General features: G+C 37.8%; 1 protein-coding gene across 4 annotated transcripts; it reads left to right on the top strand.

Moving 5' to 3' along the window:
* The first annotated feature begins 114,104 nt into the window (after positions 1–114,104).
* On the top strand, positions 114,105–465,078 carry CDH8 (cadherin 8). Of its 4 annotated transcripts, none has more exons than XM_036897785.2 (14): positions 114,105–114,236; positions 128,374–128,824; positions 226,545–226,839; positions 269,998–270,117; positions 302,311–302,478; positions 305,951–306,138; positions 309,323–309,576; positions 329,657–329,793; positions 382,461–382,582; positions 396,327–396,444; positions 441,783–442,034; positions 443,407–443,589; positions 449,650–449,775; positions 463,678–465,078. In XM_036897785.2, exons 2-14 carry the CDS (start codon positions 128,573–128,575, stop codon positions 463,791–463,793), a joined length of 2,331 nt encoding a protein of 776 aa, XP_036753680.1. In that variant the 5' UTR covers positions 114,105–114,236; positions 128,374–128,572; the 3' UTR covers positions 463,794–465,078. The 4 variants fall into 4 exon arrangements, with proteins under 4 accessions (XP_036753680.1, XP_036753681.1, XP_036753677.1 ...); XM_036897786.2 differs by lacking the exon at positions 463,678–465,078 and adding an exon at positions 460,588–460,852; XM_036897784.2 differs by lacking the exons at positions 449,650–449,775; positions 463,678–465,078 and adding an exon at positions 121,529–121,614 and having other exon boundaries at positions 114,133–114,236; positions 443,407–445,470.
* The last annotated feature ends 111,638 nt before the right edge of the window (positions 465,079–576,716 follow it).

The raw sequence follows: 576,716 nt of genomic DNA, 5'->3' as shown, positions 1-576,716 counted from the left end.
CCCTGCTTTCTTCTCTCTGTTGTTTGCCTGAATTATGCTTTTCCATCCCTTGACTTTTAATCTGCGCATGTCTTTGGGTTTGAGGTGAGTCTCTTGTAAGCAGCATATAGACGGGTCTTGCTTTTTTATCCATTCTATTACTCTGTGTCTTTTTATTGGTGCATTCAGTCCATTTACATTTAGGGTGACTGTTGAAAGATATGTACTTATTGCCATTGCAGGCTTTAGATTTGTGGTTACCAAAGGTTCAAGGTTAGCCTCTTTAGTATTTTACTGCCTAACTTAGCTCGTTTTTTGAGCTGTTATATACACTGTCTGGAGATTCTTTTCTTCTCTCCCTTCTTATTCCTCCACCTCCATTCTTTATATGTTGGTTGTTTTATTCTGTGCTCTTTCATGTTTCCTTTAACTGCTTTTAGTGGGTAGTTGATTTTATTTTTTTGCCTTTAGTTAGTATTTGGTTGGTCTGCTTTCTTTGCTGTGATTTTATTTTCTCTGGTGACATCTGTTTGTTTTAGGAGTGCTCCTGTCTAGAACAGTCCCTCTAAAATACCCTGCAGAGGTGGTTTGTGGGAGGCAAATTCCCTCAACTTTTGCTTGTCTGGGAATTGTTTAATCCCTCCATCATATTTAAATGATAGTCGTGCTGGATACAGTATCCTTGGTTCAAGGCCCTTCTGTTTCACTTCATTAAATATATTATGCCATTCTCTTCTGGCCTGTAGGGTTTCTGTTGAGAAGTCTGATGATAGCCTGATGGGTTTTCCTTTATAGGTGCCCTTTTTCTCTCTAGCTGCCTTTAAAACTCTTTCCTTGTCCTTGAGCTTTGTCATTTTAATTATTATGTGTCTTGGTGTTGTCCTCCTTGGGTCCTTTCTGTTGGGAGTTCTGTGTAATTCCGTGGTCTGTTCGATTATTTCCTCCCCCAGTTTGGGGAATTTTTCAGCAATTATTTCTTCAAAGACACTTTCTATCCCTTTTTCTCTCTCTTCTTCTTCTGGTACCCCTGTAATATGGATATCGCTCCTTTTGGATTGGTCACACAGTACTCTTAATATTGTTTCATTCCTGGAGATCCTTTTATCTCTCTCTATGTCAGCTTCTATGCATTCCTGTTTTCTGGTTTCTATTCCATCAATGGCCCTTTGCATCTTATCCATTTTGTTCATAAATCCTTCCAGAGTTTGTTTCACTTCTGTAATCTCCTTCTGGGCGTCTGTAATCTCCCTCCAGACTTCATCCCTTAACTCTTGTATATTTCTCTGCATCTCCATTAGCATGTTCATGATTTTTATTTTGAATTCTTTTTCAGGAAGACTGGTTAGGTCTGTCTCCTTCTCTGGTGTTGTCTCTGTGATCTTTGTCTGCCTGTAGCTTTGCCTTTTCATGGTGATAGGAATAGTCTGCAGAACTGGGACGAGTGACGGCTGGAAGGACTTCCTTTCTTGTTGGTTTGTGGCCCTCCTCTCCTGGGAGAACAGCGGCCTCTAGTGGCTTGTGCTGCGCAGCTGCGCGCAGACAGGGTTTCTGCTTCCTGCCCGGCTGCTATGGAGTTTATCTCCGCTGTTGCTGTGTGTGTGGATTGCCTCAGGCTGCTACTTCAATATGGTGGAGCCCTGTTGGAGGTGGAGCAGCCGGGAGGCTGTTTATCTCCATGAGGGTCCTCCGTGCTCCCTGCTGCCCAGGGGGTTAGAGTTTCCAGATTGTCCCAGGATGCTTCCATCGGTTTTGGGGTCCCTGTCCCTTTAAGACTTCCAAAAAGCACTCGCAAAAAAAAAAAAAGCCACTCGCTTTTTTTTGTCCCTGGGCACCAGCCTAAGGGACCTGCTCACAGGTCTTGCTGTCCTTTTTCCCTAGTATCCAGGACTCCACGCATGCACTGTGTCTGCACTCTGGTGCGGATGGCTGGGGCTGGGTGTTCAGCAGTCCTGGGCTCCCTCTACCTCCCCACTCCGACTCCTCTCCTCCCTCCGGGAGCGTGGGTTAGGAGCGCTCAGGTCCCGCCAGGTTGGGGCTTGTATCTTACCCCCTTCATGAGGCGCTGGGTTCTCACAGGTGTGGATGTGGTCTGGATATTGTCCTGTGTCCTCTGGTCTTTATTCTAGGAAGAGTTGTCTTTGTTATATTTTCATAAATATATGTGGTTTTGGGAGGAGAATTTTCGCTGCTCTACTCATGCCACCATCTTGGCTCCTCAGTCTCCTAGCTTTCTTAGCTCTGTTTCAGGACAGCCAGGGAACTGCCTGCTGGAGGTAACTCCAGGAGCTCCTTCCTCCTGGCAGGTGCCAGTCTTGTTTGCCTGTGCCCCCTCCATTGCTGCAAGCCAGGTGGAGGGCAGCTCCGCCCATGGAAGCTCAAGCAGTGCAGCATCAAGGCTTTTCCCTGCACAGTGGCCTCTGCTCATCCCACTTGACCCAGCAGTGGGGGCAGACGTTGAAGCTGGGGAAGCAGAGGGAGACCATCCAGCTTTCTTTGCCCTGTTTTGGCCCAGCTGGGGAAGTACTGCTGGAGTCAGGATTGGGATCTACTTCCTCCCGGCAGGCACTGGTGCTGCTCCAGTATATATCTGCCATTGCTGTAGGCTGGATGGAGAGTGGCTCTGCCCACAGCAACTACAGCAATGAAGCTCCAAGTTTTCTCCCTGCATGCCCAATTAGCTGATGGACCATGAGCCCAGCTGAAATCAGATCACTACATTCCAGACAGAAAGGTGCCCTGCCCACTGCATGCGAATAGCTGGGGCTCCAGCACAGAAAAGTGAAGTGTCTTGAGCTTCTGGGCACTAGAGGGCACCTCCTCTGTAAAGCTACTAATCCATAGGAAACACTAAAATAGTGAAGAGGTAGAGAAATTTGACCCAAATAAAACTACAAGACAAAACAACAGAAGGAGGGCTGAGTGAAACTGAAATCACCAATCTTCTTGATAAGGACATCAAAGTAAAAATTATAAACATGCTCACAGATCTAGAGGAAAATATTAATGATCTCATGGTGGACCTCAACAAAAAGCCAAATGACCTGCAAAAGAGTCTCTGGGACCTGAAGAATTTAGTATCTGAAATGAAAAATACAATGGAGGTATTTAATAGCAGGATCTCACAGGTTGAAGAAGTTGTAAATCACCTGGAAATTAGGGAGCAAGAAAACAATGAAGTTGGAAAACAGAGAGAAAAAAGGATCTCTAGGAATGAAAGAATAATAAGAGAGTTGTGTGACCAATCCAAATGGAAAAATATTTGCACAATAGGGGTACCCAAAGGAGAAGAGACAGACAAAGGGATAGAAAGTCTCTTTGAGGAAATAATTATTGAAAACTTCCCCAAACTGAGGACAGAAATAGACACTCAGGTCATGGAAGTGCTGAAAGTCACTAACAAAAGGAACCACAGGAAAACAACACCAAGACATATAATAATTAAAATGGAAAAGATCAAGGACAAGGAGAGATTATTGAAAGCAGCACGAGAGAAAAAAAGATTACTTATAAAGGAATCTCCATCAGGCTATCTGCAGATTTCTCAGCAGAAATTTTACAGGCCATAAGGAAGTGGCATGGTATATTTAATATAATGAGACAAAAGGATACTCTAATAGTAAAAGCTAGAATTTTTCAAAAAGAAAACAAAGAATACTCTATCTGGCAAGAATATTTAAATTTGAAGCAGGGATTAAACAACTTTCAGATTACAAAAGTTGAAGGAATTCACCACTACTAAGCTAGCCCTACAGGAGATGTTAAAGGGACTGCTCTAGATGGAAATTTTCCTAAGGCTAAATAGCTGTCATCAATGAAAATAAAACCACACTAAAGGTAGTAGAAAATTAATTACCAAGCAAGTATAAAATTAAATCAACTATTCACAAAATCAGTCAAGGGATACACAAAAAGTTCAGAATACGACACCTAATACATAAAATGTGAAGGAGAAGGAAGAAGAAGAAGGGGGGAAAGAAGCATCTCTAGATTTGTATAAAATAGAATAATCAGTGGTTTAAGACAGACTGTTAGATAGTAAGAAAGCTATCCTTCAATATTTGGTAACCAAAAATCTAAAGCCTAAAATGGCAATAATGACATATCTATCAATAATCACCTTAAATGTAAATGAATTGAATTCACTATTCAAAAATCATAGAGTGGCAGAATGGATAAAAAACAAAAACAAGACCTCTCTATATGCTGCCAACAGGCAACTCATCTGACCCAAGGACATACACAGACTTAAAGTGAAGGGATGAAAAAGATAGCTCATGGGAATAATAGAGAGAAAAAACAGGAGTAACCATACTTATATCAGACAAATATATATTTCAAAACAAAAAAATTAGCAAGAGACAAAGAAGGACATTACATAATGATAAAGGGATCAGTGCAACAAGAGTTTATAACCACTATAAATATGTATGCATCCAATATAGGAGCACCTAAATATGTACAACAATAAAAATAAACTGCAACACATACATTTAAGGAGACTTTAACACACCACTCATACCAACAGAAAATAAGTAAGGAGACAGAGGCACTGAACAACACATTAGAACAGATGGACCTAATAGACATCTACAGAACACTCCACTCAAAAGCAGCAGGATACACATTCTTCTCAAGTGCACATGGAATATTTTTCAGAACAGATCACATACCAGGCCACAAAAAGAGCCTCAATAAATTAAAAATGATTGAAATTGTATCAAGCACCTTCTCAGAAAACAATGTAATGAAACTAGAAATAAATTACACAAGGAAAACAAAAAAGCCTGCAAACACTAAATAACATGCTTCTAAATAATCAATGGATCAATGACCAAATAAAAATGATATCAAGCAATATAAGGAGACAAATGAAAACAATTCAATAGCCCAAATCCTGTGGGATGCAGTGAAGGCAGTTATAAGAGGAAAGTTCATAGCAACACAGGCTTACCTCAAGAAACAAGAACAATCCCAAATAAACTGTCTAAACTCACAAAGAAAGTAGAAAAAGAACAAATCAAGCCCAAAGTCAGTAGGAGAAGAGACAAAATAAAGATCAGAGCAGAAAAAAATAAAATTGAGAAGAATTAAACAACAGAAATAATCAATGAAACCAGGTTCCTTGAGAAAATAAACAAAATACATAAACCCATAGCAACTTATCAAGAAAAAAAGAATGTGTACACATATAAACAGAATCAGAAATGAAAAAGGGGTAATAACAATGGACACCACAGAAATACAAATAATTATTAAAGACTACAATGAAAAATAATATGCCAATAAATTGGACAACCTAGAAGAAATGGACAACTTGTGGAAAAATACAACCACCCAAGACTGACTCAGGAATAAACAGAATATAAGACCCAACTAATTACCAGCAATGAAGTCGAATCAGTAATCAAAATTCTACCTAAGAATAAAATTCCTGGACCAGATGGCTCCATGGTGGAATTTTACCAAACATTTAAAGAAGAGCTAATACCCTTCCTTCTTAAAGTATACCAAGAAGTAGAAGAGGAGGGATACTTTCAAGGTCATCCTATGAGGCCATCGTCACTTTAATACCAAAACCAGACAAGAACACCACAAAAAAGAAAATGACAGACCAATAAACCTGACAGACATATATGTAAAAATCCTGAACAAAATATTAGCAAACCAAATTCAAAAATACATCAGAAACATCATCCATCATAATCAAATGGGATTTATTACTGGGTTGCAAGGATGGTACAATATTCGAAAATCCCTCAGCAACATCCACCACATCAACAAAAAGAAGGTCAAAAACCACACGATCATCTCCATAGATGCTAAAAATGCATCTGACAAAATACAACATCCATTCATGATAAAAACTCTCAACAAAATGGGTATAGAGGGCAAGTACCTCAACATAATAAAGGCCATATATGAGAAACCCACAGCCAACATTATGCGTAACAGCAAGAAGCTGAAAGCTTTTCCTTTAAGATCAGGAACAAGACAAGGACACTCACTTTCACCACTTTTATTCAATATAGTGCTAGAGGTCCTAGCCACAGCAATCGGACAACACAAAGAAATAAAAGGCATCCATACTGGTAAGGAAGAAGTTGAACTGTCTTTCTTTGTAGACAACATGGTATTATACATAGAAAACCATAAAATCTCCACAAAAAATGATTAGAATTAATAACTGAATTCAACAAAGTGACAGGATGCAAAACTAATGCACAGAAATCTGTTGCATTCCTATATACTGACAATGAATTAGCAGAAGAGAAATCAGGAAAACAATTCCATTTACAATTGCATCAAAAAGAATAAAATACCTAGTAATAAGCCTAACCAAGTAGGTGAAAGACCTTTACTCTGAAAACTACTAGACACATATGAAATTAGAGAAGACACCAAAAATTAGAAATCTATCCTGTGCTCATGGATAAGAAGAATTAATACTGTAAAAATGGCCATCCTGCCTAAAACAATTTAAAGATTTAATGCAAGCCCTATCAAAATTCCAACAGCATTCTTCAACAAACTAGAACAAGTAGTTCTAAAATTCATGTGGAACCACAAAAGACCCTGAATAGCCAAAACAATCCTGAGAAAGAAGAACAAAGCTGGGGGAATTATGCTCCTGACTTCAAGCTCTACTATAAAGCCATAGTAATCAAAAAAATTTGGTACTAGCACAAGAATAGATCCTAAGATCAATGGAACAGAATAGGGAGCCCAGCTATAAACCCACATATATATGGTCAATTAATATATGATAAAGGAGCCATGACTATACTATGGAGAAAAGACAGCCTCTTTAAAAATTGGTGTTGGGAAAACTGGACAACTACAAGTAAGAGAATGAAACTGGATTATTGTCTAACTCCATATATGAAGGTAAACTCAAAATGCATCAAAGACCTGAATATAAGTCATGAAACTATATAACTCTTAGAAGAAAACATAGGCAAAAATCTGTTGAATATAGACATGAGCAACTTTTCCCTGAACACATCTCCCTGGGCAATGGAAACAAAATAAAAAATGAACAAGTGGGACTACATCAAACTAAAAACTTCTGTACAGCAAAGGACACCATCAGCAGAACAAAAAGGCATCCTACAGTATAGGAGAATATATTCATAAATGATTTATCTGATAAGGTGTTAACATCCAAAATATGTAAAGAAGTGATACAACTTAACACCCAAAAAACAAATAACTTTATTAAAAAATGGGCTGAGGACCTGAACAGACACTTATCCAAAGAAGAAAGACAAATAGTCAATGGGCACATAAAAGATGCTCCATATCACTAATCACCAGGCAAATGCAAATTAAAACCACAATGAGATATCACCTCACACCAGTTAGGGTGGCCAATATCCAAAAGACAAGGAACAACAAATGTTGGCGAGGATACAGAAAAAGGGGAACCCTTCTACACTATTGGTGGGAATGTAAATTAGTTCAACCATTGTGGAAAACAATATGGAGATTCCTCAAAAAACTAAAAATAGAAATACCATTTGACCCAGTCATTCCACTCCATGGAATTTACCCAAAGAAGACAAGATCCCTAATTCAAAAAGACATATACACCCCTGGGATTACCATAGCACTATTTACAATAGCTGAAATATGGAAGCAATCTAAGTGTCTATCAACAGACGAATGAATAAAGATGTGATACATACATACAAAGGAATATTATTCAGCCATAAAAAGGAAGAAATTGTTTTATTTGTAGCAACATGGGTGGATCTAGAGGGTTTTATGCTTAGTGAAGTAAGCCAGGCAGAGAAAGACAAATACCAAATGATTTCATTCATTTGTGAAGTATAAAAACAAAGAAAAACTGAAGGAACTAACAGCAGTAGACTCATAGACACTGAGAAGGGATTAGTGGTTACCAAAGGGGAAGGATTTGAGAAAGGGGCAGCATGAAGAAGGGGATTAAGGGATACAATAATTCACAATCACAATATAGGTAGGTCAGTGATACAGTAGTACAGCATGGAGAAGACAATTAATGACTATAACATCTTACTATGTAGATAGACAGTGACTGCAAGGGAGGGGGTGAGGACTTGATAATATGGGTGAATGTTGGACTACTGTGTTGTGTATTTGAAACCATCATAAGATTGTATAACAATGACATTTTAATGAAAAAAAGAAATTGGTTATTTAAAAAAATACTGTGAAGGGTAGAATAGTGCTAGGAGAGACCCCAGCATGGGCCAAATCCTGTATTACCCCATAAATCTACTGGGATTCCTGAGCTTAATCTCAAAAGCAATAAGAAATCATTGATAAACAGAAAGCAGCATTAGGTAATATCACAATTCACTCAACACATGTTAATCTTAAGGATTTCTATGATCTCATGTTTATAAACTACTAAATAAAATGAAAGAAACTAAAAGCAAGAGGAAAGTATGATAAATGCCTTTGAAATTTAGGGTTGCACTCCAAATGCCTCCAATTTCACTGTGTTGTATAGAGACCTTAAACCTCTTAAAATCTGCATGAGGTAACTTCATATGCTTGACTTGTAACAAGTCCCTTAGTTGATACTTGATGATAACATTAAAAATTATTTATATTAGGTGTGAAATCCTCTAAATCATTATGAAAGTACACAAAAAATATTTATCTGAATGTGTCTTCTCATTATCATTAGTAGATACCAGGTTTAGCTCATTATAAAGTAACTAAATGCCGGATCATCTCCTATCTCCAGACCTTTAGGATGAGTTATTATTTTTTTTGTCTTCTAGGGAAGATGTCTTACCTTCTTCCATTTTTAAAAATCAGTTGGTTTCAGGCTCTGATTGGCTTTTTATTCAGCAGAGTTGGAAGGTTTCCTAGCCATAGTAAAAACATCTCAAGTTGTATGTGTTTGTTCTGTGATCCTCAGAAGTGTAGCCATGACTTTTATTTACCTAATCAGACACCTAATAGGGACTAATAAATGCAGAGGTCCACATTGTAGGGAATGTCCTTTTCTTTTTATTTTTGAGGAGGGGTTTTAAATGAATGTTTGTTCTGCAGCCTTCATTCAGGGCACTCATCACAAGTTACACTTAATTTTGGTTAAAGAGGTACACTGTGGCCTCTGTTTGTTGGAAGTCCACTGGGCAAATGATTTCAAAGGTACACCATTTAAAGGTAATTCCTACAACAAACTGAGTGGGGTGCCATAGGACATTGTTATGTACTGACATGAAATGCCAGTTTTCTTAGGGAAAGTTGTAAATTATGGAAAAAGCTTAGGAGATTAACCCCATTCTTTCATTTCTAGTGACTCTGTGAGCTTGAAAAATTCAAATAATCTTTTGACATAAGTATCATTAAATTTGTTTTACAGATAAGTAGATGAAGATTTCTTTTAAAGGCTCACATAATGTTTACAAAGCACTTTGTACCCTGTGCTTAAGACATTTTGGGGGTTTGATAGTTAGAAGTTGTTATCATTAGTTATGTATTTACTCATTACTTAAGTACCAATAAACATTCTTACCTCTATAAAGGGAACAAGGATAATTTTACCTGACTGTACCCTCAATTGATAAGTAAAAAGCAGGTAGAAAATTGAGGATAAGAATCAGAGACATGATCTTTTAAAATTTTAATGGTTCTCTGGTTCATAAAGGAAAAGAATAGTTCATATAGACCTCAATTTGCTAAGTTCCTTTTTAAACTCTCTGGAATCTTTCTACAAATGAGGGGGTGGAAAGAAAACTCAGAAGTTTGATAACTTGAAAAACTTGGTCTGTTCACCCCAATGTTGCTCACATGACAAGTTCAAATTCCCTACTCAGGGCTCATTAAGCTCAGCTCTGACATTTGTCCTCTAATCCTTCTGTCATTGTTCATACACAATGTGATAGTGAATCTAAGTCTGATTTGTGGTTAATAACAATATTGTAATGTCACCCAGAATTTTAGTATGATGTGGTCTCTAGAAGAAAATGAGCATTCATTATAATATAAATGTCTTTTATATACAGCCTCAACCACATTCTTGACTACTATTTCAATACATTTATTTGAAGCATAATCAAATTCTGAGAAAATTGGTTGGTATAGTGAGCAATGGTGGAGTTCTCCATCCTGTTGCATTTTAATTCATTGTCCTAAGTGAACCTGAAATTGGTGATATGACTAGAGTGCAAAGTGAACCACTGAAATGAACATGTATAATTTGGAATTATTTATATCACAGTGTCTCCCTAAGAAAACTGGACAAAGCAGTCACTAAAAGATTTTACTTTTAGAAGCTTATGAGCATTAAGAGGATGGTTGCATGCACTTGGTACATGTTTCCATGTCAGGACATTGATCCAGATCACTTTTATCATATAATGGAAAAATAAATATTAAAAGTAATTATTATTTTGTCATTAGTATCATTAAAACTAATTTCTTGTGTTTAATTATTCAAAATATGCTTCCACCTATATTTTACCATCATAAAAACCCATGAGGCGAACTAAGTCATATGCTTATCCTCTATTTCATAGGTCAGGAAATAGGTACAGATGAGTGATTACTTATCTACTTTTTCAAAAGGTATTCTTCAACTGGGAGAAGCATGTCCCCAGAAGTGGGCAAATACTAACATTCTTGTAGGAAGCACTTGGATCAAATTACTCTGACGGCCGAGGCACCACTTGCAAATTATCACGCTTGACTTAGAGTCATCACTATAAACACAATAAAGCCAAAATAGCACTGTGACATGACTTTAATTCAAGGTGCACAGGACTCCATCTCCAGAAAATTAAAGTCAGGGTGATGAAAGTGAAGTGTGATATTCCTAGAAAAAAAAGGTATATAATAAATTGTTCCCATAATAGCAACAAGACAAATATGCATTAGAAATTACAATGTGACCTGTTAAACACCATTGAAGTCCCACGTTATTGACTTTGGCATTCACAGTGCCTGATGAAGAGGAGATATAGTCGTATTTGGGGCATTCATCTTAACCCTTTCTAAGCTTCTGGCCTGTAACAATATAACTATAGGTCCGTCAATGTCTTGGTGTTAAGAGTTAGGTTAAAGGATTCAACTTTGGTACAGTGAGAATCAGCTTTGTTGCTTTCCATGCTGGTGAGAGAAGGACAAAAAGGCAAAGCCACAGCGTCTACTGCAGGGTTAGAGGGGAAAGGAGAGATGGTGTGATATGATCAGAAGAGTGAGTCAAGTGCCTGAAAATGTTATCTTCTGAGACATAAGAAATAACAGATTTTAACAGACTGTATGTTCTCGCAGTCTTTATTGTTTCATTTATTTTAGAGCAGTAAAGAAATAAAACAACTTCATAAAAATTCTGAAACTGCAGAGAATCATAAAGAGAAGTCCCCTAACCGGAGAAAAGAAATCCCCTATCAATCCTATGGCGTGCTGCCTTTCTGGCTATCTCCAGGAGAACAGACCTTGGAGGTGGGATGGCCAGGTTGGAGTGGGAGCTCAGTCACTTGCAAACTTATTAACCTCAGGGAACTTTACAGAACCTCACTGTATCAGAATGTTCTTATTTGCAAACTGGGGATAATAACAGTACCTACCTCGCAGGACTGTTATGCAGGCGAGGTAAGCTAATGTTTGAAACCTAGAACACTGTGCTTAGCACAGTGACAAGCCTATCGTAAGGGTAATAAAACATTCTTTGAATTCAATAAAAATAAGTTAAAATAATAGTAAATAGGGAGGTACAGTGTTGTTTCCACCTAGTCTATCTATTTACTCCTGATTCTCCATCCTCTCTCATTGCAGTGGCCTTTCAGTATCTCCTTGTTTTGGACATTGAAATGTGAGAAAATGTGATGTGGGTATTTGAACAGGACCTTAAAAGCCACTGTATATTTATTCCACCTCTTTTGTGCTTTTCCCTCTGCTGTGACAATGGCATGTCGAAAATAGGGGCTGCCTCTTTGGCCCATGTCCATTTCAGACAATAAACATGAGTATGAGATAACTATTTGTAGTTATAAAGTCACTAAGATTTTGAAGACCTCCATTACTCTAGCAAGGTTGAGTAATACAACAACTGGAAAAGTAAGTATATTAACAAATAAATAATAAACTCCACTAGCATTTAAATGATTTTAAAATGTCACCCTTGATTATTTACATATTTAATTTCTGTAATAATCTTAGATTACATATATGTAAATTTTCTAAGTGGTTTCTTTTTTTCTTCACTAAATTTATGAGTCTAGTTTCCTCATACCATTAAAGAGCCTTTGCAAAGCTTAGCACTTATGGGTAAAGTGAAACAGCCACCAGAAGTCTACAAGTGAAAAGACTACTAGTAATTGTGGTAATAAGGTTTTACTCTAATAACGTCACTATAAAATATGCACACTATGTATTTAAGCAGAGTCATGTTAAGCCATATGTTATGCGTTGTGAAAGAGTGGTGATTCTCAGGTTGACATAATATGATCATAATAAAATGAAATGTATTAACATACCTAATGAAGTAGGACCAAGAATGGCACAGAGGTTGTTAGTGTCCAGGGCTCATCCAATAGATGGAGTATAATCCTTCCTTTGGCGATTCATTCAGAGGGTGAATTGTGTGCATGTAAGACTGGTTTACACAGACTAGCTACAGATCCATGGTACTGGCATAAGTGTAGAAAAAAATGACTTGATAATTTTAAAAAGTTAGTAATTCATCGTGAAATACTCAGAAATTCATTGAACTTTCTTATACTTATTTTACCTATGTGAAGGTGGAGCACAGCACTATTATTCAGTATGTTTGTCTCCCAAATGTCCTAATATTGACTGTAAGCATGCCATTAAGCAGACCTGCTGCTATGAAATCAATATTTTTTGAAGTATATTTCATGAAATGCTTGTTCCACATCATGCCAATAAAAATAACAACAAAAACCCCCAAGCAGTTCCATTGTCAAAAAAGTTTTCGAAACTCTTGGTTCATTGATGTTCAGCCAACTTCTTTAGTCTAGAAGTTTATGGAACCCTTTGAAAAGTCAATGTGTTAATTGATAAGAGGTGTTCCACAATGAAAAATTAAAAAACAAAAAAGCACAAAAGCACAAAAACATTTGACCCAAGGGTCCGTTTTTACATGTAGCATTTTGCAGCACTACAGTTTTGAACTGATATAAATAGGAATTTTTCTGTAGTATTTTAGTTTGTCAAATAATCCTTTCATGAATTTAATCTTTGTATCACTGAATCCCAGTTTCCCAGTCTGTAAAATGGGGATAATAGAACCTGTCTCGAAAGGCAGTTTTGAAGATTAAATGAGACTATTCAAACATAATTCATAGCATAGAATCAGGCAGATCATAACAAATGTTTTAAGTGCTTTACATGGTCTTAAAGACTCTGAAGGAGCTTGAAAGAAAACTGATACAACCCCTCCCATCATATTTAACCATTCCCAGGTGGCCTGTCTTCATTTCTAAGCTGCCATTTATTAAACAACACTGGCTAAGTTACCTAACAATTCTGTGCCTTCCTTGCCTCATTGATAAAATGTAGCTAATAATGGTGTCCACCTTGGAGATGAATCGCTGCTTGTAAAGAGTTTAGAAGATTGCCTAGGATGGAGTGAACACTCAGTGAATGTTTCCTGTTATTTCTATTAACCATGTTAAAAAAGAAGACATTTCACAAAAAAATAATTCCACAGCACTGCTTATCTGCCACATTCTGATTATAGTAATGATCATATGAATATATATATATGTGATTATAATAATGATTACATGAATATATAGAGATTATATGAATATATATATATATATATATATATATATATATATATATATATAAACATCTATATCTATACCTACACCTGTATCTATCTGTATCTGTATCTATATCGGGAGAGAGATAGAATGACATTGAATTTTTAAAAAGTGGAAAACATAGTCATTTATTGAGTTCATACTGTATGATATGATAGGCACTGGACATAATTAACTTATGTGATATTTTACCACAATCTTTGGAGTCAACAATATCACCTCTACTGAGAAATAAACTGAACCCAGGGAGGTTAAACATCTTTCCTGAAATGCATCAAATAACTGTGGAGCCATCAAGGTTTGGACCTATTATGTCAGAATACCCACAACTTTTCCACTACACCTATAAATATGAGATTTATACATAATGGCAACCTGAGAGACATGTCTTTTCAAATCATCAAATTTGGTATATTAGTGTGGAACCACTTTCTAATAGGATGGAGTGTGAGGTGCTGAGATCAGAAAGTGTACACATCCATTGCAATCTGACTGTCATCTGTTTCTCCTGGTAAAATCACTTTATTAAAGTAAGTTGCAATTCTGTATCTATCCCCACCATTGAAGGTAGACAAAGAAATAACAAGCTCTGATAACCCATGAACAAATTAGAAGCAAAAATAAGCTGATAGAATGATGAGGATTGTGTATCCATTCGTCTATTTTTAATAGATCCATTGGCTCTTTTAAAAAGGTTCCAATAAATAATTGTCATGGAAAGACATCCATTTGTCAACTTTTTGATCCCCCCAAACTAGAAGACAATAATTTGCATTGTTTTAAGCCACCATTTGTAGTAATTTGCTACAAATGTCAGTAGAAGACTAGTATAGTAAATACTTCTAAAATATATCCAAATCAATCAAGATGTCTCTAGGTCTATTGCTGAAAGTGGTGTAAAACATGAGTAAAACCTGTGATTACTCAATATATCAAATACCATCAGTACCATTTGTATGACCCAGTTACATAAAGCGAGAGCTTTATTTGCCAGCTTCTGCCAAGACCATCTGTCAACAAAATTATGAACACATACATTTCTCTCATCTCTTCTACTTTGAGAAACACTGTAGATCACTCATTTCAAAGACTTTCCTTCTCAATACTATCTTTTAAAAAAAAAGACCTATTTTGTTCCCCTCATCTCTAACTTGGGTTCCAGGGTGGATTGAGTATCTGTGACCTGACTCTGGAAATGCCTTTTAAGGCCAGTCACAGGGTGTGCATCCTCTCACTCCAGTATTTCTGAATTTCCATCTTAAGATAGGCCTTCTTTTGTCAAATTGTAAAATACCACCCAATCTTTCAGAAGTTCCTTACTTCTAAACCCTGGACCTTCTCAGAACTCCCTGTACTCTTTTTTTATTTTTAAATGGAAAAAGACCTTCACTTGGTAACTGTCTTATTTTTCTCTTTCTGCGTCTTGACCTTACTGTTATCAACCTTAGCCTGTAGCCATTTACCTCTGCATCCTGTCTAGGATCTCCCAAGAGATGTGTATATTTTAAAAATTTTACAATATACTTATCTTTTTGGATAAGAGATGGAATGATACCATGCAAGCTGCACCACCAGTTTATTGCTGATAACTCACATGTTAAATGTGAATCTCAGAACTGCCAAACACTGTCTGAACTACCAAATAACAAATACTTGGCATAGTGCTTGTCACCACCTCCCTACCCAATATGAACACATCAGGTATTATTATCAGTTCAATAATTTCTCATTCTAGTTTCCTCAGACCGTAGCAAATTGCCACAAATTGAGTTCCTGAAAACAGCAGAGATTTATTCTCTCACTGTTCTGGAGGCTAGACGTCTATAATCATAGTGTCAGCAGCAAATCATGCTCCCTCTGAAGGCTTTAGGCTTGAGCTTCTGGTGTTTGCCAGCAGCTCTTGGTACTCCTTGGCTCACAGCTGTGACAGTCCGGTCTCTGTCTCCAGCATGAGATGCCTTCTTCCCTGTGTCCTCTCTGTGTCTTCGAGTCTCTGTCTGTATAAGGAGAACAGTCATTGGATTTGCGGTCTACTCTACTCCAGCATGACCGCATCTTCACATCAGCAAAGACCTTCTTTCCAAATAAGATCACATTAATACATGCTGGGAATTAGGATGTTAACATATCTTCTGGGGAGAAACTGTTCAACCCGAAACTATCCTCTGAGAACTTCAGAACATTCAGAAAACTATTCTAAACAATCATTTGGAACTGATAAGGGATGGGCTGGAGAATCAAATGTATTTGGGGAGGCAATACGGAGGTGTGTTTAAAGGGATGTTGGAACAGACCAGCTTTGGTTTGAAGACTGGCTGGACTTAAAAGTTGTGTGACGTTGTAAAGCTGCTTAGCCTTTCTGTTTTTAGATACCATATATGCAGAATGAGAATCACTATAGGATCTCCTTTATAGGGTTGTGGAAATTAAATGAAGCAATATATGCAAAGTCTCATTGTGTGACATAGTAAATAATCAATATATGTTGGGAGGTAAACTTATTAATTTGCCTGAAAAATCTTTCCATTGGTGTATTATTATGAGCACTACTCGACTATTGCATTTGATTAGCATTGTGCAAAATATTAGAGTAATAAAAACTCTTGGCTTTATCTCCCAAAAACATATCTATTCCTTATTATATGCAAATTTAAAATTTACAAAAATTGAATTTTAGTAATATTTATTATTAAGGTAATGATTGCTCCATAATTTTAAGCACAAGAATTTTTGGTGATTTCTGTATTTTACTTACAGCTTTCTCTGTCTCCCTCCCTATCAGTCTCTCTTATTTTCTCTCTCCCTTTCTCTCTTAACATATAACTACATATCACCTGTATATTTTATATATTTATATCATCACATTATTTTGTTACATTGAGATTGATAGTTTATAAAATGAATGTATGCATTTTTCAAGTTTTTAAAAAACTTGTGGAAATACAATTGTTAGAATTTTGTAACAGTCTTATTAAAACTTTTATAACTTTAATATTTTTAGAACTGCATTTGGTCCCAATTTGTACACTATTTTAATGTTAAAATATCTGACACCTTAAGAAAAAGAAAATTGATATATATTTAAAATTAAAGTAAAAAATATGACATAAAACAGAGTGGATCATGGGGGAAAAGTACTGCTAAAGTCCAGTGGAAGGTAGTGGAAGTAACAACTAATTCTACAAGTTTTGCACAGCAGAAAAAGATCACATTTCATATATAATGAGCAGTTAGGGTAAAGTTAAGCTCCTATAAGAATTTCTTTGTGTAAGTTTTTAAAATTGAGAACCCATACATTTTTTTTCATGTGGCATTGGCTATGATATATTATAAGTAAGACAGTACTGTCGATTTCATTTGCTGTTACATTGTCACCTTGAATTTGTGCCACAGATTACTTCACTGGTTGTGGGATTATAGAAGCATAGAATTATGTTAGGTAGCACTAGAATACACAAGAGACAGAAAGGTCTCCAAATCACCTCTTCTTCCCTAATTTTAAATGACTTAAACATTTTTTTTCAGTGTTTAAGAAGAGAAAGGCATTATTGATATATATTGTTACTAAATTAAATGTGATGATACACCCAAGGAACTGGATGCATAAAAGGGATCTTTCCACTTTAACTTTCTTGTTTTAGTTTATATTTCCCCTCTGTATGGAGTCAGCCATGGACATTAACATAAGGAAAGCCATAAGATAAGAAAGAGAGAAGTTATATTTAGATACAAATGATTAATCATGCAAGGGAGAAACTGGAATCTGTGGTAGTAGGACAGATAGATACAGTGAGTTATGTGACTACCTTGATAATTGGTTTAGATATCAATTCCACCTGCCACTAGAATTTTATCCTTTTCTCTCCTGCACTAACAATTATTGTTCAAGATCATAGTCCCTCAAAGAATGTTGTATGAACGATTGTACTTGCATATATTTAAAAATACCTCATGTGTAGTTTTTCCAGACATCATGAGAATGAGTAAGATGGAAATGCATTCATCTATTGGCAAACTTTTAAGACAGACCTGTGTTTTGAAGCATCAATGACACTTTTTCCCTGGAGTAGGGATGGGGAGTTATTTTTATGTTTCTCCTGAACAGAAGCATAATATCTGCAAGCAGCTGAACAACTCTTGTCACCTGTTCCAGGTATTTAAAATGATGTTGCTTATTTTTTCCCATACATAATATATATTTATCCACTTCAGGTGAAAACATCAGAAGAAGGGAGGAGAAAACCACCAAACCAAATTAAACCAGCAGGATTAAGCCAAAATTTAGTTGCAACCAGCTTGATAGGTGATGTTTTATTCATCAGTCACCTGCACTTACATCGAATTGTTTACGCACAGATTTCAAGCATAAATAGCAAACGTACCACTTCATTTTACTTGTGTTATATCATGGATTAATGTGGTGCCCATTAGTCTGTTAGAGTCCCCTTAGGTGTTCAGGTGCTGCTTAAAATGACTTCCTATTAGTGGTATTAAACTGTTTTTTCAAATGGAATGAAAAGAACTTACAGGTGTTTCACATAAATAGGCAGAGTATTTATGCTTAGGTGACTTTATGAAACTGAGTCAGGCATGACTGGAAGTGGCATTAATGCATTTATGCCACAGAACAAATTACTGATGCAATTTACATTTTTACAAAGTCTATGTGTGCTATCACCGAAGCGTTTTCCAGGCTAATTCTAATTTTATGTTATGGAGGAAATGGAAACTTACAGGGTAAACTGAAAGAAAGTGGGTGAGAGGCCTATGTTAGAAAGGTGTTAAATTTTAAGCATATTTAAGCAAAAATCTGCAAAGGCACTGAGACTGCAAAGGTTTTAGGAAAGAGCATACCACATGTACATAGAGTCATTATCAAGAGCAAAGACCCTGAGTGGGGGTCAGGCTTGGCATGCTCCTGGACCAGGAAGAATACCAGGGTGTCATTTAACATCCTCACTTCTGCCAGACTCTAAAACTATGCTTTTTATACTACAATAAGCTACCTACCAAAATACAAAACAAAACAAAAATCATGGAGAACATATAGGAGCATTCTTCCTTGTCCTGAGGAATCACTTACCTTTGTCTTAAGGTCACAAAATCTCCACTGTTCATGCTTTTCTTTTCTTTCCGACAAATGATCCTGTTTTCTAATCTAACATACATGTTGCTAAATATTGAAGGAAAGACATTTTTCACCCTTTTGAGGAAATCCATGTTCAGGAATTTTGTTCTTGACTACTACGGAGAAACTCAAATTCACCATTATGCATTATTATGAAATATTCATTTCCTTAGTTATGACTAATCGTCTCCCTCACTGGTTTTGATCAATTGTGTCTTTGAAACTTTATTTCCTTATGATTACTATCATCAGCACATCCCATTGCTTGATTCAAGAATGGAATTGTTCTTACCATTGATAGTGTGTTTTATAAAAAAAAATACAAAATGCAGTAAGATAAACATGTAATGGCATGAATTAACTTTGTTACAAAAAAATGAGCATTCAGAAAAATGATTGGCAAGTTGGTTGATGATGTGAGAGTTTTCAGTATACACTGAATAGCTTATATAAAAATTCTAACTGCTTTATAAAAGGCTCCGAGGAGTGATAAAGTACAAATGTTCAGAAGAGTGATTTTTCAAAAGAACTTTGATTTTCCTTTTGTGCTGTTTCTTATCACTATAGACAATTTAAGCTACCTTTATAAGATACATAGATTCTCTCTAGAAGCTGCCTTAGACTGTTTGCTTGTTCGTTTAAAGAGAATGAAATAAACTAGCAGAGGTGCACCGCACTTTAAACCTACAATAAGAAGACTGTAGACAAATTTCAGACAAAAAGAAGCCACAAACACAACACATTTTTTTATGTGTTGGAAGTTCACAAAACGAATGAGAGAGACAGAACTCTTGATCAGAAGGTCCATACCTTATTTATAACCAAGTAGAATCCATTGTTGCTCATCATAGAGATTTTATTTTTGCTCACCGTACACAATAATCTGAAGTTGTTTTCTAATTTAAAAAGCATAATACTATTCAAGTAATGTTGAGATGGAAAATAAATTATCTCTATGACATATGACTGCTTTTCCCTACTCCAGGCAACATTTTCTAATTCAGGAAACTGAGTATTGTAAATAGGTGATCTCTAAGATCCTTTCAAATTTGACAACCCAGGTTCTATATCAAGCCAGTCTCCCAAAGAAATGGTCCCAAATATTAATACCATGGTTTTGTTTTTGAGCTACGAATAGTTCTTTATTCTTTGAAATATGACCTATGGAAGTATGGCATAGTGCAAAGTGCCTTGGAATAGATATTTTGAGACTTAGCGTTCTCATCACACCTCTGCTGCTTATAAGCCTCATGATATTAGATATCTCCTTAATTACACCTATCCTCATTTAAAAACTAAGATGACTTCAAATCGTCTTTCTCATAAATTATAAACTTCAACAAAAGTAACTTACTCTAAAATCTTAACAATAATTATAGCCAACACACAGTGAAGGCATTCTCAGCAAACAAAAGGCCCTGTAAAATCTTCAAATCTTGATTTGTTTTTTCCTTTCTGAAATGAGAAGTGAGTTATCATGGCCACTTGGCATACTTGGAAACCCTTCAAATTGTCAGTTTTTCTCTTTCCAAAGCTCTAGAGGTCTGTTTTCTCTGCATTGTTTGTTTCTCTCAATTTGTAGCTCTCTGTAGGGTCCCACGCTCAGAGCATAAAATAAAAGAAACACAAAGAAAGTTGAATAATCTTACCCAAAATTTATTATAAATAGCAATTTAGAAGACTCATTATCACAGTATGAAACATTAAAAAAAAATAAGGATCATAATCAAAGCATGTGAGAAATGTAGGAAATGTGTGGGTACATATCTATCCAGCTATCTCAACAGCATCTGAATACATGATGTGCAGCTCATGCGTGAATCAGTAAATACATTCATGTACTCATTTAACAGTATGTTATTGAAATTAGACTTAAGTCATAAATACTAATTAGAATGAAATCACTAGAAATGAACTGTGCCCAGCACATTCTACCATGCTGCTATAAATGAAGATGCTCAAATGGGTTGAAATTCATCAATTTTTATTTCATACTTTTATTAGTGTTTTATAAGACAAAGGTATCAGGGGGGAAGTCATCAAGCTTCAAGAGGCTATGAAATCTCACTGAAGTTAGTGTCCTGCAAGCCAAATAAAAGGGGGGAAAGATCCCCTTAGTACTCATGCTCTGCTGCGTTGGCCGGACTGAGCCCTTTCTAATTGTTCAGGTTGTTGAACTCACTAGGGAGGACATGAGCAGGCAGATGAAGTACAGAGTATGTTTCGTGCATCAGCTTCAGCAGATTCCCCGGGATTTTTCACCCTAACTTTCTGAAGCCCCGAATCGTGGGTCTGAGTGCTCTTTAATGCTCTTTAGTTAAGACCTCTGCTGCCTCACTCAAGCAGCCCTGCTTCTTTGATAATATAATGTAAGACCTCACTCCTCTCCAGCTCTGAGCTACAGAATCTTAGCCCGGAGCAAGGCTGATCTTTGCCTGCAGCTTTTCCAAGGATGATGGGAAGCTTCAGAGTTCAGTAACTCTGTGCAAGTCATCAGTGTATTATATTCCAGGGTGGAAGGAGCCACACAGGGAAACCGGAGGCAGCTGGGAGAGGCAGGCAGAAGAGACTGGGAAGAGAAGAGACAGATCAAAAATGAAGGAAGTAAAATGTTGCCGAGGAAAGTTCAGTAGTCTATGCCAGGGTTTCCCAACTTTGCCACTATTGACATTTGGGGGTGAGCAATTCTTTCCTGTAGGTATGTAGTGTTGTTGTAGGTGTGTGCTTATATTGGAAGATATTTAGCAGCATCCCTGGTCTCTACCCACTAGATGCCAGTAGCACTCCTCCCAAGTTGCACAGATCAAAAATGTTTCCAGACATTGCCAGACGTTCCATGCTGTGTGTGCGAGGTCGGGGTGGGAGGCAGAATCTCCCATGGGTTAGAAATCTCCTGTGGTGCATTACCCTCCTCCATGGCTTGGATTAGCTACTTTCCACTTCACCTTTTAATAGCATGCCCCCTCCTTCCACAAAGCTTTCTCTTATTCTCTGTGAGATTTAGATGTCCACCCACCTCTGCTCCTTTGATGCTCTATTCTTGGTTCATTCAACAAACATGCATTGTCCTATGTACATTATACTATGGGCTATGTATGTCCCGGATATACAGTAGTAAGAAAAAACTGACACAGTTCTCATACAACTTTCATGTTTGAAGAGGAAACAGATGATAAAGTACATACTCTTGAATGAGTGAGATATTTGTGATTGCTAGGAAGGAAATTAAGCAGAATGATGTGATGGGACTAGTGCTTTGAAATTAAGGGTGATATGTAACTCAAATGTTATGGAAGCTCACAACTGTGCAGGCACATGTGAAAAGGAGTTCTGCCAACATGGCTGAGGGAGCAGCGAGGGCAAAGACTGACATGGGAACAAGGTGGGCTTATCTGAAGAACTGCAGGGGTGCTGGGTGACTGTGGGGTTGTAGGCAGATCTGCGATGCACTAGAAGACCTAGTCATGGACAGCTGGCACAGAGCCTAGTGCACTGTGGTAACTTGTCAGGCTTTATTTCAGAGTTTCATCATAGCTCTTAATACACTATCTCTGCTTGTCAGGAAGCGTTGGCCTCTTTACTGGTCATGTGACTTTAAGCAATGCATTCACTTTTTTTAAGGCTGTAAAATGGATAACCACATGTGCCTCAGATAGTGTTATGAGGAATAAATAAAATGAGTTGCTACTAACAAGTGCTAGATCATGAAAAGTCAGTAGTTAGGCCATGAAAAGTCAGTACTCACAGTATTGCGTGCATTATGTCTCTTAAGCCTCACAACAGTAGGCTCTATTCCTACCACAAGGATGGAGAGAAGACACTTGAACTCAGTGCTGAAGGCAAAGCAGATTTGTTGGGGCAAAAACCATGGTGGAGAAGACAAGGCAATCCAGGAAATGGGAACAATATGTGCAAAGCACAGTTATCATAAGCACTGGAGAGGAGAGTGACTACGGCCATCAGATATGGCTGGAGTGTAAGGTGCAGACAGCAGGAGGAGAAGAACATGGGGAAGTAGGTTCTTACCTTATGTAGGTGATGCGATATTGCTGAAAGTGACGTGACTTCTTTGAGCTTCCATTTATTTGTGTATAAAAAGGGGCAACCACATTTCTTTCATGGCATTCTTGTGAGGGAAACATAATCTTTTGTCACAGAGCCTAACACAAAGTAAGTTCTAAAAATTAGGCTTATAAGTCACATATCCAAAGGATGCTTATCAGTGTGCCAGTGCCCTTCTGAGCTCATTTCCAGTGGTAAGTTGAAGTACCCTGTTCACCCATCCTTCCCACACTACATTTTGATGAATGACTTGAATGAGGACAGGATCAGATTTTTTAGATTAGCAAAGTTGGAATGGATAGTTAATATTTCAAGTGACAAAAATCATATCTTGACAGGCTGAAGTGATTGAATTTAACACAGATAAATGTATAGTTCTAAATGCACATTCAGAAAAAGAAATGTATCTATTGAGATGAGACAGATGTGGGTGAACAGCTATTCATATGAAATATCAAAGGGCATTTTTGGGTGAATGCATGCTCAGTATGAGGTAAGAATGTGGTATATTTGCCAAAAATGCAAATGCGATGGCATTCATAGTGGCATTCATAGAGGTATGTGTCCAAAATAAGGAGGTAATTATCTTCAATAAAACCGAAGACACACCTCGTAGTGACAGAAAATGGTTGGTATGTATAGACTGTTGGAATGGTTGTATCTTTGAAACAAATTAAGTGGTCAGTATGTTCATATCGTAAATCTATCTCTAGTTAGTGTCCATTTAGAATAGGAAGTGTGGAAGATTCCCTGAGAAATGTGAAAAGCAGTGTCCTGAAAAGAAATGGAGCCCGCAGTACTGACCTTCATCCTCTCTTTTGATTCATTTAATTCCACTAGTGCTAAGGAGACCAGGAGACCAGTTGGCAGATCTTTTCAAGGAAGTTGACCCTGAATAGCTTGTTTTTGACATATGGCCATGGAAAGTCAGACTGTAATTCATCTGGGGAGTCTGGTTGAAATGTGTAATGATGGGCATGACATGTACTCAGCAAGAGTGGCATGAACCCAGGCAAGGGAACTGGAATGCTTACAAAGAAGATGCTCGAAAAAGAGGGTGCGGAGAAAAGCACAGCCTTCATTTGAAATATACTCTTAGTGAATTTCAAGGGACTGGAACATGTTTTAATTCAAGAGACTGGAACATGTTTTAAGGGAATCTAGGCTTGCTTTCAAAAACAGGATCCATTTATAGTCTGAGGGGAAAGCCACGGGAAGCTAAGGGATGTTGGCTGAGATTTACTTTGAATTCCTTGATTTTCCAAATCTGAAACTCAAAGTCAAATTCAGTCCCTGCCAACTACTTGAACCATGACAGGAGTTAAAAGGTTTTTCTAAGTCCTTGATAAATGTAACTACAGCTTGATGACTTTAATTCTGCAACATCAATAATGGGGCCTGGGTGGGGTAACCCTTGGGATACAGCTCATTTTCAGTTGCTGGTACAAACGTTGCACTGAGTCCTTGTTTGAGGAAAGTAGTACTCATACAGAAATAACTGGAATGTGATTTGTGACAGATGATTCTCATGGCTTGCTTTGTATTCCTGGAGTGGATCTGAAACCTCTGCAGTCATGAAATTTGGTAAGAGCCCTTTAAAATTCTTTTGAGAATCAGGTACAGAGGGTTCTGCAGCACAGTGGTGAGACAGAGTAAGGACAGGTGGACCATGGGCAGTATCATTTCTGGGGAGGGAAGGATGCACGGAGAAGAGAGATTCAATGATTTCATCTAGCCTTTTTTTTGTTGTTGTTTTTAGAATTCCGTCTTAACATTACTCCTCATTCACTTTAAGCTAATTGGCTCTTGCTCTCGATTTCCAACTAAATCTGGTTGGAAAGACTCCTTCCAACTAAACTGGTCTTACCAAAAGATGACTTTCTCAGCTTCCTTCCACATGTTAATGCTCCTTGCTCATGTTCACTTTGACCCTTTTCATAACACTTTCTTGTAATAAACTGTTTAGCCTAGGTTGTATTCCTAACAACCCCCAAATCTTATCTGTACAACACAAGAATAAAATGTGTTTCTCATTCTAAATGTTCCCTGAATGGCATCTCGGGGTGCTGCTTAACACTGCCACTGGGGGACACTGGCTGACAGAGGCCATGCTGTGTTAGAGTTGCACCATTTGTGACACTGTCTCCTTCCCAGTAACCAAGGCAGGGAAAGAGAAAGAGCAGACACTTGTGCAACAGTTGATCAAAACCTCTCTAGAAGTGCTATGAATCAATTCACATTTCATGGCATGGAGCCCACCACCCTCACAGCTATTGTTAAAGCTTTCACCTGTGATGCACTGAGACGTGTTGGTGCAAAGGAAGTGCTGGCAAGAACAATTGCCCAGGCCATTGAGTAAGTTTGGGGAAAACAGTAAAGACCATGGCTATAGGACTGCATGGCTGTTCTTAGGAAAAATGATGTATTAGATAAGAAATTGATGGATTGAGAGTGAAAAATCAGTAATTAAAGGCTAAGAGGGAAGCCAGTGGGTTGGGGGCTAGGAGGGAGGCCCAGTTTTCCCTCCTGTGTTTCTCCTTAACTCTCCCATTCCTACCAAACTTACAACATTTCTGACACCAGGTATTTGGTGGATTTTTTCACAAGGCAAGAAATTTCCAATGATAACAGCTGGTGTCCTATACCTGGAGAGACTGTCAGATCCTACAGGTTAAGGGCTTGGTCCCATGAGACAGCCTCCATGTCAGATGCCCATCACAAATAATAGGTGCTCTGGTTACCCACAACTTTTGTCTGATGTGGGTACAAATAGGAGGTTCCATGACCTATTCCTTCTTAGCTTGATTATTTGCTACAATAGCTCACAGAATTCAGGGAAACACTTATTGCATTTCCCAGATTATTAAAATATGATAAAGGACACAGATGAACAACCAGGTGAAAAGGTACATGGGGGCAGTCTGGGAGGGTCCTGAGCACTGGAGCTTCCATCCCCCTAAATTTGGGGTGTCTCACCTCCCTGGTACGTGGCTGTGTTCACCAACCAGGATGCTCTCTGAATGCCATACTAGTGGGATTTTTTGGAGGCTTCCTCACCAAGGCATGATCAATTATTAAACCCTTTTCCAGCCCTCCTCCCCTCTCTGGAGAATGGTAAATGGGGCTAAAAATTCCAAACTTCTAACCATGGCTTGGTTTTTTCTGGTGAACAGTGTCCCCCTCACTCCATCCAGGAGTCATTCAGGAATCTACCCAGAGTCACCTCAGTAAGACAAAAGATACTCCCAGTGTTCTTGTCACTTATGAAAATTATAAGGGCTTTAGGAGATGTGTGCCAGGAACCAGGGGCAGAGAGAAATATTTATATTTTCTATTATTTCATGGCCAATGAACCTTGATGGCAGCATGTGGAGACTTATTTCCTAAATTTTGAGGGCATCGAAATCTAAAGTTCAGGTCCCGAGCTTATTTATAAGAGTATCTCAACTCCACAGGAGGTTGAATTCTCCATTTCAACCATAATTTGGAAGGAATAAAACCAGGGACATGGAATGTGTATTCTGAGTCATCCCCATATAAAAATCTTGAATCCCAGATCTCTCTGAAATCTCTGAGCCCAGAGAAATAGACCACTTCTTCTTGTTAAAGCCTAGGGTTTCTGCCTCTTCCCTCAAAGATGATACAGAAGACAAGCAGGAAAATCTGTAAACCCTTAAGATTCCTCACTCGTTTTCCCCTGACACTCGACCACTAATTGGGGTTCAGTCATTGATGTCTTGGCTCAATGTGGGCATGTACATGTGTCTGTGTGTGTGTGTGTGTTGCACTCAAACCCCAATGAACATATTCTTGAAAGAGTGTAGTGACTATTAATCCTGTTAATGGATTCACCTTCACGCAGGGCAATGGTTGAGAGCCTGGAAAGAAAATGATTAGAAAAACAAAGATCCAGGACATAGGTGTAGAGATGGATTTATGGAAATGAGCATAAATGTGAATATCTTTGTATGCCGTGTCAGTGCCCAACAGAGCGCATCCAATCTTGTGGTAGGTAGTATAATGCCCCCTGTTCCAACATATTTGCCTCCTAGAATTTGTGAATATATTACCTTGCCTGGCAAGAGGGAATTTGCCAATGTGACTCAGTTAAGGATCTTGAGATAGGGAGGTTATCTGGTTTATCTGGGCTAACCCAGTATAATCACACATTTCCTTGTAAGTGAAAGAGTAAGGCAGGGGTCACAGTCAGAGAAGATATGATAGATGAAGCACAAATTGGACTGATGTAATTGCTGGCAGGTATTCTTGAGTCAAAAAATGCTGGTTGCTTCTAGAAGCTGGAAAGGGCTAGGAAATAGATTTTCCCCTAAATTTTCTGGAGGGAACCATGCTGACACCTTGATTTCACCCCTGTGCTGCCCAGTTAAGACTTCTGGCTTCCAGAACTGTAAGATAATAAAATTGTGTTGTTTTAATACATCAGGTTTGTGGCAATGTGTTAAAACAGCAATAGGAAACTGCTATAACCATGGAAGAGACACTAAATAACAAAGAAGGAGGCACGACTACTCCAGCTGACTTCAGGCTGACATCTGCTCACCAGTGCTGACCCGCCACTACCAAATATCTGCATTGCCCTTAACTGGGAGCCGCGCTGAGCCCTTAGGACGGTGTGCATCCCTCAGAACACCAACCAGCCACTTAGCCGCAGTGTTCATGTTAGATCCTCCCTGAAACAGAAGAGGCACCAGTTCACCTTTTCTGAAGTTGGCGAATAGTCGGGGTATGGGTTTCCCTTTCCTGCCTGCACAGCCCCATTGTCTAGAATTTACACAAGGTTTGAACTGCCCACATGGGGCTTACATAACATTGCATCAAACCAAAGAACCCACTTCCAACAAAAATATCATGACAGCGGCTGATACCTTGGCATCCATGGTCCTATCACAAAGGCACCGTGCAAGCTGTCAGACTGATTGAGCAATGGAAATGATTACTGAAATGCAGCATGGAGATGATCCCTGAGTATATGGGACAACATCCATCAGTGCACAGGACGCACCCTAAGTCAGTGAGTGTTGTCTTTTCCCATGTACTCAAGAGGTATCATATCAGGGCCTGAAGACCATGGGGTGAGAGTAGGGTAGCCACACATGCCATCACTCGCAGTGATGCCCTTGGGGGAGTCTGTGCTTTCCGTGCTGCCACTCTCAACTCTACAGGTTTGGAAGTCCTGAGCTTTTGCCAGAGGACACAGACATAATCTCATTCAACTTTCAACTATAGCTGCCATCTGGTTCCTTCAGGGTATGTATGCCAAGAAAACAGCAGTCAAAACAGGAATTACCAACCTGGCAAGGATATTGACTCTGATTATCAGGAAGAGATAGGGCTGCTTTCAAACCATGGGGTAGCCAAGAATATGTTTAGCATCCAAGAGATCCATGGTCACATCCCTCGTCCTGGCCTACATTTAACAGGAAAATTGTCAAGCAAAGCACGGTGGTCTGAGAAGGGCATGGTGACAAGGTAAGATCCCCTCAGAATGAGGTTTTGGGTCACTTGACCAGGTAAGCTATCCACAACCAGCACAGGTGCTAGCTGGAACTGGGTGGAACCTCAAACGTGGGGTAGAGGAAGGAGAAGATGTGTATCAGTTGTGCCCTCAAGGCTAGCAATCCTCTTGTAAATTTCCCTAGGAAGGTAGATTACCCAGAATCTTGGAGGAGCTGTTTTCAGAACTTATGATAAAAGTAGATCTAACAGGGCAAAGTGTGCCATCGGGTATAACCCCATCTTCCCACTGCCCCACTCCCACTTTCAAGGCACAAGTCACACATTCTTAAAGCTGCTAGAAGTCTTGGTAGCCGAAGGGTCTCAGGTGAGTCATTCTCCAGGAATTCCCTCAAGAGAAGAGAGCTGCCTTACCCAGCACATAACCTATCCCTGGGATGCATCACCTACAGTGACTGGTCGAGGAGGAGTTACAAATGCCTCAAAAGTTATGAAGACCCATCCCAGCTCACATACCTTTGGACTGTAGTGACTATATGCATAGCTTATTGTCTCTTGCTGTCCAGCCTTACCTCTTTCACTTGCCCACAGGTTTTGACCCTAAGCATAATCCCCAGTATATTTGTTATACACAAATCTCCATCTCAGAATCTATGTGGTGGAAAACTGAACTAAGACAATTACATCTACAGTTAGAGCTATGAAGAAATGCAGGTTTCTATGAAAGTGCAGGATTTAAGATTAGGCTTTAATAGGAGCCTTAAAAGGCACCCATGCCCTGAAAAAAGGCCAGAGTCACTGAACCACAGAAAGTAAGCTAGGACTGGAGAGACAAAATCATATAAAGATCACATTAAAGATAATGATCTTTATTCTAAGATCCATGAGGCAGCTACTGATTTTGTTAATGCAGCTGTGTGAATTGGGGCAGGAGGTGAGATATGATCAGATTCTCCTTCTGAATAGACCTTCCCGCCTTTAGTCTGGAAGCAGGAGAAGGTGCATACTGAAAATGGGGGGACTGGCTGCACAACTACAGCGGGTCACTGGGAACGCTGTGAGTGACACCTAAGCCAGAACGGGAATGGTCAGTGGCATCATGGAAGGCTTCCTATAGAAGACATGGCTAAACAGAGGGAGAAAAGCTGTCAAATAGTGATTTTTAGGTAGAGGAGAAAGGAAGAGGTTTTCTAAGAGAGAGAGAATGCACAAAAGCCTCTTATGAAGAGAGGCCAACCTGACCACCAGAATGGCACTCGAGAAGTACATGAAGCTGGGAGCAGAGACATATGAGCCGGAGAGCTAAGAGGCCAATTCCCAAATGAATGTCTAGGATAGGAGTTTAGAGGTGCACTACAGGTGACCTGGGGGTATTGCTCAGTATTACATAGCAGAGTGATATGAACACAATTCCACTTTAGAAAAGCCTCACTGAAAGCACCTTAGAGGACAAAGTGTAAGACCTGAGGAACTATGGCAAGATTCTAAAATAGGTAAGGGGGTCTGTCACCTGAAAAGCTCAAAATCAGAACATCACTTCATCAGGAGCCTGTAAGGGAGAGTTATAGTGGGATAGGATATGGAGACTGGCCACCAGAGACCGAGAATGATAACACAAAGATATTTTCATAGATCATGAAAAGATAAAGACCATGCACATGGTGGTAGAACATCCATGAAATTTTTGCCCCGTCTGTGCATGGAATTTGTAAAGTCTGCAAGTGTATTATCAAGGCCCAGTGAACAGCCATCCCGGGACTCTTCCTGTTGAGCTCTGCAAGTCCCAAATCTAAGGAAAACCCTCTGTCCCAGGCAAATGGGTACTTAGAAGTGAGGTTCACTATGGATCAAGTTCCCTAGGTCACATTTCAGATGAAACAAACTTTGAGAGTGAGATTTGTGAATTTATTGGTAAGTTGCTTTTGGGAAGAACTATGGGGGAAGGAATGAAGGCAGAAGGATTAGGGAAAGAGTAAAGATGCTCTCCAACACAGTCACCACAGAGGCCTCAGTGGGTCCTGGAATGGGCTCTGGAGCTGGACTGCCCCTCAAGAGTTGACCCAGTTGGAGGTACCGTGGCTGTCTGTACTCCTACATAGATTACCGTTTGGATTTCAAGGTGGGCACAGAGAGGTAGCATATACCTGAGCAGGGTCAAGGTTAGTTCCTGGTGAGATACTCAGTTGGGAGCCATCAACAGCCCACATTCCGATTCTCAGCAGGTGGGAAAGTAGTACCTTGACTCATAGCTGGGTCATGCATTATAGCATCACTAGAGTCAATCAATTCTACAAATAATCCCTGGGAAACTCCCTTCAGCTCTGCACGGCTCTTGGTATAACCTGGCTCTCTGTGAAGGCTTACACAACTTTCAGTGACTCAGCTTCCTCTAATGTAGGCTTTCCAGTTTATTTTGGAGACTATAAATCAGCTGCTTATGCATACTTTAATAAACATATTTCCAGCTCCTAGAAACAGAAGACCATATTAGGTACTAGAAGGATGTGCTGTTCACTTCTTTGTTTAGACTTAGAAATTGAAGCTACCCCTTTATTCCCCTGCCCTTTCCTTCTGCCTTTCCCTCTAAGGGAACTTTTGCCAACATCAAAAAGCAGTCTCACTGTGGAGAGCTGACTTAGCCGTAAAGATTTCTCATTGCTGTGATACATGTGACCTTTTCCTTTTGCTGTCACTTAATTCTGCCCCCTGGACTTGCCTGTGAGGTTCAGACAGAGAACTAACTCTCTGTACTTGAAAGAAAGAGACTTTCTTCTCAAATTACCACTTGAGCAGACAGAACAATCCCTCTCAGACCCCTTCATGTTACCCAATGGGCTTCCAAATAGGAAACAAGTCATAGGATGCATCTTCCTAGCTTTCTGGCACCCCTGTGCACAAATGACTAGAGGTGAAGGGCATGGTATCATTGCTAATTAAAGGCATCTGGGAAATGAGATGAATTATCATTGGTATTATTACACATTCATAAAGATTTTTATCTTTAGACCATTTTATTGAATATTAGTCAAGCTTCAACTTGGGAGTCAGACAATTGTGACCTCCAATTTTACCTCCTTCAACCCCTATGTGTGTTATTTCGAGCAAATTATTTAAATGCACTGATGCACTAAACCTCAAATACACACTTGTGCTGAAGGGTTATAATAGGTAGCATGCTCTTGGTGTTCAGCCCAGCCCCTCCTTCTCTGCTGGTGAGCCTGTGCACCTGCTGCAGGTATCGGCTGCTCGTAGTACACATCTGTGCTTGCTTCAGAGGCCCTCCCTTGGCTAATGAACGCCCCCTAAAGTGCCTGGGATGTGACTCACCTCAACCCAAGCCAGTAACTAATTCTTAGGTGGGCATAGATCCTGCTTTGATTTCAAATTTCTATGCTCAAACTTCAAAGAATTTTGAAGAACGCTCTACTAGGAATTTTTTCCAAATTAGGAAGGGACAACCTTTTTCATCCTCTGTGTGTTGCTCTACTCCCATGTACTTCATAAAACATCAGCAGTTATCAACAAACTTATTTCATATTAAAATGAAATAAGCATTGAAGTTGTCAGAGCAGAGAGAGAAGAAAACAATAACAAAATTGAGGTTCTCAGTAACATAAGTAAGTACCTAAGTCAAACATTTGGAGACTTTAATACCACTGGACCTCCTACTATGTTAGTTGTATAGTACATGTCATCATTATTTAGTGAGTTGATTCAAGATTTCTCTTACCTGCAACCAAATGCAAGCTAACAAATGCACATTGTGTGTGTGAGAAAGAGAGAGAGAAGAGAAAAATATGTGTTCTGGAATCCACTTTGATTCCCTAGTCTTGGTCTGTCCCTGAGGAAGTCTTACTTATTTCCCCAATACACTGACTAGTTTTCTATTTTGCTTGAACTAGATTGAACTGGGTTTTACGAGGGACCTGAAAGACTAATATTGATGAATTCAAATTTCAAAGTGCGTAGAAAAGTTACAGTACAATAAACACTCAATGACTATTAGCTATTTATAGCATTCTTAATTATCAAACTAATCATTATGTTCTTTCATCTTATGGCTCCTCATGAAACCAAATTGGTGGTCCTTAAAGCTAGTTTCACATTAGTATCACTTATAAAGCTATTAAAAAGTAGTGCGGCTCAAATTTCCTACTTCCATTCTCATGGAGTAACTGTTTGAGGTTGTCAATGTAAATAAGTAGGAAACTAGACAAAATATATAAAACAACTTTTGTCAGTGTGATAAATGTATCTTTAGTTTTTGTCCTCAGTTCCTGGCACACAACTCCTTGGAATCTCTGGAAAGATAGGATCGTCTTTTTTTTCCTAATGAGGCTAGCTTGATCATCCCCCAGATAACTTCAGGGGCTGGTTGCCAGAAAGACTAATGCATGATTACAGGGTTGAAACTTTCACTGCTGCCCCTGCCCTCTAAGGAAGGAAGAAGGGGTGGAAATTGAGTCAATCACCAATGGCCAATGATTTAATCACGAATGCTTACTTAAAAAACCTCCACCAAAACCTCTAAATGACAGGGCCCAGGGAGCTTCTGGGTTGCTGAATACATGGATGTCCTGGAAGGACAGCATGCCTGGGAAGACTGGGGATGCTCAGTGCACCTCCCTTCATACCTTGTGCTATGTATGCATGTCTTCTGTTTGGTTGTTCCTGAGTTGTATCCTTTATAATCAATCAGTAAGGAAAGTGCTTTCTGAAGTTCTGTGAGCCTTCCTAAGGTGATCAAACCTGAGGAAAGGGCCATGGAAAGCCTTGGCTTATAGCTAGTTGGTCAGAAGCACAGGTGACAACCGGGGACTTGTGACTGATGTGTGATGTGGGGTCAGTATTACGGGACTGAGCCCTTCATCTGTGAGCACTGCGCTAACTCTAGGAAGTGAGTGTCATAATTGAACTGAATAGTATGACAGCCAGGTGGTGTCCAGGGAGTTGGAGAATTGGTTTGTGTAGGGGAAAAAAAACATATTTAGGGTCAGAAGTGTTGTATGTAAAAGCAGCTCAGTCAGCCACTGAGACAGAATAGGATGATAATTCCTGAGAAAAAGGAAATTAATAAGGTGGACCTTTTCATTTTCCCAGGCTTCAGCCTAGAAGAACTTTCTAGACTTGGTACAGGGAGAAGGAACCCCAGAAGTACAAGGGGATGTTCTTGAGATTAGGAAGCACAAATCTTAGGTAAGGTATTATAAAGTAGCTACTAAATTCAGAGTACTGGAAAAAATTAAACTGTGCAGTGAAAGAGCCCCAGATATCTGCAAGAGGTCCCATGAGTCTGTTATTGAACACAAAGCTGCACAGGTGTAGGGGATAATACCATAAACCCAAAAGCACACTACCAGGGAGGTAAGGTATTATGAAGTAGGGAGAAACATACTTTTCTACTCTGTCAGAAGAGGGCACTCTTGAACTAGGAATCTTATAAGCTATTTCAAATGGCAGGTGCGACCGTACAAGTGCAGACATGAGCAGTCTTCATCTACAATGTGTGTGTGTGTGTGTATCTCAAAAAACAAAATCCTATATTATAACACAGCATTCAAAACTGAATTAAGTATACACAAACAAGCATTTAAAGATATGAGAAAACAATATGAATTAGAAATTTAAAAATTGAAAATAGAAATAGACAAAAAGGAGAATGAAATCAGATTTGATGCTCTTTGGAAAGAGAAGAAAGTCATATTGAAAATTCATATTAAAAGTCATATTAAAAATTATGACTAAATTGCAAAGTGCTCAAGGAAAAAGATATGTAAATGTAAACATTAAATTGAAGAAAACAGGGGAAAAAAATCAATGCAATAAAAAAGTTAAATAAACAAAAGTATGTAAGGAATAAAAATGTTGAAATTGAAAACAGGCAAAGAAAAAATAACATTTGTATAATTGGAGTCCCCAAGCAAGCTAAGATAATGGAACAAAATGCATATTGGTACCAGAAGAGTTCAAAAAAAAATCTGTATCAGTATATTTAAAGGGCACACCAGGTAACTAGAAAAAAAAAATGAGCTGCAATGATCAACTCCATGACAAATACTAGTGAAAACTGTAGTCTGTAAAGACTTAAAAACTATCCTCAGGACTTGCGGCAAAAGGATAAAATATCACAAGGGAAAAAGAATGCGACTGGTTACACGTTTATCCAAAATAACAACAACAAAAGGCAAGATGGAGAAGCATTTTCAATAAATTGAAAAAAAAAAAAAGCGTGAAACAAATCTTGCTTTAGGCTCTTTTTCCTTCCATTATTATCAACAAAGCTATCTGTCAAATATCAAGGCCGTTTAAACAAAAAACTTTAAGGATTCTGAAACCATGAGTCTTTTCCTGAGAAATCTACCAAAGCATGAACTTTATCCAAACAAAGATGTCTGGGAAAATTAAACAAAGGATTAAGATGACCATTTAATGTATGAACATGTTCACTAATATTATATTTACTATTAGATATGCATTTAGACAAACATTAAGGTGGGCTGAGGGTAAAAGAATAATATGTATGATACATGTCACCTATTGTGTATTCTGACAAGTAGAAATAATGCCACTAAAATGGAAAAGAAAAGTGAAGAAGAGTAAAAAGTAGAACTAATTGATTTGTAAGAAATGAACATGAGTTAAAGGATATCATTCATAAATGATGAACCAACTAAAAATACTTTAAATATGCAAACCTGGGATAGAGAGCATTTAAAGTTTGTTTTGCCACTAAAACAAAGCTGCAAAGCTTCCCAAATACTGTAATGAATTAAAAACTTAACGTGCAAAGACAAATCATGCAGGGAAAAAAACATTAAATATAGGTTATAAGTACTAATTGTAAGATGACATAATAGGGGCAGCGGTGAGACCAAGCCCATCTGTCTTATCAATAAATGTGAATGGGTTTAACTCACCAATTAAAAAAAAAAAGATTTCAATATGACTTACAAAGACCCAACTATACTATTAACAAAAGGCATGCTTAAAACAAAATGAATACTAGGATTGAAAAAAATCTATGAAGAAAGGGTTAAGATATACCAGGCTGAAAAACAAAAGCAAAAAAGGAAAAGAAGAGAGCAGGGATTGTGACACCAATTTCATTCAAAGTAGCATGTAAACCTAAACACATTGTACATGATAAATTTTTGATATTAACCATCCAGTTCACAAAGAATAATTACACATATCTTTGCACCACATAATAACAGTGACCACCTTCATATACCAAAAGCTGTAAGAGTTATAAGGATTCGTAGATAGTAAAACCCTAGTAATAAAAGACTTAAGTAAACTTTTCTTTGTCTAAGACATATCAAGTAAACAAACAAAAAACAATGAAGCAAAACATGAATAACCTATACAACACAATCAATATGGATATATCTATCTTTAGACCCTAATAATAAAAAATATGATTTGTTCTCAAGCACACATGGAACATTCATGAACATTTAACGTGTTTTAAGGTATAAAGCAAGCAATCAGTAATTTCCATAAATATTATAGACATGAATCCCGGATTATAATTTAATTAAACTGCAAATTACCAGGAGAAAAACAAGCAAACTGGAAATCAAATAAGTTTCTGGTTTTCCAAAGGGCTCTATTGAAAATTTGATATAGTATCTGCAACTCTTCACGATCTCTACTTTGAATCACATGTATTCTGGCTCAAATTCCACATGAATTTTTTGGTCCAATGCTTCATTAAGTGAAAACCTCAGCTCTCCTAGTTTTCCTTCACAACTCTGTTAGCCAAACTTCAGATGATGCCACCTGTTAGTCCCCTTCTATTCCTAGCGAGTATAGTAAACAGCAGCCCAGTCACCAGTTTGTACAAACCTACACTGAAGTTCAAACTTCTAATGGTAAATATGCATAATAAGTAAAATTGCAGAATATGTAATTTTTGAAACAACAGTAAATTCTATCATTAAGAAGGTTGGCTTTTCAGCTCACTTACTATGCTTGGGCCAAAAAATAGGAAAGGGAGATTTCTTCCAGAATTTAAGAAAGAAGATACTCTATGTTTCCAATGGTGAGAAGGAACTTCCATTATTGCCTTTTGTGACTGGATTAGATTTCCTCACCTTCCTTTCAACCAGGTATCTTGCCAGAGCAGTATGTGGCACGTGGAATACCCAGATGGAAAAATCACATCAAAGAAATAGAAACTATGTTACTCTATCTATCCATGCCCTCATTTAGGAAAATGTATTTAATACCAGTTACATGTGAGGCACTCTGGTAGATAGTAGTTCCAAAGAATTATAAGACACATCATTGTCTCCAGTAACTTATCTTCTATTGAGAGAGACAAATTCACAGATAAGACATTTCATTAAAATACAGTGCATATTATTGTGAACATATGGGCAAACTCAATGAAACTCTGCTTGAGAGAAGACAGAGTAAGATCAGTGCCTCACAAAACCGGTTGAACATTTAGGTGCTGCTCTGGCAGATTAAAAACACGTTTACTCAAATATACAAATGAGAAAAAGGTATCTGTTGGCTATTTCTGCAATACTGCTACATAACGTACAACTGCACAATCTCAATGACATACGCCAATAAGATTGACCAGTGCCTATATATGTGGTTAGGCTGGACCAGCTCTGATCCTGTCTGGGCCTGGAGCTGTGGCTTGGCTTCAAGCTGCAGGGCTGACTGGACTTGGCCCTTTACTCTGAGGTTTATTTAAACCTCATCCACGTGTTCATTCTCGGACCCATGCCAAGGGGTGTAGCTACATAGGAGAGGCACTTTTCTTAACATGAGCAGAAGGACAAAGGAATGAGCAGAATTTCATGGTGTCCCTGGGGCCTGAAATGGGAGACCAGAAATGACAGTGTCACTTCTACATTTCATTGTCTGTAGTGAGTCGTGTGGACAATTGTTTATCAGTAAATGGTAAAGTAAATTCATCCCTCTCTACTGGCAGTTACTGAAAAGTCAATGGCAAACAGATAGAATGTATAATTCTAATACAGGGAAGAAATAAATAATTGGGAATTAATGATTTTATCTACAAGTATATTCACAGCTATTATAATAGCATGAGACAGAACCATTTTAAAAACATATATAAACATTAAATAAATTATTAAAATATTTTGAAAAGACTATACATATATTTGTTAATGTAGGGAACTATGGTAGTTCTTTTAGTTTAAATGGGGCCAGGGGAACATAGACAAATGATAAAGAGAGAATCTGAGTTCTTTTTTCCCCCCACGACAAAACATTTAAGTTCCTTTTAAATTAGTTTGTTGCATGACCAAATATGTTTCCTTTTATTTATTATCTGTCATCGCTTACACACAGTTACAAATAGGTCTCACTGTCTTATCAGTTTGACATGCAAGGAACACAGAATGTATTGTAAGTTTTCAGTAGATGGTGAATCCTTGCCACATCCTAGTTAGCACTGAAATTATTATTAATAAAAGTGTTGCATATCGACTTGTGCCTTGTACAATGCCATGGGAAAGATGTGACATAAATTGGAAGTGGAACGAATCAGAGTATTTAGAATTTAGACAACAAACAATGTCTAGTATAGCAGATACTGCATGCTGTTTTGTGAAATGAAAACTCCTGACACCTTTACCTTTCATCAGTTGGCTAAAAATGACACATGATGAATGATGAAATATTTAAAACCAGTATAAATATCCTGTTTCATTCCGTTTCCAATTTGCACCAATATCTCTCCCTCTGTATCTCCCAAAATGGAAACTCAAATGTACCAACCTGTGGAGAAAATGTTATTGACACTACTATTAACAGGAAGGAAAGAAAATATTAACTCTTTGGGTCTGTGGTTTAGGGAGGAAACATGGCCCTGCAAGTATTTCCTTTTCATTATTTTTACATCAAAATCTTTGTTTTCAAATGGAATTAATGTTCAAAACAGAATCTTACATTGCAGTTGTGGTGAAGGGGCTTCCTTCATAATAACTTCAAAACTTCATTTTTGGAAACCATGAAAATGTTGTAGTGGGAAGCTGCTAACACTTTTTATTATTATTATTATTATTATTATTATTATTATTTGCAATTTTTAATCTACAATTACATGAAGAACACTGTTTACCAGGCTCCCCCCACTCACTAAGTCTCCCCCCCCACACCCCACTACAGTCACTGTCCATCAACGTAGCAAGATGCTGTAGAATCACCACCTGTCTTATGGTTCATATCAGAGGTCGTCAGAAAGGTTAACTAGGGGATAGTTCACTGTGGTGAGTAGCATCTTGACGGGAACAGCAGGTCAAACCTTTCTCCTGCCTGAATCTCTCCTATCTCCCTTTTTATTCCATCTATTTTGCCTTCCTCTTCTACTCTTAAGGGTTTATAGGATTCTTTTCGGTCCACCCAGATAATTCAGGATAATCTCCCTATTTTAAAGTCAGCTAACTCATAACCCAAATTCTATCTACAACCAATAACCTTAATTCTATTTTCAAAGTCCCTTCACAGCAGTAGCAAGATTAGTGTCTAAAATGTCTATTTTTTTAGGGGAAAGAAGGGAGTATCTTTGGATTTTGTCTAACACACTGCCTCACAGTGTTCTTTCGGGGAATTAAGTGAAATAATACATTCATTCATCTTAAAAAGACCGAAAAAAGGGAGTTTTGATTTTGGGGGAATGTGTACAGACTAAAATCATTGGCATAATCAGAGTTGTTAATTAATAAAAAAATTTGAGTAAAGCTTTTATTTTAGACTTCTAAGTTCAGATATGCCATTTTAGAAAAGTGTTTGATCAAATAAGGCTTCAGACTTAGGGTGTACCATTTATTTGCTGAGGTAGGTGAGTGATTTACCTTACTTATTTCAGCCCTTAGTCTTCAGCAATGAGAAAGGGATAATACCTACCAACATTAAAAGAAAAATAAAGATACTGTATATCTTCTAAAAAATAAGTGCTAGTGAGCGTGAGTTTCCTAGACCCTTCTCCCCATTTCAAACACTGGCTATGGAATTAAGACAAAGGAAATTTTATTTTCTGTTCACTCATTTATGGACTTGCATTTTCTTAATACAAAAATAATGATAATTATTCTTACCTCATAGAGGCATCAGTAAATTGATTTAGAAAGATCCATGATTTAGTGCTGACTGACTTCACCCTTTAAAAGAGAGAGGAATTTTAAAGCATTTCAAACTTTTTCGATTGACACACTTTCATCTCTCAGGTCACCCATTAAACATTATTACTATGCCAATTACTATAATAAGAATGATGATAAAACACAGTTGTTTGCAAAATGTGTAGCGAGCTAAATACATTCCCCAAATCTGAGTCATTACCCCTGGGGATTCACCTCCAGCACTTTTGTGAGAATGCAGTCATCCGCGAGCTTTTAGTTGGCAAGAGCTGAAAAGACAGTGACTTGCTCCCACTATTTATTAATATGTCTGATCTATATTCCAAAAGAAGCCTTCTCTATCTGTGTACTTTGTGATCATCACAGTGTGGTAGGCAAGGTCATGGAAGATTAGTTGGGATTTAATGTAATTTGATGTTTGACAATGATAATGAAATGTGTACTGTATTGGAACTTTGCTTGTTAAATCGGGATAGTTTTTAATATGGGAAGTTTCACTCGAAAAAAAAATTAGTGCCAAACCGTAAACCCAGCATATTGGAAGAGAAAAACAACAAAAACACCATGGCTGCTTGATCTATTGAAATATTTTGCAGCTTTGGAGAATACATATATTCTCACCAACATGTGTGTGAGCACATGTGCATGTATGTATGTGTAATGATACATATAAATTATTAATAAAGGTATAAAAATTGTAAATCTGTAAGAAGTACCACATATACACATATGCAGATTATTAATAATGATATATATAAATGATATGGAATATATATGTTATATATAGGAAGTACATATGTAATAGATAATACAAAAAGATCAAATAGATAAATACGTATAATTAGTTGTGATATGTATGGATTAAATATATATAATTAAAATATGTAACAAATATGTATGTATGCTTAATGAGTGGTTACTATTACTATAATAACTTGTCATATGCTATTTTTAAGACTGCAAGTTCCTTGAGGAAGGGACTATAGAGAAGATATATAGATAGATAGATAGATAGATAGATAGATATGTATATATTTATATGGTTATTTCAGCTCAGGGGGACAATATTCAGTATCTATAAATGGTCAATAAACTGTGCTCAGATAGGCAATAAACTGCCCTCCTTTAGGGAGGGAAGCCAAAAGAAAACATGGAAATACATAGACTCCTAACACATGCCAGATCATACAATATAGGTGCTTTTAGGGGAAATTGCCCATAGCTTCTCACTTAATAACCCTACCAAAACTATGAAATAAATACCATCCTCATTTCTTTGATTATACTAATAATTTCCATACTGAGCTTACAGGGTCAAAGTGTATGAACATTTCTATGGTCCTTGCATACAACACTTTAATTTTAGTAACTCCCCTAAAGTAAACCTCACAGAAGTATTCCTAATGTGAATTAGGTTTCTAGTGCTCTTCATTTCCAAGTTTTATTTCCTATCAAATTCTATTGGGTAATATTGATTCACTTCTAGGTAGCTAGGGGTCTTTTCCAAAGCATTTGACTAAAAAAAAAAAAGTTAGTTACTAGTCATTCTCCTTTTACTAGTAGATGTTGTCAAGGTAATTGGGTTTTATTGTATTTGGAGATACCTGTGGGTAATGGTTAGGGGAGTATCCTTTATAGAGATTAGCGGGCAGTAAACTGGCTTCTGACTGGGCCTTTGATCCAAGGGCATCCCCGTTTAATCTAACAACCTGCTGTGTGGAAACTGTTTCCGGAGGTGTTCTCACTTAAATGTGGCATCCAAGAAACGTCTTTTGAAATACAGCACAGTTGTGTTTTCCTAAAATACCACTGCCTGCAATCCCTTCTCACAAGGGATGTGAATGTCAATAAATGAGAATATTGTAAGGAAAAAAAGACCTTATTTTAGGAAAAAATAACAAACCTATTCAGGCATTCAGAAAGCATTGTGTTCTAGGCCAGTGAAGAGACATGGGTACAGGAATGAAGACATGAAGAAACTGATTCCTTCCCTCAAGAAACTTCTTATAAAAGAAATAGCATGTAAATATCATGTGAATAAGTCATTATGGTGCTTACCAACATTTATAACAGTGATCTGTGCTGTTTGGCAATCATGATAGAAAAAGTAACCATTTATGAGGACCTTAAATTAAATATTTAAAAAAATAATCTCATCAGATGCTCACAACCACCTAATGTGGTAGGTATTATGCAGTGATCAGTCTTGTTTTCCTGAGGACTGACTAAATTTGGAGAGATTGGCTCGCATTCCTGAAGAAAAAGTAAGGTAGTCAGGACCTGTGCCTGTCTTGACCACAGGTTTAGGGAGCCTCATCACTATGCTGTGTGGCCTGAAGAAGGGTGCAATGATCTCTGGGAAATCATGGCTGGAAGAAGACAGACAATTGCACATGGCTGGAAATGGGCTGCAAAAGGATCATGTGACCTTACATGCTTTTGGAATGGTAGTCATTTAACATAGATATTAGATTGCACATTGCCACTGGGTGCCCCAAGAGATTCAAGCAAGAGTTGCTCAGCTAATTTAGGTTTCAGAAAGCATGCTCTTCAGATCAATGGTGGGATTGGAGGGACAGACCTGGACATGTCCTTCCCAAGAAACAGGCTATTGAAAACGTCTGAAAGAGAGAGATTATGAACTAAGGCAGAGGCAATGAGATGGGAAAGTCAGGTGAGATTAAGGAATACCTGTTGGAAGGTGGAATACAGGGCAGAAGGACTGAGGAGACTTCACGTTTCTATTTCAGGGGACTGGGTGAGAGGAAGGCTCCAGCGTCGGCTCAGGGTCATGGGAAGCAGGGAGAAGAGGAATGGTGAGGAACATTTGGCTTAAGTCTGACACTTAGTGATGTCAAATTAGGGTGTAACTTCCCCAAAATGAAAAATGAGTGATTTCAATATCCATTTTATTTCCAATTGAACGTTCACTGATGCCCCAGCATAGTGGGCTGGCAACTGCCCCTATTTGTTAACGATAACTAATAAGGCACATTTTTTTCCAAATCCTGTCTTCCATTCAGTAGGTTGAGGATCTATATCTAAATCGATGTTTATCTACCATTTTGGATACTCATCAGAAAAGAACCAACCAACAAACCACAGCAACAAAAAATATCCCAGGAGCACATTTTTGCCTTCTCCTGGCATCCAAGCCTTATTGGCAAATGACCTTCCTTTCACACTGTGACCTCTCTTGTTGAGGCAGTTCCCTCTACGTGCTTAGTATCTTTCTGTTGGCTACTGTAGTTCTGTTCCTTGCCTCCTCATAGGAATTCACTTGATGGTATATTCCTGAAACTTCTTATACAACAATTTTCTAAGGTTTATTAGGCATTAGACTGTACAATGGCAGGCACTATATTTACTGGTTGACACATGAGCTATTTAAAATATGCATTACTTTTGTTTTTCACCCAATTAACTTTGCCGAGAAGCTCTGAGAATAGGAAAGATGGACTGCATTAGGATCTGGAGATAAAAGTAAAGGATATGAGCTACTGAGACTCCACGCGATGCCAGGTACTGTGCTTCTAGAACCTCTATTCTCCTAACTTACACTACAAGATTGGTATTATTATGCACATTTTTTAAGAAGAAGGTTATAAAGTTTAATGAGGTTAAATACCTGTTAAACATGACACAGCTCCCTGGGATTTAACTCAGTCTTGTGAGGAGATAAAATACTGCAGCCTTCTGTTGCTTCCCTCTGGGAAGATCTTTAAAAATCACTGTAAGCGTTTCTGCCTCCTGCTTTTAGTTACACCACAACATCTTTTATATATGTGAGATCTCCACAGACTAAAGAACTGCCTAAGAGGAAATGAGCACTTTAAGACAAACATTCATTGTCTCAAACTGTTTTACTAATGTATTCTAAAGTGATCGTTCCTTATGCATGGAAATCTGGTGGGGATAGTCACACCATCCATTTTTGTGGCTCCTCAGTGAGAGTCCAAGTATTAGTGGGATGTCTTAGAAATATCTGAAATAGCCTCCTCCCTCATGTCTAAGGAATAATGATCTCTCTGTCATCTATCAACTACCTTGTCCTTTCTGACTGTATAGAACTCAGATGGCAGAGTATTCATGGGGACGAGAAGGTTGAAATGAACATAGCAACTCAAGGAATAAAATGCTGACTCAGGGAGGGAAGGGAGACAAGAACTCTATGAGTTGGATTTAATAATATTTCAGATGTGTGGAGTCAGGGAAGGGAAGGCGTTCAGTGTGAGGAAGACACAGTGAGGAGCTGGGAAAGGCTAATTCTCAATAAGTTTTTAGAATCAGAGATTACTATATAGCATTTAATTGTCTTTTAACTCTTCTTCATGCCAGATGAATATTTCTTTGATCTACATCTTATGGAAAGGTGTCCACACATTTAGTGGGTTGTATTAATTATATGCATACATGATAGAAAAAAGAAATGGAAAAAGGAAGCCCTCAGATCTAAATGTAAAACTCGAATTTTTATTCAGTTCCTACCATGTTTTTTTATGTGATAATAGAGAAGATACCTTAGCCTCAGAGCCTTAATTTTCACACACTCACACACACAAACACACACACACACACACACACACAGACACACACAGTGAGAGAGGATAATAGAATAATATATTCTGTCTATATCCCAAAGACTAGCAATGTGAGAAATTCTGGCAAGGAGTTGCTATCTTGATGTTCATCAATTCAGCTAATACAAGAAATTGTCCACCTTATAAATAATACTTTTATAAAAATGCAGTGAAAATTCAAAAATGCAAATTGTAAATATTAGAATTATAGATTACCATGGTAATTCTATTTCCAGAGACCTAAAACATGATACTCTATCACTGATTTTGCCTTTTATTTTAGATGCAATTTTCCATGAAATAACACTAGCTTTTTCTCATCATTTCCTTAATTTTGTTCATTTGTTTCCAAGTCTAACCATACTGATAACTGGCTTAAGTTCAATGAGTGTCCAGCGAACCCAGACAAGTACTGTTTTTCATATGCATTTGAATGTTTTGTATCTTGTTTTTCACATCATTGCCCTTTGATGACACTCCACTTATCACCGCTATAGGTTCTTTTTCCTGTCATCGCTGTTTTTAGAAATCAGGCATATTCAATCAATATTCAAGTAGTTGTGCAAACAGGCACATGGCTGATAGGAATGGGGATAGCGAATAGAAATATGTGAGAAAATGAAACGCCAGTCAATCTGAGCAAAAGCCAGAATCTGGCATAAGAAGGGGAGTTCAGGGTGCCAACATATAATATGCAATGGCAAGTGTTTGGAAAGTGAAATCTCAAAATTGAAGATCAGCTGATACTTGGTTATTATGCAGAGGATGCAGAGATTAGAAGAGAACTCTGTGTACAAGCTTTCCGAAAGAGTTGCGCGTAGGGTCAGGAAAACTTTCCAGAACAGAGAAAATATACAAAAGATTTGCAGTTTTATGGAAGCAAAGAATGGAAGCAGTTCCCACGTGAGGGAAATTATTAAAAGGGAGATGCAGGGGCAAGTTAGTGATATACATTTCAAGAAGTTTCTATATGTATCTGGATAAAATTTAATTTTCTGGAAAAAACAATGTATAAAAATAGTAGAAACTGAGGTGGGGTGTATAGAAGATTAAGACAGAAAGCTAACTTTCTTAGTTTTAAGAAACTTAGTTCCTTAACTTTCTTAGGGGCCAGACAAGAGGACTTCTGTGCCCTTTAGGAGAGTCTTCTGTCAGTTTTCATTCTTTATATCCATAAGTTTCATATAAGTAAAAACTTTGAATTACTTTTCAATACATGGATATTCTAGTATCCCTGGAATCAAAAAAGTAATATGCATTGGTTCTAAGGGAAAACCAAAAAATAATAATAATAAAGCACTTTTTATTTAAGCAGATTTTGGATAGAAGCCCTCCTCATACCTGCAGGCTCTCACCTTCTAATTCCAAGTCTCTCCCTCCCCCCACACTACCCTCAATTCTGGCTAATGGTTTGATGACTGGCTTTATCATCACAGAGTTTCATTTTGCCTCTTCCCCAAACCAGTGATGGGATGAAGAAATCTGGAGTCTCATGCTGCCTGTAAGAAAAAGGGATAAAGCCTATTCCAACCATTGTCTTTAAAATCATGAAAACATCAGTCTTATTGTTACAGAGGGAATAGGGGAAAAAAAAACACAAAAATGAAAATTCTTCCGTGTTCAATTTTGATACAATTGAATGTGGCACAGTGGGAAACATAATAAAAAATTATCTAGACTCTTTCGAGCTTTGAAAGATTAAATTTTTCAATAGACCATCAATTGAACCTGTTTAGATGATTGTCCATAAACTCCCAATTGTATTTTTGCCAAATTGGAAGTTTGCATTTTCTTTTCGATTTTTTATTTTTGCCTCGAGGGAAAAGCATTGGGAAGAAAATCAATAAAACTCAGTTACAGTTTTGAACTATCCAAACTAATGCTGGAATTTTAAACAAGCTACTCAAATGTCTTGATCATTAGTTTTCTAATCCATAAATACAAAATAACTGAATAAAATAGTTGTATATAATTTGCGGGTGGAAAGTAACCTCATCTACCCTTACTTAGTTAAACATTGATATAAAAAAATTATTTGTTCCTCTGCTTGCTTTATCTGCATGTAGTGAAACTTCCACATGTAGGGAGACAAATATAGCTCTCTGATGTCCTGAAAAGCTCAGTCTCTCCAAACCACAATCTTAGATGGTTCTGCACTTGCTAGGGAGTCTTCCACACCAGCACACAGATACAGGTAGTATGTCCAAGCAAGCTATGCCCTAGAATCTGGGACAGGTAGTTGATTAGATGCAGTAGGTCCAGTATATCTGCACCTCACTTGCAGGAACCACCTGCCCTGGCCTTTTACTCTGGGGCGCTGTGAAGATACCTTTTCTCTTTTCCCTGACTCAACCCAGGATTTTAGGACCTCTTTTGAATTATCTCGAGTCAGCAATGCCAATGTGCATCTGTCAGCTATATCCATTTCTATCAGGACTTCCCCTCAACTCCTCTCAACTCAAGGACAGCTACACTTCCTTCCGCCAGGAAGGGGCCTCTCGAGCAAGCCCACTAGCCACTGTCAACAGGAGAATATTGAGTGAAACTAGTTCCCAAGCGAACCCTTGGTGGAGGAAACAGGCATTCATGAAAGATGATTAGCAGTGGGTGAAGACAGTGAAGGGGATTCTTCTATCTCTAGAGGGCCAGAAACTTTAGCATTTATTTTGTCTCTTTAACCAAGCATTGCTGAATAATCACATACAAGCAAACCATCTAGCTGTATAAGGTCTGAAATAGTGTGATGATGGCCGCATCACCCATTGTGTATGCCTTGTGACCAACTTGCTTTCACTGGTAAACTGAGTCATGGTTGTTCTGAATAGCTCTAGCTTTCCCATTTAGAATGGTTATTAAGGCTAATTTTGTAGAATAATTTGAAATGGCAAGATTGACTCAGTGGACATCAGTTCTCAGAAAATCTATGCAACTTTAGAATGTTATAATAGTATGTGATCTTCAAAAGAGGAGGCCAAGGCCTCTAAAACGTACAGAGTATCTTCATGGACAGTGATATCTTGCTATCCTGGAAAACTAATATAATCATGAGGTTCTGAGATCTAGCTTCTTTTCATCCTAATCGATTGGAATCTAGTACAATGAAACAGTTTATAAACAAAATTTTGGAGCGTGGAGGTCTGGCCATACTCATTCTGCTTTGAATTGGGCACCAATAGCATTCACTTTAGGAGTGATCCTAAGATGGCCTGCAGACCACCTGATCCTCTTAGGTGATGGCAAGCGAGGAGACTGATATATGGTCAGGGCTAAGAGAAAATATCCATTTCTTTCATCTGTTTTTCTGACAGAGTGAGGTTTATTCCAGGAATAGAAAGATGGTCCTTGGGAAACATGTTAATATATTAATATATTTAATATATTTCACCATTTTTTTTTTGCTGAAAACTACACAGTATTAATGAAAGAAATCAAAGAAGATCTAAGTAAATGAAAAGACTTATCCATTGACTGAAAGATATGTAGTAAAGACGTCAGTTCTCTCTAAACTGATAAACAGATTCAACACAATTCACATCAAAGTCCCAGAAATTTTTTGTGTGTGTGGCTATAAACAAGATTATTCTAAAACTTATGGAAAGGTGAAAGGATCTAGAATAGCTAAAACAATTTGGGAAAGAAGAGTCAAGAAGGAGGACATTAGTTTATCCAAGTTCTAGGATTATTATATGACTACATTAGTCAAGACTATGGAATTTGTGGATGAATGAAAACACAGAGCAGTGGACCAGAGACCTCAGGAATTAAACTCTCTTAAGATTTTGAATTACAAGAAAAATGTTCCCACATTAATCAGATGGTGGTGGTCATTTGAAGGAAGAAATTAAGCATGGAGTATGCATGTTCTTCTTATTCAGGCACTGGAAACCAGAGTTATAGAAGGCAAAAAGGACAGATCAGGAATTTTGAAAGGTTGAGAGAGAGAAAGAATATGATTGATTTTTAGTTTCTATATGTTCCAGCTGATTCTAGAGAATCCCTCGTTCCTCCCAATTAATCCATTTTATCCTCCAGCTAATCAGGAAGAGTGTCTTCTCGTTGATGTTGCCCCAAGCTACCAGCTTACAAAGACAGATGCACAACTTAGAAAAAATGCAGCCCACAAAAGAGTTCAGGTCTAATAATAAACCAAGGTTGGCTGAGAATTTCAGGTTACCAGGACAAGCCTTCATGTTTCTGTGTGGAAAATGACAGAACAGCAATCTCCCAGGCAATATCAGGAGGCAAAGGTACATGGCTTTCCAATCTAGGAAAAAATTCAGAATTCTGAGTTGGCATATATGAGGCAATAAAAACCAGTGCTTTATGGATACAGGCTGGAGTGGGAGTTGCACGTGCTTAGAGTCTCCCTGACCTAGGCTGGATGCCAGCACTAAGACTAAATCACCCTGAGCAAGTGACTTAACCTCTCCGACCTTTAGTTAGTTGACTGGAGGTAATAGCAATAGCTCCTGCACACGATTGCTGTAATGATTAACATACAGCACAGCATTGTAAGTGATGCGCTGAATATCCAAAAGAGCTTTAGTGATGTTACATGGCTGTGTTCCACCTTTTGTTATCTGTCACTGGGAAAGGTTTTAGAGAAGGTCTGTAGATATCAGCATTTAAATGCCCAAATGCATGTCCAAATATATAAGATGTTCTTTGTCGCTTGAGACACTTGAAGTCACATTGCAGGGAAACAAGCCCTAGTTCAAAATTTCACATGTTCATGTTTGAACTACTTAAGTGATTTGCTCAATGACAACTTTTCTGAATATGAAGTTATTTATGTATAAAAGCAAAATAAGGATTCAGTCCTCAGAGATGGATCATTGGGATGAACAAATAAAATGGACATTAAATGATTTACAAAGTTCTGTAAATACTATATACATACTATATAAATGTAAATGATTATTATGCATAATTTTTGGATCCCTAGGATAGTGAAAATGAGTTTGAAAGATACTTCACTCTGACAAACTAATGCTTCTTCCATGTGCCTTTGCAAAATATAACTTCTAAGCCATTGGTTTATGGCATATAACCTGCATTGTCAGAAGTAAGAACACAGATCAGCTATACTTATGAAATAGCTATTTGCTAAGTGGTCTAAAGAAACCTGTGGCATTGAAAAGGTCAGGAATCAAAATGCACTGGTTGACTTTAAAGTATAAATTGTTTAAAAAATGTAACAGTTGGTAGAAATTCTGTTAAACGGTGTTAGACAGCCAGATAAATTGTGAAATAGTTCATTAAATCAAGCATAGCCATTTAACTCGCCTGCCATGAGTCCCAAGAATGTGATGCAATTGAAATCAAGGTTTCTGTTTGTTACAGTTTTTGGTGCTGTGAGCTTTCTTGCAATCTCTGCCAAACAAAATGGAATGAATCGAGGTTACATATTCAAGTCCCCTATCTTTTATTCCTTAAAGCTCATCAATATGTAAACCCATGGGGTGTTAGCTTTTTCAGTTTATACACCAAGACTTCACTCATGTGAGGATCACAGTTTGGTGAGTTATGTAAAAAATCCCTGCCATCACTTTTCACCCTCTCCTCCCCAAAAAGAAGATAACTTGAAAAAAAAAATGCTTAGGATATAAATGGCAGGGGTGAGGGGGGCGGGAGGTGTAAGAGCAAAAAGCAGAGCAGATCACAGAAGGTGGGGCAGAAAGATGCAGGCACGCATGCACGTTTGTGTGTGTGTGTAATACATTATTTTGCCGATACAATTCTATACTTTAAAAAACAGATGACATCCTCCTGGACTAAAACTGATCTGGAGAGAGAGAACTTCAAAAAGATTTTATGTTAAATTCTAAATTGCAATTAGGTCTCCAGTCTCTACTCACTGATTCAAACTACATCTCACACATTTACTCTAATTAGGCATCCAAGTCTTCGCCATGGATTATGTGTTAACTCCTCTAGGACCCTCCACCCCATCCTTATGCCCTTCACATCTATAGCCATTGCTAGGCCACTTTGTTCTTGCCACATTCTAGCCTGTAGAGAGGATGGCATCCTCAGGTACTAACTTACTCACATGTCAATATCCAGCATTTATTAAAAGGCTTGGGATTTTGTAGGTGTTCAACAAAGATTGTGAAATAAATTAATGACAAAGTCATCAGATTAATGGATAATTAACAACTGGATGGATGGATAAATGGACACATGGATGCATATATAAGCAGAAGGTTGTCTGAGTTTTGGTCAGTCTGAACTCTTCTGTTGTCATGAGAATCAAGGCATAAAGCATTAAAAGCAAATACCCAGCCCTCTAATTTTATTAAAGGTTTCTTCACTATCTACTTTACTGTTCTTCAGATTCAGGATACTAGGGCAGAACATCTTTCTCCTTAAAGTTATCAAAGAAAAAACTGGGAAGAAAATACTTTTTTTAATTCAAGAAATATTGAACAACCTACAAAGCACCTCCACAAAGAGATCAATTGATGCCATCATCAGTGCATTTAAACATAGCTCTGAAAAATGAGACACTGATGAAAAGGAGTTTAAAAGCTGTTCCTTTTACACTATTCTAAAATAGTTGATGTTATTTCATTTTTTTCCTCCTCTGAGCTTTCAAAATACTCATGCTGAGATATTGAGATCGTATTCAGTTTGTGAAATTAGTGACATAAAGCTTCTCTCGCCACCCCTATTATCTAGCACAAAGACACTAAAGCAGAATTGAAAACCTATTATATATATTGCATTAAATTGGTTCCCAGCGGGGCATCTTAATTAAGATGTGCTTATTACCTGGGTCCAGATTAAGTAGCATGGACTGTATCACAGGCTTTATGATCAGACAGAAACCAGGGTTAGCCCAGGCCCTGATTTGCTAATGAAGGCTAATGGGCCGCCACCTTCAATGGTACAATTGTGGTGAGGGACTTTTAATACCACACCAAACACTGCTTTAATTTAACACTAAGAATGCACATAAACCTATTGCCCTTTCTTAAGTAAATACTAGTAGGTTTTTAAGCATTACTCTCCTAAAGAGGGAGTTGCATCAGACCCTAACTTAATGCTGTGTGGCAATAATATGGTTTTTCTACAGAACCTGGAAAAATTGAAATTCTGTTTTCTTAGTTTGACTCCTCTTATCTCATTTTCTATCATATCCCCACTCAAAGACCCATGATACCATACTCCTCCCCACCCCACAGATACACTCTCTGATGAGTTCTTCACCTCTCCTCTGAATCTATCTAGGAACTCCAGAGTAGTAAATCTATGATATCCAAAAAAGCTATTTATGATGTTATAGTGCAAGTCAGGGTTCAATCCCCAAGGTCCAAGATGGCTAAGAGATTGAGCTCCAAAGTTCCAAGTGGATTTTTAGATGTTCTTTGTGATAACAGAAAAAGAGAGATTTCCATAGAGACCGTCCACACAATGAGGTATTTTTGCAGTGTTCCCCCCACCCTGCTCCCACCTTTCACTGTACTAAAAAGTTCTACCTTTCTATTCTGATATGCATTGGATGCAAAACAAGGGAGGAGCTGCCCCACTTGATTATAGAAAGTAGAAAAATTAGCTGATCAAAGTAGCAGGAGGCTTTCTCATCCAGGTGAAACACCCTCTGGTTTCATTCTTATTGACCTGTGAGTAACATCTTATTGAGTGCCCTAGTTTTCCTCATTCTTGAGTGCATAGGAAACCCTCGTATGAATTACAGATTCAGCTGGGTTGCAAAGATCCTATGAAACAGCCCATCAAACACCTTTAAAATCAGCATTGCTGAAAGAGCCTGCCTAGTTACATAAATATTTGATGAAGGGGACTCAGTTATTGGTGTTGCAATAATTATACAAATTGTAATGGTGATCCTCACTATCAGGAATACCTTTGGAGGAAGCAGTGTTATATACTTCACTCACAGAGAATAATAAAAATATTAATGCAGTACTGACACTTGGCAAGCCAATATCTCCCAAGCTGGGCTCACTTGGCAATCAGGACAGCAAGGAACCTTAGCAAACACATATTTTTTTGGCTGTCGTTCAGTTACTGGAGTGTCAGAAAATATTTGGCATTTAATGCTATGCAAAGTGTTGCTCCCGTTTGATTGTTGTATATTATATAAGCCTTGGAGCATGACGTGAAGTAATTTAACAACTGGAATAACAGGCATTTGGGACAAAAATAATTTCATAGGAAGGCTGATCACAGACACTTAACTTGTGCATAAAAATGTTACCTTGTCATATAATACAAAGTTGAAGATCACACTATCAGGGAAAAAAAAGCAAGTTATGGGGAAAATGTCCCTAAATTCTTCTGACATGAAGTGTGTTTTTCACTATAATGTTATCTTAGCTCTAAGTACCAAGATGTGCCATGGTCTTTCTTGCCAGTCTCTCTCTGGTTTCTAAGAAATGAGCAATTGAGTTAGTGACCGTAAGACAGCTCTTCAGTGTTTTAATGAACTCTGCTACATGCTTTTATGCCCGCAGACGGCTCTTAAATTCTACCAAGCCTTCTGTAAAAGGTGCTGAAATATTCTCATCAGTGTATCAGACATGAAACATAGGAGAACACAACTGAACAAGGCAGAGAATGAGCCACTTCTGATCATTAGGTACTATTTTCTTTTCCTGGATGACTGATACAGATGTATTCTCAGGAGTTAGTCTCCCTACCATTCACACATTTCCAAAGTCACCTCACTTTAGTATCTGTAGGGGAAGAGGGTTGGATGATTTCCCAGACCCACCCGCTCCACAGCTGCCTTCTCTCCACCAGTAGTGACACTTGTCACTGTCAGTGGCTCTTCAGCATTGATGCAACTATGACATGGATCAAGTCCTGCATTTTCTGCCCATAGTTAAGCAGATGATTGAACTTGAGGGAAATCTACACTTCCCTTTTCTACTTACCTTTTTTTTTTTTCCTTCAAAGAACTGCCTATTGTTCTAGAATCCAGTGAATCCTTGGAGTATAAGACATACAAGTTCTGACTTCCAAGAATATATTCTCTATACACCCACTGCTCAACCATACTCATTCACAACCACCTAATTCATGCCACCCTTGGCTTTCACCTGGATGATTGTGACAGACTTTCCCATGGTCTTCCTACTCAAAAAAAATCAAATATGTTCAAAGCAAATAGAACATGTAGAATAAAATAAGTGTACATTAAAAATAAAGCAAACCAATGATACATAACCGATAGGTAAACAGAATATCTCTCCCAATATAATCGTACATATGAAGAGAGAGAAATCTGGGTCTAGTTGGTTCATTTTTAAAATCTGTAGTAACTAGATCGGTTCCTAGCATATTGTAGAACTAAATGTACATTTCTTGAGTTAATTAGTTATAGGACATTCAACGTCCCTACCTTTGTTCTCTGATTTCATGGTGAATTCTGTGTATTATGGATTTCGTCTTGCCCCCTGCCTTTCTTCTAGTAATGCTTCTCCCCCATGTGAGATTAATTTGGTCCCCAAAACAAAAGTGAAGAAAGCAAAAACAAAAGAAACTATAAATGCAAGAGGGTCCATCTTCCAGACCATTCCTTATGGATTTTAACAATGCATGCCCCTTAGATAATGGTATCTGGGTGTGAATACTCTCTATCTCCAACTTTCTAGTGAGCAGTTGATCACACACAAGCACACTCATATGCACACCCGATCTCGCATACACAACACATACGTGAAAAGGAAAAATTTTAAACAACAGTCTAAACCTATTAGAAGGAAAAATATTTAACTGCACCCATAATTTGGGAAGCCATTTCTCAACAAAGCAATTGCTACTTTGTTAACCTCCTTCTGCTTATCTGTGTCTGCAGAGAATCAGAAACACATACAAAGCTGAAACATGTACAACACTCTTGCTTTGCTTCTCTCTTAGATATAAAAAGCCCAGCAAAATATCTGACTATGGCTTGTAAGAACCTTCTTACATTTTTTAACCAAAGGCCATCTTCCTCCCTAAATTCAGTTAGGGAAAGAAGATATCTCTTTTAATGCCAACTAGAATAGCTTTGCTCCAATGTCCAATCTTGTCAAGTTTTAAAGGTAGTACTGTGCTTAAATAATTGGAAAGAAATAGTTCTTTGAGGATTTAATAATGATGTATCATTTAATGTTCCATATATCTTATGATGTTTTGACATTTCTCCTCGGGCCATACAATTCCTGGGGAAGATGTTCAGTTTGCCAGGAACATGCCTTTTGTTCAAGGCCATATCCCTACCTATCTTCTTTGCTACCTTTCACACACCAAGCCAACATTTCCTCTGCCCAAAATCAACCCAGGGCCAGGTACCAGAGAACTAGAGACAGTCCTTATGTGCTTAAGTCCATCAGAGTTATTAAAACTAGCCTGTCCTACACTGTTTACACTGCCAGGCCCTGTCTTTTCTGTGGGAACCCCAAGAAAGCCTTTGGCCTTACTTTCACCTTGCCCCTGCTTCTGCCTGACCAAAACTGGTCAAGCACACATTTTTTTTCAATGACATTGACGTCTCTGTGTTGGCACTCAGTTGCCTCCATATGTTAAAATCTCACAGGTGTAATTTTAACACAGAGGTCGATTTGGACTGCAGTGCCCAATTCAGAGCACCTTTGAAGGGGTTCTTTAATAAGTTACATTGTATACATACAAGATTTGTCCATGACTTTACCAAGAAATTAAAACAGAGCTGCTCTGGTTGAAGTAGAATATGTGGTCCATCTGCTGACCATTGAGGAAAACCACTTTTCAAGGGAAGAAATAGTCATGTGATGTTCATGTGGGATTCATAATAGTGGTTTTCAGTAATCTCTTTTTCCACATGCCTTTAGGTCATTTTAGTCAATATACTTTTGCCAGATGCATCAAGAACAAATACCTGGTCTCTGTTTCATGAACTTCATTTCTTATATCTACTTTTATTCTTTTGATAGCACCTTTCTTTAGCCCATTAATTACACTTTTGACACCTGAAAATAAGACAAGAAAAAAAAAGAACTTAGTTCTCCTGCCTAGTCATAGAGTCTTTCAGATGATTGATGAAAGGACAGAACTATTCATATGTGCCTGGCAGAAATCAGGTTTGTGCTTGAAGAATCAGAAGATTGATTGTCAGGAAGGCCCTGTGATTCATCACAGAGGGTGGTAGGTACTTGGATGAGTGGCAAAAAAGTGGGAAACATGGAGTCAGGGGCTAAGGAGAGAGAGTGTGCCACTTAAATAACTTTAAGGACTGACTCCACTCCCAAGAATATTAAACACATTTGTTTCTAAAGAAGTCATTGTGAATAAAATCTACTGCTAATATTACAGGACTTCCATCAACCAGAGAATTATTCACTATTCATCTGTAATTTAGGAAAAGAAATAAGATTCAATCATACAGGAGGAGCCATGTCTGGATAGTACTAAGCATTTTCTTGTATTACTGATGCTTCTGTTAGCATTGAAAAAACTGCCTGATAATCTAGCTTGACAGATGTGCTAACAGAGATGGATGTGACATTACATTCCAGTCTTGTTGTCTTTGTGGTTTTGAATGAATACAAATGCGGTTCTAAGTGACTGATGTTCCTGAACTTTTAGTATTCAGTGGTTTGGTACATTTCATAGTAAGATAGACCCAATTTTATATAAGACTTTCAGACAGTTTGCCTTTCCATCCTGAATACCTGGTCCAGAGATGCCGGTTGAAACAGCGTCTTCTTGAAAATGGGGCCAAACTAGGCAGAGTTAGGACCCAGCCAAAAAGACCTGCGGAAGGGTGGATTCCATGAACCTAGGGCCAGACCCCTGAGCAACTTAGAATCCCATGTCTGGGGGTGGAGGGTTGCATGCAGAAGGTTTTTGGGGGAATAGTCTCAGGAGATAACATCTGTAAAAAAGTGATGGACACCGAACTGGGCAGAGAGAGGTGACTGACAATCAATTTGCAACTGAGGCCTCATAAAATCCCACAGGGAGCTCTGAAGCTGGACCAGCCCTTTGGAGGTATCTGGGCCATTCCACCTCCAAATTAGCCAGGTATCTCCTCTGGCTGAGACAATACCTGGAGATGGATTGTGGGGAGATGGGGAATTAATGCATCTACCCTGAAGAGCAATCTATGCAGAGTATGACAGTATCTATCACACTGAGCCTGGATCTGGAAAGTTTGAGCCAAAGACTGAGCAAAATCAGAATGCATGTAGAATGATTAACTTCAAATGTGGGGCTGTAAACTTCTGAATGAATGATGAATCCCAGTGGGGACAGTGAAAAACCAAGGTTTTGGAATAAGTGAGATAGTACTAATGAAACCTTGATCAGAGTGAAGGGGATAATTTACAGAGTGTGATAACCTGACTGCATGACTTTAAAGTACCAGTTTCATAAAGGTGCTTTATAGGGCTAATAGGGGATGCTGGTTTATTAGAACAAAGCTGCGGGAAATTTTTTAAAGTGGGTATTTTGTTCCTAAAACAATGACAATATTATTTATGGTGATACCATTAAGGAAATGATTTTTTTCTTCACAAATAAGTGTCCCATCTTGACATTGAAATGCTTAAAAAAGAAAAATGAATGGAGATAAACTTTGATCAAGGAAGCACAAAACCTTCTAGGGCATCAAAGAAGCATTTTAAGGCTTTGCACTGTTTTCTCAAGAGTGACACAACTGGTGTTTTGGACCAATGATTTGTTGTGTGGGCCTTTGCTGTGTATTATAGGATTTTTTAGCAGCATTTCTGGCCTCTGTCTCATAGATGCCAGTAGCAACAATTCCCCCAGTCATTGCAACCAAAAATGTCACTGGACATTATTAAGAAAACATAGTGTGGTGTGGGGGATGAGGGAAGGCACAAAACTTCTCCAGCCCCATTCACTGACCTAAATACTCCTATTTCCTTTAATTCACTTAAGCTTACCAACTAGCACAGTGTTTGTAGAACTGAGTGTTCTATTGGTATGAGAACTTCAGAGTTAATGGTGGTCAAGTCCCGGGCCCACTGTTGAAGATGGTCACATGAACTGGGCTCTGTTTGAAGTGCAGTATTGCTGGACCTGAAGAGATACATCGTTATATCAGTTTAAATGAAAATAATATGTAACAGGATTGCCTAGCAAGACCTGTCTTTTGTACCTAAAATGAACTTCTAATTTCTCCAGGACCACACTGGGAGGATAAGCTGCAATTAACAAAGGTAAATACACTGTTGTTTTACCTCATCTGGTAATAGCTATTTCACTAACCTTTGATGGTATGTAAAAATGGATAATACCATTTTTACTTACAATGAAACTGTGAAATCCATATAAGTAAAATGAAGCTATATTTAAAATGTCTTAAGAGAGAATGGTTTTCACAAATAAGTTTTAATGTTCAAAATCTAAATACTTAGGCAAAAGTAAAGCCAGGGATTTATAATTGAGTTTTCAACAGAGGTTTCTCAAATAAATCACATTATTTAGACACTGCATTCATTTGCCCCATTTAGTTGAGAAAGTTGAAGAGAAAATTATTTACTCACGGGCACACAATAAGCATTATGCCCTACATGTAAGCATTCTAAATATAGTAATGCAGAATTAAAAATTTACTAGTGAGAGTAAAAACTGGGTTAAATATTATTCCTGTTGCTGAAAAATGCATTGTTTAATCATTAAACAAATACTTATTGAGATTCTATTTTCTAAGGACACTGTTAAGTGTCAAGGGGAAAAAGACCAATGATCCTTCCCCCATAAAATAGCAAATTTGGTAAGGGCCAACGTCACCAATTGCTGTACTTTGGGATATGAGCAAAGATTAATAATAACAATTACAACTCTTATTCATCACTGGCCATGTGTCAGGCATTATGCTCAATACTTTTGTATCTTTTTTTTTTTACTAAAAATCACAACAATCTTATAAAGTAGCTATGAGCAATATTCAGATTTTAAATATTCATTATATTTAGACTGACCCTAAGATTTGGTATGTAACTTATTCAGGGACACATAGCTCATGATTAATGGGTTTAGACTCTAACTCTAGAAACTATGCTTTTCACTGCCACTCTGATCTTTGGCAAAATACATTATGATTTTGTTTCTCTATTAATTATAATCTGTTGATTTTTAATGAATATGTAATTATTGCTTTCACAAATATAGCAGTATGAAGTGTGTGTACGATAACCTTTCTTAGATTTTCCAAAATAACCTTAATTTCAAATAATTTCTATTGTTCTCAAACTGTATTATGATTCAAAAAATCCAGGTACCCTCAGAAGCATTAGTACTAGTATGTGTCCACTCGTGGAAGCAGTCCAGAGAAAAGACGGGTTCTGGGTTTCAGAGCTGGTAACTAGGAAGCCAGGAATTAGAACTAGGACATCTGACTCCAGGGTCCACTTTATCAAGTCGTCTGCCTCATGAACTTGAGGTAGAAAGGGAAATGTAGCTAAAAAGAGATCTGAGCTCATATTTGCCCGCCATCTTTCTGATATGGCTTTATTAAATAATAAAGATTTTCTTAGACTATCAGAAGAAATAGTGTTGGGAAGCAAGCAAAGAAAATCATCCACAGGCACTAAAATCCCTCTACCCTTGCTGTTCCTTACTAATCAAAGGCACGTCCAGGGCATAAAAGTGGGGAAGCTTTTCCATGGGCTCCTTTACTTCCTTCTTACTCTCGCTATTGAATATCAAGGCCCTCTATTTAGAAAGCCTATCTGTTGCTTGGGTTTGCTTTTACATTTAAATACAGATGTTGCCTTGAATACTTTTGAAGATGAGCAGGATTGTCTTCTGTTCCTTGCAACTGGTTGACCAAGTCTTCCTAAGAGAGGAAGGGAAACAAAATCTCCTTTATGGTTCCTGTGTCATGGTTCATGGAACTTTTCTTCAGAATAGATGATTGGATGTAGAAGTGATCTTGACCTCGCAGCTTACTACCATATACAGAGCAGAAATCCTGTTGTCAAACACTTGCTGTTTCTGTTTTTAATTTTATTTTTGTTATGTTACATTTTTTAACAGTCAAGGTTCTAAAAGTCGTAATTATAAGAACAAGAACATACATTGTTTAGAAAAGGGATTCTAGTGAGGGCAGGAATTGGAGTTACTCGCTGTCCTGAGGTCCAGCAAAGTAATAAAGTAATTGCTACATGGTGAGGGTTCAGCAGACCTCAGTTCTGTTGAAGTGAAGTGGGTTTCACATATCATAACAGAATCAATTGAATTATATGTTGTTTAAGTATTATAGTTATAATTATTATATGACTACTATAGTTACAGTAGTTTAAACAACTATAAGAAATTTTTATATATTATATATATTATATATACATAAACATACACACATATATAGTAATCTCTTTATATATATATATATATATATTGCTCAGACAGTTATCAGAGGAACTTCACATGTCTATTGGAAGGCATATTCCCCTTTAATGACTGGCAGTGATGTGGAGCAGAACAGACAGGGACTTTAATTTCAGTCCAAGTTCTGACATTTACTAGCTGAGTGAAGATGATAAGCTTTTGACCAACCCAACTGCAGTCCAGGTTCCATGCTTGTAAAATTTACCGGCAGAATTTTCTTTCCAGATCCATGACCTTGTATTACTTGGTCACGAGCTAATCCATGCTCATTTAGTTTTACGATGAGAAACCAGTTGGAAATTTTCCCACTTTAGAGCTTTCAAGAAAACACTCTGAGCTCTTTATTTTGAGCATGTTGTAGAAGCAAAAAATGCAGTCACCTCCACATTTTCCCTAAATTCTCAACATTATTCTGCAGATGGCACCATATGTTCTGTTTTGTAAACTCTGTTTTATTTAGTTAAGGTGTTTTATTTAAATAGAAAGTAGTAATTACTATTGGAAATCTCAAAAGAAAAGTGTAAAGGCAGGAATTTTTTTATTTAAAACAATAGAGAAAGGAATATATTGACATTTTTAGCTAAAAATATAGGAAGGAAGCGAATAGGGAGAAAGCAATCCCTCATTACACCTATCTCCTACTGGATTTTTTTTTCCCCTCTTTTTAAGGCATCCCAGTCCTTCCGTCATCCTTTATTGAAGTGGCTGTCCCTGTCAGTTGTCTGTCATTGCTTAATGTCATTCTTAAAAAGACTAGCAAACTTTCTGAGTGACACTGTAACTTCAATCAATTTGCATCTCTGCCACAGTGGAAATTATTTTTGAAAACTTATGCATCTTTCCTAGGCTCTTTGAGGCTTTAATTGCCTAGAATGTCACTTGATCTATAAACTTTCTACAAGTGTTTCTGTCTGAAAGGAAGTCTTTGTGAGCATGAGGAGCATCTTCTTTCATAAGACATTTTTTATAAGTTCTAAAATCTTGCCTGGCACACATTTTATGAAATATTGAGATGACCTCTTGCCATGGACTGTTGAATTATTTTTTGATATTTCAGACTTGGCAGATGTAGCACAGAACCCTGTAATAATCACTACACAGACTTGGAAACCAGATTGGTATACAATTGTGGGTCTCCCTTGTCCCAGGCCTGAGAGCCCAGGGACTTCGCATTAGCTCTGTTATCCTTGGGTTCTACTTTGCAAAACTGAAGATGGAAAGTGCCTGACTCCTAAGGTTCCTGTGTTAAGTACAATTGTATTTCATATATGGAACATTGTAGGCACTCAATCACTAGTCACTCCTCTTCCTCTCATGCCTGTCTCTGGGGATACTTGAAGGGACATCTCCTAGGGAGCCCAAAATATGAAACTGTGAGTACAACTCTTAAGTGTGGTGATGAAAAATTCTCACTATTGCTGCCAAGTCCTGATTTTAAGGATTCTATTTCTTGTCTCTGCATAATCGGCATCCTTGTCAGACGACATATATACCATTCATTTTCACTCTCTCTCTTTTCCTCCCCCCGCCCTCCCTCCCTTCTTCCATTCTATTCCTTCCTTTCTTTTACGTGTGTGCTTCATAAAATAGGTTCAGGGAATGAACATAAAGCAATATATGATTGGTGTTTACACTGTGCAGATGAAGAAGCTGAGATACAGAGAGGTTTAGAAACTTATCCTATCAGCTAGAAAATGTCAGATCCAGGCATGCCAGTCCTATCTGGTCTTCCTCCTGCACCCAGACACACTGCAGCATCATTTCACAGCCATCCGATTAGTTTCTCTGATGGAATGACACTAAGCCTGTACTCTTGTTTCTCTCTTAGGTAAGGGCTGATTCTAGGCCTAATAGCAGCTATTAACATTCTCACAGAAGGTTCTTTTAAAATGTGGGAATAGTTTGAGATTAATTTCGTTTAAAGCAAAACTTGAAGTAGCTTTTCTATTGATGCTATGAAGAGGAAAATAGTCTTGCCCAAGGTCGATAAAGAATTGAAAAGTGAGGTTAATAATAAAAGCAGAATTAGATGCAGTTTCAGTGGTGATATGTCATGTGCAAGCCCATAAAATAAATAGCAATTATCACATTAGAAAAATGAGTCTCTTGGAATGGGAGCTGCTTCTGACAACTCTATCTATGTGCCACTCTCCTCTGCCTTGCTCACTTTGTGTCTCCTATTGACCAAGTCAGTGCATGACACTCCCCACTCCTGTGCTTAAGATGAAAGCTATTTTGCTCCATAAAAACTCAGTAACTAGAGAAAAAGACACAAGCTATTCCGAAAGCACCCCTTTACATATCAGCTTAATGTATTAGCAAACAATGTCTGCATTACACTAATACATTCTTAATAAATCATATCAGATATTATGTGCAACATAATATATGGTAAGTGCTTGTTTTATGTTATCTCTCTGAATCCTTATAACAGCCCAGTTATTAATTATCATTATTGCATCTTACAGGTGTTTGGAGAGATGTCATAACATGTTCAGTTTTATGGGGCTGTAGATTGGCAGAGATAGAATTTAAATTTAGTTTTGCAGGGATACACCTGGTCTTAATCCTAAGTGTATATCACCTCCCTAAATTCATCCTGTAAAATATGCACATATAAATGACATGCTGCTTAGTACCAATGGCAGAAAGTTACAGTTAGTTTTTCTAAAGCTTGGAGATATTCCTTTTGGGTTTTTAGTTAATTCAGATAAGTAAATATCTCAGTATAAATAGATTATCTCCATTTCTAAGTCATTTCCATCAAGCACAGAAATATTGACTGCTTTTCGAACACTTTATAATGGATCTGTTTATTTGTTGCAGAGATCACATGTGATAGTAAACTTCCTATCTGTAGCACAACTGTAGCCCTCTAATTAGGGCAAGCCTCAGATTGAGGAAAACCGTCTACCCCAGCTCTCTCTCTCCACTGGATGCCCTAGTCATAATGGTCACCACTAGACAGACCCCTATTGGCGCTGTCCATACTACAAGTGCCAGATTGTAGTAAATAAGGTGACTCTCGCCATGTCTCAAGGACAGAGGAAAGTTACTTCACCGGTAAAGAAACTGGTTTTCTAGTGCTCAGAGATAAGTTTGCCCCAGATGTATTTGTATAATTAACTTCTGTGGAGCAATTGGTTTGGCAGATGGATAGATGAGGAACAGTGAAAGTTTGGCTGTTTGACCCTAGTGGGAGGTTGCAGGTTCGTGCTCATTGTAATTACGATAGGCTTTATGGTCTTCCTGGGGATAGCTGGGAGCTTCCGGGAGCAGTCACACCTGGAAACTTAATTGTCTGGTGGACCCAGACACATTTCTGGAAAAGCTCCTCCCTGTGAAAGCCGTGGTCTGGAGCAGCAGTTCTCAACGTGCAGTTCCCAGACCAACAATATCAGCATTACCTGAAATATTTCTTCAAGCCAAATTCTCAGGCTCCTCAAGACCTACTGAATCAAAGACTCTAGGAACTGGGGCCGGAAATGCGGGTTTGAATAAGCCCTCCTGGTGATTCTGATGCTCACTAACCTTTAAGAGCTTAGCTTAGGGCATTGCCTCTCAAATATGCTGTATCTTTAAATCACTGCGGGAGACTTGAAAGTAATGACAATTGAATGAAAGTTTCTGGAGATAGAGCCTAAGCACTTATTTGGTTTTGTTTGAGACTTGAATTCTGAGCCTCTCTCAGTTACCACTGAGAGAGTTGAAAATGATGAATCCTTTTCAACATGTTAGGTGTCCAACAGTTGTTTTGCATGTCTCCCACACTTTCATTTGACCTATTTAGCAGACAAGGAAACTAAGGCCCAGATAAATTAAGTAACTTTCTCAAAGTCACTCCGTGAGTAAATGAGGGAACTAAGATCTGAACCCTGGCTTCTCAGCTTCAGAGCCTGCCCTCTGAGCCACGATTTAGCATCAGTCTAGACACAGCAGGCACCCAAAGCAAAGTGGTTCTTTTCTTCCCTGCCAGCACGTCAAGGCACATTTCTCTTCCCACTTTCCTGCATGTTCTTTAGAGGGAAAACATCAAACTGATGGATTTTCTTTGTAACTCTGCTTGGTGGGAGCTAATCACCTCTCTTTTTTTCCAAAAATGATTCTTTTAAGAGGGAAAGGAGGAAGGACAAGGAGGAATGACTTAATGAAAGACCTTAGGTTTCTGGATTTCACGTGCAAGTGAAACAAGATTTTTAAAAAACTGATAGTAATCTATTCTTAACATACCGTCCTATAACCTTGCCAGGGTTTTTTTTTCCCCCCCTTTTTTTATTTTAATGCAGTATAATCATGATAATTTGCAGCTGGGAAACAACCCTAATGTGAGCAGAAAAATATTAGACCATTTGAAAATGACTTCTCTTTTTAGGAAGATTTTTAACTAAGCAATTGGCAGCAGTGATAGCACAGGGAACAGGGTGGTATTTCTGTCCTTGTTCTGCTGTAAGCCTACCCCACCTACAGCCTACAGATGGCAACTGGCACACCGTTACCGAGAGCTGCAACCTGGACTCAAAAGAATCAGTCTGCGAGTCTGAGCTCGCAGTACCAGAAAGAGCGAGAAAAATAATGTACCTAGAAAAAGATGAAATTTATCAAGCTTTTACAATGTGCCATATACTCTTCTATGCACCTACCTCATACCCAAAATGCTATGCAGAAGAGCTGTTATTTCCATTCTAAGAAAAGTTGAGTAGTTTCCCCAAGGCCATTCAGTAAGCGACAGGTGGGAGTTAAGCCCAAAGATCCTGTCTTCAGAAACAAGAATCTCTTTCTCTATGTTCTATAGACTAGTTGAATATTCATATGCATCTATTTATAACATATTGTCCTATAATCTTTCCAGGTTTTTTTTCCTTTGCCACAGAACTTTTTTTTAATAGGGTATAACCTTCATGATTACAGGGCAGTATGTTAGGAATACTGTTTTCTAGAAAACTCAGTGTTGCTCCTAATCTTTTCCTTCATTTAATTTACAACAGTTTTTGAATGTGTATCTTGTGCTGGAGACTGTTGAAGTTACCCAGAATGCCGGGTAATGAAGGTTATCCACATCATAGAAGAATTCATGGCATTTAATATACAGAAATGTGTCCTCCATTATCACACTAAAAATAAACTGTAAGTTGTAATTGGTGTTGAATACATATTTTTGGTGAATAAATGTACAAATAAATACATGAAGCTAACCTGGTAGTGGTGGACAGATAAAGGTATGATGATAACACATATGTCTTTCTCAGTGGCTATTATCTGTTCCCCAAAATTCATTCCTCTTTCTTAGTAAAGGAATCCCTGATTTTTACCTTGGCTAGTGGTAACTAAGAATTCAATTATATTGTCTACTCCTTTGTGCAGTGAGGGATGGCCTCACATGTAACTACTTTCAGTTAAGTTAATAATAAACGTGATTTTAAGTGCCATTTCCAAGAATTATCCTTTGGAGAGGTAGCCCACTTTTCCTTATCTTTTCCTCCTTACTGATACTTGGAATGCAGATAAGATGGCTGGAGCTCCAGGGACCATCTTGGAGTTTGAGGTGACATGTTAACAACTGCAAAGCAGCAACCTATAGAGATATGGATTCTTATAGTCATGAAACTCTCTAATCATCTTTATGTAATAGTATGTGGGAGAAATTAATTCCTATCTTGTTTTAACCATCATTATTGGTATTTTTCTGTCATAAGAGTCAGTCCTAAACTTAAGGATTTAGTGTTAGGATACAAATATGCATAGTGTTGCAGGAAGACAGGTTAGAGAGTATATGTCTTAAAAGGTGACTCAGAATTAGGAAAGATCCTCAAGAGGTGGGGGCAGAAACTTAAAGAGCAAGTAGGAGTTTATGAACATCTAAGAGAAAATTCTTTCGGGAACCAAAATCATATTTCTAGGATTCAGTGGTAATGTCTTTCTGCAGACTACTTTCCAGTGGCAATTTTGGGATGCATGATATCTGTTAAAAATTCATTCATTAAGTATTTACCTAGCACCCAATGAAACAGACATAGATTCCATGCTCAATAAAAATTCACTGTCCTTCACAAACTCACCTCTCTTGCCTCACATCCTGCTAGTGAGCCAACTTGTGCTTTATTAATATTTAATATGTTAGGAGAGTGATTTTTGAATACACCATGCTTGTATTGTCTCCATGCTGTAACAGTTATCCAAAATTCTCTTTTCCAGTTGCAAATTCTGTCAAAACTCTTTGCATCCTGCTCCTCTTCCTCTTATCCTTCCCTTCTCTTCTCTTCCCAGACAATTCAGGTGAGACTAAGAAAGGTAGGTGTCCAGTCCAGGTGAAAGGTGCTGTGTGGTCAGAATCCAAGCAGGTGGAGAAAGGCATAAAAAATGAGCTTGGAGCACCTGGTATCAGAAAGTGAAAGAGGTACCGAAATATTATGGGGCATTTCAAGAGGACACCAAAGCCTTTATTGAAGGGGCTTTCACTGAATAATCCTGGGAATCTCAAGAATCAAAGTAGGCAATAATAGTAACAAATTACAGTCCATAGAATACCACGTGAAATAACTAAGCTATGCTCTTATATAAATGAATGAATATATTGAAAGTTTTATGAGCATTGAATTAGGTTTATAGTTTCAAAGTAGCTCCCCATGAAATACTTACTAACTGTAAAGGAAAACTAAATATTTTTCAGTGGAGAGCCTGTTAGATCCTGTCTATACCAAGTGATCCAAGGGTATATCAACCAGCCATGGGACAAAGAGAACCTGGGCATTATGTGTGAGATGCAATGTAGCTTTGTGGTACTCTTACCACACATGTATAGCCTGAATCTAATCATAAGAAAATATCAGGCAAGCTGAAATTGAAAGATTCTCCAAAATAGCTGGCATGTAATTTTCAAAAGTAATAAGGCCACCAAAGGGCATGGTAAAGCAGAAGAATAGTAGTTTTAGATTAAGGAAGAATAAAGAAACATGAGCACTAAAGCTTATACTGATTTCCTTTGCTATGAAGTGCATCTTTGAATCTATTAGCAAAACTTAAATGGCATCTGAGGATGCAATGATACTAATGTATCATTGTTAACTTTCTGATGTAGATGATTGCACTGTGGTTATGTAAAAGAGTGCACTTATTGTAGGAAATTCATACTAAGATGTTTGAGGGTGGTAGGGCATCATTTTGGCAACCTACACATAATTTAAGGGAAAAGAACAAAAATCCACAAGGTCTATGTACTACCTTTCTGCAAATTTGACATGGTTTTATTTATTATCAAAATATAGTCAATATACAGTATTATATAGGTTTCAGGTATATGCAGTAGAGGTTCAACAGTTACACACATTATTAAATCCTCACCCCCAACTAGTTAGTAGTTACTATCTGTCAACATGTAAAGAAGTTACAACCATTGGCTATATTCTCCATGCTATACTACCATCCCCATGATCAACTGGCACTATGATTGAGAATTTTTGTGCCCCTTGATTCTCCTCAACCTCCCCAGCCACCCACCCACCCCAACCCCTGCCCCATGATAACCACCAGTCACTTCTCAGTGTCTCTGAGTCTACTGTTATTGTGTTCATTTTGTTTTGTTTTGTTTTTATATTCCACAAAGAAGTGAAATCATATGGTATCTGTCTTTCTCCACCTGGCTTATTTCACTGAGCTTAATACCCTCTAGGTCCATCCATGTTGTTGCAAATAGCACAATTTTTTATGGGTGAGTAATATTCCATTGTGTATATGTACCACAACTTATTTATCCATTCATCTATTGATGGGCACTTAGGTTGCTTCCATAACTTGACTATTGTAAATAATGCTGCCATAAACATAGGGATGCAAATATCTTTCAAATCAGGGATTTTGTTTTCTTTGCTTAAATTCCTAGAGGTGCAGTTACTGGGATGTATTCTATTTTAAGTATTTCTATTTTAAGTTTTTTGAGGAACCTTCATATTGCTTTGCATAGTGGCTGCACCAATGTTAAACTAAATAAACAAAAGGAAAAATAAGGTGGTTGTAGGTATCTCCCTGCTTCTTTATTGTCCACCCTGACACTAACCCTTCTCCTATTTCAATTCTCTGAGCTAAAGAAGAGCATAGTGATTAAGAGTACAAGATCTAAATTTAGGTCGATGTGAGTTTTAACCTGAGACTGACTGTCTATTTATATACTCAGTAACCATGTCCATATAAGAGAAAGCATGGTAGTTTGTAAAGCTTAACCTCAAGCTTTGAAATTTCAGAGTCCCCAGTAGAAGTATAGGCCAGCCAGTAATCGAAGTACCTTTTTCATCTCTGAACTCATAAATTCTTACAACCTCCCTGGGGCATACCATTGTGCCCATTTTACAGGATAGGAAGTATCAGTTTCCCCAGGTTTAGGGCTCCTTCCCACATGAGTGCCTGCCCCCATCCTACTTGAGATGCCAGTTGCAAGTCCAGCTTGTTATCTTTGTTTCTGACTGACTGGCTATAAGTCATCTCCCTACCCTTTCCCCTTTCATCCATCCCCCTGGTCTGTCCCCATGGGAGCCAGAAGAGTAAATTAAGTAGGAGAGGAGCAGAAACAGAATAGACAGAAGAGCGGAAGATCACCTCAGAGTCTACCTGCACCAAGCTAGCCTAAAGAATTAGCATGAGCCGGGGTGGGGTAGCGAGAATATTTTCAACTGGTGAAAGACTGAAGTTTTCCTATTGTACTGAATTGGATTAAGTTTAAATATTCATGCATGACAGTTGGTTTAATACCAAAAAGGAGAGGCAAATCTATGAAATCTGCTTGATTCACTGTCCATGACTGACTGAGGGAGATAAAAGTGTATATGTGGTAAACAGGAAAAAGTGTATTTCTTTCCTGCACCCATCCACCATCATCTGTTCCTTCCATTTAGTTATCCTATGTATTAATTTGCTAGGGCTGACATATCAAAATACCACAGACTAGGTGGCTTAAACAAAAGAAAGTTATTTGCTTGAAGTTCTGGAGGCTGGAAGTCTAAGATGAAGGTGTGGTCAGCTTCGGTTTCTTCTAAAGCCTCTCTTGTTGCCTTGCAGAGGACCACCTTTCTCACTGTGCCCACAGCAGGTCTTTCTTCTGTGTGCATACATTCCTGGTACCTCTTTGTGTGCATCCAAATTTCCTCTTCTTATGAGGGCAACAGTTAGATTGGATTAGGGTCCATACTAATGATCTCATTTTAACTTAATCACCTTTTTAAAGGCTCTGTCCCCCCATACAGTCACATCTGGAAATACTGAGAGGACTTCAATATATGAATTTTGTGGGGACACAATTCAGCCCATAACACTGTATTATTAAGTGCTTTTTCTATACCATAGGGTTGGCTAAGTGCTTCCCTAATATTAGCAGAGTGCCTGGCACCTATGATGTTTTCAGTGAAATTTAGCCAGGCACTTTACATGCCTTATGCCATTTAAGTTCCACAGTATGTTTAGGGAAATCAGTCATTACCCCCACCCGACTATATAGAATAGAAAACAGCCACTGAGAAGTTAAGTAAGTTTTCCAAGATCTCACAGTTAAGAAGTAATTCAGCTGGAGTTCTAGCACAGACAGTCATGTCTAAGCCAGCTTTCCCACGTTTATGATCTCATTTTTCATTGCTTATCTATATAACTGCATGGTAATCTATCACTATATCTGGGCTTTACAAATATCTCATTGATGAGCGATTTCTAGTTAATGCCATGTGTTTGTAACTCTATTCTTCTTACACTTGATAAGAGTATATATAAAACTGCTTAAGAATAAATTATACATAGTCAGATGTACATAAAATTATGAATGTGTATATCGTTAAACATATGGTGATATATACATATGCATATATTTATACATAAGAGTTAGCTGTTTTGTAAAATGACTAAATTCTTTTCACAGTACAGAACTTGTTCTTTTTGCTGAATCTTATTGTTGCTTTTTAAGAAAGGAATTAAAGAAACAACTGCGGTTACTATAAAAGAAGATGGTTACTAACATTCATTGAGGGTTTTCTATACACCAGGATCTTTGAACATTTATTTGGTTCTATCCTCCCTGCAAGTCTTAGAGGATCAGCACCTTATAGACAAGAAAACAGATTCCTGGGGAAGTTAAGTCACAAGTGTCTGCCTGAGAGAACTTGACTGACAGTTGCAGGAACTCCCAAGGGGTCCAAGGAGAGAGATTAAGGAAGTTGGTTCCTAACAGATGTGAGGTGAACAAGGGTCCCTGAATAACAGTTCAGTGACATCTTAAGAGAGCAGAGCAGTCAGATTCCAGAGTTAAAAGAGAGTTCTACATTATATAAAAGCCCATCAGAGGTGTTAAAATGTCAGTTGTCACAAGCCTGATAGAGTTTGCAGTTTATGAACCATTCAATTACTGGCTACCAAACTTCGTGGTAGATATGCATTAGCCAAGATGCTTACTAAAAATATTTGAACCTTGAACACCCCCTCTCAGAAATTCTGATTCAGTCAGTTTTGCTAATGTTCAGGAATTAATATACTTTATAAATTCCCTCAGGTAATTACTGGGGTAGTTAGCACAGTTCTAGTTCATATTGCCAATATAGTAGATTTTGAGAAATGCTTATTTATATTAGTGGTTTCTCACCCTGTCTCCCTGTTGAATCAGCTCAGGAGTTGTTTGTTTTTCTGGTTTTTGTTTGTTTGTTTGTTTTAAACTATCATTGCTGTAGCCCCCATCCTCAGATTCTCAGTTAACCATTCTATGATGGGGCTTAAGCATTGGGCTATTTTTAAAGCTCCTCAAATGTTTATAAAGGTTATTCAAGGAGAAAGATCTGACAGTGTTCTCCTAGATAAAATAGAATGGAGTCAGGAATATCTCTCAGACCAAACTGACTCTCCCAAGGACAGCTAAATGCTGCTTTTGGAGATTATTTCCTTCACGTTAGATGTTTTCTGCACTGATGACATAACACTTGCAAAATATGATAGTTTTATACTTACAAACATTAAGGTAACATTATTATGTTGCAAAAAGTTATGGATACATAAACAGTTTTTACTGCAACTTGGTAAAGAAGAGCTTCAAAGAAAGTGAAATAATTCAGCAAAGATTAAAGAATCATAGAAAAAGAGACAAATTTGAAAGAAACGATAGTTGTGGCATTTGGAAAGTACCTGTACGGTCCCTGGTTCTGTGCTATACTGTTAGCATGCATCACATTATTTAATATTTGCAACAATACCAGGTTATGTACATCATCACTGAATATATTTTGTACCTAAGAAAACTGATCTAGTCCACAGAGAACATAAAGCAACACATTGGAACTTGAGCTCAAGGCTCAGGACATCAGGTCAATGGTCTTCCTATTGTAAGACACTATTAGTACACACTCTTCCCAGATAAATGTGTGGGGCTTGTCCATGGAAGGAAGAGAGTTGGACTCTGAGATTTCAGCTGTGATGAAGAAATTTATAGGGATCAAAGTGCCGGAAAAGAGCTGATCACGGAGACGGGAAGGCCATGAAACAAGACCATGGTAGCCCAGATAAGACCCTCATTCCCCTCCCTCACCTCCTGGAAGAACCAATCCCATTGGAATCCAGATTTCAGCAGGCCATGTAAGAGGCATTCCTACTGGAATCCAGGTTCTAGATTGATCCTTGCTTTGTGTTTGTTCTGGGTTCATCTGCTTAAAATTGGCTTTGGCACAGCTTTGCAGTGTGCTGGGCCCTATACTCACTACGGAGAGCATGCAGGGCACGCACTGCCCTTAGAGACACTTGCACAGTCAGGAGGAATTGACAAATGTGTTAAAGCAATGGAGTATTTGTGTTAAGGGCTAGAAGTAAAATCATTTGTACCAGAGGGATGACAAAAGGGAGGGCGGAAGGAAAGAAGGAAGGAAGCACAGAAGAAAGAAGTTGTTTTCAGAAACGTGCAAGAGCTGTGTGGGGAAATAAAACTGAAAAGAGGTGCCTGCAATACTGTCTTCCCTGCAGAGAACCCACCCTCCCGCATTGCCTCTTGACTTTTCGTCATGAAAGGATACAGAGCCAATAGCTTGTTAAGCCTTATCGATGACGATATGGTGAAATTTCACTTCTCTGCACATCTACTCAATCCTTCAAAATATTCCCAATGGGTAAGGAGTGTTTTATGCACCACTTATTTTCTCTGAGTGCTATCATTATGGGCCAATTTCTTTGGAAGTGTTTCCTAGAAAACATTACCTACTGATTAATAGGGATCTGCCTGTCAATAGCAGAAATCCTATGGCAACCACTGGCCAGGGCTGCAAATACACATTGTGTATGTACTTGCTTTTCTTTTCTAGTCTGAATGTTATTTTGTGGGAAACAACAAAATGTATTTATACAGACTTTTTTTTTTTAATTTATTTTTCCAGATCAATTGAATAGTTCTAGTCTTCCATTCCAGGAAAAGTCATTTACTGGTTATTCCTGTTGGGTGGGGCAATTGAAAGAGAAGGAAAAGTAGAAATTCTATCCTCCTTTAATCTATCCCAAGACTTCTGCCAGAAGGCACAAAACCTTGAAGTGTTTGCTATTCAGCTGCGCATGGCTCCGAAAATCTACTCAGAAGCCATACATCGCTTTAGATGTATCTTCTATTTCCTATATTTTCATTTTGATTGATTTTTATATTTCTTTCTGAACTTTATAACTTGGAGATAAAACAAGCGTGGCACTGACCACTTGATATTAAAAAATGTACTGAACACTTGCTCTTAACAGAAAATTGGATCCATGATGTGACTATTTCTATTTAATGTCAGGTAGTCACAACTTGTTAAGACCTGCTTTTCTTAAGGCTCTGAAATTACACTTATAATGAAAATTCATTTTCAATGTTTGGTGTATGCTTGTAGTAGATATTCATCTGTAAATTACCTGTAATTTTCTTTTACTAGGCTGGATCTTAATATCAAATCCTAATACTGTAATATGGTTTACATGAATCTACATCACTATGAATTAGTAAAAAAATAACAGTAATAATGATGTCTAGTTAACCATATCATATCAATGTCAACTTCCTGGCTTTGATCTTGATAAACTACATAGGATGTTACCACTGGGCAAGCTGGGGAAAGGGTGCCTAAACTCCATGTACTATTTGTGCAAATTTCTATAATGAATCTATGAATCTATAATTATTTAAAATTCAAATTAAAAAAAACAGCAAGGGAGGAAATAGGCAATACTACAGAATAACAAATAGAGACTTTGGAAAAATTCAATCTGAGTTGCTGGTTCTACCACTTAAGAGCCGACTTTGAGACAATTACTTGATCTCTCAAAGTCTCGTTTTGTTCATCTCTAAAATGGTAAAAACAGTCAGGGTTGTGAAATTAAAGAAGAAAATTTCTCCAGTGACTCTTGCCTGGAGAAGGTGCTGAGATGATGAGCCATTAGTGACACAAGGTAAAACAGTACCAAAAACAGCAAGATCTGTGTTGAATTTCTTATGTTTAAATGTCTTTCTGTACTACACATACTTCCCCTGAGGCAAACGATGTTTTTAAGGTAACCTGCCCTTTTAAGTCCTTCATGCCTCTGAATTCCCTGCCCACTTGTGTCCCTGTCCTATAGCTTTGGGGTGATTGGAGAGTAAATGGCTAATATCAGGAAGAAGAATTTAATCTTTCTCGGTGTCTTCTTCTCCATCATAATATCTCCCTACTGACCACAGGGTCACCACCCAGACATGTTGGCTAAATAGATTACCACTCCAAAGCCCTCTGATACTGAAAAGGCTAAACCTTTGAATGTCCTCTTTTACAATTAAAGCAGATAATCCATTGTAATTAAAGTAAACAATCCATGGGATATCATCTTTTGCAATGAAAGCAAGCACTGTAACTTCATAATCCTGAAGAGTCAAAAAGCCACAGTTCCCCCCCCTCCTGTAATAGAACACAGCACAGTAAGGCACCACTGGGAAAGAACACTGCAGCCTCCCAAATGGTTTTTCACATGTTTCTCTCCTACTATTGAGCATGCCAGTGCATTGCTAATGAGTCTCATCACTGGAGACAGATTCCTCTGCAAAGTCCTACTGAAGGGGTATTACATGCTAACAAGAAAGAGCAGCTATAATAAATGGTCTAACATCTACCTTATAAATTACATTTAAAAACTTTTTACATATTAATGCAAACATGTACAGCATATTTAATTTCCTTTTTTAAAGAAGTCATCCCTCTCGGAAGAAGGGCTCCCTGCCCTTCATAATCATAATGGAATTTCATCCCTCTATTAGAATTTCCATGTCATTGTTTTCAGCTTATCAAATCCTCGGTGAAGTGTCCACAATCAACTATGGAGCCGTGGTTGAAAGTGGAAACTGATGTGACTCCAACATGCGTATGTTCTTGTCAGTGATACGGAGAACAATTCTAAATGCATATTTTGGGCTTTGATTTCCATAAGCGTTCTACACACATTGACAACTGTCTTCCAAAGCTGTAACTGCTAGGGATCTTCATGAATAAAATGACAGTTCCCGCATGAACAAACAAATGCTGATGACACAACGTATGACCTGATGAACATTTATGCTCCTAATCAGAGGACTACGAGAGAGGCTGAGGCTTTAGGAATAAAATTATCAGGCACAGGAGGCTGGTGCAAAAGTCTTATACAGTGGTAAAGGGAAAAAAAGTATATCATTTTTTGAAAGTAACACCTTCAACAATGTAACAAAAATCACATTTCCAAAATTGTGTATAACTTTGATGTATTTTGAATGAAGACAATCCAGTTACTAAGATGTTGGATGCTATGCAAAATTTAAATCTACACTTTCCTACCTACTTTCTGAATGATCTCCAGTAAGTCATTTGGCATTGAATCCCGCAACTTAATCTGTGAAAGGAGGGAAATGTTTAAAGCGTTGCTAGCTGTTGTGTGGGTGAAATAAATGGTGGCATGTTTCAAAACCTTTCCACATCCCTTTTAGTACAGATGAAGCTACCCCAAGTTGTATTAGATTGGCTACCTGCCAAACTGAAAATAACAGTTTCAGCATCTTACCTCTACCACCACCTCTTTGTTATTGGGTGCTAAGGATCACATGAGAACCCTGAGGGGCTTAAAGAGGTCAGTCATCGGCAGGCTCCTACCTCAGGCTGTGTGGGTGTAGAGAGGAAGGATTTTGGGGCTATCAGCGAGTTTCTACTGATGTGGCCCTTTCTCCATCAGGCCCTATGGCATGCACTTGTATACAGTCTTCCACTAGTCAATCACCATATCTTGTCTAAACAGTGATGACGTTCCTATAACCCAGATCCTAAGATAATGTCTTGGAACGTGTGGGAATTTATTCTGCAGGTAATGTCCTTTCATCATTGCTTTCTGTGACTTAGGATGTCCTTCCCTTTACACAGTTGAAGCTTCCTTCAAGTAACCCTCTCCCAACCCAGTGGTTTTCTCGCCAAACTACCAAGGCCATCTGCCCTGGGTGACTCCATGATCAGTACCCATATTTCTTTCCACACCCAGGGAGTCTCTCTCCAGACATCGGTTTCTATTTTCTTACTCCTTTTATCTCCAGAACACAAATAATTTCCTCCCTAGCAATACACCATTCATGCTTTTTTTGGAACCTGGAAATCAGAAACACAAAAGCATGGTTGGATGGCAACAGTCACAACTGTGACTTCCTTTAAGGGGATGAACTTCAGCATCTTCCTGAAAAGCAGTTGTATGGTCTCTAAAGTAACTCTACTTCAATTTAAAAGAAAAGACATGTTTAAAATACCAACTATCGCTACCTTGCCTTCCTTTCTTATGGTAACTGATAATAATCTCATGGGAAAAGATTTAGAAGGTGTGATGGTTAGTTTGATATGTCAAGTCGATGGGACTACGGTGCCCAAATATTTGACCAAACATTAATCTGGAGTTTCTGTGAGGGGATTTTTAAAAATGAAATTAACATTTAAATCTGTGGACTTTGAGTAAGCAGGTTGTCCTCCATCTCGTGCGTGGGCCTCGTACAATCAGTTGAAGACCTTAATAGAAAAATCTGACCTCCTCGAACAAGAAGGAACTCTGCCTGTCAGCCTACTCTGCAGATTTTGATTCAATAAGCCTTCACTGTCATGTGAACTAATTCCTTAAAGTCAATCAATCTTTCTCTTTCTCTCTGTGTCTAGGTAGATAGATAATATTGAAACACACGCACACACAATCACACTCACATATAGATGTATATACATATATGCACTAGCTCTACTTTCCATGTGCCTTGATTTTTACCTGTAATTCAAAGTCTCATGTGAAGAAAAGAAACAACCTCTCACTTGGATGCTAGTGAGAACCTATCCAAATTGCACTGAAGTCTTCACAAAATAAACCCATCTCCATGACTTTCTTCATGCTTTACAGATCCATTTTCTGTTTTCTCCTGAGTCTAAAGTAAAGCATTTATTGAGTAAATTCTGTCTCACTGACCCTCAGGATTAACGTGATTTAGTCTATTCAAATTTGTGCAGGTTTTATATTAACAAAAGAGGGATTTACCTGACTAAACTGACTACAGAGATTTCAGGATGCAGGCTCCATAAAATACTGAATTTTATATGAAAAACACAAGAAGCAGTGGTTTATAGCTGTTGATTGTTATAGTAAATATGTTTTGCATATGTAAACTTCCTCTAGCCTTATGATGCAGATGATAAGATTCACAAAGCTTTCTTTCAGATAATAATTATATAACATGAATATTGGATGGATAATACTAAACTTATGTGATGTCTGGATAATTCAAATTTTCTTTGTTTTCTTATTATTTTTAACACTAGATTATAAGCATACTAATTTTAATCATTATTTATCCAAACTGTAACATTAAATACTTGAGCGTTTCCAAAGCTTCCATTCCAGTATGAATGCTTATTACTTCACTCACGATTTTCACCTATTAGCTTTTGTTAGCACTAACGTTATTTGCTGAGACTTATTATGCAGAAAATCAAAGAGTCTCCCAAGTGCTTCACAAGGCCATTCAATAAGGCATTTTTTCCTACAATTTTTGTGCATTGTGGAAGTACCTAAATATCAATGTTTATCTATACAATAGTTTGTATGCTATTTTTCAAAGGAGGGCTGAAGATAGAAGCTATTTTTTTAATGCTAAAATACATAAAGAATCAGATTGTATTTTATTAAAAATTCAAGTGAATAATTGCATTTATACAATAATGTCCATAGGTTAAAATGCATCTGGTAATATATAATTGAGGTTGGAAATAAAATTATTTCTTATGAACTGAAATGATGTATTTTGGGATGGGCCAAGATCACAGCTCTTATGTCAGATCCCGACATGAGAAACTGTGAAAGGGGGCATTGTTTTTCAGTTAGTTACTCCATGTCAGGAAAATCAACATACAAATTGATTTATTTTCTTTCCTTGGTTAAAAGTAGTAAACAGAAAGTATTGATATCATTGTGTTCATCATTTACTTGAAGAAAAAAGTTAAGGAAGCCAAATTTTTTAAAACATATGTAGCACTGAGATATTTATTGAGTTTTAATTGTGTACCGGGTGCTCTGTAGTGAATTCTCCAGTGATATTTGTTTGTACTTCATCTTCACAGTAACTCTGCAAGAGACAACTGTTATTGAAATAGACAATTTTCACAAGAGTAGGGCAATGGATGGCCATTGTGGTATTGTAATGGACCTTCACTGAGTAACTGCTCTCTCCTTGGAAATGCTGTGCTTCTTGTGATTGATTTAAAGCCACGGAAGGAATGTGGCAATACACCACCTTACAAATGAGTAATTTAAGGCTCAGAGAAGTCAACAAACATTACTCATTTGTCCTTTCATTGAAAAATAATATTGAGAAACAAATTTTTTGTCTGAAATTCCAGGCTTTGTCCTCTAAAGATGAACAAAAAGACAAGTGTCCAGTTTGTGTAACATCTACTATCAAGTGAGGGAAACAGGGGTTGATCCCAACAAATAACCCAATAATAAATGAAAAATGAAAAGTCGATGCACTTGCCATGAAGGGAAGGATTGCCATTTTATGAGCATATCACAGTGAAACTTAACCAAACCTCCCAGGCCATGGAAAGGCTTTCCCCAAAAATGTTATCACAGCATGAGGTACAAAAAACCTAAAATTCTATGGTGAGAGCTAGGAAAATTTAGACTTGTTAAAACCAAACCAAAAGTTTCCTGTAAGTCATCAGGGAATTCTTTTATGATTTAGAAAACAAAATAAACAAAATAAAACAGACTTTGCAGACCTCTGTGGTCCACTTAGATTCTAATACAGTTGCACGTATTTTTATTAGCATCATGCTCTAACCAACTGAGCTAACCGGCCACCTAACTGAGCCAACTGGCCACCTTGCACGTATTTTTAAATAGAGAAACTGAAACCCTCAAAAGTACAAAGGTTAAAGGCCAAGATTATTTGTTCATCCACCCCCAAGTTAAGATCTCTGAGCAGAGACAAATCTCATTGATTTCACTACTGCACTTTTCTCATTTTACTCATGTATTTTTTGTTTTGTTTTGTTTTGGCAATGGAGAGTTTTATAGTCCATCTCATTCTGTAGGGAACTATCTGGCAGTCCATTCCCAAGTCTGGAACAAAGGCCAGGCATGTTGACATTTTGATGCTGGTCAACTGTTTCACAAAAGAAGTCAAGATACCTCCTCAAAACACCTTAAGCCCTAAGCATCCCTCAGATGAAAATGTCAGCTGAATTGTTTCATTCTTTCTGAGCAAAACCATTCAAAAGGTTCAGAGCGTCAGAATGGACTACCCAGAACTAGCTGTGAAAAGACAGCACGAAATATAGGAGGTCAGAAAGAATAAAAATGAAGTATTTACTGTTGCCATAACCATCAACATGCCCCCCTGGGCTAAACTTTCCAGAGGTTCTGACCCCTCTGCCTGGAGAAAGTTCCTGTGCAAATGAAAGACACCTCTGATCCTGGTGTGCAATAGAGATATGTCTTTGGGAAAGATCCAGGAGGTAGTGAAATAAGGAATCATAAATTCCACCAGTGCTTATGCCTGCTAACAGAGAAAAATACGGGGGCCTCTGAGGGTTGCAACTGTTTCCATCTGTTCTCTTTATGTGTAACTGATGTAAGAAATTAGTGACTGCCAGAAGTCACTTGGTTTGCAATTACAGTGTTTAATGATATTAGTATAAACTAGGAAAATGAGCTACTCTAGTTTAGAACAGAAAGCACAAATGAAGGTGAAATCTGCTTTTGAGACACTATATCACTTATGACATCCTTTGTCATTACCTAAAGCAAAGGAATTCTCATTTTACTTGCAGAGCAGATGGAAAATCCCTAAGACCTGCTGATACAAGACAAAGGGAGCTCCTACAAAAAAGCTCCTGAATCAAGATGGGTCATAGGAGTGGCCTTATTTATCTCCTGTGGGTCAAATGGGTAGGTGTAATAGAGATTAAAAATTACAAAGCCAGTCCTATTACAAATTAAACTTTGACCCCTTAGTGCTTGTTCTGTGTCAAAATGGGGTACTAGAATATTCATCCTTGTGTTTAGTTTGACTCTGGTAGGTCACACATTTTAAGGTTCCAGCTTTCACGAAGCCTCAACTAGCAGTCTAACCTTTGCATCAATCCAGTGCAACCATGGGAAAGGCATTTCAGTAAAATGAGAGTCAGAAAAGTGATTTTCAAAATGCATTTATTAATCTCTGCTCTGAATAATGCACAGAAATAATATGGTCAGAAGACATAGAAGCTGAGCATGGTCTTGCCTAATCAAACACTTGCAAATATAATATAAACAGTCAAAGTAGAAATACAGGTTCCATATAGAGCTCTCTTTACAAATTCATATTTTGGTCAACAGTGAAGAAAAAACCCACAAGACAAGCAACTGTCTTAAGTAAATATTTTGTCTGTGGGTGGCAGTAGATTTTAGCAGAAAATGTATGCATTTTGGTGAAAGATGGATATATGTTTGAATGCCCAATCTGTCACTTAAACAAATTCTCTAACTTCTCAAAGTCTAAAATTCCTCATAGTAAACTAGAATCTACAACTGTCTCATTACATACAGGGAAAATTATATGAATTAATGAATATAAAGAGCGTCACATGTAATAGGTGATTAATTCTAGGCTGTCTCTTTAAACCATTCAAACCCTATCTATTTAGTAGGATTCACTGTTTGAGGTCAGTGGTAGTCTGATGAAAGCTTTTTTATAAAAAGTATAGACAAACATAAGTTGCCACACATTTCTGAAGGTTCACAGATAACATATCAATGAATGCATCCACTCATTGTCCATAGTTCCCTGGCTTACACACAGTTGATAAACACAAAGAAGGAACGAAGAGTATTTAAAGTGTCCTGAAAATTCATCAGATAAATTGAGCAGAAATTCACAGAATAAGTTCTATTAAAATACTCATCAAAACATACTTCTTGAAGACTAGTTGTGCAGCAACTATCATTTCCTTTCTGAAAGGAACTACAGGAATGTGAGATCATACCAAATAAATCAGATAGACATATTTGCAACAAAACATTTTGTTCTGCCACACTTAGGTTAGTGTTATCAAAGTTATGATCATGGGCTTACATTCTCAAATTTAACAGTGCCTCTGCTTCTGAATGCACAGAACATCTGGAAATGGCAGAGTGCTTTGGGATCATAAAGTCAGACACTTGGGAAATTCCTACTCTTGAACCCCTAAACTAATAAATGGGGTTTTGTTAGCTTCCTCAGACATATTTTCTTCTGAAGGCTCTAGGCAGTAAAAATATTTTTTTATTGCATATGCTTCCTTATCTAGGGCATGTAGTAATGTAAGAACCCCTTCAATTATTGTTTTCTTTTGAGTTATTATGAAAACAACTATTGAGGGAAAAGTAAGCCCATCTTGATATACAACTTACATATTTTACATTGATTACAAAGAATAATTACATTATTAATAGCCATAATTACTGTAGCTTTGTAAAAAGGACTAACTTGGGAATTTACCCAGTATTATTTATAATTATACTTTTGAATAAAATGTTTCCAACTAAATATTTATCTTAAAGTACTCAAATTATTCTTTCAGAGTTTCTGTTTCTTAAAAAGCCTTGATACTCCTATAAATCTCAAAACTTTGGTGTATGTTTTCACATATGCCTTAGGCTAAAGGAACAAAAACAACCACAATGAAGTCCTTGGAAAAGAAAAGTATGAATTAGTTTAGATTAATTAAACCGAGGTCATGCCTATTAAATGTAAGGAAAAATATGCATGGTAGTCAATGACACAGAATTAAATACTCTTTGTCTTTACTCAGAAGCAAAATATAAAAATACTTGTATTAAAAAATAAAAACGTAATTTCACTTTTGAAGACTGAATATTTGGTCAGGTTGGTTATAGAAGATAAGATATGTATTATCTTGCTATATTATTAAGAACTGGTAGCAGATAGAGGCCTAGCTGCATAAAGAATGGCATTTGAAGCCAACAGACAGAGAGATCTTTTGGGCACAGTCTTTTTTAATATGTGTTCCTCACAATGATGAAGGTGTCATGCTACAAAGGATCACTGACTGGAGAAAGCCCATCCTCACTGGAACACCCAGGCTTCCATTGATAAATACAGCTTCCTTCTACATTTTTCATCTCCCATGTTGGCCACGGCAGATTTTGTTCTGCATCCATCTTTTAAATTACATATGTTGTTTAAATGTGTGTGTCTGTGAAGGTGCAGAACTTTGTGGATGGGAGCTGAGTACTCCTTCCGAAGGCACGCATGTGATTTCTAGTGGGTATGGTCACAGCAGTTGTTAAAAGTAGTACAAAAATCCAACCACACGTGTCCCCTTCCTGCATCCCTTAAAGGGCTCTGGAGAATTTGGTGTCTCAGAATATTCAGATGTAGGGGTAGAGGGGCTGGGTGCTCCAATACTGTGTCTGCTGCCCCTGCTCTTTCTTGAGCTTCAGCTTCCCTCCATTTTCCAACCATTCAAATTTGTTTCTGCACGTGGTGGAGGGATTGAACCCCTATTACGCGTCAGGCCCTTTGCTAAGAACCATGGATTCAGAAATGAGAAAGAGAAAACTGATATCCACACAGATTTTACAGACTGGAATTGGAGGACTTGCAAACACATGATCAGTGACTGGGAGAGTAACAGCTCTGATGGAGGGGGGTGTGTAATTACAGTGCGAACTCAGAGAAGGGGCTGAATAACTCAGCTAGGGAGAGAAGAGGTCTTTGGAAGCCTTATCAGTGGAAATGAATTATTAAATGTCACGGCTTCTCTGAAGATTCCCCTGGAAAAGGCAACTAATACTTACTCTGGAAAAATGTAATATCTCCACTGCCACCCCACCATTATTCTATAAGCAGCTATGATGGCAGTGGCCCGATTAACATGGTAATAATTGCCAACTTGGCAATGGTCTCTCGAATGACTCGAGAGTAGCCAATGATACGGGACTGCCCCGCTTGGAGGAGCAGGGGAGATTAGGGAGAACATCCTGGAAGAGATGGCATCTGAATTAAATATTGAAGAATAAGAGTTGGCCAGACAAGGAGAAAGGGGAGTTCATTCCAGAAAGAGGCTTGAGAGAACTGGTATGTCAGTCTCTCTGGTTCCAACAAATGTGGCCCAAATTCTGTTTTTTTTGCAGGGAAATGCTCATTCTGACTTGGCCGGGTTTGTTAAGGGTTACATCTCTCAAGGAACACAGTAACTGGTCTTTAAAAATGAAGGGATAGCACAGGGAAAACTCAGTGGGATGAGGATGGTGCCTCTCCTTTGGGAGAAGGAGAAATAAGACAAGACCTCCATCTCTATTATGAGGGCAAGGTGAGTGTTCTATAACTCACAGGGTTTTCAGAAGAAATAATAAGACAAACTTCTGTTCCCATGCCTAGGATTTAATCAGTACTGAATAAAGTGCTGAGTCCTCTCTCAAGTATCCTTTCTTAGTTAATAAGTTCTGAAGACTTCATTTATACATCTGTAAACATCTTGAAAAAATGTACAGAAACTGTATTAGAAAAAATAATACTGAACAGAAAAGAAAGATGTCAATTGGTGTAATAATGTAATAATGTTAGCTGCATTCTCTCACAGCCCTAGAAGCTGACTTACAACAGGCAAGAAAACAAATGGGTTTCTCCACTCTTGCCTAACTTTCATGTACCTGATACATAAATAATGTAAAAAGGTGACTTCTGTGCTGGCTTCTTTCTCTCTCACTCATTTGTCTACATCTTTTCAGAATTCTAGGAGTCCTATCATGGGATTATAAAAAGAAAACCATGCTCACTGCATTTTCAAGAAAGGGAAAAACTTATCTGGAATGTTAGCTGGAGCCCACTGAGCACTTACTGTATCTGCACACCACTGTGATGTATTCATTCAATCTTCATTACAAGTCTAGGAGTTAAGTTATGTTATTAGTCCCGTTTTAAAGAGGAATCACAACAAGTAAGCTATATCAGGTCACACATCATGTACGCAGTGCAATCTGGGCTTGAACCCAGGCAGTGAAACTGAAGTGTCTGTGCTGCCAACCACCATTCAAAAGAAGGCAACACTAGTAGAGGAATCAGCAGAATGGTGTTTTTAAAAGCCTCTCTTCTCCCCTCCAAACTCAGATGATTATGGTTGGGTTTAAAGAAAGCTGTGTAACACTCCCTGGGCATACACTGTGGAAACAGTAAGAGTGGTGTGTGCATCCATGTGTGTGCATGTAGAAAGGTGCTTAGCCTCTGCACTGGAGGTATAGACCCACTGAAGGTAAAAACAAAACACACACATGCCCGGCATTTATCTTCGTTTTCTCCTTTGATTCCCACGTGTACCATGTAGACATCATAATTTCCACTCTGTCAGTAAAGAAATTGAGCTAAATGTGAACTATGAGATTTCTCCCACATGGCAGAGTCATATGTGGTAAAACCAGGATTTGAGTACAGCATGTCTATGCAGAAGACGAGACAGTGTTAAGAGAGCATTTAACAGAAAGCATTGTGTTTGCTGGTAACAGGGACAGATTCAGGGAAGGCTTTCCTGAAGAAAGAGTATATGCACTGAGGTCTGAAGAAAGAGTAAAATCATCTCAGAATCTCAGAACGGAGGAGCAGCATTCCAGGCAGAGAGGAGAATGTGAGTGAAGAGAGCCTGGCTTTCATGGGCCATAGAGAAAAGGTTGGTATTCCCCAGCACAGAGGCGAAGCAGGCAGCCAGTGCAGGAGGAGGTGAGGTAGGTAGGAACAGACATTCGGGGTCTTGAAGGATATGACAAGGATGCTAATCTGTATAGTAAGAGGAAAGGGTAACCACACAAGGCTCTGAGGAGTGCCGAGGACAGCGAGGGGGATGCTGGGAGGGAAAGCTCTGCAATTCACAGAGCAAATTAGCATTTCTGAACATTGACTCCATAGGTAGAATATCTGGCACAGTGGATCCATGCAGAACAGTCTAGAATATCTTGTACTAATGTAGCCAAGAGGTGGTGGACAATTAGAATAGAGCAATGAGAAGTGATGCAAATGGGTATATTTGAGAAATTACAAAAACCAGCCCTACTTACTGAAAGATAAGATAGTGGTTAGAGAGATGGAGAAGTCCAGCCTAGATTTCTGGCCGGGTGGACTGCAACAGCTTCACTAAGAAGAGAAGCATGGATTACATCTACCCACCTGGCAGGAAACATGGGATGGATGAACCCTAAAGGGTCCTAAGCAATATGCATTTAATCACATCCAAACATTTTGACATAACTGCCAAACATTTTGACAAATGTTTTAACGTAGGCCTTCAAAAAGAGGAAAAGTATCATGAAACAAGCAAGTAAAATCTGGGTAACTTAAACCACTGAAATCATGCAGCATCATTGTACTGCTGATTCTACAGAACCATCTTGCATCACACCACTGAATGACAGGCGGCAAGAATATAAAATATATAAAGGAGGCCTTTATACTTTCCCGTGTCATTCATCCCAAGGCCAGTGCACCCCTATGGATCAAATATAGGACACTCAAGTACTGGCATTCACACGAGATACTCTCCTGAATGGCTTTTTACGTCCTTATGGAGGATTTGGGACATGCAGTTATGCCATGGATATGAGCCAATGCCAAGTCCAATATCCCACATTTTAACTTACTCAGAATCACTATATTCTGTTCTCTAAACTATTATTCTTTTAGACTTCCTCTGATTCTTTTCATTTTAATTATTAATAATAGCAACTGTATTTTGCTTCAGGTCAAAATTTATATCATAAGGAAGATTTGTTTATTCATCTGGGTGTGTGTATAAATTCACTTCAGGAAATGTAAACACGTATGTGATTAGGAATAGAAACTAGCGTAAATCATGAATATTGGATGATCTAGTAGTTGACTCACACACAGAACTTGATATAGTTTGTCTTCCTGTTTTACACACTAATTTTGAAGAGTCTGTGAAATTAAAAACTGAAAACTATGCATAAGGAAAATGGCATACTATTACATCAGACAACTTTAAGATTTCTCTCAAATAGTTGAAAAATCTGGATACTTAGATGGCAAGATCTATCCAACTTGCTTATGGAGAGTTTGGTGTAGAACAGAGCCTTTGTCCAGGCTTGGGACGGCAGTCAGACTTCCTAGATTCTAATCGTCATTATTATTTTTTTTTTTTGAGAGGGCATCTCTCATATTTATTGATCAAATGGTTGTTAACAACAATAAAATTCTGTATAGGGGACTCAATGCACAATCATTAATCAACCCCAAGCCTAATTCTCAACAGTCTCCAATCTTCTGAGGCATAATGAACAAATTCTTACATAGTGAATAAGTTCTTACATGGTGAACAGTGCAAGGGCAGTCATCACAGAAACTTTCGGTTTTGATCATGCATTATGAACTATAAACAATCAGGTCAAATGTGAATATTCGTTTGATTTTTATACTTGATTTATATGTGAATCCCACATTTCTTGCTTATTATTATTATTATTTTTTTATTTTTATTTTTAATAAAATGCTGAAGTGATAGGTAGATGCAAAATAAAGGTAGAAAACATAGTTTAGTGCTGTAAGACTAAGTATTAATCCAAGCTAGAGAAGGGCAACAAAACATCCACGGATGCAGAAGATTTCTCTCAAAACAGGGGGGGTGAGGTTCTAAGCCTCACCTCTGTTGATCCCCAATTTCTCACCTGATGGCCCCCCTGTGAGTGTGCCTGTCTTAGGTTGTTCCTCCCTTGAGGAATCTTACCCGTCTCTGGCTAACCAGTCATCTTCCGGGGCCATACAGGGAAATGTGAAGTTGGTAAGTGAGAGAGAAGCAATATTCTTTGAAAAGGTTAGCTTTGTACTTCTTTGCAGTCTAATCGTCATTATTTATGCCCAAGCTGCAGGGCATAGGGTAAAAAGCCTAAAGTCTGTGAACTTCAGTTTCCTCATCTGAATAACAATTGTATCTGCTTTGTGCTGGTCTTGTGAAGATTAAATGAATAAATGTAGTGAAGTGTTCAGTGTTATTCCTGGCATAAATATTAACTATACTGAGGACCATGATGGATATCTGCCATAAAAAGTTGAGAAATATCAGAAGGCCTAGTTAATGCTCCACAGATGGAGGTAATTTTGGACAATGCTATTGGATAATAAGATATCTTCACATGTCTAGGCCAAGGAAAACCAGGTTTGTAATGGTTTTCAGGATAATACTTAAACTACTGTGAAGAATATACATTTTGTATTTAGGCAGATGAAGGCTTCCCTACACTTATCCCTTTAATTCTAGTTTACTGTTTGATTGATTGGCCTCAGAAAAAAAAAAATATAGTATGTATAACAAATCAATTAAATATACATTATGTATACCACATACAATGTATTTTATATATATATAAACTTTATATATATATAAATTTTTATATATATATAAATATATGTATGTATGTATGTATGGTTAAACTTTCTTCATTAAGATCATGATAATCATTAACATTAGGAAAATTGGCATAAAATGACTTTAATTTTCTATTGGGCCCTGTAATAACACTACTCATAAGACTTAAGGGGCAGACCACTTTGGTGGAAATGATGTGGGCTTTCAACTAAAAATAGGCCAAGCCAAATTTCAGGATTTGTTCTGTTCCTTTGGGAAGGTTATTTAACATCTGTAATCTTCTGCTACTTTTTCTTAAAAGCTGTGGTCATATAACCTATCTTACAGTTTTTGAGATAAATTATTATAGTCAGTATATATCAAGTGCTGGGTATGCAGGAGGGGCTCAGTGTTGACATGCAACTCATTGGAGTAAACACACAACAAAAGTAATATACAAAGCCACTTGTCTTTTCTTTTCGATGAACTCATTAACAGGTCAATTTTAGAGCATACACAGAATGAAAGTTCTCTGAACTGGGAGTCAAGAGCCCCAGCTTTTAGTTTTGCTTTGAGCTGTTGTGATTCTGGGGAACTATCAACCTTACTGAGTAGGAAGCATATGGCACAAAGCTTTCGTGCCAAGGCCCAGCTAGAACCGATATTCCCAAACTCTCTGTGTGATCCCAAGGAAGTTATGAACACCACAGATCTCAGCTTGCACATCTGTAAGATAAACCAGTGACCTAAATTATCTCTCAGTGCTCTTCCAGCTCTGAAATTGTATCATTGTTAAACACCTAAGGTTTAAAAATATTTTTAAATGGATCTCACATTAGTTTTTTTTTTTTTGCCTGAAAATTGATTTTAAATGGTGCATAAAATGGGTAGTTGGGATGTAACATGAGGAAAGGCAGTTTCATTTGGCACTTGAATCCTAAGTCAGATGTAGATTTTCTATTAGAAAATTAACTTCACAGGAAGAATTTGCGGTAGTTATGCATCTTTTTTAAAACAGATAGTTTTTGTCCTCAATGAAATATATGTCCAGTCCATGGCTGTCAACCACCATCAGGAGATTTGTTTATGGCTCACTGTCCCGTTTACATATGCCAGTATCATGCATTTTAATTAAAAGCACTTACAACCCAGGTGCCCTCTCTACCTGCCACCGAAAAATGGATGTTTATATGTTGCAGAAGACAGTTGTACTAGGTGAAAAGAACCAATCAGGTCTCAGAAAATGGACTGATAATCACAGAATGAGTTAAAAATCCCAGAGATTACAAAAAAGGATCCAATTTGCATTGAACCCATATAGACACCCCAGTGTCAGCGGATCAATTTCCACATGCAATAATGATAAAATTGATCCTCATTACCACATAAGAGCTTTCCTGTGTGCCAGTTATACTGTATGCATTTTATTTTACAGATGTGGAAATTCAGATTTAGAGAAATAAAGATATTTTACCTAAAAAAAATGGAGACTAAAACCCAAGGGCTACCGTAGCTTTCCTTGAAAAGTTTCCTCTTCGACAAACTGCACAGTGTTTGCTGTTCTGTTGGCCACATCATCTATTTGAGGAGGAACATCTCTCTGGACACAAAGGAAAAAAGAAACTGAATTAAGGGAGAAAGGGAAAACAAGAGTTATGGAAAAGGACAGGGCACCCAAAGAAAAGCAGTCTTGTCAAAATAGAAGTAAAAAGGGAAAGAGAGAAAGGAAAGGGGAGAAAAAAGGAATGAAAGAAAACAAAACAGCAGGCAAAGAAAACCAGTGCCCAAGAGCTGAAAGCCAAAAGGGAAGTACCAGTGGTGGGATTTTTGTGTGACAATGCAGAGGAAGTAAGAAGGAGCGAGGAGATTTGCTGGTATGCATGTTAAAATCTAACCGTTTCCCTTAAGGAGTGCGTATTAGTGTCTCTTTTGATCAGTAAGTCAATGTTTCAACTGTGTTATCACTGCCTTCCTTGTGGCTTTTAATAATCAGCCTTGAAATAGAAGTGTTTTTGCAGACATATTAGGAGATGCTCTTCTCACTTGACTGATCGTTTAATCCACCCCAAAGCTGTCTGTCTGTCTGTAGACTAAGGTGTTTATGCAGATTGAAAGCCAAGAAATCTAAGAATGGCTCTGACTTCTTAGAGCAAATTAAGGTACATAATGGCCCTGTCAGTCCACCCTCCCCTCCAATTTCACTGTGCTGGCTTATACTAAACTCCATCAGTCTCTTGTTGGATTTGCTTTCTTTCCCATGCATCGGTCAGTTATCCCAGCTTCCTTCATCTACTAAGGGCGAGGTACAGATGAGTGCCCTGAGGAATGTAAGGGACATTCCCACCACCCGTTAGAACCATGCCAGTGTTATCGAATGAATGTCTGTGTCCTGCCAATTCATATGTTGAAGCCCAGCTCCAAATGGGACAGTATTTGAAGACGGGACCTTGGAGAGGCCATATGAGGTCATGAGGGTGGTGCCGTTGAGATGGGATTATCATTCTTATATGAAGGGGAAGAGAAATAAGAGCGAGCAAGTGAGCTATCTCCCACCCACTCACACCCGCCCCTCACAAGCATCCAGGAATGGCTATGTAGCACACAGCAAGATGGGGAACATTTGCAAGCCAGAGAGAGTCCTCACCGAGAATCATTCAGCCTCTTGATCTTAGACTTTGCAACCTCTAGAACTGTGAGAAATGAATGTCTATTGTTTAAGCCACCTAGTCTAAGGTATTTTGTTATGGCAGCTCTGGCTGATAAAGACAACTAAAAATATCAGGCCAAAAGTTAGTTGTAACTGCAAGAGCAGAAAGCCAGACTGCAAACAACAATGATTTTCTAAGATCTGTGCTACGTTGGGACCCAGGGGCAATTCCCCATGAGTGGAGGAAATCAAGAAATCTTCATAGAGGAAGTGAAGTGGCATGGTTTCTGGAGATGAGCCTCGTGGAGCAGGCCATCTCAAGACAGGGGAAGCATGTAAGCTTATTTGGCAAAGGAACTCAATCTAATTGTCCAATTCTGAATGATTTTTAGTGGCTCTCTTAAGTTGCAGCCCTGAGATGAATCTTCAAAATGAGCCCATGCTCAGGCATGATCAGTTACAGGCGTCTGTCACGGATACAGGACTGAAGGGGTATATCTGTGTAAACTGCCATATTCAGAGATTCTAGTGAGCTGCAGCATTAAGTTTTGAGTGGGAGGAGGGGAAGTTTGACACAGGGAGTACATGAGATTGGCTAGGAAAAGGAATCTGGGGCAGATAAAAAGGGCTGTGGATATCAGGGTGAGGAAATTATATACTGTAAGAAAAGAATACATGTATATATTGGGCACTCACTATATTATGTGTAAAGCTCTAGTGGGTCCAACTTCATTTGGCTTAAGCCCCTAACTATTCCATCTATACAATTTAGACACCATCAGTCGTTTATCATTTCCCAAATTTTAACCATCCTTTAATACATTTTATTTTCCAAATTCATATTGCCTTATGTGCAGTCCATACTTGGTCAAATACTGTTTCCTGACTTCCCGGATCTTTAGTGTAGCTGTGGTGCAACAGACACCCAACATCTCTAAGATACCTCAGTGTGCTCTACGTACAGTAGTCATGATGGGAAAGATCGTGGAGGGGCACAGGAGCAGCAGCAAAGACTTCTTACAGGAGCTGCCTTGTCACGGAGCTGGATGTCAGAGATCAGGCCAGGTTTCCACATGTATAAACAGAAAGGGAGAGTGAAGAGGACATTCTAGGCTAAGGAAATGAGCAATGATCCAGAGAAAGGGAAGACTGTGGGACGTGCCTCGTGCCTGCCTACCCATACTGGTCACATGTTACAGTTGAATTGGACACTTGGAATTGTGCACAGAACTTACTGGTACCTCTGACCCCACCACTGTGGTATGTTTAGTAAACAATTATGAGTACCTGTTATTTGCTGAACACCATTAAAACATAATAATAATAATATGCATTGAATTCAGAGCACCTTTTCTGGAGCCTATGACTCCAGAGAAAGAAACTAACAATATAATAGGCAGAAAGATAGCAAGTCCAAAATGTAGAGTCAAATAAAAAGCATATTTCCGCAGGCCCTCCAATTTTCTTGGCTGGATGACTGCAACATAATATAATGGCTAAGGATAGGCTCTCTGAAGCCACACCAGCTGTGAGATCATGGGCAAGTTACTTAACCTCTCTGTATCTCATAATTCTGATGTGTGAAATAAGATAATAAGATTACCTATATCATAAGGTCTTTATGTAGTCAGTGAGTTAAAAACAGAACTGTACTTTTTTTATGTTTGTTGTTTTGTTAGTATTGCAATTACTTCTTAAGGAGTAGTCCTGCCTCCCCTTGTCCATTATCCAGTCTCTCCCCTCCCGCAACTTCCAGGGCTGTATTTTTACATGGCTCTTGGAAGTGGTGTATTTACACCTACTGGGTATTTTTCAACATGAGAGAGACTTGGTAGATTAATGTCTAAGCTTCTCAGCCTAACAGATAAGGGCCATGAGCTGGTCAATTTTACGTTCTGGGCACGTGACTGTAACTCTCATTTTACATTCTCCCACAGATCCTAGACTCCAGCCACACCCAGCTTCTTATCAGATAAGTTTAATGACTCCCAAAGTTAGGAGGTTACAAGAATATTTAGAGACATTAAGTGAGATTTCCGAGGACACTGTGACCCCCAAGCCTTAACTGTTTCCATCAATCCACTCCGCGGCAGTGAAAACTGCCCTTGTGCCGAGATCCTGTGTTTGCGTTGTCTCTGCCCCTTGACTGAGCTTTTGAGGACGTCTTGTCTCATTCACCATTGAATTATCTGTACCCGGTACTAAGTAGGGTAATAACATGGGAATTAATGCATGCTTGATGCAACTAAGTAACCATGTATTCATACATGCACTTACTTTTACATTAATGGGACACTGACTTCTAGTGGGTTAATCAAACCAAGTAAATACTGTTGCTGCTAAGCACTCACATAATGCCTTAGCTCTTAATGAGAAATGTGCATGGCAGGACTTCTCAAGGGGATGGCAAGCCGGGTGAGGATGTCTGCAGACCAGGGAGGTTTTGGCCCCCCCCACATCGCATGGACTCTAGCCTCTCTATTGGTAATTATGGAAAATGACAACGTGTTAGACTCAAAATTTTAGTAACACAGGAAGAGAATTCTACTGTTTTGTTTTTTGCTTTTCATCTCACATGTTAACATAAAAGATCATGACACTGTGTGCATGTGTGTGTGTATAGTTAGTTTTGCCACACCTATTTCATATTAGGTTTTCATTACAACCCAATGAGAAAGATAAGGCAAGGGTTATTTCTCCAGAATTACTGGTGAAGGGCTGGAGGTTCAGGGAGGTTAAATGAGGGGTAGTGAGGTGGTGACTGGGGTAGAAGTAAAAAAAAAAAAGTGAAAGCTCTGAATAGATATCAAAGTGACATTGCCAAAAGGCCATGATAATAAATTAGTTTTCCCATCTTGACTGATGCAATTGGCAGGAATAAATTCACAGGGCAGGTAAAAAAGAGAATGGGAGGGTGTCCTGTTACAATTGACTACCAGAACTTTATTTTTATAAGACAGATAAATCAAAACAACAAAAGAGCAATAGAGATTCTAGCTTTTAAAGGTCCTGCACCGAGTAAGTGACAGGGCCCCAAATTTTCTGCCTCCAAACTCACACATTCCCAAAATGTGTGCTTTACATTCAGCCTTGAAAGGAGATGTGTGTGTGGCTTAAAGTTGTGAATATCCCCAAAGGAACCCCCAAAACTCCAAGGACCTGGCCCCACTGTGAAAACCCAAGAATCAGAAGGGAACTGATGATGTTCACCATTTATTTCCTTTTCTATTTGTCCCAATTTCTCTTTCTCTGTTTTTTTCTCTCCACTTTTCTTCTCAAGGAGTTTTTTTCCCCCCTCACACAGTGGAGTGCTAGTCAGTAATTCAAACAAAAGGAAAACATAAATGGTACTTCAGTATTAAGTCCTGAGGGACTTAAGTGATTTATATTCTCTTTCTTCAGCAATATTCGCCATAAAGCTACTGAAGGTAATATTTAGAGGAAGTGGCTATTTTGCTACAATTTCACCTCTTAATCCTTAGAGTATTTCCTTGATATCTATCAACAGTTCATAAAGACTTTAACGCTTTATGAGCAATATGTTGACTTCCCTTTACAATGGCAAGGAAAAAAAAATAAAAATAAACTCTCATTGAAGAGAACTACAATGTCTCCCCAAATGAAACTGGGTGATAAACCAAATAAAATAGGCACAAAAAATGGAAGAAGGTTTGGGTTAGTTTTCACATACTCTTCTCCAAATCCATACACTAGGAAGATTTATTTGATTTATTTAGCTGAATCTTTTCCCAAAGAAAAGAAAAGGAAATTGCAATGGGATTTTCATCAATCTCTGTTGACAATATTAACTGAAGATGATGATAATTGTTTCAAAATATTAGTATGGGGAGGTGGGGAGAGAGACAATAGTATAATACTGTTTGTACCTGAAGATTAAAAGCATTTCTGCGATGTCCACTGGAATAGGTTATACTGTTCCAATTCTTTTTGACTCCCAGACCTGACATTTATATTTTTAAGAGTTGATTTTATAGGAAATCAAAGTAGAGAGATCTGGAACACTTGACATTGAATAAAAACTTTAAACTCAGGAATAATATTTTAAATAGGTATACCTCTAAGTTTAATGGGACAATTTACTTGACAATAGTACTTTGAAAGGGTGTTGATTTAATATAGTTTTCTTTTTCTCCCCAAGCTTCAGTCATTTATGTAGTTCTGTGTCTTTTTTTTAATGTCTGTAACCATCTGTGTGATGTAATTTTTTTAATCAACTCACTTCTTTAAGAACGTAAACATTTGTTTCAAATAGGATCTTTATACCTATCCCCAAAAATAACAGAATTATTTTCACTTGCCATAAATACAAGGTAAACTTAGAAATAAAATGAATGAATGTAAAACAATGTTTTTACATTCTAATAAGATACTGGGAGTCTGCTTAAGGCTCTGAGCCCGAGGCCAGCATTTTGCTTGTTATAGATCAGCCCTGGCAGGGAAGTGAAATGATCTCTCTTGACATAATGAGAGGGTTGAAAGAGAATTGGAAAGCAAGTAACTTTCCCACCATGCGATTCAGTGGTATTTATTTCCCATGTCTGGGCCCCATCAGAAATCACCACGGGGGATATACCACCTGCAGCGTGACAAATGCTAAGGTTTCCTAATAAGTTTGGACTGGACAATCAAAGGTGGAAACCCTTCCAGAATCTCACATTCTTCAACTGAAAGCTGGAGGTAACAAACCTGCAGTTGAGAGAGTTAAATGAAATAACATTCTGTTCAAGCATCATATGTACTGGTTGCTCAATTAATTCTGGTTGCTATAACCTTCAGTGTCTGTCCTTTCATTCTATCTGCAGTACAACCATGAAGACTCTATTTGTTCCAAGCCTCTTCCTCACTCTTCATACATCCTTTCTTCATAGAGAAATCTTCTTGAACTTGTGTAATTCTCCCCTCATTTTTGCTAGAATATTCTGAGGCTGCTGTAGGCCTAAGGAAACCACATCCAATATTTGGACTGACTCTGTAAGTATATTGCCCTGTTCTATTGAAAGCTACACTGGCAGAATAAATAAATGGATAGATAATGAGAAAAATAGGAATGATAGTGTAAAATACAGGTTAACCATCTCTGGGTAGGGGAAAGTGGAAAGATTCTGAGAGCAATAAAATTCTGTTCATAAGATTTTGAAAATCACATAATTTGGGTATAGGATCATGGGGAAAGAAATGAGTTCCTCTTCTTAAGTCAAAAACAAGTTTTAAAGTCCCATTAGGCTCTTTTAAAAAGGCTTCTTGAACATCCAATACCTTATCCAAAACACTTCATTGATTTAGGAGTAAATTAATCAGAAATGCTTGGTTTCTGTTTCCCTTAGAGTACACACGGTGTTTAACATCCAGATGCAATATGCTTTTCCTGTTTCCCATCTCTTCAGAATTGGAAAGAGTGCTTTAGGTACTCAAGACTGCCTCAAAAGCACTAAGCCCTGCCCTCGATTCTTGCAAAGCATGACAAGTGGTGACTTGGGCATGAATTTCTTTGGTCCTCTTCCTGAGTACTAAAGGAATGTGCTTTCTCAGAATTCCTAACAGAAAAGAGGTAACTAATAAGCAATGCGACCTTGGTAATCTTTCTAGACTGTAGTATGGCACAGCAGAAAAAGCCAGTGTGTTCAAAGATCTCAGATTGGTTCCCGGGCTTCAGTCTGAATGGATGTTTCTGGTTTCCTCATCTGAAAAATGGGGGTACTGGACAGGGTCTACGTATTTGCCGCTTGGTGTGTGACAGATATGAGATGGTAAATCAACACAGATTTTTCGAGCATGTGTTCAGTGCTACTGGGTATTCAAAGATAAATGAACAAAATGCTTCTCTCTGGTCTCCAAGTAAACTCCTAGCTCTGGAGGAAGAAAGCACTCTGTGAATCTGTTTTTCAGCTCTCTTTTGGATGGAGTGGCATGTGTAAGTCTAAAGGCTGCACTCTTAAGGGTCATTTCCTGGATGGGAACTTGCTTTGTAAACACGCAGGTATGAAAGGCTGAGGCACTATGGAACAGATGGATTTTCATTACTACTTGGTATCATTACAATTATTAGTAGTACTGGTATCACTACTATTATGCAAATCACCATTTGGGATCTGTATTGTTTCCTCACCCTCTTCTCTCTTAATTGTGTCAGTTGGAAGAATTTTTAATTTTTCTTCAATTGTTCAGTCTTTTCGTCTGTTATCTTTGCTGTGCTATTTCTGCTCTAGACGACCGAGTTTCCTGGTTTCGTTTCTTTTCACTTTGTTTTGCCATCCTCTTTTCTGCCTCTCTCTTTCCCAGTGAAATCTGTTATCCTTGTTGAGCTCCCCACACCAATCTGCTGGGCCATCTGATTTTTCTAACTCCAAATCTGGGTCTATTTCCAACTAGCTCTTGACAATAATACCATAGTTATCTTTGCAGTCATGTTCATTTGCCCATTGTCTTAAATAATACAGCTCCTGAACATCAACAATGTACCAGGCTTTGGGTAATATTTGGGATACACAGATGTAGATAATACAGTCTTTTCTTTTGGGGAGCTCAGAAACAATTTAGTGGGCTGGTAGGCAAATAAACATAAAATGACAGGGCAATGTGTTCAACCACATGCTGCAGATGTGTGCAAGGGGTAGCAGAGGTATATAAATGGGAACACGAGTCTAAGAGTACTTGTGCTCCATCTGCAAAGGTAAGATGGCCACTATTCCTTGGTAAGTATTCTAAGAGAAGAAGAAAGCTATTTCTGGATGTTCAGGGTCTGTTCAACAAGCTGATCCCAATAGCCTCCCCAGAGTATGGGACCAAGCTTAGTGTCTCTGGGGGGCTTGAGATCCTCTGTAATTACCAGCAACACTCGAATGCATCTCCAAATGCGTCTCCAAATAGACACACGATCTGTGCAAAAGCCAGTGTTGTTGCTATGCAAATTCAAGTTCCGGCAAGTCCCCAAAAGAGCCATCCTCTCTTACTTAGTCCTGCCCCAGACATTGCTGGGTGCACATTTCTCCCCCTGAGTCTTTCTCATGTATAAGGCTGGTGAAGTTCTAGTCTCCAAGGACCGTGGCTTCCCGATAATAAATTCGAGAGGTAGAAGATCTCTAGCAGAGTTCATTAACAGGGAAACAAGTATAAGTCTATCCCACTGTTTGCAGGGTAATCCTCTTCTGAAGCCCTCAACTGGCTGAGGACTCACCGAGCGTTCTGAACAGTGGTATGAAGCCTAGTGGCCAGTCCTGTTCACTGTCTGTAATTCTAGCACATTCCTGACTAAAAACCAACACCAGTGCCTGCTTCACCTGAAGAGCAGGAGAGCTCGCCTTCCAGGAGCACTGCAGCCTTTACCCTTTCCTTTCCCGCATTTACACCTTGAGATCCCATTATTCCTCCTTTAGGTGATTAAAAGCAAACTATGAATCCATATTTCTTTACCAGATAGTGAGACTGACGCAGGTTGCCTTCTGACATCAGCTGACTTTAGTCTCTTAGTATTGAAGCAGGTGGGGGGTGGGAGACAAATGAAATAAGAAAAGCACACGTTTAATCTTGAAGAAGGAATGCACTTGCATGGGCAAGGTATAAACTGTCTAGAGGATATGATTTGAAGATGGGAGGCTGGTTTGCCTGGAACTCAGAAGGTGTGGAGAAGAGCAGATGATGCCATTTTAAGGTAAGTATCAACTTAAGGGAAGGCTCACTTAAGAGGAAACTAACATGTACACCGAAACCTAGACATATTTTATTTTGTTGCATCCTTAATACCACAACCCTGTGAGTTAAACCTTCCATAAAGCATATATTATATTATACACAAAGGCAGATGAGACTCTCAGAGGTCATCAAAGTAGTTGACTAGCTAGCTGCTCTACTTTACAGAACCAGTAATGCATTCAGCCAGAATTTGAAAGCAGATCTATGTGATTCCAAATGTCTTGCTCTTTCTTAACAGGCTTCATGCCTCCTTACCCTAAATAAGAGAGATAGTATTGTCAAAGGGCCAAGGAAAGTTGTTTGCTGGTACACACAGAAGAAATAGTGTTGGGAGCCACACAAAGACAACAAGATGGCCACAGTTCATGAGGTTCCTGCTTCACTTCCTGGAGATTAGCTGCGAGCCCGCGCGCGCCAACAAGAAAGCCCGCGCGCGCCAAGAGATACTCTTCTCCCCCTCCTTCCCCATTATCATATACCAATCAGAATGTAACTCGCTGCGCCATCCCTGCTATGCAGCCAATCCCCTGCTTACAAGTATCCTATGGCCCACTCTGCCCCTGAACACTGGTGTATATCTACCCCCGTCTTACAATAAAATTTGAGGGCTTGATCAGAATACTGTCTTGCCTTCGCTCTTCTCTCGCCCCCATTTTTCTTTCAGGTCGGATCCCCCTCGTCCCCACAAATAACTAGGTCCCGCTGGACGGGACAAGTGGCGCCCAACGTGGGGCTCGAGGCGCGGATCCTTCGCAGGCAGACCCCCGAGTAAGATATCGTCTGGCCAGACCCCTTCTTGATGAAACAATAGGAGACGCCTTTCGCCGCTCACGGAGGTCGTCGTCCCTGGTGAGTACCGGCCGCCTTACAAGAAAATGGGAACTAAATTAAGTAAAGAAGCGGTCTTCATAAGAGACCTAAAAAGTTCACTTAGGGAGAGAGGAGTTCGAGTTAAAAAGAAAGACTTGGTAAAGTTTTTTATTTTTGTTGATGAAGTCTGTCCGTGGTTTATCATTAATGGCCCCGAAATTCATCCTAAAAAATGGCAGAAAGTAGGTAGAGATTTAAATGATTATCTTATCAAAAACGGCCCTGACTCTGTTCCTGTTTCAGTATTTTCCTATTGGGGTCTTATCAGAGATATTGTTGAAAATACTGACCCTGATAAACGTCAACTCTTGTCAGTGGCAGAATATTGCCTCCGCCCCCTATCTCGGGCGGCCTCAAAATCGTCTCTTTCGAGTGATCCCCCTGCCCCAAAATCAGCTAAATCCCCCTCCCCTAGCCCGACACCATCTTTGCTCGGTGCCCTCCATGATACCCCTCCCAAATGTTGCATTTATCCGCCTCTCCCTCGAGATTCGGACTTTGTCGATACACAAAAGGTTTTTCCAGTCGTGACTAAGAGCCAAAATGGCGAGCCTTTAGATCCGAGAGACGCGGCTGAACTAGAAGACGAAGCGGCCAAGTATCACAACCCAGATTGGCCTCTTGCCGCCCCGTCGCTTAACCCCCCTTCTTACACACCCCCAGTTTTGAAAAGAGCCTCTTACACTCCCTCTATTCAGCCTCCCAATGTTTGCGCCCCGGCCTTTTTGCCCCCGTCGGCCCCTCCGCTACCCCCTCCGGCTCCCGGTCCTGTTAGCCCCCCTACCAGCACTGAAGACCTAATAGCACAGATAGTAGAACAAAGAATAACTTGCCATCTCCAAAAATTAGTTGTCTCCCAACCAGTTCGTCCCGCATTATATTCGCAAAGAGGCCTCTCTAAGAAACCGCTTACAGCCACAAAACCTAAAAAACAACCTAAAAAACTGCTCTTTCCTGTTCTTACCCGGGCCTCCGCCCGCTCTGGCCCCACCTCCACAACACATAGTCCGGAAGAGGGCGATCTTGAAAGCGACGGCGAAGACGCCCCTGCTGCTCAGGAAATAGAAAGTGAGGGAGAGGAGCAGGCTGAGCCAGAGCCGGCCGAGCCTGCTGATGGCCCTAGAGAATTTCACAAAATCCATTTCAAAAGCTTAAAAGAGCTGAACGCGGCCGTTAAAGCTTATGGCCCCAATGCCCCTTTTACCCTTTCTGTTCTTGATTCGCTGTCTCGAGGAGGACATTTACTCCCAGGTGAATGGCTGCGTATAGTCCAGGCTGTGCTTACCCGTGGTCAGTTTTTAACTTGGAAGGCAGATTTTGCTGACCGCTGTCAGACCATCGCTGCTGCCAATGTAAAAGACCCTCATTCCCCAACAGCGTCCTGGACTTTTGATAAGCTTACGGGACAGGGCAGATATATCTCTGAAACCAGGCAGCAGCGCCTTCCCCTTGGTCTTTTATCTCAAGTGAAAGATGCCGCTTTGGGCGCTTGGATATCACTCCCTGCTTCCGGGACTGCTAACACTCCTCTAACTAAGATCACTCAAAGCTCGCAAGAAGACTATAGCGAATTTGTTAGCAGACTGTTAGAGGCCGCCGAAAGGACCCTTGGTTCCGCGGCTGCCAATGATAAGATTGTAAAACAGCTAGCCTATGAAAACGCCAATTCGGCATGTCGAGCCGTCCTCCGCGGTAAGACTCGAGACAAAACTCTTGATGAAATGCTGAGAATGTGTAGAGATGTCGATCCTTTTACATCCAAAGTCCAAGCCCTTTTAGCTGTAGGTGCCGCTGTTCAAACTCCCCCGGCTTCTTATCCTCCTTCCTTCCCCAGGGGCGCACCGCCTATGCGTAACTGCTTTAAATGTGGACAGCCAGGCCATTTCGCTCGCCAATGCCCTACCACAGCTCCTCCTCCTAGAGTTGGGTCAGTCCCCGGTATTTGCCCTCGCTGCCATAAGGGGCGGCACTGGGCCAAAGAGTGCCGTAACAATCCAACAAATCCTTTTTACAGTACCACAAATCCTTTCACCCCCCCTTTTCAGGGAAACGGGCTGAGGGGCCAGCCCCGGGCCCCCCAGCCAATTCCATTTCAGCCGGCCTCGGGGAACAGCCTAGCTGTAGCACTCCCGCCCTCTATCGGGCCACACCCGGGAGTGCAGGACTTGACCTCTGTGCCTCCTCCTCAACAATATTAACGCCTGAAGAGGGAATTACAATTATTTCCACAGGAATTTATGGCCCACCTCCCAAAGATACTTATTTTCTAATTTTAGGGCGAGCTTCCACCACAATAAACGGCCTTATTGTCCACCCTTCCTTAGTTGACAATGACTATACTGGAGAAATAAAAATTCTTGCTAGTGCCCCCCAGTGCCCTGTCAGCATTATGAAAGGTCAGCGCCTTGCGCAGGCGCTCCCCCTCCCTTTAAGTACATCTCACCCTGCTATTCATAAGCAGCGAGGCTCCTCTACCCCAGGTTCTTCAGACTTATATTGGATCCAAGCTATTACTAAAGAACGCCCCACTCTTAAACTTAAGATCCAAGGAAAAGTATTTGAAGGAATTTTAGATTCGGGGGCCGACTCTACGGTCATATCTCAGGCTTCATGGCCCTCCAGCTGGCCCTTACACGCTTCCTTGACCCATCTACAAGGAATTGGGCAGTCAAGAAACACCTTACAGAGCTCACAGTTATTAAACTGGGAAGATGAAGAAGGAAATACCGGATTCATTCAACCCTTCGTAGTTCCTGGGTTGCCGGTAAATCTTTGGGGAAGAGATATCCTTTCTCAAATGAAGGTCATCATGTGTAGCCCTAATGAAGTTGTAACACAGCAGATGCTTTCACAGGGTTACCTCCCTGGTCAGGGGTTGGGCAAACTAAAACAGGGAGATCCCAACCCGATACTGGCCACGCCTAAGATAGACCGCTCAGGTTTAGGGTTTGAAAAACATTTTTCGTAAGGGCCGTTGCTCCTCCTGCACTCCAGGCAGACAAGATTACTTGGAAAAGTGATGTTCCTGTCTGGATCGATCAATGGCCCCTTACCACTATAAAATTAAATGCAGCCATAGAGTTAGTGCAAGAACAGCTGGCTGCTGGACATATTGAACCTTCTACATCCCCTTGGAACACCCCAATCTTTGTAATCCAAAAGAAATCAGGCAAGTGGAGGCTCCTACAAGACCTCAGGGCGGTTAATAAGACTATGGTCTCTATGGGCGCATTACAACCGGGAATTCCCTCTCCAATAGCCATCCCTAAAGGGTATGTCAAATTAGTAATTGATCTAAAAGATTGCTTTTTCTCCATACCTTTGCATCCTGATGATTGCAAACGTTTTGCCTTTAGTATACCCATTACCAATTGTGTAAGGCCTTCTCCCCGGTTTCAGTGGAGAGTTCTCCCACAAGGAATGGCCAACAGCCCCACTCTTTGCCAAAAGTTTGTAGCCCAGACTATAGACCCCTTTAGGTTGCTCTTCCCCACTTTGTATATTATCCATTATATAGATGATATTCTTCTTGCCGGTCCTGACCAGCAACAGCTCTATGCGGCCAGTCAACAGCTAGTCACTGCCCTCCGAGATCGAGGACTACAAATTTCCCCAGAAAAAGTCCAGGTCCACCCCCCCCAACTTTTTTTAGGCTTTGAATTATTTTCTAATAAAATCCTCACTCAAAAAATTCAGTTAAAGAGAAGCTCCTTAAACACTCTTAATGATTTTCAGCGTCTGCTAGGAGACATCAACTGGCTCAGGCCTTATTTAAAGCTGACCACCGGAGAGTTAAAGCCCTTGTTTGATGTCCTACGTGGAGACCCTGATCCTTCCTCCCCCCGCTCGCTTTCATCAGAAGCACAAAGGGCATTAACCATTGTAGAGCGGGCTATTTCTGAACAGACCATTAGCTACTTCTCTCCACATCTAAGTTTGTGGCTGCTCATTTTCCCTACCCCCTTCTCCCCTACAGGAGTCCTTTGGCAAAACCATCCACTATTTTGGGTTCATTTGCCAGCCTCCCCCCCTAGAGTCTTAGCTACCTATCCTCAATTAGTTGCTGCCCTCTTACGTTTAGGCCGAGAGGCAGCTCTCAAGTTGTTTGGGAGAGACCCTGAAGTTATAACCCTCCCATACAATACATCTCAATTACAATGGCTTATTCAACATGATGATGATTGGGCAATTAGCTGCACCTCCTTCCAGGGGACAATAGACAATCATTACCCTGCAGACAGATTAGTCCAGTTCCTTCAAAAGACCCCGGTTGTCTTTCCCAAGAGGACTAAAACCACGCCAATTGCTGGGGCCGTAATGGTGTTCTCTGATGGGTCCTCCTCCGGTATAGCCGCTTTCAGTATTAATGGGCAAGTTACTCGAATACAGACAGACCTCTCTTCTGCACAACTTGTTGAACTAACTGCAATAATCAAAGTTTTTGAGCTTTTAATAGATGCCCCCTTTAACCTTTACACTGACAGTGCCTATGTAGCAACCTCTGTTCCCCTATTAGAGACAGTGCCTTACATACGTCCCTCTACAAATGCTTCCCCCCTATTCGCAAAATTGCAAAAATTAATTCTAAACCGCGATGCCCCTTTTTTCATCGGGCACATACGCGCTCACACTAGCCTTCCAGGGCCGCTTGCCAAAGGCAATGACAGAGTTGATCTGGCGACTCAATTAGTAGCCTCTGTCACGTCAGACTCACCCTTGGCTGCAGCCCAACGGGCTCATGAACTACATCATCTCAATGCTCATACTCTTAGACTCAAATTTTCAATCACCCGAGAACAGGCCCGCCAAATAGTTCGGCAATGTCAAGGATGTCTAACTCTCCTCCCAGAGCCTCATAACGGAATCAACCCCCGGGGGTTGGTTCCAGGAGAGATATGGCAAATGGATGTCACTCATTACCCTCCCTTTGGTAAATTAAAATATATCCATGTGTCTATTGACACATGTAGTGGTTTCCTATGTGCATCCTTGCAAACGGGAGAGGCAACTAAAAATGTTATTACCCATGTTCTCTCATGCCTGGCATATCTACCACCACCTAAAATCTTAAAAACTGACAATGGGCCTGGATACGCCAGCTCTAGCTTTAAACAGTTCTGTGCGCAGTTAGGTATTAAGCACATAACAGGAATTCCCTACAATCCCCAAGGCCAAGGCATTGTTGAAAGAGCCCACTTAACCCTTAAAAACATGTTATTCAAACTTCAGTCAGGGGGAGAAGTACTCTATCCGAAAACAGGTAATGCAAAGACACTCCTAAATCATGCACTGTTTGTTCTTAATTTCCTTACTTATGACTCCGCGGGTAAAACCGCTGCTGATCGCCTTTGGCATCCCTCCACGGCAGATAATTATGCACAGGCTATGTGGAGAGATCCGATGACCAACACATGGCACGGGCCTGACCCTGTGCTCATATGGGGGAAAGGACATGCTTGTATATATGATGCTAAGGCACAAAATGCCCGATGGCTCCCAGATAGGCTCATTAAACTCCTAGACACAAATAGAGGCAAAAACAATAATAATTCCAGCCCAGGGCATGTTAACCCCTGAGAAGCCTTCCCTTTCTGTTTAATTTCAGGAAGCAAGGCCAAAAGACCTCTCAGTGTCTCACCAGTTCCCAGCAAGAGACCTAGTCTCTGTGAAGAAGCACCAGGCAAGAAACCTTGAGCCACAGTAGAAGAGACCTTTCACTATCCTCCTGACCACTCCCACAGATATAGAAGAAAACGACATCTCTTCCTAGAGATACGCTCCACATCTAGAGGAAAAACCCCCCGTCAGACGCAGACTGGCGATTAACTCAGACTAATAATCCTCTTAAAGGTTCGCTTGTATAGTATTGATCATGTCACTAACAATTCTCATTCTCCTGACCCAGTTACGTCCCACCTTCCAGAACCCTAACCCCCATGAACCCAAAGTGCTGACATGGCAAGTTTTTTCTCAGACAGGAGAGGCAGTGTGGTCTGTTTCTAAGACTGCCCCCCCCAAGACCTGGTGGCCGTCCCTGCACCCTGATGTTTGCGCCCTAGTTGCTGGATTAGAGACCTGGGACATACCTAATATACCTTGGAGACAAGCCCACATAATTCGACCACCCGACCACGATTATTCTGCAGCCCAGAGCCAAGTTTCCTATGGTGACAGCGGGTGTAGTTATCCTAGAGCACGCCACAGATTAAAAACCACTTCCTTCTATGTCTGCCCCCGTGACGGACGAACCCATCAGCAAGCCCGGCAGTGTGGGGGCTTAGAATCCTTTTACTGTAGCTCTTGGGGCTGTGAAACTACGGGTAATGTTTATTGGAACCCCGTGTCCAGTTGGGACCTCCTTACCGTAGTCCGGAACCGCACATCCCCCAACTGTGAGCAGACAGGGCTATGTAACCCCTTAAATATCACTTTCAGTGATAAAGGGCGCCAATATGATTGGGTCACCGGACGACAGTGGGGGCTCAGATACTATAAATCTGGATATGATAAAGGCCTCGTATTTACTATCAAGCTCAAAGTCGAGACCCTTCCAGCTGCCCCAGTAGGACCCAACGCTGTCTTGCGAGACCAGCCGCGTCTCCCAGCCCCACCCGCGCCGACCCTAGCCCCACCTGCAGACGCTGCCACCCCTTCCTTCGCCTCCACTCTTAACCGACCCACCTTCCTTCCTAGCACCGGACAGCGCCTTCTCAACCTCCTTGAAGGAGCTTTCCGAGTTCTAAATACCACCAACCCAAATACTACCAAATCCTGTTGGTTATGCTTTTCCTCTTCACCTCCTTACTATGAAGGACTAGGATTGTTAGGCAATTTTAACAATACGACCAGTCACGAAGCCTGTAGCTGGGGCATGCAGAAGTTAACCCTGACTGAGGTAACTGGAAAAGCTACATGTTTAGGAACAATTCCCTCAACCCATAAGAGTCTGTGTAATAACACCATACCCATAGTTACCTCGAGTGAATCTAGATATCTAGTCCCTCCCCGTCAAGGATGGTGGGCTTGTAACACTGGACTAACACCGTGTGTTTCCACCTCTGTTTTCAATTTCTCCCATGATTTCTGTGTTATGGTTCAACTAGTGCCGAGACTTATATATCATGATGATCCCTCATTTGTCACTGAGTTCGACCCTAAAAATAGGTACAAGAGAGAATTAGTCTCGTTGACCCTAGCCACATTAGTGGGAGTAGGAATTGCAGCAGGAGTAGGAACAGGGACAGCTGCCATCATCCAGGGGAACCAAAACTATGAAGGGCTGAGAACCGCCATTGACGACGATCTAAAAACCATAGAACAATCTATTACCAAACTTGAAGAATCTCTGACTTCCCTTTCTGAAGTCGTCTTACAGAATAGACGGGGGCTAGATCTACTGCTCCTAAAAGATGGAGGACTGTGTGCAGCTTTAAGAGAAGAATGCTGTTTTTATGCAGACCACTCCGGAATAATAAGAGATTCAATGTCAAAGCTTAGAGAAAGGCTAGACCAGAGAAAGAGAGAGCGAGAAGCTAGCCAAGGTCCCTTTGAGTCCTGGTTCACTAAGTCCCCATGGCTCACAACTCTGATCCCCACCATCCTTGGACCCTTAGCAGGACTCCTCCTTTTAGTGTCTCTTGGCCCTTGGGCCTTAAGAAAACTGACAGTTTTTATTCGAGAGCAGGTTGACCAGCTCGTCAAGCCAGCGGTTGCTGTTCATTATCACAGACTTACAGCCTGTGATGAAGAGTCTTACACCGAACCAACCAATGCTCCCGGTCTCCGGTTCTCAACTTTACAGGCGCCTCAACCATGGTACCATCGATTCTGGCACCGTACTTAATGTGGCCCATATGCTGGTCAGCCAGAACCAGACATACCCCTAACTATGAGGGTATGGGCATCGAGATGAGTGCGAGACAAAGTACCGCAAGGGAGGGTTCTTCCTAGAACCTCTCTGGTCCTCCCTGAGAATACGCCTGGCTTGCATAGAGGTTGGTATCCATATGTACATAAAGCCTTGATATATTAAGATCAATTTGGCTTTCAGCTCTGCCTCTCCTCCCTAAAAGATACCGAGAGCATTTGCGAAATGTTACCCTGCTGGAGGAGCCAGGCCTCTATTCCCTCACTCGATTAAGGCCCACCTTTCTGAAATAAATAGAAAGGGAGGAGATGTTGGGAGCCACACAAAGACAACAAGATGGCCACAGTTCATGAGGTTCCTGCTTCACTTCCTGGAGATTAGCTGCGAGCCCGCGCGCGCCAACAAGAAAGCCCGCGCGCGCCAAGAGATACTCTTCTCCCCCTCCTTCCCCATTATCATATACCAATCAGAATGTAACTCGCTGCGCCATCCCTGCTATGCAGCCAATCCCCTGCTTACAAGTATCCTATGGCCCACTCTGCCCCTGAACACTGGTGTATATCTACCCCCGTCTTACAATAAAATTTGAGGGCTTGATCAGAATACTGTCTTGCCTTCGCTCTTCTCTCGCCCCCATTTTTCTTTCAGGTCGGATCCCCCTCGTCCCCACAAATAACTAGGTCCCGCTGGACGGGACAAAATAGATTGTGCTATGGAGTGATAGTGGAGAGGTGGGCAGAAGCCTGATTGGGATTTAGAGAAGTAAAAAACATTTCCCTTCGAAGTTTCTTCATCCGAAAAATTAGGACATTGTTGTAGAAAATAAATGAGATGACATATGCCAACCAACCAATCCCTATAGAACCTGGCAAGATAGTACACACTCAATATGAATATGTAATACAACTTCTACTGCCATTTCTTATCACTTCCAGAAAAGTGATTATATGCCTCATGTTATTTCAGGGGAGGAAACAACCTGGTGAAAAATAAGATGTTCCCCTCTCAGACGATATAATTTGGAGGAAGAAAGGCAGAATAGCATTATGCAAAAAAGAATGGGGGAAAATTCAACAGGCTTCATCATGCTGTCATGTCACATGCATTTGTTTTTTTTCTGCTTTTGCAGAAGGCAGGAGTCAGTTTTACACATCTCCATTTGCAGTGAGTTGTGTCTGTTTGGGTTTCCTAACAGAAGATACCAGGGAAGTTGTAGAGCACAACAGAACATATGAGAACACAAGTTTTTTGTCTTGTGTTGATGTCTTCCTCTGATTTCCCAATGATCCTCACTCCAAAAATCTGTAGCACACAGGATCGGCTTTGAGGGAGCCTCTGGGACTGCATTAGTGTGCCGAACTCAAGGGTACTGAAATAATTCAACCAAGACATGACATATTATTAGACTGCGCAGATACTAGGTGGAGGGAGCAAATGTAATCTCAGCACACAAATGAAAGTAGACCATTTCTAGACGATGTTAATTTGGATCCATGCACCTGAACTATGTCTCCCAACTGCCCCTGACTGCTAACTTCTTACCTTGAAGCCTAATCGAGGTTGTAGCTTAATGATTTTTCCCTGGGCCATATTTGCAAGACAAGTGACAACCTGGCATATCCTTTAAAGACCAATGATCTAAGATCTAGTCTTCTTTCTTTTTTTTTCAAGAGCTAGTTACATAACCTTAGGCTCAGAAATCAAAAGCCTCATCCAATTTTTGTCCTATAAAGTGAAGAGGTTGAGCTAGGTGATCTCTAAGGGCCCTTTTGGCCCCAAAAGCCTGTAACTCTATGAAACAGAGGAAATAATATATCTTCTGGCATCACAAGATTATTGCAAGGATCAAATAAAGAAGCCAATGAGCTTGGAAATACATGAAGGGCTGTGCAAATCTAAAGAGTAATAGCAGAAGTGTGCCTTAGCCTTGGACTCCAGTACTGAGGAATTTAACAAGACCTTCGATGGCATTTGGTTTCCAGAATGGTGTTGGTTATGCTGAATCAGAATCACCTTGTTTACTTTCAAAAGAATACACATTCTCCTTGGAGAGTTTGATTTACCTAGTTAACCACAGAATCTGGGATCTATATTTCCAAAACCACATGTAATTAAGGATTCTGATCCTGTTTGGGAACACTTAATGTTCAGTTTGTCTTGTATTGCAATGTACGGGTCCTTTCAATAGTGAGGTAATACATTGTTTAAAAGTAGCTTATAATAGTTACTTATTAGTATTTCAATATTGACAAGTAGTACTAGATTATACTTAATATTGGAAACCCTGGGTTTAAAACTGTACTCTTTAACTCATTAACTGTGTAAACTTAACTTTACTGAGCTTCAGTTATCTCATACCTTAAAGGATAACAATATTCTTTCCAACCATAGTGACTTCATAATTAGATACTGTATATAAAGAAGCTGATGTAGAGTATTATAATGTTAACTTGCCTCCCTTGTTACTTACCTTTTAAAATATCTTATCTATATGGGTGTTGGTGAAAGACAATGTTGCATAATAATCATACTATCAGTAAATAAATATATGAGTTGCATATCAGGTGTTTAGGTATTCTGCCATCTGAATGGAGGCTAATATGTAAGTTTGTTTACAGGTATCTGCTTCTCTCTCAGAGGCTGTTTAGTGGGTGGCATTTGGGTGACAGAAATTACCTTCTGTTATTGTTAGCTTGTTTTAAAACTTAGGGAGATATACCCAAATGTATGTCTTGTAGGAATTTTTGCCTTACTATTTAGATATATTTATTCACATACAGACATGTTTGTAAAAGCAAGTGCATTTTTCTTCTTCAAATATTCTTTCCCATTTCCTACCATTCCAAATCTCTTGAGCAAATCCACTATTTACAATAGAGTTATTTAATGGCATGTTTATGAAAATGCAGAACCCGATCACGGTTTCCCTCTGGACTAACAAAGAGAACTTGAAACCCTGTTAGTAGATATAAGATGAAAGGAGGGTTCAACTGCATATCAAATTGTACCTGAGGAACTGAAATTATTTCACAAACCTCAATTAGGCCTCATATCACCCCCCTGAGGCAAGAAAGACGTATTATGCAGTTTTCTGGAGACACAAACTGAAAACCCACAGAGAGGTTAATCAATTTGCATCAAATGTCTTATAGCTGGGCTGCAATGAGTTAGGAACAAAACGGAATTTCTTCCTAGGGAACAACTTACCTTCTTTTATTTGCCTGATTACTAGAGTATATATGAAACTCGTGGAAAATTATGATGAATGTTCAAAAGAAACCCCTGAGAAAGGATTAGCATTTGTTTCCCAGTTTAGTAAATGAGCGATGTGTGTTTCATACAAAAGCAACCGTACGTTCTTGTTTTGTCAAACACTTTGGTGGGAAATGACCCCCTTGAGGAAGGAGGAAAAGAAAAGTAGAGCAATTCAGAAATTAGGATAGCAATTGGTAGAATATTTCTTTTTTTCTTTTTTCTACCTCCTTCTCATAGCAACCTGAACAGATATTGCACGCTAGAGGGCACTTGAGGTAGAAGGAAAAAAGCCTCAACAGCTGCTCCAAAAGACCAGTTGCCTATGCAGGAAGGAGGCGGCCACCTAAAAGCAGTGCCCTCGTTTTCCACACAGCAGCGTGTCTTTCATAAATGAACAAACAAAAAAATCCTTAGCACTATGCAGCTTTGATTAATAAAGACATTCTGTTCATATTCTCAGTAATGTAATTTCCTTTCAGCTTCTTGGAGCATTTGTCACGTGCATATATAGCAGCAGTCTTCTCTCTAATAATCAACTTGGTAAGAACTAGTCAGAACTATACACTCCATTTTAGGCTGATATAATGAGTAAGAGGTGATAATGTACCTCCCCCCCCCACATATCTGCATTCCCATATACATAGGTCATGTACATACAGACACATATTGTAAGTGTGTGAATTTCAAATGATGCTATCTTCTAAATCAGGCAAGATCAATTAAATTTAATTGTTATGTATTAATATTGAATGCAACCTAATATACCAAACTAGTTGTACTTCAGGGGACTGGGATGAAGGCTCCCCTCCGTTTGTTCTCTTTCTTTTTAAAAAAAAAACAATGAACTCCCCCCACCCCCACCCCCTCCCCTCTTCACAGCTCTTACATCTGGAATCTTAATCTAGTTGCTGTTCTCTTTCAGAAACCAAAACCAAAACCAAAACTAAACAAAACACCAAAAATGCTAAGTGTGTCATCCACGAAAAATCTGGGCTGGCTTATTTGATAGCTTTGTACCAGTTCCCTTAAATCTATCTCCTGTCCCCGCCCCCTCCCTCCTTCCCATACACATGTCAGTTTCTGTTTAGAAGCTGAGCTGGAGCTTATCTCTTTTCTAGCACCTGGGAAGATGGGAGATAATGCCATTTTGAAAACTTTCTCCAAAATACTCAGCACAGATGTGGCTTTCAGAAAGCGTTCTTACCTCCTCCACTTACTAAAAACGTAATGGCAAGCCCAAGATTAGTAATTATAGTCAATATTAAGAGATCCAGGCCTAATTTCAGGGACAGCCAAAACCAGCAGCCAAGAAATGAAGACCAGCACAAATCTGAATAGCAAGCTCAGTGATGGTTTTACCCCAAGAAGCTATAACCATTTCTAAAGAAATCAGTCTAGTTTTTTTCAAATCCTGTAATAAACATCGGTCATGTAATCACATGATAAATTTAGTAGGCATATACTTTATTTTATTTTTTAGTATAGCATTCTGTCTTAGAAAATTCCAGGACAAAAATAATAAGTATTAATTTAATCCATCACTTTATTTTTAGTCTTCTCATCTTCATCCATACCACCTGAGAAAAGAATCACCAGGGGCGGGTTCTCAAACTTTAGGGAGCTACAGAATTCCCTGGAACATTTTTTTCAAATCCAGATTGCTGAGCCCCACCCATATTCACAGTGTATGAGAATTTGCACCCTAAGTTCCCTGAGGATGGGGAGGGAGTATCTGATCCAGAGATGACAGTTTGAGAACCACCAGGATCACTTTCACTTAACCTAAGCACCCTCAGATCTTTTCATGGTTTGAGTAAAGACACCAGTTTAAAACAGACTCTAAACTTAAAAACAAAACAAAACTCTCCTAAATTTATTTAAGCATGTATAGACGTCTTAAAACTGCTTTCTTATTTTTTTCAATCTTATGACTTCTGCTCCAGTACTGGAATTCAAAATAAAATGTCAAAGTTTCTTTTGCCTGATGCAACAGTTGTTAGATATTAGTTATTCCCACCCGCATGCACACACAAAAAATGGTGATTTTCCAATTTCTTCATTAGGATTCCATAACCTGAAATGTGGAAGAAGTACTCTGTATTCCTGTAAAATTCTGTATTAATGGGCATTATGTGTACTTTTTGGCTTTCTTCATATTTCAGATTCTTAGTTTTTATTCTGCATTTTGTTGGTATCACATGTGAAAATCTTTCATTCATAGAATCCACACTCCTCAGCCCTACCTTTAGGAGACAGTCCATGAATAAATCCATTCATCCAAATGTAAAAGCAATCTAATAAATCTGAAAGTCCTCCCCAGTCATCCCAGGGTAAACACATTTTTTTTTAAATTTTTGCTTTTTGGGGTTTTTTAAAGTTTACTTTTGTTTTTAATGAAGTACTGAAGAGTGAAAAGAAGAAAGCTGGTTGCATTTTAATGCAGCAAATAATAGGTAAGTTCCACTGTGCCATTTCCTGCTACAGCTAAGGAAGTTGGCATCTTTTCTTGCTCCCCCATTGCCCTGCTAGGGCTCTGCTTCCTAGAAGGCAGCTCATTTCTCAGTTTCCAATAACCAGTCACTTGGTTTACTGTCTCCTATAGTCAAAATTATAACAAAAGTTCCACCCACACCTTTACCACGTGGAATCCCTCTCCATGTCATTCAACTGCAGTGGACTCGTCTGCAAAATTGTCGACCTCTTATAGAAACCCAAGCTGGAGACATCCCATCTCATCCCGCTCTGTGCCTCAGTCGGCCAAGGCTGCTGTGAATGCGGTCTTCCCCCTCATCCCCAGCCCCGCCAGCCCAGCTTTTCCTGAGATGATATGCTTGGGCCCTAGCAGGTAATTCCTCACCCTCCCTACAGTGCTCCACATCCCATGCGATTCTAGTCACTGTTCCCAAAAGCCTGTGTGGCCCAGTCCCCTTCCTGCTGGAAGGCTGTAACCCTGGAGAGGATGTTGAAAACAGTTTCTAAGGAGTTAGGCCCTCCCCACTGTGACATTACACTGCATCCTGTGAAGAGTGGGAGGAATTGTTAAATAGGCAAATGCCTTGTCTTTCAGCATCCCTGGTTATTTTAGAAATACCCTTATAGGGCTTTTTAACATTATCCTAATCCTCTTTCACACTGCTTAATCATCCAGACCTCTCCTAAGAATTAGGAGAAAATTAGTAGGAAGTTCTTACTTCAGTGCTTTAAGCAGAGATTAGCACGTGTAGAGAGGACTACCTTGAGTTCTAGTTGCCCCAAAATTGAATGAAGACAATGCATGTAACTGCTCTGAGAGTTACTGCGGATAAGGGATGTCAAATGAAAACTCATCCTAACCTGGGGTTTCTAAAGCCGTTGGATTCTGACTCTCTTCATGTTGTCAAAATAGGTTTTATTTTTTCTTTAAGAAAATGAGATTTGAGGCTAGTGTCTCTCTCGCTTTACTATTCTGGCTTTCTTTTGCGATGTGTTTGTCACGTTTGACAACCCCCAGCCTTCAGTAACACCTACCCTTTGCTTTAATTCTCACAGATGTTAGAATTTGTTCAAATTCTAACCCCCAAGAAGGGTTCAGACCATTTGTTCAAAGTGAAAATGAATGTCTGAAAATTAAACACAACCCCAAGTGGGATCTATTTGTTTGCCCACTTGGGACTGTCTGGTCTAGCAGCAGTTATAATTTGATTGAGGTTTGACTGCTATTCCTTTTTCCAAGACACAATTAGCCAATTCCTAAATATCCTGTAAGCAGACAGTCTGAGAAGAGAATCAACAATGTAGTGACTATCTGGGAAAGAGGGAACTACCTCCTCGTTCCTTCAACCTCAACCTCTCTGAATTATTTCACTACGTTTCTTGCCCATGACAAGCTAGAATGTGAAACCGACTGATATTAGACCTATAGTCAATATTCTTTTCAGCATTTCACGATGGGATGTTAGACGCAGCACCCACACACAAATGTCAAATCTGCATACATGTTATAAGCATATTTTGCTTGCTTTCTCATTCTGTTCGCTCTGCCTCCTTCATTTGAGTCTGACAGACAAGCTCTACAGACCTTCTCTGCACCCATTTCTCCTTCTGTTTCAGCTCCATCCCCAGATGGTAAAACTCTTCTTCATAGCTCACCTCTAGCACAGGCGGCGGACTACATCGGGGTGCCCTCTGAAGAGGAGTTAAATAACAAAGTAAGAAATAGTTCACCTTATTTTTCACTCATTTTATTAAAAGATGATCACAGGGGCAGAATATCTCTACCAGTTAGCCTTAGTGATGAGAGGAAAAGAAATCTGGACCTCCTGATACGTGATGCCTTCTTGCAGCGGCCCTATCCCAGGGTGGCCATTTCCCAAGACCTGAGTGGAGTCCATCAGAGGACTTGAAGGGGCCGCAGAGCTGCTGCAGGCGTGGTGCCTGCGAGGAGACCTAGAGGCCGGGCACATGGGGAAGACCCAACAACCTCTCCCTTTATTTCCCAAGCAAGTTCTGCTCTTCTTTGCACGCCTACTTACCGCGCGCGTCTCCCCGCTGCCCCTCTGCTCTCCCTCATCCCGCCGCCCAGAGGAGGAGCAGCGTGGGGATACCAGCGATGCGCTCCACCCACAGGACACGACACCACCTCTCAGCCGTGGCGTCTAAGTAGCAGGCAGCGGTCTTAGGAACACCCACTCTGTCCGCAAGAGGCCCTTGCAATAGCGACGAGGTAAGCTGTCCGCACGCGCACCTTTGCCCCGTCGCGTCTTCCTCCTCCCGCGGGGCACAGAGACGCGTTTCAGGGTATCGCTAGCGCAGGGCTCGGGTGAGACTCAGGGGAGACCGCCGGCGGGTAGCCGCTCCGCACTCCTCTGCCGCCCGCCAGCCGGCTTCTCGGGAACCCGGCCCTGGGCTGGCGGCGCGCGCGGCGCGGAGGGGCGCATCCTCAGCGGCGGGCTCGGCGGCGGAGGCGCGCGGGGCGTGCCCGCGAGCCAGGAGCGAAAAGTTGTGCGCCCACTTGGTCTCGGGGAAGAGCCGGCGCGCCAGCGCGCGACTGCGGGCGGCGGGGAGGAGGGGGAGGCCGGGAGGGGTGGGGAGGGGGGACTGCTCCCGTGCTTTACCAAGGGGAAGACCTGCCTCTGCGCTCTGCCCAATGAGATCCGTCAGGGGAGGCACCCGGCTCACTTTCCACCTCACTTCACAGTTACATTTGGCAGGCAGGCGGGCTCGCACGCTGGCGCGTTCAGCCCCGAATTAGCGAGCGGATGCCTTCGGAACCTCCCTGCCTCCTGGAGGCCGGTCGGCTGTCGCCGGGGGTGCACAGACGGTAGCGTCAGCCGGCTCGCCGCACTTCGGGCGGCGGACACCCAGAGCCCAGCGCGCCGGCCCCGCGTCTCCGCACCCAGCTCCGCAGCTCCGAGAGGCATGAACGGAAGCCGGAGGCGCCTGCCCAGCGCGCGGGGACCGGTCGGGGATCGCCGCCCTCGGCAGCCGACACTCAGCCCCTCCAGCCATTTGTGAACCCGAGGCTTGAAATTCGCCAGCGCGGAGCTCCCCCCAAGAGTAAGTATCCCCACGCTCCCCGTATTCCGCGTGCCCCGAGGACCCAGAGGGGTCCGTTTCCTTTAGGCATCCCGGTGCCCCTTCGGACACCTTGCGCGCCTCCTTCCCCCGGACAGTGGATGCGGGTTCCCAGCCCAGGCGCGGGGCTGAGCTGCGTCTTCGTTTTTGATATGCACAGATGACCGGGACACCTCAGGGTTTTGCCTGACGGATTTTTGCAAACTGCTGTCATATTCCGGGGAGTAACAGGCAGGCAGTGCCCCTCCAGTGGTCCCGACCGTGTCCCTCCCCGCGGTCGCCTGGCGATTTCGCCTCCTCCCGGTGCAGGCGGGCGCCGCGGCAGCCGCGCGCCTTCACTGCGGGGTCCGTGCGGCGAATAGGAAGCACCCGCTGCCGGCTGTGCCGAAGAGCCTGGGAGGAAAGGCGAAGGGGCCGGGGTGCCCTTTCGCCGGTTGGCTGCACCTCCCCAAACCCGGAGAGGGAGGGCGACCCTCGCGGCGGGGCGGTGGGTCAGGACTCAGCAGCGAGAGCCCCGGCGCGAGGCTTTCCTACAAGTGGCTGCTCCGGCCGGCGAGGCGCGGTTCCCGCCGCAAACTTGCCGCCTCACTCCAGCCTCCCCGCCGCTCTGCGGGCGCCAAGATGTTACAGCGCACCCCGGCAGGACCCCCAGGCAGTGCCCTTCCCCAGTCCGCGAGACTGCGCTCTCGGAGCCCCCGGAGCCGGGGAGTCCTCGGTACCCCCCTCTCCCAGCGCCCGCAGAGCCCCGAGCTTCGCTTTCTGTCATCCCACTGCTCTCCCTCCGCGAGCCCTTGGGGTGCGGGCCGCGCCCCTCGCAGGACCGCAGGAAGCAGGAAGCGAGGGCTGTCGCCTGGGTTCTGCCAGCGCGTAACAGGTTCACAAGGGACCAACTCCCAGGCTGGGAGACAGTGAAAACCTGCCTCGCCGAGGCTGCTGCCAACAGGTATCCACATTTTCCTTCCGCTCGTTGCCTCCCCAAGACCTAAGCTTCTCCCCCCACCAATCTGGCAGAAACCTCAAAGTTTCCTCGTCGTTAACCTTTTCCCGCAGGCACCGAGCCCCGCGGCACGTCAAGGACTAGCCGTTTGCCGCCGCGAGCAGAGATTACAGTTGTTTGCTTGCGTTGCTAAATGTAAGAAATCAAACATTAATTGTTTATTGTTGCAAACGCACAACCTTAGTCCGTAATGGAAAATCGGGCTGACAGCTGTTCATTTCAGCGCTAAGGAAAGGGTAGAGCTTATAACCGAGCTAACGGGAGGGAGAAAGGGTCCCTTCAACTTTACCATCCTTTCCTGAAGATTCCACAAGAGTTTCCTCTGTAAGAGGCACGGTCTGGCAATCCCTCAGCGCGCCGGCGCTGCTAATCAGATCAGATCAACCGAGGCTTGCTTCCACCCGGCTTTTTCTCCGCAGTATTTTTGGGCTGGCAGTGGGAAAGAGGGGACGCCAGAAAAGGTATGGGAGGGCGCTACCCTCTCGCATGGGGTACCACCGCCAAGCAGCTAGGAGGGACTGACACTGGTTGGGGCCCTCTGGAAGCGCCTGTCCTGCTTACAACACTCCGGACAGCCATCTCAACGGGTAACAACCCCCACCTTGGGCTGTCACCTCTGGCTTCATTCTAGCAGCTTTTCAACTGGAAAACTATATGTGGGAAAAGATACTTATGTAATTCAGGAGTGGGATTTTCCATTCATTCATCCTCACCGCTGTACCTGACTGCATGCAAAATGAGCCCTGTTGTTCATGCTAAACACAACTGAAATTTCTGCCTGGCTGTTGCCTTTCATAAGCTGTGTCCAGTTTTGCAGGGGTTTTATGTGGAGTGTGTATGTGTGTGTGGGGGGGGTTTATGTGGAGTGTGTGTGTGTGTGTGAGAGAGAGAGAGACAGAGAGAGAGAGAGAGAGAGAGAGAGAGAGAGAGAGAGAGAGAGAGAGAGAGAGAGAGAGAGATGGAGAGAGAGAGAGAGAGAAAGGGTTCTTTTACTGAGAGGCCTGATATCTCTGAAGGATATTCTCTCTTAGGGTTACATTTTTTCCCTCTCAAAGGGAGTTCTCCATAATCATCCTGTCCAGATGTGTTTTCCACTTCCCTGAGCTCTGTGGCTGAAGGAAATTCTAGGGCTATCCCTCTTATTAAATAATAATACTAATAATAATATCCTGTAATTCTGCTTGAGCAGATTTGAAGCTCCCCATCCCATGGTCATTTCATACTGGAGCAGTCTCAGGATTTTAAATTTTCTTTGATATATATTTTTTTCTGGGCTCCGAAGAAGGCCTGGAGTTGAGAAAATCTGTTCTGAAAACAGAAGAGACTTCTCAGCAACTCTGGGGATTTTGCTTCATTCAGGGCAGATCAGTGCAGCTCATCTTCTTCATTTTGTTCCCAGCAATACCCAAATGAGTCCCAAGGTACCCTGTGACCATGACAAATAAGTAAAATATTTTTAAGACGTAGGCTAATGTGCTCTGAAATTTGTGCTATAATGCTGTCATGCAAACTTTTTAATCTTTCTCCCCTTCAATCTGGATTTTGTATTTCCAATTATTATTATTATACAATCAATTATTCTGCTATATAATCTACTGTCTCCTAAAACTCTCAAGATTCTTGAACAGGTAAATCTCTCCATCCCAGATGCTTAACATTTTTTTTTTTGGCTGCATTTTGGGGGTCCGGGATGCATTTCTTGAGCTCTTGAAGGTGTTGTAAATTTAGCCGAAGAACAATTTTATAGCAGCCCTCACTAGAAGAGCAGCTCTATTTGCCTGCTGTACACGTATCAGCTCTAAAGGGAAGGAAGTCTCTAACCTGAAAATAACTTTATTTGGGAACTACGTAGAAATCTGGTTAAAACAGTATTCATCTAAGACAACCCCTTAATTTAGTGCTGAACACACTTTAAGTAGCCAGTGGTGGTTAAGCTGGATGTAAGACAAACAAGTACCCCACCAACTGTGCTCAGCAGGATGGAATAGACCACTTGAGAAGGTGTTTGTAAAGGCTGTTCTCTGAATATGTTCATTATACAACATTTCCTTGTAAACTGTACACAGATTTAAGGTCTGGTACTCCTGGTTGGCAGGGAACATCAGATTGTGGGAACAAAGCAAGGGAACCCCAGAGAATGAGGGCATAATAATTCTATTCAGGAAGTTATACCTCAGAGTTTTGCCTTGTAGGTCCTCTAATTGTTTCTTGGTGAGGAACAAGGAATGATCAGATATAGAAAAGTTAAAATCCATACTTCCTCAACTGCTCAGCAAACCTCATCATTATAAGTAAATTAATGCTTTAAACAAAAAATAATAATCTTTATTTTTCTACTCAAGGTGGCACACCTTCACAGCTTTAGCAACATTCCCATCAGAGCAAATTTTCCATGTGAAAAGCAGAAGGCTTTCAGGGGTAAAATAGAATTCAGTGTTTATTTTGAATTCTTTTCTGGTTCCTCAGCAAAGTTTTGTGTTTGACAAATCAAAGAACAAGCATAATCAGAGTAGCCTTTCAATTAGATGCAATTTAAGGCCCCAAGGCTTTGTTTTGATATTATTGTGTCCAGGGATACTGCTGTTACTGGTTTAGTCATTTTATATTTCTTACAAAGTTATTCAGAGAAGCAGAAAAAAATGCAGCTTTCTTTTTGTTTCAGTACTACCGACATTCACAGCTGAAATGGACTAGTTTTGCTTTTTAGTTTAGGAAAGACTTCTGACTTCGGTGTATTATACACCTTCTACACAGTATAGACTTAAACCAAGAATTAAAGCTAATTCTTGTCCTGTATTATGTGTAGCATACACACATAAACACACATGTACGCCTGTGTACATGTGAAGCCTGTTGCTAGAAAGCCAGAAAACTAACTCATTTTTTAGTTCAGATCTGGAATTTTTATCATGCTCCCTTTGTTATTTCGTTTGCCTTAGATTATTTGATTTGCCCTCCTGGCTTCCCAGATTTGTATATTGGCCACTCTTTAAAAAAGAAACGTAGTTGTTTGTGGCACTGGGAATTTTTTTTCCAGAATCTCATAAATGTATATTTGTACAGTAGAATAATATTTCAATAGACCAAGGCTGTCATCTGATTTAGTGGGGCTTAATTAACCAAAGAGCTATTAGTCCTCTCTCATGTCATTCCCATGGAAAGTTGTGATGAGCAATATATTTCTGCTGAACTGTTGGTTCTTGCCTCTGGAACCTTCCTTAGATGTAACCACGAGGAGAAAATTGGTTGAACCCAGCAACTTCAAAAGGTCAAAGAAGAAATAAGTTCAAGGGATGCCATTTAGCTGTTTTTCCCATATGTTGCCGCTAACTATCTCCATTGCCACTTCATGGCAAAGTGCCAGGGCCAATACGGTTTCCTTTTTCTATCATATCCCAAGCTTTTATTTCCTGAGTTTTAAATGTCATATGCTATTCCCTATCATAAATACCATCCACCTTCTTTGCCTTTAGAAATCTTGTGGGGTTTTTCGTAACTTCTACTAGCAGGTGGAAATACATAGATGTGATTTTCTGTATGTCTTTGGAAAGCATCATAAAAGAGTAACAGTTGTATTGCAACTTCAAACACTTTGCTTCCCCACCCTCACTGCCAGAGTCAATCACAATGCTAGAATGTTGGTTGGTGGAGGGCTAAGAACAGAGTTAGTGCTCAGTGAATATTTATTTAAGGCATTATCAATTAGCAAAGACTGGCCTCCTCCCTACCTTTACTAGATGATTCTCAGTAAAGGGGAGGATGCAATTATATTCAAAGTCCAGTATTGTAACTATCCACCTCAATTTTCTCTACAGAATTTTCACAAATCATCCTGCTTATTTTTAGACACAGCTTTTCTCTCTTTTTTAAAAAAAATCAAGTTTATTCATGTTCCATAAAGCATATTCTCCCACAAAATATTTTTAAAATGATATGGGAATATAAAAATTACATAATTCAGCTTTGTAAAAATGAGAATGCTTCCAAGACCAGACTTGCATCAGGAATGCTATTAAACTGTATGTGATGCAAAGTTTTATTTTATTGGGGCAAATACTCTAATTATGGAAGTGTTGCATGTGTAACCCAGTATTTGTACCTTTCCCTTGCTGGGAATATATTAAATAAATAACCAAGGAAGAATTTACGTCTCTCCCTCCTTTGCTCCTGCCCTCCCTCTCTTTTGTCTCTCTTTACTGTATTTTATATTTGAATGGAACAATTCACATTAACCTCATGTGAATTGCAAGTTTGAATATTTTAGATGACAATTCTATACTGCTTTATATTGATTTTTATCAGTAGGCTACCTGGCACTCACATATACACACAGAAAAAATGTATACATGTACATATGTATATATATGCCCCATGATAAGGTCCTTCCTTCTGTGGATATTTTTACTGATACCTTAAGTATGTTAAATACATTGCAAGTGAATATTAAATGAAATCTTCTTAATGTGGTGTATGTCATTAAGTGAAAATGGTATCATATTAACATTCTATTACCAGTAAAAACAATATTTTCCATGCATTATTTTTCTCAATATATTAGCATAAAATATGATCATTTGATTTCTAATGGGCACAAATAACAAAATAAGTAGATCGGGGAATGATATAAATATAAGGAAATACTTTTCTTTCTTATATATGCAACCTCATCTCTAAAATTTGATATTAAAATTATATGGGCACATTCCATTCTTTATAAATCTATTGCTGTTTCAGCTTGACAAAAAGAATTTGACTTTTCTGCATCCAAGTATTTCCATCTTTAAAATGGGGATGCTCAAATTATGAAAAAAATAATTCACACCTATTTTGATGAGAGTAGTAAAACATACTTGTCTTTGAATATACATTGTCTTATCTACAACATAATAGCTGAAGATGTGTACTTTTTTCAAATCTGTACAAGCAGTTTAATGTTCATGAACTATACATTCTATGATATTTCAATATTATTTGTGTCAAATAATTGCTTGCTGACTGTCTACCTATCCATCATCCATGTCTGTAGTTCATGGTAACAGAGTCAGTGGGTGGTTTTTAAGCTATAAAATCTTTGAAACATGAAAGAATGACAGTAAGGTGTACTTGTAAGGATGGTTACTACACAGTGTAACCTAATTGGTAAATTCTTGACTTACTATGTTGGGATACTTGGCTGCATTTCAGTGTCAGTTTTACAGATTCTGTAGCCCTGGTTGTGTGATGCAACTGATTTTAACCACTTCCACATTTCTTAACAGAGAAGGGAGAGCTTCTGATTTCTAACTATAGCATCAGTAATGCTGAATTTCCTTAAAATGAATAGAAAAAGTCTGCTGAATACTCTTGGAGGAAGATGCTACCTGAACCCAATCTCTAATTAGCATTATCTTCTCTGAGTTCCCTTCTGAATAGTGCTTAGATATCACTTTGGATTCACCTTTGTATTAGTAGGGACTCCCTGCTTGGAACATTTTCACAAGAATGTAGATGATAATGAAATGCAATAGAATTTTTCTTGTAGAAGTATCTGGCCATTTCCATTGAGTGATTACAATTTAATTGTAGTACCAATATCCCATTTTATGTACTAGGCTGTTTTTCATTGTGTGATTACAAAGTGAATAGCTTTCTAGGGGACTTGAACATTTGCACTTGGTCCTCTCAGGAGAAAATAGTGAAGGACAATGCCATGTCTTCTATGGAAAGAAGAGACAAGGTTAGCTCTGGCGGGTGGAGGCAGGGGTATAAAAACACTGCCCTTTACAAGACTAATAAGACTGTTTGAAGTCATTAACTGCCTGTTTGCTGTGGATAGGGACAGGTATTTATAAAATGCTGTTTCATTCATACCCAACTTGGTTCATGCCATAAAATAACTACAAATCAAGAATTAGAAAATGTTATTTTATATATTACCTGTCTTTATAGAACACTGGGATTTACTCTAGTTATGTACACAGCAAGAAATTGAAATTTAATGTTTTTTTAAAAAGTCAGTCAAGATTCTTTGTTAAGCAGTTGAAACATTCAATATATAGTAACTTAACTGCTACAGTCCTTCAAATTAGGTAGTATTAGACACAAATAATCATGTTCCTCATCTGTCACAACTGAGATAAATTTACCTCCTGATTCGTAGAACTGTGATTTACATTACTTCTGTCTGATTCCAAAGTCCGTGTTCTCAAGTGCTTTGTAATGCAGCTCCCCTTAACTCAGCTGTATTGCAACATTGGTCAGAGCAAGACTGATTCGAATCTGTTGCTGTGATTTAAAGGGTCCTGGTTTGCAACCTCAGGAGTTCCCAGGGTGGATTTCCCAGGAGCGCAAGGAGAGACGGAACAAAGAGGCAGACCGCTCCAGGTTGGTACGTGGCAGGCTTAAAACACAAGGGAACTTACGCATAAGGCTTGTCTTGGGCAACCACAAGAGGAGTAGAGCTCCCCACCCACCTGCTAGAATCTTAAGATTTTATATAGAGGCCGTGGTGGAAGTCAGTCATGTATATAGTTCAGGGTCTCAGGGACACCTTACCCTTTCAAGGCTACATCCTTGAAGAGACTCTAAGTGCAGCGACTGTGAGTGGAATGTGTATTCCACAGACAGGGGAGGGGGTGAGGAGCCTCCGGTTGCAGGGGTCCAACTCTTGGGGTCAACGGGAGGTCATGTTCTTTTGATGACTGCCAATGAGAGGCCAGCACAGTTGTTTTCACTCATTAGGTCTTTAACTATTAAATTTTGAACAGGCGATTTAAAGACAGCAAAGAATGTGGTTGTAAATGGAGAAAGAAGGATTTAGATTAGATGTAAGACATGACTTGGCGGCACTGCTGTGTCTGTAATTGGCAAGGGGGTTGTTGGACTTACCTTCATCTTTCTGAGACGATCTCAATACAGTTCTGCCTTAAGAAAGCCCAACAGAATAGAGTCATCTTCAGTATCTTAACTAATTTGATGATTCCAAGAAAGATTTTATAAATAAAGGCCTGGGTCTCTAATACTAGCAAAGGGGACTTCTTTTGATCTGGTGTCTTTGTCATGCTTTAGTCACTTCATTCTCAAATTTCTATAACAGGAAAGTTTCCATGTGAAGTACGAGGTTCTGGCCCCATCTTGGGACAGGGGGCAAGAAGACGTTTCTTATTTATTTATTTTTGCCAAGGTAACCAGTAATTATAGAACTTAAACCTAAACCTTTCAGTAGAAAAGGTGTAGCATTTCAATAAAGGAGCAATATGGACTTGGTGGGTTTTCTTGGTGGTGTATAATTATTATTATACTGGTGGCATAACAAGAAAATGGTATGCTTTTGGAGAGAGAGACAGCTGGATATGTATATGATCTGATGCCAAGAAAGATCACCAGAAGGGTTTCAGTAAGGCAATAGATAAACAAATATATGTGTGTGCAAATATATATATATATATTTTAAAAACAATTAGAATCCTATTTACCAATGGAATCTGATCAGGAGATTCTGAAGGCTTTATTTTAGGAAAGATGATTTTCTTTTGTGATTTATATTTGAACACACGCCTCTCTAAAATCCAAATACTGTCCTTACCTGTTCCTCTGTAGCCATCCAGGGCTCTGTGTGAATTGTACTGGGCCACACGCTGAATCACAAACCCTGTGTGGCTGAAATACCACTTTGAATTCAATGTGCATTTACCTGTTTTGAAGCAGCCTGCTAATGGCTCTAAATTCAAGGTCAGAAACATTTTTAATAGAAACTCTCTGGTCTTGTGTGTCATTTTTGCTTCCATGAAATATTGTAGCCACTAAGCCCAGTGGATAATAAAAGCATAATTTCCTGTCAACCACAATAATCTGCCAGATTGAATCCTAAAGTGTCTGTAAAAGCCCATTTTTATTTTAGACTTCAACTATCAGTGTTTGGCTCATCATTTGAAACTTTAATCTATGTTGTTTATAAAATCAATGGTGCAATATATTTTTGCATAATGACTTAACATTTTTGAGAATTGACCAAATTCACCTTAAAAAAAAATGTTGGGGTCAGCAGGGTAAGATTCAGGCTGTAATTAGAACTACTTCTGAAGTAGAAAGTCAGATTGCAAGTATCTTAACCAAGAGAAGTTATCTTCTTATGGGGAAATTCTAAAGATTTTCTTGTAAGAATTCCAGAAAGATTGTAAAATCTCTTCATCTCACTGGGTGTAAATCAATGCAGCGGCATTATAATAAAGTGGATTGCTTGGTCAGATATACATACTGTGGTTGGAAAATCTAAAAATAAATTGATTTTTACCCAAGCTTTACAACCTTGCTCAATTTCTCCTTCTTTACATAGACTTAAGCAGTTTGTGTATGCAGATACTATCACAATGTTTATTAATTCTGATAACAGTGACATAGCATTCTGTTGCATCTCAAGAATTCCTATAAAGCTATTTCCTGATTGTCAAAAAAAACAACTTCAGCTCTGTCAGTGGCAGAGGTGCAAGCCTATTAATAGTAAGGTTCTAGTGTCACAGTAGAATCCCATTTCTTTCCAAGTGTCAGACTTTGCTGAAGTGAAGGTGTGCATGCACATACCAGTCAGTGAGGCATTTCTCCTAGTGTCACCCGTAAAGTATATATGGGGTGGGGCAAGTATATTAAGACTTCATACAAAATCCCCTATATTCACACCCTCCAGAGCAGGGTTTCCCCAAATCCAATATGTATGTGTTACTCCTGTATGCACAGTGATGGTAAGGTGTGCACGGGCGTGGTGTTAACTGAAACTGAGGAGGAACCTGATGTTCCCACCACACCGACGAATCCTTCAAGTCACCTTTAGGAGAGGGTTTGAGTCAGGAGACAGGCTTACTGTCTTGAACTGTGGTCTTCAAATCAGTAGCATCCTTAGCAATGCAAAGTCTCAAGCCTCACCCTGGATTTACTGGATCATAGTTTGCATTTAACAAGATTTCCAGGTGATTTGCATGCATATTAAGGTTTGATAAGTATTCTCTCGGGCACCCCCCACCAGACCCCACCTTCTGCCCTGCACCAGTGGTGTCCTAGAGTTGACTTACTGGGCTAACCAGTGCTGATTGTTTAATTTTCAGGAACTGCCAGAGCTGGTTAATGGTCACACTGAAAGCTTGAAATTGGTAGAAATATTTATATTATGGAAATCAGAAATCAGGTTGTTTTTTTCTTCTTTCTGATTGCAACTTGTTAAATATTTAACAGCACACCTTGCTTCTAACTGTTGTTGGTCTTCCTGTTTCACACAGAGAGAGAGGATCTCAGGCTTTGACAGTACCTACTTAAGTGAAGATAAAACATTATTTAAAATAACAACTTCTCTGTGTTTCAGTTTGCCTACTTCTAAAATGGGACTGAAGATAATCAAGTAATAATGTTTCCATCATAGGGTTATCTTGAGTAAATACAAATACATATATATCTGTGGTCTATGTATATGTAAAGTGTATATATACACATTTGTATATAGTCTTGATGACTTACCATATACATGCATATAGTGTATACAGTCCTTGATGATTTAATATTGTTCAAACACTTCCTAAGTGTTCACCATTAATCTTTTTTGTGGCAAATAATAGTGGTTTTCCATTTTTAAAATAAATTTTTAAAAAACTGAGCCTGTTTTCAATAAAATATAAAGTTAAAGTGATTTAAGAATTTAGCACAATCTAAGCAGTTATATGAGTCTCTCCAGTGCTAGAAGTTCTGTACAGAGAGGAAGGAGTGTGCAAATGACCCATGTGGATGAAGAAGTGTTTCCACGGAGCTGGGCCAATCTCTCCCTGGAGCTCTGCCACTAAGTAAAGGACACTGGCTAAGTCACTCCCCCTTTCTCTATAAATTGAGAAGTTGGATTGGAGTAGAACTTACCTGTCTCCCATATCCTCTCCCATGGCATGTATTTTTATTGCCCAAAGCTTTGAAGAAATCAAACATGCTTTCCTCTTAACAAAGAACTGGCAGAGAAGAGGACACCCCTTTGACATGTACTCTGTGGAGACCATGATTAGGAATTTACGGTGCTTAAGAAGAACACCCTGTGACCTTGGATTGGATGCTCGTGAAGCAATGGTTTGAAAACTACCCTAGGTGCCTATTCATGAGTCCTGGATTAGTTGGTGGTCTTGTTCCTGTCTATTGCTTGACTTAAATGTCCTTTCACACCTACCTTCTCCCCAGTTGGGTAATTCCTTCTTGACATTTAGATGATACTTCCTCCAGGAAGTCTTTAATGCTGCCAAGTGGAGTGGCATTCCCATCACTCTGAATCACCCGCATCCCTTTTAGCTTTTACCCTTTAGCCTCTTTGCTTCCTGAAGATGAGAGCGCTGACCTCTTTGCTTTTCTATTCCCGGTACCTGACACACTGTATACACTCATCAAGTCTTTATGTAATGAGAGAAGGGATTGTGTTAAGAAAGAGAATTTTAGAATTAGATTACCTACATTCAAATAGTGGTCTGCTCCTTATTGAAGGCACTCCTCAGGCAAGTCATTTAATTATGCTGTGTCGCATAAAATAGTGCAAGCATAGTGAGCTTTATCTAACTGCAAGACGCTGTGTTAACAGATACTATTTTTGGCTATGCATATATTTTATTTATTAATCCATTCTTTCTAACTAATGAAGCTACGTCATTGTATAAAATTATTTCAAGATCTGTTATCACTTTTTACCTAATTCTGACAAGTTTGGATCGGGTGCCTATCATGTCACATTCCATCCTGAGGGCCCCTTGATGGCTTCCGTCAAGGAAGTGTCCCTTATGAGTTTTAATGGGAATTAAAACTTCCTTATCCCAGAATCATTAACTGTAGGGCAGATGCCAAGGTACACTTGCAGGGTATTTGTCACAATTTAAAAATAACTGAATCCTCTGGCTTCTTCTAATTGCTTTTTCAAGATGATCTCTTTTAATCCTTAACATAAGCCTGTAGGTAGGTGCCTACCATAGTTGCTGATGTTCTCATTTGGACCCCACACACCTGAGAAGTGTAGTTCTGTAACTAGAATTCAAACCAGCAGGTGGGTGCTAGAGGAACATCCCTCAAGCATCGCAGCATTGTCACCTCCATCGCACTGACTGATGGAAACCGGCATTTATGGCTTTTGGACGTTCACATATAGCCTGTCATAGAGCAGGAGAGAACATGTCCATTTACCCTGAGAAGTGTTTAGGCTGAGGCTCCCTGACTGGAAGGAGTCCCACCTCCCTGTTTTATATGGCCCAGTCCTCCCTCCCCAGCATCACTTGCATCCCCCCACATTCTGCCTTAGGGAAGGTTTTGGGGGGACTTTATATTGCTCTTATCCCTTGCCTCCTCCTGCTGTTGAGGCCATATAGCTTCACTCTATGCTCGTTCATTTGCTTTTCTAACCAAAGCCTTTTGAGGGCAGGGCCCACGTCACCACCACCTGATACTCTGGCTCAACAAAACCACAGGATCCACAATTTAGTGACTGCTTCCCATGTTTCTGGCTTCCCATGTACTTGACATGAGTCTTGTTTCTGAGTCACCCTGTGGCCTGCAACATAGGAATTATTGCCATTCTGCAGAAGAGAAAACCGAAGCTCAGAGAACTTCACTAACTAATCCACAGAGACAGCATGTGGGGTGAGCTGGGATTCGATCCTGGGCTTATATACCTGCATGACAAGCATTCTACAGCATACCACAGTACTTCTTCACTGCCTCCAGGACCCTGTCTAGGAGAAAGCAGGGCATGGAATGGGCGTGTTATCAGTGCTGTTTGACTTAATAAGAGGACGGGCAATTCAGGAAGATCTTAATACTTTGGGATTTCTTTTTGAGACCTTTCACTTCTGTTTTAAATTTGAAGCCTGCAAAGGTCTGTCTTGCACTAGGTTGAGAGAAGATCCTAATGGAAATCTGCTTTCAAGGAAGACTTGCATTCCTTGAGTGTGCTGCATTTCTAAGGAAAGGAGAAAACATTGGTCTGGACTCTGTTTTCTCTGAGCTGGTTCCCTACTGAAAGCTTTTCTCCCCTTCAGTTTCCAAACCCAATGGCTGCTTGCAGTGGCTCTCCTATGCACTCATCAGGGTGGGGTCCCTTTTGAGTTGCAGAGTCCAGGGAAAGAAGTGAGCCCAGGCAGAAAGGGACAAGCAGGGAGATCCTGCTGGCCATCCTGTTGTATCAGACACTGCCGGCATTTGCAGCAGAATCAGGGTCTGTCCCCTCTCAGCTGGCCTCACAAAGGCCACTCACTAGCCCAGCAATGGTAGTGACTTTCTTGCTCTCCCATTCTGAGCCAGAATGGAACAGGGGATCTAGGGGTGAAAGGTTCCCTACCCCATTGTGAATTCCCCGAGCCAAACCTATCCTGATGGTGTCCTGAGGAATTATTTTCCCATTTAATCTAATTCAGCTAGGCTTCTCTCTGGGATCTGCAGTGAACATTATTTCTTTAAAAAGCAAATTTTTTTTTGAGAGGGAAGAAACATATTTTGCCATGCTGAAGGTAAGCAAAAAGTGTATTTGACACCTCAGGTAATTGGGATTTTTTGTGTGGGGGTAGAGGGCCATCCCTTTCTGAATTGCCTCAATTAAAAACTGTATTTTTACCGTATTTCATTCCCAAAGGAGCTTTTCATAATTTAAATCTCCTGTTCAACTGTACATTTAGAATGGGAGCCCTGACACTGTCCTGATTATAGCATACATGCTGGACATTACAGAATTTCTCTCTGGGAGCATTCTAATTTTATTCACTCATTATTAGCCTCCTGGCAGAGAATTGCATTCTGCACCCTGAACTGGAAGATCCCTTCTGATGGGTTGTGGCAGCTAAGATTGTAAAAACTGGGGAAATTTCCCTTCCTGTTCTCATTTGTAAATTAAAAAAAAAAATGTTTGCCCCATTAAAGGCTAGTTTCTTTGCATAGCTCAGCATAAAGTGAACTACAACCCATCTTTAAAGTGGTAAACAGAGAGAGATGGAGAAAGGGAGAAAGAAAGAGACCTCAGATCTACTTTCTTAAGTCAAAAGTTTGGGGAAATGCCTACTGTTGTTCATTTAGGTGCTTTTAAAAAGCACTCATTTTAAGTCTTGTTGCAGCGGACCTTTATCTCTCTCTCCCCCCCCTTTTTTTTTGCAGGAAATTTCAATGAAAAAGAAAGTCAATGGATCGTGGTTTTAGAAAAACTGCTTAGATGATGTCTGTTTCCTGGGCTATAAACACGTGGCAGAGCTGTAAGTAAATGCTCCTCACTGAATGATGAATTGGATGGCTGCAGACCCGAGGCAAAAAAAATAATTGTCTCATTTTCGTGGTGATTTGCTTAACTGGTGGGACCATGCCAGAACGGCTAGCGGAAATGCTCTTGGATCTCTGGACTCCATTAATAATATTATGGATTACTCTTCCCCCTTACATTCACGCGGCTCCGATGAATCGGTCTCAAGTTGTAATGAGTGGATCCCCTTTGGAACTAAACCGGCTAAATGAAGAACAGCGGATTTTGAACCGCTCCAAAAGAGGCTGGGTTTGGAATCAAATGTTTGTCCTGGAAGAGTTTTCTGGACCTGAACCGATTCTTGTTGGCCGGGTAAGCTTTGTTTTTTAAGATCCCAGTGTTAGGATCTATTCCTTCTCTTCAGATCTTTAACATCAGACTTGCCGCAGTTGAAGCCCCTCTTACCTCTTAGTATTTTAGGTCAGATTAGTACTGTCAGTGCGTATTGGTTTCTTTAGGAATACGAATAATCTCACGGCAATAGTTTCAGATGTAGGCAAACTGTTCTTCTGGGGGAAGCTTAGCTTCCCTACCCATTCCACTCTGTTACATATACAATAACACTTGTTGTAAAGCATACACAAATAAGTTTTTCTTTCTCATTTCATATCAAAAATCTGCATGCCAAACCTTTCCTCTAGGGTCTAGTACTTGGAAGAGGTATACATTTTTGCTCAGTTTGAATTTCTAACACCTGGAATCCTAAAATATTATTTTGTTTCATGTTTTTTTGAAGTCATGTATCTCCAATTGCAGGTCGATTTTTCTCCTTTTTTCGATTATTTTTTCTTTCTTTTTTTTTTTTCCTTGGTCTGTTTGTTGTTTCAGTTGGTAACCTAGGATGGAGAAAGGGAAATTCTTGGAGTAGAGACCTAACAGTGCGTTGTGCCATAATTCAGTAATCTTTGCAATAGGCAACTGGTTCCTTCATTGTCAGATGGAATCTAATGTACAGATTCAGAATTTTAATATAGTCGTGTGTGTGTGTGCTTGTACATGGGCATGTCAGACCAGATTTACATTTGTTTTGTGGTGGCAGGTTAGACAAATGTTCCTTGGGCAGATAAAGGCTGCCTGCTTCCCAGCATCTCACTGTGGGGTATTGGAGACTATATGTTTATTCCTCAGAACTGTTCATAAGCTTTTGTTAATTTTGATGCAACTCTTCATAGTTCCAATGATGAGCCTGCCGATGGCTTATTTTCCTGATAAGTTAGATTTGGAAGTGAATCATGCCAATATTATTCATTTCCAAATGTAGTGACTTTAAAGAAAAATAGGAGGGGTAACTAAATACTAATTGATCATCAAGACTTGAGTCACCTCTTTGTGTTTCATCAGGAACTTTTGATTGCATTTCTGTTTCTACCTCATTGTCTTGCAAAACTGAGCTTCCCCAAAGATTATGTTCTCTCATTTCATACAGTTCTACTTGGACAGAGGAAACCTGGATGAGGAGGTATCATGAATTATTCAGTGAATATTTGAGCCCTTTCTTTGTGTCTGACACTCTTTTAGGCACATGGAGGCAGGCCAATGCACAGAACAATGATCCCTGCCTTCCAGGAACTCACATTCTGGCCAATATTGAGTGTTTATTATGTGTTGAACACAATTTTAAAGCACTTGGTGCATGCAGTCCCATTTGATTCTAATAACAGCTCCTTCCCCCCTCTTTCTGATATGTGTGTGTGTGTGTATACATATATATATATATATATCATATAAAATGGATCTATACTTCTTTTTCCCTAAGTCCTAAGTACAAGAATCTCTGAAACATGTTTTTGTATGCTTGGTACAAACTCTGGTAGCAGAACTGACTTCGGGCTATTTATAAATATAATGCATCCTATTCCTGTGACTGAGTTCATATATTTTCAAGAGAAATGTTAATGCATTTGATTATAGGGTTCTGCCCCAAACTCTGCTGAGGGTGGTACTTACTATACAGTTTATATACCTTAATATATTTCTAAATGTGAAAACTTCTGAATTCCTATACATATCTGTGTCGGTGGGTTTTGAATATGGGCTTCTTGACCAGTGGTATCTTTTTGTAAGTGCAGAAATTGAGACTTGAATGGATAAGTAAACCAAACAAAGATCAAAGAGACAGTGAAAGTTCTGAGTTTGAATCAAGTTGGAGGATCGCAAGGCCATAATTTACTCACCACATCCTATTAGATCTTAGTAACTAGCTACCATGTGTTTAAACTAGAATTTTCACTTAGGAGTTATTGAGTATACAATATAGAGTCCTTAATGTCTACTTCCACGATATTCAGAACTTCTCTAGGCAGCCCTAATGCAAATCATTTTCATACTGGATGAAATTCTGGGTATTTGTGCTTGCATACACAATTATGCATACTTTCTCACTGTTTTTATTACTTAACTGTATGGAGGTCTAGCACTCAAATGGTGTCTTGCATAATACAAATATGCAATCATGTCATGTCCAGGAGAACTTCCATTTTCATCTGAACAGAAAAGGTAGTTAAATTGGGGCTTGGTTTGAAAGATTAGTAGGATCTGATGACTAATTTCGCCTCCACTCTAAAGGAAGTAACAGAGATAGAGGCAAATAGCCAGGCATTCAGCATCTTTTTTTAACTTAGTAAAACTCCAGAAATGTATGCTTGACAGAAATTGATTGATAGAAATGTAGTTGGTGAATCCTAGGATTCTGCAATGGCTGAAATGCTCCTGAAATGCTTGATTACTGTTTTTATGGCTTTTTTTTTCCTGCTCCCTACCATGGCCAATTCCCAAACACCTGTTAAACTTACTTTCTAAAGAAATTTTTCCACAAACATTTCCAAATCATACATATTTCCCCTTTAAAGAAAGTTGCTCTTGAATTATTACAGTTTAGCCTTTGAGGATCTTGGGTTGTAGTGAAGCCAAAAAGGCATTTCAGGTGACGGCTTCAGATTATGAGTGAAGCTGAGTGTGGGGATGATCCGTATCGGGGTGCCACTGGTGCTTCACAATGCTTTATCTCTGTGCACACTCTTCCACATCTGACTCTAAACCACTTCATTGCTCTGAGCTTCTCCCCAGGAACTGTCTGGCAGTGTTAGTTTCTTACAAGCATACCTGCCCCTTAAAAGGCCCTCCCGTGAGTCACCATGGTGGGGACCTCGGGCCTGGCAGGCTGAGTTCAGGCTCAAGGGCAGAGCCAGTTTTTGAGTGACTGGCTCTTCAGAGCTTCACAAATACTCTTATATCCTCCATTGTCTGTTTTTATTATGTCGGTAGGTAGCCTGACACATAGAAGGAGCTGAGCTATAGAGATGTACACTCTAGAGCTTTGAATATTGGCTTTGCCACTTGCTGGGTGTAAACTTTGGGAAAGTTACTAAAATTCTTCAGGATTTTCCAAATAAGGCAAATAGGAGTATGTAAGAGGAAATAAAATAATCTACGCATAGTACCTATGCATAGTAATTGTAGTCATGATTGCCTTCTATGTGTGTGTGTGTGTGTGTGTGTGTGTACTTGGCATAGTGGATAAACAAACTGGCTATTACATTGCTAGGTAAGCACAAAGAAGGGCCCTTTCAATCAGCCCAGCCTGCTGAGGTTGGAGTTGACGTTCAGATATGTGTTGAAGGGTGATCGTCACTAAGTCTGATGAGGTAGGGTAGAGTGGAAAGTTAGGTGCCCCAGTGGACAACAGAAGGATTTAAACAATGTCATGAAATTGGGTAGGACTACTGAGGGTCCCCTGGGTCACAAGCAACATGAGCCTGTATAGTTCCTGTTGAGTTAAAAGGAGGTTGAAAGTCATATTTGTAGAGAAGCCTTCCCTCTACCATTGCATCTAAAATAAAACTGTTCCATCTCCAATATTTCATATCCTTTGGCTATGGTTTATTTGTTCTTTTTCCTGATGGTCATTACCTCGTGTTTATGATTTGTCTTCTACTAGAATGCAAGTTCTACAAAGAAAAGGATGTGTCCCCTTCGTTCTTCACTAGGTAGCTTGAGAATCCTAGACACTGCCTGCACATAGGAAGTGCTCAGTCAATATTTTGCATAAATAAATGAATGAATAATCCACTTGAGTAACTGGATGAATTTATTTAAAAAATAATATAAAGTCAATCAGATTGAATACAAATGACATTTTTCAATAAAAGGGCCAATGCATTGCTTTCATGTTCTCTCTTTCATGTTGGTCTTTTATAGACCAACATTGTTGCTCTGTATTGATTTCAAAAGTCTTTCTTTAAGTTGATGATAGTGGACAAGTAACTTGTTACAACAACTGCAGGATCCCGTCTATGGAGGCAGGCTCTCTCCCTTCACCCTGGCATGAAACAGTGCAGGGTGGTGGTGATTCGCTTATTTTCTAATCAGTCCATCTACAATCTTATGCTTGTGCTTATGACACAAAGTATACCAGGACCCTTCTTTCTGAAATTCTGAGTAACAGATACCAATCAGTCAAACTTCACTCCTGCCTCCAGTTTTCTGTGGAAAAGGGGGATTCAGAGCCTGTTTGTAAACAAATAAGCACATAACATTCCTCATTATTCAAGACCTCTAGCATCCTCTTTCTCTGCCAGTTCTCCTCCACCCTATATGCTTATTTGTTCTGTTCTTAGAAAAGAGAGACAGAGAGAGAAAAAAAACCATAGTGGTTTTCATAAATCTTTCACTGAGACAAAAAATATTATCTTTAGATGAAATATGCATGGACTCTTTAAGTTGGACAGCTTGATGTTATCTTGAGAGCCCTTTGCTGTGAATCACAAGGGTGATCCATCAAATCATCCCACACACATTTATTGAATCCCTACAACCTCTAAGTGTTACCAGGGAATTCTCAGCTCTGACCAAGCCCAAATCCATGTTCTCTGTCATGGAACTAGTGGGCTACTAGAAGGAAATAGACATTTTGAAAAATAAATGAGAATAAATTTCACATTAAAACAGAGATAGATACTCCATAGTGAAAAGGAAGGTGGTTCTCTGAAGGCACATACAGAGGCAACTGGTCTGTTCTGTGGGATGATGGGAAAACATTTCCCTAAGGAAATAACCTGTGAGCTGACACACTGTAACCAGGTGAGCCACAATGCAGGGATGAAAAGAGAAAGCGGTTCCTGGCCGAGGAAACTGCATGCCCAAGACTGTGAAACGGACAGAGAGGGTTGAGGTAACTGGAAGCCGCAGATCTGGGGTTGGGATCATTTGAATCCTGGGAGACGATGGGCAAGGATCTCTTGGCAATCTGGCTTCTTTTTTTTTTTTCTTCAGCTCTGCTACAAAGTAGCTGAAGAGAAAGCCACACACTTTCTCTGGGGGGCTGTTTCCTCACAATTGTATAGTGGCTCGTGGAATTATATCTAAGACACAAATCCCTATGGAACAGGGGGAAAGAAAGCAATATAAAAAATGTGTGCAGTTGGCCCAAATTCCTCTAGCTCTTAATTCCGTGGTTCTGTGATCTTCAGTTCCTCCTGTGGCTTTATTTTGGGAAAAAACAGTCTGCTCTCCAGGTGGTCAGAGATCTATCCTAAATCCTCTCTTGTACATCAACTCCTCTGCCTGCTTTCTTCTCTGTTTCCCTCCTACCTGGGCTTCTGAGTAGTTCCTTATTTGGATGTAACTCTTGCTGGTGATGCCGTATCTATTTATAATTCTCTGACTCATTTTCTCTCTTTAAATTTGACCTTCTAACCTTCCCTCTTCCCTGTAACTTGGAAATCGTTTGGGTGGTGCTCAGCATGAAGGACACGGGATGCAAAATAATTACACTAGATTACAGTTTACGGAGTCAGCGGCCGGTGAGAAAATTGCACTTGACATGCCATTATTTTTGCTGGCCGTTCGCATGTTAAGAGCACTGGGCTACGCAGCCACAGCCAAATTGTATCTTCGGCCTCGCGAGAACAATTCACTGTCAGTCCCGTGAAGCTTCTGCCTACTCAGAGCCTTGTGCACCAATAATTTGGCAGGAATGCAAGTCAGCATCATGTGTTTCAATCTGGTGAAACAACAAGAATGGTCTGCCTCTTGCCCAATGTCCCGACTTAGAAATAACAGGCATCCCAGAGCTGTTGGAAATCTTGTGATGCTGATATAAATAAATGGAATAATATTATTCACGTGGATCAGCAGAAACCCTAAGACACACACATACATTTGTATGTGCACATATCCATTTGCACACATGTGTGCATGATCTGTTAGCTGAGTTTGTGCATTGGTAAGATCCCAAATCACCTCCTAATCCTTTCTCTCTGTAGTCCCAGATTTTCATTCTCTTTGCCTCATTTCTTACCAAGGGGCCAGGTAAGAGTGTGGGTAATCTGCACTCATCTCTGCAGATGCCCTGAGAAGTAAATTTAGTCAGACTTCTTATAAGAAAGTCTTTGCATATTTTGTTGGTCCTCTTCTGGTCGTCCCATTGAGGCAGATATTTTTCTCACTTACAGCAAAATGATGGTAGTTTTACATTTATGGGTGAAAAGGCCAGATTATATGACCCTCTTTTATGAGTAAATGGTAACAAGGTAGTCAGTACCAACAGCAGAAAGAAAAGCAAACAGAACATTGATTCCCCTCAGAAATAGAAAACCAGAGTTTATAGGGAAGAATTGGCCAAACCCAAATGCTGCCCAACTAGGAAGGCTGTCATTGCAAATTCACATAGAAGAATAGTATGAATCATTAGAAATTATTAAGATTTATAACATGGGAACATGATTGCAACCGAGTAAACACCAAAGCAAGATATAAAATGTGGATAGAATATAATTAAACATTTCATGTATTATAAATAGAGTACTTGGCACATATCTATGAAGATATGTACGTACACATGAAAAATATATATGTTCAAGTATTTACAAAAATAACGAGTCCTCGTGTACCAATTCAATCCATATTTAACAGCTTTCACCATTCTGCTGGTTCTTTTTTCCTTCAATTACTCCCCCAACCCCTTGCACAACACTTGATGCCAGTACTCTTGATTTTACAAAGTAATGTTGGGAGAATCCTAATCAGATTTATAACTACTGCCTGTTGTTTTTATTCAAAAGATTTCCCCAGCTGAAAACAAGATAAGATCATAAAAATTCACAAATGTATGATTATAGCTAAAGAATAAATGATAGTAATATAACCTACATTAAAAACAAATTAAATTAATTTCTGACATTGATTTGTATTAACCACTGTACCACATATCAATAAAGGGGAACCTGCAAGGAAATAGACAGATACATGTAAACTTTTTTTTTCCGGGTTGTGTTATTGGATTATCAGGCTTATTTTCTTTATGATTTCCCCTGTTTTATTTTCTAAGACATGCTATTATTACATAATAAAACATAAAATAAAGTGAGAAAAAAAATTGATGACAATGTTATAACGTTCAATTTTCTTAAAATCAGTGTCTTTTCAGAGCAAGTTCTTGGGGACCATTTAATGTGAAGCTCATTTAGTAACTAGAATGTTATTTAAAAAAAAAAAAGAACCTAACCTGTGTTAAATACTTGGAAGGCCAATCTCATCAGTTAATAAATTAAAAGGCTAGAAACATTTAATCATTTTTATGAAATAATGAAGGGAGAAAGGCCACAGCCTTGCTGTACTCCTAAATGCATGCAAAATGACTTTCATTACCATAGGGCAGACCCAGTATTAACTGAAAACAAAGATTTTTATATTCGCCCTTGAAATGGCGAGTTTTTGTATTATAGTCAGCTTGCATATTGCTTGTAGCCTTTCAATAAATAAGAATAACCTAGGAAGGTTATTTATGGAATTATGTTATTTAAGAAAGATAAAAGTGTTAACAGCAATTAAAGGGTTTCATTTTGGTCTGGCTCTGTGTTTTCTAGACAGTAGTTTCTTTAGTATTTTAGCATTTTCTATCCAAATATATTATTTCCATTATAGGCAACTTAAATTCACTGCCTACACACATGTACGCATACTCAGAGATTGGCATAATTTGAGCATGTATGTTCCTGTCCCTAATAAGTCCTTGAATATTTTGAAATATAGTAAAAACAGTCTTGTCAACATTAAAAGATTAAGATCTGGCATGTTTTCTGATTAGCCTTGGCTACCTCACCTCAACATTTCAATGCATTTTAAGAATCCTTTTACATGTTAGAACTGGGAAGAGAAATACAACATACTACATTCTTATTACTCAAGTGAGGGTCTGCAGACCAATAGCAGCATCTAGGCACAAGTTAGAAATGGAGAACTTCATTTACAACCTGTATACTCTGACTTACTGAATAAAGAATCTGCATTTACAATTCCCTCAGGTAATTCCTATGCACATTAATGCATAAAATAAAAACATAATTTTTTTTTTAAGAAATCAAGCCATCATCAATCAATTGCAGGTTAGCCTGAATCATGCTTTTTGCTCTCCATATCCAGCTGGAGTGAATTTTGAATACCACTCAATTACAGAACTGGGTCATGGGGGCTGATGTTAGGAAGAGCCCCAGGCAAGGTTTTGTGTAGGAGCCGGTGATTATCTCATTTGAACCCCATGTGGCAGGTGCTTGACACAGTAGGCTCTGACATCAGTTTGCAGGTAGGCCTCCTTCATATTACAGGTGATGGTGGAAGCAATAGCCTGTGAACCCCTCAAGCTCAGTTCTGAGCAGGAACTGTCCCCTGCCTAGATGCATGGAATTCTTTTCTTTTTCTTTTTTTTTTTCCCCTGCATGTATTTACCACTGTGTGGCAGATGTGCTCTGAAATCTGCAGAGTATCAAATGTCACTGGGCTTCCGTGGGAGACAATAGCAGAATCTAAATGAACTTTATCAGAAGGGCTGAGAAATATTGGGGGGACAGTAGGAAATCAAACACTGGATGCATTCTTTCGATCTTTCTTTTGCTGCACGTATATGGTAGAGACCATGAGACTGCTGACATTATGCAGAGACATTAAAGTGGGGAAGAAAAAAGAAGTTTCAAGTAGCTAAAATAAACTGAAACTATTTCTTGAGTATTTACCATATGCTAGATAGATACTTTATCAGGTTTGCTTATTCAATCCTGACTGCAGCCTCCATGAAGTTACCTCTGTCCCCATTGCCAGATTGGGAGTCACTGGAGGGAAGAATTATTTCCAGTAGAAGTTACAGGTTAGACATAGTGAATAAAGGATGAATCAAGTGGTCAAACCTGGCATGGGGATCCCAGACCTTGATCTGTAACCATGGCAACACATTATCTTATTTGAATCCCATGTAAGAGGTGCTCAGTGAGCTAGGCTGCCACCCCGATTTACAGATGAGAAAAGTGAGGCTCACTGAAGTCAACCAAGGTGTGGTCTCATGATTAACATGTACAGGTTTAGTAAGATTTGAATAGTTAGAGATGTCTATCTAGTTGCAAAACCGCTACACCTATTTCTTTGTGTGTATTTCTATATGATTCACTAGTCAGAGAGAGAGGTGGATATAAACCCCTTGAATAAAGAAAAATGTGCTCGAGGCTGAAGCCTGTGGTCACTCCAGTTGGTCTCCTTTACAGGAAGAGAAAACTCCACAGACTGGGCAGGTCTGCTCCCATATGCAAACTGATTTGGGGTTATTCTTCCAATATAGGGGCTAACACAATATGTCTTTTTTTGGCTTTCTCATTTTAAAGTATACATTTAAAATAACTATGATGATAAAGTAAGAGAAAAATAATGTAGCAGGAGTAGGAGGAGAATATTTTTATTGACCATTTCAGGCATCTTGCCATGTGCTTTAAATATTTTTATGGATGTTACTTTCCCCATTTTGTAGATAAGAAAATTGAGACTTTGGACTGAAGTAAATTCTCATCGGTTAGATGACTAGAATGAAATAATTTTAGTTTATTTTCTGAATTGGGCCAGTTTTTAATGACTCCAGAGCTGTAGCATTCAGTTAGAGAGCTCACTGGAAACTTTAACCATGACTGGGCAATTTTACAGATTTATCTTAAACTGAGAATCACCAGAACAGCAGAAAGAAGAGTAGAATGGTTGACTTGAATGAAAAAAATAAAGACCTGTATACCTAGACAGAAACTAAAAGAAGACAAAAAGCTTGTACCTTCCAGTTGCTAGAACTAATTGTGTTGATGCTGAATAATTTAGTAACAGTTCCCTGTACACTTAGAAATGGAGCTGGTGGACAGTATTACAGAGACCCCAGAGGTGGGATCTATAATTCGCTTAGCTCTCTGCAGTGACTTCCCTGATGCCTCTCGCCAACTCCAAGTCTTTTTCCAAGCAGATATGGGCTTCTCTGGTTTACCTCTTCCTTCCCAGTTCTTAGGACGGTGAACTTCATCTGGACAGTTCCACTCATGTCCTTTGCTACTGTCGCACTTCAGCCACTGAGAATAACCCTTGCATGCCTTTAGCAGATTCTCTGAGAAAAAAATAATTTGTTGAGAGATTGTAAGCCTGGCTATTAAAAATGACCAAATTCTGTAACTTCTCGAAGTGAGTCAGACTCCCTAGCCACTCAACGGCTTTATTTAGAAACGTGGCAGGGTTATTTATAGTGGAGTTTTCTTTGCTTTTATTCTTTTATGTGCTTCTGGGAACCTAAGCAGATAAATGAATTTCTCATTGCAGTTTGCTCTCTGTCATAATTGTACATGTGTGCGTGTGTGTACATGTGTGTGTGCATGTCCTATTATTTTTGAGCACACACATGCACAGTTTGTGTTACTTTGAGCAGTGTTGCTTTGATTCTCTGATTTTATATTCCTCTTCTTGCAGGAGCATTTATAATCTGCCTCATGAGGTGTTTTCAGAAATCATTAGACATTTGCAGTGGCTGGTCCTATTGATCACAGCCATTGTTTCTCTCATCTTCTCCTCTGTTTTTCCTGTCATTAGACTCATACTGTAAAGTTCTTAGTTTTTTTATAGCTGAAACCAAATTCCACACCCTAACTAAATTGCGGGAAATGCATTTTAATGTTCCCAGTTTTTTCTGCATTCCACAGGTGGGAGGAAAGACACAAATTGGAGCCAAAAGACCAAACAATAAGCACGAAGACACTCCCCACCACACATGCACACACAAGCACACACAAATACACATAAACTAAATGAGATGATGAGACAGAGTCAGGGACACGACTGATAGAGCCAAGCAGGAGGCTCAGCAAGACAGAAACCCTGAATCACAGAGAGAAAGTCACATTACAAATGATACACCGTAAGAACAGAGCCTAGACAGAAGCATAGGGAGAGTAAGAGACTTTAACAGGCATGCAGAATTTAAGAAACAGAGGATCAGACACAATGAGAGGAAGTGTGAGATGGAGTGAAGGTAAAGGTTGAGAGAGGGAGAGAACTAGGAGAGTGGAGAGAGGGCGGGAAAGAGAGAGAGAGGGGGAGAGGGCACCCAGGAAAAAACAAGCAGAGAAAAGCCATACGGAGTGGATTTGGGGCCCACTGAGTGATCCTCGCTTGGTGCAGACTAATTTCTTTTAGCCCCTGGACAGATGGGCTTATGTATATTTTTATGGCATTTCTGATCACACCGGTCTGCTTTCTTTGAAAAGGAGTGCGTTTTGGTCCTGACGCATTTGCTGAGTAACTGTGGCTGGCAGGTCTAGGTATGATGTCAGAACAAGATGAGTGAACCAGCAAATATGATCTTCTAAACATTTTCAGAAACGTAATTGTGGCTTTTAATGTTATGTGCTTAGCAATTGCGGTGCTAGACACTAAATCCTGGCTCTTTTACCTCAAGTCAGATATGAAGCATAATAATTTAGTAATGTCTGCAGTGAAATCCTCACATAGTTCATCCTCACACAGCATGCACGTGTTTCTGAAGCCTTTAGCTTTATTTAGTTTCAATATAACTTCTATGAACTAGTTTACAAGAGAAGTGGGGAGGTGGGAAGGGATTAGAGGTAAGCCCTTGGACAATTTTATCTTCCAAATGCTGTAAAATTGTGGAATGGACTTTTGAAACATGGGAAGAAAAAAAACCATTTTATTAGAATTTGTATTTTTAGTATAGAAACAGTTTATGCAATATTAATTTTGGATAATCTGAAATGGCCACAGAGAAGGCTGAGACTAATTTTCTGTTTTTGCTGCTTAAGAAAGAGTAGGTAAGGTGAAAATTGTGAAGCATGTATAGGTAGAACCAAGGGGAAATAACACCTTCTAAGTACCTAATTCTTTTTGGATATACAAAGTCTCAGGTAGCCTTACCTGAACCCTCCAAGGCAGAGCTGTCAACATCACCCCCCACCACATTTTAACAGTTAAAGAAACAGGTTCAGAGAGATTTAGTCACTGTCCCAGAATGGGCAATAAAGGCGGGGATGGGGATTTGGAATGCAGAACTGGCAGGATGCAAAAGCCATGCTCCTTTCTGCCTGCACCGCACCCACCTCCTCCGGGTGCTTGGCTCTTCCTTGTCTCTCACCGCACATGGATATGCTCTTAGGGAACAGGGGAAGTTCTTATTTTTACATAACACAGTCTTCTCTTCCAAATAGTTCTTTTGACCATCCCACCAACCCAGAGGGCCAAGGATGATAACTGAGATGACATTAGACTCCCCTGGTAAACCAGGCCTTCATACGCCTTGTTCACTGTGTCTCTGAGAATCGCTGCCGGCCGAAGTCCTGTGCGGATCACCCAGCATTGCAGAAGGAGGCCCTTCCTCTGTGGTAATTCTCCCCACTCGGAAGCATGTTGAGGTCACTACTGTAGCTCCAGGCTGCTTGGCAGAGCAGAACTCTCAAGACAGAGGCTCCTAAATCTTGCAACATGCCACTGCCGTGAGATAGGACAGGCCTGAGTGAGGTTACCTTGTGAATATACCATGTGACCGTGTGGTTTATATGGCCTCTTAAATCCAGGGACTACACTACTTCCCTACTGACACTGGCAAATGCGGACTGAGACCTGGGATTGAAAATAGTCTCTGCCCGGGGCATAGTATTGAATAAAGCTTTCAAACGCCTGTACTGCCCTATGACCTCTTAGCTTCACATTATCCAATGTTGTGTTCCTCACTGCAACCTAGCACCTCGAGTTCTGGATGACACCTAGTCCCGGATGGGAAATCACAGTGCATGAATATTGAATTCTTTTGGTAAGGGTTGAGGAAGGCCTCTGCAGTTGCATCTTTCGGCAGGAATGTTCATCGGGCTTGGATCTGGGTGGGAAAAATCCAGGTGGGTTCTTCATCACTTGGCATTGCAAGCCCTGGGAGACAGTTTTACCCCACAACCGAGCAGAGAAGCTTTGTTACATTTACAGACCTAGAACTGCTTCCTGAGACATGATGGGGAAGTAAAGTCTATATCTGAAGGTTCCTACCCCTGAGATAAAGACCTTCTGAGGTAGCTAAAGAAAGGATGCCTACATTAGACTTGGAGACTTTGAAAAGTCTTGGCAAATGCAGAATCCTCTGGTCTGTTAACTCGGTAACCTCCACAAAGCTCTGGCTTTTTCTTTTAAGTTTTATAGAAGTGTCAGCACGAGGAAACTTTTTCTAGCCCATTCAGTGAGGGGTTATGTTTTCATTCTCCCTCCCCTAAAACTGAATAGTAATGTGCTCAATGCAGATTTTCAATGTGAAACTCCTTCCTCTTGAAGGACTAGTATTTTCGATTTTACAGGTTACTTGAAGGTTCATTGTTTTTGCTCAAGCCATAATCCTTATGAGTCATAAGCCTGGGTTTGGTGCTCCTGGAGGGGTAAACATCCACAGGAACACAGAGACACACACTTAGCAGGAAGTTAGGAAATGATGTTCGGCACCCGTTTCTGAAACCATTACGGAGTTTTCAACACATCTTCTGTCTTGTCTTTTGTTGCGCCCACAGTGGCTAGCCTGTTTTTCTCCCGTATTTGCTCCCTGAGATGAAGACTTTATACAGAACACTATACCCAGCCATACTGCCAGTGAACTCCACTAGTCCAAAATTACAGGCTTGTTTCTTTTTAAATGAGAAACACAGTAGCCTGGAGTAGTGTGACAAGGGGGCTTCTGCTCTGAAGTTAGACAAGGCTGGCTTTCAAGTCCTGTCATAACAGCCACATCCTACAGTCTGGGACTGTGTTTAATCTTGTTAAGCGTTAGTCTCCTCATCTAGAAAATTAGCCTGTAAGGTTGTTTTTCTCCAGAGATGTAGATGAGCCATCTTAGTTCAGACTAAATACAGTGTTAGTTGTTATTCTTCTAAGCTGCCCACACCACGGACTTTGTGCCATTAAAGCTCTTCCTAATTGCCTTTACCTAGAAATTTTTAAGTTCTGCCATTTGCACGACCATCTGTTACTCATCTGGAAAATGACCTGGGTGGCTGCAGGACACTGTAGAGGCTTTGGGAATCCAACATTGTGTTTCTCTGGAATTCTGTGTCATTTGAATTTAAATAACGGTGAGCTCGAGGAAGGACTTCATCTCATGCAGTCGAAGGAGCAGCGCTCCCTTACCAGAAAGGCTTCGTTAACATGCGTGCTTTGCCTACTGACAGCATAGATGAAAGCGAGGGCTTCATTGTTCCTTGCTAGTCTACTTAGGGTGAAGCCAATTCAGAACGAGATGATAGACACCCACCTTCCACACTGAAAGGCAAACATGTCCAATGTCAAAATGCCATGTTGACACAGAATGTTGCAGGACAAACAAAATAATTACGTTGAAGATCAATATGGGGTGGGACGGGGCAGGTTGAGGATGTTCGCCAACTCTCAGCTTCCCCCACTCAGGAACTCACCTGATCAGTGATGTGGGGCATGGTGTTGTTCAGGTCTGCAGCACCGCAGACCATGCTGAGGTGAACACTGGTCAGGAGGGCTACTACCTTGGAGCTGTGTCGAAGTAAAAATGATTCCCTGAAAAAAAGAAAAAATACTGTCAGGCATTTCAAAGTGTTCATGGCATACAGGTATAGAATCACCACCATCATAATATGAATTACTATGAAGTTTTAAATCTGTAACACCTGCTAAGGAGGTGAAAAGAAAAACATTATTAAAACACACTTGATAAAAGCTATTATGCTGCAGTAGCTGAGTGCTATTCAACTGCAGTTTCCTTTTGTGCAAAATTTGGAAAAAGCTTTATCTTCAAACTGAACGGGTAAAAAAAATCAGTAATTTTAATTATCTGGAATTCATTGAAACAGAAGCTAACCTTCACTGGTACATTTTATAAATACTGAAGAGAAGGGGCCTTCGGTTCATAATTACTAAAGCATTTTACACCCCTTGCACATGCGTATCACTGAAACCCTACATTTATTCAGACAAACTACTATTAACTTTCCTTGTTTAGGAATAAATTCTGATAATTTTTTTTTTTAGATACAGTGATGGTTAAATTATTTGGTGAAGTTGTAGTTTCTTCTAAATTCACCTAAGGTTTGTACCGACTTTTGCTTTTATGGAAATGGGGTGTTTTATAAGAAATTCTTCTCTAGACTATACTGTATCACTGGTATTACACTTTCCCTTCTATAGTCCTCTCTTAAGGAAAATGGGGAAATCTGATTGCTGTTAATAGTAATACTAATGGCTACCACTTTGAGAACTTTTAATGCTAGCACTAAGAGGAACACTATGGCATATTTCATTTAATGCTCACAGAATAAGAGTACACTCTCTAATGTATTTCAATTTGTAGATATAAACAGATTTAATGGGATTATGTAATTTAGCTAAGGTCAGCCAGCTGAAAGTTGCTGAATCAGATCTCAAACATAAACATATTTGCCATCAAATTTTGTCCTTAAACTTTCCTGGTATATATAGTCTCTTATAAAGACATTAAAGTTCTTGGGTAAAGTAATCACATTATATCATTTCATCACACACACACACACACACACATACACAATTTAGAAATTAATATGACATTCCAGATTTATTTTCTTTTTATTTTCAAAATCAATACAATTGATTCACATGTTATTCTGAAGTGTTGATAAATGATTAGGCAAAAGATTAATACATTTATTCAGCAGTATCTATTAGGAACACACCACATGCCAGGGCCTTTGTGAGATGACTAAAACACAAGCTAGAACTACTCTGGATCACATAGACACTCACCTTGAAGAAACAAGGTAGAAATATTCAATAGAGGGCTATTTATTGTTTAAAATAACCTTACCTATTTTCTCCATAATATTCCCTTGTCTTCTTGACAACAACATTGCTATCAGTTACGTACACAATCCAGATTTCACATCATACCTGTAAAAGAATTAGCAATCACAGCTTGAAATAGGAAGGATTTCTCTCTTCATCACTCGTAACAGAGCACGTAGCTTGAAGCTAGTGCAACTTTCTAGGCAGGAAGAAAGAGGACGATCACTGTGTAAATCATTATCACTGACAAGTTAAGCCTCTAGTCAAAAGCAGAATGTATCATTTGTGTATTTACCTCAGGCTATTTGTCTCTATGGGGTAACTTTTTGAAAAGAGATACTTACAGTTGTTTCACATCCACACACATCCATGCAGACCTTCACGCACATACCATATTATGCCCATGTCACCTTGGATTAACTGAATTCCAAGGTTTAAGTTATTCTCAGGATTTTGGATGGCCATCTCTCCTTTCTCACCCAGAAATTCCAGGTCAATGAGATGAAGTGAACATTCCATCCAAAATGAGTGTGGTTACTGGATAAACTCTTAAGCGTGCTTATTAAGCATAGGGTAGGGGGTGGGAAATTATCTGAGTCAGTCCTTATGTAGTTGCTTAAATCTGCTGTTGCAGTCTAACTTTCTCTGTTCCATCTGAACCATTTTTCTAAATTTCAAAACTGGACATACTATTCCCTGCATGTAAAATTTCTGTGTTTCTCCAATACCTATGTAATAGATGAGTACAAAATCCTCCCCGCTAGCCTCAGCAAACAGCAGTTGCCATTATGTGACCTTAAGGTAGTCATTTGACTTCCCAGTGTTGTTATAAACATTAAGTGAGTTGATAGGAAGTAATACGTAGCACTTAGAATAGTGCATAGTAATTATTAATTAAAATTATGATACTAAAAATGATTACTACTATGTATCAACAAATAACTGTTACTACATCTACTACTAGAATTGCTACTACTGCTACTAAAAATGCCACAGAATTGTTGTCTACAGATATTTCATGAAAAAAAAATATGGTAACTTTTCTCATCAACCATGTGAGAAACTGAGCTCAGAGAAATGAAAAAGGGGTCCAACTATGATTTGAGTCAAGAACTTTATCTCTTCTCTCTACTGTGATGTCTTCAACCACCTCTTCCTATTCTATTTTTGGTAGATTAGAGGTATACAATAAATATTTATTAGTTACGATATCTACACATCATTTTTGTTAGAACTTACAAAAACCCCCACCACTATTAATAGGTGCTAAATCAATGCATATTCTCTTTTCTTCTAGCTTCCTCTCACATTTTGAAAACCAATCTACTCTGAAGAGTGGTGTAACCTGAGATCTCTTAAGCCATGTGTTTCCAAGACAAGGAGGGATTCATTATGACTTAATTTTTTTCTGAAGAAATATTTAACTCATAACCTTACTGTATCTCAATGCACAATATGAACATCAGAAACACATTCAAAACTATATGTATATATAGTAGCTTTTTCCAGCGTCATGTTAAAAATCAAAATTCAACTGAGTAAGGTCCTGTTGGTTTTACTCAACAATTCATGGATCTGGTAGAATCCCATCTACCAGAATGGAGCTCTGAGGAGATAGAAGGGAGCTGGACAAGGAAGTTATACTAGTAAAAAATGGATTAATCATGGCAAGATCACTTTCCTTTATGGGATAGTAGGGGCCTAACAGGCAGATTACCTCACTAATGCTAGCTAACCAAGGCATTCCTGATTGACTGGTTTGAGATTCTATTTCTGGGAGAGACCAAAAGTAATTAAGTTGAATCTGGGTAGCATGGGGCTTAGCATAAGTGACTTCATTTTGGGCCTGTTGTTTTGTTTATAATAATATTCTAAAATTATCATACTGTGACACTTTGCAGCAGATTGATATTCACACACTTTCCTGGCACTATACACATTATCTCATTTAATTCTCATAATAAACCTAAAAGTTAAGGTATTATTGCAGTTATCTCAAATGCATAATGAGAAACTGCTATACATCCAGAAGTGAATTTTACCATGTAGTAAAGACCAATCTAGATCTGCTGATCTCTGACCGCCACTTAGTTCCATTTACTGATTATACTGCCTGTGTGATTATTTTCATAATCCTTTTACTCTGAGAGTTTCTGCCTCTAGATCTCAATCCTTCATTTTAATAACTCCGAAAGATGCAAGGACCTAGCAAAATTGGTGGGGGTGGGGGGGTTCTGTTATAGACTCAGATTCATGGGACCATGAAAATATTAATCCAACCTCTCTGAGCTCAGGTTTGTTTTTCTTTGTTTTGTGTTTTTTTTCACCTGTGAACTATTTGGTCATTTTACATTTCTGATTAAATGAAAGAGCACTAGAAAATTACCTAGCACAGTGTCTTTCAGACAGCAGGCATTCAGTAAGTGGTAGCTACTTTTTTTATTTTTCTTACTCTTCTGATTACTGTTAATAATCAGGTCATGTAGAGGCACCATTAATCACTAAGATTTTCAATGTTCTAAGGCTGTGTATTGGTTCTGTTTTCAAATGAGATACTTGTACCTCGCTGAACTTCTCTGCTTTGTCATACCCCAGTGTCTTAGTTTTAGCTTCCATATGGTATTTATGCTCCTGAATGCTTGGAACTGAATTTTTTCCCCACTCCTCATTGATTACATTAAATCTTTCAGCACAGTGATTCATTAGTTTGAAGATTTGGTCTTAGAGAAAACAGTCTTTGGAACCAGAAGCTCACTTTCCTTCTGAAGTTTAAGTAGCTGATGAGAGGAAGCAGTGACTTGAATTTCTTTTCCAGATGGCAGCTAGCTTTGTGGGTAGTGATACTGCTGCCCATCCTAAAGGTCCAAGGATTCACGAACGAAGGTTGGGTATCTCAGTATTCTCAGCAATTCCAAACAGATGATGGGCATGATTCATTTATTTACAAGATGAGAGCATAGGCACTGCTCAGAGGAAGAAGCCAGAAGGGGCTACACTGAACTCCCTATCAGCCTCCTTTATGTCTGGGAAAAAGGGGGACCGGTTGGAGACAGCATGGCAGGTGGAGGAGTCTTAGATTTAGGCAGTTCTAGATGAAAATTCTGATTCTTCCACTGTAGTACTCAGGGTTTTCCAGAGAAACAGAATCAATAAGATACATAGAAATACATAGAAAAATATTTATTATGAGGGATTGGCTCATATGATTCTGGAAGCTGAGAAGTACCACAATCTGCAGTCTGCAAGTTGGAAGCCCGGGAAAGTGAATGGTGTAGTCTCAGTTCAAGGCTGAAGGCCAGAGAAGAAGGAGCACCGATATCCAAGCGCAGGAGAAGAGGCATGTCCCCACTCAAGCAGAAAACAAATTTGCCCCTCCTCTGTCTTATGGTTCTGTTCCAGCCCTCAGTATATTGAATGTCTGCGCACATTAAAAAGGACCGTCTTCTTTATTCAATTTACTGATTCAATTGCTAATCTCCTCCAGAAACACCCTCACAGAACGCACCCAGAAATGTTTTACCAGTTCCCTGGGCTCCCTTAGCTTAGTCAGGTTCTCACATAAAATTAACCATCACAGCCACCAGCTGATTGTGTGTTCTTATGGAAATAACCTGCTTTCTTTGGATCTCAGTTTACTCATCTGTCAAGGCAGGGAAATAACACCTTGTAGAAAGTTGTCCTAGGTGGCCACACTTTATTGTGATATAGTTTCAACTTTACCGAAAGTTGATGTATAATACAAGGATCTCCCCGTGTTCACCAGTTGTTTCCATTTTGATCCATTTGTTTGTCATTTTTGCTATCTTCCTACCTATGCATGTTATATTTTTCCTTTCAACCATTTGGGAGCCAGGTGGGGGCATTTTTTTCCCATTACCTCATAATACTTCAGTATATTATTTCAAACCAGAGGATAATTATCATAATTAGGAAATCTGACATTGTGTGAAAATTTTATTCCTCATCAGACTTTCATCCAGTAGTTTATCATCATTGGCAGTTTTGTATCTCTATTATTCCCTCAATATTTATTAGCTGGCATTTACTCTAAGGAAGTTTACGATCATTTGACAAGTATTCTCTTTAGAAGAAAAGCACTGTAGAAGCAAGAGAAATACTGAAGTATGATAGTTAGTGCCTAGACCTTCCGTGCTCACATGCATAGCTGGTATGTGGGTGCCTGACCGGTCATTTTGATAGAATGTGCAGCCTGATACAGGTAGGGACTCAAAGAAATATGCATTATGTTCTCAGTCCAATAAGAAGTCTTCACTTTATTTCAGACAGAATAAGGATTGTGTAGTAATGGGGGAATCCCTGGTAATCAGCAAAGTAGGCTCTGGGAGACTGTAGATTGGAGAGGGTTCGATTTACCATTAGAGTTATGAACTGTTTGTAGAAAATCTAGATCTTGAGAACAAAGAGACTAGAAGAGGGATTATTCTTTAAAAATGCCTCTATGTTTGTAAAATATTTGTTTGAAGAGTATTAGCCTCATATATGAAAAAAAGCAAAGTGGGGATTAAACTACCTAACATCTTAAGAGTGTTTGAATCGTAGAGCCCATTAGGGATCTAATAAACTGCTCTCTTTTCCATTACTTAATCCAGTTGTCTTTTGAAATTTATTTCATAAATTAAATTACCCCATGCCATGGGTTTAGGTTAAAGATTCCCTTACTTCCTGGCAACAAACATACTAACTAGGTCTATGTTTGTGGCAAACTTTCAGATTTTAGAATGAAAACTGCTCTGGCTTTAGGAAATATTAACATTATATGACTTCATCTTGTCTCAGGTAAAACCTGTTGTAGATGAGCGTTCTTAAATGTGCCGTTATTATGTCTCCAGGAATGCACAAATGCAAAGGGAAAATGCCAGATCTTGCTTTTGCCTCACCTGGGTACAGGTTGGCCAGCATCTTTAAGTGCAGTCACTCTCAGTGAAGGCAGACTCTACGCCATAGGCAGTGTGTGCCACTCCCTGCCGTGGTAGTGAAGGAACGGTGCCATTCTAGACAGCATGGTTCTCCCATCCCAGGTTCAACCTCAGTGCTGATGCTGTTATTTTTCTCTCTGCTTCCAGTGACTGGGTTGGAAGATCTGTCCAGTCCCTTCTAGCTGAGATATTCTAAGCTAAAGAAATAGAGAACACACTAGTAAACATTTCCACAGGACTTGGGTTTTGATGAATTTATCTGCAAGGATGGCTTTCTTTGTCTTGAGGCGAAGGAGACATATGTCTTTAAAACTGCCTGGCTGGACTGTCTGTTCAGCATGATTGAAGGGCACAGGAAAACTTTCACATAGGATTAGGATCAGTATCAGCCATCTGAAGATTTCATAAATTCTTTTTAGAGGGTAGGTGGATGAGAAGATGGAGGGTGGTTGAGTTGTGTCTACTGAATTGGGCAGGTGAGATAGACGCTTGGAAGACTGGAAGCATTTTTATCTCTCTTTTTAATGCATCTGTTAATTTTGATTGAACGATAATGGGAAAATATATCATTAATTGTAGTTGTAGGCATTCAAGAAGCTACATTGAAGCTGTTTTATCCCAACTTACCTGAATGAAGACTAAGACAGACATGTAAAAGAAAAAATCAAACATGCCTGCTCCCTGCACAAGCCTGACTTTGTCCTTAGAATCTGAGAATTAGATGATCTTTTACAGGAAAACAGGAATTACTTTCAGTAACCTCTAAATAATTTGTTTGGTGTAGTTTTCTTGCTTTATTTTTCTTCCCTTCTTTATCACAGCTTTAGGTAGGATGAAACCTGGGACATTATCTCATTCATAATCATGTGTCACAAGGAATGCCTTCGTGTCTTACAGAGCAGAATGTTTTCTTTGTATGCACACTAGACCTATTCCCTCCTTAATAAAAATTTACTCATGAGTGCCTTGGCTAGGAACAAGAGAGCTAGCATGATTTCACACAAGTAATCATGTTTTTTGAAACTTGGTTCATTTTTCTTAATCTCCTTGGGACCTAGAGTAACCTTCAGACAGATCTATTTACTGAAAATAGGTATTGTAGGGCACAAGTAGAACTTCAATAAGATTGGAGACAGATATGGGAACCAGAATGGTGATATTTTGCTGCTTTTCCCAATGGGTGGGTTCCAGTGTGAGGGGCAGAAATGGTTGTGGGAGGATAGATGATGTGAAAAAAGATTGAGAAATATCTTCTTACACAGTGATTCAGAAAGTTCAGTGAGCAGCAGAATCACACAGAGGGCTTGTTAAAGCCAGACCACGAGCCCCACCTTCAGAGTTTCTGGTGCCCTCTGGAGTGGGCATGAGAATTTGCATTGCTGACAGGTGTCCATACAATGTTGACGTTGCTAGCCTGGAGAATACATTTTCAGTGCCAGGGCTCTAACATATCCCTAAAATAAATTAATTTCAGTAACTTGGTCTGTAATGGAGAGACTATTGGATTGAAGTCCTGAAGCTTTTAATATTTCATTAGTCATTCAGCACATTTCCCTTGGCATATGATACATAAATTATGTGCTATACCCTGTTGATACAGAGATTAATAAGACACTGCTTTTTTATTCCAGGAAATTGATAGCAAACTAGTGGAGACAATCAAGGAAATCTACAATCTCAATACAGTATAATAAACAATCTAAGGGAAGTTAGTACCAGTTGCTATGGAAACTGTATAGGAGCTGTTCCTGACACTATTTGCATCTGTGGCCTGTAGCCAGAGTAGGCTTCTTGGAAGCAGAAATCTACAATGAGTTTTGAACACCATATAGGATTTATTAGATTGAAGGACAACTGTATAAGCAGAAAGGAGAGGGTTAAAGGTACAAATGAGTGAAAGGACAATGCAATTTAAAAAGAGTAAACGGTTCAGTAGAAATAGAATATGTAATATACTATTGAGTTACTTTCTTCCATGGCTTAATCGCTATCTAGTTACCAATCCATGCGTTTTTCTTGGCATTCTTAGGGGTTTGCACTTTATTATGTATGCAGTGACTTAGGGGTAAAGTCAGACATTGAAAATTTTAAGCAAAGGACCAATGAGATTACATTCCTATTATGAATACCTGGATAAATGATGATGGATCCCTTCTGTGGATAACTATGCAGCAGTGAAAAAGGATGGGGCCATACTATGTATGCTTTTGATGGTGTCTAAAACAAGATACAGAATAATGTTCATAAAATGCTTTCACTTGTGCACAAAGAAGAATGAAAGGAGTGGTGTCCACACCCACATATTCTTGTATGTGTGATTTGAATATTTCTTTGTGTATGGACACATGTGCACACACAAATATAAAACTTGATAGCAGTTGTTCCCTCTGGAAAAATAAACTGTGGGATAGAAATCTGTGCTGAGAAAAAGACTTTATGTTGTGAATACTTTTTTGTACCATTTATTTGACATTATTTTAACATACACATAATTTTTTTCTATATTCTCCCATATATTTACTACTACTACAACTACTAACAAGTCATTTTAAAATGAAAAGATTACTATCATAAATATTTAAAAGGGGGATTCCAGGAGGAAAGGCTGAATGGAAGGAGGCCAGATACTTCTTTTTCAGTGAACACTTTTGAGTAGTGTTAAAAATTATAAATAAAGTTGTGACAAGGTATGTGGAAAAGAGGAAATTGATTTGAGAGAGTTATCAAACCCACTGTATACATATAAATGTTTATTTTTGAACCCTGCATGCATACATTTTTTTTTCATCTGTCTTCCCTACCAGAGAGCAAGCTAGCTGAGGGCAGGCCATGTATTCTTCTTGCTCATCCCAGGGTCCCCATCACCTCCTAGGGAGATGTTCATTAGTACAGAGAGATAAATGAATCTCAGGGCTTTCCTTTTTTGCATCTGTTGAATTTTTATACTCTGAACCACATATTAAAGATATTTTTCCTCCTCACTTGGTTATACAGTCCAAAACTGAATATATTCCTTTCTACAGTAGAGCTTCAGATGGGTGGGGGTGTATTGCCTTGTATTTTATTTGTGAAGACAATACCCCCACACAAAAAGGCTTAGCATATATTTTACTGCAAGCAGGTGGTTGCAGGAATTCATTCAATTTTTTGACGGGACAACTGGTTAGGAGAGCAAAGTATCACACACTCCAGTGTCTCTCAAGGGCAGCTTGTGGCTCCAAAGTAGTAGAAGAGTTTTGGGATTCCAGTTTTAGGAATCAGATTATGGAACAGAGAGAGGGAGAGAGAGACACAGAGAGAGGAAGAGAGGGAGAGAGAGGTAGGTCGGTCTTGGATAACTCCCAAGTTTTCTGACTTTGGTAAATGCGGACAGGGCTTGAGCACCACCTTTGTCCCTAACTTGCTTTGTCCCTCTGTGGCTCTGGGCAAAATCCTTACTCTCTCAGAAATTCCGCGTTTCTCTAAAATAAATGATGATATATTCTCCATCTGCTTCTAAGTGTTTTAACTACCAAGTAAAGTGAAATATGTGAAAGCATTTTGTAAACGGAAATTTAAAGTCACATCGTTGTCTACCTAAGTGGAGTCTTTTCTCATCTGCATTAGGTGCTAAGAGCAGCCAGAAGGTTATGATCACTCCTGTTCCTGCGATTTCGGATTTCTATGGGGAAATGACAGCAGAAGTTTATGAAAAACTAAAAACTGTAGTACAGACGGAGTGCACAAAAGTGCCTTACACTCCGCCTGGCAGATGGTAGAACCTTAATAGATGTGTTTCCTTCCCTTCCGCCCCTGCTTACCTAAAATGACTTAGACATGCTAACCGTGGCCATTTGTAGAAAATTGGATTCCAGAACTTGCCAAGCTGATTTAGGGTATGCATATGTGATTTTTATCTAATAGTGTTGGTGAAGTCAGAGAGGCAAGGAGTCAAACTAATTGTGAGGACTCTTATTATTCAGCTAATGTGCGCCTGACTATACCTTTGCTTCTCCTGTCTCTAAAATAGGAATATCTACTACTTTATCCTGATGTTAAGATGATTGTAGCAAAAATATACAGATTACTTGTTAAAGAATTTAGCTAATAATGGTACATTGATAAATGGAATGAATGGTATTAATTAATATAAAATTAGTTGGTTATTGTGGCCCTTTAACTGATTATAGTAAGTGGGTATAATAATTGGTTTAGTGGCCCTTTGGGAGTTATCCAAGACTGACCTACCTCTCTCTCTCTGTTCCCTAATCTGATTCCTAAAACTGGAATCCCAAAACTTATCATTATCTGTTATGACATTAGCTAATGATAATACCCACTCAATAAGAACTTAATGATTACTGCTACACTATGCCAGACACTGTATTCACAGTTAAATCTTTTTTTTTCTCTCTATCTCACAATAGGAAAAATAATAGTTATCAGTTAATCTTCTGATTTAAAGAGAATATATATGCACTGCTCACAACCAAAGATCCAGTATTTTGAAGTAAACTATTATATCTATTCTTGTCCATCTCTAGAGACTTAGCTGGCTTCTAACTAGCATGTGGTATTTACTTTTCTAAGGGCCTTAAAGGAAGAATGTAGGGCCTGCCTTGTGTGTTCTTCCAAAGACAAAAATTCATTGCCTTGGACAAATCATATAATACCATAGGATCCTGAATTTAACACAGACAGCCAAGAAAAGTGTACCCTTAGCACAATCTCAGCAGATTATGGGAAAAACTTAATTACTGTTTCTAGGGTACTTCTTTGTTTGAGCAAAAATACAAAAGAAGGAATAGAAACAAGCATGCGTTTTTCATTCCCTGGCCTCTAATGCAGTTCAGTACAGTTAATTTATTTCACTGCCTCCCTGATCAATCATAGGAGCCAAGGATGCGGTCTGAACACACTACTGATTTGTGGCTGCAGGAAGTGGGGCTTCTGAGTACCCAAGCACATCTCTGAAAAAGATGTTTCAGAGATTTGAGATGGGGCCCATGGCACTGGTTTTATCTCTGGATATGGCTATTGTTTTCCAAGGGCCTGAATACTCTGCCTTCTCTCTGGCATCAAGTTGAATTTGCTGTGAACCTCAGGATCTCCCCACATCTTGGGAGTTCACCATTCCATCAGAGCTGGCCGTCCAAACTCTAACATCAGCACTTTGCCTCTTTTCTACCTCCTTGGGTGGGGAAACTCATTCCAATCAATCATGATATTGATTTATCCAGAATATTTTGAATCATTCTGTTTGTCTAAAAGTAACAATGCATCGATAGCATGTAGTCACCCTTGCCAAGGCGTACAGATATGTGAAATTACAGTTTCAGCATCCCTTTTATTTTCCTTCTATCTATTTTATCTTTCTCCAGCTGACTTTAGGTGTTAGAATGAATCCCTAAGCCAATTCACTTCCAAGGATTTGCAGAAGCCTCTAGTTACTTAAAGGTCTCACATAATCAAAGGAACTTGCCCTGTCTGTGAGCCCAAATACAGACCAAAGAAAAATTGCTGGAGTGTTTTAGGAGTTCTGTCCAAGTCTCATCTGGATCCTGACCCTTTTATTCTTTTTCTTGCCAAAAAACCCACAATTCCTTTTGGAATGAAATTATATTGACGTGGTGAGCTCATGTGTTAATATTCCTGGCCTCAGAAGCTTTGTGTTGCTTCCCAGCCTAATACTGTGATTTCCTGGGTAACATTTCACATTTTAAAGCAGTTTGAGCCATGATTAAGAATTGCCAACAGATGATTGGCTACAGCCTTTATTACTTATTTAAATTAATAAAAAAAAACTTCCCATTGAAACTGAAAACTTCCCACCCAATCATGTTATAGCAAATGCAGTTTTTTCATGTGTAGTTCAATGTGTTTTGGGTTTATTTAATAGAGGATGTTCCATGTTCTGTCATCTAAACATGCTAGACTTTTTTTTTTTTTACATTTACAGTTCATGAAGACAGGCCAGGGAAAGAGGCTGGATTGTCACTAAATGCTGCATGCTATGTCAGAAATGGTTTTTATACTGTTATTACAAAAATATTTACAATTAAAATGCAGGGCTTGGTTTAAAGAGCACCTGTTTAATCAAGGATAGAAAGTCATATTTTATATATGCCACTAGGTGAATAGCTGCTTTGCATACCAATTCTGTCCCTGACTATGGCTCTGTTCTTAGGGCATTTTCTCTCATTAGAAGATAATTCTTTGTAAAACCAGTAGTTAAACTTTTAGGACAGATATTTCTGTGCTGAGAGTTGCTTGACCCCTGAGGTAGGAGTTTTGTTTTATTTACTATAACTTATATTGAAGCTTCCTTTTGCCTTTAAAAATAATTTCCCATAGGAAGTTGAGTACAGATCGTACCTAGAGGAACAAAGAGCAGATAACAGAAATGTTCTAACTTTCCTGAGTGTTGTGATAACAGGATGTTTTTTGCTAAATGAACAGTACTGTTCTCTAATAATTAAATACAGGGTAAATTGAATACAGCCTGGGCTCTTAATGTTATATAGTTAGAGAGACTTGGGACATTTACTAGCAATGTAAAATTAGGAAATTTACTAAGTTAGATTTTCCCTGTTTGGAAAGTCATGAACATTATATTACATACCTCATAAGGTTATTCAGAAAATTAAATGAGGCAATTCATGCAAAGTGCCTGAACAAAGTTAACACTTATTAAATGCTATCTATTAATATTGTGATCGATATCCAAATAAAAACTATATAGGGGTGAATGATTTTCAGAGACTATTCTTGCCTCTATTACTTACGAGCTAAGCTTTCCTTTCCTCCCTTACCAAATGGGGGTGATAGTCCTTACCTCTAAGGATTATTGTGAGGAATAAGTGACGCAATGTATCCAAATTATATGCCCATAGTAAAAACCCTATGCATTTTCAACCTTTATGCATTCTCCTTTAAAGTTTTCATTGTTAATTAGTACTAGAAAGTGGACCAATACAATTGAAACACCTTCCTTCTCCTATGTCACACAGTTTTGTTTAACTTCCTGGGAGTTGGAAGCAGGAAGTATTTGTCTGAAAGCACAGTATTAGGTCCTACTTTCTCATTATTATTCCATTGTTATTGTGAATGATAGGAAGGCCAGCCTACCTGAGATTGACTTCTAAAGAGTCAGTCACAAAATAGGAGTTAGAAAAACTACATTAAGGTGCTTAGACAAATTCCATATCTCTGATGGCCTCTTCTTGATCCTTTTAATTATAAACGGTATTCCCAGGCCAAAGCATTCAAGCTGTGCTTGAAAGCTGCTTTACAGCCAGTGACGCATAGAACCTACTGAGCTTGATTGAGCTGGAGGACCTCCCTCATTACCTACTCTGGCTCTCAGTGCCTTTCCCACAGTCCTGGCCTCCTTGCCTCCAGCCCGCACAGATGCTTCACCTCTGCTTTACATGATCAGCTCCAGACCCCATTACTTTGATGACTCAGTTCAGACATGTCTCTGGTACTTACTCAGGTTCAGTTCTCAGAATTTCAGGAATGGGAGCAATAACACATTTATTCAGCCCCTGTTAAGGAACAAAATGAAACTGAGTAAACTGTAAACATCTTACTGGCTTTATTCAGGGACCCAGGAATCAAGCAGCATTCAGCCCAGCAGATAGAAAGAAGCTCCAAGGAGTTGTATAATGTGAGAGAGCTTTATAGACTTTGTAGACCAAAGGGAGCAGGAATAAGAAGGTCACAGTACTGGGCATTTGCTCATTGATTAAAGCAGAATCACTTCCCTAACACAGAGGAAAGGGGAGTTTGGGAGCTGGGTTACCTAACTCGTGCTGAGCAGATAAGTGCTGATCAGTGTCCCTAGGCCTTCCTTTTTGGGGAGAACTTGCATAGAAACTCAGAAATGTTTTTATTCCTTTTCTTAACATGGGCCTTAGCACCAGTGGCTTCATCTTGGGCCCTGTCTGGTTACTGTAACACCCTAAATAGCATAGCCTCTCTCTTTTGTTGTTACCAATATGCATTACAGACCTTGCTGACTTTCATAGATGTTTCAAGGTGAGTAGAGAGCCTTAGAAGATGAGTTTTTTTATCATCAAGCATGTACAAGCAGAGATTATCTACCCTGCAAGTTACCCAAGGGATTCAAATATCAAGAGTGGAAAGGGGTAGGAAATTTGCATAGAGGAACTCAGAGGTTCAAGTCTATTTTGATTTTTCTACTCAATACACCTTTATTTTTCAATGATTCATCTGTTGGAATGAGAATACTTATATTCAGCACCAAAGGCATTACATATAGAGATTTTTAAGAAATCCGAGTGTTGAGTAATATAGAGGATAAGAAAAACACTGCAAATCAGAAGACCTTGCCAGGTTTATTGCTTCAACATTTTCTTCAAAAGCGAATAAATCTACTACTTTTAACGGCTATGAAAACTTTCTGTGGTGATGAAATGTTCTGCATCTGTTTTCCTATATGGTAGCAATAGCCACTTGTGACTGTTAGACCCTTGAAATGTAGGTAGTATGACTAAATATTGTATTTAATTTTCATTAATATAAATGTAATTGGCCACATGGGCCTAGTGGCTACAGTATTGGCTAGGCCAGGTCTAGAATGTCAATGGCTCTGTCAGAGAGAGATTGAACTCCCAAGCAGTATTTCACACCAGCCTTGCAAAGGCATTTCAGGCTTATCTTTCACAGGGGATAGAGCAGAGATCAGTGAAAGTTTCCCCATTTGAAAAAAGCAGTCCTTTCTGGAAGAGAAAACAATGTGCGGTTGCACTATATCATGACTTGCTGTCAAAGGAACATAAATTGTAGTACTGGATTAGTGATAGCCATGTAGACAGGAGGGTTGGATTAAAGGGCCCAGAAAGAGACTGTGCATACCCCAAAACTTGATATACAGGAGAACGAGCATTATAAGTCAGTGATGAAAAATGGACGAGCTGATAAATAGCTCAGGGGCAATTAATTATCCCTATGGATAAAAGTGATTTTCTCTTTTATGCCACACACACACACACAAATCAATTTCGATGGATGTAGGATGAAGTATGAAAGTACCTTAAGTACAAAAGGTATAAGTTTTAGAAGGCATATGAGAAAATGCCTTAATGTCTTTTGGTAGGGAAGCATTTATTAAGCAACAAAAAAAGGAATGTAAATCTTAAAGCGAAAATTTAATCATTTTTTGCTGCATTAATATTAAGGGCTTTGGTTTAGCATCATAAAGTTAGAAAAATGTGAATGAGAGAAAGAAAGATATCTGCTACATGTAAATGATAAGTAAATTACAAATAAAAATGAGCAAAAAATCAAGAAAAGAAATGTGTTACTCTTAAACATGTTGAAAATACTCCACTCACTAATTACCATGCAAATTAAAAATTACAGTTCAGTAGCAATATGTACCCCCAAATTGCAAAAACTGTAAGTTGAACAATATCAAGTGATGGAGACGTGAAGAAAAGAAAGTTCTTATAACTGATCAATATTTTGGAAATATCCTCACACTGGATCTTTGGCATAGGTAATACTGCTATCCCTACTGACTATAAAGATGAGGCTCTGAGCCACAGACAGATGAAGGACCTTCTTCAAGGACATCCAGCTGATAAATTGCAGAACTAGTTTCCAGTCCAGATCTTCCCAAATATGGCTTTTTTCTTCTTTTAGACATTTTATATCTGAGAGGAGAAAACATCTGCCCTGTATAATTTTCTGATAGTATGTTTTTAACAAAAACATACATCATCTAGGCAGTATTCTAGGCTAGGGGTTCAGGAATTAGCAAACTTTCCTACAAAAAGTTATGTATTAAATACCATAGGTGGGCCCTGCAGGCTCTGTTGCAACTATTCAGCTCTGCCACTGTGGAATGAAAGCAGCGGTAGACCTAATGCAAATAAGTGGGTGTGTACTTGTCCCAGTAAATCCTTACTTACAGAAATAGGATTGACTATAATTGGCCTCAAGGTTATAGATTGTGGACCTTGGGTTTAAGGGCTTTGTAAATACCCCCATCCTTAAAAGCACAAAACCAAAATCTAAGGAGAGATATTATTATTATGATGATGGCAACAGTTTGATATAGGAGGAAACTGAGGTGAACAGAGTCAAAGAAACTTGCCAAAAGCTACACAGTTGGTAAACAATAGAAGAAAGTATGAAGTCAGTAGGGCTGTGCTGTCTACCATTTCCATGATGCTCTCTGCGCTTTGCTGCAGATGTCCCGTGTTCTGAATCCCTAAATTTGTGACAGAGTAGAATTATTTGCTGCCTCTCTAGTCCCAGGGCACTTCCTTGGTTCCCTACATGAAATACCCAAGGCTGGCGTACATGCTGTGAGCCCTTCTACCATACATCCCTGTCCCTGTCCTTGCCCTTCCCAGGAAAGCCATGTGTTTTCTCCCTGGTTTCTTTCTGTAAGATTCCAGTAGCTCATTATACAATCTGGGATGCCTTCTGCTACCGTCGTAGGCTCCTCTTTTTATTTCTCTTCTCTAGTTTCTATTCTTAGGTTGTCTCTGGATGGAGTGGGTCAAGTTTTACACATCCTCTAAATAAAATCCTTACAGGGCTTAGAAGAAAAGAAGAACATTTCTTCATGCTAGAATTTCAATAAAGGAAACTATACATGAGGTAAATTATTCTACCTTGAGGGTGGAAACAGATAAGATTCCTCTCAATTTCTACAGCAGGTGTCACAGGATCTGGCATGAAATAGATGCTTAGTACATGTTTGTGGAATGAATTAATGGCTGAATGGCATCTCTTATTTGATAGTCTTAAAGTATTTCTGAAATCATGGCAACAGCACTGATGAGAACAGTGTGACTCTGAGTACCTGTAATTAAATATTTGGGTGTCCCTGAGCAAGTCCCTTCTGTTTCCACATTCTATTCAGCAGATGACTTTTTCATCTATCTCTTTTATTTATTTAATTTTTAAACAGATTTATTGAGGTATAATCAATATATAAACAGTGGAGATCTTCAAACTGTACAATTTGATGAGTTTGGACATACGGATATATGCGTACACTCATGAAACCATCACCACAGTCAAGGTAACATTGATCACCTTCACAAAACAAAAAATTGAAACAAAACAAAAAGAACAATGGTTGATATTATAGAAAACTTTAAAGTAAATAAAAACAAAACAAAACAAAAAACAAAACATAATTATCTATTATTCCCTGGCTTCCATGTTTAAGGTTGGTGCAAAGGTTTTTTTCTTTGACAAAATTGACTGATGGAGGCTAGGGGAAATGTTGTGTTTATAAGGATGTTCAGGCTAATCCTAGACCAGGGAAAACAAGTGGCTTGATCAGTTAGTGATGTCTGCTATGTGAGCATTATGGTGGAGTAGAGGCACCCGTCCAAAGTATCTGTTGATCTTTATCTAGAATTTATGTTCCTCTGTCAAAAAAGGGTTTTATTTTACTTATCAATGAGAAAACTTTAATCTAATGACATACTTTATCTGAAACTGGGCATTAGTAGTGTTTATCAAGTTCTCTTTTCACTGTGCGTGTGTCACTTCCTTATCCACAGGGGATGAAGGAAGGCTTTTGCCCCAATTCTAAAGGTCCTGTATGATGTCTCATCTTTAATATCTGAAATGTGTGTTGTCAGTAGCTGAGGTTTATTGCAGTGCCTGCCTCACTGAAGACATTCTTACTGTGGGCTCATTGTTTCTGGCTCTGGCTTTGGGCTGGGATTCTTTTATTTCTCTCTGCTTTTTTTTTCAGTTTAGAAGCAAATTACTTTTCAAAAGTTTGAGGAGAAACCGGAGCAGTTTTGGATAGGTTAGAAATGGGGAAAATGGCTCATTTCATGAATAAATATTTGCCTGTGGTCCTCCATTTTGCAGACTCAAACAGGGATTAAAAGGTAAAGATTGGCAGGGGGGAGGTGATGACGCTTTTAGGCAAAAAGCAGCCTGAGTGTTACAGCTCCACACACACAAAATGCAATTTTCCTTTTGTTATAAATAAAATCAGCTGTAAGTAGCCCTTTGTAGGTGCCACTACAAAGGGTCAGTCTAGTGGGAAAAGCACAGTCTGTGAGCCCAAAATATCTAAGTTTGGATCACTTACTAGAGGTGTGAACTCGAGCAGGTGGCCTGAGGTGTCAGAATATCAGCTTCCGCATCTGTATAATAGAGGCCAAAGCACAGAACGTCCCAAATCCAGAGGCTGTAGGTAGTCAGTAGGTAGTCAGCAGTAAAGCTTGGTTCTCTTAATTCTGGAATTTGAGTCGATGTAACCAATGATAAGCCAGTCAGTATTATTCGATTTCAGAAACCTAGTTTGAATCAAACATCTTCAAGCTTTTTATTTGTGTATTTGCCACACAAAAACATACCACCACCACCGCCATCTATAGCAGTAACCAGACCATCAATCCATAACTTCCATGAGTGTATATAGTCAGGGAGACAGGTCTTAGCCTTTCTGCTCAGTGGGCCAAGGAAAGCATGGTGTGTGCAGAGAGAAATTCACACATGCACGTAACGAGAACATTCTGTTTCAGAACTGCTAGGCTGATGTGCTTGCTAACATGCTGGCCTATCTTTTAAAGCTGTGTAAGGATTTTACTAGGAGAGCAAAAGAAAATTTTGGAGTCTGCAAAGATAGTATGGCTTCCTTGCCAAAAGAGAAAAAAATTATAAATCAATAGATTCTGGACTTAAACCAAGCATGGGTGTAGGTGGAAAAAGCTGCTTAATGTACTGACACATTTTACTCAATTCTGTGCTGTGATTGCAATGACTGCAACAGCAAATAGAGCAATAATAAACGACCATTTAAGCTAATCTGTACTGAATGCTTACTAGGGTCAGGCATGTGGTAAAACTATTTAATAAGTCTATAAGAACCTATGCGTTATGGATCTGAAGAAAAAAAATTGAGTTAAGAAATACGGGCACACAATTCAGACATAGCGAATCCAGTATTGGTAGATGAGTTCAGACATCCCCTAGAAATGCTAACGGACACATTTAATCTTCAAGATTACGCTCCATTTCTACACCCTTACCTTACATAGGAAGGAACTTAACCTGGTCAGTTCCCTTCACCTCCCAAAATTTCTTATGGAGATTCTGGGATATTTTGTTCCTAAGCTATATTATTCGTTTTCAGACTTTGAAATGCTTTCCTTATAGGATCACATCTGAACTGATTTCCGTTATCCTTTACTTCAAACTCACCTTTTACATAGGTCGGAATTTATCATTTGAGAGTTTAGCCATCATGACTTTTTTAAGGCATAAGTCTTAAGGAGCAGTCTTCCCTCTTTGAAGTTGCTGGAAAGAAGGCTTTGAAGTAAATGGTCTTGGAGATATGTAGGATAATACCTCTGGGTATTAAAATTGGTGCTTTTTTCACCAATGATTTTCAAACTGTGTCTTCACTTACTTCCTGCCCCTTGATTTTTTTGGTTGTTGTTATATAGATAGCATTATAGACATTATTGAACATTTACTATGTTCTGGACACAGCTTGGGACTGGGGAATCAAAGACAAATAATTTTGTGCTCTTTCTCCCCTTATGGACCTGCCATCCCAGCATTTCTCAGAAGGTTAACTGCAGCATGAGTGAGAGAAGATAGTAAAATCCTTGAAAATAATTTAAGAACCTTATGTTAAATTTAAGAAGTTAACTTCACTTGTCTTAACTCCATAGCAGTGAGAGTTCACCTGTTTTTTTTTTTTTTGAGAAATATGGCCTGAATTCCATGGCTGTGTGCTTTTTATTACAATTCTGGCTTCTTCACCATCCATTGGTTACATGTGCTATTCTGTATTCTGGAAGCTGATATTTATACTGGATGTCTGTATTCCAGACTGCTTCCTCAAATGGATTGGTGTGTATTTTTTGGATGTATTTGAATTGTTTGTTGAGTGAATCCCCTAATGATAAGGGTAAGTTACCACTAGCATGGACAAGGGATTATGCTTAAGAACCATTTAACTGCTCATCTACCTTTGATTTGCAATTCAGGTCTCTATCAATGTCCATTATTCCATAGTTATATGCTGTTGTGTTCTTAGTATAACTATCACCAGATTATAAGCTCTCATTCTCAATTATTTCTATCCTAGAATTTTGGCTGATAAAATATTTTCCATTGGCTTAAGCTAAATAGTGGCAAAATATCAAGAGGTTCAAAGAATCAGTAAGAAAGCCATTGGATCTGTGTCAGCACATTCAGATCCTGAAAGAATGTTAGCTTGATAACAGACCTGCTATGGCCCCTCTAACACACACTACTGGAAGTCCGGAATCCCTACTCAAATTCATGAGTGGTGGTAGATTTATAAGAGATAAGGAGAAGGTAGAGAAGCTGTGCAGCCCAAGAGAAGAGAGACAGACAGAGAGAGACACATAAATGGACACAGAGAGACCAGGAGAGGAGAGTGGATATGTTACAAAATCAATCTGGGCTGTTAAAATAAAATATGTATTATTGAAATACAATTGACCCTTGAACAACATGGGTTTGAACTGTGCCTATTCCCTTATACATGGATGTTTTTTGATGAATATATTGGAAACTTTTTGGAGATTTGTGACAATTGGAAAAAAAAAACATTTTATTTTCTCCAGCTTACTTTTTTTGTAAGAATACAGTGCATAATACATATGACATAAGTGCATAATACATAATACATTAAGTATGTGTCAACCAACTGTTTATGTAATTGGTAAGGCTTCCAGTCAACAGTAGACTTTTAGTAGTCATGCTTTTGGAGAGTTAAAACATAGACACAGATTTTCGACTGTGTGTGGATGTTGGTGCCTATGACCCCTGCAATGTTCAAGGGCCAATTATCTCTCTATAGAAGCACAGATGGCCTCTTATGTATGTAGTGCCATAGAAATATTTGCAGGATGGTTTTCATCCATATTTTGTGAACTAAGAATCAGAGAATTTAAGCAACCTCCCCAAGTTTGCACAGCTAATAAAAGGCCGAACTAAATATTGAATGTGGTTTTCTTTTCCAGTATGACATTCTCCCTGAGGAGTTTTCAGTCAAGTCTTAAGCATAGATTTCACAGTGCATCCTTAAGTAAGGGAGTGCTTTTGTCAGGCACTGGACTAAACTTGACTCTCACCTCCGTCAATGATGTTCACATTTTTTCTGATCTGCACTCATAAAAGAAAACCACAACATTTTGAATCTATGTTTCAAATCTCCCTTGGTCTGTACAGCCCAGAGATCTGCTGGAGCCTCTTCATTTCAGCATCATGTGCTCAGGGGAGCAGGGCAAACACATGGACTTGATGAGAGTCATTGACATTGGCCAGATGTTCTTTCACTCACTAGCTTTGTGGCCTTCAGGAAATCAGTCTTCCAGAGCCTTACCATTTCGTCCATGAGCACAAATAATACCCTTAAAAGGACAACTTCAGAAGTGTAGGACGGGCTGGATCTAACTTTTCCATCAATGTTGAACACTGTATGAATGAAAGAGTGAGTGATTAATTCATGTGTTAACTCAGTAACTTATAACACAACTGTTAACTACATTGAAAGTATTTTTAAAATGTTCAAGTATCAAACAAGATAGATATTGTTTCAATGCTGTTGTGTTCATACTATTTGATCATTTTTCTTATTTTTATCCCATTCATTATTTTCTCCATTAGTGCTCCTTACAAATTGGCTACTATATGACAGTCCCTTTGCTTGGCCTACTTGATAGACATTCCCATTACTTGATAGACAGGGGCACTGAGGAGCAGAGAGTTCACTTGGATATTAGGCGGTGCTTGAATTTCAATCCACTCTCTATGCTCATGGCTGCCTTTTTTCCTGCCCTAGCATTCCATGTCTGAAATAAATGGCACAACAGTATGAATTTTCCACTTTAGATTTCCAGTGTCAAAATGCTGAGTACCCTCTTTGGCAAGAGGATGATCACATAGACCATCACAGAACCTTCATGATCTACAGGGAGACAGAGAGATTTATGGCTTCTTGAGATTATCTCCTGCTTCTCTGAAAATAAAATGAAATTCTTTGTATCACACTTCAATATACTTGACATCTTTTATTATTTTTAGGTTATACACATCTTTCTTCCTATAAAGGGAGTCATCCTACAAGTATTCATTCATTACTCTTAAGGTCATGTCAGGAAGAATTATAGACTTACTGTCAACACATTCAGTATAAAAATACAAAAATCTTTTTTTCCCCAAAAGCTTCTGTATGTTCTTATCAGGAAATCAATGTGCTGATGGGACACTGAAGGCTGGGAGACTTGGAGAAATTCAGTGCACTTTGCCATCTGCCCAAGCAGATGGAATTGGGATTGAGTACTCTCACTCTGAGCTCAGATCTGCTGGGTATTATCACCTCAGATGTCATAACTCCTAGAATCATTGCCCATGAAAAGGGTACCACTTCAGAAGCTGAAAAAAAATATGCAGAGCATACTTTGCTATAATATGGTTCCTATATCTCCTATGCTATTTAATTTATTGTGTGCACCAGAAGTTTTAGAAAAACAGAATGTCTACAATTTTCTTTCTTTGGAGTCTACTTTCAGACTTCCCAAAAGCTGTGATGGCAACAATAACAGTGTCACATAACATTCAGAGTGGTTCCAGACTTTCAGAACTGGGTGTCTTTGATTTCATGGTACTTACTGCATCTTTTCCCACATCAGCTCTTATCTCTGTGAGCCTGCTGTACCCTTCATTGCCAGGCTGCACAGAATGAAGCAGATGCTGTTATAGGTCCAGAGCCCTTATCTCTGACACAGGTTGGTGCTTGCCCCCATTCTCATGGTAACACTAGCCTCGTTCAGAGACGGACGTCTGTGTTCACTTAATGTAGCATTCCACTATATAATGGGTGGTGATTGTAAACTCCGTATACACCTCATCCTTTTCCAAAATGAAGCTTCATTTATATGGTTACACTGTTCACAGCTTCTTGAATTATTACATGGAAGTGTCAGTTAGGCCCATTTCTAGCTGCATTAGTCAAGTTATTTGTCCTTTCTACACCTCAGATTGTTTAATTCAAAATGGGACTAATTATACCTATACCACAAAAGTCTTGCGATGATTAATGCACACAAATCGTATATTGTGTTTTAGGCACTAGGTTAGTGACTTACTGGATGGTGAGTCTGAGATGTAGGCAGACCCAGTAGACAAGACTAAGGGGGCATGTGGGAACTAAGGTCCATTTTAAATATTTGTGGTGGGGACACTGGGATGGATATATGGGATCCTTAATGCAGCCAACAACTTGGAGGAGTGTTAAGTAAGTATGGAATTGTTGGATACCAATATGCACATTATAAATCTGATGGCAATTTAATTACAACTGGAGACTGAGAAGTTGTAGGTCTTGCCTTCAGATCATCATTTAGGAAATGATGTCTCTGGGTTTATTTAATTTTATGACACCTTTTTCACAGACTACCCTCCAGTTTTTTCAAGCAACCTGTGGATGATTCCTTTGTGTTTCTGTGCATGAGGCTTTATTATATCTGTGCACGGACTCCATGGTCTGAAGGAGAGGTGGGGAGAGCTCCAGGGAAATCACATAGGTGTTATTCATCACTCTGAAGAGTTACATAGTTATTTAAGCCTCACAAGCACCTTTGTGCCTGAAGCTAGTGTGAGCAGTTCCTGAATCCAGATCCATCTCTGTATGCAAAGGCACATACAATCTTGCCTGAGCTCTGAGTTTTCCTCCATATCTTCTGCTTTCCTCTCTGAGTGGAAATCATAATGTAGAGAGCTACTGCTAAGCCTCTGGTGAGATGGTGGCTGACACTCACAGGCTTAACTATTCCATAGTGGTCCTTTACTGCCCAGCGTTCTTACGTCATTCCACGGAAACATTCTGGTCAGCCCCGATTGCACGGTTGCCTTGATTCTGCTCATAATTAAATCACATTGTCAGGGAGAGGGATATTCTGAACATTCTGAGGCCCAGTTAAAAAATAGAATTAAATACACACATACTCAAACACAATGTGTTCTCAGAAAAAAAAAAAAGTTTTCTTGCTAAAGACTTGGGGCGGCACGAGCTCTCTAGCTGCACAAGTGACTTGGGCATCCCTCCCTTCACCAGCCTCCTAGGGCCGTCCTGAGGCTCACTCCCCTCCCAAAACCACACCACTGCAAACTCAGAGGCTTCCTGCACGAGGCTCCTCAGGGAGGTGAACAGGTTTATTGATTTTCCTCTTTGATGGACTCCATTCTTCGGGTTTCTCTCTCGGTTTTGTAGATTCTGCATTTTTCCAGTTGCTGCTGCTCTGCTTCTCATTTTTCTGTGCCTTTGATAATCTCTCTTCAACTTCCACTTATGAAAAGAGACATTTCCAATATTTCCTGCTTGAATTTATTTTCTCATCCTTCCCTTGAGTTCAGAATTCACTTAGATTGTGATGACACACAAAGACACATCTCTAAACCAGGCCTCTCTTTTAAATGCCTAAACCACATGGCTAATGGGTCCACCTAGACACCCACATGAGCACATGAAACTCACATCATCTTGGCGCAATTAAAAAGACATGGCTTATGGCAGGTGGAGAAAGATAAGTCCCAGATGATTTCCCTCATTTGTGGAGTATAACAACAAAGAAAAACTGAAGGAACAAAACAGCAGCAGACTCACAGAACCCAAGAAGGGACTAGTGGTTACCAAAGGGAAGGGGTTGGGGAGGGTGGGGGGGAAGGGGTGTATAAGGGTATTAGGGGGTATTATGATTAGCACATGTAATATGGGGGGGCACAGGGAAGGCAAGTATATATAACACAGAGAAGACAAGTAATGACTCTATAGCATCTTACTATGCTGATGGACAGTGACTGTAATGGGGCATGTGGTGGGGACTTGATAATAGGAGGGAATGTAGTAACCACAATGTTGCTCATGTGAAACCTGAGCAGAAGATTGTATATCAATGATTCCTTAATTAAAAAAAATAAAAAAAGAAAAAGAACATGGCATGATGGCATCTTATGGACTTGGGTAAAAAAGTACAGCATCCTTAATTTAGAAATGGAGTGACCTTACAGGAAATAGCATATATTGTACAGCTTCTTTAATATGGAGATAAGAATACTGATATATAGGAGATACTCTGTGTAAAATACTGATCAGGTGGCCTGGCATGTAACATCGAAAGGAGTTACCGTTATCACTGGGACCTCAAACTAAGACAATGGCTTTCTCACCCTTTCAGCATTTACATTATTGGTCCCAGTCTAGCACCTTAATTGGAGGCCTTGAATCCCATAACTATGTCTGGGTCAAAACAATGTTGTCTGGAAGGTAGGCCAATGCCTGATTTATGTTCTCATACCAGAAGCCAGGACAGGACTCCCACACTAGATTTATACTCATGTCCTTGCACTTAAAGAGAAGGCAATATATAGTAATGGGATCAGAATTGTCCCTACACAGCTTACTCTACCAGTAGTCTGGTACACAGTGACTCTGTCAGAAGCTCAGACAATCTTTATTAATCACTGAATGCATTGTAAAATGATGGTGATAATAATAATAATAGTAATAATAATTATATATATATATATATATACTGGATCCTTGTCTGGCACAGAATCATAGTTTATTAGAGCTGGGAGAGACATCAGAGGTTATTCAGTACATTCCTCACATAAACCTGTGTCGGACTTCTCTGCAGTCTGAATATTCTCTGGTAGATGTCAAAAAAAAATGTAAGCAATATTTAAAAGAGACCTCCTACTTGTTAAGGCAGACAATGGCTCCATTACTAAGAACAGTAAGTGATGGCAGGTCTCATTTAGCAGTGACTCAGAGCAGTAGATAACTTGAACAAAAGCACACAGCTAGCGAGTGTCAGACTCGAGATTCAACTGAGCCTCAGTGATTTTAATAAGGGAACACGCAGTGCTACGAAATCTATTCTTCTGATCCACAATTTATTTATCTCACCACATCATACAGATAGAAATGTTAGCATCTCTCAAGGCCCCAAGGGAGATTCAGTTTACCTAGAAATCTGCTCCATGATGTTTCTGGGCTGACGTTCACATTTTGGAGTGATTTTCTGAGTCTGTGTGTGGTTATGTTCTGTAAGTTCGGAGGGCGTGCTCAGGTGCCAGTCCCCACTTCACACATTCACTCTGCCAACAGGATGTCTACGTCTTCTGAATCATTTGTATCATTGCACATTTAAGGGCAAGGGAATGTCCTTAAACACAAGGCAGTACAATCATCTTCATTTTCTTCCTCCTTAAATATATAACTCTGCCTGAGAAGCTTAGTTCTGCTCCTTTTTATGTGAATCCAAACTGGAGCTCAGTGTTTTTCAGAGAATCTTGGACTGTGGTCTTTTGCCAAGAAAAACTGTCAATCTGTGGAACAGGGATTTGGGGAGGAGTCCCTCCCCTTTTCTTGGAGCAGTGGAGAACCTGTCTCAGATGAGCAGCCCGCACCCCTCAGGCTTCGCGCTGCTTTCTCAGTGGCGGAAGAGGAAACGAACTTAATGGTCGCTGCGACTGGTGATGGGCAGGCTCCCTCCTGCCGCTCAGACCTGGAATGTGAGTGAAGGCTGCGGGAGCCCAAGCCGAGCCTGACACAAACAGGTTTTTAACAGCATGAATTTATGACTCCAGTCAATGCAAACGAGAGTTTATTATGCTTGGAGTCTAAAAAAGATGCCTCATGTATCAAGTTAAGCTGCAGAAATTCTATTCAGGTAATGTTCGATGATAGTTTTTACCCTAAAAGCCGGGCTTTTTTGCTTGGTGATTCTACCTATTTGATGGTGGTGTTTTACCCTCTGCTTAAAATGGGAATGAGAGTAGAGATTTGGGGATTGAGAATGCTGTGCCCACAGCCAGGTAAAAGGGGGTTTGGTTTGTAAGTCTGCCCTAGGTCTCCCTGCTTTCCAGATCCCCTTTATCCTCTTTAAAATGGGCTTCATTACCTAAGCTGTAAGGCTGTGGTGAGTGAGTCTAGAAGGACAATCATGACATTTACCTTAATAGCCCAGCATAAGTAAAAGTGGGAGAGCAAACCTTGAGATGAATACATAAGCTGGATGCGCGTTTCTCAGAGTCTCAGTAGTTCTGGGCCACATAAGAGAATTCCTAATCACTCAGCATTTTTTTTTTTTTTTGGAGCTGATCACAGGAATCTGCATAAAAAATATTGTCCAAATAACCCTTATTCTGGTTAAAGAATCACTGGCCTTAAAGTCATGGTCTCTATTTAAATCCAATGGTGATATAAGTAATATGAATATTTTAACCCCAGCATGCGGTTTCTTACTAGGTTGCTAATGATCAGTATTAACATGTTGGGAGGGAATGTGGTGACTTCAGAAAGAAAAAACTAAAACCTATACTCTATTAGAACTCAGTCACATGTGGGCTCTTTTAGCATGGTCATCTCTTACTAGCTCTAGCATAGGGGCTGTCATTTATCCCATCTAAGACTCAGTGTCCTCCTTTCTAAAGTGAAAATGTCCTGGTGTATTTACAATGACTGTTTGATCAATAAATGAGATAATGTGTGTAAAGGTTCTAGCACAGAGCTTTGCCCAGGGTGGCTGTTTTAGAATGCCATTCTTCTCCCTACCTCCTCCCTTCCTAAAAATTAATAACTGCTCATGGTTTATATCTGCATTTTGGAACATAACCGACTTGACTGACTTAATTTTAATGGTCTGAGTCAACGTATTCAGTGTTTTTGCTTGTACATAGATTTTACGATAAGTTAATTATATAGTTGACTAGGTACATAGTGTGTGTGTGTGTGTGCGTGTGTGTGTGTGTGTCTGAATAACCACATTCTTTTTTTATTTTTCCATTACAAAGTTATACCAGTAAACAAGTTGTTTTCCTCTCAAATTACTACCATGTCACATCTGTATAGAAGAAGCATAAGAGATAGTGGAAGAGGGCTCTGTTTCATGCTCTTCTTTTCAAAGCAACATTTTCAGTGAAGAGGTTTAACCTAACTTATTAGGCCCTTTATCATAAAGCAACTGCATATGGATTTTAACTGATAACCCTTTCTGAATCTCACAAACATGGTTTTCATCCCAGGAAGCCAGTTTTGCTTACCCTTTAATAGTGTCACACATGTGATCAAAGCATAAGGTATTCTCAGAACAATTAGCTGTTAGGATTCAGGTGTAAACAGAAGGATAATTCACAAATATGTATTCTCCATACATGTTATGCTAAAGAGCCCCTGGAAATTAACATACATAATGGTTCATTTTCATGAAATGCCTGCTTGCAAATGAATACACCTAGTTGGAAACAGATAGTCACAATGCTCCCCAAAGTACACTGCCACCACCTCCATCCTTGTCAGCAGGTTTTATCAGGATGCCAGTTGGTAAGACAATCTTGTATACATATTTGTTTCAGTTCTTTTATTCTTTGGCTTTTCTTTTTACTTCTAATTCAGTTTGGTAACAGGAAAGAGGGGTTCCTTTGTGAGGCATCCACCTTAAGAGAGCTCATTTATACATTTTTTGTTTAGGTTTCTAAGAAACATGGCTTATAGAAAATTGAGTAGCTGAATACTAAATTTAGGAGACTTTGCTCTTACAAACTTTGGGAGTCATAACTGGATCATTGTTTGGAAACATTTAGTAAGTATGTGTGAAACAAAACAACTGTTCTGTGCCAGGCCTTGTGCCAGCTCTGGGATTCGATAGTGACCATATTGAAGTGATTCCAGCCTTTGTGGGAAGATAACTTGTTTTCGATCCTACCTTCCCTACAATAATGTAAGCACATGAATAAATTAAGCATCAGAATGGGAAGTGGGCTGAGAAATGGGTACTGATAGAAAATGGGAAATGGGTAAGGAAAGTCTACTTGAGATGACATGGTTATCCATGGACCACTTTTGATGCTTAATTAGACTGAAGTGCCCACTTAAATGAATTGAACATGTTGTTTCTTGTATTTGAACACTCTTGCCCCCAGCCTCAACTGCAAAAGCCATAGAAAGAGCTGCATATGTGGTGGAGGGGGAAGGGTTTCCTACATAAAGAACAGCATACAGCAAAGGTCTTGAGGTAGACAGAGGTAGGAAAGAACTAGGTGTGTACGAGGAGCAAAAATACTTAGGCCAGATTATGCAGGCTAGATAGACCACTGTAAGGAATTCAGATTTCATTGTTTGTGCACAGGAAAACCATTGAGCACTGTAAGCCGAAAGGGATGTAAAGTAATTCACATTAAAAAAAAATCAGTCCATCTTCTACATAGCAGAGAGGTGGTCCGAGAAGGGAAAGGTAATCAGTAAACCGTCTCTTAACCCAGGAGAAAGAATTGACAGTGGTTTATAGAGAGGGAGAGAGGGAGATGATGAATTAATTGTATATTTTGGGTCAGATTGAGGGCCGTAGAAGGCACTGATATTTAGCCCAAGGCCACTAACCCAATCAAGGTTAAGCTAGGAATACAGCCAAGTATCTCTTCCCTTAAAGCCTGTGCTCATTGTAAATGAGTGATGTTTGAAGGACGTTATAGCAGAAAATGTCCACGGGTTTAATTGTGTTGCCATTGGCTGCTTCTTGTTCGGTAGAGATAAGCAAGTCAGAAGGGCTTAAAGCAAGCTTAAAAGTGGGTTTCCAAGTGTTCCTTTACATCTGATTTGTTAGAAGAATTCTCTATTAAAGAAAACAACAAAAGATCGATTAACATTACTGGTATATTTGATTCCTTGCATTTCAGAAACTGTGGGAGCTTGGGGAAGACTTTAAAAATTGGGTAGCTTGTTATTTCCCAAGTCTTTCCCCTCTTCCTTTTTCTTTCAGTCCTTATCACAGGGAAGAAGAGTCTCAGTTTATTGTCAGTCTTCAGTGAGTGTTAAAAAGAGAGATTAACACCTCCCTGGGCCTGAGGCTCCTTCTTTCTTAGAGCTTTTGTCAAGCAACAGCATTTAGACAGAATTTAATAACATTGCTTTGTTTCCATCGAGTTTATTTTTGTGATTACATTTATTTATGGCATGTGATATAGGTTTTCTGTTACAGCAGTGGTATAAAGTTTTTTTCTTTTGAAATACATTTAAGTTTAATGTCAATTTGAAGAGTAAAAAAAAGTAGTAGATGGTATATGTCACAAACATAATACAGCATTTTAGACCCCGTGTGTTGGTTACTTCCCTGATAGTCATGGTGACTAATCAGGGACATGGACGGGGGTTGTGGTCAGGGATAGCTTCCTGTGTCTGCTCCCCACCCACCACGGCAAGTCCCTACTTTTGCTTTTGACTCTGGGGAAAGAATATGTTTTCTGTAGTCAGGTAGTGAAATACAAAACAGCCTTACTCTTCAGAAGCCAGCTTCATGAAGGGAGTCTGGGTGGGGTGAGAAGAATTAATTTAAATGTTTATCAGAAAGAAAAAATTTTAAGGTACATTATGTTTTATCTGTACCATGAAATAATATAGAGTCATGAAATACACCGAACTGATCTAGATACATTATGCTGATTTCTAAAATATATTCAATGACGAAAGGTCAAAAGATGCTGCGTAATTGTGCTTTACTTCTCCCATTTCTATAAAGAAAATAAATGCTGTTTGCATGCTAGCATGGGTGTATATAAAAAATATCTGGAAAAATGCACATGGGGATGTTATGAGTTATTGCCTCAAGGTTGGGGAGGTGGACATGAAGAAAGGCTCACTTTTATTTTAGCATAATTTTATACAGTGCTCCATTTGGCCATGTTATGCTGTACTTTTTTCTCACAAAAACACAACAGCACCCTCTCAGAAGAAGAGTGAAGTACCAATTTTAAGATAAAGCCCATTAAATCCAACAGTATTCAAAACGTTGCTATAGTCCAGCAGCCCAAGACTAACTGGGCTGGTGGCACTTGTGCTCAGCACATGCCTCCAACAGCACATCCACGCGGATCATGTACTGGTACCAGGAAATGTGTGTGTGGCACAGTCGTGGCTGCGTCCTCACGCCTCCTTCTCCTCCTGCGCCGTCTCCACTGAGGAGTCAAGGCTAAACCCAATCACGGAGACAGGCTTCCTTCCTATTTGCATTTTCCCCATTTTGAACAGCTGTGTGTTGAGTTTCTGCTCTTTGCTAGGCACTGTTCTAGATAGAGGGATGCTGATGTGCGCAAGACAGGCTTACCTGACATTATTTTGGTCTGAAACAAACACTTCGCATTCAGACGGAGGAGAAGTATACTTATTTCTGTATGTGCAACTTACACGGCAGGGTTAAGAGTTAAAGAGGAGCACAGTTAGGGTGTTCCTCTGTGAAGTGGTAACATCCGAGCAGAGACGGAAGAGAGAGCTGTGAAAATACTTTCTCTGAGATGGGGAGGAACTGGTCTAAGGAGAAAAGAGGGAGAAGTATGGCCTGATCATAGTGAGATAGAAAAGAGGAAGGGTGGGAAAAGCTGGGGGTAGAGTCCAGAGTCCAAGGAAAGTGATTTGACTGGGAAACGTGTGATGGGATTTGCCCCCCGCGGGCAGTTTTGAATGGGAGAGGAACGTGATCTGGTTCATGTTTTTTTAAGATACCTTTCTGTCTTTTTTGAGGCAGGAGTAGAAGCAAAGAGCTCATTCAGGCTGCTGCTCTGATTTTTTTAAAAATGTTCATCCTAGAACTTTACAGAATGCAAATTCTCAGAGAACCTGGAGAAGGGAAAGGGAGTGATCTTAAAGCTAGCACGGAAAGCTCTGGCAACATGTGAAGTGTGCTGCTCACCTTGACCATGGGGAAGACTGAGGATGGGAGAGAAAGGAAGGGAGGAGGAAGCAGGGACAGAAGGAGGGAAGGAAATAGGAAGCAGACTGAATAAGAAGTGGGGGGCAGGTCTGAATTAGTGGTGATTCACCCATTCTTTCCATTATTTATGTTAAATTTCTTTAAACATTACAGTATTTTCAAGTGCTAGATTATGGGTGCAGTAGGCCATGCTACAGTATTCAGAAAAATCTTCCATAAGCATGTACTGAGTGCTACAATGTGATAGGCTTTGTGCTGAAGACAGGAAGAAAAATAAATAGGTGATGCGGCTGTCTTGGAGACATGGGGATGGCTTCTTATGCACACAACCTATGGAGTTACAGGGATCTCTTGCTCAGAAGGGCCCCATGGTTGCATTTCTGCTGTCATGACCTTGAAATTCTTAATTTTTGTAAGTGAAGTCCAATAAGACAAAGGAGCCTGCACATAGGCAGAAGAGATCTCTGGAATAAAGGACACAACTTTATGTCTTAATTTCTAAATGACGTTTTTTTCCCTGCCATTTTTTTCCACATTTGCATTTTGCACTGCGTACCACCAATTGTTTAGCTTGTCTTACGGCTGGGCATGTAGATGTATATATCAGTAGTTACAGTAGACACTGGCTTTTTCCATGTGAGAGATGTCCATGGACAGGCTCAGAGCAGAGGCATTTAAGTGAGATGGAGGTGGGAGGTGCAGGAGGTCGGAAAATGATTTTCAAAAACAAGTGAGAAACGAATCGAGTTTTGAAGGAAAATCAGCAAAGGAAAAATCCCAAATGGGAGAAAGGACTACAAAGGAAGAGAACAAGCAATATGTGTGAATATAAAAAGTTGTGAAGGATGGTGCCTGGGGATTTAACGTTGTCATTAATTCCAGGGAGTTGCCTGGGGGTGATATTAACTGGAGCTGGAGTTGGAGAGAAATGGTCAGACTGAGATCAGGGAGAGAATCTTCCGTGTGTGTCATGAAGAGAAGCAAAGTGTCTCTGAAATGCCACTCTTAGTAGGTAATTCCAGATGTGCAGGTCGTACTCCAAGTTTTCACGAGTGTCCATTGTTCTTAAAGTGACACTCCGTGCAAATCTTTCCGTGGTCTTGGTCTTAGTTCGTAACTTAGTTTTGCAGATGACTAATAATCTCTGTCATGTTCCTCTCCAGACAGGTGGCCTTAGAGAGATTAAGTGGGAAAGTAAGATTCATGTCAAGTATTTTGACTCCAGAGCCTATGCTCTTAACCTTCATTTTCAGTTTTGTTTTGCTTTGTTCACATCCCTATGGAATGGTAGAGAAATGGTACTGATAGGAGAAGGCTTTGATATATTGACAAAGCTTAATCTAAATTCCAGAGACTGTACAGTTTTAATGTGTTGCTGTTATGGATGAATGTGACAATATTGTTTTCTTGTATGGATGTGCTTTGTTTGGCTGCTCCCCTTCACATCACCACACTCAGAACAATTCAACTTTCAAGCAGAACTAGAACTTCAGACCTGTGCACATGCTTCTGTTTTGAGTGGAGAGCATTTCCAGGAACTCTTTCATTTAGCTCACTCTAAGGGCCCACCTGAGCTATCTACTGCCAGCCTCTGGAATTTTCCCTGCCTCATGTAGACAATCCTGGCTTCCCTCTAGCTAACGTCCTTCATCTTCGATGCTTTTCTGTTATCATCCAGTTTGCTCCATTGACTTATCCTCCTCTCCCACTAGACGTGAGGTTCTTGAGGACAGAAGTTGTTTCATTTCTGTACACTGTCCTCAGTCCCTGCAACACCCTATAATAGAAGCAATGCACAAGTATATTCCAGCATGTGTTGCCATCACTTACCAAGTAGAATTACCCACGGACTAGAGCACCTAATAGTAACAGAAAATTGTTCTATACTGTGCTAAGTTCTGGGGCTATAAAGAGGAAGGAAAAGATATAATAAGGGTGAATGGGAGAAGGGAGAGGAAATGATTTTAAATGTGGTGGTCAGCAGAGGTGGGGTGATAGTCAAGCTGTAACCAGAAGAGTGAAAAGCTAGCCATGTAAAGGTTCATGTGGAAAGTATTTCATGCATTGAGAAGATACCAAGTTCAGAGGATCTGAGTTAAGAGAAAATTTGCCATGTTCAGAACACCTGTGTGGCTAGTGACAAAGCAAAAAGTTCTGAAAAGTTCTAAATTAGGTGACATAAGGGACCTCGAATTTGGGAGAAAGACAGAAAGTCATCAGTCAATAGCTGCAGGCCACAGCTAACCAGAAACGCCACGATCCTGGATGAAATTGTTTCAGTGGTCATCTAGAGGGTTCCCAGAACTACCACATCCCATCGCTTCCCATCAGCCCATCTTCCTTATCTGTAGCCAACATGAACTTAAAGAATGTTCTTCCCTTGAGACCCCTAATAAATGTGCAGTTTCTTGAGTCTGGCAGACAAGTTGTTTCTTGAGTCTGGCCTTGCTGCTAGAGAAGCAGAAACTTCCTGTCCCAGGACTACATCCTTAGTCTGGCTGCACCTGTTAACATCTGTAAAGGATTGATAAACCCTTTTTATTTCAGAATTCTCTTGGTCTCTAGAGTTTCTGATTTGTCACTGGAACAAAGTAAATGGATGTAACAACATGCATGAGTGTGTATGTGTATACCTTTTACCCATATACCTATATATGGTCCTGCACATATATTTAAGTCAGTCAGTCCTTTGTTTTCATCCTTAAATCCTACATTCTCCACTTTTGTGCCTGAGTTGAATGGCTGCTTAAATAGTTTGCAGTCTCTTGAAGTCACATTAACTGGTGTTTTTTTTTTTCACAGAAATGGTGAACCTGACAGATTGGGAGGGTTTCCAATGTGTTCCTTTTAAACTACACTTAGCTGCTGCTTGTGGCTCTTAAATCGACATTCTTTCTGGCTTCCTTGAAGGGAACAATCAGATAGACTGTAGGTGGTCTTGCTTAGACATTTTAAGCTTTATTCTTAGACAAATACTGCCAGGATATGCTTTGATTCCTGGGAGCAGCTAGAACTTTTCAAGGTGTGTGTGTGTGTGTGTGTGTCTAAGAGGAGGAGAAAGGACTATTAACTTTCATCTCTTGAGTCTCTGATTGTGTAATTAAGAATCAATTGGCCAAAACCTAATTTTGAATAGATAACCACTTCCACTAACTTGCTTCTGCTGAAATGATTTGCCAAGCAATATTATATTAACACTTAATCTATGCTGAAAATCAGTTAGAAATACTAAATTACGCACGTACACCTAATGTTTTCAGTGGAGCATCCACATTGTACTAAACACATTCATTGACTACTTCCCACTTACTAGCGTGAGAACTGATGTAGGAACCTGGACTGTTTTGTCTATACAGAGGATGAAAGTGGATTGGAGAGACAATGCAGGGAATCATATAATAATCAGCTTTAAGGACTTTCCAAACCCTTTACAGACTGGACCTCCTGCCTCCAGTACTTCAGTTCTGCTCTGTGGGTGCAGGGTGAAAAAAATCAATACCAATAAAAACACCACTGAAACTGGACTGAGTTATACAGAACTGAGCATTTTACCTAGATTTTTATTTTATTTTTTTTGTATACTTGAGAAGTAAAATAATTTCTTCCTGCCAAGAAAGTACAAACTTGTTAAGCAGCGTCATGAAAATACTGTTCGGGGACTTGGTATTTTTACTGCAAAAATAGATATGGCTTTGTGCTTATGCAAAATAGGCTTAATTTGCCCTCATAAAAAGAATTTGCATTACCTTGGGTCTGCTGTTTGGCAATTAGATAACATTAAAGAATATAATAAAGCATAATGTAAATTTAGCTCCTCTCCTTCGTTTTCCAAGATGAATTTTATTGGAGTCAGTCTCGTGATTATTTGAGTCAATACCAGACATTTTCTCTAAGTTTACCTTAAGATTTTGCTGTGTGAAGTTTCTGCTTTTTTAAAAACTGCCTTGTGTGCTTTAAAACCAAATAAACAAACAACTTCTGTTGTGCAATGAAGACTTGCAAGAAATGGGATTGAATTAGACTTTTGTTTTTAACTTTCAGTGTATCGATAGTTAAAAGGTGTGTGTTTGTGTGTTTGTGCGTGCATGCTTTCATTGTTAATAGGTTTACCAGTTGATATTGTTATTGTAATAATTAAAGTACACGTGAGAATTCATATTAGAGAAAGTTAAACATATTTTATGTCACTTCTTTCAATTTATCAATGTTTACTTGAACACTAATAAATTTAACTTAAATAATTGGATACAATTATTCTTAAGCTTAATGGTATTAGTATAATTAAGGGGATTTCAGTTCTCTTAATACAGGACTTATTTCTACTTTTTTTATTTAAGTGTGAAATAGCTTTTTTTTCTGCCATACATGATTGTTAACAAGATTGTCTACAGTTGGGTATTTACTGGTCAAATCATAGTTACAGTATTTAAGCATTTGCCATGGATAGAGCCAAATAGTTCTTAGTTTCCCAGGAGCCCTGTAAGATCCATCATTGCAATATTAGACATTGTAATGGAGATGGTTTGATTTCCTACAGGGTATCAAAAAAACCTTCATGCTGGGATTTCCTTGTTCAAAGTTAACCACAGTTCTTTGCAACCACTTCGTAATCATATTATGGTAACATCTTTCCAATAAGCTGTCAGTCAAAAAACAAAACAAAAAACTACAGCAAGACAAAATAAATGAAGGTTCTGTCTTTGAGGTACTAGGACATCTGAATGAAAAGCAAGAATCACTTGATTCTATGACTGTGCGTATTCTGCAGTGTAGGACAGCCTTGTCTTTATTAGATGGAATTCCATTTCTTAGACACTTACTAGGCATATGGCCCCCATTAAGCATTTCTCAGAGTCTCTTTCACTTTCTTGTCTGTGAAAAGCAACCAATACCTGCTTTTGAAGGTTAGTGTTGAAATACAATGATAGACATGTAGCTTTTAGTATTGTTACTACCAAGGTGAATTTATATTTCCAGATGTGTTTAGTATTATTCAGATGGTTCACTTTCACGTAAAGATTGGAACTCAATTTCCAACAATTAGATAATTATGTGAGCTAGAACCAATTTTTAAGCATATTTTTGTTCTGCATATTTGTTTACCGTATTTACCAAGAGTCAAGTTTACTCCTAGGGGTTAGGGATACAAAGATGTTTAAAGCCTTATCCTATGTTTTGTAGAGAGTGTAGTATTAAAATCAATGTTGGCACTGGGACTGGGGGAATTGTTTTGACATGAAATCCTGTATAGGGATGAGTAAGTGTACCAGAGAACACAAATGCCATATCTAGGTTTTTACACCTCCTTTCCCCATAGTGGACAGATGAGAGGTAGACAGCCCACTTAGAAATGTGTCTTCCTGAGATAAGGAAAACCTTGCCATGAGATTTTAACTTAGTGGAAGACTCCACTCCATCAATCTCTAATTATGGGACGTATATGTTCCAAACATGGTACATGATTTGAGATATTTATAAAGGTGACCATGATAATGTTAAATAAAATTGAATCTCTTGATAGCGGTTATTCTTTATTTGTTCCTCAGTCCTTTGACTTTTGAAGGAGACCGTCTCCATATAATAATAATTAGCAAATAATACTTAACCAATTATCTATTTTTTAAGTAAGGGAGAATTTGTCTCATACTCAGAAATTTTGGGAGACAAGAGCTAGTATTTATAATTTTTCCCCTCTTCACTATATATATTTTTAATGTTCTTTTCATGATACTAGTTTTCCACTAATGGCGATATGATAAATTATTTTAATTATACTTACATGGAGAGTAACAAATAAAAATCAAGTAGATTTGATTTCCCCACCCTACTCTGTGGAGATTTTATATTCTAAATGTGTCTTGTGCCCTTCTACTTACCGACTTGTCATCATCTATCCTTGGGGACCAAGGAATTATTGGAAAGATAATCTAAATGGTTTCCTTGCATCCATTTGCCTCCCTACCTAATTTGTGCCTTATACTTAATCATAAAGGTGATTCAATTTGACGTGCATTTTGAGAAGATCATGAGGGACACCACCCATCAATTGTTTTTCATTGCTTTCAGGAGATAAAATCCCGAGGATATCTAGTAGACATTACATGATTTTGCCCCTGCTTTTCCATTCAACCTTCTGTAGACCATGCATCCTCCTCAATAGCATCTGTTTTCCCCCTATTCTGGCCTCCTTGATTTCTTGATGTTGGCATGAGTTGTTTCCTAGGGGTTTTGCATAGGCAGTTTCTGCTATCTAGAATCCCAACTCCAGATTATTAACTCCCAGCCTTTCTGAAAGTCTCAGTTAAAGATTTATTTCCTATGAGAAGCCTTCTCTGACACCCATCCATGAAGCCCAATATCTTTATTCATTTTCACATGATGCCCAACACAATCTTATATAATACTGAGCAACACAGATGCCAAAACTAAACACAAAAACACAAGTAAACACCATAAGTCTGCCCGCAAATCAAACCATACATTACTATTTTCTTGGTGTGTCTCATCACACCCTCAGCAACTCACATAATGAGGAAGCTCAAAATATATTAGTCTTTTAATTAATTGGTGAATGGAATTCCCCTGAGGTATTCTTTGACTGTGATTCTGGTGTTTTATTTCTATGTAGTATACTCTTGTAGGAAGTTATAGTTTATTGGCTTATTTTAACTCATATTCATAATGAGATTAACTTTTACAAATTTCAAAAAAACATTTTATTTCACCAGGCAATTATTAAATATCAGCTCCAAAGAACTCTGCTTTGGTAGCTACACAGATGAACAAGAAGACATGGTGACTGCCTTCGGGGTGTCTAATAATATTCAGTAGCTAATTTAGGGCTCTTTCTACCTCTCTCTACATCAAAGGTTTCTACCAGCTTATGCAACGACTGTATTTCAGCAAAGTTGCAAATCCCTGTGAGGCAAATCCCATTTCCCATCGACTTCCATTATTAAATTGAAAAAGCATTTCCTCTTGGTGAGGTTCCTGCAGAATTGTATTCCTCAGCACAGTGGCTCATTGGGAAATCCTATCTCTTTAAATGAGTAAAGAGAAAAAGGGGAGCGATAGGCATGATAGGAATTGCTAACACGCCATAAAGGTGCTGCAGTTAAAGAATAATGGTGGTTTAGAAGCGCCTTCTGGCTTTTAGCTTCAGTATCATAAAACGTGAGGCTCAATGGAAAAGGGAAGCAGGGACCTTTTGATTTTCAATCCCAGTTTTCCCACACTAGTTGAATGATCCAGGCCAATTTACTTCACTGGTTTGAGTTCCATATTTCTCAAAAGTGAAAAGAAGATAATGTGAGATCTCTCAGGGGTGTACTAAGAAGATTAAACAATGGCATGTGTATTGCTTAGCATAATGTCTGGTATGAAAGAACACTTATTCAAGTAGTATCTGCTGTCTATTTTGACTTGATTACTTGACAAAGACCATCGTGTGGAATGTCAGTGACATAAAGATACAAAGAAGAAGTAATGATAGTTGATCTGGTGTTGGGGAGGAAAATAAGAAAAAATCAGTCTCACATCTCAATGTTCTATTTCTTAATACTGTCATTTTTGGCATTAAGCATTTGAATCAAGAGCAGTAGGGGGGAATAGACACCCAGTCACACTCCCCATGGCACTCTGCTCTCACGTCACTGAATCTTTTCAACATCGGTTCACTCAACAAACAAGTATTGAAGTCCTATGCACATTTGCTAAATAGAGTAAAATCTATTTCCTGCCTGCAATATTTCCCAAAAGGCATCTTTCTTATGAAGAGCTGTTTCTCAGCTAAAAAGACCCTACTCCCTGTCTTATCTGTACCACCTTCTCTCAATACAGAAGTGAGAGAGGGGAAAAAAAAAATCCATTTGGGATCAAAAGGTCTTGCTTTCTGTATTAAAACCTGTATCACTTACCAGGGAGTATTCTGGGCTCATCCTTTACAGAAAGAAAGTGCTTTATCAATAATTTTGCTGTACAACCTCATTTACAGGTCCCTGGCTGTCTTGATCTCAGGATTATTCAGGCTATTCATGCTACCAGGCACCAGGGAGCTGAAGAACCAGTGCGATGATGTGATTCATGGAGCTTAAGGTGTCTTAACCCTAACATTTTCTCAGGTGCATCCTGTAAAGTATCAACAGGTGTCACATGATAATCCCAAAGTTGACCACAAAACCTGAGTTAATTGTATTTTAACATCTTTCTTTGCTGCAGGAGTAATCAGAAATTTTAAAATGCTGACCTGTTTTGTGTGTCTCCAAATTAGGGATATAGTATAAGTGTGTGTACACACACACACACACACACACACACACACACACACACACACACACACACACACACACACACACATTATATATATATATATATATATATATATATATATATATAAAAGTATATATATATATATAGTATAAGGAGGAGAATAGGTCCCTGCCCTACTTTTTGTAAAAAGTATTCAGAGGGGGAAAAAGACATTTTTCCAAGAGACTGTACTGAATTAGGGTATATTCTTGTCTTTAGCATATTCTTGAGAGGGATTAAAAGTGTGCATAGTATCTATGGTTGGACTGATGTTTCTTTCAGACAGCACTGGACAGGTGCAATACCACTCATGACCCCAGCTGTATTTTGGTTACATGTTTGGTAATATTTGGGAATAATGAATGAATAGGGTGTCTATTATTAGAGAGACACTGTGCCAAATGTTAAGTTTGGTCTGTGTTCTAAACCCCTTTGGGATGTTTCTTCCCATTTCATGGATATTTTTAAACCTAAAGTGATCTGATCAGAATAATCAGAAAAGCAAGTGATCAGAAATCCACAGAAGCTAATTCTTATAGGAAGGCTTAAGTTAACCCTTTTATGCATACTTTAATGCCTCCCTGTTTTAATATGTTATTCTTTACTGTGTCAACTTGACCCAAATATCTCAGATCTCCAAATTTGGCTTTCATCAAGGCCAGGGAAGCTGGTAATTACCAACTCAATGATTTACATGTGGCTTTCTCATTATGTTGCCATTATCAAAGCAGGGTTCTAAATGCCTAGGAACTAGGACAGAAGTTTGGACAGCAGAGATTTAATGGAGACTGTTAACTCCATGTAAGCAGGAGCCTGGTACCCCTGTTCACATAGTTTGTCTGCTTGGCTCACTGTAATGTAAATGCCACCAGAGGAGCATGCCCTGGTCCTATTTTCATCCCCTATTATTTGAGAACAGAGCCACAACAGCCTTGTAAGTTGACCAACAGCAATCCCATGCTGAAATTTAAATACATGTTTAACACTGTTTGACATTTATTTTAGTCGTAGACATAACTTGCAATACTCTAATGAATGAAACTTTTTTTAAAAGAATGAATTGAAACAAATATATAGCATAAGGGAAAAAGGCATATCTATATATTAAGTCTCTAAAAGAGTATGCTGTTTCATGTAAAGGAAAATTGTGTTACACTCGTCTCAGATTTATACTACCTGAAGCTCCAATTCTATTCTATTTTTGTTCTCCATTGAGTCAAATATTCTAGGTAGAGATAATTGAGCCTAGAACGAGAACTCCTTGAAGGTAGGAGCTTTGTTTTATTCACTATCCTTGTGCAAAGCTTCCCTGGAAAATAATAAGCACTCAATATATGTTAGGTGCATCTGTAGGACTGAAAAGTAGCTGAATCTATCCCAGGATGGTATAGTTACAAAACTATGTGCTTGGGGAATGATCACCATTTTCCTTGACACATTTAAACACAGGTTTTATTCAAACTATTTAAATGTTAAAAAAAAAAAGACTCAGTACCTTATAGAAAAGTTGCATTCGCCTTATTTCCTCATAATCATTGTAATAATAATCATACTGTAGTCTAAAGTCAAATATACTTCAATTTAGAGGTAATATGTACAATAGTTTTCATTATCGGAAATAATGGTTTGGAGTAATTTTGATACTTCTTTGTTATACAGTTTTTGAGCAGCCTTGAAAGTCTCGGCTTTAAGAAACAACAGGCTGTTTCAAATCCCTGGGCAAGTATTAGTAAACTCATGGAAACACTCTCCTTCAATCACGGTGGAGTCTTCCACCCGGTGAATAGAAGAGTGGGGCACTTATCTGGGAAACAGTTAACCAGATTTGGGCTGTCGTAGTTACCCTACAGTCTGATTCCAGATGTTACCTAGATCATCAATCCCTTCTCCTCTCTGAATGTTTTGCATACCATTGTTCTGTACCAGCCAGGAGAGGAAATGCTGTCACTCAGTTCAGTAAATATTTATAGAGGACAAATTGTGGCGATCTAGAATCTGCAGACAGCTTTATAGGCTGTGCCTCCTTTGACAAGTTACTTAGTCGCACTGAACTTCAAAAGAATAATTCTTCTGAAATTGCATCTTGTCTTCAGCATCAAGAGGGCCAAGGTGGGTGAGGGGAAAGGTATTAAAACTGATACGTATTACATGCTCACTGAGTACCACAGCCTGTGCCTTTCAAAACTAAACTAATCCAGTAAGGATGTTGATAGCTGCCTACCTCAAAGGAGAAGCTTGGGCAGGCATCAGCGGTGGGAGCTTGAGCCCAAGCCCTGACATGCCTGACTCTGAAATTTGTCTTTTCTTTTTCTAAGTTGCCTTTCCAAAAATATGGTAAATAAAGGTAGTAAAAACAATTTTTAAAGAATTCTGCTAGGCTCTACAGAGGACACAATTTTCAGTTAGTGTGGTTTGTGCAATTTCTTGTCGATACAGTTTTCACTTCACAAAGTTCCAAATCTTGCTCAAAACTTTTTGTGGGGTCTTCAGTTTATTTTTTGGATAGCTCTTAGGCCAAAAGAAGCAAAAGGACCACCAGAGAGAGCCCCTCGTAATCTTCTCCAAAACAGTAGGTGGTAGAGGCTTCAAAGTAAGAAAGTGGACTCAAATTTTTGAGAAGCCTTTGACGGGCAACGATTTTGAAGATGCTGAAATTCATTCTGCCCGGGACTTATTAAAATGAAGGGTAATCACAAAGCATCCTTTGATGCAGCTACGTTTCTTTTCACATTTTACAGCTATTCATTCTACAGCCTTCCAAAGGATTTAGAAGAAAAATAGAGAGGAAATAATGAAACAAAACAAAAAAAGCTCTGTGCATGAGAAAGCTGTTAGAAAGCCTAGTTCTCTGTAAACAGCTTGCTCCGCCACCTTTTAGCAACATAGTTCTCTTGATTCACACCAGCTGGTCGTTTCTAATTTCTCCTCAGTGTCTTGGAATAGCTATTTTCCTTGAAGCTAATCTCTCAGCCTTTGCAGATGACTCCCTGAGTCTGGAATTCCTGAAGAAGGTGTTAAGCCTTCTCAACTTTCTGTGCTTGTCTGCTCCTCCTCTTTGAGTTCTTGACTTTTCAGCAAATTTAGCCTTCACCACTGGCCTTTGAGCAGGGATGCTCCCAGAGATTCACACTGACTGTGAGTTTAGGTCACCATTAGGGGTAAGAACTATGACTTACAGAGGTGGATAAACTTGGGTCCCTGTATTTTCTCCTGCACCTAGGCACAAAATGAAATTAACTTTTTGGCTAGACAGATTGAGGCCTGTGTACCCTGCCACCTATCACTTCTCTGAGCAGCAATGATTTAATGGAGCAACTTACTTTGTGACCCTTTAGATGCAAATCCTATTAACAAAGTTAGAGTACATTTCTCAGGCACTGTTGCATTTAATCTTCACAAGGATCTTGTCAGGTGGCTCTCTCATGTCTTCTTTAAAAACAATTTAAAACTTAAGACACTGCTATTATCACACAGACTGTAAGAATAAAACCCCATTCAAACCTAGATAAACTCAAAAGACAAATTTTCTCCCTAGCGGATGATGGTGTCTGATCCTCCCTTGCAATAAATCTGATGAACTTACTGTTCCTTTGAATCTATTTTCTTAAGTTTTGAACCATGTTTTGTTTTGCCTTTCATTTTTCACTGGTAGGACTTTAATTACATTATGTATGTAGGAAAACAGACAAAGTGAAACAGTGATGTCCTACAGAATGCCTGGATGACTAATTGACTTTGGGTTGTCTGGAAGATCTTTTCTGCATTGGTGATTGCATAAGCTAATATATAAATGACGTATGTGTGTGATTTGTTTGTTTGTTTACCATTTACTAATTTCTGTATGATTGACAGACTTGCTGAATTTGAGAAGTCTTGTTTAGGCAATGAGGAAATCAGAACCATGCCTGGCACATTGCTCCGTTTTATTGTGCATTTGTAGATCTCAATATCTTTAAAATGTGTTTAATTCATTTAATCCTCACAACAACCTAATAAGTTAGCCACCAATATTGTGCATAATTTAAAAGGAGAAGGAAAGAAAACTTAATCTGGACAAGGTGATACAGATAATAAGGCACCAGTCAAACTCCTATACTACATATCAAATGGACAACGGCCCCTCCTGAGCAGTATTTAGGAAGGAAGGACCTAGAACCCTTAGAGGAGAGGGGTCTATTGTCATTAAAAATATCTTAATCTAAACCCAGCAAGAACTATAGATCCTATGCTAATCAACATTCAACCTCTTTAATTTATTTCTTGGCACTCTATGCCTTTCAGCTGAGTGTTGCAAACATTTATTAGCTACTTATGTGTTAGGAAATGTGGCATTACATGCTTTACACCTATTATTGTCTCATTTCGACCTCAAAATGCTCCTCTGAAGTAATGAGCAATGCTCTCAAGTCCTTCATTGTTGCCATGTTCTCTGTAGAACTTTGGTTCCCCCAAAAATACACAACTCATAGAGAAGCTGGAACACAGTACCTTGTTCTGCTAGGTCTTGGAGCATCTGTTCTTCACTATTACACTACGCTGCTAATGGCCCATGTCTCCTTCTATCTACTTAGAGATTTCCTCCACTGGCTTTGATGACTTAACTCTCCCTGGTTGACACTATCCCTGATTCTAATTTTTTTTGTTCTCACCTAATTCTTATATTGCTCTGAGCATCAGACCAGGCATTCATTTCTACCAAAGAAACCTTCTCTGATGTTTAGCCTGTGGGCCCCATAATACTCCCCATAATACAATTTTACTTACCATGCTATAATACTAATATTCTACTTATTGTTCTATCACCTCCATTAGATTAGGAGATCTGAGCAAAGGGGCTATGTCTCAATTATATTTTTATTTTCTGGACTCAACAAGTACATAGAAAATAGAATAAATTATGATTCACTAAACATCTATTGAGTGCCTTATATGTCTAAGTAAGTCCAGTTCTCAACCTGTGAAGGATTAGTGAGGGATTACTTGGTATTCACATGAGCAAGTAGGTTTCGACTCAGAGTAAAATGGTCACTCTATCAAAAGCTGTGCATCATTTTGACATGAAATTGATCAGCAAACACCTATCCTGAATCTCAAACTAATCCAAAGGACAGAAGATAGTGTCCGAATTTTATCTTTCTCAAATGTCTGGAATCTAGAAGACAGACATCCATTTTCCTAGCACCATGTTGGTCTCCATTCACTTGTTCTCTCATTCGGCAATCCACTACAGAGCACCCAGAACTGGTGAGACCCTCTTCTAGGTGCTAAAGTACAGACTGGATGAGACAAATATGTCTGCTACCCTCATGAAATTCATGTTCTAGTATTTGAGGTTGGGGAGTAAGAAAATAAGGTAAAACAGACTGATGCAACATGGAATGACTGGATGCATTAGTTTGAGTTGTCTGGAAAATGTTTCCTAAATTGGTGATGTTTTAAAGCTGAGATGTGAACGACAAGAAGGAACCATGGGAAGATAAGAGGAACTGACACAAATGCCTTTGCTAGGGAACAAGGCAAACATGTTAGAGGAACAGAAGTAAAGGCAGTGTGGCTGTGGAATGGTGAGCTAGGAGTAGTAGAATGGTACGAGATGAATCTGGAGGGTAAGATCAAGGTTGGGTCACAGGTTCTCATGGATTGGGATAAGGAGTTCAGCTTGTGTTCCAAACGGATGGGTGGGTACTGAGTTTTAAACTATGGCCAACAACTTTATATATGTGTGTGTGTGTGTATAATGCACAACATGTACAATGGATGTTAAGGGGATAAGAGTAGAAGAGTAGAGACCATTTAGGTGACTCTTTAGTAAGTAACAATGGAGATGAGAAAACAGGGTACCTTAGGGATATTGCTGAGAAGACAAACCAACACTTATTTCTATGTGGATGTAGGACTTGTGAGAAGAGGGGTGGGGGGTCAAGGAGGACTTACAGGCTTTTGTTTTGAACAATTAATTAAATGACATTACCACTTATTAAACTGAGGAGCAAGTTATGTGTAATGGAGAGTTTAAAGGATTGAGAATTATTCTTAGGTTGTGTTAACATTGAGGTGTCTTTCAAATATTCATGTGGGAATGTCAAGCACAGTATTGGAAACAGGAGATTGGGGTTCAAGAGGAAAGTTACTCATTGAACATGCACATTTTTGGATCACTGATATTGAAGAGAGGATAAGCTTACATAAGGAGAGTATAAACAGAGAGAAGGCCGAGGATATTCTTGGGGGAACTCAGCCTTTTGAGTTCTGGAAAAGGAGGGTCCATCAGCAGAGGAGGGGGAAGAGTATGAGCAAAGAAAATGAAATGTTCTGGATATCCTGAAAGAGAAAGTCTTTCCAAATAAATATGACTCTTTTAGTTGCTGTTATCATTATTTCTATTAAAATCATTTGGGGTCAAAGAAAGAGCTGTTTGAAAACACCTTTTGAAGAAATCCTACCTTTCTAGAAAGACAAACAAATAAAAGGTATTACCACTTTTCTAGGTCATCTCTCTGGAAGTTTCGCCATACAACTGAAACTGTCTTTTAATGCTGCACATGAATAAAATAAAAACCAAACATGAATTCAGTCTGCCTCAAGTGTTGATTTTTCTTGAGGAATATGGCATAACTATTTGGAAACAGTGTTGTTTTACTGTAAAACTGTCATATGATTTTCTTTGTGTTAAGTTCAATTTGTGCTCTGTGTACCTTTAAATTGATGTCAGATTAATATGCTCACTTGCGACTCCCATATCTTCCAAGATTTTAAAAATATTAACCTTATTGTTATTATTATTTTTATGATCTTCATGGCATGTTTGTTTCTCCTTAAGATCTGTGACTGCTAAAACTTGAATTTGTAATTCTTGAAAGACTGACAAAAAACAAGGAAGAGAACATCTCTTGGGGTGATCCAGATGGCATCTTCTTGCCAAGAAGTTGCTGTTGATTCAGCCTTGGTTACATCAGACCCAGGGAGACTTTAGGGATTCCAGCCACCTCTGTTCTGAGGCTTTTTAAAAATAAAAGAACCCATCAGCACAGCCCTCCCCAGCAAGGCTGTAAACTGGCCCTGGTGAAGAGCACACATATTCAGAAGTCAATTCAGGCCAGTAATGAGATCTTTAGTGTGCAAATAAATATTAGAAAGGGCAAGGAGCACAGTATAATTCAATTCGACGGTGACTCATTTATGTCGATGTGTACCATTTGACGTGAGAAAGATGTAAACGAAGATAAGAGATACATGTATCATTTAAAACATTCTTCATTTAGGTAAAAAAATTATGAATTATCTAAGAAATGTAACTCAAAGACTGACTTCTATTTTCTCTTTGATCTTTATTATTTGGGATGCAGTAAAATTGGTGAATTAATACAGAGCTCTGCAAAGCAAGGAATGCACCGCTTTTATGTGGGGTTGGAAGAAAAGTGTTTGGGAGGAGGGTGACGGTTTGTGAGCCAGACATTTCTGGCTTGAATCCCAGTCCCATCACTTAGAGTCTGTGTGCTCTTTGCATAAGTTCCTCAAACTCTTTGAGTCTCAGTGTCTTATCAGTGCAATGTGACAAATAATGCTTATGTCTCTCAAAATGGCATATGTTTAGTTAGTGTCAGACATTTACAATATTGTTTCACACCTTTCTCCAAATTGCTAAACCTTTAGCCTTTTCCTCTAACTTCATCTGTAGCAGGAGAGGCAGATCTATTTGCATAACCCATCATTTTCAGTTTATGGTAGGGCTTGGTATTTAGCTTTTTGGTATTAAAGTCAATTACAATTGATTTATCAGCTACTAGAAAGGTGCAGTATAAATAATAAACTTGAAGGTTATAGATAAATTATGGTTTTAATTGGAATGCTAATAAATTATAATGTCATGTTATAAAATAAGTAGCTAGATTCTTCAAACATCAGAGTAAAAGTCACCTGATGAAAATTTACCCAGTGATGGCATGAATTAAACTTAGCTGTCAGAATAAAATCTGCAAAGGAGGAAAAACTGTGCTTCTACATTGCCAAACATAGTTTACTTGAATTTAGAATTATGTCTATGGACCTATATCTTAATAAAACTAGAAGACCCAGAAATATATATTTTTTCTGATTAGGTAACACTAAGCTTCCCCCCGCCCAATGTTTTTCTTCTTGAGATGGGGAAGCCATATTTTGTTTGCAAATATCCCCTGAATTTGGAATGTGCACCTTAATCCTTATTAGAAACAAGTTGTATTGTTATGATAAATGGAAACATTTTTTCATACCTCTCCATCTTCCTGGACTCAATACCAATAACCATATTGAAGCATGTTTGTAAAAAGCATCCAGTATTTGACAAATAACATCACCTCTAGGAACTGAAGAACTCAGGATCTGAAGAACAGATTAGTGACTTAGCCTGCATGAGGTCTTTGTTGATTTCTTCATTCTCCTTGGCTTTCTTTTTCTGAGTGATAGAAGGAAATGTTTATGCAGTCCAGCTACGGGTCATAGTGTAATGGCTGGCATTTATTAAGTGCTTACTAAAATAGCTGGCACAATGCTAAACATTTTACATATATATCTCATTCAGTCTTCACAATCTCAGGAGATCCGAACAAGCATCATCCTGTTTTCAAATGAGCAAATTGCTTAAGGTCATGTGATATATAGACATCAGAGGCCAAGACACAGCAGTCTACCCCATGCTTAATCCCCATGTAGTACTTCCACTTTTCTCTGAAAACCCCTTGGGAATAAAAACTCTTCAGAGATGAAAACGCCTTGGAGATAATGACCTTTGGGCACTTGAGTGATTTCTGCTCCCCTGGAATTGTCAAAAAGAGGTTAGCAGGTAGATGCACTTCATGTTTTTATCCCCAGCTTGACTACTTGCCATTACCTTTCATTTTAATATTGCTGCTAATATGTATTATTTACTGGCACCAACATTTAGAATATTTATTTGCAATTATTAAAGATGTGGCCAAATCTTGCTGCACTGATGGGCAGTGACTATATTGGGGTATGGGTGGGGACTTGATAATATGGGTAAATGTAGTAACCCCGTTGTTTTTTCATGTGAAACCTTCATAACAGTATATATCAATCATACCTTAATAAAAACTTTTAAAAAATAAAATAAAAATAAAGATGTGGCCAAGTCACAGGACCTTTGGTTTTTATCATGCAGAGCAAAACCCAAAACAGGAATATTTATCTCCTTCAGTCAGAGATGGATGCTAACAGGAGCTGGGGTGTGTTTGAGGTGTTCCTTTATTAATATCTAACTGCAGTGAGTGAATACCTCCAATTTTATGGTATTCTTCTCCCTGAATGAACTACTTCAGTTCTGAAATGACTGGTAGGAACATGAAAATCATGTATATTGTAAAATAAGTGCCATTTGGGATAACTGAGTAATTAATTCATTCTTCTTCAACTCATTTACAGCTACTGATATATTACATAGATCTGTGCTTCATTAGGAATCAGTGAGATATACACTCAATCAAATCATTTTATAGATGATTGGGGAATTTAAAAAAATATCTCTAATACTTTAGCTCAATGACACAACGAGAGGTATTGTAGTTTTCCAGAGCATCAATGAAATGCTGAATTGTACCATTTCTTTCTTTTAAACCAATTTAATTCCATTAAGTTTAATAATATTTAATACTTATAGAGTATCATCTCCTTTCAAACAGAAGCATTAACTGCTGTAATTAATCCTCCCAGCACTTCTGTAAGCTGCAAATAGAAATAGAAATAAAGAAAGTGATTAGGAACAGGTGTGCCCTTGATAAAAGAAGGAAACACAATTAGACGTTCAGCCACAGACTCAGGACTCTCGAGTTCAGTTACTGCCCATAGAAGGTTTTTTTCTTTAGAGAGGCAAGAGGTTCACTTCATAGACATTGCATCTTATGCCTAAAGCTTGATTGTTTGGGAGAAGATACACACGTGACTTTACAGATAATGTAAATAAAGCTCTGTCATTAGTGACACTTTGAAAATAGATGACATTGCAGGCTTCTCTCCATAGTGAAATGCTGTGATTATTATTATTGTTATTTTTTTATTATGGGAAAATTTTGACTGTAAGGTATCTGCTGTTCATTGTTGCTGGCTTATGCTGATTTCCCAGGGTCTGAGGAAAGGGGTATGTGGAGGGGGAAGGGGAACATGGAAGCAACAGAAGAAACAGAAAGACTGTTTCTTTAGTCATGGATATCTCATCCTTAGACTTACCACCTCGCCACTGAACTGCATCTCGAATTGGTCAGTTTGATTCTTTCTAAAACATGAACCTGAGCATTCCTTATTGTCCATCCGTGGTTTCCTTCTGTCCCCAGGAGCAAATCCAAGCTCCTTCCCATGGCACAGAACAGGTCATAATAACCAACTCCTTTTTCTTTGTCCCTCAGTTTTTGAGTACTCAAGTTCAGAACCATGTTTCAAAGGTGCACATGTATAAGTGTGCTGGTGAAAATGCAGCTTTCATAGAGAGCACCTGCTAATCACCCTTAGCGAAACTCTGCTCCACAGAAAGGCAGTATGACCATGTCAATCCTGGGGCACTTCAAAAATTCTGATCCCTGGGTCCCACCACAATCCCCAATTCAGAATATAGAGAAATGGTCCTGGGCATTGGCATTTTACAGAATCCCCTGGAGAGAGGTGATTTCAACCACATCCAAATTTTAAAACCACTTCAAAATAACACAGTAATGTAGTAAAAGTTACCTTCCCTAGAGGTTGAGAATAAGGGCTAGGGAACTAGCCAGCCCTGAGGTTCTTAATGTGCTCCTAAATGAATTCTTAATTCAATATTTATTTAGAGCCGGAGCAAGACATTGAAAATAATCAGGAAATTAGGACTCCTGGTGGCCATCCTCAGGTTTGTCTCTTCTGCCCTGAGCAATTATGCTCTGGGCCTCCACACTGGCATATCCCACTCGGCAAGACAAAAGCCTTCTGATTAACTGGGCTTGTCTTCCTTCCATATCAGTAGGGTGAAGATCCATTAATACTTGAGCATGCCTCTCGGAGGGTGGGTTACCTTTCCCACAAGGGCTAACTTCTCACATTTCTATTTCTGATGGAATTGTGATAAATCCATCTTGTTAGAAAGCCCGGTGATATTGTGTCAATTCTTATCTACTAGCCCTAGTTGTGAGGATTAAATAAGACAACAGGAAATACAGCACAGTGTTTGATGTTGTTAAATGTGCAATACATTGTTGGTGGTTGTTAATATTTTTATCTACAGCACTATTTACCTGAATGCCTCATAACTTTAGTTTTCTCATTACTCACTATTTCTTAAATGCCATTTTCTTCTCTTACCAGGAAAATGTACAAAAGTAAGGCTAACATCCTTTAAGTATTTATAATGTAATGGGCACTGTTTGAAGTCCTTTATCTATATTTAGCTTATTTCATTCTTATACCTATGAGATGAGCCTTACTATTATCCCCATTTTAAAGATGAAGACTGAGTTACCAGAAGACTGTGCCTTTTTTAGGATACAGCTAATGTATGGTTGGTCCAGGATTTGAACTTGGGAAATCTAATTCCAGAGCTTGTGCTAAGCCTTCACAACATCTCCTAACTCACCCTTCTAAGATCTAGCTCTCAAGTATTTCGACTATGTGAATCGATTATAGACCAAATGATGGATTAAAGAACAATCCATCTCTTCCCTAAAGAAAAACAATCCATTTTCTCCACTGTCTCCCATACAGACTAAAAATGTAGCTGTGAGGCTATATTTCATACATTTTTTTTGCAAGGAACACATGGTCCAGTGTAGGAACACACATGTGTCTTATTTATTTATGCATCTTTAGTCCACAGTAAAGTGTCTGGCATATACTAGATACTCAGCAAATGTTAATAAAACCAAAGAGAAAAAATGAATAGTGAACTCATAGAAAATAGACTCAGAAAGAAAATTATATCAGTTTCTAATAAATCAGTTTCCTTCCTTCCTCACCCATCAAAGGTAAACATGAGTTCCTAGTCAGGATGGGGATGGAGGTGAGAAAATTTAAAGGTCTATTTCCACTCTTGATGATACACTGAAGTCCAGAAGCTGCTCTAGGTATGTATTTTCCATGATATGCCACTTCCGTTCATTGCTTATAGATTCCTCCACTCAGAGTTTGTCTATGTAAAGCTGTATTTGGGCTTAGTGGAAATGTAATGAAAATGTATGGGTTAATTCAATTAATGTGAAATAATATGATGAGTATATATTTCTAGTTAGGCACCATACATAAACACCTTAAAACTTACTGATGCATTCAAAATAGGAAAACTGTATCTTTTACATTTATCACGATACTTTAAAGCATATAGACTACAGGAGTTCCACTCTTGCCTCTTCCAAAGTTAATCGGTAGAATGCTGGAGCATTCTTACCAGTAATGTCATCTAGTACCCCACCCATATGTAATCGTATTCTCCCTTCTGATTATAAAGGTGGCATTCCTCGTGATCATTGGTTTTAATGCAAACAATGACTGGATAGTTAATATTAGTGTTAACAAATTCAAACTGTTTCCAGCAGTAAGTGTTTTTGGCAGCTTCCTATCTGGCCTGCTTACTTTAGAGTTGGTATTGGGTCCAACTTTGGAGTCATATCCTATAGACTGGAACCTGGAGATTATGTTTTTATCACTGAAAAACTTTGGGTGACAATCAGACTTAAATTCTCTGGTGATTTTAGTACTTGTGATCATCTGGTACTTCTAAGAGCATACCTTGAGTACCAGCAGTACACAAGTCATTGTTTCCAGTGCCAGGGATACAGAAATGAGGGGGGTGTGGTCAGGAGTTCAAATCCAAAAGGCTCATGGTGCTCATAATTAAATAAAAAAGGAACAGATTCCACTGATTAGCTGCTATCTACCAAACATTCACCACTCAGCATTCTGTTATTTGGCTTTATATTTTCCCATCTGAAAAACTAATTGTAGAAAGAAGTACATTTGTTCAGGTTAAATAACTGACATATGTACCAAATCACACACAGGAGATCCACAACCCATATTCTTCGATGATAGGATACAAAACGAGTATTGTGTCCTTCCTGAATTTTGGCATTAAACTTTCTCTTACTCTTATCCCTCAATATAAACTAACTGGTATACAGTGACCACTTACTCAAGGGATCAGGGAAGCCCTTTGCAGTAAGCAGTAGCAAGCATTTGAAGGACAGGGGAGAGTTTGTTCAGATTCCCATATACATCCTGTATCACCCCTCTAAATAGTCTTTAAAACATGTTGCTCCCCACTTCTGTCGGGCATGCTGGTGTGCCTGAGATATTCAGCAGACGTGGCCATAGTGTAGAGGCTTAGGTAGGCCACTGGAATTTGTCTCACTCTGGGTACCACCCAGTGCTTTTGGAAGGTGTGGGCTGAGGCCCTGTTACATTCAGGTGTGCCTTATGCAAGGACCATCCAAACACCCCTCTGTCACTGAGCCAATCCGAGTGTGGTAGATGACTGCTGCTCGGACTTCGGCAGTGTTATACCTACAATCACTGGTTTTGACGTGTTAGTTGCCCTCTCCAGTCACAGAAAAATAAACCATATATTTAAAATTGTTCTTCCTATAAGACCTGAAATTAATTTGTATATCTCTCTTTGGGAAACACAGAGCTATTGCAAAATATACTAGACCATATGAGATCTTACGTAGGAGAAAATTTCCTGGAACTCTGTTCCCTTCCCAACTCTGCAGAAGTTGCAACAAAACAAAACATCCACCCAGGTGTGTAGTTAATTAATATCCCACTAATATTTTATCCCAGTAAATATTTCTTTATTTTTATCGGTAAATGTTTCTTAAATTTTACCATACCTCTCCATTTTTGCTGTCACTACCCTAAGCCACGTTTTCATCCTTACTTCACTGATTTATTTCACCATGCATTTTTTTTTAAAAGTTAATTTCCAAAATTTACTTTCCTGAGTTCAAGATCACACTGTTTCAATCAATTTTCCACATTGCATTCTGAGTGATATTTTAAAAACACACAATCTGGACAGGTTATTCTCCTGCTCTAAATCCTTTCATTTATTTCTTCAAACCCCTGTGGGTTGAAAGCCAAGTATCCTTAATGCTTCTATAAGATACCCACAAGTACCACTGCTGACATATTCAGTCCCTCCTCTTGTTCCCATTATCCTCTGTTCCCAAACCATACTGGACGTTTTTCTGGTTCTTGAAACTATTCAACTAATATTGATTCACAATATTTTGGTACACAGTGGGACTGATTATAAAGAGAAAGAGCTATGGACCTGGATTCAAATTTGGCTGTTCAATTTGTCTATGTTGCTGTTATTTCAAATAGAGATGAAGAGGTTTCCCTTGCATGGTTATTGCGAGTAAGAAGGAAAAGAACAGCCTCCTTAGTAAATTTACCTTCCTCCTTATAAGGGCAATTGCCCCTCATTTTCACCTTCAAAAGAATGAATTTCTGTCTTGCTATTCAGAGTGTGTCCTGTGGGCTCCCTAAGTCACAGCATCTATGTCATCTGGGAGCTTTTAGAAATGTAGAATCTTAGGTCCCGTCGTAAACCTGAGTCCAAATCTGCATTTTAACAAGCTTCTGCGGTCATAGGGATACACATTGGACTCTTATTTTGCTACAGCTAGTTATGTTTCTTAACTTATGTGTTTTCTTTTGTAGAATTCAAATCAAATGATCATGTCCGATAGACTGTATGTCACTGAAGGCAGAAGAATCTCTGACTTATTCATTGTTTGATTCCCAGGGTGAAAACATTACATTCAAAGACACTTAAAAAAAAAGGAAAAAGAGTAGTGGGGCCTAAATAATCAGCTAGGACACAATTTTCACCACTCTGAACCTGCTGCTGTCTCCTAATCCGGATAAGTGGAGGTTATTACATAAGAGTGGAATAATAGTCAAGGAGACTGTATCTATCAAAACTCAAATAACTCCAGATTAATTTTTCCATAAATCATAAATATACTCCTATGAGGAGAATATTTGGGGAAGTATATATGCACACCCTAAATATATTTTTGGAGCATATAAATCCAAAACCTTTGAACTGTATACTGATCTTAGTAATGCTTTATTTTTTGTTTTTAGCATTGTCTCTAATAGGTCCTGGAGTGGTCTTTCCTAAATAAACAATACATGTCATGGAGACGGTTTGTGCTTTTTCATTATATTTTATAACATCTGATTTTTCATATAGTTGTTGGTTATATGTATATATCAATCCAGTTATTGATTAGATGTGTGTGTGCATGTCTGATTTTTGCACAAATCCCAGGATGACACATTTAATATAACTGATTTTTAAAAAAGTATATCTCATAATTGCAGGTTGCATTTTTGTGCTGTTTTTGTTTTTAACATTTACCACTATTATACTAAGCAAAATCCCATGAACTTTCTGATGGATGCAGATGGCATCATGGTTCCCTGTTACCGGCAGTGGGAAGTAGGTGTTTCTAGTATCCAGAAAAAGTGGCTCAGCAGCGTGATGACGAGCCCAGTGCAGTTTACATTTCACTCACCCAGCATGCCCTACAACCGGGTGATTCCTAATGATTGTTAAAAGAAATCCTCTTTCAACTTTTTCATTGTGAGACATTATTAAGCTATATTTATATCTCACAATTTCAAGTTGATATAATCCAATACAGAGAATATGCTGCAGTGAGTACAGTCTTTGATGTGAAGTCCCAGAAACTTTTAACTTGAAGGTGTGGCTACATGTGCATTTAGCTAGTCAAACCCAGTAGGCAGCAAGTCAGGCTCCTGTCAAAGCTGACAGTTTGTATTGTACGCTATTCAAGTCAAGTAAAGCGAAGTAACATCAGGAATCTCATTCAGGGTGACGTTTAGGGCCTTTTGTTTAGTTTAGTTTTGTTGTAGTCAAACACCTAGAGACCACTTTTCTTAACTAGACAAAATTGTAGCTAGAAAATCCTTAATGGTCCATGGAGAAAGGAATGATATAGTGCAAACTCTTACTTCAGTTTTTATTTTAAATCTGGATATTATTTTGCCAGCATCAAGAAAGGTTTAATGGCTTATTTTTAAGGAATAAAAGGCCCACACAGTTCTTAATATGCATTCTAAGCCCAAAGCAAGTGTCCAAGGCTTGTGAATGATGAATCCAGAATTCCAAAGGTCAGTGCAAGGCTGTAAACTTCCCTTCCTTTTGGCATAAAAGAAATAAAGCTGGCTGTTAACACTTTTCAAAGGTGCACTGACAAATAGGCAATCTAATTGTAGTGTAAGCAAAGGTCAGTGACTTCATGTGCTAATTACAAAGCATTTTAGTACTGTTCACAAATAGAAGTGAGTCCTAGCAGCAGTTGATTTATTTGCATCTAAAGATTATATGCATTTGAATGTAATAAAACTTCATTTAATGTGTGTGTTCTCTATTTTAACTAATTTCAGTAGGAATCTCCTGAGCACTTACTTCCATTAATACAAGTTTTAGTTTTACCATTCACACTTTTTTTTTTTTTTTTTTACTTTAAGCTTTTCTGTTTGCTCCTGGTTCTACATAATACAAATTTAAGTAAGAAGTTGTGATTACAAATGATTAATGATTGCCTTTCTGTTTTAATACTATCCTTATAGTATACAGGGATATAGGAATAGGCATATATTTGTTGTGGAATGGAGTCCTAGAAGAAAGGGAATTGTAGATATCAAACTGACCTAAGATGACAGTTTATTGAATTTTAGCATTTGTCTGAGTCACATAATTGACATAGGTTTTATATCTATCAGTCTGTTGATTAATTGATTATCTTTGAGTTAAAAAAATAAGGAATTTATTTTATTTGTTTTCAGATCTTTCCATTTGCAGACTTAATGGAAATCCCTACTGGCCAAACTCAGTATTATACATTTCTTCCCAAGAATCTCTGATCCATTCGGGTGAACAACCAGTTCCTGGTGAGAGGGTTGAGAATGAAAACACAGCATAGAAAATTTTTGTTGCAGTTAGAGCAGGAGTTCTAGAGTCAGGGAGGCTGGGCTGATATCAAGACAACCAGATGTGTAACCTTAGCTCCACTGTACCCGTTAGGAAACCAAGGTTCATGATGCTTTTATGGGTTTGTATATACAAAGTACATAATATAGCACTTGACAACAAGTTACAGTCTAGAACAAACAAGCAAAAACAACCTATAAGCTCCATTAAAGTACTATCTAATGTGTGTGGTCCCACAAACTGTTCTGTGTCTTCATATATGTCCCTTTTCTAAATCTACTGGATTCCATCTTAGCCCCAAATATGCTGACCTCTTAGAATAGAGACAGGGAAAGGATATTTTGTCAAAGCAACTTATACAGCACTACCTGTACACTGAACACCTTCAAAAAAAGTCCTCTTATCTCTCACTTCACTCTAAAATATTTGCTCATTTAAAAGGATGCTAAACCTCTCTGACTGATTGTTATTAGGTTTATGAGTATAGGATCTGCTGTTGGAATCAGGATGGATGCACAGTCTTGGTCTCTATTTGAGTTGTCACAAGATACCAGCAGTAATGGAGAAGAGGTGGAGGGCAAGCAAATAATAGATACTGTTCCCCAGGACTGTCAAGAGTCATAATAAGTACAGATTTTCTTATCAGTTTTAGAGCTGACCAGTTTCTTGATGAGAGAGGTGAAATTATAAGTAAAATATTTATAATGAGCAATTGGCTTCTGAAAATGGTGGGGATGTATTTGAATATCTCAGAAGCAAATTTCCTATATTTACCTCAGCATATTAAAGCTTACCACAGATGAAAATACATATTTAAAAAAAATAAAGCCAAATGTAACATGAAAACAATTATAGGACTACATTAACTCATAATAGTTGAGAACAGTATGAAAATGGAAAACAAACAGGAGCAGAATGGCACAGTTAATTTAGCTAATATGCAAAATTGTTTAAGAGAATTCCTATGGATTTGTTACTGGTGGAGCCAACAGTCTGACTCCCAGCTTTCTAGTATGTGAAAAATAAAAGCTGATTACTAGCACAAATCATAGTATTTATAAGATAAATGAATTCTTCACAAGATATTTGGCTACTGTCTGAGTGTTGGGCACAGTTATTGTTCCCAAAGCATTTTCTCCCTTCAGTACACTAGTGTAATGAGCAACATCCTCAACTAGCCATGTAATATCACAGGGTTTGTAATTTCTAACATTCCTTAATGTAGGTCACGAAAGTGCAGCTATTGCGTGTAAAGTGCAATTCAGTGGAACTAACTCTGCTAACTGCTGGAGGGAAGGGCTGATCATACAAATGATACTGCAGTTGGAGCTCTCGAGTGTTCCCGTGTAGGTTAGTCCGAGGTACTAGCGGACTCAGAGCAACGATGTTCAGATATTTATAAATAGCCCAGCTCTCTTGTCAAGCAACATCTTATATAAAAACATCTCAAGTTGGTAAACTTGAGGCTTCAGCATTAAGCTGCGGCCTATGTAGGTTCAGTGGCCCCTCGTGCTTCACCTCCTGGGACATTAGCCCGGACCCTGCCTTTGGCGCAGAGCTGTGCCATATACATATGTGTCTATAGTGCCTGTGGTTGAGCATTTATATGTGTGGGTATTTAATGAAAGATATATACAAGTAGAAACAAAAGAATATTTGGTGAATCACAACCTACACCTATACCTCACAACACCTACTATTGCCAGTTAACAGACCTACTGTTAATGTGAATTTCACACTGACACTTTAAGTTGTTCTTGTTCCTATGGCCACATAGAAACTGAAGGTACGAGGAGAAAAATGATTTGTTTAAAGTCACATGATGTTTAAATCACAAAGCCAGTGATGGGGTTGAGGACTGAGTGACTCCAAAATCCATATTCTTTCTCCTATACCGTGATGTTGGATCACACGGTGCGGCTCACTGGTGGAGCACCGAGACTGCAGGTAAGAGCTTGTGCAGGGCCTTCTCATGCATCTGTTGTTTTCCACTCTTCGTCCTTGAAATTGTCATAATAGGCATCAATGGCAGAGTTCAATGGCAGTAATTAGCCATTTGAAATAAAAAGTGCATAATATCTGAAATGAGACCTTTTATAGCCATTTTTTTTCTTCCAAACCTTACCCTCAAGTCATCACACCCCTAGATGCCAGTCTCCAGCGTGTGTCCACATAAAACTGTCATTACTGTTAATGAGACTTATGGAGACTCACAAAGGAAATAGTGGATCCTATTGAATGAAAACTATGAATCCCTGAATAGTTCCTTCTCGTGACTGTGCACACTGCATCCTAGTGATTCCTGTTGCATAGCCAACAATTGTTTAAATGCTGGGTCATTTGCGGGCATATGCTCCATCTGTCAGGTGTCACAGAAACCTAAGGACGTAAAACAAGTCCTTCTACCACCTAATGGTTTTCATCTGTTTGGTGAATTCAAGAGCTGACCCTTTAGAAGAAATAGCTAGCAAGGACACAGATCACGGTGTTAATTTGGAAGGTGTTACAAAGATAGGAAGCAAAACTGTCTATAAATACATCAGAGGACTTTGGAGAAGAATGTGAGGTGTTGGAAATTAATGGGCTGCTGTCAGGCATACTTGGGTTCAAGTTGTCTTGTGATTTAAATAATCACCCAAAGTATCAACTTTTTTTTTTTAAATTTATTTTGGTATCAATAATCTACAATTACATGAAGGACATTATGTTTACTAGGCTCCCCCCTTCACCAAGTCCCCCCCACATCCCCGTTCACAGTCACTGTCCATCAACATAGTAAGATGCTGTAGAATCACTGCTTGTCTTCTCTTTTGCACAGCCCTCCCTGTGCCACCCCACACTATACATGCTAATCGTAATGCCCCCTTTGTTTTTTTCCCGCCCTTATCCCTCCCTTCCCACCCGTCCTCCCCAGTCCCTTTCCCTTTGGTAACTATTAGTGCATTCTTGGGTTCTGTGCTTCTGCTGCTGTTTTGTTCCTTCAGTTTTCTTTTGTTCTTATACTTCACATATGAGTGAGATCATTTGGTACTTGTCTTTCTCTGCCTGGCTTATTTCACTGAGCATAATACCCTCTAACTCCATCCATGTTGTTGCGAATGGTAGGATTTGTTTTTTTCTTAGGGCTGCATAATATTCCATTGTGTATATGTACCACTTCTTCTTTATCCAATCATCTACTGATGGACATTTAGGTTGCTTCCATATCTTGGCTATTGTAAATAGTGCAGCAATAAACATAGGGGTGCATCTGTCTTTTTCAAACTGGAGTGCTGCATTCTTAGGGTAGATTCCTAGAAGTGGAATTCCTGGGTCAAATGGTATTTCTATTTTGAGCATTTTGAGGAACCTCCATATTGCTTTCCATAATGGTTGAACTAATTTACATTCCCACCAGCAGTGTAGGAGGGTTCCCCTTTCTCCACAACCTCGCCAACACTTGTTGTTGTTTGTCTTTTGGATGGTGGCCATCCTTACTGGTGTGAGATGATATCTCATTGTGGTTTTAATTTGCATTTCTCTGATGACAAGTCATGTGGAGCATCTTTTCATGTGTCTGTTGGCCATCTGAATTTCTTCTTTAGAGAACTGTCTATTCAGCTCCTCTGCCCATTTTTTAATTGGATTATTTGCTTTTTGTTTGTTGAGGTATGTGAGCTCTCTATGTATTTTGGATATCAACCCTTTATCAGATCTGTCATTTTCGAATATATTCTCCCATACTGTAGGATACCTTTTTGTTCTATTGATGGTGTTCTTTGCTGTACAGAAGCTTTTCAGCTTGATATAGTCCCATTTGTTCATTTTTGTGTTTGTTTCCCTTGCCCGGGGAGATATGTTCAAGAAGAGGTCACTCATGTTTATGTCTAAGAGATTTTTGCCTATGTTTTTTTCTAAGAGTTTTATGGTTTCATGACTTACATTCAAGTCTTTGATCCATTTCGAATTTACTTTTGTGTATGGGGTTAGACAGTGATCCAGTTTCATTCTCTTACATGTAGCTGTCCAGTTTTGCCAGCACAATCTGTTGAAGAGACTGTCATTTCCCCATTGTATGTCCATGGCCCCTTTATCGAATATTAGTTGATCATATATGTTTGGGTTAATGTTTGGAGTCTCTATTCTATTCCATTGGTCTGTGGCTCTGTTCTTGTGTCAGTACCAAATTGTCTTGATTACTGTGGCTTTGTAGTAGAGCTTGAAGTTGGGGAGTGAGATCCCCCCCCCACTTTATTCTTCCTTCTCAGGATTGCTTTAGCTATTTGGGGTGTTTCCCTATGAATTTTTGAACTGTTTGTTCCAGTTCATTGAAGAATGCTGTTGGTAATTTGATAGGGATTGCATTGAATCTGTATATTGCTTTGGGCAGGATGGCCATTTTGATGATATTAATTCTTCCTAGCCAAGAGCATGGGATGAGTTTCCATTTGTTAGTGACCTCTTTAATTTCTCTTAAGAGTGTCTTATAGTTTTCAGGGTATAGGTCTTTCACTTCCTTGGTTAGGTTTATTCCTAGGTATTTTATTCTTTTTGATGCTATTGTGAATGGAATTGTCTTCCTGATTTCTCTTTCTATTAGTTTATTATTAGTGTATAGGAAAGCCACAGATTTCTGTGTGTTAATGTATCTTGCAACTTTGCTGAATTCCGATATTAGCTCTAGTAGTTTTGGAGTGGAGTCTTTAGGGTTTTTTATGTATAATATCATGTCATCTGCAAATAGTGACAGTTTAACTTCTTCTTTACCAATCTGGATTCCTTGTATTTCTTTGTTTTGTCTAATTGCCATGGCTAGGACCTCCAGTACTATGTTGAATAACAGTGGGGATAGTGGGCATCCCTGTCTTGTTCCCGATCGCAGAGGAAAAGCTTTCAGCTTTTTGCTGTTCAGTATGATGTTGGCTGTGGGTTTATCATATATGGCCTTTATTATGTTGTGGTACTTGCCCTCTATACCCATTTTGCTGAGAGTTTTTATCATGAATTGATGTTGAATTTTGTCAAATGCTTTTTCAGCATCTATGGAGATGATCATGTGGTTTTTTTCCTTCTTTTTGTTGATGTGGTGGATGATGTTGATGGATTTTCGAATGTTGTACCATCCTTGCATCCCTGGGATGCAAAGAATCAACTTTTAATGAGTGTTTATTCTATTTTCCTTCTTCCCATATTTAGAGCCTAGCTTTTTTTTTCTACTTCCAAGGAGGTACCAACAGAATTCAGAAAATAAAAAATAGAATAAATGTTTATTTGGAATGGGGAAAAAGGATGATTATAAAGAAAAATGTACACAGACACACATACATTTGGAATCCAAGACCAAAACTCCATGGTTCTGCTTCTTATTATCTTGTGTGTCCTAGAGCTGGCGACTTAACTGCTCTGTGTCTTAGGTTTTTCATCCATAAAAAGAGAATAATAAAAACTGCCTTGGAGTGTGAGGATGAAATATCACGTTAATCAGAACTGTACATGGCATATGGTAGGTTGTGTATATTTACGACCTTCTTCTTCCTCCATCTCTTCATCTTTTTAAGTCAATCTATCCTGCCACCTCCTGACCCAATCCTAGTAGAATAATCTTTGCCATAATGATGTTGGAGATTTTGTTTTGCTTTGTTTTCCCCCCTAAGAAGGATACTTCGGAAGCCAAAACATTTATGGATCAGGTTATTTACCCTGAATTTTGACTTTAACATTTCATGACATGCATTCCTCTAAGGAACAATATATTGCACTTTTGTAGATTTTTAAATCCTAGTTTAAAACCCTCTTAAAATCCATGTTGCATGATGCTTTGAAATATGTGTAGGGTAATTCCTCTCTCATTACACATGATGCATTAATTATTTCCCATTGAGCTTAAAATGTAGTCCAATAAAAATAAAGCTAAACTAATGCAATATCACATCATTTTCTTTCTGTAACTAAAACCATCAAAAGCACATCTCTGACAAGAGGAAATAATTACTCCTCTCCCAATGGTGGTATGGTTTGGTGAAAGGTGAGCCTTGTGATTCTGAGCTGTTCAGTACTGTCTATAATATATTGATCCACTGAGACGGAGTCTTGACTGGGATAAGGAAAAACAGTGAGTCTGCTGGTTTCCATGAGCTTCTTGAGTTATGTTAAAACAACAAGAACAGCAAAAACTTTGCTCTTTTTATTGCATTTCGTCCTGTTATTCAATCAGCCTGGCCATGTCAGTTGGCATTTGATGGTGTTGCCACCCCATGGTCTCACCACCTTAAAAGGACAGTGGCAATTTTCATTTAGTGGAAGCACATCTTCTTGGGCTGCCTCTGCAATTTCTCTCACACGTATATTGTAATTATGTGTGTACCTCAATGTGTGAGACTATAAACATATGCTATATATTTGAATAAGAGTGCTGTCAACACTTTATTTTAGAAGTGTATTAATTATGACTGAATAATAATGTGGATGCTAATGCAGAGCAATATCCTGTGCCTGCTTGATATGTATATTACCAAGTGCATCTTATTCTCAGAAAAATGAATTTCAAAATAAGGAACAATTAACAACTGGATGGAAATTGTATATTAAGAGTGTTTTACAAATAATCGTCCTCAAGACAACTAACAGCTCTTTATTTTAAATTGTTTCTTTGCCAAAAAAAGGCAAGGGATGTTAAAAATAGAAGGTTGAATTTTAGTGTTGCAGCCACTAACGATGACTGTATGGCTGGATAAGAGGATTTTTATTTTAAGTGTTTATATCTCCTTTTTAAAATAGAAACTGATATTCATTTATCCTGATTGTATTGCTCCATCAATCACCAAGATCCTGTATATTTATGAGTGCAATTTTTCAGTGTGATGCTCTTTCACCTTTACATGAACACACACTGATGATAATGGGGGATTATTATTTTCAGCAACTTTCATTAGTGAGGGTAGAAGCCAAGCATGGGAAAGGGACTTTGTTTTGAAATATCCCAGGTATCTGTGGATCTGAATGAGCAGGAACATTTAGCCTGCAAGTTAATTCTATAACAGTGTGAATCTGCTATGTCCCATAACAAGAGGATGGGATGAAAACCTGTATGCCCAGCATATAGTAGAAACACTATAAATATTTGTTGACTGTATTTGACAATTGACAATATAGACAAAGATGAATATTATATTTCTACATACTAGTTTTAGTATTCAGGACATGAATATTTGAATAGCCCTAAAAAATGTTTGGAACCTAAAATTGATCATGTATTGCCTACCAGAAACTATTTGAACCATTTATTAAAAATGGCATTTGCCATTATCAAATAAAACAATCCACATAGACTATTTCAGGATCTTTTTTAAAATCACAAAAAGAAACATCTTCTTAATCTCTAAATCAGTGTTTCTCAAAGTGTCATGCCCAAACCAACAATATTGGCATCGCCTGGAAATTTTTAGAAATGCCATTGCTTCGACCCCCAGCACAAAATTGCTAGACAAGGTCCAAAAATATGTGTTTTCTACTCATGATTCTGATGATGGGGGGGTTATTATCAGTGATAATAATGTTTTCACTTCTGTAAGCATACCTATGATAATGTGTTCATGCCTATTTCTTCTAGCTAGCTAGCTAGCTAGTCAGGGTTTCATAACCTGAGGTAAGTGCCCAGACTCTCAGGAGAATTGGTTTAATGTGTGATTTATTGTGAATTTTACTTCAAATGAGGGTATGTTGAGCAGGGAATTTGAATATGTTAGCTTTATGCTATGTATCCGACACAGAGTATTTCATTCAATATTCGCAAAGTCTTGGTGAGGGAGGGGTTCATTTCCCCATTTGTAAAACTTGCCTCAAATGGAAACAAGATGAATTTGGCTTTCTTAGGGTCATACACTGATATTTCCAAACCTAGGTTTTGTGATGTTAATCCTATAATTCTTAATTTCAGACCAGCAACCTATGTTTACAGTATTAAATTAAATTAGTTTTTTTTACACTTTATTAAGGTATGACTGTATTAAATTTAGGTGAGTGATTCTCAAAATTTTTGGTCACAGGACACCTTTATTCTCTTAAAACTTATTGAGGACTCCACAAACCTTTGGTTTACATAAATTATATTTATTATATTTGCCATTTTCAAGCTAAGAAAACTTACAGATTGGACGTTTAACCTATAACATGTAATATAAACAACATATTTGAATGTGAAGAACTATACTTTTCAAATGCAAAAATAGTAAGAAGGCTGATACTGTTTTACATTATTAAAAAAAATCTCTTAAATTACTGGCTTAATAGAAGACTGTTGGGTTCCACTATCTACTTCTGCTTCCAATCTGTGATGATATGCTATTTTCATTGAAGTATTTGAAGAAAATTCAGCCTCACACAAATATGTAGTTGGTAAAAGCGTGGGTATTTTCATAACTTTTTCAGATAATTGTGGATATTTTTCTTTGATAGCATACCAAAATCTTCACCACAGTAGCAGTTTCTTAAAAAGTAGTTTCAGTCTGGAATCTGAAACCGTATCAATACATTTCTGTACTACATTAAATATATTGGTAGTATCTCTTGCACTTTGAAAGGTTGTTTTGCCAATTCAATTAATTTAGAAAGTATTGTTTTACTAAGCTACAGAGATCTTCCAAATTTCATTAGAAAAAATTTTGAAAATTCATGTCAAGCAATATCAAGCTCACAAAAAATCTTAGGGTCTCTTGAAGCATCAATCTTCAGATGTTACAGATATTTTTAAATTCTAATATTTGTCAGAAAGCTCAAATTTTTTTCATGGGCCATAAATACTGTTGGTCATCTTCAAAGTAATAAGCTAATTTCATGTATAAAGTTAAAAATGATTATAATTTATAAATTATAAGCTGTGGCAAAATGTGGTCAATACTCAAGTCAGAAGAGTCCAGTTTCTATATCATTTGTTCTTTTCTTCTCATTTTATGGAAAATGAGGATCCGTTAAGAAAAGGTGGCTGTTCACCTTGCAACTGAAACAGTCACCTGTTCATTCCCGGCGTCAGCGATCATCCTTCACACTTAGAAGAAATTTAATGTGTGCTGCTCATTTTATTACATAGAATATCAAAAATGTGTACTTAGGGTTGAGATTTAATAAAATTAGTATTTTGTACTGCTTCATCAGAGACATTCATAAGTGAAACTGGCTTCCCTCCCACCCACCCCCCACTGAGAGTGTGTGGTCGTGTGGAGTTCTGCGCCTCGAGCATAGTTTGATGTGGCCCCATTGATTGGTGCTGACATGGCAGAGGCTTTGTCCTCTGTTGCGTTTGCACTGTCAATACAGGTGGCGACACAGTGAAAAAGGTAAATTGCTTTGACCTCCTGGACACCCTGGAAGGTGCTCGGAGATCCCAGAGGTCCGGGGACACATGCTTTGAGCACGGCAGCTCCGGACCTCCCTGTGTTCCTGCAGGGCTCAAATCTGAGACATGACAGAGGCGTCTCCTGTAGAGACAGGGGGGATCTCCTCACCAATCTTGCAGCTTGACTTCTTGCCAGAATTTTTCTGGTACTCTGATGATAAAGCCTGGCCATTTTTTAAAGTAACTGTAGGTGAATAAACTTCACCGCCATGACTACAACAGTATATGACCTATCTCCCCAAATTGCAGGTCTCACACAAACACACATACACACAGGCAAATCATTTGTGCCATGCTGAGCTGCATCAAGCCTTTATCTCAGTACATGGTCGCGTGAAAGAACCCTCAGTCTTACATCCAAAGATAAATGAAAAGCAATTTACTTCTCTAATATAATCACTCCATAATAAGCAAAAGTGAAGCCTACATTTTTATATTAAATGGAACCTCTTAAAAATGTAATTCCCCTCTTATATCTCTGCAAAATCTTTCACATTAGTGATAAGTGTCCCAAATTTCTTCTTTCTCAAACATGCCAAAATTGAAGGTAAATACATACATAAAAAAAGCAAATCTTCTCGTTAAGCCCCTACCTATGCAAACCCTTTTTACTTTTATCCATTCTCCTTTCCACATCTATTACTTTCTGTATTAGTAGCTCTTGAATTTTCCATTGCAAATAAGCTAGCATATCTGATTAATAGGAAGACAGTTAAAGGGACCATTTAATCTATTTAATGGCCTAGGAGTCCACTAGGCAAGACGATGATTTCTCATGATCAGAGTGGGTAATGAAGTTGTTAACACATACATCCACTCTAGTTTCTTATCATAAAGACTTAGAAATACTGGGAGGAAGAAATGGGGTAGATTAAAGCTTTTCCCTGTATTCAAAATTACATACTGAGTATTCATTTTTCACCTAATCAGTGTTCATATCCTTGCTTTCGGTGAGAGTACAAGGTAAGGTTGTATCTGTTTACTTTAACAGTAAGGTATGAATGCATGATCATCTGAGTACATATTTTCCATTGGTAGGTTCTGATTCACAAAGTGTACCTAATAATTCTCTGGCTTAACATTGCTTTCTGCAAAGCCCCCACTTTACCCCTCTACCTCCCTCTCCTAGGCTAACTAGATTTCCCAAAAGCTTTTACTACTGGCCAGGGCAAGTTCTCTTCTTCCCTCCCCATGGGGTGTTTTCTCTCATTAGGCAGGATCCTCCCCACAGGGGAGTTGGGGACCTAGGGCTTTGAGGTGTTAATTGGATGTTACAGGTTTCCAGAGGTCTTTAGATCTAGGTCTCTGTTTCCTGCTCTGTGCTACAGGGAAGACAACTCCCACCCTGATGCTAATTCCCACAAGGCTCCCATGAAGGAGACAGGTAATATGTGAATGTGTGTTGAAGAAATCACTAAACAGGTTCTAATTTTGTGACCAGTGAAGTCTTTGGTTTCGAGTATTTTATTTTTCTTCCCCCATGTTGGTTCTGGCACATGACATTAAAACAAAAAACAAACCTGAGCTTGAGATGCAGATAGACTTGAATTTGAAACCTTTTTCCATTGCTTGCTATGTGTGATATTGAGCATTTGCTCAGTACGCTAATCTTCAGTTTCTTAATCTGTAAGTGAGGATTCTAGTAAGCACCTCATAGGGTGCTTGTGATGCTGAAATGAAATAGCAAATGAATGTTTCTACTGGAAATTCTCAGTATTCTTGAAGAAATGGCTGAATAAGCAAATGAATAGGGTAGTTGTGATAACAATTTATTTTCTGAGTATCGATAGTGGTATGTAGAAAATGTAAGGTAGCTATGCAAAAGGGAGTGGTGTGTCTATTCACAGAATGTTTGAACTAAACACCTGAGAAATAATTTATTACTCTTTCACTTACTTTTTTTTTTTTTTGAGAGGGCATCTCTCACATTTATTAATCAAATGGTTGTTAACAACAATAAAATTCTGTATAGGGGACTCAATGCTCAATGCACAATCATTAATCCACCCCAAGCCTAATTCTCGTCAGTCTCCAATCTTCTGAAGCATAATGAATAAGTTCTTACATGGTGAACAGTACAAGGGCAGTCATCACAGAAATTTTCGGTTTTGATCACGCATTATGAACTATAAACAATCAGGTCAAATATGAATATTCGTTTGATTTTTATACTTGATTTATATGTGGATCCCACATTTCTCCCTTTATTATTATTATTATTATTATTTTTAATAAAATGCTGAAGTGGTAGGTAGATGCAAGGTAAAGGTAGAAAACATAGTTTAGTGTTGTAAGAGAGCAAATGTAGATGATCAGGTGTGTGCCTGTAGACTATGTGTTAATCCAAGCTAGACAAGGGCAATAAAACATCCACGTATGCAGAAGATTTCTCTCAAAACAGGGGGGGGTGAGGTTCTAAGCCTCACCTCTGTTGATCCCCAATTTCTCACCTGATGGCCCCCCTGCGACTGTGCCTGTCTTAGGTTGTTCCTCCCTTGAGGAATCTTACCCGTCTCTGGCTAGCCAGTCATCTTCCGGGGCCATACAGGGAAATGTAAAGTTGGTAAGTGAGAGAGAAGCCATATTGTTTGAAAAGGCCAGCTTTTTACTTCTTTGCATATTTATGCCCTGTGGCTTCTATGCCCAGCATTTGTCTTGAGGTATCTTTACCACTTGGAGGAATTATGATACTTGGTAAATTCAATATGAGGCACGAATTCTATTTAAGGGTTGTAATTAGGAAGGAAGAAGAAAAGCTATAGAAGTAGCAGACGGAAGAAAACATGGGAAGATTGATTATTTCTTTGACATATCTTCTTGAAGAGTAACTTAAGCATGTATAGGTTTTAAACTACTAATTAAATTGTGCACACACATTAACGTAATAGGAATGCAGTTACATAACCAAAGCAGATCTATAATTACCAGCCATCTCCAGTGAAGCCAAGAAAACCAGTTAGGCACCCTAGGCATTTGTGAAAATTTGTCTATGATATGATGGATATTGTCCAACTGTACTTGAACAGTCTGAGAGAAGTCAGACAAATTAAAACAACCCATTCCTGGGAACTGTTCACATCCCATATGTTCTTTTAACAGTGGATAGTCTGTAGTTGTAAGATTTTGGAGCGCTACAACTTGCACTTCTCTTAATTCTTGGTTGAGTCCCAACAGTATAGATCCAGTCAAATTTGTTGTTTTACTGTATGCACAGGCCAGCTTAGATATCTCCTTCTTCATTCCAATGGCAAGTCCAGGAACTGGTGGGATGAATGCAACTACAACTGCAGCATCGCCTGGATCTTTGTTGAGGTTTTTTGATGATCATCTTCTGGTATGACTCTTCCAGAGAGTGCTGATGTTGGAAGTTCTTCTTCATATCGTATCTTAGTTTATTTTCTGGGTAGCCAAATTAGGCTTTGATCCTCTGTATAAACACAAACAGACCCTTTGCCCACACTTTGATATGCCCTTTATACCATTGTGTAGAACTCATTGGAGGTCACCACACAGGAACTGCTTTTTTTTTTTTAAGAGAAAGGAATATTATCAGAAAAGTGTACCTCCGTAGCCAATCATCTGACACCCTTTAAGTGATCAAAATTAAAGATATTTAAAGCATGCATTAATCGTTGATTTACAGTTAGTTTTATCCTATCAGGGAGTAATCTCCCTTTTCTTTCTTTCTTTTTTTTTTTGTTATCTTTAATCTACACTTACATGAAGAATATTATGTTTACTAGGCTCTCCCCTATACCAGGTCCCCCCTATAAACCCCTTTACAATCACTGTCCATCAGCATAGCAAAATGTTGTAGAATCACTACTAGTCTTCTCCGTGTTGTACAGCCCTCCCCTTACTCCCACCCCCCCATGCATGCTAATCTTAATACCCCCCTTCTTCTCCCCCCCCTTATCCCTCCCTACCCACCCATCCTCCCCAGTCCCTTTCCCTTTGGTACCTGTTAGTCCATTCTTGGGTTCTGTGATTCTGCTGCTGTTTTGTTCCTTCAGTTTTACCTTTGTTCTTATTCTCCACAGATGAGTGAAATCATTTGGTATTTACTCCTTCACTTACTTTATAAATTAAGGAAGGTATAATTAGAAAAGATGCAAGGCCACTAAATACCTGATATGGAAACATATCAACATTTCAACAATTCTATGACTCTACTGATTGAAAATTAATGTTTGTTTTCTATTGTTGCTTTGGAAAATTATCACAAACATAGTGGCTCAAAATAAATGAATGTTATTATAATTCTACAGGTCAGAAGCCCAAGACAGGTCTCATGGGGCTAAAATAAATTTCCTGACTGTGTTCCTTTTCTGGAGTCTCTAGGAGATAATCTCTTTCCTTACCTTATTAATCTTCTAGAAGCCTCCCACACTTCTTGGCTAGTGGTCCCCTCCTACATCTTCAAGGTCAGCAACCTTGAATCTCTCTGACCATTATTCTGCAATCATACCCCCTCTGACCACAGATAGAAAAGGTTCTTCTCTTTTAAAGATCCATGTAGTTAAATTAGGTCAACTGGATAATGAAGAATTATCTATTCATTTCAAGGTCCTTAAATTAGTCAGATCTGCGAAGTCCCTTTTGAAAGGTAAGGTAACATTTATAGGTTCTCAGTATTAAGTCACGGATATCTTTGGGGGACTGTTGTACTGCCTTCCACACCTGGAATCATAACCTATCACTAGCATCACTCTGGGTTGCAGCCACCATATTGCATAAATAAAGGATTCATAAGTATGCAACTAGCGTGCTTTAGGAGGATATATTAGTTTGCTAGGGCTGTCATAATAAAATGCAACAGACTGGATGACTTGAACAATAATAATTTTTTCACACTTCTGGAGGTTAAACATTCAAGATCAAGGTTTTGACAGGATTGGTATCTCCTGAGGTCTCCCTCCTTGGCTTGCAGATGGCTGCCTTTTCACCGTGTCCACACAGTGGTCTTTCCTCTGTGAGCAGTATTCCTAGTGTCTTACCATGTGTATAAACTTCCTCTTCTCATAAGGACACCAGTCAGATGGGATTGAGGCCCATCTTCACCTCATTTTAACATAATCACCTCTTCAATGGCTCTGCCTCCAAATAAAGTCATATTCTGAGGTACTGGGGCCAGGGCTACAACATAGGAAATTTGAGGGGAAACAATTTAGCTCCTAACAGAGGACTTGGAAGGATTATTTTTGTTATTATTTTGTACGTTAGAAATGAAATAAACTGTTCTCATCAGAGTACTCTTATTATTGTTAATGTTATTTTAGCAGGGGTGAAATAAGTGAAAAGTAAGGTATTTTGAGTTTTCAGGTTTTCTTTGAAGTTTTGTATTGTTGCTCTTTGGCATTTTCTCAAGCCAACCTCCAGGTTTGCTAGCAGAATGGAGATAGAGTGGAGAAACATGCATAAACACACACACACACACACACACACACAAAACATTGTAGGCTATATTATTATCATTTAATTCTGATAATTTGATGGCATGTCAGGTTCCATTTGCAAATCTGCACTGTAGGCTAATAATACTTAGGAGAGTAGGGCTGATGGAGCATGAGGCTCATACTGATCTTCTGATGATGTGTTAGGAGAATTATCTGCTTCCAAATCATGTTGCCTTCGGGTAACAAAAACCTCAGAAAATGAAACCACAGATAAGCAGGGCTCTTAGAGTTGTAATTCAGACTAGGTGTTTTGATTGTCACTTATTTAAAAGGAAGGATGTTTGTGACTTTATTTAGTTAGACATCCTCTCAATCTTTTGGGTACCCATACATTCTCCAATAAAACCATTTACCTACCCACCTTCATCCTTTTAATAAGTATCAACACATTTATCCACTCATCCCTCTATCCAACAACTTATTCATCTACCCACTGAGTAGACATGACTGGAACTTGAAATTGTGATGATTTCTATAAATCTGATCTTTGGTCATGACCCTCTACATTCTTACAAGGCTTTGAATGAGACAGTTTATCATGATCAAGGGATAGTACTGGGTAACATAGCTAATTAAGTTATTATCTGGAAAAAAGATGATTTACCAATGTTGAACCCTATTTGATGGCACAAACTAAATCCCAGGTTTTTATATTTCTTTTCCAGCTTCAGTTGCCATGTTCTTCTAAGTTCAAGGCATTTTGATTATCCCACAGTCTATAAATGCAGCATTTCAGAGAAAATAGATGACAGTCACTTGGTTATCCACTCTGTTTTTTCCCACTGTGCTCATCACTTATCTGGATAATAAGATACATCCTGTTTAGCAAGTAATTGTTATTAGCATGTCAGAAATCTATCCATTTTATCAACTCCTCTTAGTACTCTGGGTAATCAAGTTCTTTTGGAACAAAAAACCTTGACACATTATTTTACCCGTGAACCCTCCTACACTTATGATGAGCATTTAGTAATGCATGTAATTGGTGAATCATTAAGTCGTTTTTGTGAAACCAACATCATATTTATATAAATTATGTTTCTTTCAATAAAAAAATAAAATGCAAAAAAGAAAAACCTTTGACACAACATTTTTTTCCTTTTTTTACAGTACAACTGAATGTTCCACTGTAAATTGACCTTTGGAAAACATCCAGAATGTCTGTTTTAAATATCCATATCTGTTTAAAATCCACTAGTTTTGCTTGGCTGGTAATCCTGGGTGTCTTTTCTTAGTGCTATTCATCTTGATTACATTGTGTATTATTACTACATTGTATATTTATTTGGCACAAAACTTCCCCCTAATGTATCTATCTATCTGATCAATTGAGAGAGGGTTTCTTTCAGGAAATTTGTGGAGAGTGATTTTTTATTGTTGATGAAAATTAAATATGTACCAAAGGTCTTCATATAAGAATCTTTCATAATTTATAGTTGAACTGCTAAGGATTATGTCTTCTTACTCTAAGACAGGGAATAGTGCCCTGAGACAGAATAATTTGTTATGTTTTCCCAAAATCAATCTTTCAGTGAGAAACTCTGTGGTCCTTCCAGCCCACCCACTCACCATCATGTCCATCTGTTCATCCATCCATTGATTCATAGCATTTAATGTGTATTGGAACCTAAATAGAAGAATTGCTGAGATCCTTATTAGTCAGTCACCTCTTTATTTATTTCCTTTATCCAAGCATTCGCCAATAAAACATTATCTATGCATCTTCCTCTTCTTAATTGTCTTATACCCAGTTTATCCATTTATCCATCCATTCATCCATCCATACACTCCTTTGTCCATTCACCTATTTCTAGGTTTAGTAATTGGTCCAAAATGACTATTCACCCACTCTTGCCCACGCAAACATTCACTGAATGACCCAAGGCACTTGACCACCCTCTCCCTATTTCTAGACTTAAAGTTATTGAGTAACAAGAAATTAAAATGATGTATGTTCTAAATATCTTGCAATTTCATTTGTCAGTTATACCTCAATGAAACTGCAAAAAAGAAAAACTTCTAGGTATACCTATTATCATTACTTACTGAATGGGTGAATGAATATACAATATGTGATTTTTAAGTGACTTGCCCAGATCATTTGACTCAAGATATGACGTTCTTATGTTTACCACCAATCAATGTTGTATGTGGAATTCTGACCCAGAATATGATGTCAGGTGTATTTTTCTTGGAAAACAGTTTCAGATTTGGTAACACCTATCATAGTAATTCCAAGATTCAATCTCCACAAGAATATACCCTTTATGCCAATTTATTTGAATATCTTAGTTCCTAGAGGATATCATGCCTTTATAAGCATTATCTTTTGTCACTTTTTACTCATTACAGAACTCCTAAAGGTAGGGCTATTAAAATATTTTAAGAATAAAGAAACTGAGTTTGGGGGAGGTTAATTCCTGAGTATCTTACAGCCTATTCCAATCTAGCTCTAGTTCTCATCAGATTTTCCTTCAAGATCCCATAATCTGAACTACTTAGTCTCTAAATCTTTGGTTGCCTTAGAGAAACACGTAGACTTCCAGCCTTGCAAGATTTAATATATTAACCAGGCTGTTATCAGTACTTAAGAAAAGATGTATCCAACAGAAGGGAGTCCATTGCCTTTTTTTTTTCTTTCTTTCTTTCTATGATTGTTTGAAATACTGGAGTGTCCACCTCAGTACTTAAAGGGAAAGAGAAAATGTGAGAATACAGAATTTAAACATTCTCAGAGCATTTTTAAGAACATTTTTTTAAGATGGACATACTTAAGCTATTTTTGTATGGCATCCTAATGGAATTAATCTATCTAATTCTCCTTTCTCTGAATCCTATCAACAAGAATGATTTGGCTTCACTTGTGTGTGGGTCTTTTATAAAAAGAAATTTTGCTCATCATGGTGGCTTAAATGATCTGAAATGCTATTTATCATTAATATACTGCCTTTTAAAAAAATAGAGTTGGGAACTTTCTTTATTGGAGTCTGGCTAAGAGAGATGCATTTGCTATGAGGCTGACACATCAAATTTCCAAACCTATAAAGCTGTGGTCCAGACAGACAATAGTAGCAAATTTGCCAAGGTCATGAATATTGGCTTGGGAAGTCTCTGGGAAACAGCCTGTCAGCCTCTTCTTGTCAATATTCTCCCTTTATATTCCTACTAGCTGGGCATACTGTCTTTCTATTCCTATGTCTATTCTGTTTCAAACTTTTATAGGATGAATTGGTTCAGAAGATGTTCTTAAACTGTATGGTTTCTTAGGTATGGGTTCACGTATATGAAATATATCATATATATGTTACAAATATATATATTAAATATAGTTCATGGTATATGTCAAACACAATATATTACATATTATATAATAAATGTATTTAATGTAATTTTATTTAAAATACATTTATGTATTACAGCATTAATAAATATTAAATATATAATATATTTAATATATATAAATATATTAAATATGTATTACCATTCAGGGATGAACTAGAGAGACTTCTCCTGTTTGTCTCCTTCTCATCTATGGAAACTGAAGGTCCCCTGACAAACTAGTGTTGCTTTTCTGAGGGTCTATAGAATTATGCTAAAATGTGGATGCTCTGGAATCCAATTTACTGGATCACATCTGGTTCTGTCATTTAATTGTGTGAGTTTGAGAAAGTCAATATATACTAAACCTGAGCCTTCATCCATGATGTCAGAAGTGTAGGACATTGAAATAGGTCCTGTGCAAACCAAAAAAAGAAAAAAAATAGATTTTAAAGAGGATTTACAATGTACCAAGTATAGTGCTTATTGCTGGGGACAGTGTTGAATAATGTACCTAGAGGCCCTGCCCTTGTATAACCTCCTGTTTATACTAGTGGTACAAGCAGTGCATTCCTTTCGTGACTGTATTATCAGGTCTCTGCAGCCAAAAATAGCAGTTCCCTTGGACTTGTTTCCAGTTTTCTATTTCTCTGGGCACCAGTGTCCATGGCCAGATCAAGCTGTTCAGTGCTCACACCAGAATGCAAGGAACACATGTCCGACATGTCAAGATGCTACATATTTGCCTGTTGTAATACATTTAAAAACAAAATTTTATGAAGCACAAGGTCATTTTCAGTGCAGGAAGCTGTGGTCTATTATTTTAGTCAAGGATTGTTTCTCCTTTAGCCTTTCACCTCTTCGAACAAATTTCAGGGTAACTTGGTTTATATAAGAATTATGTTGAGAATTGTTACTGTCTCACTGAATCTCTGTAGAGTATGTGATCGTAAGAGCAACTGCATATTGCCAACTGGATTTTACCAAAAAACCAGGGTGTTTTTCTGCCTGTGACTTAGCTTTAGTTTTATGATGTAATTGGTTTTTGAAATCTGTTAAAAACAGAGTGACTGGATGAAAGATAACTGTACTTGAATTAATTGAATTTGAATTTGAATTAGAACTGTATTTGAGTTATTTAGATTTTCTGTAGCAATATAACACTGTAACATATAAAGACATCTTACAAGTTATGTCATCCATCATGATACCCTAACCCCACCACCATATGATGCTTTATTTAGCTCTAAGGCATCAAGAATGAGTCTAGTTCTGCTTGGATATAATGATGAACCCAAACTCTTTCTCAAATGGGCCATTTCATATTGGTCCATGTCCTTTGTGAGATGTTCTGTAATTCACAAGAAGACTGAAGTCTAGTGTAAAATAAGCAGATTTCAAGTCTAACTTCCGGTCCTTGTTGGGTGGGAGAGCAGTTTAGAAACACGAAAAAACCCTACACTCTTTTGCTCTTCCTCTTTACCTGCCCTTTCACTCTTCATGCAGCCTAAGTGTGTTCCTGATCTAGGCTGAAGTCCTGGATTCTTATCATCTTGGAGATTCAGGACAAAAACATACATTGTGTTAAAAGCCCTGGTACCATCTTTGATATTGCATGGCTGTGACTTAAGGATTAGATTAGCAGCTGTTTATGGGACCCTTGCACAGTTTCTCCCTGACATGCATAGTATTAGATCCTGAGAACTTAGTGCTAAGATGTAATTTGATTCAAGAGTGCTAAGGTTGCTATCTTCTCCAAAGGTAAACAGATTCATGAAAAACAAGGATCAGTAAGTGAGAGAGATTCATGCTGTACTGATCCCTGTAGGCTTCTTTGGGTTCCAAAAGATGCTGATTCTGTCCCAATAACTACATTCTTCTCTTAAGGAATTTAAGAAACTTGAGAAACTCTTTAGATAGAGTGGAACTTCAAAATAAGTTCAGACGCTAGGTTCTACCTGATTTTAGACCAGGAAGTAATTAATTTCACCTGTAGTTCACTGAGTCCCATTCCACATCCTTCACTCTAGAGGAAAAGGAGGCAGAATGATCATTAAGTCATTCTTTGGTATTAACATAGACATTCAGAGGAGAATCCATCTTCTCTTCTAGGCTCTGCTGTCCTAGAAGTACTTCAGTGTCCTCAGAGATTCTGTGTGGAAAAGTAGTTTGTGCATTTTTTTTAAACAGCCACAAGAAAGGTATGGATGATATTGAAGAGTGGAGTGGGCCAGGGCTTTGATTCTGAGAACAGTGATGCCTGAGTATCAAATTATTGTTATCCATCATCCATACATCATTATCCATTACCCATCTATCTCTTCATCCAGCCACTCACCCTCCCACCAACTATATCTTAGTTCTTATGTTGGTACTGAAGTTGAGCACATATTGGGGGGAACCCAAAGGCTTCGCATTTAGAGTGGATTCAGTTTTAAATCACTGGGTATAACTTTTCTAAATCCCTTTGCTTTTTTTTTTAATCATTGTTTTGAAAATTGCATGAGAAAATGTTTCCTTTCCATCCTTTCCATTCACCTTATTCCACAAAATACTTTTTTGAGCTCCCAACAATATGACAGACACGTTGCTAGTCAGTGGGAACACAAAGAAGAATGCAAAATCTAATGCTTCTTTCCACAACTTTTATAGCAGAAACTCATATTTAATTGGGAGTATTATGCAAATATATGGAAGATGGTGAGGGCGTAATTATACTGATACAGTTCAGCTCAGTTTTGTGGCAGTCCTGGTAGGAGCCCTTAAATCGAAGACTTAATGTGAAACACTGGGTCTTTTTATTGTACACCTGACACCCTGTGCTTCCCCAGCAGGCTGCAGTGAGTGACCAGAGGGATGGTAGATATATCTGATTGTAGTTTTGACAGATCATGGGTACCAGGCTGAACTTGAGAACCAGAATTGGGGCAGCTTTGTGAATTGGTGTCTAAGTTCTCTCTATGATCTCTTCACCTTTGCTCCCAAGACCTTTGCTTATGGGCACACACCAACCCTGTGATGTCACCAAAACAGAATTACTATTATGTCAGTCTCCTTACTGAGTCCTTGTGTTTTATGAACTTTTGTTGCTTTTTATAGTCAAATCCAAACTCTGTGTCCTGGTTTAAAAATGCTACAGAATCTAACCACCTCCTTGCTTTTTCTTATTTCTTGCCACCTCTCATCTCTTTCACTCAGTGCTTTTGCCATATTAAGTCACCTCTAGTTTCTCTGACATGGCGTGCTCTCTCTTATCTCTGGCTTTTCGCTCATACCATTACCTGTGCCTGGCACGCACCTCCTCACCCTTTGAGATCTGAATGTTTAATGATTACGTGTTTAGGGATGGCTTCTCTGTCCCACCACACTCCACTTCCTAAGCAAAGCTTCCATTTGCTCTCATACCTTTACAGCATGCATTTAGATGTCGGAAATTTACTCTAAAGCTTATGCTGTTGAGACAGCCCCTTGCTGATGGTGCATCCCATGGAGGAGCTCCCTGAACATCTCTGCATCTCCATTGTTTCGTTGGTGAAATGTAGAAAAGGTCTCTAGTTGGCTCTGAGAATAACATTACCTTTATACATGTACAGTATTTATCAGATAATAAGTAGCCAATACATGTAACAATAACAACAACATGAGGTGTATTTCCCCTTACATTTTCTGTCACTTGTGTTGAGCTCCCACTAACCTAAGGGTCGTTGAGGGCAGAGACCACGTCTGGATAATTCATAAACATGATCTGCACATGTTTAATAAATGAATAGATGAGGCCTTTTTGTACCATAGTCAGGTCAACACATCTTTTCTCTGCCACCTTCCAAGTGAATTGGCCTGTGGCTCTTATCCTGCTCTGATTAGCTGAAGTAGCCCTTGGGAGAGGCGATCCTCACAGTTCCAGGTGATGCACAATGTGTGAAAACTTGGTGCACTTGGGATATCTCTGGTACCGTGATCTCACAGAGAGGATCCTGGGGTGGGATATATTCACAGGAGCAGAGCTGCTGCACTAAGGTAAGCAGGTTCTGACAGACCTACGTGAAGAACAACAGAGAAAACAGCAGCTTTTCACTGTATACCCCGAGTCCTTCTGAGGTCCAGAGATGGAGTCTTATGAGCATTTGCTGCCTGTGAATTGCTATTCTTACATGCCCACAAATCCTTTATTTGTAATGCTAAGGCAGTTACTTGGACAATCATGTGCAAGAGTGTGTGTACGTGATAGAAATAAGAGCATAGAAACAAAATTTTCTGTGTTTCAAGATTACCATTAGCCCAGGGATCCAGACTTTGCTGATATTTGGTAAAAAGGAATTTCCAGAAGAGAGAGAAAATTACCACACAGTGTTTACTCTGATCCCCTTCATTTTTTCCATTTTTTTCAGGATGGAGATTTGGGATCTTGCTTTCACTTAGGTTGGCACTGGGCTTATCACAATGTTTTCCCACAGTTGTATATGTTTGAACACAATATGAAGTAAAAATATTTTTAGTTATTGTACACTTAATATGGCCACTTCAATTCTTCTCTGTTTTTCAAACAGATAATAGATTATCTCAGATTCTAAAATCAATTCCACAGAGTACGTGTCTTATTCTCATACCATAGCCAAAGTAACTAGCACTCATATGAATGTGTTAATTTCTCCATTTCATACAGAGACCTGAATCTTAGCTCTTTGTTTTACTCTCTCAAAACCCTACGCTTTTCCCTTTTTCTCCCTCAGTTATTTTTAAACATAAGCAATCATTAAAACCTAAGTTAAGATTACAATACAATTTTGTAATCAGAGGCTACAGATAAATGTACAAAAATATGGCACAAATAAGTTCAAATATAAATATGATAACATCATTTTGAATGGCTTAATTTTTAATAGCAAAATGTTGTGAACAAGAGGAACACATACCAATACCTTTTGTGCCTCAGGAATGCCTTGTGTGTGAATGGAAACCTCTGTGAAGGATATATTATTCAAATTTTATTTTTTTAATAAAAATGTTAATGGAAATGTTAAAATGCACATAAATTAAAGTGATCATAAATTAGGATTAATATCACATTAATGAATTATAATCCTACATTCATTAAGATAAAGTGGCATTTCAATATTTGCTCGTTAATCAATTTAATACAATAAATGAAAGGGATACATTTTGAGATTCAGTAAATATTGGATGCAGTCTTATGCTTTAACTTTTTAAAATATTCAAAAATAAAGTAGAAGGTCTAGATGCACTTGGATTCTTTGTTGTTTTTTTCTCTTTTTTTTTTTCTTTTTTTGAGAGGGCATCTCTCATATTTATTGATCATATGGTTGTTAACAACAATAAAATTCTGTATAGGGGGCTCAATGCACAATCATTAATCAACCCCAAGCCTAATTCTCAGCAATCTCCAATCTTCTGAAGCATAACGAACAAGTTCTTACATAGTGAATAAGTTACATGGTGAACAGCACAAGGGCAGTCATATCACAGAAACTTTCGGTTTTGCTCATGCATTATGAACTCTAAACAGTCAGTTCAAATATGAATACTCATTTGATTTTTATACTTGATTTATATGTGGATACCACATTTCTCTCCTTATTATTATTATTTTTAATAAAATGCTGAAGTGGTAGGTAGATACAAGATAAAGGTAGAAAACATAGTTTAGTGTTGTAAGAGAGCAAATGTAGATGATCAGGTGTGTGCCTGTAGACTATGTGTTAATACAAGCTAGACAAGGGCAATAAAACATCCACAGATGCAGAAGATTTCTCTCAGAACGGGGGGGTGAGGTTCTAAGCCTCACCTCTGTTGATCCCCAATTTTTCACCTGATGACCCCCCTGCGACTGTGCCTGTCTTAGGTTGTTCCTCCCTTGAGGAATCTTACCCGTCTCTGGCTAACCAGTCATCTTCCGGGGCCATACAGGGAAATGTGAAGTTGGTAAGTGAGAGAGAAGCAATATTCTTTGAAAAGGTTAGCTTTTTACTTCTTTGCATATTTATGCCCTGTGGCTTCTATGCCCAGCATTTATCTTGAGGTATCTTTACCACTTGGAAGAATTATGATACTCGGTAATTTCGATATGAGGCACAAATTCTATTTAGGGGTTATAATTATGAAGGAAGAAGAGAAGCTATAGAAGTAGCAGGCGGAAGAAAACATGGGAAGATTGATTATTTCTTTGACATATCTTCTTGTAGTGTAACATAAGCGTGTATAGGTTTTAAATTACTAATTAAATTGCGCACACACATTAACATAATAGGAATACAGCTACATAACCAAAGCAGACCTACAATTACCAGCCATCTCCAGTAAAACCAAAAAAAACTAGTTAGGCACCCTAGGCATTTGTGAAAACTTATCAATGATATTATGGATATTGTTTAACTGAATTTGAATATTTTGAGAAAAATCAGACAAATTAAAACAACACATTCCTGGGAACTGTTCACATCCCATATGTTCTTTTAACAGTAGATAGTCTATAGTCGCAAGGTTTTTTGTCTTTTTTATAACCTTTTCTTTTCATTTATTGAAGCACAAAATACAATTTAAATTGGTGAAGAGAGCAGTAGTGTCTGTTCTGAATAAAAGTGATCCCAAGAGGACTCAATGTCTTTTGAGTTTCTAGTTTCTTTTTACAAGACAATTTTTTTTTAAAGAAACATGTATTTGAAATTTTAAGGTTCAATAACTGGAGCTATATTGACATTTAAGTAACTGAGGTAAATTAAAAATATATTCATATAAATACTATTTTACAGCTATAATTCTATGAATTTTTCTTTTAAAAATGGAAACTAAAAATATATATTCCTGATTTATCTTAGTTTTTTAACAGTAGTCAACATAGCATAAGGAAGATGGACCATGTGTCAGAGCATCCCTGTCTCCCTCTTAAGAGTAAGCTGAGAATTTTAAAGCCAGGGGTTCTGTTTTCTCTACCAACTATTTCAGGCAGTACCTGCCAAAATGTTTCAGGCACAGTAGGTGTTTAACAAATTTTTGTTGCCATGACCTGAGATGGATCTGGAATTCTTCTGCCAAATTTTTATTTTTCAAAGGTGTCCTATTTCTGGAAAACATGCTCCTGTAATTCTGGTCTCAGTGTTTTTCTTTATAAAATGGGAATAATTGTCCTGCACCAGAAGGATTGTACAAATCAAAGAGAAAAGTCCTTAGACAAACATATGATGTTAATATGCATCAGATCATTAGAATCATTTTCTTTTTATTAATATAGCAGGCAGATTTTAGTTGAATTCTGAGTCTTGACTGACCCATGTGATTCCATCAAATGTGAACATTGGAGAGGTTATTATGTGACTTACCATACTTCACTTACCTCACTTTTCATATGCAATATTCTCTCTCATTGACCTTTGGGGAAATTAAGGGAATTACCATATGAGAAGCAATTCTCATAGTTCTTGGCACACAGATAGTGACCCACAAAAAGTGGCTAACAATAAAAACTTTAAATAAATGTACCAATAAGCTGAGAAGAATATATGGATTTTTGCATTTTCTCCTTGATATTTTTTATCATCCTAAAATTCATGTCTGTTTATACTAAACAGGTCAGAGTACTTTCTAAAATGGTTCTAACTAATTTGTGTGAATCTCATTATATTTTATTTTGAGTGCTATGTACACAAAGGCATAGAGCTTTTGTACTGTTGTTGGTTGTGGAAATTGATGAAGTCACAATTAATGTAAAAGGACTGCCTGGCTCTTCCAACAAGGGGTAGTTAAAAAATAACTTTGTGAGTTTTCCCATCACTAACCAATGTCACTTTTCATTTTAGCTGCACACAGACCTGGACCCTGGAAGCAAAAAAATCAAGTATATCTTATCAGGAGATGGAGCTGGGACAATCTTTCAAATAAATGATATAACAGGAGATATCCATGCTATAAAAAGACTTGACCGAGAAGAGAAGGCTGAGTACACCCTCACAGCTCAGGCGGTGGACTGGGAGACAAACAAGCCTCTTGAACCTCCATCTGAATTTATTATTAAAGTTCAAGACATCAATGACAATGCACCAGAGTTTCTTAATGGACCCTATCATGCTACCGTGCCAGAGATGTCCATTTTGGGTATGTATGCTTCTAATTTCATAGAACTATTGAGAGTTCATTTTTAAAATAGCTCCTGGCAGCAAGGCTGGTGTGTTGCAGAATAAGAGACATTTATGACCGTCTTATCTCTAATTTGCATTTGCAAATCCCCTTTTTTGGCCTAAGTTCCACAGCTCAATAGCTTTAGTCCCTTAGTAATAGGAACTGACGAAGCAGTTTTATTAAAATATCTCTCTTTACACGACAGTACTTCAATAGAGGCTGAATTTGTATTCCTCGCACCGACTTGTAGTTTGAGTATTGTTACCGAGGCGGATTTATCAAGATTTGTTCCAACATGCCAGTCTAATCCTATTGATATTTGCTTGATGTCTAATTATTTGTTTGTGTGTATTCACATGCAGATGTAGCACACACAGAGAAACAGAAAACCGGCTAGGTCCATAGTCAGCCAGATATTGAACTGAGCTAGTGGGTTGAGTCAAGGGTGGATTAGGAAATCATTTACCAGAGATTTCTATGTTGTGGCCATCTTACCTTAACAGTACCTTTCTTAGGAGCACCGCCATCACCCATGACCCACTTCCATTTTTTCTGAGCCATTGTAGTATCCATTACATTTTACAGAACAGTATAAATTTCAAAACATGACTCTTTCCCTGTTTTTTTCCTATTTTGGATTTGCTTGCCTGTCCCCCAACCTTGGCTTTAATCCAGGACACCCTTGATACCAAACTACATACTCTAGGAGGAGGGGATTTAGAGTTCATCCTTATCTGACAAAAACAGCATTCAGGATCCCAAATTCAGAGTATGTGATGACAGAAGGCATTCTCATGTACATAGTATATGTCCCAGTTTGCTTCAGATTGCACTTAAGACAACCTACAAGGAAACAGCTATGCAGTAAAATCACATACATGAGAAGCAGGTGAAATGATAACACACATTAAAAAACAGAAGTAGAGAGATCATTTGAAGGCCAGAATTAGGTAAGCAGTCTGGCTTTATTTGATCTCTTCTTTCTTTACCTACAATATAACACTGATAGATATACCAGTCAGATTAGATTTCATAACTTACCCATATATTTCTCCTGCCAGGACTCCACTTTGCCTATCTCTTGTGTAAGGAATTCCACTTTTATTATTTTTTCCTTCTTTTTATTTTATTTTATTTTATTTTATTTTGGTATTGTTGATATACAATTACATGAGCAACATTGTGGTTACTGGATTCCCCCCATTATCAAGTCCCCACCACATACCCCATTATAGTCACTGTCCAGCGTAGTAAGATGCTATAGAGTCACTACTTGTCTTCTCTGTGCTAACCTGCCTTCCCTGCCCCCCCCCACATTATGTGCACTAATTGTAATGCCCCTTATTCCCCTTCTCCTTCTCTTCCCACCCACACTCCCCAGTCCCTTTCCCTTTGGTAACTGTTAGTCCCTTCTTGGGTTTTGTGAGTCTGCTGCTGTTTTGTTCCTTCAGTTTTTTCTTTGTTCTTATATTCCACAGATGAATTGCTCTTCTATGGCTAGATGAAATGGTACTTTTTCTAGAGAAACTTCTATGCCTTTTTAGCAAGAAGTTCTCTATCATCTTCACCATTAAAATGGTACCTACCAGTGAGTGATAATACCTCCATGTTTGTCCTGTAAGATTCTGACGTGCAAAGAAAAACTAAGAAACACTATGTATTTTTTTCTTCTTGTTTGATCAACTCATGTAGAGCAGAGAACTTGCCCAATTCATGTCATCATCCCGAATAGAGTAAGATGGTTTAAAGAACTATTGGCACCTACAATACACACAGAACACTTTATCTTAATTGCTAATAAATGATGAACAGAGAAACTGCTATTTTTTTGCCTTATTATTATGATTTCTCCATCTTAATAGACAAGTCTATATCTGTTTACTGCAATGTGTCAAAGGCTTCCATTTTTGTTTATATGAGTCATGTGCCTGAAAAATATGTTGAGGAAGAGAACCCACAAAACTTCTGTAGACTTGAAGGTCAATTGCAGCTAAGAAAAGGATTTGGAAGATATTAGCTACATAATGCAATATGTCTATGTTCCAGTTAATATACATGCATTTATTCCCTATCTGAAAGATTTTTCTTGATAACATAGCAGAGACTAAAAGAAATAATCTACACTAACATATGCACAGTGATTATTATTTTAATGTTAAACCTGTGACATCTCTTCCAAAAACCACATGGAGTGTGGTCCAGTTGAAGTATGGGTTTTTAACGTTAGATGGACTTTTGAATCCCAGTTCCATCTCTTAGTATCTGGTTGACTTTGAAGTTCAGGGAGGTTCAATTATTGCTGGTTTTCCTTAACTACAGCGCAAAATAATAATTACCATCTTGCTTTCATTGTGTGAAAATCACACAATAAAATACAAGGCAAAGTTATGCTATAAAGTAAGTGTTCCATAACTGGTTGTTTTGGTGGTTTTTAAAATTATTTTTATTAATCTATTTTCCACCTTACCTTTGGACCTTCCCTCCCATATTGATTTTATGTATCGGGTGTCTGGTTTCTGCTTGACTCCAGCCTCTCTGTTTAAGGGAAGCAGAGACAGAGGCACTGTTTTATTGTCAAGTATAAATTATTCCCTTCATTTGTCATGAAGGTGAATATGAGAATGAAGGTCAGCTGCTATCACCTTTCTCTCCCCATTATCACTGTTCTCTCTCAACCTGTTTCTTCCCTGCCCCCCTTCCTTCTTTGATTTTTCTTTCTTTGCTACTGCAGAAATGCCAGCCTCTGCACCTGTACATCCTGAGGAATGCCAGCAAGGGCTGGGGGATTTCATTGTGCAGAAAGTGAAAAATATAATTCTAATTGAGATTTTACCAATATTAAATTGAAATGACTGCAATGTTCAAGAACTGTCTGCCAGTTGACAAGTTGTCAAGACAAAATACACATATATATTTGCCCAAATGGCAGCCAAATTATTTTAGAAATATCTTATTTGGAAGCTGCAGATACAGCTCTTTTATATTCTACTGTGAATTTAGAACTTGATGAGAATTCACTTTTATAGCAATACCACATAAAGAATGGCATACAAGCTCGTCTTATTTTAACCGTGAATTCCAATATAGCATTGTTGAAGTTGATCTTTCAATGCAAATTCGCTTACATTTATCGAGTTCCAGAACACTTTAAGGAGATATTTTTAATGCAATTGTATATTGGAGGTACAGGTGTTTAACCCTGATTGAATGTGTCTACACCTCTGTTCGAGTAAAGGAAACTTATTTGAGTTAAATAGAATTTGACATTATTTGGCTGCAAACTTGCCTTCTATTTGTGTAAGTGACAAAAACCCATAGAAGCCTCACTTTCTCTATCTGTATATCTAGTGCGCATGATAATCCGTACTTTAAAAAGTACATTTGGAAAAACTCAATGGTTATATTTAAAGTACTTGGCACAGCATAGAGGTGGTGACCAATGTATCTTAGTTTCTTTACAACCATCCATTTGTGAGTTGCTTCCACCAGTAAGATTCAGTGAAATGGCTGTATGATATGAATGCCTTAGCCAATGAAAAATTACTCACAGGCCTTACCTTTATCTTTCACAAATGTTCCTATTGGAAGGAGCCCTATTTTATTCAAAAGGGCATATTAGTGAAGATGGGAGCTAAGAAGTGAGAAAGCCAAGTAGTTGCCTAAGCTTGTAGGGATTATCAACACTACACAGTGCACAGTTGTATAGCAGATGGAGGCTTTCTTAGTTTTCCTTTTCATTCAGAGACCCCCTAATGATGATCAATGTGTATTGAGAAGTTGCTGTATGCCAGAAGCTTTGTTAAATGCTTCTAATATCCACAACAACCTGAAAACAATAGTGCTGATATTAACTTGCCTACTTCTCATTATTTTTCATCAGAAAAATGGGAGGAATAATAGCTAATCCAAATCTCAATATTAAGTGGATGAGGTAGGTCTAAAATCCAGACATCTGGCTCTAAACTCCCTTGGGCTTACCCCATATGCTGTACTAATCTTTGATAATATCTCTAGAGAATTTTGTTTATAAGAGTGCTAAGATTCTGCTGCATATTTATAATCATTAATATTTTTCCAAATCGGAAGAGGTCTTGAGGTCAGCATTCTTTGTAAATAAAACTGAAGAACTGAGACAGGAGTTGTTAAAGGAAAAGTTTGGGTGCAGCATTACACAATTTTAAATATAGGAATATAAACACTTTAAAAATGTAAGGATAATGTATCACATAGAAATACAAATAACAATAAAATTAATTAAGAGCCATGTAGTGAGTAACTGAGGCTGAAGTGCTGTTAATTTAATAAAGACATAAAGTCTAAAGAGAGTAACTGGGATTGACTCTGGATTTTGTGACGGTGAATGAAAAAGGAGAAGGCACTTTCCACCAAAAAAAAATATCAATCGAAATATCAGAAGAGGATCAAGAGATGACTTAGTAAAATATATTTTTAAAAGGTACATCTCACTGCTTTCCAGAAGCTTATAACTGGAGAGGTTATGGAAGCTAGGACACAATGTGCAAGTGAACTTACTCTCCTTGAACAATAACTCAGCCAAAAGGAGTATGTTAAAATTTGAAAATAACTTAGTCTTTTCCTTTCTGTGTATTATTCTCATTCTATCTTTTATTGCCATTAATATTAAGCCTTTTCTTTGTAAATATGTCCTTTTATGATTAACATCCTCAAATCCTAGTTTTGAGTTAGGCCCATCTGAAATATTCTGATTATTTTGTGTTCTTCATTATCTCTAAATGTGGCATAAATTTAAACTTAGAGAAGAGTTGCAAATGAAGTCCAAGTTCTGTTGTTTTCTGAACCATTTGAAAGTGAGTTGCTGACATGGTAACCCATGATCAAGCTTCAGGAAATCCTTCCCACATGAATGTGTTTCTATACATGCATGATGCTACCATCAAAACTGGGGAATTAAAATTGATATACCAGCACTAATGACCTCAGCCAAATGTCTTCAATTGCTGCGATAATGTTCTTTTATAGATTAAAAAGATCAAATCTAGGACTGTACATGCATTACTGTTATGACTCTTTGGAGTTCTTCAGTCTGGAATGGTTCTTCAGTCTCCTGCGATTTCATTACCTTTATTTACACTGGAAGATTAGAGAGCAATTGTTTTATAGAATTGCTTAGTTAGGATTTGCCGGATGTTTCCTCGCAATTAGATTTAGGACATGCATTTTTTTGGCAGTACTATTACAGATAATACTTTATTGCTTTGTATCAGGTGGTACATGATTTTTATTTATTCCATGATTGATGACAATAACTTTTGATCACATCATCACATGTGATGGTGTTTACCATGTGTCTCCATTGTAAAGTTACTCTTTTTTCTCTTTGTATTTAATAAGTGCTTTGTAGCACTTATCAAAGTAGACACTTTGAACTGAAGTAAACATCTTGTTCCTCATTAAATTACTACTCCCCAATTTTACATCCATTGAAGTTTCCTAGCTGAATTAATTATGACCATGACACCCGTCAAGTGGTGATTTTATTAGTTCCATCATTTCATCTACATCTGTTACTTGACATTCTCTTAAGAGGAAAAACTTTCTATTTTTCCCATTTATTTGCTTGTATATTCATTTACATTATTTTGGATTTTACATCAGTTGGGCCTCTCTTTTATTTAATTAATTATCATACATTGTTATCTCTATTTGCCTTGGTGCCATATAATAATTATTAATAACATTCATTATTAGACTTAGCCATGACATGCCCTTGGAGTTGACTCTGTTTCCTGTTGATATGCCTCAGCCTTTGGGAGCATTCTTATTTCCTGCCTAACAAAGGGTTCTAGGTTTCTTTTGTACTTTTCCTGACCCAGTGCTAGAATTTGTCATGTATACAAAGTGACCTGGTTCCAGCTAAAGGAGAATGATACTCAGATAACAAATTCTGGCCATTAGTTGCTCTTCCAAATTTTCTAGTGTATGAGACAGAGCTAAGTAATGTATGGGAGCATGTGTACATACATACACACATTATCTCTTAGTATTGAGCTGAATAGTGTTCCACCCAAATTTCATCCACCCAGAACTTTAGAATGTACTTTTATTTGAAAATAGGTTCCCTGCAGATGTAAATTAGTTAAGCTGAGGTCGTGAGTTGAATGGAGGCCATGACATGCCCTTGGAGTTGATTCTGTTTCCTGTTGATATGCCTCAGCCTTTGAAAGCATTACCACAAGCCTAGGGGCACCAGGAGATATCAGCGGCTGGAAGGGGCAAGGAAGTGTTCTTCAGAAAAAATATGGACATGTCAACACTTTGATTTTAGGCTCCAAAATTGTGAAAGAATAAATTCCTGTTGTTTTTAGCAACCCAATTTGTGATAATTTGTTGTGACAGCCTTAGGAAACCAATACACAATCTATTGAAAACCACTAGTTCCCCTCTATGCCTCCAGAGGATTCATGCAAATTTTTTCCCCTTTCTCCAAAATTGAAACACCTGGGTTTCTCTATCCTCAGTGTATTTGTTATTTACATCACCCTTCTCCTTCCATGATAAATGATTTCATGATGTCCCTCTGCCCATCTTCTGGGTCCCCTGCACCAATGTTTCTCTGCTATTCCCTTCTGTCTCCACCTTCCTGCCTGAACATGGACTCCTACCTGCACAAATGGCTTTTGGGCTGAACTGTTCAGGTGGTAGGCAGGCCTTCAGGAGTGGAGGCAGGAAACTATATATAATACTCTTTACTTTTTTTTCCCTATGTATCTTGATCGTTTCTTAGTATATAATAACTTACAGCAGCATTTTTCCAATCTATATTCAAAATAGGTTTACTGAAAAAAAAATCAGAGTTAATTGATAAACACTGAATTAAAGAAAGTGAAATGCTTTTCATATTTCAGTCCTTAAAGTATTCAGATATTTTAATTTGATAAATTCATATGTGCCCTTTTGGAGATTCAGATAACTTATATGATCCCAGAAACTATTTTTTAAGAAATATCTTTGCACAACATACCTTTGGACTACAAAGCTTTACAAACACACGTCTGATGAAAAGAGATTTTGATTCTATGCAAGGTCATGTGTTAATTTAGCTTGCAGCTAAATGGTGAAATTTGCAATTTCTAAGAGTGAATTGAAAATTATGATGACGATAGCTTAAATGGATTATTTTGTTATTCCTGTTGCTGCCCAGCACCTATTTTAGTTCTATATAAAGAAAATTCCCAAAGTAATAAAGGGATTCATTTTCATATTCTTTTTTTTATTATTAAAGAAATAATTTATGTCACAAAAGCTTAAGAGATCAAACACTATTCATACTAACAAATTGTCTTAAACCTAACTTCTTTCTTATAATTTAGAGGTTGTCGCTTTTTTTCTTTCTCTTTTGGTTAGATGTTAAAAAGATTCATTAGCGTTTCTCTATTTTAAAGGGGAGAGGCAACGTGTGAAAGGGGAAACACATATCGTGATGGATTTGATTATATTTTTTGTCTTGTTTGATTCAAAGTGATGAACAAAATTGAAATTCTTTAGGAAAACATGGGTGGGAAATCATGAGTACTGAAATAAATACTCTCAAAAGAAATCCAGCTGCTCTACCTGATATGAATGCCTGTAACAGCTGTGGTTCCAAAACTCCAAGATGGGGTGAGGATTGTGTATTTTCTGTTTTGCATAAAAAGCTAAACCTCCGTTAGAGATCCATAGACAGTAAAATAGCTGAATCTTGTATTTTATGAAGAAAGTGAAATGTGGTTTCTATTATGTGGATTTTTGGTTCCCAAAAGTCTCCCTAAATGATCTATGGCTTAAGAAATTACTGAAGTATTCAAGTGGTAAAGTCACTGACAGTTACCTGTGAGAGGTATCTAAAATGTGTATCTCCCAGGAGGCATTACGTTATTTCTACACTGGCTAAGAACAAGTTTGATGTGTAATGATATTAATATAAAGGTTTATTTGAATGCTTTCTGTGATGAGGAAACTCCTTCCATTGAATTTTGCTTTAAAGCTTACTCTTCTGTACTTCCTAAATTTTTTTAAAAAGTATAGAAATCCAGTTTTTAGTTATTTTGATATAAGTTGAAATTCTAGAACTACTCTCTATAGGGCTAGCTTAGCAGCCTCAGACCCACCCCTGTTCAGGGTTCCATTCCCAGTGTACTCTAAGTGTTTTCCATGGTTTCTTCTTATGGAATTGGTCTATGGACTTAGGAATTTTAAGAAGCAGAAATATTTGAATCTTTCTAGAAGATGAATTCTCAATCAGAGCAGTAAAAATTCTTCAGAATGGTATAAATAATAAGAAAATGTGATGCAATATCTAATGTGATTTTATAAGCTATAATACCAATATTACTTTTGTTTTATGTAATAGAATAAGTTTGTTTTTACATAGCCTGAAATTTGAACCTACTGACAACGAATTTAACAATGTCTGCCCCTGACCACACACCTACAAATGAACAGAGTCAACATCTTATGGAATAGGAGCTGTTGCCTTGATTTACTTTGAAAACCTATATCTCCTGCGTGCAGGTATCTCACAATTTGAATTGGTGTCTCAGAGGATTAACTCAGTATTAATGATATTCAAGTAAAGAGGCAGCATTGATCATGTATCTCACCCCATGATTTTAAACCAGCTCAAACCATCCATGTACCAATTAAACAATGGTTTCCAGCCCAAATCATAGTAGTAGCTAATCTCAAGTTTTGCTTCGTTACCTTTGAAACTTTTCCTCCATTGTATTCCTGTGCTTGCTTGTTGGGATTAAACTCAGTGCAATGGAGTAACAATTTGATCATCAAATTAAACTCAGTTTGATTATTCTCATGTTATTTTTTTATGTCCTTCAGAAATATGTTTCTACTCACACACATTTTGAGTTTTCCTATTTCTGGCTAAACTGGTTAACATCTCTGAAAATTACATGCTACTTGCCTGTTCTCAGCGAAGTGCCAACCTTTCATCCATGCCACCCTGAGCCCTTCTGAGAAAAATGAGACTTTTACTGCTTTTGATTCCAGTAACCTTCTGGTATTTGAAACACTGAAAGGTATTCTCCTACCAGCAAATCTGTACTTATCATAAAGAAAATCAAAACACTCTAGAAACAATTTCATATTATAGATGGAAGGTTGGGGAAGCAAGGTGGGCTTCTGCCCAGATAATCCCAAGACCCTATTGTCTTCCTCATCTCTTTGCCTTCATACAAGAATTAATATTTTAGGATTCAATATATTTATTGATTCTAGAGACAAAAGGGCAAATCTTCCTGAAGTTACTCAAGCCATGTTTGTGTCTAGAGCTCTGTGAATTGGCATCAACACCTACAGTGTCATGAATTTTTTTCTTACATAGACATTCCAAGAAATGATGAATTAAAAGGAGCTAAAGAGAAAGTGCTCATAGAGTTCAGACTTTACCCACAATTGCCTGTCAGAGAAATGAATCAACTGCATGTCAGGGCAGCTCCAAAACACGCATCTGTGAAATTCTGAAGTGTTGGCCGAAAATGAATGAGGAACACCTTTGTCAATATATATTTGGTGTATGGCATGCTCTTTTCAAAACCTTGCCTCTCACAGCTGGTAGGAATTCCTAGAGTCTCTATGCGTGGATTAATATTATTTCTTTAACTTTGATATTTGTGCATCATGGGCTTAGCATTTGTACTTCCCGGACTCACTGGACTTTGAAAATTGCCATTGGATTTTTAGACCCAAATGCTTTTAGTGTTCAGTTGATTAGCAATCACAGTTTTTATAAGATATGTGCCATTTTTTTTTTCCTATTCTCCTTACCAATAACTTCCTATAGAGAAAAACGTGATGAAATTGATATGGTGAGATAGCTACATGCATAGATAAGTACATAGATCAAAAAAATGAGAAGTAGTAGAGAAGATATGCAAGCTGTTAAAAGAACTAAAGGATAAAGATATAAATGTAGACCTATGGAGAAAAGATATACAGGCTTGTGTAACTGTGTGTATATGTGCGAGTACTTGATACATATTAGATATCTTTAAAAAGATAAAAAGAATAGTTACATTATAAGGTTGCAGATGAGAATATATGGATTGTCTTAGATACTTCTTCCATTTTAAGAGAACAAAGTTTCATCTCTTGTGTCTATACTTGAAGAATTTAGTTAGTATTACCATATTTGTGCCACTGTTGAAATTATTTTGTTTATTCTCTTTTTGTCAGGGAGCATGACTTCCAAGATTCAAAATGACTCCTCCTACTTCTGTTCTTTGACAATGCGATTGTGGACACTGTTTATCAGCCACTACCAATGTTACTCTGCCTATTCCTGCTTTTCGAAAGTTTGTGTGAGAAAAGGAATGAATATAAGAAAGAGTATCTTGTAGTCAGCAATCATCTGTGGAGAACCTACGTTTTCAAGGCTTCAGTGAGCACCCACTGAGTGTCTATCTAGCTCGTACTGTGTTTATTCTTTAGTATCTGTCCATCTCTCCCTGGCAGTATAGATGACCAGCCATCAGTTTACATAGGGTTGCTTCTGCTCGGGAACACAGGTAGACATTTGACCAACTGTCGTTCAGTTACCCAGGTATTTGCCACAAGGATGGAGAGGATGTTGAAGTAGTATCTTTCCAAAATAGCTGAACATAGAAATATGTGAACTTGGGAGCCACCAGGTAAACACCATCTTTTCATGGTATATATTAGAGAAACAGAAAAGGTATGCTTCACAGTAGGGGACAAGATGAAATAGGCAACTAAGTTAAGAAATAAGGAGAAAATATGAGACTTCTTACTGGATTTCTTCATCTCTGGTTCTGGAAACTTATTGAGCCTTAAGACCATTCCTATCTTTAATTTTCATGATATTTCTGTCTACTCTTACATCACAATTCAAAAAGGTGACAGACATACTATGTTTCTTAAAGTAAAAGATTTCCTAAGAAATACAAAGACAAAACAAAATTGTCTGTTGGATGCTGTAGGTGCCAGTGAAAAGGAGTTTATTCAAAGGAGTTAGATCTCTAAAAGAGGGTGTACAGAAGCATCTTTCTTCCTGGATTTGTAAACAGTATGCACCAATAATAAATATTTATAGTCACTCAAATTATATACAGTTTTCTCATGATATGGATCTAAAGAATAGATGATCACTTTTGTGTCTTTCTTCTGAAAGATCTTGGCTCTTCAGGGCAAGGCATAGTATCACTATCAGTAACTTGCATATCTTCATAATATAGTAAAAGAAGTTTGTCCGTATCTGCCATCAGCTGCTGCCCATATAAAAAGAATGAACTGAAATGTTATATTCTTGGAAAAGTTAGAGCCAGAGTTGGAGAATGAGATACCTCTTTTAACCAGGACTATGAAAGGGTCATGCATCTCCTTGAACTGGAAGAGAAAGAGAGAATGAGAGAAAGGAATATTCTCAGCTCGGTATGAAAAAAAAAGACTCTTTTGCCGAGTGTAATGTCTCTCTTCCATCCGTTTATATTCAGATCCTATTAATGGATGTAAGATAACCTACAGTCTTCTGTGCTTTGTTCTTTTTAAAATTACTATTAAAGAAAACCCAGATGATCAAGACTGAAAACAAAGGGCAAAATTCATTCCTGAGCATGTCTTTATTGTCCTTTTCCTCACCTTGACAGAATCATCTGAATAATGATAATCACCCCAGGATTTTTTTTTCTATTGTTATTCCTGTGTAATTATTAGGGCTGCTGGTACCACTAGGTAATGATGAAGTAGTATCAAACAATCCCCACACATTTATGTATATGTAACAAGTTATAAAGTCAAAATTAAGTGAAAGGAGAAGTACGAGGCTCCGTCTTAAGAGCTGCTCTTAGAGTGACTCACAGCTCCCACAAACACTATGTACATGCCGTGGGAAGGCCTTTCTGGGGGGCCATGCAGCATTGAAAGTAAGACTGTGTGATGTGAGTCCAACATTGTTCTCCTGGCCTGATTTAGCACTAAGGGCACTGGTAAGTCAGAATTTCCATAAGCATTGACAGCAATTCTCATTCCTATTCAGGCTTGTCTACCTCTTTGCCTTTTCTTGTTCCCTGTGCATATTTTTAAATTATGTATGAAAGTGTAATATCCACACAGTAAAATGCATATGGCATAAGAGCATAGGCTCACAAGCTGAGCAGACTTGTGTAATCAGCACCCAAATAAAAAAAATATCAGAATAGCCCCAACCCTGCCAGATGTAGTCTTATGCCTTCTTCCTGTCACTATTCTTGCAAGAATAACTAATACCCTCACTTCTAAGAGCATAGATATTTTTAACCAGCTTTGCCATTTATATAAGTGGACCCATGCACTACTTTTGATTTTGTGTCTAGTTTCTTTCTCTCAATACCCTAAACAAACTTGAAACCAGGTCTACCAAATTTATGAGATATATGAATGAATCAGTGAGTTTATTGGTTTTTATATTAATTTATCCTGTTGAGTCCTTACCTACCCTTCTATTTACTTTTTTATTCTGGATCTGGAAGCTGACTTTAACCTTAGATATGTTATTTGAGGTAGCCTTTCATGATGTACCTACCTAGCTCAAGGCAGCTACATTGGGACTTCAGTGTCAATGCTAGGCTGTGCTTCAAGCCTATCCCCATTACCATCTCCTACTTCTATCCATACTGGTGAGACATGGAAGAGGTCTATAATCTGCCTGCAAAAAAATCTCACCTTTTTTCCTAATAGGAATTCACTTACTAAAGAAATTTATTCCAAAGAAAACAAAACAAAACTACAGTCTGCCTTTGCTACTTTTCTTGTTTAGGGTTCAACTCCAACTCCCATTTCTCTATTTTTTCTAATGTTATCATCAAATACATTTAGCAAACATTTATTGAGCACCTGCCTTAGTAGACAGTGAAGTCGCAGAGATAAACGCTGTGCGTTTGCACTTAGAAAACCCTAGTAGTTAAGAGTTCATTCTCTGGAGTCGACAATGTAGCAGATCCTTCCTAGTTTCCTCAGAGTACCCAACCCTCCTTTATTTCTTTGAGAACCACTGCCAAGATTTTGGGATCAGATATACCATTAACCTACATGGTATATGTTCAAGAAAAAATTATTTTATAATTTATACAAATTGTCTCACCACTAGTATCACTTGCTATAAATAGAAGATAAATGCTGGATAAATTAGATAAGTATAATGAAATATATGCATAATATTAGACAAACAGAATGTGACATATATGTAAATATATAAAACTCATTAACTTTTCTGTAGCCACTATTGCCTGACAAAGGCTCTTATCCCCACGCCTGCCTGTTCCTCACTGTATAAAGGGATATTAGCAAATATCAGAAAGGTGTTAAAAACATGCTAACATAAAACTGAGATAATGTATTCAGTATAATCAGAATAGTTAAAAGGAGAATGAAAGGGAGATGCTGTCACTATGGATTTGAAATCAATGAATGCTGGTTCCTTGTACACCTAGAGGGCTCTGCTGGGATATATTTTGGAGAGCGACATATGCAAAATGCATGTTCATATTTGGGTGTACATGGGTTACATTCTCTCTCTTAACCATACCAGCCTCCCAGGGGCACATAGCCTGGCCGTGAGGGTACCCTGCCATCCTGAGGCTTGTCAGAGATGTGGGAAGACCTTCTTAGCAAAAACCATGATTACCTAGATGACCCAGAGATGCCAGAAGGTATCAAGAACTTTGCTTGCCTAAGATTTGCACGACAGGGTATCAATTAAAATTTTGTGTTTCCGTGTGGCTCAGAGGAACTACAACTATTTCTTAAGAGCTTTGGAAGATGAGAAGTAGGCACATAGTCTCACCTGCTCAGTAGTTATCATGTGAGTAGGACAGATACAGTGTTAGCAGGACAGTGTGGCCTATACTTAATGACTAAAAGATCGATTCCTGCAGCATGACAAACATTTCAGCATCATCTCTCCATTCTGAGGTCTAAGAAATCCAGTACATATAAGCAATTAGCATCATATTCAAATGAGTAAGCAGGTGGATGGATTTAAAGGTGTGTGATTGTTTTAAATGTTGGATAGGATCTTTTATGTTATATCCATCAAGTAAAACTCATTTGATCAGAAGATATTTCAAGGTGTCCTGATTAAAGTGAGTTATTGCTGTGCTATAGCAATGCTGAAAAAGACAATTTTGAAGCTTGCCTACCCCCAGCTCAGAGACAAAAGCCATGTTGGGTTTTGGGGGACACTATAACACATTGGACTGGGCAATTGCTTTGAACAGAAAAAAAGAAAAGTTATTCCTGACTGATACTAAGATTTTCCTGACTCTTTAGACGTATCTGCAGCTCTTTAAGTTCTACAGAGCAGAATTTGGGGGAAATGCTTAGATATATGAGATCCCAGGTTAGGCTTAGGACTGCACACAGAATATAAAAATGTGCTTCCTTGTGTCTTTTATTGCTTCCTTGAAATGTTCAATGCTAAAAGCTCGGGCTTTGAAGACAGACTGTGTTTGAATTGTGGACCTTCTTCTAACTACTGGGCAACTTCAGATAGGGAATTCACCTTTCTGAATCTGAGTTTCTTTTTCTTTCAAATGGAATTTAAAAAGGAAAATTATACGAAAGGATAAAATACTATGCCTGGCATGCAGTATTTCAATAAATGTCTATTTTGCCCAGACTCTGGGGCATAACTATGTGTTATAAAGATTACCTTGGTTTACCTACTCAGCCAGTATACTGCTTCTGAATTCTGAGAGCATTGGTGTAAATAAATTTGGATCTTCCTCTCTGATATTTTTGTTTAGGATAAATTTTCAGAATTAAGCTAGTTAGTCAGTTCAAACGATCAAATTATTCGATTACCTTTACTGCAAATGTTACCCTTTTTTGTTGTTTTGATCCCACCTTCTCTTTTATTATTTTTTAGATTCACCCTGCAGAATAACATCTTGTTTCTGACCTTTCCTCCGAGTTCCAGGCCAAGAACGTCATACTTCCTATGTGAGATGTGTGACTGAGCTGTCTTTGTCATCACCAGCACATTCAAATTTGCATGTTATTTGTTGCCATGTGACAATAATGGTAGTAATGAGAATTATAATGATGCTGGTAGTGCTAATGATATAGATTACCTGAGCACCTATTGTGTGTGTGTAAGACACTAACCCAGGTATTTTGTATAGGATATTTACCACAAACTTCACGGCTTTTAACAATGCACATTTATTATTTTATAATTCCTACAGATTCAGCATCCATTTAGGAAGTCTGTCGTCCTCAGCTATAGAACAGAGGCTGCAAAATTTCAGACAGGCCTGAGGTCTCATCTGAGGCTCGACTGGGCAAGAATCCAATTCCAAAGTCTCATGGCTGCTGGCAGCATTCAGATCCTTCAGGGTCTCAGTTTCTTTGCTAACTCTGTCTAGTGGCCACCCTCCACTCATTGCTGCATGGCTGCTCCCAGCAAGAGAGTCTCTAGCATGCCAGACATTACTGTCTGTAACATAATCACGTCCCCACAATCACACACAACTTGCCACCTTTCCTGTACTTTATTAGAAGACAATCACAGGTAATACTTATTGATCTCCTCCTCTCTGATTCCATAGTTGCAAGAGGGATTATTTCCAAAACATTATGTTTGTGCGTAGCATTTCCTTGCTGCACATTCTTGAGTGCCTTCCCATTGTTCTTAGTAATAAATGTAGGTGGATTTGAATCATTTTATAACAAATAAGGGTCAGCTACTTTCCAACTACTATGTCTTCTCTCACCATCCTACTCCAAGGGATATCATAGTTCACTTGGACCTCTGCCTAGCTTCCACAGTGGTCATCTGCATTCACTATTCTATGCATTCAAATGCATTCTCTGATTCCATTCCCTCCTCTAATACTTCATCTGATTATGACATTCTCCTGCTTACTGAGATTCAGTGCTTCGTCCTTGCCTTTTAGATATAGTTCAAAATTTATAGCATGGCTCATAACGGTCTGCACAATCTAAATATGTCAGTATCCCTATATTTTGAAGTTGTGCACTCTGCCTCTCAGACCTGCTTTTTTATCCTTATGTATGAAGGTCTCAGAGTCCCCATACATGCCATTGATTTTTGCCTAGAAGACCCTAATTCCTCTTCATCTTTCCAGTCTCAGATTATCATCACTTCTTCCAAGTCTGTTAAAGACTTCATATTATTCTGTCTTTCCCTTTATACAAATTCTACTTGGTTAATCATTTACTCAAGTCATGATCTCTGTTTGGTCATAAGCTCCCTGAAGGTACAGCCTGAGATTGTATTGTTCATTGTTGTCTTCCAGTGCCTGCCACAGAGCAGGAATCTCAGAAAATACGTATTACACAAACAAACAAAAAAGGAAGGTAGAACTGAGATGTCAAGCAGTGCTCTCTTTAAATATTTCAATTGCAGTTAGGGAAACAGACAAAAGACCTTTCTGCAGTGAGGTCAGGTTCGTAGGAGAGTTGCTTTCTCCTGGTCTGTGGTCCTGAAAGGGCCTGTAGAAGAGGCTGGGATAGGTTTAGCACTGATCAGGGTACAGAACAATCTGTGAGAATGATGACAAGTAGCTGGTGCAGCTGATAATACCCAAGGCATCCAGTGGTGAAGTGAACTTCAGTGTCTTACAATAACATGAGGCATTTTGGGGTTGGAATGTTATTAAGATCTGTGTGTATTGCCTCTCAGAGTGACAGGCAGCTAATCATGAAATGTGACAATGAGAGAATTTCTTTTAGGTAATATTATGTTTTCAATCTTTCTAGATGAACCAAATTAAAGTAGAAATGAGGAAAGTAATGTTTAAGTAAGAAAATGCTCATGGCCTTCTTCATTTATTTTTCTTTGGAGATTCAAGTTACTCCCTCTGATTTAAAAGAAATACATCTTACACAATAACATTCTTTCCCTTGATGACTCAGTACAAACGAAATTTATTTATTTATTATTATCCTTTAATTTTTGGTCATCAGAGGTAAGGACATCATGAAAAGCCAGGGAATAATAATTTATCAGTATACTTTGCTTTCAAGGAAACTCATTTGGGTAGAATTTAGACAAAGAAATGATATTCATTATACCATCTTTTATTTTTCAATGACTTTAGAAACTTAGGTAGAACATGGAGGTGAATACAGTAATCTTATTCAGATATAAGGGATCAAAATCTTCAGACAGTAACTTAGATAGCCTGTTATAAAATAGGATTTGATGTATAACACAAGATGCTAAATGGAGACTCAAACAGGACAGCATAGAACACCTGGACTGATTCTGAAAAGTGAGTTGAGGAACATATCAAAATTTACATTTTCATATGTTCCTCTTCTCTCCACATCCAATTTAGATGTGATTTTTAAAATGGTATTCTCTTACTGTTATTTAGGGAACTAATATACATGCAGCAATGATACTTAACAGGTATTCAATAATTATTAACTAAGAAAAAAGAAAATATCCTACACAACATACCTGGGTTAATGTCTTATACACACACAGTAGGTGCTTAGTAAATCTATGCCGTTAGCATTACCAGCATCATTATAATTCTCATTACTACAATTAGGGATCAATACTGCACTGGGCAATTTGACCTGATTTGATATCCACAACATATCTATCAGGCAATTTTATTTTGTATTAAGAAAATTCAGTACAATAACTGGTTAAGAGTTTTGCAGCACCTAAAAAGAGTGAATTTGGGATTCAATTCTCCAGTCTTAACACAAATCCTTTAATCTAATTAAGACCTGAGTCTATGTGTCCAGATGGAACACATATTGTATATTTAATATATTGACATCAAAATAACAAGTACTTTTAAGGTAAGCATGGCTTCACTCCCTTCCCATTATCCCCAGGCAAAGCCTGTGTACTTAGGTTGAAATACTTAAAACCAGGTGAAGAAGTCTAGAGCACTTCTTCAATTTGGGCATAACTTATTCAAGGTGCTCCTTGAAGCTTCCTTTTCAGGATACCCTCCCTGGGGATGGAAAGTAGAATTCATTCCTCAGTTTTCCATCCTTTGCAAGTAAACATAAAGTGTTGAAAAAGAGGTTCAAAGTCCTCTAGTATCTGACTAGATGGTCAGCTCTGTGAAGGCAGGACCATTGCTCAGAAATCTATGGCAGTGTTTGCATAAGTGATTTACATGTAGCAAGTGCTAGTATTATGTTTGTAGTTGTATATAATTTTTTAAAACTAATTGTTTATGAATTGCAGGCTAATGCAGTTTTCAAAATTTTTCTTTTAATCCTTGAAGGGGAAAACATCTCTAATATTTTATTATCTTGAACACATTCTGTCTCTCTCTCTCTCTCTCTTATACACACACACATGCCTCCTCCCTCCATCTCTCACTTGTATGTGTTGCAGTGTATATGTCTTTTAGTGTGGATTTGTGTGATATATACTGTCTAAGTTGGAGAGAAAATGTTGCATTCTTTCCAGATCAAAGAGAAAAATGTGTAGAGTCTGGAGCAACAACAAAAATAGCTGGCTTGTCTCACTGTCTCTCTATTCTGTATAAATTCTACCCTGAAGGGAATTCTCTTTTCTGTCTCATATCATCTTTTCTCTATACATACACATATAATGAAATATGTGCAAATCCTAAAGTCTTCATAGGAACATAAAGAGACCATTAATTTTGTATTATCTTGGCAAAAATGAGGGTGAGAAATTATTTATATTGTGGGCTCTGATTCAGGCAATTCAAGTTCCAAAGGATTCAGTTTCAGCAAGTGCCTTGCACACCTCTCTTTTAAGAAATCCATGTTACTCATTTATTTCCTTATGAGTTTGTCAGTTCCAGCTGTAATATACAGTCTTGGATAGTCTTGTCCTAAGAAGATGATGAAATTATTTCTTTATGCTGGTGCTTAAAGTAATTGTGTTTGATTTCAAAGGGTTTTATGAATGTAGTGAAAATGTATCTGAAAAGGAACTCTGTGCTGGTGACAGAGGTAGAGGCCCAGATGTAAGGGAACTGATGCTTGTAAGTATATAGTTATCACAGTGATCTTTGCAGGTTTCCCAGTGTTTGTATGAGATGTTCATATGTTGTGCAACAGTGTTGTCTATCTTTGTTATCCCACCAGTTCTCTATGAAAATGCAGTAAGTGGGTAAAGCAGGCAAGCAAATTAGACTCAGAGATTTAGTGACTTGTATAAGTCTGTCTGTTCCAGTTCTTTTTATCTCTAAGCCCCACATATACTGATCCCTATGCTAAATGTGCTTTCCACATGCTTTCCACCACATCTAGGATAATGCCTCAGATCAGAAATAAGGGGGAAGGGAACAGACACAAATGGAAAGTTGAGGTTAACTTTTTTCTTGGTGGTTGATCAGTACATATTCATTTAATGAAGAGAAAGGAGAACATCTTTACTATAAGAATCTGTGTACAAGAGGTTTCTTTTCTATGATCAACATCTCATAGTCCTCGCTTCTCTCATCCCCTGAGCAAGTCAGTAGAGAGAAATGAGCTAAGCCAAAGGACGCAGAGGCCATTTCCCTGTTAATGGATTAAAGGGGACTTAGACCTAGGTTTGAAGGTTATTTGAAATCTTTCCTACAAGCAGAATGTCCAGGGTTTGTGATATTAGTCATGAAGTGTGTGGGTGCCTTGTGTAATCAGTGGGGAGCAGGAAGTTGACATCGAGGACATGAAGTCTTGGAATCAATGTGCAAGCTAGGGAAGCAGTTATCATCAGATGTTAAGGGATTTGTGCAGTTGAATGCCTGAAAATTCTTACTTATTTAAATTCTTGTTCAGACTTTCACAAAGTATGTAATTTTAATGATCATGCTTAGCCATTTTACAACATATTAATTTTGGAGAAAAAGTATCATTAACGTGAAAACTACATTACATCCTGTGTTCCATAAAGTGCCATGCAATAAAAAGTAGCTCTTCTGGTTATGACACCTACTATTTGGTGATGAGATATCATAATAACTCAAAAGCATTGGGTGAAAACAGGGAAATTTATGAGTTATAGCCTTACTGATGCTTAACTAAAAATGCAGCGCCTATTACAAGGTTCAAAAGCATACTTACATTCCAAGTATTGGTACTTTCTGTTCAACCTTCGATTATAAAAAGGCTAGGGGAAATTGTCAGTCTACTTTTTTAAAATTAGAAACTTCATAATTGTCTTACCTTACTCAGGAGGTTGTAAAGTTATAAAAAAAGAAGCTGAAGCATTATATAACATGTTACGGTAGGTTTTTTGTTTTTGTTTTTAGTCATAGGTACCTATGTTGCTCTGGTTAACAGTGCCATTACTGTTCACTTAATACATTACTTCCCTAATTTGAGTGCCCATCAGAAGGACCTAGAGGACTGGTTAAAATATAGTTTTCAGCCTCACACTCAGAGTTTATGATTCAGTGGGTCTGGAGAGGAGCTGAGAACGTCTGTGTCCAACAGGCTCCGGGATGAGGCTCATGCTGCTGGTCTGGAGATCACGCTCTGAGAACCACTTGATTAGTGGGTGACTATAATGCTGTATTTCTCTACTTGGAGTCCATGGTGGGCCAAGAGATTCTGAAAACAAAGTAAGAGAGGTGCGACACATCTTTCTGAGGTGTTACCAGAACATTTATAAGGCTATTTCATATTTTAAAGAAACAATGTTCATCTGTGAGCGAATGAAGAAAACACATGACATATTCTGAGGAAAACACAAGACCTCAGAGTTGTTCAAGTTTCTAGTCATCTGCTTCTACCTCTGAAATCTGTTACCTAGTAAGACTGTCTAACTTACTGGAGCTTTTCAAACACATCCACCCAGATATTCTAAAATTAGAGGCTCTGCAAGAGCAAGTGCTGTATCAATTTACCAAATGTTAAAACCCCAAGTCCTGGCTTTCTGTCTGGCAAGAATAGGGGCTCAACCATCTGTGTGGTCTTAAGCAACATTTCCTCTGTTTTAACCTCCCCGTGTCTAGGTGCCACATAAGGGAAATAAGAACAATGACAGAACCACTTCATTGGGAGATAGTATTCTAGGTTGGGTTTGTTGTATTGATTCACAACTATATGTGAAAGCATTTACCACATATAGTAAATGTAGTGAGAGCTTACTATGTTACTTAATTACAGTGAACAGACAAGTTCACATATACCATTTACATGAAATTCTTTGTGTGGGGGACCTGGGAATTTCATGTTGAACCAACTCATGGCATGCTTCTTCATTAAGTTGTCTGTGGTTCACAGTTCAGGAAACACTGTTACACAGGTTTATAGTTTTTTCAAGGACAATGCCAGCAAATAATGGTAGGATGAAAAATCCAGCCTACCTCAGGCTTGTTTATGCAGATTAAAAGTCTACTGGACACTTCTGTGTGTCTACATAACTACTCTTTTTACTATTCATATAATATTAGCAAACTGTAGTCATCAAGGATTTGCATGTATATAAATGCACATCCATGCTACACTCTAATTAGGCAGAGAATTGGAAGTGTCCCAATGCCTTATTACTACAGAAAAATTACAATATATAGGTTTAAATAGTTACAAAAGTGAAGTTTAAGCTGTTCTTTTGCAATTCTCCTGCCTCTCCTGGATGCTTTTCACAGGGTCTGACCCCCCCAACCCCCATCTATCCTAAATTGTATTCATTCGACTGCTCTTTAGACTGTAGGTGCTAATTAACTTCTTAACACTTTTTACACAGACATAAAAGCCCAGCCTTCCCACGTCTGTGTCTTCTAAGGTGTCTCTTTGAGTTGCCTACTAAAAAGAGGTGTGTTTCCCACAGTTATGTATTACTTTTGTAATTAAAAACTTGAAATGACATATAACTTTTCAAAGGCTGTAAGCACCCTTCTTCTTCCTAACTCAGAAGTAGCCCTTTTCCATGGGCTAGTGGGTGATGGATCCTTGTTCCTGCCTCTGAGATTCTGAATTGGTTTCCATGGGATAGGGATGTAGGGATCTATCTGCATTTTAAACACAGCTTCTCAGGGGGTTCTGGTCTGCTTAGAGGAATCATTCATCCAGAGCAGTGTTCTTCTCAAACTGAACACACTGCTCCATTTTCTGACATACTGTGTTTTGTTTGATAGTTTCAAAATATGTCTAGTGAGTGGTCTCCACATTCTGATTCTCAAATACCTGCTGAATTATTTGGGCGTTAGTCATACAGGAACAGTATAGCATATTATACAGTACACAGCACATACCACAGAGCAACATTGCATATTCCATACAGTTTGCTGTTATTCAGAACCAGCTTCTGATTGCAGGCCCCACATCTGTTGGATATGGGGAACCAAGCCAGTAGCCTAGACATTTTAGTTTTCCTTTTCTTTCCCTTGTTTTAACAGCCAGCATTTTTCTCCTATTTTCCTTGGGTCATTTTTGTTTTGTGTATCCTATTTTAACTTCAGCTTTTTTCTTTGCTTTTACTGTTTTAATATTTACTATTATTATAAATATTACCAATGACATCCTAAATGCTTTAAAATAACTATTCTATCAGAATGTAACAAAAAAAAGTTCGCTCATATTTTGAATTCTTTAGGATAATTTTTTTTTTTTTTAGGAGAGCCAGGGCAGAGGCCTTTATTTAGAAATAAAGTGAGAGGAAAGAGCTCCTGGCTCATGCCAGGAGGGGACAAGAGAGCCCCTAGGATAATTTTTAAGATATGAAATTATGAAGTCCAGTGTTTTGAGTAATTCTCTATCTCCCTATCTGTCAGACATCTATCTACCTACCTATCCAGCATCTATCTGTTTTGTTTTCTGGGTGTATAGTACCAACTGCTCAGGGGCTTGCTATTATAATTATGCTATAAATATCCATATGGCTAATAGCTGTAATCAAGTATATGAATGAATTAAAAACAAACACTTCTTGGGTGCCTATTGAGTCCTATCCTTTTTTAGGAATCTAAAAATGCTTTTAATTGAATTTTTAGGGTTTATATGTGGTCTAAATGAGATAATTAAATCAAAATGAGATAATTTGGGCCAAAATCACAGTGGTCCCTCTATATTTGATGGCAATTATCAGTATATAATTTTTAAAGAAGACTAATATTTGAAAGTAAAACAGGCAGTTGACAATGCATTAAAAGCCAGGAGTTAAAGTGATATGGAACTTTTCTAGAAATTTGTGGATTTTTCCTTTTATGCTTTTCCTTTGAAGGAGTGTCATTTGTGAAGTTTGTATTTGGTGATTATCCTGATGCCTAACTATTCTCTTGGGAAATCTGGAGTGATCCTATTGGTAGCTTCTCTTCCTATATGAAATACTGTTTTGAACCTATTTCTCTGGAGAAGAAATTCCACTGTTTTTAAACTCTACCCAGTGCTCCTCATTTCACACATTTATACTCAAACATGTATAAAGTCCTTCCTGCCACATTTTTCTTTCTGCCTAGAGAACAGCTATAAAGATATTAATTGTGCTTTGGTTATAAATGGATTGCCAAAATGGACAGAACGAGTTGTGTATCTCATCAGCATGCCCTGTGTGATATTAATAATGAGACAGGAACTTGGTAAATTGGAAATTTGTGATAAAAACGAGATGTGATCTTATGAAGTCCCACCAGTTCCTTCTTCTGGGTACATTGATTTTTAAAGGCCTTCTGCAAGGCTGCTGAATCAATGAATGTCTGTCACAAAAATGTTGGTAAAAAGAACTCTATTACTGGGGTCAACTACAAATTAGTTCAAAGGGGGAACACAAAGGTAGGATAAATGTTAAAAAAAAAGGAAGTTTTTCCTATTCCACCTAAGATTCTTAAATATGATAACGAGAAAGAATAAAAAAGAGTAGAAATAAAACTGAATTTGAGTGAGGTACTTTATCATTTCAGTTATTCTTAAAACAAAATTGGGGTTTTTCTTTTGATTATTTCCCTGAATTCTCTGTTTGTCTTTCTTTGCATTTATCTTTTGTTAGCATCTAGCAAAGTTACTATTTCCCAGCATGTTATCATTAAAATTTTAAACAATCCTAAGAAAATATTGTATTTCCAATGTGTTGTACAAATAAATTGATGAGCTTTGAGTTGTTTTCTAAGTAAAACCCAATTTTGGAAGAGGTCTTATTTGAATGTGATCAGAATTTGGTGATAGAATAAAACAGCCTCACATACCCATATGTGGGACACATATACTGTTCATTAGACAAAGTCAATATTCTGGAATCACAAAATAATCATGAAGTAAAGCTACTTGTCATGTCACGTGGTTAGGGAAGCTTTCATTCCCACACCTCCAACCTGCCCTCCACCTTTCACCAGGGGTAGGACTCAGAGCCAGTCTCCTCTATACATGCACCCACCTTGAACATATATAAATTACATCCTGTACAATGATGTGTCTTTCTAAGCCTATTCCCCTGTTAGGCTGTGAATCCCCCCAAAGACCAGGAAGGGCCTATACTTATGGCAGATACCCCAGGGCCAAGCATAGTTTTATGGTGTACAGCAATCAATAGATATCCATAGGATAAGAAGAAGGAACTAAGGAACGGAGAGTAAAGAGAAAGAAGCACAAACAAAGGCAAATGAAAGGATAAGATGAAGAGATGAAATATTAATTCAGTTTCCCTCCTAATAGTTCATTAAACTACTTAAAGGTATGGAGCATGTCAGGTTCATCAGTATGTTTCTAGGGCTAAAAGCATAATCATTCAGTCTATTACTCTCTATCTCACCCTCTCTCCCTCTCTGTTCCTCTTTTAGCCTCCCAATTTGAAAAATCCTCAAGAACTTAACAGTTCCTTAATCATATTTTTGTAAAACCAATACCTTGCTGTTTGTATATTCTTCTGTTCTTGCCAAGATTTCAATTAAGGCAGGTAGGGTTTCCAATACATTTTTCCCCAACTCTTTTCAAGCATACACCCACATCTCACTATATCTTTCTAGTGTTTTTGTTTCTATGCTATGATCTGCTTGTTTATTGTGAACACGTGTAACTTCTCCATGTACAACTATGAAAGTCCCTTTCCTCTCACACATCTTTTTTTTTCTTCTTTTTTCTTTTTTTTAAATTTTGTTATCATTAATCTACAATTACATGAAGAACATTATGTTTACAAGGCTCTACCCTACACGAAGTCCCCCCCTACAAACCCCATTACAGTCACTGTCCGTCAGCATAGTAAGATGTTGTAGAATCACTACTTGTCTTCTCTGTGTTGCACAGCCCTCCCCTTCCCCCACCCCCCACATTATACATGCTAATCATAATACCCCCTTTCTTCTTCCCCATCCTTATCCCTCCATACACCCCCCCATTTTCCCCAGTCTCTTTCCCTTTGGTAACTGTTAGTCCATTCTTGGGTCTGTGATTCTGCTGCTGTTTTGGTCCTTCAGTTTTTCCTTTGTTCTTATACTCCACAGATGAGTGAAATCATTTAGTATTTGTCTTTCTCCACTTGGCTTATTTCACTGAGCATAATACCCTCTAGCTCCATTCATGTTGTTGCAAATTGTAGGATTTGTTTTCTTCTTATGGCTGAATAATATTTCATTGTGTATATGTACCACTTCTTCTTTATCCATTCATCTACTGATGGACACTTAGGCTGCTTCCATTTCTTGGCTATTGTAAATAGTGCTGCGATAAACAAAGGGATGAATCTGTCTTTTTCAAACTGGAGTGCTGCATTCTTAGGGTAAATTCCTAGAAGTGGAATTCCTGGGTCAAATGGTAAGTCTATTTTGAGCATTTTGAGGAACCTCCATACTGCTTTCCACAATGGTTGATCTAATTTACATTCCCACCAGTAGTGTAGGAGGGTTCCCCTTTCTCCACAAACTCACCAACATTTGTTGTTGTTTGTGTTTTGGATGGTAGCCATCCTTACTGATGTGAGGTGATATCTCATTGTGGTTTTAATTTGCATTTCTCTGATAACTAGAGATGTGGAGCATCTTTTCATTTGTCTGTTGGCCATCTGAATTTCTTCTTTGGAGAACTGTCTATTCAGCTCCTCTGCACATTTTTTAATTGGGTTATTTGTTTTTTGTTTGTTGAGGTGCGTGAGCTCTTTATATATTTTGGATGTCAAGCCTTTATCAGATCTGTCATTTACGAATATATTCTCCCATACTGTAGGGATCCTTTTTGTTCTATTGATGGTGTCCTTTGCTGTACAGAAGCTTTTTAGCTTGATATAGTCCCACTTGTTCATTTTTGCTGTTTCCCTTGCCCAGGGAGATATGTTCATGAACAAGTTGCTCATGTTTATGTCTAAGAGATTTTTGCCTATGTTTTTTTCTAAGAGTTTTATGGTTTCATGACTTACATTCAGGTCTTTGATCCATTTGGAGTTTACTTTTGTGTATGGGGTTAGACAGTGATCCAGTTTCATTCTCTTACATGTAGCTGTCCAGTTTTGCCAGCACAATCTGTTGAAGAGAGTGTCATTTCCCCATTGTATGTCCATGGCTCCTTTATCGAATATTAATTGACCATATATGTTTGGGTTAATGTCTGGAGTCTCTAATCTGTTCCACTGGTCTGTGGCTCTGTTCTTGTGCCAGTACCAAATTGCCTTGATTACTATGACTGTGTAGTAGAGCTTGAAGTTGGGGAGTGAGATACCCCCAACTTTATTCTTCTTTCTCAGGATTGCTTTGGCTATTCGGGGTCTTTGGTGTTTCCATATGAATTTTTGAACTATTTGTTCCAGTTCATTGAAGAATGTTGTTGGTAATTTGATAGGGATTGCATAAAATCTGTATGTTGCTTTGGCAAGATGGCCATTTTGACGATATTAATTCTTCCTAGCCAAGAGCATGGGATGAGTTTCCATTTGTTAGTGTCCTCTTTAATTTCTCTTAAGAGTGTCTTTTAGTTTTCAGGGTATAGGTCTTTCACTTATTTGTTTAGGTTTATTCCTAGGTATTTTATTCTTTTTGATGCAATTGTGAATGGAATTGTTTTCCTGATTTCTCTTTCTATGCAACTGGAGTGCAACTAAGTGTATAGGAAAGCCACAGATTTCTGTGTGTTAATTTTTATCCTGCAACTTTGCTGTATTCCAATATCAGTTCTAGTAGTTTTGGAGTGGAGTCTTTAGGGTTTTTTGTGTACAATATCATGTCATCTGCAAATAGTGACAGTTTAACTTCTTCTTTACCAATCTGGATTCCTTGTATTTTTTTGTTTTGTCTAATTGCCATGGCTAGGACCTCCAGTACTGTGTTAAAGAACAGTGGGGAGAGTGGGCATCCCTGTCTTGTTCCCAATCTCAGAGGAAAAGCTTTCAGCTTCTCGCTGTTCAGTATGATGTTAGCTCTGGGTTTATCATATATGGCCTTTATTATGTTGAGGTACTTGCCTTCTATACCCATTTTGCTGAGAGTTTTTATCATGAATGGATGTTGAATTTTGTCGAATGCTTTTTCAGCATCTGTGGAGATGATCATGTGGTTTTTGTCCTCCTTTTTGTTGATGTGGTGGATGATGTTGATGGATTTTCGAATGTTGTACCATCCTTGCATCCCTGGGATGAATCCCACTTGGTCATGGTGTATGATCCTTTTGATGTATTTTTGAATTTAGTTTGGTAATATTTTATTGAGAATTTTTGCATGTACTTTCATCAGAGATATTGGTCTGTAATTTTCTTTATTGGTGGGGTCTTTGCCTGGTGTTGGTATTAGGGTGATGTTGCCTTCATAGAATGAGTTTGAGAGTATTCCCTCCTCTTCTATTTTTTGGAAAACCTTAAGGAGAATGGGCATTATGTCTTCTCTGTATGTCTGATAAAATTCCGAGGTAAATCCATCTGGTCCGGGGATTTTGTTCTTGGGTAGATTTTTGATTACCGCTTCACTTTCTTTGCTCGTAATTGGTTTGTTTATCTTTTGTCTTTCTTCCTTGGTCAGTCTTGGAAGGTTGTATTTTTCTAGAAAGTTGTCCATTTCTTCTAGGTTTTCCAGCTTGTTAGCATATAGGTTTTCATAGTAGTCTTTAATAATTCTTTGTATTTCTGTAGAGTCTGTCGTGATTTTTCCATTCTCGTTTCTGATTCTGTTGATGTGTGTTGATTCTCTTTTTCTCTTAATAAGTTTGGCTAGAGGCTTATCTATTTTGTTTATTTTTCTCAAAGAACCAGCTCTTGGTTTCATTGATTTTTTCTATTGTTTTATTCTTCTCAATTTTGTTTATTTATTGTTTGATCTTTATTATGTCCCTCCTTCTGCTGACTTTAGGCCTCATTTGTTCTTCTTTTTCCAGTTTCGATAATTGTGATGTTAGACTATTCATTTGGGATTGTTCTTCCTTCTTTAAGTATGCCTGAATTGCTATATTCTTTCCTCTTAAGACTGCTTTCGCTGCGTCCCACAGAAGTTGGGGCTTTGTGTTGTTGTTGTCATTTGTTTCCATATACCTTTATCTCTATTTTAATTTGTTCCTTGATCCATTGATTATTTAGGAGCGTGTTGTTAAGCCTCCATGTGTTTGTGAGCCTTTTTGTTTTCTTTGTACAATTTATTTCTAGTTTTATACCTTTGTGCTCTGAAAAGTTGGTTGGTAGAATTTCAGTATTTTGGAATTTAGTGAGGCTCTTTTTGTGAGCTAGTATGTGGTCTTTTCTGGAGAATGTTCCGTGTGCACTTGAGAAGAATGTATATCCGGTTGCTTTTGGATGTAGAGTTCTATAGATGTCTATTAGGTCCATCTGTCCTAGTGTGTTGTTCAGTGCCTCCGTGTCCTTACTTATTTTCTGTCCAGTGGATCTATCCTTTGTTGTGAGTGGTGTGTTGATGTCTCCTAAAATGAATGCATTGCATTCTATTTCCTCCTTTATTTCTGTTAGTATTTGTTTCACATATGCTGGTCCTCCTGTGTTGGGTGCATATATATTTATAATGGTTATATCCTCCTGTTGGACTGAGCCCTTTATCATTATGTAATATCCTTCTTTATCTTTTGTTACTTTCTTTGTTTTGACGTTAATTTTGTCTGATACTAGTACGGCAACACCTGCTTTCTTCTCCCTGTTGTTTGCATGAAATATCTTTTTCCATCCCTTGACTTTTAGTCTGTGCATGTCTTTGGGTTTGATATGAGTTTCTTTTAAGCAGCATATAGATGGGTCTTGCTTTTTTATCCATTCTATTACTCTGTGTCTTTTGATTGGTGCATTCAGTCCATTTACATTTAGGGTGACTGTTGAAAGATATGAACTTATTGCCATTGCAGGTTTTAGATTCGTGGTTATGAAAATTTCAAGGTTAGCTTCTTTAGTATCTTACTGTCTTACTTAACTCGCTTATTGAGCTGTTATAAACACTATCTGGTGATTCTTTACTTCTCTCCCTTCTTATTCCTCCTCCTCCGTTCTTTATATGTTGGTTGTTTTATTCTCTGCTCTTTTGTGTTTCCTTTAACTGCTTTTGTGGGTAGTTGATTTTATTTTTTGCCTTTAGTTAGTATTTTGTTGGTCTGCTTTCTTTGCTGTGATTTTATTTTCTCTGGTAACATTTGTTTCATCTTAGGAGTGCTCCCATCTAGAACAGTCCCTCTAAAATACCCTGTAGAGGTTGTTTTTTGGGAGGCAAATTCCCTCAACTTTTGCTTGTCTGGGAATTGTTTGATCCCTCCTTCATATTCAAATGATAATCGTGCTGGATACAGTGTTCTTGATTCAAGGCCCTTCTGTTTCATTGCATTAAATATATCATGCCATTCTCTTCTGGCTTGTACGGGTTTCTGTTGAAAAGTCTGATGATAGCCTGATGGGTTTTCCTTTGTAGGCGACCTTTTTCCTCTCTCTAGCTGCCTTTAAAACTCTGTCCTTATTCTTGATCCTTGCCATTTTAATTATTATGTGTCTTGGTGTTGTCCTCATTGGGTCCCTTCTGTTGGGAGTTCTGTGTTCTTCCATGGTCTGATCGATTATTTCCTCCCCCAGTTTGGGGAAGTTTTCAGCAATTATTTCTTCAAAGACACTTTCTATCCCTTTTTATCTCTCTTCTTCTTCTGGTATCCCTATAATGTGGATATTGTTCTTTTTGGACTGGTCACACAGTTCTCTTAATATTGTTTCATTCCTAGAGATCCTTTTATCTCTCTCTGAATCAGCTTCTATGTGTTCCTGTTCTCTGGTGTCAGTTCCATCAATGGCCTCTTGCATCCTATCCATTCTGTTTATAAATCCTTCCAGAGTTTGTTTCATTTCTGTAATCTCCCTCCGGACGTCATACCTTAGCTCTTGTATATTTCTCTGCAGCTCTGTCAGCGTGGTTATGACCTTTATTTTGAATTCTTTTTCAGGAAGACTGGTTTGGTCTATCTCCTTCTCAGGGGTTGACTCTGTGATTTTGGTCTGTCTCAAATTCTGCCTTTTCATGGCCATAGAGATAGTTTGCGGAGCTGGCACCAATGATGGCTTGGAGAACAACCATTCTTGTTGGTTTGTGGCCCTCCTCTCCTGGGAGAACAGCGACCTCTAGCAACTTGTGCTGGGCAGCTGAGCCCAGACGGGCCTTTTAGCTCTGCGGTTACTGTGGGCGTGGCCTGCTTCAGACTGCTGCTCCGATATGGCAGAGCTGCGTTGGAGGAGAAACAGCCGGGAGGCTGTTTATCTCCGTGAGGGGCCTCCGAGCTGCACTGCTGCCCAGGGGGTTAGGGCGCCCAGAGTTCCCTGGGATTCCCAGATGCTTGTCTAAGCATCCCAGGATGCTTCCATCCGGCCGTGGGATCCCTGTCCCTTTAAGACTTTCAAAAAGTACTTGCTTATCTTTGTCCCCGGGGTGCCAGCTGCGGGGAGCCACTCACAGGTCTTACTGCCCTGTTTCCCTAGTTTCCAGCACCCCATACATGCAGTGTGTCTGCGCTCTGGCCCGGATGGCTGGGGCTGGGTGTTCAGCAGTCCTGGGCTCCGTCTCCCTCCCGCTCTGCCTGCTCTTCTCCCGCCGGGAGCTGGGGGGAGGGGCGCTCGGCTCCCGCGGGGCCGGGGCTTGTATCTTACCCCCTTCGCGAGGTGCTGGGTTCTTGCAGGTGTGGATGTGGTCTGGCTGTTGTCCTGTGTCTTCTGGTCTCTCTTTTAGGAAGTGTTGTATTTGTTGTATTTTCAAAAATATATGTGGTTTTGGGAGGAGATTTCCGCTGCTCTACTGATGCCGCCATCTTAGCTCCGCCTATCTCACCCATCTTTTTAATATGACCTGGGAGGAGAGAAAATAGCCTCTTTACCAACATTCAGGAATTCCTACATGCAGGAATGAGTTGACAGTGCCAGAGGGACAAAGTATGGGGTCAACAATTGATGTGAATCTTGATTTCAATTGCAATGATACATTTTCTTCAAGGTGAGGTCTTATTGTCAAGGCTGATTTTCTAATAATGGCCTTTACATTGTTAGTTATTTGTAAGGATTATTAATATGTGAATTTCCTAGTTGTATTGTTAGGTTTCAGACACCTTTGTAACCTTAACTCTCTATGATAAAATCTTAACTAAGATAAAATCAGAAGTTCAGAGTTGAACTCACTAGGTTTGAGGGGAAAAAGAGAATTGAGTGAGGGTAATATCTCTCCACTTACTGATGAGCTTCCTTACAACATATACTTAGCTTCTTTTAGTCTGTTTTTCTGTTTAAAAATGGAGACAATATTATCAGCTTCATAGATGTATTTGACATGCAAAAATGAATAATGGAAGATAAAGAACCCTGCATAACATGTAGCACATAGTTAGTGATAACTGATGCTATCACTCTCCTGGTCCCAACTAGACCTGGCAATATCTCTTTTCACCTTGAAGGTCAATTCTTTTATGATCAGATGTAAAACCTAATTTAAAATATCCTGTCCCAGAATATAAGTACTACATACCTACTCTTTTTTTTTAATAGAATAGAAGTGTTGGCTTTAGGTCAGACAGAAGTGGACTTGAATGCCAGCTTCTAAAATTCTGGTAACTTAAGAAGATAAATAAGAGGTGGTGGTATCCTGGGAGTCAATGGTGTCTATGTTTTAGTTCAGGTTGTTATAAGTTACCACTGACTGAGTGACTTAAACAACCAACATTTATTTCTCACAATCCTAGAGGTTGGGAAGTCCAAGATCAAGGTGCTGGCAGATCCAGTGTCTAATGAGAATCCACTTCCTAGTTTGTGGATGGCTGTCTTCTTGCTGTTTTCAATAGTGGGAAGTAGGGAGAAAGAAGCCAGCTTTCTTCATCTGTTCTTATAAGGGTGTTATGAGAGCTCTGCCTTCATAACCTAATTACTTCCCCAAATTCTTGTGTCCTAAAACTATCCCCCTGGAGGTTAGGATTTCAACATATAAAGATGCAGGGAACATGAAAATGCACTCCATAGTATAATATGTATGATTTTTCCCATAGGGAATAAAACGCTTCCCTATATAATGTTAGAGAATGTTCCTATAACATCTAGCAAGTGGTTCAGGCTCAAGAAATGGTATCATCATTTATGTTCTCCAGTTATAGTAGAATTTCCTTAAGCAAATTCTAGCAAGATTGACAGGAAGTCCTTATTCTTGTGAATCAATGAAAATCCAGAAGGATTTACTCTTAACAGGAAAAGGTGCAAGAGATTTTGTGCTCTATCAGGAGGGAAGGAGAGTCTAGCCATCCTCTACCTTCCCCTGCGCCCGACCCCCACCTCACCCCTTCCCTGGCCATTGCTAATGCCTTTTACTATCAAATGACTTTGTTGATTCGTGTTCGAATTGAATCTCCTAGACCAGTTCTCTGCCAGACTCATGCTTGCTCTGAATGGAAGCTAGCATTGTGGCTACTCATTCATTCCATGAGCAGCTTGTCTTTGATGCCCAATTTTCAAACTTGGGAACTCACTGATTGTCCCTCGTGGATATGACTCAGCCATCCTTGGGCAGGATTATAAACCCTGAACAGGCTCCAGTTTAGGAACAAACCCATGGGACTCATCATTTTTGCCTTTCTCTCTAGTCCCTGATGGGACTTTATCCCTGGTAAAGACACTTTCCACCTTCGCAGCCCCCTCAAAACTAAGTCTTCAGTCCATCATTTTTTCCACAGATTTTCATGAGTTTATATGAAGGTTTGATGTTGTACTAGGTTTTGTTTACAGCCACAGAAGGGGGCCTGTCGTTTAGGAAGACAAGGCCCTAACTACCCTCTTAAAATGAGGAAAAATCCCTACTGTTTCTTCTCCAGTAAATTAAAAACATTAAAATGAGGCAAAACGATAGAAACAACAATTTCTGAATACATCTTTCTAAAGAAAATGATCATTTGTTCATTCATTTATTAGTTATCTATTTAACAAATATTTATATGCAAGATACTTTCTGAGATGCAAGAGAGAAAAAATAAAAACCCTGGGCCATGTCCTCTGCACTTGAACCAGAATAGTGTTTGTATACTGGTGACAAAGGCCAGTTGGGGGACCTCTGTGACTGGCTTTGAATACAGGCTTCATCACTTTCTATTTGAATGGAGATGACCAAAGGCTTGTTGCAAAGATTAAATGAATAAATATTTCGTACCAGGCATTGTTCTTAGCATTTATATAATTAGGTCAGTGTCAAACTGTGCTTATGATGTGAACAAGGGATAAAGCCACATTACAGAGGCATGGATTGATTCTAGAGAGCTGGATCAGTTGAGAAAGTTGAGAGAATAAGAAAGATACTGTTTTCAAGAAGCTTTCTGTCTGGAGGGGAAAACTTTGTAAGCGTAGCAATTTATATATAAAAGTAAAAGATGCCTCCAGATTCAGTCAAATAAAGGGCTTCTTGAGTTTGAGAAGAGGGAAGGATTCAACTTAGGAACAACGAAACCTTGTATCTAGATCTGAGCAAATTAGGAGGATGGGTTGGGGGACCATAGGAATGCACTTGCCTAAGCAAGTGTGTGGGTAAACAGAATAGTTGGGAAGATTAGAGAACTGTGGGTGTTTGGTGTAAAGAAGCTGTGACAAGCCCTTTCCTGACTTCCCATTTCCCTAAGGTAAGCTCCAAACCTATTAACCTCTTTCATGGGGTTCCTCCTGATTTACAACCTCACCGGTGAACTTCGACTCCAGATCATCCTTTTTCTTCAGTCTAACCTCAATAGCAAAGCCCTCCTCCCAGAAACCTTCCTTAGTGTTTGGCTGCCCTATGGTGTTGCTCAGCACCTTTCTTTCCTGTGTGGCCCTTTATCCCATCATTTGTTAGTTAATTGTTTAATTTCCCGCCTTCCCACAAGTCTGCCTGTCAAGAAAGCAAGAATTGTCCAACGATGAAATTTCTTAAGTGCCTAAAAGAAGGCTTGACAGATAGCAGGTACTGGAGCAAGTATATAATGAAGTAATGAAGGGCTGAAAAAGAGATAAGCCCCACTCACCTCCGTTTTAGCTACATCATGGACAGCAGCACATAAAGGGTGGCATATGTGGGTAAGTTAGTGAGTACTTAAAAAAAAAAACTCCTTGAAACCCTACCGTAAGATTGCCCAGTGAAGTGTGTTTTGTCTGGGACTGTTCAGTGGCTCAGTGGTTTTTCACTTTGCCTGGTTTGAAATTGGATTAGAGAGTTGCTCATTTTATCTTTCACAAGTAAGGGGGGAAAAAAGTAAGGATGTGAGGCGAGAGACGTGTTAATTAATTTGATTACAGTAATCATTTCACAATATATACATATATCAAATCATCGTGCTGTAGACCACTTCAAATATATCACAATTTATTTTTGGTCAACTGTAAATACAACCAGGTGGTAGGGCAGATGGAAAGGTAAGAAGGGACTGGAGTTGCCACCGCACTACTGCCCTTTTTTAAAAATTCTGGCTTTTAACTAGAAAATCAAGCTTATTCTAAAAGAATAAAAATAAACAGCCACTGCAGTGGTTATATTTTTGTTCTTATCCATTTTAGGCTCAAATTCATATTTCATCAAACATAAAGTAGCACGTCCTACAGAGCCCAGGGGTGCAGCTCCCTACAATGTCCCTGCACCCAGTGAATACTGATCGTATGGTATCCTTATGGAGCCTCAGAATCACACTATAAATCAATAATTTCATTTCATTCCCATGTTTTAGATAAGGAAACAGAGTTTTCAAGATGTAAAAGAATTCTTGCTATGCAAATGGCAGGTCATTGATGTAGAATATGATCTCAGTCTTACAAGATAATGAAAACAAAACCTCTGGCATATAATTGTAATGTATACATGTTTTCCACTACATCATGCTGATGCCTTCCTTCTAGAAATGAATGTAACAGATCTGCAATTTCCTATGGTAAAGCCAATCCACTTGAAAACTTTGCTAAAATAAACTTCTAACACTGTTGGCACAGAACCTCTGACTCTGCTACACATTCTTGTAAACTCCACATCTAACTTGGAGCTCAGAGCACAGTACATAACTATGGAAGCGGCTTTTGTGTGCACGAATGAATGATTTCATGTGAGAAAATAGAAAGAATGAAGCTCCCACCTGTTGCAATCCTGGCACATTGTAGAAGACACCTGCAGTCCCACTGGTGATATAATTTTGCAAGGTAAGGATGGAAATAGTTGCCATTCTAAAGTATAAATGATGCTAGTTTACTTCTTAAGCATTTATAAGATTGCATTCCATAGGTAATGGATTAGTAAAGGTTTGATTGCTGGGAATAGGCAGACTCAGTAAAGAAATGCACTTTTCTTGTGTGTTATCTTATAAAAGAGTCTCTCTGATTCTGAAAGGGTTTATTTAGGCACATGGAACTGAAAAACAGACAGCTTATTAGTTTTCACAACCAAGCCTCCAATTGTCCTCATTATCTGTTTGCAAAAGCAGCGGGTAGACCACCATCCTGATGGTGTTTGTGAGGGATGCAGAAGGTACTTTTCTCCTGTGCATAGTAAACATGGCCAAGATTTCACAGTTACATATTTTCATTCAGTATTTTTCATTTCTCTCACCCAATGCAATTTACAGATGTTCACTGGAATGATGCATGGGTGAATAGAAGACATCTGTATGCTCAAATTCATTTTCTGAAGTGTTTAATTGTTCCAGAAAGTTTCAGGCTCATTTTGAAAACACTGTGTTAAGTGTGTATGGATGTGCCATTAAGTTACAAAACTGTTTATACCTCTAAATGCTCCAGAACAAAATATGGAAACTCGATTTTATTTTCCCGGTTTATGTCCCAAATCATAGAGCCAGAGAAATGACAGGGTACATTTTGGTGCTGTCCATCCGCCTGACTGCAGTTGAGAATCTGTCCCTGTTCCCATGATAAATTCAATTTGGAGCATGTAGAATTTGGCAGCAACATTTCACTACAGGCTGAGGGTTGGCACATGAGGAGAACACCCAGTGAGCAACGATTAGGTTTTTGCAAAAGAAGACAGAAGGGCGAGTTGTTCAGGATTTCATTGTATGGTGTATGTCTTAAAAGAGAGGTTTCTAAAGTGAAATGGCAAGCACATGCTACCTCTGCCTCCTGTTCATTTGGCTTTTATAAACTGCAAGATTGATCACCAACAAAAGAGAAGGGCTCGATCTTCTGTTGTCAACCCTGACATGACTTTCCTAGTTAACCAACAGTCGTTCAGAACAGTTCCTAGAAAGAAGCAGAATCCAGTCTTCCTGCATACAGGTGAATGGCCAAATGGTTCCATCACTGTTTCCTCCAGAGCTTGGTTGGAGAAGAATTCTTCATACATTGGGTGGAAAAAAACAAGTTGTAATTTTTACTGATCTGTTTTTTAATCCTCTTTATCCTGCAAGGACCCCCTAAGGTATCCCTTGGAAGTATGGATATTCGGCATGTGTCTTCTATAATTAAACAGCAAAACTGGGGGGAAAGGAAAAGAAACCTGAATAAAAATGGTAGGATTTAGGCCATCTTTCCCACTGAAGAAATTTGCTTGAGGCCCTTCCAGAGAAATAAATGTTCAAGACTGTGGTATTAGGTAGAGAGGTGTGGAGAAAATGCATCAACTGCCTGCATTCATTTCTCAGCTCTTTTCTTGTGTGCACTAGGTCTGTGCTCTGTTGTAACAGGGGTGGTGGGGGACACACAACAAACAAGATCCCAGTGGAAGTGCTTGCCAGTCATGTGCACAGGTATCCCAGACCATTGTTCCATAAAACTAAAAATACAAAGGATTTGGCAGGACATCTTTAAAACATCCAGGGCCAGATGTTTCGGCTTCTAGTAAGCGATAATTTAAACGTCAACAAGTTATGCAGGTCTTAGGAAATTATCACATTGCTATTCAACAACAACCAAAAAGCAGGTTGTCATGACAAGCCCTGTGCCCGTTACCTCTTTGTATGCCTAGTACTTGGGGGAATTAATAAGGAGGAGGAGGGAAGATGGGTTGAGGGTTTAGTTTTATTAAAATAATGAAGGCAGTTGCCTCGTTACTATGGCCCATTTGGCCTATGATCTTTGGAATGTGTGAATGTTTAAGGAAGACATTTTCAGATGATAATGCCAGACACTCTGCCCATGGATTATACATACTGAACTTGGATTAGGGTGGCTGGAAGGTCAAATCAAAAGTTTGAAGATGATAGGAGGAGGCCAGGAATGCACTCCTTTCTGTATTTCAGCTATTGCGAAGGTTCTACAGCTTTATTTTCCCACCTGCTAATAGAATGCTTATTCTCTAAAAATGTACTGCAAATGACTCTTTGCACATGGGACTTGTGTTCTTCTCATCATGAGAGTTTTAGCTTTGCTAGTGTGCACATTTTCACGCTGCACCAAACCTTTGTTTCCTTGCTCAGAGTTTCAGCACCGGCATTTTTCTTTCTGAATTATGTGCAGAATGGGTGTGCTGACTTGCTCATAAAAAAAGTGTAGCCTAGCTAAGAGAGCAAGCAGTACCCAAACCCCAACGTCTTGTTTTCCTGAAGGCCTTTCATCCAGTTTGTCGGCAAACTGGAACATCTAACCTGACAGTGTAAAAATTTTGATGGTTAATTTTGCTTATAGTGTTTGCTGTCATTCTAGGGGGAAGATGTGTGGGTCCTGCTGCTAATGGGAGGAAACTTTCAGGTGTGGCAAGAGGCAAATGATACTGTGAGCCTCCTGTTAATTAAAATCCAAGTCGCACATTGGCAAATCACATTTAACCAAGAAACTAAATGCAGAGAAATGGGCATATTAAAAGCTGAATTCACCTTGGAATTGGTGTGTTCATGCTTGAAATGATACTAGCAAGATGAATTGTGGTGACAGGGATCATTTTTGTTGACAAGAGTTGGAAATAAAACAGCTATATTATTATAATTAGGATCAGCATCAAGTTGGATTATAATAGGGGCTTTCTTGGAGAAATGGCTCAGTGTCAAATTTATAGTCACTAGCTAAATGAGTCTCTTATATCCTCGACAAAGGGACAAAAACAGTTTCCAAGTGAAAACACAAACAGAGAATCCTGTTGTTATATTTCCTGGGCATTACGCAGGGTCCTATTTATCACGCACCAACACTTGCTGCTTTGAAGAAACATTATCCGGCAAGGTTTACACTTTTCAATTTGCCTCTGTGGTCTGCATTCTGCATGCATTTCCATGGAGAAGCCTACACCACAGCTCTACTAGAAATCTTTTCTGCTGCAAGATGAACCTCAAAGCATCCATTTTTTTCCCCCTCTGGGTAATCACTTGACAAACGTATCCACAAAACCTCTACACACTCCTCTTCCACTGTACAGGTGCCTCAACCGTCTTGAATCACTATTAGGAGAAATATCATCCTTGACAGAAAGCAGTGCTGCCTTTTCATTTCCAGAAGTCAAAGTTGAAGGATGTGGATTTCCTGGTAAGCCAGACATCAGGCAGAAATACCCTGGATGAGGATGTGGCTAAAGCTTGTCTTTTGCTCTGGTGTAGTACCCATCCCAGTAGTTCTTCCGGGCAAGTGTGTGGGATTTGCATGGGCTGAGAGGTATGGCATTCATCTGAATGCCATCTATTCAAATAACATTGAGAAACTTGCACCAGCAGTGTGCCCAATGCCTGCATGGTGCTTCCTGCATCCAAGCACATCTTATGTTTGAGCCCACAGCAATTTTATACCACATGAAATGGATTGGATGGGAGCATGTGAGATTGTATATATGTGCTTTCTTTGGTAGGTCACTTTCTTATTAAGGATGGGAACCTATTGTTACTTTTGGAATATCTTTTTGTATTTTTCTCTCAAAATTGAGGAAATACACTATATTAAAACAATTAGGCAAAACTTACACTTAGTTATAAATTACAACAATCGCTACCACTTAAGATTATAAAAGACTAATCATTCAGTCTCTCTTATACACACGTATCATGTACATACATATAGTAATAGTGACCATGAGCTCTCAGAAGCATCACATGTCAATAACTCATCATCACTTTCTGCATACCTTATTACATTTGATTATCTCAACAAGCCTACGATATAACAATTACTTTCATCTTCCTTTTTATAGATTAAGGAATGGAAACTTAGAAAAGTGTTGCTACTTGCACAAGGACACAGAACCTTACTAGTTGGAGATGGAATATAAAACAAGCTGTTTCAAGTCAATTTGACTCCAAATTTATCTTCTCAGCGATTCTTCTATACTTAATATTACCTCATTTGATCCTCACACAAAACCTTGAGGTTTGCAGAATAAAAGTTACTGTCTTTGCATGGAAAAACACTGAATCACAGAGCATATATATGATGGAAATCTGACACCTTACTCCTGCTTCAATGTTTGGTAATGCAACGGGATGCCTCTCATAATAAGAACATTAAGTTACAACAATCAGTGAAAATAGATGTGATCGTCCTCAGTCCTGTAATAGTCTCAAAGGAAATATCCCACCACTTCCATTTACCAAAAGATAATCTGCATGGGTCTTTATGCACTGTGAATGTTCAAAAATACTTCACTTTATAAACAAATCAGAGTAAGAGTTCTTCAAAGTAATTATGATAGAAATTAATGCTTCTTTGGAGAAGAGTGAAGTTAAATTTTAAAATGTCTGGTGCTCCATGCTGTCACTCTGAACTATGGCCTTTCATAAGAATTGCCTGAAAAATATTTTTAAAAAACTCCACCACCATCCCCATATTGCCATTCCATAGATCTGAAAGAGAGTATCTCAATTTTTTGCAAAACTAGATTCTAATACATAGCAGAGCTGGTACTCATAAGCTTAGCATGTGGTCATTTCTGTGCTCGGTCCCTATAGCTATTATTCAGTTAACCCTCAGGATAATTCTAATATTGTAGACTTTAAGTCTGAGGCTAAGAGGTTCGAAGAGATAGCAGTAAGTATTTCAGGATAGCTTGGAACTATCTTACCTGCAAAACCTAACCCCATGCTACCTCTCAAACACACCCACCCCACACATACAGACAGTGGTTCTGTCATTGTCCAGAAACTAGATATAATTTTGTTTTTCCTCTATGAAGGCTTTTCTTAATTTAAGAGTCACCCTTTAGAAGGTAACTTTGGTGATGACAGGAGTTTTTGACTATTTGTTTGCTTCTCTTTTTATCCAATACCCAGGGAATACCTGGAAGTGAATGCTCACATTCAGTAACGTAACATCATACTCACTATAGACCTTGACTTTATGTTTCTGAAAATGTGTTACTTCATAATGCAGGAAAAGCATTTCTCCTAAAAAAAAAGATCAAAGTAAACATACAAGACAACAAAACAAGGCAAAACAAAACATTGTATGGAAGTGTTCACCCTTTCTCAGCAGTCCCAGAGCTCTCAGTCCCAGTAACTCTTGAATCTTTTTCTTGCTACTTACTCATTTTTTTCTTTAACTTTTTTGAACTAATTTAGATTTAGAGAAAAGTTGCAAAAATAGTTCCTGTACACTGCTCATTCCATTTACCCTCGCTGAACATCTCCATAAACTTAGTGCAAGGATCAAAACAAGAAAATTAGCTTTGAGATCCTTATTTATTACCATTACCCAATGTTAATGTATTATCACTGCGTACCTGCACTACTGCTATAACCTCATAAATAACCTCCTAATCTTTCACATCTCTGCCTTCAATTAAATCTAGGAGCACTGAGAGAGGGAGAAGCATGCAGCATAGGACTGATCTCTAACTAAAACATCTCCATTTCCTGCAGGATTAAGCTAACACTTCCCCTCTTGGCATTCAAATGCTGCCTGTATTTTCTTCTCAGTTTGCATCTCCAACTTTGTCTTTGATGACTGACTTTTCCAGTCATCTCTCTTCTAAAAAAATTTTAGGTGCTTTTAGCTCACTGTCTTCCTCCTACCTGGGAGGTTTTTTCCTCCCATTCTTCTCCAGCCCACACAACATTTAAATAACTACAAATATTGTACTTTCACATGCTCATTTTCACCAGCTAGTTGATGAACTACTTGCGAATGTGAGTCTTAATTTCTTTTTTTTTTGATATTGTTCCCAGAGTCTGGTGGAATGTATTATACAACTGACATTCAGTGTATTTTTTTTTATTTTTCTTTTGAACTAGAATTTGTAGAAACTTTGAATCATCGTTCTGGGTAAAAATTCCAATTTTACAGGACTATCAACTGCTCAACAAGCACTATTGTTACATTTTCTTGTACAGTGACCATAATTCCAAACATGTCCAGAGGGTTTTGATTGGCAAGATCTTGGAAAAGCTCTATCCTATTTCAGTAACCGTGGAGGTGGGCTTTTCATGTCTCCCACCCCCATACCCATGCCCTTCAGGTTTAAAACACTCTTCCCCTATGTTGCTGGGAGTGTTGATTACTAGGAGCTCAGGGCTGATGATCATGCAGCTGGCACGGCTGCCTGGCCCAAGGCCAAGTTCTATTATTAGAGGGGTTCCCACAGCCCATAACGGGTCAGTGCTGGAGTCTAATGGCCTGGTCCCCTTTCCTTAGTGACCGTCCCAGCTCCGGAGCCTCCAGTGGAGTCAGCTGAGACCTTTGTTGTGATCCCAGCCCAAGTGCTCCAGTATTGCCCTTCTCACTTCCCCACAGAGAGTGATCGAAGAACACTCCCCCAAAGACTCTGCAAGAAATCTCTATCTCAGCATCTACTTTCTAGGAAATTCATCTGTGATGTGTCATTCTTCATTAAATCATCAGCTAATATAGTCATTGGGCCATTCATTCAATTAGCAAATTGTATGTGTGATAATTGTTATATGTCTGATGGCTACTGGGTGAGGAAGGCATTGACTCTGCCCTCAGAGATCATACTTAACACCACACTGGATTTCTCCAAATTCTCCTCAGTTTCACCAGTTCCCAGAATTTTCTCTCAGAACTACTTTGCCTTTATTTATGCTTGACTTATTGCTTAGAATTCCTTCCTTGCCCTTTCTCCTGGTTAAACTCTGTCTTTAATAATTTATCTCAAATGCAATGTCACTCAGATAACTGTCTCTGACCACCCTCTCTGTGGACTAAATGAAGAATCCAAACTTGGTGTTATTACATCCAGCTGAATTTCTGTATATATGTGTGTCCCCTCTTTTATTTCCTACCACCAAACTATGAGCTTCTTGAGTACAGATTTCCTCTAAGTATGCATCCTCATATTAGGCAAGCTAGACATGTTCAATTACTAAATGAATGAGTGAATACAAAATAGACACAACCTTTAAGAGAAAAGGTTTGTATTATATTGGTATAATTAGGTCCAATTACCTAAACATGCTAATTAATTGGTAGTTGCAGTCCAATTTTATATTCTGAAGGTTAGATAAAATGGATATAATGTTCCTTTGACATTTCTGCACAGCTTTTCTCAGCAGCCATTTTTTTCCCAAATACATTCAGTTGTGCTTTTGCAAAACTTAAATGCTACATACTATATCATATTATTAGCCTTGTTTTATATTTATTTGATATCTCCTTTTCATTTTCTCCAAGCTCACATGGATCTGATAGGTATCTTTAAAATGAAAACTATAAAGGAATCTTAAGTAATATAGATTTTAAAAGGGCTATCTTTATATAGTATTCCAACCTAGCAGTACTCTTTCTTTTAAAAGATTTGGGTATTTTTGAAGTTAAGACAAAGTAGTGTGTCTCCATATTTTTAAAGAGATTGCTTTTCTTCCTTATTCCCACACATGGATTTCTGTATGATATGCTTTGCAAAATTTAGCTCTTGGCAAAGAATAATGTGTTAATTATTATCCTTCTTTCTTTCTCTCCCCCCCTTTTTTTAGGTACGTCTGTCACTAATATAACAGCTACTGATGCTGATGACCCAGTTTATGGAAACAGTGCAAAGCTGGTTTATAGTATCTTGGAAGGGCAGCCTTATTTTTCCATTGAGCCTGAAACAGGTTTGTGGCCTAAATTTTGAATTCTATTTACCATGTTATTGCTTCAGGGAAACACTTTTCTTGGGATTTGGATTACAAAATGTTACGGTTAAGTACTTTACTGCCTGTATCAATAATATTTTAATGTGTTATTCCTGTGCATGTGAAGTACATGGCAAGTCCAACAATCATTTTGACTTTGATTAAAACAAATTGCAAACCCTTTGTAGAATATCACCTATTTAACAGATGGCCTGGCACCATTTTTCATCCTGGGGGAAACATGTGCTTACACATCAGGCAGACTTAAATACTAGCTTTAAGAATAACTACAACTACTAATTGGCTCTGTGAGGCTTGGCAAGTAATATTTATAAGTCAAAGATTCAACTTTCATGTCTATAAAGTAGATATGGAACCTACCTCATAGTGTGGTGATGAGGATCAGGTGAAACAATAAATATCAACTGTACAGAGCATGACATGTGGTAATCATTCAGTGGATATCCATCCATTATTGGTATTAGTATTTGTATTACATTTGCTATTAAATGCCTCATTTGTAAAACAGGACACTGATATCTACTCATTAGAGTTCTTCATGAAGATATTATTATTATTACTAATATTAAACCTAGCCAATATCCTGAGTCTGGTGGTATAGATTTTAGAAACCATTAATAAAATGTTTCATTTTTAAAAAGAAACAATTTTTTTTTTTACTGATTAGGAAAATAACTTCATAAAATAATAGTTTTTGTAAATGAAGATACACATTTTCATTGTTTAATTTTAACAATGCGCTAAGAGAATAAAGCCATTGTTTCAGACTCTTTTATAATCCTGTGAGATTTTTTGGTAACATTTTTATTAGGAGTAACTATATTCTTTGAGTGTATTTTTCTGATGTATCAGATAGTTTTGTCTGCAAATTGCCAAATGGAAAAATTCAATATATGGCTATATACACATATGATATAATTTACCTGATCCATGAGTTTTCAGCATTACTGAGATAAACTTTCATGTGTTACTATTAAGTCAATTACTAATTAAATTGAAATTTTAAAGGCTGTTTTTTTTTTAATTCAAAGAGTAAAATCCTCATGCATTTAAAAGTGATAAAAAGCACATTTACTCATAAATAGGTCATGACTTAAAAATAAATTTAGACTTAGAAACAGGAAATATAACTCTTCTAAAACACATTCATTTGGGGCATAATTAAATATTCTTCCTCAGCAAAGAAGAAAGTCTCTTCCAAACTTTATCTCATTTGGGCTCCCTGATAATCTGGGGGGAAGCATCAAGGAAGGTGGTCAGCTCTGAGTTTTAGGGTTAAAAGAGTCTGGACATGTCCTATTACTTGGCCAAAATCAGTGCCGGGGCTGGGAGCAGAATTAAGATTCACACCCAGGTCTTTTATTTTAAAACTACTGTCAGATATCTTTGTACTTCACTTTTTAGTGTCAGTAATTATGGTACAGGGACTTCTGTAAAATAGAATGTGTTGACTGCTTAAATGGAGTTGAACTGTTTTCTGCTTTGCTCCTTGACTGTGCTCATTTGGATCTTTTGTTCAACATTCCCAATGTAATATAGATGTTAAACCTGCAAATGTCCATTCAGCATGCACTATATGCTAGGCCCTGAATTAAATATAAGGAGAAAAATTCACAAAGCTAATGTCAGCCTGCAAATATCTCACAGTCCATTCTGGAAGGTAGATTTTTTTTTTCCCAGCATAAATACAAGGAAGCATAGTGATGCTATTTGAATAATTTATAGCTAAAGAATAAATTACCATGTGATATAGATAATTAAAGCCCCCTACTAAGTCAGAGGATTTGGACACCTTTAGTCTTATTGACATATATTGCCATTTGCTTAATTACATCTAGTCAACAACATTTAATATTTACAATTTTACTCAGCCTATGAGTGTCTATCTCAACATGCATGCCTTTTAGCTTTATCTTTTCCAATCTGACATACACAAATTTACCTGATTTATATTTTAGAAAGCTTATTCTGGTACTATTATGGAAAATGTAATGGAGAAACGGTACTTGAAGAATATACATAGTAGTTACTTAATAAATACTGGTTGAGTGAAGTTGAGGTTTTTAACTAAAGTGGACCCAGTGAAGAAGGAAAGAGGCTAAATTCAATAATCAATAAAGAGTCAGCTTAAGTTCTTGAGTAGAAACACAAATATGCCTGAGTGAAATGTAAACATTTTTGTGTAAATGCCTGAATAATTTCACTTGAGTGTGTTTAAATGAAAGGAGTGTGAATTATTCCCATAGAATCTAAATTGGACTTTATGTAAGGACTTCTCTATCTTTATAAAAAAAAGTGAGAATGTTTTGTGTTTGTGTGTGGGTGTGTGTGTGTGCAGGAGGGTAAAAGTGCTATGCAGAAACATTAAGAACACTTTTTAAAAATTGTATTAGAAAAATATAGGAAAACTATACAAAGGCCATTGAGCACTTAGACTTTTTATTTCATAGGCAAATGGAAAGCCTGTCCAATTTCTGGTGACCAGATATGTGTGTCAGTTTTGTTCACTGGGAAATGGGCACTGAGACAAAGTTAGGGGAACAAGTGGCTTCTGGAGGAATACTGATTATGAAAGATGAAGGAAGCATTCTCTTAGTTCGGGATGCTATGACAAAATGCCATAAACTGGGTGGCTTAGAAGAAACAGAAACTGATTTCTCACACTCCTGGAGGCTGGAGGTCTGAGGTCCCAGTGTTCTCAGGTCCCCAGGAGGGCCCTCTTCTGACTTTCAGATGACCTCTTGAATCCTCTTCAGAAGAGAGGGAGCTAACTGGCTTCTTTTTATGGGGACACTAATACAATTTATGAGGGCTTCACCCTTATGATCTAATTACCTCTCAGAGCCCCCATGTCCAAATACCATGCCAGAGGAGATTGCACTTTAGTGTACAAATCTGGAGAGAGACACAAACATTCAGTCCATAACTAGCGTGAATCAGGATGAGGAAAGCCCATTATCACACTGTGATGTGGATCTTTTACCCGTGCAAAGTAAGAGGAAAGGAGGCAGTAGGCAGTGCAGATTTGACAGCATCTTGGCCAAACCCATGGAGGTCCCTGCAACAGAGATCTATCTTAAAAGAGAGTCCCATGTTGCATATACACGGCCAGGCTTTGATACAACTCGCCGTGCTCAGTCACTGGCTTGGATGTGCCTGGGAAGAGTAGGACCTTGGCTTGAATCCTAAAATTAATCCTCAAGATACTTCAGCTGAAAGGTGTCAGCAAACAGTATTCTTAGGCGAGTATTTTTCTTGAAGATGAATCCAAGCAGTGGGGCCCTGTGGCTGCCACATATGAGGAAAACAAAAGAGAAGATAACTTTTTGCCCTATCAAATTGGCAAATGTGATGTTAAAACATTAATATGCAGGATTATCACATGGTTGGTGAATTACTAGTCAAAACCTGATAGTAGGAGTGTTAATAGGTATATTTATTGAAAAAAAAATAGAAGGCTATGTATCAAAAGCACTAAGAATGTCTACTAATTCGACCTAGGAATTTAAATATCAGCAAAGTGACAGTGTTAGAGAGGAGCACAGACTCATTACATTAAGACCAATGTGCCTGTGACAAAGTGCCTGACAAGCCGGCCTTCTACATGGTTGGTCTGTCCATGATTTCAGAAAGTGATGCAGCACAACTGAGTCAGAAAATGTCTGAATACATATACATGTTACTACTGATATGGGATCATCCCCAAGTTCTTCTTCTTTTCTTTTTTAAGGACCAGGATAGTGAAATTTATGTTTTGCTAATAATTTTGAAAGATGACTTCTCTTTAAATCTAAAAACGATGAAGACTTGATTTTTTTTAGAGCATTGCTTGGTTTATGATAAAATTGAGACGAAGGTATAAAGATTTCCCATACACTTCCTGCTCCCACACATGCATAGCCTTTGCCATTATCAATATCACTCATCAGAATGGTACAGATTTTATCAGGGATTAACCTATATTGACACATAATAATCACTCCAAATCCATAGTTTGCCTGTGTGTTCATTCTTGCTGTTGTACATTATATAGCTCTGGACACATGTGTGATGGTATATATCCATCATTGCAGTATCATTTATAGTATCTTCACTGCTCTAAAAGTCCTCTGTGTTTTGCCTGTTCTCCCCCCCACCCCCCACCCCCCCACCACCAACAACCCCTGGCAGCTACTGATCTTTTTATTGTCACCATAGTTTCGCTTTTTCCAGAAGCCATATGGTTGGAATCAGTCTGTTGCCTTCTGAAAGTGCCTTCTTTCACTCAGTAATATACATAATGTTCTACCATGTTTTTTCATAGCTTGATGGCTTCTTTGAAGAGCTAAATAATATTCCATTGTCTGAGTGTATCACAGTTTATTTGTCCATTCACCTACTGTAGGACATCTTAATTGCTTTCAAGTTTTGGAAAGTATGAACAAAGCCTCTGTAAACATCTGTGTGTAAGCTTTGGTGTGGACCTACGTTTTCAGCTCCTTTGGGTAAATACCAAGGAGCGTGATTGCTGAATTGTATGATAAGAGTATATTTAGTTTTTAAGAAGCCACCACACTGCCTTCCAAAGTGCTTTACCATTTTGCGTTCTCACCAGCAATGAATGGGTGTTTCTGTTGCTCCACCTCCACATCCTCACCTGCATTTGGTGTTGTCACTGTTCTGGAGTTTGACTGTTCTAATAGGAATGTAGTGGTATTTCATTGTTCTAATTTGAATTTCCGTGATGACATTTAATGTAGAGCATCTTTTTATACGTTTATTTGTCATCTGTTTATCTCCTTTGGTGAGGTGTCTGTTAAGGTCTTCAACACATTTTTAAATCAGGTTTGTTTTCTTACTGTTGAGTTTTAAGAACTCTTCATGTATTTTGGATAGCAGTCCTTTATCAGATGTGTCTTTTGCAAATATTTTCTTTCAGTTTGTGGTGTATCTTTTCATTCAGTGGAATTCAGAATGTTTGACAGAGGGTGCTTAAAGTTTTAATCAAATCCAGATTATCAATTCTTTCCTTCATGGATCCTGCATTTGGTTTTATATCTGAAAAGTTATCACCAAAACCAAGATCTTCTGGATTTTCTACTGTGTTCTAGGAATTTTATGGTTTTGTGTTTTATAGTTAGGTCTGTGACCCATTTTGAGTTGATATTTATGAAGGATGTAAGGTCTGCATTTAGACTGATTTTTTTGTTTTTGCATGTGGATGTCTAGCCTCATTTGTTGAAAAGACTGTCTTTATCCATTGTATTGCCTTTGCTCCATTGTCAAAAATCAATTGACTCTATTTATGGGGAACAATTTCTGGGCTGTCTATTCTCTTCCATTGATCCATTTGTCTGTTCTTTCACCATTACCACCCTCAGTTGATTACTAAAGCTCTATAGTAAGCCTTAAAGTCAGGAAGCATCGGTCCTCCAAGTTTGTTCTTCTTCAATATTGCATTGGTATTCTGAGTCTTTTGCCTCTCCATATATAAACTTTGGAATCAGTTTGTTGATATCCACAAAATAATTTGCTGGGAGTTTGATTGGGATTGCATCAAATCTGTAGATCGTGTTGGGAAGAACTGACATCTTAACAATACTGTGTCTTCCTATCAATGAATATGAAATATCTCTCTGTTTATTTAGTTATTCTTTGATCATTCATCAGAGATTTGTAATTTTCCTTTTATAGATTTTGTACATATTTTGTTAGATTTATATGTAAGTTTTTCATGTTGGGATGCTAATGTTAAAGGGAGTGTGTTTTTAATTTCAAATTCATTCTTGTTATGTAGGAAAGCATTGATCTTGTGTCCTGCATCCTTATTATAATTGCATATTAGTTCCAGGAGGGTTTCTTTGTTTTTGTTTCCTTTTTTTTTTGTATTTGTAAATTATTTTGAACTTTCTGCATAAATGATCATGTCATATGTGAACAAAGACAGTTATATGTCTTCCCTCCCAATATGTATACTTATATTTCTTTTTCTTGTCTTATCATGTCAGAAAGGACTTGCAATGTAATGTTGAAAAGGAATAATAAGAGGGGACATCCTTTCCTTGTACCTAATAATGACAGGAAAGCTTCAAGTTTCTCACCTTTATGTTAGTTGTAGACTTTGTAGATGGTTTTTATCAAGTGAGAAAGTTCCCTTTTCTTCCTGGTTTACTGAGAGTTTTAAATCATAAATGATTAAATCAAATACTTTTTCTTCCTCTAATGATATGATCAGGTGACTTTTTAAATCTGCTAATGTGATAAATTACATTAATTGATTTTTGAATTTTGAACCAGGTTTGCATATCTGGGATAAATCCCACTTGATCATGATGTCTAACTCTTCTTATATGCTTTTTAGATTCAGTTTGCTAATACGTTGTTGAATATTTTTGCATTTTGCCCAGGAGATATTGGTCTTTAGTTTCCACATCTTGAAATGTCATCTGCGTCTGGTGTTAGTGTAATGCTAGACTCATAGAATAAGTTAGGAACTATTTCCCCTGCTTCTGTCTTCTAAAAGAGATTATAGAGAATTGGTATAATTCCTTCACAAAAATTTTAGTAGAATTCACCAGTGAACCCACTGGGACCTGGTTTCAGTTCCTTTTTATACCAGGTTCTGGCCTTACCAGCAAGGTGCAGAATTGTAACTATACTGATCAATACTGTGGCAATAAACATTCCCTCAAAAGGTTATAGGACTTGAAAACATTTACAATATTTATCAAGAAGATTGCCCATTGACCATTGTCATCAAATTCCTGATGCTAGAATTTTTCAATAAGAAAAAGAAACCAGAGCATAGGAGACAAGAAATCCTTTATGTATCTTGTTCTATCCTCATAAAAACTCTAAGAACAGAATTCTGGACCTTGGGAAAATAAGTTCTGCTGTCCTCTTGCTTGTTACATTCCAACTTTATGGAATTATTTTCTTATTCCATAATACATCAACACATCAACCTTTCTATTTCTGGGAAAGCAACTTCTTTTGTTTTAAGTGTAAACTTAAGACTGCGGAGAGATTTCCTACTTGTTCTGTCTATTATCTTCTTTGAATTTATCATAATCAGTAACTATCTCATATATTGACTTGTATTTTTAAGCAGTTCTCATGCTAAAATGTATAGTTCATGAAAGAATGGGACTTCTCTAATTTGTTCATTTTGCATTCTTATGCTTAGCAGAGTTGGCCAACTAGGATCCTTCAATAACTAGTTTATATAGGAAGGCAAGGAGAAAAAAATTTTTAAAAAGGAAGAATAGAAGTAGACAGGTAAGGAGGAATGAATTAATAGAAAGAGAAAAGCTTGCCACAACTCAGAGAGCTTGGCTTCCAGTCTGTCTTCCTTCTATCTGTTCCTGTGGTGGAAAGAACATCACTTTAACCTTAGATGTGTTTTCTGCTATTGCTGAGATTCACTTAGGACTAAAATTCATGCCATTTCCAAGTCTTACATTATGTCTTAAGTGTCTAGCCAACACAGTGATATTCTTGTACTTGCAAAAATTAGCCTCAAGTCTGTGATAAACTCTTGCCTGGATTTAGTTCTAGATCACATGTTGAGACAGAAAGGTTCAAGGGCTACTACATGAGGAAGGGATGGTTTTTAATACCTCTTCCCTATTCCAGAGGTCACTGTGATAATGGTAGTCATAGTAACAATGACAAAAAAAAAGTGTTGTGTTTCTATGTTTTGTCTAGGTTTGACAGAACACTAAAGCAAAATGTAGAAGGAAGAATTTCTGTCTCCATTTTGCAAATGACAGAATTTCGTTTCAGAGAGTGTAAGGAAAAATGCCTCCCCATATGTAAACCAAATGCCCTGTCAAATTATAACAACAGCAGGAAGAATAAAAACAACCACCACATAAACAACAATCTCATTTATTGAGCACTTATTATGTTCCTGGCATTGTGTTAATTGGACCTATGTGCATTGTCAAATTTAACTTATTCCATGCAATATTTTGAGACAGATACTAATATCAGCTCAGGTTTACTGATGAGAAAATAGAGGGTTAGGGTTGATACTTTTCTTGCACAAGGTGTTTGAAGCAAGATTCAAAGTGTGCCTATGTTTTTATTTGTTTTTGTTTTTGTTTTAAATTTCAACATTCATCTGTACCCCCCATTTGACTTCCAAGCATGGTAGCTTATGCCTGGGGCTGTCCTTGATTTAAAAAGGGACTTGCAGAATTTGGAAGTAGGTTCAGGTCTTCTTTATACATAAACATAGGAGGCAGTTTGGTGTCAGAGAATATGTGAGGCAGTAGAAATTGTAAAATTAATTGTCATTTTTGTGAATAGCTTCAAAAGACTGAAAATAGCTTATTTGTATTCTATAAATGTTTTCTTTTTTTGTTTTCCCCTCCATGCCATCCCCAATACCATATGTTTGCTTGTAACATTTTGGGCACAGACAGGGATAAATGTGGCATTTGTTTAAAAAGCACTAATTTGAGGACAGCAGTGAGAAAACAGTTGTAGTCCCTTCTAAGTGATTGAAGATGGAAAGTCTAAATGAAATGCAAGACAAGTGAATAATAAATGCTTAATTATCTAAAGAAACCAGAGTAAAGTTGCAGGACAGTCTAAACTATGCTCCAGGCAGGGAAGAGTATGAAAAATGACCTGCTTAAAAATAAACTAACTTAATTCATTGACCTTTTTTTGAAACTCAGAACATTGCTCTTCATTGGATACAAAATAGCATTTGTCTCAGTAGAATCTGTAAAAATGAGCTAAGAAAAAAAATAATACTCCTTGGGGGAAAAAAAATCCATGTAATGAATGGTTTCTCTTTGGAAAAATCAAGATATTACATAGAGTCTTCATGGAATGCCTTCATGGAATTGAGTAATTTTTATGACTTCTGAATGAAAATGATAAAATGTGAATACATGGCATCTCTTTTTTATTAAGGATTGCATAGATTATCATTTCCACTGCCAAGGGGACTGGCCAGAAATTGTCTTACTGTAGATTTTTTAGAAGAAATATTCTGATAAATTCAGGCAGACCAACAATGTTAGGATATGCACTGGTTAAGTGAGAACATCTTTGTCTCACTTAATTCACATTATTTGATATTCACATTCACATTAATTGATATTCAGTTAACATCCTTGCTCTGACAAGTCATGTTTTAGGCACTGACAGTGCAATATTATGTATGATAAATCCTAAAAAGAGATGTATATGGACAATCAAAATGATGTGATAGCATAAAACACGTGCCAGATTTCATGATATAGGGCTGGAGAGGTGCCAGCTAAGCAAACTCATATTGCAATAGGAGAGGAAGAAAGCCTTTTAAAAAGGTAGTGACACCAAAACCTGTCCTGAAAAGCTGTGATAAGTGTGGTGTAAGGGAAACTTCCAGCAGGAGGGAATCAAAGGGATGTGTGGTCAAGGGAAGAAGAAAAGGTGGATATTGGGGTAATACTGAGAAACTAAATAGCTTTCACTTACTCTGTGGTATTGGATTTTTACTTGAAGAGATTTTTCTTTACAAAATAAATTCAGGCTAGAATTTAAAAATCTAAACTCGTACCGTTTTCTACATGACTTTGGATGAGCACCATCACCTCTTGGGACTAAGTATTCAATTTATAAAAATACTGATAATAATTCTGTTTCCAATTATTTGTGATATTGGTGGGAAAACCATATACTCCACTTTGATTTTGATTTTCAGAAATTAAGAGTATCTTTAAATCCAGAGGGAGCTGTCCAGTGCTGACCATAGCTAGAGTTGAAGGGATGCATTTTTAGAGAAACCAAGGCTTTGGATGCACATGGTTAACAAAAAGACTGAACCACACAGAGTCTTCAACACCTGCTATTACACTGGGATGATATGGGATAGATTTAGGTAGAAACAAAAACAAATACTAATTATCCAATGATATTCATCCAATCTGAATAAACCAGCTAGGATCAGGAATCTTTCCCAGCTTACTATGAATCATCTCCCTGCAGAATTCAGTTGTAATTTCTATTTTGTGGTGATAATCTTTATGTTCTTTGACATACAGCTTTGCTATATATGTTTCATTTGGGCTAGTTCAGAATGACTTGGTGAGGAAGGACAGAGCTATTTTTATTGATTTTATAGGGAAGCATGGCTTATCTAAGAATATCAAAGATTAACTAATATTCACGAGGAGTAAATTTGTCAAAATCCATTATATATTCAAAAGTGCATTATGTATATGTGTGTGTGATACATATATATATATGTATATATATATGTACATATATATATGTACACATACACACACACACTTTTGTTTGGTGTTTTTATTTAGAGCAAGTTTTATTTGTATGATCCCACATCCCCACAACTCCCAACCTTATGGCCTAACTGCATCTCTATCACTTAAGATTTTCTAAGACTATACTGAAGACATAGCTAGTGCTCAATAATTGTTTTTAAATGGTGTGGGAAATACAACTTTAGAAATATGGTTTTTAGAAAACAGTTAACATCATAAAATATTGTCTATGACTATATGTATAATTACTGGAAGCTCAGGAAACAGAGTTAATTAATAATGGACAATGCTCTTCTCCAAGGCCAAACTAATCTCTGAGATAAGTTCTGGTGCACAAACTGGAATCCACTGAGAGGCTGCAGATAGAAAGAACATACAGTTGCTCCATTTAGTTATAAGTCAAGTTCCAAAAACATCCCTGTGAGATAACTTCCCCTGGGCTGAAACATGACAGAACAAATAATTTCTCTTTTGAGGAAGACTGTTAAAATTGTTCAGCCAGGAGTGAGGGATCTTATCTAGTTCTCATCACAACCTAGGACCTAGCACTGGGTTTGCCTCATGAGTGTTGTTCGAGAAACAGTTTATAAATGAAGCAATAAATGTAGACAATTAAATCAAGAATGAACAATGTTAGAAAATGGACTTCTTCAGAACAATTTAGGTGCTGTCAATTTCAGACCTCAGGGGATTTGAGGTTTTGAAAATGGCTGCTTCCTAAAAGCTTGTATCTTTGGGTTCTCGTGTCATCATGTATATATATCAGCTTCGATCATCTGATTATTTGGGAGCAGTAGATATGACATTGCTGATGACAGACCAGCGACACAAGGAGGTACCCATAGGTGCTACATAAGAATAGACCACAGCACCAGTGTACCTTCTTTAGATCCTTTGTGTCTTCCCTTCCAGAAGCAAGGACTTTTTACTCATGGCAGTGAAAGATCACTCTGGACATTAAATTTTGTTCAGAGAATCAAAGAGAAACAAGGCACCATTTATTGATCATCTACTATGTGCCATTTCTCATCATTTTCTCAGCAACCATGCAAAGTGGGTTCTGTGATCCTTGCTTTACATAAATGAAATAAAAGGTCTGGGGAAATTAATTTCTGGAAGCTTTCCAGGTAGTTGAAGTCAGAGGTTGTTTCCTGACCACAGCTGTTTGATCTCAGGCCCTGCTGCATTAGGCTTCCTATGTCCTGATAGAGGGGCTTGGGGGAAAAACAATGAGTGAAAATCAATGAGTCCAGAAAAAAAAAAAAGAAGGAAAGATAAAGAGGGCTATAAACATTTCAGTGCCTTCTTTTAGATGACTATTTATAATAAATAGATACTTGTTGATCACTTCAGGAACAAAATTATGTGTGGGGTAGACATGACCCTAATGTTGTGTAGCTTACAGAGCAGTTGGAGTGATCACCACGTAAATATTTATGTTATAAATACAATAATTGGATATTTTCTTGTTTATTGTCGAAAGTGCCATGAGTTAAACATGTGAGGGAATGAAAAGTTGAATTATTAAAGTAATTGTTATTGTTGGTGTTATTTTGTAGGATGGGGTTGAATTTCATGAAATGAAAGTGGAAAAATAACAACATTCTTAAATAATGAGAATAATTGATTTAGAAGGATATAAATATGGATGAATCAGGAATATCAGATAAGGGAATCTAAAATAGAGCTACTTGTAAACAATCGGTCTCAGGAGAATCAGTCTTTTTTCAAAACCAGGAGGACTTTTCACTTGGGGTAAAACCCTGATTCAAAAGAAATTTTGTGTGTTAAATACCAGTCAGAAGGCTATGATTTATTCCCTTACAGTTAGAAAAATTTGTGGTTATAATATAGAAATAAATGGATCTTTCTACTCATATAGCTTTATCTGACAAATGGATTTTTAAACTCTTATATGCCTGGCACTATGCTCAGATCTAGTGAAGAAGACATAAGTTTTTGAGTTTTCATAGACAGGGACTAAAGAGCATGTGGCTGTATAAATAAAACAAATAAAGCAAAAACTTTTTTTCAATGATTTAAGAATTATACTAGAGTAACTTTACAATTTGTGATTTTCTGTAATTTTTCATTCAAAACCTTGCATGTGATTATTTTATTATGAGCTAGGCTGTTTTATATGATCATGAGAAGCAGAAATACGGAATTCAGCAAATTAGTGATTTTAGCATCCATAAGGTTAACAGGGTTGAACGAGTTGGTAAATCTAAGCATAGCTGTAATAAGATAGATTTTATGTATATGTGTATATATATATATATATATATATATAATATATATATATATACACAAATACAGACAGACATATACATGTTCCATATATATATATATTTGGAGAGTTTTCTTTAAAAGTAGTTTCCATGTGTGGTAAAATTTTATAGGGTATGACAGAGTACTATTGGAACTCTCCTTTCCATCCCATTAACTTTAATAATGTTGCTGTGATATTGTCAATCTTAGATCTACCTTTGCACTCTGACACCTGTGGATCTCTTAAAGACAGGGATTGAAACTGCCTAATTGTGCTATTTAATAACAGATACATCCATAAACTCTATATAGAAATAATAATAACTATATTTACACTATAAAACAAAATGCAATTTGGATTTCCTTGCACTCATTCTTAGCAAAGTATAAATTAGCAACCCCAGACACACATAGTAATAATAGGAAACACTATGTACCAGGCCTTGGTCAATAAAGCTAAAACATTTAGTAATTGGAAGAATGGGAATCATACCTCACAGGTCTTCAGTTCCTCCTTTGCAAAACCGGGTCAAGGAAAGAAGTAGTGTTATCAAATTCTTACAGGATTAACTTTGTTCTCTCTATGACTTCAGTCAAGTCATCTGAATTTAGATGATTCCATATCAAAGTGGCATTTTTAACAACCATGTTCTAAGAACTTCACAAAGTCAGATTTTTAAGCTCTTTCCCTTATACTGTTGGAATAAGTATTGTTCATAATTGGGTCTCTAGAAAATGTTTATCAAGTGGTACAGTTGTGTGCTTTTCTCACTATATGTATACATACCTGTAGTTATTCTATAATAGTTATAAGGAAATAATCCCACCCACCATTGTGTTCCTTTTTCCATCCACCAGGTATGCCAAATTGCAGTCATAAAAATATTAGAGTTGTCAAATGAAATCTGTTCTGAGATGGCATCACTTTCTATCACATTAGAAAACAGATACAGGGAAAAACACGTTTAAAACAGCATTTGTCTTATTTACATTTCATATGAATCTGAAGTAATGCACCTCCTACACTTTGGAAAATAGTTATTGAAGACTGTCATCTAAAGTAACTGAAAAAATATGCTGAAAGGAAGCAAAAAGACAAACAAAAGTTCTGTGTTTCAAATAAACATTTATTTGTAACAAATGCCTCTGAATGGTCATTATGTTTCTGAGAAAAAGATTCAAGGTGGTGACAATGTGGTTTAGAATTTCAAGGGTGAGGGTGTGGTGTTGTGAAGCCCTTAATCCGAATTTGGAGTTAGAGTTAAGTTCAACTTCTTTCTCCAACATTCCCTAGTTCATGACCAACACTAAGATGCTTCGTAACCCTGAGACCCTAGTCTTTGTATTTTAAGGATGGATGGTCATACCTACTTTTAGAGCTCTTAGAAGTTCTGGTTGAGACAACATATTTAGTGTGCCCTGCACATAATTTCCTCTAGAGCTTGAGTTCCCTTACCTGACAAAGTTAGAATTTTCACTGATACACATTCACCCAAGTACCATATTGTATTTCTCAAAACTGGGTCACACCGACTGAAAAATTGTTAGTAACATACTCATTGGTTTGAAAGTAAGTTCGGGTGGAAAACCGAGGTTTGCTCATGGTTAACACATACAAACATCCTCCTCCCCAACCTTTATTATCTTAGTGCAGCAGCCCTCGAATGCAGGCCCAGAAGGCCCAGCTGCACTATGGGATTCCAGAGCAACTGAGTGGGGAATGGCCTTTTCAGAGCCAGCTCCCTCTGCACCCACATTTCATTCTGGTTTCTGTATATTTACTCTACTGCTTGTGGTTGCCGCATTGACAAAGGACTGTCTTCCTCCGTGCTGACTGCTCGCGCTTGTCTCTAAGTCAATTTGCCTCATTTTTCTGTGCAAGAAATTCAATAAATGTAAGATGCTGAATTTTCACATGTGGAAAGATGTATGCAAGATTGAGACTAAGCACAACAGTAATTTGATCTTAAGGTATTCAAAATGTTTCACAGGCGTAAATTAATTATACCATATATAGCTCCCTGTTAAGTAGAGGAGTTAGACTCTGGCTCTTCAGCATTTGGTGGCCAGAATTTTCCACTATAGAGGTGAAGAAGGGAAAGCAGCTCTAATGAGACCTCCATGCATCCTCAGAAGAGGTCTGCAGACAGGCATTTACATGTGTGTGTTTACTGTTATATGGAATTCCTCACAAACTCACAGGGGAAAAATATATTCATTCATGTATTGAATCATTGAAAAAAAATGTATTGAGATGACTGTGTGCCAGAGACTATTCAGGGACTAGGTAAGCATCAATAAACAAGACAAGTCAATTTGCTTAGTATCTGTCTGCTCCCACAAGAATGCCTATGAGCAGAGCCTGTGATAGGTAGGTGAGGAAGAAGAGGGTACAGCCAAGAGTGGTTATGATTTTGTGAACGCTGGTCACAGAAGCCTCACCAGTAATTTGGCATTTGAATAGAGATATCACAATGCTGTTTGTACAGATGAAGAGGGGATCAAAGAGAGAAAGTGATTGCTCATGGTCACACTGTCTGTGGTGTGCACCTGGGATACAACAGGTATTGAGATTCTAGTATGGGACTGTCCTTTTATAACACAGAATCATGGAAATCACCTCTATATGGTCTTATGGTGTTTATCAAGATGTTTAGGGGATGAAAGAAGGAGTTAGTCATATATTTTTGGAGTAAACACTTTGGAGCCAGACTACTTTTACAGAAAGCATAATGCCTAAGGCCACAAAGAGTAAATTTTGACAGAGAGGGGCAAGCCAGTTATATGCTAAAATAAGAAGAAAAACATACATGGAAAACAAAGTTGGTGCGGTAAGTGTTATGAAAGAGTCTTGGACAAAATTATAGCAGGGTTCAAAATAGGAAAGAATGCATTCACGTCCTGGCAGGAAGTTGCTCATGCCTGCTTCATTTTTGTACTCTGAACTATTCCAGACTGAGAGCTGTACCTCGTTTATGTTTATGTTTGCAATCTTAGTACAGTGTCTATTATATTAGAGGTGCTCCCTCAATGGCATTGAATTAAATGACATCATCCAAACTTTTGCAAAAGTGGAGAATTAAAGAGGGTGGGAGAGTGTGACATACGTGGTTTTGTTCTTCTTGCCCTGCTGTGAGTATGCTAAGAAGTCAGAGGTAAACTTGGAATATTTTGACAGAATTAAGATAAGTTTAAAAGACCATTAAGGAAGAAAGGTTGATTTTATTTATCATCTTCCTGATTTCCTCATAGGAGATTTATTTGGATCTTAAGTTCACTCACACCAGAAATGGACCCCTAGAATTCCCTCATAATAACAGATCATTTGAATGCCTAAAGGTGTTGAGGCTCATTGAATTCTACTTGTCTCTAAACAACAAAAATATATTCACACTTTGGGAACTTCAAATGATCAGGCAAGTAGCTATTGAAAGAATGATTAATAGGTTCAAAAGGAATCAATAGCATCCCCTTATCATTGGGCTCCTTTATGGCCATCACTTGGCAACAATTCCTAGAAAAAGAAAAAGGAAATAAGTAAAGATCTTAGTAATCATCAGTACTATAAACATCTACCTATGACACAATGTATTTTGATGCACTCTGTAGATTTTCAGGAAATGTTTTTAACAAGGATGGATGAAGAAATACACTACTGCTTAAGCACATTAGTGCTCATGGAGAGATATATTGGTATTAGAGTTAGAACATTCTGGATTCCAACATCATCAACTAGGATAGTGAACTTGAGTAAGTCACTTATCATGCTGTACTTTGAAAGAGTAGGAAAAGTGTGTCTTCTAGGCAACCTCATATGTTTCCCTGGTTTAATCCCATGATCATCTGAGGAATAATGGGTTAGTGGTCTTCATTTAAAACAGAAAAATTATAATAATAGAATGTAGGTGACTTTTTCAAAGCTACCCAAAACATATGTCAGACTTGAAGACAAATATATTCCTTTGTCATAGTCCATAAATATTTTTTTCTGTAACACACGATTTCTTTTAAGTACATTGCGCTTGTGTGCACACAGAGGTTACTTCTGAGATGGCGTTTTATTCAGCATAAAGTGGTATGTGCAGGAAGTGACTGCAAGTTTCACAGAATCAGTGGCTTAAATCCTTCGTATTGTGAGAAGGGAAAAAACAGATAAACATACAATCCTCAGATTCTGTAATTATGATGAAACTTTGGAGGAACCAGTCTTTCACCTACTGTGGGTGTCTGCTGCAGAGAATTTTGCACAGACCCCTCAAACCAAGCCTCATGCTTAGCAAACAGGTAATCACTGAGTGTCTGTGGAACTTAATTGAAGGAAGCAGACAGATAAGAAGGTGTAACTTCCACATTCATTGATTCAAAGACATTAAAAAGAAGAATACATATAGCAGTGAAGAAAGAGACCAGAGCATGAGAAGAATAAGAATCAGGAAAAGAAAGAGGGGGGGAGAGTCATGCAATTTTTAAAACTGTAGAGTAAGAAAAGGAAGGTGTACTCACTTCTTAGTTTTTAATTTTAATATAAATAATAAAAATCATAAGCCACAATATATTTTAAAAAACATCTCTGATGTATTTTGACAACTGTCATAAAGGGAACAATAAATCCATACAAACTTGCTCTTACTAACCCCCTGGGTGGTAACTCTCGTATTAACTAGAACACCTACCACACTTTCCATTCTGACTGATTTTGCCTCTGGCTTGCCTCCTAGGAAAGTCATGGCCTCTTGTTTATGCAAGTCTAATTATCTCTGTCCTGGAGGGACCTAGAGATCCCCACGATTGCCTCTCTATTATGGGATGTGATCATACCTGGGTTTCAATATTTACAAATATCCTGGGCTAATCATAGTTAAATGTAGCCTAGTGTATGAGAACCGCTGATAATGAATAGCTCCTGGAGGGGACATATGTCTGTCTCATTTTTTTCCTGCAAGCTAAGTATCTCTGTATTTAAGGTTTACAGATGAAAAAGCTGGAGCCAAGAAATATAATGCATTGTGAGCCTGGCTGCCCTGTTTCATGGAGCTCTGTGCACTGCAGTGCATTCCCCTGCTTTTACAGTGAGCATGTAAAGACTGGGGAATTAGCCTCCTTGTCTGCTTTCTCCACTGAAGTCTTAGTACCTGAAACCATGGTTGATATCCAGGAGGTCCTCGACAAATATTTGTACAATGACAGATCTATTCCTTGTCAGTTACTTTGCCTCAATCCTTCTTCCCCTTATTCTGTGCAAAGTGCTGCTCAGGGCATGTTGTGCTAGCTGCCCTCTAGTCTAGGTCCATGGATGGGAGCTAAAAGGTGTTAACTGCATGAGTACAAGTAATGTGTGGGGGGGGACAAATTTTTTCTTAACTAATAAAATAAAGAAAATCCCATGATAATAAGCATGAATGATAAAGAGTGTCAAGTATTGTGCCAGGGGAAGGCAAGCTGATGTTACTTCTTGCATAACACCCCCGATCTGATAAAGAGGGAATCATGCAGGAGGATTGTTTGAGAAGGGGGAAGGAGGAGGACGAGAATTCTATTTTGAGAGATAATATGAAGGAAAGGAGAGAAGTCACTCTGCTGGGAAGAAAGAGAGCCTGAATCCCTAAAGAATGTAGAAGGGTCTCAAAAACAGAACTTGGGGGACTCAGTGAAGAGGATGGGAAGGGTATTGGAATGCACAAAAGGGATGGTGATGAGATCATCCAGGGTCAGTTGGGAGATCTGTGCCCCTTGAATTATTTTAAATCAAGCTGTCAGAATTTTAAGTGAATATGTAACTCCTTTCAGTCCTGGAACAGTTTTCACTTTTGAGCATCTCAATGTTTTATAAATGTCTCTGGCTGATAAAGAAACAGCAGTAGAAGCCTGACAGTGGGAGGAAACCCTGGAATATGTCTTTTAAGCCCATCTGGCCCCTGATTTTAAGTTTGAAGGGAATCGGGGCGAGTGCTCAGCACATGTGTGATGCCTATTGTGGCAGCCACCAAAATTAAAGGGAGTCCCTCTCCTTCCCAAAGCCCTCTCACTGAAGTAAGTCATACCCCTCTGCCCTTGGCTAAAGCTGTGGATGCAAATTGTTGACCCACGTCTCTGAATACACGAGTTGTGATTTTATGATGGCAACCTGACCCAGGCATGTGCAGAACTCATGCAATGATCATTTATTGCTACACGTGGAATGGCCTGTGAAGCAGACGCATGCTTTATAAATTTATCTTAAAATTTGAGGTTGAGGGTTTAGTTAATTTGGGAAATGTTATTAGCAAAAGTAATCTCTTTACCAGTGTCTTATTCTTTGCATTTTAGAGATGACTTCGAATCAGGGTTAGTGCGCCACTGACAGTTCCATGCAGGAGGTCTCTGAGTTGGTGTGGCATCTCTGGGTTAGGAATTACAGGCAGACTTACCAAGCAGAACACTCCGAAGCTGGCGATCAGTCACCATCAGGAACCTCCAACAAGTAAGGGAGACAGACTGGTGTAATGCGAAGAGCTGAGAGCCGCTTTAGGTCTAAAAACTCACAGAAATAAATAATTTAATCAAGATGACAGCCGTTCGTATTTCTCCATCTTTTAGTGGGAGCTGTAATGACTACCTCGCTGGATGGTTATGAAATGTAAAGATGAAATGATAATTTTAACTTATACTAGCTATACAGGTGGCTGGTGACCCTTTGCAGCCACTACACTAAGTCCCGTATGTACCCATAGACTTTGTAGCTGTGCGGGACCTGGCAGAAAGAAGCCTCAGTAAGATATGGAATATTGCTATTTTTATTGTGATTGATCTTCACAATCACTCAGCAATAATGTCGTATTAGTGGTAGTTATAGAAGGAGTAGCCGCAGTAATCAGTTAATTATTCCACTATTATTGGCTAAATATTTTACATGTGTTATCTTCCTTAATAACCTTGTTAAGAAAAATAAGTAAATAAAACTCTAGGATAATCACTGTATATAACAGAAGAATAAACAGAAGCTCAGAGATGTAAAGGTCATCACCCAGGTTACTCACAACACCTAGAAGTGAAAGGACCAGAAACCAAACCCAACCTCTGCTATCGACTCCCTGGCTCTTCAAACATCATGTTCTCCGTGCCTCCACTGACAGGCTGTAATCAATACGACACGCTGTGTGTGATCGTGATCTGGTACCAGAAAGTCCCAGTGAGCTATGAGAGGAATCGGGGCAAATTTAGCGTTTGGGGAAATGACTAATTAAATTAAAATTTGTTATGACTGTTATGCCCTGTGAACAGTGTTAGATGCAATTTTATATAGTGTCAGGTGCGACTATGTGTGTTTTATAGATGAGAAGACTGCAGTTCTAAGAGGTGAAAAGGGTTGCCTAACTTTATTTAGACACAGATCTCAATCCTGGCTCCATTTCTTAATAGGTCACTTTAAAAACCTGTGCTTTCTCTCCTCTACAACCCTGCCATTCTCATCTGCTTAAGTTTTGAATTGCTAGGAGAAAGCATCCAATTTTTTTTTTAGCGACTTTCACTTTGTTTTCTTCAAACCACCCATACTTATTATACGCATAATTAGTTATTGGAATTATGGCTTAAGGAAAGAATAGAGCCATCATGTTCTTCACAGAAATAATTCCACTTGATTGAGGAGTCCCTGGAAGTGTTTTCATTTAGGGGAAAAGAAATTTCACCTTAACTCTGAATAGGAATAATTGCAAGTATTTCAGTGTAACTCAAAATTGGCAATTTAAGTAGCATCAGTTATTGGCTAGCCATGTGTTGATGATGTAAACAGTGGCCTGTGCAGAATTATTTAATAGGGGAATCCAAGGAGTTACAGAAACGACAGTCACTACACTGAAGTCACTATGCACAGTGTGTGCAAAAATAAAGAGATGGGGTATCATTGTTAATTTACTTACAGTGATTTCATATGTTATTCCATATGGGTATGGAAACAGACAAGGCTGTGATCCACACAGTGTGGTAATTAAGAAGTTATAGCTATTTAGTAAAAGAATATACTGCATTATAAGACAGGAAATTCACATGTAAGGAAGCAATTTGTACACATTGAGATACTTGAATGATCTTCAATGGTCTGATTTAAAGCTTTCAAGCCTGCTGTTCTTTAGCAACAGTTTTCAAACGAATTGACAAGGTCATACAGAGGTTAATGTATAAACTCCATATGAAAGAAGTCATGTCTGTCAAGCAGACTCATTTTAAGATGCTGTGATATAGCACAGGAGGAGATTTGGGGGAAGATATATTACTAAGGCAATATGTAGAGTTTTTTTTGCAAAATGAGAGTATATTATTTCCTTAATATTTCATAGCCAAGATTCTGGAAACCGAGATTTGGATCCCTGCTTATTATTGGCCACAGTTGAAAAGGGTTGCCTAACTTTGTGACCTTGCTTAAGGCCTTTCTCATTGCTGGACCATGTTTCCAATCCCTAATATTCATGTGATAATGCATTTTTCAACTGATTTTTCCATGAACTGTTTTTGGAAAATTTGGATGGCCTATCTTTATGTATATGCCAAGAGAAATAAATGATAATTCAACTTCAAAAGTAACAAGTAATACTGGAGCACCATTGGTAAAGCATATGGATCAAAGCAATTGTTTTTTTTTTCATGAATTCACCCCAAGTTAACCAATTCATGAACTGCTACTAGGATACAGGGTTCATCACCGTAACTCCTTATTTTGACTAATCCTGAGAATATCTGAGATAGGAAAACGTTACACCATATATTTATACCAAGACATTTAATAACTCAACTGTGGATTCTGAAGTGGATAAACTATCTAGAGAAACGATGAGAACCCTGGTTTCTTTAGTCTGCAAAACACATACACTTAACTGGCATTCACTGAAGTGTTAGGCCTTCCACCTGGCATGGAATAGCCCTTGAGTTTCCCTTGAGCCTTGATGGCAGAAAGACTTAGAGTCCTGACACTCTCCTCCCCTGCTTAGTGACTCCGTCGCCTTGTAATTGTATCTAAATGCTTGTGGTCCCTGGAGACATGACAATTGTTAATATTCATTAAGCGCTTGCTTCCTCCAGTGCTGAATCCCCAAAGCAGCTAGAAAAAACTCCAATTACTGCTTATTTCTTCTGTTTCCTTTTGTATTATTTTCTTCTCTCCTACATTGTTCATACGTATTATGTGCTAGAGATTGTGTTTGGTTCTGGGCCTATGAGGATGAATGAGGCATGGTTCCTGTTCACAGTAACTTACTATCAGTACAGGTTGGAATCAGAGGGGAAGTGGGGAAATGAAGAAGTAACAGAACAGTAAAAGCTTTGAAGAAGTTGCTAGGAAAGGTGTGTAAGATCAAAAGAAAGAGAATAATTAGTTTTAACTCCAAAGGCTTTTTGGCTTCTGGAGCATCAGACTGGGCCTGAAAGGATGGATAGAATTTCAGGAGGTCCAGTAAAGAGCAAAGATGGTCTATGCTGCATCATCCACACAAAATAGCAGAGATGCAAAATATGTGGAGAGTCTGAAGAACTATCAGGTGAATCAAAGACATATGCTGTCTACAATGTTGTGGTAAAAGAGGAGTTTGGGTGCCAATCATGTAGAGATTTGGGTGCAAATAAGTTTTTATCACCTGGACTTCTCATTGAGGGCATTTCCATTTTGAAGTTCATGAGGGATGTTAATACCTTGAAGTATCACTCAATAATATCTTTGTTTCTAAGTTTTAAAATAATGTGTTTGTTTTAATAATTATTACCCTTAAATATTTACTTACATACATATATATGAGCATGCACTTATTTATAAAATGAAAATACAAAATTATGTGTATATATGTATGCATATATTTATAAAAATAAAACAAAGCTGTGTATATATTTACATATATTTATAGTAGCATCTACAGCTATATCTATATAGGGATAAAGTAAAACATTTGACTTTTTACCTCATGTAATAATACCAACCTTAAATCTTGTTTGGCAATTAATATTTTCTACATGAATTAGTGAGCCTCAGGGAGTTTCAGTGATCTGCCCAAGATCACATGGCTGGTAATACTCCTAAAGAATAAGTTTCCATCTATATAATCCAAGAGACCATTTTCTAACAGATAGAGTCCTGTGCTTCCCATTACAAACTGATGGGAAATGGGGATTGGGGGAGGCACACAACCTCCAATTCCTTTGTAAAAGCATGATTAGTTTTTGTGTTAGTTAGTTTCATATAAATTCTTTGCCAGATCTATATGTACATTATAATAAAGAATCATCATGGCATACATTATTTTTAAAATAAAATTTAAAAATTGTTATAAGCTGTTTATGTTGCTACAGAATTTTCATAACAGTTTTTAACATCAAATTCACATTACAAACCTTTGATCTCTGTACTCCTAAACACTAATTTAATATTTCCTTATTGTTACATATTTAAATTTCTTGCTTTTTAAAAATATCATAACAAAAAAGTGGAGAACATCTCAATCTAAAATTTTCAGGGGTCAGGAGAAAGGAAATTTTATAATTTCCTTAGGATAAGTTCCTAGGTTAAAAAAAAAAAACAGGTCCATGTATATAAATAAGCTTTAGATTCCTGATACATTTAATCCATCAGCTTTCCAACTATGTTGTTATATTTTGCAAAAGCACCAGAATTATATGAGAAATCTCTTTTTTCCTTATTCAGACTATTCTCTCTCTTTAGCTCTCTTTCATCTGTCTGTATCATCTATCTATCATCATCATCTATCTATCCAACTCACAAGTTATAGTCACAAAGAAAGGGAAATGCAGGCTTTTTTGAACCCTATAAAGGCTAAACAGCTTTCTAATGGTTCACTTTCTCCTTTGTGATACAGCTACGCGGGTTTGGCGTTACTGAAGTTACTATATTGAAGCTATTATTCAGTGATAAGGTGGGCATGTACTGAAGCATCTCTGGTTATCTATCCTTTGTCCCTCATAAATGGCAGCCTGTAGTACAAATCACTTGGCTATCAGCAAATATGGGTGTAGTATATAATCCCCCAAAAGAACTTATGTTTGATGAATTTGTACCACTTAACCTGGTAAGTGAAAGACCCTTTTTTTTTTCCCAGAGAGTAAGATGATAATTGTACATGGAATGGGCAAGAATTTTTGGGAATAACACAGCTAGTGATTTCATAACCAGGATAATGCGTTCAACAAGTCTCATTCAAAAGAGTAGTCTAGCACAGCATTTTATATCAACTGCAATCTTTGAACGGCACAATCTTAGAGACCCACAAAGAGTGAATTACAGTAATCAGCCTTCAAAATGACAAAGGAGTTAATCAGCATCTCCTTGCCTTTCTCGTGAAGCCGCTCAATCTGGTGATATCACAGAAATTATAGAAAGAAGTCTTCGGGGTGGATACAAAATGCTTCTCAAATGATAACGCCAAAGACAATGGGAAGAAAAAAAAAAACCAGCGCAAGTTTTGAATTTTTGAGATGACTGAAACTGGATTCTAATCAGAAGTACGCCCTGGATGATGAGACATAGGAACAGCTGTTTAGCACTTAGAAAGAACTTGGGCCAGTCTAGTATTTAAATTTTTAAACCACTACACCAAGGAAATCTCCATTTGATGGAGCAAAGTGAAGATAAAACCATGTCTTTTAAATACAGGAGCGTCAAGCACATCAGCCTATTCATAGGGCAATGAATGCTGATTTCAGAGCAAGATGATGTCCCCTTTCCCCTCTAAATCCTACCAAGGTTCATCTCCAGTCCCAGACCTTCCCACCCCCACTCCCCAGTGCCATGTTCACAATCTTCATTGAATTAAAATCATGGAGAATGGACTGTTCCTATTAATTGAATGTTCTGATTAGATTAGTTTCAAAATGAAGTTTCAGGGAAACTCTTCTAAAATGCAATTGTTTACATTCCCTTTTCTACTGTGCAGCTACTGAGAATCCATCAGGACAGTCCTATTCTGCTTTTATGCTTTTTTTCTTCTCAAAATGTTAGAGCCCCCTAATTTCAAGGAAAAGTTTGCCCCAGGGATGTTCTGTGATTTATCTAAGGATAACTAGGTAAAAGACCTAAGTCTAAACCTTAGAACCTTTGAGTTGGAAATTTAAGAAGTCAGACAAAATGTGTAATGCCTATAATTGTATCAACACCACGTCAGTCCTGAAATTGCCACACTTAATGAGCTAAGTTGGTTTTCTTTTTTGTAAGGTTATTTATCAAATATCTATATCAAAGACTTTTCCTTACCTTCCCAGGAGGAAGCATTTTGTCATACTGCTTGCCATAAAATTAAAAACTCTAATTTGTTCCCAGTTGATATAATGGACATTTAAACATAATATTCAAGCTTCTGAACACATTGCTGGGCATTGAGAATGTGTGGCCTAAGCATTACCTTTGCCTAACCACCACTGTGAAAACAGAGGGACACAATTCATGTTTTGGCCAATGAGGAGTTATTTAAACCTAACACCAGCAAGAGGTGTTTTAAATTAGTTAATTTTGACAAAAAGAAAAGGTGTAGGGATCTCTTACCTGCCTTTTAAAAACAGTTGAATATGGATAAAAATGCTATTTAATTGAGGATTTCAGTAACTTCTTAGTTTTCACAGGCCAAAATTTTTGACTTCTTGAATCTGCAATGGAAAATAATGACTATGTTTCTGCTCTGGGTTAGGTGGTATTTAATACCAAACAACAATTTTTAAAATATGGAAGTTTCCTGTCTTGTCTACAAAAGAGCTGCCTGAAGCTACTAATACTTGGGAGAATATGTGAGCTAATGCAAATAATTCAGGGGAGACCAAGTAAAAGGAACTTTTAAGGCAGTTTTTAAGCTTCTATTTTAGGAGTTTACCAAAATCTTGTGGTATCTGTGCAAGTGAAATGATCTGCCTGTTGAATAGGAATGTAGAAAGCTAAGTAACATAATAGATATGCCCCAGTGCCAGGAGAAAACTGTGGTCTTTCCTATTCTGCCTTTTTGGCCACAGGGTAGCAGGGAAAAAGCTCCTGAAATTCTGTCTCAGATTGTCTAATGAGTCGCTGCTTGTTGTGAGGTTGAGACTAGAGGCACTGGGCTCAGAAAAAGCAAGAGTTCGTACTGAAGCCAATTAAGCATGCTGTGTGCCCTAAAGAAAGCTTGGAGAGACTCCTTGCTTGCCTTAGAAATCAGGAACCCCACTCCCAATGTTGAATAATAAAAGAGGAAGTGTGAATATCCCCAGATTTGCAGCTTCCCAGCTGGATTATATGGAACATCTCACTGAACTGAATACGTATTATTCACATTTTACAGATAAGGAGACAAATTCCCACCTTGCCTCTCAAGCAGCGGTCCTTTGGACACCTGCATGTTATTGCATTGAAATACTTCTGAACTGTGCATGTCTGTGTAAGAATGACATGCGAGAAACATTTATGACACTTGGATAAAGAACTAGTTTCCTAACCTTATCTTTTAGGGGTCCTGCAGGAAGGGGGTGATTAAGGAGAGTTTAATGAACTATTAACAAAAGCATGGCCAGATTAAGAGAGACCATCAAGGAATAGTGAGGCACCCCAAGGTGTGATGGAAGTGCCATCATCATCCTCAGTCCTAAAAGCAAGGGCTCAGGGCAGCTATGGGACACTAGAGCTTTGCTCGAGCAACACCTACAAGTGGCCCAACATGTGACTGAGGTATCTGGAGGGTCTGAAACCTCCCTCTGCTCCAGTCTTACTATCCCCTAGGGTAATGTATGTTGGTTGAATCAAACACAATCCAAAATGAAAGGGAGCTCATTGAAGTGATCCATAAAGACCGCTCTGCCTCCAAAACTGACCCAGAAAGAAACAGAAAATCTAAACAGACCAATTACCAGCAATGAAATTGAAGCGGTAATCAAAAAACTACCCAAGAACAAAACCCCCGGGCCAGATGGATTTACCTCAGAATTTTATCAGACATACAGAGAAGACCCAATACCCATTCTTCTTAGTTTTCCAAAAAATAGGAGAGGAGGGAATACTCCCAAACTCATTCTATGAAGCCAACATCACCCTAATACCAAAACCAGGCAAAGACCCCACCAAAAAAGAAAACTACAGACCAATATCCCTGATGAACGAAGATGCAAACACTCAACAAAATATTAGCAAACCGAATTCAAAAATACATAAAAAGGATCATACACCATGACCAAGTGGGATTCATCCCAGGGACGCAAGGATGGTACAACATTCGAAAATCCATCAACATCATCCACCAAATCAACAAAAAGAAAGACAAAAACCACATGATCATCTCCATAGATGCTGAAAAAGCATTTGACAAAATTCAACATCCATTCATGATAAAAACTCAACAAAATGGGTATAGAGGGCAAGTACCTCAACATAATAAAGGCCATATATAAAAAACCCACAGCCAACATCATACTGAACAGGGAGAAGCTGAAAGCTTTTCCTCTGAGATCGGGAACAAGACAGGGATGCCCACTCTCCCCATTGTTATCCAACATAGTACTGGAGGTCCTAGCCACAGCAATTAGACAAAACAAAGAAATACAAGGAATCCAGATTGGTAAAGAAGAAGTTAAACTGTCACTATTTGCAGATGACATGATTTTGTACATAAAAAACCCTAAAGACTCCACCCCAAAACTATTAGAGTTAATATCGGAATTCAGCAAAGTTGCAGGATACAAAATTAACACACAGAAATCTGTGGCTTTCCTATACACTAACAATGAACTAATAGAAAGAGAAATCAGGAAAACAATTCCATTCACAATAGCATCAAAAAGAATAAAATACCTAGGAATAAACCTAACCAAGGAAGTGAAAGACCTATACCCTGAAAACTATAAGACAGTCTTAAGAGAAATTAAAGAGGTCACTAACAAATGGAAACTCATCCCATGCTCCTGGCTAGGAAGAATTAGTATCATCAAAATGGCCATCCTGCCCAAAGCAATATACAGATTGGATGCAATCCCTATCAAATTACCAACAGCATTCTTCAAGGAACTGGAACAAACAGTTCAAAAATTCATATGGAAACACCAAAGACCCCGAATAGCCAAAGCAATCCTGAGAAGGAAGAATAAAGTGAGGGGGCTCTCACTCCCCAACTTCAAGCTCTACTACAAAGCCACAGTAATCAAGACAATTTGGTACTGGCACAAGAACAGAGCCACAGAACAATGAACAGAATAGAGACTCCAAACATTAACCCAAACATATATGGTCAACTAATATTCGATAAAGGGGCCATGGACATACAATGGGGAAATGACAGTCTCTTCAGTAGATGGTGCTGGCAAAACTGGACAGCTACATGTAAGAGAATGAAACTGGATCACTGTCTAACCCCACACACAAAAGTAAATTTGAAATGGATCAAAGACTTGAATGTAAGTCATGAAACCATAAAACTCTTAGAAAAAAAAACATAGGCAAAAATCTCTTAGACATAAACATGAGTAACCTCTTCTTGAACATATCTCCCCGGGCAAGGGAAACAAAAGCAAAAATGAACAAATGGGACTATATCAAGCTGAAAAGCTTCTGTACAGCAAAGGACACCATCAATAGAACAAAAAGGTATCCTACAGTATAGGAGAATATATTCATAAATGACAGATCTGACAAAGGGTTGACATCCAAAATATATAAAGAGCTCACACACCTCAACAAACAAAAAGCAAATAATCCAATTAAAAAATGGGCAGAGGAGCTGAATAGACAGTTCTCAAAAGAAGAAATTCAGATGGCCAACAGACACATGAAAAGATGCTCCACATCGCTTGTCATCAGAGAAATGCAAATTAAAACCACAATGAGGTATCACCTCACACCAGTAAGGATGGCTACCATCCAAAAGACAAACAACAACAAATGTTGGCGAGGTTGTGGAGAAAGGGGAACCCTCCTACACTGCTGGTGGGAATGTAAATTAGTTCAACCATTGTGGAAAGCAGTATGGAGGTTCCTCAAAATGCTCAAAATAGAAATACCATTTGACCCAGGAGTTCCACTTCTAGGAATTTACCCTAAGAATGCAGCACTCCAGTTTGAAAAAGACAGATGCACTCCTATGTTTATCGCTGCACTATTTAAAATAGCAAAGATATGGAAGCAACCTAAGTGTCCATCAGTAGATGAATGGATAAAGAAGATGTGGTACATATACACAATGGAATATTACTCAGCTATAAGAAAAAAACAGATCCTACCATTTGCAACAACATGGATGGAACTAGAGGGTATTATGCTCAGTGAAATAAGCCAGGAGGAGAAAGAAAAGTACCAAATGATTTCACTCATATGTGGAGTATAAGAACAAAAGAAAACTGAAGGAACAAAACAGCAGCAGAATCACAGAACCCAAGAATGGACTAACAGTTACCAAAGGGAAAGGGACTGGGGAGGACGGGTGGGATGGGAGGCATAAGGGCGGGAAAAAAGAAATGGGGCATTACGATTAGCATGTATAGTGTGGGGTGGCACAGGGAGGGCTGTGCAACACAGAGAAGACAAGCAGTGATTTAAAGCATCTTACTATGTTGATGGACAGTGACTGTGAATGGGTATGTGGGGGGGACTTGGTGAGGGGGGTATCCTAGTGAACATAATGTCCTTCATGTAATTGTAGATTAATGACACCAAAATAAAATTAGAAAAAAAAAAAGACCACTCTGCCATGCCAGGAGTAGGTAGAGAGTGCTAAAAGTAGGTCCACAGGAGCTCCTGGAGCGCTCTAACCACCATCCAGATAAGCATGAAATAGATTTTGGTTGGGAAGTAAAATGGGGAAAAAGGAAAACATGGCTGGGTTTCCAGAAGTTTGCATGAATTAGCTCATATACTCTTAGAACACCCACAATGAGAGGCTGGTTAGGATTTGCATTTGAAAAAGCAGGATGTGGAGTTCTGATGAGCTCGATGAGTTGCTCATGGTCACAAAGCTGCTAAGTGTGAGAATATGAGAAACCAAACTTGTTTGACTTCAATATGAGGGAGCAATTATAAGGGGACTCAAACTGTCAATGCATACCCAACATCCAAAATATGAAGGTGTATACCTTGATGGTAGATGGCATAAGCAATTTTGCAATAAGTAGAGACTCATGGAGCTTTTCTTGTTCCATTTAAGCAAGGCCCTCCTTCAGGATACTTCACTCATGTTCTGATACACCTCTTAGACACTAACCCAGGTTTGCTATTTTTCAACTGAGCCTCAAATCTATTTTAATTCCAAGTGTCTGACAGACATCACAGTTTTTTTTTAACTTACACTCTCAGAATATATATCAAAAAGCATGAGAATAATACATACCAGTCTTCTCTGATTCTGACGAAACTGTAAAAATTCTTCTATGAGAGTAACCTAGAAGAACTCAGGTGTAGACCTTGACCCATTGATTTCTTTGAAAAAAAAAAAAGTTGCTGCCTTCCTTGAAGAATTCTACCAGTTTCTTCTCATTACTAGAGGCTCCCCGTCAAGTTCCAAAGCCAATGAAAAGTTTTAATTTATGATCACCTTAGAATATGCTGGCACGTAAGATTTGCAACCACTCATGTAAACATCATGCAAAAAAAACATTTTCTAAACCTTCCTATGGGAACCGGGTCCATCACGAAGATGTTATGAGTTATGAAAATATATATCCCTAGTAGAGTAACCATACTAGAATCTCGTCATGCTAAATGATGAGATTTTGCTCTATTTGCTGTTTTTCTTATATTTCTCTTCCCCACATAGTGATCCAAGTCTGAGTGATTGCTATTTTTCTATTTTTCTTTTCTTTCTGCTTTTGTTCATAACAAAGTACGATCTATTGAGGAATACTTTCCTATGCTCAAATCCTGAAACAAACCATTGTGTTGAAAGATACTATTATAGTACGGCCAGTATTTCCAAATAAGCAGGTTACATAATTGATTGCTCCCTGAGTGGGGAATCTCTGACATGAAAGTGGGGTCAGGGTCTAATGAAGTACCGAAGAACTCATAGCTCTTCTTACAGCCTGCTCACTGCCTGGGTGGATTAGATTTCCCTGGGCACCCTTGCACCTTGCCTGCTGCTTAGATGATTCAGGGACTTGAACTCCTCACAAACCTTTTACAGACAGATAATTTAATTCGATCACATGAGTCCAAAAAATCAGGATTACAGTTTCAGAAGTGGCCAAAAGAGTAGTTCATCCTTAATTTGAATTAAACATTTATGATGTCCCTGAGGTTACAAGAGAGGCGGGAATTACCTTTACACATCTTCATTTCACTTGGGCCAGAGATATGACACACGTCCTTTTCATACAAATACTCCGGGCTAGTTGCAGTAATGTTTATTATAGGCTTTTAGCAATACGGGGGTGGGGGAAGGCATCTTGTGACATAAAGTAGAAATCTAGGACACAGAGAAATATAGTATTTCCATTATAAGATACCTGATTATTCTTTTAGATGGGAAAAAATTGGAAATATGTAATATCCATTAATATGAGAAGGCCTAATTTACATATGCTTCTTTCATAAATAGTTATGCAGCTATAAGAAGTAATGAATTGGACCTCTGTATGCTAATAAGGAACGATCTAAAAGATAGAGCCATTGTGTGAAAAAAGAAAGTCCCAGAAGAATGCCTAGATCATGATCACATTTGTGGTTAAAAGTTCATAAATGTATGTACATTTGTATGCTTATGCATATAATGTTTTATATGTATATTATACACATCAAAATGTTAGCAATATGTATCTACAAAAAGAGGTACAAGAGTAGCTAGAGGGCTAAAGATTTTCAAAATATATTGAGAAATATCTATGCAAATTTTGAAACTTTAACAAGAATATTAAGTTACTAGTAAAACATACAAAGAAGCAGATAGATAAAACCCTGAAAATATGTCAGAAGAAAAACACACCATTTTAGTGCTGATGGCATGTATTGTTATTTTGTATGATTTTATGTTTTTTAACCCCTTTTCTCTTCCCTGTATCTTCCTATTTTTCTAAAGTGTTCTAACTTTTCCAATAGAAAAGATGTAACTAAACATCTAAAAATTAAAATGTAAATGTAGTTGAACAGTACCTTAGTATTTAGACACTTGCCTATTTTAATTCTGATTGGTGTTTTACATATCTGAGTTGATTCAAATAAATGCATTTCTTGCTTTCTTCTCTCTTATGTGTTTGTGAGTTTCAGAATAATTTATCTTTGACCCTAGAGCCTTCAAGCTATTTGTGTATTTATTCCTCTTGTAGGGAATTGGAGTCTGTGATAAATTGTAGGATTCTTTCACTTCCAGGGTTTTCCTGGGTAGATAAGGCTATGTTATGATTTATACTTTAATTTGGTGGGCAAGAATATGTCATCCAGTTTACTTTCCAATGTGTATTTTTACAAGTTCTTCTTATGCATTACAAAATGTATTTTTGCAAGTGATCCACTAATGTCTAGAACTAAAATTGTTCTCAGTGTTGACATCACAGATGCACACCAGTTAAACGTCAAAAGAAAACAGGAAATTATCTGACTGAGGACTTGTATGTACATGTGTGTGTTTGTGTATATGGCGTGTATGTGATTCACACATTTCATTTTTGAATGAGCTGTCTGCCTGAAAATCATTCTCCCACTTTTTCCCCTCAGCAATTATAAAAACTGCCCTTCCCAACATGGATAGAGAAGCCAAGGAGGAGTACCTGGTTGTCATCCAAGCCAAAGATATGGGTGGACACTCTGGTGGCCTGTCTGGAACCACCACACTTACAGTGACCCTTACGGACGTTAATGACAATCCTCCGAAATTTGCCCAGAGTAAGTGAATTTCCTGCACTGGGTGAGAACCTAAATATGAAGCTTTTGTTGGAGTTTACATTCTAATTCTCAGCAAATCTGAAAAACAAACAGTCACCAAGTTTTAATATGTGCGAGATATGGTAATTCATAGACGTATGAAACAATCAATCCCCCTGTCCTTTCAATGTGAAATGTATCCCCATTTTACGAAGTTATCCCAATTTCAACGAAGTTGAGAAAATTTCCAAATATCAAGCATATAGTAAGTACTGGAGCTGAGAGTTGGAACCAGTGTGTCTCTCTGCAAGACATGTGCTTATTTCTCTTTTCCATAGTACCACCCATTAAGAAAATGTGAGAGGATGATTAAAATGCACTTCAGATGTTGCTGTAGCACTAGTACCACTTGTTGTAGAAAAGACTAAATCTGCAGCTGTGCAGTGAATTTACTGCAAAACATATGCTCCTTCCTGCGATTGGGAACCATCAGTGATCATTGATTCTACCCATTCCTGCTAAAGCTGGGCTCTGCCTTAGAAACATCTCCACAGCATCCTAGGAAGCCACCATCAATGAATCAGGGAGAGTATCATTATTTGTCAACTTTCTTGGACTCTCATAGAACCCTTTCCTCTACACATTTATCTGAGTAATCTGACAGACATGATTTGGGGAGGGCTTCCTGACATGGAGACTTTGGAATTGAGATATGAATGATGAATAGGAATTAACTGGGACAAAGTGAAAAATTGAAACCAGAGGAAAAAGATGTCCGAAAGCCCTGGGGATGAAGGGTTCATGGCCCTGGAGGAGAATCAAAAGATTTTCACTACAGCTGAAAGAGAAGTTGGAGTCAGGTCAGGCAGGAGTTAGCCATACATGGATGTGTAGGCCATCTTGAGAACTATGCTCTTTATCCTAAGATCACTGGGAGTCGTTAGATTTTAAGCTGCAGGTTGAGTAATAGGATTTGATTCTGAAAATCAGAGAAATGAAATTCAGACTTATCCCAATGTCTTCACACTGCAGCCAGGTAAAGGGTGGTTGTAATCATGCATGTAAAAGGCAATGATAGCCCTGGCAACAAAGAGTAGTCAGAATGGAAATGAAGAAAAATATAAAGCTCTGAATAGATACTTAAGAGTTAATGATAACAAAAATCTACGGATAGATTGAGGTTTCACTTAAGGAGGTGTGTTACTGTATTTCTGATATAAGATATAAGATTAAATGCAGGCTGGTGCTGTTTGCTGGGATAGGAAATAACCTAGGAAAACCAGTTTTTAAAGAGAGAGAGGAGAGAGAAGGAGAGTGAGAAATGGAGGGGGAAAGACAGAGGTAGGGTTTGAAAATAACACATTGGAGGTAGCTCTGAGAAATTCTAAGGTAGAAAGAACAGAAAAAAAGAACGCTTTTTCATAAAGAACAGAAAAGATGCATTTTCACTAAGAATGTTGGAATTTTCACTTCCAGCCATTCATAAATCAGACAACAATGCAACCCTTTTTAGCCAGATGATTGAACTGGAGAACACAATTTCTCCTGTCCTTCCCCCAACTCTTTCATTTCCTTTTCCTTTGCCATCATAGTTAATGCTCTAATAAGCAACTCTTTTCTCTCCGAAAATCATTGTTTCAATTCAGCAGTGGTAGATGAGTTCCAAAAGTGTTCCCTTTCTTAGAGGCAATAACTATTAACTATGATCACACTGATAGAGATGATGAGGTTGAGCAGAATAGGAATGGATAAAGAAATGTTCCATTTCCTCAATTTCCCAAGGCTCCTTGACGCAGGACTGGCAGTGGGGTGCTAACTTATTTACTTAACAAGCATACGTAAGGGGATCATCTCATACCTTACCTGGAATATAAAGTTGGAAGGAAATGGAATCGTTACACCAATTATGAGAGAACTAGGAGATCTGTGTTCAACATGAGGATGTTCAATGCCTACCTTACGGCAAAACTATTTGGAAAACATTTTTGTTCCCCAGTCCCATAATTTCATGATTCTAAGAGACATTTTTATTTCATCATGAAAGAAAAGTGTGTTAGCGCTAGAAGAAAACCTTGCCCATCATCTGAAGTAATCTTGTTATATTGGGTAAAATGAGCCTTAGTTTATCCAAGGAGCTCAGTGATTGAATCCAAAGTACAATTAGGTAATGTTCTTCCAATTTAATTTTTCCTTTTGGGTTTATAATTCATGGAATATTTATTTTTCCCTTGTTTTTGTTTCAATGCGACTAAAACTGGCTGGGTGTCTGAGTCTGGATTCCCCAGAAACAGACACTGATACAAAAATTTGATTCTAGGCAGTTTATCTTGGAGATGATCCCAAGAAATGCCAGTAGGGGAGTGAGGATGTGATCAAGAGCAAGACAGAGGGCCAGTAATGTGCATTTATCCAGCCAGCTACTGCTGCGGGGTACTGCAGCTTGATCCCCTTGGGGAAACTCTGGAACAGTATAAATAAGGAAAAGAAAAGAAATAGCCCAACGTGACCCTACCAGAGAGGGAAGGTGCTTGGAGTTCTGTGCACTAAGTTGGGTGAGTCTTCGAGGCTGCTTCTTTGGGGGCATTCATTTACTGGTGGTTCTGGCCTCACAGGCAGTAGGCAAAACAGGTTCTGCAAGCCAGAGAAAACCCTTAGGCAAAGAAATGCAGGAGTTGGCATTTAGATATGGGGCAAGTGTGCACTGAAGTGGCAATGGCCAGGGCTTATGGCGAGGGCACCAACAGTTTCCCCTGTCCCAATCAAGTGAGCACCACCAGTACAGCCACCAGAGTGTTTTTGAATGAAAATGTGGCTAATGACATTAATTAGACAGGTTTTACAGCCCCCCAAAGGAGAGTGAACATATACTGTAATTGTATTTTGCCTAGAGAGTTTGGAAGGTAGGATTTTTGGTCTTCAGAGCGACGAGGACGTTAGGAACAAGAGGAGGGTTTCATGTGTCTGAACAGCTTGCTGCAGGGCACAGCAGAAGTTTAGTAATTGGATTTTATCAAAAACTGTCTAAAAGTCTGTAAATATAAAGGTAACTTCAAAAGTGACTTTCAGTGTGCTACATATTGCAACTTTCTGTGCTGAAATTAGCTTAATATTTTATGCCGGGCAACAATGAATACCCCCAATGGGCAGCCAATGTGATTATACAGGGAGTTGGAAAGAACACTCACATAGACTCACAACATCCTGATGTAACTGCTCCAAATATATACTTTGTAAACATATGGTTGAATAAGTTGCCTATCTCAGAAGAGTCTCAAAGAGAGATCACTACGACTTCTGGGAATGGTTTGTCTCTGACTCATGGAAAAGGTTGTATATTCCACAGCCAAAGGGATATTTTTGCTTTCCCATCACTGTATTTGGTAACATCTACAGGAGTTTCCAGAACAAAGAAGGTACCCAATAAATATGTGCTAAATGAATGAGTGAATGAATGGATGGTGTGCAATGCTCAGTGTTTCTCTCCTTTTCTAAGGTCTGTATCACTTCTCAGTACCAGAAGATGTGGTTCTTGGCACCGCGATAGGGAGGGTGAAGGCCAATGACCAAGATATTGGTGAAAATGCACAGTCCTCATATGACATCATTGATGGAGATGGAACAGCACTTTTTGAAATCACTTCCGATGCCCAGGCCCAGGATGGCGTTATAAGACTAAGAAAGGTAAGCCTAGCTTTTGTTCATCTTCAGAATACCTCTTTGAGACTTGAGATATGAAGTTGGCAGAGGTTGGGTGGATTTCCTCACATAATCTTAGGGCTAATAGAGGCTTAGCTTCTTTTGCTGTGAAAAAAGAGGGTCCCTCTTGCACCTCATATTCCTTGGCCTCACTTTACATTTCAGCAAAAGCTCTTGTACAGTTACCATGGTAGTGGTAGCCTCCCATCTCCCTCATTATTTCTCTCCTGTCTGTGCCTCAGTACTTTTCCCTAAAGCTGCAGGAATTTGCTCAGTTCTTAAACAAAGCGCTCCAAGCTACGCAGAGATGTCAACACTGCAAAGGGAACCCTCTAGCAATGAAGGACAAAGACTGGTGGGGAGGTCTTATCCTTTGAAAAAATTATCTGAGGCATCTAGATTGTGGTTCTTAAGAGGATCTCTGGTGGGAAGGAGCCTTGAGGTGCCCACAGAGGTGGCAAATTCAATGGCTTTTAATCCTTCTCGATGTAATTTTCCCCATTTCTGTGCACCTGCTTCCTGGAATATCTCTGCAAAAACATGGAAAATTACTAAGTCTCTATTGCAGGCTCTGCTTGCAGGGAAACTCAAAGACAGACTGAACAGCCAGCTTCTGTTGTTCTGACCAGTTCTGACACTAAGAAGACAGGGCCAGCATTGCTACCACTGACTCCTCCAAACCATGCATTAGAAGTCTAAGCATTGAGATCAACCAAGCTTATCTTTTGCCTTGTACCTGGGTGTGGGACTACCATTGACAAAAGAAATATCTCAATAAGTAGTACAAATAATGTATGAAACTTTATGACCATTTTGCCAGCAGCCTTGTGTGTGTGTGTGTGTATGTGGCAGATATAAAAAATTCTGTACGTTGTCCATATTTCTCATTGTGACATCTGCATTCCTATAAAAAATGTGTAGAATATAGTTCATTGTTTTATGGACATGTGCATTTACAAGGAAAAATACACTTTATCCCCATTATTAGTATTTTGTGTAATATTGTTCTTCATATTTTTGCCATGAAATAATACAAATTAAGTTTTAAATATATTTGCTTGTTCATGAATAAGTAGATAGTGAACCACACTATTGGCAGCCAATAATTCTTCCCTCTGTCTTGATCAATGTTACATTGACATGACCCCCAGCTTACTATCTGATTCTCTCTGTCATGTTACATGGGTATCTGCTTCTAACGGTCCTGCTCTTAAAATCCCCTACTGGGGAGGTATTGACAATGGGCACTTGAAGTTTTCTGGATATACTTTTATGTACAAAATGAATTTTAAAATAAATTTTGAGAAAAAAATGGCTGCATTTATTTTAACTCTCTGCTGAGCAACACTACCTTTCTACCTGCCTTGAGTTAAGGTTCAGAACTGCAAAGTATTTAAAAACTCATGTTTGAAATAGAGCACACTATAATTATACTTGAGTCAATTATTGAATAACCCAGAGCCACATTTTCCTGGAGTAATGGTTCCTAATGTCATTTTTATTGTTATTATAAACTGCTATCCTTTGTTACCATAAGGTGCTTTTATAAACTGAAGCAATTAGCTGTTTGCTGTATTTTTATTCACCATTATTCAGAAACTTGGAAGCAAATACTATACATCTTGACACCAAGAAACACATGTATTTTACCTTAGAGAACAATGTGTAGGGAGTCATATTCCCACAACTCCTGGGTCTTCTTTTTGGCTGATAAAACCCTAAGGACACTGGAATGTGTTTGAACACATTGTCATTATACTGTGCTGAGAATTAAGCAGAACATAACCTGTTACCCTTAACAGTGCATGTGAAGAATTGGAAATTGCAATATTGGTACAGTAGGAATGATTGGCAAATTGTGGAAATGCTGATGTTAAATGTCTACTCATAGGTACATGTGCCTAGTAATTTCAGAATAGACCGGAAAGTATCTGCCTTATTTACTAGAAAATATTTCCCCCAAAAGCCATGTGCCCTTAGAACTGCATTCAAATATAAAAAATCAGCACACGGCTGTGAAATAAGAATATCTACTTCAGTTTGTACAGGAGCTCTGAAAGAGTTCACGAATGCCAGCTTTCCTGTGCCTTACTTTTTAAAAAAATCTGCATTGTAGGCTTAAAGTTCTGTTTCTTTAAGAAATTGCAGTGCAAACCTAAATTGTTTATTTGAAACCTGACAGACGTACATCCTTGAAATCCAAAGTATTATGAGTTGCAGAGATAATGGAGTGTAAGGATTCTGATACAGATGGGTTTCTGGTAATTTAAGGGGACTGTGTCCTTTTACCCAGCTCTGTTTACCTAGGTCATTAGCTAAAGTCTCTGGGGCTTTTAAGGAATGAGGTATTAATATGTCAGAAATATTGTCAGTAATGGTGCAATGAGGTAATTTCAAGTTGCTTTTAAGTGGCCAGTGGAGGAATAGCCAGGCATAGCTATCTATGTGTACTGCTCTTACCCTTCCTTCTTCTGAATATAAACACAAATAGATATGCATCTGCAAGCTATTTCTATATATGCCCACCTGCTTCATGCACAGAACTCATAATAGCGACCTTCTAAGAATACCTTTAAAAAATAATAAACTTCATTTTAGCCACAACATCAGTAGAGCAATGATACTTTGGAAGTCAAATAAGAAAACTCTTTGTTGAGATTAGTGCTGAATTATGCTTCATACTGTCTCCTTGGACTAAACAATGATTATTCCTAGTTCTTTACATTTCACACGCTGTTGCAGAAATGATAAAATATTCTTCCCAGATAGAGATTGTGTTCGATGCAGCCTTATCTCCTACCAGCAGAGGCCCGATTAACTGGCTGATTGGTATGCAGGTCAGGCCATCACGAGTAAAATTTTATTATGACTCTGAAGTGAAATTTTGATGGCACAATTCATGACTGTGAATATTTTGTGAATTCCAAGTGAAATGAGCACAACAAAACAAAACAAAAGGAGATCAGATTCACTGAGCTTGTATAATAAACAGATATCAATAAATGCCTGTAAAATTTACAGGTTGAATCTGAGGGAATGGCAAGTGATCCCATTAAGGCACACAAACGGGCTTAAATGCACATAACTATCATCCATCAGCATTACCCTCATTTGTTCTTGCTGCTGTGGTCATTAGTGAGAAACATTCATCTTTGTCATTTCTTAACAGCCTCTGGACTTTGAGACCAAAAAATCCTATACGCTGAAGGTAGAGGCAGCCAATGTCCATATTGACCCACGTTTCAGCGGCAGGGGGCCCTTTAAAGATACGGCAACAGTCAAAATTGTGGTTGAGGATGCAGATGAACCTCCTGTCTTCTCTTCACCGACTTACCTCCTCGAAGTTCATGAAAATGCCGCTCTAAACTCCGTGATTGGGCAAGTGACCGCTCGTGACCCTGACGTCACTTCTAGTCCTATAAGGTACTTTTTTTTTTTCAAAGGCGTACTGGCTATGTCCAATGACAAGCAAATCAGCGTAAAATGAGAGTATGTGTACATTCCGTGCGGCTGCCTTTGGGAATGTGCTCACATGACTGAGGAACTTAGGCTTACACAATTTATGTGTGTGTGCATGCACAAGTGTGCAAGCTGCACCAATGGACGCACACGTACATGCACACCTACTAACAGCTACAATCAATGCCCTGAGCCAGGAATATCAAGATGAATAACGCTATTCCAGCTTTCAGAGAGCTCAAGGAAAATGCAAAATCACATGCATTTTGCAGTGCATTTGGGTGGGTCTTTCATATGATATGGGGTTTTTTTTTGCTTGTTTGTGCATTTGCTTTTTTCTAGCATTGTGCAAGTGTTGCTGGCTTATCTTCTTTCTCCTTTGATAGTTACAGTGAATTATACATAAGAATTTTAGAGGCCTGAGACCACTGTCTCAATGCATTCAGAGGCCCCTGGCTTATTTCTGGGTTTGTGTTTGGCTTTAAAATGATCTTCTTATCACTTCATGGGCATTTCTGATAATTCAGCATATCTGGATTGCTACCTTTGAAACAAAATTCTCTCTGCCATTTCAAAAGTACCTTTTGTTTATACTTTCCCTGCTCAGAAAATTTTTGCCTGAGATGAGAAATAATCCTTTATTAAAGTTTTTCTGCCATTTCTTAGAAATGAGGCTCAATTCTACTTTTTTTATTTTCTCTTGAACTGTGAACATCTTTTCTCTTTTGCCAGTCACCCAAATGACAGTACAGGTGCTCAAGCTAAATAGCTTTCTTCCAAAAGAACACTGAAAATCCATAACTTGTACACTGGTCTCCAAGGGTGAAGTGTTGCCTAATGATGTGTTTGAGTGTGGATTTCAAATATTGTCTTAGAAATGTGTGTTGGAAAAAAATAATAATAATAAGAGGGAGGGGGAAAAAGGGGAATAACTAGATGGAAGAATATAGCTTTCAAGAATTGTCTACTCAATCTATGTTTTAGATGTCAGCTCATGCTCAACTCATTCAATTTCTAAGTCACAGGGATCTAGGATGGATATCCTCCCAGTTAGTTGATTCAGGGAAACTAGACAAGTGAGAGCTTTCTGGAGGTTTTCTTTATTCAATTCTTTTTTATGTATTAAATTTCCATTACCCATGAGGGTGCTGAAAGTACAAGGCTAAAAGTGAAACCCACCAGAAGAGTCGATGCCCCAAATAATGGGAATTTGGGCAAAAAAATAATTCTTTTCAGTTTCAAGAAAAGCTTTGTTTAATACAAGCCACTTCTAAATTTAGGACAATAAAGAGTGTATCCCAGAAGGACACAAAAAGAGTTTCCTTCAAAAGAGCCTGACCTCTAAGAAGGTAAAGCTCCACCTGGGAATTTGAGGAATGGTAGGTTGTCCATTCTCGGTTCTAAAGAAATTCAACAAGTATAGACATACAAAATGCCCATATTTGCCTAAAAGAATTGTATGTCTCTAAGATCTAAGTGTCAAACACAAGGGCAAGAAGTATCCAGAAAAATGTAATTTACATGGGCATCCACTTTCTGACTAAATAATGAAGCTAGGAAATGGCTCTATATCGAAATGCTGAAATAAATGCTGGCAATAGTATTTGTCGAATAAATGCATCTTCCCTATTTCATGTTACTCCATTTCCTCCGACAGTACAGAAAAGGAGCAATTGCCACTTTCCTCAGATAAGCATGAGATGTAAAATGAAGGTGGTTAGCAAAATTGATCCAACTGAGAGACAGCTCAAAGGGCCAGTTTTAACATTTGATTTGACAAAATTTCTACTCTTGTCAACAAGGAACACATATGGAGCTCAGGACTACACCAAGCCAGGGACCCTCTGGGAAAGTGGAGGTTCAAATAATGGGGCAATCACTTACAGAGTCCAAATGTGGAATCCACAGTGGCCTCAGGAATGGACTTCCCGTGCTGAGACATGTTCTTAATCACCTAGAGGTGAGGTTGGAGGGACAGTAACCTCAAATTGGCAGCACTGGGTAAAAATCCAGGTTCATAATTCCCCATGTTTTGCACATGTCAGAGTCTCTCCATATATTTGATGTAACAATAATGATTTACTGTTCGTAATTCCAGTTCACTGGTAATTAAGTGGTGATCATTGTAGTTATTATTATTTCTATTGTTATTGTTATTATTGCCCCTGGTATGGAAGGCAGATGTAAAGGAAGCTTGAGGCTGCTTAGCAGCAACTCTCCACCTTGGAAGCACTTTATTTTCAGGCAAGCCAAGGGGATTTGAGGCTCCGTTACCAGGAGCTATGAACAGATAACATGTCATTGGATGACACAGACCTGTACGTGCTTCTGACAGAAGTCAGGCAAGTGCTATGTCCTTGGTGTCTATGGTCCCACCTAAAGAGGAAGCAAATACTCTTTCTAAGGGCTTGATGTGTTATTCAGAAGGCAAGTCCCACACAGTTCTGACTGGAGGTGTATTGGCTCCATGAGATGAGAACGTTAGAGTCACCAACTGCAGCATCTTTCCAGCATCTGTTCTGTATTTTGCTGTTGTCCCCCACCGCCAACTCTGTCCCATCAAGTATGGAGAGTCACTTTCCTTTCTCTATGCACAATTGGTTAATTTGAGTAGAAAATTAAATTTCCTGACTAGCCAGAGCAATGCATAGTTCCTTATGAGTCTACCAGACAGATTTAGAGCCATTTAACCTTTTTAAACAGAAGCAGAGGACACGGGTATTCAGGGAATCACTGAGCAACAAAGAGCTGTGCGTTACTGTCTCTTTAGAACTGTTACATTTTTATATGCTGACAAGAATGTATCCATCTTTTAGGGGAATGTTTACTTTGCCATCCAACAAGAATTAGGCATTTATTGTGGCATTTGCTGTTAAAGCATACAGTCATTTATCGGTTGGTCAACTTCCCATGAGATTCAATTTCTTTTAAAACACATTGTCAAGCTGGAAATATGTATTTTAAAATTCTTATGCCTAAACCTCTATGTATATTTGTACTATCTGTGTCTATATTTATGTCTGTATATCCCCTTCCAGGGGAAAATAGACAGTGACATAGAAGCATAAATTACAGTCTTACCCCTCCCTTCCTGGAACATTAATTCAGCATTTGCTTCTTCAATACTATATGGGTCTCAGGAATATAGAACTAAGTTGTGTAAGTTATTAAACGATGATATATTTTTTAATTTATGCAGACTAAGGTTCAAATCCCATCACTTGCCACTTCCCCAGGCAGCAGATCTCTGGAATTCTCTGAGATTCACTTTCCTCATCTGTATTTTGGGATAATATCATTTTCCTCACAGGGTTCCTGTGGTCATTAAATTAAGTTGTAAAATATGTAGTAGCTTTACCAATGAATACAGCCACCATCCATTTTGTGTCTTTAGTACAAACTCAAAACCTAGTATTTAGCAGAGGTCCTTCTACTAAAGATTGCTGACTGTGGGCAGAACTGTTTTTTCTTTAATAGTTGCATGCTAAATAGTCTAATTAACCTCATTTAGCATAATTTTCCCTGGCTACTGCTATAAATATTGTTACCAGTAAGTACTTAATATGTGGCAGGGATGTGCTAAATATACTCATCTCATTCCCTAACACCTCTGTGAGATAATATGCATGCTCATTATCCTCACTTAACAGATGAGGGAACTGAGGTTAAGAAAGACTAACTTGCCCAATGTCAGGCAAACCATCAGAAGTGGGATTTTGATGCATATCCGGGTTTTTCTGACGATCCAATGCCTGTTGCCACGTGTCGCTTTGCCGCACTCCCATTCTTTCCCTGTGGTTCTCTGTGTCCCCAGCTGTGTCTCTCCATGCTGGGATGGCTTAGCAGGACCAATTTTCTTAGAGATAACAAACTCTTCCTTGTTTAAGTGGCCTCATTCAATCCAGGATGTACACCAACAAAAGAAGGAAAACAAACCATGTATGTGGGATTAGCCAGAGTGTGGGTAGAGCATTTCTTGCTCATCCATCTGGCTCCCTTTTATGGGTTTGTCCCTGGACTGCACACCCAGCCGTGATCAGGGAGGTAGAGGGAGAAACAATACCATTACGATTCTATGAATCAGACCTTGTGCTGTTTCTGTGTGTTATTTCTCCATATTTATGTATCATTCCACTTAATTCTCACAAAAGACACTGTGAAGTAGTCAGTATGATGCCAGTTTTTAGGGAGAAATAAGTTGGAGCTCTGATGGGATGGGTTCCCCGTGCATGGTGGGTGCCATAGCAGGGGGCTCAGGGCAGTATTAACCCAGCTTTCTTCATGCCATTGGCCACTACATCTGCTATGCTTTGCTCGGTTCTGGCATCTTAGACGTGGAGTAGGATGATGACACTTAATGTTTCCTGAGCTGGTACTTTGTGACAAACACTCTGAAATTATTTATATTTAAGGTAAAAAAATTCGAACACCTGGTGGGTGTTGAATAAAAGTCAGTGCTTTCATGGAAATCTGGTGAGGTTCATTTTTTTCCTCTCAAAAAAAAATTTATTTCAAGTGTGTATTTGGTGCCATCATGGCACTGAGATGGCATGTTGTTTAGAGACTTGATTCCTATATCTTTCAGAACACTCATGTGCTAGAGTAAGACTAAGGTAGCTGCTTAAATTAAAAGCATGCACGGTGGCCATTCAGCAGGCACAGCAGGCTGACGTACGATCACGGGAGCCACAGGGCTCTGTCGTCCTAGCACCTCTCTTGAATGTAAGTGCCCACTCAACACAAGGGCATCGCGTGTTTTCTTTTTCTCCCTACTTGTATTATGGCATTTTTATAATTCACCTCAGTTATCAGGCTTGTTGTTAATGAGCTCTTTTCCTGAAAACACTCCTTCTAGTCCTGATAGCCAATGATGCTAGAGTGGAAATACTTTATACTATAGACAACCTAGCATTAATCTGGAGGGTAGACTGTGTATCAATAGACTCTCTCTTCCATCTTGCAGTAACTCCTGTTTTTGGTAAAGACCTGCATTTTTTTTAAATGCTTTACATGAGATCCACCCTCTTAATCGATTTTTAAGTGGACAGTGTAATATTGTTAACTATAGGCATAATGTTGTAGAGCACATCTCTAGAACTTACTCACTTTACATAACTGAAACTTTATGTCCATTGATAAGCAAATTCCCATTTCCCCCTCCCTCCAGCCTCCGACCACCACCATTTCATGCTTCTGTGATTTTGACTATTTTAGACGCCTCATGCGAGTGGAATCGTGCAGTATTTGTCCTGCTGTGACTGGCTTATTTCACTTAGCATTGTGTCCCCCAGATTGTTCTGTGTTGTTGCATGTTACAGAATGTCATTCTTTTTAAGGCTGAATAATATTCCATTTTAGCTACATGCCACATATTTTTCCATCCATTCATGTTTTGTTGGACATTTAGGTTGTTTCTACATCTTGGCTATTGTGAATAGTGCTGCAGTCGAACATGGGAGTGCTAATATCTCTCTTCAAGATCCTGATTTCAATTATTTTGGATAAATGCCCAGAGGTGGGATTGCTGTATCATATGGTAGTTCTATTTTTTTTTTTTTTAGTAACTTTCCATAGTGGCTCTTTTTCCACTTTGCATTCCCACCACCAACAGTACAAGGGTCTAGTACAAGGACCAAGTTTTTTTAAACTAATTAAAATTTGATCATTTAGTTCCTTCACACTCTTAGCCAGATGAAAGTTTGACTTTCTCCCAATTTAAAAGTACCAGCTCTTCTGAGTCATTCTTCCAAAAACTCACTGTACCTGAATTTAACTAACAGTAATTCATTAAATTATTAATTCATTAAGTGCATTCATCACACAGTCATCTTTTCAATGAGTCACATTACTATATGTATACAAACTTATCTATTTAGTTATACAACTAATAACAGTGGAATCCACATTTGCCCCAGGGAATTTCTATAAAGACATAGTCTTTGCTCTCATGGTCCTTATTTTATAATAACTTGGCTGGCTGAATAGCCATGGAAAACCCAAGCCACTCACATTTATCTAACTAGCCTTTAGTACATGCTCTCTGAAGATGATCAACAAAACTACATTACAGAACTTTAGGGTCTCATAGAGGGAGAGGTTTGCTAGTTTCCTAATTTGAATAGAAGCAAGCATAGCTATCCAGTGATGCTAAGGTAAAAATATCTCACACTGTAGAGAACCTCATACTAAATTTGGAGGGTGGACAGTGTTTATAATTTTCTCTCATTTTTTTCATTTTCTCTCTCTCACTATAAAGCAATGCTTTCGGGTAGGAAAAGGCTCCTTTTTTTCCTTAAAGGAATAATAAATAATACGTGATGCATGGACCTTGGAACTCTGGCACTAGCAGAACTCTGACAATATTATTTATTAAAGCAGCTAGAACAACCAGTAGAGCAATTAGAGGCAAAAAGCTGAAAACTTGTAGATGGAATTTTTGATACTCAAAGTGCATGCGAGAAAATGTTAAAATGGTTTCTTTAGGCATAATAACAAAAGCTAGAATGAAATTAAGCAGTGAGAAAGAAACAGTTGGAGTTCAGTGAAATATAATAACTGATTCATAACTAAGGGGTTTATTTCATTATAAATGACTCTAAATAGCATCCTCACTTGCAGTCGGCTCAAAATTGTATCTTTGTATAAATTTTCCATATAGAGGCTGCAAACTAATGTTTAGCAACACATTTTTATAGTATAAAAGTACATTTATGCCTGTTAAATTTGAAAAATAGATATACACAGCCTTTCTCCAAGAGCAACATCTATCTGACTACACTCTAAGGAACACTATTGGGAATTGTAGCCAGTGAATTTGAACTCAAGGTTCCTTGAACTAGGACTTCATAGGTAAGTTAATTAGCTAAGGGGGAGAGAGTGGAAACAGCACCTTTAATCTTTGAACTTTCTGTAGTTTTTTAAAGCACCTGGAGCATATGACGTAAGGGGAGAGTATTCAGGCTTTTGTGCTGGTCTGTGCTTTAGATTCTAATGCACAGAGTATTACAAATATCACAACACATAGTCCTATGTACGTAATAGAATGTGTATCTTTTTATTACTGTATGAATCCTCCCGCTTTGTTACTATCCGTAGAACTTACTTAAGGAAGGACGCATGACTTTAGTGAATACTTTGACTCTATACACTAGGCCAGGAGTCAGCAAACCATAGTCTGGGTGCCAAATCTGGCCTATCACATTTTTAAAATAAAGTTTTATTGGAGCACAGCTATCCTCTTTCTTTTATGCCCTACATCTGCAGAGTTGAATAGTATGGCCTGCAAAGTCTTAAATACTTACTTTTGAAAACAGTTTGCCCATTTCTATACTAGACGGCTAAGAGTTTGGGTTTTCATCATTAATTTGAATAATTGGCTTTCACATCATTCCAGGATCTTATTCTAAGACACTCCCTTAAAGATAAGGTAAATGTTTTTAACCTATAGCAATAAAAAAATGTTTATATTAGAATCCAGCTCTGTATGATGGGAATTGGCATTCCCCGTGCTGGCCTTAGAGCCCTTGCGACCTTGGTCCTCGTGTGGCCAATGACAGCATGCTCTCCTGTTGAGTCTGCCTGAAAAATCTGGCTTCATTTAGTGAGCTTTTGGGAAAATTCAAATGATTATCAAAGAGGCTGGGAAAGGATCGAAAAATACTGTGATGACTACCTGTTTGGAGTGGGAAATTTATTTGTTTCTTGCATGAATTTATTGTAAAATCCTGTTTTTTCTTTCTGTCCCTTCCATTCTCTCGATCTCAGTGATGTCTACAATACAGGGAGGGTTTTTAGAATTGAGGCTGGTGACTGCCTTAGCCAAACTATGGTCTCTGCATTTCAATGTCTTGGCAAATTCTCTGACTCCCGCAGCATTTTGCTCTAAAAGCCTGAGATGGCATGGAATAGAATGCCACTTGGAATAGACTTGGCTGTAGTATGTTCAACAAACTCTAACATATGCTCTCCAGGATGAGAGTGGATATTCAGTGAGTGATACTGGAAATGCCTTGTGGACTTGGTCCATGCCTATTTAGTATTTTAGTACAGGGTCCTTCATATTTATCTCCTTTAGATTTCATTCCATTCACTCCATGAATTACACATATTCTTATTCCCATTAAAGAAAAGTGTTACAGGTTGTTTTCCCTGGACGTAGATGGAGTTTGAAGGACAAGATGTTTGCTGGGGACGAGCACCTCTGAATGAAAGGAGATGGAAGCAGGATGGGCAGGGGAAGAAATCAAACTGCCGGGCTGTCCCAGCAAAGCCTTGGCCCAACCCAGAGGGTTCCTCTATAATGTTTATTGATTATCAGGATTCTAAGGAGCATACAGGTGGGGCTGTCTACTGACCACTCCCTGCGCGGCCCGAGCATCCTCCTTTGAAGGAAGAGCTGCACAGCACGTCTCCATGTGCATCCTGGATAAGACACTGAATCTCTTTGCTAGTGAAGTGACTTGACCAAATCCATCCTGCTGGCCACAGAGGTCCCTGGTCCACATCACCACCACTGCACTGTGATTTCTTCCCTTTGGCAAATATATCTCTCTCCTATATCTTGAGGTGTAAACACTGAAGTGGCAAATTGATTAAGCTGATATGTTATCAGTGTGCTATGGTAAACCTGACTAATAATTATCCAAAACTATCAGATTGCATGTATTAAAACAATATTGTAAAAAGTGATCTAGGGTGGTAAAATAGCATAAGAAGCAAGAGAAGAAAAAATGGAAAGTGCTTATTTGGGGTTTTAAAAGTTCATGTTTTTTTTTCTTTTTTAGCTCTCTCCTCTTTCTGTCTCTGTCTCTCTCTGTCTCTCTGTCTCTCTGTCTCTCCGTCTCCCTCCCTCCCTCCCTCTCCCTTTCCCCTCTCTCTCCCTCCCTTCCTCCCTTCCTTCCTTCCTTCCTGCTTATTTTTTTACCTGATTGGTGAAATCTCTGTCCCGTGTAGGGAACAAAATTTAGTAGTAGTGTTTATATTCTGAGAGGAGCAAAGATGCATGTGTAGGCTAAGCAGTGTCATCTAACATGATTATACTCATAAGGCAGAAAGAAACCCCTCTTCTGCATTCCAACAAAGGGAGATTGACATCCTTATCTGACATTCAAATATTTATGGGAGTCATTTCAACCAAGCCTTTGTTTTCCCTTCTTTCTACATTCTGATTTGATTCAAGGTATTATGTAACCTTGCTTTTGATAAAGGACTATCGGATTTGACTTAGTATTTCAGAGGAAAACATAATATTGCATATTTTAAGAAGAGAGTATGGTAAAAATGGAGAAATGCCATTTCTATCTATCAAAAGTTCATTAGCTCTGTCCTGTGTGTTTGGAGTCAGTTTACTGGGTAGTGGAATAGGCCTACTTGAAGTGCCTTTCAAATGGGCCTCAGAATACAAATAAAGTTTGGGATGGTCTACTCAGGTATGTAGCTTCATGGTAAATGAGAATAAGATTTATCAAAGTCCTTAAGAAGGGTCAAAGTTATAGAAGATATGTTTGGAAAGCTGTCCTATATACAGGACAGCAAAAGACCTAGATGTTCTTCCAAAGCCAAGGGTCTGAAATTGAAAAGATCAGGTGCAGAAAGGGAACAGAGCCCAGAGTGAGATAAATTTGGTGAGGGCAGGGAGGTGTAATCTACTCACTGGCAAACGAAGCCCGTCTGGATCAGCTTTACTAAGCATTGAGTACATGATGTTGGGCTTTGCACTTACTTAAATGTACAAGACTTGGTTAGACCATGCAAGCAGGTGTTATGCTTAGGGATGAGTATTTTTGGTGTAAAGTACTTTTGTCCCTGTAGAAAGAGTTACATCTGGTTGAAGACTAGAATGATGTGCCCCTGTTATTACCTCTATGTTTTGGACAAGTAAAGAAGCTATTTCAATATAAATGCATTTCCAGCCTTTAAGAATTAATAGACCACATCTTGTTCACCTATTAATTCTCAGCATTTCCCATAAGTCATTAGCATTTACTAAGTGAGCCTGAACGTCTGATAAATTTCAAAGTACGTATCACTGTATGACATTTTCAAAAAACCTGTTTTGGTATAGTTTGCACTTTTTAATTATTCTATCTTGGGCGTTCATGTTTTCTATAATTTTTTTTCTATATAGTAATGTTTTTGACCAAAATTGGACAAACTTATGTAATAAAATACCACCATCCTCATAACCATCCAACACTCACCAAGAGTTTATTATGTGTCTCATACTATGGCCAGGATATTATACTTATTATCTCAGTAACTTTATGAATGGGGAAATAGTGCATTTTATAACTAAAGACTTGAGAGTCAGGATAATTTATATTAAATAACTACTCAGGTTATTTATTTATAGGGAGGATTAAGTAAGAAAATATTCAGGGCTTAACAGAGAAACTAAAACTTAGGAAGATCACATGAATGCATTAAATATATTACTAGATCTTAATTTTGGGTATTGTCCTATGATCCAGGCTGCTACATAATCAAGTGCTTTTTCTATCCCACACCATCTCTGTTCTAGTGTCCATGTAACATCCATGGACTTTGAATATCATTTCATTTAAAGAAAAGTCATCACTGTCATGACTGACAGCCCCAAAAGATGTTTAAGGGATTTAAAAGATACTCTTAACTCCTAGATTCTCCCTGATGTCCCGAGATTATCATGGTCCTATGGAGATTCTTGAGCATTGGCTGGGATTCCCGGGACCTTAGGGTGAACAGTGAGGATCAAGGTCCTCATGGGGGGATTCGCTATGAAAGTTTATCCTCACAACTCCTAATCTCCCATTAGAGATAAGCACACCCTAGAGGTAGATTTTATATTGTCACTGTAAATCCAGATTTCATGTATTTCTGGACATTTCAATATCTTTTGCTAATATTTATGTGACTATTTCTGACCAGTTTGATGTATGGAATAATTACAAAAAAAAAATGGCTGAAAGGAGACAAAAAAGAGAACACTTGTTTCATTTGAAAGCAACATCAGTCAACAGAAGAGGTTATGAGCCTCCCGTAAGGGTGTTGTTTCAAGATTCCTCCATTTCCTTTTCTTCCATATCCAAATACTCACCATGCCCTGTCTTATTTTTTTTTACTTTCTAAGCTCAAACACCATTGTCTCTGATGTGAGCAGTGATAACAGCTCCATTTGCCCAGGTCCTATCCTTTGATACCCTTACCTATGCCAGCATGATTACCAACTCACCTGAGATCTATGCTCTCTGATATCATTATTTACCAGTCACAGGTGGCTCCCTGAATTGGAATAAAGTTAATTTAAATAAAATAAAATAAAAATGTCCATTCCTCAATGGCACTAGATTTCAAGGGCTAAACAGCCCCATGTAGCTAGCAGTGTAGAAAGCATGGATATGCCCACATCCCAAAAGGTTCTGTGGAATTCTTCTGTGGTTTAGATCATGAAGTATATTTTCAAGTGTCTCCCCATTTCCTACGGTTGAAAAAAGAATTCTTCAGCCTGGTTTCCCATGCCCCTCCCGAGGGATGCCTTGCTGCCCTTCCCCCACTGAATCTTGAACTTCAACCACATTACCTTTTGTTAAGGTTTTTCAGGACACTGACCATCTTCCTAACTCATACTTTTCATATTTGCTGTTCCTTTGGACAGGAAGATTTTTGTAATATTTTATTCATCTCAGCCCTTTCCCTTTCTTCTTCAGGAATGTATCACTCACTCTTAAGCTTTGAAAAAAACTTATTTACTCTTGGCGTCTTTCTCACATAGAGACTCAGATACATGAGAGCAAGGCCATGTCTATCTTGGCACTTCATACAATGGTTTGTGCATAAAAGAAACTCAAATGAAGAGTGAATGAAGGAAGGAAGAGACCAGACAGAAAGAAAGGGTGGGAAAAAAAATGATAGAATGCTCATCTGACAAAACTTAGTTCTCACCACACCTAATCCAGTCTTGTAATTTTATAGTTTCCTAAACAAATCCAAACCCCAAGATTTTCTATTTCCATTTTTTTCTGCGGGAGGCTTTCCCTGGATATTCCACCCAAAAAAAGTCCTACTTTTTCTTCTTGTCCCAAAAAAAGATGCTACCTCCTCTTTGGTGGCTTCTCCAGCCACCCCTCACCCTTTCTCAGACACATTTGGAGACCCTAGTTCACTGCAATGTTAATGTTACATTTATAGAACTTGCCATGTCTCACTGTAAGTGATGAGAAAGTCACAACCAATGTGTCTGAGAGGCTTTATTCTAACATTTAGTATCATACTGGATCACCAAAAGAAGCAGTCTCTATAACTGTATTGAAATTAAATACCAATAAAAATCTAAATTCAGTCCCTTCACAGTACATACAAAACTGCATTCCATTTTTTTCCATTTTTTTGCATACTAATCATACTTAGAAATCTCAGTTATGAATGATTGTTTTGATGACTCAGGGAGAAAGTTACAATTTCTACAGAGATATTATGCAAATATGAAGACTCAGTCATGAATCAAGTTTCATCTGGAAGTCACTCTGAAGGGCCTTTTTCTGTTCTGATTCTGTGGCTGCAGAAAGTTAGATATGAGACTGTGGCTTTATGATCTGATTTTTCTGAGATATAAGTGACAGAAACGGTAAAGCAAGACACATGCTCAGGAGATGGACCTCTGTGAACCAACAGATTTGGCATCTGAGATTTCAATGTTTGATCCAAAATAAAGTAAAAAGTACCTGATGATGACTGTGTTGGGTGAATCTTCTTCATCCTGGGAGTGAACACAGAAAGCTGAAATGTGACAGTATGATGTCTCTCTTCACATGGAAACTGACTACCAGAATCTTTCAAATATTTTCTTGTTGTTTAAAAATGCCTAGATATTTGGCAGAGTGTCTTTAAGAAATAATGAAAAATACTCAGTGTAAAACCACTTTTTAAAAATGTAATGCAAGTTACAATGCATTATCTAACTTGGGATTCACCTTCACCTTTAAAAGAAGGCAATATTATCCTGATATTTTTAATGAAGAAACTGAGGGTTAGATACATGTTGGCTTAGCAGAGAAGTTAGGAATAAATGAGTCATTTCCTGGAAAAACGTGTTTCACAAATGTTATAGTGGAAAGAATGAAGCTGGGAATAACTTTTAAAGAAACTTGTTACCTATTTATCTTTATCTAGTTATGAAGATAATTAGCATGGCTGCATGTATTCACTCCAGACCTGAACCTGCATGGTCCACATGTGTTGCAATGGAAAGAGAAGACACCTTGACTTTGGGAATATGATTCTGAAAATCCTTAAAATGTTCTTGACAGAGTGATTATTGCAAGGAAGAAAGTAATTGAACAGGGGACAGAGGGTCTCTGAAGGCATGTAATGTGAAGGCATGTAATGTTGGGGGTAAGATTAGAGAGAAGAGCAAAAAGATGTTTTAAATGAATGAATGAATGGATGAATGAATAAATGAAGATGACTACATATATTATTTTGAATGAATAAATGAAGATGAGTACATATATTATTTGGCTGTTAACAATGAAATCTGAGTCATGCACACACACACACACACACACACACACACACACACAGAGGAGGTGGGATTGTGTGCCAACATCCAATGTTGGTAAGACTTGTAAATAGTGGTCCTGTGTTAATTGAGGAAGCAAATATATTACTCAGGCAAAAGTTATTTACTATCAGTGGGAGCAACAATGCAGAATAGGATGTTACTTTTCAACACAGTAATATGCAGTTGTCCATTTTGGCCTATTCTCAACCACTGCACCAACGGTATCTTCATATACCTATAGATACTTCTACATATACTTCTACTTCTCCATAAACCTTCATATACTTCTGATACCTACAAGCTACTTTTATTGAGTAAGCTGGTAAAATTATAGTCACCATAAAAGATACTAAGTGTAGGTAAAATTAGAGTCACCATAGAAGGTACTAAGCATCATCTGTAGCCTTCACTTCACAAAATAAATTGAAGTCCTTAGCCTTACTTCTAAGACATAGTACTGCAGGTTAGAGGAATGGTAGTATTAAAGAAAAACAGTGTATGTGTTGGAAAAAAGTAAGAAAGTTTAAATACAGCTTCTGTGAACACTGGTTATCAAGGATAATGAAGTTTCTAAAACGTCATACTAGACAGATAATGTCTATTTCCAAAACTTCTATCATTAGAATTGACGTTCACATGACCTAAGGACCCCGTTTTCTCACGTGCCACTTCCCACTGTGTTAATAAGAACTTTTATCTTACTGTGGCAGGAAGTTGACTATCCAAAGGTTATTCTACTCCTCTCAAAATGGGACCTTTTGTCTAAAACATCTTAATTCTTCAAAGCAATAGCAAATACAATACATGCATATTTTTTAAGAAATTAGAATGGAGATTTCAGTACTGGAGATACATATCTTATGACTTTTAAGATACAAATTAGAAGGCATTGAACTTTACTGTAGATACAGTAGTAACCAAAATCATTCATTCTTCTTTTTGACTCCTTTTCTATTTTATTTACTCCCTCTCCTTATATTTCTTTAGCACCACGTTTCAGGCATAATAATAATACATGCTCAGCAAATGTTTGTATATCCTTCCACTAATCGGTTACTAAGTAACTGGAGGTCATACTTCCAACGAATGTGGTATTATGATAGGTGAAATGAAATTCCCTGCTTGTCCTAAAAAAGCAAAAATCCAGCAAATGTTTAACTGTAGAATAATAGTAGGGACATCCTTAAGAAGGGAAGATATGTGAAGAATTCGGCCAGGTGTAGAAAGCTCCTGTGGGTGAGCTGTGAACTAGGAAATCCAAGATAGCCTCTCATCCCTTCAGCCTGAAAACTATGCTATATGGAGATGCTCACAGTATCAGATACTTGAAAAGGAATGAAGAGTGCTTTAGACAAATACTACAAAAAGTTTTTGGATGTATTTCTAGTGTCACTTGCGGAATTCTATCTTTCCGACAGCGACTAAAGGATGTGAATGATAGTCCTTTTTTCTATCTTTCCATTTCTGGATTTTCATTTCCACAGTCCCTCTGGGCTTGAAGAGATCTCTTACACATTGAAGAATTAACTCCTCATTTTATTTACGTATTTATTTATGTAGTGTGAGTCATATATGTACTCATTTACTGCAAAGCACCCATTCTGTGAAATAGATCTCCTCCTATTTATAGATGAGACTGTGAGATTACGAGCAATTACATTGTTTCAGTGGGATCCACAGGTGAGATTCCACCAAGATTCTCTGGTTTCTCTGTGTTTTTTCCACTTAATGTGCTGCTGTTTATACAGACACTGGAAATCCCAGAAATCAGAGTGACTTAAGCTCTATTTCTAAGATCATCTATCCAAAATCATGACATCTTGAGAATTTACATGGGGTACTGAATTCTAAAATTTAAAATTTAAGTTGTTAACTCGGGGTTTGTTTTTTCTAACCCACTTTGTTTTTCCTTGAAATTATTTCCTGTTAATTGGCTTAAGGAAAGACCCTATGTCAGAGTCTTATAAGTATTGCCCTTTATTGCTGCTGGTGTAATAGTCCATCTATTCCTACAATGGAATGAGTAAGAGGAAGGGGGAGAAATTGAGATCATGGAATGGATGGTGGCAGCTTAGAGGGCCAGAGGAAACAAACTGAACCTTTGCAGCTAGAGATGGGGTGACGTAGAGATGGTGAGTGTGTATGTGTGGGTGTGTAGGGGAAGAAAGAGTGGAGCAAATGTTTTCTGAGAACATTCCTAAAAATGGCATGTGCTCAGTTTTTTTGAATATAATTAATCTTCAGCTATGTAATTAATTTTAAAATTATGTAAAAATGTAATTAATTTTAAGTATGATTTTAAAAGCTGATATAGTATTCAATATGAATACAAAATTAGATGTATCCCATAAACCTTTGAACTTGCAATGGTGAGTTCATGAGGCAGAGATTTTGGTCAGAAGAGTAGGTGGAAAAATAAATACCCTAAAATGGTCCCATGCATGCAGGTATCCGTCCCTCATGCACTCTCCCTCCTCAGCTTTATTTTTAATTATTTAAACTGACACCTTCTGTATGTTCACTTACACTGCTATGAAAACCCAGATGAATCTGGGACAGAGAAGCAAGGAGTTACAGGAGCACTAGCTCGGACCTAGAAGTGGCAGGGAATCCTCAGTAGGAACCTATTGTCATTTCCAGATAAGTAATGATACATTAATGACTTTTATGTTCATTGTGTACTCGTTATGTATCAGGCACTATAATAAGTGCTTTATACACATTACCTCATTTAAACCTCACAAAACCTATTACAATTCCCATTTTGAAAATTAGGTAACAAAGGCATAGCTAGACTAATAACATGACTAAATCACACCTGTATAAATGATGAGGTCAAGGTGTGAACTCAGCCGGTCAGCCCCGGGATCTGTGTTCATTGCCATGAGATTATGAGAATGTGCGCAGCCTAGGTCCTGGGACTCTGCTGGTAGCCTAAGGATAAACAGCCAGAAACCCAGGCCATCCCCTCAAGCAACAGAGCACAGCAGAGTTTTTGAGAAAATGAAACTCGATTACAAACTTATCCATCCAGAGGTCGATAAAGAAGATGAGGGATGGAGGCTTTCCTCCCTGGCTTTCAGGACAGGTCTAATTTTTATCATCTTATTTGATAAGTCATCTTCACTTAGATACATTGCGATGTAGGGCATTTTAATACTTAGGGATCTGAAAGATGTTTAAATCAGTGTATTCCTTAAGAAAAGTAATTATGTGGTTTTGATTCAGAAAATTGAGTACACAGTGGGCGTTGAAAGATGTCAGGATCACACAGATGGTGAGAGAGCCCTCGGCAGGATGCCTGATACTCAGTGGTCAGCACACGTATGTGTAGGCAAAGTGTGCCACACATATCTGATCGGATGCTCACAGCAGTGTTACTAGTCGAGTACTGATATCACCCCCATTTATGCATCACGTATACATGAATAAGGCGAGCCCTTTCTGTTGTTGGTTTATACATAACCTTCAGAATGAATCAAACACGAGTCTTCATTCTGGTTATGCTACTTTCTATGTGGGTTACTTAAAATGTCCTAGCCTCTAAGAGTTTCATTTTTTCTTTTATTCATTTTATAAGAAACCAAGGAGAGAAGAACAGAAGGAGAAATAATCTAGCTCTGTGCTTGTGCACGTTTAGTGTCTAATGCATGCATGTTGATTATATTGTCAGGATTTGGGGGCTGCTGAGTAATTCTTAAGAGCCTTTATCCTGAAGTCTGCTAGGCAATAAAATGTCTGAAATGTCTGCACAGGCAGCAAGGGACTTCTTAAAATAGTTGAGAAAGACTTTAAACTGAATTGTAAACTCAGTCATTTTTCCTCAAGTCCCTCCCATTGTGTAATCTCGTAATATTATGACATTCTTAGCTCTGATCTTACTAAAAGGCCGTATTTATAGCCTACTTTATAAATTCTTATGACTCACCCCATAGAGTCTGTCATGAACTGGAACTTTAAAAAAATGAGAAAAAATACCCCTGCTTCTGTTAAAAGTTATGGATGCTAAATAACACCCAAATTTTTTCTAATTTTATGCTGTTCACAAATTGTAAAGAAAGAGCCCTTCTCCACTACCTTCCAAGTTGGGAAGTTTATTAAATTTTCATTTAGTGTGACTTGATGATTATGGTTATTGTGATGATGATGTTGGTGATAAACAAATCTTTACCACCTACCAACTACTAGAAACTGATTAATGACTTTTTTTTCTTTTTTAAATTTTTACTGAAACATACTTGATGTATAATATTCTGTTGGTTTCAGATGTGTGAAATAGTGAGTGGGTAACTATATATATTTTAGTAAATGCTCATCATGATAAGTAGAGTTACCATATGTCATTATATAAAGATATTACAATATTATTGGCTATATTTTCTAAACTGTACTTTCATCCCTGTGACTAAATTATTCTATAATTTGAAGTTGGTTCCACTTAATCCCTTTCACCTATTTCACACTCCCCTATGTTAACCAACCATCCATTCTCTGCGTTTCTGAGTCTGTTTGTTCATTTCTTTTGTTTGTCAGATTGCACATATCAGTGAAACCATACAGTGTTCATCTTACTATGAGTGACTTATTTCACTTAGCATAATACTCTCTAGATCCATCCATGTTGTTGCAAACGGCAAGATTTCTTTCTTTTTATGGCTGAATAATATTCCATTGTGTATATGTACCACATCTTCTTTATCCATTCATCTACTGATGGGCACTTAGGTTGCTTCCATATCTTGGCTATTGTAAATAATGATGCACTAAACATAGGAGTGCATATACCTTTTTGAATTAATAGTTTCATTTTCTTTGAGTAGACTCCCAGAAGTGGAATTGCTGGGTTGTATGTTATTTTTATTCTTAGTTTTTTGAGAAATCACCATACTATTTTACTTAGTGGCAACACCAATTGATGTTCCCATCAACAGTGTAGGAAGGTTCCCTCTTCTCTACATCCTAACCAACACTTATTATTTTTTGTCTTTTGGAGAGTGGCCAATCTGACTGGTGTGAGGTGATATCTCACTGTAGTCTTGATTTTCATTTCCCTGATGAATAATGATGTGGAGCATTTTTTCATTTGTTTCTTGGACATCAGTGTGTCTTCTCTGGAAAAATGTTCCGGTCCTCTGCCTATTTTTTAATCAGATTACTTATATTTTTGGTGTTGAGTTGTATGACTTCTTTATGTATTTTGGATATTAGCCTATTATCAGATATAGCATTTCCATGATTTATTTTCAATCTTTGGGATATGGGCACTTCATATTTGACCAGTGAAGAAATTGAGGCTAAGTGAATTTATTAATAATCCCAGATACAGCTATACATAAATAATAGAGATAGAATGGCTATCTTCTCCTTGTGTCCTCATTAGCAGAGAGCAAAGAGAGGTCCTGTCTTTTCATTAGGATATTAATCCCATCATGAGAGCCTCATCCAACCCTACCTACCTCCCCAGGGCCTCACTTTGAAATACCATGATATTGAGAATTAGAGTTTTAACATATGAATTTGGGGGGGTACACATTCAGTCCACAACACCCTTTTTTGAGCCTCCATTCCATCCTGTTCTAGTATATTTCACTATTTATGAAATCTATTTATGAGCCAATTTTTCTAATTATGCCTTATGTTCCTTAAGACATACACCTTCTTGGATTTGGTATTCCATAGCCAAAGCACAGATCTTGGTATAAAAGAAGAATTAATCAATTACTATTGTGGAAAAAAATGAATTTGATATTATCTTGATACTTAGTGATCCTGAGAAGTAGTTGGCTCCAGACATAAAAAGCTTTATTTAATATTGTCTTCTCTGAAAGTTTTCTTAATAGAGGAACTGCTAATCTATCCACTTAAAATTCTTAATTTCTTGGAATCTAGTGTTATAAATCTGCTAACCTATCTATTCCAATCTAAAATTGTTACTAGAGAATCAGTAAGCATCTGCTTTCTATGGACAGAGACTAGTGGGAAATCTAAATAATTTAAGTACAGTATACTTCACTCAAAATGAAAACAAAACAAACAGAAACAAGAAACATACACACATGTCTAGTTGAATATGAGTTTAACAAAACACCCATTTCCTTTTAATTGCCATTAATAACCTGTGGCATAGCACCATTCTGCTTGGAGCTTGTGTTCATTGTTTTATATGATATTTTGTGGCAACTGCTGATTATCATAAGCTGTCCAATAAACGTGATGGATTGTCCAATTAACTCTTCATCAGCATCCGTTTTTGAAGATGTTACCTATTGAAACTGATGGCAGTTTATGACCTCCATGTTGCATATGTAGCTAATTACTCCTTGGACAATAATTATTAAGTTTCTTGTGCCTCATTCAGTCATTTTATTTTACAAATTATGATGCCACTGAGTTTCGCAATTCATTTGACTTCACAACTATGGCCCTCTAAGGATTACTAAAGGTCTGCTGTGAAATGGATGGATCATATAAACATTGAAGCAGATTACAGATATATCTGTTTTGTAGGTTTTCCATCGACCGGCATACTGATCTGGAGAGACAATTCAACATTAACGCAGATGATGGGAAGATAACGCTGGCAACACCACTTGACAGAGAATTAAGTGTATGGCACAATATAACAATCATTGCTACAGAAATTAGTAAGTGCCTGGGTTTAATTTCTTCCTTGTGTGAATGGGTCCATTTTATGCCTTGTGATCACATGATAAATGATCCTGTTTCTGTTATATATTTTGGCATTAGAACTTACTTTATTGTTCCCCAGGAAACTTTGGATGTATCATCTCAAGATGAAATATCTTACACTGTGGTAAATTACCAGAGGTTGCAATATTGTGGGAAGGAAACATTCTTATATCCAAATATTCTTACATTTTATATCCATTATTCAGCCAATAAAAACATTTTGCATATTAAAATATGGGGAAAGATTTAGTGTAGAAAGGTAGTTAAAAATAGAACTCAATAATTTATACACCACCATAATTTAAATAAGCAAACACTAACCTACACAATGTAGGAACTATGGATCATATATTTAAACAACACACAAATATATTCACACAGACAGGCAGAAAATACCAGAGGAAACTTCATACCATCCATACATATTATTTTGGGCAGATGAAATTCTACATGATTTTTTGTTTTGTTTTTCAGAGTTTAATGTATTTTACACAGTAATCATTGACAATAGAAAACCAGAACTTTAATATAATTTCTTTTTCACAAATTACATGTGGAAAGGTAAGCTTGTTTCCAGAGGATGTTCCAGTGTTGTTAAAATAACATATGTTAGTCTTTCTGTCAATTTTTTATGAGCGTAGCTTCTTTGATTGCCCTTAATGACGCACTGTTGAGTCTCTGAACAACAGCTACATGGTGAAATTTAGCGCCGCGCTGTGCTGGAGAGCTTGCACTCTGCCTCACCATTTTTTTTTATTATACAAAAACATCATGTTCACTTTATTTCTAAACAAAATACAGTTTGCAAAAGAGATATCATGTTCATTTTATTTCCCAACAAAATGCAGTTTGCATATTATTTGATTCTCTTCTTTCCATGAAACACCTGATGAAGCCTTCACAGTTTACACAGAATCAAGGGAGATAATAAATCCCTGTGAGAGTCAGGAACCTGAATAAGGAAACAAACACCAACAGGAAGACAAATGCATGGGCATGTGTGCAGTGTGGGGTGTATAGGTGATGATTACAGGACGTGGGACCCAAAGTCCTCTCTGGGCTCTCTCTGAAGGCTGCTCTGTTTTCACAGCTAATGTGAAAACAGGGAAACATCTCTGAGATACGTGATTAATTTGTCTGTACAAAGAAGAGAAATACAGGTTTCAGAATGGGGCATAGTGTTTCTTTGTTTTGAGATACAGGGAAAATGTCCTCCGTGGAACCTTATTAAAAAACAAAAAAATCACTGTGTGAAAAAGTGGATTCAGAAGTGAAGCATGTCCATTTCTTTTAGCAACCTCCAGGACAAGCAAAGAAGAAGAGCAGTCGAGCTGATATGTAGTTTCAACCCTACCAAATAGAAGGTTCTAGAGGGAGGGTGAGCTTTGGAAACTGATGTTTTTCCTTACTTAGGAGTACAATTTTCTTCCCTAGCATGTTACTCTTGCAGTATTTTCCCCTAGTTAACATTAATGGATAAAGCAAACAAGCATAGAATTTGGTGACTTTGATTTTTTAGGAGTGTTAACCCCATCTAGAGAAGCACAAACATGAAATTTTTATAATTTACAATGTTGAAGTTACATTATCATCTTGAGCCTCTGAGGAAAACTGTATCTATTTAGATTTGTTTAAGGCTTTATAAAAACCCTCTAAAGGACCACAGATTTCTTTAAAGTATGTAGGCAGTAATTACTTTTAAAAGAATCTTCTCATGTATTGAATATATTCTTGTTGAGTTAGACTACATCCATGACACTTTTTTTATGAGATGGATGCTTTCACTTAAATATTTATCAAGGAGGTACTAATTAGAAGAGCCCATGTACCCCATTTTAAGGAGAGAACCAAAATGAAAACACAGAGCAGGTGTTTAAGAAATATTTCAGGGACAATCTAGAACAAAGGACTTTATTTGCAAGGAATCACAGACAAGCAAGAAGACAGACAGAAAAAGGAAATGCTCCAACATGATGAGTGTTAAGTATAGGCGGACACAGATACCAGCTCTGATCAGAGAAGACATGCATTTGTTCATTTCACTCAATAATTCCTGACTGAGTCTTTCCACTTGCCAGAATTCTTCTAGTGACTGGGTCCTAGACTGGTAGAGCAGTGATCAAAATAGGCAAAAACCCTGGTCCTCTTGTAGTGTTCTCTCTACTGGCACCTGAAAGCACTTGCATTTGGAAGGGAGAGTTAGAATCTGCTGAGCTATCCTTAAAGAAAGACAGAGGTTAGGAAGAAGGTGATGAGTGGTGGTAGTTACGAGCAGGTTCACGTTGATTGGCAAGAAAAAAGTTGTTAATGATGGACCTCCTTCAATGAACATATGGTTATATTAAATGGGTATCATAATAAATATGAAAAAAATCCTTTGTGTCTATCAGTAAAAATAACTACTTAAGATTATTTTTAATGTGGTAGAGGTACTATTATTATTATAAAGACAGTATAATCAAATTACCAAAAAAAAGGTCAAAACCAGAGATAAATTCTCTTCATGGCATGAAAGAAATCATTCAAATATGTCCCAGGTTTAGGTTTACAGTTGGCTTCATACGAGAAAAAGTACAGAATGGCTCTGCCCACACAACCATCAGCTTGCCATGAACATTATCGAATTTAAAATATATAATGCAAACTTACATCACTTTGTTGAAATCATGGGAGGTAACTCACCTTTTAAATTAATAGATTAGTTAATGAATTAATTTTTACTCAGAGATAGGTAATTAAAGCTACATAGCCATATTTTGCTAAGAAGCAAGCTTAATTCAGGAGGTTAAACATCTCAAGGGATGTAGACCTATTAGTTTAAATATCAAAATTGTTCTTTTTAATTTTTGCATGGAACTTTCTTAGAACCAGCAGAAAGAATGTAAAAAGCTATTTTAACTTTTAGCTGTACAATCTAAGCTGACATAGGCATAAACCTAAAATCTTTAAAAGTATAGGTAAGCCCTGTTTTCTAAATCATGAAAGGAAGTAGAAACAGTAAGGTTTCAGACAACTTTAAAAAATTGGAATTACTATGAAAATGGCTTAAAAACTTGTTTTGACTTGGTTTTATTATTTGACCTATTGCATAAGGTTTATCTTCCAAAGCCACAGACCGTGTCTTAGGGAAAAAAATATTAAAGAGAGATTTACTGTATTTGGATGAGATGAATATTTAAAACTACTCAGGACAAGAGAAACTAATGGAGGAGCTTCTAATAAAGATAAATAAATATGAATTCCAGGGAGAACAATTTAAAATTACTCGGAGTGCCATCTCATCAGACAAGATTTAAACAAATGATATTTAGCGGAAAAAAAAGAATTTTAGGGACGTCCATCTGTTATTGCTTAATGAGAATGGAGATGTTTTCCTTTATTCTCCTGTGTCAGATTTACTTAACCAGGGTTGAGATGCTTCACTGTGTGTATTACCCAAGTATGTCATTGGAAATAGATCTAACTTGCCATCACAGTCAACGGGCACATCTCATTACATGAGGTAGCAGTTAGATGTCCATGTGTTAACAAGAGATTAGGCTTGTGTAGCGCATCTCTGCTAATAAAAACCCATCCTTTTCTGGCTGCTGTTTACTATGGTGATGAAGGTTTAAGGTAAATTTAGCTAATTCAACACTGAAAAGGAATTATGGAAGCCGTAGGATGCATTTAATTCTCACAATACTCTGTAAAAGTTGGCACTATTACATGCATTTTTCAGACAAGGAAACTGAGCCACAGGTTAAGCAACTTGCCCAAGGGTTCATAGAGGGCAAGTGTTCCAGGGCAGGGGCAGGGTTGGTACCTATGCTGTGGAACTGCAGACTACATGTTCTCAGATGCCCTCCGTGGAAGAGTGCCTCTCTTATGTCATCTCCCCTTTCATCCTCCTGCTTCAGTTGAGCTTCTGACTCTGCAGCATCATTTCCTGAAGCAAGTGAATTAGGTTGTTCTGAGCAAAGCAAGAGGCCGGTGTGAGCGGAGGACAGAACAAACATCAGGGCCTCCTATTCTAACATTTATAACTGAGGGAAGGAATATTGCCTGATGGACAAAGCAGAGCTTTGGAACTGGTCAGCCTGGGATTCGATTTCCGTTTTAGAGATCAGGAAACTGAGGAACACAGAACAAAATAGTACATTTTAAGGGACAGCGTTTTTTGATGAAGATCACAGAGAACAAAGTGAACGCACCCAGATGATTACAATTCACCTGGGTAATTGTTTAAACCAAACAAAAAGCGCTCAGATCTTCTCCCTGCACCTACTGAATCAGAATCTCAAGGCAGTGGGTTCAGAAATCCACTTTTCCCCTGTTCTCCCACCTCGTTCCCTGCACCCACCCCACTCAGTTGTACATCACCATTGAACACTAGTAGGAAGGCAAACCGTTCTCTTGTGCGTTTGCCTTGTGCTTCTCTGTTATTCCTGTGGTGATTAGGTGATATTTTCTTGAGCCAGATTTAAGCTCAGGCTTCTCAGATGACGCACAGGATCCCTTTAGGTTGGGCAGGGAGGTGAAACCTTTGTAAAAGGGCAGCATGAGTGACAAGCACAGCTGTAGTAAGATAAAGGATATCGGGGGACAGTAGGGGACAGTAGGGGAGAACATTTGCTTAGGAGAGAATCTCTGTAGGGGCATATTAAGAGACACTGAGCGTCAATGTGCGCATGTCCGTCCCAGAGAAATTGGTGACGTGGGATGTGAAGTGGGGGAGCCTGCTGACACCAGGAACCTGGGGGCTGGCATTTGGCATTTACAGAAAGCACACCACTACCGGTTACCTGAAAGTATTTTTAGGCAGGAAGCATATAATTGCCCATTAAATTAATCTCTTTGAGTTAGTGATGATGCATTGCTCTGACCCACTACAGTGGGCTGCACACAATATTGCAAATAAAGCTTTTCGCTAATGATGGTTCAGTCTCCCCGGGAAAACACTAGTTTGATAGCACTTAAGAACTGTTTCTTCCTGGCATAGGGCCCAGCTGCTAGAATAATTGGTTTGTCCAACCCAGGCTACTTAGAAAAAATATATCTTTATAGGCAGCTCATTGTTTAGAGAAACCTTGGGCCCAGGAGTTGGATGGAGTTCTCTAGGTGTCCAGGTCTTGGCCATATAATCTCAGGCAAATGATTTCTCCTCTCTTGCTCTTAGTTTTTTTTATCTGTGAAATGAGAGTTGTAATCGATCCTTAAAATCTCGGGTGTAGTGAAAATTGAATTAGAGGTGACACTATACGTCTTAACTCAAAATCCATTAGTCATGTTTAGAAATTGATGGACAAATTGTGTATGTTCTGTTAATACAGCCCTGACCCTAGGCTTTGAATAACAGCTTAATTTAACATTATTTACTTGGTTTATATTATACGTTACCCCTTCTGTACCCAACAACAACACAATGAGTACCCAATGCCTGTGTGTCACTGTGAGGCATAGTTATGTCTCTTCATTGCACAGCCAATAGGTTTATTTACCGACCTGCCTCTCCCCTTGGTTCAGGCCAGGTAAATTGACCAATGGCTAAGAAAAGGCCTTCAAAGTGAAGCAAGCACATTGCTGGAGATCTTGAAGAGCTCACAACTTTAGATTTTATATCAAGATCCTGTTCAGAATATGTCATTTCTATTGCCTGTGGCATCATCAGGACTAGAGTTTCATTCAGATCAATGCCATTCCCTTGTGGAGGATGGAGTGGAAACCATTGTCCAGTTAGGTAATTCTCACAGAAAAGAAAGGGTGATGAGACCCTGTGGTGGCCAGTGAAATTCAGGGGCAGGAGTGGTTAAGGGGCTCCTACATATCAGAGGCTGTAGCAGTGTGACTGATCTGACTGGGAACATAGGCACATGGCAAGTTCCTGTGGAGATCCCTTTCCCTCAAATAAGATGCAGCTGTAAGGTGGAGATCAATATTCTTAACAATAAGGGCTATCATTGAGGGGAAGTGGAAAATACCTTACAGGAAAGTGAAGGGGTGAAGGGGAAGCCACATGTTCCTACAAAAGAAGTCAGCAGCCAGTAGACACGATTCCCCACAGGGAAGAACTGGAGTCAGTGGCATTCCAAGTCCAAGGAGATGACTGATGCAGGCCTGAAATGAGCATCATTCTGTGGGTAGCCTGCCTCGGTTTTATTGTCACCACTATAGCGCCCCCTTTCTGTATAGCTGCTCTGATTCTTTGCATATTGACATGGGGATTTCTCCCTTATTTCCTCTTTGTTCTGCAACCATTCTACAAAAACCCTCCCACAACTTCCCCATCTTTTTCATCTCTGTTCCTCTTTTGTTCTAATCTATTTAGGAGAAGCATGAGGATTGAGACTGGAGCTACAGATTTTAGCCAGGAACTCCCTTAGGACGTTGTCACTATGATGAATAGTCCCTTAGTCCTAACATAGAAAAAGACAGAAGGTAAGAGGTTTCTATTCCTATGTCTGGCTCTGATCTCCCTTTACAAACCACCCTCCCCAAAGTCTCAGCAGTAACTCGTACTGTAGACAGCTGTTGATGAAGGATGGAGAGGAGGTAGGCAGCAGACAGGAATTCAAGCTTTTCAGGTACAAGTTGCTGCAAACCGGCCACTCAGAGCAGCAAGTCATCTCCAGGTGTGAGAGCACCCGATGAAGCTGGGGAGCACGGGGGAGGCCCTAGGTACTTAACGGATTAGAAACATCAGATAATAGCAGGTCGGTGTACCTCCAGGCTCAGTTTCTCTGAGGACAGAGAAATTATAAAGACTTGGGGAGAAAGTACAGCTATCAGTCTGGAAATCAAAGAGAATAAGGTAGGAGATAAGTGTCCATGCTTGTAAATCAGGTGACTTGGATGAAGTCATTACTTTTTCACTTATCCACAATCATTCTCTTGGTAAGTTACTTATCTTATCTCCGTGGCTCAGTTTCCCTCTCTGTAAAATGGGGAATGTACTGGCACACCTTTAGAGGTGTATGATGAGAAAAAACGTATTTAAGTACTAATATCTTGCTGATCATAAAGTAAACGTTTGATGATAATGCTAATGCAATATTAGTTATTGTAACAATAATTATAAAGTAAACATTACTTTGATCATTATTACAAAGTTAAAGAGGATATGACCAAAAGGAGGCTTCTGGTCGTCAAAAGAAACCCCCAACTTCACTTTCAGGATCTACCGAATTTGGGGAGTATACTTTTCCACAGTGATATAGAAGGGTCTTCTTTCCCCTGTTTGTCCTAAGTATCCTGACCAGGTTCACAATTTAAAAGCTCCCTTCTTACCCCAAACTACGGTGGGAGTCACTGCTATCACCACTTTCTCAGCAAGCAGTAGTGGTTATTAGTTAAAAACATATATTAAGAGTCAAACTGTCAAAACCAAAATATTGAATACAGCATACGCTCTGTGTGTGACTTGAATAAATTACATGATCTCTCTAAGACTCAGTCGCTAAGTTTGCAGTTTGTTATGACAGTTAAATACGATAATACAGGTAAACTATGTGAAACAGATGCTGGCGTACAGTAAGAACTCAACAGCATTTTTCCCTTCCCCCCTTCCCCCATCCTCTCCCTTAACTTCCTTTAGACCAAACCCGGTAGCTTTTCCCTCCCCCATTCCTTGTCATCTCATTACTCCTGTAACTAACATTCTGTTTGTCCCTTATTTTCCCCCACTTGGGATTATGGAAAAAGGTGACCAAAACAATATAACAGATACTCTGACTTATATTGGTTCACTTCTGCTGCATAATAAACCGTGTCAAAACTTAGAGGCTTTACAGCATTAAGCATGTATTTCTCCTTGTTCTCTGGGGCAGCTGGACAGTTCTTTTGATCTGAACTGGCTTTGCTAGTCTCTCTGGTCAGTGGGTGGCTTGTCTGGAGCTAGGTGGGCTGTATTGGCCTTACGCGTATGTATATGTAAGACTGGTTAGACCGGGATGCTGTGGTTGGCAGCACTCCCCTCTGCTCTGAGCTAATAGGCTAGCTCAGCTCCCTCAGTGGTGCTCTAGGTTGCGAGGAGCAGCAGAGGAAGGGTCCAGTGAGCAAGCACCTCCGAGTCTCTGTGTGCATCAATTTGCTAATATCCCATTGGCCACACCAAGTCACACTGCCAAGAGCAGGTTCAAGGAGTGGAGATGGGGCACTCCAGACCATCCTCTTGATTGGACTAGTTGGAAATATGGCCATTCTTTTTTTTTTTTCTTAAAATTTATTTCAGACCGGGATGCTGAATCTCAGTATGTGCGACCAGAAAATGATAATGATCTGTAGCCTATGTATAGATACTTCCCTTTACCTTTCTTCCAGAATTCTCTTCTCAATATAGTATAGGTGCATGAGAATTCTTTTGCTAGAACCACCTTACATATCTAGGACAAAGGATTAGAAACAATGTTTCTAACAGCTATTAACTGGCTAACTATGGATTCTTTAGAATTTCTGCTTAAGTAGCAATTTGTATTATTCATGTTAAATTTATTAATGCATTCACAATGCTACAACAATTTCTGCTACGTGAGTGTTAATGTCAGTAGGTATGATTATTGCTATTTCCTGATACCCAGGGTGGATCAGGTTCCTTTGTTCAAAGTTCTCAGAGATCTGTGCTCTCTTCTTTCAAATGACTGGTTGAGGCTCCTAATAACCACCTCTTTGCTTGTGGTTGTAAAAACACATTTCTAAAGGAAGAAATATGTAAGGTCCTGCTCTCGTGAAACATTTTATTATTGCTGTCTATTGATCACTGCCTTATCCTAGGAACCTAGCACAGTGCTTTGGGCTCCCAATAAATATTTGCTAAATTAATGAATGAATAATAAAGGAAATAATGTATTAATGCCACTAGAGAGTACCCTGATGAGCTATGACTCCAAACAGACACTATTAATTGTTTGGTGGAAAGGATCTTTGCTCCAACATATCCCACTTGGCCCTTTGTTAAAAGCCTCAGGCAGACAGTGCAACATAGCTCTCTGGATTTTTTGAAGTCATTCTTTCCTGAGTGACTGAAGCTGAGACGTAAAGGGCAGGAAGGACCATGCTCTTCTTGTATGAAAATTGTGGGGCATTGACTGTGCTCCCAAGGAAAGATTCCCATAGAATATTAACAATCCTGGGAGTCATAGGCCAGGAGAAAGGTGCTGACAGAGAGGAGCCTCAGGTCCCCTCCCTTCCCCAAGGAGCCAGGCATCTGATCTAAGAAACTTTATTTCTCTTCCCTTCTGAGAGCCGTGAGCAAGCCCTGAATAATGCTAGCCCACACTTCATTACCCAACAAGCCCGTTTATCATTTAATCTGATCTGTATTGAGCAAGTGGAAGCAGGCTCCCAAGCAGCAAAGCCCAGAGAATGAAAATGCAACACGTTTCCTGATTACTGGGATCCCTAATCCAAAGCTTAGAAACTGGACTAAAAATAGGTACCCTTTTTCCACCCCCACCCACCTAGCATTCCAGTGCCAGGTCAGGTGGCCCCTTATCCATCCAGACTATGATAACTTGCTTCAACCTCATTTGGGGAGGCGGGGTATCGATGACGCTACCCCCTCACTTATGGTACAGATATTTTCTTGCTCTAGAGCCTCTGTAGGATAAGGACCCACCTCACATGTCACCCAAAGTCAAGGCAATGTTATTTGTCATAAGAATATGTTGTGCCCACTCTTTTTATAACTGTCAGTTCTTCCCACCAACGAATTCCAATCAGCTAAGAAAAAAGAAACTAACATTCGTTTTGTGCCATCTTTAGGCCAGACATTGTGCTGAGCAGTTAACAAACACTATTTTATATCAGCCACACAGAAATTCAGTGAATAATGATGAGGGAATCCTCTGAGACATGAAACAATCTCCCCAGGCCCACTTAACCAGGATTCACAGAGCAAATGTTGCCAAAACATACTTCTATCTTCTAACATCAGTATTGTTTCTCTGAAGTTTCATAAATAAGTAAGTACCCAGAGAAAATAGGATTCAGCTCATTTCAGTAAGTGTTCTGTGTGAACCTACTATGTGCACACTTGGAACACACTTTGAACACTTGGAACACAATAGCACATGATTCCTTCCTTTCTGAGCTTTAACAGTGGAGAAGAACAAAAAGGACTTTCCTCTAAGGCATGCATTTGGAACTCTAACATATCATGTACCAAAAAAGCTTGTGCTTTGGAGTAGGGGAAGATTTCTCCATTGGCCAGGGGAGGCAGTGTTCTCTGCAAAGATTTTTTGTGGAAAGAATATTTTCGTCAGGATCATGAAGTAGCAGTAGGATTTGTCAGAGATTTCAAAATTAACAAATATCTTGATCAAGAGAAGAGCTTAGAATATCTTTTGGTGAAGAAGGAAATCAGGAGAGAAAAGAAGATATGGCTGGAAAGTTAAGTGACGCAAATCATGGTTGCCTACTGATGCCAGATCAAGGAAATTATCTTATTCTCTGTGCAGGAGGGGCCCATCAAGTACATCAAAACACTGAAATAAGGGAAATGTAAGGCTCAGAATATTAGTGTTCAGATTTAGGATCAGAATAGGTTACCGATAGAATGGAGAGACTAAGACATGGAGAAAGGGAAGAATATGGTCCTGATGTTTCTAAAATTTTATGGTGGATTGGAATCACCTGGAGGGCCTGTTATCACATAGATTTCTGAGCCAAAGATTTGTATTTCTAACAAGTTCTCAGGTGAGGCTGAAACTGCTGGGCCAGGGACCATACTTTGAGAACCAAGCTATAATCCCTCTAAAGCCGCTTTAGAGATGGAGTCTGAATGAACAGAAATCAGCATCTGGTTAGAATTAAGGAATGGAGAGGAGAAGCCAATACTGCTGGAGATTACAGGCTTTACAAGGACCAACATACTGATACAATTAAAAGTGTTGTTCCTTACAGTATGCTCGACAGTGTACTGGCTCTTTCTATGCCCTTTATCCCATTTAATTTTTACAACAACTCCGTAAGTTGGTACCGTCAGTTCTGTCATGTAATAGAGCAAAGACATCAAAGCTCAAATTTACCGGATTTAGGTGTCTGGGTTTGGCTTTAATCCTAGGTTTCCATCTTTAGCTAAATCTTTGATCATTTAGACTCTCTCCTTTCCTCCTGGTGACATACCATGATTCACATGAACAAGACAGAAAGCAGAAAAGATAACCCATCGCTTCCAAAGTTGAAGAGTCCACAGTCTTCCTTCAACTAGCTCTTTATAAAAGAAGTTTGAGCACAGTGAGATGTTATCTGTGGGTTTTTATCCCCACGGAAGTGACTGAATGGGGCAAGTTGGGGGGTCAGTCTTGATGGGGGTAATGTCTTTAAAATTTGCATCTGTGAATTTTCTGTTCCAGTGGAATTTGGATTTTGAGGAACCTGCAGTTCCTAAATTTAAAATAACTTAAAGTCTAAATGAGGAGCTAATATTGAAGTTCAAATGTTTCTGTGACCCACTGAGATGCACCGGAAGTCTTCTCTTACACCCATTGTTATAATTTGACAATGAATGCTTAATAAGAAGCTGAAGAAGGGAGAAGTGGAATAATACAACCATGGATGGCATGTATGGATGGAAAAAGTTTTGACTCTGTAGTCAAACAAATATGAATTCCAAAGTAGGTTCTATTAACAACTATTTACGGGAGCATAAACAAATTCCTTGACCAAACTAATACGTTTATTCAATTGCTAAAAAGGAAGCTGTAAAACTCAATAGGGAGCTAAAACTCGCTTGGTTGATGTAGAGAATAAAAAACATATAATGTTATTATATATTTATATTTAGTATACTAGATTATGTTAATTTATTAATTCTATATCATATATTATTATAGAACATATTATACAATATATATTCTTTATATCTGCTTTTAACAGTGGTAATAATGATGCCTCATGATCACCTTTCAAGTGGACTATTCTGAGCTTGATGTGTAAAAGAAACTGACTTTTTGAACTGTTTCTATCACAGCTTGATTTAACTGCTTTGTCTAATTAGCAAAGACAAACAACTCTAAGCCCTATAAAGAAAATATGTGTTTGGAAAAAAATATTCTATTTGAGCTTTTTTTGGGGGGGTGGGGGAGGAGGGCTGATTTTTAAATAAGGCTTGTCATTAGGCTCAATATCCACATCTCTTTGCCTGTTCATATTTGAGTATTTCTGCATATAAAAATACCCATACTGAGCCAGCATTTGATTTCCTGCTGAACTGTTTTTCACATTTCCAATATAATTATGCAGCAGTTACAAAGAAACAAAGACTGAACTCCATAGAATGCAATAGAAACCCACATTTGTTTATTTTTAAAAAAAGATATAAAAAGCATCTAAGACAGAAACTGATGTGTCTGGTGACTTCTCCGGGACAATGATACCTAAAATAAACCTGAAAATATCTGGGTATTTATCATAAGTGATTGTTCAGATATGGGTTTAAAAAGGCAGTTAGATAATCTACAATAGGGCCTCTGGCATATAACTAGGAGACCTTAGGGAAAACGGCAAGTGCTAAGTAAGATATCTTTCTTTTGTCTTCATTCTCCAATTGTTTCCTTTTGTCCCCTGTAGTGTCCATCTTAAAGAGGTTGACAATCAAATAATCACTAACTGTACTAAATAGTTGTTGACTGAATACACAAGACATAGGTGAGACAAACACATTTTGCACACCTCTACTAGGGACTACAGCCACAGGTTATTGATGACCTAGTTCCTGGTCTGGAGGTGGGGCTCCTGTGGTGGAGGAGACCCAACTACTGGATTACAGCCAAGTTGTCTGGTGGTAGGAGACAGAAAGCATTTAAAAGTCCAAAGCTTTAAAAAAGAAATGAATTTTATATGATGGCTTCTCCTGTGCTGTTCAACCTCGATGCTGCACTGGGACAAGTAGAGAAGAAAGGCAAAAATGTCCAGGCAAAGGGAATAATGTGAATCCATCCAGGCTGTTCTGGGAATTTGGTGATAAATGGAGGGACTCACTGATCTTGGCCTGTTTTAGTCATGTATCATAGCCTCCATTGTATGCACATCTTATTTCTACATGGATCTTTTTGTTGTGCTTTAGAAATGACCAACAGGAAAATATAAAGGCATGCCCAAGATATATCTTCTGGTTTCAGAAAGCCTGGTGATGCTCATTGTTCTTTGGACATGATTAGAATTACAACCTGGAAAGTTGCAAGGATGCAGAAGATCACGCACACTTTACTAACTCTCTCGTGATCTCTATTGACTCTATGTCTAGATCTATAAACATGAATAAAATCTGGGGGTGGCAGTCAAGGAGGTAAACTGGAATTTGAGAGGCTACCTAATTCCAGAGCCATTGCTAACCGCTGTGTGCAAATCCTTGTTTCATTCATTCCTCATAACAACATTGAGATGGATCTCTCCTAAACATTGTTTCAGCAATGTGTGAAGCAAGATCTAGGGAACTCAGGCAATGTATATAAGGTCACAGATCTAGTATGGTGAGTTTGATGTCAGAGCCTGAATTCTTTCCCCTCTTCAGTGCTACTAAGTGTGATGGATGGCAGACATCCTTTGACAATATTAATCTTTCTATAAATTTTCAAGTGTGCCATTAGTTGTGAGGCTATGTACCGGACCCTACACACAGAAAAACAAAAGTAATCAAGGAATTAAATTGCCTGTATTCTAGTTGGTATGAACACCATAAATACAAATAATAGCCACATAAAATAGTATGTTTATCTTATTCAGTGTAGTTTTGCCATGAAATTTGACTCACATCATCTTCACATGACTACTTTGGCCCCTTCTTTTTAAAAAATTCTTTCATTTTGCTATCGTTAATGTACAATTACTTGAACAACATTATGGTTACTACACTCCCCTTATTATCAAGTCCCCACCATATACCCCATTACAGTCACTGTCCATCAGCATAGTAAGATGCTATAGAATCATTACTTGTCTTCTCTGTGTATACTAAATTTCCTGTGCCTTCTACCCTGCTACATTATGTATGTTAATCATAATGCCCCTTTTTCCCCCTTATCCCTCCGTTCCCACCCATCCTCCCCAGTCTCTTTCCCTTTGGTAACTGTTAGTCCATTCTTGGGTTCTGTGAGTCTACTTCTGTTTTGTTCCTTCAGTTTTTTCTTTGTTCTTATACTCCACAGATGAGTGAAATCATTTGGTACTTGTCTTTCTCTGCCTGGCTTATTTCACTGATCATAATACCCTCTAGCTCCATCCATGTTGTTGCAAATGGTAGGATTTGTTTCCTTCTTATGCCTGAATAATATTCCATTGTGTGTATGTACCACATCTTCTTTATCCATTCATCTACTGATGGACACTTAGGTTGCTTCCATTTCTTGGCTATTGTAAATAGTGCTGCGATAAACATAGGGGTAAATCTGTCTTTTTCAAACTGGGCTGCTGCATTCTTAGGGTAAATTCCTAGGAGTGGAATTCCTGGGTCAAATGGTATTTCTATTTTGAGTTTTTTGAGTAAACTCCATACTGCTTTCCACAGTGGTTGAACTAGTTTACATTCCCACCAGCAGTGTAGGAGGGTTCCCCTTTCTCCACAACCTCGCCAACATTTGCTGTTGTTTGTCTTTTGGATGGTGGCCGTCCTAACTGGTGTGAGGTGATATCTCACTGTGGATTTAATTTGCATTTCTCTGATGATTAGGGATGTGGAGCATCTTTTCATGTGCCTGTTGGCCATCTGAATTTATTCTTTGGAGAACTATCTGTTCAGCTCCTCTGTCCATGTTTTAATTGGCTTATTTGCTTTTTGTTTGTTGAGGTGCGTGAGCTCTTTATATAATTTGGATGTCAACCCCTTATTGGATGTCATGTATGAATATATTCCCCCATACTGTAGGATTTCTTTTTGTTCTATTAATGGTGTCCTTTGCTGTACAGAAGCTTTTTAGTTTGATATAGTTCCACTTGTTCATTTTACTTTTGTTTCCCTTGCCCAGGGAAATATGTTCATGAAGAAGTTGCTCATGTTTATGTCCAGGAGGTTTTTGCCTATGTTTTTTTCTAAGAGTTTTATGGTTTCATGACTTACATTCAGGTCTTTGATCCATTTCAAGTTTACTTTTGTGTATGGGTTTAGACAATGATCCAGTTTCATTCCCTTACATGTAGCTGTCCAGTTTTGCCAACAGCAGCTATTGAAGAGGCTGTCATTTCCCCATTGTATATCCATGGCTCCTTTATCATATATTAATGACCATATATGCTTGGGTTTATATCTGGGCTCTCTATTCTGTTCCACTGGTCTATGTGTCTGTTCTTGTGCCAGTACCAAATTGTCTTCATTACTGTGGCTTTGTAGTAGAGCTTGAAGGGAGCATAATTCCCCCTGCTTTATTCTTCCGTTTCAGGATTTCTTTGGCTATTCGGGGTCTTTTGTCATTCTATATGAATTTCAGAACTATTTGCTCTATCGAGTTCATTGAAGAATGCTGTTGGTATTTTGATAGGGATTGAATTGAATCTGTAGATTCCTTTAGGCAGGATGGCCATTTTGACAATATTAATTCTTCCTAGCCAAGAGCATGGGATGAGTTTCCATTTGTTATTGTCCTCTTTAATTTCTGTTAAGAGTGTCTTTTGGTTTTCAGGGTATAGATCTTTCACTTCCTTGGTTAGGTTTATTCCTAGGTATTTTCTTCTTTTTGATGCGATTGTGAATGGAATTGTTTTCCTGATTTCTCTTTCTGATAGTTAATCATTAGTGTATAGGAATGCAACAGATTTCTGTGTATTAATTTTGTATCCTGCAACTTTGCTGAATTCAGATATTAGATCTAGTAGTTTTGGGGGCTATTTCCTAGGGTTTTTTATGTACAATATAATGTCATCTGCAAACAGGAACAGTTTGACTTCTTTCTTGCCAATCTGGATGCCTTTCATTTCTTTGTGTTGTCTGATTGCCGTTGCTAGGACCTCCAGAACTATGTTGAATAAAAGTGGGGAAAGTGGGCATCCTTGTCTTGCTCCTGATCTTAAAGGGAAAGCTTTCAGCTTCTCACTGTTAAGTATGATGTTGGCTGTGGGTTTATCATATATGTCCTTTATTATGTTGAGGTACTTGCCCTCTATACCCATTTTGTTAAGATTTTTTATCATGAATGGATGTTGAATTTTGTCAAATGTTTTTTTCAGCATCTATGAAGATGATCATGGTTTTTGTCCTTCTTTTTGTTCACGTAGTGGATGATATTGATGGATTCTCGAATGTTTTACCATCCTTGCATCCCTGGGATGAATCCCACTTGATCATGATGGATGATCTTTTTGATGTGTTTCGAATTTGATTTGCTAATATTTTGTTGAGTATTTTTGCATCTATGTTCATCAGGGATATTGGTCTGTAATTTTCTTTTTTTATGGTGTCTTTGCCTGGTTTTGGTATTAGAGTGATGTTGGCCTTGTAGAATGAGCTTTGGAGTATTCACTCCTCTTCTACTTTTTTGGAAAACTTTAAGGAGGATGGGTAGTAGATCTTCACTAAATGTTTGATAAAATTCAGCAGTGAAACCATCTGGTCCAGGAGTTTCGTTCTTAGGTAATTTTTTGATTACCAATTCCATTTCTTTGCGGGTAATTAGTCTATTCAGATTTTCTGTTTCTTCCTGGGTCAGCCTTGGAAGGTTGTATTTTTCTAGAAAGTTGTCCATTTCTTCTAGGTTATCCAGTTTGTTACTATATAAGTTTTCATAGTATTTTCTCATAATTCTTTATATTCTGTGGTGTCCATAGTGATTTTTCCTTTCTCATTTCTGATTCTGTTTATGAACAAAAGACTCTCTTGTTTTCATGATATGTCTGGCTAGTGGTTTATGGGTTTTGTTTATTTTCTCAAAGAACTAGCTCCTGCTTTCATTGATTCTATTGTTTTATTCTCAGTTTTATTTATTTCAGCTTTAATCTTTATTATGTCCCTCATTCTACTGACTTTGGGCCTCATTTGTCCTTCCTTTTCTAGTTTCATTAATTGTGAGTTTAGACTTTTCATTTGGAACTGTTCTTCTTTCCTGAGGTAGGCCTGTATTGCACTATATTTCCCTCTTAGCATGGCCTTTGCTGCATCACACAGATTTTGTGTTGTTGAATTATTGTTGTCATTTGTCTCCATATATTGCTTGTTCTCTGTTTTTATTTGGTCATTGATCCATTGATTATTTAGGAGCATGTTATTAAGCCTCTATGTGTTTGTGGGCTTTTTTGTTTTCTTTGTGTAATTTATTTCTAGTTTCATACCTTTGTGATCTGAGAAGCTGGTTGGTACAATTTCAGTCTTTTTAAATTTGCTGAGGTTCTTTTTGTGGCCTAGTATATGATCTATTCTTGAAAATGTTCTATGTGCACTTGAGAAGAATGGGCATCCTGTTGCTTTTGGATGGAGTGTTCTGTTGATTTCCGTTCGGTCCATCTGTTCTAATATGTTGTTCAGTGCCTCTGTCTACTTAGTTTCCATCACTTTGGCCCCTCCTTTTAATGTACACACACTATAGGTATTTTATTTGGAAAGGTACATCTAATTTTAAGAGGCAATGAGATGGGTATGATAAATCCATTTAAGAAATGTAGGTTCAATTCCCGGGCCTATTGTAATTGTAGCTCCAAACTTCAGAGTTCTCTTAAGTATGTGCATGAAGTATGACAGGTACTAAGTTCTCATTCATCTCTGGCTGATGGATCTCAGTGCCTGCAGAATGAAGAGCACAGGTTTGGGGACTTTCTGTGGAATCATAAACTCTAATACTTATACAACATGTGATGTGAGGCAAAGTACTCCTCCTTTCTAAGCCTCAATATAAACATTTGTAAGGGAATAATTATTTCTGTCTTGTTGTATATGCACCTAAGATAGTGCCTAGTCTTAAGTAGAAAGATACTATGGTTGAAACATGTGGAAGAAGATTGGGGCAACAAAAGTCTTTTCATTTTTAGGACAGTTTATTCAAAGTGTGGTCCAGAGAGACTTCACATCTTTGAGATGATCTTAGGGGAACCACAAGGTAAAATGTGCTTATATTTTATTACTATTATATTTATAATATTAAGACACACTATTTACTCTTTTGTCTCTCATGCTGTCACATGTGACAGTGGAGTTTTCCAAAGGATGCATGGCATGTGTTGGTAACTCTGCTCACTGGCTACCGGAATGCTGGCTTGTGTATTATTGTTTTAAAAATTTTGCTGTAATTTCTAGTTAGTGAATATTGAGAAATACAACCCAGGCACATAAGTTTTTAAAAACAAAGCATTTTTGGCTTCTTCAAGAATTTTTAGTGTTTAAAATGAGGCCCTGAGACCAACTAGCTTGAGAACGGTCACCTTAGGAAGTCATTTGCTTTCTCAACTGGTCTGAGATATAATAACAAAGGCTTTACTCTATGCTGAACATCACATTGATAAAATAATTTATCATGTATAAAATATAGGTTGGATATTGAAAGAAATGATGAATGTAATGTATTTTTGTATATGGCATAATGTACATGATAAGGATTCAATAAGTGCTGGTCATTGTTAAGAGCAGAGTGAAAATAAAGGTAGTCCCAGTGGAAATAGTTTGATGTTATAATTTATATTTCTAGGGTCTCATCAAATACATTTGCCTTCTCAAAACACAAAATTATTGTTTCATGCCAGATCAAAACTTGCCTGCTTCTAAATCCTTGGTATTACTCTTTCAGAGAAATGTATGAGCAGGCAGCAGTGTCACAGAGACAGAGCCTGGGGAGACTCATCTGAGGTCTTCCAGAGAGAGATGCCTGGTCTACTGATGAAGTTGGAATGTTCTTCCAGGGACAGGCCCTGTCTTGGGGAACATGAGAGTATTAGGCCACCCAGACTTAAATCATATATTAAACTTCCATTGCTCTCCATGTTTTTCCACCCACTTTTTTTGTGATTACTCTTATTCAATTTTAGAAATAGCTGTAATAAAATATGCTGACCCAGATCATCATCATCATATTAACTACTATCCAACCATTTCTGGAACTTACTTTCTTCACTGCTTGACACCAGCATTCTGAATAAAGTCACCCACATGTTTGACAGAAGTTTCCTGTGTGGGTGAAAACATATTATCAATGTGGTATGAATGAGTAAATCAGACAGCCATTGTTATGTCTCTAAGCTTCAAGGATATCACAACTAATACTTGGTAGAGCCAGCCATTGAGCCCACATTTGCCTGATAGAAGAACATCTACCTTACCCAGTGTACCACACTACAAGGCCTTTGGTAGACATTTTATTTTTCATTGTAAATCAGTATGTTAGCTTTCTCGTTAAGCAAGTGTTTTCTGAGAGCTTGGCTAATACATTGCTGTGCCAAAACAATATTTACTTCAGAAATGTGCTGACAGACCCAAGTTTCTGTTCCTGCAAAGCTGAGGACAAAACCCTAAATCTCAGCGAGCCTAGTAAGGTGAATGGTGTTTTTGAAAATTCAGTCACAAAATTGAGGCCATTGCCAGTTAAAGATAGCTTTGGCCTCCAGGCTTCATTTCTGCTAGTAATAGGAATTCCTTACATTTCTATTATGATATTATATAGTTTATAAACTGACTCTTTATTCTTTCTTACACTGAAGCCTCAAAATAACTATATGAAAATAAGCCAGAGATGGCAATACTATCCTGCATTTTAGGTGATGTAGCCGAAGGTCAGAGAGTGCAAGTTCTTTCCTCAAGATCATTCAGCTAGACAGTGCAGAGTCATTCTGCAACCCTAAGGCTTTTCATGAATTCGTAATTAGAATGTGCTCCACTAATATTCATTTTGCAAGAACAGACATGCACCGAATCAATGCTAGGTAAACAGTGACGTTGATAATGATAATCACATCAGTTCATCACCCTGTGTTTTACCACCCCTGTTGTGGCATAGTTATTTTACCCAGGAACTATACAAGAAGTTTCTCATACACAAAAAATCAGCAGTGGAAATAGTTTGACATTATAATATAGTGTTATATCTTTATAGTGTGCCAATCCTCTCCTCTTCCTGCAGGCTGTCCTTTCCAAAGTGCATAAATGCATCCCTGGAGCTGTGTATACTTATGGCTTAAAGGAATGGTCCTGAGTTTAAAACTACCAGGGTAATCTTGGCCTGAAGCTCTTGTTCACAAATAACTTGCACAGATTAATAACTATTAGCTTTTTAAAGCACAATTTCTTTACATATACTACTCACACAGGAGACTCTGAAATACATAGGTTATGTAAACCCCATTTTATAAAATTGAGATACATAGAGGCTAAGTGATTCCCTCAAGATCACTGAGCTAGCACCTTATGTAAATAAAATGTCCACCAAGTCTGTCTTTCTATGTCAACAGACTACTTCCAAGTCAAGAGTGCATGGACTTCTCGTAGATATCGAGACTTATTCTGGATGTATTCTGGACAGAGTCTCTCCTCCCTCTGTAATTCCTTTCTTCCCACCCATGAAATCAGCCTTGGGTTTCTCAAAGAAATATAACTCATTAAAAAAAAAGTAATACAGGCCCATTGTTGAAGTACTGAGTCAGGTAGACACAAATTTCAGATCCTGGTTCATATTTTAAAATAGTGAAGTTACTTCCTGTCTTATTAGACTTAAGCAAGAAAGCAGAAAACAGAATTCTCTTGCTTTAATCTTGTGTTTTTAAACAAGTGTGTGCTTATAGCTAGGTGAGATGCCCACCCATCTGGAATCAAAAGTGAAAAATCAACTGGTGTTTTACCCACACACAGGTGTGGAGGAAAGGCTGGATGAGTACCTCAACTAATTTTGATGAATTCCAGGAGAAGTAAACCCTAGTTTTCCATTCTGTAAATCTTGGGAATCATGGATCTAATGACAGTCATCTCATGTGAGGGTCAGGTGCCAAACTGAAGTGTTGCCTGCATTTAAGATGATTCCTTTCTTGGTTTACTGGTTCTCAGATGTGTTTATTGTTTTTTGTCCAGAAAAAAAAAAAGTTTGCTTTCTCAGATCTAGTTGAGGTTTAGACATTTGACTTAAGCACTGAACTCAAACAACAAAGCCCTCTTCACACATTATTACTACATTCATATCTGCCTTATTCATAAAGGTTGGAAGGGTCATAGTTCTACTGGAACTTTATTTGAAGCATCCAATAGAATAATGGTGGTGATCACTTAATTTATCCAGCTTACAGGTCTTTACACATATTTCATTAATCCCTGCAGCATTTTCTCTGAGGTATGTAAAGGGCAAGTTTTTATTAGACCCGTTTTTCAAGTGTAGGAAAGAAGATAGAAAATCATTTTCCCAGAAAAACAGTAAGAGCTTTGACTACACCACACCCATGTTTGCTGTTGGTGTTGCTTTGACTACAGTACAAATACTAGTGATGAATTTACAGGGAAGTTATTTTTCAAACTTTTACCATGTTGGGGTATTTGTATAGTTGTGTGTGTACACATCCATAGACAGATAAATATATATATATATATATATATACATCTTTAAATATGTATCTGTATTTATAGGCTGAGAGGAAGAGAAAAGGAATGGTTTCTATACATTACAGTGAACATTGGAGAACTGAGAATTAATTTAAGCAAGTCAATCTCTGTGTCTACATCATACCACCCATCACATTCACCCTAAACATGTCAGTTTCCTCTACTTTTCCCTCCAGTAGCTCATGAAACAACAGACTGAAGACAGAGAATCTCTGGTCTACTCAGTGTTGAGGCGAAATGAAATGTACAGCTACATTAATCTGACACGTTTATGGACACGTATAATGGTTATTACGCCGCATCGGTAATTGGATGTGAGCGGTTAGCAATTCATGTAGATGACAGTAATTAGTCTTACTTTTCCAAAGATAAACTGAGCACATTTTGAGCCATCTGTGGAAGAAAGAGAGGAGAAGAATTGCAGTTGGGTAGCACTCTGGTTTGAGTCTAAAACTTATTCTTTTCTCAACTGACTCCACCTGACATCTATGCAAGGCCCTTTCTCACTCCTGTCATCACAAGCAGTTGCTGTGGGCAGACAACCTTTTGTCTGCATACTGTCTGGGCCACATACCTGCTGTGTGACTCTGGGAAAATTGCCTCACGTTTCTGAGCTTCAGTCTCTTTCTTTGGGAAATGGGAATGATGAATGATAATACTGTAGGAGTGTTGTGAGATCTAAAGTAGAGAAGCCACCGAGTTAGCACCTGCCACCATACCTACCACACTGAAACAGAAAAAAATAAATTTATTAAATTCATTTGATTGTTATATATTATTTAGCCTAAATTATTCATCTTTGAATATCCAGTGGCTAGGAGAAACAAGGATCTGATGCTCAATAACATTAATTGGTATTATCAACTGTTATTAATGAAGGTCTACCTTGCTCCATTAGCCATTTGTTTTGTTGTTACCAACATAACCTTATTTATTATTTCACTTCTCAGGATTCTATGAAATATTCAGAATTTAAATCTAGTCTCTAACAATTTTGAAACATTTTCCAGCCATGCCTCCCTACTTATTAAGCAAAAGGATTCAAAACAACTACTCCTCCCCCTGAAATCCCCAAACCATCTAGAAAATGTGAATCTTGTTATTTTCTTGATGTTAAACCCCCAACATAAAAACGGTAAATGATTTTTATGCTGTCAGTTGTGCATTCAGATAACACTTGGTTCTGTCTGCACACGTCCACAGAATTGAAGTTTGGAAGATAAAGATGAAGGAAATCCAGTCAGGGACAACCTGAGATTTCCTTTTCAATGCTAGCTACCAATAATACCATTTCACAGCTGATGTGCCCTCTGTGGACCGGGACACTGGGCCTTGTGATGTCCATGGAAGGCTCATTGGGGGGCCCTCTGGAGAAGGAGGAGAATATGCAGACACTCTGTAGTCCTGAAGCCAGAAAATTCTGGGTGGAATATATCTGAGGCTTCTCTGACGAGCTCAGTGTTTAGACAGTAATATGGTCAGAGCTGCCTGAGTGAATAATGGTATCTGTCCAGACCCTGGCATGTCTGTATGCAGTTCATAACTTTCCCTGTTGTATGTGGTTGGAAGCCAGAACTGGCCCACAAAGGCCGAATGTTATATAAATGAAATCATACAGTATATAATCAACTGGAAGATTTTAAAGCTTATTATAGCACCCAGGTCTCAGCACTGTATTCTTTATTATAGTGTGAGACCCATACATCTGTATTTTCAAAAGCTTCCCAAGTGATCCTAATATTCAGACAGGTTTTATAATCTCTCTCTCAATGGAGGAGGTCCTGAACTTGAAGAATTGTTTACAATTGATGGGCTCATACAGATCTAGTCCCTTTTCCAGTGGCCAAAGAGTAACATGCATGGGTCAGAATTGGTTCTTAATATTGGCGGCTTTTAAAATTTCCACTTCCTGGAAATGCATTTTGACTCTGCCTCTAAGTCTTCAATTTGTTCTAATTAAATCAGATAGTAGAATCTTACACATTTATAACTTGGACCCAAGTTTGTTTGTTGTTTGTTTTAAATAACTATGCAGCATTAGTGGTTGGAACACTGATACTAGCAATTGTTTCTCCCACAGACATCCCTGCTTTCCTTTTTCTGATCAAATATTGTCTTAACTGAATTAGAAAGATTGATATTTATCTTTCTTTGAAAAGTATTATGATTAATTTTAAATTATCCACACATATACATATGTGTATTTATGTGACATGTTACATGAAAATCAATGGTGTGAGAAGATATATATTTGCAGGTGGCATAACATTGACTTTATTTAGGAAGAGAATTATGGGTTTGCAAATCGATTTTCTCTTGCAAACAACCTCAAATTTTCATTCTTTGTGGATTTTTTTCTCTATTTTTTTTTGAAGATAAGCCTTATGCATAAAACAATGTTAGGTATTTTTTCATATTCATAATTAATATTAACCCACATTTTGACTGATTTTTGTTTAATGTTAATTTGTTTAATGTTAATATGTCAGGTGCTAAAAATCTCACTCATAATATAAATTAGTCACAGAGAGAAAAGTAGAGCAGTGAGAATATAGCCAATAGTTCTATGTTGACAGATAGTAACTACACTAGATGGGGTATTTAATGCTGTATAAAACTGTTGATCACTATTGTTTTATTGAAACCAATATAATATTGTACTTCAATAAAAAAAATTAAAAAATGTGTCAGGTGCTTTGCTAGGTATTTCTTATGCTTCATCAAGTAATTATGCTTATATGACTCATGACTAATAACAAATAGTAAATGTTACCTACTGAAACTATTTTAGTTTTGCCATCCTATTTTAATAGACATCCTATTTTAATATTTCAAAAGTTTCAGATTCAGAAGGGAAACTGTTAAAATTATCTTCCAAATATCTGTTCCTGCATAACAAATTATTCCCAAATTTAGTGGCTTAAAAAAATAGCAAGCAGTTAATTTGCTCACAAATCTGTAAATTGGGCAAGGCAAAATGAGGACAGCTCATTTCTGATCTACATAGTGTCAACTGGGGTGGCTTGACTGGGTTTGAAAGGTGCACATGGCTCATTCAAATAGCTGGGAAAGTGATGTTTATTTCGGTCCAGGTCTGGGTGGGGGTCTTCAGTGATTGGTTGGAAGCCTGGGTTCCATGGTGTCTAGATTCCAAGTGCAACCACCCCAAGAGAGATGGAGAGTCCATTCTATCAGTTTGTTTTGTAGCCTAGGCTGCTCTCATACTGGCAACACTTGATTTCTGTTATTTCCTATTGCTTAAGCAGAAACAGTGCCCAGGTTAAGGGGAAAGGACTCAAGGACAGAAAGGTTAAATTTTTGTGCCATTTTTAATGTTATGCCATTTTTACAACCACCACAAACTAACTTTGACCAGGAGTTATTTAATTCCTACTAAAAACATTCCAAGACGTTACCTCATGACAACATCAAAGTCTAGCTTGAAGTCTAGCATCTCATCATCAAAACTGAATACAGATGTGTGTCTCTGAGTCAAACTCAAGTATGATTTTCTTCATTGGAAGATCTGTGAAATAAATAGAGAAGTTCTCAGCCTAATTATCCAGTGGGACATGATAATTTCTATAGACACCATTAATCAAAAAATAGAGAACTTTTATACACATCACTACTAAAATATTTTGAGAGCTATATATAGCAATTATTCTATTCTAAAATTCTATAAATAGTGATTCTAAAAATTCTGTGAATAGCAATTATTGAATTCACTTGGCTACGTATCACTGGTTCCTTGACCCAGTACTTCTCTCAAGAACTGATTCTCCTGGACTCTTGACTCTAAGGCTTTTGGTTCTTCCTTCTGAATCCTTCTTCTTATTTCCTAAACAAACTCTTTTGGTGTGTGTGTTTATAGGTAAGATTCTTTTCAATCTGCTTTATGCCTATAAACATTTGAAAGTTCAGTGGCCTCTTTTCATTATTTACTGTCTTTTAGTCAAAGCCAATACATTTCCTTTAAAGACTTTGTGAGTTCCTTACAAATCAATTTATAATCCACTTTACTGGACAAGAGCTATACTCACAGATCTTTTCAAGATGAAACTTCTTCCTTGGCCTCGGGAACCTAGTGAAACTGCTGTGGCCAATGCTGATAAGATGTTTACCAGAGAGGATCTGCCCTTGATCCACACTCTGTCATTAATAGCCTCACAAAAACTTTTATCCTCCCTGAAAGTTCCTGTGAGTAACCACAGCTCTTTCTGAGATATTAACAACAAAGGATCATATGACAATATGTATTTCATCTGTGAACTGAGACATGTCTTAATTTGAGAATTGAAGAACAGTTTGATTTTCAAACCCAACCAGTCTTAGTGGAAAAGTTCCTTGTTTAGCTAATTCTCCCTGTTCACATTTTATTTAGGCAATGAGAAGAAGCCACTTGGCATTAAGAAAAAAAATCTGTCTCTGCCTGAAATCTCTTAATTAGGTCATCAGATTCATTAAGTGAATTTCCTTTTTTTTTCCTCCATGACCTACAGGTGACATGGTCAAATATCTAGCCACCACACACAAGGTTCTCCTTTCCTCCAACTTCCAGTAACACTTGCCTTAGTTGTCTTTACTAGAAGACCTCACCTTAATCTTCGAACACTTTCTCTGGAAACCTTTAGGCCTTCATGAACAGTCTTCTCAATCCATCTCGCTCCTGTCTGCCACCTGGTCCCAATGCAGTGCCACAGGATTTAAGATTTCATTACATTAGCACATTACTTCCAGACACTAAAATCTGTTCTGATTATCTACTGTTACAGACTGCTCTGGAATTTAATGGTGTAAGACAACAATAAGCATTTGTTTTGCTCAGAAACCCGAAATTCAGGCAGGGCTGTCAGGGTCAGCTCATCTTTGCAGAATGTGGTACCAGCCAGGATAGCCTGAACGTGGCTGTCCACCTCACTCCAGGACGGCTCCCTCACACAGCTGGCAAGTCGGTGTTGGCTGCCAGGTGCTGCCTTTCCAAGAGGCAACCTTGGCTTCTTCATTACCTGGAGTCCATGTTCCAACAGCAACTATCCTAAGAGAGGAAGTGGAACTTACTTGACCCTACAAATTGGCATAGTGTCACTTTTTCCATATACTATTGATTAGTAACAGAGCATACATTTAAGGGAAGGGAGGCATGTCGATGAATTTGGGGGCCATATTTTTAAATGAGCATATTTTCTTGGATCACACAAAAGCATTCTGTTACAAAAGACTTAATAGTCTCAAACTACTTTTAAAATCTTAAATGGATACTATTAAAAGAAGTGTTTATTAATAATAAATATTAAATATTAAATATTACATAATACTACTTAAATACTCTTACTATAAGAGTTATTTCCTATAAGAGTATTTGAGTCCTAAACTTAAGTATAAGTAGTCCTAAATTTAGAGTATTCTAAAAGCTGAGAGCACCTATGTGGTTTCTCTGTTCTTTCATAAACTCCTTTAGATATGTTCTTTATGCTTTATCTTTGGAGAAAGCAAGTCCTTCTTTTAAGGCTGGTCTTTGCAGTCTAACCAGCTATGTGACCTTAGGATTGTTTCTTATATCCACTAAGTCTTTCTGAATTTTTCTATTAACAAAGAATATTAATAACATTTGTCCTACTTAACTCAGAAGGGTCTTTGACAGTCAGTGTACTGGAAATGAAAAAATTTCTACGAATGCAGACACGAATGCAGAGTCTACATTTCCTTATCACAACAACATTTGAATTTAGAGCCTGGGTATCTAATAAGAGAGCCCGAGGTAGTGAGGTGCAGGGGTCTGCAGGGGCCCAATTATTGGAAATATAGTTGGGTGAAGATTTTTTTCAAGATTAAGATGAATATGTAAAGACAAGAAACTGGAGCTATGTTTGTCAAACTTCCAGGAGACTAAAAATCCTATTTCCTAAGCCTAGAGATCTTTTCACTGGGACTTTTGTTGGGTTCATTTTATTTGCTTTTTGCAAACACCTCAAATAATTTCAATATGAATGAGCTGTGGAGCACACTTTGGGAAGTATTGTGGAGGGAAAGGAATGAAGAGAAACTAGAGATTCAGAACAAATACATTCTCCATTTAATCTGATGGTACAGCACACTATGTTAAATATGATACTACCACATAATTGCTATCTTCAGATGAGAATTTTGACTTTTAATATCATATATGTAATACAAAATTGCCATAATTTTGCATTGGATAATTATACATTACTATGTGTGTGTGTGTGTTTCTGTTGCTTCTTTAAGTCTAAAAAGGAAATGATCCTCTCATAGTGATATTGTGGGATTTCCCTTACTTTTCTAGTGATTTTCTATGTAATGTTTTAATGTTGGGAATTTTTTGAAAAGGCTTTCAATGGTTATGGAAACTGAGTTTGCAGGTGGAGAGGATACAGATTAAATCAGTTTTACCTTATATATTTGACAGTAGAAAAATCTTACTGGTGGTAAGGAAGGGAGAGAAGCAGCAGCAGACACAGAGGATGCACAAAAAAAATCTTGCTTATTTTTCTGGGCACAAAAATGTACAAAATGTCAATGTCTTGAGAACCTAGAAATAAGAACATGGGTTAAAAAAATACGCTGTGCATACAAATAAAATAGAATTCTTAATATTTTTTTCTTGATTAAAAATCTGATGCATGGATAATACAGATGATATAAAAGAAATGGAAAGAAAATCATTCATGGACAAGATCAGCCATAAAGTTTTTTCAGAACCTGGAGATGACCATTGTTTACATTTAATATATTTCTTTTCCGTATTTTTGCTATAATTTTAATTCATCCTATATGCAATATATATTGCCATAATCTTCCTGCTATGCAACAAAAAAGTCTTTATGTATATATTACTATGCTTTGCTTATATGACTAGATTATAATTTATGTAAATTTTTCTTTAATACGAGGATTCAAATAGTTACATTTATGCCATCATTTCTGATTTCGAGCTGTTTGACTACAAGAAATAGCATAAAAATATGCCACTACTATGGCATACTTATATACACCTACATGCACATAAATAGTAATAATCAGAAGTCATATGGATCAGCTGTTTTCTGGTTATTTTAGAAATATTAATTTAATTCTTTGCAATAAGTATAAGTTACCCACTGACCAACAGCTGGCAATCTCCCCATACATTACATTCTTCAGTGGACCTGAGTTTATCTGGAGACCACAACCTAACTCTTAGGAACCAGGAAACCTTAATTCTTATGAGAGTTGTTTGCTTTGTATCTCTCATTTACACTTAAGCTTCTGAATTAATATATTTTGCATTCATCAAAATATACTGGTCCTGGTTATACTCTTCCTTTGACTCACCAGTCCATCTATGCACCCAACTATTTACCCACTAATAAATACATTTTACTTCAGCTGGTAATTTAATAAACATGTATTGACTCACCATTATATACAAAACACATAGTCACATTTTGTGTAAGATGTGAAGGAACTAAGAAAAGATTCTTTGAAATCCCAGTTACAGTTCAAGGAAAGAGGAGGCATTTTATATGTGGACAGAACTCAGTTTGAGACTGTACACTGAGGTCCAGAAATGTCAGGAGCCCTGCCTCTACCTCTCACAGGTAGTAGCGGTAGTTTCTTCTTCATGGATACAGTTGTGCTGATTTCATTTTCACTAAGTAAATAGGGGGTAAGAGGTAATATATAAGAATATGGCACATGGCAGATGATAAAGACATGAAAACTAGTGCTTTTGTGGCTGTCACTATTAATTCATTATTCATTCCCTACAGCTATGCAAAGAAAAAAAAGAGAAATAAGTGCCTTACAAACTCTTTCAGATCTTATTGCTCACTTTTGGCTCCACTAGCTGGATTTGTGTCATAAACTATAGTATGCATTTACTGATCTTAATTTAAAGATCCAAAGTAGATTCACATAATGAAATCTGAACTTGCAATTTCTTAGTTGTTTTTATAATGTATATGGGCATCACCTCTAGAGACTGCCTTATGAATAAAACTGTTTGAATAAGGAATTATTCCTTTAGAATACTTACATTAGAAATACCATTCATCAACAACAACGTGTGACTATGATTTTAAACATGAGGAAAATGTTTTAGGATAAAATACTATAAAATTTTTCCCAACCCAAGACTACATAGATGCCATGTATATGCACTACTTTAGCAAAGCCCTTGTTGGGCATCACATGTGCAACACGTTGTGCTGTGCCCTACTCATGACATTAAGTTCTTTCTTGTTTGAATATCCTGCCATTTCTCTGCATTTCCAAGTACTATTTTTCCTTCAAGCTTCAGAGCAAATGTCGCCTCCTTTTGGAATCTATATTTCTTTCTGCAACTACACAGGAGCTCAGAGAAGGCAGTGATGATCTAATTTATAATAATAGTTCTTTGTGTGTGTACCTTCTATTCCCTCCCAGACTAATATCAAGAGCAGAGACTATAGGTGACTATAATTGCCATAGCTCATAACATACAAAGTATTACATTATAAGTGATTGGAAAATATTTATTAAATGAGTAAATAATCATAATGGCTACTTTTTTTTTAACCATGAGCCTATAATATGCTAAATACTATTGAGAAAGGGAAAAATTTATCAGCCTACCAACACATGGGAAAAGAAAAAGGCACATAATTCTTCCAAATACTATTAGGTGGGAATCTATCAGAAGAGAGGTTTTCTAAGGAAACAAAACATCCTCCAAGAACATAGCAGTTGGTTGTCTACTTTAAAGTTAATAACCCAAACTTAATTCTTTGCTAAAACCTAGAGTCATTTTGTCTTACGTTATCTCAATTCAGTAATCAAGAAGAGGATGCAGTTTAATTCTCTTTGCAGTCTGTCACTCTTGTGTGCAAGTCTATTACTATCCCTAAGAAAATGATTTTGTTTGATAACCATCCAGAAATCTGTGATTAAATACATCCAGACATTTGCCATGCCCTCCCTTTAGGATCACTGCAATAATTGTTTCCTCTCCCTGCAATATACATCCTCTTGCTACAGTGATGATTAATTCCACCCTTAAGTCTTTGCTCATATGAACCCAATTCTTAGCACCACCAGTGCCAGATCTTTCTTACCCTTCTTGATTTGCTTTTATTGGCATTTAATCCTTTCTAACATACCATATAGCTTACTCATTATTATGTATGTTGTTCATGAATTCTTCCCCAGGGGTAGAATATCTTATGCTGTAAATTGCTATCTCCCTGACAGCTACAAAAGTATCCAGGGATAGTAAGCCTTTAATAAAAATTGATCAAATGAAGGAATGATTGACTAAATAAATGAATGAAGAAGGAACACAAACCAGCCTAAACTATGAACATTTATCATTTGGCTTAAAGAGCATTAGCAAGACCTAATCCATCAGATAATTAACTGGTCATATAATAACATGCTTAGTTTTTATAGACATCTTCAAATATTTGAACTGGAAAGTTCACCACAACTCAATGCAATATTATTATCTTTCTGTTTTCATAAAGCATAGTGTGAAACACAAAAAGAGAAAATAGGTTTCCTGCTACACGCAGTTAAAAAAATGTTAATGAATGTACACTGGAAGTCAATGTAATATTTTATATCAACTATACTTAATTTTTTTTAATGTTATTAATCTTACACTGCATAGAGTCCAGAGTTCTTGTCACTACACTCTTTTTTTAATACAGCTTCCCTAATAAACCAATCTTATTACTTTTATTATTCAATATCGTAATGCATTGTGCCCATTTGGACTTTTTAGCATATCAAGATGGCTCAAAATGTAATTGGCTAGTATTTTAATTTAGGGATAGGAGGATCCTAGTTCCTTTAAGGCAATGTTTTTCTCTCTCAGACTATTTGCTGTTTGCTGCTGTTTTATTTTTTAATGCAGAAAAAGTAGAAGAGTATTTGTGGCAAATTATTTCACTCCAGAGACAGTTCTAGAGGAAAATCCTCTCTGCTAGTGGATAGTTTTGTAACTCCACTTCTGTGGTGTCTGTACCAAACTAAAAATTTAAGGCAAATATTACATAAAAGCAAGAGATTTTCTGTATGTTTTGGAATGAGGCATATATGAATTTCAAACCCTATGTTGTGTCAGTATTTAATTGTTTAACTTCAGGGAAGTGAGATGGTTTATCTATACCTTTACTTTGATATCTGTAAAATATCTATTTACATAACACTGACTGAATAATAAACACTAACTGAAGAAATATTATCACTAGTTTCCTTTTGTCCCCCCCTTTCCTTGCCTTTATTTTCCATGTTACCCTGAAACTATACTTACTCATTGTTATTCCTATGATGAAACTATTTAACTGCCTCAGTACATTAGGCCATTAATTCTTTTTAGTGTTGAGCAAATTCCAACAATTTCCTGAGAAGAAATTGTAATGAAAGCTTCTGTGCAAGAAATTAAAAGTTAGAGAATCTTCTTATTCTCACGTAGTTAGGAAAAATCACCTGCACAGGAAATATTTGAAATTATAAAATTCTGAATTGCTCTTATGCACTTAATTATAAATACATATGGATGTTGGAAGGAGGAACTACACAGTGGAATGCACTAATAGAACTTTTATTTATTCATTTATTTTTCAGCAGAGAATTCTGGGAACAATATTGTCACCGGTCAAATATCAAAAATTTAGTGGGGGAAAATCCTGAAGGGATCTTTAATAAATCAGAGTCAACTTGCTAACAGGAAAAACAGTCGTTTGTAGTGCTGTGAAGGCATGAACTGTAATTTCAATGTGGGAACCAGATGAGATGGAAAATTATTATAACAATTCCTAGTTTAGTCTCAGTCAACTTGAGATAGAACTTTCTCCACGTAAATCTGGTAGTTAAACATGAATCAGAATAAAAAGCAATGTTTGTGTTAATGATCACAGCAGCTTTTAAAGCCGACCCCCACATCCACCATCTGGCACTCAAGTTGCCTCTATCACGTCTTCTCCTGTGATCGCACTTGGGCAGAAACCCACTACCTGGGGAAACTGGTTTTCTCTTGAGCAGCTGTCAGGAAGCACTCTGAGAGTGAGCTGAAATACGCCTCACGGTATAAGCAAGTCCTAGTCTCTCCCCTTTTGTCTAGTAAAATACAAAGTTTCTTGGAAAAAAAGTTGTTTATGTGACACAGTTTCAGTTCCCTGAAATAATGACTAAAGAGAAAATTGTGTTTGTAGAATTGGGCACTAAGGTGACAGGACCTCAGAGGAAGCTGATGTGGTAAGGAGGGAACTGGAAAGTTTGGAGCAAAATACAACACGGGATAAAAACAAAAACCTAAATCCTTTGAAATCCTGCAATTTGTTCAGTGTTTTCATATATGATTTCATTCATTTCTCTCAAGAGCCCCCTCAGATAGATATTATTTTGACTTTAAGGGGATGTAGTATTCTATCAGGTACTGTTCTATATGCTGAATATAACTATAAACAAACAAAGGATGTAAAACTCCTATCCAGATGGAATTTATAGTCTATTAATGATGGCCAGGGTTTGCCAAGCTATAATATCTTCTTACTAGTTGGCCGAAAGTCTAAATTCTACTGCCAAATGGGATGCTAGGATGGATTCTTTCTTTCCCGAATCAAAGCATCATAGAAAATCCATAAAAACACAGGAAGCATTAATGCTGTCTTCCAAAACCTCATAAGATTCATGGTATAGACAGAAAAAGATTCTTAAATGAAGAAGGGATTTCCTCACTACGGTTCTTACCATATTGAACCTGCTCAAAGCTCTATAGTCCTTTTTTTTTTTAAAAATGTTTCTGGGCTCCAAACCAGACCCACTGAGTTTTAACTAAAAATTCTGATATTTATATGAATTTGAGAAAAAAACTGTCTAGTTTTTTATTACAGATGTTTCAAAGGAAGTGAATGTACTATTCTATATATACCGTCCTTCAGTATGGAAGGTTCTGGCTTGAATAGCCAGAATTCAATAAATTAATTTGCTACCTTCATAAAAGGGAATTAGAAAGAAAATGCCAAGTTTCCCCCTAAACAGACTGTGCATTCCTCGTAGCATCAGTTTGGCAGAAATATATGAGAACATATTTGACCTTCAGAAGCCATTTCTTGATGATTATTGCTGGTTGCTGACTGGCCTCTTTGAGAATAGGTAGAGTTTTCCAGCAATCATCAAGAAAAACAAGTCGGTCTTATTCAATTTCTATATGGGGAAGAATGCACAGGGTCAAACTATTAGATTTTTAAGTAGAGAAAGGAGGAAATTGATTGTTGATACAAGAAAATGGAGAAAGGAGGTCAACATGCCTATAACAATACTATGGCTCTATGTATATCATTTGTATGCATGAGGGAAAAAAAGGTGGATTCTGAAATGATATGGAGTTTGGACACCAAGATACAATTTTGTATTTCACCTAGTGGAGCTCAGAAGACGTCAACTAACATGGCTACTTCACTCATTATTTCCAGTACCTAGATGGAGAAAATCTGTGTCAAACTGACTGAGAGGAACATGCCAATGGATTATACTAGGGGGATAAATTATGTTATTACTTTTACTGAAGTAACTTTGTTCAAAAACCTGCCCCAATCGTGCCAGGCCACATTAGGAAGGAGACCACCACAAAGAAGTTAGATTATTTGCCACAGGAAAAATGCAGATGCCAACAATAGAACTTAGCATTTTGCTTGCAGTGCATTTCTCTCCTGTCTTTTTTTAAATTTTTCTGGTGTGTTAAGGGGGAAAAAAAACCACTCTTCATTTTTGTTGTTAACCTTATTTTTTAGAAATTAACGTATTTCCAGTAGCAGACAGGGTTTTTTTTGTCATTCTCCATCAGTTCAGTAAAAATACATAAGTAAATAAGCCTCTAGCAGTTTTCTTTTTCACCATAATTTGCCATGATTTGGCTAACAACATTAAAGACTCCAATATTGGCCTATGTTCTCCCACTTTCTCATGTTTTGAAATAAGCTTGACACTTTGTGTCCCTGTCAGCATCTCTGTTGATCTACATCACAAATTTGCATGATAGATTTTCTGGCTCCATGGAGAGTTTATTAACCTTCCTTTAATAGCACAGGCATTTTAATAGTGAGTTTTGTGCAACTAGCTCCTAATTTTTACCTATGACAGACAAGGAAAGAGAGAGAGAGAGATTTACAGACATTCTGAGTTGCACAATGCCATTATGTACAGGTGCTCTACACTGCCTCTGCAAATATATTTTTTTTAAAAAACATGCTTCCCATTGCTTATAGATTTGCACATTTCATCCAATGTATTTTTTTAAGTTTTATTAAAAGAAAACATTATATTCTGTGTCTAGTTACCTTTCTAATATACATTGGTGGATGATTTTGTGGATATAAATGTACCATGGAGGAAGTAGTCATGTACAGATTTAGCTATATATATATATGTGTTTACATTCACATATATTCCAGCTATTCAGTATTAACTTCTGGGAATAAACCAACATCAGCCATTTTATTATCAAGTATTTGACACTGAGGCAATGGGTGCAGAGTAATCATTTCAACCACCTCTGATAATCATTTATCTTGAATTGTGTATTTGGGGATTTTTTAGCTCAATATGGCATATATATCTTGGCCCACTGTCACAATATATGCAGATTTATTGTGGTCAAGCATAGACTAAAGAAAGGCAGTCTCAAGAGATAAGTCTGGCTTTGTAGTCAAAGCATCAACCAAAAATAACACAAATCTTAATTACCATACATGAATTCTGCTGGGCACTAACTCATGGAGGAATAGGGTCATTTTATAGTAATATTTTGTCTATTGTCTAACAAGTATAGGGTGATTTACAGTTTAACTTTCTTGGGGAAATAATGAATGTATTATATATACCACAATGTGATAGGGAAAATTAAGTATTTTTCTTATATCTATGATAATAGGTTAGACTAACTCTCCCACGAGAATAACTATAAAGTTAGGGGAAAAGCATTATTTGAAGGCCAGCAATTAAGAAGCCAAGATATAGGAGAGAGAAAGGAAGCAAATTGAAGTGATCCCTAAGCTTAACACTGTTTATTCCCTTTGGGCCTTTAACTCATTCAATTCACAGAGCATGGACACTAAGCAGAAATCCTGGAAATTATGATGGTCTCATGGGACTATGGGGATAAAAGTTAGAGTTCAGGGCTACCAAGGTGTTTGGACATTGAGAGACCAAAAGAAGGTGACTGAAGAGAAGAATCAGAGCATTATGGGTAGCTTTTTCCTAGAATGCATTTACCAAATCTTAAAATATACAGGAATAAGAGGACTTAAAATATATAAGAGAGTATGCACTAAGAGGCTAAAAAGCCAGCAAATATTTTAGTAATTTAACAGAAAGGATGGGTTCTAGAAGGGAAAACCAGAGATTAAATCAGCCTCCACAAATTCTGAGATCCAGTCTTGACAGTATCAAGGTATTCTATGAATACATATCTTCCTGTAGGAGAAAGTCAAACCCCATCAATTTTAAAATTTCAATTTTCATTTTCAATACATATCATTGAATTTCCAAAATTCAGTAAACAGATCAACAGGCATACCATGAAAGAAGATCAAACCACCAAGAACCAGAAAACAATTAAAAAAAAAAGATTTGGAATTATCAGATAAGGATGCAAGAATAGATATAATTAATAATTCAAAGAAACAAATAACAGATGGAATGGTTACTTTGACCAAAGAATGGGGATCTATAAAAATAGTCAAAGAGGAATTCTAAAGCTGAAAAATTCAATCAGTAAAAATAATAATTCAGTATATAGTTTTAATAGAGTATAAGATTCAACAGAAATGTGGATTGCAAGCCAGATTTAAGACCGTAAGAAAAAAAACAAAAACCAGGAAGAACCACAGAAGAAATAAAAATCAGATGTGGGCACATAAAGCACAGGTTACAGAGAAAAGGTCTAACATGTTGGTAACTAACATTCCCAAAAGAGAGGAAGAAGATCAGAGAGGAAGTAATAATAGTCACGAATGTTCACATTAGATAGAAGACACTGAGCCATGAATTCAAGAAGTTTAGCAAACTTTATCAAGTGGGCACATCACAGTAACATTGCTGAAAAATAAAGACAGTGACAATCTTAAAATCAGCCCCCCAAAAGTAAGATATTTAGAATTCAAGGACTAACAGCTGATTTTACTACAGAAATTATTGAAGTCAGAGGGAAAATGAAGGCACAAGGAAAATAACTACCAAGCCAGAAATTTTACATCAAGAAAAGACCTTTAAATAAAAGTGTTCTTATTCCAAAAAATAATTGATATGATCAAATTACTTATCAGTAGTTTCTTACTAAAAGAAGTAAGTAAATAAATAAATAAATAGAGCTCTTCAGACTGAGGAAAAACCAGACTAAACTGGCAATATAGTAATATAGGAATGTGGGTAGTTAAAAAAGAGTATTTACTATGTTGTAATTAGAATGTCTTGCATGTGTATATTAGATATAGATTTAATATATTTAACAACAATGACACAGGAACAGGAAGGGTATATAGCCAATGCACTGGAAATGTTCTTCCATTGGACATAAAATATTTGGAACATTACCTTACAGTATATTCTAATAAGTCAAGGACACATACATAACATAAATATGTATTTAACTTAACAACTAAAATACTATTAATAGAAGACTATATAACTTATAGGTCAATGGGGGAATGGGAAAATTAAAATTTATGAATCCAAGAGAAGATAGGAAGGAGGGAAAATTAGAAAGAACTGATAACAAAATAACAAAAATAAATAAGTACAATAAGAAATTAATGTTCAGATATATAAGCAATTACACTAAATGGAAAAAAAACTACATATGTCAATTAAGAGACATTGTCAGACTAGAAAAAAAAAAGCAATCGAGTTTCCAATCATGTTTCTTATTAAAGCTAAACCTTAAACGTAAGAACATATAAGGACTAAAATGTTGAAAAAAGATACACCATGCAAATTCAAATCAAAGGAAACTAGCTCAGCTATAGACAAAGGGGAAAGATATATTACAAAAAATAAAGGGAAAAATTTCATGATAAGTGATTAAATTCATCACAAAACTGTAAAAATCTTATATTTGTATGAACTTAATGTTTGCCAACTCAGTAAAGGAAAAAATTGACAGAAGTAAAGGGGGAAATAGACAAACTAGCAGTTGTAGGTAAAGATTTTAGCAAATATCTGCCAATCAAAGAATGACCAAAAAAATGGTAAGGATAGAGATGTTTGAATATTTTGTGACTAGTAAACATATCTAACTGAAATATATAAAACACTGCACTGAAAAATTGCAGAAAAATTATTCGTGTCATATGTAGTTGAAACATTTACCCAAAATGGCCAGAAGTGGGCCATAAAGCAAGTCTCAGTACATGCAGAGTATTCTTTCTTAACACAATGGCATTAAACCACTAATACAAAAATATAATCTTACACCAAGGGAACACAAGGACAGATTATAACATTTGAAAATTTGTTAAAGTAAATAGACATAAATAACAACAGAATCTTAAAATTATCTCCAAGTATTAGAAACTAATCTGTACACTTCTAAATAATCCATGGAAAACATAACAAAATCACAAATGGAATTGGCACATTTTAAAATAAGTATAGGATAGAATATAATGAAATTGAAAACAAATGTACAGTAGTGAAATTCAAAAAAGCCAAAACTGTTTATTTACAAAGATGAATAAAGTTGGTAAAATCTTGCAAAGAAAAATAGAAAGGTGCAAGTTATTAATATCAGAAATGAAGAAGAGGGGACCATTACAGATTGTATAGATTTTTAAAATGTAATAATTGGACATTATGAACATGTTTACACCAACAAGTTTTAAAATATTTATGAAATAGCCTATTAAGTTAAAAATGCAATCTTTGCAAACTGGCGTAAATAAGAAAAAGAGAAAAATACATATCTATCAGCTCTCTACTGAATGAATTAAATCCATAATTACTAACTCTTAACACATAAATTGTCATGCCCAAATGAACCTGACAGAAACTGTATCAGAAAGCAGTAAAAGAAAGCATTTTCTACCTCATGTCACAAAGCCAGCATATTCCTAATGCTAAAACCTGACAAGAATATTACAATAAAGGAGAATTAACAGTCTGCTTCTCATACTCAAAATCCTAGGTAACATATTACTAAATCAAAACCACTAATACAAAAATATAATCTTACACCAAGGGATACAAGGACAGATTATAACATTTGAAAATTTGTTAAAGTAAATTAAAATATTGATAGAAAAAAGAGAAAAACACTATCAACCTGAATAGATGCAAGAAATGGTATATATTCATTTCTTGTTCATGGAAAAAGCTCTCTGTACACCAGTAATAGAAGGAAACTTAATCTGATAAAGTGTGGATACACACCCACAAACCACGTAGCAGATATCAGACCTAATGATAAGATACTGAAAGCTTTCTCCCTGCGATTGGAAATGAGATAAAGTTGTCTACTACTGCAACTTTTATTAAATTACACTGAAGGTTTTCATAGTACTACAAGATACAAATAAAAGTATAGATATTGGAAAGGGAAAAGTTGTCACTATTCACAGATGGCATGATTGAGGACATAAAAATGAAAAAAATTCTATAAACTATAATAAGAAGTAAAGTTTGCATTACAATTAGAATTATAAAATAATCAGATTTCTATTTTCTAGCAACACTCAGCAAATGAAATAAAGATACTACTTAATAATTATAAAAAGACATCAGTAAAATAGTAATCAAATTTAATGAATAGTGGTATGCAAGACCAAACAAAACATTATTGAGGGAAATTAAAGAAGATCTAAATAAATAAAGTATATATAAAAAAAGATTTGGATTTTCAAATGTAAAAGATGTTAATTCTCTAAATTTATATGTAGATTCTTTGTAATAGCAATCAGAATTCCCAAAGCTGTGGTGGTAGGGTGGGGTACGGGGTGGGGTGGGACAAATAATACTAAAATGGGTATAGAAATTTGAAGGGAAAAATATGAAAATACTTAAAAAGCAAAACAAAATAGCTGATCTTATCATATTTATAATGGTAATATATAGATTTATTATAAATACAGAGTGTTAAGAGAGGGTTTTAAGACTATAAAGATAGAAAAATAGACCAAAGGAACAGAAAATTCCAGAAACAGGCCTGTACACAAATGCTCAACTGACTTGTAATAATGCCAATTTTTAATTGGATATCTATGAGTGGATAAAACTGAACCTTAATTTCTAATCAAGACCATCAATATTAGTATCAGATAGATCAAAGATGTAAATGTGAAAAGCAAATAATATGCCTTCTAAAAGATTACAGAATTTTCAAACTCTGGATTGTGCAAATAATGAATGAGTAAGATGCAAAGAGCAGTAAAGTTAATGAGGGAAAAGGCTGATGAGTTCAACTTCCTTAAGAATTTATGCCCACCAAAGGATACTATTAAGAGAATAGGAAATCAAGCCATGGAGTGGGGGAAGGTACTATGATACCGTATCTAGCAAAGGGCTCATATCCATAATATATCATATGCATAACCTTTTTTAGATTCATTGGATATGAAAGAATTGATATCTCTTTACTATATCCTATGATATGTAACTCATACCAGTTGATATCAGTCCTTACATACCCTGAAATCATATTGCCATTTGAGAAAATAGCATATTCACAGTAATCCAATGAACCTCAAAGAGATAATACATAACAGATCATGCAATACTTGATGGATAGTTGGCAATATTAGTTTTCTTCCCTAATAAAGTGTGTGTGTGTGTGTGTGTGTGTGTGTGTGTGAGAGAGAGAGAGAGAGAGAGAGCGCTGTATGCATGCATGTACGGGGGGGTACAACTGATTTTGTCATCTGGTATTAAACTGAATATTAGAGATTACATTAATGTTACATTAATCCCTCTGAAAGTGTGTATCCCTAGTTAAGATTCTAATATATAAAGGATTTAAATTGAATTGCAATGTAAAAAGAATCTCAAAGAAATTCAGTTCTGATCACCTTAAGTCGATCCTATTTGAAATAATTGGGAAAAGACCACTAGGATTTGGTAAGAAAGGCATCATGCAATTTCGTTGGTCATGTAGAATAAGAGATTTTTGCAAAAATGAATTAGATTACCAAATGGAACATAAGGAATTATAAACTCGTCAAAGAATTTTATTTCCTAACCTGCTGTAGTTTAGAGAATGATGAGACGTGTGAAAATAGAAACATGTATTTAGGACTGTGCAAGGAGGGAGTCAGTATTTTCGAGTCACAAATTCAGCAAAAGCAAGTCACAGCAGACTGGAGGGGATACCCTAAAACAAAGCAGAACAAAAACATATAAAAACCACATATGCGTCAGACATATGTACTACAAAACAACAACAACAAGGGTATAGACGACAGAAGAAATCAAATTCATAAGCCAACATAAATATTTAAAAGCAGGTAATATTATAAAACATATTAATAGAAAAATTAAAAATGTAATAGTTGCATTTTCACAAGTACTAATTGTTCATTTGTAAATATACTCTAAACAAAGATCACCTTTCTTTAGGATGTATCTGTTAAAGTTTTACCTTTAATGTAAATATAAAATGCCAGAGCTTCATAAAGTCAGTGCTCACCTCAGTGCCTCTAAAACTTTTTCCATAGGATCAAAATGTTACAACCATAACTGTGTCTATTTGTTTTCAGTACCTCACTTCCTGATCTGGAAAAAGGATACTGAGGGTTCCTTGTAGATATGTAGGAAAAGTTGGCATGGAGGACTTGCCTCATGGTTATTCAGGATGATACTATTTCCGGGTTCACTTAAGACGAATGTAGTAAGAGCCCTACACGTCTTCTGCCTGTTCAGAGAACCGCTGAAAACAGTTTAGCCAGGTAGCATGATTTTTAGCAGTCAGCAGGGGAAACAGACAGGAGTCGGTGAGGACTTGAACCAAAATCACCATTTAAGATTCATTTTCTACCAGGAGTTTGAGGCATTTTCAAATACGTCTAAGTTCACAACTTTCTCAGTGAAATAAAACGTTTTTCTTCCTTTCTTGAGGAGCTGTTACTTGGGGGTAATAGAAAAGCCATGACCTTTAAGCTTTGTTCATTTGATATCAAAGCATTCATCTTATTAAAGGTTTGATTTAATTCTAAATTACTCTGTAAATATGACTGAGATTTTAAGGAGTAAAACAGAGGGATTTCTTCCTAGCTTGCAGGAATTTTCACAATCCTATAATAAAAAATATTTAAATTCTGGTGGTTAGTAGCTTCCTCTATGCACACTAAAAGGCAGAACTTTCTTGGTATGTATTTGAGGGAGTCAAAAGACTGAGCCGTTGCAGCAACACAGTTTCCATGATAGTAAAGGGTAAAACATGAAAATAATAAAGAGAAAAACCCATTGAAAATATTCCCACTAGCATTTCTACCCTGCTGCTGTCCAATGGTTAATTACATCCTAACTCGTTCCTATGCTAATACTCCATGGACTGGTAAATCATCACTAGTGATTTAGAAGTCATCACATTATTCAGGCAAAACGTATCTCAAGAAGTTTTATCTTTAGTCACTAGAGAGACTAAATCTACTACCGAAATTGTTTTCCAAGACTTCCTTTCAAATTCCCATCAGTTTCCTTTTAACTTTGCTAAGTTGCTATCTTTTCTATCATATATTCAGTTCACATCTTCCTATTTTATAAACCTTCACTCTTCTTCTCAGCCCTGTTCAATTATAAATTCTCTTACTTTGCATTCCTGTTGACTGTAATTTATGGCATGTGACTTCCACCCTTCTACTTACTTGTAGAAGGCTCAAGAATTATTTATTGAGCCCCACCAGTATATCTAAATGTGTCAAGCCATTTTTTCTTAGTCTGAAAAAGGAGAGGCTGTTTATTTCCATTGGTGCCAGCAAAAAACAGCAGCTCATGGAAACTAGTTAGAAGCAAATTCCCAAGTAACTTAGACTTGGCAGTGTTCCATCACCTTTGATTATAAAAGGGCAAAATTCATGGGCAATTCATGAGGCTGTGTGACAGAGAGGTGACAGGAAGTCACTGGGATTCACATGGTAGAAGTCAAGGAGTTGTTTACACAATGTGCCATTTCATCCTTTTCTTCCATCGTAAGTAAAAACAGTCTGACTTTTGCAGCCAATTGAAATAGGCTTTTCCTTCCAGACCGCTTTGTCACATCCCTTGTGTTTAGAAAATTAATCTTTAATGAATGCTAACCAAATTTCTAAGTATAATATCTTTAGATTTAATGTTTGTTATCAGATGAAAGGCAAACATTTTGGGGCCAGTCACAACGGACATAAACAATTTCCTCAGAAGCTTATCTAATTGATTTTATTGCTCTATAAGATCTTTAAATTTGAACTCCATCATTTCATTAATTTAGATAAAAGTGAATCTTCAACATTTAAATTTGACACTTGCAGTAATTTCAATCATACATGTTCATCTAGTAGAAGTAACAGCAACATGTTTGGGGGTATTTTGGGGGACACAGGGCACTATTTTCTTGTCTGTTTGAGTTGATTGTTTTTCTCCCTGTTTTAGCAGTTTCAAGAAATACTCATAGTAAATTTCTGGGACATTCATCTACTTAGGAAAACAAAAGTAAACAAACTGTCTTGCCAATGGGTTTCAACCCCAGGCAAGTTCTCTATGGATTCAATATGACCCAACAAATTGACAGCAGAACGTTCTTTGGGCTGAAAGGGTTTATTACCTGGCTTGTTCTCCCCGCAGTAGGTCAAGCACTAGCGTCTCTGCCTCGGCGCAGAGCACTTGCCGAGCTCTCTATATAGCACAATAATAGCTTATTGCCTAAAGGTGTGGAAGCGGTAGCCTAGCAACAGACCAGTTACATCATCAGGTGGTTTGAGTTCAGTGAAGATCCTGGCCATAGAAACCCCAACTTCCCCACACTCCACCCCTCCATGATTCTTGTTTTACAATCTACACACTTTCAATCTTCTGCAGTGGTCCCTGTGCGAGAAAGCTGGAGCACTGTAACCAGATTCCACAACAGCAACAGAGGATAACAACAACTTAGAGACAATAAAAATTAAGATACAGCAAGATTTTGATCTAGATAACAAAAATTATAATAATCCTCAAGCCAGAGGAAGTTCCCAATCCTCAAAGACTTTAGGGGCTATAGACACATTTTAATGACACCAACATAGGCAAATCTTGTCCTTCAGGTAGGATGCATGCAAGAGAGTGGTCCTGTGATAGGACTATAGCAGGAAGGGGGTCCCTTCCAGGTCTAGTATACCATACTTTTACTCCTTTCCCTGTGGGGGTTCCTGAAGGGTCTATATGTAGTGCTACTGGAGGTGCATGCACTGGCCACCATGATAAAACAAAACTCCCCAGTAAGATGCTCCTACCTTCTGGCCATTCAGGATATACTACTGTTACCTTTGGTGGCCACTTTGCTGTTATTCCAGGAATATGCAGGAGGCCAGCTTCCAGGCCTTGTTCCAAGGTGCCAGGAGAGCCAGCCATTGTTGGTCCATGTGTCAAAAGGTCCAAGGCCATGTACACTCAATGGAGTCTCTGGGGTTCAGTGAAGTTGGTGCTGGCAACAAGATGTTATTCTGGTGGCCAAACCTCGGCTTCAGTGATTCTTCCTTGGTTTGTACTTGCAGTTGTATAGGGGAGGCAGCCATATGTGTTAACATATCGATGGGGCTCAGGGCTCCCTTTCGAATTCTCTTGTTCAAACACCGTAGCATGGTCCATATGTGGACTGACTGTCCCCACAGACTGTTGGTATCTGACTCTAGTCTGGATTTTAACAAGCCATGGCACCATGGCACCATGGCACCTCTCTATCATTCCTGCTGCAGTAGGATTATAGGGCACATGAAACTTCCATTTGATACCCAGCTGTCACACCCATTCTTTCAGTGTATGTCCAGTAAAATGGGTACCCTGATCATTCTCAATCACCTGTGGTCAGTCATAGGCAGCAAAGAGATGCTCCAGGCCTCTCTTGGTCTTCTGCTGGTCTGCACAACGGATAGGAAAAGCAACCAGAAGTCCAGTAGCTGTGTCCACACAAGTAATTGCACTCTGATATCCTTCTGACACAGGTAGAGGCCCAATATAGTCTATCTGCCACCTGACGAGGGGTATAGGCCCCTTAGCTATTGTCCCATGTGGAACTCGGTGTAAGTACCTTTTGGAGCACACAACACACTCCGGCCGGGCTCTACGAACTTCCTCGAAGGTCAGAGGCAAGTCCCACCAATGGGCTACAGCCCACATTGTCTTTTGCCCCGCATGTAACAAATGCTGATGTAGCCATTTGGCTACATCAGAGGCAGGCTTTCCTTCTAACCAACATATCTGGGCCAATTTATCTGCCTCATCATTTCCTGGGGATGCCAGTGGCAAATGACCTGTCACATGGTATACTGTAATTATTTTAGTCTGACCACAGGCCCATAAGTCTTGCCACAATTCTTGCCCCCAAAGGGGTCGGTGACCAACCAGCCAATTGGCATGGTACTAGGTTTGTAGCCACAGGGTCAAGCCCCGATAGACAGCCCAGCTGTCAGTGAAGACAATTATAGGGGAGGGCTCCTGGCTGATGGCAAGCCACATGGCCTGCAACTCTGCTCATTGGCTGCTCTTCCCCTCACCATCTTCCATCCATATTATCTCAGTCTTAGGATGGAAAGCTATGGCCCTCCATTCTGGGGGCTGCCCACGGCTGGAGCCATCTGTATACCATGCATCTTTGGGTATAGGGGCTCTTCCCTCCCAATAGGGACTCACTGCTACTAATGGTTCAAAAGCAAGCTCTTCCTGCTTTTCATTAGTATATGTCACCAACCCCAATAAGTGTTGGAGTTCTCCACTCAACGGGCTACTAGAGAGGGCACTACACTGCTGTAGGTAACCACCCCACTTGGCTAGTGTGGGCATTTGTGCCACACCACTCCTTGGCTGTTGGGTCCAGTGTCATACCCACCACAAGATGGGATAGGTGGTTATTATCTTTATCGGGGCCATTCCAGTGATGGGTTCTGTAGCTAGAAGGTGTGATACACAGCAGCCAGTTGTTTTTCTATCAAAGTGTATCATACCTCTGCCCCTTTCCAGAGTTGTGACCAGAATCCAACAGGTTGGCGAGTTCGTTCAAGCCACTGCCAGAGCCCCCAGCCATAACCATCTTCAGTCACCTGAACATCCAGCTCACAGGGCCTTGAAGGGTCTGTCACACTCAAGGCCTGCACTGCCTTGACTGCCCATTTTGCTGTAGTAAAGGCAGATACACATGTCTCATCCCAGTCCCACCTGATGCCTTTTCATACCAACCAGTATAAGGGCTTCAGAATTTGTGCCAAGTGTGGGATAAACACTCTCCAGTAGCCTAGAAGACCCAAAAACTCCTGTAGCAATGCTACAGTTGTGGGGGTAGGAAAGGCCTGGACTTTGTCTATAACTGCTTCTGGAATAACTTCGATCTTACCTGACCAGACGACCCCCATGAATTTGACAGACAAACCAGGTCCCTGAACCTTGGTGCTGTTCACAGTCCATCCTTTTTCCTGTAGATGTTATAGCAGTCTAGGTGCTGCACCTTCTAGATCTGAAAGAGAATTGGACGTGAGCATGACATCATCAATATAATGGTACAGCTGCACCGTTGGTGGTTTCTCCCATGTAGCCAAGTCCTGGGCTGCAAGTCCATGGCAGATGATGGGGCTGTGGAAGTATATTCCTGTGGAAGGATGGTGAAAGTTCACTGCCGTCCTTCTCACATGAAGGCAAACTGTTCCTGACTTTCCTGTTCAATGTCAGTGGAAAAGAAGACATTAGCAAGACCTACCACATAATGGTATGCTCCTAGTTCATGGCTGAGGGTATCCATCAGGCCTGCAATAGAGGGGACAGCAGCATGCAAAGGGGGTATGACTTTATTCAGTTCTCTGTAATCCACAGTCATACTCCAGGAGCCATCTGGTTTTTTTACTGGCCACATGGGGGAATTGAAAGGACTATGGGTGGGCTTTATAATACCCACCTTTTCCAGCTCCTGGAGAGTCTCTCCAATCTCTTTATGCCCTCCAGGCAGTTTGTATTGTTTGGTATTAGTCACTCGCCGAGGCACAGGCAAAGCTATGGACAGGTGCCTAGCATGTCCCCTCAGAACTGCCTTCACCACATGTACTCTCAGTCTGAACTCACCTGCAGTGGTCTGCAGCCATAAACCCTGCAGAATATCAATCCCCAAAATATACTCTCACTGTATACTCTTTTGGGGGTAGATGCCCTATTCCTAAAGGGATTTGGGCTTTTTCCACTCTGATAGCCTTACCCCCATATCCATATGGGGTCCCAGGGAACCACTCAGGGTTACCATGAATCAGTGAACATTCAGCCCTTGTGTCCACCAGAGCCAGGACACGTTGTATGTTCACTGCGGACCAATGGATAGCTATTTCAACATGTGGCATCTGGTACCCCCCTGGTCCCTCAGGGCAGATACCTTAACTTTCCCCTCAGTCAAACCATGTTCCCCAATCATTTTCCAGTGTGGGCTCAAGTGAGGTTGGCTCACTCTCCAGCAGGCAGTCTTGCAAACACACAGACCAGACTTATGGCTCTGTCTCTGACCTCTGTCTCTTTGTTCTTAGTGGCTGGAACTGCTGCTCTGGTTTCAGCTGTTGCCATAGCTCTAGTAATATCCTATTAGACTTCCCGTCTAATTTCCTTCCATCTGCTCCTGCCCATATTAAATCAACCTGCATCCAGGTCCTTGTAACCTTCATGGGGCCCTGTAAATTCTTCTTGTGAGTAGCAGGTCTTATTTCTTTCTGGATTCTCATTGCTTCAGCCTCTCCTAAGTCTGCTACTGTACATGTCACCTCACTTATGGGATGCTCCAAGTGAGGGGAAAGAATGGCCACTAGAGACCCAAAGAGGGATGTAGGAGCCATTTGAAGCACAATATTTCTCATCCCAGTAGTGAAAATCTCTTCATCTGGGCCATAATTGTCTGGACTATAGATGGCATTTCTTATGCCTAGCTCTCGTAGCACCTGTTGGAGCTCAGCATACATCTGCCCTCTAACAGGAGAGGATGGTAGATCACCCTGATTGGGCCACACAGCACAAAGTGCAGCCATAAGCCAATCGAGGAGGCAGTGACTCCCTGAATTCTGATTGCATTTTGTAATCACTGCCTCACTGTCAGGGAAGCCAGCTTTCCCATCTCTGATCCCAACAGAACAAGTCCATCCACCCCTAAGTCCCACAGATGCAGGAGCCAAGCTCATATTGACTCTGAGGACTTCTGTCTAAACTGGGAGCCCAAATCCACCAGCTCAGCCTGAGTATAGGGGTGGACCATAGAGTGCTCCACAACCTGGGGAGGGGGCTACTCCTCTCCTTGGGGAACTGTCAGCTGCTGGGTCTTTATTTTCTTTACAACCACTGGGCATGCTTTCAATAGAGGAGGGGCCAGTGACTTCAGCACCACCCCTTTGTCCTTCTCCAGCAACTCCACTTCTGGGGCTGATGGCACCTTTCTCTCCCCTCCCCCAAGTGCTTCCTCTGCTACAACCTTTACCTTCTCTACTGTGCCTCGCAGCAATGCTAGCTCAGTCTTCAGCAGCTCTCTTACCTTCACCTCAATGTTTCGCAGCTGACATTCTCATGCCACCTCTGCCTGTGCTTCCCTCAGGAGTTTGTCTTTTTCCTTGATGGCCTCTTCCTCCTTCAGAACACATGGCAGCGCTGCCGTCTCACCTCCAATGGCACCTTGCTGCAGGCACTCTCGTGCTGCCTCCTCTCATATCAATGCCACCTCTTTCTTCAGGGAATCCACAGAAGTTTGTAGCTTGTGTTTTCGTGCCACCATTTCTTGGATCTCTTCTGTAGACCTTTTTAACACTGTGAGAAGCAGCCAACCCACAGTCCCCGCTGCCTCACAGGCACTCTGTTTCTCAAAAGATCTGCTTTGCATTTTGTAATACCAAGGGCCACCCCTACTGCCTCAGGTGTCACCTCCACTTGCCTCCAGTCCTCGGGTGGGGCCCAGTCCTCTAGGAGGCAAGCCTCCTCAAACCACATACCCATTGGGGGACGATCCACAGTTTCCCCATTCACAGGGACAGCCTGCTGAAGCACCCCTTCCATCAGGGCAGCCTGTCTTCTTCCTTGGTCAACAATGAACCCTGCCAACTTCACCAATTGTCTTGCTAATGGGTTTCAGCCCCAGGCAAGTTCTCTATGGATTCAATGTGACCAAAAAATTGACAGCAAAACGTTCTTTGGGGTGAAAGTTTATTATCCAGCTTGTTCTCCTGGCGGTAGGTCGAGTGCAAGTGTCTCTGCCTCTGCCCAGAGCACTGGGCCGAGCTCTCTATATAGTGAAATAATAACTTATTGCCTAAAGGTGTGGAAGCGGTAGCCTAGCAGCAGGACAGTTACATCATCAGGTGGTTTAAGTTCAGTGAGGATCCTGGCCGTAGGAACCCCAACTTCTCCACACAAACCATAATTTTTGTTTTGCCAATTTACTTTATGCTAACTTTTAAAATTTTAAATCGCATCAAGAAACATTTCAATGGCTCACTGATGATCATATGATAGAGCACCTAGTCATTCACATATAACAGAAGACTCTTCCCAATTTGGCAATTGTTAAGTAAATGTAAAGAAATACATTAAATTCGGTGTAAGAATAATATATAAAAATGAAATTCTGTACATGAGATTCTGTACAGTATGAGTGGATTCCAAATTCAGTTTTAAGTTTTCCAAAGGCCAAAACAAAGAAAATAGAATCACTCACATAAATCCCATTGTCCATTATTCAAAAACAAATTATTTAGAGGTGCTGAGATGAAATATCATTCTCTGCCATTCATGGTCTTCTAACAGTATTAAGTGATTGCTTCCCAATCTCACATACTTATAACAGACAAAAAATTAAAATACTATTTTTCCAGAGCTCTGCACCCTGAAATAAATACCACCTTATCCCACATACTACACATGATAAAGGTATATTACTTTAATGTTGAAAGCCATCACAATAAGAATGGAGCTTCTATATCTTCTATGCCTGAGTTTCACCACCTGCTATCAAGATCTAAGAGATAATTACAATTTCTTGCAACTGTGAGATCAAGAAAAAGGGAAAATTAACAACAAGCTTTAGCATAATTATCCTTTTGCCAAAATGGTGAGAATAAAATCTGTATATGCATGTTTGCCTATGGGCTGTGTATGTATGTGTGAGTGTGTGTGAGTGTGTGTGTGTGTGTGTGTGTGTGTGTGTGTCTGTGTGTGTGTGTGTTCATGTGGCATAAGAGAGGAGAAAAAGAATATGATAGTTAATAGATTTTTCTAACCACCCATTGTCAGTGAATCCAACTGAATAAGAAATGAATTTTCTTTACTTTCCAAGGAGCAAAATTGTGTTTAAGGAGCATGATAGCTTTTCCTTATCCTTGCAGTTTTCTAAGACTTAGTATTCACTGTCCATTGTATATATATATTTTCTTAAGTCTGTAATCATTAGTTGTTATTAATTGAATGATTGGAGAGAGAAGATGAAAAGATAGGGTAGAAGGCTCCTATAATCATTTACATATGCAAGAGTATATGGGACGGGGAATCGAAAGAATGAATGTTATTTAAATAAATAACTAAGGGATGGTTCTTAGAGAAAATAAAGACAGAGAGAGGGAGATGGAGGAAGGAAAAAGGAAGGAAGGAAATACAGAGAATTACAAAATAAAGTTAATTACATAAAGGGATTCTGCTTGGGTGAAATAGTAGCATAAGTAAAAATATGGAACTTAAATTGTTCAGTCTCAGGAAGGTTTGTGGATTATTAGTGCAATTCTGAGATTAATAGTGGTGGTAGCCCTACCAGCTATATCCAGCTTGGTATTTGATATTTGGACTCAAACTTCACATAGTGGTGAACCATAAAATAAATATTTATGACAAACCTATAAGCATTCTTGAGGAAATGGCAGGGTTACTTACCTTAACACACAAATAAATGTATTTTGTTTTGGAATTCATCCATATTGAAAGTGGCTCATGTTTAGAAGGTCAAAACTACACCTTGGAGTTAATTTTTAATGGAATAATCTTGGTAAAGACATATAATCCTTTGAGTGTCAGTCTCCACATCTAAAATACAGGAATTACATTGAATTGAATGTAACTCAGAGTTACATTCTATATATAGTTACAGTTTGCTATTTACAAGGAGAGTTCACATGACTATATCTCATATGATTATGTGAACGGAACATGGTAAACACTATGCATGGTGCTGATGATGTTGATAATTAACAAAAGGCAAGATCAAACTGCACTTGACTTATATGCACAGTATTATCTGTTATTTTCCATCTTTTCTCATTTAATGTTTATAACAATCCCATAAATAAAGTGTTAAGCTCTTGAATCTCAGTTTCCTTAGGAAAAAAAACGAGGTTAAATTACTTGCCTAGGGTCATGTAGGTAGTAGAAAGCAAAGCTGGGGCTTCAGATGTTGTGTATTTGACATAGACCCTGTTCCCTTTTACTCTCCAGCAGCTGATAGTCAGCTCATGGTCAGGCTAGAAAGGAGATGTAGATCTTTGAAGATATAAACATACCTTACTTCAAATACCTTATACCTATTTATCCACTGTAGGTAGATAAAGCAGAAAATGTAATTTTCTTGTCTTTGGGTCATAGTTACACTTTTTTTGAACTGTCCCATCCATCAAAACTAGGGAGGTGCATGGTTCCACTCTGAGTGAAGAATGAATTAATTCATTAAACATAAAATAGTAAAAGAGAAAGGATATACCAGGTGAGCCATTTAAGGCCATTGGCTTGATTTTTTGGGGGAAGTGAGGTGATGTTCCATTACTGAGGTGGTTGGAATTCCACAGGATAATATTCATCTATCCATAGTTAATCGCATTGGAACACTGAAGCCTAGCCATGGTAGTTAACTGAATTCAAATCTTTAGCATTGTAGCATTGCCAGTGGGGTTAACCAACTATAAATTTATAACATGGCCTCAATTATTGGTGTGTGCTTTAGACATACTTTTTACAGTTAATGAAAAAATGAGTGGAGATTTTAGAAGTCTGAATTTATTCAGTTGTCAAAAGGAGAGTTTGATATATCAAATACAAGTCTCTTTCTTCATATTAAAAAGCCAAACACTTATCCACTTTTGGCTTTCTTATAAATATTCAGTGCCACAGAAACACAGATAAATAATTGGCCATCTCCAGTGCATTCTGGATAATTTACAAGAGATCAAAAGATTATTACATGGGACAGTCAGAGTCAAACTGTATTGTATTTATTACAAATGAAGAATCATCACATGGCTAAAGTCAGCAGTGTATTAATGGACCAGATTTCTGTGTGTGTGTGTATGGATGTGTGTGTGTAACTTTTTAAATTTAAGGACTTAAGGCTTAAGGATTATGTATTAAGTTCTCTGCTATTAGAATTGACCTGGAAAGATTAGAAGATTATTATCTGTTTACACTGATGAAAATATTTATGAAAATGACAATATTAAAATGACTCAGACTTATCCAAAAAGATCCCAAGTTTAATTTCTAATAGAAAAAATAAAAGTTATAAAAGATATGACTCCCCATCTTTAAGATTTGGGTCTGGCCTTTTGCTGGGTTTTTGATGTTCATCTTTCAATATATAGCCGGTCAAACACATAACAGCACAAAAATTGGTTGTATTCTACCCAGGATAAACAAAGAGATAAATCTTTGTTGCATACAGCATTTATTTTTCCTTTGTATACTGGACCTTATCGATAAAATGAAGCTTTCTTCATCAAGGAAACCTCTTCCAATTTATTCAGAGATGGTCTTTATCAAGCTAAGCCCCAGTAAGTGTTGTTTGGAATAGTAACATACCTTTTTTAAACAAACACTTGCTATTTTTCCTTCGTGAATGGTCAGATCCCATAATCACCATGTTAATAAACACTCTAGTTAATGGAAGTTGAAACACACACATGCTTTTAAGAAGAAAGTTGAGTTGCAACGGTAAAATGAAATACCCTCAATGCTGACGTTATTTTTTCCTTCCCATAGGGAACCACAGTCAGATATCACGAGTACCTGTTGCTATTAAAGTGCTGGATGTCAATGACAACGCCCCTGAATTCGCATCCGAGTATGAGGCATTTTTATGTGAAAATGGAAAACCTGGCCAAGTAAATATCTCCATGTTGTTAATGCTGAATATGTTTGTATACAACTGTCTCCTTTTTTGAATAACCTGCATTATAGTGTGCATTTGCATCGTTTATGATCTGCAAAATAACAGGCAAGACACATCCAAATGGGAACAGAGAGGGAGTATTTTTCTCTCAGAGATGCTAATTTTCTTCCTACTTGTGACCAAATTGGCTCCTGCTGTGGGACAACCTGCTGTGCCGAGTACCCAGAGCCAAATAACTGTCTTAAAATATCTCAGGATATGGACGATTATCAGGGGAGGTCTTAGAGTGATAGGGCCAAAACGTTACCCTTCAAATGTCAGGAAGCACGAGAAAAGCTCAAAGGGGGACCAGGTGTGTTTCATAGCAAACATAGAAATAACCAATAATAGGGAAGCTGAAAAACGAGTAGCAGGAAGTGAATTTTGAAACCTGTAAAAATGTAGATATATTTAGATAAACATAAGATGAACAACATGTTTTAGACAGGCTAGTGAAGCATCTTATAATTGTGTATTGATGGGACATTTTTATTTTTACTCATCTCATGTAGCGTAGATAGAGAAAACAAAGACAGAGAGAGGGAGATGGAGGAAGGAATAAAGGAAGGACGGAGATGGAAGAACAGAAGGAGGGGAGATGAGGGAGGGAGGAAGAAAGCTAAGAAGGAACAAAAACAAAAACAAAACCTGCTATGCTCTGAATGTCAAAATGGAAATAGTCTATGTAAAGTTCTCAGAAACACAAATGTAATAGATTTATTTTAACAAGGTGCCAAAGTACTGTATGTTTAAGAAATTTATCGTTTTTCAACTTCCTAATTTATTTCTGGATGGTGACATTTTAATTTAAATAAACAGCAGCTGACAGCATGACACTGGAGTTGTTAATCTAACTATTCTTGTGCCTCCTGTGGGTGTTAGGAATTAAACTTACTATTTGCTGAGCAGCTTACCTGACAAAAGTCAGAGTTTTCCCACCTAAAGAAAGGAATAGCACTGTAGCTCTATACTTGTATTTAATATTACAAAAGATCAATGTGATACCCACCTATAAAACAGTGGACATTTTCCCTTAGACTATTTTCATGTATCTGAAGGATTAGCATTGGTTCCTTCTACCAAAATAAGACACATACACATGCATGTGCATGCACACACACACAACACACACACAAAGCTAAAATTTTAATAATAACACTGATTAAAACACTTAGATATCATAAATGTTATTATAATCAAAATATTCACCTTTAGTAGCAATATGCTCTTTCTTAAATAATATTCTAACATTACTTTAAGTGCTTCTTAATTTCATCATGTGGAATTGCCCTCTGCCATATCTTTTGAGCATTTTCATTTGTGATCCTTTGAGCATGGAGTGTGTATATATGTATGCATATGTATTTGGCAGTAAATATCATTTAGCTAAGTTGTTCGTGGATTGAGTTGGCAGAGAGTCTGATCAAAATATATGCAGGTCAGTTTCAAGGATATGGCTGTATGGGGCAGATCATTGTTGGGGTAATGTAGCCAATCACAGACTTATAAGCCAACTGTTTTTGATCGTGAATAATCTGTCAAATGCTTTAGAATTTAAATAAAACTCCATTGTTCATGCAAAACTCATCACATGAGTTCAGAGAGTCAATGGCATTGATATTTCAAAAATCCCACATTGGCTTCACTTGTGATACTGACATGCATGCCTTTGGACCTCTAGGAATCTGGAGGTTTACCCTGTGGATTTTGACTGTTTCCAAGGTTTTAATGATTCCTCAGCAGTTCATATCAGAAAAAAATGCATTGTTTCATCACCGTTTCTTTGCAAGATCAAAATAAAAGAAAAGTTGATTCTTTGTTCTATGACTTTTGCAAATCAAAGTGAATGACTCATTCTGTGAAGAAGTGTTTATGTTGTGTGTGTGTCCACTGCACTATCTTTCCTCAAATGAATCTGTTTAGGCCTGTTTATTAGAGTTCATATTTACACAAAGAGATGAGATCTTTGTTCAGTATAATTTTTGGACATAGACTGGTTCATATATGTGTAGTTGTTCAAACTCTTGAATTCCTTGAATCCTTTGTGCTAGTCAGAATTCATGTTTGATTCATTACATTATTCCTAGGTCACTTTTAATGACTCAAGTATTTCATTTTTATATTTAATGTTATCCAAAATTCATATTTGTTACCCACACTAGTGTTCATTTATATTAAGTTCAACATAGATACACTTTCGATCATCTCTCATAATACCACACAAACCAGTGACTCACTTTGAAGTTAAAATATTCATTACTAGGTGATCACACACTCATGAAAAACAACTGTTGAAAACTGAATTATCGTTAAATTCAGTCATTTCATTATTTTCAGTAATGTCTGCTTTACTACAGTCTCAGCTAAAAGAGTATGGGTGACTTTGAAATGTTTGGTTTGCCTGGAAGGTATGGACTTGAAGCTAAATTTGAAGGAAATCAGCTTCTTGGGAGATGGTGATCCTTAGCAGTAATCAAGGACGAGGCATTAAGAAAAAACAACCATCTGTAAAAACCTTCTGGATGGAGAGAGCCTTTAAAAATATGTTTTTAAAACATCTCACCAAATGAAAACTAATATGAACATGAACATAGAGAATTCTGCTGTGCTTGACTCTTTTCCTCTAAATTGGACTAATTTAAATAAAGAATTTTTTAAAAAGAAAGAAAAAAAGGATGAGGGAGGGAGGCCATCTTCTTCATTTCTAGGCATAGATCTCCAGTTTGTGAGGTATCTGAGCTAAAACTGCCATAGGTTCACCTTGAAAGTAGAATTGGAAATCATACCTGCTTCTAACCACCTTCTCATGGTTCTGATGTGAAAGATGACATTTTTGAACTTCTTTCCTTAAGAGACTAACGACCGTCTATGACAGAGAGAAATAGCTCACAGTCCCTTTTATACAAAATCAACACGAATCCCTTTTGACTAGAATCATTTGAAATAATCCCTCCATTACATTATTAAATGTTAATTTGGTGTTTTCTGTTGCTAGTTACTTCTATTTTGATCAATTTTTCCCCAGTAGTTAAAGGTGATTTGTCAAAAGTTGTAAGACGCTATACTTTTTTAGTGTCCAATTCAATGATGGTATGATATAGTTGTCTACACATTACTTGACCATCAGTACAACAGGATGTATAAAAAATTCTTTTCACTTATTCCCCTCTAATGGTCAAGACAGAAATGAGGATATGGGTTAAGGATTTCCTAATTAGAAAGCAAAATATATGACAGACAGTTCATGTGTCTAATAGGATGGTAGGTTTGAGTTAGTCAGTAAATACTTATTCAACACAAACTCCCTGCCAGGACTTGATTAGGTACTGGGGATTTAGTGGCAAGTGACATCCTAAACAGTAGTCTTTTTTTCTGTCTGTCAAGTATGTAATAAAATTAGAAATGATAGAAGTGCAAGAAAACACCTCAAATCCTCCGGGCAGAAAGGAGGCTGAAGAGATGGGGGGATGGAGCTCTCTTCATGAAAAGGCTTCTTTAGGACATGTCTCACCAGAGACAGGAAACCTCTATCCTTTGTTGAATCCGAGGCAGCTGGGGCTAAACCAGGATTTTTCTAAAGAGAATGGTAATCTGGCTGGACAGGTAGAGGAACAGATAACACATGGAGAAACAAATGTCTTCCTTCATTACACATGGAAACACCACATTCAAACCAAAGATAAGTATAGAAAACCTCAGTGATCATGCTGGCCAGAGTGCTTTCCCACAACTTTGTTCTACAACTTACTCCCTTACTAGGGTCTCTCTAGGCTTTTGTTTTAGATGCTAACCTCTTGCTCACCATACCTGCAGAAGTAGGGTGATCTGCTCTGGGTGCTTTATTAATACAGGAGTGGAAGTGAAAATATTGTATTTCTAGGTGTGAGTCAAGGTCTCTTGTTTAGTCTCAGAGAATATTTATTGTTTGAGAATTAGGTGACAGATTACTTCAGCTTTTTCCTTCAGGAAGGAACGTCCCCCTGTAACTATAAATAAATCAAATGGAGTATTTATAGTTCAAAATTCATTGCCATCTATAGACGTTGAGATGTACTTTTTGGCATCAAGTTAATTATGTTTGGCTAACCTCTTTTAATTCCTTCTTTATCTGACTGATAATGCAGCAATATAAAGGTTGCTTATTCTGGGAATATCACAGGTTCCCCCAAAGAATAATAATCTATGTTTCTAGATATGTATCTAGCTAATGCTTGGCATGTAATGAAGATTCATAGTATTTTAAACTCCTTGTTCTAATTCAATTCATTCAGCAGGAACAAACATCTCAATAATCAGTTCCTCAGAGTACTTTGGTAGCATGTGCTTCACCCCCAGACAGTGCACCAGCTGACCTCTTCAAATGAAAAATCATCTACTAATCAAAGAATATTTACTGTGCATCTACAAGATGCTAAGTACTATGATATGACCTGGGAAAATGTAAAAAGGATAAAAAGTGTTCTTCTTCATGGAACTTAATGAGGAAGATGGATTATTTCTAAAAAGTAGAAAGAACAAACAATATACATTTTGAAAATTGGGTTGAAAGAAACATTGATGTAATCACACAGCAGGGGACAAAGGAAAAGCAAAGATGTATTTTATATAGCATTGTCAGAGACAGCTACTTTTTAAATGGGCATGACTTAAGCCGAAACTGAAAAAAGAAAAGAAAAATGAGACAGGGCAAGGTACACAAGAAGAGAAAGCAAGAACCTTCTAGCTAGGAGGATCAACTTGTGCAAAGACCCTGAGGAGAAAGACTTTGGTAGTTTGAAGAATTGAAGACATCTGAGGCTGAGCACAGTCCGTGGAATAAGCAGGTGTAATAATAAGGATGTTATAAGAATAAGATGAGATGAAAAGACTTTATGTTTGAATAAAATCTGCACACAACACACACACACACACACACACACACACAATTAAGCAGGAAGAGCATTTAGAAGGCTGGAGTTGCAAAAGATAATGCCTGGTGTCAGGTGGTGGCAGTGGCGATGGAGAGGGTGTTCACAAAGCTGTGTGCTTACGTGAATGAAATAACATGTATAAACATCAAACATGTAATCAACATCACCACTCTGGGAGCTCGGTGATGCCAACAGTTCTCACACAGAGGGGAGCTGAGACTGAAAAAGAATGAGGGTCTTCCGTAAGGCCGTGAAAAATGGTAAAGATAGGTTTCAAACAGAGGACAATCTAATCTGTGCAAGAAGTCCCACTTTCTGCCCTTTCTAGGAACTCATACTGTTTCCCACGGAAGCCGACTTTGAAACTCCACTGCCTGGGTGACATGCTTCTTAGAAAAACAATGATAACTATAAGATACTGATCAAGAATGAGCACTTTTCAAGAGAGAAAAATCAGTTCCCATGACCAATTGCACGCTTTATACAAAAACATTCCACGAAACCTTAAGTGAAAAGAAATAAACCTTAATAAGAAAAGGAAAAAGTTATTCCCTGATAAACAACAGCAATGAATGAATTTGTTCCTCTATGTTTTAGTTTCTGTTGGTCTTTTTCTAATAAATGTGAAAGAATGATGTGAGATTATGGCATTTTATAACGTTCATCAAACAATAAATATAGGAGATTTAATTTTAACTTTTCTGCCAGAAGGCATCTTTCAGGATCTATCTGCATACACAAGAGGGAGAGAGGATTGATTTTAACACAGATGAAATTGATGGCCTCAACAAAATGCATAAGATACTATTTTCATTTTATTTTGGGTGGAGTAAGGAGATGGCAAATTAGCAGAAGCATAAAACAATATTTAAAGAAACCATATGACAAAAACATATTTCAAGACAGTCATTAATGGAAGTATAACTTTTAGAGCAATGGAAGTATAACTTTTAGAGCACAACTTCTTGACAGAAGAAAAACCTTAAGTAAAAAATAAAGTGGAAGGTTTTAAAACTAGAACAATTGAAGTGTGCCACAGCTCTGCCATAGATTAGTTTCATGACCTTGGGCCTTAACCTCTGTTAGTTTAAACTCTCATATTTTAGGAATATCTAGTTCAATAGCAGGTGCTCAATAAGTAATTATAGTTGTTAGTAGTATATATTTAACTAGTCTTATAGTCTGAAAAGCAAAGTCTACTTTATTAGTGTTGTTCCTATTGTTTTTATTGCTGCTGTTATTATAACTGTGAGCTCTGATTTGGAGCACAACACTATAAATAACCCCTAAGTGGGTCAGTATAACAGAGGACAATCTATTCCCTGTATTAGAATAACTCTTCCTCTGATAATTCATAAGTATTTTATTTGTTAAGGGTGAAGGAAGGGCTTGCACTTTCTTCCTCCCCATATGAATCTGTGAATCAGTTTTTTCAAATACACTGGAGTCAATTTATGGGAACACGTACAATCTAAATCTCTGTTGAAGTCATGCTTGCAGCCTCTATATGCTTTGGCTGAAACTCTTGCATGATTCCAAATTCCATATGTTTTTTCCGATCACCTATATGAGATTGGTATAAAGAAATGGTACAAAAGATTATCTAAAAATCTTGGGCTATTGTAGACTGATGCATTTTATCTGTTTTAGTTTCAACCTACAAGGGACTGAATGAGAATTTAGGATGAAAGCGAGGGAAGCACGTGCAGGCTTCTTTCCCTTTGTTCCTGGAAGCCATGTTTACAGCCATCGCCTTCTGGAAAAAAATAAAATTGACACCAGAGAGCAGGAGGTGTTAGGCCAAGGCTTGTGCTAGTGACATAAATTGGCCAAGACCTGGTACCAAGAGAGACTGATGTTATTGGAAGGGCAGAGAAGGAAATGGAAACAGTGCTGTAACTACCAAGCTATATAGATTCAATACTTCCACAACAGAGGTTGACAGTCTTCCAGGCCTTTAAAACTCAGAGGGAGTTTTAGAAGGGAGCATTTCTCAAAGTGAGTGACTGAAAAAAACTTGTAGGGTGTAGCATAGCATGTCAATACATGGTCTGGTGTAGTGTGTGTGCGTGTGAGCGTGTTTTACTTAATAAGGCTGGGAAGCACTGAATTAAACAAAGTTAAACAACATTATCTTCTGTTTGTTTTAACTGTACGATCCCCTTGCATTTATTAATACATATGAATCACCAGAGGGCTATGTGGTGTTTGGCATTTCCCAAACATAGTTGATTACAAAATCTTTCAAATTTCCTTCTGAGAAAACTATAGAACAAGTGGTAAATGGAACCCAGTTGGAAAAATCTTGCTCTGGAAGGATAAAGAATAGGATACATTTTCAGCCTAGGAAGTAATGTTGATAATTTTAAAGAAGCAGTAGGAAATTTTCCTGTGAGGTAATACAGTAGAAGATGGAGAGGTTAGGAGACTTCTACGCTATGTTAAAAACTGTGGATTTTTCCCTACTAATGAGCTTTTCAAAGCAGAGCCGGTGATGGAGTAATTCTTTTTAAAAAAATAGTGATCATTTCAGAAGTGCATAAAATACGCACAAATGTTATAGGGTCCAGCAAAAGAAAGTCGAAGATAGGAGAAGCTGGAAAATACAAACTTTAACTAAACATACTCTTTAGGAGACCTTGCTTTGTATGATTTTACCTCAACTTAGTTTCAGGAAAGGAAAGGGGAGTGAAAAAGACGGAAACAGAGGAAACTATCAGAAGTTTGGGTTTATGAAGGCATAGAGCCCAGGTTCTACCTAGAGGACCAAGGACTTCACAGTGTTTAACAGAGAGTTATAAAATCTAATCTACATCCTGTTATATTTTCTATAGGTCAGAATTATAAGATACATGGTCTGAATTGCCATCTACTATGTTTTAAAGACAGAAGTTGAGTTTTTTTAATGCAAAATAATATGTGACATGGGGTAACACTTTGGGCAGGAAAAGAAACACCTTGGTAGATACTGGATTGCCATGCAAATTATAAAAACATATCCAGGAGCTAGCCACTAAATGGATAGAAACAGTGCTTATATTTGAACTATATATTATACAGTTGTGAAATAGTTGTGGGAAATTGGGTCATTGTGTGAATTTTAACATAATTTCTCAAATTTCTATATTTCCTCTCTATTAAAGTTATCGTTATAACAATTTCTCTTGTATGCATAATTTTTATTTTCAAGGGCCTCTCTTTTAGGAAATGGTTCTTAACCTGTTTTGTCTTGTTTCCTTTAGTCATTAAAACCATTGATCTTGTGATAAAAGCTATGGATTTTCCCCTTATTTAGGTGCATATATAAAATAATTTTATACAGTTTCACTTTTGCACTGAAAGGTTTAAATCCTGTGATGCACCCCTTCCTTTTCTAAGTTTAAAACCAAAGCTCTAAGTAACAAAAGTCAGTATTTCAGGACCGGTAATATTGATAATCATAAATAAATTGGCAATCATAGGCAGAAGAATAAATAGAAAACCACAAATCAAGTTGTGCTTTCCACACGTCTTTGACTTCTGTCCTCTCATTCCCTCCTTTTCTACCACCTTGCAATTTGTATCACAACAGAAAGATTGGCCAAGAAAAAAGATAGGTAAGTCTTACCTGAGAAAGTGACAGTGTGCGGTGACTGCAGACAGTGTGTTGGCTATGACTGCTGAGTGTCCCTGGAGACTAGATGTGTATTCCAGAAGCCTTGGAAAATATTCCAAAAGTTGCAACAGAATAGTCCTCTCTCACCTTGCCCACACTTGGTAAGAACTATGATTTCTAAATCTCCATTTTTGTGCCATCGGTCAGAATCAGAAGGGAACCTTTACACCTGGGAAGCATAGCAAAAGAGCAGCAAGGATAGATAAGTTCATTCTTCTGCAATCTCTAAAATATTGAAGGCCTGGGCCCCAATTTAATTGCAGTATATGTACAGAATGTATGAATGCAACAGGATTCTGAGGCAGCCTGATATACTAGGGCAGGAGGATATAGGTGGTTTGTTACCAGCGATGTCTGGGATCAGATGTTTTATGAGATATCTGATGCACTGAAGTTCTGATAAGTCTCTTTTACCTACTCCCATGGTTATGTAAGAATTAATGATGATACTGAAACATGCCTGACATAATGTGTTCATCCAGTCATTTATTCACTTAGACAATACTTATTCAACAGTTACCATATGCCAGACACTGTTTTAACTTCAGTGAAGGGGAAAATATCATCCTATGTTATCATGGCTGGCACCTAAGAACAAATCAATGAATAATGTCTGCAGGAACTCATAGGGCATATTACAATAGATCCCATGATTGTTTTATGGTTGTGAACAGATCTGATCATCAGAAATGTATTTATTTTCATGCTGCTTGCCTTTTAAAGGATTAATAATGGCAGTGATACCCTACTGCTATTAAATATTTTGCATTAATGTAAAATAGCCTAAAGTTTAATAAACTCTCCTAAATAAAAACAGTCCCACTTAGGTATAGTGTAATTGATAAACAATTAATAGTTCTTAATAAAACTGAGTCAGAATTGTGATATGGTTCCACAGTTCTCTTATTTTTTTCCCCAGTTTCATGCCTTAAAAAGGTTATTTGACTTCAAATCAGTAGTCTCAAGAAATAGAACAGTATTGGCTCCCACAGAATTCCAAGCATGGCTCTGAAATTCATTTCCTTATTCCAACATCCCAGATATGCTTTGTTTTTCTGAGATGTATATTAGTGGTCACCTTCCCTTGAAATTAATTCACAGTAAATGATCAAACATTAGATTTCCAACTGCATCCTAACTTTACTGGTAGAAAGAAATATATTTGAACTAAATGTTGTATTCTTAGGCTTAAAAATCTTTGACTGCTTCAGAAATTTTTGTATCTTTCCATGAAATAGTTCAATTACTAACAGTTAACTGATGTCACAGAAGCTCGCAGTGGGAAATGTGCGTGGTTTTCATTTGCCATCTACTCAGTGTGCTTATAGAATCATCTGTGTGAAGATCCACTTCCTTGAATAAATCTGTTCCTTTTTCTTCTATTGTTTAAAGCTAAGTGTATTCAGATGTTACTATATCAATGAAAATTTCAGCCTTTTAAGCATGGGTATCTTGATGCATTTTAATAGCATAAAGTCCTTCAAGTGATCTACCAGGCATCTACTTTTTTTTTTGTCTGCTTTTAAAAAATCTAATATACACAAGGATTTTTTACATTGCTATAGTGTCTCTTAAACTCTGTAATATTACATCCAGTCTCATATTTATAACATGTACTTTACTTTCAGAAATTGAAGTTGTATTCAGTTTTGTAGGATCTGTGATAAAAAATGTGACAAACAACTTTGCAGTTTTTTTTTATAGGTTGGAATTGTTTCCTTAGGACAGATCGCAGACTTTATTTTTAAATATTGGACAATATAATTATGTATCAGATACTTTGAATTGCAAGTGAGCCAATTAGAAGTATTAGGTGGCAAGGAAAATTAAGTTTCAGCCAAAGCTAAACAAAAATTGTAAATTATTGAAAATAACATTTCTCATGAAATTATATCAAGGAAACTGAAAAGCCCAAAAATCTACTTGGGAATCATTTTAAGTTATTTCCAGTGATTTTTAAAAAGGCTGAAATCTGTCAACTGTAGATAAACTTCATAGAAGAATAGAATGTACCTGGTTTTACACTAAGTTGTTAAAAAAAAAAAAAGAACAGAAAGTATACAAAGACTTCTGGGATTTTATTCAGGTTGTTAAATTTGGTATAAAAAATGTCATTACTGGAAACCTAAAATGCTGAGGTTCATTGGCTGCTTTTTCTGCCTGATTCTTGATTATCATATAACTAATGAGAGTTCTATACCTAATGGGATTCCTATTGTAACTTTAAAAGAGAGCTATTTCCATTTGTTGTCAATTGTGTAATACTCATCTACCTCATGTACCATCTTTATGGAGCCTGGTGTCTACTGTGAGATAAAGTTGCCAACAGTGGCCACCTGCATTAAAATAAAATGAAGTGTCGAAAATGGTTTAAACCCAAGTCTTAACTATAGCCAGTTCATGGGATTTGGGGAAGTTGATTTAAAGATTCACCATGTCATCATTTTTCCCCAACACTTCATGCACTGAGCTTGATGCGAGCCTGACAACACAAACTTTCTTAATCAATAACAAGGGAGTGTGAACACCAATTTTCAGCCTTACCTCAGAACAGTGGAACTCAAGAGTTTAAGCATGCATTAGAATTATCTAGAAGACTGTTTAAAATGCAGACATCTAGGCCCTGCCCTGAAACTTTCTGGGTCAGTAGGCTCAATAAGTTGTATGTTTAACAGAGGAGTTCCTGGCTTAAATAAATGGTGGGAAAAACATTCCCTACAGGTGTAATGTTTAGACCAAACTTATGAAATGTGGTATGACAGGTAATTATACTCCTTTACTTCAGGTAAGCTAAATTATGGCATCTTTAGTTTTGGTCTTGGTAGATTAACTAACCAATAACTCAGAAGTACTCACCAGCATGTATGAGTCTTTTTCATGCAGATTACATAGAGGGATTACAAACGGTATTACTTTTAGGAGTTCTATCTGTGAAATATACTATAAGAATGCATTTAGTTATGCATGATTTCTACCTCAGAATATCACGAAAACCTTCTTCCTTTGCCCTTCTTCTTCCCACATGCTCACATGCTTCCCAGAGTTACTTCAACAGGAGCACCTGGGAATAAAAGTCCTTTTGAAACAAAATTCGATAAAGGAAGAAGGGGATGTTACACTTGCTCACAAGTAACTTTTTCCCTCACTGTACTTTATAACTGCCTAAAAGAAGGTGCCTGTCAAATTCTTGAGTATTTGTACAGGTAGGCTATCGCTAAAAGAGTTATCTGTGTTTTACAGCTCTCTCCTTGTACTTAAGATTTTTCCCATGTTATAAAACAGGAAGCTCCATTCTCTGTACACTTAAATGTCAAGTAAAGGGTCCTAGGTGTTTAGCTATAGTAAATATGATTATATTCCCATCTACTCTGATGAGGCCAGGGCCCTGTTTGGGTGACATCAAAATTGTGACATGTACCTAGGTGCTATGCCATGAATAAATAGTAGTGACCCTAATAAAAAATAATAATGATGACTAATAATTCATTAAACATATGGTAGGAACCAGACACTGTAGAGATTGACATGAATTTACATCAATAATCAAAACAACTCTATGAGAAAGGTACCTTTTTTTATTTGTAATTTAGGAAGACAAAGAAACTTCCTGAGTTCCAGGGACAGTTAAGTAACCTCTCCATGTCACCCAGTGAGTACAGGGTGAAACTGACTTCTATCAAGGCAGCATTATTTCAGAGGCCATCAACTTAAGGACCTTGGTCGTCTTTACCATGAGTTATATTTTGTGCTTTTTTTGTTGTATTTTTACTCAAACTAAATACAATTATAAGACATTTCCTAGGGTCTCTAATAAAAGTGAAACAAAGTAAGAATATGTTTCATTTTAAAAATTGAGAAATACAAGTTGAGAGGTTATTTCATTTATGCCTCAGATAACCTCAATGCACTGCTTGTCATCCAGCATGTGCTTGATACAATGCAAACCTCCAGAGCTGCAGAAAACATTCTTAAATTGTGGTTCTCACACTTGTTTAGGTAATTAAGTTACAAGGTAATAACACCCCTTGCTCAAAAAGAAGTGATCCTTCTTTTTTCCTTTTGAATGAAATTGTCCAAGTTGAATGGGACAAAATTAGTCAGACATCATAAATAAGGCATTGTCATTACATTTTCTAAATTTCATAAACCAGAGAGCATTTCCCTGTTTTTTTATAGCAAATCTGATGTCACCTTGTCTCTATTTTTCCTCATCATTATTTTGTAGAAATTATCTTTTCGTTATTTACAATAGTGGTTTAAGCTGTAATTTTTACTACATTAACTGTTGCCCAGTGTTTCATATCGAAGTGATTAATATCACAGGATCATAAATATAAATTATTAAGCTAAGTCTCCAGCACCTCAAGAAACAACTTAGCACTAAGTTAATGCAGCTTTGCAAAGTAAATAAGCATATTCAACCAGCACCAATTCCAAGTATGTGTATCTATCCAAACAATTCTCTGCACAGTGGTAATTCTTCTAATCCCTATAATTTATTCATCTCAGGTACACTCCAAAGCATTTGTTTGCATGTGTCACCCACTAGCTTTAAAAACAGTGTTCATGACTGGGGAGGGAACAGATGCAACTCTTCAGAAAGGTTTGTTTCAGTGATGTTTGTGCCGAGGAACATTCTATTTGGCAAACATTTGCAATCTGATGAGTAGAATGAAAGAGGAGTTGTGAGGATTCAAAATTTAGGTCATTTGCCTCCAAATCCTCCCAAGATCCACCCTTACAATCACTGTAACAGTTCCAAATCTCATTCTAGATGCCTGTATAGACTCAAATTGGAAAGAAACCTGTAATTGCCCAGTGGGATTTTCCAATATCCTTAAATTTGCTCTTTCAAGCCACAGACACCATATGGACACAAAGGTAATGACCTTAATTTTCATCAGTTTCATTCAATTAAATTTGATATAAATTTATCAAAGTTTAGGTTGGAAAATGATGAATGCTTCTCCTTATTCTTGGCACAAATCATCCATGACAATTCAGAAAACTGAAGGAAAAAAAAGTCCTTGGACCAAAGTCTCAGTCCCCTCAGGGGATGTCCCTCAGCCTTTAAAAGCAGTTCGAGCCCTTTGATGTCATCAGAAATGCTGATGTCAGGTTTTATGTTACAGGTCATTCAAACAGTGAGTGCCATGGACAAAGATGATCCCAAGAACGGACACTATTTCTTATACAGTCTTCTTCCAGAAATGGTCAACAATCCGAATTTTACCATCAAGAAAAATGAAGGTAAATATATGTAGCATCGTGAAACAGCGTAGAATATACGTTGGAAAATAGGATGTGATTTCATTATTTGACTGCAAATATCAATAAAATAATTTTGTTTTCCCATAAGCAGTTGAAAACTTAGTGCATGAGCCAAATGGCCTGGTAATTACATCACTTCCTCTTTCCAATATTGAAACAAGAGATAAAGAACTTGTTCATGTGAAAGTTAATTTTATCCCAGGGAATACTTCAATCACCTTACTTTAAAAAGTGAACAATAAGATTTAACCCCTGTGAAAGTTCCAGGAATTCTGAGATACTGAGATATCTGTTAGGGGAGGAGCTGACTTATACTTCATAGTTGTTCATTTTTAATTGAATGTTTACCAACCCTTTAGGGAAAGCTGATCCTAATTTTGCCTGGATGGTGGATACACATTAGAGGCATCTGTCTTAAGCCTGTACCAATTTTGATAATAGAAATTAGATCAGAAAATCCTTCTTGAAGGACACTCCTTATCAGTATTATTTTGGAGCTAATATGAACTGAATTTTTTGTTACATCTTTCACTTAGGAGAACAGTTAATCCATTTCATTATTTCTTCAGAACCCAACTTGAATTAGCTGTTTCTTTTAACTATGTCTATTACATATGAAGGTCATAGATCATTTTTTAAAAAGTCTATCTCATTGTACATTTTTGTTGCCAAAGATGCTGTATATTTAACAAGGATTTTTAGCTGTTTATTTTAGCTCAGATACATTTAAGTCTTAGTTTCAGCTGTTTTAGAATGATTAGTAAAATAAATGTATTGTCTCTGGCTGTCTTCCGGGTTTACTATAGGCATTTGTTTAGATTTCTGAATGGTGTATATAAAAACTGAACCCCAAAAGAAAAGTAAGATGGAATTTATGACATTAGTTTTGATTATTTGCTATGTTCTATTTCAAGGAGGTAGTGAATTTTGATAAAACTTGCTTCATGAAATAAACTAACATTTTATGGCTCTTGTTAAATATATCACGGCCCTACTTTTTAACATAATGCTACTTAATACTTTGGGGATGCTTTGATAAATGTGCCTGCATTACAGAAAAGGAAATGAGAAAGTCGTTCTATAGATATTACTCATTTAGCTGACTTCCACCATTACAAACACCGAGACAAAATCCTGTTCTTTCCCCTCAATAATGGAGTATTCATTTGTTAGTCTCCCCTCATTAGTAACTCTAATCCAAGCACATTGTCTTTCTTTTTCAGTTAACAATGCCAAGTTTTTGTTTTCTTTTTATGGAAATTACACAGATGTATCTAAGATGAAAACCCCTCGGAAATCCCAAACTGAGCTGAAAGTCTGAGCATAATTGTGATCTATGTTTATTGTTAATTGTGAGCTAATAGGTACATTATTTTTGCATATAAATGCCTTATATTTAAAAATTCTCTGCAAAGAAATGTTTTCCCATCCCAAAGGTACTGAGGTCCTTGGTGTTTTCTGTGCATTCTGCAATTTCAAGATATGCCTGTTACAGGAACAGTCAGTCAAAGGCATTATGTGAACATGTGGTGAATGGAAGAGAAGGTGTTTGGGGTGCCAGTGAAAGTGTAGTTTTTGTACTCTATTTATTAAGCCCTAAACTTTTTTTTATTAAAGTATCATTGATATACAATCTTATGAAGGTTTCACATGAACAACAATGTGGTTTCAACATTCACCCTCATTATCAAGTCCCCTCTCCCACCCACCCCATTGCAGTCACTGTCCATCAGCATAGTAAGATGCTATGGAGCCATTACTTGTCTTCTCCATGCTGTACTACCTTCCTTGTGACCTACCTATATTGCGATTTATGCCCTAAACTTTGTCAAGAAAATATTTTATTCCTACAGTGAATGAAAATCATGTGTTTTCTCTAATTTTTGGAATTAGTAGAAAGTAAAAGTTTGTACGTTTAGGAAATCTCTTTCTGCCCCATCACACATTCAATAAACCCTGTAATAGAATATTAAAAGGCACAAAGATTACTTGTTTCATTTTGAAAGTAGAAAGTGGGAATTACAATTGTAACTTACCTCACAGGTGTGTATGTGTGCATGCATGTGCATGTATTCGTATGAAATAATTGAGAAAAAAGGTGCCAGGTATTGCAAAATGACTTGGGACAAAAAGACCACTCTTTGTGCCATGAGTCATTTCTTTCAAATTGTGTTTGTTTATTTTACAGAGAGTGACCAGATAATTTATTATTCCAAGTGGGATATTTTTTTAAGTGAAAGAGGTTGCTGTTTATACTTACACTTATGCCTAGAAAAGCCATAAACCATGACTGTCTTGTGGAAACCAGGGCCTATGTTCTCTGTGGTTTGAGAATAAGGATCCAAATATTCAACATCTCCACAGAATAAAGCATGAACCCACCAGTGTTGGGAATAGAGTTGTCAAGTTTAGACTCTATTTCGCTTTTCCTAGATCAGAAATTCATGAATTTTGCTCTATAGAACACTACTTTTTTGGCATCTGGACAGCCACTGTAACAGTAGAAAAAACAATGTTGTCTCTTTTCAACATGTAGAAACAATTAAAGTAATAGAAAGAAGTTGTCAGATTTAAAATGTTGGAGATGTATAGGTAAGCAGGTAGATAAATTAATAACTATCTCGTTAGCCTAGTGCCCATTTCTTGCTAGTGATGAGAACACATAAACAACCAAAAAAATCTTTATGTTTCAAAGATGGAAATGGGAGATAGTCAAATGGTGTAACCATATGTAGAACTTTTGTTTTTCTTAAGATGGACCTTAAAATGGTAAGTAACTGATATTTCTCCCCTGAGAGTATCAGGATTTGCAAATCCCAGCCCTCAAGATGAAGGTTAAGATTTTGAAAGAGTCAATATATCTAAATCCATAATTGATGGGTGGATGATTTCCACTATTTAATTAGATGTTTATAAGGGAGATGGTTTCAGTATTTGGCATTTTCTAAGGAACTTACAGCCATGTCTTTCAACTCAAAGTTACTGTGATCTTTTCCCCGCTCTTATATAGATTGGTCCTTCTGCAATTTTCAGCCAACTAATTCATAATCAAAGATGAAATGAGATAGAAATTAGCTGTCTCTTGTCTCCTCTACAGTTGAGTGATTTCACAAATAATTCTCTTTCTGAATATATGAGAATCATATTTCTGCCAGAATAGGAAAGCAACCTTCAATACAGATAAAGGTGAAAGAAAAGAAGAAAAACGTGATGAGTCATTTATATTACATGCACACACCAAACACCACAGTACCCTGATTTTCTAAATTACATGGCCCAGACATCAATGCCTCCAACTTCCAGTTGGGTGAGTTTATAAACAAAAGCAGTTTTAGTAACCACATTTCAGTATCAGCTTCCATTCTAACCATGAAAATAGAAGATACTCAACAGTTAAATAAAACCAGACAGGAAAGATAAATGAACCTTTTACAGATATAGAAATGTCTTGCGTGCAGAAAATCTGAGGTCTACAGAAACCTCATCTTCTCTAGCTTGAACACTGTAGTTAAAAGATTTGTTTGGGATTGCCAGAAAGTGTGGTGAAATGGGAGTCTTCATGTTTTCTCCTGAACTATTTGAATCGTGTGTATGGAGAAATGAGGAAAAATATAAAGCTCAATTCCCTAAAGAGGGCCTGCAGAAAGGAAAGAAGTAGATAACCAATTAGGACTTAAAACAGCTTGGTTAGTAGCAGAGGAACCAGAGTACCTGATGACACTAATCTTTTGTTTCTAGCCCTGATACCTGATATTTTGACTAATACCATATTGATAGAAACCTCACTCTAAAGGCATAACTGTGACAATTAATTTGGATAATGTAGATGCTTTGGGGTAAAAGTGCCCTGAGTTATCTTACCTCATGCTTTCTTTTGTTGAGTTTCCATTTCAATTGATTGACCATCATCCAGCAGTATGTACTTTATGTCTTTTTAGCCTTTAGAAGCATCCCTTGTAAGAACACAGACTACAGACAAATTATTTTAAGTCTTGGTTTCCTCATCTGTAATACCAGGATAACAATACCTATCTGTCCCATAGGGATGCTGTGGTGGACATGTATAACCTAGGGCTTTGACAGCACATAGTCTGGCACATACAAGAAAATTCATCGGTAAACAGGACAAGATCCTCATCAGATGAATCCACTAATTCTTGAATTTCCATGCTATGTTCCATCTCTTGCGGCTTATCATTCTCAACCAGGTCTCTTTGAAGCTTTAACCCTGTTGAGTTTTGAATGTTGTATGGTAATTCTGAATGTGGCCTCATTGCTAGCTGTGAAAACTCTGAACCTCACTAGAATGCATTAGCAATGGGGGCAGTCTAAAGGGTATTAGAATAGAAAGAAAAAATGGAACAAGAAGGTGGGGAAAGAATGAAAAGTATTTACCAGCCACAGAAATAGCTGCAGGATTCCTGGATACAGTTTTGAATATGAAAGTGTTTCTTCTTTCTCTTTTGCCAAAATGGAGCTGTGCTTTGTCCACACAATGGCTAACTCTAATTTTTTCCAGCTTTTAGGATTACTTTCCATTCTAGCATCTCAAGTTGTCTTAAATCACTTGCAACAATCCAACATGCATACTCTGTGGGAATCATTTCCCATAAGCTGAAAAATTAAAAGACCATCTTGCTTTGTGTTGAATAACATTAACTTATCTCAGATTCCTCTTGTAACAAAAGTAAAATTTGCTGCCTGAAAGTGGAAGTAGATTTCTCCTATCCCAAGCCAGCCAAGAGCTGACCTTCAACCTCCAACTTCTCTCTGGCTGAATCCCATGTACGCCTCTCCTGTATCAGGATGTAGGTGTTGAGGAGGACAGAGTCCATCTCTTATCTGCCTATGCCAGCCATGCCCCAGCCAAGCTGAGCTGAACCTAAAAGGCCTTTCTGATGATCCACACAGCAAAGAGGGTAAGCCGACTGTCCTCTTTCAGGCCACCTCAGCCCTCTCTTAGGTTCTTCCATAACACCAGACTACGTTGAAACTAACACAGGACTTTCCGGAATAGCATCTCTTTCCTCAAGGGGCCTTTACAAAAAACCGCTGCCCATCAGCTAGAGCAGACCCATCATTACTGGGTTTTGCAGGCAGCCATACCTAAACTACAAGTGAAGACTGTTTACGTGTACGAGTATGATAAAAAACACCTACACATGTCCATCTCCTGCGTGGTGGTCCTGTCTACTCCGCTCACACAGTGAGCTTTTCCACAGCACCTCACTCAGCACCAAATATTGACTAGAGGTCTTTTCCATATAAGGTGTCAGCTCTTACCCATACAAACCTTGGCACTTTTCCCCAACATTGAATCATAAAAAGTAGCGCTCAATTTGCATGAAACAGGAGGTCCAACTGGGATCCCAAATATGCAGAACAGCATTATGCATACATGATCCAAAAAGGCTTCTGCTTCAGTAATTCATAATTTATTGTTTATGCTCCTAGCAATGTTCTGTTGATAAAAAGCCATTTATGTTTCATTTTGTCGTTTAAACTGTAATTAAGGATGATGTGCAAGCTAAGAAAAATAGATAACAGATCTGTGCTTCCACTTTCCAAGTTGCATATGATTGCACAGTTTGGTTCAGAAAGCTAGATTTTCTTTGTTTAAGTAGTTTTTATAAAACTCTTTATTTTGTATAGTCTCTGTATCTTTTTGTTTTTCTTTTTTCAAATTGTAGTGCAAGAGTACTTTCAGAAGTTAAGCATTTCCCTTGCAAATATCGAGAAATCCTAAAATTATTGCTCTGTTCAGTCATAACATGGCCCTTAGTATTTCTTTTTCAGTGTATATTGTAGGAGACAATTTGATTCTGAGATTACTGGCTACCAGGGATATAATTTAGATACATGGCATAGTTTGAGATGTGTAGTTGTCCATATGCTATTTAAAGTCATGAATTGATTGAGAACTTTTCTGTCAATTTGCTAGCAATCATTTCTGGTCCTTACAGAGCATACCAATTCTGAAGAATTTTGAAAGGGAAAAACCAGGAGATAAATTGCTTCATGATTAGTTACCTTAAAGTTATTTTAGTTATCTTAATGATGCCTTAGGCAATAGAACATTTCATTTGAGAATTTTGCTTTCTGAGACTTTTGCTTCAAAAGAAAAGTAGAGAAATAGAAAAACAAAGGGATCGATTGAACATTAGGAGGAGTATAAAGTATTACTCAGAGAAAATGTTTGTTTTATTTATCAAGTCTTGTTTAGACCACTTTGTTGTTTATGCCATTAAAGAATATTGTTACTGATTTATCATTGATTTACAAGCATAAAAATAGGTTGCGGGAATTCTATGGGTGCCAATAAGCACAATTGTCTTTTGGTAAGCACAGCAAATATTAAAATTGAATGGAGAAACAAAATGAGCTGTCAGTCTATGCAAATTCTCCTTTTCTAAAAAAGTATTAAATCTAGTTGACAATCATTTCATCTCCTTTCAGCACAGAAGTTTGCATTTTGAATTAATTTAAGCATTTTATAGACACAACATTAGGCATATGTGACATTCTGTCTCAAGATGTGACCTGAATAACACATACCATGTGTTATAATAATCCCTCGGATTATTAAAGCAGATAGGGGAGGCAGAGAAATATTTTGGTAACAGTGAAGGGGGCACTCACATAAATAAACATTTGAAAAGTTGACTTGGGATGAATGAGAATGAATGATAAAGGGTAGAGAGACCCTGTAGCATACAGAGGAGCACAGGTTTCCTAGCAAAGAATATTTAGTTTTGAATTCTAGTCCTTCTGATTATCATCTGTGAGACCTGCACAAATAAGTGAATAGTCTTGAATCATTATCTGTCAAGCCGAAATAGTCATTACCCCTATGTTGTTTTGGAGAGAATATTAAGTAAAACAATCAAAATGTGTTATTCCGTAAAACTGAAGATACTCAGTTAATATCAGTTTCCTTCCCTTCTTCCCCTCCTTCATCTACACTTTTGTGAGCTTCCTGAGTCTCTCTCATCTGCCCAATGCAATAAACAAAAATATTAAAAAAGAGCCTAGAATAAGGCATTTGGGTGATAACAGATGATATGCTAATCAACTGCCCCTTGCCTGGTGAGCCCACAGTTGAACATGTCTGTAAATATTGACCATCAGGAAAGCAGAGGGAAAGGAGAAATGGCAAAGAGCATTTGGGTAACTTAAGTTGTTCCTTCAATATGGCCCTCATCATCATAACATAATCAGTGGACAGAAGTAAAGAGCACCTAAAAACTGTAGGTGTCCATAGGATTGGGTTTTCTATCACTAGATACATGCACACAGCTCTCCCTGTATTCACAAATAGGATATTTATGAGTTGATAGATTGATAGCGTTTTTGAGCTGGGGACCTTAGTAGATAGCCAGTTACAAAGTTCTTAGATGTTAAATACAGAACTTCAGGTGTGTTTTAAAAACTCGATGATGGTATATTTTTAAAAAGGCAATGATGGTGATGTCTATCTCCCCAATTTTATTTCCCATTATTCTTTCCTTCTATGTTGTTCTTATCTTCTATATCCCTATACATCCTTTAGGTTGAACATTCAACATCAATGATATTTTGTAAATCTACTCTTCATTCCCTTTGTCTGAAATATACATCCTTTGTTCCCTCCGTTTTCTATCTAGCTGATTTCCAATCATTCATAATAATTGCAGTTCCCCTCATCTGTGAGAAGAGCAAGGAGTCTTAACAATTACTGTGAACTTTGTTTTCTCTGAAGGACGCTGTGGTAACTGCTAAGACAGACTCATGAGTCAAGGAGTTTCTTCTCCACTGTCCTCTGAGGTGATCAATAACAGATCTTTATTCTTTGTTCATTGAGTCATTCATTCAACATATATTTATTTAGTGTCTACTATGCTCTAGGCATGACCTTGGAAATTGGGAATAAAGCAGTGAATAAAATAGGTACTGTTTTTGTCCTCCTGTATGGTGTACCCTTGTTCTCCTCAGGACTCATGCATACAAATTTGAATTCTCAGAGAGGAAGACTCTAACATGGATTTTTGTCATATAATGGAGAAATTCATAGGCTAGCCTGCAAAATACAATTATTTGAGTTGTAGTGATCAGACATGCTCACTTCTATACTGTCATAAAGATCCCTCTTAGATTTTACCCAACTTGCAAACAGACCCTACCTAAAAACGAGTGAGGTTTTTACCAGTTCACTCTCACCTTTATAAAACATCTGGTTGATCAGGGTGGTGACATACTTCTGTAGTCATGGACAGCTGATTCTCCCTGTGAGTTTTAGATTGGTGTCCTCATTATGTGTGAGCCTGTAGGTTGAACCAAATGCTGTATTTCTGGTTGCAAAGTCAAACCACTTTGGTGAGCTCTTTCCAAATCCACAGTGATTCACAGATATCACCGTAGGCTGTGCCATAGTACCGCCAGTGAGCTGGGGCTGGTGATTTTGCTCAGGTCTATTAGAATCTATTACAGTTTTGATCCAAGTCTCATCATATATAGATTATGCCTTTTTCAGCTTCTCTGCACAGTGAGCTCAGATACCTCAGTTACCAGTTTTTTAAGCTAACTTCTAGTGTATAATGTTGATTGAGGGACCCTGGTGACTGGAGAATGGTATTGTACTGATTTCCAGATTTGACACTGGGTTCATTTTCTAGCTGTTGCCTATTCTATCTGTTCCCTAAGGTGCCACCAGAATGAATGGGCTAATGCACTTTGTGGATAAAGATAGTAATTATGGTCCTTGAACCTTTCTGGGTTACTCAGCGCCTTTGCTTTCCTCCTAGTCGTTGCATCCTAGAATTTCCTCCATCTATTCCTTAAGTATATTGTTCTGTCTTTTCAAGGCTGTTTATCTTAGGGCAGTCTGCCAGAGCTGTGATATGCTAGCTAGTGTTCTGGGCACAATCGTCTCTGAGTTTCATGCTCTCACTTGGCCAGACAGCCACTGGAAGTTCCCTCAAGGTCACTACTTGATCACAGCTCTGTGGGCTTCAGTTTCCTCCCTAAGATGAATGGCTTAGTGCTGGGAGCTGAGGACTCATCTATTCTAAAGGACTGAGTGTGCAAATGCGGTATTCAGTGAAATATGACAAACTTTGAAATCAGACAAATTCTGCATTCACCAATTAATGGAGATGTGACTCTGGACAGGGCTTTTAACTTTCTAGCAGACTGTGTTTGCCAATGTTCAAACACCATTGCTGTGATGAATAAATGAAAGAACGTAGGATAAATGCCAAGGGCAGTACCTGGAACTTATGGGACATTCTAGGTACTTTATCTTTTATATCAATTTTCTAAAGAAATAATGCATGTGGAAGTGATCATAACACCAGAAATTATTGCACCAAATCTCATCCATATTAAAGTACTGGATAACATTATTAAAACATATGCTTCTGCAGTATTGCAGGTTCCCTTTCTCAACATATTTGGGTAGAATTCTGGACATATTAAAGAATTAAATTATTCCCATACATCAAAAGAACTCAATAAACATATGACATATGGTTCTAATAATTCAGAATTAGGTAGCCTTGCTTATCTTCTAAGGCTAGAGACAAAAAAATATAAGATATTTAATTATTTGATTCAGTTTTGATTTATCAGGAAGATATCTCAAAAAAGTAGAGCTTGAATAAATCTCAGAAATAAGGACAGATATGTGGAGAGGAGTCTGTCATAGTTAAGAGACACTGGTTGGATATACAAGTAAGTTTACTTAAAGGATAAATAAGAAATGGCCAAAATATTTTTAAAAGACAAACGCTATGAAACATTTTGTGGAGATCCATCAACTCTATAATCATAAGACTTTGCTTGAATCCCAGAAGGAAATTAATGAGATGGTTCTTAGTATTTTGAGTGTACCTGCACCCATTCTGGATGTTTTTTGTAGCATAACAAATGTGTCCTACACATTTAGGAGGTTTTTACCTGTACATACACCAAGTTTTCTAATGGGGCTGGGAAGCGAATTTATATAAAACATACCATGTATATCAGTAATATATATATGAACAGTTTTCTCAATGCATTGTTTCTAATCTTAACAATAAAAAATACTAACTTTGACCATGTTCTGAAACACATATTGTGAGTGGACATGAATGTGCCTTTGTTATAAATGTTGGTAGACCCAAAGTTCAATGAAGAAAGTTTTAGAATTCTTAAGAGACAATTATCTAAAATCCATTATTGTTTTTACCCAAAGAAAGAAAACTTAAAATATATGCAGGTAATTATATAGAGTTCACATTTTGGGGTAGGGGAGAAACATTAAGAAAGCTGTGCCCTATATTCATTCTGTTATAACTTCTATCTTTCTAAAATAAGGATGTATTCCAAAATGGATGTTTATTTTTGCAAGGGTTTTTTTCAAGGAATAATCTAACATTACATACCATAGAAATATAATTACTTATAATATACCTTTAGTTGAGAAATACAAAAAAATGATTATAAAAATTAGAGCTAACATCTCTGTCTAGGATTTTTTTGAGAAAATCCTGTGGTTATTTTAATATACTATCTGTACTCTACTACTCTTAATGAATATTATGTCAAATTACAAGAAAACACACAGTTCCTAAAACTGACGGAGCACCTATTATTTCAGATAATTCACATTATATCTATGCATTTGTCACTATACATACCTATTCAGGGTGAATATGATTATTGACATTTTATAGAGGAGGATATTGAAGTTTGGATGTGTTCACTGACTCGCCAGCTGCTAGCATTACATTCTCCCGAGTAACACATTCTGCCTTCCAAAGCCTCGCATTTTGCCCCTAGAACATTTGCTCGATAAAACTGTTGATATTTTACTTACAGTTCTGACACACTCATGCTTCCTTTTCTCAAACTATAGAAGGCTAGAAATCATCAGCTAAGCCCTGGAGAAGACCACCACAGTCTTAGCTGGATAAAATCTGGCAACAATAAGAAAGGAAGACAAAAACAATCAAATGATGTATTGAGGGTATTACAGGCCTAGAATGCAATGTAATTATCATGTGTACTCCGGAGTAAGCATCTACTGCACGTCAACCATAGTTTTAGACTGTATGTGTCTGATACTCACAATGATCTTGGCCATTCATCACAACGATACTGAGTTATTAAGAAACATACAAAACATGTACGTTCCCTGTACCTAGGCAGACAGCAGTGATGCCTGAATGGGGTTAACAGACCTGATTAAGACATGCACAAGTTACCACTCTAAATTTAATGAAGATATAAAAAGATGTAGAAAATGACACAGAAGATATAGAAAAACAAAACCCACAAAAACTAAGACTGATGGTGAACATATTGCCAAAAATCTGGAAGGACTGTCAATTAATTGAAAGGCAGAAATGTCTAGATTTTTAAAATACAGGCAACAGGTACACCAAAGATATTCTATCAGAAACGGAGGGAATCTACTTACCAGAAAATTGGTTAGAAGGCTTGTAGTGGCCATTTGGTGAAGAAACAAAATGTGTATCAGTCATAGAAAAATGGAATGGAGGCTGTAAGGATATTTCTTTTGCTTTTCCACATCTTCCAAATGATTGAAACTCACAGAAATCAATTGAACAGAAAGTATTCAGTGAACACTAATGGAAAATTGAAGAGTAAAACCACCATTTAATCCTGGTTACCTCATATTTTATTCATTCTGCATTATCCCATTTTAATGATCATGTATAATCGCTCAAATATATACACAATGTATTAGGACAAAGAGAACACAGATAAATCACTTTGCCTTTTAAAATACAAAGTGTTCAAAATGTATGAAACAAAGAAAAAGCATTTAGAAATACTGTTTTCTGGAAATGGGACTTTTGTAGCAATATGATTCCACATAAACAGTTTTTACATACTTCTTAGTAATGTGACATGACATTTAAATGATCTAAAGTTTGGAACACATAAATCCTTGTCTTCCAATCTAGATCAGTATCCTTTTTTCCTTCGATAGTTCTAGGGTTATTATTTTCACATAGAACAAAGTAGCAACATAAGTTGGGGCACTGGACCCATAAATCTGCATTATCTAGGGAACCATTTGTGAGTGTGGGAGGTTGATCATACTGGCCTGAAACCACATCAGGCCAACACATTTTCTTTGACTTTTTCTGAAGAAAGCCCAAACTCTAATCTGATGTCTTAAAACTTTAATATCATCAAATGTAGGACACACCATTAGTTTATGTCTAAGAAAGAAAAAATAATGTTCCACTAAAAAGCTGATAATATGCCCTGAACTCACCCTTATTCTACAGGTATTAAAGCATTAAAAAAGAAGTATGTATTTCTGGTACAGTAGATATATATATATATATATATATATATATAGTCAATGAAATCCACTGTTCCAATTAATAAACCTGAAGGATAGCATATGTCTTAGGAGCAGAAGTATAGGAAAAGAACAAGAGCCTAAGCACAAAAATAACACTGGGTACAAAGTTTATATAATTTAGAAAAACACTCCACTGCAGTTAGAATATAGACTAACCGTAGGAGCTATTTAAATAAGCGCATTTCCAAAGGCAGTCATAGTTTTTATTATATTACTCACTTGCTTAATCCCTTAATACAATGCCTTTCAAAATAAGCGAAGTGCCATTAACAAGGAATTACTTATTCATTTCTCTCCAAAGTATAATTTCCAAGGTTGGAATTGCACAGGGAGAATTTTAAATCCAAATCTTGGCCGTGTAAGATTCTCCTGGCAATGCATTAATGGGGCACAGGCTGCATCTTGTGTATAAGTCTAGCACATGGAGTTTCAGCATCATAAACTTCCTCTTATCAGTGCCCTTCCTCCTCAGAAGGGTGATGGGCATGAGGTGGACAGAAGGAGTGGAGCAGGGGTTCTTACTGTCATAATTCAGGTGGACCAAATAGCAAAATCAGTGGGACCTTCTAAGAGGAAAGAGGGAGGCTGGCATGTGGTAAGGATGGGATTTAAGGAACCAAGATAGCCTGGTCCCCAATCTCAATATGCTAATCCCAGAAAGGAATACGGAGGGTCAAATGCATGAGGATGACGTGACAGCAGGAATTTCCAAAAAGTTCTCATTACTAGTGACACAGATGTTTCCACCTGTGTGTGTCTCTTCTTCTAAAGAGTACCCGCAGCCCAGCTCCTTGTTACATGGACTCCATGTGACTCTGTAGGAAGGAAGAGATGAAGCGGACAAAGGAAGATGCCAGGGCAGTCAGCAGTTCTATGGGAGATACTGTGAAACTTAGGAAATGTTTGGGTCCCTGCGAACTCCACTCTTTTAGGTCCATTAGATGTTGGGCTTAGAGAAGCAGGACCATTCCCCTTATGGTGGGTCTAAGCCTTGTGTTACACAGAGCACGTTAGTTTCTCCTCTTAAGCATTGAGAGGGTGCTGAGGTGCTGAGAAAAGCAGAGGAAATGGGGGAAGCGTGGGCCATCACAGCTATGTATCCTTGATCCCACACAATTCTTGTCTCCCCCAATCTTCTAATACATAAAATATCCTCAGAGGCAATAAAGATAATGGTGAGAGCAATGACTGACAATCACACAAAGCAGGGGAGGCTATTTCCCACAGATTGAGTTCTGTCTGATCTTTGATAAACTATTACATCTCTCAGCCTGAGTTTTCTCTTAAAACTGATCTATCCAGGCATGACTCACAGCACTGTTAGGAGTTAAAAAAAAATCTGTGAACTCAGAGTATGGTAGGTGAGCTCAAAAGGAAGATCAATAAGTGGCGACTGTGTTTAAAGAACGTAAGATACTGTTGAATGAATGAATTCATTTAATGTAACTTCATACAAAAGTACTAAGAGCTTACCCTTCTCTTCAAAAAAAACTAGATGGAGAGAGTACATATATTTACTAAAACTTATTTGCTTGCCAATGACAGAAAACCCCACTATGTGAACTATTCAAGTAAATGAGCCCAAGGAACAAAAAATTTCCAGAGTTCAAATGACTTTTCTAATGACCAGATCTGGCTCCCCTACCCCCCGAGGATGTTGTAGGGACCCCGTCTTTCCTGAGCACTATTCTTCTACTTCTTTCTCTGTGCTGTCTTTCCTTCCCTGCACATTCTTTCTGAAGACTGAGAAAGAAAGCTTGCAGGAGTAACCTATGCAGTTCTCACGGTGCGGTGTTTTGAAATGAAAGATCTTCTCTATACAGGTTCCATATCAATTCCTGTTAGAAGATCCATGTTGGGCCTAGGAGATGAGCCTGTAATTCAGCAGAGGCATCCTCTGTATTTATGGGGGTGAGACATTCTCAGGGCTGCTGTTTACAGTTGTGTGCCTGTTACCTGTACAAGGCCCCCAGCCCTGGCATGAGTGACAATGGAAAACGAGCCTCTTTCCCCCTGGAGAAGCTGTGCTCCCAGTGGAGTCTCCTTGGTCTCATTTTCAGAAAAGCATCCTCTCCTCACCAAGCCCTTGATCCCACTGAGGCCATAGTTCCCAAAGTGAACTTAGCCAGATTAAAGGTTTGATTCCTGAGGAGAAGGGGATCAGGCTGAGGTGTCTAGCAGCATCCCCGAAGCCCTGGAAGGGCCAGCCTGGGGGTGAGACCCCACCTCCCACAAGAGGCAAGCCACTTGATTGACAGCTGCATCACAATCAGAAGAAATGGACGAAAGCCAGTTTTTAAACAGAGGCAGTTTGGGGAAAAAAAAAAAAAAAGAGTACAGACAGGATAAGAAGATAAGAGTCACCAATAGGCTCAGAGCATCAGTGCTGTGAATGACCTCAGAGGTATTCCTTCACTTCCCTTGGGAAGCTTCTCGGTAAAGAATGACTCTCCCTGTTCAGAAAGTTATGAATTGCAGTTGTCTATTGTGTGACTTACATTGCATTACATTGCAATATGTCATTGTGAGTTGTGACATAATATAATATAAGTGACAGGCAGCTAAAATTTTACAGCAAGAAAACTTTTTATTTCCAGGATCTGCTATCAAATTTGATAGCAGCTATCAATCCATTTTTTTTTTGAACAGATAGATCAAAAATTTGATGTTCATGAAAAGCAGGTCATTTTGGAACATCCACAAATACTTCGGTGCCTGCACAACTCAGTTTCCATAAATCAGTTAAAAAAGCAAAACCAAACACACCAAAAGCTGCCTCAGTCTTGCCTCAAGTTCTGTTTCTGCTTTCGAAGACTAGTGCAATGTTGTTTGAAGATTATGAGTTTAGTGTTCTTTTGAATATTGCTAAGGAGTGATGATCAAATTAATTATTTTAGGGCCTCGAGCAGACCAGTGGTTCACAAGTGAGGGTGGTTTTGCAGTCCGGGACACACTTGGCAAAGTCTGGAGATGTCACAGCTGGGGGTGTGGTGGGATATTACTGGCATCTAGTGGGTAAAGGTCGGAGGCGCTGCTAAACAGCATGTAATACACAGAACAGCATCCATAAGGTCATTCTGTCTAATATCTTAACAATGCCTGATTCCAGGGGTCACTGTTTAAGTGATTCGAGCTAAATGTGGTAAAGACGTTGTCTAAAGGTGGCCCAAGTAAAATTTTGATGAATCTGGAACTGTTTTTTTCCATTCATTCCATCGTCAAGACAGGTGATGGTAATACATTATTTAAACATTCAGCTAAATCTTTTGAGCTTAAGGGCCACTTAACAGAATCTTTTTGCACAACAAAATTGATCAGGAACTTCACCTACTAATGACCTCACAGCAGGTCCAATAAGGGGAAGAAAGAAGCATTTCTGACGTCTCATTCTGTCTCTATCATAAACAAGTCTGCCCGTGAGGGCCTTTGGAAACTTTCCCCTTCAGGCCCTGGTGGTCTCATCTGCACTGTGGGAATTTGCATAAAAAAAAAGCAGAAGCAACTCAACTTTTTTAAAAAATAAAGGAATCCTTTTATTAAGCTATACTTTCCAGTGTGCCCTAGTTATACAGAACACACAGATATGAAGCTTCTATGACTGAAACATAGGTGAGGGACACAAGCAGAGACCCTGTCCATTCTGCATCACCCCAGACTCCCAATGCACAGAACCCAAGATGTAATTTGAAAACTGATAATGCAAAGGGTGCCTTCCAGGGGTAAACTTTTTTGATATTATGAATCATGCCAGGGAAAGACACTGGAGAATCAATACTGCCCACACTGGAACTCACGATGGAGTGTGGACAGCTTCACCTTTCCCTTTGCTCCCAGAAAAGCACTTCTCAGGCCAAAGCAGACAATAATCCATTGTAGATGTTTACGTGTACCTGACCAAAAAACCTCTATCTCTATTTGTATTCCCATCTTCCAAGATACAGAGTGGTGCCACTAAGAAGAATATAGGTTTGTAGACTGACAGATCCAAACAGGAATCCTTGCTCTGCCGCTTACTAACTCTGTGTCTTCAGGTCCATTATTTAAGGTCTGGCCACTTCTGTTGTTTCATTTGTGAAGTTGGCTTAATAATGCCTATCATAGAAGTGATTTTGAAGATTAAATGTGATAACAATGTAAAGCATTTACACAGAATGGGATGCAAAATAATAGCTATTATTTATTGACTGTTCAGTAATTTTAAAAATTAGAGATAATGTGTGTGAGGTGCATGACATGTAGAAGATGCCCCACATATAGTAGCTACTGCTATTCAGCTAGAACACACAATCAGAATGAGCCTCAGAAACATTTATAAAATGGTGATGGTTAATTTCGCTTCTTCCCATCACACCTCATTTCTCTCTTTCTTTTTTTATGGCAGAGAATCTCCAGTCTGCTCCTGGGGCTTCAGGGTCTGGCTTTGAGACTCAATAAAGCTAACACGTAACTCATAACAATGACGACAGCGACTGCATTTGAGTGTCTGGCATTTCCTTTCGGGGAGGGCCGTCTCCATTTTGCAGATGAAGAGTCAGAAGCAGGGGGAGATTAAGAACCTAAGCCTAGATCAATTAAACACTAAGTGATTCATCCAAGATTCAGGTTAAGGCAGTCTGCTCCAGAACTTTGTGTGTGAATCATGTCACTGAATGTTGCCAAACTGAATGTCTCCTCATGATGGGACTCTGTGACGGCATAAAACAATAACCCTGTAATTTAGTCATAATTCTGAGTATCAGCAAGTTGTACTGCTGGGCTCAGCATTATAGTTCTTTTGCTCAGAGCTAGGCTACCAAATACTGGGCTACATTTTCTGTTGTCCCATTGGCCAAAATAAGACTGGTTAATTCCAGATTCAGTGTAAGAGGGGACTATCCAAGAGCATAAGTATAGAGAGAAGAATATTGCAGACATTTTTGAAAAATAAATCTATAACCAGTATACTCATGACTCAGCATCAATTTCTCCAAAGGAAGACAGATAAAAACATTTTATTTTTTTTCGGAGGGTGATGTCTAGAGACGTGTTTTATAATTGTTTAGCCTGTGACTATGGTCAAAATCTCAGGGAAAGGAGGATCTATTCTTTTTCAGTAAGGAAATAATGGTTATTTCTCTTATCAGCTGGCAACACAACTCAATACACACACACACAATTTTTTTTTTTTGAAGGGGGTGGTTTTCCTGCACAGCCCAACAAGGTATATGCATACCCTTTCCAAACTTTCTGAAAGAGGAAATGCAGAAGAGCAGGAATACAGTACACATTCTTTTATACAGATAGGTCTGCAGGAAGGAATCTGTCCAACTGAAGTGCTGATGCGTAGCAGCAGTAAGTGACTAATAGACTAGCAGTGAGTGACTGAAGCTAATGGCCAGGTTCATAGGCAACCTCAGACATTCAGATAAAAATCTCTGATGGGGGCGATCTGTGTAGGATTGGTCACCACCTTCTCCACTGGACATTGAAATTCATGTCAACAGAGTGACAGTCATAAAAACACACCACCATTTCCCTCTAAATGGGTAAACTTCCATCACAGTTTACCCAGTTGCTTCCAGATTTATGCCAATTATTCTACACTGTAGTTGTTAATAATGCTCTATTTTGTTCCCGAAGTATTTGGATAATGATTTCTGTGGCCACCTCACCTCTAGGCTACATCTGTATCCCTATGATAGAAAATCACAGATTCTGGTACATAACAATAATTTCCAAGTGGATAACAATGTGCTTCCCCTGAACACCACTTTATCATTATCTACATGGCAAAAATATTCAGTAACTGTCAATGTCTGGTGAAGTAGTCAAGACTGTGGTCAAGGTGGCCATGAAATGTTAGTTGAATGGTTAAATTCATGTAAGTCATGCCTTCTTACTCTTATTTAGTATGTTTTCAGACAGTGTATGATCAAGTACTACAAACTTTCTTTAGGACATTTTTCCTTTACTCATCCTTTCATGTACATTTAATAAATGTTCACTCAGTTCTTGTGTCTTATCAGGAATGGACACTGACAAATATGGATGATACAGAGGTCACGGTCATGATTCATATGTTCAACAATGCCTTTGAGAGTCTTACTCTGTCCTGTAATCACTGGTTTACTTGTCTTCCATCGGGGGTTTTCAGAGGGCACCATATGATCACAGAAAAGGGGATCCCAGTGTGATTGGGGTCATGAGAATTTCCAGGAGAAGGAGACACCTGCCTGAGTCTTATGAAGATATCAGATAGAGAAAGTAAAGACTTAGTGGAGCAGACAGAGAAAGTAAAGACTTACTGGAGCTTTAATCCAAACCTAACAAAACTAGAAAAGGAAAGAAGACTCTGTAGAAGTATAAAGTATATATGTGCCAATTATAGTGCCTAGTAATGTGAATGGAGAAGTTCCACTCTGCAGTGGCCCAAGCATACCGCAAATGAATATGAGGCCCTTTGCCTTATTAGAGGCCTTGAGAGTAGAAAGCCAGTAACCAAGGAAATGAGAGGGACTGACACAGGGTGTGACTAAAACACAGAGAAGGAGCCCTGATACTCAACTCTGCAAGTGGAGCTCATCCAAGACAAAGGGAACAGCATGGATAGACAGCCATACATGTAAGGACAACTGTAATCTCATCAGCACTACTAGACTGTACAACGAAGGGGTGTGCAGGCGTTAGTGCCTAAACATGAAGCCAGAGAGAGACCCAGGGATAATTTGAGGAATTACTGGAAGGAGGTAGTAAAGTAAGAAAAGAAAGGAGGTAGTTCTTATAGTGACTGTGTATGTTACCATCAACTTTGAAGGAAGAGTCACCCACATATAATAAACTACCCCTGTGAGGGAAAAAAATAAACAATCCCAGAGAGTCCAAATATGAGTTATATAAATATATCCATCCATCTCTGCATTTTCTGAGACCAGACAATGTTCTTAGAATGAACATATGATCCTGTTAATGAACATGTTACTTGGCACAGGAAAAAAAATAAACCAAATAAAAAGACCAGAAAGCTGGGAGAATGACTTCAACTGTTTAATCGATAGCAACTGTGAACGTATGTGTGCTTATCGAAGGAGCATAAATATTTCACCAATGCCCGATCCTGCAAACACTGTCCAAACTCTGTACATCATATCATGCATATTGATGAAAATGGTTTTCTTTCAAACCTCGTTTTGCTCAGGTGAAACAGGAGAGCTTATATAAATGAGAGAGACCATTTTAGGATCATCTATGTGCAAGAAAACTCACTTAGCAAGGGGGCTTATAATTTGCCACCACTACGCCAAGTTATTTCAAGGTTTCAGAAAGTCGACAGCAAAAGAATTGCAACAAGGATCAATAAAGAATCCAACATTCAAGACAAGAGGGAGAAGCGTTATTAACCTTTAGAATCTATCTTTATACCTCCTTCTCAACAATGCCCCCAAGATTAGCTAGCTACTTCAGAGATCCTCTTGACCCAGGCAACTTGATCATCTTTAAAATATGGTATTGTACTGCCAAAATGCCAATATAAATCCCCTATGACCCATTATTCAACATATGTATAGCATGCTTCCTTGCTCTTATACATCCTGAAGAATGTCGACTTCAGTGGAATGGAGCTAAGAGTACAGACATAGATAGCCATAGTATACAACTGGGTAACTAACATGCAATTAAAGTTCCTGTAAAGTGGAAGGCAGTGTAGATCAATGACTTTGAGGGCATAGCTAGACTACTGCACTTTATCTGTGGCATATATTAGTGGTGTGGTCTTGCATAATCTAGTTAAATGCTCTAAAAGTCTTTATCTGAAAGAAAAAAAGCATATTAGTAATCATCATCTTCATAGAATTGTGATTTTTGTTAATAAAAATCTTCAGAAGATTTTGATAAATGTTTTGTTTGTACCAAATTCCTAACTAGTATCACTGAAGCAAAGAAAGGAAAAAAATCTGTCACCATATTTAACACATAGTTAAGTATTGCTTCTTGGTTTACAAAGCAATGGCTTCACTTCCCCTGCCTCATTTGTTGCCCGACAAAGATCCATGAGGAGATATTATTCTCCTCATTTTAGACCTGTGGACTCTAAGGTTCAGGGGAGTTGAGGTCTAGTTTACCGGCTCCGAGTCACACAGCTAATAAGTGGTAATGACGCGGCGGAAGTAAGGCCCCAAGTCAGTGCACTGCGGGGAGAGAGGAATTCGAAGGAGAAGAGGGGACTTGGGTAGAGTTTGGCTAGCATTAATTGTGTGCTTCCTTATGAGCCAGATAACTTTATACATCTTACCTCCTTTTAGTCTAATGGTAATTCTTAAAAGGAGGAATTAAGTAATTAAATGGTAATTTTTAAACTTGCTCCATTTTACATATGTAGAAACTTAAACTGAGTGGTGTGAAGAGACTGGGTTCCAAGGTCTCTGAAAAGCTAAGATTCAAATGCCAATCACTTTGATTCTAAAGCCCTTAGAATTTCATTGAGAAATCTTGTTTTGGGTCATAGAAAGGATGCCAGTTTCTTAAGCTGTCAAATGAAGTGGAGGACCACACACATTGTGGAACTGCCTGCCCATCGCTGCTGCTCCAATGAAACTCCCTCTGCCCCATCCCCATTCCCCCTTAACTCTTTTACCCCTTCAGATAATTACCTGTTGCAGCCATTTGAGATGTGTGGCTTGTGGACGAAAGAGGTAGGAAATACTTGGAATTAAAAGTAAACATAAGCTCACAGAAGGTCATCCTCCTGTCCATTCAAACCCCCAAACCTACTGCAGGGATTTGACTGAAAAATGTGTACGCGGAGAATGGGTTTGGGATTTCTTATGCCTTTGAAAACTTCACTTTGAAGATGATAAGAACCATTCGATTTGATGTTGAGGGTGGCCTGTTCACTAAAAGCAGAAAGAGGGGAAAAAGCTCTTTTTAAACAGGTTACATTTTTCTCTGTCAGTCAACGTGGGGTCCCTCAGTACAGAGTATTCCCTAGCTGAGGAGAGAGGGGAAAGGAATTCACACTGTCCAAATCTTTCTATCCCCACTGACATCTCAGTGCAATCACTCTGCCAAAACCCAAACCACAAGGGGATACGAACACTTACCTTCAGACCTCAGGATGGCGGTGTTTGGGGTTACTCCAGACAGTTAAGTGCAGTTCATTTATTTCAACTGCTCAAGAGCCCACCAATAACCTGAAAAAGGAGGCACTCAAAAAAGGAGCAAAACTCTTCCTTTCTAAAATCCTTTGAAAACAAATGGCTTTGCAGACAAGTGTGGGCCCTGCAGTAGGTTAGGGTCATAGAGAGAATCGCTGCTGCCCATGTCCTGAGTCCTTACATTCATAGGTAAAGGAAGCTGGGGCCTTTCACTAGCGTTTCCAAGGGCACATGTGCAGTAATTACATCCTTGGCCTGCACCTGACCTGGATGAACAAGATATAAATTAGCTGCTCAGGCAGAAAGGTTGGAATGACAGAGCTAACACTGGCATGTGACATAATGGAAGGTGTGAGTGAGCATGAATAGGTGCATCCCCCTCCTTGCTTCTTCCTTTTCTGGACCAGCAGAACTTGGCAGTTCCTTCTGGGAAGAGATTTCAAAGTGTGTAGAACACAGGTTCTAGGGACAGAAAGATATGAGGCCCTCCTGGCCAGACTTATGGGATGAGCTCTATAGTGCTTTCACCCTCAATAGTCTCATTTGCCGATGACCTTCCTCACTGTACGGTATGAGAACTGATGAAAATACTGCAGGATAACCAGAAACATGACAGCTAAGTGAGACCAAGTTTAGAAAGGATCTACAACAATGCTGAGCTTATCAGTTGCACATATTCAATAAAAATCACTGGAGTTCACTTGGAGGGCTGACGCTCCTATTTTCTCCATGTTACAGATGATAAAACCGAAGCATATGAAGGTTAAGCAAATTGACCGAGGCACTTCCTTGATAAAGGCAAAGCCAGGGTCAAACTCAAGCAGTCTGACTCCAGAAAGCTTAAGTACAACCACTGTGTTAATAAGAGCTTCTTGTACTGTCAGAGCAGGAGAATAACTCTTGGCGGGAAGGTTTATGTGTAAACTAAGAGAGTCATAAGTATACAGTCAAACATATAGGGTGTTTAAACTGGTACTATCCTCTTCAAGACATTCAGAAAGTGCTTTTCACTTACGAGACTAGGCTTTGCATTGGGAATCCTAGATGCTCAGTGCTGCTGCCGAAGAACACAGTGATTAAGAAAATCACTTATACTCTCTGAGCCTCAGATTCCCGATCTATAAAATGAGTATATGATTATCATATCTTCAATTACAGTGAGGATTTTTGGGTAAAATCTACATATGTACAGTGCCTATTAAATAAGATGAACTTCATGAACTCTACGAAATGTATGACTCCATGAATTTCTTGGCATCAAAACAGGGTGAGGGCTGTGATTTCCCAAATTTCACTCACAATCACGTTTTATCACATTTTCACTGTGACATAAAGAGGGAAAAATAAGTCAGACTAAAATCAATCTGATATCAACTAGGCATACTGTTAATCATCTCAATATTTAAGGAGTGGATTAATACCATTTTGAATTTAAAAGTGCTGAGGGAAAATCAAGTGTTTAATTTACACAGAATTCTGTGGTTAGGAAGCCAGGGAGTTGGTCTCCACCACCCTTAAAACCCACTGTCACTACTGTGTTCAATACTATTTGGTCACTGTTAAGAAACTTTATTTGCTCTTGTTTCAAAAAGCTATTTGAGTAAGCACAGATTCTACTTTCAAACCTCCAAAGGACACACACAATATACAGAAATGTCCTTGCAATTTCCAAACACACGCTGTCTAACCTAAAATGCATTAGCTTCAATAAATATAAAGAAACACAAAACCCCAGCCTTGTCAAGGTTTCCAGCTGCAAGACTTCCAATTAAAAATTTCTCCTTTTCTTTACCTGAGGAACATTTCCAGCATAGATAACAATTTTACGCTACATCTTTAATGCGATTAATGATTTGATCTTTCTGCAGAGAGCTTAAAAGCTTGTAGAAGACAGCGACAGACCTGAGGTAGGTAGGTGGAAGGTTACACAGCAGGACTTCCTAGTGATCTGAACATATTAAAGAAAAGTACAGTGGAATTAAAGGAATCAGACGAGGGGCATTTATAAAGTAACACTTGAACACAACCAACTGCTGATTTTTTAAATAAGAATTTAGGAATGAGAAAGTAGATTTTCAATATCTCTGGCTTTATTTTCACAGGCAAAGCCAAACGAATGGTTGAGGCCATCCGTTTGAGGCACTGGGAACAGTGCCTTGTATAGAGAAGATGACTAATAAATTTGAAAACCAAATTAATTCAGGCAAAAACAAAACAAAACAAAAACCCCTGTTATCATGACACTGGAGTAAAAAGCATGGAAACATTCCTGTATGAATAGTGATCGTTATTTGAATAATTGCCTAAACATTCAGATTACCTTTTGTTTATAGATGTGACTTCACTATGGTTTTGGGAAATCAGTGTTACTGACACTGAAATATTCCAACATGATAAGACTCTCTGCTTCACTTGTGTATAAGTGAAGACGGACACCTTCACATTTATTTAACTTCCCCAAATGGGATCGCCTGAGCATACTAGAACATTCATCTTTCATTTCACAAACATGAAAGCCTTACTACAGCTTCAGCGCTAGGTTCTTCAGATATAAAACCTATTAAGATACAACCCCTGCTCTCAAGGGGATTTATCATGTAACCCCAAAGAGCTCAACAGCAATGAACTAAGCTAGTTTCATTCTCAGGTGAGAGAGCTAGCTTTGCTTTGATTTAGAGCTACTGATTATGCCCTAAAAGCCAACAATGATCTCCCAAGAGGTGTATGGGTGCAACAGGGCAAAGTCATCATCTCCACTGAGGGAAGAGAGAACCCAAAAGATTAATAGCAATAATAATTATAATGATAATAGTAATAATAATAATAAGCTGACATGCTTATGTGCCTGGTCTGTGTTAAGCACTTCGCATACCCTATGTCATGTAATCATCACAATTAGCCTATGAGGTTAGTAATTTTATCCCCATGTTATATAAAGAGAAACTAAACTTTCAGTGTTCTAAAAAGTCTAATGGAAACTATACAAAAGTAAACATGAGGCTCCTCCTTTCTCTCTCTGGCTTCACCTCCTTTTACTCCCTCTGTGAGTGACTTCACCCCAGCTAACCCTGTCACACTGGTCTTCTTCCCCTTGAGCTCCATGATTAACTCATCACAGGTGCGCCCACCTGAAGGTCACTGTACTTACTGTTTCTTCTCTTGACACACTCCCCTCTTTCCTCCTCCTGCCCCCAGGTCTCTGAATGACTGATTCACTCGTCACCTCCTCAGACCTGCTGCACTGTTGCGAGAGAGTCAGGCTTTCCCTGAGCAGGTGTTCATACTCTCCTCCTCAATGCCCCCTCCTGCTTCATCTCCACCCATAGCGACTTTCACCTTCTATGATGCAACACTGCCCAGGCACTTGCACCTAGTTCTGCTACCTGAATGAAGTTGGATGAAGTCTGTACATTTTTTTTTTCCAGATAAGATCCTTTAAAGAAGTCCTTTGCTTTTGACTTCTCTCTGTTCTCGTTTCAAAACTGTGTGTTGACCAAGCACCTACCAATACAAACCACTCGCAGGAAATTTAACACAGGGCAATGGTTACTAAGATGATGGAAGATGCCAAGAAGCCAAAACAGGGACAGGGAGGCAACTTAAAGATTGACAACAAAAGGAAGTTGCTACCACTCTTAAACAGAGACATGAAGGAATGATGCAGAACTACCGGAACCCAGGGACTGGGGTTTGCTAGAAAAGTTGGGATCATAAGAAGGCATGTGAGAGGAGGGAGAACCAAAGCCATCGATGAGGTTCAGCTGCTGCTAGAAATGCCCCCCTTGAGGTAGAGAAGGGAGATGAGTAACAGCTTGGAGTCTCCTGTTCTCCAGCCCTGCAATCCTCCAGCCACTGCCTCCCATTACCTGAACCCAGCCAAGCTCCGGACGACACGAGCTCTGAGATCAGCACATCCTGTGGTTTTAGACAGTCAGGAAATGGATCTGAGAGTAAGCAGTCCAATAACCAGCACAGTTTCAGTAACCCATTTAGGTTTCAGACTGATTGAAGAGCCTCTCATATAGACCCTCAGTGTAACCCAGCTCTCTTCTTACAGAGCACGTACGCAACACTTACAGTTAACAAAATATGTGTGATTTCGGCATTTGTTAACGTTGTTACTTGTGTCTGCCACTGGTTATAGACTCCATGAAGACATCTGACCCTTTTTTATTGCTGAATCTATAATACCAGGTCCATAGACAAATTCTCATAGAGTTCTTCTCCATAAATACCTGGTGATGAATGAATGAGCCCGGAGAACCTGAGATTTAGCAACACAGTGATTTAAACACACTTTCTCATCATCTCAATACTCATGTGTTTACTGGTTTTAGTCCTACTTCCTATTCTAGTGTTCTAACCCCTTAAAGGCAAGAACGTGCAATTAATCTCAAGTTTTGAGGAAGGAATTATCACCTGGTTTCACAGGACTGTCACTCATGCCATATCTAACAGAATATCATGCATTCATTTGGAAAGTAGGAGGAAAAGACAACAAAAAGCATATAATTCCATGACAATAGGAACCCATCTCTGCTGAACACCAACAGGGCTGTGGTGATCTAATCCTAGAGGGAAGGCCTCCTCAAAGGTCACTTTGTTCCATGTTCCCTTGGCTTTTCTAGAATTACCAAAAAAAGGCCTACCCTTCCTCATAGCTGAGGAGGGTGATTGAAATCATGCATTTATAGAGAAATTGCATCTGGGCAGCAAGAAGCTCAAGTGGATTTCAGAATGTTCCTTTCTATAAGACCCTTAATGGGAGGACAGTCAGAAATTTGTGACCATGAGCCCAACAAAGGTTTTAGTGAATGCAATGCATGATGAAATGAGTGATATCTAGGGTTGGCAATCCTACAAGAAAAATTCTTATTGATACTCCAGTGTCCTTTAATACTTTCATAAAACCCAAATAGTGTATCTCCTAAAATACCTGCTTTTCAGACATCCTTGATTGTGGCTGGTTATAGCAAGCCAAAGAGAGATGGAAATTCAAATGTACATGTCCGTGACTACTATAAGCGTGACACTGTATTTAGGGATATACATGCATTACATCATATGGTTTTCATTTGAAAGTATAAATGCCTGCTTCCCAAGGTCCATGAATTAAATCATGGGTACAATTTACTTACTTTAGGTTTTGTATTGTGTTGTATTTTTACAGATATTCTCTAATCTTTCTAATTGTTCCACAGGTTGCATGTTATTATCCCATTACTTGATTAAGGGAATAGAGATTCAAGGAGGTAGAATATCTCACCCAAGTCCACAAAGCTAATAAAAAGCAAAGATGTAATTAGAAAATACCTAGCTCATTTATTTTTTATCATTTCATCATGGAAAATATCCAAAGTATATAAATGTAGAGAAAACATTTTATTAAACTCAACATACCCATATCTTATTAAATTACAACAATTGTCAGCTCAGGCCCCAGCTTATATTATTTCCTCACCACTGTCCTCCCTTGTATTTCTTTGAAGCAAATCCCAGATGTAATAGTATTCATCCATAGATGTTTGAGTATATTCTACCTAGGCTCTTATTTTAAAGTAACATCTTTTTGTACCCTGTAGATAGATGGAAGAGCAGAATACAGAACTAGTTACTACTGGGAAATGTTAACACCTACCACTTACTTTCACTTCTAATTGTCACTGCAAACCACCTACTTTAGCCTGTGCACAAATGGACAATCATTGTTCCAAAAGTTAAGCAGGATCATTGCAAATATTCCATTGGCTGACTGGACAGGAACAAGAATTAACAATGAAACAATTATAGGTCAAATACATGTGTTTTTCTTTAAATACGTTTGTCTCTAGTGTGAGGGCTATAGAAGAGGGGGAGAGTATCAAGCAAAATAAACAAATCATCATTGTAATGAACTGGAGGGCTTTATTGGTGATATTAGAAAAGGAAACGAAAAGGAAAACTAAAAAATATTCAGCTGTAAAATTGTAACAAAAGCAACACAAGAATCTAAGTATCACTTCTACATACTGCTGTGGCATTGAAATCTTGGCAGACAAGTGTTAAAAGTTAGAATGCAGAGCAATTAACAGAAATTCCACGTATGATGTCTCTTGGGGATCTTTTGGGACCAATTTCATTACCCTTAGATTTTTAATATTTTCTATCTCAAATTAATAAATAAAAAGTTACTATTTTTTTCCTAATAAATAAACTCTCATTGCTTCTGATCACTAAAAATTAATGAGCTGTTAAATGTCCACCTAAATTGTTTTTAGTCTTAAATGGCTTCTTATAAAAAGAAAACGCTGTAACTCATTTCAGAAGATTGGCTTAGATTTCACTTTTCACACAGAAAAAAAGATTGAATAAGCTCTTTTCTCTTAGAGAAGGGAAAGTTAAACAGCAGGAGCTACTTACTGAGTTGTGTGAATATCCTTTGTTTTTTTTTTAAGTGTGGAATATCTGCAGGAGCTTATCTGTCTTTATTTGGAGAGATTATTTTGCAAAACATTATGTATACTGTTAGGATCATTCAGGTTACCACATGTGACTCTCCTAATTTTAGGAGCCAGATATGGCCAGTTGTCAATCCATGAACAGTGCTCAAAGGAACACTCTGTGGATAGGCCTTAGGGTCATGATATGAACTTTGCAGCTATTCTTCCAGTTTCCAAAGTGTGAGATGCAGCTCTCTTACATGAATGCTAGCATAAATGTGGCAGAATCCTTTTTCCTTCTCAAAATTTTAAACAGCTTTTTAAGATAAAATTTATATTCCATAAAACTCACTTATTTTATGGTGCAATTTAATGATTGTTAGTAAATTTATAGAGTTATGCAACCTTCACCACAATCTAATATTTTTGTATCACCTCAAAATAATGGATACATGTGCTGACACAGAAGCTAAAATTCCATCTCCACTATGTTTCCAAAGCCCATCATGATTTTAAGTTTCCTGAATTGGGGTCGTTGCAATTTATCCATTAGTATATGGTGCCATTTTTCTAGAATGTGTAAAGTGGCAGCTGAATATGAATCATCTTAAAAGAACTCCCAGTCCTAGAAAAGCAGAGGAACCCAAATAGGATAAGTCAAAGAGCTTAGTTGGGAACTTTAGGGAAAAGCACCATTTACATCATATGAATTGAAGTTGGAGTTTTCCAGTAGGAGGAACTCTGGGAACACATGACAAGTCCCATAAGCAAAGTACCAGCACTTTATATCTCCCTCTGATAGGCAACCAGTGACAGAGTATAACTATATCAGTTATGCAAGATCATATCATTTTCCTTGATCCACCCATTCCCCTGGGACAGATCATGGAGAATCATATGTAAAGATAACTGACAGAAAAAGAAAGTAGAGATAGAGATTGAAGACAACTACCTACCCCATTTTTGGAAGGCTACCTCCCAAGCAAAAGAGACTGGGGAAGGCAGATGTTGAAAATTTAATGAGTGGGGAGATTTTTAAAGTCATTGAGGCATAAGTGACCTACAATAAACACAGACCCAAAAGTTTGACAAGTATATACACTGATGTTACTGTCCATTTTCATCTTCCCACAAAATGCCTCACCTGTCTTTACAGTCAGTGCCTTGCACACATGTGGCACCAGCCAATGAGGGAAATTTGTGGTATGATGGAAATATTCTACATATGTATTAGGAGTTTTTTATGTTCAGTATTATGCTGTCAGTCAATAAAGCAGTTTCTTATCTTCTTTTAGAACCTGTATGGCTTTTATTCCTTTTTCTTGCCTTATTGTTCTGGCTACAGTCTGCAGCAGAATGTTGAAAATAAGGGGTGAGAGTACAAATTTACTTGCTGCTGATGGTTGGAAAAATATTAAAGGTTTTCATCATCAGGTCTGATGTTAACTGCAAGGTTTTATGGATGAGCTTTATCATGTTGAGGAAAATTGCCTACTCACTGTTTGCCAATAATTTATCATGAATGAGCATTGAATTTTATCAAATTCATTGATTGAAATAATCATGTAGTTTTTCTCCTTTGTTGTAACAATCAAATGATTAAATGTGAGTTAAAACAAAACTGTTTTAACTCCTAGGAGCAGCACCATTGGGTGTCATTAATATCATTTTTACTTATTGCTGGACTCAGACTGCTAAAATTTTCTTAAAAATTTATGCATTTATGTAAATAAAGAATATTCGGTGCTCCTCTGGTACTCTTTGTAAGTGTCTCATATACCTGATTTTTAAAATTTCAGGTATTTCAGGAATTGGTTGATAACATGTTGTTAGCTTGAAATCAACCATAGTTGAAGTGTCTACACTATTTGGCAAATACTATAAATCACAGCCTTTCTCTCCACCTCAGTAAATCTGGCTGTGAAACATGGAACAGCATATCCTTGAGGATATTGACGTGTACAGCATCTGTGTGTGTGTTCAGAGAAATTTTGCCCGATTTAGGTGTCAGGCTAATGTCCATCTCATAAAATGAACTGGGGCATGTTTTCTCCTTTTCTATTTGTGAAAGATTTTTATGAAGAATTGGTATAAAATTTTCTTCAAGACATGCAGTAGAATCCACTAGTGAAACCATCTGGCACTGGTTTCCTGTGTGGCATGCTTTTTAATTACTGGTATAGTTCATTGATTTGTGCTATTCAAAATCTCTATTCCTTTTTGAGGCAGTTTTGGCATTTTGTGAATGCCAAAGAATTTATACAATTCATCTGAGTTGTGGAATCCATTGTTGTGAAATTGCCTTAACTTCATACTTGAATTTGGTAATCTGTGTTTTCTTTTCCTTCCTGATTAGTCTAGTTAAGATTTAATAACTCTTACTGATCTTTTCCAACAAACTGTGTTTGATTTCATTAATGATTTGTATATTATTTATTTATTTACCTTTGATAAGTTCTTTCATCTCTATACCTTGCACTTAATTTGCTCTTATTTTTCTGACTTTTTAAGATGGAAGGTTAGGTCACTGGTTTTGACACTTTGTGTCTCATATAAGCATTTTAACACTTGGAATTTCTCTTAAATCATTCTTGAGCTCCATCCCACAAATTTTAATGGATTGTGTTTACATTTTCATTCATTTACAAACACATTCTAATTTTCCTGTGACTTCTTTGAATCCATGGATTATTTAGAAGCACAGAGTTCTATTTTTCTTCATTCTATTTTAATTATTTTTTTATTCTAATTTAATTTCATGAATTAAAACTACATGATTATTTTAATCGATGAATTCAATAAAATTCAATACTCATTCATGATAAATTATTGGCAAACCGTGAGTAGGCAATTTTCCTCAACATGAATTAAAATTAGAATTAAAAAATTACTTCATTCTAATTTAATTATTTTTGCATCAGGGAACATACTCTGTATATTTCATGCCTTTTGCATTGAGACTTTTTATGGCCCAGAATGTAGTCCCTACGCATTTGATAAGAATATGCTTTCTCCTGTTGTTGGAGTTTTCTAGAAATGAGATATAAGTCAATTAATAGACTTATGATATTAATTTTGTCATGATATTAATATAGCCACCCCTGATCTCTTAGGATAAGAATTTTCATTATCCATTTTTTGTACTTTTTTTCTTTTGTCACCTTAATCAAGCTCTGTTTCTGCATAAATTTCTCCTCTCTATTACTCACTCCTGCAAGTTTCAATCACCTGACCATTACCAAACCCCCATCTCTGTCTCTTCTGCTTAGTGGGACTGCCATTCTCTACTTGGGCTTTTCTAGAGTTGGGAGTTTTCAAATTACATTGATGTTTTTTAAATAGTAGAAGGAGGTGTCTCTTGTCATTAACATGCTAATAAAGTTGTCAAGCATTCCCCAAATTTGCCAAGGAAAGCAAAGAACAAATCCAGTGGGTGATAGTAAATATTCCTTGGTAAGAAGGAGTAAATTTGTTAAATTGATGAGTTAGACTTGTCATAGTTCAATAAAATGTACAATAAAAACAGCAACAAAATAGCAATATAAGGCTAGAACCATTCATCAAATAATTAAGTATCATTCAATTTAGAAGGGGGAATGTTGTATATTCTTTGAACAATCTGATTCACAGATGGAGAAAGAAGAATTTACATAAACCAGCCCTTTTTAAAGAAAGAAGAGAGAGCTCTACTAATGAATGAAATGCATCTGAAAGTAACATAGAGAAAATTTCCTAGGGAACTTTCCAATTTTCCCTTAATTGTTGGAATATTTGTGTGCCCAGTCAGTAGAGACACATACATGTGAAAATTTTGTAAGGAAGGAAGAGAGGCCTTACTCACAAAAACAAAAAAGATAGAAATCTATCAAATGATACCAATGATCTTGAGCTAAAAAGTCTTAAACTCTAAGGTAACAAAGAAAAGCAATGCAATTTAACATCATCTACTGTGTGTTCCATCGAATTCTAGACACTGAGATGTAAAGATGTAAACACTCATCAGTCTTCTGTCTAGGAATCATCATCTATGGAGAGTTTCTGCACCTAGTTCAGAACAGTAGCATTTTCCTAGTGGTTCTTGGATATTTCTTAGATGATGTAGGAAGGTGTGGACATGTATTGCCTTGATTAAAATAACGTTTTTAATCAAGATCTGGATTAGCAAATACCATTGACTCATTTAGGTGGAATTTTTTTCTTGGAAACCACATTATATTGCATGTAGATACTGTAAAAACCTCAGTATTCCATTCTGAAAATTCTTCTTCAGTGTGTATCTTAGTTCTTAATATTTTACTTTATGATTTACATTATATTCCAACTTTGAGGTTTTCAAATAGAAAATGTGTTGTAAAGTATGAAAGTATGAAAGCCAAATATTCTTAAAAGATTGTTGCTCTTTGCTTTATAAGGTAATTGAGAACCTTATATATATTCATAAAACCATTATTTTAAGTTTCATTAAACATTTTGTACATTAAAGACCCTGACAGTATACTTAGGTGGAAAAATACACTTACTCAAAGACCTTCTGATCCTCAGGTCCTAAATTAGTGATTTGGGTACAATAAGAGTACCTACTCTGACCTTGGGGAAATTATTTAAAAGTACAACCAGGTGAGCAATGAAATTGGGATGCAAACACAATTAGGCATGATTCCAGACTCTGAACATTATTGAATATGATATTTAAAAGCATCCTAAAGAAATTATACCTAAAATAAGCTATTCAGGAATTAGAATATTGAAAATGCAACAAATTCTCCCAAACTTCTATTTGTCAAACATACCTCTTATAATTCCTAAATATAGAGAACTGGATGGTAAGGATCTTCATATCACTGCCCAGTGCCCGGAAATACCACACATCTATTGTCAACAGGGGATGGTGAGCTTGGAAAATCAAATATCATCTTGAGAATATTTTAAAAGACTCATAAAAAAAATCCCTTTTATTTTAAAAGAAAGTATTACAATGAAATCATGCATGGCTTCAAAATGTATTCAGATTTCTCTATAGTGTATAACAATAGAGAATCTATCAGATTACATTTTCAATAAAGAGAGTTTGAATGAGTTTGATGTGATTTCTATTTCAATCATCAGGGTGACCTACACAGGTATCTTTTTCTCAGATCATTTTATTTCTGTTCTTTCCATCTGTATTTTAACCTGTTAATACTTGGGTGAATTTGAGGGAAAGCAAATCAGTTTGACCTTTAATGTAAAGTCATTTTTGTATGATCAAAATAGTACTATTTCTAATACTATAAAGAATGTGGACTTTAACATTCCATAGTGCGTGCGTTCTCAGCAACCTGGGAGGAATGATAATGTGTCCACTGCCTGAATGATAATTTTATCTACATAACTGCCTTCCTTCCTCCTGCCTTCACTGTATATTAAGACTTCTGCCCAAAGATATATGTTTAGCCCAGCTGTTTTAATATAACATATTAAACTTTAAAATGATTCAAGGACAAACGCTGGACTTCAGCTCACTGTAGGATGCCACATTTTTTTTGCACCATTTCCCTCCTTTTTTAAGCAGCTATTTTACCACTAAACCAGAAAAGAAGGAATTATGCAGGAAAATTGCTATCAGCTGCTACCCCTGCTGGGTTACAGAACCCGGAGCATAATAGCTTCCCCAGTGGAGCCTCTGAGGGCTTGGGCCAAGCCGTTGACCACTGCTAACACCTAAGGGAAGAAATGGAATAGACTAGAATGACTCCCAGGCATCCCAGAAGATTTTTGTGCAGACAGAATTTGTTTGAAATGCACATGTCCAGGGCCTACCTTCAGAAAAATCTTATTCAGCTGAGTTAGGGTAAAACTCCAAGAATATGCATTTTTAACACACTCAGCTATTTGTATCTGAATTACTGTCTAAATTTTATAGTTGGCCTCTGTTTGTGTGAGTATTTGCTCAGATACAAGTGATAATTAGGTGGGCTTGAAATTTGGAATGTCAAGATGAACCAGACATAGCAGAGCCTAGTATATAATAGGCACTTCATTTTCAAAATTAATGTAGTAATAAACATAAGCAGCATGTGCTGTTCTCATTGCATTTTGTTTTTTGTGAGGTTAGATATATTTTGGGTTCCTCAAGGTTCGGGTTTGCATTTTGAGCTCTTGTTATATACTGACTCACATTCACTGATACCTATTACTCATTCAACAAACCAATTAAGCCCATTATATTTGCTTTACTTTTATTTTATAATTAAATCTCCATCACATCTCTGAAGTAGGTATTCCAAAATCTTTAGGCTGTTTGTTCCTATTGCCTCCTTCATAAAGGAAGTAGTAAATTTTCAGCTAATTATTGAACGATAATAGAACTTTTACATTAAAAAAGAAGATGCGTGGTTGTTTGATACAAGGGAAGAGATGTATAAAATCACATCACCACAAATATGACGCAAGAATGGAGCCAAGAAAGACAATTTTAGAAATGGGGAGGGAGAGGGATTAAATACTACTATTAGTTCTGCTACTGAAAGATTGTATTTGTGGTACTCAGCATCCAGGTGGATATGTCCAGTAAGTGGGTGAAGCTCAGGGCTAATATTTTAGAAGGAGCTGTCATCTGTTATTTGAAATCAGGTAAGTGCATGAGATTCAAATAGTTCATAAAGAGTTTAGAGAAAAAGGCTGAGGACAGAATGCTATAGAACAGAAACATGTGGGAAGGGAGAAGTGGGTACTCTATTCTCTGTATTTCCCACTTTTACAAACCAATCCTTTCCTCTAAATTCAGCCCACATGCCACTCCTCCCTTAGTGCTGTATCCTAGATAACAGAAATTTAAATCAGGGTACTAGATGGCATAGTGAACTGCAGGGTAAGGGAGCTAAGACCGAAGGACAGGGATCACCATTAGAGAGTGGACCATCAGCTGACTGATAGTTTGGCTAGTTATATGCGATTTCCTCTCTATTTCTGGGTCAGAAGTTCCTTGAGCTCAGTAATCATATCTTCACACATCCGTTTGTTCACTCCATTAATGATTAATGAAGATCTTACCACGGAGACTTCCATATAGTCACATATACGACAGACAGTAGGATGCATTCACTAAAGAAGACAAAATCTCTACACCCAAGGATCTTTCAGTTGGTGAGACAGAAAACCAGCATCCCTGACCATACTGTAGCATGCTGGGTGCAGTTGGGTACCAAGGAAGACTTTCGTGTGACAGTGATGCCTTGCGGACTATAGGCACTGAATAACCGAGGGCAGGAGTAACTGAGCGCATTGGTGTGGATCTGAAAGGAGTTAAGATGGAGGCATGGGTGATGGCAAGCGAAAACAAACTGTACCATTTTGGGTGGCTTTTAATTTACGTCTTATTTACATATGTGCAGATTCAGAACCTTCAGGAAGATGATGGTATCTAACAGATGATTTCCAGGGATACTTGGCCTCCTTCGAATCAAAGCAGGCTATTTAGATAAACTACTTTCAGTGCTTCTGTTCTTTTTTATCCTCAGCTCTCCATTCACTATATTAATGACTTCAATATCTTACATACAGCATATATGTCACTTAAACTGCTATTTTGAAACTGGTTTTCTGGTTCAACTACCCTATATTTCAAGTGTGCTAATAGGCACAAATTTATCAGCTCCAGTGCAAAACGAATTAATCTCTGACTCCCAGTTTTTAAAATATTTAGAGATATCTACTCAATCAATAGAGATGTGGTGGAAAAGTCACTTTCTGGACAAAGCTAACTTTCCAGTGTCTGGATTTTTCAGCACTATTGGGTTGTTTTCTAAAATGTTCACAGAAAATTCCACTAAGGGTGTTGGCATTTCTTTGTTGTTCTTTTCCCCCTAAATAGCTTGCACACTTATATATAAAAAAAAAAGAATGCATATTTTTACTTCTGCATGAATCCAAATAGAAATATCCTTTTCCAGATCTGTTGATAGTTATAAAAGCTTTAGAATTTCCATTCAAATAAGGTAGAATTTAGCTCTTGCTATAGCTTTCACTTCTGTGGGTTAGTTAACGTAGCTATTATTCTTCAGGTAAAATGAAGGTAATATTAGTCTTCATCCCTCATTCCCCAGTGCCTGGAGTGAGATAAATCTGCCTTTCCTCTGAGCAGTAAGGGATCTAAACAAGGTTCATGGAGCATTTTGAGCCAAGAGCAAGTATGAAAATTAAGTGCAGTGGAGAAATACTCAAACTCACAAGACCTTGGCCATATCAGTGTATCTAGAATGGAACTTGGACTCTGTGATACATGTGCTCCTCTCTGGTACCAAAAACGATCACTTCTTGATAAAGAATTCATGGTTATGCTATGCTATGCTATGTTACGCTGACTCTCAAGATAGAGGATTTAGATCTACAGACATTGTATTATCTTTTGGTCCTTCTAAAACACTATATTCTCATTTGCCAGTGGCTTCAACTACTTAGTTTTTTTCCTTGTCATGGCATGAGAAAACCTCCCTCCACACACTTTTTTTTTTTCAAGTTTTTTTCCTTGTCATGGCATGAGAAAACCTCCCTCCACACACTTTTTTTTTTCATCTTATCCTTGAGCTTTAATAAACCTTCTTAGAGCCTACTTTGCCTTGTATACTGAGATGACTTTTGCAAAGATGATGGAGAGTTAGAAAATACTCTGGATTTGGTTGTAATTCCTAGCTGCCAGCTGTGAATCCTTGGGCAAATCACTTTATCTTTCAAAACCCTGTTCCTCATGTGTAAAATGGGAATAAGTATGCCCTTTCCTGCCTCTGTAAATCGTATTTAATCAGATGTACTGATTCGTTTCCTAAGGCTGCTGTAACAAATTACCACAAATTGGGAGGCTTAAAACAATAGAAATTTATTCTCTCCTACTTCTGGAGGCCAGAAATCTGAAATCAAAGTGTCATCAAGGCCACGTTCTTTCCAGAGATCCTGGAGAATTTATTCTTTGTCTCTTCCTATAGCTTTTGTTGGCTGTAGGCATTGCAGAGCATGTGGCCACATCATGCCAATGTCTGCCTCTGTGGCCACATCATCTCTTCCTTTATTCTGAAAAATCTCCCTCAGACTCATTCTTGTAAGGACACGTCTTATGGGATTTAGGGCCCAAAAGATAATCCCAAAGGAGCTCCTTATCTCAAGATTCTTAATTTCATTACCTCTGCAAAGACCTTTTTCCAAGTAAGGTAACATCCACAGGTTCTGGGGAAAAGTCCAGGGACTTGTCATTTTGGCAGTCACCTTTCAGATGGCTATGCTGAACACTGACTTTACATGATCCAAAACATTTCACTTTCTATTAACAATTTAGGAACAGTACATGTAGCTTCTTAAAGAATTTAAGAAGATGCTAAGTGTCATAGGTTGCTTGCTAAGTCCTTCTCTCCTCAAATGCAAGCACAGTCCACACTCCACACATTCCCTCTGGTCATGATAACCGTGCAGATATTTACAGAACTGTAGGGCTGCATGCTTAGAGTGGAATCAGTTTTTTTTTCTGTTTAAAAAAGTGCTAATTCATTCTCTGTGTGTTTTTAAATTGTTGACTAAACATTAAGCTTGGTGTTAGTGTAAGAACTTCCAAAAGAATTCACAATTATTATTATTTTTTCTAAAGCCACAGTAAACCTTGGTCAATATTTATAGCTAGATATACTTTATTATTAAATATTAGGAGATTTGGTAATAAGTTAACACTGAGGAATATTGAGATTATTGACATCAGGTGGCAGGGTGGACAATCTAATGAGAAAAAAAGGGAAAAGAGTGACAAATGATCTAATGAGGTGGCTCAGAATACCCAGTTGTTTCTTGCAGATTTGGTGTGTTGGTACACTTTCAATGAACTATGTAGGAAGTTATAATGGTACTGGAAGAGACTGGCTTCACAGAGGCTCAGTTTTTATTAATTCATTACAGCCTGATTGTGTCCAACAAGACTTAGTGTTTAGAGTAAAAATATATAAATGAGATGTAGATATTATGATCTTTGCTTCATATTCCTACATATTGGATACTGCATATACATGCATCTGATATGCTGAAAGCTCATGGATTTGGTATTTTATTGCTTTGTTAGGCTTTTAGCAATAAACAACAGATTCAACACAATGATAAGCACTTAATTAAATCTCTAGTCCATAACTCCTGAACAGAGTGCCACTTCCCCTTTGTTTTGACCCTCTTGCCATTTTCATTCCATTTGATTTGACCAAGGAAATTTGAATTAAATTTGCAAGTCAAATGCCAGGAGACATTTCTCAAAAAGGCGTAACTACAGTCTTCTCTTCATCTCTTCCTTTGTCATAAATATTTGTCTGGCAAGTGGCTTCATTAACTCTGGTTCCTTGTTGCTTCCGCTTGCATCTAAAAGGATAAACAAAAGCCGTAGCTTCATGATTTCCAATAAATGGGACCTAGATCAAAGCAAAATTTCTGCACCAGGACAACACATCAGATGAACTACACTGAAACAGGAGAAAATTTAGGTTGGCTTGTTCATTCATTTTCAATTTTATCTAAAAAACAAACAAACAAACAAACAAAAAGGACCATGTGGAAAGAACATGGGATTAAATAATAACAGCAATAATAATGACTTGACCATTCTTATTCTATTAAAAATACAAAGAAAATGAATTGAAGGAAAGTGAGTTAGGACTATATGGGAAATGGCACAAGTAAGGTTAAAGAATGATCCAGGTAGGCAGTGTCTGTCTGTGTAGATAGACTGTGTATTTTCCATTGGGTATGCATATGGAATTAATTAGGGACTGCAGTATAGTCTCTTCATCTGCTCAGGCTGCTATAATGAAATACCACAGATTGGTGGCTTAAACAAAAATGTATTTCTCGCAGTTCTGGAGGTTAGGAAGTCCAAGATCAAGGTGCAGGTAAGGTATGTTTAATTCTAAAGACCCTTCTCTGGGCTGATTGTAGGTGGCCATCATCTTTCTGTGTGCTCATATGACCTCACCCATAAGTGAGAAAGAGAAACTCTCTGGCATTTCTTCCTATAACAACATGTATTCTATAAGATCAAGGCCTCACTTTAAGACCTGATTTAACATTCCTTCCTTCCTTACAGACTCTATCCCTCAAAAGAGCCACACTGTGGGGCTAAGGCTTCAACATATGAATTAGGGGAAGGGGTAACAAATATTCGTCAGTAAGAAATATTTACTGACTTATATTCTAAAGGAAAATTTTCTTAAATGGACAAAAATGTATGAAAGAAAGTCCTTTATTTCCAAGTACAAATATTTCAAAGACTGAATATCAATAGTCAAAGAAGAAATTCCTCCTAGACCAACCATAGGAAAAACTTATTAAGATGATGTACCCTACTCTACATGTAAGACTAAGTCATCCAATTTCCATTCAGCAAAAGGGAATTCTGGTACACACCTCTTTAACATGACAGTATTTCAGATACTTTATATCAAGTTTCTTCCTTTCTAAGCCTTCTGTGTTTCATCTCAGCATCTTCAGTTTATGTAGTATAAGGCTTACCCAGAGAAAGATTCGGAAACCATTTATATTTCTGTTAAATATCCACACAGAACCCCAGGCTATAAATCCTTTCCATGCCTTTTCTAAAATTGAACTTTCCTACTGACTTATTTTGAATTACATGTTAATTCCCTATGACAAAATAACATGGAGGGAATTAATATGAGACCCACAAAATATGGCTAGTGATTACTTAGTCATTCATTTACTCAACAAATATTTTTGAGTACTCATTATATTTGTTATTTGTTATAGAAACACCTTAGTTTATTTCTGCATCCCCAGTGTCTATCATATCCCTATTACTCTATCATTTCTTTATAATAAGTGATTTGATGAAAATAGAAAGGTTTTTATAAGATCACATAACTAATTTATTTGGGAATATTGAGAACAACTAGTGAAAGGAATTAAGATCTTTCTTTCAACAGTCAGTCATAAACAGAAACAAATGGGTGTGGAGTATGAAGCAAGATTCCAAAAATGGAGTGATTCATTCTCCTCGGTATAATGCTCATAAGTAAAACATTCCAGGAGGATGAGAAAACAGGAGCTCCCTAGCTGAAGGAAATAATAGGGAATACAGATATTTGAATATTTCACGTATGGAGAGTATCAGACAAGCAGGCAGTAAGGTTAAGGTATGCTTTAATCTCAAAGCAACACAAATGTATTAGATGAGTAGCAACTTAACATTAGTTTATCAGCTGGATATTAATTCACCCCAGAGAATGGTGAAGGCTTTTGGTATACCCTCTTCTTAGATGGATCTTGACAAGACATCCTTCTATCTTTTGTCAAATTCTGTTGTTATATACTCAATTTCAAGAGTTCTGAATTTTTAAAAAATCATGACATATATATCTATAGGTTTTCAATATCATTCTTTCTTCTCATATATTTTCCAGTTTTATAAAATATCTGTTTCCTTTAGCAAATCATGAGGATACGCTCTTCTGTTTGCTATGCTCAAAAGAAGAATAAATGCAATAAATACAAAAAGCAGGAGCAGAAGCTGTAAAGGTAGAACAGGTTAAGATGCAGAGACAAGATGATATGAAATAGAAATGCATGAAAATATGAAGGTCTTAAAAGACTTAAATAATACAATAATACACTTGAAGTTAGGTTTAGAGGTAGTGAATAGCTAAGTTACTGTCCTTTATACGACTGCCTTTTCCCTTTGCATCAATGGAAAGCAAATTAAAAGAAGAATAAGAAGAGGAGGGAAGAAAAAGAAGTAGGAAAAGAAGAAGGAGAAAGAATGAGAAAGTAAAAATTAAAGAGAAAAAACGAGAGTGCCTATAAACAGACAAATAACAAAAGTGCCTTCCAATAAAAACCATCAATCATCTTAATGTGGAAAGTCAAAAGCTGGGTTCTCTTTTTTATCATCAAGAATAAGGTACAGGTGTCTACCATAACTTCTTATACTCAAAATTGTATTAGAGGCTCTAGTTAGTACAGTAATATAGAAAATAATAATAATAATACAGGCATTTAGAGGTACAAGTTTCCCTCTAAATACTGCTTTAGTTGCATCCCTTACATTTTGATTTGCTGTTGCTTCATTTACATTGTCTCACAATATTTTCTAATTTACCTTTTGACCTTCTGTGACCCACTGGTTATTGAAGAATGCATTGCTTCATGTCTACATATTTGAGAGTTTTCCAGTTTCTATTATCAATATCTAATTTCATTCCTTATGGTAAGAGAACATACTTTGTATTATTTCTATCATTTCATATTTATTTAAAATTTAAATTTCTGGCTTAACATATGATCTACACTGCAGAATGTTCCACATCTATGTTGTTGGGTACGTGTTCTATAGATGCCTTTTAGGTATACTTGGTTTGTATTATCATTCGTCTTTTATTTCCTTATTTATTTCTGCTTTATCCAGCACTGAAAGTGTAATATTGGAATATCCAACTATTTCTTTTGAATTTCTAGGTATTTATGCTCATAATATATTAGGTACACATTGTTTTATACAACTGCTTTTTTAAACAACTAAGGAGAAAAAATCAAACTATGTATTTATACTGTTCTTTATAACTACCTAAATACTTTTCATGATGCTCTTTCTATTGTGAATTTAAATTACCATCTAGGGATATTTGCTTTTAGTCTAAAGAGCTTCCTTTAGTGTTTCTTATGAGGCATGTATGCTGGTAACCAATCCCATCAGTTTTTTGTTTCTCTGAGCATATATCTTTTTCAAATACTTTTTTGAAAGATAGCTTTGCTGAATATATGATTCTTGGTTGAAAGTTTTTGCTTTAAGCACTTTGAATATGTTAACCCACTTTTTTCTGACTGATATTGTTTCTATAAAAATTCAGTTATTAATTTTATTGGGGCTCCTGTGAAAGGGATAAATCAATTTTCTCTTGCTTCTCTTTCTCTCAAGTGTATAAGTAATGCTTCAATACCATTCTTTGCATGGAAAATTTATAATAAGTCTTGATGTTTGTTAGGTGATTTTCACTTCTTTTGTTAGATTTATTATTGGCCTAAATGTATTTCTTTGCTTTAGTGAATATTACCTGCTAGACATGTTTTTGGCTAAACCAGATTGGAGTGGAGTTTCCATCTCACAGAACTGGGAGAAAGGATGGATGGGTTCTGGTTCACATACTATAGTCTCACCATTCATACAAAACTAGTATATTTTCTTGAATAAATGTTTCTTCATTTGCTACTTGTCTCCAGGACCATTTTCAGAGACATTAAATGGTTTTCCTGTGATAATTTTCACCAGTTTCACTGGGGAACAATTTTGTGGCGCTCCTCATTCTATTATGTCGAAGTGGGACTCTGAGATAAGATACATTTGTATGAATAAAAATAAAGGTTTAAAAGATTACTAGAATTAAAATAAATTTATAAAACGATTGCCTCTTATGCATCAGCTACAGTGATTTGAAAATATAATGTTAAAAAGGCAATATTTACTAAAGCAAAGAAATATGTATAGTACCAATAAAAAATTTAACAAAAGAAGTGAAAATCTCTTGTACCAAAATCAAAATATTTTATTGACATATATTGAAGAAAATAAGGAAACTACAATCTTGAGATAGAAGACTAAAGATCATAAAGATGTTAGTTCTCTCAAAATTGATTATACTGTAACATAATTTCTACTAAAGTTCTTAAAGGAATTTTCATGGAACTTCACAAAATCTGATTCTGTATTTGTCAGAGATTAGCAAAGGAGAAGAATAGCCAAGGTACTCTTAAAGAAAAACACAAAAGGAGAAAATAACCTAACAAACGTCTAGGTTTGTTATCAAGTTTTCATATGTAAAAAGCATGGTGTTAATGCAGGATTAAGAAAACAGAGCATTGGAACATAATAGAAAGTCCCTACAAGGGTGAAAATGGACAAAAATTTGAATTCTGAGAGACTGAGCCCTGAAGATCAGTGGATAAGGGATAAGTGACCCTATAATTAACCTTGGAAAAATCAATAGTACAGAAAAAAATCAATTCCATACAATTGCCTCCATGTGAATGGTAACATTATAAAAATATTTATGTAATTAATAATTTTTAAAATAAGGTTAAAAACACTAATCATAAAAGAGATTGATCAAATTGACTATATTAGAAATAAAACTTTTATAATAAAAGAAAATGGCACCATAAGAAATAAAGAAAAAAACCACAACTTCATAGAAGACATTTGAAGTATAAATTAAAAAGAAGCATCTCCAATTCTTGAATTTGAATTGTGTGAAACTACTGATATTTTATTTCCTTTTTTTGTATGTGTACAATAATGACAACTTCATTTGGCCTAGTACAATAGCTCAAATAAATCAATAATAAATAAATAAATGAAAGTAATAAAAAAAAAAGTGAGTAGGCCAATGGAGAATCGATTTTGCCTGCAGGTAGCAGGTAAAATTTAGCAAAAATGACTCATAGACTTCTTTTACTTAGTTACTAATTTTCTGTATGTAGAAGGGGAACAACAAACATATGCAAATGCCAGGGGTAATAAAAAATATGAGTATGAGTTTCCTTTAGGCCCCACCAGTGCTTTTCTAAGTAATAAAATGGAGATAACTCTGTTCTGCAATGAGTAATATTTCTGCTGTAGTTTCTAAATTATCACTATAGATTGTTTTAAAGGGACAACATGCAAAGATAGTTTCTCACATAAATAATGTCAACCACAAAAAGACAAAAGTCTCATTGTAATTTTATTAATTGCATCCTGAAGAACAATTCCCATCTTCTGTTTTGAACTATGGTATATGAAATCATCCACAAATGTTCCTTGCACTAATTAACTGTACTCAAACTTGTCACACACTTTCCGAAAATATAACACAGCTATATATTCAGTATCTGATTTGAGGTAATGTTCTCCTGCTTTTAGCTTAGTGGTATTTCCTTCTAGGTCATAGAAATAAAGATTCCTGCTTAACTCCATTAAATATCTTTTCACTCTTCAAATAATTAAATAATGAGACACAACCAGGAGAAATTTGGAGAAAAAATGATAACTCAATTCAAGTATTTTTCTGTTTGCTTACTGACAAGTTATTTTGGATCCATGTATAACTTAAACAAAGCAAAAATAAATATAATTTATAAATCTATTTTGGAGAATGGCTCTCTCTCTCTCTCTCTCTCTCTCTCTCTCTATCTATATATTTTTGTAATCCTGGTTTGTCACTATATGGTACAAAAATTTAACACATTTATTTAAAGCCATTTAAGTGGAATATCTGTTCAGGTATTTGAGTCTTTTGGAAATTATTAGGACACTGATCAACAGGGCTTGGACAACAATGGTTTGGAATCCTTGCCTTAACTGCAACAATGGCATAGCCAAGTTGGGTCTATAAACTTGCCATTATTTGAGAAAAATCCCAACTGAAATACTCATTTTCCCAAATAATACTGCACAAGTTAGCCAAAATTACATCTATTTGCTTTCAGCTAGAATAGCAATATGACATAACATGTTCCCATTTTGAATTAATATATATCTTTCATTAATCAAAATGTGAAAACATATTAATAATTAATATACCCAATGTGACTATAGTTCATGAGATGGGGTGAATGACACAAAACCTTATTTGGGGGGTGAAATTTTGAGAACCCTTGGGTTAACACGGGAACCATCACTGGCATTGACCAGTTTTACTTGGAACTGAAGTATCACCCCAAGTATTACTTAAATGCCCTTGAGTATTGCTCCAGATAACCAATATATATCTCATATAATAAATGGATGCATGAAAATAAAACAGTTGCTTCTTTAAGTTCTCATTTTATTCTTCTTTGTGTAACCACTACAGGTCTTCTCTACAAAATTTTAATATATGTGGCATATCTCCTCCAAATGCCAGTAAATGGGACTTTTGTTAGATCTTAGTTTCAGTGCTCTAGGGCATGAATGACTCTTTTCAAGCACCTGTGGGAGTCAGTAAAGTGCAATGTTGTGTATGCCATATGGTCACAGAATGTATGTTTTAATACAGAGCTTCTCAAACATGTCTTTCAAATATGGTTAAAATTTTGTCCAGCCAGTTTTGTATCATTAGGATAAATGATAGAAAATTAAGCCTATTTATGGAAATGTGGGTTCATTTGTGTCTTTGGAAAGGACCCTTGAAGATTATTTTTAGTAAAGAAATATTCTGCATTTACAAGGAGACAGTACAACTCCATTCCTTCATCACAGGACCCTATTCTTTGAACCTGTAGGGTGCGGATGTTTCGGTCCATGCTAGTTGCGATAGAGGGAGATGGTCCAGGGGACATGGGCTTGTCTTCAGGTTTGTGGAGAATTTATGAACAAGAAAAGCAGGGGTTGTTTGGGTGGCTTTTTGAAATGATGCAAACTATTGTAATTTTCACTTTTTCCAGATAATTCTCTCAGCATTTTGGCAAAGCATAATGGGTTCAACCGCCAGAAGCAAGAAGTCTATCTCTTACCAATCATAATCAGTGACAGTGGGAACCCTCCTCTAAGCAGTACCAGCACCCTGACCATCCGTGTCTGTGGCTGCAGCAATGATGGTGTCGTCCAGTCTTGCAATGTTGAAGCTTATGTTCTTCCAATTGGGCTCAGTATGGGCGCCTTAATTGCCATATTAGCATGTATCATTTTGCTGCTAGGTATGTATTTCCATCATAGTCTCATGGTCACTATTTTTCTGGTTCACACATTACTGTAACTAAGGACTGTAAACCCTCAACCAGCCAGGTGGCAATGTGCTTTTCGGGGAAGAGTAAGTTCCTTGCACTTCTCCAAGCTTTGAGGTCACCAAGGGAGGAGAAGGAAAAGAAAACAAGGTCCTGATGGCAAATGTCCAGACGGTGAGGACTATTCAGTGCTTTTTCCAATCTCATCATCAGTGAAGAAACAGAATAAGCATCACAGTGGTGGAAGTGGGGCTGGACCTCTGTGTGGGTACAGTAGCATCTATGATACAAGAAGGCCTGCAGACCGTCTGATGTACATCAGTTTACTGTAATATGAAGCTTTCATGTGTCCAAAATACCCTTTTATCTCACAATGTATAGATTGGATTGCTGAGTCTATGATTTGCAATTTTTGGTGAGATTAAAAAAAACAAGCAAGCAATGTTTTTTTCAGTTTCATTGTGTTCTTCAGTTACTTTTCTTGTTTTTAATATCAAATTAAAATGAAGAATGGAAATTAAGTTTTTTCTTATAACTTTTCCATTAAAACATCCAATTATAAAAATGAGACTAGACAGTAGGAAGATATGCAAAAGGAAAGTTTTATCTTATCCAACCTTTAAAAAAAAAATCACATCAGTTACCACCTCCTTGGTTTTATCTATCCTATTTATCCAATGCCCTGGGTTAAGCATTATTTTCTGATGTGTTTTATCCCATTAGCCCCAGTCTGATTTGGCTGATCTGTCTAGTTTGGTGCATGTGCCTCCCACTGTCCCCACCTTTAGGCTTACCTTCCCAGATGGAGGAGTACCAGCCTTTGTACAAAACAAGAAGCTGCCCATGCAAATTTAACATCTTGATACATCACTTCATCTATGAACGAATATTACTTGATTGGAGAGTGTCTTGCAGAACTGATAAAACACAAAATACACTAGATATGATCTATTGCACTTTTTCTTTATAGAAGAGCAGCATGGAACTAAATGATAGTAAATGACTTGCCCAAGATACACAAATTAGTTTTGCTATCTGTGCTGTTTTCTGTTTTGTGCAATTCACTCTAGAGCTCATAACAGCACTAAATGCAGCTTTCACCATGAATAGATGCAAACATTCTTTTAACCCAGTTTCATTGCCATTTAATAAACAGAAGTGACTGGAATAGCAGTCACTCAAAATTCCATGTTCACCCTTCAGAAAGTTGTTTAATTCCCAAGTGAACGTTATTCAAGCTGTGTGCTCTTAAGATTTTAAATAATCCTCCTCTCTCTTAACATACACATGTTGCCTGTGAAATTGTACGGGAGCTCCGCTAATTGTTTTTTCATGTTTTCCCCAGTCATCGTGGTGCTGTTTGTAACTCTGCGGCGACATAAGAACGAGCCGTTAATTATCAAAGACGATGAAGATGTACGAGAAAACATCATCCGCTATGACGACGAAGGAGGAGGGGAGGAAGACACGGAGGCTTTTGACATTGCGACTTTACAAAACCCAGATGGAATTAATGGATTTTTACCCCGTAAGGATATTAAACCAGATTTGCAGTTTATGCCAAGGCAAGGGCTTGCTCCAGTCCCAAATGGTGTCGATGTTGATGAATTTATAAATGTGCGGCTACATGAGGCAGATAATGACCCCACGGCCCCGCCCTATGACTCCATTCAGATTTATGGCTACGAAGGCCGAGGGTCCGTGGCGGGCTCTCTCAGCTCCTTGGGGTCCACCACCTCAGACTCAGACCAGAATTTTGACTACCTCAGTGACTGGGGTCCCCGCTTTAAGAGACTGGGAGAACTCTACTCTGTTGGCGAAAGTGACAAAGAAACTTGACAGTGGATTATAAATAGGTTCATGGGACTGAGCGCTCTGTAATATTCTAGGGTCACTCCCCTTAGGTACAACCAATGTGGCTATTTGTTTTAGAGGCAAGTTTAGCACCAATCATCTATAAACTCAACTACATTTTAATGTTGAACCAAAAATTAATAATAAAAATAATAAAAAGTATATGTTAGGAGGTTATAAATCTTGTGGAGTGTGAATTTAAGTATGTGGAGTGTCTAGAAGTCTTTGGACATTTGATATTTACCTGACCACCACAGACAAAGATTGGGATCCTGGCTAATGCTTAGAGAAATGGTTTAAAAAAGAGGAAAAAAATCAAAATTAAAAGGTGCTTTCTTAGAAAAATGGACCTGCAAGAAATTTGCTGCTGATATGTGTCTTCTGCAAGGATTTTTATAAATGCAAATGGTTTTTTCCCCTTCACCAATAAGGATCCCGCCACAAATGATAAAGCAATACTCGGTCTGCTGTACATTGTGACTTTTTGGAGTTTTGGGAGGCCTCTAGATTATACGGTACGGTGACCACACATTGTACATAACTGTTGGCCCCAGTCATCAGAGACTGAATAGCATCTTTAAATATTGTGTCGAGCCTTAAAATATTCACATGTTCGTAATCCATTCCAGGGCGGGGATTACCAACTCAGTGGTGGGAGGAGAGAAATCCCAGGCAAACAGGCTTGTTTTCTGGAAGCAGGATTGCTCGTTCCCTCCACGTCATCTTCTTCCACAAGGATACAAAGACAAACTGTACCACACAGTGGATTACATGAGAGACAGATGGTTTTATTGCTAGCGTGTGAATTTATTTGTTTAATCCTTAAAATAAATATTTTATTGATGTCCATTAATGCTTTTATTTATTAAGGTTGGTAATCTATAGATTAAGGGATTATATGGGGAAAAAAACTTAATTATATCCATTAATAATCCTTTAGATTGTTTTATATAAATATATACACACTGAAATGTTTAATACATGTACATTTTGACGAGATGAGTATGGCAGGCAATATTATCAAAAGGGGGGCTAATAGTCTCTTTAGAGTAGAAAGTGTTATTGTGGCTGATGATGGCAGGAACAGCATTTTCCCAGAGAAACTTTTGGACTGTTTTCTATTTTGTTCATAATCCTAGTATTTGGTGTTTTTACTACAAGCACAAACATCCGAAAGTATGTTGATCCATGTGAATATTTAAACTCTAGACTTTTAGAAAACTACATAATGCCCTGCCCAGTAAACACGCTTCAAGTTGCCCCCGTTGTTTTAGAGCAGGAACTGATTTGTACATAGTTTTACTGCTTCTGTTTTTAGTCCTTCCCTCCCTGATCTTCATGGTGATGCACAGAACATCTTAGACTCCAAAAGAAAACAGCACTAGGAGATGTGAGCATATTCAATTTGTAATGCAATCCTGCCATTTAGGAGTAGAAAATGTATGATAAAACTCAAGTACTACATGCAGATCATTTTAATTTTCTACTTTGCTTTAATGCAATATTGTTTATTTACTCCATGTATTGTATTCAGAGAAACTCCTGTATTGTTTCCTACTTTGTGAAATATATTTTTATAAATACCTTTGTTGTCATCATTTCTTTTCCTAATTAGATGAAGACCTATTAACAGAGTCATCAACTCTAACTAGAATTCTAAATGCTTAATGAATTTATCCCAGTGATCACTTTTTATTTGTAAGAGACTTGACTCCTACAGAACCAGAGAAGAGAAAGGGCTTGGCAACAATCACACAGCAAGATTCCAGCAGGGACACCAAGGGAACATGGTGTGCGTAAAGGCTGGTCCAGGTCTGTCATCGGTCTTCCTGGAAGCGGCCGCTGAACACAGGGGTTAAAGAAAAGAGCAGGACTGAGCAGGGAAAGCCTTCAGACAGGGAAGCAGATCTGCAACTTGTAAAAGGAAGTTTCTTAAATTAAAAAAAATTTAAAATCCAGGATGGAGGATTTGGCAAAAGAACTTTAGATTGCCATACAGACCTGACAAAACTCTACTAGCCAATGAGGGGGTTCGGAATGAAAGACTGCCTGAAGAGGGGTCTCACTGCGCAAAACTAGTTAGGTTTTAGTTTCCCTGCCATCTCAGTCGTTGGCTTGGGGTTACCTGAGAAGAGCAAGACGTTGGCTAGAACACAACAAGCCCTGGAGACTGTTTCCACTGTGACAGAAACACCGTGTTTGAATAGCATACTTTGAATTCACAGTTATTCAGGAACTTGGTTGAGTCACTGAATTTCTGTTGCCTGAGGGTAGTTATCTTTTTTGCTCATTCTTATGGCTATTGATTACTTTTCTTGAGGTCAAAGTGATGGTACAGAGTCACTTTACACCAGCACCTGGCACAGTGTCTGAAACAGATAGTGGATGAGTGTAGATTCTTAATAATAGTTGTAGTAATAATAGCAATATTCCAACTATATTCCATACTAAATAATGGAGAAATGATTGCTTTTTTACTTACCTCTTGCACATCAGACTCATTTCTAATGTACTTCACAGTGAAGTGCCATACATGTCTATCAGAAAAATTACATTATTTTTCAGGAATATAAAATCTATATTCTTCAATCTTAGGAAATAATAGGATAATCTTCATGTGGTGGCTGTCATGGGCAGGAGATGTCTAGTAAAGTAGTTTCCCAAATCTTACTTAAAAATTCACTTTGCCTGGGAAGATAGAATGAAAGTGTGGGTCTCTTACTGATTTTCTTTGCCACCACCATGCCAACATCTTGTGCTTAAAAGCCCATTTAATGCTCTGTAATTTGGAGTCAAGTAATAATACCATGCTCCACCATACTTTTAGAGTACCCTAAATTTAAATGAAGATCTGAGAAACATGCACAAGCACATACACACAAACTTGACTGAAGTACTTTTTACTTTACCAATACACTTGCCAGAATTTCCTCAACCAGAAGAGGTTGATGGGGTTCCCAACCATTTTTTTTTTAGAATTTGAGTATCCTATGCACTACTTCATAAATAATACCTTTTTAAAGCTTTATCAAAGTGCCTACTTGGCCTTGTGCATTGTATTCTGCTGTAGCAATACTGACATATGTCTTACAAGTGTGGTTATTTTCCAAATGAAATGTTTTTTCAATCCACAGGTACTCCCATGTGACTGTCAGTCTTCATTGTGTTCCAAGCATCAGTTTTCCCATTTTTGAAAAGTATCCCTGTCCAAGGGCTCTTACCTAGTGGAGAAGAACCGCTGAGTTGGAGCCATGTGAGATAAAATTGCTTACCTCACAATTCAAGTTTCTTTCTGGAGAACTGATGCACCCCTGGGCGACTGCACTGCACCTGGGATCAATTTAGCCTCAACCCTGTCCACTATCTGATCAAATTAAGTTACAAAAATGTCTCCTGAACTTCCGTATATGTATATTATAGAATGTTGAGCAGTTACTCCTTACACTAATATTTTATGATAAAGAATAGTTTATAATAAGATGACTAAAATATGCTGGAAATGAAATTCAAGTGTTAACCTTTCCACACCTACTTGAGATTTTTCAGATATGAACTGTATAGTGAAAATATTTTAGAAAAATGTGTAAGTGCTTGTGTGTATATAAAATAAAAATAAATTTAGACTCACAAGCACCACCAGTGAAACAAGAATGCTTAGGAAGAGCCAAATGTGTTTTGGGGAGAGTTTGCTTAATCAGATGCTTAAAGTAATACAAGTCTCCGCAGGAGACTGGGAAATCTCCTAGGAGCAGCTGCACTCCACACTGAGACTCAACCGAGTTCTGGGCTCTGCTCTATTTTGGAGAAGGAAAAGCGGGTGCTGAGAGCTAAGTAGCCAATTACTCTTTTATAGCCACATAAGAACTGGAGGCAAGTAGGCCCTTCCAGCAAGTTGTATTATGCGATCACTGCCTTTGCAGGGAATCTCACAAATGTATAACCTTCTGATTGCCTTTTTGATTGAAAGTTCCATCTGAGATCGGGGCAGTGCAGCCAGTAATAAGATTTCAAAAATCCCATCACTGGCTCTGTTGGAAAGGCTGAGCATGACTGAAATCCCATCATTGTCAGTCAAAAAGATAAGGTAACAGTGGGCACCGCTGTACAAGCTAAAGACATGCACAATTTACACATGAATAGCAACAAGGAAGAGAATATATATATTTACATTTACACGCACACACACACAGACCCAATTACATTATTGTGGACACATTCACACTGGTAATTTTTTAATCTCACAATCACACTAACAAAAACCGAGAATGGGGGCTTTTTGTTATTCTCAATCTAACCTTGAATTTGAAAGAAATTGGATTGAGGGTAAAGGAATTTAAATGCAGGTTTTTTTGAGGACAAAATAATGGCCCATCATACCTGAGATTAGAATGAAATATATCACACTGTGAAGCTGGATTAGCTGTGTTCTGATTAGTGTGTTTTTGTGGAGAAAATAATTGTATAATGTATTTTTCAGGGAATAGTTTTCAACATACTTTTGTTTTTCTCAATTCTAGTACTGTTTTATTTGCTATACAAAGTTGCCTTGAAAAGTTACTCAGCTAGGGTTGTATATATTGTTGTTATGGTAGTTATTGCTCTTCATGATGAGTGTAGAAGACAGAAATTCTATTATTAAAGTTGACTTTTAAAAATTATTTTCTTCTTAGTCCACACAAATTTATCACATGGTATGCTGGGTTTTTGTTTTCATTTGTTCATTTGTTTACATGACAGACTCTTAATATTAAAGATATTCTAATCCTAGCATTTTTTACATAATCCTAGTATAATGGGGATCACATAATTTAAAATCCCCTGACCTAATTTAAATGGACTCTCTAAAAGGAAATAATTGTGTCTCCTACCTATATTTAGCATCAGCCAGCCAGGTCAAGAACTAGATAAATAGTTATGAAAAGATTAAATGAGATGGCATCTCTAAACTCACTTCCTATATTTATAAAATGGAGCTACTGAATCTCATGTAAATGAATTGTTGAAGCATTCTTTGTCTATGGTCTTATAAATAGTATTTGAGTCTAGGTTTAAATTGAGGTTGGCGTGACATTAAAGCCCATAACTTTTGACCAAACAACACTTTCTATAATTCTGACATGAGGCTTGTAATGATAAGAAATAGAAACTAAGTCACATCCAGGAAGACCTGAGGCGCAAGTGAGTGACTCTAAACAGGAAGAAGTCTTCATGGAAAAGTTTTCAAAAAAGATGGTGACCAAACAATGGGTGCAAACAGAAATAGTTTTTCAGACACCCAAAAGGGGAGAACTATAAAAATATCACATTTATAAGTTAATATCACCTCGTTGGGCACTGAGAAAGATCTAGAAAGTGGACGCTCAAGGGACACTTCAGGTTTGCCTATATTGTGTCATGTTTTGCAGAGGAGAGAAATGAGACTTGAAGATATCTTAAGGGATTTGTCAGAGCTAAATCTAGTAAGTGAGAGAGACTGGAACTGGTCTCTGGTTCTCAAGCTCATTGTTAGAACTGTGAAGTTGTGTTTTTGTGCACGTGCTCCCTATTCCTTTGTTCACAGAAGTGTCACCTGGCCACAAGGCCAGCAGGCATTTGCTGGAAGAATTAGTGTCTGGGGCATTCTTACCACCACTTGAGTTACCTGCCATCATCTGACACACATCTTGAGTGTAAGTATTATCTCTCTGAGGTATCTTTCTTAATAGATAACAGATATCTCTGTTATAATCCACAGATGACAGAAGTGGGGTTGTTAGAAGGAATAATACAAGATGCTGTCCGAGGGGAAAAACTGTAGAAAACAAAGCCTTCAATGAACCCAGAGACCTGGACAACAGAAGAAAACAAGAGGTCCCTGGAGGTAAATTTTAATTCCTTCAGATCTTCTCTTACATGCAGAGATATCCATAGCCATCCTATGATGCCTCATGTGTATACATGAGCCACATTTTAAGGACTCTGTGCTAACTGAACACAACAGTTTAGGAGTCATTAGGATCATTCTCTCTTCCTAATATATACATTCCCTAACTACAACTTCACCTACTGTTCTTCTAGGTCTTTAATTCACCCTCTAGAGTTTGAGAACTATTCTGTATTGGTCTAGTCTAATCCTTGCACAAGTAAGTGGATTATCTAAGTTTAGAGATGCATCTATAAATAACCGTATTTCAAATAAACAAAACACAGGACCTTTCTAAATTTCTTTTCTACAAAGCTTGTGCTAGATCCTATGATTCTAAAACACTTGTCTTGCTTTTCTAAAACATAGAGCCTAACTGGCTAAATTATAGAGGCAAATAAATGATAAAACATTGCATTTGTCTATGCTGTGGGAAAGGTGAGAAGTACAAAGAAATGACACCTGCTAAGGTGTGGTATCCTGCTAGGGACTTTGTTATCAAGAGGCTGGGGGAGAGCATACCAGCAAACTGGGAGTATCACAAGGTCAGGCTAGAGTCCAGGCACTTGAAAATGAATTGTGCTGCTGGGGTTGGAAATTTCTCAATGGATTTTACCGCTAATACTGCTTGCCATATGAAACATGTAAACATAATACCTTGTCCAAGAAGCATTTCCGAGGTATGTCCTTTCTCTTTGGACTGAATGCTAGTTCTCAAAGGAAGGGCAATTTTGGTGTTTGTGGGTTAGCTGTGATAAAAAAATATCAGAAAAAACACACATCACTTTTGTTTATTACCACTTACTGGTAAAGTTCATCTGGTTCTCTGAAAGTTGAAGAGCGTGGCATTTAATAAATGCTGGGAGCATAGAATCTGGAGGGGAACATCTATTACAAAATAAGCACAAGAAATTCTTATATAAAAATTGAATTTAGAAGGATGCACCTTACTTGTTATGCAATTATGCTATAAGTCCTATAGTACATATAGTGGGGGCTGGTCAAAGATGGTAAGATTCAATCCCTTTCCTTGAGTGCTTCTAGTCTTCTGTTAGCAGCATAACACAACATGTTTAAAAACATCATAGCATTGTGTTTGGGTATATATGTTTTAGCACTTGCAGATTCCTAAAAGAACTCTGAGTCAAAATAATTAATGCTTCATGAGTTCAGGGAAAGGTACAAAAATATTTAGTGAGCTATGCTACACAGAAAAAGTTAGTTTTTCAGTTAACCAACAAGATGAGAGGTAGGACACATAGGCAAAGATAATATCACAAATGGAAAGCAAGAGGTTAAAACAGACCCAAAGGGCCTAGAGAGGACAAGGAGTATCTTAAAATTTAGCACAGACAAGCCAAAAACTGAAAATTACAGACCCATTTATTTTCCATATAAAAAATCAGTGGAATCTAATACTATATTAATAAGTAATACTTACTTTAAAATGGTTCATCTTTAAACTATAAAGATAATTTATTTTATATTTAATCGGCTATCAAAGATAAAAATATCACCAAACATTTCAATAGATGCATTACAAAATATCCAAGAGACTTCATGATCTACTTAATTATTAATAAATAAATAAACAAACCTAGAAACTAATAAGCATAGATGGGAACTTCCTTAAATTGATGAAGGATAATCTACCCAAACGCTACAGCAAACAAATTAATTAATAGTGAATTGTAAGCTTTATTCTCTTAACAGGAGATAAGAAACGCTGTCCTCACTGCTTTGGTTCAGTAAACTACGGGAATGCCTGAATAGCACTATTTGACAAAGAAAAGCAAAAAAAAAAATCAACAAAAAAAGAAAGATTTAGAGATGTAAGAAAAAAAGGGGGAGAAAAGTGTCATCACTGGCAGATAATATTGCCAGAAGCAGGAAAGTTGACAGAATATATAGTTACTAGTACCAGGCAGAGTTCAGCAGTACGGCTGACCCTGAGTGATAGAGCATTGAAGAAAGGACTGAAAATGTTCAAGATGTCCAGTATTATAAAAATTATTCTATGATGTCCTTTTCCAATAAAATCACAGCAGAATTTTGTGGCCAAATCGACATGTTTTTTCTTTTAAATTTAATTCTATATTGCTCGAGCTCTGTATTTCAATATGAAATTTGCATAAGTGAGAAGTTGAGGAGGAAAAGAGTATTCCTCATGCTCCCAGATAAGAAAGATTTACTACCAAGCTGTAAAAATAAAACAAGAGAACAACAACACAAAAGCAATAAAAATAATGCATGGAACTCCTGCTGTAGGCAGCCAGGGTTGCCTACACCAGCCAGTCATCAATCTCACTATGACAAAAAAGAAAAAAAAAAAGCAAACATAGAAATGGTAAACCATGACTATAAACCCATGAGACAGGTCAGAAAAGGCAGATATAGCCAAGCATTGGTACAAATATTAAAAATGAGAGGCTTCATACACTTCCTCTATCGTAAGATCCAGCATTGCCATATTAGGGTGAAAATCCCAGAGAAATGATTGCACAGGTTCATAAGTGAATAATACCTAATGTTATTCATTTGGCTGTTTTTTAAAGTGAGATGCTCCAAACACTGTATTCATCTATACAGTGCAATATATACATAAGTATCCATCTATAAAAGAAGAATGGATATTAATTACAGCTACTTAATAAATGCCAAGGGCTACTATAAAACATCCGGTAATGATAAAATAAATGCACATAGGCCAATTAGATCCATTTTGAAAACATTATCAAGTGAATAAACAAAATACAGAATGAACTTCACAGCTGAATAACATCTAACTTAATTAAAAACATATCTACATATGTGCACAATGGACATTTTACAAAGGACACATATCCAAGGATATTTATTATTGTATTACCTGAGAAGAAAGAATGACTCAACTATTTTCGTCTGAAGTTCAGTAAGTGAATATATTTAAAAAATCCAAATAAAATAAATAATATAAAATGTGTTTAGGGACAAAAATAAATGTCTTGCACTTAGCATTTGATGAAGAAGAAGCATTAAGAGGGTGAATAGCATCCTGGTGATGGAAGTTCTATGTGCTAAGGAGTCTCTGGGAAACTCCAGTCTATGTAGTTTGTTGTGCAGAACAACAGGAATCCATATAATTTTGATGAGTATTCTGAGTAAAACTTAAACTTTCAAATATATTCACATTTGGTGAAATGCCCAGATATTTATCCCCCTCTAAAAGTTAACAATCCACATTCACAAACTAAAGACTCTTAGAAATCTTATTGCAATGAAAAGTTTTACATTTATTTTTCCCAGGATCCCTCATATGTCACCAATTATGATTTTTCTTACTGTTAAGAACAACTTCATCTTTCTAAATATATGTATTTTGTGAAATAAAGTTTGAGCATTACTATTGGAATCAATAGACAAACTGAGGAGTTTTAAGGAGTGAAAGGATATGGTCAAATCTAGTTTAATGCCTTTCCTCTTGATGAAGATATATTAAGGATACCATACAGTATTTATTAGACATCTACACTGAACATAGTTCTGTGATGAGTGTAATTAGGAATAAAAACAATGGAATAATTCATAGACTGTGTGTCACACAAAGCTAATCGAAGAAGGAAACTTAACACATGGAGATAATTAGGTGATATGACTTACTGTACATGACAGTATCTAAGGAAGTGATAAAATGTGGGGAAGCTGTCAAGTCAATTGACATTAAGAAAAGTTAAGGAAGATCAGAATGCATAGAAAAAGCAATGTGCAAGAAGCTGAATTTGTTTGTTAAAATTCCTTCCCTATTTAGGAAGAGGGGTTTGTGAAGCAATTACATTTCATACAGGTTATTCAATAGTGGACTGAATAATCTCTCCAGCATTAACCTTCCTCTTTAATCTTTAGAAACTTCTATTATCAAGTGAACTTCATAAAACATCACATTTAACCCGTTTTTCTGCAGTATGTATTTGCAGAACTTATTATGCACACAATCCTGGTAGAACACAGCCTCCAGCCAAACGAGACTTCCAGACTTGTGGAGAAGGCCATAGTAGAGAGGAGAGGTTTTATTATATTAAACAATGACCTCCATACCAACAAAATCCATCCAGCTTACTCATTTAAAGTCTTCTCCCTTTCCATTGGTCAAGACAGAATTCTTCCTCTTGACTGCCTTTGCTGAAAATGTCCAGGAATGCACTCCCCACTAATACTCAACTATACAGATTCGATTTATCCTTCAGGTTTCATGCCCAGTAGTGGGTATGTGATCACAAGACCAGATAGGAACAACCAGAAGTTAGGCAGAAGTTCTGGTAAAAATGAGAAGGGTACCAAAAAAAAATAGAGAAAGAAAAGGTTACAGAGTGAACTATTATAGGCATAAAGAAAATAACCCTAGAAGGTTCAAATGTTGGAGATGAAAGAGATTTAAACGAGTTCAACCTCTACACTGTTTTAAGAGAACAATGGGTATTTCGGGGAGTCTAATAGAATGCTAACTGAATTCAGGGGAGGCATTCATTTGTCATGCTTATTGAACATGAGAATGATTGACTACTTCGAGGAAAACAAAGGTTTCTGTGACTTAGATTGTATGCCCTCACACATGCTACTGTCTCTCTTGGGTTCAGTGTTTTGCTCTGTAAAATGAAGGGAACTATATATAGCACGTCATTTGCTTTCATACAACCCTGTCAGTTGCTGCTAATGTTAGGTCAGGAAGAGAAAGAACAGTGAGCAGTGTCACAGATTTTCCACCATCACCACACCATTACTTCATTTCAACCTTCTCAAACTTGTTGCTTTCTGTATTGAGGTTCCAAGTACAGTACACTTAAAGGAAACTTTTTTTGGCCAAAAAATCTTTGTGAACAGATTTTTGTCCAACATTTTCCAAAAATCCCTTCCAATGTTTTATAAGCTTGTATAAAAGCACTCAAAGAGCTGCACATTTAAATAGAGCATAGAATTCCATGACAAAAAAGAAAGGTAAAAACATCATTGGGAAGTTTTCTAAATAGGGTAAAGACAATAACGGAACACTTATTTCCCAGCAAAAATAACACAGAGTTTTTGTTCTCTAACATTTTGTCTGTAATATCAGAAAGACCATTTATAGGAAAGCAGGTATTTTGTACTAAGTTGTCAAGGCCACTGTATGGCTGACTTGAACATGTGCAATAATTAAAATTGAATCCTATCAAAGGTTGCAATGGGAAGAGGCATTTTCATGACACTGTCCTACTTGGGTGTCTGAAAGGTCTCTGTTGAATTGGTGGAGGGCTAGTCTTGGAGAGTCTATCATTCTTATAAGTGAGGCTCATATTACCTCTGTATGTCTTCAGGAAAATATTTGGGATTGCAGAAGGTAGAAACCAATTTTACTAGCTTTGTAATTCATGATAGTTTTGTGATCACACTGCCAAACGATCAGTCTCTTCTCTTTATCCAATGCTGATAGTATAGGATGGCACATGTCCAGCACCAAGATTCTCAATGAGGAATCACACACACTCTCACAAATGCACTGATGGGACAGGGATGAAGATGTTTTCGAGCTTGTTTCCTAAGATGAATTAAATACTCATATCTAGACAGAGATGTATAAATATGATCATGAAGCCAATTCTTCACACTGCACCCACCAACATATGACTACACTCAAACCATGTGAACTCCCTCTGGTCAATTAAGGGAGAAATTGTCTCCTTGAACCACCCACTCACTTGTAGCCACAGATATTCACTCCAAGGACATACTCAAAGAGGAAGTGCTTTTTTTCTAGCCTACACAGAACTTAATAAAGAGCAATCATAACTTTCCATGATCCCACTCTAAAACTGTTCCATGCCTACTTTTTCTGATTACTTTTTTTATGACTGGGTTTGTTGACTGACTCACTCATGGCCCAGTCTTCCCTGATGTCATGCTTTGATCCTTGCACCCTATTCTCCTCCATACTCTGATTTCAGGTGACTACCAAGGATGTTGAGAGCCCCAAAGCTAACCTAGAAATGCCCTCACTAACACAGTCTTAGTCATGACTGGAAAATGAGACTACAGTTATTGAAACTTGGAGAGTTGAAATATTATCTGTAGTATAAAAGAGAGGAGCTCTTGCAAAGAAAAGTGGTTCTCTTCTTCGATTTTTGTGGGCTCTTACCACCTATCAGAGGACAGAATAGTGACATAAGTGGAAGTAAAGAGAAACAAGGGGAGTAGAAAACTGTGGAACTGCTCCTTGATGAGGCATGATGGGATATTGTTTTCATATGTTTGTAGGAGATGTTAATAAGATAATTGCTATTTTTTTCACTATTCTATAGATTAAGAAACTGAGACTCCTAAGTATGAAGTGACTAGACTGGAATCACATTTTCACTTGATGAGAAAGTCTGGCATTCATAACCCCTGGGTGATGAATTGGTAGCAGGTGCCATTTCTAGGAAGGGCCCCAAAATATGACCTCACTCATTTGTAAGATTCTCAAATCACCTCCACTGTGGCAGTTTTGCAAAATTCTACTTTCAAATAAAAATGAAACATGTCCTGATTTTCATGGAATATTTAGCCTGCTCTTTCTCTCACCTCCAGCAAAATCAGGCTTTCAGTCATTACCTGTGAACACTTAGGGACACTTCGTCACATTTTGCTGGGGCTTTCATTACACCCATAAGATTGCTTTGTTTAGGACTCATACATTCTGACTTACCCTTATTTCCTCCTGTGCTTGCATTTGAAGAAATTCCTCTTTGTAACTATAAAATTCAATCTGATTCAATCCAAATTCAATCCAATAATTTCAGAATGGTCCAATGTTTCTTACACTTATGACATAAACAATAACTGACTGTAACATTGCGCTTTCTGGAAACTGTGAGCCTATGCTCTCTTCAACTATTGGAAGGAGATACCTAGTGAGAAAAAATACTCAAGATACTAAGAGATGGAGACTATTAAACTCTTATTTGAAGAAGGGGATTTAGCAGATGTGTATGTGGAATAATCTTGTCAGGACCCAACTGGTACTGAAAGTTTTTGTGGATTTGTCTACCATGCAAGAAAAGAAAAGGGAAAAAAAAACCATCTACCTGTTATATAGTTGCTTACTCAGCCAATGTTTATTGGATGCCCTCATTTGCTAAAGGCTATGCCTCAGTTCTAAGTACACAGTAGCTAATGAAAATGGTATGGTACTTGTCTTCCTGGATCTAACAGAGTATGTGTGTGTATGTTCAAGGGGAAGCTACAGAGTTAAGACACACATGCTAAAAGAAAATAAATATGTATACATACCACATCTTTATATATCACGGCAAGTGTTCTCCAGTTGACAGTGTAAGGTTGCCCAAGTGTGTCCTGCACAAAGTGCAAGGCAAAGGGATACAAGTGAAGGCAGAAATCTAACCTCACCACACAGGTAAGTCATGTGTCACCGTGTGGATTTATACCAGCTTGGAGGAAGGACTATTATGTGTTCACACAGAGGGGATGGCCTTTTGTGATTCAACTCCTGGAGGAGAAATATTTTTCTAAATCATATGGAGATACTCTAAGAAATAGAATTTCAAGGTACTATGCAGAAAGATTTTGAGAATCTATGAAAGAAAAGAATAAGGGAGCCCAGTTCCATTGGGTTATTGGGGAAGACCTCAAAATAAGTGAAATGGTGTTTAAACTATAATTTAAAGATCAAGAAGTTAACCAGGTCAACAGAGATATAGAGAGGAAGGCAGAATCACTGCCTTGTGTAATGTCCCCAAGTTGGGAAAGAGCTTGAGTAACTTGAAAACAGGAAAGAAACGTATGGCTAACCTGGAGGGGGAAAAGCAGAATTAACATGAGATGAAATTGGAGAGGCAGGAGGCAGGCAAACCTTGAAGGACAGGATCTGGGAGGGGACTGCAGTGATGATTTCCATTGTTGATTAAGAAGTCCCATCTAAATGAATTATAAGGGCTGATATGGAAGGGATGGATGGAAAGACAAGTCAGAAGCACAGAAGAAAGTTTTCTCGTGGAGATGGAATTCTAGACACCATCAGCATATATAAAGGCTGCTTATTAGTGACATCACATAGTGATTAACCGCAGAAGAGAAGGCCCAGGTGTGGACAGAGTACAGTTAGAGTAGAAGAGAAAACAACAAAGACTGGGGATGAATGCAAAGCCAGAGGAAGCGCCAAGGGAAGGTGCTGACCTGAAGGGCAAGAGGAGAGAGCTGTCCAGAGTGTCGGCTTGACCAGACGAGCTGCGTGGTTTAGTGAGATGCAGACTAAAAATATCTATTGAATTTCTCTTTGATGACCCTTGTAAGCACACAGTCAGGGCAGAAGAATGGATTGAATTAGGTGGATGGAACCAAATGAAGGGTATGAAATACAGAATGGGAGTTCAGGAAATAGAAACAATAAAATGAAATTCCTGTTTTCTCTCTACTCACTGAATATTTCTGCACTCAAAATGGGTGGGTTTTTCCCACACTAAGCAAATCTTCAGCTTTTAGGTGGACCCCAACTGGGTATCCTATTGTTTGATTTCGTTCTGACACCACCTACTTGGAGACAGTATCAGATCCCACAGGTTAAGGGTTCAGTACCACAAGACTGTCCCCACTTCAGATGGCAATCGCAAATCCAGGGTGTCATCTGTGCTTTTCACCAACTGGCCATAAATTAGAAGTTCCTACAACTGCTTTGTAGGGAAAATAGAAATTCCATGGCCAGAATTCTCACCTGATCCTAATTTCATCCATTGTGTGCATGCAGCGATGTAATACTTAGCCTACTGCACAGGTGCAAACATGTATAAAGGTTGGCAATAAACCATTACTGCCAACTACTGCCAGTATTGATACAAGAAGAGTTCCACCCAGTGCTAGGGGCAGAGGGAAGAGGGGAGCAGAGCCTAGGGGAGAGAGCAGAGACTGCAGAGCCTGGAGCGGAGGCAGCACCTGAGCAGAGGCTGGAGATGGGGGCAGAGTTGGAGATGGGCTTGCTGCTTATAGACGGCTGGGTGACGGCCGAGAGAATAAAGCTTGGTATGAGCCCCTTTTTATCCTCAATGTTCTGTTGTCATTCTCGGTCTTATCAAATCCACAGTGAATTTGCCCCAAACTGGGAATCCCCTCCACCCAAATTCCTTGATTTGATCATTTGCTTTAAGAGCACACAGAACTCAGGAAAACAGTTTACTTATTCTTGCTGATTTAGTAGAAACTACATTTCAAAGGATACACATGAACAGCCAGAGGGAAGAGATGCATTAGGGCAAGGGCTGGGGGAAAGGGCGCAGCTCCATGCCCCCTCCAGGGTCCCCACTTTCCCCACACTTCCACATGCCCTGCAAATTGAAAGCTCTCCAAACCCCACTACCCCTGGTACTTTAGGGGTTTTTATGGAGGCTTCATTACTTAGACATGACTAGTTAACTCTGGCCATTGGTTGACTGGTTCAACCTCTAGCCTCTCTCCTCCCTGGAGGCTCGGGGACCAGGAAGCACGTGTGACTGAAAAATTCCAACACTCTAATCACTAGATTAGTTCCCTTGGCAACTAGTCCCCATTCATAAGGCTTTTCAAAAATCACCTCAATCACAAAAAAATCCGGTGTGGCTGAAAGGGGCTTATTATGAATAACAAAAGGTACCTTACACCAATTAGGAAATTATAAGAGTTTTGGGAGCAGAGTATCAGGGACAAAGACCAAATTTAAATTTCTTATTATGAATCACAGTATCACCACAGATATAAACAACTTCAGCTTATCTTTAGGAGCAAATTTCTTCACAGAACTAATTTTAGGAACCTGTGGAATCAGAGGAGTATTTTTTAAATTTACATATGTATTTTTTTTAATATTGAAGACACTGGATCCTATCTTGTTATCAGGGATAAGCCAGTGAATAAGGAAAGGTTGATAACTGAAGATTAGGAGTGGATATCCAATGGTCGGATCAAATTCCTTGACATGTTGGAAGGAGAAGAGCTGTAATTTAGAGATGTGGAGGAATTGTTCTTTAATACTGAGACAGGGACCATGGATGCATGGGTGTAATCAGAGTAGGGTAAGGGCCTCTGGAAAAAACAAGGCAGGATATTCACAGTCAAAGCAATGTAACAATGTAAAAGTCCCTATCGAAACTCTGTGTTCAGCATTATACAAAGTCAAGATCACACTAATTCTCTAGGGTAAAGATACCAGACTAGGAATATAGACACCTTCAGTGAGATCAGTTAAATGTCTAAAGGCCAGGAGAAACTTGGCCTGGAATGTTTGAGTGTTCCACAAGGGTATATCAGCATAACCCGTGTCCTCACTGTAGAGCCCTAGCAAACAGACAACAACCCAGCCCACCTTGAGGGCAGGGCAGGTGGTACAAGCCCACACCCTAAGCCCTCAGTTCCCCAAAATCCTCAACTGTCTATAAATCCCCTAGACAATGCAGCACCCTGGGCTCTCTTGCCCCCTCCTGGCATGAGCCAGGAGGTCTATTCTCTCACTGTATCTCTAAATAAAAGCCTCTACCCTGGCTCTCCTACCTTGGGTGTTTGCTAAGTTCATTCTTTGACTCCACAAACAAGAACCCCAGCATCAATACAAATGGCACTATTTTCTCATTTGTAATAAGAGGAAACAACTAATGGCCTTTGTATTTGTTCATTCTAAAAAATTTTTTAGAAAGTATTTGTTAAAGATCTTATTACGTTTATAGCCACTGAACTAGATACTGGGTGCACACAGGTGAGTAGGATAAGCATGGTCACCAATCTCACAGAGCTTTTGTTCAGTTTCAGGAGACAGATGAAGAGGAGCAGAATTTGCCACCCCAAAACATGCTTCTTGGGAATGAAGATTATTTTTAAGAAATAGCAGATACAGGAAAAGTTCTAAAATCCAAAGGATTACACTTTGGAATGTAGATCTCCATCTGGAAAAGTGTCTTCTCTGTACCTAGAAAATGACTAAATCTCTAGAAGTTCTTATCAATGGACAAGACAAGAACTTAAATCTGCCTAACAACCATCCTTTAGTTACTAGTTACTGTATTTTGCCAAAAACCTTCCTTAACTGGCTTCCCCCTCCCCCAACCTCAACATCTCTGACTTCAGGGCAGGTGGTATTTAAGGTGAGGCTTGGGCCACTTGGGGGAGGAGTTACTCATTTTCCTTCTCTGCTGTGTATATGGGAAGCATATATGTTATTAAACATGTGTTTTTCTCCTGTTAATGTATTTTTATTACAGAAGGGGTCTCAGCCAAGAACCTAGAAATGTAGATAGTACTCAGAAGGAAAAATTTTCCTCTACCCTTTGAAGACTCTTATGGCCAGTCTAAGAATTAAATTGCATGAAACAGATTCACATGAGAAAATCCTAATTTAATTTTGCATGTCCAAAAGGGCCACTTCAGATAAAATTTATCTCTGGAAAGAACTCTAATTCTGGGAAAGACCCCAGTGTAAATTCTTCCAGGTAGTTAGTGAGGGGCAAATGTGTCTCTTGAGCCTGCAAGCTCTTAATTGACTTCAGCTCAAAATAGTCCACATGCCAAAGAGGCACATTTGGGGAAGACTTGTTTTGAACCCCTTTAAGGGAAAATTACTTTTCCTCCCTGTGAGGAAAACTGTAGTATTTCCAGAATATCTTGCCTGGCTTTAGTGCATCCTTAGGGGGGTAGGGGGGAGAAGTATGGCTTTAGTGCATCTGCATATCAATAGGTGTTCCTCAGGGGTGGAGAGCCATTGGTCTCCATATCAATGGGTAATTACTGGGCAACTGAGGGCTTATCTGAACCTGAGAGGTTAGGGTGAGGTCTGATTTACTTCGCTGTGCAGGAAAGAGAGAAGGGAGAAACTTTATTTCTCCCTTTGACTGAATTTGGTTTTAGAGGTATTTTGCCCTGGGATTTCCTCTCCCCAGACTTAGACTCTCCTACACAGTGAATAAAGAAACACAAAAAAATAAATGAAATGTCTTAAAGGAAGGTGTGATGGGGAGGAAGAAAAGGCAGGTTAAATGCAGTGAGAGGGATGAGAGTTTAGAGGAGGCTTCTCAGAAGAGGGGGTGCCTGTGCAGAAACCCCAGGAAGGGTGCAAGCTGCTGTATTAAGTTCTGAATGAAGGAGAAATGTGAAGGAGTGATCAGGAAAGGAGCTGAGAGAAAGAAAGCCCGCCGATACTGTTCCTAAACAGAAGCACCTAATATACTCCAGCAGGAGGCAGATGGTACGTTAGCTACTTGGGGTTTAAAATCATTAAAACAAAAACAACCCCCCCAAAATCTGATGTCAGCATATATAAGGAAGAAATCAGTTGGGAGCTCATTGTCCCTCCAGTCTCCAATAGTTGGTGACATACTGAAACCTTATGTTTCAGCTGCTCCAAAGTTTCTGATTCATTCAGGAGTGTTTCACATTTCATTAGTATAATGATAGAGTTTACAGTTCTCTACAGTATGTAATTACATACTTTAATAGTAACAGTGCATTTTTACATTATTTATAATGAGAATTAATGGTTGGTTATATGGGTTTTCAGCTACAAGTAAAATTTTTGGTGCCAATTACTCTTGTACCTAAGATGAATTTATGCACAAATTTACTTTGGTAATTCTTGTAGGAAATTATGAGATTTCAAGTGCCAGTAACCATGAATTATAAAAAAGAAATGAAGTTCATTGTAAGAGGAGACAGCTTGGCATGGAGATTAAGGAGGTAAAGACGGACAAAACTAAATTAGAATCCAGTATGTCATTTACTAGCTCTTGTTCAACTATCCCACCCTTCGTTTCTTCCTCATTTATATGTTAGGAATCATGATAACTATTACCCTGAGCTGTACCAGCTTAAAGAGATAATTTTGTTAATTTTCAGTGCTGTCTGGTTTACATTTTAAATATCCAATAAGTGATAGTTTATATAGGGAGGCAGGGTTTCTGCAATAAAGGCTTAAGAAATAGTTTGCTTTTTTTTTTTTGTTCCCTTAAAGATCTAAGAGAAGGTAAACTCACGGCATAAACTATATACTTTCATATCCACAAGAGAATACGGATCATGAGTGTAATTGAGGCTGAGAGAGGTGGGAGGTGGCTATGGAAACTTTATTTCATAGTTCATAAAATCAGAAAGGCACTGCAATTTTGAATGGGAGGCCAACCACAGTTAGAGAATAAATCCCCTCCTGGCATGCATATTATCCATAATAAGGCAAAATGAATTTACAAGTATCACCATGAAGTGCAGAGGAGTGAGATACTAAAATTCTTCTAGGTGCTCAGAGCTAGTTAAAGGAAAATTAGGGTGTAATAGGAATTATTACTAATTTAGGGCTTGCGAAATGCGTTCACAGGTTTACAGGAGACTAACTCCCTGATTTTCTCCCTCCCCACCCCTCCCCACCCCTCCACTCTTCAAAGTCACTCCTCTAGCCTGCAAGTTTCTCCCCAGGATGGGATGCAATGGGGGCTTTTTATATATTTTGAAGTACTCAGAATCTTACTTATCTCAGTTTCATTTATTAAAACATCCTGTCCTTGTGACAGCCATTATGGTAGTTAGAGCACAACCTATTATTCCCATTTTTGCATCTGGCAAATTCTTACCTTGGATCTTATTAAGCTACATTCTCCTTCCCCTATCCAATTAATCACAAAGGTTCCCCCATTCTTTCAGACCATAAAAACAGAAAGCAAAATAGCTGAACAATCAGTGTGGTCAATAACAATTCTTCGTGTGAATTTGTCTTTCTCTTATCCACTGCCTCAATTAAGAAAACATCAGCATTATGAAGAAAATAAAACACCTTGACATTTTCCAAGTCTTGAAAAAGCACAGAGCGTTCGATAATGAGATTTCCATTCTCTCCTGTATTTCCAATTGCAGGGTCTGCAAGTGTCCCATGCAGATGGCTGTCAAGCAAGCCTGGGGACAATATTACAAACAAAAGCTGCCTGATGGAGCCAGAAAAGGAACCCTTTGTCTTCTGCCTGCAGATTTGAAATGACCTCCGCTTGAAGCCTTTGTCTTCATTAGTGGAAAATTCTTCGCTTCGCATTGGGAGACACGGGCTCAAGGGATGCAAACTAATGTTCTCTAAATTGGGTTTAAGATTAGACCCCAGTCCTAATATTCTGCCATATTGAGAGTCTTTAAGAACCCTAATTTCCTGCAAAGGGAGCCTAATTTAATCTCTCTTCTAGTGGGCTCTTGAAAATGTGTACCTCGGCATAGAGATTCAAGACCTCTGCCCTCCACCTTTAATACCTTTGCTTATGGGATATCCTAATCGGCTCTCTCCCCATGAATCATTAAGCAGTGATCTGTGAAAAGACTTCACTTGGACCTCACTCATATGGTAACATATCTGTTAGATACATGACCTAATAAACAATCTGAGTCCATTCCAGGGAAAACTATTTTGAATTCATTAGACAAGCCACTGTCTTGCTGAATCTCCTTCCAGCTGCAGAAAAATAATAATCTTCTATCCATAACAAGAAAAGGTGACTGTCCAGTACTGAAATAGAGGAGAGGAACAACGGGCAATCAAGAATTAAGATTCACACGGAATTTCCATCAAACAATCGCAAGGTATAGTTGGAAGAGCACTTTCTTTGACTGAGCCTCCTCCCCTTCTTGTAGTAAAATATAAGTTAAAGGCTTTAAAATGATTGAAACAAAGTAATGTATATTTTAACATCATCAAATTGTCATAGATTTTAAATAAGGCAAAAGGAGCAAAAAGACTATATGATATCGAATCTATGTTCACTCTGTCCATTCATCTATCCATTCTTTCACTCAGCTAACAAATATTCATTGTCAGTTTACTCTGGGGTAGGCAGCCTTCTAGAGAACTGGGTAACATCGCTAACCAAAAGAACCGTAACATCTGCTTCCCAGGTACTTACAGTATTGTGAAGGAGATAGACAGTAAACAATAAATATAAAAATAATATTCTATTATGGAGATTTGTATTCATTAAGTGTTTAAATCTTATTTTATCCTCCTGTCATGTCTTTTATGAACCTCTCTGAATCCATTTATCCACAAAACTCTACTTCCTTATAACACTTTTAAAGTCAAATTGGTGTCTGTCTGCACGTGTGCACTTGTGTGGAGCTGGGAGGTTGGAGGGAGGACATGACAAAGTATAGCAATTTGCTTAAATTCAGGTATTAACTAATTTATAAATGAAGAAACTGAGGAATAGGATTCTAGTCTGTCTGACTCCGGAGTCATCCTGTATGAAACTGTGCTGCAGAAATAAATGAATAAAGATGGGTTGCTTTTGGTTTCTGTTTTTATAATTTATTTTTTCTCTCTGTGAATTCTCTCTATACCAAAATAATTCAGTCACCTGTTCCCATGTTTTCTCTCTCTCCCTCTCTCTCTTTCCTCTTTTTCCTTAATTTTTCCCCCTCCTTCCCTATCTCCTTCTTCCCTCCCTTCAATCTTTCTTCCAATCCTCCTTCATTTCTCCCTTCTTTTTTTTTTTAATAATAAAATGTATAAAAAAGGAAGTACCAAGGCCTCTAAGAGTACTAAGGTTAAAAGAATTAAGATAAAGCTTTTTGTTTCTGTTTATTGTTTATTTTGGTTTTCCTGGATTTCCAACCCCTTTTCTTTAGCAGGAAAAGAAGTTGAAACATTTCCTTTTTTGCTTGTTTTTGTTCTATCTTCCGTTATTAGCCTTACTCTCAAAAAAAGCCTCAGGGGCTCCTCTTCCCTCCAATGCAAACTACTTAACAAGAGTTCTTATATTTTATTCCTATACTTATTTTCACATTAAAACAAACAAATGTTTTATATGTTGCAATGAAAACTATTGTTCAGTTGATTTTAGAGCTCTCCTAACATGATGTGGAGGTTCATATATTATGTCCTTCTTTCCATGTTATGTATTTTCTTATGAAATGGCAACCTACCCTTCCATTTCATCTTATCTTCAGGAATCTAGTACAAATATCTCTTCCTCTGTGTTATCAGAGTAACTTGCTACCCACCCCCCACCCCCAAAATTTGCAGAGAACTTACAGTCTTTTGCAATTGTCTGTATTCTTGTCTGAGACAGTGAATCTAGAAATGGAGATTTGGGGGAAAATATCTGTGAGAAAAGTAACCATCTTCTGAGATCATACACACACACATACATTGGGAGGCATGGGCTCAAGGGACGCAAGTGTGTATTCTTCAGACCCTACACAGTGTCCCTGTGGGGCTGCTCCTTCTACTCCATGCACATCCAGAAGTTAATTACAGTTAATGCTCAAAAAATATTTGTTTTGTTTAATTTGCTTTGTTATTGATCTTCTTTTCCTGGGAACCTATCTTATAATAAACAACCTTGTCAGTACAAAATAAGCCAATTATAAATGAAACGATTTTCATATGCAATATAGCATCCTTCAAATTATTTTTGTTTTTTAGCTGTTTCTACTCCCTAGATGTTTACTAGAAGTATGTATATGCGAAGTAACAGTTTTAGCGTGCAATTTAGGGGCCAGAATCTCCCACTCAATTCTCTAAAAATATTTCCATAATATCATTGCACAAATATCACTTTTATCTGTGACGAGAGGTTCCTATTTCCCCTGACTCTTTCTTTTCTTGCTTATACTAGCCAGGTATATTTTCAGCTGCCACGTCACTCTACCCTTCTTCTTTCATACCATCTAGCATCAATGAAAAAGGAAAGTGAGAATATGCAGGTCAAGTGACCTGCCATTTTTTCAAATTTATGTGAAAATTCCCCATTAGTGATGCAGAGCTCAAGTCGTCACAATAAAACAGATTTTTCAAAAACAATCTGTTTTACATGAAGTACTGCAGAACATTGCTCAAATTTATAACTTCAACTTCACCCTCGATAAAATGAGGATCCCAATGACGATCAGTTTTGCATTAAGCACATCAAGTCAGTGGTCCAAATTGCTTCTCCAAACTCATCTCCTTCCATTTTCCATGACTCCTCTATTTGTACCTCTATGGTTCTGTACATATAGTTTTCTTCTGCTTTAAATGCCCAGTTACACCTTGATCCTTGTATACCTGGTATTGTTCTTCCTCAAAGAACAATGCCATTGTGAGGGGTTCCATGAACCCTGGGAACTCTGCTCCCTGCATTCAGAGGTAGACACAGCTATAACTGAAATATAATGTTGCTATACTGTAAGCAAGGTACAGTGCATAAATACCATAACAGAAAGGATACAATACATCATTTTTACATCTGTCCACTTAGTCGACTATTAACTTCTAGAATAATTAGTCATATTTATTTTCCCCATGACCTAGTAACCTAACAGAGTTCACATACAATGAATGTTGGTCTTGTATGTACAATACTGCCCTATATCTCCAATATTACTGCAGACCAGAATTTCATTTACAGCAAGAATAACAAACTCGGGACAGTAGTGTGAAGAAACTGATTTCCATACTTAGCACATCATATTATTTAAAATATCCAGTGAAAAACAATGAAACATGCAATGAAACAGGAAAGCATAACACTTACTCAGGAAAAAAAAAAATCAGCCAATAGAAATGGTCCCTGAGGAAGCTGAAATTGCACTTAATAGACAAAAGCTTTAAAGAAGTTATTGTAAATATGTGTTTAAAAAAAGAACAAAACAAAAAACTCTAAAGGAAAATATGCCTAAGAATTAAAGCAAAGTAGGAGAACAATGTTTCACCAAACAGTCAATATCAATAGAGGGACACATTATTAAAAAAACAAAAACAAAAACAAATGGAAACTCTGGAGTTGAATAGTAAACTGAAATGAAAAGTTCACTAGAGTGACTCAACAGTAGATGTGCACTGGCAGAAGAGGGGTGTAGTTGATGATCGATCAGTAGAGAATATGCAATAGGAAAAATAGAAAAAATGAATGACAAACATAAACACAATGGGAAATAAGCATCTTAAAAGATGATCCACATCCTATGTCATCGGGGGAATGCAAATGAAAATAACAACGAGACACCACTGCACACCTATTACAATGGCCAGGATCTGTAACACTGACAACAGGAAAGGCTGGTAAGGACGTGGAGCACCACCGGTGAGAATGCAAAGTAGTGCGGTCCCTTCGGAAGACATTTTGCGGTTTCTTACAACATTAGATTTATTATACAATCCAGCGATAAAGCTTCTTGGTATTTACCCAGAGAAGTTGAAAACATGTCCACACAAGAACATTCCCATCAATTTTTATAGAAGCTTTATTCATAATTCCCAAAATGTGAACCAACCAAGATTCCCTTCAGTATGTGAATGGATAAATAAGCAATAACACATCCAGACAATGGATTATTACTCATTGATAAAAAGAAATGAGCTATTAAGCTATAAAAAGACACCGAAGGGACCTCAATGGATATTACTAAGTGAAAGCAGCCAATCTAAATGGCTACATACTGTATGAGTCCGACTAAATGACATTTTGGAAAAGGTAAAACTATGGAGGCAGAAGAAAGATGGATGGTTTCCAAGGCTGTGTGTGTATGTTACTGTTGGGTATGGTGGTGGGGTGGGGGTGAGAATAAATAGGCAGAACAGAAGGATTTTTAGGTCAGTGAAAATACACTATATAATATTATCATGATAGGCACACATCATTATACATTTGTCCAAACCCATAGATTACAACACCAAAAGTGAACGATAATGTCAAATATGTACTTTGCATGATTATGATCTGTCAGTGCAGGTTCATCAATTATAACAAAGGTACCTGTCTGGTAAGTAAGGTTGATAATTGGGGAGCCTATGCATGTGTGGAGGCAAGGATCATAAGGAAAATCTCTGTAATTCCTTTTCAATTTTACTGTAATGCAAAACTTCTCTAAAAAAAAAAATCCTTTTAAAGAAAATTAGCAGAGGATCAAACCTTTGGAACAAGAGCAAACACACCAACATATACAAAATGGGAATTCAAAAAGGTAAGGAGAAAGAGAAAGGGACAGAAAGAATATTTGAAGAAATAATGTCTGAATGCTTCCAAGAATTTGATGAAAAACATCTGAGAGCTCCACAGCTTTCAGGTAGGACAACTCAAATAGATCTATACACAGAAACATCATAGCCAATCTGTCAAAAACCAAAGATAAAGGGAATTTCTAAAGTTGCAAGAGACAAAATATGACTCATTCCATGGCTAGGTAGATTAGTGGCTAATTTCTCATCAGAATCTATAGATGCCAGAGGGCAGTGAGACAATATTCAACACATTGAAAGGAAAAGACTATCAAAGAAGAATTCCATATTTAGCAAAACTATCCTTTAAAACCAAGCAGTAATTAAGGCATCCTATATTAATAAACAAACAAACAAACAAAAACTACTGAGAGAATCTATCAATAGCTGACCTGCTCTATTAGAAATACTAAAGGGATTCCTTCAGGTTAAAATAAAAGAACACTAGGCAGTAACATGAAGTCACAACTAAAACATAAAGAGCAGCAGAATGGCAGCTACATAAATATAAAAGACAGTATAAATGTGTAATTGTAAATTCTTCCTTATTCCATCTGGTTAAAAAGACAACTGATAAAGCAATAATTATAATATTGTTTTGAAAGGCTTATAATGTATAAATACTTAATTCATTTAATAATATCAAATAAAAAGAAAGAGAAGGGAACAGAATTATATTAAAGCAATTTTCTCTGGTATATAACTGAAATTAAGCTGATATTAATTCAAACTACAGAGTTTTAAGTTAAGATATGATTTTAATTCCCAGGACAACTGCTAAGATTTTTTTTAAGCAAAAAACAAATCAACAAAATAATTAAGATGTTACACTACAAAATAATAAAAATAAAGTAATGGAAGAAAAGAAGAAAAATCTATAAATAAGATATAACAAACAAATAATGGAATGGCAGATATAAATGCTGACTATCAGTATTAACACTAAATATAAAAGGGTGACATACTCCAAACAAAGGCAGAGATTTCCATAACAGAGAAAAAAATGCATGACCCATGTATTCTGCCTATAAGAGACATACTTTAGATTCAAAACAAATATATTGATAAGGAATGGAAAAATATATGGCATGCAAGCATAAATAAAAGAGAGATGGAATAGAATTAAAAGTCCAGAAATAAACCCAAAAATTTCATGATTTTTTTTAAATAAGGACCTAAGAAATTAAACAGGGGAAAGATTTATCTTTTCAACAAATGGTTTTAGGACAGCAGATAAACACAGACAAAAGAATGAAGTTGGACTCCTACCTAAAAAAATACATAAAAATTTACTCAAAATGGATAAAAGACTTAAATGTAAGGGCTAAAACTATAAAATTCTTAGAAGAAAACATAAGCACACATCTTTAAGTATTTGAGTAAGGCAGTGTTTTCTTATATATGATATTAAAGCACAAGCAGAAAAGAAAATCAAGGATAAACTGGACTTCATCAAAATTAAAAGCTTTTGTACTTCAAAAGACATCATCAAGTGACAAAACAACTCACAGACTGGGATAAAATATTTTCAAAATATGCTTTGTAAGGGACTTGCATCTGGGTCATTTAACAAAACAAAGTTGTACAATCCAAGAGATACTAAGACATAAAATAAGGTAGATAACAAAGGTTGGTGAAGACCTGGAGAAGTGAAATCCTCATATAATGCTGATGGAATTTTACAGTGATTACATACATTTTGGAAACCTAAACATGTTAAAAAAAAAAGACCATGTAACTCATATGATTATATGACCATATAGCATATGAATTAGCATATAATTCAATAATTCTACTCCTAGGTAGATAAAAAGAAAATTTTAAAATTGTATCTACACAAAAAGTTGTACTCACATATTCGTAGAAGCATTATTCATAACAGCCAAAAAGTAGAAACAACCTAAATATTCATCAGCTAATAAATGGACCAATAAAATGTGGCATATCCATGCAATAGAACTTTATTTAGCCATAAAAAGGAATGATATTCTGATACATGCTACAATATGGATGAACTTTAAAAACATTATTTTGTTAAGAGAAAGAAGCCAGATAAATAAGACCACATGGTGTGTAATTTCCTTTACACAAAATGCCCAGAAAAAAAAAATCTATGGAAACAGAAAGAAGATTAGTTTTTGCCAGGGGCTGGGGAAAAGGGAAATGAATAATGACTGCTAATGTGTATGAGTTTTCTTCATGGGCTCATGAAAATATCCTAAAATCAGATGTTATGTGCAAATTTTTGAGTTTAATAAAAACCACTGAATTGTACATATTTTAGTTTAATAGAAGTGTTTTATGCTATGTGTGTTTTATCTCCATAAATGTCATTATAAAAACAACATAGCTTTGTAGACATTGAAGAAATGTTAAAACAGTGGAATTTAAAAATGTGTATTGAATGAATACAATCTATGGCAAAGCTAATGCATGTTAGACCAAATATATCTCTAATAAGAAGAACATTCTGGTCCACCTTCAGGGGATAATAGATAAAATGTTTAATATCGTTTCTAGTAAATTCACTCTAAGTTCCTTAAACCTGAACAGAATTCCCTTGAAGAGCAGCATGGCCCCCACATAGTATGCATGGTTATGTCATAGGAGCAAAATGATGAAATAGCCATCTTTTCTAAATAAATTAGTCCTCTGGGTAGATATATTCCATTTTGGTTGATAAGTTGCTTAGATAACCCTTTCCATGATTGCTCATGAGACAAGGCACAGTTACAGTCCCTCGCAAACTACCAGCAAAGGAGCCTGGAAAAATGAATGCTTCTGGTTTGCCCTATAAGAGGTTTTACTCTTGAATAGTGGCAATTATCTTTTGTACTATTGTGGTCTATATATTATTTGACCAACAAGTGTAAAATCACTGGCTGGCAAAGACATGCTTTACACGACACTCCTGGAAATTGATAATTGAAGCTACCTCGGAATTGCTCTCCGGTGACAGTAATGCCTTAGGCTGGATAGCCTTGCAGTTTAGGTAGGATTTGACTATAACTTCAGCTTTTCTCTTAAAATTCTAGCCTATTTCCAGAACACTTTTTTTGGTTCTTTACCGAGGTTAAACATGTATACATTTCAAAATAGCATGCAGGACTTAAAAAATCAACAGAGCTTTTCCTTAATCATTAAAAAATTGAAACAGAAAAATAACCAGTATTTTAAACTACTTACTATATATTGTGCACTGTACATACTTTAAAAACTGTCTTCCTGAATTATAGATGAACAAACTAATACCTCAAATTGTTGAGATTATTTACTGGTGGAGGGAGCTTAATCCCACAATGGTAGGAATTAGATTTAGTCACAGTTGAAAATGGTATTTCCATTGCACCATTGATTCTCAACTAGGGGTGATTTTATTCCCAGGATACATTTGGCCATGTCTGGAGACATTTTTGTTGATTTTCTGACTCTAGGACTTGAATCCTAGTCACTAAAATATGTCAGTGTGTATCCCTAGCATTTTTAGTTTATTAGATTTCCTCCTAGGGCATTTTCCAGAAAGACAAAATTACTGACTCCAGAATGGATTTTACCACTAAGAATTGATCTTCTCCATCTGTAAATGGAAGGTGGTTCCTGTCCTTTTACCTTCTTATTTTAAAAATATATCCCAGCCTTAACTTTCATTAAATACATCAACTACTTGTTCCTTACAAAACCTGGATTATCATTTTTATGAGAAAAATCCTGAGAAGAAGAACATCCCTTAAATTCTGACTAGTTAGCCAAATCACAGAATGTCAATAATTCAACATGAGTACATTATACTTAAATAATCATATAAATGAAACTTCAAATTACAAATCCTTTCAACTATCCAAGTTAACTCATCAATAATTATTCTGAACTCTATATTGTGTGCAGTTCAATCTAATTTAAATAAATAGGAAATACCTATAAATTGTGCAGAGAGAGATTTCTTTTCTTTTTTCTTTTTGCTGAATAAAATCATTTAATGAAGCTCCAAGAGTAGAAAGCTCCATTAATGTACTTTCTAAATAGGTAATTCTTCCATTATTGATGCTGCCCTCATTTTAATTAATAATCTGGAGATGGGAACAGGCACTTCAGAGTCTGTGTCTTGATGTGGCATTCAAAGTTGATCAAAGCATTGCTGTTTAGATGGGAAAGGTATTTTTTCCACCTAACACATTGGGATCTTAAATCAGACAATAGGTAAGCCAGCATAGAAATAAGTGAACAGATTAATAAACACTGCAAAACCTCAAATGCTCAATCACTGGTAAAAGCCTGCTAGAGCCAAAAATGAGCATTCATACAAAAGTTGGGGATGACAAATAGGAGTTGCATATGGTGTCAACCCTACTGTGTTCACGGATAACATTATTTAACTCCTTTACGTAGCACACTAGATCCCGCACAAACTGTTCTCTGAACACCTTTCCCACACTGACTCGCTGCTCGTCATTTGTACTCTGCACCACACAGCACTTCTCTGGAACAGACAAAACTTGTCCATGCCTGAAGGCTTTAGTACCTACTGGAATTTTCTTTCTCACAAGGCTGGCTACTCATCATTCAGTTTTCTCAATTCATAAACCATATCCTCAAATCTTTCCTTATTATTATTATCCAGTATATATTTTTTCTGTTGATTGTATCTGATGTCTTATCTGAAGTGTTTCATCAATTATCCATCCTTGTCTCTGCCACTGGAATGTAAGCATTGTGAGAACTGGATTTTTTGAGTGGTTCATTATTATCCTGGTGCCAAGAATAGAGTCTGGCTCAAAGAATGTGCTCAATAAATATTTTATGAAAGAGTGGATAACACCACCAGAGGCAGCCTAATATGGGGATCAAGCATATAAGACCTGGAGCTAGATTTCCTGGATTCAAAATCTGGTTTTGTTACTTCTTAACTATGCATCCTTGGGTGCCATCTCCTGATCTCTAAAATGTAGTAAAAGCATCTACCTCACAAGCTGTTTTGAGACTTACGTAGGTTTATATTTGTAAAGTGTTTAGGATCAGGCCAGGGATTTAGCAGTTGTTAGATGTTGTTAAATGCCTGTATATGTGTGGATGTGTGTGGTGTGTTTCTTATAATTGTTATGACTAATTTTAGAATCTTTCTCAAAGTGTGCAGCCTGCCACTTAACAACTATTCAATGTCACCACCCAAGATGAATCCTCTTTGCTGTCTGTGGTCTGAAGATCTATGCGCTTACATGCATATGCACTTGTGTGTGTGTGTGTGTGTGTGTGTGTGTGTGTTTCATTAATTTTTAAAATAGGTTAATTTGATTTCTTAAGTAGTTACTATGTAAGAAAACTGAATACTTCATAGAGGCCATATTCAGAATATAGTGCCACAGATAAGAATTTTGGTCCTTTTAGAGCTTCAGATAGAGAATTTTGGTCTATCATCTTTCCTGACCTCACACTCTCCTGTTCCCCCAATAACAAACACTGCATCTCTGGATTCAGGTATGTCCTTTTTAGGTTAACTGTGTTCTCGACTTCCCACACTCACCACCAGCCCCTGTCTCATGGTAGTGGTGTCTGCTCTTCTCTGCTCTTTGATCTGAGGTCATTACCATATATAGCAAAAATCTCCTCTTCTCCTAGAGCAAGCAAGGGTTTTTCCCTTCCAAGCTACTGAGATCTTGATCAGCTGCATGCTTAGCTGTCAGAGTTAGTTTGTTTCCCATAATTCTGTTGCTTGAACTCCCATCTGAGGGGTTTACATAAGTAGAAAATACAAAAGAACAATTTGTAAACACATGTTTCTATAGTTCTGAGCACAATGTGGAGGAACAAAGGGGAGCCAGTACTCCCTGATCTAATCTTTGGAATTGTAAAGAAGTCATGACTATTTTGACTTATTCAATTTTGTGGAAACAGCATTGCGCTTAATGCGACTGAGGGTTTGGTTTCCATGTGTTAATTGTTTTAACATTTCCCCCATTTAATAATACAGAGAGTAAGCAATAGAAACAAAATTAGTTCTTGTTTTAGATATTTTCCTTCAACCATCGTAATGTGACACATCCTTTAATTTATAGAAAGGGGCTCAAAAAAATGGTCAGTGAAGAAGTGTAGGGAAAGAGCCTTGAGTAAGGACCTGGGATATTGGTTTTGTTGTTTTTGTTTATTTTTTTCTTTTTCCACAAAATGCTATGTGTTTGGCACACTAATGTGTGCTAAGTATTCCGCTCACTGTTTTAAAAAACTCAACCCTTGGCTCCTGGGAGCTCAATCTCGTGGGGTGAACACAAAGGGTACAGAAGTACTGTGGTGAGGGATGACAGAGAAAGGGACACTTACGATAGCCTGAGACTGAAACAAACTGGTTTCAACTTCCCGTAGTAAAGTGAGATGACATGTTGTTAAATGGAATCCCATCCCAGTACCTTGGTTGGTGTTCTGACCGTTGTATCTGGGAATGGAGGAAACCATGTAGAAAGGAGAAACTTTGAAACCCCAGAGGAGAATAGAATACTATAAAAATTATAACAATTCTACTTTGGGGCCTTAGAAACATCACTTAAAAATAATGGATTTGGTCACAAAGTATCTAAGATATTTTTAAGATTTAACAGTCTGTCTACTAAGACCTGTCTCCCAAATCATCCTGATTTTTTCCCAACATATTTATCAGGTTTGTTGATTTTGAACCTCTTCTAAGGCATATAAATACTTTCCCAGGCTTTAAATGCATACAGAGATATGTATGTGAGTGGACAGAATGCTATTTCAAAGGGGAGAAAATCAAATAAATTGAAAGAAACAAGGTAGGAATGCCTAATTCTCAGAGTTTTACATGAGATGTTTTCTTCTAGGAAAGCATTATAAATCAACCACATGGTGAAAGAACATAATTTACTTTTGGAAGCTATTTTGTGAGTGTAGTGAAATACATTAGCATAAGGTTTTAGAAGAGGAAAGAAAAAAAAAAGATGAACAATAAAAAATGTAGTTCTGTCTTGAGAACTAATTAAGTTGAAATTTCTGCTGAAGAGACCTTACAGCAGAGGGCCTCTGCCATGGGGCTTCTCCCATCTGGGTAACTGGTTCAAATCCAGCATATGCTGCTAGTAGTCAAAAACAGATTGAACAAATCACTCTTTTAAGGTTTGTGAAGACTAATTTGATGGGCAAAATATAACACTTAAAATAGTGCCTGTCACCAACTTACACACTGACCTTGCTTTAAAAAAACAAACAAACAAGAGGGAAGTCAGTTCATTCTTAAAGTTGAACTTCTTTTCCTTCTAAATCATCAGTAAGTCAACTGATATGGTTGACTGTACACACTATGCAGGTGCTTACTAATTGATGACTATCATACAGAACAAAACAGGCATGCTGTCCTTCTGTTATTTCCATGAATTTGGGGGAAATCTCCTTGTTCTTCATGATGGGGACCAGTACTTGGTCAGTATGTTGGTTATTGTACAACCCATATTCATTTCCATCCTTTGCTGCCATGCTATGGACCGCAGGGGACTGAAAACCACTGGAATGCATTACCAAGCTCCTTTAGATACCAGGAGTATGGACAAGTGGAATGCAACAGCCAGAGACTGGACAGCCAGATGAAAGGGAAGTCAGAATATCATTTTCTTGCATGGCTGTGGTTCTGGCAAGGGCTGAACACCTTTATCGACTCCCACAGTTTCTATTAAGCAACTTCTCTTTCAAGGTTCCAGATCATGTCTGGCTCTAATAACACCATTTCATCCTTTCCCTTCTTAGGTGTAGGGGTGGGAATGTCCTCGGCTGCCAGAAGTTACACGTGTCACTATCCATTGTTAGTTTCCTCAAACTGGCTCATACCTGTCCCTTCATTACATTCTTGTGAATTAAATCATCTTAGTGTTCATTTGCGGAGAGGTGACATGGTTAGCACAACTAAGCACATGGCTAAAGTGGGAATCAAAATGGTTTTCAAAACTTAAAACTTTTAATTTAAACATATGTGTTTATTTACACTCATTAATCTTTCAATGTAAGGAAAATAAATTTTCTTGGAATAAGCACTTACTGGTTAGAACTCAAACTTGCTTTTATTGCATGATTCTCATGTGTGATGCACCCTGTGTCATTTCTGATTTTAGTTTTCATCAAAGAGAGCTTACACTTTTTAAAAAAGTACAGCATTCACTTGGGATTTCTCCCACTCCTTTTTATATTGCTTCTTGCTTATCTAAAGTAGGAACATTTTATTTATTTATTTTTTTGCAATGTTCTTTGTGCCTTTGTAAATATTCCGTTTTGTTTTCATAAATGCAGCAATTCTTTCTTTTGGCACTCTAATTAAATATTACATGAACACAACAAAATGTAATAAATAATTGCTATGAAAAGTGCAAATGGAATAAATAGGGTTGGAAACAAACACGATGTATTTGAATAAACAACGTGAAAGGTAGCAGCCAAGTGTCAAGCATTCATAGGGAAGCCTATTGGCTTGGTGTCTGTATATTACACAGGACATGCACAACGTTGATTAAACCAATATTTTGGTTAATTAGAAGAGGATTATAAGTTTTACTGTCTACTACAGGCACTTATAAATAAAATTACTAAGAATATGAAAGCATGAAAAGTGTGTACTTAACAGCCTGGGAGAAGGGAAGCCAGGAAGGGCGCCCAAAATAAGTAATATAGAAGTTAATATCCGTAGGAGTTATTAGGACAAAGAAGATGATCCCCTAGAAAGAATAACATGTACAGGATGTTGAGATACAAAAGGGAGCACCAAGTTTAGACCAAGAGAGTATGTTCAATTGCGATGTGAAGCCAAAACTCACAGTATGAAATTATACAGCTTGGCCAGTATTTTTACGTCTACAATTAGATATTCAAATCTACTTTATGGGGATAAGTGAGGGTCAAGTGAGATGGTACCTATAAGAAGTTCTCAATAATGACTGTTTACTTAAGAAGGTTAATTTACTGTTATCAAGGAGAATGGGCTTCTCTCACATTATTATTAAAGTCTCCAAAACATACACTGTACATATTACTAAAGTACAACCAGCCCCTAGTTAAAATGTTGAAAACTCCAGCAATTTTTCAGTTGGCCCTTCTAAATAGGTCATGAATGATTTATTTTAAAATAAGAAAAAACACTACAATTGGACAACAAATCAGTGGAAAATTTTAATATGATTTCTACAATAATGATGATGGTAATTGCCAACATAATGTCTATTATTTCTCAGAACTGTTTCAATTGTTCATAAATAGACCTACCATCAGTGTGCTTTACATTCATTGTTCAGTGTGACTTGGGGTTACTTTCTGTGTAAATCTGCTCCTTGGCAATAAAATCAGAGCTAAAAGCTTGATATTCAACCACTTTGGATTTTACCTCTTTGCCATCCCTCCCTCTGCCTCCTTACCCATTTTAATTCTCTGGCTGTGAGAAAGGCAATATCCTGCTTGTGATATTGGACTGAAGAAAATCTAACAGGCTTGAGAACTGAAAATTTGTTTTGTTTTGTTTTGAATGCTAAGGCCGTATACTGTGATTAATTTTTCACTTCTGAAAAATATCACTGGGCAAATCCCTATAAATTATTCTGAAAAAAAATTTCCATGTACATGACTGTGTTCTTTTTTTTTTTTTTTGCAGCATTACAATTTGAATGTGATATTTGAATCCTCTTTTAAAATTCTTTCAGGTGAAGCTGAAACAGCAAGTCCTGTGTACAGTGGGCTACTGGGTGCCCTGTGTGTATGTGGGTGAGAGGAGCAGAAAGTTCCTTACACCCACATCCCAGTCTTGTCCAAAGAAGACCAGGCTAATCTCTTTGGATTAGAATTCCAAGAGATTGAAATCTTACTGGGCCGTGGTGGGGCGGGCAGATGTATATTTAGATACACGTATTGAAGAGTTTACAGATGCATAAATAGGATTTCCTGGATCTCCATAAAAATAATTGTTTAGTGCTTGGTGCCTAGATGAAACATTAGTAGTTTTATTCTGATAATTGCTGACACTCTGAGATAGGTATGCTAGAATTTGTTACACTATTCTCTCTGCTTCAACATAGGTTCACAATTTTCCATAATAAGCTCTCGTTGTTGTTTTTGTCTGTGTTGACGTTCACCCAGTGTAGCTTTACCAGGGGCTCTCTCTCCCACTGTACTTAGCTCAGACACAGCCATCACATGTCTAGCTCATTTCTGCCCTCACCTCTCTTCCTCCAGCTGCTGCACTTACATGCACCTCAAGCTCTAGGGAGGAACGAGGTGAACTCGCTTGAAGTTCAGGGAAATGGTAATCCACCTTCTGCCTCAAGTCCAAGCTGCATCCCCCATTCTCATTTGCCAGAGTTCTGCAGTGAACATTTTCTCAGTAATAATAAGAAAATGATGCCGTGTTTTTTAATGGGGATGATCTCTCTCTTGGGGATCTCAGAGGGAGGAATTGTAGCAAGGTTAAGGTAGGACCTATACACCAAGGTCCCTTAGTCTGACACAAACCTAATAACACCAAACTTGCACCTTATACCCTATTATACCCTAAAAATGTAACTTAGAGGTTCCTGAACTTACTCATCTTAAAAAGGTATATCATATAGATCCTTCAGCTATGAATTTGAGCCTTATCCTTATATTTTCTTTAAACAGCCCTATACACATCAATCCCCACAGACAGATACTCTTTCTCCAGTGTAACTGAGGTCTGCCAACTCTTCTTCATCCCTCCTTGGTCATACCTCTTTTGATTCTGAACTACAATTGACTCTTGAACAACATGGGGGTTTGGGGCACTGGTCCTCTGCATAGTCAGAAATCCACATAATAATTTTTGATTCCCCAAAATCTTTACTATTGTTTGCCTACTGTTGACAGGAAGCCTTACCAAAAACAGTTGATCAACACATATTTTGTATGTGATATGTGTTATATACCATATTACTACAAAAAAACAAGCTACAGAAAAGAAAATGTTACTAAGAAAGTCATAAGGGAAAAATGCATATGCAGTATTAAAGAGGAATAGGTCCAAAATGAAGTCACTTATGCTAAGCCCTGTCAAAACTTAATACCTAATCAAACTGTAGTTTCCCAGGAATGGAATTAAAAAAAAAAATCAGTCTAGAATTTCCTGATCATTAGTGAGGTAATCTGTATGATCCTCCCTCTTCATCCCCCTCAGGGAAAGTGACCTTGCTTGAAACAATCCCTTCTTTCTTTTGTTATAGGTAATTACTCATCAATACACTGAACTGACAAATGCTCTGAGAGAGGAAATACTGGGGACCAGGAAGAATGTCCAAACCTGAGGTTATTTCTGTTTTGTGGAGGTTATCCCGCCAAACTAAGGGAACTGGCCTCAGAGCTGGAAAAACTTCTATAGAAAATGTGAAGGTTTTTGGAGACACCTAATGTTTAGACTTGAATTTCATGCTTGCTTACATATGAAATAACAAAGACTAGATTTGAAGACAAAATAAGACCCAATTCTGTCACTTTATTTACTTATTCAAGGTTCTTGAGTAACCTTGAATAAATCAAACCACCTCTCTGAACCTGAGTTCCCCTCACTAAAAAATGTAAGCGTTAATACGTGGCTTGACAGATTCGAAGTGCTGCAAGAGGCTCAGTTAGGCCAACGAGGAAAATACTTTGTAAACCATCAAGAGTTATGGGGATTTTGTTACCAGTATTGTTGCTATGTGAACCAGCCTAGGAAATCAGGAGCAGGTTAAGACCTAGTATAAACTTATATGACTAAAAGGATGGTTCTGGATGTGTCATTTCAAAAGCTCCCTGTGTTTCCACACTAAAGTTTCTCTTGTTTTAAAGGTTGGGTCTTCTTGTCCCTGAATGGATGAGTTTTAGAAAAGAAAATAAAACAAAACAAAAGATTATTAGATTTTTGTCTGGAACTTTGGCGGTTGAAATTTCCATAGGTAAATGTGAAACAGGCACTGGAACAACCTAGGGTCTCTTTTGGGGACGGTGGGCACTGTCAAGGCTCTGTCCACCTCTCCACCCTCAGGACCTTTGCATCTGCTCTGTGTGCCCATGGGCAACCTTTGTGTCTTGTCCTGTACCTGCAACCTTCTTACAGAACAGCCTTTGACTACTGGAACTGCTTTTGCTTGAAAGCACAGAAATTAGAATTGCCTGTTTGCTAGAGTACCCCACCTCCAACCAGCAACAACTCAAAACCAATGGCAGACTAGTTCAGGACTATGAAAGCCTAGCCTAGTTCCAGAGCTCACAAGGCATTGGGCTGAGCCTGTGACTGGGTCTAAATGCCACCCTTGTTTGGTGTCTTCCTTGTTCTGAAATTTCCCCACTTCTTCTTGTCCTCTTTTCCCTACTGTTTTGCCTGTTTCTCTTAGGAGTACTTTCTTAATAAGTGGTCCTCATTTCTAGGTCTCCTCCTGAGAAATCTAACCTGAGGCAAATCCCTTTAATTTGAGAAGCTAAGATAGATAAACTTTAAGCAGTGGGCTGAAGCCTCCCAGCATGGATTTGTCTAAACAGGTGAGAACAAAATGATGTAGAATGGAGACAACTATTTTGGTAACAGTAGAGACATTTTCTCAAAAGTTACCCCTTTGGAGGCCATATTGAATGACAGCTAGTGTTATTAAATATATTTAGTAGTAATTGAGTAACTCTTTTGTGATATTTATGACACAATTTTTCTAACTACAAGAGGAGCCATGTTACTTGACAGTAAGACAGACTGGAATTTTACACTGTACTTAAAAATTAAGACATTTTGCCTTTATAATTTATAAAGTATGCAAAATACATCAGCTCATTTAATTCTCAACACAATCTTATAAAGCAATTACTGTTCTCATTTGAAGATAAGGTGAGTAACATAAAAGCAAGATGATAACTTAGGCAAAAATGCAGAGTATGTGACTACTTTACTGCAACCTAAATCAAGTGTATGTCAAATCCAGTGCAAATTGTACTATAACATACACTTTCCCTAAGTAGAACACAAGACTCACTTAAAAACAAACAAGCAAGTGGCAATATTTTTCAAAGTGATTTAAAAAGCTATTGGATGAGAGAAGATTTATATTTTAACTCCATTAAATTGGATAGTGCAACATTCTCACATTTGCATGTATTACACTTAGACACAGATGTGTGTATGCCTTTCAAGATTCTCTTAGTATTTAGTGGGACTCCATGTAGGGAAATCTCATCCCTCATCCACTCCTATTCTCAAGCAAAGATCCCAGCAGAACTGGCATAGAAATGATACAATCTGTGAGTCCAAGACATGGTCTCCACCATCAGCCTAGAATAGTGCAATGATTATTAGTGTGGATGAAGATAAAATTAGGTCCAAATCCCAACTCTGACACCTACTACGTGATTTTGGGTGAGTGAAACTTTGTGATCCTGAGATTTCATTATGGGCAAAAAGGAGCTGTTACTACAATTAAGAGAAGATATATATTTAATTAAGAGAATTAAGAGAATATATGTTGTCCTTATTCTAGGCCATACCTGAGAAGAATGTATGATAGAGGTAATGCTCATTGTTAATTTCCTTTTCTCAGGAATCTCAGAAATGACTATTAAGTCATAGCTCTTTGTGTTCAAGGTCAGACAAAAGGTGAGAAGCTCCTTGGGAATAGACAAGGTCATGGGGAAGTTCAGAAGAGAGTAAGGCCATTCCTGCTGGACAGAGGTAGGTTTTATATAAGGTTTGGCTGAAATTTAGCAGACAGAGAATCTCTGTATGCATGTTACTTGTGAGCACTAAGCTATCAGATAGTCATAACACAGAGGCATGGTAAACAAGCTGCCTGTTTTTGCTGAGGAGTTTGGGAGAGGTTTTCCATAATTTTAAAGCAATGAGGAGAGATACTTGGGACCTATAATTGCATTCACAAAAATAAGAGTTCCTTAAACATATTTTGAGAGTTTTAAATTTTCAGCAGTTATTTTACAGATATGAAGTCTTAACACTGAGGACACAAAACAAAAAAACTCTGCTCCTTTGTCCCCTGAACAAAGGCCAAACGCAACAAAGAGGCAAAGGACATTCTTTCAACTCCAAGTAAAAACCTCTTGTGTATTTTCTGGATTTATTTGAACAAACAGAAAAACCGTATCAAGACGAAGGATGAACAGAGCCTGTTTACTCCAATGGCTGTGATGTACTGACGCCATTTCTTATTTAATAATCCATATAGAGAAGCAGTGACTCTTTGTTCTCTTTCCTGCAGAAGAGCCTCAGACCACATGCCCTGAGAAGAAGATTGCCAACCTTGCCTTTGATTCATTTGAAAGGCTGTAATTGGGCAACCTCAACCCCTGTTTAAAGCCCTTTCTGTGGTACTTGAAGGCCTACTTCTAAACAAAGGCTTCTGTTTACTCTTTCCTAAGAGAGGGTCTCATTGAGACAGGGACCTTGGGTGTAGTCAGAGTAGGGTGAAGGCCTCTGGAAAAAGCAAGGCAGGATATTTACAGTCAAAACAATGTAATAATGTAAAGTCCCTATGGAAACTCTATGTTCAGCATTATGCAAAGTCAAGGTCACACTAATTCTCTAGGGTAAAGATACCAGACTAGGAATATAGGCATGTTCAGTAGGATCAGTTAAAGGTCAGAAGGCCAGGAGCAACTTGGCCTGGACTATTTGAGTGTTTCTGCAAGGGTTTCTCAGCATAACCAGTGACTTCACTGTAAACAGCCCTAGCAAACAGACAACAACCCAGCCTGCCTTGAGGGCAGGGCAGGTGGTGCAGGTCCACACCCTAAGCCCTCAGTTCCCAAAAATCCTCAACTGCCTATAAATCCCCTACACAACACACCACCGCGGGCTCTCTTGTCCCCTCCTGGCGTGAGCCAGGAGCTCTTTCCTCTCACTTTATTTCTAAATAAAAGCTTGTACCTTGCTCTCCTACCTTGGGTGTTGGTGAAGCTCATTCTTCAGCTTTGTGAACAAGAACCCCAGCATCATCATCAACACAACCTAATGATGGGCTATGTAGGTTGGGGTGTCTGGACAGGAAAAAAAAGCATTAGAAACCCTTTACAGTTTTGAAATTCACATCCATAATTTATTTTTCTTTGTCAAACAACACAAGGAGTGAGTCAGAGCAGGCATTTTGCTGTATTTTATAGGTTAGTAAAAGACAAGGAATAGCCTAGAATTTAAGAATCTTGTTTTTAACCTAGGATTGTACCTTGCTCCCTACCCTTACTTTAATAGGCAGCCATTCCCAAAACAAAAGTAATAATAACAATAACAACAACCAAGGCCTCACTAACCATGCAAATATATCATGGATAAATAAAGAGGATATTTTTTCATCCTTATAATCCTTCTTTCTTGATCATAAATTAAGGAAGTGCACGTTTAGGCTATAAACTTGTCTCGGCAGAACTCTGTGGCAAGGTGCTCACCTTTCTCCCCTCTCATGTTCTTTCATTGTTCATTTTCCTAAATGCCTCTTCCTCCCTCTAACAAAGACTATCAATCCCCAGCACCCCCCCAACACACACATACTGCTGTTCTGATGCTTTCCTGGCAGGTAGTACTTAGATTTATTTGCAAAGGGCTTCAACAGAGCCCAATATACTTTTTTATAGGTCTTTCTCCAGAATTACTCTCCCTTATTTTTGTTTAGTAGATTGTACTTTTTTCTTGACTCTAGTAGGCATAGATGAAAATTGCATTTCCTTTCAAATAATTCTGGAAAGAAATAAGATGAGATTGGTCCCAGAACCCCAAATATTCAGTGTTTTCTTTCAGTGATGTGCAGTTCTAACAAAGCTTAATATTACTATATATGTACTATATATACACACACACATATGCACAAACACTATATATGTACATATGTATTCTATATGTAATTCAGGGAGAGGAAATCCCAGGGCAAAATACCTCTAAAACTGAAATCAGTCAAAGGGAGAAATAAAGTTTAAAACCTGTTTCTTGCTTATAAACTGCAGTCCAGGGCCGTTTTTCTTTCCTGCTCCGGCCTAAGGAAACCCAGCACTCCCCCTCACCTCTCAGGTTCGGAGAAGCCCTCCCCGTTGCCCAGGTAATTACCCATTGATATGGAGATGAACTTCTCTCCATTTGAGGAACGCCTATTGATATGCAGGTGCAATAAAGCTAGGCTAGATATTCTGGAAATATTACAATTTTATCACACTATGTATTATATATATCACCATGATGTTTTTTACCTAATATATAAATAACATCTGAGATAGGTTTATGTTATTCTAACATAAACAAAATCTGCTGATACTATAATTCATAAGTTGAATTTACCAAAATTTATTTAACCCAAAAGTCAAATAGTAGGTGACTGTTCCATAGTCTTTATTAGAAATACAATCTTATCCAATAAACTTTCATGCTTTATATATATATATATTACACACACATATGTGGATAAAATTGCAGTATTTTCTGAATCTCTCACCTGGCCCTAGTTCATCTCCCTATCAATAGGTGTTTCCAAGGGGTGGAGAGAAGTAGTCTGTCTCCACAGCAATAGGTAACTACAAGGGAAAGCAGGGCCTATCTGGACCAGAGAGGTTGGGTGGGGTCCCTTCTTCTGCAGCCGGGTCACAAGAGACAGGGGAGAGCAGAAGTAGACGACTGCTTGTAAACAATAAATGGGTTTCTCCCACTTTATTTCTTCCTTTGACTGATTTTGGTTTCAAAGGTATTTTTCCCTGGGATTTCCCCCCCTCCGGGTTACAAAATATATATTGTTTTATTGGTTTACATGTCTTAGAAATGATTTATTAGCTTTAGGACTATGCATAATTCAATATTGGTAAAAAGGGGGTTTTACTAACTTCTACCATGTTTCATGGAGAACCTACCATATGTTTCTATATCTGTCTGTGCTAAGCACATCTTTCTATGGGGAGCATGCTTGTGATAATCTTGTCTACTCTAGAAATTGCCATTTTGTTCCAGGACCCCAACCTTCAGGGCATAAGTAGTTTCTGTATATGTACTTTGTCAGAATGACTTTGACACAGTCATGCACAAACACACAGAATGTACCATGCATCCTTACCCTCACTCCACACACATCTACACGAAATCCTCAATGTTAGCAGAAGTCTCCTTAGATAAGTACCCCAAGGGGGTCACATGTCTGCTTCAGCTGTGAAACATCCTCAGGTAACACCAAGCATTGCTCATACTCTGACGTATTTAAAAAATGCTCAAGACAGCGGAGTTCCAGGTGGCAGTCAACCCAGATACAGCCTCTTTTAGGCAGGAGTATTGACTCAATAAGTTAGTCATTCTAAGTAGTTTGTGGGGGGTTCCTACTTACTTGAGTATGGTCACTCACTGTTTATTGAGGCTGGGATACCTCAAAAGTTAGCAACATTCAATTTTTTAAAAGAATGTTACAATGGAAGTCATTGTATATATGTATATTTAATTTCACTTTTCTTTCTAAAAGATGCAATATTAAATACTTAATAAAGAAACAAATAACAAGGATATTGAAAGATATAACTTTTAAAGTAAAAGCTTCTGAAATACCATTAAAATAAATGCTAATTATTATCTATCTACTATCTATCTATCCATCGATCCATTTATCCATCTATCCTTCTATCTTTGGCATAAGGTACACACACATTTGACAAAAGTTAGTCACTGGTACTCACTTATGCAAAACACATTTTTTTTTATATATTCATAAAGTATTTAAGGTAGACATCAAATTAAAACATTTCAGTTATTTCTCTGTCTGGCTAAATAATGAACTTCAGAGTTCTGTAAGAAATGGGAGGGTTGTTTTTGGGGTTTTTTTGCCTTATCTCCAGCATTGAACACAAATCTATTCACATAACAAATACTCAGGAAACTGTTTTTGCAATAAATTACTGAAAATTGGAAGGGATTAAGGAAGGCACTCAACAATCTGTAGTGCACAGAAAAGCCTCCCCAAGCAAACATTTCCCTGTCAAAAATTTCAATAATGCCAAGGTTGAATAAACCTTGATTTAGATTAAAGCATAAAGGACTTATAAGAAGGATCTGAATACTTAACACTTGATTTTTGACTAAGAGGGATTAATGAAAACTTTTGTAATCTTTGGAAGAGTTATCAAATATTCCAAAAGAAAAGAATAAGAGTAATTGTGCCCACATTTTAAAATACTGGAGCTGTGAATTGGTGAGTCCCAAGGATGCCAGAGCCACTGGATTGGCATACACTTTGAGAAATGTGGCTGTCCACACCACTGCCTTTAGATATCATTCCCTGTAAATCAGCTCCAGGTAACTGCCTCACTCCAGATGATGTTATAGAAGTAAAATCCTGGAGTGAGTCATGATGATACTTACCTAGACTCCTGAGAAGGGATGACCTTTTCAGTTCCCAATGAAATGGCCTCCATTTTCACCAGTTTGTACTGCTTTAGTCCTTAAAAGAGACTCATACTATGCACAGTCTATTTTCAATGAAATTAACAAATAGATCACTTCTCAAAGAGTGGTCAGAGCTGGGTCTCCAAAGCTACATAAATTCAACCTGAAGCATTCAGTATTTCTCTTCCCTTATCAGTCATCCCAGTATCGAGATCCTTAATGCTGTGGAGAGATCCATGACTCTTCTACCTTTCTTAGTCTTCTGTCTTTAGGAAAATGATCTTGATGGCTTTAAACTTTCTTCAAAGTAACTTTAACTTGCCTTCAACCATCTTCATTACTCTCCTGGGAATCATTCCCACTTTCTGCTTACCTCTTAACTATTGCAGATGGGGACTGGTTATATGACTTACATTAAAAAAAAAGAAAAAGCAAGTCTTTCTGGACCTCTATATTCTGAAAATCATAGAGAACCTATGATAAGTGGTAAGATTTTCTTTACAAATGTTACAACACAGAGTTTGATTTAGCAACAAGAATGCAAGCTGCAGTCTTTGGAGAGAAGTAAATAAGGATTTGAATCCTAATTCTACAACTTATTGGCAATGGTGAGGGACATGAAATCCATGAATGCCTGTGTACTGAGCTATAACACAGGAATAATTATTCTACCTTCTAAGAGAGATAGATGTAAACTCTATTTTTAAAAAGTATTGAGTGACTTCTAAATCATACAGCTGTACACTGTAGGTGGGAATGCATAGTAGTATACAACTAATTAGTCGGAGTTCTTTAAGGAAACAGAACAAAGAGGGTGTGTGTGTGTGTGTGTGTGTGTGTGTGTGTGTGTGTGTGTGTGTGTGTGTTATGAAACTGGTTCATGCAGTTAGGGTAGCTGGCAAGTCCAAAATCTGAAGGTTGGACTAGTGGGCTGGAGACTACCAGTATTTACACAGAAATCTCTATGTAAATGTTCATAGTGATTTCATTCATAATTGTCCCCAACTGGAAACAAGCGAAATATCCTTCAACTGATAACGTATTCATTAAATGGAATACTACTTAGCAATTAAAATGAAAAAAAAATTATTACAAGCAATACCATGGGTGAACTCAAATTCATTTGTGCTAAGTGAAAAATGCGAGATAAAAAAGCTATGTAGTATGAACCCCTTTTGTATGGCATTCTGAAAAATGGCAAAACTTTAAGGCAAATAAACAGATGAGTAATTAGCAGTGGCTAGGATGGAGGTGCTGATCTCAAAGGGAAGCAAGCAGACGTTTTGAGAGGGTGTTGAAGCTGTTGTATACCTTGAGGTTTCACAGCTGTAGGCACTTGTCAAAATACAAACAGTGAATTTCACTATATTTAAATTGTATTGTGATAAAAGATTCTAAGGAAATTTCACAAAAATACAGTCATTATACATTTTAACCTGTGACAACATATACATTACATAGCATTATCTAAATTGTGTGTCTGTAACATAACCAGATAAAACCAAGAAATAAGATTATCACAAGATGAAAACTGTCAGTCCGCCCACTTTTAAATTCATTTTACACAAAAGAGGCAGTTCTACCATATATAAAAACTCAACACATTGGAAAGTAATTGTGTGTATACTTTTACTATTGTTAAATCAGTACTGTTCTGATAGCTGCTAGTTTAGAAAAATATTTCCCATATATACCTTTTTTCTGGCTAATTTCTTCCAAAGAAAATATGAATTGCTTTGGCCAGTCTTTCAAGAACTTTCAACTTGAACTTAAGGGGCTTCAATATGAATGTCCATTGTTTACTATGAGTGCTAGATCATTTCATTAATTCATTTATTCTAACAACAAACATCAGGACAATTAGATTCTTTATCTGGAAAATAAGAGTGATGTTTAGAATGTTCAGTTTTGCTCAAGATCTTTTAACTAATAATCTCCTGACCCTGGATTCTTCCCCAAATCTGTCTAACTACAGATTCCAAATTTCCTTAAGTTTTCCCCCAAAATGTTCTAAGCCTCAGCCACAGATACTTGGATTCTTAAATTTCTAGTTGGTCACACAGGTTGAAACAATATCCCATAAAATGTTCTCAGGATAATACAAACACAGTGTTCACATTTAGGATTAAAATAGAGGTTATTGAACTCTGGTTTCCATGTTCACAAGGACGTTTTTTTCTGGGACCTTGTATCAGAATCCTCAGACACCTCCAAGAGAAAATATTGGGAAAGAGGACTGGAAAACGATTTGTCAATGCCATATCATTGCTTATGTTTTTCTCCAAGGCCGTTTAAATTAATCTAGAGTCTCATTCAGTTAAATTGATCAGCTTCCCAAAATGGAGACAGTGACAGTTAAAAAATGTGCTCACATAATCCTACACAAAGGGCCCAAAGAAGTAACAACAGTGCTTGTTTCTTTAAAAATAGGCAAATTCTACTGGGTGTGGCTCTGTTTGGGCAATGTTGTGACATATCTTTTCACAAGCTACACTCGTACTTTAGAACAGAGTTGGAAATTCTGTATTCTAAGTTAGTACAGTAAATTATTGACAAACTAAGAGTCTCGCAAATGAGAGGATCCTTGTTTATGGCAGATAACTGTAGTCCATCCTCTGGATCAGATATCCACTGCCAATAATGACAGTAGGCAAATAAACAGAATTTGTGTGCTTCTACTCACAGCAAGGCAGTAAGTATTGACCTTGGTTGGTCATGTCACCAGAAGGCTGAGGGGCAAATTGCTGAAAGAGACTAGAAATCACAGTGAATCTACTAGCCTTCTAGTTACTCCAGGGGGGGGTCTCTGTCAAGATGTTCCGTAGAATGCCATTAGCGGAACAACGGGGAGATGGAAGTCAACAGACGGGCAAGAGGGGTCACTCATGAAAGAAGAGAAGAGGACAGGTGAGAATTACAGTGTTGACACTGGTAACTGGGAATAAACAGAGGTGCTCTCAGAGCAGTGTTCGTAAGCAAGCAACAGGTGATTGCATATAATAAATGCCCTGGCATTGTCATTCTGCTTGGGCAGGCATGCCTTTTCCTCCATTTGCCTCCTTTGGAGATTTTTGTGAGATTTGTTTCATTTTTCTCTCTTGTCCTTATACTCTCTTGGTATTGAAGCTTCACACTTACCGAAGAGTCACTCCTGGAAACTGGAGTCCCCCTTTCCCCTGGCAGGAAGAGGCAAAACTCCTTTAGAATATATAGTTCATTCCTTATATATGTCCAATATAAATCCCCAGGCCATTTACTCAAACACACACTTTTGGATCTTTTAGTCAGGTCCTGTGATAATACTTCTTTGGTTGCCTGATGTTCAGCGAAGGAAAAAGGAAAAGGAACCAGAACTCACTAAAAACGCATCATGCATTAGACACTGTACTAGAGGCTTTTCATTGCATCATTCATTATCTTACTAATCACAACCAACAGGAAATTTCCAGTCCTAGAATTTGGAATTAATGCAAATGTAAAAACATAAACATTAAAAATATATTCTCAGTTATCCAGCTCTTACATGACCTACTTCTTGTTAGTTAAGAAACCAATAACATAATTGGGGACACAGTCATTCAAATATTTTTAATCTGCCATACTCAGTGTTGACTTGAATTCAGGCTCTCCGCCTTCACGGTTTCAAGAGGATGTGGAAATTCTAAATGTCATATCCAGCTGTGGCAAAGCCAAGTGGAAGAAAAGTGGCATCATCCTGCATAAAACCCTTTTTTAGGAACATTTGGCATCTTTTCTCAGTGGGGATGGTTGTTTCACAGGCACGTCACTAAACCTATCATCAGCAGAACAAATAAGAACATCATAATTGACTTCAACTAATAAAGGTTAGCTTCCTCAGAGAAAGGCTGGACTGCTTGGAGATGGGAAGATACTTGGAAAAAATTGGGATTTTATAATGAGAGGAAAGACAGCAGAGAATCAATGTGTTCTAATCAGTGACTTGTATAGCATATGGAAACATAAGAAGCAGAGATGGAAGTCGAACACATTTGATTTGGTTTCTTTATACATTATGATCTTCTCCTCAGTTAATGTTCTTTGCTCCACAGGATCACTACAAGATGAGGGCAGGGGGCGATTATGAAATTCTAAGTCACCTTCTTGGTCTATTAAACATTTGAGAATTCTGTACATGAGAATGTCATGCCTCTCAGGCTGTGTGAATTGACTTCACTGCTTCGCATTTTGCTGGTAACAAACATATCTGGTCCAAATTGTGGTCATTGCAAGTGAAAACTTTATAGGATTCAACAAAAGTGGATACAGAACAGCAAAAATACAATAACCATAGAACCATAGATAAAGCAGCCCCTTCTGCTTAGCTCTGCTGACATCTGAAACTCCTTTCCTGGTCCTTGTGTTCTATTGGTTCTGGTCCAGTAGCTGATAGTCTGAATGCAGAGAATCAGTGTGAGCATAGCAGGTTTTGATGAGTTCACATAGAAATCAAGCTTCACAACTGTATAGCATGTTTGCAATTGTACTGCTTCTTTTAGAGATGACGAACGGTTGAGTTTTGTTATATACACCTTGAACAACTGAAGTGTACCATTCAAGATTAACTAACTCTCAGTCTGGACATGGCACCTAATTACTTAGCGAGCAGGAAGGAAGGTGGTAAAGTCAACTCCTAGCTGAACTTTGGATACTGTCAAACGGTAAGCGCAATCTAGACAGGGTTTATTTCTGTTTGAATTGAGAACTTTAAGATATTATGACATGCCTCCTATTTCATGCATGAATAATCTAAGAATAGGAGAGACTTGCCTAACTAATTTAATTACAGTTCTAAAACAGTAATGCATTTAGCATGACCTATGGACTTTTGATATCTAGGTGCAGTTTTTAAGAAGTGACAATGTTAATTTCAGAACTTCAATGTAGCAAGTGGAAAGTGCCAAATAAACTTGGGTTCAAATTCTATTTTATTTATTAGCTGATCTGTGACCTGAGGTCAGGAATACTGAACTTTTAAGATTGTTTCACAGATGATTAATAATGCAAATGTGGTTTTAATACAGTCCTATGTGTCCAGTAGGTCCAAAACTTCAAGGAATTTGAGAATACAAAGAGAGGGTATAACTTAATGTACTAATCTTGTACCTATTTGTTTTGCTTTTCTATGCATTGTAGGTGAACTTACTCTTACAGACTTCATTTCCCAACTCCACTAGCTGGTCTCCACCTGATTTCAGTGTTTGGAAAGCTCTATAAGGAGATGTGGAAACAAAAGCAAGTGAAAACCCAATGCAGTAGGATATCCTGCACTGGATCCTGGTGTGGTAAAAGGAATTTAGTGAAAAACTGGCAAAATCCAAATGAAGTCTGGAGATTAGTTCACAGTAATGTGGCATGGTTATATTTGTTCCAGGTAGAGCAAACATGGTAAAGGTTATATGAGAACCCTGTGTATTATCTTTAAAATTTTTCTGTAATTCTAAAATTATTAAAAAATACATTTATTTTAAAAATTGATAAATAAAATACCAGGATGTTTATCTCCCTCCACCCCTTCATCAAGAAGCTTCCCCGGCAGTGGTATATTTCCTCCATGGCGCCAGTGTCCATTGAATGGCACAAATGTATCCATTTTCCTCTGGGATATGCTAACATTGCCTTCATTTCTTTTTTTTTTTTCTTCTTTTAAGCTTGGGATGGTAGACACTTCCTTCTGCTGCTAACTGGCATGGCTTATGGTCCCCTATTTGATTTTTCAAGTTTTTATATACTGAATAAATGTTTTCCTCCATTTAGAAATTCAGAGTACTGTTATTTTTCTTGATTGGATATTGGCTAACACACCTAGAGAAAGTTCAAATAATTAAGGTTAGAACCTTAATTCTATATATAAAGACCTTTCTGGCTTTTGATACTATTGACCAAAGAGATACAAATCACAAGACATCAATTGATGGAAATAAGTTCAATAATTTAATTTTCTCTACCTAAGATATTCTCAGTACAACCCAGATATTAGCATTGTCTAGTAAACATGGGATTCCTGAGTGGTCTCAACAATTTGGATCCTCAGAGCTTGAATGGCTGGTTCTTTGACTCTAGGCTATGTATGGGTCCCTCCTGTCCACCCCAACACTGAAGTCCCCCCAGGAAAACAGGCCAACTACTCCAGCAAAGGAGCAAGGTGGATGACGAGGAGAAAATGTTGTCCCCAGTTTATTTAGACAAGCAAAATTTTTATGCAGAGTTTGTAAAAGGGGCTTTTAAAATAGTTACAATTCTATTCAATATTTCCCCTCATTGGAGAGAAGAAGGCTACATTATGAAAAGTATATCACGAATTTGAGGTTAATATCAGTCACATCTTTATTCAACCAGTATCATTTGTTTTGGTGAGAAGAGAAACAAAAATGAAATGTAACCACGGGGTGCCCCACGTCCAATTTAGGAGTCTTCTAACAGCTTCCGAAACAAAATTCCTGTGGAAAACAAACATTTATATCATCCTTCAGAGGATGAGCTGCAGAATCAGGTCTTGATGACGTGGATTCTTCACTATTTCTGGGTTGGTGGCATTTCTAAAAATGGACTCATGGTAACCATAAACCTTGGGGATGATTATAAACCAAACAATAGTCTCTTGGGTCATCTGGAAATCTTATTTAATTTGATCTGCACATTCTCTTATTAATATATTCAATTCAAAATATATTATTCAATTTTATATTCTTTATATATTCAATTAGTGTAATATATTAAATTCAAAATATAGTAAGTTGGTTCCTTGATGGGCATAGATTAAAAACCAGAAGAGTTAGTTATAGGATTTCAGTATTTAAGGATGCCAGGAAAGATGTTTATATATTCTTCTACATAAGAGGAATGTATCTGACATGAAGACAAGTTATTTTCAAGCCTTTCATGTGAATAGGGCAAAGAAGATCCTAAGCAGATGGTGCCCACTTCTGTATATATGATTTTCTCCTTTTCCATATTTTTATTAATCTTAGAGCCAAATCAACTTCTCTTATTGAGATATTTTATATAATCGAATTCACCCACTCATTTTATACCCAAATCTTGAATTCTGTCTCTTTACATGTATTTGGGCTGATAATTGTGCATAGCTCACTCTATTTTCCAACTTCTTACTGGGCATCATACCCGTTTGATGACGATTTGATGATATTTCATTCTGTTATTCTATTATTATTGCCATTGCCTGTTTATATTGTGTTTCTCCAAATAAAAATGCCATAAATCTATTCAAAGAACCAAGGTGGAGAGTGGAAATTGCTAGGCTCTCGGAGCCCTCGGATCAACATTCGTCAGACAAGCCCTGATTATCCTTGTCATGGCCTTCTTCTACTCCTTTGGAGCCTACAAACAATTTCCAAGGCTGTCACACTAGCAGCAGGGGGGTAATACGATGATTCAACCATCAGCGCAACTCCCTGCTGCTCATATCCTTATCCTAGCTAATGAGCACCCAGTTGCGGAAAAAGCTCTGGCTTAGAAATCAGAATGTCTTAGTTTTTATGGCATTTGAAGTGGGATTAAAGAGCAAGTCACTATGACCCATAGTTGTCTCATCTGTGAAACAGGATGAGATTTTATATCACTTGGTAGATTAAACAGAGGTAATTTATAACAAACATTTTGTACATTGCTTGAGATATGGTATATGGTAGATACCCAGTAATCATTCATTCTTATTGTTCCTATGGAGAATAATCCAATGAATTCCCCATCCATTTCTCCTGTATCCAATCAGAATACAGCAAATAAACATTTAAAAAATAACAAAAATAACCTTCAATAGTATTATAGTTGGTTTCTCCAAACCTCCCATAGTTTCTCATCTTGACGACTTGTAACCATATCTCTTAGGTTTCAAGGATCCTGATTCCTGTTTGATGTTTGGGCTCAGACTTAAATTCGACTCACATCTGCTAAATACTTTGGTTTCTTTATTGGGATCTGGTAGAAAGAAAGCAGTCCTGAATCATTATAATGGAAAGACATATGGCATCTGACCAATGTAGTTTTGAATCTTGCTTCTGCCAAGATTATTCATTATTAATATCTAAGCAACTCTAGGGGGCAAGTTTATTCAGCTTAAAAATGATAATAAAAATTAATACTTCACAGGGTATCTATAAGCATGAAGGAACCATGAGAAGAACTAAGTGCAATCTTTGACTTAGCAAGACATGGTTGAATTCAGTAACAGTAGACTTAATTGATGCTATTTATTTTTGTTTTTATTAAGGCTATTTTCTTGGTCCTTCATTGGGGTGGGGGACTTGGACTTATGTGGATAGACAGTGAGACAAATCCTAGATATTCTGCATCTGATACTGTTCTCCTATACCAAAGTCCTGGTCTACGACCCCTCCTCCTACGACTGACATGTCTTCTCATCATGCCATTCCTTCTTAGCTACCCAAATGTTACCTCCCTGGGTCAGTAGACCACCCATTCATAATTTTAGGCCTGAGGAAGAATTAAATGAACTATTGAAGAACCACCAATCCCTTAGCTATTAGAAAAAAATTTTATATTGTGACCCTACTTCCCTAAACTCCTGATTTCAATTCCCATTAATTTCCTCTAACTTTAGTCCTTTTCCTGTGCATTTAAATCCAAGCATGCCTTGTAATTGTTACCATCCAACTGTAATAAGAACCAATTACTGAGAACCAATCTGTACAAGTTTGACTCCTTAATTGGTCTAATAACCTACTCTCCTGTTCCTGCATGAAGCAATGAACTTAGAGTTTCACTGGAATATCTATATTACCACTTATTTCAGGAATTGTCTTTCTTTCTTTATACTCTCAATTAAGTGATATATTCTTATATAGGGTATAGGTCAACCATAGTCTCTTATCAAGAAAATTTATATCATATACCTGTCTGATGAGGCTAAAGACTTAGGAATTATATGGAGTTTCAGGGGCTAAAGTCATTCATTTGTTTATTCACTCACTTATATCTTTAATAAATATGTTTGAGTACTTCCACTATGAGAGATAATTCACATGAGTTCAAGGAGAAAGTACAGGACTTAGGATGTAGGAGACCCGAAATCATATCTTGCTTTGACCTCAGAAGATAGATTCAACCCCTTGAGCATCAGGTCTTTTGATTCAACAAGGGAAATTAGGGGTATTGTATTTAACATGTTTCACAGCTCTGGCATACTGTACATGCTTAATAAATGCTGTTCTCTTTATTATTGTTGTTATTTTCTAGCTTATATGATATAGCTGGGTCATATTTAAAATGGTTGAAAAGCTCTTCATTTTACCATTATTGAAATAATATTAAAACATTATTCATTTTGCACTCTACAATTATGATTATTAATCCCTTCTAAGTATTAACAAGGGACCATGACTCCAACAGCCCCGACTACAGATGTGTTTTTGAGGTCTTTGCCCTCCTATGTAGCAGGTGTATATTTGTATGTAGGTTGGTAAACATTATTTCTGAATGAAAGTGTAGGCATGTAGAAAGGAAACTGGATTTGCAATTCCACAGATGAATCACTTTTGAGACCTATGACTGCAGAGGAATGATAATATAATGAGATAGAGCAATATAATTCCTCAGATAATATAATGAGAAGAGGAAACCTAAACAAATATTACTCATTACCACAGAGAATCAGAATCATGATAATAGTATATAGAGTCATGAAATAATTGTCTTAACTTTCAAAAGATTACATCACTAATGAAAACAAAAATAGACAAGCATAACTATTGACTATTGAAGTCTCACCAGTCTGCCTACAGTCTATAACTTTTTAAATGTCCAATCTAAGATAGTCAATGTCAAGGTCTGACGATTTGAAGAAATGTTAGACATTTGGATACATTATCCCTACATTTGGAGACTGTGCATCATAGTAACACATACTGGCTTTTAATGTATGGAAGAGAAGATGTTATCTATGTATTCTACTGTAGACTGAATATTTGTATTCCCCCAAAATTTGTATGTAAAATCCTTATCCCCAGTGTGATGGTATTTGAAGATGGGGTCTTTGGCAGAAGGCATCTCTAGCACCGAATGGTGTATGTGCCAGGTGTTGAGAATAACACACATATGTGGAAAGAATGACAAGATAATCAAGTTAAAAAATAAATGAATTTTAAATTCCTCACAATAGTCCCTTCAGAGTCTCATAATTTTTTTTCCTCCGACTCCATGCTAATGTTCTGATTACAATACAATGTGTGAACTCTTAAAGACTGATATTATGAGAAAGAAAAAGTGTAAAAGTGGATTACTGGGATTCCAATAGAGTATTGAAAGTTTCCCCTTAAAAACATGATAAATTGCTACATATCTACCTGAGAACTGTGGGCCTTTTGAGCGCACTAGTTTACCTTATAGAAATTCAACATGAGGGCCATCGAGGCAGACCCTCTTTATATTGTATTTCCATGAAAACCAATACACTACCTGGAAAATTGGGTGGCACATATTCATTTGATGTCTCTCCTTGGAATGTATGCCAACATAACTTGTAGAATTTCCAGTTTATGGTTAAATATCTCTAAAAAATAATATGCTTTAGCAAACACTTGGAAGCAATGAGATGACATTTAAGTCAACCACCTCATTAGCAACCAGTTTTTACAATAGCATGATATTTATAGGAAAAATACTTCTAACTTGTTAGATTCAAAATCACATTTAATTATCTTGGGGTCTTTGCCATCTGATAAAATTTCCCCCTCTGGTGACAAATCAGTGTTTTGCCTTGGAAAATAGCAAAGAAGGCAGAAGTCCATGTTGGTTTGTGCATGTATTTGTATGTTTTTCCTTTTTTTCTCCTTTCTACTTTTGCCAGGCTAACCTTTATAGGGAAAAAAAAAAAAAAACTGGTAACATTGAAAGAAAATTTTCCTAAGGAACAAATGACCCAAGATTGATTTGGAAAACTTTGCAATTAAAATTCACAAGCCCTATGTTAGCAATGCTTAAAGATATCATACACAGTTTGCTGACTGTTTCTATTTGGTTTCCAGGGTCATCTCAAATGGAAATGGAAAGCCAGTATGCAGCATGTCCATTAAACAACATTTTATTCCCTTTATCGAAGTTATTTAAAAATAGACTCTTTTAGTCCAAGCAGGCTGCTGTAACAAAAATACCACAGATGGGTGGTTTGCAATAGAAGTTTACTTCTCACAATTCTAGAGGCTGGGAGGTCCAAGGTCAAGGCACCCGCAGATTCAGTGTCTGATGAAAGCCTGCTTCCTCATGCATGACTGTCTTTTTTGCTAGAACCTCTCACAGCAGAAAGGACATTTTTTCTCAGAACTCTTTTAGGGAGGCACTGACTCCACTGTGAGGGATCTACCCCCATGATCATCTCCCAAAGGCTCCCTCTCTTAACATCATCTTATGCGGTGGGGGGGGATAGGATTTCAATATATAAACTTGGCAGGGGGACATATTCAATCTACAGCAGAGGCATTCACTTCTCTTCCAAACCCCCTTTTTCTCAAAAGAGGAAAAGAAGCGTTCCACAGGGTGATAACAATCTGAAGTCCCTTACTTAAAGTTTACTTCATCTTACCTCATCCTTGCTATTGATTTTAGGGTCAAAGTTGCCTTTACAAAATGAGAGTGTGTTCAGGCATAAAGGAATACACTGCCCATAGACAAGGTTGTTGGAATTCTATCTAAAAGATGAGCTTGTCAATGAAGGGAAAGAGGAGGTCATTAGCTTATTCTTCCTTCTTTCAGTTTTTCTTCCTCCCTCCCTTCCTCTCTTTCTCTCTCTCTTTTTTCCTATAAATGCTTAATTTTACTTCCCCATCTGTGAAGCGTATGTTGGCGAGCTCAATGAGAGCTCTTCACAGAGGTGGAAGGGGGAGATGAAGGAATTATAGTATATGTGTGTGTGTCTGTGTGTGCTATCTTGACCTCGTCTTGAGGCCTGGTTAGAGGCTAGCCAGTTCCCCTTCCTGAGCAGCAGAAGAATAAGTCAACACCCCCAACTCCCTCTCCTTTTAGGCCCTCACACTCCGGACTGCTATGCACCTAATCACCCCAGGGCTGGATATCAGAAAACCAAAGGCAATGCCTAAGCCCCACAGACTACTGAAATGATTGCGAGTAGCCAGTTCTAAACGCCCTTGCCCTGTCTCTCTTTCCTTCCCATAAAAACCACAGTAAAGTCTTGCCCACTGTTCACCTCCCTCTTTCTGCCTTGTGACCCACCCCAGTGCTTCCCTTGAGGGGTCCTGGAGGGCACTCTTGGGTTCTCTCCAGCAAACTGTGAGCACAACAGAACTGCAAAACTCATTCTCGTTTCTTCTCTTGATGTGTGTCTGGTCTCACCGTACCTCACACAAGGTAATAAAGTGAAAACAGGAACTCAGACCTTTTGCTTATGTGAAAGGCATTCTTACTGGGAAGATGGGCACCTCCAGTTAGCATAACTTGATGAGTAAGCATGTGAAATGTCTCATTCTTTTTGTTCTAATTCCATGGTCACTTAGCCATCAGCAGTCCATTTTCTTCCTTTCACTCAATCATTCATTTAAATGAATATTTGTTCAATGATTGTTGCCACTCACAGTGACCGGTACATAAATGAGGAAGGAATGAGACTCACACGATGGCAGGCTCCCTGAGGAAAGAGAGTCTACGTAACAACTTAGCTGGTTAATAAAACGGAACTTAAATGCAAGTAAATGCAACTTAAATGCAAGTTTTCTGGTCCATGGGATAGTAAGTGTTTTCACTGCGAATCAAGGAACTAGAATTCTGATAAATATGTCCCTTTTTGAGTGAGAGCTTGCCTTGAAAAATGATCCACCTCAATGTGTAGTCACTCAAAATACATTTCCTAAGTGACAGATAATGATTTTGGAGGAAGGAAGGTATGAAAAGGGAAAGAGAGATAGAGAGAGATGAAGAGAAATGAAGTAATTTCAACACTAATGGAGCATGAAGTATATGCTGTTTCTTATTCTTTGATGAGGAGGATAAAAAGTGAAAACATACAAACAGTGCTAAATGAGGATGAACCAGACAGTTAAAATAATCTCTACCAAAATAATAGGGTTATATGCAATAGATTATCCCAAAGGAAATGTAACATCTGATGTGTAATTTTACCACCTGTGTATCAGATGCAAAAAAAGAAGAAACAAAAGAAAGGAAAACACAAATTGTTTACTTGCTCAAATTTTTTACAGAATGGTAATATATCTCCTTCACTTTGTGCTGAAGAACTGATGATGACCCAGTCCCCACCTTTAGATCAGCAAAGCCCTTCTGGGTATAAAGGCAAAAAATAATGTGATTAAACCCATAGTTTCTTTTGAAAGACTGAGCTGAAGTAATAATTAAAACCCTATAGCTTTAAACAGGATAACAAGCCTTGAAAAATATAGAGCATTATCTCCTGGGCTAGCAACAAATAATTCACCTAATTTGTTCCCTATTAAGTCTAACTGACTTTAGTACTTAACAGCCTTAGGGGGAAACAGTGGGGGCTAGAAAAGTATTGTCTTGGATTTTGTTTTTTACTTTCAAAATTTTGTAGATTAAGATAGTGTTTAAGGCAGCAGAGGATTAGGTGGTTCTAACCCTTTCACTCAGATAAATAGACAAACTGAATTTTTAAAAGAAGTTGGATGTTATTAGAAAATTACATTTAAAAAAAAGTGAGGCGTTAAGGGATCAGTTTTCAGGAGGGACGGAAGCTTTGAGAGCCGAGTCTGGCATTTTGTACTGTGTTTTCATTCAGGCTTTGATGATTTTCAAGCATCAGCTGAAAGGCAGAGCTGAGCTTAGCTTTCAACAGCCTCATGAAGCTAGGAAAAAATGGAGTCTGGGCCTCTGAAGGAGAGGGGACCTGGTAGCACCATGGATTTTGGCTGGGACACCAAGGGAAAACCTTAGCAGTAAAAGACAATGAGGAATAAATTAAACCAGTTTTGGAAACATGTGAAAACTAATATTAAAACACCTGAAATTATCATTAGATTAAAATAATGGAATGACCAGAGCCCACAGTCTAGTTGCCAATGAGAAACAAAGGTCTATCCCCTGTAGGAGAACATGTTATCATCCACAGTTGTCAAACTATTCCTACAATATTGGCATACACAAGGTTCAGCATTTAATCTAAAATAGGCAAAACTATATGAGTAAACCAGGCCACAGAACAGAAAGTAGGAACCACCAAAACCAAAACAACCAAAGCCTAACAGAAGCAGACATTCAGAGGATAAAGAGGGATGTCACTGCAGATACAACACCGCTCAACAGAGAATTCGTGAATTGAGAGAAAAGTCAAACAAAGCTAACACAGAGAGATGCATCACTATAAAACATATATTTTTATTAACTACTAAAATTAAACATATACACACCCTATAAACCTGAAATTCCACCCTTAGTTATATACATCACAAATATGTGTACCTAAATTCACGTACAAGAATGATTAGATGGGTATTTTTGGTAATAGCCAAAATCTAGACACAAGTCAGCATGAATAATAATCTGGGCAAATTGGTTGTGGTATATTTACACAATAGAACACTATACAATCATAAAAAAAGCAACAATGGAGATATATACCATCTTGGATAAATGTCACAAACATATTTATGAACAAACTAGCCAGAGTCAAAAGATGTGATTATACCTTATAAGAAATTCAAAATCAGGAGAAACTAATACTACATTTTTAGATAACAGAATAGTGATTGCTTTTGACAAGAGTTGCAGGAGTGAATTGGAGAGGAGCAACTGGAATCCTGAGTGTGTGGTACAGGGGTGTGATAAGTATGTGATGTGTGCACTATTCAATTCACATGTTTTGCATAGATAAAATATTTTATTTACAAAAAAGGCAGAGGCAAAGTGTAAAACAGGAAAGATGGTCTTAAAGTTATAGGACTTATGCTATCAGATGTCAAGACTGACATCTGATTATAGAGTGATAGCATTAACACAGGGTGATGTTGGTCCAAGAATATAGTAAAAAGACCAGTGGAATGGAATAGAGAGAAACAAATGACCCAGCAAACCTGGGTGTTTTTTCATGACAAAGATTATATTGCAGAGCAGTGGGAAGTGATGACGTTTTTCATACCTGTTGTTGGATTAATTCATTATTTAAAATGAAGAAAAAGTAATTTGATTACAACTTACCTTGTTCCATGCATATACACATACTAACCACCCCCACACACACAAATAAGCACACAATGAACTGTAGGTAGATTTTAGATCTAACATAATCAAGCTTTTACTAGATAATGCGGCTAAGCAATGCCTATGACTTTGAGATAAGCAAAATTTTCTTCCCCAAGAGGACCCAAAAAATATTAATCATAAGAGAAACCATGCATAAATCAGACTACATTAAAATTAACAATGTCTATTCATTCAGAGTCTATTTAGAGAGTGAAAAGACAAACCACAGAATGGGGAAAAATTTGTAACAAATACAAACAAGAAAAGGGCTCTATTTCAGAATGTATAAAGAACTTCTACAAAGTAATATCAAGATAGACAACCCAATGTAAATAACAGACTAGAGATTTGAATAGCTTTCCATTAAAGAAGCTTATGGGAGGCACTGCATAAATATGTGTTGAATTCACAAATTAAAAAAAAAACTGAGTTAAAAGATAGGTACATAAATACAGAGATTATCAGAAATCTCACTAATCTGTCTCTCAAGTGGCTATCTCACTGAGACAAAGACCCTATTCCCCTTTATTTAGAGAAAATACTCATAGCAGAAAATTTTTCTTGCTAACTGTTTCTGCAGAATGCCAACTCTCCTCTAGCACACTGGTCACTCACCCTCTTCAGGGCATAGGCCCAGGATGGCCAACATCAAATTTGAGTCCCTTTTTTCTCTTAAAGGTTTATCACCTTAAGAAAGTCCTTTGGTTGTTGTTTAAATACACCACTAGTCTGACACACAGAACTTCAAATTAGGTCTACTTTCAGGACAGAATCCAGTATCTGCTCCACAGGGAAGTAGAATGAGCCTTCACATACAATCCACATGAACCTCATGGGTCCAACCTTCATTGACTGACATCATCTATTCACTCATCCTGCAGCAGAAATGGAGCAGGAAAGTTATTAAGTTGTGGGGTCATGTCTAGAATTAGGCTATTATTCCGATATTCACCTTGACTTTATCTAGGGCTTGAGGATAAAAGGCAGTCATGATGATTGTCTCCTTTACACAGAGGCAAGCCTTACACCCTGAGGCTCCTGAGAATATGGTTTGTACAGTCTTTCCAGTACAGGGAAGGGTTACACCAAAAGGGAGTCCTTCAATTCAATTCAATCCTGACACTATTTACCTGAAGATAGCATCAGATTCCACAGGGTAACCGTTCAGTCCTACAAGACTGCCCCGCATTCCTGCTTCAGACACCAGTTGCAAGCCCAGGTTAGCTATCGCCCGTGTTTCTTACCAGCTGACTATACAGCAGAGGTTCCAATGGCCTCCTCCTTGTGTTTGATTAATTTGCTAGAGTGGTTCACAGAACTCAGAAAAATATTTTACTTACTAGACCTATGGGATCTGACTCCGGAACAGCCAGGTGGAAGACACACACAGGACAAGGTGTGTGGGAAAGGGCGTGGAGCTTCCATGCACTTCCCCTAATCTGTGCACATGCTCCCCCAATCTCCACATGCTCTCCAACCTGAAAATCCTTAAAAAGGCTTCATCACATAGTCATGATTGATGCAATCACTGGTCACTGGTGATTGATACAACCTCCAGTCCCTTGCTGCTCCACAGAGGTCTGGGGATGGAACTGAAAGTTCCACCCTTCTAATTTCATGGTTGCATCCCCTGGCCACCGGTCCCTCTCCTTAGGGTTCTTTCAGAAAGTTTTTAGTAGTATGTCACCTTATTAAACTAAAAATAGACAGCTTTATCATTCTCATCACTTAGGAAATTCCCATGGTTTGGGGAGCTCTGTGCTAGGAACAGGGAATATATATATATATTTGTTGTTACAAAATCACAATATCACAAGGTTCTGAGTCACAAAAGGTTCAGACATAGGCCTATGTGTTGTCCACATACAGGAAGTCAGATGAATGTGTAATAAATCTAGAAATATTTGCAAGCAAGAATACTTTTTTCCTTAAATTTCAATGACAAATATATAGCCCTGTATATAGACAATTTGATTATAGGGAATAGGCCCTCTTAAATGCCAAGAAGAAATCATGCATTATTTTGGATATGTCATATAAATTTTCTTGCATAAAATTATATACTGCATGTGTATCTGTGTAATATGTAATTCATAAGGCTTATCCTCATAGCACAAACTGAAGATTCTAAGAAAGCATTATAAAGTATACTATTACATGAGAAATAATAAAAGGTGAGTAGTATGGCAGAGGGTCAGAGAAGGACAGAAAGCTGGGGAGGTTGGACAAAATCTGGAGTCCATCGTTATAAGTGAGATAGACAGGATTTTTGTCCCTATACACCACCACCCTTTACTGTATCCATGATCTCTGCTATGTAATTTTGCTGTTTCTTCTGCAGAAGCTAAAATGTGCTTCCCTGCTTCACTTCGTGCTTGGCCATGTTTATTATCTAGCAAATGAAATATTAGCAGACGTAATACAAGGAGTGGCTTGAAAAGTGCATATGCTCCACTGAACTTTGGCCCCTGGACTACTGCCATTGCCCAGATTGGCTGCCACCTCTTCAGTTGGGGCTACAGAACATCGCACAAACACTAGAGCCGCCAGCCGGGCTCAGGCTGTGTGATCTCCAGCTGCTCTCAGAGGTAGTGCACAATGGTTACTGGAAGTGACTGAGCTTTGGGGTGGAATTGTTGGGCAGTGGTATTGTGGCCTTAGTTTAGTGACACACAGATTGATTTGGTATAACTTCTGTGAATCTACATACTAGCATGTCCTTTATGTATATCATAAAGCTTCTAAATCAGTCACCTCATTATAGTCCACCAACTTTTCATTGCTACAGGCAGGAAGTAATGGTATTAGTGATTTCACAGACGAAGAAACCGGGGAAAACAAGTCTCAGATACTTGGGTAAGACCACAACTATAATTTGACAAAGCAGGATTCAAAGCCAAGCGATCTGACTCCCAGACTGCTGCAATTTCCCACTATCCTGCTTCGTCAGAAGTTAAGGGGCAGAAGGAATATCAGAAGAAAAGGTAATGATAATAGAATCTATTTATTCCATAATAAATTGCTTCAATATCCCTATTTTTTTTAGTAGATTTACTAACAGAGATCTAAAAACTAATTTTATTTTTACTTTTTTCCACTCCCCATGCTCCTGTCTGTGACAAAAGCCCATGAAGAACTGAGGTAGGCAAGAAAGACTGGGAAAGAATGCAGAGAAAAAAAAAGAAAAGAAAAGAAAACTAGTAGCTAAATAGTCCATAAACTGAAACAATCAACCCTTAATTGAAAGCACATGTGTAAACTGAGATGCTTCCTTAATAGTGAGGCAGTAGGCGATGATTAATGACTAGAAGAAATCAGTAAAGACTTTTTCCTGAATTGTGCCTTGAATATAAAAATCTGCTGGAGCAGGTGACATGTCGCCAAGGGTTCTGGGGAGGACACAGAAGAAATTGAAGATCTGCCAACAATTTATTTCCAAAGACAGAGAGGAATGGTGACGTAGCAGAGATACAAAATAATGCAGGAGGCTTTTTATGTTTTTCCTTCTGTCTGAAGAATGGTGAGGCAGACTACAGTTTTATTATCTCAGCTACAGAGAAAGACAAAATGCAATAATTAAGAAATCCAGACACTGTCATAAAAGACAATACGAAGCAGGAAGTTGAACAATTACTTAAAGTGCCCTGTAAGCTCAGCTCAGAGCATCACTGCTTTAAGTATTTTTGGGGAAATGAAGCATTATCTCAGGAAGGGAGATGTATTAATTTCTTAGAAGAATAAACATAATTACATAAGAGTATTCAGTCATCCATCAAATATATATCAAAACCCGAGAATGCCCATAACTATACTTTTGTGTAAAGAAACATGAAGATACTATTCACTGCTCCATCTCCATCAACTAGAACAGATCTACCCATAGGAAATGTTTTAGAAACGTCTGATTGAATAACAAATAAGAGGTGACAGAGGAGTGAGAAAGACAGACGTGTGATTTATTTCCAGAGCCTTCCTGTAATTTATGGAATTATAAAGGAGAGCCATGTGCACATGTCAGCAATATATGAACAGTTACTCTCACATCTTGCACACATCCGAACCACCTGGACTGCTTTGTAACAATATCAATGCCTTCCCTATACCACTATGAGTCTGATTTAATTAGTCTGGGGTGCAGCCTGGGCCCTGGTATTTGAGAATTCCAATGTGCAACTAGGACTGAGAAATACACATTTGTAAAGGAAGAACTGACTTAGTCTAGAAGTTCTGAGTGAAGAGTAAGGCTTAGCCAAGGCAGGTGAGGTATATGTTGGGTATAGCATACCAGGCATAGCAATGATCACATACAAAAACCCTGTGGTTGGTGCTATTAACACCCTTTAAGGGCAGTGTGGCTAGTACACAGGGAAAGAGGCGTGGGATGAAGTTGAGAAGGTAGACAGGTGCCAGAACACACACATTTTTAAGTCTATGTCATAAAAACCTTCAATGCTTTCTTAGGTTAATGAAAGGAGGGAGTTGATGGGAGACATTTTGCCTTTCAGAATCATCACTTTGCCAGCAGGGTGAAAGTAGACTGCAAGGGGCAAATGTTTGTGAAGAGGACAATTAGGAGACCACTGTGATCTACATAATTGCTAATAGTGTCTCAGACTAGACAGAGGGTGGATGGGAGCAGTTCTGCATGCTGTCAGTCCCAGGCAACGGTCTTTTGGGTTCTAGAATTGAGAGAGTCCTGCTCTGGTCCCCCACCAACTTTATTCTTTCCCATAGGGACGTCAGCCTTCTTCAAGGACCTGTGCAGACTTCTTTCCCTATATGATCTCCCAAGTGAGGCCCCCAGCACTGTTTAAGAGCATGCCATGGGGCTGCTGTTAGTAATAGAGGGATGGATTATGTAGTGTAAGATGGGGTGATGACATATATGCACACTAACCCCCTTAAGATATGGGTTAGAGGTTGGGGTACAAGAGAAGTATGGTGGGCTTGGGGCAAGAGTCAGGCTTGTGGCCACTATGTTCCATGTACAATTTTGTCAGAGGCCCAGCAGGTATTAAGGGCCAATCTGACAGTGAGGAGAGAGAAAAAATAACAGATAAGTGCACAAATGCGTGATCTTGAAATTAACAGGTGGCAAGGATAATAATGCATAATCAACTTCATCCTCTGAAATAATCATATTAAAAACAATCCCAGCATTTCTAATATTCCAAACTTTCTTATCCATATTTTCCCCAATTATTGTTAGAAACAGCTCAATAAGTTGGTCAAAACAGGTATGACTTCTCTCATTTGCAAATGAAGAAATTGACACTTATATAGATTAGATGTTGGCAATTATTTTTTTCTGTAAAGAGCAAGACGGTGAATATTATGGGGTATATTCTCTCATCTCTGTCATTATAGCTCAAAAGTAGCCATAGGCAATATGTAGATGAATGGATGTGTCTATGTTCCAATAAGATTACTTATAAAGAGGGGTTGCTGGCTAGATTTGGCTTCTGGGTAGCAGTGTGCCGACTCCTGGTGAAGATTTAAGTTATCAGCAGACTGCAAGTAAAGAGCTTATGTGGGACTAGAAGTCAGATCCTTTGGTTTCTGGTTCCATGCCAGCAACTTAAAAATGCTTCAAGTGTACGGAGACAGGATGCTAGTTAGTGTACAAGGGACACAGAGATCACCTCGTCTGAACTCATTTGATAGATGAGAAAACAGGACCACAGTGGTCGAGTGGACAAGTGTCGCAGAGTTCTTGAGAGCCAGAACCGTGACTAGAATTTAGAGCTCTTACATCTGTCTTACTCTTTTTCTGTCAACCCACTGCAAAAGCCAGTGACTTGAGGAACTGACCAGGGCCAACTCAGGACCTCCTATTGTGCTCGCTCTTTATGGTGCCTCCTTAGGAAAGGGTGAGCCAGAAAATGATAGCAAAACAGCAACAGATTGGACAGAGCTGGGAAGGACTTTCTTAGTATCCTTCAGGTTGCCAAGTGCTGAATTCGAGCTCTGTGATTCCTAATTTTGCTGGTTCTTTAAAAAAAATTTTTTTAGACCAATTCACTCAGAAAATTATCTCTGATTGCTATTTGGCTGAACAGTTTCATTTTACTGTTCAGTAAACTTAGGTTAGCCCTGAAGGTTGTATTTATTGTGGCTACTGTTACGTGGGTGTATGTGTTTGTGCATGTGCTCTAATTGAATAAACATAGACACTTGAATAACCTCCTCGAAGCTATCGATCACTTGATCTAAACTCAGTGACGAGTCATATTCTAGAAAACACAATCAGGAAGGCAGAAATAATGCCAAATTAGCTCAAGCGTTTTACTTCTGTTCCTTGAGCATGATGTAGGGGATCTTTTCAGAAAACACCATTTTCTCCTTATCACGTTCCTCCAATCCACAGCAGCTCATGCGTCTATGCCTCCTTCCCTAACAATCACATTTCTTGCCTTCCTAACTCTCCTCTGTCTCCAGATTCTGCAGCAAAATACCACTAAGAAACAACTGGTAAAATACTTTGCAGAGAGCTGGGAAGGACATAAACCAAGTAGGTAGAGAGTGCCAGAATCAACTTCATAGAAGACAGAAGATAAAGGCCAGGGTTACTCATACCCAAATAATGTTTGTCCAGACACAAAGAACACATCAACATGCATAGTTGTTTTGATGAATGTACCAAAGGCCTCTTTTCAGAGACAAAGTGTCTGCTAGCTGACGTAGAAAGACAAGAGACACAGAGCATTTGATAATAAAACTCGAGCATGTCATATACAACTGATAGCCTCCCTGGACTCCTGTGACAGTTGGAAACCAATTCAGAAGGTGTAATTTATTTAGAGTTTATTAAACCATTCAAAAAAGTTCTGCTGGGAAATCTAATAAAGAAATTAGCAGCATTTGGTCTGATGGAAACCAGCAGTGTCCTTCTACATAACACTGACCAACAGGGAATAAAACAGGTAATTACCACAGTACAACATCAAATGGTGGACAAGATTAAAGAATTAGATTAGAATAGCCACCAGCGAAGGCAGACTTTGTAATTTTAAATGTATTTGTAGCCAATCAAGTAGCCATATAAGAAATGCTTTAATGTACTTCCCTCCTATTAGGAAGTGAAATACAAAGAAATACCAAGAATATTTCAAGTTCGAGGTTTTTCTTAAGCATAAAAAGGACAAAACATAGTAAAACAATATCCACGCAAAATCCTGCAAATATTTTTAGCAGCTTTATTCAGAATCACCAACATACAGTAGCAACAAAGGTCTTTTAAGTCAATGAATAAGACAAACTGAGGCACATTTATGCAAAAGGATACTATTCAGCGATAAAAAGGAATGAGCTATGATGCCACACAAAGACATGGAGGAATCTTAAATGCACAATACTGAGTGGAAAAAGCCAGCATGGAAAGGCTACAATCTACATGATTCCATTTATATAGCCTTCTGAAAGAGGCAACAGTGTATAGAGGTGGTCAAGTGATCAGCGGTTGCCAGGGATTAGGAGGGAGAATGTCAAATAAGTGAAGCACAGGAGATTTTTTTTTTTAGGCTGGCAAACCTATTCTATCTGATGCTATATTGTTAACGTATGACACTGTATTTATAAAATCCATAGAAATTTATAGCAGAAGAGTGACACCTAATTAAACCAATTAAACAAAACAATACTTAAGAGGTTAGGGGATCCCAGAATGGAATGTAGCATGTGATCGAGGCATCAGACTTGTAGTGGTAGAAATGTCTGGAAGTATCCATTGGAGGGGTGGGGAAGAGGATGCTGACCTAGCTTTGGAAATAGGTGGCGTCCGTAAGACTAGAGGCAAACAGAACCAACTGTAAACCCTGTTGTCTAGTTAATAAAGTTCTACTCCTCCACAGTGGTACGGGTTAACTCTTTAAAACCACTACCCATGTACAGTGTCATTGTTCAGTTATATAAATGGATGATGGATGGTGGGATCCAGGTTTTGACTGTTGGAGTGAGAGGTTACAAACAGGCAAGGGGAACAAGACCCAAGGACCTATCCAAGAATGGTTTAGAGTTGGAGACATCAGCCTAAACTAATGTTTAGTTTAGTATAGATATAGAAATATTTATGGATATATGTATATAAGTGAGTTAGTATATACACACACTTGCTGCGTCAGCTGAGATCTGAGAAACAGCAGCATATACCAGTAGCAATGAGAGCACCAAGCACACAGAATTTTGTTGCTGATCCCATTAAAAAATAAGAGGACTCAGGGATCCTTGGAGAAATGGCTGCTTCTGAAACTAAGGCAGGAAGTATACAAGATGAACCTGGAGTTTCTTACAGTTCCAGAAAAGAAGGAAGTGCTCAACACACACACACACACACACACACACACACAATGATGGAAGTATCTCAAGGAAATACAGGGGACAACTGAAAGAGCTCCTGATGGTAAAGCTATATGGTAAAGAATAATCTGAACAACACAATAAGTAGTATTGGATTATAGCCCAAAGTACAAAGCTGAGTCTATACTGTTATAAATAAATGATAGAATAAAACAATAAATGGGAGAGAAGAAAAAAGTTTCCCACGTAGAAGCATTCTAAATAATGCATGGTAATATTTCATCTTCAAGGAAGTGAAGTGTAACTCCCACCATGCATATTGCCTTCCTTCCAAAAGTATGGTATGCAATGAAGGAAAATGGTAAATTTATAAGGGATATGCCTGACAAATACTATGTTAGCCAGTTGGACCTATGCTATCAACAGTGAGATGTTAGCTGTATGTGCACTTCAATATCATATGACGAAAATGACACCGTGCCACTATGATCTTCCTCCCCAAATTCCAAACTCCAATATACTAATGAGAAATAACAGAAATCCCAGATGAATGAAATTCTACAAAATACCTGGTCAGTTCTCAAAATGTTCAAGATTATCAAAAATAAGAAGTCTCAGATACTCACAGTCAAGGTGATGTGAAGGAGACCTGGTAATTAAGTTTAATGTAGCATCTTGGATAGGATCCTGGAACAGAAAAAGAGTATTAGGTAAAACCTATTGAAATCTGAATAAATTATGGACTTTGGTTGACAATATACTCATACTGATTAATTATTAACAAATGTATAATAATAATGTAAGATGATAATACTAATAGAAAAGGTATGATGTATATGGAACTCTCTGTTATCATCACAAACATTCTATAAGTCTGAAACTATTATAAAATAAAAATTTCACCAAGAAGTTGCAGCAGATTTCAGTTTAGGAATATTTCTACTTAATAAGTATAGCCCAATGCCAGGCAGTAAAAATCTAATATGATAACAGTCCATAGACTCTCTTTATAGCACTGGACAATTTGATTTTATGTTCTCTCACATCCTCTCATTTTACACATAAATTTCGTGACAGTGTAATGAATCTTATTTACCTTTACAGTGTCTCATAGTGTCCATTGCATTAGTTTGTAAATATAAATGCACAAAAGGTTTTGGTAGAACTTAAATAACATATTAATGGTCATATAGAATTAGGCAACTGATGAACTTTGGAAAAAAATGAGTATCAGCATTCATAATTACTGCAAAAATTGAGATGTGTCATTCATTCCAGACTTGTTGAACACACAACATGGATTTAGTGGTTCATAGCTAGGATTAATGTTCATTGCAGATGAAGAGGAGAAGACTACATTTCAATGGGTACTTAATGTTTAAGTCATAGTATGAGTGGCATTTGAACAGGCTCTCAAGAAGAACCTTGCACTGGGACCCAACATATTAAATTCTTCATTTCAGAAATGTGTGCATTGTAGTCCAGAGTGCCTCAATAAATGGTTACTCAAAGGAAAACATAGCAAACCTTTAACGTTATCCATTTAACAAGTATCATTCCTACTTTCGGAAATGACTTGGCAGATATATAATATAAAGTCAGTTTGAGTCAAATTGATGCCTCTGTATGATTCCAAATTGCCATGGGGCTGGAGAGCGGAGTTCACTTTGCTAATCATGGGGCCTCAATCAACACCCTACATCTTCATGTCAAACTAGTTTTGTTTCTTTTTGTTTAATAACCACACACACAATAAATTCTGCTTATAAGCTGTTTTCTACTTTATTTCAGTGGATTTTGTAAGAAGCTTTAATAAATAGCAAAAATAAAATATATCCAAAACAAACATTAAAAGGAGTGCAAAAATGTATTTAATGAAAAAAGAAAAGTGGTTACCCAAACAGAAACTCAGTATTTCCTTCTAGATATAAACACTGTTTTATATTTCTAATCTATGCATGGAAAACTTAGTCTTTTTATCCACTGTACACAAAATGACTACCCTTTATTTTTATTTATTTATTTATTTTTTACAGTGTTCTAAATCTTTTATTAAAAATATTAAAAGTACACATGTTAGAATGGGAAAAAATGAGAATAATATTAAGAATACACTCTTATAATAGGAATATTACTGATAGAAATAGAATAATAGAAATAGAAAAGAATATTAGGTCTAGCTGAGAGGTTTCTACATGCTTATTATATTAGTCTCTGTAGTAATTTATATTTAAAACAATTTCTAAATTATTAAAAATAACCATAAAAATTTGTTATCACTGTTTGTAGTCAAACTGTTCATTAGAAGAATCTGACTTATCATTTATATCTATTGAAATCATGTGTACATACTGATTGTTATAAACTTTCGGTATGCTTAGAAAAATCAGGTTGTCCAAAAGATTTTTTTTGGTTTCTTTTTTTTTTTGTTTGTTTTTTGAGAGGGCATCTCTCATATTTATTGATCAAATGGTTGTTAACAACAATAAAATTCTGTATAGGGGAGTCAATGCTCAATGCACAATCATTAATCCACCCCAAGCCTAGTTTTCGTCAGTCTCCAATCTTCTGAAGCATAACGAACAAGTTCTTACATGGAGAACAAATTCTTACATAGTGAATAAGTTACATGGTGAACAGTACAAGGGCAGTCATCACAGAAACTTTTGGTTTTGCTCACACATTATGAACTATAAACAATCAGTTCAAATGTGAATATTCGTTTGATTTTTATACTTGATTTATACCCTTTATTTTTTATAAGTGGAATACATTCTTGTATTAATATTTCCTACTTAACCATGCCTCTCATGATATTTAGCTTATTTTCATTTTTATGCTCTTAACAATAACATGATGAAAACCTTTACTTACAAATACGTACATGTACATGTATGCAACATGTTATATACATCTGTAGGATAAAGGTAAAAGTGGTTTTACTCACAAAGCACATATGTGAGTTTTAACTGTGAAGAGATATTGCTGAATTGATGTCAAAAGACATTGCAAAAATTCAATGGTCTCCCACAGAATCTGTTTTCCTACATCCGTACCAAGTCAGTCTATATTGCCAATACTGACCAAGGTGCAAAGATAGGATGTATAGATGTGCACAAGAAACATGTAATAACTCCTTGAAATTACATGTTACTTGTGTATATCCAACCTAGTCCTGGAAGAAGCAGATACCTTTCTAAACTCTCTTCAATCATCTCATTTTAAGGCACCAGCTTTTCTGCCAGGGCCCTGAGTAAATGTATACATGTATCTATAGTTTCAAATAGTTTGTTTCTTGTGCCATATCTACAATATCCTACATTTAAACCTTGGTGAAAGTTTTGCCTGTCTGGAGTTGTGGTTGTGGGTAGTAGAGAGCATTAGCAAAGCTCAGCAGGAGAGGAGCCTGAATGCATTCTTCTCCCACCATCCAATCTCCACAAGCCAGACCCAGCTGCAATGAGAGGGCAAGGGGAGCCCAGCTGATACAGTGCAAAGAGGCTGACTTTTTGAGGCACACGCAAAGTTAGAAAAGACTAGAGAGTGAATTTGGAGGAGCGAATAAAAAATGTAGCATACTGTATATTTACAAATGTGTGTATTCAAGCTCTTATTTTTGACTCCACCGGGAATGTGTTTATGAAGAGAATACGTAGACCCAAATGGGTAAGTGCTTCATGTTGGAATATGGCAGAAGGCAATGTTATTAAAACAGGATCATAGATTTCTTTGAATTTGACATTCCTTAAGAGAGAAACTTTTTAACCACTTCATTTTTAAAATGGGGACATGTAAACCTAGAAAAGTGAGGCATGTAGATATAGGAAGAGAAAATGTTTGATTCTAAACACAGGACGTTGATCTCTCCAGGTCTCTGAGCTCTCTCTTTACCTATGCATGGAGAGTCTCATAAAAGTGACAGAGGACTTTACACTTTTATAGAAAAACATTCATTTTAGGGTTAGTCTTTTGGAACACCTCTTTTCTGATTAATCTATGGCTATTTTGAATAAATACAGTGGAGTGGAGCTATATAAAGGAATACGTGGATTTGTTTTAGACTACTCTCTTAGGCTACATTTAATATTGGTTTTCCACCAAAGAGTTTAATGAAGATGTTTTAATTAAAAAAATAGGATACATATATATGTTTACATACATACATATCTGTGTAATTATACAAACATATTTATGTGCATATATGTGTGACTATAACTTAATAAAAGTATACATTATGTCATAAAGCAAAATAGAAATATAAAAAATCTCTTTAAAAACAGAAACAAATAGCAACTAACATAAATTTATCTCAATGCACCAGTACTGTTAGTTGGGATGTTAAAAGAAACTAAATAATTCTTATAGCTGGAAGACCCTAAATACCTGCCACCTTCTACCATTTTACATATGAGAAAATCTAGGAGGTTAGGTTCATAAAATTTGATCCTCCGATTTGAGAATTAAAATGGAACTTTACAAAGATTTTCCTAGGATCAGAAATTGAAGGAAAAAAAAAGTGTTGAACTCACCCAAGGCCTATCTTGCTGCGCTGGGCTGTAAGGTGCAGAATGGGAACACAGAGAAACCCGCTCGGCAGTGAGGGGCCAGTACGCTGCCATGCAGCAGTCACGCGTGAGAAAAATGAGAGCTAAGACAGAGGAAGAGGCAAAGAACGGGCTTAGCAGCTTTCTGTTCTGGGCCCTGGGAAGCCTGGTAGCCTGGTTGCGCTTCAGTTCTGCAAGCCATGAATTATTATTGAGCTGTATTCTCACATACAAAATTGAGTGAGCTTCAGTGACTTTTTAGTTTTTATATTACAATAGATTTGCCTGAAAACAGAATGTCTCTGTGTCCCCATCAGTCCTTTTCTGTTCTTTCTGGACAGAAACACGTCTGGGTTTTGGAGAGCTCTGCAACATACTAATAGAAACCCCAGAACAATCCATGCACTGTGGACCCTTTCACAAATAGCAGAGGTGCCTTGCATTAATGGGATATTAGATTCAGAGATTCCCTTTTATGAATTCAAGTCTACCCACGGCACGTGTTTTATAAAAATCAAAGAACTCATATATTTATTTATCCTTTATTGTTTTATTGATTTTCCTCATCATTGCATTATCATGTCCTAAAAAAAATAATCCTGAAGGAATTTACAGGTCCTTTGTAGTATAATTAGAGATCCAAGGGCCTTCATGTCTTCTAATGTCGGGTGCTCATCATAAATGTTCAAAGGCTTTGTTGAATACTCAAAACCAAGTTTAGAGAACCAAATTGCCAGGAGCCCTAAAATCATTTAAGCACAACACTTTAGTGAATTCTGCTACTATCTGATGTAGCCAGAGTCTAAGAAATATTAGAATCTTGGAAAAATCTTAATCATCTGTCAGCTATAAAGGAGGCTTCAAATTCTAAGGTCTTTTTACTCTTCTTTTGGGTCTACACCCAGAGATTATATGGCAACTTGGGCAAGTCTGGAACACTCTTACACTCTCATTTTAAATAAAATATAGAAAAATAGATAAATTAAAATAAATGGAAGAAAAGGGGGGGAAAGAACACTAGAATTGGAAATATTCTAAGAATTACTTATACTCCCTTCAAGAATTTCACTAATGATCAAAGGCTGAGAGAGTGAAAGGCATGGCCCAGGGTCACATGACTATTTGTGAAGACCGACTAGACCTCAAGCTCCTAGGATATGGTTTTATGGTATGATTACTATGGATACACACTCAGGCTGAGTGTGTTTAGAACAGTCAGTGGCTCTATGCCTAGAGTGAAAGTTGCACGAGAAGCCTGTGGCTAAAACTCTACCAACTACCTTATTTTCTTTTGTTTCTGCTTTTGTCTGTATTTTTGTCTTTTTGCCCCACACTATCTTTCAACCATTTTTACACGGTCCCATTATTGAAAAGTAGAGGGATTGCCCATAAAATTCTGGATTTCTGGTGTTTCACTCAGATGAATAAATAACATCAACAGCAGGCTAATGACTGGCTTTCGGGTGTAGCTGGTCTCCTTTGATAGGAAATGCATGACTGAAGTCCCCTCTGCTCCCAGCCTGCTTCATTCATTCAGTTGCTTGTCTGGCATTGATGTTAGATATCTCCTTGTGTTTTATGTTAACTTCATGTCATGTTGGTGCTTCTTTGGAAAGATCCACTTTGCTTTTCCATACAAAATTCTCTCTCTATAGCACACTACATTATACTTTAGTGCTAAGAATGGGGACTTGGGACCCAGACTCTTTTGATTCAAAATCTGGCTTTGCCAACTTGCTGGTTGTGTGAACCTGGACAAACTAACAACTCTCTGCCTCAGTCTTGTCATCTATAAAATGGAGTTGGTAATACCAGTAAGCTCACTGGGTTATTGTGAACATTCAAAGAGTTATTAAAGAATGTATTTGTCAGAAAATGTCCCATGTTCTTTTACATACAAATATTAGCTACCATTATTTTGTCTGCACAGATCTGCCTATTGTCCCACAAAACACAAATGTGATTCACAAAGCAAAGTAAAAATGAAAAAACCTGGATTCACAGATGTAAACTCTGTTTTCCCCAAAGAACATGCATTTTATTGTAATTGAATGATCCTTCAACTACACCTTCCATCCTAATTATCAACCTTTTTGTGTTCACAAACTCCATGTGAGCATATTAGGATTTTAATATCTTTGTCCCTGCATTCTCTTCTGACATTATAATGACTCAATAAGAAAAAAAAAGATCTCTTAGCAAAAACCTTCGGAATATTCAAACAGCTAGAAATAAATCAAATTAAGTAGTGAACCTCTTCTTTCTCTCTTTCCCATGTAAGACAACATGGATGGAAAATGCCTGCCATCCATACAGATGTTATCTCATTCTGTGCTTATGGCAGACAAAACTAGTCCACTGTGGGGCACTTTCCCAAACGATTAGTTTTGATCACATAATATGCATCAGAGCGGTTCAGAATAAGGTCCACTACCTTAGTTCTGGAGTTGACCCTTCTGTTGAAAACTACTATATAGCTACTTTCCTATCTGTTGACTGTACTGTCACACTGCTGTACAAATTCAAAATCTAAGAGCCATTTTCAATTTCTTTCTTTCCTGGGATAGAGCATCAATTTCAATATCCTCTCAATTACAGTCTTTTGGAACTGCCTCTTTCTCTTAATTTGCATTGCCATTACCTTGGTTTGGAGTTTTCATTGTCTCATACTTGGGTAGAAGCCCTGGCTTCCTAAGTTTCCCTGCCCCAGTCCTCTTCAGGTGATTCTACCCAAATTGATTTTCTGAGAGCCCAGGTTACTTCCCTGAGGTTAGAGCCTTGAATGTTACTTCCTGTGTCATTAGTACATACATATACACATCTATCAGTCCTTCTTTGGTGACCCCTTCAGTGTCTATTCTATTTCCAACACAATTATAGCCCAATCCATCAAGTATTCAAAACTTCCCATGATTTGCTAGCAACTTCTATCTACAACTTTATCCTTAACCATACTTGATTCCACTTCCTCAAAGTAGTTTGTAATTTTTTGGCCCTTGTTTGCTCATGACTTGTCTATCTCCACATTTAAAATATATACTCGTCTGTCTAATATCAACCCCTCTATAAGGTACCTCAAATGATTTTATTTAGGAAGAATTATGTCTTCCATGGATTTCTATAGGGTTCTTCATGTATTTCCTCATGAATACTCACATATTGCAGTAGTATGTGACTCATTTAAACTCCAGAAAAGAAGAAATCATTTTAGCCAGTATTATTGAACATCTGCTTTGTTCATATCTGAACTTCCAAGTACCTGATATATGTACTACACATAAATGGAGGCAGGAGAACAGGTAAAAGAGGTGAAACAAACTAGTGTTTTAAAATTTTGTTCAAAATGTTTTGCAACCATTTGGCAATTCTGATCAAGTATTAGTTGGAAGAGAATATTAAGACTTTTGATCGAAAGATATTTTATGTATTGTCAGTAATTTTTAATTATTCAGTTTCTGACACTTGGAGGAACAAATAAGGAATTAAATTTGATCTAACAAAGTTATTTTAATCTAGCTACATATATTTCTACTGAGTAATTGAAATTTTATTTAACTTTATAAAGTAAAAGTTTACCTCAATACAATGCCAATAAGAAGTGCCAATTTGGATGCATTACTGGAACTAGCATTTCTACAATTGGCTCAGAAAAGTGAGGGCCCTTTCATCTTCATTTCAGATTTATGAGGGCAAATGCTTATCATGTTCAATCACTCATTTTGCCTGCTGTTGCTCCAGTTTAATTTAAAGCAGAGCAACCAATAAAACCATAGATTAAAGGGTCGTAAGAGAGAGACATAAATCATTATCTTACAAATTCTAGTATTGTCTTTCAATACTCCATTTATCCTTCAGTCTTAATAGAGCAACAAACTGTGCAGATGAGTGACTTTTTTTTCATTTAGTAATTCAGCAATTCTTTTTTTCTCAATATTATGTTTTTTTTTTCCCCCAAAACAATTTGCAAACAAGCGAATGGCATAATATATCTTAAGGTCACTCCTCAGTTTTTGTAAATAGGTAATAAAATAATATTACCCTAAATCCAAAATTGGTATGATCAAATAGGAAGCAAGCTAGACTTGGAGCTAGAAGGCTATATGCTAGCTTACTAACTTACCAGCTGAAGGATGTCATGGAAGGGATAACAGTTCCAGATAGGTTCTTAAGCAGAGACCTAGTTACTGAAGCCAATATAAACAGAACGAGGAGGGAATGCATTTACTCAACTTGAACTATAAGGTAGGCCATGAAGGTAGGATTTTAACTGTGGGCATAGCATGGAGATGGTCCGGAAGCCTTGAAAGGACATACATATACACATCCATAGAAGCAGTGATTTCCAAAATACACACATTTCACATAGTCAAATGTTCTTAGAATTTCACCACAGAGCAGCAGTGATCACAGCATCCTCCCATGATTCCCTCTGCCTCTATCTTAGAATTGTTTTACTTTCAGGAAGGAAAACGGGATAATGTAAGATGTTGGTTTGAAATACTTTAGTGGATTACATCAGAAAATGTGCATTTGATTAGAATTTTAATAAAGTGGACACAGTGGTCATATAAACATGGTACCAAAATGGCTAGAAGAAAAAATTCTGGTTTGTTATCTATAATTTGAAAGGAACGGATGCTGTTGTGTGCAACAAAACAGTAACTGAACTGGCTCTGAATTTCCATACATTTTCTTTAGATACCATTGTAACTGACTTTGTATTCTCAGCTATTACAGTTAACAGGTAGTTGATGAAATAAAGCATCAATTGGGTAGTGAACTCAATATAATTTTATCAAACAGATTTGGCTACTCAGAACACCCAGAAGTCAAAACACTTCTCTGCTAGATGAGAAGTTCACCACACTAGTGGATATTGCCACATTCTAGTGAACTCAGATAGGCAATCATGAGATGCTGCTTTCTGGGACTTAAAACCAAAACAATATGCAAGACTTGGAAAAACAATAATATTAAACCGTTGACTTCAGCAGTGTCCTCAGGCTGACAAAATTTTTCTTAGCTTGCCAAATTGTGTCAGTTTCCCTCCTTCTTAAGCCTTATAGCTTTGCAGTTTATCAAAGGTATAGGATATCCATTAAGCAGTCTTACTACAAATCAGACACTACAGATGATATTTGAACATTTCCACTACCTAGTAATTAAAATGTTAATTCATTCTTGCCCAGGAGCAGCTGGAACATCTGGTGCTACTTCCAAGTGAAGTCACTGGTGGAATTTGCTTTCAGAATGGGAATGTGAAGGGTGAGCTGTGGGTGGGAGCCAGAGGCATGTGTGATAGAAAGCAGGCACAGCAGAAAAAAAGCAGCAGAGATTTTTAGTAACCTGCTTCCTGTTAAAATGGCTGGAACATCCACTAGATTCTTATTTAATTTGCAAATGACTCTCAGCCACTTTAAATAAATTTTTGAAGCTTTGACCTATGAATATTGAATAAATCAAATTATCCTTCTGTGGTGATGAGGGAACTATCAAAAGTAGCATTAGGTGGTAATTTGCATCTTCCTCACACCATATGGCTTGTCACCACACCCAAAGTTCATACTGGAGTTCAGTCCCATTGGAAAAAGCTTTAGGCATTAATGATTAGAACTCTGGGATTGCTTATGTTCATAAAAGAAAATTAAGAGACATTAATACAAAGGGTATGAGACATTGTAGATAATGTTAAAATTTAGAACATTTTTGTTATTAACTTACAAATACACATTTTTGCTTAAGAGAAAAAGCAGTCTGTAAGAGGTATGTCTGTTCATGGAACAGAAACTTGGGACCTAAGCTTTGGAAATTCTATAAAACCTTATTAAGAAAAATAATTCTATAGCTCAGAGGTAGATGACAGCCTTTCTGAAACAAGAAAGGTCCTTCATAGTTTCATTCCCACCCTTTCAGTATTGATGTCACAAAATTACATCTTTATACATTGTATGTTCAACAACATAAATTAACAATCTTTTAAATGCATCAGTCTCTTAAATTATGTAGAAAGTGAGATTTGAAGTTACAAGCCAGACTTACAGTAATAACAACTTTTACATTAATTTTTTAATTTAAATGTATTATTACCTGAAATCGTGTAGAAAACAAAAGTGCAGTTACACACCATTGCTACAATAATACTACCTTTTGTAATGGCCAGATTTTTTATCTTTATTGAGACTGCATTTCTCTATAAAGGTTCAAGTTGCCTAGTGTAATTTCATTTCACACTGAGGAATTCTCTTATTTCTTACAGGGCAAGTAGAGTGGTCATGAACTCCTTCATCTTTTATTTACCTGTTAACATCTTCATTTCTCCCTCCCTTCTGAAAGATAGTTTTGTCAGATATCTGATTCTTGGTTGTCATTTTCTTCTTCTTTTAGCACTTTGAATATATTGGCTTACTGCCTTCTGGCTTCCAAGGTTCCTGATGAAATAATCTGCTGATAATCATTCTTATTGAGGAGACCTTTTATGTGACAATTTGTTTCTCTCTTTCTACTTTCAAGATTCTCTCTTTGTCTTTTGAAAATTTGATTTTAATGTGTCTTCTGATAGGACTCTGAGTTCATCTTGGAGTTCACTGAGCTCCTTGGATATTTTTATTCATATTGCTCATCAAAATTGATAACTTTTCACCCATTATATCTTCAAATATTCTCTCTCCACCTTTCTCTTTCTCTTCTCCTTCTGGGACTCCCACAATGCATATATATAGTAGTCCCCTTGATGATGTCCCATGTGTTAATTTTCTTCTATTTTTTTTCATGTTCCTCAGACTTGATAAATCAGATTGTTCCATCTTCAGGTTTGCTGGGTCTTCCTTCTACCTGATCAAATTTTCTTGGAATCCTTCAGGTGAATTTCTTATTTCAGTTATTGTATTTTTGAGCTCCTAGAATTTCTGTGAATTTTTTTTGTTTTAGATTTTCTATCTATTGATATTTTCATTTTGTTCTTACATTGTTTTCTTGACTTTACCACATCTTCCTTTAGTTCTTTGAGTATCTTTAAGACAGTTGTTTTAAAGTCTTTGTCTAGTAGACCTGCCATTAAGTTTTTCTCAGGGACAGTTCCTGTTTTCTTTTTTTTTTTTTTGAATGCACCATATGTTCCTGTTTCTTTGTATTCCTTGTGATTTTTTTTTGAACACTGAACATTTCAATCTAATAAGTGGTAACTCTGGGAATCAGAGTCTACCTCTTCTCTAAGGTTTGTTGGGTTTTGTTATTGGTTTCTTATTTTTAATTGTGTGATTTTTGTAGGCTGTCTCTATGCGAAGGAGGTGCCTGAGGGGTAAACTTAGTCTCCTCAGTTTTTTTTTCCCCTGAGATTCCTTGGGTATATACAGTCACTTTCTAATTTTCCCTGTAAATACAGTAATTTTCAAATGTCCTAGTCTTTCAATAATGTCTGGCATCTAAAAGAGGAAAAAGCAAGAAACTGGGGGGAAGAGAATGGCATGGCCCTTTAAGTTCCCTGGAAGTAACTTCAGCTGGATGGAGGGGCACTTGAAAAAATGTGGAGAAGTACACAATAATAGCTGCCTTCCTCTTTGTATACAGCTCTGCTATCAGAAGCAGCAGTCAGCGATCAGAGCAGAGATCTCTGATATTTAGAGGACAGGGTCCATTTTGTCCACACTGACTCCTACAAGCTGGATGCAAGCTACTCCAGGAAAACATTCATAGTCATGTGATAAGAACTGAAATTGACTGAAATTAACCAAAAATTACCAACCAAGCCTTTTCTGGTAAGTTGCAAGCCTTCTACAGATTCCAGACTTCTAAAGTTATATTAGACAAGTTTTGCCAATATAATTGCTACCTTAGTGGGGAGACAGAGTCATGGTGCTTCCTACTTTGCCATCTTCCCAGAATCCTCTCTAGTTTTCTCATCTTTTAAGCTGGCATATATCTGTATAATAAGCTCTATACTGTTATAATGCTGTTAGGATGTCTATATTGTTAGGTCGTTCCAAATAACTAAAAATAATTGAGACTGACCTTGTCTTCTTAAAAGTATTGAAGGCAGATATAAAAAGTTGAATGTTAAGGGAATAAAGTGGTAAATGTTCATTCATTGATAGTATCACTTAAATTTGGTTGTTTTTCTCAGTTTAACAACACTCATATATTTTGAGTTGCCAAGGTTAAGGTCATTAAGAGTTCAATAATAAATAATATCTGTTGCCAGAAACTGGGCTCTTAAAGAGAGAAACGGTAGTTTAGAGTTGTAAGAACTAAGTGTTCACTGAATATTATAGGGGCCCAAACTGACAGAGTTCAGCTGGAAGAATATTAGAGAGTATCAGGAGAAGGAGTTTATTGTGGAAAGTTGTGCTCAGCTCAGGTCTTAAAGGAAATAGTGAGGAGTTAGCATGTTGCAATCCAATGTAAAGGGTATCACCAGGGTATAAAGAAAGGCAATGATTAGTTTGTTTCTAGCATCCTTTCTTTTCTCCTAACAAACCAGAAAGTATACTCTATTTCTCTCTTTTACCTCCAAATGAATATTTTGTATCTCATTTCCTTAGGATCCTTAAATATTATGTTTAATGTTGGAAGGATTCAAAAACATTATGAGAAGATTACAACATATATGTATAGATGGAAATACAAGTATATAATGTATGTACAGGTCAGCCAGTGAGGTCATCACCCACATACCACTGGTTCTTTATGTTTCAGGTGAGAATTCGATTTTGCTATCTAGAACACCTGTACATTCAAATGATCCTATTTTCTAGTGCAAGGAGATAATTAAAAGAAAAGAGTAAACAATGGAAGTTAAAAGTATAGATTTTGAAATTACAATTTGGTCATACTACAAGTTCTGTAACTTACTGATACAAGGACCTTGAACAAATTAATTAACATCCTTTAAGCCTCATTCTTCACCTGTATGTGTGAGGAAAATAGTTTTGAGATATTAGAGGAAAATAAAGGACATATTTGTTACTTCCTGCTTTCCTTGTCTACAGTCTGAGTAGAAGAATAGCTATCAACTGCTTTGGGGAGGAGGAATGGGACAGGAAGGAGGGTAGAAAACTCTTCCAGTCTTCTGTCTTTGGTTTCAAAAGCTTAACCTACTAAGGAGGTTATGCTTTGTGGCTCTGAGACTAAACACAGAGTGTGATTTTAAGTGGAAAAAAATGAATGAGTGAAATGTCATAAGTATTTGAGGAAGGTACCCACCCTGTGGACTAGGGACTTACCTTCACCCTCATCCCTCAGGCTGGTGGGTGAGGTCAGGGAGGGACAGAAAAGAAGCTGAGGAAGATTTTGTTTTTAATATCCAGAGAGGTTAAGAGATATACGTTTACTCTGTGTATAGGAACATCTAGGAAAATATCAGCAAAAATCTATCAGAAATTGAAGCTAAACCAAATTCCATAGATGGCTCAGCCTTCCCCAAACAATGATAGCCAGCTATCCTTCACAAAAATGATGTGCAGCCTCAGGAATCCACACTTTGCCTGTAATACCCACACACCAGTTCTACCTTGGAATTCTGTAAGGGAGGGTTGTCTATCTAGAGACTTAATAAGGTCTTGATATAGTAATAAATACCAAAAATACAGCCTTGGCTATAATATGCAGGGGGAGGTGCAAGAGAAGCTCTCCATCTCTAAGTGGGTGAGCACTGTGGGAGTAGAGCTGTAACAGGCCAGCTTCTCAACTCCCCTGAGCTAGTACAGCTATTGAACATCACTTCCCCATCACCATCATCACCATGCACATGGAATGAGAACGGAGACGCCGGTCTATTTAGGACACTATTAAGAGTATCTCATACTGAGAGAGAGAAAAAGTAGCTGTAGATATAAACCTCCATTCATATGTAGTGACCAGCATAATGCCTTGGCCCATATAGATGTTCCACAAATGTAATTTCTTTCTTTAATAGATTTTCTTTGCCATCATGACCATCCTCATCACAGATACGAATACTGAGGTCCACAAAGGATAGAGTATGTTTCCAATAGTACACAGCATATCAGAATGCATTTGAAGAAGGACTGAGTGGGGAGAAGAAAGATCCGGGAACTGGGGTGTCAGGACACCTAAGTTTGGATGTGCTATAGTTGACTGAGAAGTTAGCAAGTTCAGCCTGATGTCTGTGCTGCCTTCCACACTGGAAAGTAAGGCAAAACTCTCAAATAGTATCAGTTGTGCTTTATATCAGTTTTATTACTTTTTTTTATTATCATAACGTTCAGCTGTCATACCTGATGAATGCCAACATTTGCTACTCTGCATTTAATTTTCCTAAAAGGAAAAGCTCATCTATGTGTCAGTGTCAGAAACAGGAGTACAGAATGTGCGCCTCTGGAAGGCAAAGCTGACCTTTGTCTCTCTGGCCAGGAGAACCTCTTGATTGCATATCCAGCTGATGATGACATATGGGTCAGTCTTGGGGCTCAACACAGCAAGATTCTCATGAATTTCATCAGCTGGATGGTACCAGTACTCACAAAGAGACTGAGATAACAAATACCAATGTGCTCCTCAGCCAACACTAAGTTATTTATTGTATTGGGAACAGTGTAGTCACAAGCAGGCATTGATTGTTCAGGTTCACCCAGTTTGTAGCAAGTGTCAGTCCCAGGGTGTAGCTTCCAGTGTAGAACAAATGATTAAGATTAAAATTAAAATTTCCAGCTTCCATTACAGCTAGAATGCGGACATGTGAATTGGGTTCTGCCAACCAGTCACACTGGCATAAAACTCTAATGTGAAGCAGTAAACAGGCAAAGTAAGGGTGAAGCAGAGGCAGCTTCTTTCTGTGTTCTGCCGTAGAGGTGGGAACTTCCAGTTGTAGAAGATTGTTAGTGATGACGGCAACCCTGAAACGCGTTAAATCTGAAGTGCGGTCTGGATATTGCTCCTGTTAACTGAGCTTATGGCGAATGGCTGCAGGCTTCTGAAAGACTGGACAATACTCAGTAACTGTATTAAATCTCTCTGTGCTTGAATGTGTTAGAATAAATTCTTCTATCAACAAAGAAAAGTCCTGAAATATATAATAGAGTAGTGAAAGATCTCTATCAACAAGGACTTCTGAGTTGAATTCCTTGCATTTGCAAGAGGGTGAGGGACTGAATATGGGCTCCTAAATTTAAAGAAAGAGGGAAGGACAGACAGACAAATCTCCAGCTTTCTTTCAAAGCTGCTTACCTTCTCAAACCTGAAGTGAAGAGGCCCTCACCTGGACAGAGTCTACTTGTATTTTCACAAGTTATCAACCTCAGCAGAGAATGAACCATCCCAGCAGTTCCAACGACGGTGTGAAACTCAGTTCCTCTGGTCTCACAGTTTCGCATGCCTACTTCTGACCCAATTCGTCGCGGTAAGGAGGGTGTAAAGATCTGATTGGCCAGAGCTGAGACACAAATCACATGGATGATAGGAGTTGCAGCAGTTGCTCCCTAAGACAAATGAGGTTTTTATTCCCAAAATAAGGGGAACTGCATCCAGCTGAGCAGATCCAAAAACCGACTGATTCCAGGGGTACAAGGATGCTCTCTGCTTCCATCTTGGTATAGACATAATATAAACCTGAGCAAAATTTCTAAAACAGTGCTTTCTCAACAGTTATTAAGGTACTGTGTCAAAGAGATGCATTTTAATTTGTGATAAAAAGACATTAGAAAGCACTTTGAAAGCAAGACTATGAGGCATGTAAAGAACTTGGTCAAACAGGGTGCTTTTCGTAGCACAGCTGCTGATGACTGTCAGCCACACTAACTCCACCCCCAGCACCATCCCCAGGCTCCTTAGGTGTTAGAAGTTGAACCAGGCCACTCCCTTCCCACACTTTCCTTCTCTAAGTACCATAAACCCAATCCTCTGCACCACGGAAATCAGTACCTATGGAAACGATGCTGATTAGTAGGAACAGGTCTATTTAAAAATAACTATAATTAGTGCTAATTACCCTCCCCCTAGGCTCACAAGGTTAAAGAGGGTTTATTCTTATTATTCTCACGAATATTTTCTCACAACCAGAAAAGATTGAGAGATCCGATCTCCTCCAGAGGACTTCGGAAGTTAAAGAGCCTAGAAGTTAAAGCTTGAGTTCATTAAACATGTCCATCTATGCAAACACATCTCTGCTTACTTACGCAGAAGTACAGAGTCACACTCACACTTGTACAGTTGCACACGTGGACTGGCACATACTTTTCAGGTTTCTTAATTATTCAAAAGGAGAGGAGTTGCTTCAGATTGCAAGGCGGGTAATCCAGCTAATTTATGATACCATAACACTTACTCTAATCTGCACTTTACAAACAACCCTGAGCTGAAACGGGCAATTCAGCTTGTGGAGCTTAAGGTAGCATTCTCTTTGTGAGGTTAGAAATGATGCTTAATATATGCAATGTTTCTCCTTTGTAATGCTAATTAAAACAAAGACTGAAGTAGAGGGCTGTTCAGGTTATTTATGCTGTACTCTCTGCACCGCCCTTCATTTTCATCAAAACAAAACGCCGAACTTGCTTTTGTTTGCACTGAAGGCTACATCATCGTTCCCTCCCTTTTTTTATATGTAATACTTTAAAAAAGGAATATATGAATGTGATGATCATCAAGTGTTGTCAGATTTAATCTAGCACCTTAGAGATATTTACTTACACGCCCTTGTAGTTTACTCAAAATTTTAAATAGTGAACCTAAATGTCTGCCTATTTAGTGCTTAAAATGAAAATTATACCATCCTTTAGCATGACATAATGAAAACAGCCCTGGCCTAGGAGGAGAAAAAAATATGTGGCTGTCGTATGGAAACTTGTTTTGTTTTTTTGTTTAGGAAAGAGTTTTGGTGTGGGATGTGATTATGCGCTTGAAATACCTCCTCTGTCTTTAAATGGAGGAATTATTGACATGTCATTGTTACTTTTGTTTCGTGAAGCATGGAATGAACAAGTAATTTCCTTCTGGATAGTTCTAGGGACTTTGACTTTACAGTGTCACAAAGGAAGTACTACAGTACTCGGGCATCTGCCTTCATGTTGCGGAGGACACCGATTTCCCTTCCCAGTAAAAGGAGGAGAATAAAGCTCTTCTCTTTCCTGTAATGGGCAGCCCAGGCAGAGCAGCAAAGGGCAGCACCCACAAAAGGGAGTCCAAGGGCTGAGGCCACACGGCAATTAGTAATTCCACTATACCTGGGGCACAATGAGGGGGAATTGCCTTCACAGCATTTTGATGAATAAGATGCTCGGCCTGAAGGAGACATTTATATCTTGGACACTTATTTTAGTAAATAAGTGTCTAAGATAAAATCAGACCTTTCTTTACTAAAAGTAAATATATTAAAAATCAGACATTTATTTTAGCATCTGATCATATTTGTTCAAACTTAATCTCTCTCCACATCTCAAAAATGAGGAAAGGCAGTGGACCTTGGACTTGAGTGGTGATATTCTAGGGACCCACGTAGAGTATTTCATGTCCATGTGGGGTAATCGATGTCCATGATCAGAATGGACATCCCAGGTCAGTAGGAGCAATAGCGGCCTCAGTGGTCTGGGTAACAATAGTGGTAAAATTACTGATGGTACCACTAGTACCAACAGTGACCCCTAATGCCCACGAGAGGAAAGTGCTTAACTTGTACCGGGCACAAACTGAGTATTCACACGGATAATTTCATTCCTTACTCTAAGTCTGTGATATACAGTTATGTCCATTCAGTAGATGTGGTGTATGATTCTTAAAGGTGTTCAACACTTTGCAAGGGTGCACAGATAGTGAGACACATAACCACGGTTTGAACTAGTTTGAAATGGCCTAAAGATTTTCTCAAGGGAAAGGGGGCACATTGACAAGAATGAGGCCAAAAGTGTAAGAAGTCAAGTTCAAAAGGCACTAAGTGGAGCAATGACTTGAGTCAATCTGAGGAGATGGATTTAAAAATGAATGGGGGGACTTTTCTATTCCTGAGTGTGAGTGTGTGCTCTTTGTAGCATGGGACAAGCTGGGGACAGTTAGAAAGAACCAACAAGAGGCAAATGACAAAATTTGCACTTACCACACACCTGTTGGGCAGGAACCATCCCATGTCTGAGATAAAGACAGGATTAGCACTTGGGCAAGTAAATGAGAGCAATGGTTGGTCCAAATGAGAGGTTGTTCCTTTAATGACAGTTTACGTAATAAATATTTATAGGAATCTTCCCAGATTACAGCAATTCTCTATTTTCTCTTACCAGTTTCCTTTATTTCTTGGGGTGAGTCCCTTTAGCCATATTGTATACTAAATCCCCCACACAAGCATTAGAGACAACTTATGCATTCATCTCTGATCCAAGCTCATTTTCTAGTAGAAATTTGATATTGGGTCTATGAGATATTATTACAGTCTGGTTTCGCATGAGTAGCAAAACTCAGGTTCTCTTTTTGGAATATTCTTTCTTGTGGACTGATTACAGAAATTTGGGAGGAAATTTCATATAATTTCTAGTTTTTGTTTCTTAGCTTATGTTTCTGATCCTGAATTCCATAAAATAACTTCAAAATAATACCTAGATTTTTTTAAAAAGTAGTAATTTTGAGTTGGCAGGTTGGAGGAAAAAAAACACCTCAACTAACACAATTGATTTAAGCAACGAGGTATTTTGTAAACTATATTATTATTATTATTATTATTATTATTATTATTAATATCTGAGGAAGAGGCGAAGGCTTTCTCAATTATGCTTCCTCGTCCTTTATAAGAATGTAAGGTAGGGAACCATACTGAGTTAAATAATGAGGACACATCTGGATTATGTAAATTTTATATAAGTATGTAAGATTAGATTCTGGAGCTTAATCAAATAAGGTTTATTCCTTTCAAAATGCTGCTTAGGAAAATTTAGGATGTGCTGTATTTCATATTATCAAATGCCTCACAACTCCTGACTTTACTGAATATGAATACATTATGAATACGCAATTAAAAAATTCAAACTAAAATGAAGAAAGAGCAGTTGACACAATCTATCACCTTGCCCAAGTATAAAATTTGGATTTAATTACACTAATTAGAAAAGAGACTCTAAAAAGTGTGCATAATTTTCAACAGGATAGTAACATAACTTTTTATGTTTCATAATCAGTTACAGAACTGTGAAATTCCCCATTGGTACCATTGCTAATTTATAAGCTTCATACTTAAAAACTTAGCTCTTACTTAAAAAAAAGCATCTTTGCCTTTCTTTGTGTGTTACACAGGGATTGTTAAGTATCACATAGACTCTACCAGTTTGTGTATACTCTGTAATGTGGCAGGGAGTCCTGAAAACAGTTATCTGCTGTTTCAGAAGAAAACATCTATGATTTCAGCATGATTGGCTGTTGAATCAAATCCAGATGAATGAAGGCCAGTCTTGATTATGCTGCCATGTAAGTCTCTGATTCCCATCAGCCATTCTTGTATGATTGACTCCATCAGGTCATAGTCAGATAAGACCAATGAAGGTGTCTAAATAATTAAAATTATGTCTTTACTTATTTATCCATGATTTTAAAATGACTGTTGACCTCATATGATATTTCCATATTTATTTCAGCCAATTTTGGTAATATCATTGGGGTGAAAAATAGGTTGGTTGTAAGATACACCTGGAATTTACCATAGGGCACCAGTGCTCAAACTGGGGAGGGAATTTTGCCCTATTGGGGACATTTGTCAAGGTTTAGAGACACTTTCTGTTTTTATACCTGGGGTGGAGAGTTCAACTGGCACCTAGCGTTAAAAGCCAGGGATGCTGCTAAACCTCCCGAAATGCACAGAATAGTCCTACAGAGCAAAGAAGTTTTCCACCTAATATGTTAGCAGTACTGAGGTTGTGGAAACTGCTATTGGGGGCCCTATAAATGCCATAATAGGTCTTTTCAGTTATTTTTTGTTTTTATCTGAGTGAGATGCAAGACCCCTATTTTGCAGGGGGCGGGAGAACTCATGGGTAGGTAACATGGTCGTGTCAGATATGGGCCCCTTGGAACAGAAGAGCATTCTGAATTGAAGAAAATATTTTTGGATCAAGTTGTTTATCATGTGGTCAGATCTTTGTAATTTACCCCAGAATGAGAAGTAGCAGGTTTTTTTTTTCTTTAAATGTAATGATGGTAGTTGAAAATTCCAGGCAATAAAGTGGGGAGAGCTATATTAATTGATGTAATCATTTTCATAGAACATTATATATTTGTCTCAAAGTACTTATAAACTTTTTTTTAGAGAAGATTTCTTACATGTAAGACAAAATAGCTAACTTTAATTTTTGCCTATGGAAATAATGTGTCTCATAGGAGTAAACTGCCAGGACCATGAACTACTTCTGCAAATAGGATAATTTAATTGTGTAGCACCTGAAGTGTCATATCCTTATGCAGGAAAAGACTATTTTCATTTGAGACCCCATTCAAGAACTGACTCTGCCCATTAAAGGGTGAAACTATAAAGTTTCCCAAGGGACAGTGTGGCAGAAAATGTTGTGACAGAGAAGGTGACACATAGAGACATATTTCAGAACACAAAATAGCTGTGGCATGGTGCAGACATTTCTAGCCTTGTAAGTAAAACAGGCAGTTAGCACTTGATAAAGTATATTAGAAGGAAGCAAAGCCTTCATGGTGATCAATTGATAATGAGTATATTTTAAGGGAACTTTACGCTGGTATTGGCCCTTGCTTAACGGACTATTTGCAGGTAATTCTTGGCTTGGGCTAGGCACAGAAAATGTAAGAAAGGAATGCCATAGCATGCATTGGGAAAAATATGTGACCCTAGAAAGAGTGATAAATGGGTCAATAAGAGGCACAATCACTCTGTTCATCCCCAAGAGAATTATTCTGATTCAGATTCCTGTCATCTCTTACCAAAATTCTTGGGCAATATGACCCCAAATTGTCTGTCAGCCTCCAAGAACCCCTCCTTTCTCTTTCTCTTTCTCATATACACACAGACAAAAACACAATTTTAAATGGAATGCAATTCTGAAAAGATGATAATGAGAATCAAATATAAATAATATTTTCCATAAATTCACTATTTTAATAAATTATATATGTTTTTACTTGTTTCACTTCCTTATTTCTGTTCTAACAGTGTGGTGATCAAAAGATACAATTTTTAATTCTAATTTGTTCTCTTACTATATAATAACATTTCTATTTGCTTTATAATCTCCATTACTAGAGATTTTATGGGTATATAATTTTCAATATAGTTAATGTGTCACAAATTTATTACTATAAAGAATGTTTTAAGGAAATCTTGCTTATTGCTTTTTCCCTCTATTTTTAGATGAAGATTCTCATTATGGTGCTACTTATTCTGAGCAATTAGAATGTTTCTAAGAGTTTTCCAATAGCAAATCAGGATTACATGATCAACATGCAAAAATTTTTTCCTAGCTTCATTCATAAAAATAACAAACTGCTCTCTAAATAATGGTATAACGATTAACACAAGGTTTTGGTAATATATGAAGATATACTTTAGAATATCTTCATTTTCCCTGTGCATTACTTTTATCATTAACTTTTTATTGATTTAAAATGATACATTGTTGACTTATCTGTTATATTGCAGTTTTGCACAGTGAGCCTGATGCAAGGTTTATCTTAGGAAAGCTGTCCTTGTGAATAACTTGGGTTTATTTTGACACAATATTTTGTTTGTGGTAACTCATCAAAAACAGCGGAGGACCACGTTTGTGCAAAAAACTCAATGACAGCTACACAAAGAAGAAAAATAGGTGGTGTCTGTCTCCCATACATTTGTAGCTGGTAGGCAAAACAAGTTACATGTTCACATAACTATGAAAATGTGAAACATGATACATGCCACAGAGGCATGTTACAGCAATGGATATTTAAAAATGGAGTAAAACAGGGAAAGGTTCAGGAAATATGACATTTCTGCTGGGCGTTGAGGAAAGAAAAATTTAGGAGAGGAAGACAGGGCATGAAAGGTGCAGAAATCCAAGCAAAGACACCAGGGCAGAGGCACAGAGCAGTGGCTTCTGTTGGGGGAGGAAGGTCTTACCCTAAGAAACGATAGTGCAAATGCGTGGGTGTTTGTGCACATGCTTTTTCTTTAAGTGGGCCAAAAAGCTTTCATCAGATTTTCAGAGCCAACACTGACCATACCAACCTTTAATAAATTTTGTTTAAATAAAAAATAAAAATGGTTTTGAGGCAATGAGTAGAGGGAGGTGAAAGTGGGAGTATATGGTTCTCCTTTACAAAAATCTGGAAATATCAGGATAAGTACACATTCAGTTTACACATTAGCAGGGATAAGATTAGTTTATAAGTACCCAACATCCTGGGTTTATTTTAATACTCATCATCTTGATTTATTTTAATATTAATGTTTGAGGAGATAGGTTGAAACTCATTCCTTGGTAGAAATAATGTTTTATGCATGATAATTGTATTTTCCTCTAACACTTCTTCACTTCTCTTTTTTTCTTTTTCAATATAGATCTTTTGAATAAGAACTAGGATCCAACCCAAGTCTTATGAAGAAAATATATACAACTCAGCAACTAAATTATCTCTGGAAATTTGCCTGCTAATCCCATTCTCCTTATATTTTTATCACCTGCCCCAGGAGTAAAGTTACTTGGAGTTTACAGGTTAGGAAGAAGGGGCTTTAATGCACTTGAAGGTGAATTTAATGCCGTTTCCCTCAACCTCATGTCTTATCTTTGCATTCCTGTTCCCTTCCCTCTTTTCCTGCTCCTCTGTGTTTTGCCACTTCCCCATCTCTTTTCATTTTCTTTTGGGCAGTGTGAGAAAAGTTATCTCATTTCTTGTTGTTGTAGGAAGAATACTTAACATAAGATCTACCCTGTTAACACATTTTTAAGTGCTCAATATGGTGTTAAGTATATTGTATATAACAACTTATCTACTCACAATGTGGTAGAGCATAATTCTAAACCTTACTCAATTTTCATAACTGAAATTTACACATCCCCCAGTGCCTGGCAACCCCCTTTCTGCTCACTGCTTCTGTGCCTATTTTAGGTGCTTCACGTGAATGCAATTGGGCATAAGTGTTAGTCTGCCTGTGACTGGCTTATTTCATGTAGCATAACGTTCTCATGGTTCACCCAGTTTGTTGCATATGGAAGGATTTCTTTCCTCTTTTAAGGCTGAGTGATATCCTATTATATGTATATAGCATTTTGTTTATCCACTCACCCATCAGTGGAAATTTAAGAAAAGCCATAATAATCAAAACTATATTGTACTGGCATAAAGATATCCGTCTATTTCTTAACTTACCTTTGACTCTCGTTTCCCTTCTCTTTCCCATGAGCATGCAGTGTGACAATTGATTAAATACCCTAACATGAATTTCCTGTTGTGAAATGTCTGCCCCCAAACATATGTTTCTCCTCCATTTATAGGATTCCTGGAAAGTGACATGATGTAACTCTTCATAGTTCAGATGTGGACTAGATTCCAGGTATTGTGTGTGTGTGTGTGTATATATATATATATATATATATATATATATATAATTTCAAATTAAAACACTGAGAAAGGGAAAAGGAGAAGATATGATGTGCCACTAAAGAATATAATGTGTACACAGTTACTAGTTTCTAAAGTGTCTCAAATATAATAGGGAGAAGTTGCCTCTTGAAAATTTAATGATGCAGAATAGAATAAAGTGGTAGAATTGTCATTTGAAAATGAAAAATTAGAGTTTTATAAAAAATATTGTATCATCTCGATTGTTATTCAGTTCTAATGAGAATTCACAGTCTTTAGTGGGAATTTCAAACATACATGTTTTGCTGATCTCTAAATTTGACTTTTACATTGGTATCTGTCAATACCTGGAATAGGATGTGAAACCTCCCTCAATATTTAGTTTATAATTTTAGCTATGATGTCTCCATTTTTATTTACATTATTTCAAGGGAGAAAACAATTATTCTATGTGCTTTAAAATATACATTGTTCAGAGAGTCTATCAAGATTCATTGGAAAATGTTGAGAGAAGAATTCACATTTTTTTTCACCACTTCTAAGAATGCTCACTACTCTTAGAATTTCACTTAGTTTCTCTCACCACAAGGACCAGTTAAGATGGTTTCATGTCAGACTGTGAGGGGAAATGACCCTGACTGATACTTCCTGACACTCTCTGATAAGACAAGCACAGGGCTGTCAGGTGCCACATAGGAGGTATCATCAAGAGTGTGATGATTACGTCTAAGGTGTCTCAGTCGTGAGGACAGCTGGTGCTCACACACAAGTGCTTTGGAAGCCAGCCCATGAAAAAGCATATCCGCCTTCTTCGCCTCAGTCAACACAAGCACAAGACAGACCCAGTCCTTAGTAGGAACTCTTCTGTGAAGAAAGGTGGCACGTTAGGTCTGGCAATGGAAGGAAAAATTCTGGGTAGCCTGAAGTTTAAAGACGTCCATTTCCTGATGATAGGGAAAGGGCCACTTCAGACAGTGACACTATAGCCCCAATTATCCTTATCTTCCAAACCTCAAAGTCTAAAGGAGAAAAAGCATTGACTAACGCCAAAGAAGGCTGCCCATCCCAGGACACACTGTAGACGTGGCTGAGGAATAAGGAATGGGGTCTGCTTTGGAAGAGAGACAGGGAGATGAATGTTAAGATAGGAAGCAATTTATGTGAGGATGACTAAAATCTAAAAAGAAGCAAATAAATATTAATAGATCGCTGTTAGGCCAGTCACTAGGCTTATGATCTTGAGCATATTTCTTAAATCTTTGAGTTTCAAGTGTTTTTGTTTTTTATGTATGTTTAACAAATTTGAAATTAACAATTAAAAGAAACCCTGCAATTAACCTGAGATGGATTCAGTAAAGTAATTATAAGATACTTAGCAGAGGGCCTGGCCTATGATAGTGCTAAATAAAAATAAACAGCAATTCTTATTGTGTTGAGAGGTCCAAGTTTCATTTAAAATTCAATATAAATACATATTGTAAGTATGTGTGTGTAAATATAAATCTATATAACAGAAAATATTATAATTAGTAATTATAGTGGTTGGGCTATGCATTTCCTTTTGTTCTTTGAGGGGCAGGGAGAAGCATAAAAGCAAATGAACATTGCAAATAACATTTAAAAATAACTGCATATTCTAAGTGGTAGCAGATAGGAGGCATGTGTTTTATGGCAAAGCTTATGTGCATAAGTGGCATTTTCTTTTGAAGGTAGCATGTAAATACTTTTAGTGAGCACTTAATTGATATTTACACAGTGATTTTAATCGAGAGGTTTAATGATATATTCATACTTAGCAAAGCCAAACCCAAAGGTGGTGTGATTTCTGAATTATTTGGTCTTACACCCTGAAGGGGACAGATTCACGAATCCAGTTCTTGGATTCCAATGACAGCTGATTCTTACTTCCCATTTGACCTTGCACAAATCAATTTCCCCTTGGAATCTCAGTTTCCTGTCCTTTAAAATGTTAGGATTAGAGAAAATGGATTTCAGAGACTCAGATATGCCATTCTGTTTTGTTTTTCTATTTTTGTGTAGAAACAAATCACAAATCCCTTCATTTATACCATCCAAGAGAAGAGCAAGTGGCTCTGGGGAGGGAAGGAAGCAAAGAGAATAATAAAGGTTCTATAAATCATGCATAATAGAACGTGCTGCTAAAAGGCATTGTAATGCTCTGGACAAGAAAATTGCCCTTAGTGTAGGCAGGCTTTGACCTTCTATACTTTGCTGCAACATGAACTTCAATCCTAAATTCACAGAAAAACATAACCCTTCTTCCTCTACTAGAACATTCTAAAAATTTGTTAAGCAAGGAGATTGTCACAGGGGTGCAGAGGCTCCAGAAGGCCAAAAATAGGAAGAAATAAAGATGACTTGGCCCAGGCCAAAGAAAATAGTGCTTTGGAAAATATTTTCTGAAATCTGGTGGTAGGATCTTTCCACAATGCAAATCCAACTCTTCCCGCCAAAACATAGCAGAGGCATAGGGTGGGTATAGAGGAAGGGGAAAGGGTGAGAAGATTCTGACATGTCTTATCCAGTGTTCTTAGAATATGTTGATCCCACCTTAAAGTGGTGGTTTATTGCTATTATATGTTTGAAAGGTCCACTTATTTGTTATTTCATTCATTTAACAAACACTTACTGAGCATCTGCCATGTTCCAGATATTGAGTGAAGTACTAAAGAGTCAGATACCAAGACTAAGAATTGAAGGGAGGGGAAAATAAGCTAACAAGCATTATTACACTGTTACATTGTAAACATTGGGAGAAACAAGTAATTTTTAATTAGACATTTGGAAAATGGGGGTGTTGGAGGGAATAAAAGTTTTTGGTCACAAATTGTTACTTTGTGGTTTTAAGAGGGAGAAAAGATCTATGGCGTATACTGTAGTGGTATATACCATGGTGGAGGAAAGAGTCAACCCAGGCAGTTTGCTCCAGGATTCCTGTTTTTAATCATCTGCTTTGGTGCTTTGTAGCCATCAGCAGCTGTCATTTACATAATAGTCATAATAACAATAGCTAAAATGTATTGAGCACTTACATGTACATTCACTCTTAACTGTCAGATTTAATCCTCATTACAATTTTATGAGGTAGGCACCATTTTAAATTTTCTTTTACAAGCAAGAAAACAGATTAAGATTAAACAACTTGCCTAAGCGTCACAGAGCTGGAAGTCACAAATCCAGGATCCCAGCCCAGTTCTGATTAATATTAGGACTATGCTTTTAATCACCAATTTATGCTGATGGCATATCACGTAAGCCACTCCCCTCCTAATCTATGCCCCCTTCCCTCATACTGAGCGTATGTTTGGTGGACATTTCAAATTCTGATCTCCAAATGAGCCAACACCTTTTTATGGAAATACTAGTTCAACTTTGCAGAATATTACACTATCTATTATCAATGAATTATGCTATTTTAATTTTGATTTTGTTCTCTTCAATTTAGCATTCTGTGAATGAGAATATCACTGAGTGTTAACTTATATATGTGGTTCCTTTTGCTTTGAGCAGAGACCATGAGAGGGCTGATGTAGGTCACTGGGAAGGGGTCAGGAATCGATAGGCTTTTATTTATAACCCATAGTTAACTTATACAAAACAGAAGGCTGTCCCATGTCCCCTGCTTCACCCACCACTATTCCCCAGCATAGCCTGGGTTCCTCGATGTGCACCTCAGACCTTCCTGAACATCCCCCAAAAGGAGACGCCTGATACTTCTGGTTGCCTGTTCATTTTCCATCTTCTCCACCTAACTGACAATTCTGCTGGGCCAGGGACTATCCCTGACTTGTCCCCAGCTGTATCTCCAGCATTTAGCACAGATTATGAAACCCCTAAAATATGTTTTACATCCAACCATGGCTCACCCATTTCACATAAGCATCATTTCTCATCAGGTCTCTACTTCTACTCTTGCTCTTTGAGAATCTCTGTTCTCCACTGTATTCAGAGTGATTTTTTAAAAGCATAAAGCAGATCATGCTACCCCCTTAAAAGCTCCTAGTGACTTCCATTTGCACTTGGCATAAACCCAAGATCCAGAAGCTGGCATAAGCATAAAGAGCACCCTCTTTCCTCTTCAACTTCATATCTATGCGGTTGCCTGTTTCCACTACGCCCCAGCCATGCTGACTCCTCAAAGAGACCAAACCTAGGTCCTCATCTCTGAACATTCGACCCTGCTCTTTGCCTGGAACCATTTTTTGTTCATATTTCTACGTGACTGGGACCCTCTTATGAACTGGGACGTACATTATATTTCACCTCTGCAGAGAGGTCTTCTCTGACAACTCTTTCTAGACTCACTGTATCCATTTTCTCAATTGGTCTTATTCATATCAAACATGTTCTAGTGACTAAGCAAATAAGATGATTTTTGAAAGTGATATGCCATTTCACTAGAATGTATTCTCTGAAAACAGAAAATGTGACTATCTTCTAAGCACTGGAGTGCATGAGTTAATCATATCTAGCAAATAGTAAATATTAGAATATTAATGGACCTACTGAAGTGAATGTAAGTGTATCCTAGCAAATATGTCCATGTGAAGGATCATCAGTAAAGAGGACCAGGTGGGTAAGGGGTAATGGACATCGGGTAGTGTTTGGCTTTATATGTCCAATATCCACTTTTGGTGGGTAGGGAGCATACTACCTTTTTGTCCAGTTTATGTGACTTCATGTGGGTCTGTAACACCAGTTGGTTTAATCACATTGTCTCTTCTAGGAATGTAGATCTGAATGGAGACACTTACAAATGGCAGTTAAAAACAATCATGGTCCTGAAGTGAAAGGAGCAGAAACTCATGGACTGAGATCTATTCAGCCAGCCAGCACTTTCTTTCAGATTCCCTAATTATCAGTACCCATCTTTCACTTGTCAAAGCTTCTCAGTTTTCTATGGCTAAGAATTGAAGGACTACTATGTACATGAGAGGGATTATGACACCGAGAGCTCAAGGTGAAGCAGAAGAATTGAAGGATCAGGGAAGTTGCGTTGGATTAACTGGTGGACTGTTGGAATTTTGTCAGTGGTGTTACAATGACTCTAGCAGATGTTTTGACAGTTTAACTAGGATCTGTGCTTTTGTGGGCAAACCAGGTTTATTTAAGCAGGAGTAAAGAGAGAGACAGTGGGATGTATGGCAATGACCTTCAGTCAGCACGCCAGAAAAAAAAATTTTTTAAGATGAAAATCTTTCTGAAGTTTCTTGCGATCTTCTATTGTTTTTTGTATCCCTCTGACATTTCAAATATTGCTTCTGAGTCTCCTAATGTATTCTATTTACATTTTAAATAGTCAAAATATGCAAATCACTCTATTTTGCGTGTCTAAATATGTATGCTGCACAATCAAAATGAGGTTCCTTGGGACCTATCTCAAATGCTTCCTTTCCTCCTGGACATGTGTGTATTTCCTCAAAGTCTCCATGATTTGGGTCAATTGATTATTGACATTTAATATCTCCATTCTTCAGATGGGGATTTGATATAAGAAAAGCCCAATTAGAACAAAGGCAGTTTCATTAGCTGTATAATTACGTTCTTGGATGTAATTGTCTCCACTGGGATTGCAGGAAAACTTGAAGCAACAGAAATATTAAATGGATAGCCTTCTGTTAACTGAGAAGATAATTTTTAATAGAGAAAATTTCTATACTACAATAAAATGTTTCCTTGTATTACATATCTATGAAAAAATGGTTTTCCTATTTCCTTTCATTTACCCATTTATAGTCTTACTGAGTGTTTAATTATGGCCCAGGTATAGTAGTTTAACTCCATTAAAGCTATTAATATTGTTAGGCAATTAAGACTCACTTAACAGATGTATTTTCCTTTATACACAGAGCTCTCTCTATAACTGTAGCAGGAGAGATTATTGACCATGAGCATCAGTAATAACAACTAGCATTTGCACAGTGTTTTCTGGTTAACAATGTGCATTCCCTTCTATTTACTCACCTGACTCTCTCCAATAATCGGTATTTAAGTATCAGTGTGTTCATTTCACATGTAAAGAAAATGAGGCTCAGGAGTTTAAACGACCAGCCCAAGGTCATGTGGTTAGCAAATGAAAGAGCCGGGATTTGAACCCACATCTGAAGAATCTCAAAGTCCACACTCTTTTCCCAAAAATCACAGGAAAGCTATGGTTTTAGGAGGTGAAATAGAATTTGGGGAGAGAAAAGAGTGGTCAATAAGCCAATTCCATTCCCTCAATTTTGGAAAGAATATTTTGCATTAAAACAGTTAATCCATTGTCTTTGTAGAGTTCGAATGCCGCATTGGTAAATACTCATCCCCAAAGAGACTCAGTGTCTCTCATTTTTGTCTCATTTTATCCTTGTTACTATTAGTATTATTTGCTTAGGTTACATAGGTGCAATACTAAAAGATAGGTGTCTTCTTACAATAATCAGATGATGAGTGTTTTATACCTGCGTGACTGACAGGCAGAGGAAATCTGGGAAGCAAGCTGGTACACCCTATTCAATCATGACCTTTCAAATCTCCAAGCTGACTTCCGCTCAGCAGCTTCTAGTGGTTCTCTCCAACAGAACAGTAATCCTGAATGTTATAAATAGGTTGTTTGGTTAAAATATTGACAACCTAATTGAAAAATATATATCCTACTGTTTCCCTGTTTGCTATCCAGTGAAAGGTGACAGAAACCCCAAGGAATCACAGGAGGCTTCATATGACCTGCTGCTTTGACTTATGTAATTGCATTACCCCTGCAAATGAAAGGCCTTATTTATTTTTAGCTTCTTATTTTTCCCCATCAACTTGGTCTATGAGGCAACTGTAAACCGCAAATGTTGATAAGACAAAGTTGTTAAAGCTTTCTCAGCTTAGGTCTTCATCTGGGTTCTTCTTAAAGAGACAGGGACTAAAATTCTTGAGGCATCTTTACGTCACCCCAAATCCACACAACAGAGCAGTGAACAGTCCTTAACACACTCTTTCGCACACTAACTGGTACCAACATTTTCCTCATTTTTCTTGAATAAATAAAAAAATTGTATGTATATTTTACCACAATAAAAAAGACAGCATAACCAAAGTAAAAATAAATAAATAAATAAAATAAATAAGTGCCTGAGGTCTGGGAACCTGAGACCCTCTGAAGAAGAAACTGCATTTTTTTGAAGATAAATCTAAAGAAAAGAGAAGGCTTCCCAAAGGAATACCATTTATTCTTTCTCCTAAACACTGTATGGAATGTGGATTTGATCATTGGAAACATCACCTTTTGATTTGTACCATGGGTAAACAAAACTGAAGAAAATTCCCATTGTGTTGCACAGAGGGTGATTCTGACCTCACTGGCTATAAGAAGCAACGATGGCAGCCACCCTTCCAGAAGGAATGTTGTAAGAGCAGTAAGCCTCCCTTAGGCCCACATAAAGGAACTGTTACCTTTGGGGTCACAGCAACTGAGCCAACTGATGGACTGATGGTGAAATCAACATTACAATCCTATCTCCAGGCTGCCTATCCCAAATTCATTCCATTGAACACCTGCCTGGTGAGGTCCTTAGAGATATTTCTTTCTGGCTCCTTCTCTATTGGGCAACCGAAGACCAAACATTTGGAAACCTCTTTGTACGTGTCCCATGCATATCTCATATGTACAAACTGAGACCCATTTCTCTACCCACATATAAATAGAAAGTGAAAGGAGGAGGGAAAAATAGGGAAAGAAGGTTAAGACACATTATGTGACGTATAGGCATCATTAATTCTTTTTTCTGATGAGCAAATTAAGGCTCAGTCAGTTCAAGAAAATCATCTAAATTCACAAAGCTTGAGAATAACAGGCTAGGATTACAAATAATCTGAATGCCTTCAACCTCTGTGTTGCTTTGTCAATACTGTGTAGCTACTGAAAAAGGACATGGTTTGCTGCACACATTGTTTAAAGAAATAAAGGACTATTGAAACTGAGATTTGAAATCCAAAACAACCTTGATATTCTTTACATAAAGATCCCTCAAAGCTAACTGATGCCTAAGTGTCAGAGCTAGATTTTATAATTATCTTTGTCCAAATAGAAATCACAATACTGTTTTTCTTAAGCAATATGTGCACTGGGCTTGCAAGAAACTAGAAAAAGCAGAAGCTCCATATTGATGTTTTCAGGGTCTCCAGTTCAGTTTTTCTCCCAAGTTTTCCCCTCAGTGTAGCCCACAGTTCTTTCAACTGCTTAGAATGCATGTCAAAAACAAGAAGATGAAGAAAAAACAATATACCTTAGAGTACTGATTCCAGATTTTTTTCCAAATGAAAATAGTCAAATATAAATTTCGCTATAGAACAAGTATGCCAAGGGTAGGAACAAGACACGACAATCCTTTAAGAGAAATATTTTCCTAAGCCTCGTTCTGCTAATATTATATAATGTTTGGTCCCACAGTAGGTCAGTCCTGCAGAGAATCATAGAATTATTTGATGAATAAATCTTGATTTCCCAAGTCCCCAAGAGAAAAATCAAACTCTGTGATCTCTGAGGTCCTCCAAAGGAATGGGACCTATCCAAGTCATATAAGAGCACCTCTTTCTCTAGCTTTGGATAATGAAAAAAAAAAAAAACCTAACTGGAGTCCTTGGTTTTGCTGTTGGTCTCATAAAACTCTACAACAGCAAGAGTTCAGAAAAGTAAACTAGATCAGATAATTCTTCTCAAAACCCTCCATTGATTTTCCATCACTCTTAAAACTGAATCCATAGTACTGGCAGGTTCACAATGTGTGACAATTTGCTCCGTGGAGACTCCCTTGTTCTTTTATCTACTGTCCCACCTGCTTCCTTATTCCCCATCACACCGACCTTCTCTCTCATTCAACACAGTGACTGCGCCCTGCCTCAGAGCCTTTCACCTGCTAGTCTCTCTTCCAGGACAGTTCTTTCCAGGTCTCTTCATGGCTGCTTCCTTACACCCAGCTCTCTGCTCCCAAGTTTCTACTTCAGGAGAACACCCCTGTCTACCACACATCCTCCCCTTAAATAAAAAATTGATAAAATGCATGTAACACAAAAATGCCCTCTGATCCATATTTAACTATATGGTTTACTTGTGTTAGTTATATTCACATTGTGGTGGAACCAATCTCTAGAAGTGTCTCATCTTGCAGCACTGAAACTACCCATCGAACAACTCCACATTTCCCTCTCTCTTTAGTCCTGGCTGCCACCATTCCACTTCCTGTTTCTTTGAGTTTGACTACTGTAGATACCTCATGTAAGTGGAATCATATACTTACTTGTCTTTTTGTAACTGGCTTATTTTACTTGGCATTAGTCCTCAAATTTCATCCTTGTGGTAGCCTGTGTCAGAATTTCTTTTTTTTAATGCTGAATAATATTCCATTGTATGTATATATCACATTTTTCTTATCCATTCATCTGTCAGTGGACATTTGGATTGCTTCCACCTTCTAGTTATTGTGAACAATGCTGCTATCAACATGGGTGGCCAAATATCTGCTGGAAAACTTGCTTTCAATTCTTTATACCCAGAAGTGAGTTACTGGGTTATAAGGTAGTTCTCATTTTTTGAGGAACTGACAAACTATTTTCTATAATGGTGGCCCCATTTTACATTCCCACCAACAGTGCACATGCCTTCCACATTCTCCAAGCCATTGCCGACATGGGTTTTCCATGTTTGTGACAGCAGCCATTCTAGTGACTATGAAGTGGTATTTAGTTATGATTTGGATTTCCTTTCCCTAGTGATTAGTAATATTAAATATCTTTTCATATGCTTTTTGTCATTTGTATATTTTCTTTGGAGACATGCTATTCAAGTCACTTTAAATCATTTCTTAATGTTCTATGTCTAATATTGGTAAATGTAGGTTGTTTACAATGTTTACCTATTATAATTATTAAAGTAAAAATACCACTGTATGTAAACACTGGTTGATAATTCTGATTTTCCCCTCAGGAAAAAATTTCCCAAGAGCAAAATTAAAATAACTAGGTCAAGATGTATAAACATCTTATAGGTTTTGATTCATGTTTCCAACAGCTTTCTAGAAGTGATGCGCCAATTTACACTCCCACTAGCAGAGTATAAAAGAAACACCTCCACGTTAAATACACAGTAATAAGGGTGTTATGTGCAAAATTGAAAAAATAAAAATAAAGTTACTAATATGTAATATGAGCTGACTAAATGTCCTCTTCTCTTACCCTGACTCACTAGAATATTTGCCTTTTGCTCTCTGTAAATTGTCTTTATTAACTCTGATAATGAGGAAAATGTAGTGCTAAGAGACTTCTCAAGAGCTGAAATTCATACATCAATCTGTTTGGTGCTTGTTAGAACTATTTAGACACAGTTTCTAAAGAATTATACGGGGATTCAACCACATCCTCACTTGGAGACAGTAATGACTGACACCTTCTCAACTGAGCATAAGGTCTATCCAGCCTTGGAACAGGGCAAAACCAGAAAGACTGATTCTGAGGCAATTTTGAGACTAATTTTTTTCAGAAATCTAGGATTTGAGCTTTTGTATTTGCAATGTACTTTCAAATATTGTTCTAGAATTTCCTGTGGCATTATGATAGAGCTTTAAAAACAGCCATGGACAAGTCCATGATGTGACAATATAACCTATCTTATGATGTCTATAAAAATAATTCATGGCTATTTCATTATTCTCTGGGTTTTCATAATGCCTTATACAGCAGCTGGTTTTCAGCCAAGGTAAAATTTACTCCATTTCTCCATCTGTAAAATGTGGGCATTAACTGCAGTCATGATTCTCAAACTGAGTTCCCTCAAGTCATGAGGGGTGCTGCAGGAAAGTAGGTCATCGTATTTTTTTCAGGGTAAGGGGGCAATCTAGGTAAGATTCCATAAACCATACAATCCTTTTTTAAACAGAGCAATAATCTTGGAAAACTACTAGATTAGATATCTTTGTAACTCAGTGTCTGGCTCCATACTTTCCTTTCCACACCTCATTACACTTAGCAGCTAATGCTCATGATAGTTTTAGGCAATAGAGAAAAGATGAACTTCTGGTTAGTTATATAGTTTTTTTTTTTATATTTTCCTTTTAACTAATACTATGTATTTTCATGATACTTTTACCTGTGTGACTCAAATGTCAGCTGGGGTTTTCTGGCCCCTTTCAAATCAATGTGACTGCTAAATCCCCCCCTTTAATCCCTATGGAACTCAAACCGTCCAGCAGGTAGATTTCAGCAAACAAATGTTGGGTAGGGAACGGGAAGGGGTGGAAAGCTGCCTTCATTGATCACTGTGCTTTGGTACCAGCACCTGTGTGTGCTGTCTCTGTTCTGAAAAGTATCAAATGAAATCTTTTTCTCAGATCCCTTAAAATCCCTTTTCACACAAGGCATTGGGCAGTGCAATATGTTTTCTAGAACATAGAAGAATGGGCTTCTGCTGGGATTGTGGGAGGTGGGACATAACAGGAAATTGGTTTACACCACAACCGTAACAGCTTCAAAATATACATTAAATATATGGCCTTTAAAACAGACTTTGGCTGTCTCACCAGGACAACTTTAAATTATTTTTTCAGTCTCCACTGCCTACTTCATATCCTTTCAAGATGTCCTCCCTCCACTCTTTTCCTATTTCTCTCTTTTCCTCACTCCCACATGGATTGCCAGGGAATTAGGAGAGTCTTCTTACTCCATAAAGAAGAAGCAGTCATTTCTCCTGCACTTTTTTTGCTACCATCTGCTCCAGGCCCATCTTCACACATCCAAACCCAGCAGCACAAAGAGACTTCCCCCTGAACAGGCGCCACTCTCCTACACAACGTTCTGGTGGAAAATAATCATGTTGAATTGATTTTACGTATAATCCTCAGTTTTTCTAGGAAGACACCTGTATACTGATGCCCACAGTCACCTGAATCATACGGACATTATTTCATGTGGGTCATGTTTCCAGTATGTAGAATTTTGTGTTACCCATCATTTAAATATTTTGTTTCAAATCGTTCTCCGGAGGTATTTTGCCCTTCAGTACCCCCCAGTGTTTCTTTTAATAACCCTCTTCCCTGCTCTCGAAGGAGTCAGTGTTTTAAGTGGGCATTCAAGCGCTATGCCAAATCCATTTGTAAAGCCTTCATTAAGTTTAACAGCAAAATTTCATAAGTTTGGCTTGGTTAATCTATCCATTTAAGGCTCATTAAGATAAGGAAGGACAAAGCAGGAAGAGAATGCCTCTCTTTCCTTTGAAAATATTTAGAAAATCAAGCACTCAGCTGTTTCCTTATTATATGCAGCTTTGGAAATGTCAGGCAAGTTTTGAACTGTCAAAGCCATCCAAAATACTGCTGAAATTGCAAAGGAAACAATGACTGCCTAGGGAAAACACAGCAAACTGTAGGACCCAGGAGTATGCTTTTCTCAGAAGAAGGGAAGTAAATTTTGAAAGGGCACATTTGGAGACTCAGTCCAGGTGGTGTCTACAGAAGATGTCTCAGCTGTGGCCAGTGTGCTGAGGGACACACACTGGTGTGACACAACTGTCCTGGAGTGACTTCCTTCCTGTCTAGGGTGTCTGTGTTTCCACTCCATCCTGTCCCTCTGCCAGCTGCAACTTCCCTAAAAACCTACAGAGCCTTTCCTCATCTTTCCAAAAATCTTCATTTGCCTTTGGGTGGAGAGTTGCCCTTGTATAGTGCAAAGAAGATGGGCATCTCTGTCAAATAAACAGTGAGTTGTGAAGGCTGAGTGCAATTGTCTAATGAGCCTTAGAAAAATTACCCAGATGGTCTGGGTGTCTTGGAGTTCTCCTGAAAGCAGAGCCTGAGACAAGAACTTAGTACTTATTGTAGATAACGGGGGGCTCAATCCCACTGCCTGCTTTTTGAGGTAGTATGTGAAATGCTTTATTCTGAAGACCTATATGTCCATGATTCTATTTCTCCATTGGTGGAGGCGGCCACAAGGCATGCCCATTCCTCTATGTTTGGACTGTCCAATCCATCAGCTGAGCAAGTTCTCAAGAATTTGGCAAAACAAAAAGCACCCTCAAATAGGAAACCAGAGACATGTAGCAGACACTTTAGATGCAGCACTCTTGTGATGCAAAAGGAATGTCTGCCAGGACTGCGGCTTGACATCAGAGGTTGGTCTGAGAGATGTGACATACATTATCAAACATGGGTGCTACAGTGTATCGTAATAGTATACCCATTGTAAAGATGATGAGAAGCCATATATCACGATGAGACTTAGACATGGTTTGTGTCAAGTGTTCACACAGTGAATAATGCATGAATGCTGCTCAGTAAAAACTTGTTAACATGATAAGTTTGGAGTTTTGAGTGTAGCATTCAAATTCCTCTGCTGGATAACATCAGTCACTTTTCCTTCCTTTCTTCTTCCTAGCTTCTTTAATGTTTCTTTGCTGTAGCAAAATTGATCTATCAAAATACCAGTCTTTCTCCTTGACAGTATTTATGGGCCAAGTCTCTTTCTCATCAAAAAGCTCTGGATCTCACTGGACCCTATGGAGAAGGGAGAATAGACAGCTACAAGCAGAGCCAGTTCATAAAGTAAGGCTCATAATTTCTGTCTATTCTATAATTTCATTTTTGTTCCAAACATTTAGAAATTTCATTTTGTTAATATCATGCTACTAACAGAGTGCCCATAGATATCCTAATGATAGACAAACTTAATGGCAATTTTCAATTTCTGCTTTTGTGAATAGTTGGTGGAATTTGAGGCAATTGGCTACACCTTTTCCTTTAAACATTCTAGTCTCCTCTCTCCTTTCTATAAGTCTCTGTATTTCTATCTGACTCCTCTGTTTCCTTGCACAGCTCTCTCTCTTGCCTACTTCTTAGTATCAGTAGTGTTGGCCAAGTTTCCATCCTTGGCCCTCTGTACTTCTCTGGAAGCCCTTTCCTAGACAACTTGAGGAAATGAGAGATCACCTGGTCTACAGATTCTTTGGAGATTTCATTGTGAACATCTATATACTGACAGCAATGCCCTAAGTGCCTGAATAAGTCACTTATAGGCTAAGTCTACTAAGAAAACTGTTTTATTTTATCGATATGTGTTTCTAGAGAAAATGGAATATATCAAAAGACAATTCAGGTTTTCTGCTTCTCAGGGAAAATTAGACAACCTAGCGAAACCAAGCCAGCATTTCTGACACATCAGAGGGCTGTGATTGACTGACAGCCTTCTGCACTTCGATCCGAGAGCTCCTCCAGTACCCACATACATGCATTTCCTCACCACGTGTTCATTTATCCTGTTCACCTTCCCCAAGCCAAAATAGGATGACAAAGAGTAGAAAACCAGACAGACTTCTATGTGTTGTATCTTCAGCCTGTTATCCTAGCTATCATTTCTTTCACTCTCGAAGACAATATAGTTAATTAATCCTTAAAGTTGTAGTTATCCTTAGGCTCCTGGCCTTCAACCTTCCTTCCTATGTTTCTGTATAATGCTGACATTGCTTCTCTTTAATCTTCCCTGCTTCTGTCCTGATACTACATTCTTTAATGTTGGCATTCTTTAAAGTTTCCGTCTTGGAAGACTTTCTGTCTTGCTTTTAGCTAACATTTGAAGAGAGAATATGGCTTAGTGAAAAGTGCCCTGAATTTGGCAATCTAAATTGTGTGTCCCCATCTTTCCTGATCCAGTAAATAAGTCCTTTGGAAATCACTCTGCTTCTCTGGATCTTTGTAAATGTAGAACTTGGTGTCAAACTAGATTATTTTGAAGGGCTGTTTTGGCTAAACAGTTCTAATTTTTCTAACTTTCTAACCTAGAGAAGCTAAATTCTTAAAGGGGGGAGGTCTCCTAAGTAAATTCTGACCAGATTTATTGTGCAATTTATTGTGCTTTTGACAACCTTATGTAAGTTTACGTTTTAATTCCTAATGGCCCTCTTTTAGTGTGTATTGGCAATTCAGTTATTTTTGACAAATACTTACATTCTGGTAAATATGACTAGGCTGGTATGTTTTTGCAAAAAACTCCTTTTCCTCACATACACCTGAGGGAAATTTTCTTGGAAGCAAAACAGTGGTCTCCAAGGAATCAGAGCTAAATCCTAAATGTTGATCTGTAGTGAATATTTTTTTAAATAGAGTTAGAATAAGCTAACAACTGCCTATTTCTTCCTGGTTTCCCCAAGGATTCAATCCCAGTATCTGAGCTTGGCTGCAACAGCATTGACCCTTCCTGCCTTTCAGATCTCATTTTAGTGTATTTTATTGCTTCTGGGAGGAAAGCAGTAAAAATGACCTTCCAGTGGTTTAAAAAAAAATGCATACAACATAACTAGGACAATGTTAGGCACAGACCAAGAACAGGGTCCATGTAAATTTACAATTGAATTCCTGCCATGCTCATCACTACTCTTGAATTTTTACATCTTGAGTCCTGTTTTAGCCAATGAATACAGAGGTCTATCAGCAAGGTATATAACTTCTGCCCCCAGAGTTTAATAGTAATAATATGCATCTCCAGGTTTTGTGAAGTTCAGTCTCTGGAAGGGCACAGGTTGAATAACATATCAACTGTAGATCTGGTAGTGTACTTAATTTATTGGGGTTCAGTTTCTCCAGGAGACAAAAATAAGGCAGATGGGAATGAAACTGTTTCATTCTGCTCCAATCCCTTTTTCAGCGTCCTGTGATTTTAGCATATTATTTCAGGGGATTCTCTCCTGGAAAGTAAGGAAGACTCATGCCTATATTGTCTATTAATCCTGAAGTTCTGTGATTTATTCCCTCAAGTTTTATTAAGTAATTACTTGCAAGAGCTCTTCCTTGTTGGAGCTATAATAAAAATGACTCAAGAAAAACAGTTAGTCCTTGCATAACATTAGGCAGAAATTAAATTAAAAGGCAAGACATCTGTTCATTTCACATCAAGCCTATGAGGATGTTTCCAATGAGCTGCAGAGATGGTGATGATAAGGAAAATTTGGGCAAATTTTGATTTCTATAATTGACCATTCATGTTTCCCTAGCAAGGATTTCTCTCCATTCTGTTTTCTTCCTGATCTGGGTCAAAACTTCCAATTGTGACACAGGAAGTTCCATCAGTGGATGACTCAACTGGTTCAAGACTTATCTCACCCAGTTCAAAAAGACTTAGCTAGGAGAATAGAGTGAAACGTGTGGCTAGATAATGTAAAGATAATGAAATACAGTAATATACTTTCATTTATTAAGAACTTAATTTATGTCAGAAATTGTATTTGTGTTTGCATTCATTATTTCAGTAAATCCTCAAAACAAACCAGAACATAAGGAAGTAAGTCCAAAGGGTTAGTTTGAACTGTGGAGCCGTCCTTTACAGAAAAGTCCCAAATGAACTGGGTAAAAACAGGGGGTAATAGAATCTATAACTTACTAAGCACTGATTTTATGTAAAGTAGTATATGAAATGCCTTTGAACAAATTTATATTTCTAAATCTCAGACAATCCTATGAGGTGCAATATTGGTAATTTCTGTTTTCTAGATTAGAAATGTAAACCTCAGAGAAGTTAAGTAATTAGCTTTAGGTCACATGGTAATGAAGCTCAACTGGGATTAAAGAGTGACAATTAGTTTTATCTCATGCCTCTTGAAGTTCAGAAATAGATACAGGTTCACAGAGAGAGAATAATTTATGGAAAGAAAGTTTAAGAAATTGTGACTAGAAGAAACTGAACAAGGTATGCTGGGAGAAGTCTCCCCTCATCAGTGAGCCATGAGAGTAACAGGTATTTCCCTTTACAGAGATATTCTGTCTCCCAGTCCCTAAGGTTCACCAGAACAGAAGCAAATTCTTCATTCCCTTAAGGTTCACCATTGGTGAATGGAAGTTTCTCTTAGGATCCTCCCATATTTTTTTCCTGAAAATATCCTTTCTAGGTAAAACCTTGAGTAGGAATTCATCTATTCTATCAAATTATTTGATGCAGGAAGTGTAACAGACAAATAAATTTAAGAAAAGATACATAGATAAATAGAAATCAACTGAAATACAATGATGGTGAGTTTCTCTGGATACGGGCATCAGCGATGTGAACTGTACATTGTTACTTGACATCTAGTTTATGATGGTATTACTGGGGCTAAAGTGAGATCTCCTCTGAGTCAGTGTCCTCCAGTTTCTGTAAGTTTTGTTTTGCTAATACTTGCCAGTATCTTTAATGATAGGCCAAGGAAATGTGTTCCAACTCCAAACATCACACAACCTCTTTCACATGTACTTGCTTTGGACTTTTCTCTTTTATTTTCCACCAGCTGCTTGTACTGGGACCCCTGTTGCGTAGACACCAAATGAAAACCACAGAGATGGTTTCCCAGAGCCTCTGGGCAGCTATGGTTCTGGCACAGTTGCTGCTTCCCCTGGGAATTCTCTCATCTGCACTGGGCACTGTGCACATGGTCAAGTCCCCCTCAGACTCAGGCCTTGGTCCTTGGGAGTTGAAGGCCTCTATAGACAAATCCAAAATAGCTCTCTGTGAAAGGAAGGTGTCTGGCAGGGGCCACAGGGGCCTGGGTGCCCTGGGACTGCATATGAGCTTCTGTCATAAGAGGACAGCATCTTGGGCCTCTTGTCCGGTTTGAGTGCTGGTCCTGATCTTGAAGAGAGAGTTGAAACAGATATGTATGTAGCTAAAAAAAATCTTAGAAGGCAAGAGTATGTAAGAAGGGCTCTGGTCTGTCCTGCAGTGTAGCTGAAATCCTGCACCCTCTTTGAGCCTCTGCTGGCCTGACTAGAGATGCCACTTTTGGCTTCAGGGCGTCTGAGGTAGGCTACTGAGTCCAAGAAGTTATTGTCTTGATGGCGCATTAATAGATTTTAATACAAATAAAAAAAAGAAGGGGTGCACTCCACTTTGTATCAGAGCATCTTCAAGCCTTGATATCCAGAGCAATATGATTCCTTTCTCTGCCTGCAAGCAGTGTCGCATCTGAAAACCAAGGCTTTGTTCCTAGGTTCACCTTGACTTGACTTCTTTGCTTAGGATGATGAGTTCTATCTCTGAAAGCAGCTTGATCCCATATACAAATTAATAGTACATAGGTCCACCATAACTTGGTCCTGTTTAGGCTCTTGTTTGGGGATTTGAAAATATCTAGGCCCTGTGACAGCTCAAATTTGTCACATCTTTTTTCAGATCCTGCCTGAAGATATATGGTGTAAATAAATGGAGGATGAGAAATGGAGCTTCCAGAGAATATATAAGTATCAATGTTTCCAGCATTATCCACATGCTTGCTTGATCACCTGGCTTCTTTCTTCCAAACCCCTTCCTTTGTCCAAGTCACCCTTCATGGGATGCACAACAGACCCCACCTGCCCCATTCCTGTTGCAGCACTGGGGTGTCTTTGTGTTCTTTAAAAGTTTGCATGGCAAAAGTTTGCCCAGGAAAGGTCAATGGGACTTATATTGCAGTCATACTATGAAACTTTTAACAAAAAGTGATTTTTTTTTTCCAGCCAGAGGTGCCGAACCCTCTTTAAATGTTCCTCACAGAAGCAATCAGATCCAGAATTTATATCTTTAGAAAAGCAGCCTTCCTTTTTCTTAAAGCAAATGAGGCACCTAAGAAGCATTTTTGGGATAGCCAGCCTGCTAGGCCACATAAAACTGGGGTATTATTACCTGTGTCCTTGTAGGTGTTTTAGCCTTTCAATGGTGATACTATCATTTTAATTAAAGCTGAAGTTTCTCCAGCATTCAATTCAAAAACAGGCTGAAGGCCCACTCTCTGACAGGACCCAAATCCCCAGTCCATGAGTAAAACAAAGTGTATGTATGAAGGCAGGCCGAGTGGGGAAGGTTTCAAAATTTGATGGTGGGAGATCAGTTACTCAGGCATAATAAAGAGAGAGTCACAGAACTAGAAGAGTTATACTCACAAAATTCCTATTATTAAGGAAAAGAGGAGATAGAGAAAAAGGTGAAAATTTAGGGCTGTGTGGGCAACAGAGAGATCTTGTAGGGGATCTTAGCTTGTCTTTCTTTAATCTCTGAGATATGAATCATTTGGTTAATATGCCCATTTCACACATAGGATATGGAGATACTGAGATCTTCAATCTACACAATACTGTAATAGAGACCAGTTCTGCAATTTCAGTAATATTAACATTTCAAGCACGTTTTGTTGTAGGAGGCTAACAGGTGCATCATAGTGGGTCTATCATCATCCCTAGCTTGTACCCACTGGAAGTCACAACACCCTTCTCCTACTTGTAACAGGCAAAATGTCACCAGATATTGACAACCATCCCTTTGGAGGGCAACTTCAACATCATCCCTTGTTGATAACCATGGATACAGACAAAGTTCTCAGCATAGTGCCTGGCACATCAATTCTTGCCCTAAAGAGAATGTTAGAAAAATACTAAAAGCCAGACTTTTTCCCATTTCTGATACAACAGAGCAAGGACTTTTTCTCTCAGCAGTTTTTGTTTCAGTAGCTCTTCAAGAAACTTCACTGAGCAATAATTAATAAATGTATTTGTATATATTTAAAATGTACAGTGTCATGATTTGATATACATATATCGTGGGGACTGACGACCAAGCTCGAGATGATTCATACCTCCATCACCTCATACTTTAACTCTTTTTTGTGTATATGTACTAAGGATGTTTATGATCTACTCTCAGCAACTTTTGAGTATACAATACTGTATTATTAATTACATTTACTATGTTGTGCATTAGATCCTCAGAGCATATTCTTATAACTGAAATGTGTACTCCTTGAGCTATATCACCCCGTCTCTCCTTCCCTACAGTCCCAGGCAAAAACCATTCTAGTCTCTGTTGCTATAAAATTGAAGTTTTACACTACATGCCAATATTCTGGTTGGCTATTTAGTGTAAATTTCTGTCTTAGAGACCCACTAATTCTTGGATACAGTGTTACCTGGGACCTAGCAGGTTGGGCCTATATTCAGGGCTTTGTGCTTTAAGGGCCTCCATGCTTTAGAATAGCTTTGTGGAAGTTTTCTAAATCCCCTCTGATGCCTGGGAGCCCCCAAATGCGTGAGGTGTCTCAAGCCCAGACCAGAACTCACAGTGAAGTCCAACGCTCAGGGTCTCATACACTTGAGGATGGTCTTGTCTGGGTAGATGAGCAAATTGAAGACAGGCTCCTTCAACCAAGCGCTTATCCTCACTTCTGCCATTGAGGCTGTGGTGGTTACAGATGTTGCCTAGAGAGGCCAAATTAACGACACAAACTTTATTAACAGATTGACACAGTCATCAATGTTATCAGATGGTTAGTAAACCAGGGGTTACTTATCTAAAGTATACTGTGACCTTCAAGGTATCTCTAATGCCCCTGAACAGATTTGTGTATGTGTCTACATGTGAATTATTTTTGGGAAAGTGTCTGTATCTCCTTATATTCTCAATGGATCAACAATATCCATATTATTCTTAGAAAAGAATTTCAGTTTGGAAAATATGAGTCCACTTTGAGCATCTATGCACTGATATGCTAGCCTTACAGAGATAGTTCTCTTATGGGAGTTTTTAGTAATTTCCAAAATTCTCTGCAAAAGGTTTTAAGTTTTGTGGACAATTTCTGAAACACATGAAAACTTTTGACATGTGTAAAGGTAAGTTAATATGTTTAGGGTTGTAGTAATACAGTTTTCATATTGTTGAGATCTTAGAAAAAGGATTTGTATGAGGTCTGTTTCAGAAACATCTCCAATCTCCTTGTTTCTTTCTGAAAAAGTTTCACTCTGATACAGGTGGTCTTACAGAGAGAAGGAGACTCATGGGAATATTCCTGAAATGTTGCAGTTTGGATATCAGATTTGCTATACATATTCAAGGTCTTACCTGGACCAGATAATTCTTGCTTTGTTGAATTTCAAATGTTAATACTTCTTTAAAGAAGGTTTAATTAAAGGTCTCATCCTAGACATTCTGTGACAGTTGGCTATTTGTACTAATTTATCCATGACATTCTTTTTCAGTATACTTGTTATGGAAATGATATGTCCTAGTATTATAGCTTCCATATGATACATTTTAAACTCCATTAGTGTTCCATGATAAAATCTACCTAAGTTTTTATTAACCCATTTTCAATGAAGCAGCATTTTTTAATCCTGTGAATGCCGATTTGCAATCTACTACAGTCAAAGTAGAAATGAGATATCAGCATATCTTGGAGCTGGAAGAGAAACTAACATTTATAAAGCATTAACCATGGGCCAAACAGATATTTCATTCATTCTTTAAGGTAATTTTGCACTGAATTTACTAGCAATCCCATTTTAAAGATGATGAAACTGAGGTTCAGAGGGACACTCAACTGGTTATTCCTAAGTGGAGAAGCAAAACCCCGATCTGTAGGTCACCAAAGCACATTTAAAAATATTTCAAAGGAGAGAAAATAATAAAAGGTTCTCGTTGGGGAAATAAAGGTCAGGAACCACAGGACCATCTGGATGTGGTCTTCCAAATCCATGGAGTTTATTAAATAATAATTGGCTACCTATTTATTATTAATCAAAAGCATACACAATCCACAAATCAACCTTTTTTGTTTACATGAAAAAGCCGAAGTTACCAGACTTGGCTCAAAGAAGAGCACCCATGTTGACAAAAATATGTGAACTCTTTGGCTTGGGCAGGATTTTCCCGTTATGTTTGTGATTCTTAATAGACTTTCAAAATCTATTTTTTAAAATAGGGTAAAGAGTCTCACTGTTACCTTTGTAGATGTACTTTTAGGAATTCAGGAACTTAATTTGGATGGTTGACCTGTACTTATTTGAGTAAATGAGCCTTGTTTCCACTGAATGCCACAAGACAAATTAAACGAAGAGCCAGAATTAAAACCCACATCTTCTGTCCCCGAGATCATTATTCTATTACTTTACCCCCTTGCCTTTTCTGTCATGACCCAAATAGTATCTAACATTCAATCTATTCTGTTCCTTTATTTATTATTTTATTCTTTATTTCCATATATATATATATATTTTTTTTTTCCTATCCTGTTCCTTTAGTTATTATTTTATTATTTATTTCCACATATATATATATATATATATATATATATATATATATATATATATATATATATATATTTTCACAAAATGTCTTAGTGTGAAATCTAAGAGAAGAGGTCAGAGTATTAGGCAAAGGGTATAATTAACAGAGAGAATCCTAGATGTTTATTATTATTCATTTTGCTTAACACAGTTTAAATAAGACATCTTCCTCAAATGATTTAAAAAGTCTACCAATTTAAGAAAATTGTACAGGAATAACATAGAAAGGCAGAGAAGATGAAAGATTTAGTGGCTTATATAACTCGGCAGTTAGAGGATAGCTTCCTTCAGACTCAGCTCTGTTTGCAGAGGATCTGCTTGTTCTAATAATGCTTTCAAAGCTCTACATCTCCTACATTTCTTGGTGCAGCTTTTTTGTGTGTAGACTTCTTTCTTGATCAGACCTTACGCATGTAGTTTGGAAATGACCAAAAGCAGAAATAGGCTTAAATGGTACGGAACTTGCCTTCTGAGATTTACTAGATTGTATACTTCTAAATGACTCTGCAGAGTACTGTCCTAGTCATAAATACAACCCTTAGAGCAATAGCTGTGGACACAGGGGTACCATGTTTGCCCCAGCCAAGCCATTCACTGATACCTGCAACCACAGGTGGTACTGTGATTGGCAGTCTCAAAACACTATGTGAGGTGGGCGAGGTGATACCTTAAACTAAGGGAGCCTGGGCAACCAACTTTCCATTAAAACTTTCCATAGGCAGAATGGATGAGATTACAAAAACGTCATGCATTTAACATGCGTCACCACCAAAACAGAGTCTGTCTACTCAGTAACCCACATTTTGCAGAAGAGTAAACTGCAAATAAAAATAAAGGCTACATATCTTATATCTCTAAGCAGTTGGACTATATCTTTTTCCTAATGCATTCAAAGAAAACAGCTACTAACAAATAGTAATGTTTGTGTATTGATGAGACCTATAATATCATTAACAATGAACCTTCCACAAGAGCAGCATCAGAAAGCCTTGATTCCACCCTCGAGATCTTTTATATATTTCTTATTATGATATGTAGTTTAAGGCATGGAAAGGCCCATTATTGAAGTGAAACGCAGCCTCTCTATGTGGTTTCTGAACTACTAATTCAGATCCATTTGTATTGACAGGTAACAAGGAGATTATAATCCCCCATCCCTAAATCTCTAGAGGAGAATGGGGAAATGATTTGCATCTTAACAAGTGCCACTTTGTAATAAGCACCTGGGGTAAGAAATAGTAAAATGGAGATGAATAAGGTACAGGTTACTTGTCCTCCTCAACTTTTCATCTTTTCCATATGTTCATTCACCTGCATTTATTCATCTCTGTATCCCTAAGCATTGAAAACAGCTCCAGGAATTTGATGGGAGTTCAAAAAAATGCATTCACTTCTCTTAAGGGAGGAGAGACTGACAAGAAAATCAATGATCATAATGCAGAATATCAAGTGCTTTGATGGAGGAAGTAGAAGAGGAGGAGAACATAATCAAGCCTCAAGAGCTGCCACAGAGTATTTACATAAGAAGATATGGGAGACAATCCACAGTGGACCTCTTTCACTCCTCTACATTGTTCTGAGCATGTCAAAATGGCAAGGCCCTGATCCTGATGGTTCCTTCACCCAGAGCACTTCTCAGGATTGACTACGTGGTGGCAAACTCTGAAAATGAGAAAAACAGTGCAGGAATGCACTGTGCAGTTCTACTGCACCTGGTTTTCCTCCGTATGTTATAAAAGGAGAGGAAATCTACCCTAAAATTACATCCAGCAAAACATAAATTTATAGGCACGAAGTCATTTGCTATGGCATTGTTTTTGCTTGTAAATTTCCTTGTAATTTAGGTTGAGTGGTTGACAAAATTGTGGTATATCCACACAATGGAATACTATATATCTATATAAAAAATGAAATTCTATGAACCAATATGGAGAGATTCCCAGGATAAATTAAGTGAAAAAGCAAAGAATATAATAATATCTGTAGAATGCTATTTTTGTATGAGAACAAGAAGAAATAGGAAAATATATGTCTATTCATTTTTATTAAAAAAAAATGAAAAAAATAATCCCAACAGGCAATAATGAGATTGCTTTCCTACAAGGAACAGGTGAGACCAAAGGGAAAATGATAGGAGAAATGTGGGGAGGTTTGCAGACACTGCTCTGAATATGCCTTTTCTACAGTTCTGACTTCTGGAACCATGTTAATGTTTTGCACACTCAAGACTAACACACTTAAGAAAATATAAAGAAGGATGGATACATACCTAAAATCACAAAAACAAATGAATTAAAACATATTTAGAATGAATTATAACCTCACTGGAAACAGAAAACAGAAGATAACTTTTGAATCGTAAACAAATATTGAACTCTAGTTGGTAGTTATTTTTTTTTATTTCACAGTGATATAGGTTATCAATCTTGACGTTATTTCCCATCATTTCTAGGATTAAGCAAATTAGAAAATATATGATAGATATCTGCAATTTATTTTCAAATGGTTCCCAATAACATTTATAATTATGTGTGTGTGTGTATGCATGTGTGTGTTTTGTAAAGGCAAATACAAATTAAAAATAAGAGGCTTAAATTTTCCTGGTTGAAAATAAGCACGGGGAGGGTCCTCCTGGTTCTTAGAGCATTTCCTTTAGAAAACCTGAAAATTCTTTTTTGGTCATTTTGAAATGTATTTAAATTTTTCAAAAAGCTAAACATGTTCCTTTGGTAACTGTTAGTCCATTCTTGGGTTTTGTGAGTCTGCTGCTGTTTTGTTCCTTCAGTTTTTTTCTTTGTTCCTATGCTCACTGGGGAGGGTGGGTGGGAAGAGAAGGATAAGGGGAAAAAGGGGCATTACAATTAATACATATAATGTAGCGGGGTGGGGACACGGGGAGGGCTGTACAACCCAGAGAAGACAAGTAGTGATTCTATAGCATCTTACTACGCTGATGGACAGTGACTGTGAAGGGGTATGTGGGGGGGACTTGATGATGGGGGGAGTCTAGTAACCATAATATTGCTCATGTAATTGTAGATTAATGATACCAAAATTTAAAAAATGCTAAATATGTCTCTCACCAGCTTTATGACCTAGGAATGTCTTTCTCAAGAACCTGGGAACAATTTGTTTGAAATGTAATCATCAAGGAAGAGTATACCCTTCTCTCTTAGTAGGGTAAGAAGTTGCAAAACTACCTCCTTCATAAACATGTAAGAAGTTTGTTTTTCCTTTGGAGAAAGCCGGTTAACTAACACAGATAGTCACCTCAATTGCCATGTGAATTTAGGATGAACTCCCTGTAATAAATGGTACTGCCAAGTCCTCTTACTTGAGGACAAAGTATTGTTGATCTTGAGAAAAGGTATGTAATGGGTTGTATCTCCTGGCTATATACACACTTCTACATGTACAGGCAATCTCTTAGCGTATTGTCTGTGATATGCATCACACACTGGTTTATGCTTATTCAACAGTGAGATTGCTCTCCTCCTGAGGAGTGACATCAACAAGATGGCCAAATAAACTATCCCTCAGTCCTACCCCTACTCAACAACAATGTGTCATCCATCCATGGACAAAATGTCTTTGTGGGAGCAGCGGGATCCAACACCATAAGCGAAGGACCCAGGAGGAGTCTCTCCTACTTGTGCATCAGGTAATAGCAGACACATGTCAGTCTTGGCTGCCAACCTTTTAGTGGCATCTGACTCAGCTCCAGCCTCTCATGGGTGCCATCTGGGAGCCCCTGGGGAAAACTTCCCTAGACAGTTACCCATGGAGGAGATAGCCTTTCAGCCTAGGAGTCCAGTAGAGAAATTCTAGCATATTGTTGGAGAAAAAAATTCAAGTTGGAGGCATGGGAGAAGGTAAGAGGCACAGTTTGGCTAAGCTGGCACTACTCTGCACCCAAAAAAGCACAGCTCAGTGCCAAGCTGAGAGGGACCTTCCCCACCAGTGATTTTTCCAGTGGGGTAAAGTGAGAGTGTGAAAGTATGCACAAGCTTCCCCAGACGGGATGTGGGTGGGGTGCTGCAAAAGAGGTCCATTTCTCTTTTGGCCCATCCAGAGCACTGACTCATCACTTGCATGTCTCTGGGAAGAAAGTGATTGGACAGTGGCAGATAGGAATTTAGAGGGCATTGAAGGGACATGGATCCTTCTATGGTGGGGACATCTCGCCTGTGGCTCCCTCCAACCAGCCTCCATGCACCTCTGCACTCTGTGCCTCACCCTCATACACCCTCAACCTATGGACTTCTTGGGTGCACTGAGCATGCACAGAAAGCTGGACTGAATCTGCAGGTCAGAGAGAGACCATAAAGTTAAGCTTTAGCATTACAATTGGCAGAGCAAAAAGGAGGCTATCAGCATTGGCCTAGGGCATTGTAGAATACAAAATCAGTATTTGTCTACACACTTTCTACACACTAACAAAATATCTGAAAAAGGAGTAAAGAAGATACAGTGGGCACTTGGACAACATGAATATGAATTGCAAAGGGCCACTTACATGTGGGTCGTCTTTTTTAATAAGCATATCAGAAAAATTTTTGGAGATTTGTGACAATTTGAAACAACATTCTTCTCTAGCTTACTTTATTGTAGGAATACACTGTATAATACATATAACCTATAAAATATGTATACATTGACTTTAGGTTATTGGTAAGGCTTTTGGTCAACAGTAGGCTATTAGTTAAGTTTTAGGGGATTCAAAAGTTATACACAGACTTTTGACTATGTAGGAGATGGGGGACTTGGTGCCCTTACTCCTGTGTTGTTCAAGGGTCAACTGTAATCCTATTCACAATGGCGTCAAAAACAATAAAAATCTTAAGAATGAATTTAACCAAGAAGTGAAATACCTGTACACTGAAAACTATAAAACTTTAATTGACCATGTGTGAGTGGGTTTATAACTGGGCTTTATATTTTGTTCCACTGATCTTTGCATCTGTTTTTGTTTCGATTGTAACTTTGTAGAATAGCTTGAAGTCAGGGACCATAATAAATCCACCTTTGTTCTTCTTTCTCTTGAATATACAATGGGGAAGTAACAGTCTCTTCAAAACAGTATTGGGAAAATTGGACAGCTACATGCAAGAGAATGAAACTGGATTATTGCCTAACCCCATACATGAAAGTAAACTCAAAATGAATTAAAGACCTAAATATAAGACATTAAACCATAAAACTCTTAGTAGAAAACATAAGCAAAAATCTCTTAAACATAAGCATAAGTAATTTCTTTCTGGACATATCTCCCTGGGCAAGGGAAACAAAAGCAAAAATGAACAGGTGGGACTACATCAAACTAAAAAGCTTCTGTACAGCAAGGTACACCATCAACAGAACAAAAAGGCAACCTATGGTATGGGAGAATATGTTAAAAAATGATGTATCTGATGTGTTCATAAATGATGTATCGATAAGGGGTTAAAAATATATAAAGAACTCGTACACCTCAACACCCAAAAAACAAATAAACTGATTAAAAAAAGGGTGGAGGACCTAAACAGACATTTCTGCAAAGAAGAAATACAAATGGCCAACAGGCACATGAAAAGATGCTCCACATTTCTAATCATCAGGGAAATGCAAATCAAAACCACAATGAGATAATCCCTCACACCAGTTAGAATGGCCACTATCCAAAAGACAAGAAATAACAAGTGTTGACAAGGATGCAGAAAAAAGGGAACCCTCCTACACTATTGGTAGTAATGTAAAGTGGTGCAGCCACTGTGGAAAGCAGTATGGAAGTTCCTCAAAAAACTAAAAATAGAAATACCATTCGATTCAGTATTCCACTCCTAGGAATTTACCCAAAGAAAACAAAATCCTTTCCCTAATTTGAAAAGATACATGCACCCCTATGTTTATTGCTGCATTATTTACAATTACTAAGATATGGAAGAAACCTAAGTGTCCATCAACAGATGAATGGGTAAAGAAGGTGTGGTACATACACACAATGGAATATTAACCTGCCATAAAACAGAAAGATATCCTGCCATTTGTGACAACATGGCTGGACTAGAGGGTATTATGCTAAGTGAATTAAGTCAGGCAGAGAAAGACAAATACCATATGACTTTACTTATTTGTGGAATCTATAAACAAAACAAAACAAAATGAACAAAACAGTAGACTCTGAGAAGGAACTGGTGGTTGCCATGGAGGAAGGGTTGGAATGGGTGGGAGGGAGGTGTGAGGGGGATAAAGGGGCAAGAAAATCTCAATCATAATTAATTTGGAAGTGCAGCACGTAGAATTTAGCCAATGGTTCTGTAATATATTTCTATTATGACAGATAGTAACTGCACTAGTGGGGGTGAGGATTTAATACTGTGTGTAACTGTTGAACCACTGCGCTATATACTTGAAACCAATATAATATTGTATATCAACTACACATCAATAAGGAAAAATATAAAACTTTGATGAAAGGAATTAAAGAAGACACAAAATAATGGAAAGATACCCCATGTTCTTGGGTTGAGAGAATTAATATCCTTAAAATGTCCATACTACACAAAGCCAACTATAGATTAAATGAAATCCCTTTTGAATCAAGCATACTTTGTCAGGTGGAACAAAATTTACTGAATAGCCAAGTGGTTACTAACACTGTTAGTCATTTCTGATAGACGGCATTTCAAATTTTAGCTTTATCCATATACATTATCTCATGTAGTCCTCACATGTAGGCGTATTACAGAAAACAGTATGAAAGTAGTTCAATGAAAACCAGGATATTTAGTGGGGTTGGTATGTAACAAATACTAGTCTTTTCAATATGCAACTAATTACTATAATGAAAAGGAAGATGATTGCAGGGAATGGCCAGCAATCCCTGAGACAGCAGCTGGAGGGTTACTCCACACCTTAGTACAGCAAGAGAGGGGAAGGCGAGGGGGTCAGTGTCCACAGGCGAAGACCCTTTTTCTGTGTTAGCTCTCATATTTATTGTGTGCTCTCAAATCTTTACATCACGATTAAAAATACCGCAGGTGCAGATCACAAAAGTGCAGAATGTTACAGGGTGTGATTTATTTTAAACCTTTCAAACAATCAAAGGTTTTCCTGTGTTGGTTATTATCAGAGGTCCAAAGCAGAGCTCTATGCATGCTCTGTGCTTGGTTAACCTAGAATATACTCCGCAAAAACAGCATTTGTGAAAAACACCCTCAGGCTCATGGGAACAATAAGAGCAGGTGACTCTCACGGCTTTCCAACGATCAAGTCTTCAGCAGACCGGCATTCCAAGGGTTCACGCCCCGTCCGGCAGTCCCATGATGCCCTCTGGAAGTTTCTATCTATATCTTAGCAAGCCAAGCACTGTGCACAGTCCCATCATTAACATTTCCATCCCCCACAGATGATCACTCTGCGATTACCTATGTAAGCCATTGAGCACAGAAATAAACAAAACATTCCTCAATCTCTCAAAGTTCACACAAGATGTGGAGAAAAAAACATTTATGTAGTAGATGGGGAAGCCGACTCGGGAATGTTTATTGACTTGCCCAAGCCTGCACACTAATGATTGATGAAGCTGGAATTTGAGTTCATATCTGCTTGACTACAAAGACAGTATCTTAATGGCACTTCACGTATCTATATTGAACCCCATCATCATTCAGTGTTTCATGCAGCCTGTGCAAAAGCCCCTCCTCCTCCCGAGGGACTAACCAGAATAGCCTCAGACTGTTTGCTTTCCACACAGAAGTGCCCTTTCCTTAGAGCAGAATTCTTGCCCTTTAAATAGGATGAACATGCTCTCTGGTCTCACAAATAAATCTGCGAGAAACAGTGCACAGTTCTGTTAGTAATTTGTGACTTTCAGGCTCAAAATGCTTTAAAATGGAGGCACAAAATTCTTTAAGATGGGTAAAACTTAATCAGATGTGTTCAGATGAGGAAGCTGAGAATAAACGGTTTCTTTTTCCTATCCCAGTTAAGAACCTAGTATTTGATAAATAGCTGTTATGTACCAGTTCCTGACAAAGGCTGAGCACCTATCTCACTTAATATTAAAAAAATACTTCTTGACTTGGTTATTTTAACATAATACAAGTATTTTAAACGTGACACAAGTATCACACTTTTACTAGTGGAAATCAGAATCTTTCAGTAACCCCATTTGAGCACACACATATGCACACACTCTTACACAACAAACATCAGAGTGTAAAAAAAGTATAGCATGCTACTTTTAATATAGGTTCAAGATACATTGCTCCTTCAAGCCCAGAAGTGGTCATATGTTCCCACTGTTGTAAGCCCTGTAGTACAGTAGTATCCATTCTTTCTTTTTCCAAATGCTACTGGTAGCCTTTTCAAATAGGCTGTTAACATTCTCCTCAAGTTATCTAATTTGAGTGCTCCACCTTTTCATGCTAAGACCGTGACTGACAGATTATTTTATCCTACCATATCCAAAAGCCAAAAGTCCTTCTTGAGGAGATCACAGTCCAGAGGTGTACATGCTAATGGGACCATTTGATTTCCTGTTCTTTCTGAAGCAATTAGCACAGTGTCAGGCACAATATAAATATTTAATACATATTTAATGAATGAATGAGTCATGAATAGATGAATACATGGATGAATGAATGAATGAATAACTGGGATCACCATTTATCCATTCAGTTTCTAAAACAAAGATGCTGTTCTGCTGATTTTTCTTATAATTTATATTTAACCAACTGCCAATGAAAGATGTAGATCTTCAAAAACGAGTGTCATCATCAATGCAGGTTTTACCCCTTTCTCTGCCCAGTGGTGGCACAGTGACATATTTTTTCCTTGAGATTTTTGAAGTGTTTGCTGTATCATCTTTGGGCACTTACTGTTGCAGATGAAAAACCTTTCCTTGTAAATTAAATTATGTGAGTTTCAATTAACACTGCAAACTTCCAACTGGATAAGAGCTGTTTTTTCCTTTGTTCTTTATTTTTTTGACATTTATAGGCTGACAAGTGAAATTTGATGTGTTGATGTTTGACCATTTATTGTCACTAAACTGTTACCATTCACTACAAGAATATGATTTTAATATTGACCCATAGGTCACATTGAGATATAAAGTTACAATACTTAGGAAAAATATCATAACATGGATTTATATATACAGATAAACTGTTTCTGAATTATTCAGAGTCATTTAATTGGAATAAACTCCTAGGGTCAGAAAACCATTGGAAAGCTCTAGAGTATCACAATTAAAGCAGACATGTGGATTTAATACCTCTTCATAGAAATCCTTAGAGGAGTGTGATTTATTATCTTCTCACCCTATATTTCCCATGTATAAAATGGTAGGGATTAAATGGGGCAAGAATTTACTTGACATGAACTGCAAGTTTCTTAGTTACAAGCACTATATCATTATTATTACTGACATTGTTTATCATTTTGTTGAATTCAAAATGTTTAGTGCCCTTCATAAAATTGTCACTTTTGTTCACATAAAGGCATTTGGAATCTATAATTTTTTACCTATTTTTTTTGAAATCCATGAATGATGTTCATGGTACATTTGTTTCGTGCACTGAATGGGTTGAAAGACTCAATACATTATCAAAACAGTAAGTTCTTTGAATCTCAAAGGAAAGATCTGGTATGAGCATTATAGTTAGCACCCTCTGTACCAAATGCAGTTTTTGGAACATGGAATGTATATTTTGTTTTAAGCTGTTAAAAATGTGGCTCACGCATTCATTCATTCATTCATTCATTCATCAAATTTCACTTTATAAATATCTGCTGCAGAGTATTCCTTTTGCAAAGTTTCTCTTGAATATTAAGCATAATCTTACAATTCAGTCATAATTAATTTTAAGATTTTAATGGTCATATAATTAAAAAGTAAATTTTCTTCCATCTTCCCTTCCCACTCCCCAGAATTAATTCTCTTAATTTACGCAAAACTTACTTCGGGTGACCATATGAGGGTTATATTAATGGAGGAAAAATCTGGTGCTCAAAGACACTGGGTAACTTGTACATGATTGCACACTTACTAGATGAAGCCAGACATTAAACCGAAAGAGTTTAATTCAATAGTCTGCTCTCTTGGATATCACGTTTCACAAGTTTCTTCCTCATGAGTTTTATGTAAATGTGATCATCCCTATTTGTCAAAGCATATAAATATATTTCATTTTTATAGGCTATGTTACATTATTTTAATATATCTTATTTTGTTTAGATGGCAAACATCTTAACAATTACAATGTTACAATGAATTTTTTATACTGTCAGAATGAACAAAGATGTCTATAGGATAAAATTGTATATGCAGATTTACAAGCACAAAGGCTGGGTCTACTTAAAGTTTGGCAAATACTCCTCAACTGCCCTCTGAAAAAGTTGATATAAAGGTATATTATCAGCAATGATGTCTGAGAATTTATATTTCAGCATATCTGCTTCAATAAGAGATATTCAACATTGACTATTTTCTACCTATCATATTAGTTGGCTTAACTTGGAAAGTAGGGTAATTGTAGGTTTCTAAAAAAGACAACATGAAAATATTGATTTAATAAATACATCAATAAATAACTTTTCACAGCAGAAAAAAATGCCTTGACATTTTTTTTTACTATCAGACTTTGAAACTGTTTCAAAATCCTTGAGACTTTCCACTGACATGTGTCTGTGGTATGTGATTTTTCTCACTAGTACAGTAAGAAGCAAGCAAATATCATTTAAACATCCCTTTTCAAATGAAATAGCACAGAGTGGAAACAAATGAAGTTTCATTTTAGACAGATGCAAGCTGTCCGCCCAGAATATGACCTTTTCTCTGAACTTTCTTCTCATGCTACCCCAGAGGGTGATATATAAAATGGTAAGGATTCTGCAGCAGTGTGGTGAAGACTGGGGGTCATGTTCACATCTAAGCCAGAAAGACACCAGACAGCCTCTTTACAACTAGAAAAACACCAGCTTCTAGCCATACATTTAGATTGCAAGTATGAAAACAAAATGCTTGGAAACTACACAGATATCAAACTATGTCACACGGCTCTCTTGCCTTATGATGTACGGGGATACTTAAGATTGGAAAGAGCAGTTACCACATATTGATTTTGCATAGGTGGTGCCTTGCCTATATTGATCCCTTCAATTATCTAAGATGATCTGATGAATCACATTAGGTACATATTTTTGGAAAAGAAGACAAGCCTATCTAATAAAAAGTGGAATCCCACTACCATCTGCAATTAATGATATTTCCTTTCTAACTTACTTTAAGCATCTAAATTTTAGAAAGAAAAGATACAGATGTGCTTTAAACTTGTGTATGTGCCTGTGGAAAATAATTCCTGGTTGAGTATACACCGTGACACCTCAACAAACTAAATCACAAATAAAGACGAAGACAGAAGTCTGACTTCTATACACTGGCTCTGGAATAGGACATAGAAAAATCAAGACCAGTCACCTGTTAGGGGCTGACACTATAGGAACAGTAGCAGAAATGCCCTTTTCTCTTGCAGTGGCTTTGACAGATCTTGAATCTCTGTTTGCCCATCAACACTCTAAGTATCACAATGGAACAATTTGAAGAGCTGAAGTGGGATAAGCAGCAGGAGTCATGGTCAAGAAAAGAGCCAAAATCAAGCATGAAGGGAAAGTCCTATATTTCTTCACTTTATGAAACCAAAGCATCAGTGAAGCAAAGGATCATAGGCCAGATTTAAAGCAAAAGAATCACCTCACAGATCTGATGTCTAGCATGGCTCCCACAGTCCTAACATCCCTGATAAAACTGAAATGAGAGTGTCAAATATTGTCACATCCCAGCCACTTGGTATAAATGCCCTTTCTGCAGAGGTTCCGGGTCCCTTGATACCGTAATTTGAATGGCCTTGTAGGCTGCCTCCTTCCAGGGTCTGGCATGACTGTTACAAAAGGAAGGTGTCAGAAGAAGAAAAGACACAGGTTGGAGAAATGGAAAGGTTAATGCTATTTCCTTGTTGAAGTTGCCATGTGTTTATTCTGTTAGGTACTATGCTGAGCACCTAACTACTACAGATGCCAACTTCCAGATACTGACCCTTATGAAAACCCAGCCCCACCACATACTAATGTGTATCCATGGGCCAAATCCAGCTCACTCTTCCTATAAAACAGAGGTAAGTCTACTTCACTAGAGATCATTGTGAATACTATAAAAGACAATCATATTACAAAGAGTTGACATTTATTGAGCTTCCAGTGTTTCAAGATGTGCCAAACCCTAAAAGGGGGTTAATGATTGCAATATTACTCTGTGGTGCAGCCATTATTATCATCCTCATTTTTTTAAATTAATTAATTTATTTATCTTTTTGGTATCATTAACATACACTTACATGAACAACATTGTGGTTACTAGACTCCCCCCATTATCAAGTCCCCACCACATACCCCATTACAGTCACTGTCCATGAACGTAGTAAGATGCTATAGAATCACTACTTGTCTTCTCTGTGTATACTGGATTCTGTGTGCCCTACCCCCCACATTATGTGTGCTAATCATAATGCCCCTTACTCCCCTTATCCTTCCCTTCCCTCCCACCCTTCCCGGTCCCTTTCCCTTTGGTAACTGTTAGTCCATTCTTGGGTTCTATGAATCTGCTGCTGTTTTGTTCCTTCAGTTTTTCCTTTGTTCTTATACTCCACAGATGAGTGAAATCATTTGATACTTATTCTTTCTCCACCTGGCTTATTTCACTGAGCATAATACCCTCTAGCTCCATCCAGGTTGTTGCAAATGGTAGGATTTGTTTTCTTCTTATGGCTGAATAATATTCCATTGTGTATATGTATCACATCTTCTTTATCCATTCATCTACTGATGGACACTTAGGTTGTTTCCATTTCTTGGCTATTGTAAATGGTGCTGCAATAACATAGTGGTGCATAGGTCTTTTTGAAACTGGGCTCCTGCATTCTTAGGGTAAATTCCTAGGTCATCCTCATTTTTTAAGTGAGGAAATGAAAGCTCAAGGTGTTTTAAGTGACTTAGCCTGAGTCACAGTGAACATAAATAATTAAGATGGCATACAAACTCAATGTAAATGTTGATCCCCAAACTACATCCCTAATCTTAAACATGTATCTTATCAGCACAACCTCTAGGACATTTCCTTGAAGGTCCAATCATTTATGCTCCTTAAGGATGGTAGTTCCATACTACTATCTTTTTGTTATGTTTGGACAGGAGAAGAAGGAAAAACTACCATGTCAATTCTCAAAGATAATCTTTGAAAATATTCTCTTTTTTAAGGTTTCAAAAACATTGATTGCTTTCTGTATTATCACTAATTATATTAATAGATATGTGGAAACAGAGTATTAATAGATACATAGAAACAATGTAATGGCTTCATGTAGTATTAATGCACTAATGGATATGGCAAGCTATTATTGTCATTCAAATTGATAGGGCATTTTGTCTTTAATGGCTGTGAGTGTTCATCTCCTTGAGAAGTTTGAGAGTCCATGCTAGTGTTTAATATAAGCCCTTTCTGTTGACTTGATATTTCACAATTAAAGGGAAAATGCACTGTGACTAATGTGTTTAAAAAGTAGATAATAAGCCACAATTCTGGAGCATCTGTGTTTGCTGACATACAGTTTTTGAAGTAAATTAGTACAAAATTAGGGGGCACATGTTGACCTGTGATTTGGAAACACCTTGGCTATACCAGGGAAGATGGAGGAACTACAGTGATTGTTGAAGCTAATACTTAAGTTTTATTTTTTAGGTGAAACAAGTATTTCAGAAATGTTGGAAGAAGAGAGACAGAGACAAAAAAGAGAAAAAACAGGGACATGCAAGTTATTACTAAGTTGGTTCAGACCGTTTTAGTTTTCTAGTATCTAGCAGCTAATCTTAAAGTATGGGAATGTGTCATCCTTATGCTCCCACAAAATATACCAGTAGATTTATTTTTCTTGTTTTGACTCAGTCATATTGCATATTGATAACTGTAAACATGTTGCCTAAATACAATGTGATAGCAACCATAATAATTAGACATATATGTTCTCCCCTCCCACTCTCTCACTCTGTGTCTCATAATCTCTCTTGCTGTTTCTCAATTTCCCTTTATCAGTTGAGATTTATATTCAAGAAGAAGATTTATATTCCTATTTCTGAAGGAAGGATCTGCACCTGAGATAGTTTTATAAAATCAAAATTTCTCTTAAAAAATCATACAAACACCAACTATGGCATTGTTTTAGAATATTGATACAGACTATTTATTATAGAGCTTAAAATAATGTTTGAGCAAAGTAAATCCAATTTTAATACTTATATAATTATAAAAAATGAGATTTGACTCTGCTGGAAATAAGTCTACCTAATAGATCTCCCTTCTATAACTTAAATGTAAAGCAATCCCTTAGTTTATCTGACTTTCAAGAACTTCTCATGGGATGAACAAGTTTATAAAATATTGTGGGTTGAACATTTAATAAAATACATGAACATTAACATTCCCGTTAATACCTAACTTTTTTCTTAAAAAAAGAGCAATGAACATGAAAGCATTTTCCTCAACTTGTGGCAAATGTTAAATTAATGTTATGACCAAAGAGGGCTAAAACACTCTCCAGGCACATAAAAGTATCTACATCTTCTTGCTTTGCCCATCCATATCTATGTTCACTGTTGGCCACCTTGGTATTCCTTCCAACTATTTAAACTTAATGAAAAGATTTCAAGATACAAAATTAAATTTTAGAGAAACATTGAGTATTATCTTAGATTCAATAGGTTTGTGAATTGCAACCATGGAGAATGAAGGCGTTTGATATATTGAGGATATATCACACAGGCAATGATTCCTTGGAAAGTTTGTCCAAAGTAGGAGGGTACCAGACACTAAGCTGAGGTTGAGGAAGAGGGCTTTTGTGTCTGTCTGATGTAGACAGACCCTGGGCAAGGGATCCATCTTACCTGTGCCAATTTAGAACTTCGGTGATGACATCAGACATGCAGTCTTAGATTCAGGAATTATTGTGCAACACAAAGTGAGGAGCACATCAAGGTCTCACTGCTGAGTGACACTTAGTTTGGTGCTGAGAACATAGAGATAATATCTGAAGCCGGGATCTCAGAGACTTTAAAATTTGGTCAAGGAAACCAGCAAGAACACCAACCTTCTGTAAACAGCATCATTGCTAAGCTAACAGTGAATTAGGAGTAAGGGATCTCGAAATATGCTCTAGATGCTACATGAAATTAACTCCTTCCTGACTCTGCTACACTCTTAACGTCTTGACCTTGAACAATGAACCAGTTGGGAAAGAGAATCCATGCTATTACAACAGAGGGAGGTTAAGATCCATGACTCATTACAAAGGTGTTAGTAGAGTAAGTCAGAAAAGTGTTAAGAGAGCTAAAAAGTGACTAAGGAAGCGACCAAGAGGTTAGTGTCAGTAGGAAGCCATTATCACTGTTCTAGCTTGGGGGGGCAGAAAGAAAGGTGCAGCTATGAGAGATGAATAGCAGAAGCCATTTGCCATCAAGAGGACAATGTGGGAAGAGGCTGTTCAGTAGGCACTGGAAGCACTGACAGGCTGCAGTCACTCTGAAGATGTGCCATTATACAGAGAAGAAAGGGGACCACACTGGTTTTTATCCATGCCCCACACTCCAAATTCCTGCCAATGATTTCCACTGTACAGGAAGAACTGAAACCAGTTGGGAAGGATAGAGAAAGTATAAAGCATCAGAAAGAGAGAAAAATGACTATGACTTAGTGCAGATAAATTATTTAAATTATTGGAGTTCTGCTCAAAGTCATCCAATGGCTTTCCATGGCATTTGGACTAAAATGTGAACCCTTACTTTTACAAAAAATAAAAATAAAAATAGCTCTGTGTATTCCACTCCGCATAAATTTGCTCCAAATCTTCTCAATATTCTCTATACCTACTGGGCTTCAGACCTCATTCTTATGTGAACTTGCTGCTACTCAAATCCTGCTTTTCCCTCTTGCTGGAACAGAATTCCCCCTAGCCCTGCCCTGCGTGGTGCTTCCAGATTGTCATGCATATGTCTGCTTAATAGCTCCTGCTAGAGTTCTTCTTGGACCACCTGGTCTAGAGCAGTCCCCTTTCCACTCAGTCCCAAACCCCTCAGCATATTTCTATTCTTTGCAAAGTTCTTATACTTTTTGATATCAAGCACTGAATTATGGAGCAATTCTTTAAAAAATTTAAAAACAAGAATGTCCTCTTGTTCCTATAGAATATTAATTCTATTCGAGCAGAGACTTTTCTTGCTCTATTCAGTATCTAAAGAATGCCTCTCACATAGTGGCTCCTCAGAACATATATTTTTTTTAATAACTTGGATGTACCAGTGCTGCTATGAGAAATATCAGCCCTGCTTTGTAAGTGAAGAAATTGATGTTCAGAAGCTTTGAATACAGTGAGATATGTGAACCTATATAGTAGATGCTTTTTGAGTGGAGAATCTGAAATAGTTATCCAATCAGAAGACACTGTCTTCCTTCTTCATACCAAAGACAAAGATCAGTTCATAGGTATACACCTGTCTTGCTTTCCAGAAGAATAGGGGAAAAAGTATATTTGCAAGTGTTTGACAAATTCCTCAATGAAACTATATTTTGTGACAAAAATTCAGAGAAGGATTCAATTATTTAATTATGGATTTAGTAATCAGAGAAATTTGTTTGATTAATTTGATAAAATATTAAGATTTACTAGGATCATGGTGATCATTAAGATTTATTAATGATAAGGATTTATTTATGTTGGGTGACTTTACTGTAAATGTATATATAGCATGATGTATGATTTCTCTTTAATACTTACCAATTTCAGAAAAGATGGTTGGAAAAGGGCTTGTGGATATGAGGTCCTATTATCCTTTTACATTTTTACTTTTTATCGTTGGACTTCCTTCTTTCACTGGTCATCTCAGTTGTTTCCACAGAATATGTTTATTTTTGATTTGGGGATGAAAGTATTATGTACTTTCTTTCATTTTAAAAGTAATATGCTTTCATATTAGAAATTATGGATAACAATGAAATACTGTTGTAAAGAATTAGGGCAGATAGATTGGGTTCTAATTCCATCTCTCACTCTCTTAGGATTATGACCTTAAATTATGTATATAACCTTTTTAAGGTTAATTTTATCATCTTGATTTCTTAGTGCTAATGTGAAAATTAACTGAGAAAAGGGCACATAAAACTCTGAAGAGAACCTGCCACACAACAATAGTAATTCATATCTTGCTTTTTTATTCTACATGTAATGTGAGAGATTGACTTTCAATAATTTTTTAAGGGTATATACAGTATTATTAATTATAAATGAAATGTTATATGACAGATCTCTAGAACATTTTTTTTATCTTGTATGACCAAAATATCTTACACATTGGACAGCAACTCCCCATTTCTCCCTCTCCCTACCATTGGCAACCACAATTTTACTTTGTGTTCCTGTGAGTTGATACTTCATCTAAGTGGAACCATGCAGTATTTATACCAGCTTATTTCACTTAGTAGAATGTTCTCAAAACCATTTCATTGTAGTATGTGGCAGTTATTTCCTTACTTTTCATGTGTAAATAACATTCCATTTTTTGTACATACCACATCTTCTTTATCTATTCATCATCCATCCATAAGTATTTAGGTTGTTTCCACTTCTTAGGTAGTGTGAATAAAGATGCAGTGAGCACAAAAGTGCAAATATATTTCTGATTTCAATTCTTTTGGATAAATAACCACAACTAGGATAACTAGATCATATCTGTTTTTCATTTTTTGAAGAATCCCCATATGTTTCCCATAGCAACTGTACCATTTTATATTACTACCAACAGGACACAAGGGTTGCAGTTTCTCCACATCTTCACCAACACTTGTTATTTTCTTTTCTTTTATAAGAGACATCCTGACAATGTGGGGTGATACCTCATTGTGGTTTGGTCTTCATCTTTCTGATGATTGGAGTAATTTGGGGCATCTTTTCATATACCTGTCGGTCTTGATACCTAAATGTCTTCCTTAGAAAAAAATGTCTATTCAAGACCTTGACTCATTTTTTAATTAGGTATTCTTTAATTGGGTTGCTACTGATTTTTACATTGATTTCTTTGCTCCTGAAATTAGGAGTTCCTTATATATCTTGGAGATTAATCTCTTAATAGAAATATGTTTTGCAAATATTTTCTCCTATTCTGAAGTTTGCCTTTTCATGCTGCTGACTGATTTCTTTGCTGGGAGGCTATTGTTTCCCAAGATCATTTGTTAAAGAGACTATCTTTCCCCATTGTGTAGTCTTGACACTCTTGTGGAAGATCATTTGACCATATATGCATTAGTTTATTTCTGGGCTCTCTATTCTGTTCCATGAATTTATATATTTATCTTTAGATAAATGCAAGATAAAAGGTTCTGAACACAGGTATGTATATATCTATATCTATCTTTATGCCAGTATCATTCAATTGTGACTACTGTAGCTTTGGTATGTTTTGGTATCAGGATGGATGATGCATCCAGCTTTGCTGTTACTCAAGATTGTTTTTGGTATTTGGGTTCCTTTGCAGTTCCATAGGAATTTTAGTTTTCTTTTTCTTTTTTTTTGCTAATTTTGTTTAAAAAAATGACTTTGAGACCTTGATAAGGATTGCAGTAGAGCTGTAGATTTATTTGGGTAATATGGACCATTTTAATAATATTAGGTCTTCCAAACCATGAGCATGGCATATTTAACCTTTTCTTTATATCTTTAATTTCTTTCAGAGATGTTTTATGGTTTTCAGTATGTAAGTCTTTGGCCTTCTTTATTACATCTTTTTCCTAAGTATTGTATTCTTTTTGATGTTATTTTAAATGGGATTGTTTTCTTAATTTCCTTTTTGGTTGGTTTGCTGATAGTATGTATGTAAAAACACAATAGATATTTACATGTTAATTTTATATCCTTTGCCTTTGCTTAACTAGTTTATTAGTTCTAACAGTTTGTGTGGATCTGATCTATACTGTTTCCTACATTTCAGATCATTTCATTTGCAAACAGAGATAATTTTACTTCTTCCTTTTTAATTTGGATGTCTTTTGTTTGCATTTCTTGCTAAGTGATCTGGCTAGTACTTCAATACCATGTTGAACTGAAGTGGTGAATGTGGACATCCTTGTCTTGTTCCTGATCTTAGAAGGAAAGCTCAGTTTTTCACATTCAAGTATGATGTTAGCTGTAGACTTCTTAGGTGGCTTTGTTCTGTTTAGTTAATTTCTTTCTATTCCTAGATTGCTGAGTGTGTGCTTTTAATGAAAGAATGTTGAATTTTGTGAAATTCTTTTTTCTGCATCAAGATGATCATGTGATTTTTTATCCTTTGTCCTGTTACTGTGTTGCATCACACTGATTGATTTTTATGTATTGAATCTCCTTGCGTCCCAGGAATACATTCCATTTGATCATCCCACTTGACCATTTTCTCCTAGAATGCTAAGGGGATGAGGGGCCCTTGCCCCTGCTATCTCACTCTCTGTGAGTGCCAATCCAAACCAAGACAACAAGACAGGTTTTATCCAAAGGACTTGAAGTGAAAACAAAAATAAAAGGTGAGTCCACCTCCCTGAGAGATGCTTCAAAATAATCTGTTAATACTGTGAGTTTAAGATATTTTAATATGACAAAGTGCCTTAAAATAAAGAATATTTATTAACAAGAATAATCATGATTTTGTTTGTCATCTATTCTTTATTAAAATGCTAATGCTAAAATGCTTTTTGAGTACCTCCTGTAACCTACTCTAATTGGTCAAAAAATATCAATGTTCTGGAGGCTTTTTATTTTAAATAATTATAATTGTAGGTTTTTATACTAAGGAAATACAATCAGTCTACAAAGCAATTTGAC

This window comes from Manis pentadactyla, chromosome 15 (assembly GCF_030020395.1).
Source record: "Manis pentadactyla isolate mManPen7 chromosome 15, mManPen7.hap1, whole genome shotgun sequence".
Taxonomy (NCBI): Eukaryota; Metazoa; Chordata; class Mammalia; order Pholidota; family Manidae; genus Manis; species Manis pentadactyla.
Note: the sequence above shows the minus strand (reverse complement) of the source record. Positions and strands in the feature narration are given on the sequence as shown.

What these genes read in the sequence shown, in the direction of transcription:
- CDH8 (XM_036897782.2), top strand. Translation starts at nt 128,573, where the DNA reads ATGCCAGAACGGCTAGCGGAAATGCTCTTGGATCTCTGGACTCCATTA. An exon ending in AAAATGGAAAACCTGGCCAA is followed by an intron (nt 382,583 to 396,326) that starts GTAAATATCTCC and finishes TTTATGTTACAG; the next exon opens with GTCATTCAAACAGTGAGTGC. An exon ending in TACCATCAAGAAAAATGAAG is followed by an intron (nt 396,445 to 441,782) that starts GTAAATATATGT and finishes CACTTTTTCCAG; the next exon opens with ATAATTCTCTCAGCATTTTG.